At 41.9% G+C, this 576,716-nt stretch overlaps 1 protein-coding gene across 10 annotated transcripts; it reads right to left on the bottom strand.

Annotated features, from left to right (window-relative positions):
• Nucleotides 1-67,850: 67,850 nt before the first annotated feature.
• LOC126297825 (zinc finger protein castor homolog 1-like) lies at nt 67,851-385,523 on the bottom strand. 10 transcript variants are annotated; one of them, XM_049989063.1, is made up of 27 exons: nt 384,769-385,523; nt 359,072-359,117; nt 260,573-260,694; nt 250,153-250,241; nt 246,217-246,631; nt 174,279-174,688; nt 145,742-145,910; nt 115,569-115,731; nt 114,814-115,012; nt 113,431-113,647; nt 112,891-113,210; nt 112,471-112,669; nt 111,405-111,654; nt 110,819-110,972; nt 109,596-109,784; nt 109,412-109,426; nt 106,825-107,028; nt 106,412-106,659; nt 105,626-105,825; nt 104,242-104,385; nt 103,476-103,631; nt 99,786-100,003; nt 94,554-94,686; nt 89,381-89,701; nt 87,082-87,355; nt 86,231-86,454; nt 67,851-73,889 (listed from the first exon to the last, which is right to left on the bottom strand). In XM_049989063.1, exons 3-27 carry the CDS (start codon nt 260,667-260,669, stop codon nt 73,618-73,620), a joined length of 5,280 nt encoding a protein of 1,759 aa, XP_049845020.1. In that variant the 5' UTR covers nt 260,670-260,694; nt 359,072-359,117; nt 384,769-385,523; the 3' UTR covers nt 67,851-73,617. The 10 variants fall into 10 exon arrangements, with proteins under 10 accessions (XP_049845020.1, XP_049845018.1, XP_049845021.1 ...); XM_049989061.1 differs by having other exon boundaries at nt 106,412-106,656; nt 114,796-115,012; XM_049989064.1 differs by having other exon boundaries at nt 99,873-100,003; nt 114,796-115,012.
• Nucleotides 385,524-576,716: the final 191,193 nt, after the last annotated feature.

Genomic DNA, 576,716 nt, shown 5'->3' on the forward strand with positions numbered 1-576,716 from the left:
GACACTGAATAGTGCACAGTACATCCAAACCGTCATCGAACCCATCGTTCTACCATTCCTAGACCGGCAAGGGAACTTGCTGTTCCATCAGGACAATGCACGTCCGCATGTATCCCGTGCCACCCAACGTGCTCTAGAAGGTGTAAGTCAACTACCCTGGCCAGCAAGATCTCCGGATCTGTCCCCCATTGAGCATGTTTGGGACTGGATAAAGCGTCGTCTCACGTGGTCTGCACGTCCAGCACGAACGCTGGTCCAACTGAGGTGCCAGGTGGAAATGGCATGGCAAGCCGTTCCACAGGACTACATCCAGCATCTCTACGATCGTCTCCATGGGAGAATAGCAGCCTGCATTGCTGCAAAAGGTGGATATACACTGTACTAGTGCCGACATTGTGCATGCTCTGTTGCCTGTGTCTATGTGCCTGTGGTTCTGTCAGTGTAATCATGTGATGTATCTGACCCCAGGAATGTGTCAATAAAGTTTCCCCTTCCTGGGACAATGAATTCACGGTGTTCTTATTTCAATTTCCAGGAGTGTATTTTTAAGTCTGCAGCTGCAACACCTGAAGTTCTTTCTGAGATGGTATTATATTATTCCAATATAGGTACCTAAACTTTGTTAACAAGCGTAATAATAATGCAAATAATACAAAGATCAATTTGCACACACATTTCTATTAAACTAAATGGCATAATGCATAAACAAATCCCATACAACGCTCTTGAATATTGTTTCCAACAAAAACCAGTGGGAAGACTGAGACTTATAGCATATGATACTTCAGTGTCTCTTCAATCACTCAAGCGTAAACAAAAGTCAGTTTTATATTGCAAAATCATACAATAATACAAAGATCAATTTGCACACACATTTCTATTAAACTAAATGGCATAATGCATAAACAAATCCCATACAACGCTCTTGAATATTGTTTCCAACAAAAACCAGTGGGAAGACTGAGACTTATAGCATATGATACTTCAGTGTCTCTTCAATCACTCAAGCATAAACAAAAGTCAGTTTTATATTGCAAAATCATAAAGTATTTCCATATTAGTTTTGGTAAAACAATTTACATCTCATTGTTCTTGAAACTGTGTTATGGTAACTGTCTCTTTGAACAAGTGTCTGTTGCCACTTTACAAAGTGACCTCATCTTGATTTGATTCCATAGTTTCAATGTCTTTTGCAGTAGGTTTACATTTTTCCCATGGTATGCCACAACATTTTTTGTAGTAGATTTCAATTTCTCACATATCACTGCAATGTCTTTTGCAATAGTTTCATTTACATCAGATACAAAAAGAAAGAGTAAGTTAGTTTTTGTAACAACAGTAATCAGATTTATATACCAGGAATTGTCCTAACAGTGTGTGGAAATAGAAACTATGTAGATTTCTGTGTGAGTTTTGCATTCTAGATGAACAGTTTGAAGACAAAAATATATATAATACAAATAGCTATTCAAAAAATCTACTCACAAAGCGACAGCAGAACACACACATAAAAGACTGTTGTGATTGGCAAGCTTTTGGAGCCAGTGTCTCCTTCTTCAGGCAGAAGGGTTGAAGAGGAAAGAAGAAGGGTGAAAGAAGAGGATTGAAGAGGTCTAGGAAAAAGGTTAGCTTTTGGAAAAGTCACCCAGAACCATGGGTTTGCTTTCAATGGAGGATATATCAGAAATATGGCTTGTCAATGAGGATCTCATTGGCAGACACCATGGCAGATAGTTTCATGAATTATATTGAAACAAAATATTTGATAATAACCTAGAAATATTGGATAATGTCATTAATTAAAAAAGATTTGTTGATTGTACCATCATTTTGTACGATGGGTCTAAAGATGTGATTGGTGCAATTATTAACAGTTTGAATAATGTCCATTGCAACTTAATACTTACAGCTGAACTAGTCACCCATCCAGGCATAAGAATTGAAATACTAAGGCAAATAGCAAAAACTTAACATTGTAAATTGATTATTTACAAAATTACAGAAAATGTATGCTAATATCCAACATTACAGGAAATATACAAGTGTGATGTATAGGGGCAATGCAAACGACAAAATAAATAGATGATTCAAAAACACTAATGTCACTGTGGAGTTCACTGTTAACAATACTTTATATAATAAATGAAAAACACACCATAAGGCCCATGACAACATACATTAGATTAAATTGAAATTTTCATACAGCACAAAAAGATTTGGTTCGTACTACTAGATGAACAAACAGATTTTAAATAAAAGATATTTTCTCAATGTGCTTGATGACTTCTGTAAAAAATTGCTTGCTCCTTTTATATTTTTCTATGCATTCATGATCAAGTATTTAATGAAATATCTACTCTGTGTTATCTTTCATTGGTAAAAATGGACAATCATACAAAACCAATGATTCATACCATACCCACAATACCAGGAGGAAGATGGACCTCCATTATGAATCAAAAAACCTTACTATTGTACAAAAAGGAGTCCATTACATGAGCTCCAAGGTGTTCAATGCTCTCCCACCCTCACTGAAATTACTCATCCATGAGCTTCCCAAACTTAAACAACAGCTCAAAAGTATTTATTAGATAATGCCTTCTATTCTGTAGAAGAATATTTCAGTAGAGTTAACTGTAATTGATTTTTTTCATTTACTAATTTGATGTGCTATTGTGCATTACGATCCTTACACCCACTGTTAACATTACTGTGTCTTTCATTTAGCCATTAAGATCTACCATATTTATAATGTAATTTTTTCTGTACCTATTAATGTGTATTTTGTCTTATACCAAATATCCTCTTGCAAGAGGTATTTTTATGTATTCCTTTTGTATTATTTGTAATAATTCTGACATGTCCTACATCCATGTGAATACCTCGCAATATTGGATTTATGGGATATAAATAAATAAAAGACTTTTATATTAAACTACCTCCTATATCTTTTAGCTCTAATGTAGAAAACTTTCTGAAACAGCTATTTGTAGTTAGATACAAAACAGTGACTACACAGCATTCTATGCATTTTCTTAAGGTCTCCATATTATTGGTAATACTGGACAGTCATTATATTTGTTTTCTATCATGTATAACATGGCAAGTAAATGTAATGCTAAGCACTGAAGGACAACTGGTAAACAGTGCAAATAGGAAGATCATACAGGGCTGAATAGAATGCTGTATGGCAAGGACATTGCATCTTTGATCACTACTGATAAATCATCCATGTCACTAGGCAATCACTAGGCAGCCAGCAGCATCCGGCAGCCCATCTGTGGTGTATTTATAGTCTCGCTGATGGCAGCCTGCTATCATATTAACACATGCCATTGGCTGATCAGTTACGCTTTTTTTTAATATTTTATGTAAAATTTTAACTGTATAAAATATAAATTGTTATTTAGCTATAACTTAAAATGAAAAAATAAATAAAATGAAATAAACATGGCACTGATGTCTGGGAATCCCCATCAGGGGATATCGGCAACTGAGCTGGAAGTTTTTTCAGTTGACACCACATTGGATGACTTACCTGTTGATGATGATGAAATGATGATGAGGGCAACACAACATCCAGTCCCCAAGCAGAGAAAATCTCAGACTTCGGAATCAAAACTGGTCCTTCTGTATGGCAGTCAGACACACTGCTCACTCAGCTGAGGAGGTGAACTATAATTTACAACAAGACACAATAATTATCCAATATAGTATTAAGGTCAATATTCATGCTGTTTGACATATGTCCTATATGTTGCATCCTACTCGACAAAGATGAATTTGGCTGACAGGCAAGAGACAGGGCATCTGCTTCTTAACTTCATGACACCACCATATAGTCAACAGTTGACCTCAGAGGATGCCGTTACTGGGTATAACTGCACATAATTTATGTTCAACTTACAACTTATTGTATTACGTTTCGCTCTATTTTACTATACTCTAACTTACAGAGTATGAAGCAAAAATGATCCACAGTGGGTTGAAACTAGTCACCACTTATGAATAAAAGTGTTTTTATCCAATCTAGACTGTTCTATATAATATTTTATTACAAATCATTATGTGGTGTCAATGCTTCTCCGAGCTTAATGATTTCATTCTCCTTATTTCCCAAATCACATACCCTCATTTAATATCCTGTCAGTAGCTTGTAAATTAATGAGTAACAGCCTTCACATCTTGTACAGGGTGTTCCAAAAATGACCGGTATATTTGAAACGGCAATACAAACTAAACGAGCAGCGATAGAAATAAACCGTTTGTTGCAATATGCTTGGGACAACAGTATATTTTTAGGCGGACAAACTTTCGAAATTACAGTAGTTACAATTTTCAACAACATATGGCGCTGCAAGTGATGTGAAAGATATAGAAGACAACGCAGTCTGTGGGTGCGCCATTCTGTATGTCGTCTTTCTGCTGTAAGCATGTGCTGTTCACAACGTGCAAGTGTGTTGTGGACAACATGGTTTATTCCTTAGAACAGAGGATTTTTCTGGTGTTGGAATTCCAGCGCCTAGAACACAGTGTTGTTGCAACAAGACGAAGTTTTCAACGGAGGTTTAATATAACCAAAGGACCGAAAAGCGATACAATAAAGGATCTGTTTGAAAAATTTCAACGGACTAGGAACATGATGGATGAACGTGATGGAAAGGTAGGGCGACCGCATACGGCAACCACAGAGGGCAACGCGCAGCTAGTGCAGCAGGTGATCCAACAGCGGCCTCGGGTTTCCATTCGCCGTGTTGCAGCTGCGGTCCAAATGACGCCAACGTCCACATATCATCTCATGCACCAGAGTTTACACCTCTATCCATACAAAATTCAAATGCGGCATCCCCTCAGTGCCGCTACCATTGCTGCACGAGAGACATTCGCTAACGGTATAGTGCACAGGATTGATGACGGCGATATGCGCAGCATTTGGTTTACTGACGAAGCTTATTTTTACCTGAATTTGTGGCAGTACAAACTCCCTTAGACGACACTGCAAACACCTCGTGGTTTATGCAAGATGGTTCCCGGCCACATCGCACGGCCAACGTCTTTAATTTCCTGAATGAGTATTGCGACGATCGTGTGATTGCTTTGGGCTACCCGAAACATACAGGAGGCGGTGTGGATTGGCCTCCCTATTCGCCAGACATGAACCCCTGTGACTTCTTTCTGTGGGGACACATGAAAGACCAGGTGTACCGCCAGAATCCAGAAACAATTGAACAGCTGAAGCAGTACATCTCATCTGCATGTGAAGCCATTCCGCCAGACACGTTGTCAAAGGTTTTGGGTAATTTCATTCAGAGACTACGCCATATTGTTGCTACGCATGGTGGATATGTGGAAAATATCGTACTATAGAGTTTCCCAGACCGCAGAGCCATCTGTTGTTGACAATTGTAACTACTGTAATTTCGAAAGTTTGTCTGCCTGAAAATGTACTGTTGTCCCAAGCATATTGCAACAAACTGTGTATTTCTATCGCTGCTCGTTTAGTTTGTATTGCCGTTTCAAATATACCGGTCATTTTTGGAACACCCTGTATGATCATAGCTATAGGAATGTGTATGAGTAAAGTTTCTTTTGTACTGTTACTAGTTTATATTGTATTAATTATCAAAAGTAATGAAACTATAAGAGAATGGAAGAATGGACAGTACACAGTATGTATACAGTATGTGGTAATATTTTATAATGCATTGTCTTTATTTTGCTTTTGACTGTTGCAATGAGTAGGATTTGGTTTAAGTAATAATATATCTCTTTCAGTCAAGAGTAATGTAAATGGAGAAGAAAAGTGTTCCAGGATATGTGAAGATGTGGAAGTATTTGAAAGTAACATGCAAGATCTAAAGCAATCAGCTAAGATATGCAGTCAGTGGGAATTACTGTAGAACTGGAAGTACAGAAAGAATGGCTGCTGAGTGTGATGTGCACAATGTTTCTCGTAACAGAAAGACAGCCACTGGAAGTGAAAATATTCCATGTACTAAATGTAGAGCTAATATTAAACATTTAAACATTGTATATATGCAATCAGCAAATCATACTTCAAAGAGCAGTCTAACAAAACTTCAGAATGAAAATACTGAACTGTTAGGTTATCTGAAATCAAACGGACCATTAAAAACAATACCTATAAAATCTCTAAACAGTGAGAAATAAATCCAAAATGAAGGGATCAGAAGAAGAAATACTTCAGCTATGGACTCAAGTGTTTGTGTTATGATGTGCCCTGATAAAAGAAAGAGTGTTAATAGAAATGAAAACTGTAAAAAAGGCAATTGTCCAGTGCCCTGGAAAATGATACACAGTTAAAACAAGAGCCAGAACATATTAATTCTTTCTGACAGTCGTGGATGTCACTGTGGTAAAATTATGAATAATGTTGAAAGTCCAAAACACTATGTCTCTTCTGATATAAAACCTAACTTCCAGTTAGAGACATTGTTTGTAACATAGATGATAGAATATACAAAAAAAGATAGTTTCATCATTCTAGGTGGGACAAATGACATTATCGATGACACAGTGGCTCCCATCAGGCCACAGCAGAGCCGCCGTTTACATGGCGAGAAACACAAGTTCGAGTCATAGTCAACATATTGCAATCTATCAGAGAGAGAAGAAGAAGATGTTACGATGACAGCAACTGTGTGCCACTACATGAGACATCATTCAGGGTTCTCTGGTGATGATGGCAAAGATCCAAACAAGTGGCTGAAGGTATATGAGTGTATAGCCAAATTTAACAAATGGGATGACACCGTGCATTTGACTAATGTATTTTTCTACTTAGAGGGCACTGCCAAGCAATGGTATGACAACAATGAGGAGAAGTTCACAAGCTGGGAAGTATACCAGGTGGAGCCACGCAAGTATTTTGGCGACACACAACAACAGAAGTGCAAGGCTAGAAGATAAATTCAAGTGCAGGACACAGTGTCCAGGAGAAACTACAGCATCCTACATTCAGGATGTCTTGGAGCTGTGTAAAATAGTAGATCCTAGGACAAAGGAGGAAGATAGGGTTGCACATCTCATGAATGGTGTTGCTCAGGACATGTATCAAGTCCTACTCCTGAATGAGGTTTCGACAGCAGATGACTTCATAAAATGGTGCCAGTATATCGAGACAATGCGTCAAAAAAAGAATTAGATGCAAGAAGTTTGAGCGGCTTCCAAACGTTGTATCAATGTCTGTGATGGAGGAAGCAGCTGATTTCCCAAGTGTTCTTTGTCAGATAGTGAGAGAGAGGAAGCTCAGAAGGCTGTTGGATTGCACAGAGAGCAAAAAACCAAGACACTTCAAGAGGTCATAAGGGAGGAAATGGAACAGACATTGAACCTAATCTCTTGTCCTTCATTTCCCTTTAAAACGGTGAAAAAGTCGAGACCCAGAGAGAAGTACCATGGCCAGTTGCAGAAACCTGTATTCTTTGACAGTAAAACATCCCTGCTGAAGGTGGCTAATGGGAAATATGTCAAACCTACAGGAAGATGTACCATTTGTGTGGGTATAAGTGGCCCTTAGAATTCATCTTCTTACAAGAGTGTAGCCGTGATGTCATTCTGGAATGGGACTTTTTGAAAGCTTCTCAGGCAGTTATAGATTGTGGTCACATGAAGATTATGCTAGACGAGATGAGATACTGTGGACAGAAGATGTGTGTGGAGACTATGTGTGCTGGATGAAGTGATCATTCCTGCAGTCAGCACTAGAAAGGTAACTGTCACGTGTTGTGCCATATATTAACCCATGGATCTTGTAGTGGAATGTAAGAGAAGCATACCGCTGAAGAATAACTTGGTCATCACAGCCTCTGTCGTCTTGTTTAAGAATGGATGCATTGAATTGTGGATAGTTAACTGTCGCCGAGAACTGCAGATCCTTCCAAGACTCAAGTGCATAGCAAACACTTAGCCATTAATTATAGAAAAGCTGAGCATTACAGAAACCTCCCACGCTGAGTCTGAGGGTGAAATTAGCACTGCCACTATGAGACAAGACCTTCTAGTTCGACTATCACCATATCTCACTAAGAAACAACAGAAGAATCTACTTGCCATTCTTCAAGACTTCTCTAAATGCTTCAATCCACAGGTAAAAAGCAAATTAGACAAATCAATGTTGAAGCACTGGATTAGCACTGGAGACCATCAACCAACAAGCCAGAGAGCATACTGCATGTCAGCAACTGAACGTCGAATAATTTGCAATGAGGTAGAGAAAATGATGAAGAATGACATCATTCAGCCTTCGCAGAGCCCAGTCACTACCAGTGGTCCTCGTCTATAAGAAGGATGGCAGTTGGCGCTTTTGTGTTGATTACAGAAAGCACTGATAAGATAACTAAAAAGGACATTTACCCCCTTCCACGAATTGACAATACACTAGATTGTCTGAAAGGAGGTAAGATTTTCTCAACCATTGACATATACTCAGGATACTGGCAAATTGAAGTAGATGAGGCAGATTGTGAGAAAATGGCATTCATCAACTGTATGAGTTAAACGTAATGCCTTTTGGTTTGTGTAATGCACCAGCAACTTTTGAACGGATGATGGATAATCTTTTACGTCACCTAAAGTGGACGATGTGTCTTTGTTATTTAGATGACATTATAGTGTTCTCATAGACATTTGATGAACATATAAAAAGACTGAGGGCTGTACTTAAGTGTCTCCAACAAGACAGAATGAAACTTAATCCAAGGAATTGTCTCTTTGGACCAAAAGAAATCAAAATACTTGGACACCTTGCATCAAACGAAGGTGTGTGGCCAGACTCAGAAAAGATGCAATCCATAACAGAATTTCCTATTCCTTAAAGTATTAGAGATGTGAGAAGCTTCCTCAGATTATGTTATTATTACCATCATTTTATCAAAGACTTTTCTATCAAAGCCAGGCCATTCCAAGAGTTGTTAAGAGCTGATGGTAAATTTATCTGGGGTGGTGCTCAACAAGATTATTTTGATGTGCTGTGAAAAGCTCTGATGACTGACCCTGTACTTGGTCTGTGTGATGAGAGAGCACCTACAGAACTACATACAGATGCCAGTGGGTATGGGATTGGTGCTGTTCGGGTGCAAATTTCAGATGGAAAAGAGAAGGCCTATGCTTCTAGGACACATACAAAAGCCAAGAGAAACTACTCAACTACAGAAAAATAATGTCTTGCTGTGATCTGGACCACATGCAAATTTCGACAGTAACTCTATGAAAGGCCATTCACAGTTGTTACAGACCATCATTCACTTTGTTGGCTGACAGGTCTTAAAGGATCCAAAACGACAACTTGCCAGGTGGGCACTACATCTTCAAGAGTATGACATTACCATAGTGTAAAAAGTGGAAGAAAACACCAAGATGCTGACTGTCTCTCAAGAAACCCTGTGCAGGACCATCAAGACTTTAATGACAATAGTGACTGTCTCACTGCACTCCAGGATCTCTCTGCTGAGCAGGAGAAGGATGCCAAGGTATCTCAAATTATGCGTGCCTTAAATCATTCAGAGGATGTGAAAGGACAATTTAAGGTAGTTAATGGATTACTTTGCAAGAATAACTTTTATCCGTTTGGAAAGAGATGGCTACCAGTGACTCCTAAACACATGCGCTTAGATGTTCTACAGAAATTCCATGACATACCTGAGGCTAGACATTTAGGATTTATTAACACCTACGATAGAATCCACAAGAGACTTTTCTGGCCAGGTTTATTTAGGAGTGTCCGTCACTATGTGTCGCACTGTTGAGAGTACCAGAGGAGAAAGGCAGTTCCTCAGAAACCACCTGGCTGGATCATGCCAATTCCACCAGCCAAATCACCTTTCCAGCTAGTTGGGATTGACCTCCTCAGACAATTTCCAATATGTACTATTGGCAATAGATGGTTTATAGTTTGCACTGATTATCTGACATGCTATGCCATTACAAAAGGCTTGAAAACAGCCAAAGCATCCAAGGTAGCCAAATTCATCATGGAAGACATTGTATTAAAACGTGGTGCCCCAAGGTTGTTAATTATGGATCAAGGCAAAGTTTTTAAATCGAATCTTGTGACAGAGATAAATCGTCAGTGCAACATTACTCATCACATGATGACTGTCTACCATCCGCAAACTAAAGTGGTTACTTAATGCCTTAATAAGACCTTGGCCAACATGCTTTCAATGTTCGTCAATGCTGAGCGGAGCAACTGGGATGAGGTGCTACCTTCCATGACATTTGCCTACAACACTGCCATTTTTCCTGTTGCATGGGCATGAGGCGAGTACGATGATGGACACTGTGTTTCTGTTACATTCTGATGACATGGACCATGACTACATCAGGCAAGTGTTAACCAGAGCTGAGGAAGCTTGGCAGTTAGGTCAACTCTGCATGCTGCAGGCTCAAGAAAATGATTGCCAGAGTTATGACGCCAGCCACCGCCCTGTCATTTACCAGCCTGGTGACCTCGTCTGGACCTTCACTCCTGTTCGGAAGGTTGGTCTCTCTGAGAATCTCCTCAGGCACTACTTTGGACCTTATAAGGTTGTAAGACAGTTGTCTGATTTTTCTTATGAAGCTGAAGATTTCAATCCTGACACAAGACAATAAAAGGTCAGAGATATGGTCCACGTCCTTCGAATAAAGCCCTACAAGTATCCTGCCACACAGGGTAAATTCGAAGCTCCAGTGACAGGCAACAAGTGGAAAGGTGACAAAGAAAATAGGAGCAAAAGAAGTTCTAAGAAGATCATCACCAGCGTGAGCATCAATCATTGGGAGTCAGAGTATGCAGGACCAATGACTTGCTCTCGGACTAGGATGATGTAACACCGAGACACTGTTCACTTAAGGAGGGAGAAAGGTCACAGAAGAAGCTGAGTTGCACTGTGGTGGAGTGGTTATGATAATAAAGTGATGCTTGGAGGGTCGTGAGTCCAAAACTCACCTGAAGTGTAGAATTTTAATTTCTGTATTCAGTTCCAGTACATTCTAGAAGTATCCACAAATAGCAAGAATCATTGTACACGCATGTTCTGTAGCTCAATAGATACCGTATGTGTTCTGGCCAGAGGCAGTTCACTCCATGCTCTTGTATGTGCAAATGTTGATAAGCCTTTGTTAAATAAAGTTAGTGTTCATCATTCGTCTCATTACGCCTTCTTCTATGTGACAATATATAAATACCTGGGCGTAACACTCTGCAGAGATTTGAAATGAAATGATCACATAGTCTCAGCCTTAGGTGAAGTAGGTTGTAGGCTTTTGTTTATTGTTAGAATACCAGGGAAATGCAGTCTACATACGAGATTGCTTACAAATCACTCTTGAGATCCATTGTAGAATATTACTCAAGCATGTGGGATCTTTACCAGATAGGAATAACATGTAATATTGAACGTTTGCAGAGAAGGGCAGTATGAATGGTTACAGGCTTATTTGACACATGCAAGATTGTCGGAAAGATACTAAAGAAAATGAACTGGCAGACTCCTGAAGATAGATGTAAATTATCCTGAGAAAGCCTAATTACAAAGTTTCAAAAACTAGTTTTAAGTAATTGCTCTAGTAATATACACAATTCCCAACCTATCACTAATATAGGGATTGTGAGAACAAGACTAGATTAATTACAGCATGCACAGAGGTATTTAAACAATCATTCTTCCCATGCTCCATACATTAATGAAAAGGAAGAAACCCTAATAACTGATACAAGGGGTTGTACCCTCTGCCATGCACTCCACAATGGTTTGCGGAGTATAGATATAGGTGCAGATGAAGACTAATGTACTGAAATAAAATTTTGTTTGTATTTCTTCTGTGTAGCAGTGACTGAGTGGAATGATATTCTGTGACACTGGTGACAGTGAGTGAAGTTTGACCTATGAGTTGGATCTCCAGTGACTGATTGTGTAACAGCAATTTATTTGAGTAGAATGTGCCAGTGATAAATGAACTGCAGGTCTGTGATCCTCTGGGCCTGCTGTGTAATAAATGTCTTTCAAGGGCATAATGAATTTGTATGACCAGTTATAATGTTATGAGTATTATTTTTATTTGAACTATGGGTGTGTTTCTACTATTAGCCATCCTCAGGTTATCTGTAACAGAACATCTTATAAATTTTGTTACATTTGTTGTATTACAAGGGAGTTACTTATGAATAATATGATTTTATAAATGCTTTCAAGTCCCAACTATCATGCAATATCACTGTTTTTGTCATCTGTTTGTTACTGGCTATAGTTTATGTTGACATAGGAATAATAAGCAGTTTTGTAGTATGTTATGACTTTTCTTCGAGTAGTGGTAAGAAATAAATCTTAGTCTCTAGTTGACATTTAGTGACAGCAGTTGTGAAAGATGATCAGTGACTTTGTTATTTCTGTTGCTATCTATTTTTTTTACTGATGATAGTTCTTTGCTACCATCTAGCTGTAATCATTTGTATGTTGTGTTATGACACTTCATTTATAATGGTCCGACATAAACTTAATTTGTTTATTAAATTAAGTAACTTATTTATTTATTTAATTTAATATAAAGTTATAAAATTTTTAATTTATTTATTTGTTTATTAAATTAATTAATTCATTAAATTAAGTTCATTTCTGACCTTTATCAATGAATTTTTGAAATATAACACACAACTGATTACTACTAGAATAATTATGAAAGAATATAATCGGTAAACAAATAGACAGCAACAGAAATAAGAAAATCACTTTTCATCCGTCACGATTGCTCTCACTAAATGTCAACTACATACTAAGAGTTATTTCTTAACCACTACTCAAAGAAAAGCCAAAACATACTACAAAATTGATTATTATTGCTACATTAACGTGAAATAAAATCATTAAAAAATAGACAGCAACAGAAACAATGATATTAAATAGAATTCAGGGCTTGAAAATGTATGTAAAACCATATTATTCTTAAGTAATTCACATTCAATTCAATTTATTAGAGACCTTGTAGATGACATAGGACTTGTCAATAAACGTTACAATTTAAAATACATGTACATGAAAATTTATAACTGAATTTACTTGTCACTTAGACATTACAATTTTATTAGATCTATAAGAACATTAACATAAAAATATACAAGTAGGTTAACAACATAAAAAAAGCTAGTGATTCTCACATTAAAGATTATTTCCATTCTTACATTAACACTGTTTCACACTTTCATAGAAACAGCAAGTATTTAAATGTGAGCAATTACACATATTTATTGTGTCAGGGAAATATTAACTGTGCTTTTATTGTCAATGATTTGTAAACTCTTCAATACTGTAAAAACTATTGCTCAATAGCATGTTTTTTTTATTTTCTTTTAAATACGCGCAGTTTTTGTATTATTTTTAGTTCTTTGGGGAGAGGACTGTAGAGGATTTTGGGCTGGTATAGTACGATTTTGTGATACATAGCTGTTTTATGAATTTCTCTGTGGAAATCATTCCTATTCCTTGTTTCATAGTTGTGAAATTCTCTGTTTAATGTAGAAAATTCCTCGTGTTCTTTTAAGAAACATATGCTTTCGTATATGTATAAGGATGGTAGTGTCATGATTTTTAATTATTTGAAAGCATGCCTACAAGAGTCTCTATATCCTATACCTTTTATTATCGGACTGCCTTCTTTTGTAGTCTAAATGAATGTTTTGTTAAAGTGTTGCTCCCTTAAAACTATACACCGTATCTTAATAAACTGTTCATGAATGAGAAACAAACACATAACACTGTTTTAATGTTACATGAGCTTTTAAGCATTCTAAGTATATTACATGTTTGACTTAATTTTTTGTTGAATGATATTATATGCTTTTCCCATCTTAAGTGTTCATCAAACCATACTCCCAAGAATTTAGTGTATGATGCTTGTTCAATCTTACACTTACCCAGTTCTACTGTAAGGTTAGTTTTTATTTTATTTGTAATATGTCTGAAGTTGATCCACATTGTTTTTTTGACATTCACAATGAGTCTGTTTTCATTAAACCATCTGTCTGCTTCGTCTGTTGCTAATGTGACTTTTTCCTGTAAGTCAGCTTCACTATTTGCTGTAACAAACAAACTTGTATCGTCAGCAAACAGTACTGCCTCTGCTTCAGATAGTTGACTTGATAGCTCATTGATAAATATTAAAAACAGTAACGGCCCTAATACAGATCCCGGGATACTCTGTACAAAACTCTCTTGAATCTTGATGAATATGTCCTATCTGCATGGCTTATCTCCACCTTCTGATACCTGTCCAACAGATATGATTCAAATCATTTGTGGGTAACTCCACGTATCCCATGGGCATATAACTTCCTAAGCAGTAACTTATGGTCGATGACATCAAAGGCCTTTGATAAGTCTAAAAACAATCCACAATTTAGTTCCTTTCTATTTATGGAATGTAGAACAAGTTGCAAAAAATTGAAGATAGCTGTTTCACTTGATTTATTTTTACAGAAACCATTTTGCGCATTAACCAATATTCTATTCTTAGTAGGAAATTTGTATAGTCTATGATACATTATCCTTTCTATTGTTTTTGAGAAACCTGATAACAATGATAAAAGCCTAAAGTTACTACATATTTATCACCGTTCTTGTAAAGTGGCTTTATAGTTGACATTTTAAGTTTTGATGGAAACACCCCTGTCTTAAAAGATTAATTTATAATTTCAGTGAGGTGTGAGACTATGTTAATACAATAACTGTACCAAAATTTATAAGATATTCTATTACAGATACCCTGATGATGGCTGTATAGCTGAAATAGGCCTATAGTTGAAATAAAAACAATATATGTAGCAGCATAACTGCTTACACAAATTCTTTATGTGCTTGAAACAACTGTGAATTGTTTGATCAGTGTAAGATATTTCTCTTTTGTATGTTTGTCAAATGGTAACTGAACTTTTCTTTTTCTTTGAAAGTAGAGCTCAGCTTGTAAAAATATTGTTTTGTGAAACATGAAGTTACATATTTGAGTATATTTCGAAAGTTTTGTTCTTCTTTGTGGTCTCTTTGTGTGGCATGTTTATTTTGGTACCTTTTCCCAGTGGCTGGTTTTGGCATATACTTCATTTGCATCTATATTACTGCAAACTCATGTTTTATGAAACTTTTACACTCTCCTTTTATCAGTGATTCATGTTGAAAGCTAATTAATTAACTGCTTGGGCAGTGGATTATTCAGCTGCTTGGCAAGATTTGCCTGTATAAACAAATGTGTTGGTTATGTGATGAAGCATGTGGATTCTTCCCATCTGTTATGTTTTTATACCCTCAGAAGTAACAGATTTCTTTGCTAAATTTTATCTTATATTTGATACATTTATCTGTTGAAATTTACCAAAAAATCTCAAAATCATATGTAGACTTAACTTCATTTAAGTTTATTAGTCACAATTTTATTTGAAGGGTTCCAATTCCATTTGTTTCATCAGTTTTCATTAGGGCACTGTTAATTAAGAGTTACAGTTAACTGATGTTAGTACATTACACTTTGATACAAAAAAAATCTATGAGTTAACGCTTAGGCATTAGCCAAATTTTTCTGTAAATTATTTTAAAGTGGCAAAAACTAATTATCTTCTACAATAATTAAACTTTGATTTCAAAGTTACTGACAATTTCTGTCACAGGTTTCATCGTAATCTCTGCTAGAGTCTGAACTTGGACTATTTACTTTTGTTACCTTAATTTTTCTGGGCCATCTGACATACAACATTGGCTGATTAACTTACTAATGAACAATTTCAAGTAATTTACCATTATTTGCAAGATGGCATCTGTTCATGTAAATGAGGTGATTCACATTGCAGAAGAAAAACAGTTCCATGTATTTTTCTAAATTTGTAAAAAGTAACATTTTTTGCATTCAAAAACTGTATTGGTTCATGTACTTTGACAAAAACAGTAAATTCCAACCTAGCCATATTTCAGAACAGTATGTACTTTTCAAAATAATATTTTGTTCATACACCTGACTATAAATAGACATCACTCAAAATAATCAGTCTATGGTTTGAATGTAAATGAGGAACATCTTTGTCAGACATGCTCCCATTGCTGATTCATTTCACTGTGATATGTATTCTGCATGTGAGAATATGTGCTCCAGTCACCAAAAAACTCATGAACTTCCATATATACTTACTTTTGAGTGACTTCAATATGAAAAATAATTAATATTCTGCCCAAAGTGCATTATGATTAACAAGTATTGTGAACAATTATCGTAATCAAAATCAGTGACTGTTCAACATGGTGTATCTCTTTAGGGACAAACTTAATTTGAACTATTACAGTGCGTTCTTCTTCATTAACAATCTACCGTAGGACAGTGTTAATTGTGAACAGTGACGATTTTATGCAAAATTGAACTAATTATTTTGTGCCACAATTGAATACACCACCACTGTCATTGCACATGCTGAAATGGATAATTGCATTAATAATTGTTCACAGTGTTAAAATTAGTCACCATACCAGTAATTAATAACTGAACTTTGCACGAGTAAAATGGTAAAATGTGTGTGTTAATATTACCAAAAATATGGTATGACATACATAAATGAATTAACACCATCTCACATACAGTTAGATATCAAGCTTTCTGGTGATCAAGACTGGTGCTATCAAGGAGGGCTACAAAATTCAGTTTAATTCTGCCACAAGACATATTGCAGTATATCCACTTGCACTAACAACTATCCAGCAACTGTGAGCTGCACTTGTGGAAGAATGGAACACCATAGCATAAGAACTCCCTACCAGTCTTGTGGCCACCATAGGAGCAGATTGCAGAGCATACGTGGCCATCCATGGCGATCATGCACCGTATAAAGTAACATGTCTCACTATTTGTTAATTCCAGGGGAGCATAATGAATCATGGTGACTTCAATGTCACTATTGTCTGTGAATAAAAATGCCATTTCTGTTCATCTCGCTGGATATTTCTTTCACTTAATGTCTGTACTATATTGTAGCAGTTCTTTCTATGTATGGATAAAGTTTCATTGAGCTATGTTACTTGGCAGTGGCACATCATGTGAAATTTAATTCTATCATTAAGTTTTGCACACCATTGTGTTTTTTCAAAAACACACAGCACTACTTTTTTATAGTGTAATTTGATCTTCAACAAAACTTCCCTGGCTTCCAAGATAGCCCCCATTCATAATTTACTCAACAAAAGTTTAAACTTAGAATATTTACCTTAAAATCCAAACTATGGGAAATGTAAGAACGTCACTATGGTCAGAAAATTTTCTGCTTCGCTATTATCAAAACAGACTTTAAAAATATGACAAGTTATAAAAATGGGTGATATCTTGAACTTGTATCTTAATTAATTAATAATATCTGAATTACAAAAATTTAATATAAACTAATTACTTTCTCTGAATCAGAAACAATCATTCTTTGAAATAATCCATTAAATTTCGGGCATGCAGCTGTGAAAATAAAATTTCCTCCACTGATATTTCGGCCATGTATCGTCCGGCCATCCTCAGAGGGAATCACAAGACTGATGCCAAAATACCAAGTGCGGCCTTATATGCTCCACCGCAGCAGTACTCCGCATGCGGGTCACAGATGCTAGTCAGTGGCAGACACATACGCTTGCATATGCGCCGCCTGTGGTGAAGACGTACAGACATTTGATTCGCTTATCGATGTATGATCACCGGCAGTGACACAATGACGACTTCTCTGCAGTTTAATTACTCCAAGAGCCAGATTCCATGCTTTGTCCAAATGATGTTGTGTTTCACTGTAAAAGTGATGGCACATTAGGATATGCCGTATATCGGAAACCAACTCACACAAATCTATATCTTCATGCCAGTAGCTGCCATCACCCTTCACAAACTATAGGTGTCCTTAAGACCTTAGTGCATCAGGCACATATCCAATAAAGACAATTTGCAAGAAGAGCTCACATACCTCAAGAGTATTTTTAAATCGAATGGATTCTCTCCGCATAAAATTTGTAGAGCATTTGAATCAGAACCTAAACAGCAGATATATGATGGGGAAGAAGACAGTAATTCCTTCAGATCTAGTGCATTTTTGCCCTATGTGGGTGCTCTTTGCTTGAAGATAGGCCGTATTCTTGAGAAACACTGTGTTAAGGTGATCTTCTGGCCCCCCACAAAGATTGCAGCTTTACTCGGCTAGGCCGTATTCTTGAGAAGCACTGTGTTAAGGTGATCTTCTGGCCCCCCATGAAGATTGCAGCTTTACTCGGCTCTGTGAAAGACAATTTACAGCTTCACAAAGCGGGTGCGGAAATTGTGAGAAGTCATACATAGGTCAAACAACACGCACCATTCATGAGAGGTGTGTGGAGCACTGAAGATACACACACTTATTACAGACAAACAAGTCGGCTGTGGCTGAACATTGTATTGATACAGGTCATTCCATGAATTACAGTGATGTGAAGATTTTAACATCCACCTCTTCTTTTTGGGAATCTGTCTTCAAGGAAGCTATAGAAATTTGATTAGCTAACAATTTAATAAATAGAGATAATGGTTTTAACTTGGACAAAGCATTAAATCTGGCTCTTGGAGTAATTAAACTGCAGAGAAGTTGTCATCGTGTCTCTGCCGCTGATCATACATCAATAAGCGAATTGAATGTCTGTACGCCATCGCCACAGGTGGCACATGTGTAAGCGTATGTCTCTGTCATTGACCAGCATCTGTGACCCGCATGCACAGTACCACCACGGTGGAGCATATAAGGCCACGCTTGGCATCTTTTCGACAGCCACTGTCACCCCCCGTCCACCTTCTCCAGTTTGCTGATGACACCGCCTTCCTTGCCCTCGCCCCCACCCCTCCTGGCAGTTCCCTTCGGTCCCCCCCCCCCCCCCCCCCACGCCGCTGAGGACATCATCAGGTTCCTCACCATTGTCCTGCTAAATGTCCACCCTTTCCAGCGCCCTCACACCCTCCAACAGGTCTCCCTCGCCTCCTGTTCCATCTTCCACCTAAAAATGTATGCTACCTACTCCCACAATTATGCCCATTTCACCTTATCCCATCTCGACACCCTCGTCTAAATCCCTGTTATGGCGCAACATCACCGTATCCTGTTCAACAACATCCGTTCCCTTCCCACCAACAAGAAACTCTTCATGCACACCCTTGCAACTCACCGCTTGGATGCCTTCCTCCTCAATGAAACCTTCCTCCAACCCCACCAGACCGGCCACACTTTGCCCTACCTTCTCCACTGCTCCGATAATCCCCTCCCAATTGCACATGACGGAGTTCCCATTGGCCACCACCGCCAGATCCCAGTTCGGCTCCAACCTCTCTTTCCCGACCCCACCGAACACCTGATCCTTAGTCTCTTCTTCCCCGGCCTTACCGTCACCTGCGCCACCATCTATGTCCACTCTAATGCCCCTATTCCTTTTGACTTCCTCTCCCACATTGATAGTACCTTCTCCTCCTACGTGATCGCCGCTGACCTCAACATCCATAGTCGCTCCGCCACCCAGTTATGGCGGTGACATCGGTTCCTCTCCACTCTCCAAGGAGACCTCGTCCCCATTCCCCAGCCCACCCGCCCCGACTCCAACTCCACTCCCGATGTCATCCTCTCCTCCCCCAACCTCCTTGGCTGCATAGCGGTGGATGTCCTGGACCCCATTGGTAGTGACCATCTCCCTGTCCTCCTCACCATTTCAGACGGTCGTCGCCCTCGCCCCGACCCTCGTAATGACCCTCCCCCACAGTACATCCATGATTATTCCCGTGCCAACTGGAATGCCTACCGGGATACCCTCTCCACCCGGGTCGAAGGCCATCCCTTCACCTACCACCACCCTGACGATGTTACGCATGCCACCTCCTTTCTCCAGCAGACCTTGTCTGAGGCCGTGGAGGCCCACATCCCTGCTGTCACCATCCATCCCCACCGTCTTACCTTACCCCCACAGGCTATCTTCCTGCCATCTCTACCGTGCCTTCCTCCACACACATGACCTGGACACACTACGACGCCACCGGCAACTCCAGCGACACACCTGAAACTTGCTCGCGGCTAAGAAACACCGGGACTGGCGACAGACATGCACCTGTTTAAATGCTACCTTACCTATAAACTCGTCCAAGTTCTGGTCAGCCTTCCGTCGCCTTACTGGAACTAAACCCTCCCCCTACTATCCTATTCTCCATTATGATCACCCCCCCCCCCCCCCCTGACACCCTTAATAAGGCCAATCACTTTGCCTCCTACCTTTCCAATGTCTTTTCCATCCCCGACGATCCCCAGTTCGATTACTCTCTCTTCCCGGATGTCCGCAATCGAACTCACACCTCTGTCCCTCACCCCCCTCCCCCCCACCTGGTCTCCAGTACTTGGACAACATTGCACACACGGAACTCAATGCACCCATCACTACACAGGATCTCATTGCTACACTCCACACAAAACGTAACACCACTCCTGGTCACAATCGTGTCACCTACCGCCACCTTCATGAAGCTGCTGTCTCTTTCCTCTCCACCCTGGCCAGGCTCTACAATGTAGTCCTGTCCACTGGCTACTACCCCGACCTGTGGAAAACTTCCCATATCCTGATGTTCCTTAAACCCGGTAAACCACCGTCCGCCGTCTCCTCCTACAGTCCCATCAGCTTTACCTCTGTCTTCAGCAGAGTCCTGGAATCCATCCTCACCTGACACAAGCACCAGCATCTCTGCCAGCACCGCCTCCTTCCCGTTACCCAGTGTGGCTTTCGACCATCCTGCTCTTCCGATGACCTTCTCCTCTGCCTCACTCATTTCCTTTCCAAACAGCTAAATTCCCCTCGCTCCGCAATCTTCCTCTCCCTGGACCTCAAACGTGCCTAGGACTGCATATGGCATTCCGGTCTCCTCTTCAAGCTCCAAACCTTCGCCCTTCCCATTAACTACGTCCGTCTGATCGGCTCCTTTCTCTCCCACCGTCCTTCCTATGTCACCATCCATAACACCGATTCCTACACATTTTTTCCCTCCACCAGTGTGCCCCAAGGCTTCATCCTTTCCCCCCCTTCTTTACGTTTTGTATATTGCGGACATGCCGCCGCCGTCACCCCCCGTCCACCTTCTCCAGTTTGCCGATGACACCGCCTTCCTTGCCCTCGCCCCCACCCTGCAGCATTCCCAACACCTTCTCCAATCACATCTTGACCGGTTCACCGCTTGGTGCAACCAGTGGTTGTTCAAGGTCAATCCCTCCAAAACCTAGGCGATCATTGTAGGCAAAACCACCCCTTCCTTCCGCCTCCTTGATTTCTATCTCACCATCTATGGCCGTCCTATCGCCCTCACCCCACCTTCAAGTACATTGGTGTCACACTCGACCGTCGCCTCTCCTGGACCCCCCATCTCCGGACAATCCAAGATAAGGCACGCTCCCTACTCCGTCTCCTCAAGCTCCTTTCCGGCCGTACGTGGGATCTGGACCCCTCGACCATACTCCACACCTATAAATCGCTCATCCACCCTATCCTCTGTTACGTCCATCCTGCCTGGATCTCCACTCCCCCACCTTTTACAAATCCCTTCAGATCCTTGAATGCCATGCTCTCCGCCTTGCCTATCGCATCCGTCTCCCCTCCCTCGTGCGGATCCTGTATGACCTCATTCCGTTCCCCCACCTCCTCCTTTTCTTTGAACGGATACAGATCCTGTACACCTCCCGAAAACTTGATCCTCACCCGCTTGTCTTCCCCATCCTCTCTCACCCCCATCCTCTCCCGCACCTGTATCCCCACGTCCACCCGGTCTCCATCTCTGCACCCTCCTTACCCTCTCCCAAGGTGGCTTCCGCCAGCTCCTTCTCCCTGATGATGCCCTCCTCCCCTCCATCTACCCCTCCTACCAACTTTGATCCTCCCTCCCTCTTCCTGTCTTTGCTCCTTTGGCACCCTCCCTCCCTTCTCTCCCTCTTCCCTCCCTCCTCCATTTCTCCCCACTCCTCCCCTGGGCTTCCCCTCCCCTGTCCCTCTACTCCTCCCCCCATCTCCTCAGCCATTGGCATCTTTGTTCTTCCCTCTCCCCCCCTTCACCCTTCCTCCCCTCTTGGCAGGTCCCCAGACTCACACACGCTACGTGGACATTCGCGTGCCAGATATCATCGCCATCAGTGTCTCGTGTGTGCCGTCATGTTTAGTGTTCAGTGTTCACCGTTGCACTCCATCGTTCACCTGTGCCATCGGCATCTTCAGTGTTTGTGCATCGTGTCAACAGTTTGTAGTGTGGAATATCGTCGAGTGTGAACAGCTCCGTGTTTGTCTTAATGTGTCTACTGTTTTATTACCCACTGTTATGTCACTTATGTGTATTCTTTCTGTTGTTTATGTATCTACTCTATGGCTGAAGAGCGGCATAACATGCTGCTGACAGCCTGCCTGTTTGTACGGGTTTGAAAATAACAATAAAGAAAAAAAAAACTGCCTTAGCAGTGTGTTTGTCACACCTGAAGATGTTGGCCAGTTGCGCTGACGAAATATTGTGGAGTTTTCACTATGACATCCAACGTCTTGCCCGAGAAACATATATACAACATGTCTGTCGGGAAAGCCTCAAGCAATAAGGAAAATGTCTCTAAGTATAGCCCAATATAATTAATTCCCACCTTCAGTAAGATATCTGAAAGTACTACTCTGTTCCAGATTAGTGCTTTATTCTTATAACACAAGCTGCTAATAGATTTTCAGCTCAAATTTAGAAAGGATCTAAGAACTACCACAGTGGTTACATAGTTTTCCCATGAAGTGTACTGACTCTTGGATCAACTGACAAAAGATTTTGACTCAGTCAGCCATATGTCACTTCCAAAATGCTACAGTCATATTGTACCTGTGATCCATCCATGCATCTTGTAGCCACATACATGCTGAATTGTAAGCAATGCACTACACTGACATACCCGAATCAGAGGGTTCATGATTCAAAGCCTGGTAAGCACAGGGCCCCAAGATATTGCTGCATGTACTTCTTCTTCTGTGCTGCAATATGTCATCTTTGACTATCCCTCCATCACTTGCTCTCTTTCTAATGTTGGCAAGCTTTGATGTTGACTTGGCTGTTCCCTGGGTTCTGCCTTCTTTTCTTGATACATTTTCTTATTCAACACCTTTTGGCTGAAGTAATTTGTGGTCCCCTTCTGGGTTTGACCCTTATTCCCAAATTTTTCTGTAATGTGGACCAACCGGGGAAAAATACTTACATGGACTCTACTGCATGCAGTGTTAAAGATCAAAGGTTCATTGGCAGGACAATTAGAAGCTGCAACAAGTCCACTAAAGAGACAGCTTATACTACACTCGTTCATCCTCTGTTAGAATATTGCTGCGCAGTGTGGGATCCTTACCAGGTGGGATTGACGGAGGACATCGAAAGGGTGCAAAAAAGGGCAGCTCGTTTTGTATTATCACATAATAGGGGAGAGAGTGTGGCAGATATGATATGCGAATTGGGATGGAAGTCATTACAGCAAAGACGTTTTTCGTCGCGGCGAGATCTATTTACGAAATTTCAGTCACCAACTTTCTCTTCCAAATACGAAAATATTTTGTTGAGCCCAACCTACATAGGTAGGAATGATCATCAAAATAAAATAAGAGAAATCAGAGCTCGAACAGAAAGGTTTAGGTGTTCGTTTTTCCCGTGCGCTGTTCAGGAGTGGAATGGTAGAGAGATAGTATGATTGTGGTTCGATGAACCCTCTGCCAAGCACTTAAAAGTGAATTGCAGCGTAGTCATGTAGATGTAGATCTGCACACAATACCTGTGTAGGCTCATATTTACACTTGAAAGCCAATGTGGTAGCCAAAGTGAGGAGGTAGGGTCGTTATGTATCTTTTCAGTCAAGTCCGCTGTCAGCATAGGGATCACACTGCTGATACCTGAGCTGCTAGCTTCCCACACATTCCAAGGAGCAGATGCTGATCATCTTGGGCCATCAGGACTCCAAGCAAAGGAGTGTATGCCAGATGGCCTTTGCTGTGGCTGGGTGGTGCCCATGGAGAGAGCCCTTGATCAGAATAGGTGGCATCATGGTGGATGTTTTTCACATGAAACATATTAAATTACACCAGAACAATGACTATTCTGATCTGGCCATCTCTTCAGACAGAAACTGAAACTTCAGTGCAGACAGATGCAACCCTACTGCTTTCCGTACCCTGACTACCCTGTGGGAAGAAGAAAAAGCCAGGCATGTAGGAGCAAAACAATTTAACCAATATTTAGTACGTACTTGAACTGATGAAGATACTTTTACTGTGACAAAGCCATTATTTTTTGTGAAACACACTGAAGAAAAATTTGGAGAAGTTAGGTCATTAGGAAAAATGTGCAATGGACCACTATTCTGCTGCACAGTCTACAGGCATTTGAACATGTGGGTGACATACCAATGACCACTGCCCCACGCAAGAGTTTGAATACGGCCTGAGAAATCATCTTCCACTGAGACCCTGTGCTCCAAACAGATGAGGAGCTACCTTACCAGCTAGTCTTGAGTAGCAAGGCAAACAGTTTTTATGATGGGTCCAAAAAGGTCCCTAGGACAACAGAATAGATACAGGTGCTTTATCTTAGCCTTTGAAGGGGATGTTCTCCAGGGAAACATTAAAGTCTTGGTGTACAGAAGTGATGTGAAACCTTACATCCAACCACCCATGAGTAGCTACCAATACTTGCACTTTGGTCATACGACATCTCACTGCTCATTGGACAAAAATGTGGTAACTGAGGATGATCACTCCACAAACATAATCATTGGTAACTGAGGATGATCACTCCACAAACATAATCATGAACAACCACCTTTGTGTGTCAATTGCACAGAACATTTTAACCATGTTCACTAATTTGCCCAGTCTTTGTGGCCACTGAGTGCAGTGGCAAGGTGTTTAAATGTCTGCTCTAAATATAGGCAGCACAGTTGTTCAAGAACTATCCAGGTCCCATCTGACGTGTTTTCATCATCACCCATAAACCTTTTTGCCACACATCAACTTTGGGCCAATTATGTGATTTCCTACTCAAATATTCTAAGGAAGAAATGGAAATACACGAATATAAATCTGTTGGCCTCTTGTCATGTACTGAGGCACATAAAAAGTATGAGTGCCTACATTCTGTTGATATGATGTCCAATTATGCAAATGTCACAGTCATCGCTCCCACTACCTCAATTTTTTTGAAACCTTCCTCTCTTGTAGTTCCCATGGCACCATCTTTGTTAACCACTTCCTGCCCCCAGCTAGGGAGCAGCTCCCTCCTCCAGTGTCTGACAGTGACAGGGCTCCATCTTGGGACATCTGTACCTAAAACTCACAGATCAGAGTCCCAATGCCAGCCAATGAACAAGGGCTGTCAGCTCTTCATCTGACTCTACACTCACTGCAGATTGGCTCTTGAAAGAATCCCAGCCACCAAAGGCTGCAAAGTACCAGAAGGAGAAGAAGACAAAGAAGAAGAAGAATCAGGACAGGTGTAGAATGAAGGCTTTCACGACCGGGTGACATGGCTGTTGATATACTTTCCGGGATGTGAGGTCGTGGTCCAAGGACGTAAGGAGCAGAAAAGTTCTTGGACCACGACCTCACATCCCGGAAAGTATATCAACAATCAGGACAAGGCCACCCCAATTGAGCCCAGTGGCATCAGATCCCCCATGCCATTGATTTCTGAACCAAATGCTCACTGATACTGTCCACCCCCCCCCCCCCCCCCACCCTGCCACCATCTGTCACAGGCAGTGATTGTGGGCATGACTAGTCCTTCTGGATCCTTCATGAGTAACCTACACACCCATACCATGATCATTCAGTGGAACTGCAGCAAATATTACCATCATATTCTGGAACAACAATACCTTATTTCCTCCTCTTCTGTAATTTGCATTGCTCTACAAGAATTGTGCTTCACTGATGACCATTCCTCAATGCTCCATGGCTATCATGCATTCTGTTGGAACCATGCATGCCACTTACTTCTCTTGAATTGAACACCTTAATCTAACAAATTTTCCCTCTTTCTCCTACCTGGAGATTTCAATACTCACCACCCTGTTGGGGAGTGGAGGAGGAGGAGATTAGTGTTTAACATCCCGTCGACAACGAGATCATTAGAGACGGAGCACAAGCTCGGGTTAGGGAAGGATGGGGAAGGAAATCGGCTGTGCCCTTTCGAAGGAACCATCCCAGCATTTGCCTGAAGTGATCTAGGGAAATCATGGAAAATCTAAATCAGGATGACCGGACGCGGGATTGAACTGTCGTCCTCCCGAATGCGAGTCCAGTTTGCTAACCACTGCGCCACCTCGCTCGGTGTTGGGGAGTATCACATCATCTGGTAGGGACCTTCTGTTTCACCATCTTCTTACCGGCCATGATCTGTGCCTCCTCAGTGATGGTACTCCCACCCACCTCAGTGCCTCTCATGACCCCGTTTTGGTTACTGATCTAATGATCTCTTTCCCCAACCTAATGGCTTCACTGCATTGGTCACTGCATAAAGTTCTTTGATGGTGTGACTGATTTCCAGTGATTCTATCGCTTCCTTGCCATTCACACTGATGGAACTGCTATTTCCTGTTCTTAAGGTCAACTCCACCACTCACCAATGTCATGATGAACCAAATACTTTGCAGCAGCTGTTTAGGGTCACCGAAAAACCCTAAAATGTTTCAAGCTATATGCTTTGCAGACTATACTTATCACTTTTAAGCAACCTCACACTATAGCTTGTATCGAAGGAATGCTAGTTGCATTATGTCTCCTCCCTCAGAATGTATGCCCCTTCAACCAAGGTGTGGGCAAAGCTCCATAGTCTTCTGGACCACCAACAATCAATAACTGTTCCAGTCTTGTCCTTCATGGTGGTCTTTGCAATGATGTGTCATTTCTTGCTGAACGCCTTGTGAACCACTTTGCAACAGTATCAGCATCCTCTTCCTATCCAGCTAGCTTTCTACTGCAGAAATGACAAGTTGAAGATGTTCCCCTGCGTTTAACCACCTGCCAAATCAAGTCATATTATGAACCTTTCACTGACTGGGATCTGCTTCAGTCCTCTGTCTCGTTCATGATATGGTCCCAGGCTCTGATTCAGTTCATAATCAGCTGATACAACACCTGAACATTATTCAAAGACTACAACTACTCAGAGTCTTCAACTGTATTTGTCCTGAAGGTGTCTTTACTTCACAATAACAAGATAGTATCATCATCTCAATGGTTAATCCAGGCAAAAATCCATTGTCTCTTGACATCTACCAACCAATTAGCCTCACCTGTATGCTCTGAAAACTTCTTGAAGGGATGCTTGTCCCCAGATTATGCTGGGTTGTTGAATCTCAGGACCTTTTATCCCCCTATCAGTGTGAATACCAGGAGGGAAGATCCACACCTAGCCAACAGGTCTGGTTGGAAACAACAATGCAACAGGCGTTTTCTAAATGCCAACATATCATAACAGTGCTTTTTTGACTTATAAAGCTTAAGACACCACTTGGTGCTATCACATTTCACTTACCCTCCATGAGTGGGACCCCCACAGCTCCCTACTGAGTTTTATTTGCCAGTTTTTACCCAAATGGTTGCTCTGGGTGTAAGTTAATACTGCACTCTATGGGTCCAAGAGAACAGCATCCCACAGGTCTCTACCATAAATGTCACAGTCTTCTTCATCGCCTCAATGGACTAGTGACTCCCTTGGGACACAGGTTGATGACTTTTGCATTAGGTGCAGCTGCCTCACAGCACAGCAGCCTTGGCTGAACACCAGCTTCAAGGTGCCATCTAACAGGCATCTACATGAACCCTTTCCCATGCTTTCCAATTCTCTGCTGCAGAAACATGGCTCATTCATTTATGTCATCATATCACAATCCATTCCACCCATAACTCTTCTTGGGTACCCAGCATGTGACGAAGCAAGCCGCGATCTCTTTACTTTCTCTCTTGTTTTGCCATCTGCCTCCTTAAATTTATTTTATTTTCATTTTTGCTTAATTACCATTAACATGCATGAGTATAATCTGCATTTCCATAAAAGAGAAAGGTTGACCCTCCATCTTAAGGAATATGGAAACCAAGTCTAATTTTGTGCTTAGTTTTCTGTAGGTAATTAATTTCCTAATTTATTTAATAATATTTAGTTAATATCTTTTGCTACAGATCATTATGGAGTGAAACCAGTAATTGTTTCTTTACTTGGATTCTATTGTTGACTTATAAACAAATATAAATTTGGTAGTAAATATAAACATTTGGAAGAAGAACTAATAGGATTCTTAAAGTATTTATTTGGCTCTATTTGAAAACATATTAGCAAAGTCAGCCCTTAATTAATTCCAGAATAATTACCGCATTTGTCAGAAGTATTGTTTGTATTGCTAAAGCTGTTAATTTCATTATTTAAACAAATAATTTGGCCTAACCTTTGTGGTAGAAGGAACTGTTAAAAGGAAGGAATTTTTTGATCTATTCAGTTAATTGAATGAGTTACGTTTTAATTGTAATTTCTGTAATTTAAACACTGATCAATGTATAGTTTCCATGCCTATTACTGTGAGAATATATGAAGGACACCCCCGTCCCCTCCCCCCATGAACCATGGACTTTTCCATTGGTGGGGAGGCTTGCATGCCTCAGTGATATAGATAGCTGTACCATAGGTGCAACCATAACAGAGGGGTATCTGTTGAGAGGCCAGTCAAACATATGGTCCCTGAAGAGGGGCAGCAGCCTTTACAGTAGTTGCAGGGGCAACAGTCTGGATGATTGTCTGATCTGGCCTTGTAACACTAATCAAAACGGCCTTGCTGTGCTGGTACTGCAAACGGCTGAAACCAAGGGGAAACTACAGCCCAAGGGCATGCAGCTTTACTGTATGGTTAAATGATGATGGCATCCTCTTGGGTAAAATATTCCGGAGGTAAAGTAGTCCCTCATTTGGATCTCTGGGTGAGGACTACTCAGGAGGACATTGTTATCAGGAGAAAGAAAACTGGCGTTCTACGGATCGGAGCAAGGAATGTCAGATCCCTTAATCAGGCAAGTAGGTTAGAATATTTAAAAAGGGAAATGGATAGGTTAAAGTTAGATATAGTGGGAATTAGTGACGTTTGGTGGCAGGAGGAACAAGACTTCTGGTGAGGTGAACACAGGGTTATAAATACAAAATCAAATAGGGGTAATGCAGGAGTAGGTTTAATAATGAATAGGAAAATAGTATTGCGAGTAAGCTATTACAAACAGCATAGTGAATGCATTATTGTGGCCAAGATAGATACAAAGTCCACACCTACCACTGTAGTACAAGTTTATATGCCAACTAGCTCTGCAGATGATGAAAAGATTGTTGAAATGTATGATGTGATAAAAGAAATTATTCAGATAGTGAAGGGAGACGAAAATTTAATAGTCATAGTCTCAAAAATGAGATCGACAGGAAGTGCAAAATGGCTAAGCACTGATGGCTAGAGGACAAATGTAAGGATGTAGAGGTGCATATCACTGGGGGCAAGATAGATACTGCCTACAGGAAAATTAAAGAGACCTTTGGAGAAAAGAGAACCACTTGTATGAATATCAAGAGCTCAGATGGAAACCCAGTTCTAAGCAAAGAAGGGAAAGCAGAAAGGTGGAAGGAGTATATGGAGGGTCTATACAAGGGCAATGTTCTTGAGAACAATATAATGGAAATGGAAAAGAATGTAGATGAAGATGAAATAAGAGATATGATACTGTGTGAAGAGTTTGACAGAGCACTGAAAGACCTAAGTCAAAACAAGGCCCCGGGAGTAGACAACATTCCATTGGAACTACTGACAGCCTTGGGAGAGCCAGGCCTAACAAAACTCTACCATCTAGTGAACAAGATGTATGAGATAGGTGAAATACCCTTAGAATTCAAGAAGAATATAATAATTCCAATCCCGAAGGAAGCAAGTGTTGACAGATGTGAGAATTACTGAACTATCAGTTTAATAAGCCATGGCTGCAAAATACTAACATGAATTCTTTACAGATGAATGGAGAAACTGGTAGGATCCAACTTCGAGGAAGATCAGTTTGGATTGCATAGAAATGTTGGAACACGTGAGGCAATACTGACCCTACAACTTATCTTATAAAATAGATTAAGGAAAGGCAAACCTACATTCTAACATTTGTAAACTTAGAGAAAGCTTTTGACAATGTTGATTGGAATACTCTCTTTCAAATTCTGAAGGGGTAAAATACAGGGAGTAAAAGGCTATTTACAATTTGTACGGTTTTGTTGGCAGTTAAAAGAGCCGAGGGGCATAAAAGGGAAGCAGTGGTTGGGAAGGGAGTGAGACAGGGTTGTAGCCTATCCCCAATGCTACTTAATCTGTATATTGAGCAAGCAGTAAAGGAAACAAAAGAAAAATCTGGAGTAGGAATTAAAACCATGGAGAAGAAATAAAAACTTTGAGGTTCACCGATGACATTGTAATTCTGCCAGAGGCAACAAAGGATCTGGAAGAGCAGCTGAATGGAATGGACAGTGTCTTGAAAGAATGATATAAGGTGAACATCAACAAAAGCAAAACAAGGATAATGGAATGTAGTCAAATTAAGTCAGATGATGCTGAGAGGATTAGATTAGGAAATTAGGAAATGAGACGTTTAAAGTAGTAGATGAGTTTTGCTATTTGGCGAGAAAAATTAATGATGATGGTCAAAGTAGAGAGGATATAAAATGTAGACTGGCAATGGTAAGGAAAGCATTTCTGAAGAAGAGAAATATGTTAACATCGAGTATAGATTAGGTGTCGGGAACTGGTTTCTGAAGGTATTTGAATGGAGTGTAGCCATGTATGAAAGGGAAACATGGACGAGAAATAGTTTATACAAGAAGAGAATAGAAGCTTTCGAAATGTGGACCCACCGAAGAATGCTGAAGATTAGATGGGAGGAGGTATTGAATAGAATTGGAGAGAAGAGAAATTTGTGGTACAACTTGACTAGAAGGGTTCAGTTGGTAGGGCATATTAAGAGGCATCAAGAGATCACAAATTTAGTATTGGAGGGTAAAAATCGTAGAGGGAGACCAAGAGTCAGATCCCGCCAGATCCCGGTTCGGCTCCAACCTCTCTTTCCCGACCCCACCGAACACCTGATCCTTAGTCTCTTCTTCCCCGGCCTTACCGTCACCTGCGCCACCATCTATGTCCACTCTAATGCCCCTATTCCTTTTGACTTCCTCTCCCACATTGATAGTACCTTCTCCTCCTACGTGATCGCCGCTGACCTCAACATCCATAGTCGCTCCGCCACCCAGTTATGGCGGTGACATCGGTTCCTCTCCACTCTCCAAGGAGACCTCGTCCCCATTCCCCAGCCCACCCGCCCCGACTCCAACTCCACTCCCGATGTCATCCTCTCCTCCCCCAACCTCCTTGGCTGCATAGCGGTGGATGTCCTGGACCCCATTGGTAGTGACCATCTCCCTGTCCTCCTCACCATTTCAGACGGTCGTCGCCCTCGCCCCGACCCTCGTAATGACCCTCCCCCACAGTACATCCATGATTATTCCCGTGCCAACTGGAATGCCTACCGGGATACCCTCTCCACCCGGGTCGAAGGCCATCCCTTCACCTACCACCACCCTGACGATGTTACGCATGCCACCTCCTTTCTCCAGCAGACCTTGTCTGAGGCCGTGGAGGCCCACATCCCTGCTGTCACCATCCATCCCCACCGTCTTACCTTACCCCCACAGGCTATCTTCCTGCCATCTCTACCGTGCCTTCCTCCACACACATGACCTGGACACACTACGACGCCACCGGCAACTCCAGCGACACACCTGAAACTTGCTCGCGGCTAAGAAACACCGGGACTGGCGACAGACATGCACCTGTTTAAATGCTACCTTACCTATAAACTCGTCCAAGTTCTGGTCAGCCTTCCGTCGCCTTACTGGAACTAAACCCTCCCCCTACTATCCTATTCTCCATTATGATCACCCCCCCCCCCCCCTGACACCCTTAATAAGGCCAATCACTTTGCCTCCTACCTTTCCAATGTCTTTTCCATCCCCGACGATCCCCAGTTCGATTACTCTCTCTTCCCGGATGTCCGCAATCGAACTCACACCTCTGTCCCTCACCCCCCTCCCCCCCACCTGGTCTCCAGTACTTGGACAACATTGCACACACGGAACTCAATGCACCCATCACTACACAGGATCTCATTGCTACACTCCACACAAAACGTAACACCACTCCTGGTCACAATCGTGTCACCTACCGCCACCTTCATGAAGCTGCTGTCTCTTTCCTCTCCACCCTGGCCAGGCTCTACAATGTAGTCCTGTCCACTGGCTACTACCCCGACCTGTGGAAAACTTCCCATATCCTGATGTTCCTTAAACCCGGTAAACCACCGTCCGCCGTCTCCTCCTACAGTCCCATCAGCTTTACCTCTGTCTTCAGCAGAGTCCTGGAATCCATCCTCACCTGACACAAGCACCAGCATCTCTGCCAGCACCGCCTCCTTCCCGTTACCCAGTGTGGCTTTCGACCATCCTGCTCTTCCGATGACCTTCTCCTCTGCCTCACTCATTTCCTTTCCAAACAGCTAAATTCCCCTCGCTCCGCAATCTTCCTCTCCCTGGACCTCAAACGTGCCTAGGACTGCATATGGCATTCCGGTCTCCTCTTCAAGCTCCAAACCTTCGCCCTTCCCATTAACTACGTCCGTCTGATCGGCTCCTTTCTCTCCCACCGTCCTTCCTATGTCACCATCCATAACACCGATTCCTACACATTTTTTCCCTCCACCAGTGTGCCCCAAGGCTTCATCCTTTCCCCCCCTTCTGTACGTTTTGTATATTGCGGACATGCCGCCGCCGTCACCCCCCGTCCACCTTCTCCAGTTTGCCGATGACACCGCCTTCCTTGCCCTCGCCCCCACCCTGCAGCATTCCCAACACCTTCTCCAATCACATCTTGACCGGTTCACCGCTTGGTGCAACCAGTGGTTGTTCAAGGTCAATCCCTCCAAAACCTAGGCGATCATTGTAGGCAAAACCACCCCTTCCTTCCGCCTCCTTGATTTCTATCTCACCATCTATGGCCGTCCTATCGCCCTCACCCCACCTTCAAGTACATTGGTGTCACACTCGACCGTCGCCTCTCCTGGACCCCCCATCTCCGGACAATCCAAGATAAGGCACGCTCCCTACTCCGTCTCCTCAAGCTCCTTTCCGGCCGTACGTGGGATCTGGACCCCTCGACCATACTCCACACCTATAAATCGCTCATCCACCCTATCCTCTGTTACGTCCATCCTGCCTGGATCTCCACTCCCCCACCTTTTACAAATCCCTTCAGATCCTTGAATGCCATGCTCTCCGCCTTGCCTATCGCATCCGTCTCCCCTCCCTCGTGCGGATCCTGTATGACCTCATTCCGTTCCCCCACCTCCTCCTTTTCTTTGAACGGATACAGATCCTGTACACCTCCCGAAAACTTGATCCTCACCCGCTTGTCTTCCCCATCCTCTCTCACCCCCATCCTCTCCCGCACCTGTATCCCCACGTCCACCCGGTCTCCATCTCTGCACCCTCCTTACCCTCTCCCAAGGTGGCTTCCGCCAGCTCCTTCTCCCTGATGATGCCCTCCTCCCCTCCATCTACCCCTCCTACCAACTTTGATCCTCCCTCCCTCTTCCTGTCTTTGCTCCTTTGGCACCCTCCCTCCCTTCTCTCCCTCTTCCCTCCCTCCTCCATTTCTCCCCACTCCTCCCCTGGGCTTCCCCTCCCCTGTCCCTCTACTCCTCCCCCCATCTCCTCAGCCATTGGCATCTTTGTTCTTCCCTCTCCCCCCCTTCACCCTTCCTCCCCTCTTGGCAGGTCCCCAGACTCACACACGCTACGTGGACATTCGCGTGCCAGATATCATCGCCATCAGTGTCTCGTGTGTGCCGTCATGTTTAGTGTTCAGTGTTCACCGTTGCACTCCATCGTTCACCTGTGCCATCGGCATCTTCAGTGTTTGTGCATCGTGTCAACAGTTTGTAGTGTGGAATATCGTCGAGTGTGAACAGCTCCGTGTTTGTCTTAATGTGTCTACTGTTTTATTACCCACTGTTATGTCACTTATGTGTATTCTTTCTGTTGTTTATGTATCTACTCTATGGCTGAAGAGCGGCATAACATGCTGCTGACAGCCTGCCTGTTTGTACGGGTTTGAAAATAACAATAAAGAAAAAAAAAACTGCCTTAGCAGTGTGTTTGTCACACCTGAAGATGTTGGCCAGTTGCGCTGACGAAATATTGTGGAGTTTTCACTATGACATCCAACGTCTTGCCCGAGAAACATATATACAACATGTCTGTCGGGAAAGCCTCAAGCAATAAGGAAAATGTCTCTAAGTATAGCCCAATATAATTAATTCCCACCTTCAGTAAGATATCTGAAAGTACTACTCTGTTCCAGATTAGTGCTTTATTCTTATAACACAAGCTGCTAATAGATTTTCAGCTCAAATTTAGAAAGGATCTAAGAACTACCACAGTGGTTACATAGTTTTCCCATGAAGTGTACTGACTCTTGGATCAACTGACAAAAGATTTTGACTCAGTCAGCCATATGTCACTTCCAAAATGCTACAGTCATATTGTACCTGTGATCCATCCATGCATCTTGTAGCCACATACATGCTGAATTGTAAGCAATGCACTACACTGACATACCCGAATCAGAGGGTTCATGATTCAAAGCCTGGTAAGCACAGGGCCCCAAGATATTGCTGCATGTACTTCTTCTTCTGTGCTGCAATATGTCATCTTTGACTATCCCTCCATCACTTGCTCTCTTTCTAATGTTGGCAAGCTTTGATGTTGACTTGGCTGTTCCCTGGGTTCTGCCTTCTTTTCTTGATACATTTTCTTATTCAACACCTTTTGGCTGAAGTAATTTGTGGTCCCCTTCTGGGTTTGACCCTTATTCCCAAATTTTTCTGTAATGTGGACCAACCGGGGAAAAATACTTACATGGACTCTACTGCATGCAGTGTTAAAGATCAAAGGTTCATTGGCAGGACAACTAGAAGCTGCAACAAGTCCACTAAAGAGACAGCTTATACTACACTCGTTCATCCTCTGTTAGAATATTGCTGCGCAGTGTGGGATCCTTACCAGGTGGGATTGACGGAGGACATCGAAAGGGTGCAAAAAAGGGCAGCTCGTTTTGTATTATCACATAATAGGGGAGAGAGTGTGGCAGATATGATATGCGAATTGGGATGGAAGTCATTACAGCAAAGACGTTTTTCGTCGCGGCGAGATCTATTTACGAAATTTCAGTCACCAACTTTCTCTTCCAAATACGAAAATATTTTGTTGAGCCCAACCTACATAGGTAGGAATGATCATCAAAATAAAATAAGAGAAATCAGAGCTCGAACAGAAAGGTTTAGGTGTTCGTTTTTCCCGTGCGCTGTTCAGGAGTGGAATGGTAGAGAGATAGTATGATTGTGGTTCGATGAACCCTCTGCCAAGCACTTAAAAGTGAATTGCAGCGTAGTCATGTAGATGTAGATCTGCACACAATACCTGTGTAGGCTCATATTTACACTTGAAAGCCAATGTGGTAGCCAAAGTGAGGAGGTAGGGTCGTTATGTATCTTTTCAGTCAAGTCCGCTGTCAGCATAGGGATCACACTGCTGATACCTGAGCTGCTAGCTTCCCACACATTCCAAGGAGCAGATGCTGATCATCTTGGGCCATCAGGACTCCAAGCAAAGGAGTGTATGCCAGATGGCCTTTGCTGTGGCTGGGTGGTGCCCATGGAGAGAGCCCTTGATCAGAATAGGTGGCATCATGGTGGATGTTTTTCACATGAAACATATTAAATTACACCAGAACAATGACCATTCTGATCTGGCCATCTCTTCAGACAGAAACTGAAACTTCAGTGCAGACAGATGCAACCCTACTGCTTTCCGTACCCTGACTACCCTGTGGGAAGAAGAAAAAGCCAAGCATCTAGGAGCAAAACAATTTAACCAATATTTAGTACATACTTGAACTGATGCAGATACTTTTACTGTGACAAAGCCATTATTTTTTGTGAAACACACTGAAGAAAAATTTGGAGAAGTTAGGTCATTAGGAAAAATGTGCAATGGACCACTATTCTGCTGCACAGTCTACAGGCATTTGAACATGTGGGTGACATACCAATGACCACTGCCCCACGCAAGAGTTTGAATACGGCCTGAGAAATCATCTTCCACTGAGACCCTGTGCTCCAAACAGATGAGGAGCTACCTTACCAGCTAGTCTTGAGTAGCAAGGCAAACAGTTTTTATGATGGGTCCAAAAAGGTCCCTAGGACAACAGAATAGATACAGGTGCTTTATCTTAGCCTTTGAAGGGGATGTTCTCCAGGGAAACATTAAAGTCTTGGTGTACAGAAGTGATGTGAAACCTTACATCCAACCACCCATGAGTAGCTACCAATACTTGCACTTTGGTCATACGACATCTCACTGCTCATTGGACAAAAATGTGGTAACTGAGGATGATCACTCCACAAACATAATCATTGGTAACTGAGGATGATCACTCCACAAACATAATCATGAACAACCACCTTTGTGTGTCAATTGCACAGAACATTTTAACCATGTTCACTAATTTGCCCAGTCTTTGTGGCCACTGAGTGCAGTGGCAAGGTGTTTAAATGTCTGCTCTAAATATAGGCAGCACAGTTGTTCAAGAACTATCCAGGTCCCATCTGACGTGTTTTCATCATCACCCATAAACCTTTTTGCCACACATCAACTTTGGGCCAATTATGTGATTTCCTACTCAAATATTCTAAGGAAGAAATGGAAATACACGAATATAAATCTGTTGGCCTCTTGTCATGTACTGAGGCACATAAAAAGTATGAGTGCCTACATTCTGTTGATATGATGTCCAATTATGCAAATGTCACAGTCATCGCTCCCACTACCTCAATTTTTTTGAAACCTTCATCTCTTGTGGTTCCCATGGCACCATCTTTGTTAACCACTTCCTGCCCCCAGCTAGGGAGCAGCTCCCTCCTCCAGTGTCTGACAGTGACAGGGCTCCATCTTGGGACATCTGTACCTGAAAACTCACAGATCAGAGTCCCAATGCCAGCCAATGAACAAGGGCTGTCAGCTCTTCATCTGACTCTACACTCACTGCAGATTGGCTCTTGAAAGAATCCCAGCCACCAAAGGCTGCAAAGTACCAGAAGGAGAAGAAGACAAAGAAGAAGAAGAATCAGGACAGGTGTAGAATGAAGGCTTTCACGACCGGGTGACATGGCTGTTGATATACTTTCCGGGATGTGAGGTCGTGGTCCAAGAACTTTTCTGCTCCTTACGTTTTGTCCAGGACTGCACTGGACTTCCTCAGAGGCGCTGCTCCACTGAGTCTTGCCGAATGAGTTAGCAAGACTCAGCGGAGCAGCGCCTCTGAGGAAGTCCAGTGCAGTCCTCGACGAAACGTAAGGAGCAGAAAAGTTCTTGGACCACGACCTCACATCCCGGAAAGTATATCAACAATCAGGACAAGGCCACCCCAATTGAGCCCAGTGGCATCAGATCCCCCATGCCATTGATTTCTGAACCAAATGCTCACTGATACTGTCCACCCCCCCACCCCCCCACCCTGCCACCATCTGTCACAGGCAGTGATTGTGGGCATGACTAGTCCTTCTGGATCCTTCATGAGTAACCTACACACCCATACCATGATCATTCAGTGGAACTGCAGCAAATATTACCATCATATTCTAGAACAACAATACCTTATTTCCTCCTCTTCTGTAATTTGCATTGCTCTACAAGAATTGTGCTTCACTGATGACCATTCCTCAATGCTCCATGGCTATCATGCATTCTGTTGGAACCATGCATGCCACTTACTTCTCTTGAATTGAACACCTTAATCTAACAAATTTTCCCTCTTTCTCCTACCTGGAGATTTCAATACTCACCACCCTGTTGGGGAGTGGAGGAGGAGGAGATTAGTGTTTAACATCCTGTCGACAACGAGATCATTAGAGACGGAGCACAAGCTCGGGTTAGGGAAGGATGGGGAAGGAAATCGGCTGTGCCCTTTCGAAGGAACCATCCCAGCATTTGCCTGAAGTGATCTAGGGAAATCATGGAAAATCTAAATCAGGATGACCGGACGCGGGATTGAACTGTCGTCCTCCCGAATGCGAGTCCAGTTTGCTAACCACTGCGCCACCTCGCTCGGTGTTGGGGAGTATCACATCATCTGGTAGGGACCTTCTGTTTCACCATCTTCTTACCGGCCATGATCTGTGCCTCCTCAGTGATGGTACTCCCACCCACCTCAGTGCCTCTCATGACCCCGTTTTGGTTACTGATCTAATGATCTCTTTCCCCAACCTAATGGCTTCACTGCATTGGTCACTGCATAAAGTTCTTTGATGGTGTGACTGATTTCCAGTGATTCTATCGCTTCCTTGCCATTCACACTGATGGAACTGCTATTTCCTGTTCTTAAGGTCAACTCCACCACTCACCAATGTCATGATGAACCAAATACTTTGCAGCAGCTGTTTAGGGTCACCGAAAAACCCTAAAATGTTTCAAGCTATATGCTTTGCAGACTATACTTATCACTTTTAAGCAACCTCACACTATAGCTTGTATCGAAGGAATGCTAGTTGCATTATGTCTCCTCCCTCAGAATGTATGCCCCTTCAACCAAGGTGTGGGCAAAGCTCCATAGTCTTCTGGACCACCGACAATCAATAACTGTTCCAGTCTTGTCCTTCATGGTGGTCTTTGCAATGATGTGTCATTTCTTGCTGAACGCCTTGTGAACCACTTTGCAACAGTATCAGCATCCTCTTCCTATCCAGCTAGCTTTCTACTGCAGAAATGACAAGTTGAAGATGTTCCCCTGCGTTTAACCACCTGCCAAATCAAGTCATATTATGAACCTTTCACTGACTGGGATCTGCTTCAGTCCTCTGTCTCGTTCATGATATGGTCCCAGGCTCTGATTCAGTTCATAATCAGCTGATACAACACCTGAACATTATTCAAAGACTACAACTACTCAGAGTCTTCAACTGTATTTGTCCTGAAGGTGTCTTTACTTCACAATAACAAGATAGTATCATCATCTCAATGGTTAATCCAGGCAAAAATCCATTGTCTCTTGACATCTACCAACCAATTAGCCTCACCTGTATGCTCTGAAAACTTCTTGAAGGGATGCTTGTCCCCAGATTATGCTGGGTTGTTGAATCTCAGGACCTTTTATCCCCCTATCAGTGTGAATACCAGGAGGGAAGATCCACACCTAGCCAACAGGTCTGGTTGGAAACAACAATGCAACAGGCGTTTTCTAAATGCCAACATATCATAACAGTGCTTTTTTGACTTATAAAGCTTAAGACACCACTTGGTGCTATCACATTTCACTTACCCTCCATGAGTGGGACCCCCACAGCTCCCTACTGAGTTTTATTTGCCAGTTTTTACCCAAATGGTTGCTCTGGGTGTAAGTTAATACTGCACTCTATGGGTCCAAGAGAACAGCATCCCACAGGTCTCTACCATAAATGTCACAGTCTTCTTCATCGCCTCAATGGACTAGTGACTCCCTTGGGACACAGGTTGATGACTTTTGCATTAGGTGCAGCTGCCTCACAGCACAGCAGCCTTGGCTGAACACCAGCTTCAAGGTGCCATCTAACAGGCATCTACATGAACCCTTTCCCATGCTTTCCAATTCTCTGCTGCAGAAACATGGCTCATTCATTTATGTCATCATATCACAATCCATTCCACCCATAACTCTTCTTGGGTACCCAGCATGTGACGAAGCAAGCCGCGATCTCTTTACTTTCTCTCTTGTTTTGCCATCTGCCTCCTTAAATTTATTTTATTTTCATTTTTGCTTAATTACCATTAACATGCATGAGTATAATCTGCATTTCCATAAAAGAGAAAGGTTGACCCTCCATCTTAAGGAATATGGAAACCAAGTCTAATTTTGTGCTTAGTTTTCTGTAGGTAATTAATTTCCTAATTTATTTAATAATATTTAGTTAATATCTTTTGCTACAGATCATTATGGAGTGAAACCAGTAATTGTTTCTTTACTTGGATTCTATTGTTGACTTATAAACAAATATAAATTTGGTAGTAAATATAAACATTTGGAAGAAGAACTAATAGGATTCTTAAAGTATTTATTTGGCTCTATTTGAAAACATATTAGCAAAGTCAGCCCTTAATTAATTCCAGAATAATTACCGCATTTGTCAGAAGTATTGTTTGTATTGCTAAAGCTGTTAATTTCATTATTTAAACAAATAATTTGGCCTAACCTTTGTGGTAGAAGGAACTGTTAAAAGGAAGGAATTTTTTGATCTATTCAGTTAATTGAATGAGTTACGTTTTAATTGTAATTTCTGTAATTTAAACACTGATCAATGTATAGTTTCCATGCCTATTACTGTGAGAATATATGAAGGACACCCCCGTCCCCTCCCCCCATGAACCATGGACTTTTCCATTGGTGGGGAGGCTTGCATGCCTCAGTGATATAGATAGCTGTACCATAGGTGCAACCATAACAGAGGGGTATCTGTTGAGAGGCCAGTCAAACATATGGTCCCTGAAGAGGGGCAGCAGCCTTTACAGTAGTTGCAGGGGCAACAGTCTGGATGATTGTCTGATCTGGCCTTGTAACACTAATCAAAACGGCCTTGCTGTGCTGGTACTGCAAACGGCTGAAACCAAGGGGAAACTACAGCCCAAGGGCATGCAGCTTTACTGTATGGTTAAATGATGATGGCATCCTCTTGGGTAAAATATTCCGGAGGTAAAGTAGTCCCTCATTTGGATCTCTGGGTGAGGACTACTCAGGAGGACATTGTTATCAGGAGAAAGAAAACTGGCGTTCTACGGATCGGAGCAAGGAATGTCAGATCCCTTAATCAGGCAAGTAGGTTAGAATATTTAAAAAGGGAAATGGATAGGTTAAAGTTAGATATAGTGGGAATTAGTGACGTTTGGTGGCAGGAGGAACAAGACTTCTGGTGAGGTGAACACAGGGTTATAAATACAAAATCAAATAGGGGTAATGCAGGAGTAGGTTTAATAATGAATAGGAAAATAGTATTGCGAGTAAGCTATTACAAACAGCATAGTGAATGCATTATTGTGGCCAAGATAGATACAAAGTCCACACCTACCACTGTAGTACAAGTTTATATGCCAACTAGCTCTGCAGATGATGAAAAGATTGTTGAAATGTATGATGTGATAAAAGAAATTATTCAGATAGTGAAGGGAGACGAAAATTTAATAGTCATAGTCTCAAAAATGAGATCGACAGGAAGTGCAAAATGGCTAAGCACTGATGGCTAGAGGACAAATGTAAGGATGTAGAGGTGCATATCACTGGGGGCAAGATAGATACTGCCTACAGGAAAATTAAAGAGACCTTTGGAGAAAAGAGAACCACTTGTATGAATATCAAGAGCTCAGATGGAAACCCAGTTCTAAGCAAAGAAGGGAAAGCAGAAAGGTGGAAGGAGTATATGGAGGGTCTATACAAGGGCAATGTTCTTGAGAACAATATAATGGAAATGGAAAAGAATGTAGATGAAGATGAAATAAGAGATATGATACTGTGTGAAGAGTTTGACAGAGCACTGAAAGACCTAAGTCAAAACAAGGCCCCGGGAGTAGACAACATTCCATTGGAACTACTGACAGCCTTGGGAGAGCCAGGCCTAACAAAACTCTACCATCTAGTGAACAAGATGTATGAGATAGGTGAAATACCCTTAGAATTCAAGAAGAATATAATAATTCCAATCCCGAAGGAAGCAAGTGTTGACAGATGTGAGAATTACTGAACTATCAGTTTAATAAGCCATGGCTGCAAAATACTAACATGAATTCTTTACAGATGAATGGAGAAACTGGTAGGATCCAACTTCGAGGAAGATCAGTTTGGATTGCATAGAAATGTTGGAACACGTGAGGCAATACTGACCCTACAACTTATCTTATAAAATAGATTAAGGAAAGGCAAACCTACATTCTAACATTTGTAAACTTAGAGAAAGCTTTTGACAATGTTGATTGGAATACTCTCTTTCAAATTCTGAAGGGGTAAAATACAGGGAGTAAAAGGCTATTTACAATTTGTACGGTTTTGTTGGCAGTTAAAAGAGCCGAGGGGCATAAAAGGGAAGCAGTGGTTGGGAAGGGAGTGAGACAGGGTTGTAGCCTATCCCCAATGCTACTTAATCTGTATATTGAGCAAGCAGTAAAGGAAACAAAAGAAAAATCTGGAGTAGGAATTAAAACCATGGAGAAGAAATAAAAACTTTGAGGTTCACCGATGACATTGTAATTCTGCCAGAGGCAACAAAGGATCTGGAAGAGCAGCTGAATGGAATGGACAGTGTCTTGAAAGAATGATATAAGGTGAACATCAACAAAAGCAAAACAAGGATAATGGAATGTAGTCAAATTAAGTCAGATGATGCTGAGAGGATTAGATTAGGAAATTAGGAAATGAGACGTTTAAAGTAGTAGATGAGTTTTGCTATTTGGCGAGAAAAATTAATGATGATGGTCAAAGTAGAGAGGATATAAAATGTAGACTGGCAATGGTAAGGAAAGCATTTCTGAAGAAGAGAAATATGTTAACATCGAGTATAGATTAGGTGTCGGGAACTGGTTTCTGAAGGTATTTGAATGGAGTGTAGCCATGTATGAAAGGGAAACATGGACAAGAAATAGTTTATACAAGAAGAGAATAGAAGCTTTCGAAATGTGGACCCACCGAAGAATGCTGAAGATTAGATGGGTGGAGGTATTGAATAGAATTGGAGAGAAGAGAAATTTGTGGTACAACGTGACTAGAAGGGTTCAGTTGGTAGGGCATATTAAGAGGCATCAAGAGATCACAAATTTAGTATTGGAGGGTAAAAATCGTAGAGGGAGACCAAGAGATGAATGCACTAAACAGATTCAGAAGAATGTAGGTTGCAGTAGGTACTGGGAGATGAAGAAGCTTGCACAGGATATACACTCCTGGAAATGGAAAAAAGAACACATTGACACCGGTGTGTCAGACCCACCATACTTGCTCCGGACACTGCGAAAGGGCTGTACAAGCAATGATCACACACACGGCACATCGGACACACCAGGAACCGCGGTGTTGGCCGTCGAATGGCGCTAGCTGCGCAGCATTTGTGCACCGCCGCCGTCAGTATCAGCCAGTTTGCCGTGGCATACGGAGCTCCATCGCAGTCTTTAACACTGGTAGCACGCCGCGACAGCGTGGACGTGAACCGTATGTGCAGTTGACGGACTTAGAGCGAGGGCGTATAGTGGGCATGCGGGAGGCCGGGTGGACGTACCGCCGAATTGCTCAACACGTGGGGCGTGAGGTCTCCACAGTACATCGATATTGTCGCCATGAAGCTGGGCTATGGTCCCGCACACCGTTAGGCCGTCTTCCGCTCACGCCCCAACATCGTGCAGCCCGCCTCCAGTGGAGTCGCGACAGGCGTGAATGGAGGGACGAATGGAGACGTGTCGTCTTCAGCGATGAGAGTCGCTTCTGCCTTGGTGCCAATGATGGTCGTATGCGTGTTTGGCACCATGCAGGTGAGCGCCACAATCAGGACTGCATACGACCGAGGCACACAGGGCCAACACCCGGCATCATGATGTGGGGAGTGATATCCTACACTGGCCGTACACCTCTGGTGATCGTCGAGGGGACACTGAATAGTGCACGGTACATCCAAACCGTCATCGAACCCATCGTTCTACCATTCCTAGACCGGCAAGGGAATTTGCTGTTCCAACAGGACAATGCACGTCCGCATGTATCCCGTGCCACCCAACGTGCTCTAGAAGATGTAAGTCAACTACCCTGGCCAGCAAGATCTCCGGATCTGTTCCCCATTGAGCATGTATGGGACTGGATGAAGCGTCGTCTCACGCGGTCTGCACGTCCAGCACGAACACTGGTCCAACTGAGGCGCCAGGTGGAAATGGCATGGCAAGCCATTCCACAGGACTACATCCAGCATCTCTACGATCGTCTCCATGGGAGAATAGCAGCCTGCATTGCTGCGAAAGGTGGATATACACTGTACTAGTGCCGACATTATGCATGCTCTGTTGCCTGTGTCTATGTGCCTGTGGTTCTGTCAGTGTGATCATGTGATGTATCTGACCCCAGGAATGTGTCAATAAAGTTTCCCCTTCCTGGGACAATGAATTCATGGTGTTCTTATTTCAATTTCCAGGAGTGTAGTACCATGGAGAGCTGCATCAAACCAGTCTCTGTACTGAAGACCACAACAACAACAACAACAATATAAAGGACCAATTTTTGGTCCTGATACAGTCAGTCCACAGCCAATTTTCAGATGTGAAACATGTATTGCTTAGATTAACAACAATGCATTAACTTAATAGTGGAATAAGTGTAAAACAAATAGGCTATGTATTAGAACAATTAATGACAATGTCTGTTTAATTTATTTGAAAAATAGTGTCACACATACCATATTATTCTGCAAGAACTGTGAACTGTGTGGTTAGGTTTTTACTGCTGATAGATGTTCAACAGCAAACTATTGTATCAGTATGCTGATGTTGCCTACAACATATTAATGAGGCTTACCAACATTTACCAATAGTGAACTGGCCATAGAATTGTGTAATATTGGAGGGTTGTGAACAGTGAAAGTAAAGAACTGTGAAATGCAGTTGCGCAACTGTTGGCTACATCATTTTTCAGCCAGTATAACAATGCAGTATGTCGACAATGAGGACTATCAATGAAGAAATAAAGCAGGTGAACATCACAAGCACTTGGTTACACAGTTCCATTTTTTGGATCTCCTTTTTGACAATAAGCTGACTTGGCTTACTCATATTCATCACCTAACCTTAAAGCTCCCTGTTTCCTTTCCCACACCTCTTGGGACTTGAATCATGCTACTCTTCTGTGTATTTACCTGGACCTGCTCTCATCCTGATTGGACTATGGTTGCCAGGTTTATGGCTCAGTGGCACCTTCAGCTTTGAAATTGTTAGACCCAGTTCATCATCATGGAGTTTGTTTGGTCACTGGCTCCTTGTCTACTAGTCCCTCAGACAATCTCCTTGTCAAAGTGTAAACATTCCCTCTTCAGTTCTGTTTGGACTATCTCTTGGTCTTCTGTGCAAATGCTATTCATCAGTTCCCTGATCATCCAAGGTATCCCATACTTTCTGCATACAAGAAACTTTTACCTCCAGATACGTGCCCTCAAGTGGGATTACCACTTGGACTTCACCTTGCAGCCCTCTGCTAGGATTTCACCCCTGAAATTTTCTGCACATATTTTCTCATGCACACCTTCTTGGTTGGTGCCCAAGTCGTGAATCAGGACCAATCTATTGCAAGATTGTAAAGTCTCAGTCATCCCCATGACCTGTTCGTGTCTGTTACGTACACCTATTCAGGAGTTTCAGGATGCTATCATCTTTTACACTAATGGATGTGATGAGATACGCTTTTACATCCTTTGCCAGCCAGGAACTGCATCTGTTACCAGGAATATGTAATGTCTTTACAATGGAGCTGACAGCCATTAACAGAGCCCTCCACTTTATGAAATGGGCATTTCAATATGTAGTGGCACAGTGAGCAATACTCAGGCCGTTGACCAATGCTCCTCCTGTCACCCTCTGGTCTCTGCTCTTCACAACCTTTTCACTGAATTAGTCATACTGAGTGCTCAGTTGTCTTTCTCTGGGTCCCAAATCATGTAGGTTTCTCAGGGAATGAATTTATTGCCCTTTTGGCTGCAGGAGTAATTACTCGCACCCCATTCACTTTGATGGTCCCAGGTGCAGATTTGTGGATGCATATAAGACCTCTACTCTAAGATGCAATGATGTTTGGTTGGCTACTGCGCCCTCTAATAAACTCTGCACTATCAAGGAGACTAGTGTCACATGGCACTCTTCCTTATGTTCCTCCCAGAAAGAAATCCTATGTCACCTCCACAATGGTCTGACCATAGTTTTATTTTACATAATAAGCCACACCCCACATTATAGTTGTGGAGCATTACAGACAGTAGCTCTACACCCTGTTGGAATGTCTTCTTTCTGCAACTTCCATTGCATGCAGAGCCATGAGAATGCCTGCTGGCTGCTTTATCTATTTCTCTACTCTTGTTTTCATTATTGAAGATCCAAGTGATTGTTATTACATTTTTAGTCTTCTCAGTTCTGCTGTTCCAAATCTTCCAACTAGAAAATATTCTTTGCTCTGTAACCATCTTTACCCTTCATCAGACTGACAGAGATTGGATGGGCATGGCGCTTTTCTCACCTTTCAATGGGCCCTGGCAGACCTCTCATCAGCTCTGATCCCTGTACAGGCTTGTCCGTACACTTCTCCATAAATTCTTTCTTAGCTCTGGCATCACTATTGCCTTCAATGCCTCATTTTAATTCCTCCTATGTACTTTCACCATCAGAACAGGTACTTAGCAGAAATAACTAATTCCAGATGAACTAGGGCTGAAGACCTTGCTGTCTAGTCCTTTAACCCCCTAATCAACAAACCAACCAACCTAAATTGATGTGCAGTTTAGATGATAAGATTACAAACTTTCAAGCCACCACTGAAATGGTATTAGAAGATGTGCCTCAGGGCTCAGTGTTTGGCCCTTTTTCTGATGACACTGCTTAGTGGCTTATATCTTCTTAGACACCTCACAAAGCTAGTCCCTAACCAATCTTTAAACATAATATGCTGTAAACTGATGTCCCCCTATCTTAACTTTGGGATTGAATTATGGAGCTACACAGCTGTTTTTTCACTTAATTTCTATTACGTAAAAGGACAATAAAACTTATACATAAGATAAGCTGTAGAGAACCATGTCAGAAAGTGTTTCTGTGGTAGAATCATGTATCAACATATTCCTTACATATACACTGCCTGATAAAAAATTAAAGCACCCAGAAGACATGGTCAGAAGTCAGTGTAACTTCTTCCACATACCCACCATCAGCAGGTTTGTAAACAATTAGAGTTGCAGTTCTCTTTGACAGGTAGGATGGCCACCAGAGTGCATGTGTGTTATCCATGTTTAGTATTAACTAGTTAATTAGGCCTGGTAGTGTACACTAGGGGCATTAACAGTGACAATGTTGAGTGGTTGCTGTGAAAGACACAAAGATGCCACATACTTGTGAGAGACAGCATTATTTGGGCTCATTTTAGACTGCACTCAAAAGAGAGGATAGGCATACTCTTCATCAAAGTTCTGGTTGGTCAAATCTCACCACCACAAGGGCACCCATCTGCAGGTCGTTGCTCATGTTGGCACCAATGATGTGTGTCACTATTGTTCAGAGGAAATCCTCTCTGGCTTCTGACGGCTATCTGATTTGGTGATGAAAGCAGAGCTCACCATCTGCAGCACCGTCAACAGGACTGACTGTGGACCTATGGTACAGAGCCGAGTGGAGGGTCTCAATCAGAGGCTGAGACGGTTCTGTGACCGTGTGGGCTGCAGATTCCTCGACTTGCACCATAGGGTGGTGGGGTTTTGGGTTCTGCTGGATAGGTCAAGAGTCCACTACACACAGCAGGTGGCGACACGGGTAGCAGAGGTTGCGTGGCATGGACTGGGTGGTTTTTTAGGTTAGATGGCATTGGGCAAGTACAGAAAGGGCAACAGCCTCAAAGGGTGGGGGGCAAAGTCAGGACATGCGGGGACCAAGCAGCAATCGGTATTGTAATTGTAAACTGTCGAAGCTGCATTGGTAAAGTACCAGAAATTCAAGCACTGAGAGAAAGCACCGAAGCTTAAATCGTTATGGGTACGGAAAGCTGGCTGAAGCTAGAGATAAATTCTGCCGAAATTTTTACAAAGGCACAGAAGGTGTTTAGAAAGGATAGACTGCATGCAACTGGAGGTGGCATGTTTGTCACTGTTAGTAGTAGTTTATCCTGTAGTGAAGTAGAAGTGGATAGTTCCTGTGAATTATTATGGGTGGAGGTTACACTCAACAACCGAACTAGGTTAATAATTGGCTCCGTTTATCGACCTCCTGACTCAACAGCATTAGTGGCAGAACAACTGAGAGAAAATCTGGAATACATTTCACATAAATTTTCTCAACATGTTATAGTCTTAGGTGGAGATTTCAATTTACCAGATATAGACTGGGACACTCAGATGTTTACGACAGGTGGTGGGGACAGAGCATCAAGTAACATTATACTGAGTGCACTATCTGAAAATTACCTCGAGCAATTAAACAGAGAACTGACTTGTGGAGATAACATCTTGGAGCTACTGATAACAAACATACCAAACTTTTCGACTATGTAAGCGCAGAACAGGGAATCAGTGATCATAAGGCCATTGCAGCATCCCTGAATATGAAAGTAAATAGGAATATAAAAAAAGGGAGGAAGGTTTATCTGTTTAGCAAGAGTAGTAGAAGGCAGATTTCAGACTACCTAACAGATCAAAACGAAAATTTCTGTTCCGGCACTGACAATGTTGAGTGTTAATGGAAAAAGTTCAAGGCAATCGTAAAATGTGTTTTAGACAGATACATGGCAAGTAAAACTGTGAGGGACGGGAAAAACCCACTGTGGTTCAACAACAAAATTATGAAACTACTGTGAAAGCAAAGAGAGCTTCACTGCAAATTTAAACCCAGCCAAAACCTCTCAGACAAACAGAAGCTAAACGATGTCAAAGTTAGTGTAAGGAGGGCTATGCGTGAAGCATTCAGTGAATTCGAAAATAAAATTCTATGTACCAACTTGACAGAAAATCCTAGGAAGTTCTGGTCTTATGTTAAATTAGTAAGTGACTCGAAACAGCATATCCAGACACTCCGGGATGATGATGGCATTGAAACAGAGGATGACACGCGTAAAGCTGAAATACTAAACACCTTTTTCCAAAGCTGTTTCACAGAGGAAGACCGCACTGCAGTTCCTTCTCTAAATCCTTGCAAAAATGAAAAAATGGCTGACATCGAAATAAGTGTGCAAGGAACAGAAAAGCAACTGAAATCACTCAACAGAGGAAAGTCCACTGGACCTGACAGGATACCAATTCTATTCTACACTGAGTACGGGAAAGAACTTGCCCCCCTTCTAACAGCCGTGTGCCACAAGTCCCTAGAGGAACGGAAGGTTCCAAATGATTGTAAAAGAGCACAGTCTTCAAGAAGGGTCATCGAGCAGATGTGCAAAACTATAGACCTATATCTCTGATGTTGATATGTTGTAGAATTTTAGAACATGTTTTTTGCTCACGTATCATGTTGTTTCTGGAAACCTAGAATCTACTCTGTAGGAATCAACATGGATTCCGGAAACAGCTTCATCCTGAAAAGGTCACTGTGTGTTGCGAGTTTGTGGCATCATTTACCATAGGTCCATATTCTTTCGAAGAGACAGGTGCTTCCAGTCCCATTACTGTACCGTCACTGATACGCGCTATGAGTGTCTTTTACACAACCACTTCATTTGAGCTCTCCAACAGCATGGATATGTGGATGGGATCATTTTTATGCAAGATGGCACACCTCCACACATTGCAAATCCAGTTAAACAGCTGCTGAAGTGCCATTTCAGAAATGCTAGAATTATCAGCCCACATTTCCCTACAGCCAGGCCATCCCAATCACGTGATCTTACCCATGTGACTTCTGGCTATGGAGCTATCTGAAATATGTTGTATTCAGTGTTCCAATTTCAAACTTAGCTGCATTGAAGGCACATTCTGAATGTGACCCTGGAAACACTTCAATTAATTGTGTAACATGCTGTTTCTCGATTTCAACATGTTGCAGAAAATGGTGGACATCATATTGAACATAGTCACATGGAAATTAACAAACCCATTTGATTTTGATTGATGTGTTTTATGTGGTTTTTGGCCTCAGCACGATTAAAAACCAATTTTTCACATCCTGTGTGTTATGACCTTTCTGTGGTGGATGGGCTTACATAACTAACAGTATCACACCCATACACCCATGCACACTGAGTTGGACTGTTTGTACCTTAGGCATTGTTGTATGATTTACCGGGTGATCAAAAAGTCAGTATAAATTTGAAAACTGAATAAATATAATCTACATAGAGAGGTACAAATTGACACACATGCTCGGAATGACATGGGGCTTTATTAGAACCAAAAAAATACAAAGGTTCAAAAAAAGTCTGACAGATGGCACTTCATCTGATCAGAATAGCAATAATTAGCGTAACAAAGTAAGACAAAGTGAAGATGATGTTCTTTTCAGGAAATGCTCAATATGTCCAACATCATTCCTCAACAATAGCTGTAGTCAAGGAATAATGTTGTGAACAGCACTGTAAAGCATGTCTACATCTACATCTACATCTGCATCCATACTACGCAAGCCACCTGACGGCATGTGGCGGGGGGTACCTTGAGTACCTCTATCAGTTCTCCCTTCTATTCCAGTCTCATATTGTTTGTGGAAAGAAGGATTGTAGGTATGCCTCTGTGTGGGCTCTAATCTCTCTGATTTTATTATCATGGTCTCTTTGTGAGATATACGTAGGAGAGAGCAATATACTGCTTGACTCCTCGGTGAAGGTATGTTCTTGAAACTTCAACAAAAGCTCATACCGAGCTACTGAGCATCTCTCCTGCAGAGTCTTCCACTGGAGTTTATCTATCATCTCCATAATGCTTTCGCGATTACTAAATGATCCTGTAGCAAAGTGCACTGCTCTCCATTGGAACTTCTCTATCTCTTCTATCAACCCTATCTGTCGCAGATCCCACACTGGTGAGCAGTGTTCAAGCAGTGGGTGAACAAGTGTACTGTAACCTACTTCCTTTGTTTACAGATTGCATTTCCTTAGGATTCTTTCAATGAATCTCAGTCTGGCATTTGCTTTACCGATGATCAACTTTATATGATCATTCCATTTTAAACCACTCCTAATGCATACTCCCAGATAATTTATGGAATTAACTGCTTCCAGTTGCTGACCTGCTATATTGTAGCATAATGATAAGGGATCTTTCTTTCTATGTCTCCGCAGCACATTGCACTTGTCTACATAAAGATTCAATTGCCATTCCCTGCGCCATGTGTCAGTTCGCTGCAGATCCTCCTGCATTTCAGTACAATTTACCATTGTTACAACCTCTCGATATATCACAGCATCATCCACAAAAAGCCTCAGTGAACTTCCGATGTTATCCATAAGGTCATTTACATTATGAATAGCAACGGTCCTACGACACTCCCCTGAGGCACACCTGAAATCACTCTTACTTCGGAAGACTTCTCTCCATTGAGAATTACATGCTGCATTCTGTTATCTGGGAACTCTTCTATCCAATCACACAATTGGTCTGATAGTCCATATGCTCTTACTTTGTTCATTAAACAACTGTGGGGAACTGTATCAAATGCCTTGCGAGAGTTATGGTGAGGCATTGGCGTCGAATGTTGTCTTTCAGCATCCCTAGAGATGTTGGTCGATTACAATACACTTGCGACTTCAGGTAACGCCAAAGTCAATAATCGCATGGACTGAGGTCTGGGGACGTGGGAGGCCAAGCATGACGAAAGTGGCGGCTGAGCACACGATCATCACCAAACGATGCTTGCAAGAGATCTTTCATGTATCTAACAATATGGGGTGAAGCGCCATTCTGCATAAACATCATATGTTCCAGCAGATGTTTTTCAGCCAGGCTGGGGATGATGTGATTCTGTAACATATTGGCATACCTCTCACCCGTCACGCTAGCAGTTACAAAACCAGAATCACGCATTTCCTCGAAGGAAAAAGGCCCGATAATGGTAGATGTGGTAAATCCAACACATACCGTGACTTTCTCATCCTACAATGAAGTTTCCACTACAGTTCTGGGATTTTCGGTAACCCAAAGTCTGCAGTTGTGGGCGTTGACAGACCTTGGGAGCGTGAAATGAGTTTCGTCGGTCCACAACATGTTACTCAACCAATCGTTATCTTCTGCCATCTTTTGACTTGCCCACACCGCAAATGCCCTCCGTTTCACTAAATCGCCAGGTAACAGTTCATGATGCTGATGGATTTTGTATCGATAGCATTGTAGGGTACGCCTAAGTGCCAACCAAACAGTAGTGTATGAAATGCCGGTGCGACGTGCAACTGCATGAGCGCTGACTTCCCCGTGCATAGACAAACCCGCTACAGTCTCCATTTCTTCCTGAAGTGTCTCAGCAGCATTACGCCTTGTGCTCGGTTGGCCACTACAGGGTCTATCGTCTAAACAACCAGTGACTTCGAACTTGGAAATCATTCTCGCCACAGCTGCATTTGTCAATGGACCTTTACCCATTCAAATCCCCTTCCTATGATGATAGGATCGTAAAGCTGAAGTAGCACTTTCTCCATTCTGATAATACAGCTTCACCAAAAGCGCCTTTTCGGGTAATGTCAACATGCTGCGACTGCTTTCGCATCTGATTCTCTCTCTCATTAGAGCTCCTTTTATACATGATTGTCATGCGCAGTCACTGATGTTTTGCTGTCCAGCACCATCTGTTGGACATTTTGTGAACTTTTTTTTTCTCCCCTCCCCCCCCCCACCTCTCCCTAATAAAACCCCATGTCGTTCCAAGCATGTGTGTCAATTTCTTTTCTACATGATTCCATGGTTTATTAAGTTTTCAGATTTATACTGACTTTTTGATCACCCAATGTTTGTCATTTGTAGTCGACCACTGTTAAATTATAATGCTTACAGCACCATCTGTTGCTACATTTTATAACTCTTTATTTTTCTTCTGCCATACGTTTTTTCCCCTTCTCCAATAATATTCCATTGCAATTTGACATGTGAGAGCTTCTGTAAAGTTTGGAAGATAGGAGACGAGGTACTGGCAGAAGTAAAGCTGTGAGGACGGGGCACAAACCGTGCTTGGGTAGCTCTATTGGTAGAGCACTTGCCCGCAAAAGGCAAAAGGTCCTGAGTTCAAGTCTCAGTCCAGCACACAGTTTTAATCTGCCAGGAAGTTTCATATCAGCACACACTCCACTGCAGAGTGAAAATCGCATTCTACCCTATACATGTCTCTTTATCTCAGCATCACTACTGCAACATATATCCAATTGAACCTTCTTACTGTATTCATACCTTGGTCTCACTCTACAATTTTTAACTCCCATACTTCCCTCCATCATCAAACTGATGAATCCTTGCTGACTCAGAATGTGTCCCTTTAGTAGACCTGTTGCATCTTCTAAATATTCTGCCAATAAAGCATAATCTTTTATTCACTTTGCACAAAACATTATCTATGTGATCATTCCAACTTAAGTTATCATAAATATAATCATAATCCCTGAGTATTTAGTTGAATTGACAGCTTTTAGTTTTGTGTGATTTATCATGTAACCAAAATTTAACCAATTCCTTTCAGCAGACATGTGAATGACCTCACACTTTTCATTATTTAGAATCAGCTGCCACTTTTTGCACCATATAGATATCATATCTAAATCATTTTACAATTAATTTTGATCTTCTGGTGACTCAATGAGATGGTAAACGACAGCATAATCTGCAAACAGTCTAAGAGGGCTACTCAGATTGTCTCCCAAACTGTTTATATAGACTAGGAACAGCAGAGGGCATATAATATTTCTGTTTTACTCAATATGACTTTCCACCAGTTACTATGAACTGTGACCTTTCCGACAGGAAGTCATGAATCCAGTTGCACAACTAAGATGATATTACATAGGCACACAAGTTTATTAGAAGTCAGTTGTGAGGAATGGTGTCAAAAGCCTTCTGGAAATCTATAAATACAGATTCAATTTGTGGATAGCACTCATTACTACATGTGATTAGAGAGCTAGTTGAGTTTCACAAGATGATATTTTCTGAATGAATGCTGACTATTTGCCAATAGATCATTTTCATCAAGGTAATTCATAGTATTTGAACACAGTATATGTTCCAGAATCCTACTGAAAATCCACATCGGAGACATGGGTCTGTAATTGCTTCACTACACTGAGGATATTAACTTATACGTTACTTGTGTTGGTAGCTGCTGTTGATTCAAATTCTAGAATATTTGCTTTGTCATCTATGTAGGAGAAATTTTGGAAAACTGTGTTTTGTAATTCTGCTTTAGAGGCAGTGTCATTGGTAACATTACCATTGCTATCACTCAGTGAAGTTATTGACTGTGTCTTGCCACTGGTGTACTCTGCATGCAACCATAATCTCTTTGGATTTTCTGGCAGATTCTGAAACAGAGTTTTGTTGCAGAAAGTACTAAAAGCATCTCACGCTGAAGTCCATGCTAAATTTCCAGCTTCTGTAAAACGGCAACAAACTTTGGTGAGATTTTGCATTCTTTTAAATTTGGCAGGCTTCTGCAGCAGTTTTGGCCAGTTTTGTGCGTTATTGAGGATCATTACCATCACTTATTAATTACACTCTAAGGAAAAAAGAAATGAAAACAATGTTCTATGAAGGGATTAGCCAAATGGTACGGAAATCAGTAGATGTAAAGTACATGTATAGACAAAAAAATTATGGTCTTCAGTACAGAGACTGGTTTGATGCAGCTCTCCATGCTACTCTAAACTGTGCAGGCTTCTTCATCTCCAAGGAACTACTCCATCCTACATCCTTCTGAATCTGCTTAGTGTATTCATCTCTTGGGCTCCCTATACGATTTTTACCCTCCACACTGCCCTCCAATGCTAACTTGGAGATCCCTTGATGTCTCAACACATGTCTCACCAACTGATCCCATCTTCTAGATAAGTTGTGTCACAAATTCCTCCTCTCCCCAGTTCTATTCAATACCTTCTCAGTAGTCATGTAAACTACCGATCTAATCTTCAGCATTCTTCTGTAGCACCACATTGAGAAATCTTCTATTCTATTCTCATCTAATCTATTTATCATTCATGTTTCATATCCATAGATGGCTACACTCCATACAAATGCTTTTAGAAAAGACTTCCTGACACTTAAATCTTTTCTCAGTGTTAAGAAATTTCTCTTCTACAGAAACACTTTTCTTGCCATTGCCAGTCTACATTTTCTATCCTCTCTACTTTGACCATCATCAGTTATTTTGCTCCCCAAATAGCGAAACTCATTTACTACTTTAAGTGTCTCATTTCCTAATCTAATTCCCTCAGCATCACCTGATTTATTTCAACTACATTCCATTATCCTTGTTTTGCTTTTGTTGATGTTCATCTTATATCCTCCCTTCAAGGCACTGTCCATTCCGGCACGTTTTTTTAATTTCTTCTACATGGATTTTAATTCCTAGTCCAAATGTTCCTTTTGATTCCTTTACTGCTTGCTCAACCATGTCCCACACCCTTTCCAACCCCTGCTTCCCTTTCATGCCCTCACCTTTTATAACTGCCATCTAGTTACTGCACAAAATGAAAATAGCCTTTTGCTCCTGTATTTGACCCTGCCACCTTCAGTATTTGGAAGAGAGTTTTCCAGTCAACATTTTCAAAAGCTTTCTCTAAGTCTACAAATGCTAGAAATGTAGGTCTGCCTTTCCTTAATCTGTCTTCTAAGATAAGTCGTAGGGTCAGTATTGCCTCACATGTTCCAACATTTCTTTGGAATCCAAACTCATCTTCCCCAAGGTCAGCTTTTACCAGTTTTTCCATTTGTCTGTAAGGCATGACTTATTAAACTGCTGGTTTGGTAATTTTCACACCTTGTTTCAACTTAGGTCTTTCAGTGCTCTGTCAAACTCTTCATGCAGTATCTTACAAGGTGTCATCCAAAATTTTCAGAACTGGTGCTGCCATCTGTTGAAAACTTTACCTTCAGAATAATGGTCACCGTCACCCTCAAAGTAGTTCCTATCCGCACATACACACTGGTCCCAGCGATTTTGCCACTGTTCAAACGTTTTGTGGAAGTCCTTTCCTTTGAGAATGTTTATCACCACCAGCGATGCTTCTTGAATCCTCTCTACAGTGTCAAATTGATGGCCTTTCAACTTGAGTTCCAGTTTTAGAAATAGCGCGAGGTCGTAAGGTGCCAAATCTTGCGAGTACAGTGGGTGGAGTACAACCACCATGTTGTTTTTTGCCAAAAAGGTCCTGGTGAGCAAGGACATGTGACAGAGCACATTGCTGTGATGCAGCAGCCAGTTCTCTTGACAGCAAGGTTCGGGCCATCATCACCGCACATTTTCATGGAGCCATCACAAAATGTCACAGTAGTACGCGGTATTCACTGTTTGGTTGGGTGGGATGAATTCTTTGTGCACAATTCCATTGGTATCAAAGAAAACGATGGTCATGCTCTTCACTTTGCTTTTCACCTGTCTTGCTTTTTCGGGTCTTGGGGAGCCCAGGCTCTCCCACTGGGATGATTGTTGCTTTGTCTCTGGGTCATAAATGTGAATCCAGCTCTTGTCACCAGTGATAACCTGTGGCAAGAAGGTTGGATCATCAGATGCAGTCTGACGAAGGTCGGTGCACACTTCAACGTGCTTGCCTTCTGATCAGCAGTCAAGATCCTTGGCACAAATTTTGCAGCAACATGAAGCATGCCCAATTCATCAGTCAACATTCATTGACATGTCCAATAATCAATACCTACTTCATCCGCAAGGTCTTGAATGCTTCGAGGTCGATCTGCACGAACCAATTGTTGAAATTTGGCAACAATGTCTGGTGTTGTGTGGTTAACAGGCCTTCCAGTGTGAGGATCATCTTTGACGTCTGTACAGCTGGCCGTGAACCGAGCATGACACTCAAACACACACATACGTATGGCTCATGCTCCGTCCCCCAAAGACTTGTTGAATCATTGCAAGGGTCTCCTTAGCACTTATCTCGAGATTTGCACAGAATTTGATACACATGCACTTTTCTGTTTATGGATCCATCATAAAATCACCACACACCAAACACAGAGTATTACGGAAATCACTGTGGACACACAACACATCCTCCCAGCTAAATGCCACTCAGCACACTGACTCATCAGATATGTAGCACTAGCCACCTAGCAGTCCAAAGATCTACTACTCCTACTTTCCAGATGGCAGCACCAGCCCCTAAAATTTTGGATTCCACCTCATATCTCCCATTTCATCTTCATATACACCCTCTTCCATCTCCATCTGAGATCTTTATACTCATACAAGTGTTTCTCTTTTCTCCAAAGGTCTCTTTAATTTTCATGTAGCCAATATCTATCTTACCCCTAATGATATATGCCTGTACATCTTTACATTTGTCCTCTAGTCATCCCTGCTTGGCCATTTAGCACTTCCTGTCAATCTCATTTTTTAGACATCTGTAATCCTTTTTGTCTGCTTCATTTACTGCACTTTTATATTTTCTCCTTTCACAACTACATTCAATATCTCTTTTGTTACCCAAGGATTTCTACTAGCCATTGTCATTTTACCTACTTGATCCTCTGCTGCCTTTACTATTTCATCTCTCAAACCTATCCATTCTTCTCTACTGTATTTCTTTCCCCTATTCTTGTCAATTGTTCCCTAGTGCTCTCTCTGAAACTCTCAACAACCCCTGGTTCTTTCATTTTACCCAGGTCCCATCTCCTTAAATTCCCACCTTTTTGCAGTTTCTTCAGTTTTGATCTACAGTTCACAGCCAATAGATAGTGGTCAGAAACGACATCTGCCAGTAGGTAGGATATTCCTCATTTCAAAGGACAACGAGAGGTTGTCCAAACCCTGGCAGAGAATGTGATTCAGCTGTTGCAGTCCTGCGTGGTTGTTCACTTAGTTTTTTTTTTCCTTTTTTCCCTGTACTTCACCCAGTCCACTGTTTTATATGGTTTTTGCACATATCTTAACATATTTTGCATGAATCTGTACTCCTTCCACCCAAGCCAATACAGAAAAGTTCCATATCCCTAGCCAGAAAACATTTGCACATACTGTTCCCAAATTGTTGCCTAGTTCTTGGAATGCCCCCCCCCCCCCCCCCCCCGGATGACATTACCATCAAATTACCTTCACTCCTCCTTCAACAATGAGATTTATCTGTTCAAATTCCATGGTACCAACCTAGTCCTGCAAAACCATGTAAATCAGGCCCGCCAGCCGGAGTGGCCGTGCGGTTCTAGGCGCTACAGTCTGGAACTGAGCAGCCGCTATGGTCGCAGGTTCGAATCCTGCCTCAGGCATGGATGTGTGTGATGTCCTTAGGATAGTTAGGTTTAATTAGTTCTAAGTTCTAGGTTACTGATGACCTCAGAAGTTAAGTCGCATAGTGCTCAGAGCCATTTGAACCAAATCAGTCCCACACCTCCTTGCAGACCTAGGGAGGTGGCACAGTGGTTAGCACACTGGACTCACATTTGGGAAAATGGCAGTTGAAACACACATCTGGCCATCCTGAGTGAGGTTTCCTGTAATTCTCCTAAATTGCTTCAGGCAAATGTTTGGGTGGTTCCTTTGAAAGGGCACAGACGATTTCCTTCCCCATCCCTCTCTAACCTGATGGGACCAATGACCTTGCTGGTTGGTCCCCCTCCCCCAAATCAACCCACCAACCAACCTCCTTGCAGTATCTTCTCTCCATCCATAAAATTCTCCTGCTCTGGAATCTCATATTCCTGCATCCCATCTCTCACACTGGAGCACTTGCCCTCCACGAACTAGATGCACAATGCGACCTCCAAGAAACTCTCCAACCTGCTCAGCTCCTACTCCCACTTTGGTCTACGACTAACCACCACCTCTACAACAGCCTCGAAACCTCCCCCACATCAACTCATAGCTGACAAACCCTGTTTGTCAAAAAAATACTACATTTACCAAAACCTCAGAAACTCTCTCTCACCACTATATAGGATCCAGAACCTAAACAGACCATAAACACAATATGAACCTAAACAGACCATAAACACAATATGAACTTTTTCTCCTAAGGCTTTGTCCCACAGAAGTATCAACGCATTCCAAAGGCCTTACCTTTTGCCTCACTCCCAAATTCAATCATACGGGACTAGTGAAAGACCTTTCTCTTTCTCCTGGTATCTATACTGGAAACATTTTTCATTACCAAACATACCCATCAGAGTCACCCAAAGCCATTGTTGAACCCTACCTGACTCAGTTCACTCCTCCATCCAACCATGATCAACCCCTCTGCACCAAAATCATCCCCTGTTAACATTCTAGAATTTCTTAATCTGAAACCTTGCTTCACCATCATTCCCCAAATCCCACAACATGGAAGCTAACCTTACAACCACAGAAAGAACTGCAATCTACCACCTAAACACTGATCCCAACCTTATATCCTACCTGCTGACAACAGCTTCACCACTGTGGTTTTGAACTGCAGAGATTACCTGGTAGAAGCACTTCTCCAGCTTGCAAGAGTCATCCACCTAAAACCCTTATCACAGTGATCCCATTCCAGAAATTCAGCACTCTCTCCAGTCTCTCCTCAAATATTTAGGCCCATCCCAGAACCTCTCTCCTAAGTCTGACTCTCTCTTCACCACTACCACACTCCACACTCCTACCTACAACATGCTTCATAAAGTCCACAAACCCAACCACCCAGGATGCCTCATTGCGGCTGGTTAGTGTGCCCCCACTGAGACAATTTCTGCTCTCATGGACCAACCCCTTCACACTATTACCCATTATTACCCTCATATACGAAAGACACGAACCATTTCTTCCAATGATTCTCCACAGTTCCTGTTCCTTTACCACACAGCACCCTCCTCATCAGTACTGATACCACCTTCCTCTACACTAACATCATCAATGCCCATGGCCTCGCTGCTATTGAGTGCTGCCTTTCCCAAAGCCTGACATAACTCCAAACCTACAGCCTTCTCCCTGGTCACCATGACGAACTTTGACCTCAACCACAATTACTTCACCTTTGAAGGCATCTCGTGCAGACAAATCCACTGTATAGCAACAGGCAGCAACATGGCACCATCCTATGCCAACCTATTCATGGGACATCTAGAGGAATAAACCTATCCATTGGGCCATTTAGAGGAATCCTTCATAATTTCTCCAAATCCCAAACCCCTCACCTAGCTCAGATTCATTGATAAGATCTTCATGATCTGGACTGAGGATGAGGACAGCATACCCAAATTCATTCAGAACCTCAACACCTTCTCTCCAGTTGACTGCACCTCATCCTCCTCAGCCCAACACATTGCCTTTCTTGATATTGACCTCTACCTCATAGATGGCTACACCTGTATCTCTGTCCATATCAAGCCTACCACCACCAGCAATGTCTCCACTTCAATAGGTCACCCATTCCACAACAAGAAGTCCCTTCCAAATAACCTAGCTACCTTTGGCAGTCACTCCATAGTGATGAACATTCCCTTTCCAAATATACCAAGTGTTTCACTGAGGCCTTCACAGACCTTAATTACCCTCCCAACATTGTTCAGAAACAGATCTCTCATGCCTTGTCTCTCCAGTCACCTACAACCTCCTACATACTCATCAACTGGCCATGAAGGAGCATTCCCCTCACTACACAATACCACCAAGAACTAGAGCAACTGAATCACATTCTCCACCAGCGTTTCAACTACCTCACATCATTCTTTGAAATGAGGAATATCCCACCCATTATCTTTCCCCCTCCTCCCACTGTGATATCCACTGTGCACTGAATCTACACTTTATCCTTGTAAATCCCTACTCCACCTCTTGCCTCATGGCTCATATCCCTGCACCAGAGCTAGATACAAGACCTATCCCATACGTCCTCCCACCACCACCTACTCCAGTCCAGTCACAGGTATCATTTATCCTATCAAAGACAGAGCTAAGTGTGAAAGCAGTCATGAGATCTACAAACTAAGCTGCAACCATTGTCCTGCTTGCTATGTGAGCACAACAGCCAAAAGCTGTCTGTCCACATGAATGTCCACCGAAAAACTGTGGTCTAGAGACAGTTGGATCACCTTGTTGCTGAACATACTGCCCAGCACAATGTACTTCACTTCAGTGACTGCTTTATAGCCTGTGCCATTTGAATCCTTCCTACAAATACCAGCTTTTCTGAATTTTGCAGGTGGGAACTTCACCAGCAATATAACCTATGTTGCTATAATGACCCTTGCCTCAACCTTTGCTAGTCCCTGTTCTTCACCCACCTGTCACCTTCCATGCTCTAAATCGAGCACTACACAGGCTTCTATTCCACCAACACACCTATTAGTCTCTTTTCTCTTTTACTTCTCTCCTTCTCCACTCCCCTTCTCCCCCACCCTACAAACCTCCTGACTGCTCCTAGCAATCTGCAGCACGAGCCTGCATGCTCCCACAAGTAACCCTGCACCCTCCTTCCCTGTACTCTTCTATCCCTCCCCCTACCTGCCCCAGACTGCTCCTTGAAAATCCCCCCCCCCCCCAACCACCCACCCTCAGATTGCTTCTGCCATGAAAGGTGCAGCTGCTCACAGCAGTCCAGTCTCAGTGGCTAGAGACAGTGATCATGTGTGTGTGAGTTGTGTTTGCATGAATTTGTATGTTTTCTACATCGAAAGAAAGTCTTTTGCTGAAAGCTTAATATATAGCAGTCTTTTTGTTGACCCTATTTGTGAGTTAACTTGCCATAATTTCATACACGGTACGTGACAGATTCCCATTTCCTAGAAATCAACAGTCACTGTCATCTGGTGACCTCATTCAAGCTCAAATAGTGGGCAATGATAAAGAGACAGTAACAATGCATTGATAATGACCCATTTCGAAAATAAATTGCATAGGAAATGCTATGGATTTGAAAATAATTGCTTTTGTTGTCTGAATTAAATGTTTGGCTTTATGATGAAATGAGACTAAAGTCTTCATTGAACTGTTCAGCAATTGTATAAGGAACCAGTTATTAATTTATTCAAGATGTCAAGTATAATCTCCACCCAAAACTAGCTCGTAGGAGCTATCAACCTTAATTTCACCAGAAGGTAAACTACTTCTAACAGCAAGAAACACTCTGCCATCAACTGTATTTCATCTATCCTCTGAAGTTAGCTCCAGCTTTAGTTGCCTTTCAGCATGTATAATGATTTTGGTTTTAGTGCTTTCTATTAATGCTTGGAGTTTGGTTCTTTCCCAACACAGCTACATCAATTTGCAACTAATATATTGATTATTGCTAGGTCTACCCTCATCATGTGTTTGCCTGCACCCTTGAGACTGAAGCCCTTTTTGTACTTTCCCCAAGACCCTCTAACCTAAAAAAAAACTGCTCAGTCCACTCCAAACAGCCCTGCTACCTCAGTAGTTGCCTCTTGTGTCTAATGGACCCCTGAATTATTAAACAGAACCTGAAACCCCATGACAATATGGTCAGTCCTGTCAATTAAGTTACAGATGGTGAACTCTGCCTTCATTTCATGTGCAAGAACGGCAGTCCTTACCATTTCAGATAGCCGCCCAAAACCAGAGAGAATCTCTTCCAATCGATACCAACATGAGCCACCACCTGATTTGGTGGGCACCCTGAACTCTTGATGGCATCTGGAAGGACCCATTCCACATCTGGGATGATTCCCCCCATTACACACACAGAATGCACATTGATCATCTTCCTCTCCTTGGCAGTCATATCCCTAACATTGGAACTGCCAACTACCAGTAATCATACCCTCTGTGAATGCCCAGATCTTGCAGGTAGAGAGGCTTCCTATGAAACAGGGCAAGTGACTTCATCTGGATCAGCATCTTTATAACCCACAGACAGTTCCTCAAACCTATTTGTCAGATGAACAGGGAAGCCTTTCGACTGGCCCCCCATAAAGTCTTATGTTGCCTGTCACACCACAGAATGAGCTCTCAATCAACTACGGGTGAGTGAATCAACATCAGTGCTGATAGTACCTGGGGTGGCCACAATAGTGTTGTGAAGGGGGGGAGGGGGGGGGGACATGTGGGACATACTGGACGTCTCTTGGATCACTACATTCAGCCCCCAGTGACAACAGCCTCATGCTGTGTGACCGATGTCAGCACTGCGTGGAGCTGTGAGCAAAGGGTCACCAACACAATTTGCATGTGAACACAGCAATCACAATCCCTATGCATTCTAAAGAGAGGACCTATACACTACACAGTTACTAACCCATTCGCTGCTGTGGACATGTACACACATCCTGCTGTGCTGTCCCCCACATGTTGTGGACGCGTATTCGTGCGCTGCTTGCATTTTCCTTCACTCCTAGAGATGTCTGAATGCATCCTTAGCTGCTGACCTCTTACTGCTTCTGACAAATTACTTTCATATCTTGGTGAATAAAGAAGTTTTGGGTATTTATCATGCAAGATATGGGCCTCATTGCATGTTATCATTTTCGGGAAAGCTCGTTTCAATTTCTTGAATCATTTATGAGATATGATGATTGTTATGACCACATGGTTCACAGTGTGCAAGAATATGAACATTGCACACTACTGCCCTTCAAATATAAAACCCAATAACTTTAGAATGAAATGAGATGTGCTTCTGCTCTCAACTTTAAATAAAACTTTGATATCTTGTTTACATTTAATTCACTGCAATGTATAAGCTAATATCAAATAAACATGAAGTTCATGCAATGCATTTTTACCTATGTAAACACTTTAAAATTTTGTGCAATGATTTATTTAATTTGGTGTAGTGCAGTAAGTATGATGGATAACAATAAGAAATTCAGTCCTTTATTGAGTGAAGATATCAGACTGTAAGATGTGCAAAAATCAAATTTTTGCACCTAACCTTGTCTGAAAAATCAGATGGTAAGTATTTCATAGCAGCAGGCATGTCCACATGGATACCCTTCTCTCATCAGAGACAAGAGTACCGTCAGGAATGCCCCAGGAAAGTGTGATAGGACTGCTGTTGAACTCTATATACATAAATGATTTGTTGAACAGGGTGAATGGAAATCTGCAATTGTTTGCTAATGATGCTGTGGTGTATGGTAAGGTGTTAAAATTGAGTGACTGTAGAAAGATACAGAATGACTTAGACAAAATTTCCAGTTGGTGTGATGAATGGCAGCTAGTCCTAAATGTGGAAAAATGTTAGTTAATGTGGATGAGTTGGAAGATAAAACCTGTGATGCTCAGATACAGTATTACTAGTGTCCTGTTTGACACAGTCAAGTCATTTAAATATGTAGGCATAATGTTGCAAAGCAATATGAGATGGAACGTGCATGTGTGAACTGTGGTAGGGAAGGCAAATGGTTGGCTTTGGTTTACTGGGAGAATTTTAGGAAAGAGTAGTTCATCTGTAAAGGAGACCACATATAGAATGCAGGTGCAGCCTACTCTTGAGTACTGCTTGAGTGGTTGGGATCCATACCAGGTCACATTGAAGGAAGACATCAAAGCCATTCAGAGGTGGGCCACTATATTTGTTACTGGTAGGTTCGAACAACATGTAAGTGTTATGGAGATACTTTTGTTCTTTTCAAGAAACACTATTGAGAAAATATAGAGAACCAGCATTTGAAGCTGACTGTCGAACGATTCTACTGCTGCCAACATAAATTTGTGTGTAAGAACCACAAGGATATGAAAAATTGGGGCTAATGCAGAGGCATATAGATTGTTGTTTTTCCCTCGCTCTATCTGAGAGTGGAACAGGAAAGGAAATGACAAGCAGTGATACAGGACACCCTCCACTATGCACTATATGGTGGCTTGCAGAGTAGCTATGTAGATGTGGATGTAGAAGTCGGTACATCACACCTGAACCATCAATGAGATATAAGACACAATTACTCAAGAGCAAAATGAGATATCATTCTGCTCTCAATTTTAAATACAATTTTGATATCTTGTCTACATTTCATTTACTGCAATGTATAAGCTAAAATCAACGATATGCATAGTTCACACAATGCATTTTTATCTCTGCAAACTCTTTAAAATTTCAGGCAATGTTTTACTTAATTTGATGCAGCACAGTAAGTGAGTATATTCACTTCTTTATTGAGTGCAGATATCAGACTGCAAAATATGCAAATACCTCTTCTCTCTCTCTCTCTCTCTCTCCCTTTTTTTGGTCATCATAAAATTTCATACTGGTCACAGGCCAGAATGCCATCTATCAGCACAGGCAATGTTTGACTTAATTTGATGTAGGACAGGGAATATGACTGATAATGAAAAGAAATTCATTTCTTTATTGAGTGAAGATCTCAGACTAAGGTGTGCAACAATTAATTTTTTTGCCTAATAGTTTTCTTAAAAATCAAATGATAAGTATTTCATATCCACCAGAATGCCATCTACCAGCACCAGCATTTGGCGAGTAGCACAGCCATAACAAAAGCGGCCTCAGCTCAGAATGCAAAGAGTTCATCCATAGCAGTGAAAGGGTTAAATGTGACATTGTACTTAGTAAATACACAAAAATGTAGTAAGTTTAAGAATTTAAACCAAAAAGCACACAGAAAAATCAAAGTAAGTGTCACAAACAAAATAGTGTGCTCTGCTGTGATCCTGCATGGACAGAAGCTGCCGCCTAACTCCTACCTATTTTCAGTACAGATTTCCTAACATTTAGATTTATATTCAATTACCAAATTTCTCTTTTTCATAAATTCTTTTCTTGGTATTACCAGTCTGCAGTTTATATTCATTCTACATTCACAATCATAAGGTTTTTGCTGCTCAGACACAAAAACATCTACTACCTGTAGTGTCTTATTTCCTAATCTAATTCCCTCAGAATAACCTCATTTATTTTAACCACATTCCATTACTTTCATTCTTCTTTCTTTGATACTGATATTATATCATCTTTCCAAGACACTATCCATTTCATTCTACTGCTCTTCCAACTTACCTGTAATCTCTGACAGAATTACAGTGTCATCAACAAACCGAGAAGTTTGTATTTCTTTTGACTGAACTTCAATTCCCTTTCTAAATTTGTCATTGGTTTCCTTGACAATTTGATCAATGTACAGACTCATAACATTGGGTGTGGGAGATCTCACACCTTTCTCAACTACTGTTTCCTTTTCATATCCTTCAACTCTTATAACTGCTGTTTGGTTTGTGTACATATTTTAGATAATCTTTCACTTTCAGTATTTTATCTCTGCTACCTTCAGAGTTTCCAAGAGCATAGTCTAGTCAATATTGTCAAAAGCTTTCTCTATATCTACAAATGCTGTAAATGAAGGTTTGCCTTTCTTCATCCCATCTTCTAAGACAATACATAGGGGCAGTAATTGCCCTGTGGGCTCCTCCTTTAGAATCCAAACTGATCTTCCCCAAGGTCACCCTTTACCAGTTTTTCCATTATTCTGAATATTAGTAACTGGAAAAGTAGATTAAAAGTTTCACACATATAAAACCCTGAAGAACTTGCACATAATATGACATCTGAAACAATTTTAAACTGCAAATACACTGAGACATGAAAAGCTCAGTATTAAATTATGTCGCATATTCTAGCACAGTTCCAATTGCCATAATTCTATACACAGCACATGACAGATTCCTATTTCCTAAACATCAACAGCCACAGACATCCTGTGACCGCCTTCAAGTTCAAATACTGGACAGCGATACACAAATGATAATGATCTACCTCAAAAATAAATTGCATTGTAAATGCTATGGATTTGAACATAATTGCTGACGTCACCTAAATAAAATTTTTGGCTACTAATCTCATTACTGATCTTTATTCATCAAAGTGCGCATATCTTGTCAATACCAACATGATTTTCAGTAATTTCACTTTCCATCTGTGTTTGACTCTGTTCAGGTCAATAAATCTAGGATAGTCTTGATTCAGCAATCTTCTTTAGTATGGCAACAATTAATCACAATCTACAATTCATATTCAATTAAGGCACTTACATAGTTTCAGGGAGTGTGAATGAATGAATAAATTAACGAATGTATGGGAATTTTGTATAACTCATTAATTAAGCTTCAACATTTTGAGAAATGTTAGTGGCTTGACATTAATGGATAACTGAAGAGTTCAAGTAGACAACTGAACCTGTGAAACATTCATGTAGAATTATGTTATTGCTAAACCAATAATAGTATATGATTTAACAATGTTTTCATCGTGGCTTAGCTGGGTCCCTATGTCATTTTCTTTCATTGTCAAAACTGAGTTAACATTTCTGCTCCCAATGCATCACAGATCATTAAGGTAAAGTAACAGAGGGGAGGGGTAGGGAATGAGATGTGTGTGTGTGTGTGTGTGTGTGTGTGGAGAGAGAGAGGGAGAGAGAGAGAGAGAGAGAGAGAGTGTGTGTGTATGGCATAGACACTTTTCACATATAAATTAAACTAAAAGGGAAAATAGGGATTAGATTTAGACAAGTACTTTAACAAAAATACCACAGAGAACAGTAATGAGGAAAGCGCCAGTTTAAAAGTGTAATAATATTATGTAAAAACAAAGTCCCCAGTACATTATTTGTATGATGAAGATAATTTGTGCTGTACTTTCGCAACTAGGTCCACATTGTGTCGACTTGAGTGTGAATGTGTACACAGGATTGTGTGTTTTGTAACATTGTAGCTGAGAAATGTTTACAAGTATGACATATTCGCGTTATATACCTATGTGCAAAAAACATTTCTGTCATTAGTATATGCAAGGTTTAAGATGTGTTTTTAACATTGCAATTGAGGAATAGGAAACTAAGGTGAATTTAAAACTAAATTCAGTTCTTCATTGCCTATTGTATTTGGTAATTTTTAAACTTATTGAATTATACATTTGACCATGCATCCTTTTACTGACAGATATAAATAAAATACTCGCTTCTTAGAAAAAAAATCACAGACTACATGAAACTAAGGATATTAATGTAAGTTCCATTCTTCATATATTCTCATCATGAATACATACACAAAAATACATTACATTCAGTATACATTTTTATTACAAAATGATATAACTGCTGGAATTATTCATAGTAAAACTATGGATGTGTGATATATGCACTTCTCTCTTTTTCTCTGTCTCTCTCTCTCTCTCTCTCTCTCTCTCACACACACACACACACACACACACACACACACATGCAGAGTATTCTGGAAAGTTTCGAGATGTAAAACACAAATCTAATGGATGAACCTACAAGTAGCTGCAGTTTATGAATTTTGTAATCTCAAATACTGTCACAAATATCATTAATGCGTCTATTCTTAGGCACGCAGGACCAATAAAAAAGAAAAAAAAATGTGTATAGATAACAGTGGCAACTTCTCCCCTAATGGTTGTTTCTCACAGCTTTTATTTGATGGGAAAAAATATGTATTAAATATTCTGCAAATATGATGTACAGTTAAAACTCATGTAAAACAGATGTTAATAATACATAATATTTGGGCACTGTAGAAAAACAGAAGAAAAAACATTATACTCATTAACAAATAGAAATTTCACAGTTTAGGCCCATAAGAATAGTTAATTTACAAGTCTGAAACTGTAAAACATAATAAATGTAATGACCATGGTACTTACAGTGTGAAATGTATATAATATTGCTGACTCAACTATGTGGTCTCTCAGTGTAAAACTTGGTTGAAATCATTAGATTGTTGAAATCAGTACATAGCACAAAGTATCAACAGACAGAAGGTACTGAGTGGTACTGCCAGGGCAAGAAGAATGAAATATGTAAATAAGATTATTTAGAAACTGTCATACATTTTTCTCTGAAGATTTTCACTAATATTTTTAGTGTTACATGGTCACAGAAAATGCCACAATGAACTGTCTCACACATTTAATGCAAAGAAGAGACAAACAAATAACAATTAAAAACTTAACAGCACAATGTTTGTTATACCTGTCCATATCAATCTGTTAAGCCACCAAATCACAGAGAAAGAAGTTGCTGTAACTCTTAGCAAATGATAATGGCAGAGCTCAATACAATCTATTCAGTTTTTGGTCATAAAATAATTCATCAGGAAGAGTTATAAATGTACGGCAGCTATTGAAACGTATTTTCAATAAAAAATTAAGTCACTGAGCAATAGTTAGCAGCAAAAGAAAGACTTTATAGTGTGTTCTACAATGGAGTAGTTGTATGTAATAGAAGAAGTCTTGAAGTAATCATTTGAAAGAATGAACTTTGCATCAATTAGTCTTTTAAAAAGGTACCAAACTGCATATAATGATTGAATGTAATGGTATAGGTCATCTCTATATATAATTTAAAAGAAACTCTATCATTTATCTTATATTTCAAGGAAATTATTATTAAATACTGCTTAGGTTTTACCAAATTGTGAAATTGTGGTGGAAGTTTTACAGTAATGATAATTGGAGGGGGGGGGGGGGGGGGACCAGAGTTATTGACACTGTAGGGAAAGACAATAAGTACCAGCTACCAAAAAAAGGCAGTTTTTTTTCTAAAGTGCATTATCAACACACAAGTGCTTTGAGTTACAGCAGAATTAAATCTGAAGACACTGTTCAATACCTTTACAAAAGTGAGACATTGTTAATGATAGTAAGAAATTCATATCTTTTTCCTTTCTTCACTTTATTTTAGAACATTTTTGAACTCTCTTGGACAATGTTGTGAAATAAAAACTATCTTGCAACTAAAACAGAATGACTGTACCAATATATTGATTAGATCACTTACTAAAAACAAATGATCCAATTGAAAAATGTGATGCAATAGTCTTCAAATAAATAAAAATACGAAATAAGAAAGAGGAATGACAATGATGCAGCAAGACTTTCCTCCTTTAAAATAAAAAATGGATATTGTTAGAGATGAAATAGCAGGTCTCAGATATCACTGTAACACATATCATTGGAAAATTGGAAAAGATTTCTCATTGCATAGTGTGGCTGTATACAAAAGAAAATGATGAAAAGAAAAAGGAAAATTTGAGGAAATTTGGATTAATACACATAGTTAATGTCATTTTACCTAGGATAAGAGAAACAAAAATTTAATGTACAGTTATATGTAAATGAAAACAATGGCTCAACATCATTTTGAACCCTTAACTGCACATGTTCTCAAGGGTTGTGAGCTATTTTACTGGCTACTGAAGACTACATTTTTCTAATAACTGAGAGCTACTGTTTGTAAGGCCATTTCACTGTGTGAGAAATAATGCTTACAAATGATTCACAGCTATCAAACATGCAGTATGATATGAAAACCTAATGGACACAAATTTTTATTATCTTTTCTCTTTTAGAGATTCTGTCAAATATATGAATTTCATCCAGTGCAAGCAGATTAATTGCTGTTCCCCAAAATGTTTTTAGAAAATATAGCATCATGTTCTTATTTTCATGATTATGAATGTGTATGTAAATCACATGAAGCATAACTGCCATTATTGGCTTACATACATGTTAATCTCACAGGAGCAAGATTTATTTCAATTGACAGTGCACAAACGTTTGAAAATAATACAGACAACCTTTTCTTTTTCAGTTGAATCATACAGTACTGAATAATGCAATGAGATAGTTGTTTTCCTGATGGTGATGTATTTAAAGTCATTAAGTTCCTCTTTCATATTATACTACACACGTTCCAAATGCAGTCTGAAAGTCATGAGGGTACTTTTCCCTCAGCTTCAACACCATTCCCTAATTTAAAATTTGTAACTTAATTTGGATTTCTAAAATTTAAGTAATTTAAAAAGAGTGATGTAAACTGAAAGGACTTGATTAATGCTGAAGATGTGTGTATTGCACTTCTGCAGATACAGTGACAAATGATGTACGATTGAAACTCCAGAATACTTCTGTACATATTCTCAAAAATACAGGTAATTAAATAAAATATTATAAAATAGGATTAAATAATCAAACAAAAATATTAATGTTTTGACTTTCAAACAAAACCATGTTTGGAAAATAAAGAGGAAAGAATAACAATTAAGCCAATCTCTGTGGTAAAGAAGATAAACATTTTTTTTCCTTACACAGAATGAAATACTTAAAATATCTTTGTACAACAGACACTTTCTTTTTTAAGAATAATCATTTGGTTTTTCTCACATTTCAAATTATTACTTACATATTATCCATACCTATTCTTATTTCCTACATGCAGCCACAATTATTATAAAACAAACATAGTAGATACAGTGCAGACTAGGCATTTTATGAGTAACTGATGGAAACTCTGCACATCAATGTTGTATTTATATGGCACAGGTAAAAAAAATCTCATTTCCCAAAACACAATTATTATGGGCAAAATCAAAATATGGCTGATATTAGAAGAAAACATTTATGTTGGAATGCATCTACATTGAAGACTTAAGTTCACATGTTTTTCTTAATACTTGAGATTATAAATGTTGGTCAATTTTGACAGCCAATATGGAAAAAGGCACACAGCTAACGCTTGTTGTAAATGTTTACTGTGGTAAATTTCCAATGTAACTTCTTGTTTTATAAATCAACTCACTTTTTTTAACAGATATAGATTTCAGATAAAATTCCTTTCATATTTCTGAAACAAACATTGTCAATGTGCTTATAGCCTATGTTGATTCCGATTCTAAATAGCTATATATATTTTGTTATTGATCAGCAGTAACCATGACTGCAATTTAACAGCCAATCAGGTATCACACACATGACAAGTCTCAAATTTTTATTCATGACCTCATGAAATTAAGCACTGCCTGAACATTTGTATGCTGGCGGGCCCCAAAAAATTAAAAAAAAACATCTCTAATTTTTAATTTCAGACACTCTGAGTGCCAAACTATAAAAACGTTAAACAAATACTGTCTTCAAAACTGTATCTATCATCTATACATATAATACTAGAAAAATTATATCATATTTTGATAAAAGATTTTAAGGCACTAAAATTTGTGAATCAATATTTTTTCTTTCACTTTCACATTAATGCATATCTGAAAGAGAAAATTGGACTATAAAATTTAGAGTAAAACATCTATAAAACAGTTTTTGTACTATTAGATTTATCTTAGAAAATTTTTAATTCCAGTCAATATATTATTGTTATATTTTTGGAAGGTTGGCCAGCATTTTTAAAATGTGATCTCATATAATTTATCCATGCCACAGTATAAATGTTGTATGTTTACTTACAAGAATTTCTTTATGGAATAATCACATTTACCTATTCACAATACATATTCACATCTGAGCAACAAAAATATGACTAACATATGTGTACAATTACTGTATCATAAACATATTACATCTGGAATACGAGATTAATACATGGAACAAATATAAGCACTACAGAAGAGGGCCTGGAAAAGGGGGCATCTCGAATCTTGTAAGGCACAACTGCTACCTACCCAAAAACTCTACCAAACTAGATACAGTTTTGTTATATCTCAACACGTCTTTTCTAAAGGCACAAATTATTTATTAATACACTGTCATAATAATGTGTATATCATAATTATGTACCTAAATATAAGGCAAATACCACTTCAAATGAAATAACTGCTAATAATACTACATAATGGAAAATGAATTTGTTGTCTTTACAAAGTATTTCTGATCCCTAGATATACATAAATGAGCAATAATGCTCATTTTTACTATGACTAAACCATTCATTTATCAGTGGATTCAATTTCTTATTCACATTCTGTTGCCTTTTCCTGATGTCTTTTATTTAATACAGACTTATACACATTACACTTAAGATGTATACACCTATAAGTGGTGCTGTAGGAAAGCTTGTAAGCCATTTTCTTGTAACTCATGTCTCTGTTTTGGCATCAAAGCCACATTCATATCATAAATATTAATTGTACACTTTAGTTTGTGCTACACAAATGTTTGATTACAACACAGTCTCATTTCAAAAAAATAAATGTCTTAGAGCTATGATATGACTTCTGCTTACGAACTTAACACATCACAATAACTCATTCACTCATATCTCTCTCAACATGAAATATATACACTTGCAATGAATGCAGTAGATTTTCATAAATAATTAACAATCACTTTGATTTAATGCTTTCTGATATCCAGTCACACAAGTACTGTTACAATGGTAATGTCTTGGTGTTATCAAATATATAAATAAACATTACAAACTTAAAAATGTTTAGCACTGTATTTCATTATATACAAAAATCATTATGTTTCTCATGTTCAAACATAGAACAGTAATACTGGAGTCTTTTTGAAGCCACAGGCAAAAAGGTAGTGGCTGTGACAGTACACATTACACAAAGTAAGTTGTCTTAAAACTCACTTGTAGTAATCACACTTTATTGTGAATATCTCCCCTTTTGACTGGGATTTTATTCCTCACTGTAAATACTTACAGTATTTGAGTATATCAATCATATTTCCATTTATGATATATTGTATTTTTATAAATCACTAATTACACTTTCTCTTCCTTTAATAACATCACTGCCATGAATTGGGTATCCTGTTCTACCAGGATGGGCATACACTACAAAAATCATTAGAACTGTGTCACTATATCATTCCATGTGTCTGTATTTGTGGGCAGACATCTGCGACAATCCAAGAACAGCATACTGGCAACTCAGACAGTGATAGTGGGTTTGCTTTCCTGAATGTGCACATGATTCTATACTGCACGGCTGCGAAGGGGTAAATTTCTCAAAGCCAGCTGCCATAATAGAGTCAAGTTTCTGGTGCTGACGTCTATGGGCCACTACTTTATTTGTGTCAGTACATACAAATTCACATTTCAGGCAATGAAAGTGTGATGCCTTATTCTGCATTGCACCTGCAAATGAAGAAGATGCTCAGTGTCAATTTAACTTTTGAGGAAGTACAAAAGATTATGTCACTAAACACAAACAGTTACTTTCCACATATTAAATGATGTTATTATTGCATGAGACAGAATATTACTCAAATTCTAACATCAGCAGCAATGAGCCATCTAAAATTTATATATTAAGATGAAAAATGGAGAAAGCATCAAGCATTTAGATTTAGAAGAGAGAAAGAGCAATGTAACAACCCCATCAGAAGAATAAGAATCTTGTAGGTGAAGCAACATCCTTAAACCCTTGAGGTATGGAACACATCAACTGATTCTTTACTTACACTACTCCAAAACGTACATTGTTCGAAGTAAGTTCTCAAAGAAGGCAACAGTTCCTCAATCTCTTCCTCCCTTATAACACGAATAGAAATGAGCATGTGGTCACCACAAATGAAACAACATGTGACCAGATATTTTTTGATAAGCAGTGGTAGATATATGAAATTGAGATTACAGGTAAGGTCCTTCTCATTAAACCTCTATAAAACTGATATAAGGAACATATCACTGAAGAACATCAAGTTTACAAAGAATACAAATATACAAGACCTGTCACACAAAACAATACAAGAAAGTTTTACCACTGCTGGAACATGTAAACTGGAATATGGAGGGCTGCACTGATGTGAATGAGACCTCTTCTATAATTATAAATTTTCTTCTAGCACACCCACACTTTAAACAAGAAAGGGGAAGGAACAAGTCATCAACACATAATATAGGTTGCTCAGGATATACAACAATCATCAAATTCTATAATGATATTTAATAATATAGTGTTCAAAAATGAATAGTTAAAATAATATGACAAAGATTACAGGCACAATACAATTGCAGGAAAGGAAAGGATGGGAAAAGAGTGACCTCACTGTACAATGCATACATTTATGTTTATACTCTTCAAGCCACTGAGAAGTGGATAGCAGAGGGTACATCCCATTGTACCAGTTATTAGGGTTTTAGTCTGTTGCATTCACATGTGGAACATCAGAAGATTGATTACTGAAATTAGTCTTATCTTGTCTTTGTGATCCCTACAGATAAATGTTTATATGTGATAACGACTACCTTTTAAATGCTATATATCAATAAATAAATAAATAAATTTAGGGGGTTGTAGTGTATTCTTCGATTTTTCACTTACAGCTGATTGCAGAAACTTTCTGAGTAGGTTTTTGTGGGATAGTTTATGTCTATCTTCAAGCATCTGCCAGCTCAATATCCCATTAAGCCTATTTGATAGACGTCACGCACACTTGCAATATTCCAGGATAGGTTACACTAGTGTTTTGTATGCAGTCTCCTTTGTAGATTGATTGCATTTACTAGCATTCCACCAATGAACCACATGTTGCCACCTGCTTAACTTATGACTGAGACATGATCACACCATTTCGTATCCCTACTAACTGTTACACTCGGGTAGTTGTATGAGTTGAGCAATTCCACCTGTGACGCACTGAAACTATACTTATAGTACAGAACATTTTTTTCATTTTGTTAAGTGCACAGTTTTAAATTTCTGTGACTATGTAGATTTTCCTAGAGTAACAAACATTGTTACTCTTCACAAGTATGCAGCCAGATTCCACCGTCTTGATGACACAACATTTTAATAGTCCAACTGGCTGCCATTTTCAGGTGAGACTGCAGGTGCACAATGAAGTTGTAACTGAGGTAACAACAGACATGGTGGCTCCTTTATACCCCAGCAACAGGCTGCTGTGCATGCATGAGAAGTGGAAGTTCTGCCCTCTGCAAAGTGAAGAAATCAAGCACCGCTGGTGGCAGAAACTAACACAAGCAATGAATAGCAGATTCATTCAGTCAGTTGAAAATCAAACTGGTGTTGTTTTATATCTAATAAAGTAGGATTCCACTCTATTAATAATGTCATCATTGGCCAAAACTAGACACCTTTGCGAATCTATCAAAAATTATTTGGGGTTAACAAATCCTGGAGTATATAAAATTTCCTGTCATTAGAGAAAAGCTTATGTTTTACAGACTATTCATATGGTTCATGACTCATATGTGGAACTTCCCTATCACACATGTTTGCTCCAGCCAGAGAAATCTGCCGTTTCTGAGCATTGTCTCAATGAAGAGCATAATATGTTGTTTAAAGAGGTGCAAAATATTTCTCTGGCTTCTTATTACTGGGATTGTGTACTTCAGGAATCCATCAAAATACTTTTAGATATACAACAACAACACTCTGATTTTTGACTGACTGCATCTTAATTTGTGAAATTTTGCTTTTGTTTGTTTCTACTGCTAGCCACACTGCACTTCTTTGCTTCACAGAGGGTAGCACTTCCGCTTCTTGTACATGCACAGTGGCCTGTTTCCACGGTATAAGGCAGCTTCCATAATCTGATGTTACCTCAGTTGCAGCATGGTTGTGCACCTACAATCTCACCTGAAGATGGAGACTAGTTGGACCATCAAAATATAATGTCACCAAGGAAATGAAATCCAGCTGCATACTCATGAAGAGCAATAATGCAATGAGCTATTTATTTTCAAAATGTAATGACTGCTATCTATAAGATCTCTCAAATTGATTCCATATTTCTATATTTCCAGAATGCTTTTGACACTGTTCCTCACAAGCGACTGCTAAACAAATTGCATTATATGACGTATCATTTCATTTGTGCACCTGGATTCATTATTTCCCATCAGGAAAGTCACAATACATAGTAACAGTCATTGAGTAAAACACAAGTGATATCTGGCATTCCCCAAGGAAGTATTATAAGCCCTCTGTTCCTAATTTATGTAAACGATTTAGGAGACTGTCTGAACAGTCCTTTAAGATTGTTTGTATATGATGCTATCATTTACCATCTAATAACATAATCAGATGACTAAAACCAATTGCAGAACAACTTAGATACAAAATCTGCATGGTGCAAAAAGTGGCTTGACTCTAGTTAAGGAAAAATGTGAGACCATTCACATGAGTATTAAAAGAAACCCTTTAAATTTCAGTTACACAACAAATCTCATAAATCTGAAGGCTGTCAATTCTACTAAATATCTAGGAATTACAATTATTGGAATGATCACACACATAATGTAGTGAGGAAGGCAAACCAAATACTGTGTTTTATTGGCAGAATGCTTAGACGATGCAACAGGTACAGCTGTGTGGCATGGGATCCGTACCTGATAGGACTGAGAGAGAACATTGAAAAAGTCCAAAGAAGGGCAGCTTTTTTGTGCTATTGTGAAAAGGGGTAGGGGGTCACATACACGATAAGTGAGTTGATGTGGCAATCATTAAAACAATGGAATTTGTCATTGCAGTGAGATCTTTTCACAACATTTCCATCACCAACTTTTGCCTATGAATGCAAAAATATTATATAGCCATCAACGTACACAGAGAAATATGATCATTATAATAAAATAAGAGAAATCAGAACTTGTACAGTAAGATTTAAGAGTTTCATTTTTCCCATACATTGTTAGAGAATATAAAAGTAGAGAAATAGTCTGTAGCACCCTCTGCCAGGCACTTGTGTGTGAACTACAGATTAGTCATGTAGATGTAGATGTTCATAACTATTTAGTAGTAAACAGATGTTTGTGATTTACAGTTACTGTAAAATAATAACGAATACAGTGTGTCACACTAGTTTTCTCTGTTAACTGGAGTTTATAATGTTTTATTTATCATAAATTAACACTACTGTCGAATTTGTTAGTGACCACATCAAAAATTTTCAGAGGAACAGTAAATTTTATACCAAGTTTTTGTGCTGTCATAATAGATACTGCATTTGGGTTGTTAATCATTGCAGTTCTGAAAGGCTACTGGTAATACCTGTAGCATATGAGACCCCTAAATTGAAAAAGAATCAATAAGGTTAGCTTAAAGTTATTTGTTTGCTGTTACACAAAGTATTGCACTGGTCACAATGCAGCCCTACTAGATGTGCTATTTTTGGGCTCTGGACATGCTAGTTGTTGTTCATAAGCAGCTGGAATTTGAAATGACTACTGTCACACAATTCAAAGCTGCTGTGAGTGGGTGTACTGGTAGTGTTACTAAGAGGTCATGAAGCAGAAACAGCCAAGACACTTCAAGTATTATTCTCTCCTGTGAATATTATATCTTCTACATGAAGTCCAGGATCTATCATTACTCATCCACTTGATTGTGAGTGGCATGTCAGTGGTAGGTCTAGATGCCCTGTACAGCAGAGACACGGACCTGGAAGAACTCATGATGTTACCCCAATCCCCCTAACTAGCAAGTTTGAGTTGCTGTCTTAAACTAAAATTGAAATTGTGACAGTGAGACTCACTTCACCTATTGTCCTATCAAAGGGAGACAAATGAAAAAGGGCAGGGGGTCTATTTATCATCTGCAATTCTAATGTACAGTGAATAATGGTACCCATAATGGAAATAGCAGCAACATATGCACTCAGTGTGTATGCCTAGTGGTCTCATTCAACATGCTGAACAGGCTATTCCAGCAGTCATCAAGGGAACAGAGTGGAGCCCACTGCAGATTGTAGCGTACGTTGGAACACATGATGCCGCCATCTGGACTCCAAAGTCAACTTCTGTTATTCCAGCGACTGGCAGAGAAGGTTGAGAAAACCAGGCTTGAATCTACAGTACTGACCACAAAGGAGATCATTACTCCCTTGTTCTGAGTCAAGTGGAAGGGTACAAGTTTTGTTTTATTGGCACAATGTGTGCTGTGTAATTACATTATGTACAGAATATAGATTGCAGTGTCTGTTCATTTACCAATGAATTACTTCATTTATATTTACTATCCTTCTTTCTGATCTGGGCTTTGGACTGGAACTGACAAACTTAAAAATAGCTTTTCGTATTGTCTTTTTTATTTTTTTATTTCTTGCTTTTTAAAAAAATAGTTTGATCAGAAGTGTCAATTAATTTGAACTGTCAGGTTTGGTTCCCAATGATTAGTAAAGCTTCTCTGCATGATAGGTCTTGAAATAGGGAACAACACATAACAGTACTTTGCAAATTTTGTATTGGTATCCAGTTTTGTGGTGCACTTTCTGTTTCATGGAAAAAAAAAACAGCTTATTTTTATTTAAATGTTCATTCACAATACCATCTCTCAAATGCCTCCCTGTAAACTCTAGACAATTCCTTTACCAGCTTTTCTCCATTCTGTTGCATATTCTTCTACAACATCCCTCAAAAGAGATAGGCCAAACACTACAAGTGCCATTTCTGCACAGTAACTGACTAGTGAGGGGCATGAGCATTTGAAATGCACAAATCCAGAACATGAAGAAATATTTCTTATATCATTTCATAGTCTTACGTGCTGATCTTGGTGAGTTCAGCACCTTGTCACAACAGTCAACTGCACCCACATTCAAGTTGTAATCTACAATACATTGGAGTTAATTGATTTTTTCACCAGTATTTCTGTAAGTCCTATCTGTTTCAACCATTTTTGTAGTGTTTCACGAGGTCACCACACACAACTTGATAGGAAATAATTTTTTCAGCCAACTTTAACTTTGTTTCTCCTTGTTCCAGTTTCCTTAGCTGTTTTTGGCATGCTGCAACTATTCTTACGAACAGTGCCACATGGTTGGCAAGCCCGAGGAATAGGCCTGGTCTGGCATACCAATTGTCCACCTACAGATTATGTCCCTGTTCTACATACGGTCTCAACAGCACACATTATGCACCACTTTTTCCTAAACAGTCGAACACACGTTCTGATGTAGTGCCTGTATATACAATGAAAATAAAATGTCATTATTCTGAATCTACTTCACTTGGATCAAATGACTTGCTTAAAAGATCATAGAGCCTTGGTTAAAAGATCATTGAGCTTTGAACTACAAGGGACTATCACTACTACAAAGCTTCTGATGTGGACTAATGTACTGTGCAACATCATATGGTCTCTGTCGACAATATTCCTAATTTTATACAAACTGTCACCTGTAGTACTCACAGCATTGCCACGAATGTGTAACATTCTCAATAGTAAAATAAAACAGTCTCAGCACATCATTTCACTGAAAACTGGAGTGTGTAAAAGTATATCTCTGGACCAATTTTTAACTTGAGCCGTTAGAAGAGAAATAGCAACAAAAGTTCCTAATAGCTTTCCACTTTGATGGTTGAGAATCCACAGCTTTTGAAGTATTTGCCCTGGTGTACACATAAAATTGATTCATTTCATCTGCTACAAACTGAAACATGTTTTCTTAAAGAAATATTGTAAAAAAATGACAGAATGCTTTAACTAGTTAACATTTGTGCTCCGAAGCTAACTCATCAAACATATATTTAATGCCTGGAAATTTGTTTGGTTCTAAGGAAAATTTTCAGCATGGTATGCTCTTTTCTGAAGTGTTTCACTATCGCTTTCTGAATCTTCGTATTCCTAATATCTTCCAACTGCATCTTTCGCAGGAATGTCAAACTAGTGTGCCGTACCATAGCTGAGAACTACTATGTTGTGTTTACCTTGAAGACTCATCACTGCTACTGACACAAGAATATTGAAACTCGCTATCACTTCTAATGAGTATCTCCAGGATTGTTCTATCTGTGTAACCACAGTAAGGAGACATTTCTGTCATAGAAGAGAAAAATGCGAAAGTAATACTGATGAAAACACACAAAGTAAAGTCAAAATCAGCAAAAATGTAAACAGCAGCAGACACAGACACACACTTGAACTATGCAGACAGAACTCTGGAATGCTCTGGAAGAACAATGTGGAAATTCAGCTCTGTGTGAGAACATATCTAGGGAGACCACACTTGAACTCATCTGTAGCAGTGAGATGGCTGGCAGAATTGGGCACATTAACATATCAACAGCACTTCAAGAAAACCCAAAGGTCTTGCTCAAACTTGTCCACAGCAACTTGGGAGTGGCAGAGTATGATGAGTTAACACGTTGACAGCAGTCAAAGGATTAAAAAAATATATATATTTCTTGCCAACGTGTATAATTGTGTCACTTTACTGAGGGTCCACCTGCAGTGAGGATGACAAATTCAGCTGCTGTATAGGCTATTGACACTCCTTCCACAACACAACTTCAACAATGGCTCTCTACTACATGAGCAACAATTTCATTGTTGCCCAAAAATCTTCACACTCTGTCCTCAATAACTGAACTTTGTACCCACATGTGACCTGTGTGTGTTCACCATGAACAACTTTGAGTAAGGGATTGTTGATCCCTTACATATTGTAATACAGAAATTATATTGCAAACACATTACTCATTCACACATAGTTTACTGACATATGCAACTGTGTTCTGGAGAAATATAAACATGTTAGAACAATCAAAAAAGCTCCAGGAGAAATCTGTGTGACTCATAATAAAGACTGGCCAAACAGAACCAGCTTGGAAAATTTTCAACTTAAAATCATGACACTTTAGCATAAGGATAGCCTTGTTTCACTGAAGTCCCTTGTTGTTGATTTTGTTGTTGTGGTCTTCAGTCCAGAGACTGGTTTGATGCAACTCTGCAGGCTACTCTATCCTGTTGCAAGCTTCTTCATCTCCAAGTAACTACTGCAACCTACATTCTTCTGAATCTGCTTAGTGCATTCATCTATTTTTACCCTCAACACTTCCTCCAACACTAAATTGGTGATCCCTTGATGCCTCATAGGTGTTCTGCCAACTGATCCCTTCTTCCAGTCAAGTTGTGCCACAAATTCCTCTTCTCCCCATTTCTATTCATTACCTCCTCAGTATTTACGTAAACTAAATATCTAATCTTCATTGTTCTTCTGTAGCATCACATTTCAAAAGCTTCTATTCTTTTCTTGTCGAAATTATTTATCATCCATGTTTCTTTTCCATTCATGGCTACACTCCATACAAATCCTTTCCGAAAAGACTTCCTGACACTTAAATCTATTCTCGATGTTACCAAATTTCTCTTCTTCCAAAACACTTTCCTTGCCATAGCCAATCCACATTCTATATCTTCTCTACTTTGACTATCATCAGTTATTTTGCTGCCCAAATAGAAACTCATCTACTACTGCAAGTGTCTCATTTCCTAATGTGATTCCCTCAGCATCACCTGGTTTAATTCAACTACATTCCATTATCCTCGTTTTGCTTTTGTTGATGTTCAACTAATCTCCTCCTTTCAAGACACTGTCCATTCCATTCTGCTGCTCTTCCAGGTCCTTTGCTGTCTGACAGAATTACAATATCATCAGCTAACCTCAAAATTTTTATTTCTTCTCCATGGATTTTAATTCCTATTCCACATTTTACTTTTATTTCCTGTGCCCTGTACAGGAATTTAAAAAAAGGTATGGCACTTTCAGGAAATATTCGTTATACAAAGAAGAATAAAATATGTTGTATGGACATGTATCCGGAAACACTTTATTTCCATGTTAAGATCTCAGTTTATACAACTCTTCAACTCATTAATCATGGGAAACACACATGAAAAAAAGCATCAGCCCTGTATGAAACACTTTCCTAAATTAAAGGTTCAAAATGCCCTCTGTTAGCAAAGATATAAGCATCAACTGACTCTCACATTGAATCCCTTATGCACTGATCTATCACTTAAGAATTATGCATTGTTTCACAGCCTTTCACAATATGAACATGAAGAGACAGTGCATCACGTACCTGGGTTCCACATACAAGGGCTTTCAAATGCCCCACATATAAAAGTCTAGTGCGTTTTGGGCCGGAGAGCATGGAAGCCAAGGAACTGATACACCTCTACCTATCCAACTTAGCAGGCTATGAACATTAACACTGAAATGAGGAGCAGCTCCACTGTGCATGAAGTTCATGTTTTGTTGCACTTGTAAAGACACATGTTCTAGCAGAATATGCAGAGTATTCTAAGAAAACATGGCAAGTTTCTCTGTTGAGCTTGTGTGGAAGAACTTGAGATCCAAACAAACAATCACCAACAATGTCAGCCCAAATTATTACAGAAAATCTTTGTTGATGGAATGACTGCACAACTTTGTGAGGATTCTCAACAGCTTAGACTGTTAAAATTTACGATCTGATCATGATGAAACGAAGCCTCATTCATGAACAGCACATTTGCACTAAAGGTAGGGTTGACACAGTGTTGAATGAACCATTTGCAGAAGTGTACTCATGCAGGGAAATAGTAGGCTTAAATATCTCATGCTCCCTAAGACAACAATCAGTTACTTCAAACATACTCTTGTTGGGGCACCATGATCTGGAAATCTTTCCTGATACAAACACTGAGTGTCATGGACATTACCATCTGCTAATCTGTAAGAAAATGGGCATCTGTCAACTCAGCATTTGAGTACACTTCCATTGCACTGTACTGGAAACCAAACCACAATGAACAATAGAAGATTGATGCTAGATGCTTGCACAGTCCATGATGAACACTAAACTGTTGATGCTACGTGTTCGATGCTAGTAGAGCAATGAGGTTAGTCACTTGTCAACACAAGGAGTGAAGTGAGTCACATGTCAATATTACCTTCATTTCATTTGAACAACAAACACTGGTGGTGAACACGAGGATTACAACTTACTGCAAAATCCACCTAAACATAAAGAAGAGGGCATTTTGAACATTTTGTGTAGGAAAATGTTTGATGTAGCGCAAGCACATTCAATTTCTCTGTGTTTCCCATCATTAATGTGATTATTAAAAGAACTACAAAATGGGCTCTAACATGGAAATAAAATTTTTCTGGACCCAGGTGTATATTACACGTTTTCTACCTCTATGTGTGAGGAATGTTTCCTGAAACATGGCAATATCTTTTTGTTACACCCTGTATAAAACACACCCTTTAAACAATGCTTTGGCCTAAAAAATCAAACAAATAGGACAGTTTTGTGTATTGAGAAAAGAATTAAAGAATTCACTGATAGAAAATTGTTACTACAGAACTGATAAATGTATAAATAATCAGTACTGAGTGAAAGGCAGTCTCTGTAACACCTATTCATTTGAAAAATTCTATGCAGAACATTCCTAACAAAATTAAATGATTCCTAACTTCATATTTCATGATACACTTTGTAAAATCTTGACTAATTTTATTCAGTTTCATTATGTTCAGTATCCCATTGCTGGTGGCACAATGATTCTACCAAGCACCAGAAAATAATCTGAACTCCTGCACTGGGCCTCAGACCAGATGGAGTATCTCCACAAATCATGTGTGACGTATGATGGTAATGTGTAGTGACTAGTATAGTGGCAGGCAATCACATTCTAGTCATAGTCATCATTGTATGTAAGGTTATAATGTACACTTTGTTAACCTTTCTCAGACACTACTGTCTTTACTGCCCTGACTATTATCCCAACTTGGAACACATTCATTTCTGCAACAAATAACAACAGTCTTTACCCATTTCCTATGCCTCTATTTAGGAAACACTTCTATTTCCTCATTACACAATTCATTAACATCCTGGTATAAATGTTCTAGCACTACTTACGAACATTCTAAAAAATCACATACACATCCTGTCTTCATAACAGTGCCATCTGAAATTTAAAGCAACTAGAAAATCCTCAATATGCCTTTATTAACAGGTGCAGTTAGGAAACTAATATTCTTAGGTTGCAAAAAACACTGAAGTGCCAAAGAAAATGGTATTGGCATGTGTATTCCAATACAAAGATATGTAAACAGCCAGAATATGGCACTGCAATCGGCAACACATATATAATAAGACAACAAGTGTCTGGCACAGTTGTTAGGTCGGTTACTGCTACAATGGCAGGTTATCAAGATTTAAGTAAGTTTGAACAGGGTGTTATAGTTGGCACATGAGCATTGGGACACAGCATCTCTGAGGTAGTGATGAAGTGGGGATTTTCCCGTACGACAATTTCACAAGTGTATCGAGAATATCAGGAATCCACTAAAGCATCAAATCTCCGACATCACTGTGGCCAGAAAAAGATCCTGCAAGAATGGGACCAATGATGACTGAAGAGAATTGTTCAACTTGGCAGAAGTGCAACTCTTCCACAAATTGTTGCAGATTTCAATGCTGAGCTATCAACAAGTATCAGCATGTGAACCATTGAAAGGAACATCATCGATATGGGCTTTTGGAGCCGAAGGCTCACTCGTGTACCCTTGTTGACTGCATGACGCAAAGCTTTATGCCTCGTCTGGGCCCATCGACATCAATATTGGACTGTTGATGATAGGCCCCAGTCGGACAAGTCTCATTTCAAATTGTATCAAGCAGATGGACATGTAGGGGTATGAAGGCAACCTCATGAATCCATGGACCCTGCATGTCAGCAGGAGACTGTTCAAGCTGGTGGAGGCTCTGTAATGGTGTGGAGTGTGTGCAGTTGGAGTGATATGGGACCCCTGATAGTCTAGATATGACTCTGACTGATGACACATATGTAAGCATCCTGTCTGATCACCTGCATCAATTCATGTCCATTGGGCAATTCCAGCAGGACAATGTGATGCCCCACACATCCAGAATTGCTACAGGTGGTTCTAGGAACACTCTTCTGAGTTTAACACTTCCGTTGACCACCACTCCCCAGACATGAACATTACTGAGAATATCTGCGATTCCTTGCAACATACTTTTCAGAAGTGATCTCCACCCCCTCGTACTCCTATGGATTTATGGACAGCCCTTCAGGATTCATGGTGTCAATTCTCTTCAGCACTACTTCAGACATCAGTCAAGCCCATGCCACATTGTGTTGCAGCACTTCCACATGCTCACAGGGACTCTACACAATATTAGGCAGGTGTACCAGTTTCTTTGGCTCTTCAGTGTATATCTCTGTTGCCATTGATACTATTTCTTTGAATTCAAACCACAGCTGGTCTACATTTACAAAGACAGGCGGGAAGGAGTGGAAACTGTCTCTTAGAAAAGCATCAAGCGAATTTTTATCCGCTTTTTAAATAGATGACTTTGCATTTATTGTTGGTGGGTTTGGACGTTACAGTATTCAGTCTTCCTACTACTACCTTGTGGTCACTAAACTCTGTCATGATGCTTCCTATTTGCTCAGGATTATTTGTTGCTAAGAGGTCAAGTATGTTCTCACAACCAATTACACTTTGAGTGGGCTCCTGAAGTAACTGTTAAAAATAATGTTTTGAGAAAGCATTCAGTGCAGTTTCAGACAATGTTTTATACCCACTGATGGATTTAAAAATCTATTACTGCCAACATATGGAGGGTAGATTGAAGTCACTACCAACTTCAGTGTACATATCACACAAACATAAAAATGCATCATAGTACTCTTATGCATTACATACCAAGTGTTGACGTATATACACATTCTTGCCTCCCACAAGCCACATTCGCCCGGAACTGCTGAAAATCTCCCCCCATTAGTGTGTCCAGGCGCTCATGCCTTGCTGTGTGTTGCACAAAGCGTGTCTTGTCACAAAAACTGTAGCCACAGTCTGATCTCATGCAGTGGAAATGGGTCTGGTGTTCTCGGTAGCCACAGTGGGGGTATTTACAGTCTTCGTTAAACCTGTAAATGAATGAAATAGTTATAAGTGTTGCTCAGAGTGGATATTTCTCTTTGTGTTCCTACCATTTTAACACATATTTATATAAAGTATGCTAAACAGTGTTGTTTTTCTTTATCATACACTAATTAATAAATCTACAAAATACATATTCCAGTGGTGATTTAAGTACATTTGGAAATATGGGTAGTGGGGATGCACTTTCTTGAAGAATGTTTTCCCCTTGGTGACAGATAAATTAAAATAATGCTGATAAGTTCACCATAGAATTGTTGTTCAACTGTTTCTACAATTTCAGAGGCTGATACTTTGGTCACACAGGAAACAAACAGCTGTGAAATTAAATGATCTCCACTGGTCAAACAAATATATGGGGCACTTTGTACTTCCACAAACAAATATTGCCCTTAATTAACTAAAAGTATATCAAACTACAGAATGGGGCACACATAAATTTGAAATTGAAATTGAAGACTGAATGATATTTTTTTTCTACAGATGGTGACAAAGATTACAAAGATGTATCTAAAATATGAGATTACTAACTAGACTGCTGAATTCAAGGAAGGTGAGTGCAAATATAATTTTTGCTAATTTTACAAGTTTTAGAGATTAATATGTTGACATACCTGAATCTGACATAGCCATCTGGGACAGGTTCATCCTTAAGTATACGCATAGTGTTCTGAACACGTGCCTTCTTCGCCTCTGGACTCATGTCGAGAGGTGTGTGCCCTCCAGGACCAATGTGTGGTGACATAGAACGCTTGATGCCAGCAGCAGCTGCCAGTGCCATAGCCTGCTCAGATTCTGCAACCATTGGATGGTGTTCTAGCAACCCGTTGGGATGATGATGTGGGTGTAGCCCAGGAGGAGGTGGGACAGGAGCAGCAAACATTAAACCTGTTAAACACATCACTTTCTGTGAATCATGTAGTGACTCATTCCACAACCAAGTACTTGTGGTTCACATGGTTTCTCGTAATCTTATGAACTAAAATTATACAGCCGAAAGGGCTGAGAAAAATTCTTGTGTAGCATTCTAACTGAAACATCAACAATTTGGGCATTAATTTGTTTCCACAATTTGCAGCTGTTACATTTTAAATTATATACATAATAAGCCATAGTCAATTCAGTGTCAAGCTCAATTTTTAACAATGAACTAACACTAAAAGTAACAAAAATAATATGTATGGAATTATTTCCATATTTTCTTCAAGATATCTTGTAAGAGACCTGTTTGAAACTGTGTCACATTTCGTTCATCTAGTCCTACAAACTTCAATAAAAAAGGACAGTAGATTTTCATCATCTCTCTTTTCAGACTTTTCTATTAGTTCAGCCTTAACATCCTTCACATCTTGAAATGTTACAGGGATAAAATCTGAAGAAGTGCAGGCATTGAAGTAAATCAGTCTGCTTACACTCATTCTGGAGAAAAACTTACAAAATTATGAAAAAATGGACCCTACAGCAAGAGATGATTCTAAATGTAGTCAGATTGTATGCATTGCACAGAGCTCTTACAACATTACTGACAGCATGGCAAAATAAACACTGAAGGTGATAAACAGTATGAATGAATACATGATTTCATTTTTAGGCCTTATTTTGAAATTTATCTTCATCCAGACAATATTGCATTACGTTTAAATGTTCTTTTTCTGACCTGTATTCACTTACATAAAAACAACAGGTGACTCACTCATGACTAGTGTATTACACATAGCTGCTCATCCAGTATACAAAGGCATTTCTCTAAGCTAAAAGCTCTCATGTATATGCCAAACATATATTGCAATGCAAATATGAGTAGCTGCTTTCAGAGGATAATGATGGCTAACCTACTAAAGTGGACACTACAATTTCCCCCCACAATGCAGGTCAAGAAATCTGCATCCAACATTGTTACAAAATGGACAGAGCTGCTGGTTCAATCCTTCTAGCTGATTCCAAATCGAGTGGCTACAGCCAGTCCTGGCAACAATCCTAGAAACTGAAAGCTGTGCTTATCAGGATACCCTCAGGACCCTAGTAGATGCATCACTACTGCTGATATGAACCACTACTTGCAGCAGGCTGGCAGAACCTCTACCACATCTCAGATGAGGTCCCAGCAATCACTGCACGTTCACAATTGATTTCCTTCTTAATCTAGCTGATGTTTACATGAGGGACTCAATGTTCCAAAATGTTGCTATCATGAACATGCAATCCCTCCTTTGGACTCAGAACTAATTAATTGTGTTAAGTAATGGGAGACAATAATTCCAGGTTAGTGAGGCTGAACTAATGCACTCTACTAAAATCTGGTGGGTAGTATAAACACTCATAAAAGATACAATCAAATAAAGAAATTAAAAATTGCTGCTGAGCACAGACAAAATGGAAACACAGTTCACATAATCATGTAACATAATTACAAATTAAATGCTCTGTACAAAATAATTTCTACAGCTGCTGATTACTCCTCACTGCTCAAGAGCTCAACACTACAGTAGATATAAGGGCCTTTTATTCAGTTGTTTTCAATTACATTAACAGCAATCATGAGAGATTATATGGGATGACATCTAATGTATGCATGATAAAAGCTGATGGAAGGCACAGAAACTAACGTTAATGTTGTTAAGAAACTTATAACTGAGGAGTGTTTAAATTGAAATGCATAATTCTGACTGGCAAGAAAAAATGGTGTAAGTTACAGTTGATCTTGCCCTTCCCTCTTCAGTTTTGCCAATTCAGCATTGAATTCAATAAACAGCATGAAAGTATCCAGTACTCTGCACAATGATACACAATTATGTTGGTTAAACCAAAATAATACAAAGAGCAATCAAGTAACCATTTTCTTAAAAACTATGTTCCCTAAAGATTACACAATGTCCAAAAAATACATGTCCATTTCCAGGTAACAGAACTCACCTGCAGGAGATGAATATATGGCAGGTAACCCAGGCTGTATGAATGGCAGTCCTTGTGATGTTATCAGTGCAAACTGCTGCCCTGCAGCAGCTGCTGCTGCCATGGCTGCATTGAAGCTAGCTGCAGCTGATGAGTGGGGTGGGAAGACTGGTGCATGCAGTGGAGGAGGAGGTGCTGCAGGGGCTGGGGGCTGTGGTTGCAGCTGAGGTGGGACCTGTGGCAGGGGTTGCTCAGAACTGGAACTGCTATGTCCCAGGATCTGGGCCTGCTCATAGCTGCCAGTTGTACTACTGCCAGATACCGGAACACCGGAACATGCAGCTGAAATTAAAATTTACAGGTTGCTTTAGTGAAGGTTTTCATCATGTTCACAAGGCTTTATATTTGAACATTCTTTTCAGTACCTAGTTCTAGAACACAAATAATAGCCCTTCAACACTACACTGAAAAATAACAACTACAGTATGTATATCTCGGCAGTATATGAAGTAGGAGTGTTCTCACTTGTATTAATAAAGGTAGCTGCATTGAGCTTCTGAAGAAAGTCATGAATGAGACTTTTGTGAGAATATACCATCTATACTAAATCCCAGACTACTGCTCTACACTGCTTCACCAATTACCCATTCATGCAATTTGGTGTAAGAAACTGCATGTAGGGTGTTTTACTGCAATTATGAGTCCTTCCATTAGCTGTGAACCAAGACTTACATCTGACCAAAACATGATGCACTGTATTATTCAGTTCCCAACTTTAATATGAAACAGTTACACTTGCACTTCACTATTTCATCTGTGACTGCGTAAAATTTCCCAAAAATGAGACAAACTCCATTGTAGTCAAATCAGATAAAATAACACAGAGGTTCCCTTCTACAATGTCAGTGTACATTTAATGTGCAAACCTAAAACTGTTAGGAAGAAGTTAACTACCAGCGACAAAATATGAAAACTGGACCATGTAATGACAGTATTTCAGGACAACATTACAAGATTCTTTTCCATTGCATTTCAGAATGTTTCCTAAGGGTAATACTCAAGCTCAGTAGATTAAAACAGACACAATGTAAGGATGCAAAATGAATAATTTACAACAAGGTTTTGGCAGAGATGCATTTTGTACTTCTGTGCAGTGAGATTTGCAGTCCATACCTCTCTCACGTGCATCATTTGTAAGTTCTCTGCCTTTAGTTATCTGTCTTCATTGAATGCTCTTGTATTTTAATGTTTGTGAACAAAAGTTAATTTTGTACATTCAAAGGTTACAAGCAATTATTTATGTGGATCAATTAAGATGCCATATAATTGGTGGCCCATGTGAGAACTTGCATGCCTTCACATGAATGTCATTTTTGACAAATGGCAGAAATACTCATGAACACAATGAATCATGAAAATGGGCTATTCCACACCATTTTTGACAAGATTAACAAGCTAGACGATGATCCAAAATTTTGCAGCTTGCTCCCTTGATGATTCTGAATATGAGCCGTGTGCAGTACTAAAAGAAAGAGCAGTAATTCTACAACACACTCACATCACCGCACAGTGAACATTTCTGGAGAGAGAGAAGAAGATGATAAGCCAGACTTAAAACTCAGAGAAGTACTCCCAATCCAAAACTGTGTGGAATGAGGAACTCCACAACAGAGCAATGACCACAGTTTAATGTGAGGTATCCATGCATCAGTTTCAGCACTTCATCAGCACTCTGATCACAATTCGAAGCAACAAGCTATTCATCTGCTGGGTCCAGCAGTTCATCCACACTGCACTTAGAATTACGGGCCCTGCCATTTATACTCAGCCACGTGCAAACTTGGTCCACAGTAATAGAGGACATATTTTGGCAACATCAAGTAACCAATGATCATAAGAAATTTACTTTGGTGATAAGCAATTTGGACCAACAACCCACAGCAGTGGTGTAGGACATTATACTGCATCCACCACCAGGGCTTACATAAAGGTAAAAATGAGTTGATTTTTCACTATGAGGAATCCACTGACCTCAAAGGCAGACCTGTAATATGTCATGACAAACATGGTGACAAGACACCATCAGAGTTGTGACCACGTCTACAGAATTTAGTAGATGCTCCACAGTTTCTGGCAATTTGGTACTATACATTTGGCAGTAACAACTACCAACACAAGTGGCAACAGTGTTGGCAATATGCCCTGATAAATCACTCCACAAATTGCTGCAGGTTCACGATAAAGTTACACAACACTCGAGTCACCTACAACAGTTGCAATGACAACACCAGCACACTGGCTGGCCTAAGCTGACAGATGCCTACCGAGCTTTCCCAAGGAGACAACTCCATGCTGTGCAGCTATCATGAAACAACACTTGCTGAAAGTTTCTGAGGAGATCCATAGCTCATGAATTACAATGGAGGCCCCGGTAGCACAGATGTGTATGAAGCAGCAACAACGGGGAACTGATGGACAAACCGAGGACCAGTTCGACATGGCATAATCACCATGAAAACGATAATGACAGTGGGACAGCACCAGCAGGGTATACTGGCATCACAAACATTTGGACCAACACACTAGAAAGTGTACTTCACCATGAAGTTACTCAAGCAGCCAGTGCATTCACGGTAGCGGTGCAGTATCAGGGACTACAGGTCTCCCTGTTTGTGATGTATTTACACAAAATCAACACTGCATACATCTCTGAGGAACATATATCCACCTCCCTCAGAAAATCTGTATCACCCCAGCTCGTGATATAGTGGCTAGCGTTGCCGCCTATTGATCACAGGGTCCCAGGTTTGATTCCCGGCCAGGTCAGGGATTTTCTCTGCTTGGGATCTGGTTGTTTGTGTTGTCTGCATAATTATAAGATTATGTGAAATAATTTTATACTTCTGCAGTCACTTTTACTAATATTTTATTAGCACAATGCATTTCGGCAGCATGCTGCCATCATCACGTGCATTATATAGTTACTTATACATCGGCTGATAGGTTATGTACATTAGATGTGTGGTCCAGTGGGGTTAAGAATTGAAAAATAAACTTGTGCAGAAGGATAAATCTGTTACAGTGTGTACATTATGTGAATAGATATTAATACGTTTACTTACAATTTTGTTTGGCAATTTCATTTTCTGACACACAGAGCACAGTAACAGGTAAATCACGACTTAGCATTTTCATAAATGTCTGTTTACAACAAGAGTTTTAAAATCTAAGATAAACTACTCACAATTTCAAAGACTGTTTACAACTTTCAAGACAATTATAAAATCTAAGCTAAACTACTTACAGTTACAAAGACAGTAATATATATCTGTAATGAAGATGAAAAATTTTATCTAGGTGTATTGGCAATATCGAGAATGTTACATGGATACTTAATGAAAACTATTCTGTCAATGACATTTATAGTAGCTGATTTTATATATAAAGCTTGACTTTTTAGCAAGAGTTTTGTGATCAAGGTGGTTAATATACATGTAGGCAATAGTACCAGCTATGCTTGAGCCCACTGTAAGGCCTATATGTAGCATGTAGAGTTTATTATTAAATGTAAAATAGTTGTAGTTTAGTACCAGTTCAAGGAGGTCCATGAATTCATACATGAAATGAAAAAGAAACCCGTGGCTTGCATACCTTTCACAGGAAAACTCTCCAGCAAAATAGCAAACATTTTCAGACCACACAACACACAACAATCTGCAACACACACTGAGACACAAACACTCACAATCAGGCATCTACAAAATAGTATGTAATACCTGCAGATCACTTTATACAGGCCAAACTGGGAGAGATTCCCAAACAAGATATAATGAACATATAAATGCTTACCACATTAACAATTATAATAGATCAGCAACAGCCACTCACATAAGAGATACAGGCTGCCCATTCCATGATATTGAGGATGATCTTCATATATTACATAAAAAGGATAAGGGACACCAAATGAAGTTATATGAAGAACTGGAAATCTTCATTCATGGCACAGCACATGGAGATGTATTATTAAATGATAAGCTTGAAATTAATAATGTTAACTTCTTCAAAAATGTCTCCAACATTAAACGTTTATTTCATTGACAGAATAGTTTTCATTAAGTATCCATGTAACATTCTCCATATTGCTGATACGTCTAGATAAAAGTTTGCATCTTCACTACAGGTACACATTACTGTCTTTGAAATTGTAAGTAGTTTATCTTAGATTTTAAAATGCTTTGGAAAGTTGTAAACAGATGTTTATGAAAATGCTAAGTTGTGATTTACCTGTTACTGTGCTCTGTGTGCCAGAAAATGAAATCATCAACAAAAGTGTAAGTAAATGTATTAATATACATAACCAAATTATGCTATTCACATTATGTACACACTGTAACAGATTTATCCTGCCACACAGGTTTATTTTTCAGTTCTTAACCCCATTGGCACACACAGCCGATGTACATAACTTATCAGCTGATGTATAAGTAACTGTATAAAGCTCCTGATGACGGCAGTATGCTGCCGAAATGCATTGTGCTAATAAAATATTAGTAAAAGTGACTACAGCAGTATAAAATTATTCCATATAAATATCATCATCATCACAACCTGTTTCAATGCTCACTTCAGAATTGCACTGTATCACACTTCCAGGACATTGACCAACACCGATGCACAACCAGCAGATACATCTGTCCTGCAGCTGTCAGCTTTGATGCCATCACAGGATCTGGCCCACACAACAGCCAATTGCCAGCTCAATTTCAAACATCAAGACATTCACGATGTTCAACACTATGGGTGGAAGGCTGCATGGCAGTGATGCACTTTTTGTGCTTGTGTGTTATGAGATCAATGGTTCTTTCATGTGACCTCTCTGATGTGTGTTTTTGTCTTTGCTGTCACTTGTAAGTTCTATGCTTTTTGCTGAATGCTCCTGTATTTTAACATTCATGAATAAAAGTTAATTTTGTACGTTCATATGTTATGTGTAGTTATTTATGTGGATAAATTAAGGGGCCACATGGTCATGATAAGTACACACAATGTTTGTTTCACTAAGCATGGATAAAAAAAAAACTGATAAAATTTTATTTAAAAATCAGAGTCAATTACATAAAGTCATGAAAGTAAATGAAAACAGCAGAATTATTTTAGCACTTTTATAATATTCCAGTGCTGTGAATATTACCTGAATTGATTCCCGAGTCACTACTTTCTTCATTGTTGTTGTCTTCTACTTCTTTCTTGATGACAGAGGGACTTAGTGCTCCCGAACTGTGCTTCGCTATGTGAGGTCGAAGTCTTTCCAGTTCAGAAAAGGCCTGACATAAATAAAAATAACAATAATGAATTTCAGTTATTAATAAATTTATTAACAAATACTTCATTTGAATGTACATACAAGAATCAAATAAACAAAAAATAAAATTGAAAATGCACCTAATTAGTGAAATAAGAGTATGTAAAAACATATGTTATGTATGTATGTAGTGTGTTTAGGATTTAAGAGTATGTAGTTACATAATATAAATGTGCTGATAACTGCATTGTTTTGACAGAAATTGTTCTTTCCATTACCTTCAGCTCAAATGGAAGAAACATGAGAACAACGAAGAACAACAAGTAAATAAATAACAAAGATACGAGGCCTATCCACGAAGTACATTAATTTTCGTTTGTGTCTGTTAGGGGCGGGGCTAGCGCGGCTATCTTGGTGTCATGGCATTCCGCCGCTCAGTCGGCATCCTGCCATGCTAGTGAGAGGTTCCTGCTGTACTTTGCTGAGTTACAGTGACAGTTCGAAATGTCAGCGTTAATTGAAAATGCCGCGAAGTGTGAAGTGCGTGCTGTAATAAGGTTTCTGACTGCAAAAAACTGTACACCAATAGAAATCAATCGGCAGCTTTGTGAAGTGTATGGGGACAACATAATCACTGAAGGTGGAGTGCATCAATGGGTCATAAAATTTAAAAATCACCGAACTAACATTCACGACGCAGAGCGAAGTGGAAGACCCAGCATAGTGACTGCCGAACTTGTCGAAAAAGTTGATGCTGTGGTCTGTGAAAACCGTAATTTCACAATAATGGAACTCTCTATGAGTTTTCCACGAATTTCACACAGTTTGTTGCATGAAATGATTACCGAAAAGCTTGGTTACCACAAGTTATGTGCAAGATGGATACCAAAAACCTTGACAGAGATTCACAAAAATCAGCGAATGGCTGCAGCATTAATGTTTTTGGACGCTTACGAGAAAGATGGCGACTCATTACTCGATCGCATCGTTACTGGTGACGAAACATGGGTTAAGCATGTGAACTGCGAGACAAAATTGCAGTCAATGCAGTGGGGGCACACAAATTCCCCCCAAAAACCCAATAAATGCATGCAGACAATTTCGGCAAGGAAGGTGATGGTGACTGTCTTTTGTGGATTTCCTGGAAAGAGGCACTACAATAAACTCTCAAAGGTATTGCCAAACTCTGCACAACCTCAGAAGAGCAATACAAAACAAGTGCAGGGGAAAGTTGGGCTCAAAGATCTTGCTGATTCATGACAACGCCCGGGCCCACACGGCAAATGCCACACGTGAAGTTCTCGAATCTTTTAAGTTGGAGTTGTTTCCTCATCCACCGTACAGTCCCAACCTGGCACCGAGTGACTTCCACTTATTCCCAGCAATGAAGAAGTGGTTGGCTATGCAGCGTTTTGATGACGATGCACAACTTCAAGAAGAGGTAGCCACGTGTTTGTAGGTGCAGGCGGCCGAATTTTACGACGGAGGAATTTCCAAGCTCATCCATCGCTACGATAAGTGCCTTAATTTAAATGGCAACTATGTAGAAAAGTGGTATTTAAGTGTGGGTTCCATCTGTATATAATAAAAAAATTTCCAGTACTTTATTTATTTTTAATTCTAAAACGTAATGTACTTTGTGGATAGCCCTCGCGTAAAAAATAAATATCAGATATTGATACTGTATCCTGTACCAGACACTGTCACGTATAGAATTAATGGTGTTTCTACATAGAAAACTCTGACTGGGAAAAATGTGTACAGTGTGTTTCACAGTGTTCTCCTGAATTAAAAATTTATGTGCTAGATAAGTGCTAAAATATTTCTCCATGGGTCTCTAAACTTTAAGTTAAACAGGCACTCAGTTTTTGAGTACTAATGCAAAATGTTTATACATGTGTCATGGTTCACAATTCAGGCTTCAACTCCATACTCAATTTCTTTCAACATTTTGGACAATGTGAACACATGCACAGTGGGGACTGCTGTGAAGATGTGATCCTTTATTATTGTCAACACACTTTTGCAATGGAAGGACATATATTTTATTTTTTATTTGCCAGCATAGGAGAAAGCCAAGTTGCAAGATCTGCCTCCTGATGTCCATATCTTCATGTAATGATTAATATCGTGTGCAAAGACTATCCAAGCTTGGGAAAGCTCAAAGAAGTGCAGTTGTCATTTTATGAAAAGTGGTATTTACTCCTTAGGAGACATGTTAGTTGATATTTTTCTGAAAAAGAATATGGATTAAGAAAATAATGAACTGGAAAAGATTATAAGAGATATGCAGCAGAGGCAACTACTCCAAACGTATTGCATGAAGAATGACACAGAAGATGATCATTCCCAACTAGTGAATTTTACACTAAAAGTGTAAAAATACATACAAAAAACTGTTAATAATGATACAGATAACAATCACAGAAGACTCAACAAATGCTATGTTCTTCCTTATGTTGAAAAGAAGGAACATAACATTAGGCACAACTGAAAGTAGAGAACCACAGACTGGTAGGGGCAATATTATTTGTTGTAAATGTGGTGCTGGGATTTAATCTCTTTTACAAGACAGAATACAATACCTGTGCCTTTTACTGTTGAGAATGCTTAACTCTTCTAATGCAATGGAAATTTTCTATGTGATTTACATCCAATTTTTCTTTTATTCTCACACATCTTATGTTCACATGTGATTTCCTACCAGAATAAAAGGGTCATTTGTTCTCTCATTCCTCTTTAGTCCACAAAATTAGTTTCATAAAACTAATATTTATGTGCACTATACATGCCTGGTATTATGAAGAAAAATTCTGGGTGAGGACAATAAGCCTCTAAGATTTCTTAATAAATTAAAATAATCACAGTTTTCTAATTACAGCATAAAACTTCTATTCCACAATATTATTACAAGGTGCAAGCATGCATTGTCAGTTAAAGGAGGGCTCCAATGAACACGCAAATATTCCTATAAATACACTACTGGCCATTGAAATTGCTACACAATGAAAATGACGTGCTACAGACGTGGAATTCAACCAACAGGAAGAAGATGCTGTGATATGCAAATGATTAGCTTTTCACAGGATTCACTCAAGATTGGCACCAGTGGCGACACCTACAACGTGCTGACATGAGGAAAGTTTCCAACTGATTTCTCATACACAAACAGCAGTTGACCGGCGTTGCCTGGTGAAACGTTGTTGAGATGCCTTGTGTAAGGAGGAGAAATGCATACCATCACATTTCCGACTTTGATAAAGTTCAGATTGTAGCCTATCGCAATTGTGGTTTATCATATAGCGACATTGCTGCTCGCGTTGGTCGAGATCCAATGACCGTTAGCAGAATATGGAATTGGTTTGTTCAGGAGGGCAATATGGAACACCGTTCTGGATCCCAACGGCGTCGTATCACTAGCAGTCGAGATGACAGGCATCTTATCTGCATGGTTGTAACGGATCGTACAGCCACGACTCGATCCCTGAGTCAACATATGGGGACGTTTGCAAGACAACAACCATCTGCACAAACAGTAAGATGATGTTTGCAGCAGCATGGACTATCAGCTTGGAGACCATAGCTGCGGTTACCCTTGACGCTGCATCACAGACACGAGTTCCTGCGATGGTGTACTCAACAACGAACCTGTGTGCAGGAATAGCAAAACGTCATTTTTTCGGATGAATCCAGGTTCTGTTTATAGCATCTTGATGGTCGCAGCTGTGTTTGGTGACATTGCAGTGAACGCACATTGGAAGCATGTATTCATTATCACCAAACTGTCGTATCACCCGGTGTGATGCTATGGGGTGCCATTGGTTACACGTTTCGTTCACCTCTTGTTCGCATTGACGGCACTTTGAACAGTGGACGTTACATTTCAGATGTGTTACGACCCGTGGCTCTACCCTTAATTTGATCCCTGCAAAACCCTACATTTCAGCAGGATAATGCAGGACCGCATGTTGCAGGTCTTTTACGGGCCTTTCTGGATACAGAAAATGTTCGACTCTTGCCCTGGCCAGCACATTCTCCAGATCTCTCACCAACTGAAAACGTCTGGTCAATGGTTGCTGAGCAACTGGCTTGTCACAATACACCAGTCACTACTCTTGATGAACTGTGGTATCGTGTTGAAGCTGCAGGGGTAGCTGCACCTGTACATGCCATCTAAGCTCTGTTTGACTCAATGCCCAGGCGTATCAAGGCCTTTATTACGGCCAGAGGTGGTTGTTCTGGGTACTGATTTCTCAGGATCTATGCACCCAAATTGCTTGAAAATGTAATCACATGTCAGTTCTAGTATAATATATTTGTCCAATGAATACCTGTTTATCATTTGCATTTCTTCTTCTTCTTGGTGTAGCGATTTTAATGGCCAGTAGTGTAATTCAATATTGAATGATATTAGCAAATCATTTCCTCCCAGTCAGACAGATGATTTACGTGTAGAAGTCACAACATGAAAGGGATAGATGAACTGTAATGATTCTTTATTGACGGGTTATGGACCCACAAGTAGGTTCTTGAAGAAAAACAAAGTGCAGCCATGAAAGCTTTTATTTCATATCACCCTAGTTGTGCACAAACACAAGTACAATCTAAGAGCAAATTAAGAAAATATAAAGGCTTGAGAACTCAGTGTGACAAGTGTAAAGACCAAAATAATTTACTATTCAGCTTCTGAAATTTGTAGTGATGCTGATGTGAATCCATCAAAAATTATGTGATACAATAAAAAATTTAAAAACAAATGATTTCAACTAATAAATGACACTGGTAACTTACACAACTTGATTGGACAGATTCAAAGGGTTAGATGGCATACCATAAAAAAAACCTTGTCAGTGAATATCATGGTGACAAATGATACTGAAACTGCTGGTGTCATGATCCTTAAGAGGTCTTTCCGAAGATGTATGATCAACCAGTCCACAACATCATGAAATGGCACCTAAGATATAATATTTTTCAGAAGCTACACACAGAAAACAGCTAAACATTCTGAATAATGAGTGTCTCTTCTTTGTCAGAGATGTGATTCATGATTTTTCTCTTTTTTTAGGATGGACTACGTCAAAGGCAAATAATCAAGTACTGTGTGGGACACTGAGTTACCTGATTGCATGCATTGCAATGATAGTGTTCCTTTCTTTTCAGCTTACAGAATGGCCGACTACATGATTTTTCAGGACCGTAACGTACATGCCGCTCTGGAAGCATCCAGTCAGGACGAGGTGGCGATTCCTGCATAATCTGTGGCTGCTGCAGAAGTCTTGTCAGTGACTGCTGCGCTGATGTATCAGCTCCGAAGCAAGGTTCACCCTTTGTAGTATCTGTTGACAGAGTGTACAGTCAATAATCAATACTTAACTTGTAAACAGAAAAAAATAATTTTTGTAAAGTGAGTATTTTTCACTGCATTAATCTAATCTATAATGATAAATATTTAATTTTTTAGGTCTCTGCAGGCAATCCAATAAGCATTTTTCTTGATGAAAAATTTTAAATATCTTAAAAGCTACAGACCAAATCTTTGCTAAGGACTACATCTTTTATTCAGTATATGATGCATTATTTCAGTGACTCAATTTTTACCTATAATTACAAATATACTCTGTGTTCCCTTCTTTTTACACTAAATGTAGTTTTATATTTTTGCACAACATACTATATATGGCAAAATTATTTAGAACAATAAGTATGTTTCAATATTGCTTTCATCGTTGATACACACTTTACAACAATGCAAAAATATTTAAGTCATGAATTTCTTCAACAACATTCTTCAGATTAATAAAGGTTCTCTTACTCCTTTCCAGAAAATCCACTGCAATGGATTCTTTGATAAGCTGCTATCATTAAAGACTTGTCACAAGCAATTTCCATACCACATTTTGACCATTCTTTTTGTGAAAATAATCTAGCTACTTTTATTTGGGAATGGTATGAACTATTACATATTGTCTCAACACACAATGGAAATAACAGTAGTTCCTAATGAAAAAAACTATTCGCCCAACTTAAAAAAGCAAGCCATACTCTCCAAAGTGATTGATGGACTGTAATATAATACTCTGCAACTCATGATTTGGTTTTTCTACTATCCAATTTATGTTACTTCGAGCCTGTGCAACAATTCTGAACACAGGGCTAGGAAAGCACATTTCTAATTAATTATATGATACTATTTCTCTCTTCATATCAACTACAGTGTCATCCTAGTTCATTATATGTAGTAGACAAGTAATACTTGTATCATCTGTCTACCATACACTACAACAATTTTTGAATGTGGGGTACTACAAAGGCTCCCTATGTCAGTCATCAAAACTAGAATTATGGTCATCACTATAAAATGTTGTGAAGACAACGTTTTTCTCATTCTGCACAGAATCACTGGACACTAAAAAATACACAGCAGACATACATCATCATTCAACCAGATTACAAGATAAAGTAAAAAGCATATGTAAAGGCTAAAAGATGAGGTAGAAAGCTTATGTAAAGGCTACAAGGTGAGGTAAAAAGCATACGTAAAGAGAAAATAATATAGAAAACACAGACGTAAAACCGGAAATGTATGTAACACCACAATGGAAAAAAATAAAAGCTCAGAGCATGCAAAAGCATTGGGACACAAAATATGTTTTAGTTATACTTTTAACATTATCCTGGGACCAGAGAGTGACACTTTCTCTAAACAGTCATAATAAATTTTCTTGGAGCCCAGAGAATGCACACTGTGTATGCAGAATCCATAAAATGCAGTTCCCAACTTACTGTCTGCCTGTCACAACATTCACACATCACAGCTATATTACCAAGCATATTTTTTTGAGATTAGGTTTGTGTAAAAAGTTTATTGTTCAATTTTTATTATTATTATTATTATTATTTTGGTCCAATATTGAAAGTTGGGATGAATACAGGAATGAATTTACTCAATGAAATATCTTCTTACAATTTACAAAGGTTGATGTAAGACATTTATGCAAGTTGAATTTGCTGTTTACTGCACTGTAAATGTTGTGATTTGATGGCAACAAAACTAAAGTTAATAATAAATGATAGTACAATTTTGACAAAGTAATGAGTTTTACTGATGAGTTTTACACACCATGTTCCATAGGTCCCATCTTGTGAGAAAATCTCCAGAAACATCGAATGGGTGCAAGTATAATTACTACAGGAATAAAGTCCTGGGAGACTAATCTAATAGATTACATTGATGACAGCCACAAAACATTAGTGACCTATGTGACATCTCCCAGCCATTTATCACACTCCTTGATTAAAAAGGGTAAAAATTAGTTTATTGCATGATAAGCAACAAAAGGCAGCTGTTTTTCTCATTATATGACTCAGGTGTTACTTCATTTATGCAACATAGTTGTAAATTGTGTGATAAATGTTGAAGATCAATAGCACATTCAAAATCCAAACACAGTAATTCACTGAAGAAACAACTGGTAAGATATCACTTTAATTTAGTTTTGATTTTTCAGAGATTCCTATTTTTCCAAATAAGGAACAGTGCTTTGTATTCCAGACAGGGTCACAGTAACCACATGGAAATTATTATAATTCATAAATTGTTCAATATGTGTTTGTGTTCCCAGGTTCTTCTACTACAAGCGTTTGCATGAGCTTGGGCCTCTGATTTTCAAAGCATCAGATTGATATTTACGCAGTGAACCTCAGCTGCTTTAAAGTGTTCCAGGTATCAAATGTTTCTAAACTGTATTATCAGCATACTATCACTGATGCAGTAATTGAATCTGGTGGGCATGTGTGCACTTCTGAAATATTATAGTTAATTTTTGGCTCATGCAATTACATTGCTGAGCAGTTAGTCAACAAATAGTGCTGCTTAGAATCGAAGGTGAGTAACATAAAAATAAAAAGTGGTATAATATATACATTTACTTTACCTATAAATTAATGGAAATATTTGAATAGTCTTGGCAGCAAATGTGACACAGTGTCAAATGTCGACAGAGATGAATGGGGAATTCTCAGCACGTAAGAGAACATGAACTACTGACTGTAAATGTAAACTTCCAAATAATATTCAACCCATTTATTAATTTAATCAAATGTTCACATTACTTGAACAACTCCAGCAAACTCTCTTCCAGTATACGGAAGCATCAATCATAAAAGTATATAAAACAGACTAGATCCTACATATTGCACAGACACAGACCTGGTTTTGCATTTCTGAATGTACTATTCCAATCATGGGGCATCAATTAATTCACATAATCTGAGGCTCATTAACAAAAAAAATATTTGTCATTCCACAAAAATTTGCTACAACAATGACGAAGCAGTTTAAGACATCAGAACCCACATGACAATTACTAAAGTCTTGTCTTATATTGTATGGAGAGTATAGCTTCCTATGGTAGTGCACAAAACATTCTAGGAAAACTCACTGAAAATGGCATAACTTTGTGTGATTTGCTAACATGCTGTTCAGGTGAATTCAACTTTTCTTTCAATGTATGAACACAAAGTTGGATAGGTTAATGAGATAAGCATTCTCATACTGTGTTAAGAGTAAAAACAATTGGTTTGCCCAATAACAAAGATGAAAGAAGACTCTCAAGCATAAACACAGCACAGGAAAGATTTCAAGGGGTGAGATGGATAATATGGGGACTATGGAATATTTAGAACAAAAAAGTTTTTGTCACTGTTAATGTCCATATGGCTCATATCCTGGGGCAATGTTTAGTGCAAATGTCAGTCAAAACTGTTAGGCATGGGCATGCTAGGAAGGGATGGGAGAGTGGCACCCACCTGGCACACTGACGGTCCTGGCGGATGCAGATGCTGGAGGGGACGAGGGACACGTGCCCCAGGATGATTTCGGAACACCCCCCTTCCCCCCCGCACCCGCAACCGGCTCGCACGAAAACGCAGAGAGCGGGTAAAAAGTCCCAGAAGCCTTCACCACTGGAGAGAAACCAAAACCGAGGCAAACAGATAACACAAGTATATATTTTAAACAGACTCTTATCAAAAATTGTATTACACCACAAAAGTCAACAATACTTCCAAAACCACCAATTGCAAGCAAATGCAAGTCTACAGATGACAAATTCTGTAACTGGAAATAATCAATCCAAATACTTTGTGAGGCATGCAGTTTAACTCACCTAAGTCATACCTATCAATGATCACAGGAACAAAATGACATTGTTAAGGCAAAATGAAAGTGCTGCATTGGGTGACTTACTGTTAATGTTAGTTGTGCAAAAGAATTGTAATTCATAGAGAGGATCAGTGTAATAATAAAAAAATTAAATTGTACATGCTGTTTTAAATATAGTAGCAGGGAGATTTTAACCTGTAAATACTATACCCCTTTCTCTACAAAATATTATTTGCAGTTTTAATAAAAAATTAAACTGACTGTGAAAGGACCTCAAAACACTCATACAGCCCTGAAATCAACTACATATTCCCTTCCCAGGCAACAAATTTTTGCAACCAATAATCAGTTATAATGAATTACTATTTTCATACCGAAGAACTAATTTCAGGTTTGTCTTTCAAACTATACCTGTAGTTCTGTTCAAAGATGTTTCTGGAGAAGACACTGTGAGAGCAGATGTCTGTGTCACAGCTGGCTCTACAGGTGAGCTGCAGTTCACAGGGACTGTGTTCTCATTGACAACCTCCGACTTTATGTGCACTGGTGACATACCTAGCAGGAATGAGAATTAAATATAGTGTCACAGCACTGTTCAACATGCAACAAGGAACAGATTACAAATCTTCAGACAGTATGAATGTAAAGATTATTACATTTTTCTTGATCACTCACACACTATGAACAGTATTTTCAGTCATAAATCAAGAACTGTCTGTTACTGCATTTTTAAAAGATTTTTAGTTGAAATGAAAACTAGAAAATTTAGATGTTAATGACATTGGTCAGCTGAAAAGAGTGTGATATTCTACTAATATAATCAGTATCAAGGCAGTGCCATTTCTGACCAAAGTGCCTAGTGGCCAACTGATGTAATGTCAAATATTTAACCAGCTACTAAATGTCATTCACTAACTTTGAGGATCAATTAGAGCTTGACTTCATACAGCTGAACAAAAAATGTAAGAGCACAAATCTGTACATTCTACAGTTATTCAAAAAACTTCTTAGTATTTTTCACTTTTGTTTGTGCAAGTTATCTTCAGAGGAGCTTTACTGAAAAATGCTTCAAATAAAGACTAAATTTTCACCTTAAACTGTTCTGCTGAGAGCTCATAGTATAGAAAAATGACTAGTTATATATTAGTGCATTATTTACACACCATTACGTGTGGTTTATTACATGTCCAAGTTTCTACACACTAAACTTTCACTCATTTATGCCATGAGTCATTTTTGCTAAGTGTTGCTTATTGCACACAGTAGATTACTTTTTTTTTTTTACACATTCCTTCCCTCACCAGGAATAAAAACCTTTACAAACCAAACTTTTATCTGGCCCTGCCAAACAAGCAGACACATGAATTTAGCATTAGTTTGAATAAATCTACATGTACTGGATATTGACCACTAGCAGGTGTACCTAGAGTTGTGAAATCACAAAACTATTTTGTAATACATCATAAAACTAATGGGAATCACGTCACCCTCACCCCCCACCCCGCCACCCTTCATCCCCAACTAACATCCTGTGTACACTTTTGATTGCTGTATCAGTTGTTTTACTATCAATTTTCCCCGTGATGATGCCATCAACTATGTAAAGGAGAGATTAGTGTTTGTTACAGGTGACTGAGAAAAGAAATAGTTTGATATGTATAACAAGCAAGGAAATAATACATATATAATGTTCTAGGTGAATATGTCACATTAAATTTTAACAAGATTCCAAGCAAGAAATCTAAGTGTGGAGCTCAGCAGACTCCAAAAACTTTCAGGTAATAACAACACTTACCACTTTCACTGGTCTTCACTAGGTTCTGTACAGATAGAGATGACTCACAATTGTTCTTCTGAGTACCTTCAGGTTCTGCTTCGCCATTCCCTGCTTCCTCAGAACGGTGTTTCTTCTCATGTACAGCCATTGTTGAATAACGTACGAAGGAATAGCCACAGCCAGGTCTCATACAGTGAAAATGACGGTTGACCCTGTTGCTATTGGCAAGAAGTAAACACATTATTTTGAAACAAAAACAATACTCTTAAGTTGTAGTCAAATAACTCATTCATTAAGTAACACATAGTCAAGCTAAATGTGGTGCTTTTTATGTTTCTTTTTTCATTCCATACCAAATGAAAATAAATAATCTTCCATTAAAATTAGGATTATTAAATTAAATTTTAATTTAGAAATGTTTTTCTTCCCATGTTAACTACATTGATTGGACTTATTTTTTATTTGTAATGTGCAACTATATTTGTGACTTCCTTAAATCATGTGATTTCTATGAGATGAAGATAGCTTCCTTACTCAAGCTTAAAATCAAACAATACTAATTAAATACTGAATAGAGACAATAATAAGTACTTGATTGAAGAATACAATTCTGTTGTAATGTGGTAAGTCATGCATGTCACTAAATACCTTATTGATTTTAGGCTTTAAACTACAACTAATTAGAATCAAGATACCTTGAAGCTATTTCTTCATACATTTTGGATATATTGATACCCTTCTGTCAGAAACTTTATGACACAGACTGTCATATTTCTGTAAATGCTAAAATTCTCATAAACTTACCTATGGCAAGAAGGTAGGCGACAGTCCACAGTTCTGTCAAAGAATAGAAAACCTTCCATAATATCAATGTTATCATGAAAGTCTTTGGAGTGCATTATCAGAATGTCTTCACGGTCTGTTACATAGAAGCACCTGGGTTGACTGCAGTGAAAATGCTGAGCCCTTGTATTGAATGGACAAAGAGCATCAGGACAGGGAGACCCTTCAGCATATGAGAAGAACCCTTCTTGCAGTAAATCAAGCCTCTGCTAGAAGGAAAACACAGTGTTACTCCCATTTTGATACTGATACACACAATACACACACATATAACTACAAATTTCTGAGAAGGTTCTTGCTTCATTTACTCCTTGTATAATGATTACAGATATGGTACACACAAACACACAGTACAAATAAAACAATGGACTCACAGGTGTTGAACTCTTTGAGCTCTCATCTGGACTGCTAGGAGATGTAGCAATATTTGCATTGACTTGTTCAGCAGTTAATACTGTGAAATTTGGTTGCTGAGTGCCATATCCTGGCATTGTAGGGGTAGTAGATGGCTTTGGCAACTTGAAGCTAGTAAAAATGGCTTGTGGTGAGTCCATCACAGAGCCAGGAGCCATGGGAAACTGCAATGAAATAAGTAATTTAATGTAATTTATATGAAAAAATAGCATGCTGCAAGAGAGTAATATTCTCAAACCAAAATCTAAATTTCTAATACAAATAATTTAAATGAATATGCTTTCTTTGGTAAAACAGGAGACATCTGGAGATGCTATTGCAGTTCTAATATTGTACATTAGGAATGACCAGGTTGATGGCACAGCTGTAACATTTATTAGTCTTGTCCTCTACTTGGCTTTTCAGCTAACATGAAAAAATGCACTCGTGGGTGTTGAACTCTTTGGACTCTCCCTCTCTTTTATTATCTCTCCCTCTCTGACATTATCTCCAATGGGGTTCAAGAGTAAGGTGAGAATTTCTAAGCCAATCAATGAAAATTGTACATAAAATATCCATATATGTCATAGGAATAAGTCATAGAGTGAACGTTCCAACAAATTATACTTCCAGCCAATCAAGTTTTCCCAATCCTATCGGATATCTGTTAACTAGTACACAGTCCTCATCTAGCATATTACTTGTAGTAGCACTAGATCTTGTTTTCGCATCTACGTGGTTATCAATAACAAGAAATCTTCTTGCATCCAAGAAAACACTTGTCAGACAAAATCAGGTTTGCTTTTCTACAGGACCACTGACTTAAAACTCATTGTTTCCATTTCTCTTTCACTTACAATTACAAAATGGTAGATAAATATCTTATTCACAGCAGAAAATTTAGTTCTTTCTAAAATGTTCAAACATTGATGATACAGTCAGTTCCACATTGACTTTTTGTCAGCATTCAACAAATGCAGTAGCCATGTTTCACAAATTTCTCTTGTAACTAATTATTCACACAAATTGCATTTTACTCTTTCTTCTGATATGCCTATGGCTGTCAGCTATTTAACTGCAGCTTTAATGTATGTAGTGTCATGTGCACCATTGATGCTTTCAAGTGAAGAAGCAGTTTTGGGATCATCTTCAAGAAAACTGAAACAGTTTCATAACTGCTAAAGGTGAAGAAGCAGACTTCTTATAAACCTTAACTAATATATTATTAATTTCCATGGACATTAAACCAACATTTGACTAACACATAACTATTTTTAAAAGTTGTTCAAATGCAACTACTTCTTTGCAGATCTGACTTAAATTATTGTGCACTTGTGCTAACATAGGAAAAATGTAGTTATATTGTTATCAACACCATCTCTTTGTTAGGCCAAGAATTTTAATGTTGCCCTCATGATATGTCAACATGTGACATGGGAACACCTTTCTGTAGTTAGGGAAAATCAAAGCCACAAAAATTTAAGTTTTATTATACGTCCACAGCTAACCAAAGTACATCATCGCTTGTGACTCAGGGCCCATTTATTAGTTTCTTGACTTCCCACCTAATCTTTTCCCTACAATCCAAAATCCTGATAATTCTGCCTCATGCACAGTGCCACCTTTTTTCCATTACAGATTTTATACCCTTTTATAGGCTGTCATGATATACTATCATACTTAAAACATCCCCATCATTTCTGGACCTTTTATTACTGCTAACTTTGTCTGATGTAAATTAAAAGTCACTTTCCCAACAGTAGACTGAAAAATGTAGTGTTTATTCTCAACTTATGACTGAAAATTTCTTTACATAAATTATCTAATACTGCACCTTGTAATACATTACATGACCTACGATAAGTTTTTAATCATTTGTAACAAGCAACTTGCAACAGATATCCACTGTTTTACTTTCGTACAAAGTGATAATCATATAGCCTTAAAATTACAATACATGGTGTTTACTTTAAAATTCACAGACATTATTTCATTCTCACTATTTTAAACAAGATACTTCATGCAGTCAGGTAAGTACAACATCAAACAAAGTATCATTCATTAGAGGCTGAAAGTGTCAAAAATGAACCAGGAAATTACATGCACCTTATTAGTGAACTACAATCAGAAACATTAGTTTCACTATCACTGGTACAGTTAAATTTGCTATATAATGTCTGAAGGACATAGTTTGAGAATAAGACAGATTTGGTAGCTGTGCTGTTGCCTGATCTTTTCTTAGTCAGATAAGTCATGGAGTTTTCTGAAAACAAAACTGTTTTAGAAATTAAATCCCACAGCCAGTCAAATAATTAAAAGGTATGGCGAGAAACACATATTTTGTGAGTGCCATTTACATGCAGATGTAAGAAATTTAGTTACTTTGTTGCTTAAATGCAGACAGAATACTAAAAGTACATTTGTTACTTCAGGCAGAATTGTGATAGTGACTTTACATCGATGAGGCAGGTACAACTACCATGCAGTGCAAAAAGACGGAAAAAATTAAATGTAGTAAATCAGTGTTAATTAATATTTATGAAATTTAAAATATGAGATGAAACTTACATAGTCATTCCACACCTGAAAAGGAAGGGAGAAGAAAATTTTACTCACTTACTAAATTACAAAATGTTATTGACTTAACAACAAGTTTGTATCCCAAACATTAATATACTACATTAATTCTATCTTAAGTAACTACAATTATTTACTATTAAACATAACAAACAACGTATTAAATATCACTAACCTCAATGACTCTGTTTTTTGGTGGCCTTCCTCTCTTTCTGCGGAACATGCCATCGATGGATGTAGCCAGATGTGTCATTGTAAGAGGGTCTTTCGTCAGGCTTAATTTGCGAGAATATTCATGCATTTTGTAATGATCTAACCGACGGAAAGGTTTATCTGATGGAAGAATGATTTCACGGCAATTGTCCTGGAATTTAACAAAATAAAATTATCATTAGAAATATCCCTGCTTCATTGACTGTAATAAAGTGTCCTTTCTCACAGTGTGCATGACACAGAAGAAGATATACAGGAATATATCCAATACTTAATAAATATATTACCTAACAAAAATACATTTATAAAGTAAAATTGCTCAGGACATAATTTAAGTTTCAAAACAGGATGATTATAATGAAAAATGAGAACTGTATATTACACAAAGCTTTTACAATACTGAGTAATTTTTAAATTAACTGTATGTTCTTGAGGCACATATAACCATTAGTCTGAGTCCCTTTAACCATTCTGGAGAGTCCTGAGGAAAAAAAGGTAATGTTTTTAGTCAATTAATCATGGAGAATCTACTGGCTGTAATACAGCCTATTTAAAAGTTATAACAAACACATGTATCGAACCCCGATCAGAATGAATGTGTGATGACTGCTCAGCCAAAGAATTATAACTGGACACTTTACAGAATGCTATCACAACTGCAATTAATAGAACAATTTATTTGTGTTGAGGGGTACCAAAGAACATATGACGGACTCACTGAGGATAAAATAGGGAGTTCCAACAGGAAGTACCTTGCACAACAGTTCATTAATAACAAAAAATTGTGTCGGAAGATTTACTAGTATTAAAAAACTGGAGATTTCACTGAATATTCAATGTTGTTTAACCAAGTGAGACACACACACACACACACACACACACACACACACACACACACACACACACACACACACAGAGAGAGAGAGAGAGAGAGAGAGAGAGAGAGAGAGAGAGAGAGAGAGAGAGAGTTGTCCCCTAATCCTTCAGTATGACTTGGGTGAATTGTGATACTAACTGAGGTGAGTATAATGGGGAATTGTAAGAAGCATAGGGTAGAAGAGACTTAAATAGGACAGGAGGATGCCAAAAAAATTTTTTATCAATGCAGGGATGCTCCAATGCAAAAGTATAGAAGACAGGATTGGGGATTACTATGAGGGACATTGGGATAAAGGGTTGACTTACCCATGTGCAGTGGTAATGTTTGTCCTTGCCCTTATATGGGCATTCTTCTTCACATTGACAGTCATTTCCACTTTCCACAGTAATGTAGAAAGCTTCACTAACTTGCTCTTGTTGTTCATGGTTACGTGCATGTTCACGGACTCCTTCCATTGACCTGAGTTGACAATTTCTCATTATCAGAAGTATTCCAAATAACAATTAGGACATGACAAGTACATTAGTTTAGAATCTTTAGCCTATACACACATGCACACAAACACGCATGCCCCCCCCCCCACACACACACACACATGCAAGCGCGTACACACACACACACACACACACACACACACACACACACACACACACACACACACACACACACACACACACACTTGCAATTATGAAGTTCTTGTCTATACAATGAATTATGAGGTTTAAAGTAGTAATGTAATAAGAGAAAAAAATGTTGGCTTTATTCATTAACTTTACACTTAACATCATCTGTTACTAAAAGGTCATAGATGTGAAGCAAAATGAGCAAAAATATGCATATTTCCTGAAACATTAATGTAGTATGACAAGTTTACAGAACAGTAACCCCTACCTGAAGCTCATTTCACACCCTTCAGCAACACAGTGGAAATGTTCTTTAAAAATATTTTCACACTGACCACCACCGATGCATTTCTCATTTGGACCATAATGTGCAAGATATTTTTGCCAGAAGTCTTCATTTGGCCATGTACCCTGACTGGACAAAGATTCACTACTAAGATCCATTGCATTTGCTTGCTCCTGAGAGGACATACTGTAGTGTCCTGGAGTTGAAGGCAAACCTGCTGTACTTTCAATACCTGTTTTAAAAAATGATGGTTTTTAAAAAAACTGTAGGAAGTCAGCATGCAAAAGATTCATAAACAATAATTTCATTAAAAAATTCTTGTATTGCAACAAATACTCTTAAGTGAGTAATGTTCTGCATCTTTTTATGGAATCCAACAGTTTTAAAAATTCGTATGTCATACATGACAACTTAATCACAGGTAAATAAATTAGCCAAAAACAGAGAATAAAAACTGTGTTGGTGAATCAGACATTCTCTACAGTACAACTAAAACAGTGAAAGCATAAGTAATTTTGATTGAAGTTGCTGTAGATGACACTGGCATGTACATAAAAACACTTACATTACAAAATGAACAGAAGGATGTCTCTGCACCCTTCATAAACTTTTATAATTATTTGGAGTGATGTGATTTTTCTCAGTATGTTGTTAAGAATTTAACAAAAAATCTTCCTGTTTTTAATGTACTATATGAAATTCTTGTGAATTATTTTGGAATTGTTACATAGTGTTATAAACAAAACTAAAAGCAGTGTTCTCTTTTAGGAACTATGAATACCATACCCATCATAAGGAGCTGAATAGTTTGTCAGTCTTTGATGATGATGATGATGATGATGATGTGTGTGTGTGTGTGTGTGTGTGTGTGGGTGGGTGGGTGGGTGGGTGGGTGGGTGGGTGGGTGGGTGGGTGGGTGGGTGGGTGCGTGCGTGTGTGTGTGTTTGTTCTGCAATTTCTTGTAATTTATGTAACTCATGCCACATAAAAGCATTAGATGCACAGAAGAAATATATCCAAGAAGCAAGTTAGTAATACGTGTGCTTACCTTGTGATGGTGTGCTACTGTATTTGCTTGGAGGTGTAGCAGCAACAGAGACTGGTGTGATTCTCCCACTATCACTGGAACCAGTGTCACCATTACCCTGTGCCTGACAGATACCACTGTCAACTGTCACTGAACTTGGTCCCTGCTGTATTACAGAGGTCTGAATTGAGGCCACAGGTGATTCAGAAGGTTGTGTCAGCTGAAACAATGTATGTAATGGAAACAGGTGAAAATAATTCTTCGTAATGTAGCAGGTGCTAAGTAAACAATACTTAGAAAACACAACATAATTTTGGTCAAATGTAACACCACTAATCTCCAACATTGTTACACTGAACTTGAATTACAGTTACTGATATAATATTCAAAGTCTCCTTGATCCACACCACAATCAAAAAAGTTATCAAATTAAAATATTACCTGGTCACTGAAGGCATGAATGAAAGATGGACTAAGATGTTGTGCCTGCTGACCCTCACTAAATGTTTTTATCATGCTTTGTGCCAACTTAAATTTGCGGTAAGCCATTTCTGAATCTTGGCGCTCATGTTTACGCTTGTGACTGAACAGCTGTCCACTGGAGTGCAACACATAGTTACATCCTGCACGAATGCAGTGAATGTGGTTGCAAACCCTCGAGAAACGACAGCTCTCAAATGGGCAGTTTTCATTCTTCATAAACTTTTTGAAACCATCCCTGCTCAGTTGTTCATCTTTTATATGATATGTTTTGTGTTTCTCTACAATAAAATACAGTTTTTTGTGAAAAAATATATCATCAAAAAAACACAACAATATAGAATTTTTTAATACAATAAGTTACTTATGTGTAACTCAGCTGATTTTAATGTGAAAGTAATGATTTGCGTAGGAAGAGACAAAGATTGGTAATGCTTTTAGATGTAATAAACAGAAGTAAATTCACTGTAGCAATTATAAGGGTGGTTTTCTAATAATTACCCATATCAGCTTTATTTTTGAAAGTGTATTTGCAGTTATCACGCCTGCAATGGAAGTGTGTTGTTCTCTGTCCAAAGAAGGTGCAATACACAGCACCACATTCTTCAGTTGCACGGAACCTCTGGAAACCCTCTTGTATAATAGCAGAATCTTTTCTATGATAATTGGCATGCATCTGCACATCAGATGTACTGATATAGACTTTGTCACAGCCCTCCTGGAAGAGAATTAAACACAGATCTATTGTCACATGTTCTTTTTCTTCTCTTCATATAGTAACCAATATTAGATACTTATGTCAGAACAGGAAAGGATTCTTAATTAAGAGGACAAACTGGAGAATTATAAAGGAAGAAACTTCATTTTTCACTCTTTTAAAAATTTGATAGTTTTTAAGGAATTTAAAATCATAATGATGGCTTATGTGACATCAAGAAAAATTGCAAAATTAATTACAAGTATTTTTAAAATGTATTAAATGAATATCTGTTGTGTCTATCTGAGAAATACTCATGATTTTTATAAGACAAAAAAGCATAAGAAAAGCTGAATAATTATTTATTAGAAATTTCCACACACATGGGTGAATCATGAAATAATCAAACTGGAGATTTGTTGAACCCAGAGTGTTCTACAGGAGACAATCTGCTTCCATCTTCCTAACCATAAGTACCAGATCACAAATGCAGTTTATAAGAGATTTATAGGTTAGCAGTGAATGCAAATGATGACATTTTTCACAGATGCAAAGTCTAGATGCAAATAAAAGTGACAAAAAATTGTAATTGTGACACTAAAACTAGACAACACGAATGAATTTGTTATATGTATACTCCACTTTAGCTTCACAATGATTAAAAGTTTAGTAGATAGTATTTGCATCTTGTAACATTTATGGTTATCTATTGAAATAGGTCAGCCAATGAGAAAGTATCAACATTAAAAAACAGTCTGTACTACACTGATGTAGTATTAACAAGGTATTACAAATTTAACTAAGAAATGAACAGCATCTCAGTACACATGTTCATTTGCTAGAAAGAGGCTGGAATGAGATTCATACAACTCTGAAAGAGACTCTCATTGCTAATTCCTTCTCGATGTTCATTGTTATCAAATAATATATTTAACTAAAACAATTATCAGTTTTAAATCTTTTTAATCTCCTAGCTCCCTTTCCATGGCAATTAATTCAATGTCCAATTATCGCAACAAACACAAGACACTGAAAACTCTGTAATAACAATGAAACATATTTTTACACATAACAGATACTGGATTAACAGGTATAAATCCATGAATTCTGGGAAAAAACATTACTATATAGATCCACAGAAATTTCAAAAACTGATGTTCAAATGGCACCTGAAAGTGATGTGATACCTTGATGCAATGGTAGTGAGTTTGCTTGCGATTGTGGCTGCACCCTCTGTATCTGTCTGAGCAATCATCCATTGGAGAGTATCTCATAAATCCATGTTGAAGAGATTCGTCACGTTTCTTGTGCCATTTGAAATGTCTTATCATTTCCTCTTTCTTCACAAACACCCTGGAATTGCAGTCTAGGCAATGGAAATGTTCCCTGTAAAATAGATAACAAATTTGCTACATGGCCAAGTGTTGTATGGGTATCATGGTATACAGGCACTTTACTCAGTGTTCCATTAATGAAAAGCTATCAAATATCCTACATAAACAGCGAGTAGGGTCAAAGGTAACTCATTCGGAACAGGATGAAATATGGTGTTTAAAAAATAGGTAAAGCATCATAGCACCAGAAACTGTTGTGTAAAATGTATGTTGTGGAATACAGGAAATGATCATGTCAAAATATATGGAAGAGTACAGCCTGAAGTTTGCAACAACGGTAAGTCACAAGAGTGATCTCAATAGGTACTGGTTAACTAAGTTTTTACTTTTAACAGATAACTTAAGGTTCAAAATGGTTAGTAAATACATATCATACAACAAAGTAATAATGAGCATTTAAAGAAGAGAAATATCAAAATCAGCTCACTAAAGAAAACAAGCCCTAAAAAACTCCTTCTACACATTCATGAAATAAATGCACAAATGCAGCATGAAATTTGTCATCATATTGTCACATTACAGTAAATGTGTTGGAATTAAACACTGACCTGTAATTGAGATCTTTGCAGTAAGCATTGGCACATTCTAATGCACTTGAGAAGCGCTTCACATATCGGGAATAGTCTATAGGCACGGCAGCCTTTCCATTACTTGTTGCATCTCTACTGGGGCTTAGTGGAGACATCCGATGACCCAGAAGGAGACTTCCACCTGAAACACAAACAAAACTTTTGCATGAATAATTTTATATTCTACAACATTTCAATGCTTGTATACAGTTTTCAATCATAGAAGAAAGTTCTTAAATTTTCTTTATGTTGACCGTTCAAACTGTTTTCGAAATTTCTGAGTGATTCATATTTACTGCTTATGACAAACAAAATTACTACAAAATACTGAGTGGTAGTGTACATATTCTATTTGGCGGAGACCTATCCTTGAATATTGCAAGGGTTACATAATACCAAATAGTTTGAAAATAATTTACTGTTCAGCACAGTCACCATCTGATTATAAAACCTATGGTGTGGTTCACTCACACCACACTGCCACTGTGGTTTCTGCAGTGTTGGGAATGAAGCGTGACACGGGTTTTATTTGGTTTCCACAGTGTTACAAGTGAACCACAGCATGAGTTTTATGATCGAATGACAACCATTGACAGCCCAAATTGGTTTTTTTTGTAATTAGTGTGATTGTACCAAATAATAAATTATTTTCTAAACACAAAATCACTGTGCATCTCCAATTTGGCTAAAATATCATTACATTCAAAACCAAATAGCTGCTGATGTAGTAAATTTGCATTATTGTCTAAATATAAATTAGAACCAAAGAAGCTAAACTTTTTACACTAAAATGGCACACAGTTTATTTTGAATATGGTTTTTTTACCTGATATTACATGCTTGTAACTGTGTTGCAATGACACTATCATTTATAATTTATAAAGATGTTTATATAACTATTTTTTGTTGACATTTGGGTTGTTGTCAATGGGGAGTGAAGGAGACAATGCTGAAATGAAATATGGAATGAAACATAATGTTCAGATACAATGAATCTTCTGGCTAAACCTAGAAACCAGTTTAAAAACTACACCTGTGAAAGTCACAGAAAAGAGTTTGTGTCAGTAACTACGATTCCATGGAATTCAATGTTAACTTCCTTTTTCAAGAACTGTCAGCAAAACCTAAAATATTTTAAGAGATCCTCATACTATATGGAAGGAATTCTAATAGAATATTTGTAGCAGTACAGCATATTTTTAAGAACGTCTTTTTTTAAAAAATGAACCAAATTACAGTATTTCCAAACAGGCTATGTGTAATGTTACTGAGGGAGGTGGCATAGTGATTAGGGTGCTGGACTCCCATACTGAAGGGTGGCGATTCGAATCCTTGCCCAACTGTCCACATTTATGTTTTGAATGATTTCTGCAAGACAATACACCACAATGGTTCCTTTGAAAAGGAAGAAGTTGATTTTCTTCCCTATCCTTCGCCTCGTCAACTACATGACGTTAAATCTCAATCTTTCTTCCCTCCTCTATAATTATTAAAGTCACAGTTGCAGCCAAAGAAAGGAGAATTTAGGCTTCGTTCTGACGTTCTCTTCAAGCAATGAAACGTTGCAAAACGATGCAATCAAATAGATTAACATCCAATTGATTGGGCACCAGAATTAGGAAATTCTGTAGATCGATGGCTATCAGCGTAGCAGAATAAAAGCGGACTGAACGTTCCGGCAACGAATAGAAGCCATTTCAAATCGGGCTTGAGAAACTATATATGGACAAAATCAAGAGGTTCCGCAAATAGTCAACCAGTTTGCTGACTCCACCTATGACAAACGTAAAAATTGTTGCAGGAAAGAGATTATATTTCGCGCCTCGGATACGAAAGGCCGACAATTGAACAGCAGGCTGCCGTAACCGATATTCCAGTAACTGGAAGCCCGTCTGCGGTTGAGCAGTCGGCGCGGGATGGATTTCTCACGAGCAGAGGTTATGTTAAATAACGCCAGTCCGAACAGTAAATGCCACGTAAAAAAGCAGAAAAACGTCATCGGTGTTCTCCCCCTTTGGGTTTCTTTTTAGTTCCGGCTTAGGTTTCACCCTTTACGGCGAGGGGGGGCCCCGCGACTTTGTTCTCACACGCGGAAGATACAACCCAACCCCTTCGCCAGCGCAGCAAAAATGTAACTCAAAACCCGTCTTTCTCACACACCGTCTCCTCGTTCGCCTGCCATCCTATTAATACGAGTCCAGCAACTGCCGAAATTCTCATTCTCGTTTCCAGAGCTTGAGATGTGAAGGGTCCGTTACAAAAACAGGTTACTTACCTGAAGTTCGCCCGTGTGTCTATCGCACTGATCCAAGGCGTCGAACAGAGGACGTGGAATACCACCAACTTTTTGTATTTTACTGTGGGATGTATTTTGAAAGAAATTTCGAGAAATTTTTATTCTAAATAGGAAAGGGGGAACTAGATGCTAGCAGCCCTGACTGAACCGAGAAATTGTCTTGAAATCGCCTTTACCTCTCATGTATCGTACACATTTTCGGGAACCTCTATTTCCCGAAATAAAAGATCGTAATACTTATGTACAACGGAAAATAAATCTCTCTCTCTCTCTCTCTCTCTCTATCTATCTATCTATCTATCTATCTATCTCTCTTTCTTTCACACACAATTAGCGCAGCTCGTTGCTGTCCCCGTATCTTGCAAAACCAAAGGGCCCTAAAATAATATGTATGCCCTGGCTATACGTAATGCTACGCAGTAAGCTGAAAGGCGTAATGCCACGTCACTTCTTAAATAAAGGATGACTGGAATCAGAAACAGTTTGTTATTTTCTTTCCTCAGTTGCAGGCGTTTACAAGTTTCAGAACAATAAAATGTTACTTCGCTACAGACAAATCACCTGAGACGCTTCAAATCTTTTAATAAACGACTTATATGTGTTTGTATTTGCTCTGAAATAATTAACAGTGTGTAGCTTGGTACCGAGATGAGTTGCACTCTACGGTGCAAGTGGTCCTAAATAAGATACATATTTGCGTAAATGAATTGCTTTTAAGAGATAATTTTAATACAGTAAATAATAAATAATTTTTGATTGAAAATGTGCAAAATCAAGTTACCAAGTGAAAACGTTAATTTTATGGATTCTTTAACGTACGCAACAGCATCAGAAAAAAATAAGTGGTCGAAATTTTTCCTATTTTTAATGCTTCATCCCTTTCGACAACAAGGTCATTACGAAGCATCAACCCCTCCCTAAAGAATGAGGTGACAGGATTAGTCCGTCAAATTGATGATCACGTTTATACTTTGCCCATATAGCGTTTATAAGGAAATGACAATACTAATGATCCTACGTAAGAATTTTTATATTATGTGTGTTCCTTCGTGGACGGTTGCCACGATAATCTGTTTTAACACGCAGTGAGCATCGAATGACAGAATAAACACTAATGAGATGAGATGCTAATTCCAATATTTTTGCACAATTTTAAGGCATAAATGGGCCAGGTGATGTTCTCAAGACAAATTTTAAACAACGTTAACTACCAAATGAGGCTACATCAGTATCCCTATCAAAACATGACAGTTTCCTCGAGGGAGATCGTCCTCTTCTGTTTCAGTAAGAGCATTAGTTATTCAGCTGTTTATTCTGTTTTTCAATTCTACAACAATTCATTCTGCTGTACATATGGTTTTAGAAACAAGATGTCCAGGTAAGCATTAGACAAACGATTCATCCCTACGATTGTTCCTGCTACTGTTAATTCTGCAAATAGAGGTGATTATTCGGAGTCGACGTGTGTATTTAACACATTGAGCCATTATCGCAAAAGAACAAATTGGCAGACCGATCACCACTTACCGAAATTAAAGTGAGAAACCTGTTAAATAAATATGTCCGCATCCAGCGTAGATGGCTGTCATGCGAGGGACACGGGTTGCATTCCCAGCACTGCCAAGGCTTTCATCTTGGTGGGAGGACTGTATGAGGTGCACTCAGCCTCGTGAAGCCCACTGAGGAGCTACTTGGGCGACTAGTAGTGACTCCGTGTTCTGGAAAGTCTGCCGACCACATGACCCTATACACCGCATCCACATGACAGCGCAAGGCAGAGAATGACACGGGGGTCGGTAGACATCACTTGGGCCTGGACGAAGAGCTCGTTTTGAAGAAAACTGTCGTGGTGCTAGGGTTCTAATGAGGTTGAATTATTTTTCCGAGAACCAGCGCGCTCTATCGTATCTGAGAAAAGAACACTGCTTTCTACTCTGGGTGACAATTTGCCTTCTCGTTTCTACCGTCGTTTAAGCGTCAGCAAGCCTTACCTATTTATTGCAACCTTTAGCAGCGTTGGTGCGCGTTATGTTCTGCTAACACACCGATTCTGACTTCTCTGTGATTTACCAGAAAAAACGAGATCCCTTGTATGCTACCGCAATCAACGTCACACATCAAGTCCCGATAGTTGTCAGAAGCGAATAAGTACTGCCGTAAATGTGTCGCCGGACATCAAATACTAATGAGAAAAAGAGTAGGGCATATTATTCGTACTGCACTGCGTGTGAGTAATCGTCAAGCTAATGAATCTCCAATTTCAACTAAAGCGTGCTTATAAGCAGCAGGAACGGAGACGCCAGTTTAAAACGTGTGGAGAAAGGATTCAATAACGGAAGATTTCCAGTGCCCTTAGCTAGAAAACGGCCATCGTGTCGCGCGGCTCGCGACGAAATGAAATTAATTCGAAGAAGCCGGCGTTAATGACAAAGACGGCGCAGCTGTGCGCGGCTAAAATATTCGGTTTTGCTGTGACGGAGGGTGTCGGCCGGCGGAAGGGTTGCATGTGTGAAGGGCTGCGCGCTCCCCTGCTCCCAGCTCCCGGGGCCCGGCCCTCGCTATCAAAAGCCCGCACCCCCTCCCCCCGAGCCCGTCCCTCCGGGCGCATTTCAAGATCCGTCGTTTAATATATTTTCCTCTAAAACCCCTACATCCGTATTTTCTCACACATAATAGCAATCAAAAAGAATACTGCGGACTCTTTTATATAGCCTCACTAAAAGATTTCATATAGAATAGAAAATAGGAACGCATTTCTAAAGGTCGCGAACGCGGGTCGCGGCTTAGGGTAAGGGAAGAGGCTCAACCAGTTGAATCACATTACAGACACAGGTTTCCCTCCATTCTTAGCTTTTTTTTCACTCGGATTTTTTTCCTTATTCATTTTTTAACCCTTGACGCACAAAGGGTTACGCCGAGGGACTCTCGTAAGGACGAGGATCGGAAATAAAGGATTGCTTCAAAGAAGAAGCCTTTTCCTACACATAAAGCACGAAAACCGTTAGCGGAGAATGTCTGCTTAAAAAAAAAAAATAAAAAAACGAAGAACCGCGTCGACGCGGTCGTCTCAAGACGACTCTCCCACCCTCCCTTCGACGGTTTGCGCTCCGTAACTCGCTGATATTTCTCAAAATTCCGTAACTTGTCCGCTCGCAAAGTGAAAAGCACTTGTGCGTCAGGTCACGCAACAACACAAAGTGAAAACTATATCTCCCATCTCTGTGCGATAATACGCACTTTTCTTTTCTTATACAATATATTGTGAATACTCAACAACAAATAAAGTTGCTGGTACCCTTTACAAATGACAACAATTTTGAAGTATATTTACGAACTGCAGATAATCTAAGGCTGTCATATGTAATGCCAGTGAATGATTTTTGTGCTCTTCATTTGTATGCTAATCTGTAGGTATCATTAGCTATTGAGAAACTCCTTTAGCATTTAAAACAACAATCCTATTGTTTCTGATTCTCAAGCTAAATTACATGGAACACAAAGTGTAAAATTTTCGACGTTTTTACTGTAGAGCTCTTACGGTTGAAGTTTACGTATCATAATCTGTTTGACTAGGCATCAAACATAGTAATTAAAATAAAACTATAAACTTTTCCGTAGCTGAATACGGAAATAATAGGCTGTGAGTAAGGCAAGATCGGGTCTTCACAAAACAGATTCTAAAGCCTCAGACCGTTAATTTACTATGACCTTACATAATCCGCAGAAGCACGCAAATTGGCAACAAATGATTTGAAAACAGTCTCCCCAAGTCGTACAGGTCTAAACTACCGCTATGAGAAGATATGAGTTTCTCAGTTTCAAACCGAAAACAGGAAAGAAAAAAAGAAAAAAGAAAAACTGCAGAGGTTAGCGAACTTCCTCGCCGCCACAGTACAGGCTGGCTAGCTACGCTTCATGAAACGCCTTTTTGTGGCTGATAGTGTGATTTATGAAAGGTCAGCAGATATTTGTGGAATTAACTTCGGGCTAGTGGCGTGAGACGCGTGGGCTCAAGACGAGGAAAATTGCTGTGCGACACAATTCGGCAGCGTGTTCTACATCTACGTTATGATGATCAGCGCGCGGAACGAGACATTACTAGAGGGCTTTTATCTCCAAAATAGTCTTGAAAATTTCTCTATCTTGCTAGAGAATATTCTGTTCTCAAACGTTTGTATAAAATTGTTGCAGCTACCATAAATCGATATGTAGACACTGTACTTCATTTAAGCGACACTTCAGCACATAGTAAGCAAGACAAAAGTTATACATTAGTAGAACGTGATTCCTCGATAGCCGAATCTAAAATTAGTAGCTCAGTATTTTCTGCTTGACGATTTGGAAACTCATTTTCAAAATTAAAACGAAATATTTTGATTCTGGCTACGTTAGATAATTCAGTGACCAAGCAGCGCAATGTTGTTTCAGAGTTTTTATTGTTATCGTTATGATTTTTTTACGTTTCTTGTGTCTAGCCACATAAACAAATTTTTCATGGCACGCAAAAATATGTTATTAGAAGCAAACTTCTCGTGAAGCAAATGTAACATACCATACTGGCTAGAGCTGACAGGGTCATGTCTGCGACCTAACCGACACAGGTTTGGATTTATATATGTGATACTCGAAAACGTGTTTTGGATAGGACCAAAAAATTACTTACATTCTCATTTTGTGACCCAGAAAGAAAATTTTGTAGTAAAATATCCTACTTATTATTGTGGAACACTGAGCGAACAATTTCCTTTATTTTCATCGGCAGCTACAAATCCAAAATAGTGCTCATATGAAATTAAGATTTTTAAGCAAGCTGTAGCAAAATTTTCAATTTCTGATGTTGATGAAACCTTTCGAGTAAAAATTTGCGATATAGGTAAAATTCTATTTAATGTCTTTTGTGTGGACTTCCGAAACATCCAGCTGGATGATGTCAATGTGAGTCACTTTTTCTACGCCTGTGACGTAAAATGTTGCGAGTGCTATACGTTTGACTGATTTCTGCATAACACCACCACCAACAGGCGCGAGATGTTAGTGAATCTGTCTCATGGGTAAAATGAATCATTAACGCGACGAAAGTGGTTTGGATAATTTTTTGGAAACAGTATTTTCAGACAAGTAACAAGATACAAACTTGTACTGAAAGCAAGTGTAGCATCTATTTTGCTGATAAAGTATCTGACATCTACATTACCTCTGTAAATGCAACGATGCTCCAGAAAACAGTATTTCGATCTGCGTTCGGAAGACGATTTGTCATACACATTATCAAGGATTCGTGTTTTACTCCGCTGCTATCGCTGGTGGAGCGTTCAATGACTGCTGCGGAGAGATACCAGTTTTTACACGAGGCCTATTATTAAACGATAACCAGAGGTCTTCAGGGTTGCGAAAACTGTTGATCTCACTTATCAGAAATTTGGCATTATCTGGAAAAGTATTTGTTTGCGAAGAGCTGGTTTCACACTGACGATGAGCTGTACACCGTCCCTGGTGTCATTTTACGCAGGATCTTGACAAACAACACCAGATAAAATCCTGCCTCCTTTGAACGTATTTTCGCTTTACATTTGTATTTACCGATTGTGGACCTACAGTTCTGTTATGTCCTTATCCCTTAAAAAGCATATTTTAATGTTTAGCAGCATCGACGTATCTGACCCATAACTGATCAAAGTGCAAGAAGATGCACCTGGAAGTTCAGTTATAGTACGCTAACAAGATTCTTTGATATAGTGACGTTTTGTACGTCGTTCACTCATCCTTTACTTCAATGATAGCCTAACATCTTGTAGACTTGCGTCAAATTGGCATTTAAGTATAATGACAGTCTATTTTAACTGGGATGTTAGATGGTATGGCTTCCGCCTTTTTGCAAACATTCTGCTTTTTCTTCTTATCCAGGCGTGTTCCAGCACCTCTTTACCATCATCAGTGAGTTTTTTGTTTACTGAAAAACTGTAAAAAGTTAAAATATTTCAGGTTATAATTGATTTAACAAAGTGAGGCCTAAAGAAAGTTTTTGTTCGTTTTGCTTCTTACCGTGATTTCACATTATTCCGTTTTGCAGGACCAACTGTATAGCGTCCTGCACCGATAGCTTGTCTGCAAACCAAATGATGTAAATGTATATTTGGTTTGCAGATGACAAGCTATGAGTGCAAGACACTATACAGTTGGTCCTGCAAAACCATATAATGTAAAATCACGGTAAGAAGCAAGACGAACGAAAACTTTCTTTAGGCCTCACTTTGTTAACTCAATTATAACCTGAGATATTTTCACTTTTTACAGTTTTTTAGTTAAAAAAAACACTGATGATGGCACGGAGATGCTGAGACATATTTCGGTAAAAAGAAACAGTAGTGTGTTTGCAAAAAGGCGGAACCCATATCCTATAATTTAACTGCAAAGACGGAAAGAAAGGACGAGAGCTGCAGATCAAAAGATGAATATTTAATTGGGATAAGTTACCACGTCAGGTGCCGATGTGGACCGCACATGTTTGCGCGTTGTCTGTGTACTCATTGGTCAGTCAGGCTGGAACAAGTTTTCTCAAAGGGTTAGTTTTCAACTGATATGCTTCCATCACACAGTCGGTTCCCTGCAAACAACGCACAATGAACGATAATGACACGCACAATGCACATTCGTGAACTGTGACTCGGTGGCTGCAGCACACAAGCTACAATAACTTTATTTCGGAACTCTTCTACTGGCCCGCGTTTGCACACAAAAGCAACAATATGGGATTGTGGCTCGCGCAAGCTATTATAATCCTTTCGTAACTGACGGTTGTAACTACCACTGCCTTCAGGAGAAATCCGGTCACACTGTGACTTTACCAATTATACATTTCCTAAACCTCTTGCTACTATCGGAAAACAGCGTGGTATAGCGTGCTTCATCATTACAGAAGAAGCGTCGCCACAATTTTGCAGTCTCGTGGCGCTGCTGTTCGGCGTGAAAAGCAAGTTTACATCTAACATGCCTACCATTTATATCGCTCGAAAGACATAGCAATATAGTGTCTATCCCCCACTCACACCCACACCCCACCCTCTACCACCCCCGCAACCAACTGTGCCCTCCTACTTGTTAGCGAGGGAAGAGGGCTTCGAAGAACGCAGAATTATTCAGAATGACTTTTGGAATGCTCGACATATTACAGCGTGCAGTAAGTTAACCGGCAGTCACTTGGGCTGTGAATGTTCCGTCAGGTTTCCGATTCACTATGAAATTACAAAAAATTAAACTCGGTAGCGTTACTAGCGCTGGGATCCGTTACAACGATCTCTCTTCATTTCTCAAAGCGCATTAGTTGCAACTATGGACGATATGCACGTGTGCCGGCCGCAGTGGTCTAGCGGTTAAGGTGCTCAGTCCGGAACCGCGCGACTGCTGCGGTCGCAGGTTCGAATCCTGCCTCGGGCATGGATGTGTGTGATGTCCTTAGCTTAGTTAGGTTTAAGTAGTTCTAAGTTCTAGGGGGCTGATGACAACAGCAGTTAAGTCCCATAGTGCTCAGAGCCATTTGATATGCACGTGTACAGTGAGATAGGGACGGCATTGTTTGTACATTCTTCTCAAGCGGTAGCAGAATTATTTCCTTTGCATTATGTATCTTTTCTTCTAGTAATCAGGCTGGAATTCCTTTCCTAATACGGGGAGCCTCGAATTAATTTCATACCGGGTGAAGACATTGGAATTGATCTGAATGAGGCAGGGTCAACTCCAGCCCTTCCCTTCAAAAGTAATTTTTCACCTTAGGCTATATTATGAGGAGCACACTCCTCTGCGAGGTCAAGATCGATTAAAAGAGAAAATAAGATTGGGGTTTTACTTCGTGTACAGACAAGGTCATTAGAAACGGAGCCAATTTCGTACAAGACTAAGATGGGGGAGGAAATCGTCCATGTCCCTTTCAACGGAACGATAGCGAAATTTGCCTTGATCTATTTAGAGAGACCACAGAAAATATGAATCTAAACCACCAGACTGGGATTCGAACAACGATCGCCAACACATACAAAGACACACAACACACACACACACACACACACACACACACACACACACACACACACATACATGCACACACATACAAATAATTTTGTTGTTAATTAATGGGCCGTCGTGGTCAAATCGTATAACGCCCAATCCAGATATTGCCTCCAAAACTTATATTTTAGCTTGTTGATGAAACAGATCACGAAACCATATTCAACTAAGATATAAACTACCGTACGTATCTTCTTTTTAATTTGAAACCCATTACGCGCCCTGTAACGGCACGTGCAGTAAGTTGGGAGAAATGAGAAGTACGCCCCTCCGGCAGAAGCTCGGAGCCTAAAGTGAGCGATTACAATAAAAGGCGGGCAACGCGCAGGCGCTGCTGGCAACAGGTGGCCCGCTACAGCTGCATGCTCTTACAACTGCTTTAAATAAATCCAAATTCCCTCAACCAGATTAGTTGAAAGCGGGCTCTGATTGTCTGCGAGTGGAGGGGATCGTTTCCTTTATTAAACTAAGTGTCCAGCCACGCTGGCCCGCTGCGCCGCGTGGCAGATGCTTCTCTGCTCTTCCTACACCACGTTTACTCCTTTCCTTAATCTGCAATACCTAATCGTATCTCCTCCTGCGTCCTCGCTCCGTAATATACTATACTCAGCATCTCGATTTTCTTGTGAATCAAACGACTAACTCCGTGCAAAACACAACTTGCGGTATTGGAAAAGCAGAAAACTGCTGTAAATGAAGATGAAAAATTCGTGCCTACACCGTCCACGAATCGAATGAGAAGTATGACAAGAAGAAAAACAAGGCCAAAGAGAAGATGATAAGATAACTGGTGAAGATGACGGCGATGACAAAAGTACATAGTATTTTTGAATACAAATATTCTGATGTCGAAGTAACTGAGTTTAAGAGAAATGAAGGTAAGACGTATACTATGAAGGGATTGAGACGTTAGATGTAAATGAAAGCAGCTGGTTATCGATTAACAGAAGAAGTCAATCTAATCTGCTATTTACAATGCGAACAATATGCAAAGAAAAGTCTATTCTTTCGGGGGGGGGGGGGGGGGGGAAGAAGGAGGGGGGGGGGGGTAGGGGGAAGACGGCATGTATTTAGGTCGTTCAGAGAACTAACCAATTATAACTATCCAAACCCAGACAGGTGAAAGTGAGAGTTCTAATAACTTGAAGAGACCACCAGATCTAACAGTAATAAAAGGAGAGCGGAAAACGTAGAAATACAAAGGGACTGCGTGGCGGTTTATACTATGCAGAAACCAAATGGAGATTAATTTCACGGGCTCCAAGAAACTGCACAGGAACTTCGAGTACTGCAGTTAAAGTTTGAAAAATGTATTCTATGGCAAGTATAAGGTTTTGGACGAATATGAAAAACATAAGTTTTAAAATTTACTTTTTAAATAATTTTGGTACAAAAATCGAAACCAGTCACTCAACTTACACATTTTAGTGTTTCGGTCAATCGAGGAAGTCTGATAACCTTCGGCTCAGAACGGGTCAGAACTGCCAATCATTTCGTCATCGAAGAGCTTAAGTCTCCATTATCTCTTTACTATGTTGTGCGGAATATACAAGCGATTAGTCTGATAATTTCACTTCCTTCACAAGATAACTGCACCTTGTAACTAGATACGCACAAATTCTAGCTATATGTTTTTGATTTGAGAGCGACAAATGTCACGTTTAAGTTTACGCTATACTTTCGTGGCATTCTTTAGAACCGTACCAATTGCTCCAATGTTCTGATGACAAAGTTAGCCTCCTTTATCCCGAAATATTCCACAGCAATTTTGATAGGAATAACAGTGCAGCCGGCCGAAGTGGCCGTGCGGTTCTAGGCGCTGCAGTCTGGAACCGCGAGACCGCTTCGGTCGCAGGTTCGAATCCTGAATGGGGCATGGATGTGTGTGATGTCCTTAGGTTAGTTAGGTTTAACTAGTTCTAAGTTATAGGGGGCTAATGACCTGAGAAGTTGAGTCCTATAGTGCTCAGGGCCATGTTTGATAACAGTGCACGGCGTAAATCTGATCACTTATGTTCAAAATAACGCTATGTTACTGTACACAGGGCCCCTATCACTATTGAGAATTATTTATGACCTACACGCTTCTGGAGTATTTATTCATCCCTCATTAATAAGAATTATAAAAATGAAGAGTTAGAAAAAGTATGTAGATTCCCAGCTGGTCCTCCTTCATATAGACGGCTTTACTTCACACGTCTCTATACCTGCTCATTGGCGTTCCAGCTAAGTCTGCAATATGAATTCATTTTAAGAGTACGCTTACGCTTTTCATGTTGTACTGGGTTTCTGCACTGAATGTGAAATAATTCTAATTGTATTTCTGACAGACGTTATTAATTTTTCTCCTCACCGTCTCACAGTTAATATACTTTTCTATGATACCTGAGCAGTGGTTAAGTGAAACATCAACTGGAAATATTTGTATAAGCGAATTCCGTTCATATACCTCTTTGGAAGAGAAAAAAATTAGATAAGCAGCTGTGATAGAAAGCCCTAATTTGACATGTTCGGTTCCACGTCGTTTTATGACGAGCCCTTTAGTTTATTTTTCGTATTTTCTGATTACCTATTCGAAACTTCCCAGTTATAGAAGAATCCAATTCTAAACCTGACACCAATGTGTAACACGCACGCATCGCTTATTGAACAATACGGTACCCTCATTCCCCCTCCCTCTGCGGCTACAAGAACGGCTCAGCTCGTTTCACAATGCTTGCACGGAAGACGCTGCTACTATTTGCCAGAGATACACGTGAAACCTTGTCGTCATTACAATAGCTATAAACGGAATTCGCCGTCAGGTGAGGCACTTGCGACAATTTTTACATAATAATGACGTAGAACCGCTGTCAGAAATGACACAGCGCGGCAATGTGAGAACTTTGTTTTGGACGAGGAAATGTAGCATTTTCTACCGGGAGCCAAAGGCCTTCGAGTCTAAAATAAGATCTTTGAAGACAGAGGAAGACAAAAGCAAGACGGAGCAAGTCGACACTTGGAGGAAGGTGTGAAAAGAGGTGGATACGAGGGCGCGCAAATAAGAACAGGCCAGTGAAAGACGGTTTCTTTTCTGAGAACCGTCTGACCTATAACTTTCCAGAAATACAAAGTGTCGCCATAGTAACGTGTTCGTGCGTCGCTCTTATATAACGAAGAGATTAATTAGCGCGAGGTGTTGACAGTACTTTCACACATCAGACGCACTCCCTCACTTCAAACCGCTTAGAGTGTCATCTATGTCAAGCCGTGTGCCATACGACAACAGTATACGAACGCAAAATGTTCAGTGGTGCCACACTGACCTCCGATGATAGTCAAAGAGTTAAAGATAATACTTTTTTAGCATGAAATCCTGTCAGGTTTCCCAATAAACTAATTCACTTCAGGCGACAAGGACAGAATTTTTTTCTCTCTCTCTTCGGGGCATTCGTGCTATTCATGAATGTTTTAAGACGTTAGGGTAGCAGAATGTGAAAAATTAGTCTTCGTGTCAGTGCTTTTGACAGATGTCATTCTTATCGTATGTTAAGTTTAGGCAAATCTTATAAGAACTTATTCTCACCGCATGCCCTAACTCATATTTTAAATCATGCAAAGCAAAAGTATTTCACAGTTTTCGAAGCGTTATATTAGCTTTACCGTCAAAGTACATTCTCGGTAATTCTGTTGGTTCAAATGGCTCTGAGCACTATGGGACTTAATATCTGAGGTCATCAGTCGCCTAGAACTTAGAACTACTTAAACCTAACTAACCTAAGGACATCACACACATCCATGCCCGAGGCAGGATTCGAACCTGCGACCGTAGCGGTCGCGCTGTTCCAGACTGAAGCGTCTAGAACTGCTCGGACACAACGGCCGGCTGTAATTCTGACATCGGTGCTACAGCGAAGCGTCATGAATTAGGAAATAAAGGATGCAACGAAAGTATATATTTTAAAAGGGTAATGACATGCGCTAATGGCGGATATATTAATGTATGTCACTAAAGGCATGTACTAATGGTCTACCGCAGAGCAACACTGTATGGGCTGTAATCTTACAAACTCCACATGAAAATTATATTAGTTCTTGTGATTGTCTACAGAAAGGAAGTTGGTGATTAGAACTCTTCAAGTATAATAGAAGCTGTAAACGCCAAGAAATGATTTCACCACAGAAATGTGTGCAGTATTCTTGGACAAAAGCAGTTGATTTTCAGCCCGATAAATGTTTAAATTTGTGAGACTTCGTTTCACGGTAGCTGTTTGGGACAGAATTCCTGTTCCCAAGATAGAGATACTGTTCAGTCATGTAAGCTGACAAATAAATCGAAGAATGTATTCAACACTGAATTATCTGTGGCGAGCAAGATATACGGACTACATAAGAAAAGCAGTGATAGGTAAAAAAGATTATATTCTAGTTTTTCAGTGGTTTTCTTCATTCAGTCGAGTGAATGGCGGGTAGTACATGAATTATATTCATATAGTATACGTGGCATGCTTTTCATTTAAATTCGTTCAGCATTTTCACACATCTCGCTAAGTATTTGTCCGGTTTAATTGCCCCAATTTTAGATTAGTGTAATAACGAAATAAGTAAACGCAGAAAATCTCTCAGCGTCGGTAACATTACTCTGCTCGCTAAAAAGTCGACTGCATTACTTTCAGTGGTTTTCACTACAGCCCATGATGTTCTCATCCAGAAATATAGATTTTATGGTAGATTTTCAGAAGTAAGTGAAGCTGTTGACAAATTACCGGCAAATGTTTTGACGCAACGTGAGTAGTTGGCATTAAATAATATTCGTGACGAAAATTCGTTCGAATAAAAAGGAGGAACAGGCAAGATTTCCGTTATTTTACATGAATTCTATTTTTCCTCAAAACTGTTTCTCATGTTTTAAAGTTTGAGTTCCCAACAGTCGTAAATTCTCAAGAATTATGGTGCCATCCTGCCTACGTTACCATCAGAACGTCTTCTAACATCTGAATGTCCGTAGGAGGGAAGTCTTTGGCAGCGTTCACTGGAAACAGTCGACGGAAATTATTTTTTACAAGGATTTTATCTTGAATCGTCTTCGATTGTCGCTGAAGGTTAGTACGTCTTCGCCGAAAAATTTAAGTTCGCTGCCTGTTGTTTCTTGTCTCAGAATACTGGAATTAACATAAAATCTTTTGATCTGCTCAGAGGCCTGTTTACAAAAAGGTCACATCATTAATCCCTTTGCGTCAGTAAGGTACCAATAGCAGTGTTTTGAGGATCAAATCCTTGATAAGTCTGATGCTATACAAAACCCGCTAATGCTGTGTGAGAAGGAGCTCCTTAATGGAGCCAGTCGTGAACTGTTTCTGTGCCTCTAAAATATTAATTAAGCGACGCACAAGAGGCGAGGTGTAAGGAACGCGCAAGACGTCCGAATGTGGGTCACCTGCCATTTTCCCGCAATTTATTAGCCACCACCTGGCTGAGTGAAAGCACAGTCTTCACCGCCATCACACCGCACTTTTCGGCGAAAAGACTTTGACGTGTTTTGGTAGGAAATGCCTTCTCGCGACTCGTCACTTCACTCGAAAAGAAGTTGTTCGTTTTCTCTCTTGCCGCCGTCCGCGTTGGAGCACTGCAGAGCCAAGTGTAACGAGAGCGTCTGCCAAATCAGGCCACAGTAGTACGTCGCCCATGACATTAGTACAAAAGGTCTCCACATTATAATAGTAGTCGTACTAGTAATTCAATATTATAAGGAAGTAACTCGTGAATATTATTGGTAGCTATTATTCGTCTCATGCCAGCGCGATGTTCGTGCTTTTAACATGGCAGTCGGCATAAGAAGTGTCGCTACTGTGTAAGTGCAAAGCAGCTTGCTCCAAGTGCACTGACTTATTACTTCAGTTTGTGGTGCTCTACTGCAATTTGCAGCTGTACCGATCTGACAATACACGAGCATCTGAAAGCAATCAAGGTTCTTGATCCATTGCGGCAATTGCATCGGACATTAATTACGTCTCTTCGCAAAGTTACTCTGTCTATTGACTCAAATGAACTGTCAGTTACTTTCTACAAAATGAATACGGTGTAACTACGGTTGCATGATGTAAACCAAATTATTATTCCCCTGCAAGCTTCGAATAATGCAGCTTCGTTGTGTTATGAAAGATATCCACATTTCACCATAAGAAAAGAGTCCAGTAGCTGGACAACTACCCAGAAAGAATTTTGAATTAAGTTGTTGTACCCATTTACACTTTACGCCAGCAAGAAAGCTCTGTTTTGCCATTGAGGAGAAACGAGTGGAAGTTCGCTATATGTAACGAACTATCTGAAATTTTTAGGGAACAGAGAATTTTGAGCTTTTTGGTGTCCAGGTGTGTGGACAAAATTTAATGGTTGTTTAAAAAATGACAGGTACAGAAAGCCAGCACAAATTTTGAGAAAATGCACAAGGCACATTTCACACGATATGTTAAGAATTCGAAACTTCTCCACGGAGAAAATGTGTTGACGTAGTATATTCTTTTATCTTTAATTTTAAATTTTTTTATATTATGTGAATAATCTCTACGCCAGCGCCCTGACTTTTACGTTACGAGTTTATCCAAACTTCACGATAAAGGAAAGCTGTGTGTGATTTCTTAGTCTTAGTTGTATTGGAAAACAGAAGAAAAAAATTCCAGAAGTTTTATAATTCAACAAAGTATTTTACACAGTAGAGAAAATAGTGTAAAAAATACTTTCAAGTAGTTTTTCTCACTATAATCTTATTCATACCCATTTCAAATATACGCTTTGCTCACAGAATCAAATAAATATACAAATGATCTTAACAACAATTTCAAAACACGTTTGGGCATTTTTTTTAAAAAAAAGTACTGTGTCTTTGTTAAATGGCGAACTTCCACAGATTACATAGGAATTATTACGTAACCACGGCAGAGCTACATATACCTTAGATAAACGTATAAACGTTTTATGTTTGTGTAACTGCTTGAATATCATGAAGATACTAGTTGCGGCTAGGATTTTAAAATATTCTTGACATGATTTTCATCCTAGTCAAACTTAATGTTGTGATAATGAAGTTCATAATACTATCGACAGAACGAAGTCTCTCAGTTAATCATGTTGAAGCAAAACGATGCAATCGAATTACATTTATAGTATATCTTCATATGGGAATAAGAAGGCAATGACAGTTGTAAAAAGAATATTATCGTTCTTATTCCCACACCAAAGCAACTAAAGAAACGTTGTTTCTCAAATTCAGTGTTTATGTGTGACTGAAACAGTATGAACTGCTGCTGATTTCTTTCTACAGCACTCGAGCAAAGAGTTGTGTATGAACCGTTAACTACGAAGTACCATGCCCTATATCAAGAGCATTTCTCTTTTTCTACAGAATCCATATCAGAATGTATTAGGACAACATCTGTGGTCGGAGAATGATGTATGACGAAGCACACGTTTTCAACTATCATAATTTTATTCATATATCAGAGGTAGCTCTTCTCTGCCTATCTGCTACCCGAGTGACAGTAGTTAAGGAAACGTATAATTTGTAGGACAGGCGAGAAACATTAGCTCCTCTGATTGCACAAAAGGGGGGCACGACATTGTGAAGCTACCTCTGGCTGCAGTTGGCTGCGGAGGTTGCGCCGCACACTATCGGAAATGTCACGATTCTGATTCAGAAATAGCGCGCACGCCGCATCAGGTAGTAATGCACGCAAACTGCATAGCTGGCTGCTAGCACCACTCATTATTTCAGGGTTGCGGAGGGATGTGGAGGGGAAGAAGAGCGGGGGCTACTCTCTCATCTTGCCAAACGGAAATACTTGCAGGAGCAAAAGGCTAACAAAAGATGTTTTAAGTCTGCACGCAGCCACTACGTAATGAGGTTTTTAATTCTGACGCGTTTTTGAGGTTCCTCTATTGTCTTCTGTGATTGCCGGGATGTATTATTAAGCTGGTATTTTCGTTTGATTATATGTCACGCCTCTCGGAGTTCTCGCGACTACGGAAATTTGAATGGAAACGCCTGCAGCCTCCATAAGCTCTCTTATACGAGCCGAGACGAAATTTCATTACTGTTGTGACATCGAGCGACAGATGGTGAATTTAATCGCACACGCGAGAAAATGCGAGCAATTCAATCATTTTGATACGAGAGTTGCTTCCCTATACCTCCCAACTGGAAAGAACATAGTAAAACTGACCCTCCGATATGGCATGTGTTCTGTGTCATTTCACACTCTGAGTAACACTAAATAGTTAATGCCACGCTAAAGTACATGCATAAGAAACAATTTTTCTACATCACTGATCTCCACATGACACGAACATAACATTAATATATCTGTACAACCCAAAAATGGGGGGGTAACATTTACACTATTCTTCGACTAAAAATAGTAAGAAGTGACATGCTCTTTTCTACTTTTCCATATTCTTAAATGACGTTTTCCGAAACATACAATGAAAGCATTAGAATTGTCTTACAGTTTATCTGAAATACTGGTTCTCTAAATGTATGCAACAGTGTTACTGGTTCTCCAAATTTATGCGACAACGTTGTCTCTCTACTTAGGATTTTGGTAGTGATCAGACGGATCGCTTACAGTGTTCAGAGCACGTCATACATTTTTGCAACTCTTGCTCCAGGAAAACTCGATGAGGAACCGAAGTACAAAATTGTCCTATATATGTAGCGAAGTCTACATCGCCCAGAAGCTTGTAACATATTTATAATCGAGATGATTCGAGAGTGGAACAAGATCAGCTATATCTCGATCTCCAAAGACCTGCCAATAAACACACTGAGTTCCTTCCCTATAATAGGCTTAAATCTAGGAAACCTATCTGGAACCACATTCCACTCACCTGTCTTGTAAGAACAATGGAGATCAGAGTGGGCACCCTTACAGAACCGCAACTACACGGCCTACATAGAGCCAACCAAACCACTTACAGGAACGCATTTTCCTCTGAAATCATGGAGCTCCCTTAAGAAAATCAGAACAGGGCATGCCAAAACGAAAGCTATGCTCTGTAAGTGGAAAATGTCTCAAAATCCTCAATGTGGCCCTGACGCTCACAGGAAATTCCAACGGACTTGGGACGATCTAACAGCAACAACTGAAGTAACTAAGTTGCTGAACTCACTGAACATCGCACTGTAGCAGACACACCCGAAAAATGAAGTGCTAATTAAAACCGAGATTTTAATTAATGTTTACGTAATGTAACCACCATTAAACTTTTAGAATCTTTCAGATTTTACTTATAATTCATGTCCTTTTTGCCAATTCTGTATAAGCTTTAGTACATAAATGTTTTATATTTGACTATATGAAATTGATTACCTCTATAGAAGCCACAAGATAAATAAAATTGAATACTATGTTACTTTTCTCTCGTATCTATGAACATCGTCTAGCATGCATACTGTTCATATGTATCGCTTGAAGACAACAGCAAATTACATAAAGCACTTTGAATAGTTCTTGAGAAATAATTCTTCTCGTACCACACAGGATGCCTACACACAGTAAGTTTCGATCGTCTAGAAAAAAAAAGTCACCCAGTAAGCTCTTCACATCTACTTGAAGAATGATGTGAAAATCTGAAGATTCCTCAGCACAAGGAAGAGAGGCACATCATTACACGCAGTTTTGATTTCGATTAACTTCGAGTACTGCCTTGAACAACACGAGTAGGACTCAACGACGAGTAATTTCACATACCAGTCACACTTCCGCGAAACAGCTTATTTAGAACAAATACCATAAGCAATTTCGATAGAGAAATATATACCAATCCGACGCCTGAGCGATAAATGTGTCATTAAATTGATCCGGAGTGGTGTAGCAGTAAACGGCCATTTCGTGGAAGTTGCGGTAGGTCAGAAAAGCCACCGTTAGTTGCCAGCCGGAGGGTGCCGAAATAATTTGGCCTAGCGACAAGAACGTCTTTTTAATTCATTTTCCTATTCCTGACTCTCGACAAAGAGAAGGGCAAAAATAATTCCCAACGACATTTCGAAATTGCGGTTAATTTCTGTGCGAGCCTGAGATTCTGGGCGCCGAGAGCACTATATGTTCCGGACGGCACACAGTGTTCCGTCCTACATCTTACGGCAGCCATCCAATTACATATACCATCTTTTGTTCGAAAAACAGCTGCCACCTTTCCCTCACACGTCGGGACTGCGGCTATCTTGGAATACTGCCACGTCGAAATCGAGGCGAACTAGGATGAGGCCGCGACCTATTCAATTGCCGGCAGACAGAATTTAATGTATCCTAGTCGGAGTAAACACGACGATGTGAATTATGTTGGGCCTTAAAAGGGGTTACTGGATGCTTGAGCTCGGTCTATGTACAGAGAAAGACGTCAGCTACGTCACAGTCCGGGGACAACTCAAAGAATCAATCGAATGGGTACAATTTCTAGTTACTACTTTTTGAGTATAAATAACCTTAGAGGTTCAGTAAGGTGGCGCCCGGCTAGCAGCTCGCTGCGAGGAGTAACATGACTCACCAACGGTGGACACCCCAACAGCTTCTTGCCCGGAATTTAGCAGGCGTGCTTTCCTGTTATTTTCCTTAAAATCGAATGAGAAATGCAACTACAAAGTTTCCGAGAAGGTCTGCAAAGAAATCTTGATCCCGCCAATTTTCACGATCCCAAGCAGAATGTGTAGTTACATGCCTTAGGTGTTACCTAGGGAAAATAAACGATCGGAAACGTGACGCGCACTGCTGGTTTCGACATCCGCATCGAAGGAATTCTGAATATCAGCGAAACGTTGTATGTGATTTGACTCTTTCCAGGATTCTTGTGAGCGGCCCTGAAACTTTCTACTTGGCATGGCTTTCCGATCTAAACGGACACGTCGCTGAAACTTCGACAGCATTATTAATTATTTCGTGATAAACTAATGACGTGACTCAGAAAGAGTCGGAATCAGATACATCTTATCCAAACACATTTTTTTCTGAAAAAAATTAAATACATTGCAACGCATCGAATTCCAACGAAACTTCAAAGCTTTCTATCCAGTGGCACTTACAGTAACTGAGATAGATCATTGTCTTCCGGTTTTCTGTGTACTACACTGTCAGTTTCTTCGCTGAGACATCGGTACACTTTCTAAGAGTACTAGTGAGAAATGAATTTCAGTACTGCTGAAAGTAGACTGAATCGCCTTGATATTTTTTTAACGGTTATAACTATCAGCGTAAGAAGGGCTTCACATTTCCCATGATTAGAAGGCAATATCGAATGAATGATGTAGGGTTGGAGACGGAGTTTAGTAATTTCATAGGCATCCTGCAAACTAAAGTACCTGTAATTGTTTTCGCACAACAACTTGTGACTTTGATAAGTACTGATACATGGCATTCCTGGAATAAGCATATAATGTGCCTATAACATTTTTATTATTGTGGCACTCGAAATGAATATATGAAACATTACAGTGCATTAAAGTGTTCCCTATGAGGCGTACCAGAACAAATATCCCAATTGTTCGACAGTGTGCACGATCATCACAGTCACCAAAATGAAGAAATAACACGACAGAATGTAAATGTAATTGGTTTCGTGCAGTAAAATGATGACAGAAATTTAGTAATATATATTTGAAACGTGGGGTGGTGAGAAAAGCTGATCAGTGTTTGAAAAGTGACGGTAGATCTGCACTGAAAACACTTAAAATTTAGTTTGATTCTGTCTCTTTGGCACGCATCTTGTACTACACGGTGAAATATCAACACCCTTGCATGTTGAGCGGTAACAAATGTGTGAACTCACAAACATAACATACACATAACCTTGGTCCTCGCAATGTAATGAGTACTGTAAAATGAGATTAAAGGTCTCAAGTCAAATGAGCGTATGGCAGCATTGGCCGGGAAGCCTCATCCGAGGAAGTTCGGCCGCCAAAGTGCAAGTCTTATTTCAGTCACATTGGGCGACGTGTGCGCCCGTAATGAGAATGAAATGATGATGAGGACAACCCAACACCCAGTCTCCGAGCGGAGAAAATCACCAACCCGGCCGGGAATCGAACCAGGGCCCGCTTGTAGGGGAGGCGAGCACGTTACCACCCAGCTAAGCAGGCGGACTAAAAATCTCAGAAAGTGATTTAATGATCTTTAAGAATCGAATTTGGGTTTGAATTCGCTAGCAAGGGTTGTTTCGGGTCTGAAAACGTGCAGTCTGAGATATCGCTACTAAAGAAACAGAATTTGTTAATTGCTTAAAGGAAGCGAGATCGCAGTTTAACGTCTCCTCGTCAGACTGATCACTACCTCACCCGGACATAACGAGGAAGGAAATCGGGTGTGGCCTTTTTGAAAGAGCCATCTCAGTATTCGTTTACGGTGTTTGAATCCGTATTGATTGGTAAACTATTAAGGCATAAGCTAGAACGTTTCTCGCTCCGTGGATAGCTTATTCGAAAGAGCAACGTAGCGTTTTCGCGTAGCTATTAGTTGCCACGAATAACTGTAACAAATTATTTCTAAGTTTCGTTTAACGGGCCTTTTTTGGTGAGAAAAGTTGAAGTTTAGTCTGGAGAGAAGGAAGGTAATCTTTGCAGAGACCTCAGCTGCTGGGCGAGCGCAGCAGGAAATACGTCAGGGCGTACTGCTTGTCGGCGGCCGCACAGCTGTGCGCCCGCTTGGGCTTGCACGTGTTTGAGAAATTGATGCAACGTTGCAGGCGCTCACGTCCCCCGTTTCCGGTCCATTCTGGCCGGGCCCCCGTATAACACACTTAATAAAATAAAGAGCCCGATTTGAACGACACGGTCGAGATTCCCACGCTGCGGCCGCCCGGAGGCGCACCCGAAACGCACCGACTGCGCGGCCCGCCAATAAAAATTAAAAAAGTCCCACTGATACTGTGCGCGATAATAAAAAGAGTATCCTTTATTGGAAGCAATTGCTGTTGAAAAGCTGATGCTTGGAGACTGGAGCAGCCTGGAGGGGGAGGGTCATTACTTTAAATTTACAGCAAGAGGAGGGAAGAGGGCCTCCACGGCTCCACGTCGCTGCTGCTGCCGCTTCTGCTTTTCTCTCGTCTTTCTCCCGCCGGCCGACCACTCACGTGCCGTGCAAATTTAATAGCTCGCTGAGAAAAGTGCACCACCGAGGGCACGAATTCACCAGAAAACAAATCCACTACAGTGGATTAGTTTCGACACGAGAAATATCATTTCTGATCAAGATTCGGAAACATCGTTTCGCACCTTACCTTGAGTCACGATTATTGTAACACACAACGATATCAAACACATTTCCTTTAGCTGTTAGAATCGTTATAACAGTACACATCCGCTATCAACATGGAATGCTTTTTGGTGACTTTTGTGAATTTCTGATATGCCTAAAAGACTTTCTAAACATTAGTCTATAATTGTGTAGATAACTATATAATTGAATGTTACAGTTTCTTATTTCCACGTGTTTTAATTCTACGTACGTATATTAGTGGCAGAGCGAGTCAGACTCCAAATAAATACACACGGAGAGTAAAAAAACTACGTATATAAAAATTTAATGTGTTTAGAGGAGATACAAAAACAGTTTTTTGTATGACAAAAATGTCACAGGAGTTCAGTTTCCCCGCTACGAGTGTGCGAAGGGTTTGACGCTAGTCATATTCAGAAACAACCTTAAAACTGTCTATCGTGAATATTGTTTTAGATACATTGTTGAATATGTTGTCTGTTTACATTGTGGCACAACTGGCATCTGCGCGGTAATGAATGTGTAAAGCGCTCAAAGCAACCAGGTGTTTCATGAGTAATGGCTCACGTTCAGCCAAACCAGCAACCACTTCGTCTGGAGTGCCTATCGGCGTCTCGTAACCAAGCGCTTCAACTTCCGCCACAAAAAGAAACCCACAGACTATCAGAAAGAGCTCTAGAACAATAGTCACCACGCGGCGTCTGAACATCACTACCGACAAAACCTTCATGTACACTAGCGGAGAAATGGGGCACTTCTGACAATTTTCTCCGTTTATCTCTTCTGAACACACTAAAGTTTTGTTTATGTTGTGTGTTTTTTTTTACACCACATATAAGAAAATCAATTTTATGTCGAGTGTGTGCCATGTATGTACGTGGACATTACTCAGTTCTCCCTCATCCGCTGTGATATCTTCAAGTGATGAATACTCAAGTCATTACTTCCAAACAGATCTTTTTTCGTTTCCGAATCTTTGCTGGGCATTTCGAACTTAAAAATCGCTGATAGCTTAAAGAATTCAGTATTTTTTTGACTGTTTTTGAGCAGTGATACCTCTTGCCAGGTATGAAGAAAAAATCTTCAGTTTTCGTTTTACAACAATATTTACTTTCTTATTGAGGAGACTGGCCGAAGATTGATAACAAGTGAATTTGCAGACGACTGTTACGCGGCTATGTTATCTCATACGGAGACATATAGACAGTCATTTTTCCCTCGCTCTATTTGCGAGTGGAACAGGAAAGGAAACGACTAGTAGTGACACAGGGCACCCTCCGCCACGCACCGTGCCGTGGCTTGTGGAGTATCTATGTAGTTGTGGATTTAGACGTTTACGGTTCTGTTACGACTGTTTCCAGATAAATTATGTTTACGCCTTCTCATACTAGAAAATGTTTTTTGCTCACATCTGCCGACCTCAGCTCGGATGTCCCTTCTATGACAACCGTAAATTATAGGCACCCTTATGAATGTTGTGAAGTTATGACTGAAGATGAATGACGATAGACAAGCTTTCCAAATGTTCCAAAGTATTCTCGTGAACCACGTACTACTCACGAAAGGACTACGTTTACCTTAGAATAATTCAGAGAGTTATCGTCGTTGAAGTACCTGGCGCATTATGTTCAACAAAAGAAATGAATGCTTCCTTTGCAGGTAAGCGAATACGGAAATGCCGTAACACATCTTGGTTCAAATGGCTCTGAGCACTATGGGACTTAACATCACTGGTCATCAGTCCCCTAGAACTTAGAACTACTTAAACCTAACTAACGTAAGGACAACACACATATCCATGCCCGAGGCAGGATTCGAACCTGCGACTGTAGCGGTCGCGCGGCTCCAGACTGAAGCGCCTAGAACCACTCGGCCACAGCCGCCTGCCCGCTCGTATGTTTCTAGGATACTAGATAAGTGAGAGGTAGTGTTGCACGTTCGAATCCTGCCTCGGACATGGATGGGTGAGATGTCCTTAGCTTCGTTAGGTTTAAGTAGTTCTAAGTCCTAGGGGACTGATGACCTCAGATGTTAAGTCCCGTAGTGCACAGCTCTTATTAAGCTTTGTCCAACGTGTTCTACGGGAATACACTGTTTTTCGCATATGAGAAGTGCCGTTAGTTATAGAAGTATTATTCACTAACGTTAGAACCGTTTCTAAACCGAGACTTGCTGCTATTGAACGACTAAATTTAAGCTGTTGATAACTTGAGGAGGGCCTTCATGTTGTTCATGAGTAAATGTCATTTTCAAATGAACCATTCCACTACTTGCCTATATGAGTTAGAGAAATCACAAAAAAACGAAATCTGGAAGGCTGGACGTAAATTTGAAATCTGTTCCTTTAGAATGCTAGTGACCTGTTTTAAATTATTAGGGCACCTCACACAGTATGTTACAGTATCACACTTTTCAAAGTAAAATTGATATGAACATCACAATGCTTTACTAGGCATTATTCTGTTGGGGACGATACATAATTTCTTCCTCTGACATGTGAAACAGATTCACTCAGGCAGTTACAAGAGTGATCCAAAGCACAATGTTTTTCACAGAATCACTCGACAAAATTCGAAGAAATATTATTTCAAGTCTTGTTGATGCATCCTTGTTGGAACTGATTCTGCAAATTTCATCATCACAATGCAGGCAGTTTAGTTTCTTGGTTAACATAACGTGGGACGATTTTGCTTAGTGTGAAGTAGCTGCTTCTCCATGAAAGCGAGCGGCAAAGCAGTCATCGGAAAATAGTTGAAAAGAGCCTGGTGGTGGTTTCTGGGAAGGTCTTTTGTAATAACGAGTATATAGAAAGCTGGCCGATACCAATCTGCGCACATAGCATGCTTTCCCTAACCGCAACAGCAGCATTGCACCGTCAACGCATTACAGGCACTGAACTGAAGATTTACACAGGTAAGTCATCTAAGTTTTGTCCTTAGATAAGTATTTTGCTAAGCGATGTTCTGTTTTCTCCTATAGATGCGATTCCAAAGATAATGTTCATTTGATTAATTCGAAAGAGACCACGTGTGTAGAGAGCCATCCAAGGCCAAGCCTGCGAAACGCCTGTGAGTCGAAGAGTGGAAACCAGCCTCTTGAGTCTTTTCTGTTTCTCTATTCAGAAGGTGGGAGGGAGACAAGTAGGATTACTATTGCCTTTTCTCCATCCTGTCTGTAGCTGCCTTTGATTCTATTACCTCTGACCTCTTTTTTCACCAGTTTTGTACGCAGTTGTACGTCGTAACCTACTAACACATGTAACCTAGTAACACAATCATTCACCACAGAAATCATGGAAAATTCGGAACTTCCGGTATTCGGGAGTTATAAGCAGAAAGAAAAACACAAGATCAAGGCGATAACGATACGGAAGGTTTCAACAGAATGCACAATACCTACCGGGAATTTACGCCGATTCAAAAATGAAATTATTTCCAGGAATATCAGTCTCTTTCATACAAGTTTGCGTATTGGATAGAGATAAACCGAGGAAGTGGCGGTGGGGGAGGGAGGCGTTGAGCTAGTACTAAAGTTGCTGCTGTTATCAAATTTCTTAGCCCGACCACGGTGTACGGTGAGCTGGCTGAGACAATACTGACTCTCAAAAGTATTGTTTACTCTATGTCATAAACACATTGCGATACAGTCTCTGATCGACTCAATAATGTAAGATAAAGACTCGTCGAAAGTAGTAGAGAGGCAGCGTCCAATTAACTGGTTCCCACTTTCCATCTGTCAGAAACGTTCTGCCACGCGCGATGTTATACTCTTTCTGACATCTCGTAAAATCTCTCAGCAGAATTGGACTGGCGCTGAACTGCTAGCCACTGACGAGCTTATGTCATCTACCGTATTGGTCGAGGCTGCTTCGCGCCTCCAGATTTCTGTCGATATCTACTGCTACTTTCAACGTGCTGGGTAGCACTGATAGTGAATTTTCGAATACTTTTATTTTTCCGTATTCTGTTAAAAAAAGGGGGATACAGGAAAACTTGCACACATGTCAACATTATCTTAGGGCCATTATTTTCCTAAGATCACTGTAAATACGACGTACTAGAGAGTAAGGTTGTTCAGTGACAGATAAGAAAGTTTAAGGCCTCTATCCCCAACTTTGCTTTGGAGCAAAGTTCCCAAAAATGTCTTATGAAAATTGTGCGTATGAGAGAAAACACCCAAGATCAGTTTTACAATGCGAAACTCTTCGTTTATTTCTCTGTCTCAGTGAAACCAGGATGGTTGTAAATGCAAACAATCTGCTTCACAGAACTCGGAAAATGTTAACTATCTCTTACGGACCCTAAAAACACACTGGTGTTTATTGATATTCCAGCTTCTTCAAATATATGAGTCATTTGAAAGAAACTTATTATGCAGAATACTCTTTTCGCGAAGTATACTTAATTTCCAACTCTTCGTACAGACTTTGTAGTCAGAAAACTACTACTCGATGAAGTTTGCACGAGTGGCAAATGTTAGGTCCATTCCGGTTGCACCAACGGAAAAACAAATCTGCATCATGTGCTACTGAAAGGACTCACTTCCTTCCTTCTTTCTTCTCATTGTTATCTACATTAAAATTCTCCTCTGGGAAATTAGATGCGACCATAAAAATGTACTGTGTAAACCATATAAAGTGTGGTTATTATATTTTAAGATTCACAACTAGAAAATTCGGTCTCATTAGTCTCAGGGATCTTCGACTTAATAAGAACTGACTAATTGTCATCCTCAGCTCCGCAGCAGTGGCTGACCATTGCTACAGGTAGCCATTCTCATCAAACTCTGTAGAAATACACCGACGGAAAAAAATCACGACACCAAAAAGGAAATGTGCGACGTAAGCGAAAGTTTTTAGGCGTGTTTGTATATATCGAAAGACGATATCCATTCAAACTTCGCGCGAGTCGCATAGCAGTGGAGCTAGTAGCATCACTATGAGGATGCAAATCAGGTTTGCTTTAAATACGCACTGTAACGCTCGTAAGCGATAGATACCTGTCAGACTAGACGTGGCGATCCGACGTTAGACAAGAACGCCTTTAGTGCGACAAAGATGCTATTATCATCACCTCACTGAGTTTGAACGAGGTCGTGCAACTGGGCTATGAGAAGCTATACGTTGCTTCTGCGACATTGCAGAAAGGCATGGAAGGAAAGCAGCCACTGTACTGGCAGCGGTGGTCACGATAATGTACGATCGCAAGAAACCGAGCTCCGAACGGCCTCGTGGCACTACAGAAAGGGAAGACCATTGTGTCGCATCGTATTGCGTCCACAGGAGTAGAAGTCGGCACCAGAGTGACACAACGAACTGTTACAAACCGGTTACCTCAATGACAGCTCCGAGCCAGACTGAAAATCACCACCATTTGCGACTTCAGTCAGGCGAGAGCTCATTGGAGGGAACGGTGGAAGTCTGTTGCTTCCTGATGAAAGCTAGTTCTGCATCGGTGGCAGAGACTGCCGTGTGTTGGTTAGGACACCAGTTGAGGACCTGCACCCAAACTGTCTGTGTACTAGGCCCACTAGACCTGCTCATGTAGTTTTGGTCCGGGGTGTGATTTCGTTGACAGCAGGAGCACTCCAGTGGTTATCGCACGCAACCTGACTGTAAATTTTACGTCAGTCTGGTGACTCGACCTGTTATGTTGTCATTCATGAACACAATTCGAAGAGGGTTTTCCAACACGATAATGCTCGCCCACATACCGCTGATGTAACCCACTGTGCTCTACAGAGTGTCGACATGTTGCCTTGGCCTGCTCGATCATCAGATCTGTCTCCAGTCGAGCACGTATGAGACATCATCGGACAACAACTCCAGCGTCATCCACGAACGGCATGAACCGTCCCTGTATTGACCTATCAGGTGCAACATGTATGGAACTCCATCCCACAAACTTACATCCGGCACCTGTACAAAACAATGCATGCACGTTTCCATTCAAAGTCACACCGGTTATTAATGTACCAGTATTTCACGTTTACGATGGCTTATCTCGCGCTTACATTAACCTGTGATCTTGCAACATTAATCACTTAAATATATTACCTAAAGAAATATATTCCTAAAATTTCATTGCTCTACATTAATTATTTTTTGCGTGCGGTTTTACCGTCAGTGTATAAAAAAATAAGCTACATTTTGATTCATAGCTAAACTCTCGTTTTTCTTGTACAGGAATGTAATAGCGAGCTTTTGGCAGGTCGGTAAAATTCGAGTCGACGTTCTTTATGCCGGCCGCGGTGGTCTCGCGGTTCTAGGCGCGCAGTCCGGAACCGTGCGACTGCTACGGTCGCAGGTTCGAATCCTGCCTTGGGCATGGATGTGTGTGCTGTCCTTAGGTTAGTTAGGTTTAAGTAGTTCTAAGTTCTAGGGGACTAATGACCACAGCAGTTGAGTCCCATAGTGCTCAGAGCCATTTGAACCATTTTTGACGTTCTTTATGGCGCCCGGCAGAGCAGTCTACGGGTACCGAGTTAAGACACAGGAAAGCAGTCGGCATATCGGGTGGACGTGGAAAGCATTATGCAGCACAGGTAGCGTTACTTACCGTTCTTGGGCGAGTGGTCCATGAGAACGTAGGGCGAGGGCGGCGTGCCGCTGGGGTGAGGTACGACGGCCGCCGCCGCTGCCGCCGCCGCAGCCGCCGCCGCCGCCTTCTGCTGGTCCTGCATCGCCGCCAGCGTCAGGATGGTCGCCATGTCCTGAGGCAGCATCACCTGCCGACATGTCGTCCTCACATTAAATAACTCATCTGATCGTGTCTACTTAATTTGCAGTGTGCTACTCGATATCTTCCTTTTTTTAAATAAGAGACGGTATCTGCAAACCAAAAGTTGGACTGAATACTTCAGTAACTTAATAGACATACACTGTCTAATGGAAAGTAGGCGGACATCCCTGTGTAATGCGAAATTGACCACTACATGTCACGAAGGACGCACCCAACAGTATAAAAGGAGAAGGAGAGTATTGTGTTGCCAGCAGGCAAGTAGTAACAGCAGAGTTGGTCGGTCAGGAGAGCTCACTGACTCCTAGCTTGTCCTTGTCACACGATCTCGCCTGGGTAACAAATCCATCAGGGGCATTTCAATCCTTCTAAAGCTGCCCAAGTTGTGGAGAAATACCGAGAGATGAATACAGTAAGTTGCATCAAAAGGATGTAGATTGCGGTAGTTACTGATAAATTAAAAGGCTTGCACAGGAAGATCACAACAAGAGCAACAACATCTTTAGCTTTGTAATTAAGAATCGTTAATATTGCTCAAAGGCTAGGTGCCTGTTCGTGGATATACTAAGTCAAGGAATATATATTTTTTAACAGTACAGGAGCCGGCCGCGGTGGTCTCGCGGTTCTAGGCGCGCAGTCCGGAACCGTGCGACTGCTACGGTCGCAGGTTCGAATCCTGCCTCGGGCATGGATGTGTGTGATGTCCCTAGGTTAGTTAGGGGACTGATGACCACAGCAGTTGAGTTCCATAGTGCTCAGAGCCATTTGAACCATTTTTGAACAATACAGGAGGAGGAATTGGGAGATTTGGTTTTAACATCCCGACGATATTGATGTTGTTAGTCACGAAGCTCGCACTGATGAAGAAAGGGAAGGAAATCGGCCGTGTCCTTCAAAGCAATTCACCTGGAAGTTGATTTAGGCAAATCAAGGAATATAACTTGACTGTGGTTTGTCGGACGAAGATTTGAACCGCCGTCGTCCCGAATGCGAATGCTGTGTTTCGATACTTTATATTCGCAATAACTACTAACTATAGCAGTAAAATAGTATTTACTTCTGTCAATCGTCTACTTCGACGTACAACATACGCTCATCTTCAGACGATGCCTGGGAACGCCAATATATAGGCTATTGGCGTGCAAAACTTGAGGACGAAAGTAACTTTCGGATGATGCGTCACTGAGAAGCAACACAGCTAGATAAAACTTTGACCAAACATAGAAATAACTCCTGCAGTATAGTACAGAAGATAGCTGAAAGAAAAACCCAATGAGAGGAACAGAAATAACACTGAAGTCACGGCGATTTACGAAAGGCGGGACATGGTTCTTAATGGGGTGTATGATCACCACAGACAGCAGTGCTTGCCCTGCGACGTGCTTCCATTTTGGTTATAAAGTTGGTAAGGAGTTCTTGTGGTGGAGCGTTCCATTCCTCCAATCCCCAACGCACCCCACACGTGCTCGATGGGATTTAAGACGGGTGAACAGGCAGGCCAGTCCATTCGCCGAGTATCCTCTCGTTCCAAGAGCTCCTCCACATTCTCATCCATAAAAATGAAGTCAGAGCCGAACGCGCTCCTGAAAACACGCTTATGGGGAAGCAGTATAGATTAACAATAACGTCGGCCGGAAAATGTACAGCGTTCAAAAATGTGGAGGTCAGTACGCCCAAGCAACACTATGCCCCCCCCCCCCCCCCACACTGCAACACCTGGACCACCAAGACGATCATGTCAGACTGTGTTCCCGGGTGCATAAAGTGTTCCAACCATTTGAGGGTACGTCCAGAATGCCCCCTCACCCAACTCTCACAACTCTCATCCGAGAAAAGCAAGCAATCCCACTCCTCTTTGGTGCATTTCCTATGCTCTTGCCAGCATCGCAAACGTTGAAGCCAATTTACGGGTGAGAACGGAACAACGTACTGGCCGTCGGGAAAAAAGGCGACTCCCACTCAGTCGCCGTGCCACCGTGGACCGTGAAATTGCGTGCCTTGCAGTCCTGTTGAGTGCGGTTGCATTTGCACCAGGTGTTTGACGTAGCTCCCTCCTTGACGGATGCACACTGTAGCGGACATCTGCTGCTATAGTTGATAGTTGTCGAGCATTCCCTCTTCTTTAGACAGAAGTGCCTGTGGTTTGGAAAGCTTCCCATGCAGGTGAAACAGTGCAGTAAGTAGCACCAATCTCCTGGTCTACACTCGTAACATTTGGTCCTTCTTGCAGTTTACCGATGAATCTTCCCCGTGTGAAGTCATCCCGGTGATGTCCCCGGGCCATGCTGTAGTGAAGAACACCACCACAGCGCACCGTTAACTGTTCGCTGGCCGGTAATGTCTCTTCCTGTTCCTTCAACTGCCTCGTGCTGCGGGGCGAGTCCATTTGGCGCTACAGTCACGCTGACCTCACGTCATGTGTCGTCTTGCTATCTGTGCACGACTGGGAGATCTCTGACAACACGTTCCCGCACTTTCATTCATTTCCATTTAATAGTTAATATGATACTTCACCTACGTCGCGATGCACTAAACAGGTAATGGATTGAAGAAATAAGCGCTTTTTCAAGTGCCATTCATGACTGTGTAAGTCAAATGATTGGATTACATTTTTTTTCTCCGCAATGAACATATTGTCATAATCCAGATACGGAAGAGTATACCAACAGCTTCATTTTCGGCACAACATTGAAAAATGAAATGCATAGTTCATGAGCAACACGAATAAAAGTAGTAAGTGGGAAGTACAGGCAGGAGAAGGGCCTCATGCCACCACTGTAACTGAAATCAATGGTAGCAACAAAGAATAATTGTCATACGGAAAGCCGTTACAATTTTACTTGTTATTCAAACGTGCGAGACATTTAAAAAATCACAGCTACCCATTGCATCCACACAGTTAACTTTGTTTTAATTTTTTCTGTGCACTATGGGTTTGTTAAGTTCTTAATTAGGTTCTACATCTGAAACTGATGTATACAAAAAATTTAAATTAAAGGCTGTATAGCATCTACGATTAAAATGTCTCCTTGTACTGAAGACAAAACCTGCTTTGAGAATATCAGTTAGCGCGCATTTTCAGTAATCTGTAAGATGTTCTATTTAATTATTTGCAAAACGGCAAAAAATTCATTTATGTAGAATGTTTCAAGCGAAAGGACTAATCTGTGCGCAAATACCAGCAGAACATTTTCAATGTTCGAAAATAGGTAGCTTCTCGATAAATTTCCAGTATTACGTACAACGCAATGTAATTTACATGTTTAGTGTAATCGTCAGTTTAAACAATGATTTGGTAGCCCTAGCGTTACCCGTAACAGGAATCTGACTCTCCACAATGCAGGAATATCTTCTCGTTGGAAGTTTTGCTGCTAGTTTCTCACGATAGTTTAACTTTCCTGTCTACAATTTACCTGTAAATTTTAGTGCAAGCGCAGATAAGAAGCTACAAATGAGCAATAAGAAAACGAATATCTCTTCCTTCGCAATGTTCCACGTAGGCTGTGTGAAGGTCAGCAGCCGTCATCTTCGTCCTCGTTTTCAGATACGGTTAGTTTCGTATCCTATACGCATTTCGCATTCTTTTCTAACCTTTCTCAGCTATGCGTAAGGATAATTCAAGAAACTCAGCATTACAGAATGGTTTGTAACCTTAGCGAAGAAAGGATTTCTGGCCGATAACAAAGTGGGTGTCGAGGGATTCCCTCGTGTGGAATGTAACAAATGAAGGGTGGCGGGTTCACTTTCACAACAGAAATGTAAAGGAAAGAGACGGAAGCAGGTGACAGCGCCCGGGGTGTAAGTTGCACAAAATTGTAGACGCGGCCGGGGCCGGGCCGGGACGCGCGGCGGCGCTGCGCACTTGGGCCCACGAGGGCCGAGGACAGCTGTTGTTGAAGGACGGGATCCTTGCTCGACAAAAGGGAAGAACCCGTTTAATGAGATCCGGGGTCCTGCGCGGAATGAGGGGGAAACTCAACCCCTGCTGCACACGCACGGTCTTGCGCTCGTCCCCTCTCACCATATTTCACTCTCAGTTTTTGCCGTATTTCTGCGAAGAAAAAAGCACGCCGTATTGCTACGAAGGAGAAGACGTACGAACGTTTTCTCGTACTACCCGCGTAGTGTTTGTAATTTTTGTAATTACGATTGTGAATTGCACTGTTGTGGGCGTAATGACACTGTCGCGACAAACGAAACAACGCATATTCACACAGATTTTCTAAACTGACGTCCGATTCACTGTAATTTGGCGTCATAGACTGGAGGCATTCCAGAACACCCAGCCACAAAAGCTTTATGAGAACAGAAATTGACAACAAAATCCATTTCTGTTCTTGTGAGGGACTGTGTTTTTTTGAAAGTGGTTTTACCCTTCATGTGCGCAAACCTACCATGTTTACAATGCGACCTGAGGTTTTGAGACGAGAGCAGGAACATTCGTTTTTTTAATTTTTTTCACTTTAAATCGTGTCCATTATGCCTTACTCTGGAGAAATTTGGCGAAATTTGAACCTGTATTTACAGTTAGAGAATTGCATTGTATCATGGGCACTAGATTCGTGTTAGCTAGTAGTATGGCTCAAATGGCTCTGAGAACTATGGGCTCTGAGCACTATGGGACTTAACATCTATGGTCATCAGTCCCCAAGAACTTAGAACTACTTAAACCTAACTAACCTAAGGACAACACACACATCCATGCCCGAGGCAGGATTCGAACCTGCGACCGTAGCGGTCACGCGATTCCAGACTGAAGCGCCTAGAACCGCACGGCCACACCGGCCGGCAGCTAATAGTAGTACGATAGTCCGATTTGGTAGAATAAGATTAGCTTGGAGATTCTTTGTTTAGATTCTTATTATAGCGTCATGATGCGAAAAGCACGTCACACGCACATGACAGATTTACCTAACGTTTACCGAGCGACGTGGCGCAGTGGTTAGCACACTGGACTCGCATTAGGGAGGACGACGGTTCAATCCCGTCTCCAGCCATCGTGATTTAGGTTTTCCGTGATTTCCCTAAATCGTTTCAGGCAAATGCCGGGATGGTTCCTTTGAAAGAGCACGGCCGATTTCCTTTCCCATCCTTACCTAACCCGAGCTTGTGCTCCGTCTCTAATGACCTCGTTGTCGACGGGACGTTAAAAAACACTAACCTAACCTAACGTTTAAACAAGCTGTCGTTCCTCGCATAATGAGTGGGTTTGCTTCTGCTTTCTTTTTCTCCATCGATCTATGATGTCCTTAACATCGATGGCACCTTCACCCTAGCAGTGATCCCCTCGTACCGTCCATGGGACAAGTCTTGTGACTGTTTTTAGTTTTAATCGTGTTACCTTACAGCGAACGATGGAAAGAGTATCTGATTTCGTCCTGTACGGGATGTACATTTTGTAGTGCTGTGGACGCTAACAGTTCTAAAGCTCTGCTATATTACGTAGATTAGATGCTGGAGTGGTGAACAAAGCTAGTGGCTGTTATCCTGAGTAATGACGCCTGGCGCTGCACAAACAACAAGGCTGTTGACATGTTGAGAGTAAACTGGATATGTCAAGAGGAACAGAGTAGCCTGATAACCATCAATTGGCTGGCTGTTTTATTCCGCCGACTTGCTGAGACCTCCCGAGTACTGAAAGGTAGGCCGCTTCGGGACCAGACGACATCATCATTTAGCGGCCGGTGAATGTCTATTGAAAAAGCCGGGGACCACAGATTTCCGTACGTTCCCGGCCGCACGAAATCCATCACTGTGCCGGCGAATACTCGTTATGGTAAACGGCGCGCGCATTACCAATTCCACGGAATAAAGCGATCCTCGCTGTCAATCAGAGACAAATGCAGCTGCCGACGCTCACGTCTCACTCGGAGACGCCTGCATTCCTGCATTTCTTCGACCCGTCCCCATTGCCTCATTTGCTGGCCGCTGCCTGCTCTACGCTAATTGACAATTTGCGTACGTACAGACAGAATACAGGCCGCGCGTGTAATTGATAACCGACTTCTACAAATTGAACGACACATTTGCCTGTATTTAACCCGTTAATAATATGCATATAATACGAGATGTGGCGGACTTGTAAACCGGCTGAAGTGCGTGCGGCGAGCGCGACGCCCGTGTTTCTAACTTAACGAGTCACGTTAAATCTCGCGAGCTTGCCGCACAACATTTTCTGTGAGTAACAGAGACGTACCTCGGGCTCTCTTCTCTCACACCGCCTCGCCAACAGTAGTCGCCGAATCTCCAAACTGGCCACTAACACGGCGATCTTTATAACCCTGTCGGCTACACGCAACAGGTCAACGAACAAATCTCGTTGGCTTTAACGTCTCATTTCACTGTAATGAAATCTTCGCACACACGTTTTAATGGTGCCCTGTGTCTTTAACTCTTTTTTTACAGTAAATTCCGGATAAATTCTATAGGTAAGGGAGACTGACCTAATAAATGTCTCGTATTTCGTGGTCGCCGCTAAGTCGGAAACATGCTGATTTCGCGCACTACATTCAGATTTTCGTCGCAGGTCTGCGTTACACATGTTCTTGCAAAGAAAGTCGGAAAGTTCGAGTTAACCTGCCGTGGGCTTTGATGTCCATAAGGGATGACGTTGTTGCGTAGATGAACAAGGAAATCGACCATGGCCTTTTTGAAAGAGCTGCCCCGCTGTTTACCTAAAGTGATATAGGGAAACCAGGGAAAATCTGAGGGGGCTTTGAAAACCGATTCGGCCAAATAAGAGTTAAGTATTTTCAGCGACGTGTACAATCATTCTATGACAAGAGGAAGACGAGAAAGGTAGGTTCGTATCGACTAACTGCTTTAACAGACGGGGTCAATCTTGTCCGCTAGCCTCGATATTCGTCTGCATAAATATCGGAGTACTTCTCCGTTTCCGCCGCAAATACATATTTCACAAATATGTAAGAAGTCTGACAGAAGGAAATCAGATATTGTGCCTTACGGCGACATTACCTATTTGTGTAATGGCAATTTAACTATGAAGACGCAGGTTTCATCTTCAGCTCAGAAGGCACAGTCGTTTCTGTCAGTTATTAAGTCAACAGGGAAAGATAGGGATTATTTAACAAAACATTTTGAGTCTAATCAGGAATTCAGATCATGAATGCAAAAACAAGTTTAACATGAATAGTTCACTAAGTAGTTATATTTTCATTTTAGGAAGAACATCCATACTTCCTGTTCATCGTTACCTGTTCCTAATAAATTAACGTACAAATGTGATCGCGTAGCTGCCTGGTCAGTTATGTGCCCTTAACTGAAATAAAATTACTAATAGACTGATTTTGTGAGTAACTGCGTAAAAATATGCCTGGCGACTTTATGAATTTCTCAGTCAATGCAGTTTCGGTGAAAATGTGCCAGATAAAACTTCCAGTAGAATGGGAGACACAGCCAGTCCTGCTCAGAACAGAGCAACAATTGCAGTTGTAAAAATAACAGTGATCATGCTCAGGAGGAAAAAGGCCACATTCAATGAATCTCTATTGTCTCATTGATTCTTGACAGCTGAGAACGCAATGAATTGCGCACTGCAATACAGAAGATGAATATCAGAGTACATGCAAGGTGTGCTCACAGTGAACTATGGACTGAAGCGTACTGTTAAAGAGTACCGATATGACACAGTATGGTACAACGCTACAGCCTTTACCGTCCGATACATTCGAGCGAATTATAAGTAGCCGCGTAAAATGTCCTTCAATCGAAATTCGCTCGGCTAGCAGTGGCATTTGATTGCCATTTCTCAATAACGTACATTCTTGCACCATATCTAATGGTGCCTCCTACACAAAGAGCTTCCAAGGAACTACCAAAACATGGCCTGTATAGCTGATATATGTATCATCGTGGTAACGTGTTTTTCGCCTGTGAGACAACCTTGCTGAAACAGTGCAACACACTAACTTCAACGACGATTTCACGAGACAGATGGGGCAGTGTCTCCTACATGATGAAAAAACTGAGATCGGACAAAACACGCATAACATCTTTTATTCAATATGCAAATTGAAAGTTCTGCTGCGAACCCTCCTGTTACGATGGGCAGAATACGGTGCCGAGCTGAAACAGCTTCAGCTGTCGTAGGTGTATGACCATTTAGGAAACAGTCCATTAATTTAAAACTTCTTTGTGTGCGATACTGCCGAAAGACTAGTTTTGAAAGAAGGAACTGCCATGTAGTAGGTTACGAAATATAAAACAACTAATAAACCATATTCCAAGAATCAAAGACTGAGATACCAAATACAGTAATGAACTATCATTCTAAAAGACCAGTTCATAGAACAAATAAGAGGAAGGAAGATTACTGAACCAAGTAGGATGTCAAAAGAAGACAAGGGTCCAACCAGCGAAGAAATATTACGAAGAAAACTCTCATGCTTCTATGAGCAACATGAGGTATAAAAGGTAAGACCTTGTTTGTTACATTTTTACAATGAAGTCGGAGGATTTAAGGTGGTTAAAGCAGAAAGATTTTTTAACGATGTTTCGCATGAGAATCATTTTCCGCCACCACTAAGGTTAATTTTGCTACCAGATACTTAGAAAAAAAATTGTTTGTGCGCAGTTCGAGTCCACGCCATAGATTTTTCTTGAAAATGTGGATATAAAACAGTAACAAATGTTTCATGTTAATATGTAGGTTAATTATCAATCTCTTTAATATAATGGTTGCACAGAGTAGTAAAACGGGTTAAAACAGATAAGACACAAGTCTGGACTGTGGCTAGCCGCTGTGTGCCCATGGGCCTGCCACGTATTCGTTTTTCGCCGTTTGTCGTTTCCTTATCGACACTGACGCACCTCTCACATTCGCTAGCCACTTGGACTTTTGCACGCTTTTCTGATTCCTGGACTCAACAAGTCGTTGGAAGTCTCCTGCAGAAATACTGAGTCATGCTGGCTCTGTTACGAAAGTGCTGCTGGTGCAAAATTTTATGGATGAACTGACTTCTCGATTACGTCCCACAAATGTTTGATGACATTCATGTCGGGTGACCTGTATGACCAATTTATTAGCTCTAAATGTCCAGAATGTTCTTCGAACCAATCGCGAACACTTGCGGCCCGGTGACATCGCGCATAGTTGTTTGGGAACGTGAATGGCTGCAAATGGTCTACAAATGGCCGAACACAACCATTTCCAAGCAATGATCGGTTTAGTTGTACCAGAGGACCCAGTCCACTCCATGTAAACACAGAGCACCCCATAATGGAGCTACCACCAGCTTGCACAGTGCCTTGTTGATAACTTGGGCCCATGGCTTCGTGGGGTCTGCGCCCTACCATCACCTCTTACCAACAGAAATCGGGACTCGCCTGACCAAGCCACTGGTTCTCAGTCGTCTGAGGTCTAACTGATACGGTCACGACCCCAGGAGAGGCGGAGGCGCTGCATGCTATGTCGTGCTGTTAGCAAAGGCACTCACTTCGGTCGTCTGCTGTCATAGCCCATTAACGCCAAATTTTGCAGTACTGTTCGTCGTACGTCCAGTATCGATTTCTGCTGTTATTTCACGCAGTGTCACTTGTCTTTTAGCACTGACAACTGTACGCAAGTGCCACTGCTGTCTACATCTACATCTACATCTACATCCATACTCCGCAAGCCACCTGACGGTGTGTGGCGGAGGGTACCCTGAGTACCTCTATCGGTTCTCCCTTCTATTCCAGTCTCGTATTGTACGTGGAAAGAAGGATTGTCGGTATGCTTCTGTGTGGGCTCTAATCTCTCTGATTTTATCCTCATGGTCTCTTCGCGAGATATACGTAGGAGGGAGCAATATACTGCTTGACTCTTCGGTGAAGGTATGTTCTCGAAACTTTAACAAAAGCCCGTACCGAGCTACTGAGCGTCTCTCCTGCAGAGTCTTCCACTGGAGTTTATCTATCATCTCCGTAACGCTTTCGCAATTACTAAATGATCCTGTAACGAAGCGCGCTGCTCTCCGTTGGATCTTCTCTATCTCTTCTATCAACCCTACCTGGTGCGGATCCCACACTGCTGAGCAGTATTCAAGCATTGGGCGAACAAGCGTACTGTAAACTGTCGGTCGTTAACTGAAGGCCGTCGGCCACTGTGTTGTCCGCGGTGCGAGTTAATGCCCGAAATTTGGTACTCTCGCCACACACTTGACACTATGGATCTCGGAATAATGAATACCCTAACGATTTCCGAAATGGAATGTTCCAAGCGTCTAGCTCACACTACCATTCCGTGTTCAGAGTCTGTTAATTCTTGTCGTGCGGGCATAATCACACCGGAAATCTTTTCATATGAATCTCCTGAGCACAAATGACAGCTCCGCCAATGGACGGCCCTTTTACACGTCGTCTGTGTATGAACAAATCGCTATCCCACGACTCTTGTCACCTCAGTGTAGACGGAAATACTGCCTTATTCAGCACTTCAACTTGACTCAATGTATTAAGAAGAAAAAAGCTCACTTGCAAGATTTCAGCCGCAGTAATCGATCCCGATTGAAAATTTGGATCATAATTTCGACAGTACGCAGTTATGACCTTCTGAAAGTATAGCTTCTAAATTTCCACGTGCAGCACGTGTTTGTCATTCGCTCCGCCCCACTGCAGCTGCCTTATGCCTGAGCGCTAAGTATTGTGCAGTGGAGTGAGTTAGAGATATCTGAATTACTGTTTTGAAACTGTTAACATCTTTTGTTCATTGTGTCAAACCATGCGCTGTTTCTAACCTGTAGACGGTACCAGAGATCTCTTTCCTTTGAACATTTTTATTTTGCGATTTACAAATGCAGTGTAAACGAATAAAACGAATTATTGTCATTAAAGAAGTAGCGTAGCGCTGTTTAATTATTAACATCGCTGTTGCGCTTAATTTTCTTCAGCGTTGAAAGTTATCACTGTTAAAGTGACGTACATTTTCAAGAGAGGCCCTATTCTTAAACGTAACAGACATGGTTAAATTTTAAATAGATTATTAACTGTATTTCAAAATAATTCTGCGATCGCTTAGGTTTATTCATTTTGATTTTGGAGCGTGTATATAATAGCAGAATATCAGTACGAGGCTACAGTTAAAATAATGCTTAACATAGGTCTATATGAGCGTAAGGTTGAAATATTACGTACTTACTTTACTATTTTTCGCGTAGAATAACGTGTTCTCTAACAAGATTTCAAAACACGTTGGGCAGACGTTACCCTCCCCCTCTTATTTTCTCGCCTTCAACATCCCTCGAATAGGAGAGCTTTGGTTGTCACTCTGCTATACAGTACTTGTTGCTCGGTCATTAGACGATAGCAGTGGGGTGGAGCGAGTGGCAACAACTGGTGCGCGAGGAAGTTTAAAAGCTGTACTTACATAAGATGCTGCAATTCTGCTTTTTCTTCCTTGCTTAAAATCTGTGGTAAGGTTAGCGATGTTTCCTTGTTAGGATAATTGCAGTGGAAAACTGTATGTAATTTTTTTGATCTCTCTGCTCTGCAGATAATTACTTAATGAAGAATTCGGATTACCTAATGTGAAACCCAGACACTACTACTGCAAAGGTTGTGACCTGTTTTGGAAATCACGACCAGCAAGTTCGAAAGTGATTCTTCGCGTTTTCTGCCGTTCCCAACATGTCAAGGTCACAGAGAGATGCCGGTCCTATCTGGAGATGGCGACTTTTAGTATGCCGTGATCTCTATGAGGGAGTTTGAACTGGGTGCGTGTAATCCACTGAGAGGTGAGTAACGACGTAGGAGGAAGAGGCCTCGTGCGGCGAGGCAAACAGCAGGCCGGGCCACGTGTTGCGTGCCGGCCTGGGTGGACCGATCTAATTTTCCGGTCGGCGCGGCGTCGCGCATTGTTTGGGTCCTGGTCCCGCGGAGACTACAATGCCCGGGTGACGCGAGCAGCCGCCGAAGACGCGCGCCGTTACTCGGCTCACTTCACGCATTTTCCGGCACGAGCGCCAGCACACTGCTGGACTACCGGCAGCCCAGCTGAAACACCGCGAACACAATTGATAGCTCTCAGGATGCAAAGTGTCCCGCTGGGTACTTCCCTTACTTACAAATAGCGAGCGTTAATGGACGGTTAGCTTCTGAAGAACACATGGCCGACAGATAATAGGAGAGTCCCTGCTTCGAATTCGACCTGGTGTCGTAAGTACGTAGCAAGTCTTGTTTAGTAAATATGAATGTAATCTACAGTGCTTCTAAAGGGGAAACAACGCAGGGGCCACCACATTGCATTCGTAATTGGAAATACTACCATTCAAATACTTGTCAAGCTATTATGATCTAGAGTTTTTGTGAGTTTCTCTGGCATATGGAAAGGCGGCAGACTATGACCGAGAAGGAAGGAAGAAATGAAGGCAGTAAATTCGGGTCTCGCTGACAGCGAGACTGTTACAGACAGCAGTAATTCAGTTGGATGAAGACGGAAAAAGAAAACACTCGAAGAAAGGAAAATTAGAGTTTAATGTGCCGTCGACAACGAGATCATTAGAGCAGGAGCACAAGCTCGAATTGGGAAAGGACGGGGAGAGAAATCGAGCGTACCCTTTGCGAAGGAAGGACCATCCCGGCATTTGCCTGAAGCGATTTACTGAAATCAAGGAAACCTTAATTGGATGGCCGGTGGCCGGAAGTGTGTTTGAACAGCCGTCCTCCCGAATGCGAGCCCAGTGTGATAACTACTGCGCCACCTTGTTTCGAACACTGAGTCTGAATATCCTGTCAGTACACTTTCGTCAGTTTGTTCGGAGGTTTCATATCTAAGATTTCTCGGCATCTTCGACGGCGTCGTGCTGACTAAACCTTCGCATTTGCAGAAATTTTCCGCATGCACCACGCCACAGAGCGGCATCGAGCAGCTAATGGTGAAACAGGTATCCGGTAGAGCAGCGACACCAATCAGCGCACGCGTTGCCTGCGGAGAGGAAGGCGTCGGTCGGTAGGAAGCGCCGCCGTGCCCCGCGGGCTGCATTAAAGTGTGAGCCTGCGCGCTGAGCGAGCCACTGCTTTAATGATGTCCACCAAACGTATTTTTTGTGGCCCGGCGAGCTTAATGCGAGCTTCTTTTGGAAGGGTGAACGGTCTCGGAACGCTCGGCCGTTGAAGACGATTTCCGCAGCACTTAGCTATCTGTGCCCAATGTACACGAACTGGTGACGAAGTAACAATTTCTCCACGCCACTGAACAGCGTCAAAGCGGAAGCGCAAAGCTATACCACAACCATTGTGGCCTACAAACATGTAGGCTGATGGTCTATTCGACCAGGGCCAATTCGAGAACATATTTCTACATAAGCAACTTATCATTTGCTCCCTCACTCCACCACACAACCCCGGCCTTCTTCCTTTTCACTCGTATACTTTCACCCGTGTCAGTTTTCGCTACTAATTCAGATGCGCACAAAATCTTGCAACTGGGCTTGGCGACCCCAGGCGGCGGCTACCAATTGTCAAATGCCTTGTAGAGAAATCTTACAGTCGTGGCGCTCTGACGCCCCTCTCAGCTCGGCGCCCCAAGCAGCTTGGGAACTTAAACCCGTTTTAGATTATCCCCTCTCACGTCTGATAAGAAGTCACTCTCAAAATAGAAAAGCAAACAATGATTACATTCAGTCCGCAGCTCGTGGTCGTGCGGTAGCGTTCTCGCTGCCCACGCCCGGGTTCCCGGGTTCGATTCCCGGCGGGGTCAGGGATTTTCTCTGCCTCGTGATGACTGGGTGTTGTGTGATATCTTTAGGTAAGTTAGGTTTAAGTAGTTCTACGCTCTAGGGGACTGATGACCATAGATGTTAAATCCCATAGTGCTCAGAGCCATTTGAACCATTTGACTACATTCAACCACAAGATCACCCACACGATTTTCGTTGATACTTTGGTGCCGTAATGTCAGAAGAGAGGAGGGCGAAAACAATTCGTAGAGTCCCTTCCGGAATTGAAATGGTCGTGATTATTGCACTTTAGGAACCGCAGGCCAACTGGCATAGTACCTGTGACAAGTGTTGGGTGGACTGTAATATAAGGAAGGAAGATTGAGATAACTGAACAGAAAGATTGACGAACAAAAGCAAAACTGATGGTGGCCTTTCTTCGAGGAACTATCTTAGAATTCGCCTCGTGTCGTTTAGTGAAATAACAAAAAATCTAACTTAGGACACGAGTGTAATGCTTTAGTCATTGCACCCTGTTGCTCGGTTTTGGCGGCAATCCTGACCGGGATTTTCACGATGTCTGTTACCTTTATCCCCAGCGCCACTATTTTGTTGACAAGCATTCCTCTTGTAGTTCAGTCAACTTCGACTACTTTAGTTTGTTTTCTTGATAAACGAAATTTCAAAATTCGTTCTAGGATCTTTTCAATGAACCCCAAATAGAGCTTTTGTAGTATTTCAAGCTTGTGGAGTACTGTTTGTGGTTCGCTGATCGAGTATGTAGCGAAGTCGTTGGAACTTTAAACGCTGGATTTCCATTCTGTCTTTATTAACTTCTCTTGTGAGTTTGTTGGGCAGAGTGAGTAATCTGCAACTAAGTGAACGTTTTACGACTTGTCTTCCTTGTGGGTACTGAAGCTATACCTCCGCCTCCGGCACGAGGACGAGGATACTCATGACGCTTAATTCCTCTCTCAGCTTTTGACTTTCTAACAGATGACTTTGTCTAAGGTGACTGTTCATAGCTCCCCATTATTTGAAATTTGTGGGTCAGCGGGACTTCGATTTTGTTGCAGGGCAATATAGGTTTTTCATGGACTATTATTTTATGGAATATGCCGAATGAGTGACGAAAGGAGTGAACCCTTAGACCGCAGCCGGCCGCGGTGGTCTCGCGGTTCTAGGCGCTAAGTCCGGAACCGCGCGACTGCTACGGTCGCAGGTTCGAATCCTGCCTCGGGCATGGATGAGTGTGATGTGCTTAGGTTAGTTAGGTTTAAGTAGTTCTAAGTTCTAGGGGACTGATGACCTAAGATGTTAAGTCCCATAGTGCTCAGAGCCATTTGAACCATTTTTGAACCTTAGATCGCATGCTTCCATTCTATACGATGGGTATTCACTTCGTAATAAACCCATCTTAATAAATATATCTCACAAGGGGACTAGAATTTCTAGCCAGTTGTCAAGTTATGTTTCATCGGGGCAGATTTTTAATCGAATTAAACACAGTTCACTTCCCCAAACTCGAAAAGTGAGTGGCAAACGTGCTCCACGTTTATAACCCAGCTTCGTGAAATATACGTTTAATAAATATATTTACCAGATACACGTCCTTGGATAACTTTCGCAACGCATTCTTCAAAACCTACAGCGTTACAACATACGTCGTTTCGAGTCGCCGGGCGAGAAAGTACAACAAACAAACACGAAATGTAATTACGACCTTCCACGTACGGAACTGCTACGTCAGTAGAGGAAAAACAGGAGAGAGATTTTTTTTTTAAGACGAGTACTGAAGGCAGTAAGATAGCTGACCCAACCACATGGCAGGCCATTCTCCGCTATGTTTTTCCGGTCGGCGCGCAGACGTCTCTGGAAATGGAGAGTGACATATTCGAACGAGGCGGTGGCGAATGCGAGATGACGGGGAAGAAACCGCTTTGCAATGCACGACGCGGAGGTCGGCCCTCGCCTGTTTGCTTTATCCTCGTCCCTCCGGTGGAGCTTGGCGGCGCGAATGCGTCGGGCCGGCGTCGGCGCCGCCGACACCCGACACGCAACACGTGTTGCTGCGCCTGCCCTCCAATACACCAAAGTGCCCACCACGATCCTTTTCCCGTTACTCGGTGACAAGTATACACAGCGCCGACATTAACACTAGGTGGATTTGTGGAACCTCTCTCCACATAGAGTCCCTCGGGCAATTTTCCTTCGGGACGTAAAGGAGCAGAGTTTGTGAAAATTCGATTACTTTCGTCATTAATTTGTAAACCACACGCGAGTTTGTGAATCATTTGGGGGTTGAAATACTGTATTTTAGCGATTTCCTTCCCGTGAAGTCGAGCTTATTGGGCAGTCTCCTGGACATCTGTAATGAGTGACAGACAATTTTCAGCTCTCTATGATTACATCATTAATACAAATACGACAGAACTCGAATTACAGGACATAACCCTAGTGGACTTCTGCGCTCATTTCCCCACTCCTGCACGTAACCACTTCTAAGGAAACCACGAAATTTCTGTCCTAAAGAAAGGAGACCAGGGCTTTCAGAACGATGGAATTAAGGGAACCGGTACGAAATGCTTCTTCTTCGACTAACAAGATGACGTCCGCTACCCTGAGATGAGGCGCATTCCGCACGCTACAGCTCCAGCGGCATTTTGGCTAGAGGAGACAGGGAAAAGCGCGTACAGTGTGCACGCATGCCCGTGTGAACGCACTCGGATAGGCAGCGAAGCCCGCACAATGCCCGGGGGAGCCGGCCGCCTTCGTTGCCAGCTGACGGTGCCAGCTAAGGTCACTCGTTACACTGCACGTGGCCTTCCCGGGACACCAAACTCATTTCGCCGCGAGAGACAATGCGAGCAGGCCGCGGAAACGTCGCGTCTCCCTGATTGCTTCCATTAGTTCCGGAAGCTGCGGCCAGGGCACACCCAGGCGCCGCCATAATATTCGGAGCTTCCGCTGCATGATACAACTTTTGTACTGCTCCTTTAAATAATCCCATGCTTCTCTCGGAACAACGGTTTAAAACTGAGAGAACGAGTAAATCATATCCTGTTAGCGAAAAAAAAAAATTACGGTATCTGATAGACAGACTGTCCACTCTAACTAATCCTTTTCTCTCTGTTAGGAATCACTTAATATTCTAAACCGACCTAATCGAATAGCGTTTATGAGACAGGGAGGTAAGCCACACCTGAATCTCGATACTCTGGGTATTTTCTAGGAGATTTCCCAAGTAGGTCAAATTCCTTGTCTATGTAGATCCACTTTACTAACTCCCTTCCTCTAGAAGAGATGTGTCCAACACGCGGCCCCGCGGGTAGCATTCAGACGGTACAAAGCAAGTATCCAGCGCCCCGAGATATGTGCATTTATCGCACGACCGGTAAAATACTCGTCTTCTTGCAGTGTGGCCCTGCCAAGCTAAAGGATTGGGAGCTACTGCTCTAGAATTTTAGTCCCTTGCACGCATTAACGATTGCATCACCTTGAGAGAACATATTTTGTCTTGGGTTTTCATTTGTAATGCCGCGATCACCTAGGAATCATTACACGCGTAACTTTCTTATATATTTTTTTAAACCATGCATGGTGTGACAGGAATGTTCTCATACGTTATTTTATAGCCAGCGTTCCTTTCCTGATCTGTTTAGAGATACTGAATAACCTGTAACGCGGCATCCCATGACGGATTAATTCCAACTCAGTGACCGCAGCAGACGAAGAAACACGCCAAACGTAATGCAAGTCGGTGAGAAGCCCGAGGTGTCAGGCCTGCAGCCGCGCCCGTCTTCCTGAAGTCCTTGGCGCGTAATGGGCGGCCAGGTTCTCGGTTCGATTCTAATGCGTGGCGTTTGCCGCCGGCGGCCGACCTGTGGTTAAGCACGCGCCCGCCTATCAAGGACTATAAGCATTTTAACCGCTTATACTAAAGCCCGATGGCAGTTTTAAAATGAAAATTAAGCCCAAGTTCCGAATAAAAACTTGGAAAGTCTCCCTAATGACCGGGTTGCATGCGTGTGCTACAGGTTCTCAGCCAGCAGAAATTACACACCCACTTTTTATGTTACATGGCAAAGAATGACTGCTTCCAAAGTAGAAATCCTAAGTACATACATTCTTGAGCATACGTGACGGAAGAGTAATTTTTAAGCAGGTATAGGAACGGACATCACCGCGAGTCTTTTTTACGGCACGGGTCCACTGGGCCCAAGAAGAAGACAAAATACTTTCCACATATTATAATGACAGCGTCCGGCTGGGCGCAGTGCCCAGATAACCACCGTGATTACGATACTTCGTCAATTTCGATCTCGAGCTGAACTCGATAAAAAAGAAAAATCGACACTTAGGTATACGGGATCGTGGCACACGCCGCGCGTAAGAACAAGAGTAAACACTCTTCCAAACACACAGAATTGGTACGCTCTCTGAAAGAATACTCCATGGAGCAGGTCTTCATTCACCTGGGTCTCCGGTTTCGTTAACAAAGAAGAGTATACAGCCTCGACGGCTGTTCTTTCCAGTACCGTAGTCACCCTCTAACATGATACACATCACGTGATTAATCAATGAATTAGTGATAATGATTGCTGCGTATGTCACGGGGAACAAGACAGAAAACTGTGTTAATTACTGTACAGAGAATGTCGTTACTTTGTAGCTAATATGAAAAAAATAATTTTTCACAATAATCCCAATGAAGGAAAGTTACATTTATACTTACTTGTTCTACTCGCAAATCACAATCTATAAAGCACAGAATCCATTATCAGTCGTTGATCTCTGAATAGTTCAGAATACGGTGGAATCAAATCGTTGCGGGGGGGGGGGGGGGGGGGGGAATATATCTACGAGGGGCAGTTTCGAACGAGAAGTCACAAACGTTTTTCACAGGAAAGTAATTCTACTGATCGTGAGTAATTTTAGAGAAACAGAAATAAATTGCAAAGAAATACAAGGAAACTCGAGCCAAGCATGGCTAATGCATTGCTCCTCCGAGTAACAGTCCAGTGTCTTAACCACTGTGGTACAACTCGCTCGGTTTTATGTTTAGTCAATAACCTTGTCGCCGAAGACTTTGCGTTTACAGTTATAACTTTAGCAAAGCTACGGTGGAGAACCTCAGAAGGAGCGATTGAAATTACATGCTCTGGAATCGAAACCGGTACTAGACGAAAGTTCAGTAGAAAGTCTAACAAACTGTTCCAGTTTGGTTCGTGTCGAGGTACAAACAATATAAGACGACAATGTTATCGAACAGGTATCGGATGCCATAAGCGCTGCGACGTAAAATCATTCTGTGGACGCCTTCTGCAAGTGCCTGCCAAATAACCCGGCCACCTTCAGTTGAACTGAAGAGAATGAGAGAGAGAGAGGGACAGAGAGAGAGAGAAAGAGAGACCTCCTCATCTGCATACAATGTGTAAAAAATATTTAAATTATACATTCCGTTAGCTTGTCCTTTTAGACTTATTCCCACGGGAATGAATAATAACGCAGCTACCAGTGCCAGCACGGCACACCGGTACGAAGCTTTCGAGAAAATCTTAGCAGCGGTGAATAATATGCACGAATACAGCGTCGGTGGCGCTGCAGCGGCCGCATTAATCACAGTCCGTATTAAAGGCAATAAAAGCAAGGATTCCCCTGTATCTGGTCGCTGCCATCACCCACAAAATTATTTCCCTTACAAACACGCGAAATCTAAAATTGAAATTCTAGCATTCAAATATCATGTAAATCGCCTCTGAAAATTTTGCGCTTATAAATGTATTTGGATCCAAAATTCGCGTATAATACGACAAGAGCTCGTCGAGATATTTATCAGTGAAATTCGTGTATTCAGCATTGCAAATATGTCGGCCGGCTGTCCCAGCGAGTGACCGACGTCGTGGATTGTGGGACTGTGGACATCAAAACATGGGGACGCGCCTTCATTCTGAAAGGACAAGCGCTCGTGAGAGGTACAGTGCGTCACAACAGGCACAGACGTCGATACAAAAGTATGATAATGATGAAGTGAAATTGAAGACGTGCGCGGAAAAACGGGCTAACCCTCAAATGCGAAAGCTTAAATATAAGTGCTGCCATCTGTTGCTGGGCACGGGAAACTATCAAAATTGAGGTTGGTCTCACACCTAAAAATCACATTAGGATATTTAGGGGTGAGACCAATGTCAATTTTGATAGTTCCCGTACCAAACAACAGATGGCAACACTTATCTATAAGTTTTTACATTTGAGGGTTAGCTCGTTTTTCCGCGCATGTCTTCAATTGTGCTTCATGCCAATAACTTGGACGAGTTTGTCTGGTGAAGTCAACAAATATGCTAGCACAGAGACTAGTTAGGTGGTTTGGTTCGGTTTGGTACTTACAACGTATTCAGGTAAATGATATACTGAACGTTCATTCACCCGTTTCGATTAAGGTCTTTCTGTTCTTTCTGCTGCAGCTAGTCATTCCAGGCACCTGCCAGTTCATTCGACGATGGCAAAAAGAATAACGTCCATCGTTCACCCATCAACACAGACAGAACAGGGACACTGTCGTTACTGACGTCTGTCACGAAGGAATGATTGACGATGAACCAGGAATGAAATGAAGTGAAATAACATACAAATGGTTCGCGTGGCTCCTTAGCTAACTAGGTATCAGACAACAAATCCAAAGGTCCTGCGCTCAATACCCAGTCCATTCTATGAGTTTTTCTCTCGCTTATCACTTCTCTCACCCACTGGACGTTATTGGTTAATATTATGGAAAATGTTAAGCTGTGCCGTGCTTCGGTATGACTGCGAAACTGTAAGTCCTCCTATAAGTAGCTGCGAAAGTCAGTTCGAAGGCTAGAAGAAGGCAGGGGCATACCACTTCTAATACAACCACACCTAGTAAAGTGGCGTCGAGTACAATCCATCTTCGGGCTGAAGACGTCTTTGTTTCACTGCCACGTGGAGTTAAATGAGAGAAATTAACGTCGCGCTGTGGTCGACGGCATCAAGAGACGGAACATAAACCCAGTTAAGAGAAGGAAGCATCAAGGGCTGGTTTAAAGAGCCATAGCGTCACCCTATCCAGATTATTAAAACCTAAATCAGGAAGTCCGACTAGGGATTTGAACGCCACTCGTCCCTAACACGACTGCATCGTGTAACTGTTAACCCGTTTAAGAGCTAGGGAGGGTTCCGCAATGACAAACTCTAAACTGACCGTTTGGACGTACTTCAGTGTCCACCACATCCGATTTAGAAACATCAAGACAAGTATAAACTTGAAAGATGGGACAGGGACTGGAATCTATGTGGTAACGAACATGCGAAGAACGAACCAGACTCAAAAAGAGCCTAGATGATAAGTATCATGCGTCGTCCTTTTCATGTATTCGTATCATAGCTACTGTTGCAAGTTACCCTGAGTAGTGTGACTACGCAGGATGAGCAAACAATCAACAATGCCGATATAAGGTCGCTAATACTGGTGACAACCGCAATGATAGAACTGTCCATATACATCGCACACGGTGTTGCTGTTAATGCAAGAGTGTTAAAGCTTTCGTGACCACTTGTTGACAAACTGCCTGTTAGCTTCGTCTCCAGCAACGAAGCGTGAAACTTTGACAGTGTCATCCACTGGTGCCGGCGAAACGACAGAAGAATCATCAGGCGAACGTCGGCCGAAGAACCCGAGATAGAAGCCAACAGGCAGTTTGCCACAGTGCGGTAAGTTTGCTTACTATGTCAACGTTTTTATTTTGTGAAGTGTCGATAAAATTATGCTTCACCAACATGCATTTAGTACAGCTACATGATTTCTCTGCAATTCACACTTCAGTGCTTGGCAGACGGTTCACCGAACCACTTTTTTTGAGAAACTTTCCTTAACAGGATCCAATGACGTTTTTCCGCTTTTTAGCACTCATTATATAGTGACAGCATTGGGCCTTTCGCACCTGTCTTTTTCGAGTACATAGACACTAACGAAGACTTCCCAGTTTTTTTGGGTTGACCTGTACTCTTCCTAGCAAATGAAATTTTGTTCGCAAAGGTTGTTTTTGTTTTACATCCAATTCTTTTATGACATTTTTCATTCATGTTTTTGTGTATTTTTATTTGGAATTTACGGCGAAACAACTTTTCTGTTTACGGTTATTTCTGAGCCACTGAACTACTGTAAGCCGATTGTTACTGTACCTTCCTTGGTGTTAAGAACAAATCTTCCACTGTATCGAACGTTGTTTTCGCGTCCGAGGACTCACGTTACATTTCGGCACTATTACTCAACAAAGATTCGCCGATTTTAGTATCTTGCCACTGGCATACATACTCCTAGTTATTACCATCGTTATTACAATTTGATATACGAGCGACGTACCAATGCCACGGAGACCTTCATTTTAAATGCGGCTTTCGAATCGAGGCGGCGACATGTTAAACTTTTTTTTATCCGCAAAATAGTTTCGCAACACTTTAGGAGTGGCTATATCCCACGAAACTGGAGCAATATAAACAGAATATGACCCGCAGATCTGCAGACACGGCAGCGTTACCGTGGTAAATTAGCACCTGCATCGGCATTCAAAACTTGCTGTGTTTAAATATTCGCATGCCCGAATTGCTGTTTCTTGTTTGAGTCCCCAGCAGGTAATTTGCTTCCTGTGTAAGCTGCGCAGCGTTGTTACGAATGACCCACGCGTTGGCCGCGGACCCACAAGGGCGGAGCGCGCGTTCCCGAGTCAGCGATGATTGCAACGCCGCAGCGCTGACGTCTGCCCATACGACTCCGTGTGCCGCCATTTGCACACAAAACATTAACTTGGGCGCTTGTTCGTTTCCTTGAATCCGATATGCGCAGCATTTTCACACACGCCCATAAATTATTCCGTATTTTGTCCCGCGGCGCAAACACGCGCACACGAACGCATTGAGGGCCCTCACAGAGGACGCCATTTACATAAGGCAGAGCCCGAAAAACTTGCCGAGTGACCGGGTTGGTGCTGACTTGCACCTCACAGTACGAGCCGCATTCTCTTGCCAATATAGAGAACCAGTGTCCGACCACCTGAACCTGGTGTGTCAACCACGAGGATACCCTGCTGTTAGGCGGTTTCGTCTTAATGACCAGCTCGAGAACTGGGCTATTAATATTATGCCGAGTACGCAATGCGTCATAACTGTTTGATAACCAGATTGAAGCACGACTAACGCTATACATTACAGAGAAGAAGTGATCAAGAGTAGGATACATTATGATCAATTCTTTCTATTTCACTAGAGCTTTATTTTCCTGACCCTGCATTCTAGAGCGGCTTCCTTCGCATGCAAACTTTGTACAATACAGTCTACACACTTGTCTACAGTCCCTTCTCTTCACTATTTATAAACTTACTTCAGCCTCGCATTTACCAGTCAATGCAATCGGCGTACATAAAACAAATCTTGGACTTCCCAAATTTCCTGGTCGCCTAGTACATATTAGATCTTGTGTCAAATCTCTTATATTTCGCACTCTACTACTGCTTCAAATTCAAATGTGCTTTTGTAAATACAAACAGGACCGCGGGTTCGAGTCCAGCCCCAGGCATGAGCACAAATTTTAAGGTGTAGGTACTATGTGTGTGCTCTATTCTTGCAAGTTGCGGAAGCATGTATGATGACTGGAAACTTAATAACAGAGAAAAAAGTTGCAGCGATCAAGGAAAATGTGTATTGTGGACTTTAAAAAAATGACTGAAATTGTCACGCAGCTATAAAGCTATGTGGAAGAGCTAGAGAATGCCATAAAAATACAATCGGAAACTTAACCCCGTTCGGAAGAAACATCGGGTAACTGACGGACATATGGCAAGGTTCTTCGTATTTAGGTGCGTGGGCCCGAATTTAAGGTAACGGACTCGTTGTTAGTGGGGTGGGTCCATCCTTCTCGACTTAGATTTTATGTTGTTTTTAATAAATAATTTTAGGTGAATATCGGGATGGTTCCTTCAACAACGGTACAGCTAATTCCTTCAGCAATAAGGTTATGTTCCATAACTAATCTTTGCTCCACTTGAGTGTATGCTACAGTAACTCTCTTTTAGATTTTTAGTAACATTTGCGCAATAATGTAGAACGTATAAAAGTTAAATGTAAGGATACATCATTCACATCTATATATATGAGAATTTGCGAAAATCGCATTTCATGTCTGAGAGTGGCAAGACTATATCGTTAAACCTAACCCGATTTACGATCGACAGATGTGACAGAAATATGCCAAAGGATAAACGCAATTGTTGTAGAAACGATGACAAGAATCTGGAAGAGTTTGAATTAATGGAATGGTGTAGAACAACTTGAGGCGAGGAAGAAGAGACCGCTACTTACAACGACCAACAGAAAATATACGGGAGAGAAGGAAACAGTAGGACCAGTGAGATAACAGAGTGAAACGGATAAGGACATCGACGAGGAACTGGTAAAGGTGTTGAAAAGGTATTCTAGAACAGATTACAAACAACAATTGTTTCTTCAATTCACACGTAAGTCTTCTTGAGGCAGAGATCTGCGGAGTGCAGACATCCGCTTTCATAGTTTTATTAATATGGTTGTTGCTCCTAACGTCCTAAGAAAAGTTCGAGCTAATAAATTACGGTTACATTAGCCAGCGTTGATTTCCGTTGGCAAGAAACTGAAAGCGAACAGTCCAACTCGTGCACAGAGGAACTGAAGATAGACTTGGTTAATAAAACATGTACTTCACAGTTGATATTTAGGAAACACGACGACTACCCGCTGTCCTTATATGTCTACCAAGGCCAGCGTTGAAAACGAGCGAACACGTTTGCGGAGAAATACGAGAACCGTGCTCGGGTGTAGGCGCGCTCTGCCGAAAGCTTTCGCAATACTTAATAACGCTCGTCCAGCGCAGAAAAGAGGCAGTAAGGCGAATTCAGATTTACATCACTGGATCGTGCGCACATTCCTCGAAAAACGAGCGGGGACTTCCCCAAACGAGTGTGCCAGAACAGCCGGCGGCGACGACGTCGCCCATTTGCATTTTCTCGCCAGAAAAAGAGAAGAGAGCCTCACCGCCAGACGAAGAACACATTTCCATCCGAGTGTGAAGAAAAATGAAGACAAATTGATTAGGTGAGATCGCGAACGCACCTCAGGAATTGCCAGGCTGAGCAAACGATCTTTATCTTCACACGGCGCAGATGCTAATGAGGGCAAACAAGGTCAATAAGTTATACCGTTAGGCAGCGGCGCTCGCATCCACGTACAACTGGGCCGTCGCGAAAAGCGCCTTCCGCAGACCGCTAGCTCCTGCAGGCTCTTTTTTATCGCACCTCTCCCACAATACCCGCGGATGCCTAACCTGAGCTGCAGTGGGCGCTATATTGTTGAAACTAAACTACAGAAGTCGTGAGTTGTTGAGGCCTACGAGAACAGTCTCTCTCGGCTTACGTATTAATATTTTGAAAGTCACTGATCACGTACGATCTTCGAGAAATTTTAGGAAAAAGTCTTGATAACAGAGTTTTTATATTAATGAGTCCAACCGTAGAGATTGCTGCGAAGTTCAGTTTCCTTGCTCGACATTAAGATACAAGAAAAGTACACTGTTAACACACGATAAAACCTAATTACAGTACGTAACTCTCGCTACAGACGAGAGACGCGACGATTGAAATTTCAAATAACTTACTTTCTCAATACAATCAACCATTTTTGAGCTTTCACTTGCGATAAACTTAACAACTCAGGCTGTCAATAAAGACTCGAGAGAAGTCCCGTTTAAGGATCAATTAACACTGTTTCTCGAATTCTTGGGAAACGTGATAAATCTAATTCGGAGCATGCCGAGTGGATCATGTAACCGGCTGCTCTCGTGTAAGAGTCGGTGCTACGCTATTATCCTCGGTTTCTTGCTAAGAAATCCTAAAACATCGTCACTATGACACCAAAGGAATTCAAACCTCATTCTGACCTTCTCCATCTCTCCCTCAGACGAGCGATACACACTAAAACCGCCCGGAAACCGGTCTTGGCACTGTTCTCTTGTGTGTGCAGTTCTTCAAAACAATACCTGTAAGGCGTTGTCGTGGAGAAACAACATTCCGATGGAACGGGCTCATATCGGCAGTCTAGGTAACAATGCAGCAACGCGCCTGCTTTTCTCGGAACAGCACACTTCAGGATTGGATCATCTGGATCATGAAAGTCTGTAACTAAGACAAATGTAGCTCCAAGACTGGGTGTGTCTTTCTGATTGGCAGTTGTCAGTGTGTGAATAGTAACGGCGGGTGACCTATTGCGATCACAACTATACCAATAGTGCCAATGGTTCTAGTATTTGACACAAACGAATTGGAAACAAGGTAAATTCGAAATACGTACAATTATTCACTGACGACACTGTGGTATGCAATAAAAGGTACTGGGAATGACACTCATTTTTTCTTGAGGGTTATAGTTTCCACTTTGATAATCGTTATAGATGGCAAATATTATCCGTAAAAATAGGTAAAAGACAGTGTTTTGAGGCTATCCACAATTAGCATACTCACTTGAGTCTTGTTTGCTTAAAAGAAAGGTTTCTCAATCTGATTTGTCGTCATCGTTATCTTTATATTTATGTTTCATTTACCTGTTATTCCAACGGTAAATGGAGCTTCAAAGAGGATACAAAGAAGTAGCTAGAATGATTTCGTAGCCTCAGTCTGCTTGGGGACTGTAAGAGAGAAATAGAAGTGCTTAGAGCAGACACCACTGAAGTGTCGTGTGGCTCACAAAGTCTTTCAATCTTAAGAGACTTTTGATAGGTTGTGTGTCGTCATTGCGCATCGTATACATGGTATCCTGCACCTTTACGGTCAAAATTATATAGATGGAAGGGAATCCTGAACAGAAAACTTTGAGATAAGAAAGCATGGCTGGTAACGTATATATAGCAAATGCCTTTTGCGAGGTATTGGACTCAAAATGTCCATTTCATGCAGTTCCTTCCGCAATGTTCGTTCGGAAACTGTTTGAGGAAAAGGGCCTGTGTACAGCAACAGCAACAATAATCCCTGTGGAGTTTGAAGTTGAAAATCGTTGACAAGGTCCCTGTCGATTATATGGCTGCGAGTGCTACACCATTCCTTGTAGACACGTTGGATAGTGCATAAAGAAATCAGGCAACTTCATTTACGGTGTGGTCATGGGTACATCAGAACACGCCAGTTTGTTACTGGCATTCTGCCAATACTCTACTTTGACCCAGCTTACTGAGTTGTTTCCACACAACCGACTAGCACATACACATCACTTCACTGCCTTGACTGGCGTCAGTGGTGGAGGCTCAGACGACCTCCTGGTACCAGTTACACACCACCCACAACGCTCCAAATTGGCCAGTGGGTAATATCTCTTGTGGTCAGCTTACTGGCAGTAACCATGATTTTTTAATTGTCACCAAGAAAAAACAAAATTACTGTTCTTTGTGGAGGTAAATGTCTGCAGCACTGGTGCATTTGATAATTAAAACTTGATGACCACCCTTCGTACAAGATTACCATAAGCTGTGACTGGTTTATCGACACTTCGGTGTTCAAGCACCCCAATGTCTTGCACCACAGATCAAGTACCAATCATCGCATTACAATTGCGACACTAGCTTCAAAAATGGGTTTAAATGGCTCTGAGCACTACGGGACTTAACATCTGAGGTCATCAGTCCCCTAGGACTTAGAAGTACTTAAACCTAACGAAGCTAAGGACATCACACCCATCCATGCCCGAGGCAGGATTCGAAACTGGAACACAACCTCTCACTTATCTAGTATCCTAGAAACATACGAGCGGGACGGCGGCTGTGGCCGAATGTTTCTAGGCGCTTCAGTCTGGAACCACGCAACCGCTACGGTCGCAGGTTCGAATCCTGCCTCGGGCATGAATGTGTGTGATGTCCTTAGGTTAGTTAGGTTTAAGTAGTTCTAAGTTCTAGGGGGCTGATGACCTCAGATGTAAAGTCCCATAGTGCTCAGAGCCATTTGAACCATACGCGCGGCGTTGAATAAATAAGTAATGGTACAAATTTTTTTCTCGTCCAATTTCGGTTAAAAAAAGTGTAGACTCTATTGTGGGACATCATCCAACATTCCTGCTTCAGGCCCTATACTTTCATGAAGTTCCGATAGGTAGCGGAGCTATATGGAGGCTTCAAATTGGCATCTGTAACGGAGGTGCGTTCCAAGCAGAGAGCTGTTCTTGAGTTTCTTTTCGTAGATACTCATAGACGCTTGCTGAATGTCTACGGAGACCTGGCAGCGAATGGAAGTGAACAAAAGCACGGTGAGCTGTAGGGCGAGGCGTCTGGCATCATCAGAATAAGGTCGCGCGAATCTGTCCGATCTGCCGCGTGCCCGCTAGCCGCACACAGCTGTGGCTCCTGCAGTGTTGTAACGTGCGGACACTCTCGTTCGAGGTGATCGACGGATCACAGTCAAACTCCTCGCTGTACAACTGGACATCTGTGCTGGTAGTGCTGACACACTCGTCCACCAGTAAAGGATACTCAAAGGTGTATGCCCGCTGGACTCCTCGCCGCCTAACCGACGATCAAAAATAGGGGATTGTAGCTAAAAGAGTAGGGAATAATTGGTGTACTGGAATCGTGAATAAAAGCAACCTGCTTTCAGGGAAAAAAAGTGTTGCTCCGCTATACTGACCTGGGGCACGTGGTGGGCGTTGTTGGAGAGGCGCGGCTGCTGCAGCAGCGCCGCCTTGTGGCGCAGCGTGTCGAGCAGCGGGTGCGAGCCGGCGCCGGGCTGCTGCTGCGGCGGCTGCTGCTGCGGAGGCGGCGCCTGCTGCTGCTGGCCCTGCGGCTGGCCCGCCGCCTGCGGGAGGTGCGCCGCCGCCGGCGCTGCCGTCGCCGTCGCCGCCGCCGCCGCCGACTCGGCCGCCGGCTCCACTTTGCGCTGCGCGCAGCTGGACGCCGAAGCCGACGACGAGGCTGCAGACGACGCGGAGGTGGAGGCGGAGGCGGCCGGCGGCGGCGAGAAGGGCGTGCGCGGCGGCGTCGGCGGGCTCGCCTGCTGCGGCGCGGGCTGTTTCAGCGACAGTGTCTCCAGGATCTTACCTGAAACACCACACGGCGCTCATATCAACGCGTCGTCAAAACACTTCCCTGACGCAATATCTGCTGTATCTGAGAGCAAATTTTACTTTCCTTGTTTTTTACGGCTGCGAATGGGGTGTTTTGAGCTGCCACGTCTCTTACTACCGATTATTCCTAGTTCATATAGGACTTACAGTTTTATGAGCAATTCTATACGTCAATAAGCTCTCCCCACTCATGAAAATTCCTTTCTTGCTATCTTCCGTCGTTATTCCACACCATTATGCGACAGCTTGAAGGATAAATCCTCACAGCAATACGCTTCGCCGCGCTGAGTGGCCGTGCGGTTTGAGGCGCCATGTCACGGATTGCACGGCTGCTCCCGCCGGAGGTTCGAGTCCTCCCTTGTGTGTGTGTGTGTGTGTGTGTTATTTTAAGTACTGTGTCAGTCTAGGAACCGATGACCTCAGCACTTTGGTCCCTTAGTAGTTCACACACACACACACACACACACACGCACACACACACACAAATACGCTTCGAGCTGTCCTCACTGGAATGTAATATCAATGGACTTCCATAGCGGCGACACATTGTGTTTCAGATCTGATGCTCTTCGCACTACGGTCACTGTTCTTGAATCAAGGGCGCCAGAATTCGATTTCAACGTCGCTACTCTAAGTGGAATGCACATACGCCACAGATAAGTTTACAGACCCTCTGTTAAGCAAACTCAGCGCGTTCGATACGATCCTGTGGAGCATTCACGAGATAAAAAAACAGAGACGAAAAAATTGAGAGGAAACCGATTAAAATCAGCGCGTTAGAAGTGGACCTCCACTGAGTGCGAAGTCCTGTCGGAGAGCAGAACTCGGAAACGATCTCAGACCGCCTCCATCATGGGCGATTAAAATTGCTCTTCGAGGAAAATCGTAAGCTCTTCTGCAACGTACTCTTAGTGCTAGATTTCCGTTCTTCAGGATGAACATGAAGTGAGAAGTAGGGCAGTGTGAAATCCGTCGCATAACCGTCAATTGGGTATGATTTCTCAATGCTATAAAATTCTTTAGTGAAGTCTGGAATTTAACTGGGGCCACTGGTGCAGAATTTGGTCATCTGGAGCTGATGCTCTCTCTTTTCCAGAAGTTACGCTGATGAAAATTTCTTTCAAATTCAAATGGCTCTGAGCACTATGGGACTTAATATCTGAGGTCATCAGTCCCCTAGAACTTAGTCCTAACTAACCTAAGGACATCACACACATCCATGTCCGAGGCAAGATTCGAAACTGCGGCCGTAACAGTCGCGCGGTTCCGGACTGAAGCGCCTAGAAACGCTCGGTCACAGCGGCCGGCGAAAATTTCTTTCTCCCGCCGGGTTTCAATCCGGCGAGCTCTGGATCGAGCGCCTCCAAGATATGCCAGTGTGGCGACGTCGGCCACGAAAGCGGCTACAAAAATTTAAATTACAAAATTCTTGAAATGTGTTCATAAAAATAGAGAGCACCTTCTTCTGGCTGTAAGTTGAGAGTTGATGCGATTAAAACCATACTACCTACGACGGCCTGTACCTGTATCGTGATGTGGTCTCCGTGGCGATAAGTTGTTAGCTGTTTTCTTCCGCTAAATCTCCGCTTTACATCCACTAATTCAGAATCACGTATATGCTTGATGAATGCATTGACACACAACTGGATTTATCTGTATGCAGTGAGGCTAATCCTCAGAAGGCCGCAAATGAACAACATCTCGCTCTTTCATTAGCACAAAGCGCTGCGTCACGAGGAAACCTACTGCGACCTCCAGCTGCTTGCAGCGTTCTCTTCCAGTCCCAGCTATCGCGACGAAAACGAGACGTAAACTAATTGAATAAGTGCGAGACCGACAGGTTTGGAGCCGCTTCAGCAAATGCGAAGTTCAGAAACAACGCTCTCTACCGGGGATTGCATTCGGTCGCAATTGCCAGCTGCCTCGCTACGAATTTGTTTACCGCCACGATATCTTGGGAGGGGCTCGCTGTTTATACTGCTAGGATAGGTACCCATTTCAAGAAAATTAACTCGTTTCTAGAATTATTTACGACTGGGATTAGAACTACCTGAAAGTAAAGCTCGTAATAAAATCAACTTCCGTTCCTGACACAAAACGTGACCTGTCGTATCAGAAGAATAAAATAAGTAGAAGTTATAGCATACTAAAAAGGAAAAGACGGAAATTACTCTTTCAGTTTCAGAAAATATTTTTACAGTGTAAAAAATAACGACAGATTTCTTCTCATGTGTCAATACGATGTTAAAGAAGTGTCCGAACGTGCAACGGGGCAGTTTTCGGCTCGATGTTGCAATATTTATATGTGATATCCTCACAGCACTCAATGGAAATGGTCGCACAACTCTTTTCCAAAAGACATAACGGAAGATTCTATACAAATACTAACAGATTAAGCCATAACAACGTCGTATTTGTAATTACCTCTGCTGTGTGAAAGCAAACGTATTCGTAATTACCTCTCCTTTCGAAGGAGACATTACCTGACGGCTCTAGTGTAACTACACATGGATGTGCTTATCACTTTTACTGTTCGTTTCAGGCTGTTTTCCGGTGTGTTCAGCTCAGCTCTAATTTTCGTATCAGCTAGTTATATGTGTACAAAAAAAAGACAACAAACCTGTACCTCATTAAGTTAAATTCGTCAGAGGTCACTGTAAAAGTCTTGGTGCTATTATTTGTGCAGGGAATTGTCCTCCGAACCGCGTCGGCTGCTTCATTCGTCGTTACACGGTGGTACGGGACTGGCAGGTGGTCAGCACACTGCTCCCATTGCCAATGACGTAGCCTTTCGAAACACGTTACGATACGCGCTACGTCTCCTTAAAGTGGCTCCTCAGTTGTTCTTACGAGGCTGCGTGCACCCCCTTCCAGTCCTCCGAGCAAGGAATCACCTCGCAGTACCGAGAATCGATCCCTGGTCCTCCACCAGGCAAGTCAAGTATCCTGTCCGTTCAGCTACCAAAGGCTTCCAATTTAAACTGACGGGGAAAAAAATCGCAACACCAAGAAGGAGCTGTGCGACATAAACGAAAATTGGTAGGCATGTGTCAGTCGCTTAACAGTGGCGCTAGTGGCGCCACTACCAGGATGCAAATCACATTTGCTTTAAATACCCTATGTAACAGCAGTGAGTATTAGTTACCTATGAGATTGGACGTAGTGAGCTGATGTTAGTCATGAATGCCTTTAAGATGACAAACACTCAATAATCAACACTTCACTGAGTTTGAAAGAGCTCGTGTAAGGGCTACAAGAAGCTACATGTTCCTTCTGCGATAATGCAAAAAGACTTGGAAGAAATGTAGCCATTGTACATGGCAGCGGTGGTTGCGGGAATGTACCGTCGTATGAAGACCGGGCTTTGGACGGCCACGTGGCACTACAGAGAGTGAAGACCATCGTGTTCGGCGTATGGCTCTGGCACATCGTTCTGCATCTGCAGCAGTAATTTGGGCAGCAGTTACCACCAAAGTGACCCAACGAACTGTTACAAATCGGTTACTTCAACGACAGCTTCGGGCCAGACGCCGTACTGCGCGCATTCCACTGACCCCGAACCACCGCCGTCTGTGACTTCGGCGGTATCAAGCGAGAGCTCACGGGAGAGCTGGGTGGAGGTCTGTTAACATGTCTGCGTGCTAGACACAGTGGTTTTACATATGGTGTTGTGGTCTGTGGTGCGGTTACCTACAACAGCAAGAGTACTCTCGTGGTTATCCTGCAAACTTGTACATCAATCTGGTGATTTGAAATGTTATGCTGCCATTCATGAAAAGCATTCCAGGGCTGTTTTCCAAAAGAATAACGCTAGCCCACATACCGCTGTTGTAACCCAACATGCTCTACAGAGTACGTTGCCTTGGCCTGCCCGATCACCGGATCTGTCTCTAATCGAGCACATATGGGACATCATCGGACGACAACTCCAATGTCATCCACAATCAGTAAACCGTCCCTATATTGACCGACCAAGTGCAAGCATGTAAATCCGTCCCACAAACAGTCATCTGGCACCTGAACAACAAGTTTGCATGCTTGCATTCAATATTCTGGCGGTTACATCCGTTATTAACGTACCAGCACTTCGCATTTGCAATGGCTTATCTGTGATCTTACAGTCTCAATCACTTAAATATGTTACTTACACAAGTGTATTTCCGAAATAACGTTACTCTATATTAATTATTTTTTTGCGTTGTGATTTTTTTCCGTCACTGTATTTACGGAACATCTCATATACACTGAAGCACCAAAGAAACTGATGCAGGCATGTGTACCCAAATATAGAGATATGTAAACAGGCAGAATATGGCGCTGCGGTCGGCAACGCCTATATAAGACAAAAAGTGTCTGGCGCAGTTGTTAGATCGGTTACTGCTACTACAATGGTATTTATCAAGATTTAAGTGAGTTTGAACGTGGTGTTGTAGTCGGTCCATGAGTGATGGGGCACAGCATCTCCGAGGTAGCGATTAAATGGTGACTCTCCGAACGACCATTTCACAAGTGTATCGTGAATATCAGGAATCGGGTAAAACATCAAATCTCCAACATAGCTGCGGCCGGAAAAAGATCCTGCAAGAACGGGACCAACGAAGATTGAAAAGAATCATTGAACGTGAGACAAGTGCAACCTTTCCGCAAATTGCGGCAGATTTCAATGCTGGACAATCAACAAGTGTCAGCGTGCGAACCGTACAACGAAATGTCATCGATATGGGCTTTCGGAGCCCGAGACCCACACGTATGCGATTGCTGGCAGCACGGACACAAAGCTTTACGCCTCACCTGGGCCCGTCAACACCGACACTGGACTGTTGATGACTGGAAACATACTGCCTGGTCGAACTAGTCACGTTTCAAATTGTATCGAGAAGATAGGCGTATACGGGTATGGAGACAACCTTATGAATCCATTTACCCTGCATGTCAGCAAGGGACTGTTGAAACTGGTGGAGGCTCTGTAAATGGTGTGAGGCGTGTGCAGTTGGAGTGATACGAGACCCCTGATACGACTCTCAAAGGTGGCGCTTACGTAAGCATCCTGTCTGATCACCTGCATCCATTCATGTCCATTGTGCATTCCGAAGGATTTGGCCAATTCCAGCAGGACAATGCAATACCCCACACGTCAAGAATTGCTATAGTGTGGCTCCAGGAACACTCTTCTGAGTTTAAACACTTCCGCTGGCCACCAGACTTCCCAGACATGAACATTACTGAGCATATCTGGGATGCCTTGCAATGTGCTGTTCAGAAGAGTGTTCCACCCACTCGTAATCTTAGGGATTTACGGACAGCCCTGCAGGATTCATCGTGTCAATTCCCTCCAGCACTACTTGAGACATTAATCAAGTCCCCACGTCGTGTTGCGGAGGACCTAGACGATATTAGGCAGGTGTACCAGTTTCTTTGCCTCATAAGTGTATATAACGATGCAGAGAGAGAGAGAGGGGGGGGGGGATGTGAGATTTATGATACAGATGATACATATTATTCGAATGAATCATCTGGAATTATTAGTCCGGGAAGCTCGTTTTGCGCAAGAACTCTTCTGCATCTCCTGTTATACCCGGATAGATTATCAGATGTTTTCGGCACTAATGAGTGCGTGACGCCAAATATGATAACCTCTGATTACTTGATAATGTCGACGGCAATGGTCAGACTGAAGCCTGTTCCACGGCACGGAATAGTGGGGTGACTACAGGTGGAGAATAATCATGCACGGCTTTCATTGTCGGCGCCCCGCCTCGAAAACCGACGACAGCGCGCCGGCAGCCGTTTTTGCTCGCTCACACACACACACACACACACCGTGCGGAGCGGCTGTTAACCTACTTGTAATATTCCGTAACGAAATCGAGCGAGGCACGCGGCACAGAAATGCTGCCGTATATTTCACAGTGGCGAGAAGATGTCTACTTTCTAGCGTGCACCCATTGAACTTGAGGAGAGGGAAGTAGGTTGCGAGCTCCGGCGGCGGATGCGCGCTGCACGGCCCCTCCGAATTCGCTCTTAAGGTGTTCCGCCGTCACCGTCGACTCCATTAATTTCTTTTGTTGCTACAGCTGATAAAAGAGAGAGCTGACTAATGCGTACCCGCCTACCAGGCCAGGGACGCTAACGCGGTGGTGATGGACACAGAGCTAGCTGGTTCGAATATTGGTGATGGAAGAAATTTTCACGTCCCCCCCCCCCCCCCTGCCTCCCCCGTCCCCCTCTGGTGGGCTAGGGGAGGAGATATAACTACGTAAAGTCCATGATTAATTTATTTCTTGCAGTTTCTAAAGCATCACACCCATTTCGTCCATGTTATAGTCGTCTTTGAATACACATATTATACCTATTTTGCTTATTAGTAATGATCTTCCTTATCATCATTTCATATTCCATACCTATCTAGGACAAACACAGCGATGTATCATTTAAAGCTCACAATCATGCCCCTGTTGGGTCTCGACTCCACGACCTCCGCTTTACTTCACCACGGGCTGCGTTTCATAATGGGAAACAGGTCTTCCATTAGGAACCTCCACCCAACTTCGCTAAATATAATAGGTGAACGAGTGGAGCTAATGTACCGTGTATAAAGTGTGTTTCATAGTCCAGGCGCCCGAAGCCGGAAATCCGGCTTATTGCCAGCGGATTAACACTTGTCATACAACCACCCCTTTCCTCTGAATGAGAACTAGCATGTTTTTCAGAACATGGAGAAATAGGTTTGATAGGTATTGCAAACGAGTTTGCCCGTTTCGTCTCGGTACGTTCCAGTCCCTAATGTCTTCCTAAAGCTACAGTAACGAACAATTTATCTTCACAGCACAATGACAACATTGTCGTCCGAAAATATTCGTATTTCTCTTAGCAAGTAATAACAAAATATCTACTAGCCGTTTTACGTCCAATTTTTATAGCAGAAGAGTTACACGAGATCGAAACCAATGTGCGAACCTTCACTAACTCTGATTGTATGGAGCCTGCACTTCACAGTTTTTACTTTTTTACATCTTTAGTACTATCTCCGTCTACAAGACATAAATCGCCGTAAGTACGTTAAATTTTCGTGTCCTGGCATGTGGTCAGTGACCAGCAAATTCAATGTAAATGAGCGCGGATTCTATGTCAGACTTTATACAAACGTTTTTTGTCTTGTCAGATGGCAACGTGGCATATGGTATTAATCGACATATCGGCCAAAGACATTTAGGTTCAAAGAACTAATTTTCATTCCGGAGATAAGGAGCGAAGCACAGGCCAGTCATCTTACTGTCGATGGTATGAGACACCCATCGTGGACTTGCAGTGAAGGGCTAGAAAGACAGTCTACTGCTGCAGGTTCTTAAACTAAGAAATTTCCTGTATAAAATGCACTGCGCGTTGGCTGGAACGACGAGACTGGTAAGTTTCAGCTCGCAGGCCAAGCTGTTACAGGATTAACAACGTTTCTGTGCGACCCCAGACGGAGCTTGACAGCTAACCACCACCTGCCTTAGCTAGCTGCCATAAGAGTTCCCACGGGCGCGGGAAGGCACGGAGCTTATTCGTGGGATTGGTGTCTGGCCTCTCGTGGTCTTACATCGGGCATGGACATTTGCATGACATTGAAGTAACAACACCGACATTCGCATGACTCATTTCGAGGAACATCGAAATCATAAGGAATGGCAATCAAAAGCAACATGACCATTTTGTGTTGGAAAATTGCACTATCTGCCTCGGGGTGAATGACGATACACAAAGGATTCAGTTAACTCCGTAGCTTACATTTAGCTGAGCCAAATTATTGGAGTGCACTCCTAAATGCTTGTAGAAAATCTCCTCTGTAGGAATCTGTATTCCGACAACAAAGATTGTGTAACCCAGCTTGCTCTGTTCGTCCACGAGACCCTGAAAGCTGTAGATACGGCGCCCAGATGGATGCCACGTTCCTTGACAGTTCCGCACTGCCGCTTAATGAACGAAGTACGAGCGTACGGAATATGAGACCAACTATGCGACTGGAATGAAGACTTTCTAGCAAACAGAACACAGCATGTCATTCTCAATGGAGAGACGTCTTCAGACGTAAAAGTCACTTCGGGCGTACCCCAAGGAAAAGTCATAGGTCCGTTACTTTTCACAATATATATAAATGACACAGTAGACAACATCGGAAGCTCCATGCAGCGAAATGCAGCAAGACCTGCAGGGAATCGACGCTTTCCGCAGCGAGTGACATTTCACCCTCAACATAAATATATGTAACGTGTTGCGTATACACAGGAAGAAAGACTCGTATTGTACGATTCCACGATTGCAGAAGAATCACTGGAAGCAACTACTCCCATAAAATATCTAGGAACAATTTTAAGTGGAACGACCACATAAAACTATTCGCAAGAAAGGCAGATGCCAAACTGAGATTCACTAGAAGAAACATCTGGAAACGTAGTTCATGACCAAAGGAAGTAGCTTACAAAACACTAGTTCGAATAATTCTTGAATATAGTTCGTAAGTATGGGATGCGCACGAGACAGGATTAGCCGCGGAGTCTGAGGCGCCTTGCCAAGGTTCGCGCGGCTCCCTCCTCCCCCCCTAACGGAGGTTCGAGTCCTCCCGCGGACATGGGTGGGTAGTGTGTAAGCCTCATGGCATCCTCTTGGGTAAAATATTCCGGAGGTAAAATAGTCCCCCATTCGGATCTCCGGGCGGGGACTACTCAGGAGGATGTCGTTATCAGGAGAAAGAAGAGAAATTTGTTAACATCGAATATAGATTTATGTATCAGGAAGTCGTTTCTGAAAGTATTTGTTTGGAGTGTAGCCATGTATGGAAGTGAAACATGGACGATAACTAGTTTGGACAAGAAGAGAATAGAAGCTTTCGAAATGTGGTGCTACAGAAGAATACTGAAGATAAGGTGGATAGATCACGTAACTAATGAGGAGGTATTGAATAGGATTGGGGAGAAGAGAAGTTTGTGGCACAACTTGACTAGAAGAAGGGATCGGTTGGTAGGACATGTTTTGAGGCATCAAGGGATCACAAATTTAGCATTGGAGGGCAGCGTGGAGGGTAAAAATCGTAGAGGGAGACCGAGAGATGAGTACACTAAGCAGATTCAGAAGGATGTAGGTTGCAGTAGGTACTGGGAGATGAAGCAGCTTGCACAGGATAGAGTAGCATGGAGAGCTGCATCAAACCAGTCTCAGGACTGAAGACAACAACAACAACAACAACAGGAACTTACCACAAATTTCCAGATAGGATTAATAGAGGAAATAGAGAAGATCCAAAGACGAGCAGCGCGTTTCGTTACAGGTTCATTTAGTAAGCACGAAGACATCACAGAAATGATCAACCAATTCCAGTGGTAGACGCTACAAGAGAGGCCTTATGCATCACGGTGTGGTTTAGTATTAAAGTTCCGGGAGCAAGCGTTCCCAGAAGACTCAACAAATATATTTCTTCCTCCGACGTATATTTTGCGAAAAGGCAACGAAGACAAACTTAGAGAGATTCCAGTGCACACGGTGGCTCACCGGCAATCGTTCTTCCTGCGCAGCATTTGCGACTGGAACAGAAAAGGGAGAAGTGACAGTCGTACACAAACTACCCTCCGCCACACACCGCAAGGTGGCTTACAGAATGTAGATGTAGAACAGTTGGTAATAACTTATAGTCTCGTCAAAGCAAGCGATACTTTAGATGGAATACCTGGTCATTTGGATACGAATGATATCATGTATTGTAGTGCCTCGAGAATTTCGGGGTAAATTCTAAGAGACCCTCGTATTTCCACCGTCTCGAACAAGCGTTCTTTTAGAGATGAGTGTGGTAAAGTAGAACTGTGTCTACTGCCCCACAGTTACGTGTACAGAGGACGGACGTGTATCGGACGGATGACCGGCGCGGGCAGGTAGTCGCCGAGCCTGCCTAAGAAGTTACACGTTCAGCTCAAGGAATAAACGCGCCGTAATCCGTGCGACGTCAAACATTATTGTGTGAACATCTGAATGTTGTTGAAAGAAGAGAAGAGACAATTACTTGTCCATTCATTCATTTACTTTCGTAAGGTCTGGATTGTTGCCTTGTTAAACTCGGAGAGATTTGCAGACTGTATTTATGGAAAAATGAATCTGATAGTTTCTGACGGACCGGAAGGTGTCGAACTCACGAGAAATGTTTTGGTTGTATGAAAACTGTTATGTGTGATGAAAATACAGTGGTACTGTGTTCAAAGTATTCTCGAGTGTACGGAGTAGAAAATTCCTCGAAAACAGCATATTATCTTCGGAGAAAAAGTTGGGCAAAACATCGCAGCCGGCTATCCTGAAAAGAAGATCGGCGAAGTAACTACAAGTAAGATCGATAGCCAAGTGGGAGTGTGAGTCTTGCACACCAGTACCATACTGCCACCCTTAATCACCGGAAACCGCTACAGTATCAATAAACCCAAGCTCTTGCATATTAATAATCGTTCTCTTCGTCTTACCACTGACTACATATGTCTCTGAAAGCAGTCTCCTCCTGTGACAAACGTGTTGCGATTATATTTTATCTGAACAGATAGCGCCGGCCGCGGTGGTCTAGCGGTTCTAGGCGCTCAGTCCAGAACCACGCGACTGCTACGGTCGGAGGTTCGAATCCTGCCTCGGACATGGATGTGTGTGATGTCCTTAGGTTAGGTAGGTTTAAGTAGTTCTAAGTTCTAGGGGACTAATGATCTCAGAAGTTGAGTCCCATAGTGATCAGAGCAATTTGAACCATTTTTTGAATAGATAGCATAATCAGGAGCAAACGTTCGCCCTAGTACATAGAAGAGCCGATGTTTACGAGTAAATACTGGCCTGACGAATCTGCTTGAGATGTTCCGCCATTTTCCTGAATCATTCTCCGCGGATAGTAGTTCACTTACGCTGCCAAATCTAAACTGGTCACTCCTAGTACTCTGTCACCGATACGTGAGATACTGACGGTTCTTCTACCGGGAACTTATTGTCGTTTAGAGCTTTCGTCCAACAAAGTGGCCATACGAGAGTTGGCACTGGGACATTCCACTTAAGTATTTGTTCTGCATCTTCCTTGTGAAGCCAGACTGGATGTGAGTGGAAGCCTGAGCAGCGAGGGCAGCGGGCCACTGGAGGCTGGCTGATGGTACATAGGAGGCGCCGGCGGGCCCGCAACCGGTCCGTACCGCCCAATGAATGAACAGCCGGCCGATGACCCGGCTAATGCATATGTAATGCAGCCGCCAGCCCGCGCTCTCCTTATCGTCTCAACGGCGATAATGTGTCAAGAGAATTTCGCAAAACGGTCCGCCACCATTAAAGTGTCCCGGCGAGCTGATTTTGCGGTATTTCAGGTCGGACCCCCTTAGTAAGACGGTGATTGTCGTAAAGCTCGTGTGTATTCTTTCCGTACCCCGGTATTTAGATGTCCGTGGATTTGGACATAAGAGTTTGTTTAAGGGTATATTAGTACAATTTCATCTATTCTAAGGTGCCCGAGCGCTGCCTTCATCTAATCAAACTGTCCACAACCTGTAGGCTGATTTGAACACCACAGCACTTTACTTCGTGCGGCCTTACTGGTCGTAATATGATGATGTCTTCTTCCGACCTTGGACTGAGTTACCCATCCACATATAGGTGAGATTTCTCACAAACATTTATTATATAATTTAGCTACACGATGAAGAGGCGTTTTTTTAAAATGTTAACTCGTATCTGCAAACAGTCACTTTCAATTTTTGTTCGAACGTTCTGGTATAGGTTTTCAGTGTATTAACTTTATCTCTTGTGATGAACGGTAGTATACTTTCTTGAAAAAACCTTTGTCGGAATCCTTTAAAGTTTTTCTAAATATGCAAAACAGAATTTTATTTTAATCTGCTATGATATTGGTGTCGATGTCATAACAAAAATAGCCCAAACAATTCTGACTAATAAAACTAACATTGTTTATAGCTCCTAAGATTGCTTGCAATAAATATGCTGTAATTTAAGCCAAATGAAAAAGAAAACTATAATACAGTTTCACTCCTCACAACAAAAACAACTACAAAAATTAAATTCGAATTATGATTATGTCGCTTCAATTGAAAGAACATTTAACTTAATAGCAAACCTGGTGACGCGGTATCTAGATTCTGAATATTTATACTGACCTTACTGAAAATTGCAACACAAGGAAGGAATGACCCGAAAGAATCACCGGGAGAGTTAGCGTAGTGTCTTAGACACTAGAATCGCAATGGGAGGGATGCGCTTTAATTCCTGGTAGCAAAATGTAGTGCATTCGAACGAGTCCCATTTCCACCTACCCGATAGTCATGGTAGTGTAAAAGGGTTGCCATGGCATAGCAGACACAGGTATACCTGAAGGGATCACTGGATTCAAGTTATGATCTCCACTAAGACGTATTTACAGTAATCTTAACAGTAACGGGAAATTTCTAGACACAGGTTCATCCCTTCCTCCAGTGAACTCTTAGATGTCACATTACTGCAGGAAAATGCCAGGCCATGTACGTTCAGGAATATGCTAGCATACTGCATATACGTCCTGTATCTTACCTGGCCAGTGCACGGTAGACATATCGCCAATCGAATATGCTCAGTGTGGAGGGAAATTCCCCATGAAAACATCCACTCCTTGTTTGCAAACTACGACTTTTAGTCTCCAATTTCAATACGTGCAGCTTCACTTTACATGCGAACATTTTAGGTTAGGCTTTACCGTGACTGTTATGACAGTATACATGTGATGTGTTACGACAGTGAAATGAACCTGTGACCACTGGAGACAGTGCCATTAAGTTCGTCCAAAAAATCATAACACAACACACACACACACACACACACACACACACACACACATACATACATACTCACGCCATACTAAAAAATGTTAATCCACTTGATGATGGAAATTTAAATCTTTGGAACGTGTCTTGGAGATAAATAAACAGTGACTGGTAACAGAATACTTGTTTCATTTTATGCGAAGCTTCATTATACTGACTGATCGACGTGTGAGATCTTGTATAGTTACGTAATTCCCATCCTTAGTGTAACTGTCCTGTATGTAATCAATCTCGTGTAACTGTCGTGTATGTAATCAATCTGTGGTATTAAGTTCATTTCATTCACACGTATTCTCCTTGGTGCAGCAATTTCCACAAACTTAAGTATATTTTTATTATATCAGCTCCGTATGTGGCATGACAAAAGCCAGGGCCAGTCATGCTGTTTAGGATAAATGATTACTTATTCATGAAACTTTTACTCCATATCCGTATTCCGTCCGACAAACTACTGTGTTCCTATAGAGTTACAAACTGATAGACATCGAAAGCTATTCAAACTTTGTTTTCACGGTGAGGTCAAACTAAGAAAAATGAAAGATTTTTCATCGGCTATGCTATGCGTTTGACATGTTTATGGCACCTGGAATTTTAAAAGGTTACTTCTTCCTGGAAACAACTTTAATGTGCTTCACACGTGGATCTAACAGAGGGAACACTTACTTGAATCTCCCTACAGTTACTCCTGTCTATCCTTCGTGCTATTTTACGAAAAACTCATCCAGATGGTCAGTCCTTTCCCTCATTAAAGTCAGGGACGACTTCTTCTGCCATTCTCGGTGAATTGTTCACAATGCAGAGGGAGAGTTAACGCCAATCCACTCTCACCACGCTGTAAAACATGTTGTTTACTGCATGTCACGGCACGTATTTCGCACTTTTACGACAAAATGAATTGATGTAGCTACATACAGCGCACACACAGATGATGTTGCAACGTTGAAGGTCATCTGGACACGCGGAAATGAACCAGCGGCAGTTAAGTGCAACAACTGTGTGTCGCTATTCGAGACTGTTTGATATTCCATTTACTCTGACCTAGGCGGTTAAATGTTCAACATTTTCTGTATAAGAAAATTGAGACAGATCAGACTTTATGTTGATGTGAAAACGATGTGAGAACTTTCAACCTTCAGTGGCATAAACTTTAGAATGCAAATAACACCGTGCTTGAACTTTCTTGTAGATTAAATCTGTGTGTTTCAGAGGCACTCAAACACACTCCGTTTTCTTTCACTGGTAATGTTCTTACTAACAGAGTTTTGTAAGTACGTCGCACTGACTCACTCAAAACTTCAATTTGTTAAAACCTCACCCGAATTCTTCAAACTTCACAGAGGTTTTCCTACATATCTTACGGGTATGTCCGCGTACACGGCGAAGTCTGGCACAACCTATGTGTAGCTTCGAGTGTGAGTATTTGACTCTACAGCGGAGTATACTCCATAATTAAAGACTTATTATAGAGTAGATACCACTATAAGATTCATTTTGGAAACACGGTATAAAAAAATGGCTCTGAGCACTATGCGACTTAACATCTGAGGTCATCAGTCCCCTAGAACTTAGAACTACTTAAACCTAACTAACCTAAGCCCGAGGCAGGATTCGAACCTGCGACCGTAGTGGGAGCGCGGTTCCAGACTGAAGCGCCTAGAACCGCTCGGCCACAAAGCCGGCAACACGGTATAGAAGTCGCCCTTCCTGTATGCAATGGGCAAAACCTCCACGAACATGCCGATTAAAAGTAACTGTATTTATCCACTTAGAATGTAATCGAGAAGCACTGTCTGGGTCACTCTGTAAGTTTTATTGGGATAACCGGTTCCGACCTTTGATATAGGTCATCTTCGGAGCAACACATTTAATTGCTGCGTATCACATAGTGTCAGCAGGGTGAAAATTAATTTAGAATGATCGTGACAGGCTGCGGCTGTAAAGCAATAGTTTCGTGTTAATCTTTTGATGATAAAGACGAAACAAATTGCAGGCAAACAATCCTACGGAAGCCTGATCTATATAAATGACCTGGGTGACAATCTGAGCAGTTCTCTTAGGTTGTTCGCAGATGATGCTGTAATTTACCGTCTAGTAAGGTCATCCGAAGACCAGTATCAGCTGCAAAGCGATTTAGAAAAGATTGCTGTATGGTGTGTCAGGTGGCAGTTGACGCTAAATAACGAAAAGTGTGAGATGATCCACATGAGTTCCAAAAGAAATCCGTTGGAATTCGATTACTCGATAAATAGTACAATTCTCAAGGCTGTCAATTCAACTAAGTACCTGGGTGTTAAAATTACAAACAACTTCAGTTGGAAGGACCACATAGATAATATTGTCGGGAAGGCGAGCCAAAGGTTGCGTTTCATTGGCAGGACACTTAGAAGATGCAACAAGTCCACTAAAGAGACAGCTTACACTACACTCGTTCGTCCTCTGTTAGAATATTGCTGCGCGGTGTGGGATCCTTACCAGGTGGGATTGACGGAGGACATCGAGAGGGTGCAAAGAAGGGCAGCTCGTTTTGTATTATCGCGTTATAGGGGAGAGAGTGTGGCAGATATGATACACGAGTTGGGATGGAAGTCATTACAGCATAGACGTTTTTCGTCGCGGCGAGACCTTTTTACGAAATTTCAGTCACCAACTTTCTCTTCCGAATGCGAAAATATTTTGTTGAGCCCAACCTACATAGGTAGGAATGATCATCAAAATAAAATAAGAGAAATCAGAGCTCGAACAGAAAGGTTTAGGTGTTCGTTTTCCCGCTCGCTGTTCGGGAGTGGAATAGTAGAGAGATAGTATGATTGTGGTTCGATGAACCCTCTGCCAAGCACTTAAATGTGAATTGCAGAGTAGTCATGTAGATGTAGATGTAGATGTAGATGTAGATGTAGATGTAATTGCGGTGGCAGGCAGAAGCGGGCACTGGCCAGCGGCAGCGCGGGGGAAGTGCGGCGAGGCGGCGGCGGCGGCAACAGGTAGGGCTGTTTTTTTGCGGGCGACGGGGTCGCGACCGGTATCTGGCGCACCCGAGCCGGAGGGATGCGGCGATTTATTAATGCGGACCTCTAGCCCCACAGGGGAGGAGTTAGGTTTTTGGGGTGAAAAGTGGGGAAAATAGAAGCGTAACCCTCTTTTTCACGGGCGTTTGACTCACAATGCTAAATGAGTCAATGAAGGGTATCAACTGCGGACGCTCGATACCTGTTCCACAACAAATACGGAAGCGCACTATGTGTGCGTAAGGCACCGATTGTCGGCGCACACGCTCCCGTGCTCGCGTTCTGTGCCGACTCAATCGTGCGGCGAGCGTCTTCAACCCTTCTGAAAGCGCCGTGAGAAAGAAACGTAACGTCTACCCAGCGGCACCTGATCAACCGCACCTAACGTGCCGACCGACTCCCCGCCGCTCTTCCCGAACGCCAGTTCTGATCAGCAACCCTTCGCTGAGTCTTGTTACCCCAACAGCGAAACTCAAGAATAACGGTCACCTGTAGGTTCCACGAAGCGACGGGCTTATGGCGTCGTCAACGCTGCGAAGGGTTCCCACCGCACAGGAAAAGTAGCTACTCTGTGCAATCCGTTTCATCTGAGCGATTCGTGGAACGGAAGCTGCTCTACTGTGTACCTAATCCTTATCTGTAGTATATATACCTAAAATTAATTGCAAAACATGGACTGTGTACTTACTTAAGCAGTTCGTTAATTTCGGCTATTACTCGCACCGAGCAGCTCTGTGAATGTGACACTTGGGAAGAAACATGAGGACCATGCACCGTATTAATAGACCCCAGTGATATACACAGTGAATATGTCACAACGGGAAAAGTCTACGAAACAATAATCGGAATTCGACCCATCTCAAACGACAAGGGTTGCATATTTTAGAACCTCTTGATATTTTTCGTAGATAGGTTTTCCATAATTAGCGAGTCGATCTCTTCACGAGTTGCAGACTTCTGATTAGGCACCATGTGGGGAAAAATATCTCAGCACCTCACAGGGAAAAGTACGGTTCATCCGAGACATTTACGGAAAAAGTGGGAGAAATAAACAGCAGATACGTAAAGATATTACTTAACCGGTTGTTCGGATATAAAAGCCTTAAACTCAGTCTAACAGCTCGTCAATACCACATGTTTAGTTAAACGCAAGTACGCTCAAGAAGAATAGTCAGAAACAGTTACAAAAGGTAGGCTTAGGTAGCGGAAGTAATACAAAAGAGAAAGAAGACACAGAACGCACACTTACTGCTCCCCGGATATAGTGTAAAGGCGCAAGAACTAGGCTTCTAAAAGTGTACGTAGTTCGTTCAGTGCTCTTACTCTCCGGAAGGCACTCTCATCTACGGTATGCTTCGTAAAAACACGCCAGAAACTGCCAGGAAACCATTAGCTAGAGTTTGCGTTCGTAATGAATTGAGTTTCTCTCCTTGGCCGCGGCTGTCGTCTTTTTTTCTGCGCCGCAGTGACGAAGAGCAGGCGGCCCAGAGTAAGCACAGCGGCCGACCAGCACAAAACGGAATTCATGAAAAATTAACGCCGCCGCGGCAAAAACCGTTGAGTGCATTGCTGTGTGCGCCTGCGTACTAACCCTTTTTTCCTCGTTTTAGCCCCTTTGCTCCCCACATATCGCCGGACGTCCGTGAGATATTCTCTCGACGACCCCTCTAATTTATTCGTTTCGTGGCATTAAGATGTGTGATATCTGTAATATGGCTGCTTGAAACAAATTTTCAAATCTCGCCCGGACCCAGCGAGCGCTAGAAAGCCCTCTTTTTATACTCGAGTAATGGCTCGGAACGCCGGTGGAAAGAACGCGTAGAATAGTTCCCGATGTGAACATTCTGGCAGGGCAAAAAGCGGCCGACTAGAATATTTATACGGTCTTTCGCCCAAACTCTCGAAAAAGATCTGTTTTGTGTCCCATTGGTGTAATCTGGAGGTGGCAGACAGCCGACCACATGTTGCACAGACCACTTCTGCGAGGCCAGGTGGAGCCCATGCCTGTGCCAGTACGGTCGCACTGCAGAAATAAAATTTCTGCAGATGATATTGGGATAAATTTCGTTGACAAAACTGGACTGATATTTTTCAATTATATCAGTTCAATCATTAAACGGTGGACGCACGCCAAACTTCACCGTCTTAGCGTTTACCCGTCTTCTCACGGTCCGCTCCTTCAGATCCTGGAACGCCACTTAACCCATACTGCGTCCTCTGGGCAAAGGTCAACTATCTTATGGGATTTGAAGTGCGATTTTCAGCCTAAGGATATTATGAACTTGACCTTGGCACATATGAAGAACTTCTCGCTTGTCCTGATGCCTTTTACGATCTTTGTCGACATGCATGTAAAGTATGATGTCTCGGGAAAATAAAATCGTGGTAATAATTGACGTATTGTCAAATGGAAGCATGCGACCTTATAAGTGTTCATATTATAATTTGACATAATAAATTATTGAATGAAATCGTACGTGAGCTCTCGTGTACGTTCGTTGCCCTGGACTTCCTCCGACGAGAAGTGTTACAAGATGCGGGTGAACGCGAACTGCCCTACGCGCATTGCTGTCTTAGAGTAGAGGAGAGAGCTGTACCTTCGAATTCTTTTCAAACTTTCGCCTCTATCCAGCCCTGTAACAGAAGTTTAACGTATCTTCTTAGTTCATTTTGAAATGATAGGATTCACTATGTGTGTGCTGCAGTCTTTTTCTGAAATTACGAAAGTTACTCCGGAAAAGTAGGGTTTTTCCGTATGTGAAAAACTGTTCCAACGTAAAAAGTGGTCATTTATCTATGAACAATGAATTCGATTCAAATTTAGTGCTTCAATCGAAAAAATCTTATCAACACTGTATTTAATTGACAACAAACACATATTTCCGCTTTCAAGATAGGAAAAATTGTTAAGACATTAATGAAATAAATTTCATTTTCTGCAAATATTACTTGTTCCACGGTAAAACGACCTTCCGTTTCAAGGTACAAAATGGTGCGGGGCTGACGAAGCATGGCTTAACTGTTCTTACGTTATGTATATTATTTTTAAAAGATACAGAATTTTACCCATCATAAAACTCTGTAACTGAAGAATTAACAATATCCTCAAAATATTTTTAATATATTATACAGCACTTAAACATTTAGAATGGGGAATATTTACAAGCGCTGCACAAAACACATCGCGTCTCACAACAACAAATACAGTAGAAAATGCCGTAAACTGCTTATGGTGGCCTCTAGAGCACGTTACTTCATGTAATTCTAAAATTGGGCACCAGACTGAAACACCAATCACGAAACAACATATGGTCCCAGGTACACTCTCTCCCCCAACTACACAGAAAATTTCAACCATAAAATGAACCCACAGCACATAAACCTCTTCTGAAATGGCGTTCTTAGCACGATAGCGCTGAATATATTTTGAAGCGTTTATTGGCGCAGAGTAAAAACTACTGTGTACTGTAATGTGGTAAACCGCCTATACGCCACACTTCAGGTTTTATGGTTCATACGAAAATTCAGCATCCCGGTTCCCTTTCTACCCTATAAAACTGCTCTGGATGATCTTTCGTAGTGATCCGATCTCACTAGCTGTCGTGGGAAGAAAACAGATGGCAACAGATTGGGAGTATATTCGTCTGCCTCATTGCTACTGAAGTTGACCGTTAACAAACCACACACATGAATAAAATACTTTTGGGCAATAGGACGCATCATTCTGCAAAACTAAATAGGAACTACTTTTTTAGAAACAACTTCCAAGTTCTGGACGGCATGGAGCGGGCCTTCTTCAAGAGAAAATAAAGAACTAATGCTCAATTCGATTTCATTCAGTACCCGTGAAAGTCTACTCACTTAGAACAGTCATTGTCAGTATCAACTGGGAATAAAATGAATTTGCGACCACGCTAGCTCTTCGTTGATTTATTAGAGGATTATTTTCTGCAATAGATGTATTGGTTTGTGCTCTATCTCAGGGACATCCAACTCTTAATTATTCGAAATTCGTTGTAAGAAGCACGCTAAATATTGCCGCTCGGAGATGATGCTAATAGGAAAACTGCATGAAGATGATGAGGTCGACATAAGTTTCACAGGAATAAGTGGGGGCATAAAAGTGAGCTGTTGTGGGTGGGGAAAACTGATAGTGAAAAGAAACGCTGCGCTTAGCATTCGTGCCTAATCGCCAATGAAAGAATCGTGCTTGGCACGTATTCAACCTGCTTACTGGGAACGGCGACATGACGTCGCCACGAATCCACATTTGCTGCAACTCAAGCGGAAAGAATCTCGAAACTTACGTCATTTAAGTCTCTTCTTATGACAGATCTAAGATGATTGAAGGTCAAATATTCCACAGCGCTGCTAGTTTCACTTACGTTGAAATAACACAGGATCGACATCACAAAGCATAGAAATTTGTTTTAGATGCAATGACTTCTTTCAGTGACGTGAAGGTCAAAGCAAAATTCATTTACTAAATAGTAAGTGAACGATAGAAGTATAACCTTTACCTTGCTCTGAAAGACGAAGTACACGTGCAGCTCTAACTAAACAGGCAGGGTATCAACAAATTTAAACGGAATTTTCTATACTACTCCAATTAATGTACCTTTGCGTATGTGGTTTCATTATACTGAAACCCCAACATAACTTTCACTCGATGGTAGTGAACACCTTTTAAAACACTACGTACAAAGTCTTTGTTGTCGTGACCAACTCAGTCCTGGGAGATGATTTATCCCCTGTAATTGGCAGGACTGCCGCAGCTAGCGAAGGAATTGAGGTTCTGCTACTATGACGATACACCACAAATAAAATTTGTGACGTAACTGATTGCTTTGTTAACCTCTGACCTATAACAAATAGACATACACTTCATTCAATTACATTAACAAATAGACATTCACTTCATTCACTTACTCTGCCGATGTGAACAACGAAAATGTCAAAAATGGATGTTAATCCCGAAATTCTTATCCAAAAGGAGAGGTACATTATTGCTTCGGCTCGGCGTGAGGCGGTGAAGTTCACGAAGAAGCACACTTCGCTGTGAGCCTCAGTATCACCGCTGACCTGACTAAGCTCCTGACAATTGTTTAAGGCCACAACTAATCGCCTCTGGGCCCAGAGTCAGCATGCGGCTCTGCGACGCATCGCGGGCAGCGCTCGAGCCTCTTCGGCGCCTGCGACCCTCCCCCCCTCTCCCCCTCCCCCTCGGCCACCGCCACGCCACGAGAAATAGAAACTTGACGAGATGTTCGCGACAGCAAGCCTTATATAAATGCGAATGCTCGTTCTTTTTCTTTATTTCCATATTTCCATCCATGAAAGGGGGGAATAAAAGGGCCCAGTGACCGAGCAAGTCCAGGGCCGCAGCACAGCCCACACCCCCCCACTCCGCAGCTCACAACTCGTTTCGACATCCAGTTTCTGCTGATCAAAACGCTGAAAAGAATCCGCCGATTAATAACAAATTCTTCCGGCTGTTTTACTCGGATTTTTAATTAAAACGCGACGCGCCTCCAATTACTTACAATTAATAAAATTCAAAGCTCAAATTGCATCCGGCGCAATACAACGGAGGAAAGGGGGACCAATAACCAGCATTTCTTTGTTTCGGTGCCGAACTATTTCGCGTTACCCGAACACAGAGGGCAGGTCCAGCCGACCTGCGTGGTATCTACAAGCTGACTATCGAAAGAGCCAAGTTGTTTATGTAACACAAAGGTCGATACAAACTTACTTGCCAGCAACATACAAATTCATTTAGTTAGAATAGGGAGTACGGTCGCTTTAGCTAGAATAAAACACTCCAGAAAGAAGTAGCTTGGAGAGCTGCTTCTGGAATGTTGAAGCACAAGCGTATAAAAAGAAGTGAAATGAAGGAATAGGGTGCCCTGACTTTGTTGTGTTTACAGGAACGAAAAAGGAGCTTAGAGTTTAACATGTCGTCGACATCGGTGTCATTTGAGACGAAGAATCAGCACAGTTGTACAAGGACGACGGAGGTAATCGGCCCGGGCCTTGCTGAAGAATCATGTCGAGATTCCCTTGAAGTGATTTACAGAAACCTGGATAAGATGGCTGGGTGGTAACCTGAACGCCACCCATTGTGATTAGGAGATTCGTGTCTTAAGCACTGTATCGCGTCGTTCGGTACATTTTAAGCGAGAATATTACAAGGGTGTACCGAAAAGTAATGCCTCTAAATGTATTATTCTGCGCTAAATATCAGCGTGGGTATTAGATGAATGTATACTACTCAGTCGACTTTCCCGCCTGGCTGACGTAAGTTGTAGTCCTCTGCCGGTAGATAAGTCGAATTGTAGCGTGTAACACGACGTTTTTTAGCGTACCTATGTTGATGCCTCAGGAACAGCACGCTGTAATCGATTATCACGAATTCGAAGAGTTCGTCCACACAAGGAGCACCTGTTCTTCAGCATAACAATACCAGACCACACAAGGGCGCTGCGACATCTGCAGCAAACCGACGCCTCAGGGTTCACTGTCATCGGTCATTCTCCATACAGTCCCGACTTGGCCACCTTCGATTTTCTTCTGCTTCCAGAACTTAAAGTACACCTTCGAGGACTTGTCTTTGGTAGCGATGAAGCGGTGCAGGCAGATGTGATAGTACCAAATGGTCACTCGTTTGGAGAATTGAGTTCGTCGCCAGGGTGACTATGTAATAAATATGAAATATGGAATAAATATTAGGCATGAAGAATAATGATGTAGAATGATATAAAGGTTATTTCATTTAAAAAGGCCAAAGAGTTTTCAATTAAAAGATTTGGAGGCATTAGTTTTCGGCACTCCCTCATACAGTGAAACTGAAACATTCGCGACAGTTGTCCAGTACACTACGACAAGCCGACGCTAAGTATCTCGGCAAACGAGAGAGTATTCTACTGCACACCAAATACTGAGCGCCGTTATAATGAATGTATGTACTTGCTTGGATACGCCATCGAATAGCAACGAACTATTTTTTAAAAATGGACAATATCAATTTTCTTTTTTTTATTGAGATATTGTCAGACTGAAACATGCGAACTTATAAATTTTTATGTAATAATTTATTATCAGATTCGTCGAATTACTATAGTATTTACATTAGTGGGTTTCGGCAATTTATTTCCGCTCTCAGATGTGATAATGAATCCACTAACAACTTCTTAATGACACATAAAAATCAAGTTATGTAATATGTTAATGACATATACCATTTCAATTTGTTCGGAGTGGATAACTTGAGTTTTTATATATCATACATACATTGGCGCCGGCCGGAGTGGCCGAGCAGTTCTAGGCGCTACAGTCTGGAACCGCGCGACCGCTACGGTCGCAGGTTCGAATCCTGCCCCGGGCATGGATGTATGTGATGTCCTTAGGTTAGTTAGGTTTAAATAGTTCTAAGTTCTAGGGGACTGATGACCTCAGAAGTTAAGTCCCATAGTGCTCAGAGACATTTGAACCATATATATTGGCGAAGCCGGTATTATGAATATTGTAGAAATTGGGTGATCCTGACGTAATAAATTATTGTACGAGGGCTGTTCGGAAAGTCGTCGCGAAATAAAAACCACTGTGAAAATAAAAAAAATTATTCGCAACAGTTAGTCACACGTTCCAGCTACCTCTTTAAATAGTCACCGGTCCGACTTAAGACATTTGTCGTGGCGTTGTACAAACGTTCCACTGCCCTTATCACAGAAAGCAGCCGCCTGTGCTTTCCGCCAATTCTCTACGCTGTTATTCCTTCTGTTTTTTGTGCCAAAATGCCGTCTTCGTAGCCAGCGGTTCATGTGAGCAAATATGAACAACGGAGGGAGCCAATTAAGGGCTGTATTGTGGGTGATCAAACACTACCCATCGAAAACGCTGCAGGAGCGTCTTCATTGCCCCTGCAGAATGCGACCGAAAATTGTCTTGAAGAAAGAATCGCATGACATTTATGTTTTGTCGGGTGCATAGCTTCAGGCGAAATCTCTCATCAGATCCACATACTTGGAGGGAGATACTGTTGTTTCAGGCATTTATACGTGATCACTTTGGGCTCTGAACTGAAAAGAGCGACGTGAAGCGATCGAAAGGCACACTAAAGACACTGCCCAACATATCGGTGCAAAGTTCCATCGTATTTTCACAGCAGCTTCCATTTCGCGCCTAATCGGACCTTACTTTTCGAATACGCCTCGTAATAGCGATCTATGTAGGTATCAAAGCTGTCGCCAAGAACATAGACTTTTACCACGAAATATATGCATCACGGGAATGTTACTACTCTGTCTACTTTATCTATATTTGGGCGTTTGACCCAATCCATTCGACTTCTCCCTAGAATTTATTTGTGAGATTCTACTCTTCTCCCCACCTCCTGAAAGCAGTGAATTTAATAGTGGATACATGGAAGTACTTCTGAACCGTAAAAATCATTCCACTTGTACTTCAGTCCGTAAGCGAATTCATGGGACAAGAACGAAGAGCTGCGACGGCTTACAACGTGATGCCATCTGGGTACTGTCATGTCGAGGAGGCACGGACAGTTAGCCGGACGATCCGATGCAGAACTACGAGTAGTCCTTGTTCGGTCAACAGTAGACGAGGCACTGGGCACGTACGCTTCTCGTCGTGCGCTGCGCTCCCCGTTTCCAACGTAAATGAGGTTTAGAAGAACGGGGCGAGTCATGAAGAAGAGCGAGTGCTGGGGATTATTTTTACGGAGGTAATGAAAGGCTGTCATTAAATCCCGGATATTGGGCGAGTGTGTGGCCGCCATATGTCGGGGAAGTGGGCTGCCCCAGCGCCCAGCGCCTGCTGCTCCTATAGCCTCGCCACGCACTTCCAGCATGCAGCCTGCCACGAAAAATAACACACAACGTCTCATTTCAGTGTAGTCTCATCCTGCACACAAATAATGCATATTTTACGGTGAAAAACTAACTCCTGCAAAATTTAATCAATAAGCAGAGGCTAATCGTGAGTTCGTCCTGAGAAATTTCTCTGATGAATTTCGACACCGGCTCTCTCCGAGTGTTCTCAAATCCTTTACTTAGAGATCTATGGTACAATGACGCTGACACGCATTCGATTCTGTAAATGACTACGAATCTTTTAATCTATGACACACACTGAATAAATAACATCAAACGAGTATGACTCGCGATCTGGTGTGGCAACCAGCCTGGATATGATTTTTAGGCTGTTTCACACATCCACATCTACATCTACATCTACATCTACATGGATACTCTACAGATCACATTTAAGTGCCTGGCAGAGGGTTCATCGAACCACCTTCACAATAATTCTCTATCATTCCAATTTCGTACAGCACGTTGAAAAAACGAACACCTATGTCTTTTGATGCGAGCTCTGATTTCCCTATTTTGTTATGGTGGTCGTCTCTCCCTATGTAGTCGACGGAAACACAATATTTTCTCATTCGGAGGAGAAAGTTGGTAATTGACATTCCGTGAGAAGATTTCGCCGCAATTAAAAATACCTTTGTTTTAATGACGTCCACCCCATATCCTGTATCATTTCGATGGATCTCTCCTATTTCGCGATAATACAAACCATGCTGCCCCTCTTTAAACTTTCTCGATGTACTCCGTCAGTCCAATCTGGTAAGGATCCCACACCGCGCAACAGTGTCCTAAAAGAGGACGGACGGACAAGCGAAGTGTAGGCAGTCTTTGGCTAGCCTAGGTGTTTAGTTAAATTTACGGCCTTTATATTTGACTGGTTTATCGTGTAACCGAAGGTTAACGGATTCAAGATATTTACGCAGACAGATGGGGTACAAAGATTCAAGATTCCAAGATTCGATCCTGTGGGTGGGTGGGTGGGGGCGGGGGGATTGAATAAGAGCCTGATGACCTTAGATGTTTAGTCTCTTTAAACCGATACTTATTTCCACGTGATTCGTCACATGTGAATTTAATTTAGATGCGAGGATGTTACCACATTACTTTTACCGGACAGAATAAGAAGCCTGATACGAAAATAATACCATCTGCTAAGTTGTTAATGTATAATATGATGACCACATATTACGCATCGATGGAGCTCGTATTAATCAGCATCATCAATAACATCAGAGAAGTTTTCTCCTAGCTTTATGTCTGTACAGTTGACCTAATTTTTCTCAGATGACTGCAAAGTATCCTTAAGCTCACAAGTTATTATCTGCATCTTCGCAAGTACTCGGCTAATCACTAGTGGAAGTGTAACTGAGGGAACACTGTGAATAAAAGTCCGCAGTCCACCTTCCAATGTTTTCGTTAACTGTGCGTAGGAAGAAAGATCTATGTAAATGTTTTTTTAATTTACCGCTACCAGTCACAAACTTTGTTAACTATTGTATTATGTATTTATTTTGCTAGATGTTTCGAGGAATACCTCATCTTCAGGCTAAATGGCATTACAAAAACAATTTCACGATAAGATTATACTGATATTACATAGTCTTTTCATAAATGTTATAGTTATCCTGTGAAAGAAGAGGAAAGCAGCGAAGTGACGCAGTGGTTTGCACACTAGAGTCGCATACGGGAGGACGACGGCTCGAATCATGATCCGGCAATCCAGATTTAGGCTTCCCGTCATTTTCCTAAATTGCTCCAAGCAAATACCGGATGGTTCCTTTGAAACGGGAACAGCTGATTTCCTTCTCCACCCTTTCGTAATACGAGTTTGTGCTTCGTCTCCAATGACCGCGCTGTCGACGAGATGTTAAACTCTGATATTCTTTTTTTTTTCTAATCAAGCACAAATAACATCCTAAAAAGGTACAAATCTTATGTTAAAAAGGTGGCGAAGAACTTTGTATTTACGGTGATAGTGCTCGATTTTCCTCTAAGCACCTACAGCTAGCACAAAGTCTATTTCCTTTGCGGGTTTTAGAAAGTATTGTTTGGAAGCGTCCTCAAGAGAAATATTTTTACTAGCGTTTCACCTGTTTTCACGTATACGCTTTTTCACCCTCTCTCTTTTTTTCTGGCTCATTCTTCAAAAAATGGCTCTGAGCACTATGCGACGTAACTTCTGAGGTCACCAGTCGCCTAGAACTTAGAACTAATTAAACCTAACTAACCTAAGGACATCACACACATCCATGCCCGAGGCAGGATTCGAACCTGCGACCTCAGCGGTCGCTCGGCTCCAGACTGTAGCGCCTAGAACCGCACGGCCACTCCAGCCGGCTCTAATTCTTCCTGTTGGTCTAAACGATACCTAAATGAATTACGCGAGCAGAAGAAAAAGAGGGGAATATAAAATTAAATTAAATTTTATATTTGCGATTACAGAGAGAAATAACCTAAATAGGCTCCGTGCTGTGACAGAGCTAATTTATTAAATGTTGACCGACTTCAGAATGGCTCTGTGCAGGTGACTCGCAAAGGAAATACAGTTGGAGCTGGATGCAATATTGGCAACTTGCACTCAAGTGTCCACCAGTGCCCTTCGCGCGGCCCGGGTTCAATAACCTGGTATTTACTCAGGCTACTCAACAGACAGACGACGTACGAGCAGCAAAAACCAAATACCGCATGCGTCTTGGCCGTACGCTCGCATACCGACCGCTTATTCGCCAGCTCACTCCACTGTAGGGCAAGGCACAATCTTTTTTCCAAAACTTTAATGAATGATCTGTCACATGCATCAGACCGAGCCGGTCAATGTGGCGACTTCCTTCCAAACTGGACTAGCGCCATTATTTTGGGTGACCGCTTATAGAATCAGACGCAAGTCTGATTCCATACTCAAGTTTGGAAACGCGTACCAGCTACGTCGCTTAGCGCTCTTTACGGCCTTCCGTCCTTGCAGCAAAGCACAAAAGAGCAGTCAGTCTACAGTGATTCTGAGACCTCATTGCGATTTGTGTGCTCCAGAAATCATCCTGGCGAACCCAAGTCTGCATGATAATATGCATCTACTAGGGACTGAGTAGACGTTAGTAAGAGCTACACAAGCACAACGTTAGTAAGGTCCTCATCCTCAATTTTATAACTGAGATACACTTAGTAACTGTCTTAACATTTTACAATTTTTGTAGAATCAGTTCTAATTTCGATTTCATGTGTATTAATGAAATGTTCTTCGCCAACTCACAGATCTTGTGATCTTTTGGAGCTAAGTTTGAATCGTATCCACTGTACACTTATGAGACGCATATACACAACAGTGCGAATTTCTGCCGTGGTGGTGGTCGTTCAGTGACCTTTTAATCAAATCACAACTGATCATTTTTTCCCATGGTTGTGCACTTTGGTGAGGCTGCGGTGCTCTAGCGTGTAGGACACTGCACTCTGACCCTGAAGGCCCCGGGTTCGTCGTTATTGGGGTGGAGATTTCTCCACGTTTCACTCCCTAAAGGTTGATGACATCTCTATTCAGCCTCCTACCGAATTAGTACCGGGAGTCTTTGCCACGGGTAAAAGGCGGCCGGGGCAATGGGCCTGCTACTCTCCCCCTTCCTGTACTCTAGATAGGGTCAGGCCAGTGACCCGGCCATGGGCTGTACGCCGCAGAATTCAGCTTTTACTTTACTTTTTATATGTACTTCAAAATGCAATATACACGTAAACTGACAAATTAATGTAACATTCCTCAGAGCATGTATCTGTATACAAGCATATACAGGCAGATGAATTTCCACAGCAAGCATGACGCTGTATTAACAAAAGAAAAGTAGCACCATTCATTATATCGTCTCAGACCACGACCATGTCTAAAGCGTCTGTTGTCCCGCCACTGTTTAGTTCACACAATGTCGCCATGGTGTAACGTTTTTGCAAGTGTCACGAAGATCCATCAACTTATGGGCACGAGTGTGCATTCAGCCTCTGAGAACCAGTGCAGAACTACAATTGTAAGTGTGGCTACCAGCATATCCCCCTCTCCTCCCTTTTCACTCACTCACTCACTGACCCACTCCATTCAGTGATGCTTTGCGGGAAGAATGATTCCCTTAGAGTCTCCACACATCGTAATCTCTCTAATTTTAATAATGTAACCTCTGCGCTATTCGTAAATTGTAATGGGGAGCATGTTTTGTACAACCACCTTCGTGGATGTTGAACTATTCCTTGTGTACCCCTCTTGTGCGCTATACCACTACAGATTACTGAGTATTTCTGTAACACAATCATACCACCGAAACGAACTCATCATAACTTTGCAGCTCTTCTTCGAACAACGCCTTGACGTAACGTTTCTATAACGCGTTGCTCTGAACTCAGCTTTCAATCTGCTAAAAGAAGAATGGTATTTCGACCTTCGACCACAGTTTCATTTGATTTCAGTGTCTATCGTCAACTGGAGCGAACGTGGACCAGTTTCGTTATGCAGTGTCACTCATTATGTGTGGAAACAAAAATAAGGTTCCACCTTTCAATAAAACGAACAGTTTTCATTAACGTACTGCATTACATACTTTTCCTACTCCTAGCGATGTCGAACCTTGGTTTATTCCGTTTATAATTATCTCGATCTTGATGAAAGGATTTTGGATTGGAATTTGACGTAAAGTCAATGTGGAAATAATTAGACGGAACTCTACCTCTATTGAACATATAATAAAGGAACACTCGACTGGCATATGTGAAATGATTAGGGTACACAGTAAAAATAAATCAACGAGGCTGCGTGGGATTCGAACTTCAGCCCTCCTGAATACGATTCCCGTGTCTGAGCCACTGTACCACCTCGCTCGAGGGGTGCTGACAGTGCAGCAAAGCAATCGACAGCAGGTAACAAATATGCTTCATTTGTGTTTGGTCTTTGACCTGTAACGATAGCTATTAAAATCGGAATGAACTGTTTTCTGAAAATGAAGCTAAGATACTCCGGGTGCCAGGTGCTGGCGAGACTACTTTAAGGCAAGATACTCTCGCAGACGTGAGAGTTGTTTGGGGAGGGACGGAAGCTGGAAGACGGCGTATAGCGCCGGCTGCTCCCTAACCCTTCTCAACAGCTGCCCATCAAAACACACAAATCCCCTCAACGCGACTGGCGCGCAGGCTTTAATCAGGAAGTGCTTCCTCACTCGCTCCCAGAAGCACAAAAAAAAAATCTCTACAAATAAAGGGGGCGCGCGGCTACACAAACGAGCGCCATTTACTTTGCTTTTTGAGGTTCCCAGATAAAATTTCTGTAAGTGACGTCCACGAACAGTCGCCTGCTCCGTGCGAGGGTGAAAACCCGTGGGTCGCGGCGTCATAAGAACCCGAGGGGAGTAATGGTAGAATCGTCCGAAGGGTCGTGCGTTCGAGTACCAGAGAGTGCATTCACATTCTTGTGAATCAGCTTTTTTCATACAGCGGCCGAGGTGTGCAGCTCTGAAACATTATCTAAAGCCTACTAAGGGAACATTAGACAAGAGTGAGGAAAAATCCTCCCAATGGTAATTATTGTGGATTTTGAAATCGTCGGTCATGAGAAGGCCAATTTGTGCTTACCACTTTTACTTTTTCTGTACCTTTGTATTCTTTGTAAATTGTACTCACTTTCAGATTTCTTTTGCAACTAAGCCCTTCGTCAGTTATCTGGTAATTGTTCAGCAATCTGGAATTCCATATTTTTTCTGTCAGACTTCTCATATGGTCATATTATACGCCGAAAGAACTAGATCTTGGCAGTTCGTTCATTCTGTAAGAGTGACATGCTTTCTGACCTGTTTTATGAAGGGAAAGAAACCTGAGCACGGAGTTAGCGATAAAGCCTGTAGCCTGATATAGATGACCAAACCTGTGATCGCTACAAACATATTTTATAAATCATTCTTGATGACTGTATGGCAGCCATTCCTTGAGAATTTACACCCTTTGGGCCCCTCTATGTGCTACGTAGCAACTTTCACTAAACTTTTTTTTGCTAATGATGATTTACGTAAACCACCAAAAATTCGATTTTACTGTATACTTTTCGGTACAGTGAGATGTATTCATTTCCACCAACAATTATTATCTTAATAATTGTGATCTCGTAATTAGGGCGTGGGGTTCTCATAAGTATTTTTTGTCAAATGGCACGAGCCAGGTGTTTCGAATTAACTTCACACGCTGATAGCAAATTTACTGCTCTTCTCCGAAACTTCGACCTTTCTTAGGAATTGCATAAGGCCTCTGCTTTAATTGATCACCGATCAGCGATGGCAACTTTATTTTGACAGATTATCAGATACGGAGGTCAAATGTGTCAGCGGAGCTACCTGTGATATGATATTTTCTAAGAGGGTTAAAAGAACGACGGATATACGTTCTTGTGACGACTGGCGGCCATCTGCTACCCGAATTAAGCTGCACAGGACGTCGGCAAAACTCTAAGGCTTCCCACTGCCGCCCTGATTGGCTTCGGCGGTTTCAATGCAGTTAAGCATGAATAACCAAATCCAACATCGAAGCTGTCAGCAATTATATAAACGCAACATTGGAAGACTAGTACATGAGAGACGGTGACCTCAATTTCTTCTTGGTTTATCCATTCATTATTACATGTCGTCCTGTTTTACAGGTGTGACACTTCTGGCATACACAATTCTGGCATAGATATTTATCAGATACGACGAGGAAACTGCTGCCATATCTCTTACCTCACGTCTCTTTGACTGGCAATAGTCCTGAAGTTACACTGCGAGATGTCTGCCTAGCCCACGAGTTACACTGAACAAGCAATAACTCTATGCACAATCAGGACAAAAGTTGACAGTTTTTGCGGGAAAACATGAAGGTAAGTCTCCAGAACGAGATATTCCTGGAAGTCCCAGAGGAACACAACAGACGCGACTGCCAGCGGCGCTTGCGTAAACACGTATTATTGCGAAAACGTCTCTCACGGCAGCGTGCTCCGCTTTCAAGTTTTACGCGGCAGTTTATTAAAGATCGCATCCTACACAAGATAGTAATCACACAATTACCCGAGGAGTATATTCGCAATCAAAATGTGAACAAATACACGGCACTTCAATGGACTACGCAGGTCCACAGTTTTCGATTTATTTCAGGAAGTTTCTGAAGGGAGAAAGAAAGATTGACGAAGTAACGTGCCGATAAGAAAATTTCGGAGTCTTACTTCCATACCCTAAACTTATATTAATATGGTGCGCAACAACAGTTACACTTTCTTGCCAAAACCTTTGTAATTACTGATTCCTACCGCTTCAACTGTGCACGGCAGGTACAACTTTTGTCAAAGTGAGTTGACCAGACTGATTTGTTCTTCGCGGGAATACTTCCCACCTGCCAAGTCACTAACATAAATCTCGTATTTGATCTCAAATTATACAGGAATGTTCCGTACAACGTCTCGTGTAACAATTCCTGCGAGATACATCTCTGCGGCAGAAAGCAAAGATGGAGCTATACACGCGACGTTAATCGACGTCCCGAACTACATCAGGAAGTAAATGTGCGCCGTCGCTGGAACTGTACTCCGCATACGAAGTACCAGTCACGTAGAGCTAAAGAAATACCCAAGTAATGTTTCCGCGCGACACAAGACAGCCACGAAATCTGGAAACGCATCTATCTTCTCGACCGGCCGAGAAAGAAACTTGTATAAAATAAAACGGGGGACACGTAATTTCTGTTTGAGGCACAAAAGGTGATAAATAGGTAGCACGGCGATAGCATCTGAGCACGCTGGAAAGAGTACAGCCCGTTACTTCCTGAGATGAGATGAGCTGGTAGCGTCCAAGCGGTGCTTGTGCTTGTAGCCACTTCGTTGCCTCACTGCCTGACCGTCACAACAGACCAAGTGCTCGAGCGGCGTTCTTACTTTGTTATTCTGAAATCGTACTTTTCTAAGGTCGGACTACTTTACTTCTTGCTACAAATGAATGCAGTCGTATGTTTTGGCTCCTCTATTTAATATCTACAAGGTCACTGTAGACTTTTCTTCGTAGTTGCCTTTTCATTTCGTCACACTTTGTCAAAGATTTTTCCACTAAGTACATTCAGTCAGTCACTCGACAGTCAGGAAAACAACAATCCTAGGTTGTCACAGCCTTTTCATTAGACTCGTAAATGTTTTCCAATGACAGATTTAAAAAATTGTTCAAATGGCTCTGAGCACTATGGGACTTAACTTCTGAGGTCATCAGCCCCCTAGAACTTAGAACTACTTAAACCTAACTAACATAAGGACATCACACACATCCATACCCGAGGCTGAATTCGAACCTGCGACCGTAGCGGTCGCGCGGTTCCAGGCTGTAGCGCCTAGAACTGCTCGGCCACTCCGGCCAGCGAGAGATTTCGTCTGATGTAGAAATAGGCAATAATCTGGTGTGTGTGCTGGTTGTTCGAGCAGTTTGTACTTGATATGCCTTACTTTTAACTATATCAAATAAAGTTTTTGGAAATATTTAATAACCTGAAGAAAGATGACTTTTTCTCGTATAATTCACGCTTCTTCTCACGAATATTTTCTTCATACAGTTGGTCCATAACACTTGCGCACTATTTGACAGTTACTGTTTGACCCTGTACAAGATAGTTCATAAGGAGAATCCCTTTGTCATATCAAAAAACACTGCCTCTTCGGCAGACGAAATCGATTTAGCATTTTTTAGTAGATGGATATTGTCTTCTGTCGAATGGCTTCATGTTTGTTTCTTTGCGGCATGAAGTCGTGTACATACGTCTTATACATAGTAATAAATCAGGCACAAAATCAGTTGGGTTGTTCAACTATCGTCCAAACGCAGCTGATCAATCCATTTTGGAATGTTATTACGCCACTGGCTTAATCGAGTACTTGCAAATTGTGAAACTGACGTTTGCGTAAATTTTACTTAACAGTTTTTTGAATTTCAACAGCAAAAATTAAACAATTATATCGCCGTATTCGTCAGGCCTTCCGACTATGAAAATACAGTGCTTTTACTGATTAAGTTTCGATCGTTAATTTTAAGTTGTTTTTCTTTCACTACCTCACGGGCACTTTTAAATTAACAATGTTAACAAAAGAGCCGACTATGCTGGGATAGGTCAATCAACAGAGACCAAAAAAGATCGAATATCGAGAATAGTTCGTGTTGTACTGTGGTAGGAGGGAGCGCCAAGAAAAACCTACTAGAAATCCCGACTAGTGACGGATGAGTGTGCGTTGGAGGTGCGTTTGAAAAGTCATTTTTGGACATTTCTCTCGAATAACTCGAAAACAAAACCTAAAGCGAAAGCGTATCCCAGTACAAAATTTAAATACATAAAATTTCCTACTATAACGTCTTGTTCACTTTTACTGTAGGACTAATAGTTTGCACGTAGCAAGCCTAAGTCAGGGAATATGAAAATCTCGCGCTGGGCTTTTGAAGGTCAGATATAACACTGCTGGTTGCATAAGACATCGGTAGGGCCTGCTGAATCACCATGTATGTGCAAATAAATAGGATTCTCAAGCACTTGTTGCGTTAAATTTCAAGTTGTTTCTCCTAAAAATATGTTGGAGTTTAAGAAAATTAATATTCAGAAATTTACGAAAGCTCTTCCTTTACACAAAGAATGAGACTGAAGCGGGAAATACGCCGTTTTGAGATGAGGGCGCGACCGGCGTGCACAAAGTAGGCGCCTCGTGCGACTGAATGCCAGAGGCTCGCGTCACATTCCTCCGGCCGTCACTGCGGCAAAAGGTGGCACTACCGTGGCTAGCGACGTTTTTTTGAGATAAGAGGTTGGCGAGTGCCCCCTCCATTAACGCGGTCCAGCCGACAGCGAGAATTTACCACCTTGTCTCTGAGCTTGCTGCTACGCTTCGACGCCTAAAGTGTGTCGCTGTCTACACGATCGCCTTTACTAAGGTCTAAAAAAGCTCTAAATCCTCAATATTTATAGCTGCAAAATGAATGTGGGATGACCTGTTAGTTTTGCTACTGCTACAGCCGTTGACGCCTGTATATACCGAAATTCGTTAGAAAGGCAGGTATTCTGTAAACACAGCGGTTACGACCAGCACAGCAATTTTTACTATAGGCTTGCTACCATCCGAGTGAGAAAAAAAACTTATTCTATGTCTGAAATTATTTGTACTTCAACGAAGAATCGACATTAAATGATATGAACGACTGAAGGAAACGACACACTTGTGTAGCAAGCAACTAATCTGTACGTGTGCGATACTTTTCTACGATGATTGCAGTTTTCATGGTACTAGCCATACTTGTTTAAAGTCATATCTTCTGCAGCTGACTATTTTATTTTAGGAGCCGAGCCATGTGGGGCAGCTGTTAAGACACTAGAGTTCGATTTGGGAGGGACTATTCAAATACCCTTCCAACAACCCTGATTTTGGTTGCCTGCGGTTTTCCTAACATCACATCCATAACGCTCTTCAGACGAATGCCGAAGTGGTTCCCTCTACAAGGCCACGTTTAATTCCCTCCCCTACCACTTGTCCGACTTAACTAATGAAGTGCTTCTAATGAGCTCGATGTCGCTGACCTGGTAAACTCTATCCTTCCATCCCCAGTAATTATTCAGAAAGGATAATTAGGGTTGAACGTCCCATCGATGAAGAGGTCATTATTAGAGACTGAGTAAACGGTCAAACACGGAAAAGATGGGGAAGGCAGTCGGGCGCATCCTTTCCAAAAGAAACCGTCCAGGCTTTTGACTTATACATTTTAGGAAAACCACTGTAAACTTAAACCCAGATTACCTTACGAAGAACTGCACCATGGTCCTCTGACAAGTGAGTCGAGTGTCTCGCCACTTCGTCACTTCACTCGGTTGTAATAGTAGGCGGCAATTCACACAGAAATGGCGTGGCGCAGACGCCTGGCGGCAGCGAAACAGGGATGTGGCGTGGGCGGGACGTGAGCAATGCACACTATAAAATTCTTTGTTGCGGCTAAGAACAAGCGGAGCGCAAAAGCGTTTGAATAAAGCTAGGAAATATGAAGTTAACATTTGTGAATTACCATGGTCGATGCCTTTATATACCGAGCAGATATGAACCTGTTCCGGAGAAATGGCCACCTGATAATGTGGGTGGAGCAATGTTATAACTGCAGCTGGTAATGGAAAAGACGTTTCTCATAGTGCACATAAATAGATTATATCTAGTTGTTAAATATTTGTAGAATTCATCCATGGGAAACTGAAATGTTTTGATCATAATTCCTATTGTTCATACGGTTTTCATTCGAAAGTAAGGCAAAATATTGCAGATTTTGTGTGAGATGTTCAAAATATTAGGACACTTTTGAAAAATCCGACCGTCCGTAAACATTTCACTTCTGTAAACCAGAAATTCATCGATACAGGGTATAATTTCCTAACATGTGATAGAGATTTTGCCCTTATAAAGAGGAACGAAAGGTCCTTTAATGTGTATTACCCAGACGACAGGATTCCAGTCATTTCCAAAGCCAAGCACAACGGATTCCCTGTCTGCAAGATGAAACCAGAGGATTTCAGTAATCGTAGCGCACTAGACCAAGGGTTATACAGATGCTCACTCAAAATATCTGAGTATGTCTGGCTACATAGTTCATCTGACAACCCTTCTACACTAAGCGAGAGGAACATTTATAACATGCTGAAAATAATATTTCAGTTATGCTATATTGTACGATAAACTTCTGTCAATAAAAAGTGTCAGGAAGAAAGCCCTACTTGGCATGTGGCAGTATACCCCAGCTTAGAAACGGAATTTCTGTTATCAACTACTACGCGGTAGTGGAGTCTCACGTCTACCTGACAAAACGTACTGATTTAGGACAGAAAATTTAATGCTGACTGTAGAGGCTGAGTGTAATTGCAACAGGAATAGTGTTCAATTTTTTCCATGTCTTCTGCTGTTCTTGTGCACACTTGTACTGCAATAAAGATTGTATTTTGACCAGTGTTTTTATACTTTCTCAAAGTAAGCTTTCTACTTCTGCGACAAGTAACACAGGAAAACCAGTGTATTTCAGAAGTACAACGTTATTACTCTGCAGATTCAACACTGCTCGTCCAGGAAAAACAAAAAATTGTTCAAAGATAACATAACCAACTGTGTAATAACAGTTACAAAAAATATTCGTTTAGTTCTCCAGAGATGCGGTGTCTATAAGTTTTTTGTCTTGCACACTACGATTGCAATGGTCTGCACGAATATGATTGTATAATTTAGAATAGTTTTCTACTATTTCACAAAACTTTAGTTAAATTCAATCATTTCGTATTTTAGCACTTCAGATTAATGGAAACGCGTCACTTTAGTCTCCGCCACGCGTCGCTTCTTTACGGTAGTCGCTGCTACAAACGAACGTGACGCGGGCCACGAAGCGATGCGTCTCCGCCGTGCCACTTCTGTGTGAACTGCTTCCGGATCGAATCCGTGGAGCAGATTAACGACCGTGAGAAGGTGCACCGATCAGCCTGATGGGGGTTTTTAAGCAATATGCCGCGCTCCTTTACGGAAATTTCCGCCTCAGAAAATACGATACACAAAGAGTTAAAGTACGATCACACACGGACAGGGGATCTGAAACTGATTCCGTACTTCTGGATTCCCAGAAGGTTTCGGATACCGTTCCTCACAAGAGTCTTCTAAACAAATCGCGTGCCTATGGAGTATTGCTTCAGTTGCGCGACGGGATTCCTGATTTCCTGTCAGAAAGGTCACAGTACGTACTAATCGACAGGAAATTATCGAATAAAACAGAAGTGATATCCTGCGTTCCCCAAGGAAGTGTTGCAGGCTCTCTGCTGTTCCTAATCTATATAAAAGATTTAGGAGACAATATAAACAGCCTTCTTAAATTGTTTGTACATGACGCTGTCTAGTAAAGTCATCTGAAGATCAAAAACAATTGCAAAACGACTTGAGACACGATAGTTGTATGGTGCGAAAAGCGGCAGTTTTCTCTCAATCAGAAAAACTGTGAGGTCATCCACATGAGCACAAAAAGAAATCAGTTAAATGTCGTTACACCATAAATCACACAAATTTAAAGGCTGCAATTCTACTAAATACACAGGAATTATACTTACGAACAACTTACATCGGAACCATAACATAAGTAATGTTGTGGTGGAGGCAAACCAAAGACTACGTTTTATTGGCAGGACGCCTAGAAACTGCAACAGATGTACTAAAGACACTGCCCACTACGCTTGTTCGTCCTCTGCTAGAGTACTGCTGCGCTGTATGGGATACCACATAGGACTTACAAAGGACATCGGAAAAGTGCCAAGAAGGCCAGCTATCATTAAAACAAACGCGTTTTTCGTTGCCGCGAGGTCTTGTGACGTAATTTCAACTTCCTCCTCTGAATTTGAAAATATTTTGTTGTAGTCAACGTACATAGGGGTAATGATCATCGTAATAAAGTAAGAGAAATCAGACCTTGTACAGAAAGATTTGAGTGTTCATTCTTCCCACGTGCTGTTAGGGAGTGGAGCGATACACAAATATACAGAAATGTAGTGTCTGATCTGTAGGACATGCCCGACAACACATTTTTGCCGCGCGGGCGGTACAGCGGCTGTAAGTGATAGAAAAATAGTCTGAAGGTGGTTCGAAGAACACTCTGCCAGGCACGTAAGTGTGGATTGCAGAATAGTCATGTAGATGTAGAGGAACAAAGTTTACACAATTCACAAGCAGGTGGCCCACACAGCTTCCCTCCCTCAGATAACTGAGGGCTGTGGCATCGGGCTGCAAAGTTGGATAAAATAAACTTGTCAAATCTTGAAGTGCACCCCGTACTACACGAGATTAACGGGAAGGAGATTAAAATTGGTTTTTATTGAAACACTATTACGATACGAATAACCTGTCGTATTCTCGCTGCCGTGACGAGGACGGCGTTTACCTGCAGCGATACAGAAATCACCGAAAAGGTAGATCGCCGTAGTCTGATTGTGGCACGGCTGTGAACGATATATGTTGCTGAGGGCGTGGTACGGACTGAAAAGCAGATTTGCTCAAAGTAAGAGTCATTGGTGGACGCGGCGCGATGGCAAGAAGGCAGAGGGCCGTCCGAAGAAAATCGACTGCGCGGAGCGGCCGCTCAAGTTCCCCCAGGGGACCGCATCCCATGTACGGCTTCTATAATCGCGCTTAACGAGAAAATCAATTGCGCAGATTGCGAATCTAAAAATCGTTGTCTTTTCATTCCCCACGGCAGCCGACGTATCCGAGACCGATTCGCGTCGTGCAAAAAATGACGTTCGAGATAAATTACAAAAGACGGTATCTGACAAGCGATATTCCGCTTTCTATAGCGAAGGCGGAGCGCCGAAGCAGCTACAGGGCTTTTTAAGAGAGTTTCTCGCAGTCATTGTGTGACGAGAGCGGTAATGAGAGCGCTGCGGGCCAAATCGGACCGATACGCCGCTGCGCGCCCAGGCCTGTCTCCATTCTGCCCGGCCCATGCCAAGTTATTTACGGAATGTAATATGAAAATAAAGCCTGCCGTATTGGCAGAGGCTCCAGGCGTCCTGTTCAAACTATGCCAAATTACAAAGGTATTCCCAAACAAAAAGGACGCGCTCCTCTTTCTTTTCCTCGTGTTTTTGAGCGCAGTCACGCGATCCTTTGCGCAGTTTCGTCGTTAAATGAAACGCCCCACTAGCTCGTTCGGCCGGAAGCTGTCTCCACGGCTGCGTGCGTCACGAGAAATGTTCGCATAAAGGACGTTATCTGACAGACGCGCGTTGCCGATCCAATTCCTGATAGCTCGCGCTTTCGGTCCTAAATTAAAAGATAAAGGGAACAGAAGTTAGGTATTTTACAGCAACACACCAGCTATCTTGTGGCCACAGAGAGGCGTCACCGCTGGACACTAATAGCTCTTTAGCGCTTTTGATTAACTGAAAACCAATGACCGAACGAAACGATGTGGTTCACCGTACTTCGTTTATTTTCATCCCCTGAACTCGATTTCCATTGCCACGGCTATCCTTTAAATATTACCCACGCTTTCTGAAATACTCCGTCCTAGAGCCACAAATTACTTCCCTACACAGCAAACGATGTCACTTATACGAAGGTCATTATGGGCATTTGCGAGAAAAACAAATAATAGCACAGGAAGCCGAAACGGCCGATTAGGATCCAGCTAATATGCTTAGAACGGAATAATAATGCTGCGTGGAACAACACAGTCCCATACAAAGAATGGTTATCTTACGTTACTTATGTGCAGAAGACAGAAACTATAAACAGCAAAGATGCCAAGGCCGAACTATATCATTCGCAAACGCCAAGATTTGTTCCCTGAATAAATGAATGAATGAATAAATAAATAAATCTATGAAGGAAAACACCGCCTAATGCCTTCGTATAGGCGCCACTTATACTTATTCCATTTTTATAAAGACTTCAGACCACGCATAATCAGATTATTATGACATAACGCTAAACCAGCAGAAAATTACGTCTGAATGCTTGTAGCCAATGTAGTGAACGAAAAACAAATTATTCGAAATCCGGCAAGAAGTATCCAAAGGAGAAAAAGAATGAAGAGCCAGCGACTTTGGAACTCGAGACGGTCCACAACTAGGGAGGGAGCAAAAATAGTCTGTTTTGAGTGAATTATCCTGTCGTTCACTTTAGTGCTTCAGGGCAACCACGGTAAACACAAATCTCGGTGGTCAGATGGGGATTTATAGCCTGCTGTTCCATTTTCTAGTCTGCAAAGGAGAGCCACGACGGCACTTTCAAATCATTTTTTTTTCACGTCCATTATCTGCAGTTAAATACTGTTTGTTCACCGAATGTAGGGCATTATATAACTAAGAAAGTAGATCTCGTCATTTCTTTCAACAGCTGATCTTTGCATCGGTTCTGAAAACATAAACTATTTTATTTTTTAAATTAAACTTTACGGCACCTACTGTGTATAACAGATGTTCGATCACTCTTTCGGAACGGCGAAGTAGATCAAATGGTTCAAATGGCTCTGAGCACTATGGGACTTAACTTCTGAGGTCATCAGTCCCTAGAACTTAGAACTACTTAAACCTAACTAACCTAAGGACATCACACACATCCATGCCCGAGGCAGGATTCGAACCTGCGACCGTAGCGGTCGCGCGTTTCCAGTCTGTAGCGCCTACAAGCGCTCGGCCACCACGGCCGGCGGCGAAGTAGTTTTTATAAAAGAATGTGTAGACAGGAATAGCACCATTTGGTACGGTTGTGTTATTATTTTAGGCTCTAGTCCTTGTTATATCATTAAGTCTCACATTTCTAGAAATTTCCTCAAACCACTCGTAAGAACTAGAAAATTTCCAGTAATGCGCCGGGACGTATTCCTTGCTCCAAAGTGAACTCTGGTGCTGACTCCAGTAACCTATTCGTCGAAGGTGCGGACGCGAGAGCTCGGCTTGAACTCATCTTGCGAGTATGTTTCTTGTATTCCGAAACGAGTGCGTGTTTATTAGCCATATGAAATCACCGCTTAATGCAGGCGCAGCTGGCAGCTGCTGCTGTGTCAGCAAATTGCTCTCGTATTTGTCGGCGCAGCAGCGCCATCTCTTCCGCGTCGCACCTGCCAGCTTTTAACGGAGTTTCAACATCCATCTGCTAGTTTGATTCCTGTGTCGCGACTATTCAGAAAGAGCCTGGAGAACAGGCACGAAATACTTGAGGGGGGGGGGGGGGGGGGATATACGACAATGTGACCGATAGCTCTGACGCTATTTGCTGTTCTCTATCGTCTTGTTATTCAGCGTCAGCCTGCGTAAATCGTGTCGCGTGAGCGTCACAGTTTTCAGCAAAGTGGCACTGTCTTAGGCATGACTAAATTAAAATGACTTACGAATCAACTGGGTCACCACAGACGTCAGTATATGGAGGCCACTGACAAACTGAAGCACGAGTACTCAAACATCGTTCTGCCAACATGCGGCTAGATGTACCATGAAACGCTACAGGAACATTTCTTTGACAGTACTCACTTAATGACCTGGGCTCAGTGAAGGTCATTGCTTGAAAATAAGTTGCAGGAAATTATTTTATTTCACTTCATATTTGATTATTATGAACAGTGGTTTCGACCACTTTATTCTAGCCATTTCCCCCGCTTCGACGGTAAACCTACAAATGATGTAAAAATTTTTACTCTTTGTTTTGAGTCTCATGTTTACTTTTGGAAACATTTGCACAAATAGGCAATTATGCTGAATCAAACGTAAGAAACAAAGCATCTCGAAATAAGTGGTTCAAATGGCTCTGAGCACTATGGGACTTAACATCTATGGTCATCAGTCCCCTAGAACTTAGAACTACTTAAACCTAACTAACCTAAAGTCATCACACACACCCATGGCCGAGGCAGGATTCGAACCTGCGACCGTAGCGGTCACGCGATTCCAGACTGAAGCGCCTAGAACCGCACGGCCACACCGGCCGGATTCGAAATAAGTGTCCCAGCAAGAAGAACTATCAAAGCTTTTGCACTACATTTGTAACTAAAGACGTACAGACTTTAGATACTATTAATATGACTTACAAGTTAATCTTTTATGAGCAGCTGAGGCATTATATGTGCCAGCACCATGAGAAAACCCTCTGGCCTTTTATTTCACTGAGTGACCCGAATGCAAAACAAGTGAACAAAGGAAAAGTAGAGACAGCAGCACAAAGCAATTATCAGAGACACATGTAACATTGTATCAGCAATTACGACGAAATGTTGATAGAATATTTACTTTTCCATTGACAAGTAGTTTGTAGCAGTTCCGAAGTTATTAGCTCTGAGCACTATGGGACTTAACATCTGAGGTCATCGGTCGCCTAGAACTTTTAACTACTTAAACCTAACTAACCTAAGGACATCAAACACATCCATGCCCGAGGCAGGATTCGAACCTGCGACCGCATCGGTCACGCGGTTCCATACTGAAGAGCCTAGAACCGCTCGGCCACCCCGGCCGGCTAGGGGACGTTCACTTAATGTAAGAGGAAATGTTGACAACTGTAAGCATGTATTTCTATGAAATCCGCATCACATTGCAAGCAACATTTCTCGGATCATTGTACTGTCATTCTTGGCTCTAACGGTAAGAGATCCAAGTACGATTCTCGATATGGCACTCTGTCGTTGTCCTAAATCAACACGGGACAATGCCAGGGGACTTCAACGAGTTTACTGCTAATCACTGCACCAATCTAAATCAAAATCGAATTATAAGTTTTTACGGGGACAAACGCTGTAGCTTCGAGAAACACGGATGGCTCACAAAGGCCTTCATTATTCGAATTTCTGCTAGCGCGTGTACTCAGAACGAAAGATTTGGGGAGCCGCTGGCTGGGTGTCGTTACCCTGGTGCTGAGTGGTGCATCGCTGAGGCGGCGAACTCGCACGTTTCCGGCTTTCGTTTCAGCTGCGACAGAATTCACGGAATCTGCGGTAGCCGGGCCCCGTGCAAGCTGCGCCAGTTGCGAAACCAGCACACAATTGTCAGCCGGCCCATGTCGCAACGGTCGTTCGCATCCGACCATTAAACCCGGCGATCCGAGCAATGCGCGCAACATCCCCCCTTTTTTCCCATTACAGTTTCTGTTAACATCGCTGGCCTTAAAGACTCTTGACCCTTGTTTCGTAAGGTCTGATTGGCCAAAGGCTTCGCCACGTGAGTATCGAGCGTACAGTTTTCACGTGGATTCTTGCGAACCTTGCCACCTGCGGGGCGTACAGGATGAGGAGGAGGAGACTGAAAGAAATACCTAACACTCCCTGCTGTTTGCATTCATCAGCATCTTCACATGAATGACGGGATGTTTCAGGTTTGCTATTCACTGGATGCACGAATCGACGTGCCAGGCATGGCGAGCATGAATTTTAGGAATTCTGGGTATGTTCCCCAAATTTTATCTTATTCATAAGCATATATAGGGTAATTTATATTTCACGGAAACCACCGTTAAGCAACAAAGCAACAACATGAAATTTTTGTGACCTTAGCTTGATACTGTCCATTTAAATTCTTACAAGTAACAGGCCATCATCTTCATCTACATCTACTCTCACCAAACGACCATGCATTACATGGTAAAGGTAAAAATCAGTCTTAAGTGGAAAGATCACATAAAACAAATAGTAGGAAAAGCAGAACCGGATTGAAATTCGTAGCAACAGTAAAGAAATGTAACTCATCCACCCAGGATGTGGCTTAAATGGCGGTTGTTCGACCGATTCTTGAGTACTGTTCATCAATCAGGGATCTTTACCAAGTAAGAGTGATAGACGAGATTGAGAAGATCGAATGCAGGGCGACACGTTTCGTCACGGATTCGTTTAGTCGGCGCGAGAGCGTTACAGAGATGCTAAACAAACTCCTTTGGCAGGCGTTAAAAGAGAAGCGTTGTGCATTAGAGAGAGATTTACTATTGAAATTTCGAATGAGCAATTTCTGCGAAGCGTCGGATTACATATTACCGCCTCCCACAGACATCTCATGAAATGACCAAGACGCGAAAATTGGAGAAATTAGAGCTAATGCAGAGGTTTACCCACAATTATTCTTCCCTCTCGCTATTCGCGAGAGCAAGAGGGAACGTAGGATCAGGTAGTGGTACCAGAAGTTCAAATGGTTCAAATGGCTCTGAGCACTATGGGACTCAACTGCTGTGGTCATCAGTCCCCTAGAACTTAGAACTACTTAAACCTAACTAACCTAAGGACATCACACACATCCATGCCCGAGACAGGATTCGAACCTGCGACCGTAGCAGTCGCACAGTTCCGCACTGCGCGCCTAGAACCGCGAGACCACCGCGCCCGGCCCGTCCTCCAGAACGTATGTGTACTGTCTTACCACTGCGCTCGGTAACAATGAACACAACTAAGGACTGTTTATCTGACGGTTACAACAGCATGATAAATTGTAATTTGGAAAGTACAGGTATTTCGAATTTCGAGAGAACTGATTAAGCCAATGGAAAATAAATTATAATCGAAGCAAACCCCAAATCCGCTGCCTCACTGTAATCTTAATGGTACCCCAGTACTTCAACTATACTGCTGAGAGCTGTTGGTGGTGGATTATTTCAGCTTATTGAATAAGTGAGGGGCACAGTGGCTTGTAAGACTCATAGCCTTACAATACGGCCTAAATGTAATGCATCAAACCAGTCTCTGGATTGAAGACCACAACAACAACTCCGTGAAGCCGAGAGAAATATTGGGCACACCGAACGGAATACATATGACACGTGGATGCGACTTCCCAAAAGCGACCAATATCTCAATCAAATATACAGAAAGGGTTAAAGGTTTTAACTAAGAGTTGTTTCTAGATAACCTTCACTGTGTTGTATTTTTTAAGCCACGCTGATGTAGCGTACAGATTATGAAGAATACAACTGATTCGGACATAAAACAAAAAAATACTTAGGTCGTTAAACTCGACTAAGGTAAAGATGTTCTGCTAACTTTCTAGCATTTCCAAACTTAAGGCACATCAAGTGTGCCGAAATCTGCAATCTCTAGCCCGTTCTGTAAACGCAGTGAAGCAGCGCAACTTCAAACACAACGCACGGGTTTTGCAGGCGATGTCGAAGGTCACCGATCCCCCCAGCTATCTCACAAATTAAGGCACAGACGGAAAACACCACAGATGGGGGGAAACGATTTCGTGCAATGACTTGCATCTAGAAGAAGAAATTCGTTTTCATCGAGGATGTGAAAAAAGATAAATACTCGCCGCCTTATAAATAAAGATAGCATTGTCTGGGAGGAAACCTACGTTATTTTTTCTCCGTTGCCTAAGCGAAAACGTCTGGGCATGTACGGTCGCGCACAAGAGTTCTGCAATCGATATGCGTAGTCGGCAATGAACTGCCGCCTGATATTTGTTTCTGTGGTGTTAGGTAGAAACTGTTATATCTGAGAAATAAAGATAATATTCTTTCTAACGTAATTCTCGCTATCGTTTCGCCTGCTTAAAATACTGAGCGCAGAATACTTTCCCGGTGTAGATACATCAAGGCGTAGGGATAAAACAGATTCACGTAATGAACAAGATATGGCTAGGAAAACATTAACTTCCCCGCATAAATAAGAATGAAACTACTGAAAGTGTATAGCGAATTTCTTTCTAAGGGTTACTCAGTTACGGAAGTCTCCGAGATGAAGCACTTGTGCTCGGATTTCATACGGCTTCGGGACGGAAATGTGAGATGGTGTGCCCAAAGGGAGGGATGTCTTTCCTCTGGATGGGAGTGCAGTTTCGCTTCGGCGTACTGGCAATACATCCTCTACCATATTTCTAAAAGGCTATTATTAGCACAACTGACAAGAGATTATTCTGTTCTCGCGAAATAAACTCTGCAAGCAGTGGTGCCGTGTCCCTTATAGTTCTTAACACCACAAAAAAGAAATTATACAGTACTCTTTCTCGGTAAGATCTGCCAGACCTGTCAGATGTGTTAAGTAATTTGTTCCCGAGGCACTGCAGTGGAGAACTTCGCGTTGCGTACTGGGGGCCTTACATGTCTACTTATGAGTAGGCATACATGGAATTTGCTTCTACTTCCTTCTACAGCAAGTCTTCACAAATTATACTGATGCAGTTAATACTATAACGGAATTTTGTGACGCTGTGTCTTTCTATTTAGTACATAAGTTATGAGTTTAACTACACGACGTAACATTTGACTATGACAGCAGTGTAATCTGCATCACCTAATCATGAAGATGTACAACTGCCACACACACTTATACAGTCACAAAAAAAAAGAATTAGGAATCCTTGTGGCACTGTACTTTCTAAAATTTCCTTTACATGTACACTATCTATCCGGACACTTACGACTGGACATTAATAAGGGGTATGTCAACCCTTCGCCAATATGGCAGCTTGAACTTTGCTGGGGACGCTTTCAGTGAGCTGCTTGAACGGCTGTGTAGAAATGACAGCCCATATTCCTCAAAAGCCAAACCAGAGAAGATAGCGATGTTGGAAGTGGAGGTCTGAAGTCGACGTTCTAACACGTTCCAAATGTGTTGACTCTCCGGGCAGGCTAGTCCATTTCAGAAATGTTATCGTCATAAAGTCATCGCCTCACAGACGCTGCTTTATGACACAGTACAACGACACGCCGATATAAACAGTCATCGTGTCCGAATTGTTCCTGTACTGTTACGCAGTGCATAACGCTGTAAGATGTGTTCGTATCCTTCCGCATTTAGCGCTTTCTTGAGAGCAATGAGGGGACCACAACCTAAACACGAATGACAACTCCATGCTGTATCACCACCTGCTCCTTTCTTAACTGTTGGTACTACACATGATGGCAGGTAACGTTATGCTGGCATTTTCCACACAAACGATTAACTGGACTGCCGGTAGCACTTTGGAACTCACACGTCATTCCTTACACTGATTTTTTTTACATCCATCCTCCGAAATGCTCGGCGGTTCATGTCCGTCAGTACATAAGGTCTGCCCGTTTTTATTTTATCAGTTGTTGTTCCTTCGCGTTTACACTTTACAATCACATCGCCAAGAGTCGATTTGGGCAACTTCAGAAGGCTTGAAATGTCCCTAACGAATTTGTTGCTCAGGTGACATCCAATGACTAACCCACGTTCGAAGCGACTGAGCTCTCCTGGCCGACGCAGTCTGCCGTTACTGGTTGTCTACTGACAACAGAATACTCCCCGCCTCTCGTGATACCTAGTGCTCAATTCCGAATTACCTACAAGTGTGATCAGGTACTGCATATCACGTCCGTGTAAATGGATCAATGCTATTGTAGTTTACCTCAAACAGTTAATTTTTGTCCCGAGTGTGTTTGAAGTACTTAAACTAATTTTTGTAACATTTGGAGAAAGGAGAAGAATTGCAGTCGAAGGTGAACCGCCGGCAAACCAGAACACAATGTTTTCTAACAGAGGAATGAAGGCTCTCCAGCGGGACGCGAATACTAAATCTCCCCTCGTGTCTGGAAGGAACGTGCTGGCGACCCGAAGAAGGATAGTACCGAATATCGCCGCTATGCGTCGCATGCCGTCAAGTTGTTAGCCAGCCAGGAGAAAAGTTCAGAGTTTGGAAACGGCTCGAGTTGAGGGATCACGGCCGCTCGAGAGGGCTTTGACGTCAGTAGGCCAACTTGGGAGAATTGGTTTTAATGGTCAAATTTGGCTCGCTTGTCATTTTTCAAACACTTAGCGTGAATAACGGGTCAAAATGCGGAGCGGCGCCAGTGCGTCTGGCGCGCGGGACGGCCTGTGGGCGGCGCAAAACCGCAACAAAGCCCGCCATGGGGGCGATGACGCCGCCTGTTAAGAATATCGGCCGAGATAAACTGAGCGTGCGTGGAGATGAGGCGCAAGACGAGCGCAATAAATCACGCCAGCGGGGGTGGGGCTCGCGGCGCGGGGGCGGGGGCGGGGGCGCAGCGAAATCGATACCTGCAACGCTCACCGCCAACCAAATAAACCACATCTCACTTACTCGCCCTCTAAATTAAACGAGAGTCAAGCGCAAACCATCACCTCCGCCCCGAAACGCGATGTTTTCAAGTTGTACAACACCGACTTCCTTCTTACAGGGATTCAAGCAGGTAGTTGGCCCCTACTTTGTTTACAGCACGTAATGCATTGGATAGTTTAGCAGTTATGCCTACTTTCTGAAAAGATGTCATTTTCCTCTATGGGCTGTAGAGCCATACGTATAAAGACTAAGAAAGTTACTTCTGTGTCTTTCTGATCCGTATAATGCCAAAAAGCTGTGGTTCTCATAAATCAAGTACTTATCACAACGGTTTCTAGAGCAATTAACAAAGAATTTTTCTATTCCAACATTCCCTGAAAACTGGATGTATGGTACACGCAACTAGAAGAAAGTAGATTGGCACAGATTTGAGAACAGAAACCCTTCCGTACCACTGTTCCTGGATTGTTGCCTCTTCAACTGACTGTAAATACGGAAAAGGAAGGAAGGAAGATTACGATTTAACGTTATGTCGACAATGAGGTCATTAGGGACGGAGCAGAAGCTCGGATTGTTTCAAGGACGGGGAAGGAATTCGGTCGTGCCCTTTCAAAGGAACCAATCCGCTTTTCGCCCGGAGCGATTTAGGGAAATCACGGAATACCTAGATCGGTATGGTCGAGACCGGATTTGAACCGGCCTGCTCCCAAATGCGAGTCCAGTGTGCTAAAGACTGCGCCACCTCGGTCTGTCTGTAAACACGATGTGACGTGTCTAGTCACACTGAAGCATCTCTGTAGTTCTCTTCCACAACTTACAGCATTCTGCAATACCATGACTACGCAGCTAGTTTCAGCTGCACGCCATCTTTTTCAGTTTTAGTTTACACCCGTAATATTAATAATGAACTAACTTCCGATTTCGGCCGCTTACAGTATTAGCGTATTACGTGATATAATGGATAATAAGTTGTTTTTATAGTTCACTAGCGGAGAAATCCGGTGTTGCCCGGGCATTTCTTTATTTCAGTCTTCCATTAGTCCGTCTCCTCCTCCTCCCCCCCTCCCCCTCACTCTATCAATTTCCTCTCCTCTCTCTCTATCTCCTTTTCACCCTCTCTCTGTCCATCTACTCCCCCTCTTCTCTGTATGTACATCTCCCAAACGAATCCACAGAGACTGTTACATCCATGAATGCTATTCAGCTCTATGCCCCCCCCCCCCCCCCCTGTTTTAAGTTCACACCCCTACGAGATAGAAGGTGGTTCTTACCTGCACAGTCATTCTTTCCAGGTAATAAGCAACCAATTGACTCCAGTTCTTTAAAGAACTGAACTCCCCTTTACAAAACAGCTTCAGACATCAGATTACTTTACAAAACAATTAATGTGTGAAGCAGGAAAGCGAGAAAAAGTTTAGAATTATAGCTCGGGTAACTTGCGCTCTGTTTTAAGAAAAGCTAGTTTTTCACGAGTCTCCGTGTTTATGACGCCATATCTACTGAGCTATTTGTCATAAAATGATATAATTTTGTAGGTATATTCAGTGATATATATGGATCCCGTCTCCAAAATACGTTGCGAACAGAATTCTAGTAAAGATGTAGGCAATGAAAACGTCATTCCTGATTTGGCAGTTTTTCACGCATCTCTGTGTTTATGTAGTCATCTGCTAAGTACGTGTCGCACAGAGACATAATTTTGCAGGTCCGGTCAGCGGTATATGAGGATATTGTCTGGTACGAAATAAGTGTGTGAAGTTTGTTGCAAACCATTAAATCCTCTCCTCAAATATGGAATAAATGTGTTTGTGGCTGTTAGTTACGCTTCTATTTCATTCTCACCGCACCCCTTTCATATGATATTAGATCTTAAGTCACACAGCTCTTCCTTCCAACCAGGAAGTGATGCACGTACCGAGTTTGAAATCGATCCAGTGGCTTAGGAGGAGATGTTTAAACACTAAGTCACGCAGTACTATAGACGGACCACCAACACGAGCTGATTTAATTTCCGAAAGGTCTCTTAACTACGTTGGCCATTGACTGCAAGATACCTCATAACCTGCAATGACTCAGGAAACTTTTCGAACATTGCTTTTGGAGCTAGGGAGATTTAACGTTTTAAAGCGATTCGAAATCGAAGTCTTAAGTCACACATACTAGCTCAGATGAACCAAGGACACAGGAGGAAATTGGCCATAGCCTTGTTGCTGTAACCTTGTAAATATTCCCATGCAGTAATTTTGGGAATCTATGGCAACCCTACATCTGGATAGCCAGGATGTGGACTACAAGTCCAGTGCCTTAATTATTGTGCATCGCCACTTACTGAGGTCAGCAGAAACTGGACACTTGGCGACTTGGACACTGATGGAGAGAAGAATTGAGCGAAGCTTTGTTGAAGGAACCATCGCAACATCCCTCCGAATTGATTTACGAAAATCACAAGAAACATAAAAAGTACGCTCCTGCTCCGTTTGTACAGTTTCCAAGAACTGAATACCCCAATTGACCCATCTGTAACAATTGTACATACAACAAAGCGGTTCTGGGTCAGGATATTGGAAGAACACTAATAAAATCCGTCGGAGGGAGGAAGGTGGAAGGAATTTGATGAATGGGGCAGGTAGTCTGGGATAACAGTACAGAGTATGCAGTTCTCACGTTACCGGCGCTTGAAATCCGGAAAATCGGACTCTCGAAGGTGTTATTTATATGATTTGTTTCACAGTTTAATTTTCTTTGTGCCGTTCATTGTGTAAATAGTTCATAATGCTCCTCATCGAATTTGCAAACTGGGATGTGAAAACGCGTACCTACAAGAAACAGCAGTCATTATTTTGTTGTGAGTATTGTGATGTAATCAAGCCTGATACATATGATACATATGTTGAAACCATCGATGCCGTTGCGTATCGATAATTTGATTTTAAATACAAAAGTTCATGTGCAACTATGTTAACTACAATTCATTGTTTCATGCACAACAATTTATATTTTATGTCATTAGGATAACTTTGAATTTCTAACATGAAATGCTGTAAAATTATTTTCACTAAGTTTTGCTGAATACACATTGGTTAACTGGAGCAATATCTTTGACAACGATGTAAATAATTTAAATCTCTCTGCCCCTACATCTACATGATTACTCCGCAATTCACAATCAAGTAAGTGCCTGGCAGAAATTTCATCGAACCACCTTCAAGATATTTCTCTACCGTCTCACTCTCGAACAGTGCGCGGGAAAAACGAACACTTAAACCTTTCCGTGCAAGCTCTAATTTCTCTTATTTTATGACGATAATTATTTTCAATATGTAGGTGGACGCCAACAAACTATTTTCACACACCGAGCAGAAAGCTGTAGGTTGAAATTTTATGAGAAGATCCTGCCGCAATGAAAAATGCCTTTATTTTCATGACTGCCACCACAAATCGTTTATCATGTCCGAGACACTCTCTCCCCTATTTCTCAGTAACACAAATTGTGCTGCCCTTCTTGGAACTTTCTAGATGTACTGCGTTAATCCTATCTGGTAAGGATCCCACATCGAGCAGCAGCATTCCAAAAGAGGACGAACGAGTGTGGTGTAGGCAGTCTCTTTCGTAGATCTGTGCATCGTCTAAGAGTTCAGCCAATAAAACATAGTCTTTGGTTCGCCTTCACCAGATCATTTTCTTATTTTTATTTCCAATTTAAGTCGTTCGTCATCATCATTCCTAGGTATTCAGTCGAATTTATGGTCTTTAGATTTGATTGATTTATTATGTGCCCGAGGTTTGACAGATTCCTTTTAGCACTCATGTGGGTGACCTCACTTTCAGTTTTTCATTATTTAGGGTCAATTACCAATTTTCGTACCATACAGATATCTTATCTAAATCATTTTGCAATTTGTTTTGATTTTCTGATGACTTTACTAGACCATAACCGACAGCATCATCTGGAAACAACCTTAAGGCGGCTGCTCAGATTGTCTCCTAAATCGTTTATATAGATAAGTAACAGCAGAAGGCCCATAACACTATCTTGGGGAACGACAAAAATCATTTCTGTTTTACGGGGAACGACAAAAATCATTTCTGTTTTACTCGATGACTTTCCGTCAATTACTACGAATTGTGACCTCTCGGAGAGGAAATCACGAGCCCAGTACCACAGCTGAGTCCACCCACTTGACTGTAAGTATGATGTAATCGAATCAAGTCATGTTAGAGATGTGGCGGAAGGCAGACGTATTTGGCTGGAATCAGTAGTTGAAAGGAGCAACTGGATGTTAGATTTTGTCAACCTAATATTCGAAGAGTTCAAAAAAAAGAGTTGAATATTAGTTCATTACGTAATTCATGATTCATAATCTTGGAATCAGTGTATTTCCTTCGTAAATTATCATAATCCTGAAGAGAAGACAACTGAGCCAACTTCACAGCAATCAGCTAAGTAAAAAATTATATTTTAGTAAAGTGAACATGCCCTTCAATAACACTTGCTTCAGAATAATGACGAAAATTCGTTCAATGGACCCGTCACTGTGTAGTCGTTACTGAAGTGTTGGGTTACTGTATGAAATGTCCTATTTGCTACGATTCAAACGACTGTACGATATGATTCAATCAGCGATATTATAGCGCTATTGATATAGTGCAGTAAGCACTCGCTGTCTTGGTATCTTGGCCACCAAAGTGCGACAATTAGAAAACACAAGTAACCTGTCAGCAGCTCTGAAACTTGTTCGGTAGGAGCACACCGCCCCACCCCTGGTTCCAAAGTTTCACGCTTGAGGACTAAACGAAAACCTAGCAGTCCGTTTATGATATTAAGCTTGTACAAGTGCACTGTGTTACTGTTCCCAGAACCAGCAGCAGCTGCGGCGGCGAGAGCACCTCCACCAATGTGCTTCTCACCGTTTTCCCCAGAGACCCCAGCTGACCACAATCGCGCCTCCAGCGCCGAGGATCGAGGAGACCACTTGATACCAAAAGCGACTGTACCGTATTCCTTTCTATTTCGGTTTTTGAGTGTTTTTTGCCTGCACGCACTTTAGTAAGATCATTAATCACGAGAGGAATAACAAATGAAGGCGGCGCGCCGGAGGCCCAGCTACCAGAGCACTGCGCGAAGCCTCCGCTCGCAGCCCAGCCAATCAGATCGCCCAAGCACGAGAGGCCGAGGGCGCTGCTGCTCTCGCTCCGATTCCTGAATTCGACTATTGCGACAAGTGCGCACACTGTTGCTAAATATAAATTATAATGATACTACTCGTGTTCTTTTGCACGCCACGATCACGTCCAGTTTTCACTGATTTATTTTTTTACGCGCAGCCCGAGCTTCTCGTAAATGGCTTAGCAGAATATTAAAAGCACAATTTCGTGACTTGTCAGGCCATCATTGTAACCCGTAATGATTGGAGGAAGTGGCGCGGTGGACTAGCATCCGAGAGAGCAGCCGGATTGGTTCCTTCGGCAAGACTAACAACATTTCCCTCAAAAATCTTCTCGCAAGTAAGCCAACGTTCTCCGTCTCCGCTGAAGTCATTGCCAAGGAGACGTCGAAGTTTACCCCCTTCTCCCTTTCTTTTACATCAGCAATGATACATCTCGTTCAGAAACACAACTCGCTACCAACCTGTGCATCACTGCTTTCTACTGTTCTTCGTATGCACAGACGTCAATGAGTCTCGCTCGTATTAGAGCATGCGCTTTGGAGAGTAGTTCAGGACAAGTGTCATGTGCAAATCACCATCGGAGATCTCTGCAGTTACGACTACCGGGTACACTCTTCTGCAACCTCGAATTTGTAAAGGCCACATTTACGTCCGAGACACGTTTCACACCATAACCAACCAGGTTTCCCGTGCACCATGTCTGTCACTAGCTGTTGTCGCCGCGTAGACATATTTGTTTGAAATTTCAGTCTAATCTTTGTGTCACTACTTGCCTTTTATGGCAGATAATATATAACTTTCTGATGATTGGCGCTGTAACATTTCTTTCTGTCCTTCCTCTTTTTTCTTCCGTTATTTATGTCCTACTGTAAACGCGAAAGCTAATAAAATCTATCAATACTTCCGCTGAATGACTTTTTTCACTTTTTTTGTAATTTCATGACAAAGAATTGGAAACCTGGACTGCATATGAATCAACCCAACATTGTCCAGTTTGTGACCTTGAAGTTTCCTAGTATCTGCTCGAAGATGAAATGCTGATAACGGCAATGACGCGTAACTGGCTTAACGACAGAGACGAGGAAAATATGACGAACAGGTTCGACAGGAGACACACTGAACTATTCTCCACGAAATCTCGGAAATCTACGGACATGTTTTATTTGTAAGAATAAGTGACATATGGAAAAAGTGATTCATGGCGTGACTTTATAACAGGCACATCATACCATGTAAAGGAACGTCCGTTACTTAATCATTACACACTAAAATGAGACACCGCCGGTTAAAAGTAGCTACAGAACAAATTCTCTCATACTAAAGTAAACAATGTACACTCCAAGCAAATCGAACGCTAGGAGAGTTAGAGTATTTTTATAAAGTCTAGGTTCTTCAGCTGCAATTCAGCACGTGGCACCTTGGTAGCTTACATCACAAACAAAGTCGCAAGTTTTAAATGTGTGTTACTTAGAGTCGAAGCAGATAGGCCATTTCTTTCGGGCAGTCACACAGAAAAACCCGACTGCTTAAAACGAGGTTTTGGCAGACGTTAATTAGCAAGGAGCAACGTTCCGAAACGAGCGTGGTTTATTAAATGCAAGACAATAATTTGTTACACTTGACTTTTTCTCGCAAGAATAATTGTGGCCTCGCCGTGATAAGTGATTTATAACCGGTGCGAGGTCGGTTGCATAGCCTCCACGGGCAAGGCGCTAGACAGAAGCGTCGCCGTATGCGCGCGACTCGCATCCGGCACTCAAAACGGGAGAAAGGTAGCCGCTTTCACTTCCTGTGCAGCTATTTGGGGTTAAGGAGTGCGCTCAAAAATTGCAGAATTGTGAGTTGTATTATTACGAGACAAGCTCTCGACATTTAGAAATGCTCTCCAGACTTAAATAAAAAGTTCGAAACCAAAACGAGTGATGCTGACGCATGGGAAAAATGATTATTACGACCTCTGTTTGTGCATCAGATAGCGTCGCTCGCACAATATTTGCTCATAACAACAAAAGTGCGTGTGCATTCAATTACACCTCATAAAGTGCGTAGAAAACTTTAAGAGAAACCTGTAGCGTTTTCTTGTGTATTCTCGAGCATCTGCCTTAAGCGATTCTGGAAAGCCACGCAACCAAGAATGAATTACGCCAGCAAAAATTTCTGCTCACCCACCGAACAACCACTAGTTACTCTCTTACCTATACTACCACGACAAACTGGTTCAGAATAAAAGTAAATGAAAGAATACGAGGAACTTTTGAGCGAAATTAAAAATTCTATTACCATATATTGTGTGAGCATTCTGTGGCAATTTTTGTTCAAAAAAGTGCTAAATATTACGTTTAATGCTTTGCCTATGGTAGTTTATGATACGGATACTGAGGAGACATCTTTAGCCAATGAAACTCAACGAAGCCAATATAGCAAGACATAAGATCCAGATTTCTTTCAAATAATTGTGAAACATAAAATTTTGTCTTCTCTAACTGATGCATCTGGTTACAGCTGGCTAGTGATAAATGTGAGTGAAGGAAATACATATTAATCAAAATCGAATTCTCACTATTCCGTGACAGATGTACTGATAAAAATAATCTAACTGTGAAACAAAGAAGAAACAACAAAAATTGTGAACGAGGTATTTGTATTAAGAACTAAATCAGCTATGCATAGTTTACCTAATGCTACTGGAATGCACCAGAGTAACAGAGTAAAAGTTCATTGCTTTTCTAGAATGGAGAGAAGTGGCGGGAATGCTGCAACCAAGATTGCACCCGGCTCATAAGTGTGATATTCACCTAGTTTTCAACACGCACTTCTAAGCCAATTTCTGAGCAAGCCCACAAATTTCTGGGGTCAAAAACGGTTGTTACGCACTGGGTGTAATGAAAATTCTCGTCCAGACATACTGAAGTACGCCTTCCGTGGTTTTCCTGAACCGCTTCAGATTGCTGACAGAATATTTCCATAATCACTGCCTTGTCAGCTACCTTCGGTGTCTTGACCAAATGAAGAAGTGTTCCCTGTCTCCATATCACAGCACTCTAAATTACAGTTTCTCTTTACTTCAAATAATCGAGAGTTTTCCCAAGTGGAGTTCACATACAAAATGTATTAGGCTTATAATGTGAACGCCTCCTTAGAAACACACCTCATATCTAACAAGGGGACATTCCCAAGTATAAATAAACGAGCTTTACGAAACTTGGCAGGTTCACAGAGGGCACAAAATAATGCAATACATATCTTTTTTGGTGCCCAATTTCACTTTTACAGGGTGAAACACTCCACGGAAGACGTTTTTCATATGAAAGCGGATATATAATTACATTACTGAAAACTGTATAATCAACTATTTTAACAATTTGAAATTTTGCAAAATACCTCATCACCATTACTTAATTTTGAAAAATGAAAACTGTTGTCGCAACATAAATTAAAGAAGCTTTCAAACCACATACAGCCACGTGTAATAAAGCTGGTTTCTGAAATACCCTGTGTGCTGTCAGAGTATTTTCAACATACCCAATTAAAATAGCTACCATTCACTGTTATTCTAAGTATTTATTTTACTAATATTTGTTTTATGTTTTAAATTTAAAATTTTACGTTTTACATTCACGTCTGTGTTGTTTTTTTAGTTTACCAATTCACATAAATGTATTTTGTTAACTGAAAATAATAAATAACTTATTAATATGATACGAAACCATGATAACAACGATGAGCTGTACGGAAATGCTTAACACATAGCTGTTTTTTCTCCATTCAGATAAAATGAACAAAATTTCTTCACATAAACATGACTGAGAACACAATATTCAGCAAGATTTCAAACTGTCACAGGTGATCCTCTAAATATCCAGATTTGTATCAGGCATTATTTCATTACATTAATATGCCTTGGGGAAGATAATTGATTATATACTAGTGACTGCAGCTTAATTACATTGTTTCTCATGTGGAGATTGACATTATAATCATTCAAAAAAACTATATCGGAAAATCTTCCCCCAAAATTCTTTCAACATCGAAATCTTCATATATCGTACAACGGTACCTGTACCGTCTAGCGCTTTGGGGATCACCTGATGAACGAGTTCTTGTTCTCGGGCACAACACTAAAAGCGGTGTTTTTCATACTGACCATCTGCATTTTCATAGTTTTAAAAGAAACTAATGGTGAGTTTGGGTCGAGAATTCGAAAATCTTTCTTGAATCCCCAAAAGACCTTTGACAGCATCAAAATCTGATAAACAAATATCTGTCCAGATCGAAATACATTTGAAACATGTTTTCTTTCCCAGTGAGGGAGAGGAATCTATATTATCCTTTGATTCTTTGGGTGGTCAGTGCTGAAGATCTGCTTAGATCTTTGTACCTGAGGGCAGGGAACTTGTTTATCTAGTGATCCTAAAGGGCAGTCATGGGACATATACAGATTTCGATTGTGGAAGAACTTTGTGAGACAATTTGCAGACATAATTATGCTGAATGATTGTGATGTCAATCTGCACTTCAGAAACAATATAATCAAGGAGTAGTCACAAGTACTTAATTATATCTCTTTGCCAAGGCTTACGATGTACTGAAAGAAGCCTGATACAAATCAGGACATTTAAAGGCTCAGCCAAGACAATTTAAAATCCTGCAGAATTTGTTTTTCATTGTACTCTCTGTCATGTACATCATGCGAAAAAATTTCATTCATTTTATATGTATGGTTGAAAAATATGTTATGTTTTAAGCATTTATATACTGATTATAATCTGTATATAAATGCTATCATTGAATGCTGTATCATTACTGCTTACAGTAATGATAATTATTATTGTTGTAATGATTTTGTATCATAATAATGATTTACTTATTATGTTCAATTAACAAAATACATACATGTGAAACGCCAAATTAAAAAAAAAATATGTAAAAGCAAAATAACAATTTAAAAGATAAAACAAACGAAAGTAAAATAAATAGAATAACAGTGAATGTTTAGAAGCTTTAATTAGGTATGTTGAAAATATCCCACAGCACATTGTGTACAGCTTACTTCCAGAAAAGGTATTTCAGACACCAGCTTTATTACACATGGAAGTATGTGGCTTGAAAGCTTCTTATTTGTGTTGTAACGTAAGTTAATGGTGGAATAATTTGCAACATTTCAAATTATTACAAAATTTGATTATACAGTTTCCAACAACGTTAATTACATATCAACATTTATATGAGAAACATTTATCATGGTTTCGAAGATATTCTCTCTAAAACTAAAATGGCCTCGTGATGACTGGGTGTTGTGTGATGTCCTTAGGTTGGTTGAGTTTAAGTAGTTCTAAGGTCTAGGAGACTGATGACGATAGATGTTAAGTCCCATAGTGCTCAGAGCAGTTTGAACCAATTTTGAAAGCTAAAATGCACATTACAATTCAGGGTATGTTGTTCACCTTAAAAGTCAAACAGGGCACGAACAAAAAAATACTTATTGCATTACTTTGCCCCCTCTACACACCCACCATGCTTCATCAAGATCATTTATTTAAACGTTTGGGAATGTTCCCTTGAAATATCGGAAACATGAAATATACAGTATTTATGTTAGTACAGATGGATAGATGAGTCAGAATGTCACAGCATCTATATTTGGAGCATATTTTGAACGTATCGTTCTTTTGCCTAAATATCGGACGAATTAATGGGTTTACGAATTTTTTGACACATTAGAGACCACACTACGACAGTGCTAAGAAAAATAATGTATACGGACCACTGCCGTCACAGTCTTGAAGACGGGTCGTCAAGATTTATAGGCACGCGGACGTACTGAGCTAACGGAAGCGCCTTCAACCGAATCTGGGAGAATTAATGGAAAGGCAGCAGCCAAGGACGCGCGCGTACTCTCGCATGTTCTGCCTCTGAGGCTGGCGCAGATTTATTCGTCGCTATCCGAGCATTTGCGCAGAAGGCGCCTTTCCCCGGAACAGGTTTTCCCGCTCGCGTCAGTGTTAACTGTGCACTCCTCCGGTTGCACCAGGGGGTCGTATTACTCCGCTAATCGGCGCACGGTTGGACTCCAGTTCTAGGGGACGAGTTCCCGTGGTCGCCTTGTCGCACATCGCGATCCAGCTTTTCCGACCAAAAGAATGATAACTTTACACACGTAACGTGCAGTGATGGGAACATGTACCCATAGCAATCTCAGCTCTCCTGCGCACTCCCACACGGCTGGAGCCCAGTGAAAAAGACAGCGTCAATGATTATACAGCTGAAATCCCTACAGGCGTCATTAAAGGACGTAAACGGAAGAACTGTATGTACCAAAACCTACTCCACATTAATATGTTATTAAATGTGACACGTTCCCTCCAGAGTATGCCATTTACGATGTGAACGATAGTACGATGCTCCTGTGGGGTCTGAATGAACATTTCACGATCGTGCTGTTTATTGGAAGTTTCTATACGATTTTTACACTTGAACAGCGCCCAAGATAAGGCCACGTAATTAATACGTGCCATTATTAAAGAGTACTACTTTACTCTCGCTGATTTACTTCAGTTAACCTCATGCACATAGCAAGTTTCACAGTGTTTCTTGTGGTTCGTTTACAGCATTTCCTAAAAGTTGTTCACTGAATTTTCACGTCGTTAACTCTGTGACTGGAGACAATTCATCCTTCTGACCTCATGTGTATCTAGAAATCTCTACTTACCTACTTTCTCCGAGCGAGGTAGTGCAGTGGTGAGCACACTGGACTTTGCAATCTGAAGGACGACGGATCAGATATCCGTCTGGTCATCCAAAGGAAGGTATTTCTTGATTTCACTAAATCACTCCAAGCAAATGCCGGGATGGTTCCTTCGAAAGGGCACGGCCGTTTTCCTTCGCCATTCTTTATTAATCCGAGCTTGTGCTCTATCGCGAACGACTGCACTTGTGGACCGGACTTTAAACTCTCACCTTCCTTTTTATTTGTACACCCGGTCTCTGCTGCATGTAGTGATTTAGCCCTAATACAAATCTTTTCCCATAAACACCATCTCCGTCAACAGCAGATGCGCTATGACATAAAGGAGTTGGCCAAAAATATGGCGCCGGCCGCTGTGACCGAGCGGTGCTAAGCGCTTCTGTCTGGAATCGCGAGACCGCTACGGTCGCAGGTTCGAATCCTGCCTCAGGTATGGATGTATGTGATGTCCTTAGGTTAGTTAGGTTTAAGTTCTAGGGGACTGATGACCTCAGATGTTAAGTCCCATAGTGCTCAGAGCCATTTGAACCAAAAATATGGCAACAGCAAAAACACAACGCATTATCATGCATAATATTGTGTAGCACACCCGTTGGCATTCCAAACCACTTTCTCGGAATGGATAAATGCAGGTTATGTATGGTTTTCAAGGGAATCTTATACCGTTCTCTGCGCAAAGTAGTGATAAGTTCAGGTAACGATGATGGAGGTGGATAGCAATCATATGCCCTTCCCTACAAAGTAGACCATAAAGGCTCATTAATACTGAGATTATGATGGCCAGGGGAGATGTGACAGTTCATCCTCGTGCCCATAAAACCAGACCTGGACGATGCGAGCTGTGCGAACAGGGGGTCTGTAGCCTTTTAACACAACATTACCATTGGGGAACAAACACTACACCATGGGAAGAACATTATCAGCCAAATGGTCACACTATTCTTGACGATCATGCAACCTGGCAGAGTAACCATGAGGCCGATGGAATACCGGGATATGGCTACCCAAAGTATCACTGAACCCCGTCACGTTTCAGTCTCAGCAAGCAATCCCCATAGTAGGCTTAGGACGGTGTAACCCAGTCGTAAACTCGAAAATAAGTTGGAAGAAGCGTGAAAAGAAGACTCATCCGATCAAATGACCTTCCTCCATTGCTCTATATTTCAGGGTTTATGGCTTCGGCGCAACGTTTTCCTGTTAGGGGAATTCGTATCACAGCTGAGTGGATTCGGAATTCCAACTCGTCCTGCAGTCTCCTGCTTACGGAGTTCGCTTGGTATTGTTTTGGTGCTGACAGGGTTCGCGAGAGCCACATTCATTTCTGCAGCGACATTTGCAGCTTTTCGTCACTCTCGTCTTCAATGACTATCTGTCACCATCTTTCAACACACGCTTTCATCTGTGTTGTGAAAGAGTGGCTGTTGTTCTCCGCTTTCCCTGTATGCGGTATAAATCTTCGACGCGGCGCCTCTTGGAACATCAAACACTTCGACTACCTTGAGTACGGAAGAATCCACCATACGAGTACCAACGACTCGCCCACGTTCGAATGCACTGAGCTCCGAGCAGTACACTCAACTACCACGCAGAACACTTTACTGATCACGAGTGACACTTGCAACGTACTTAGCGCATTGCACAGGTGCCTTCGTCAAATACACACCACACAAGCAGCAAGTTGGCTAGCATCTGCATATATGTTCAATCATGCATTCTCACTGTACTTCCATATTTTTGTCCAACCCCTGTACAAAACACAGAGTTTAATGCATCGAAAAGGCATTTCGGAACAGCGGGAATCAAATCCTATCCAGCCAATAAGATGTACGTTCCCAAACTCATTTGAGGCGAATGTTTTCACGTTCCTGTGATAAAGTCACGATCTGGACTCTATCCCTTATCCTTCTCCAACGAAGCAAGTGGTCCGTTTCTTGAGGTATCGCTATGGACGAGACGTCAAACTGCAACTTCCAGTTGTTTTGTTAAGTGTGCCCCCTCCAACGCTTGTGACCTCCCAACTCTAGGTGAGAACAGGATTTGCGTTAAACATTCTTGTGACACCAAACGAAGCCATGAAATGCGAAGCATAATTCACATCGACGTACTTCACCTGCCGTACAGCAATACTACACCACGACACGCAGAAATGGAAAATATTGAAACCAAATCGTTATTATCCAGTAGATAAAACACGACAGCACTTTACTGTCAAAATCCTTTCGGGCGGTGTGCTATTCTCGTGTCAGTTTATAGGGAGGAAAGGGGGGGGGGGGACTTAAACGTATAAACCCAAGTCATAATGTGAACTGAGATTTTCGTGCATTATTGTTTGGGTGGACAGCTGGTAAAAAACAGCAAAATTTCCTAAGGCGTATTAGAACAGGATATCGAACCTCTTGACTTTGCAGACTGACATTAAACCTCTTAATTCACACACAGGAACTGGAAATTCTCAAAATACTGATGTCGGCGTAGGAAGTATTGATGCCTGTTTTCTATAAGTTCAGATCTCACTCTGCCTTTCTCTCTCTCACACACACACACTCTCTTGCAGTGACCGAGCGGTTCTAGGCGCTTCAGTCCGGAACCAAACGGCTGCTCTGGTCGCAAATTCGAATCCCGGCTCAGGCACGGATGTGTGTGATGTCCTTAGGTTAGTTAGGTTTTAAGTAGCTCTAAGTCTAGGGGACTGATGACCTCAGATGTTAAGTACCATAGTGCTTAGAGGCATTTTTTGAACACACACACACACTCTCTCTTCCTCCAATTATATATTAAGTACACAACATTCAATAAGGCATACCATTGTTCTACGTGAACGGAATAAAATCCGCGAGTTACAAAATTGCTATGTAAAGTTAATTTTGTCACAGAGTTTTCCGGGAATTACACAAGAAGATTCCACGCCTTTATAATTGATGTGTCTTGCTGCCCAAGTAAACGGAAACGAGTTTTGCGATATTACAGAAGCAAGTGGTCGAGAATTTTACTTGGTTATACCATTCAGAGAAACGCAATGAATCCTGATAAAAGATGCTATCAATTTTGTATCTGTAACATAGAACGCCCCTATGTTCGGCCTGTAGCAAAGTACAGCCGGTGGAGGGAGTGCTACCACTGTGGGGAACACGCGTGTAGTGTGGCTACGATCCTATTCTGCGGAAGAGTCACGAGAATATAAATTACGCTCATGTCCGCGGCACAACTCGCGGCTGAAATGAACAAATCCATCTTGTCGCTATAAACGACAGGTGAGGCAGAAATATAGCGGGCATTTAGAGCGTCCATTTAAAATGGACTCGCAAATAACTTTGGGCGACATAGAAAAAGATAGCGTATCGTAGAGGAGGGCCGTTTGCAAGATTAGGCCGCGTCGCGCGAGATCCGGCTTCGTTCCCCGAACACACTCTCGCGTTTAGCGAATGCAAATCTGGCAGAGCGGCGCGTTTCCACGGAGGCGAGAAACGCCGACACGACGGCCAAACTAATACCCTGCCCGCCACACCGTGCCGAATAAACTTTTTCCAAATTAACTGACAAGTATTGACTAAGATTTATTACGAGATCCATTTAGCCTTGTGGTAATTCAAACAGGCTTGCCAGTGATGAAGAAAGAGGGAGCGAGAGAGGAAAACAGAAAAATGAGAAACGCAGTGAGAGTGAGCGAGAGAAAGAGGCAGAATGAGAGAGAGGTAGAGCCGAGCAGCGTTGGAACTTTTGTTGTGGCAATAAAAAAAGGGAGAATGTCAGCAGAGAGAAACGAAACGATTCAAAGAAAAATAGGTCTTGAGAAATGAGCACGCATTTATTTTTCCCCGTTAATTTCAAGATGGCGGCGGCGCGGGCAGCGGGGGTCCGGCTCAGACAATGCGGCGGCGGGCGCGCCACGCTGGCTTTTCTCTCATTTTCCGCACTCACGGCCGACACTGACCGAATGCGCCCCTCGCTGAGAAGCCTCCGTCCCGTCTGGCGCTTACTGCTGCCATCGGGCACGCGCTAAGCAACTCGCCGGCATTCCTCTAACTGAAGCGTGCCATTTCGGAACAGTGCGCTCGAGCTTCCGACGATTATCTCCATCCTCATCGGCACCAATGTAACCGACTGCCCTGTCCAACCTGAAAACCTCCATTTTATGTTTCCACGTGACACAGATTAGATACGCGCATTATTTTATAAACTGTGGTTTTTACGATTTTTGGCATAACTGAATAAGTGCGCCACAGAGATGCGGCTATCCGCCCATAAAAAGTAGGTGCCATGTCAAAATTTCCCAAAGTTGCAACACTGTCATACTTTGGTTATTACCGCAAAAGGCCTGCAGTTGTGCTTCCAAATACTTCCAAATACTTCCTCAACAAAAATGGGTAAATTTGATCTGTATATTCTTCTACAGGGTGTTCCAATCCAGCAGAGAGATGCGCGACCTACGTTCTTCACAGTGCCTTAAATCAAACCAAAACTGTTATGTAGTTCCCTCTGCACAATCCAGTACGGAAGTAATACAGTCGTTCATGAATATTAGTAATGAAGACGCAATGATGGCATAGTACAGGGTGTCCCATTCAAACCTCCCTGATTCCAAAGATCCAGGAAAAAAATCATAGTAGATACGACAATGAAAAATGCACCACATTGTAGAGCATCTCAAAGAATTTATTTATTTATCATCAATATACCTTTACATTTGAACCATTTGCAGCACGAAGAATATTGAGTCTATATTCAGTTTCTTGCCAAGTTCTTTGTAACATTTCCTCTGTTATTGTTGCAATCGCATTAGTGATACGATGTCGCAATGTAGGAATATCGTCCACTTTATTCACATACATGCGGTTCTTCACGAATCCCCACATGAAGAAATCAAGCGGCGTAATGTCGGGTGAACGTGGTGGCCAGGCAATGGGTCCTCTGTTCCCATATCCTCTGCCAGGCACTTAAATGTGATTTGCAGAGTATCCATGTAGATGAAGATGTAGAACGATTGGGAAATTTCCTATCCAGGAACTTGTAAACAGCCGTTGACCAATGCGGCGGAGCTCCATCTTGTTGAAAAATGATGTTGCGTTTCAAGTCTTGTATCTGAGTGTACACAAACTGCCCCAACATGTTCAGATACACTGACCCACTCACTGTTTGTTCCGCAAAGAAGAACGGTCCAACAATCCTGCCGTACATTAGCCTACACCAAACGTTTAGTTTAGGGCTATCACGAAGATATTCAATGACAACGTGCGGATTTTGCGAACCCCAAATCCGAACATTATTCCTATTAACCCTTCCTAATAGATGAAAGGTTGCCTCATCTGAGAATAAACATCTTTCTAGGAAGCTGGCATCCATATCAATATGCTGCAGCATATCCACAGCAAATTTTTGTCAGTGTGGTTTGTCGTTCAGCGTCAGATGTTGCAGAATTTGCACTTTCTAAGCACACATACTAAGACGCTGGTGAAATACACAATGCAATGGTTGACGAATTGACTTACGTGGGCTTCTGAGAAACGTTTGTCTGATGTCCTCCTCTGTCTCTTCTGAAACTCTGTAACGTGCACCGCCAGAATGTTTCAGAACACTTCTTGTTGCCAGAAACTTCCTATGCCATTCCTTAATTGTTTTCACATCAGGTGGATAACATTCATACACACGACATTAATTTCTTTGCACAGCAATCGGCAATTATGTTTCTGCAAACCATACCACTGCTTGTGCGCTGCTGTGAAGTCGCCATTTTCGCTTCATGCGACCATGCTGCACTCTGTCGACGTTACTTGGCACTTCTGACGCGGGAATATAAATTCTTTGAGACGCTCTACAATGTGGTGAATTTTTCATTGTCGTATCTACTGTGGTTTTACTCTCCTGGGTACTTGAAATCAGGGAGCTTTGAGTGGGACATCCTGTATTTTGGCAACAAACTAAAACTGACATTTTGTCACGATTTGTTTTGTTCAGACTGGTGTGACTTTCACTATAAATTCAATGCTTGAGAACTGGAGGAAAAATGCCGACTGAATATCAGATAACCCATCACATTTTACGACTACAGGAACGCAAAGGTAATTAATACATAGAATGAATACAGCACTTCCTACCATCGCTCACAACTTGTGCGAAGTTTCAGGCTGGTCGCATAAACAGCTATCGGGCGCACGCTCCACTTGAAATGCTAATTGCAGTGCTGACGGAAAGAGATGATACGTCTTACGCCGATCACACATGTGTTCATTTATGATGAACAGTCCCGCCAGATGTGCTCATGTATTTGTGAATCAGATGGCTGTAAACCTCATCTCTGCAAACAAAAACAAAAAAAAGCGCAAGCCTCCAGAACATCTCCGTATCTTTTTCTGAAACAATAATCGTGAATACGTTTTTGCTTTGCAAGCTGATATTCTCAGGGGGCAGAAGCTGCATTCCGGACATTGCTTTCCCATGTTTCTCTGTCCCCATTCCATACAACACTGCTCATAAGAAGGATGACTTGAGGCGCACAAGAGCTCAATGACAGTATTTCGCCACAGTTGCTCATAGAAATGACACGAATTTGTACGTACGCGGAACATTTGCTTGGTTCCTCACGATCCCGCAGAACACAGGCTGTCAACCGCTGTGTTGCTCGCATGAAGACGAGTTATCCATTGGAATGAAAAGTGCTAATTGTAGTCCATGGCCAATATTTCAAAACTGAGAATCACAGTTCTGGAAGATAGGGCATCCTGTGCCGGATTAATAGATAGTGACCGTTTCTAAACATTTTCTTTTGCAAAATTATTCGACCTACAACAGCGTAGAGACTGAGCAAATATATAAGGTGGTCAGGAACAGTTTGAGAAGTTGTAAAGGTGTTACAGGGTAGGTTGTGCTGAGAAATAATTATTAAGGAAAACTTTCGACACACTGGACCATTTCCGAGTTAAGTGGCCAAGTTAGCCAATCAGGCAATTGCGCTCGCGAATTCAAGCTGCCCTCCAGAGACGTCGCCAAACGTCTATTCCGTTTTGTTTCCTAAAACGGAACAAAAGAGTGATCAAAATTTGGGCATTAGGCCATAGTAAGGATCGAACCCGAGCCAAAGGTTAAGCAGTTTCTTGCGCTGTATCTACGTTATGAGAACAACTGGCACTAATTGTATTTGGCGGGCCGCTTGAATTTGCGCCATCAACGGCTTGATTGGCTAATTTCAATGTTAATTAACTCAGAAACGAAGCAACATTTCGATTTTCTTTCTTAACCATTATTTCTCAGCACAACCTATGCTGCAACAACGTTAGAAGCTATTCAGACTATTTCTGACCACCCCACTTGTGGAGAAGCACTTTGAAGCTTTGGTTCTTAGTGTTTGTAAGATGTATAGTCCATAAAAAGTGGAACTGGGAAATCGTTAAACAATGGTTGAATAAGATAACTGGCACAACTAACATAATTGACACAAGTGAAATGTGTGCTCTGTCCACTTTACATACTTTCAAAAGACGGGCGTTTCATTCTGATTAGCAAAAAACAATGTTAAGAATCTCTGTGTGCTCATAATATCAGTGGAAGACACTGAGCAGTTACTAATAAATGCTCGATTAAATTGCCTTATTCAGGGTTCTCTAAATTTTTCACGACCAGACACACCGATAAGACACGTGAAGCCTGGTACCGACCGAGCGAGGTGGCGCAGTGGTTAGATACTGGACTCGCATTCGGGAGGACGACGGTTCAATCCCGCGTCCGGCCATCCTGATTTAGGTTTTCCGTGATTTCCCTAAATCGCTCCAGGCAAATGCCGGGATGGTTCCTTTGAAAGAGCACGGCCGACTTCCTTCCCCGTCCTTCCCTAATCCGATGAGACCGATGACCTCGCTGTCTGGTCTCCTTCCCCAAAGAATCCAAACCCAAACTGGCGCCGATTTTAAAAACATTGGTTTTAAAGAAACATAATATTCCGTAAAACTGATTTAAACTGCGAAGTACAGAAAATTTATAGAAGTTTCATTTATATCCAACTTTCTACAGAGACACCGGCCTACTATCAGAAGTGACAGCGCTGAAGATACCCATGCCAGAAATGTTAAAAACCAGCCTGTCGGTGAGAAACAAAAAAAAATTGGCAAGGAATTCCACTGTCGCGTAGAAGAATGAGAGAAACTGGGGTTAGGAAACAAATCTTGTTCGTCTGTAAATCCGTTAACCACCTATTTCTGGGAATGGAAAACGTTTTTAATTCCGTTAGCCACCTATTTGTGGTAATGGAAAACGGATATTTACGAAGTTGAATACTAATGCAACCAACGATGATTGTATACGAGAGATTCTTCTGGGCGAGTGCGTCAGTGTGTGGAAGGCTGCAGCTGATTCAGGTGGTCTTCGTTAGCCGTAAAAGAATTGTCCTGAGAAGTCTACCGCCCGCAGGGATTCGACCTCAGGGCAGCCCTGCAGCTGCTCATTTCCTCCATCCGCCTAGTGACATTTTTTCTTGTTTTTGCATACTTTATTACAGCAGAAAGAGTGTAATTCGCCATTTCGAGGTGTATGAAATACAACGGCGTTCCAATTACAACCAGTTATTTTCCTCTATAAAGAGAACGAATAGGCTCGATCAATTTACATTTTTTGCGGCGGATCTAAACACACCTTAGAAACAGTTTCACCGAAATATAGTCCAGTTTAAAAGACTAAATTAAAAGGATACGGCTGAAAGGAATATTAAGTTAACGTCTTTTCCCATTAAGCTGACAACCTAGAGATTAAAGAATGCCCAATTAAATAACATAAAAGCGAATGGCGCGCTTTTTGCTTTGAGGGCGTAATATCACGCGACACAAAAACAATTCCGTCTGCTGAAATGAACAGGAGATTAAAATTGTCTGGAATAAGTAAATTGGGGTGGCCGACGGTCGTATTCACTGGGCACAAACGTTCTAATATCCAATGATATACATTGTGCCGGCCCGCCAGGACTTGGACTCGGGCTTTCCTGGGAACACAGACACAATCACAAGGTCACCGAGAGCTTCTAATTATCCTGCAGTGCTACTGCAGCTTAGATCTAACACGGAGACGACATATTCGAGATACTTGTTACTTCGTGTCCAAGTACTTTTTCAATATGCGCTCTCAAAGCAACATTAATATTTCAGTCGAAAATCTACGTGTTCAACGTTCCACTGAAACAGTTTTTCGTCGGTTATCATTTTAACATTGAGGGGAACTTTTTTAAACTAAATTATGAGTAGTAATTCAGGCAGAAGTAATTTCAAAGCATAACGTTTCTCAGTAAAACGAGGTTATTAGCTATTGCATCAACCACAAAGGCACACGACACAGGCTGCACGTTTCCTACACGTACAAAGTGCTTCGCGTGTTTTCTCTCTGCCACTAGTGGCTGGGTTTTGCTATTTCTATGTTTTTAAATAATTTCTAATACTAATTACATAGCGAAGATAATGAAGCTGCAGCCGGTAACTGCTTTTAGCAAAAGTACAAAACCCAACGACTTATTGGATGACATTAGTTTCTTTGTGTTATTAGTCAAAACTTATATGACGACAACGGTCTACTAAATATGGTCATGTTTAATGCTTCGCTAGACTTAAGGAAATGTTCGTCCCAATTATCTGTAATTCTTCGATACAATTATAATGGAAGATGATAGTATACTTTTCACATGTCACGCTGATAAGACTGACATGACAGATTGTAAACCGAAAGCGCAAGCTCCTTAACAGCAAAAGCCTGTTAACGTTCTACAGTGGTATGACAAAAAATTTTAAACCAAGCTTCTTGGCCAGTAGCGTCAATGGGAGTGTCTTTGGTTATCATTCCTTGATTGGCTTGAGTTTTTATGTGAAAACGAAAGTGCTGCATAACAGAGGATTGCATCGGTAAATAACATTTGTAGTGAACATTATAAGTTACTGCAGTTTCGATCACTCAGTTCCAACTTTCTCGCTATACTTAGTTAAAATACAATTTAAGTTGTGACTAGATTTCAAATTACGTTTTGTCAAGAATCTGAAGGCCAACTGATTCTACCAACATAAACATATGCTATTCTTCCTTACAAAATAATACCTTAATATCCGAAGTCCGAGTACTGAATTTGATTTCTTTACTAAGAAAGGAAGTTAATACTTTACTCTATACCTCAAAACTCTACATTTAAGATAATTTGTTTCAGCTGAATCAAATACATTTCTGTCTCAAAATGGCTATTAATAGGTCATAGTGAGATCTCCGCCTGCGATAAAGGAAAATTTAACATCAAGTTGTAACAAATATTTAAGTTTCATTATAGTGATAACTTGTACATGTTGGATAAATCTTATATCAACAAAATGATGGGGGTGGGGGGGGGGAATATTTACTTATCTATCGTCTAATTGGCAAAAGAAGATCCCTGACAGCCTGGCAGCGCTGTAGCCAGCTTCCAACTGGGAAGCAAAAACTTTTGCAGTCCTCTATGGAGCTGCGAAACGACTAATACGTTGCCATCGCGACGTATACAAAATTACGTTACGTGATTGCCTGAGACAGATGCGCGAAGCAGCCTCTGCAACTGTCAAGGACCTTGTTTCGATCACTTTATTGTAGAACATAATAATAGAGAAATACGTAGTATTTTTCGTAAATGAAGATCGTCATCACAATATCAATTTCGCGAACTAGGCCATCAGGCCATCTGTCGTGTTCTAGTTATATACATACAGTCGACCAATTTCTGGGACGTCCCACTCTGGATCTCAAGGTGTATAAAGTAGGGATTTAAATTATTACAGATGTAAGTTTCAGTTTAAACTGTAATTCCAAAACCGCACACGAACGTTTTCAGTGCACCTCAATCGACAAGCTACGGGCTGTGAAAGATGTCATTGTTTTCATCCTCCGGTAAGCGTACCTGAGCTCAATACTTCGTCTAAGTCGGTATCACTAGCTAAGTTTGAGACAGACTGGGGAAAGTAGCGTACTTGATCTATTTATGGATCCAAGCCTGCATTAGCATGAACTGACTTAGGGAAAGCTCGGAAAAATCAAATGAGAATGGCCAGACGGAAATCTGAATGCTGGTCCACACAGAAGTACGTGATAACATTACACATTTATGTAAAAATTTTTTGAAAACTTAATAAAAATGTTTTTAAAACCCCTAATGCCAACCGCCTACCATAAAAGCTGGAACGCCCGACTGGGAGGTAAGGACCATTGACTACCACTGTTCTAGAAGGACTCTGACACTCTAAAAGGTATTAGCCTGATCTTCCCGCTATTTTATAGTGGTAGGCGGGCAAGTAGTTGGCATACTAATCTTCCGGCAGTTCACAACCTCTCGTGAGCTGCGCGACTCACCCGAGGAGAAGTTGGCGATGGGCACGTTCTTGGTGATGGTCTCGGCCATGTCGGCGCCGCTGAGGCCGTAGATGCTGAGCAGCTCCTTCATGGTGTTCTCGGCGTACTCCTTCATGGCGGGCGCGTCCTCGGGGCTGGTGCGCGAGCAGCTGAGGTCTAGCGCGCGCCGCTGCGCCGCCGGCTGGCTGGGCGCGCCGGCGCCAGCGCCGTCATCGTCGTCGTCGTCGTCGCCGTCCAGCTCGGCTTCGCCGCAGCCAGCCGCGGACGCCGTCGGCACCTCCGCCTCGCAGTCGCAGTCCGACTCGGGCGCGTCGCACACGATGTTGCGCGGCTGGAAGTTCTTACGTTTGTTGCGCTTCGGCTGCGGCTGTGCCGGCGAGAGCGACAGTTGCTCGCGCGCTGTCGCCGCCATCTCCTGCGAACACAATACACACCTTCGTCTCTCCGTTTGTTACCATTTAACGAGCAGCACCAGCTCGTATTTGACTGAGCCAGAGATGGAAATCTCCTCCTCCCTCCAATAAGTAACACAACCGCATTAACATCATCGAGCACAACATCATCGAGCACTATAAACAGTTCCTATGCTATATACGGTTCCTCGAATAACGTGAACAGTCGTACACTCCGCTACTTTGTAAATAGTTCGAGATACAGTAATAATGCTTTAGGCATGTAATACGAGACGACTATTTTGCCAATCCATTAGGTTTGAGGCGTGGAGACATAGAAACCCATGTCACTAATACTTGGAAAGTATACCTTTCTACCAAATTCAAGGAGTGCCGGCCCACTGACACGCTTCCAACCATTCGAAACTGCGCCATCGCGGACGCGGCCTCATATGAAATATGTGATCAAAAGTATCCGGATACCCCCAAAAACATACGTTTTTCTTATTAGGTGCATTGTGCTGCCATCTACTGCCAGGTACAACATATCAGCAACCTCACTAGTCATTAGACATCGTGGAGAGCAGAATGGGGCGCTCCTTGGGACTCATGGACTTCGAACGTGGTCAGGTGATTGGGTGTCACTTAAACGTCCGTAGGTCCACTGTTTCCTATGTGATAGTTAAGTGGAAACGTGAAGGGACACGTACAGCACAAATGCGCACAAGCCGACCGAGTGTGTTGACTGGCAGAGACCGCCGACATTTGAAGAGGGTCGTAAGGTGTAATAGGCAGACAACGTGTAATAAGCAGACATCTATCCACACCATCACACAGGAATTACAGAGTGCATCAGGATCCACTGCAGGTACTATGAGAGTTACCGGGAGATGAGAAAACTTGGATTTCATTGTCGAGTGGCTGCTCATAAGCTACACATGACGCCGGTAAATGCCAAACGACGCCTCGCTTGGTCTAAAGAGCGTAAAAATTGGACGATTGAACAGTGGAAAAACCTTGTGTGAAGTGACGAATCACGGTACACAATGTGGCGTTCCGATTGCAGGGTGTGTGTATGGCGAATGTCGGGTGAACGTCATCTGCCAGCGTGTGTAGTGCAAGGAGTAAATTCGGAGGCGGTGGTGTTATGGTATGGTCGTGTTTTTCATGGAGGGAGCTTGCACCCCTTGGTATTTTGCGTGCCACTATCTCAGCACTGGCCTACATTGACGTTTTAAGCACCTTCTTGCTTACCACGTTGAAGAGCAATTCGGGGATGGCGATTGTATCTTTCAACACGATCGAGCACCTGTTCATAATACACGGTCTGTGGCGGAGTGTTTACACGACAATAACATCCTTGTAATGGACTGGCCTGCACAGAGTCCAGACCTGTGTTCATAATACACGGTCTGTGGCGGAGTGTTTACACGACAATAACATCCCTGTAATAGACTGGCCTGCACAGAGTCCAGACCTGAATCCTATAGAACACCTTTGGGATGTTTTGGAATGCCGAGTTCGTGCCAGGCCTCACCGACCGATACCTCTCCTGAGAGCAGCACTTAGTGAAGAATGGGCTGCCATTCCCCAAGAAACGTTCCAGCACCTGACTGAACGTATGTCTGCGAGAGTGGAAGCTTTCATCAAGGCTAAGGGTGGGCCAACACCGTATTGAATTCCAGCATTGCCGATGGAGGGCGCCACAAACTTGTAAATCATTTTCAGCCAGGTGTCCGGATACTTTTGATCACATAGTGTATCTATACCTTAAGAGATATATGCTGAGCGACAAATAACGTCACCGCACGTTTCTTGTAACTGGCCAGCGAAGGGAATCCTAAGACACAGACCATCGCTGACGAGGACAGCCTTCAGGATCAGTCTGCAATATAAAAAGAGTTTTCGACGCAAATGTATGTTTTCCGCAACATATTTCCGAGGTGCTATAGATACAACCTCAAGTGTCCTATGGCATCAGGAAATTGAAGTAGAGGGGTTCAGGTAAAGGGATTTTCCACCTTGCATAGGAAGTCTTTTCTCAAAGATAAACAGAATCCTCACTAAGTAGAAGCGATATTCCATTCTCTATTCAAAGCGCAACTTTCCTTGGTTCCGTCAAGATTAATTTTAAAGCTGGGGTTCACAAGATACCCTAAGACAAATGCCCGTAAAGCATTGGACGGATGATGTGAACAATTCGTGACTGACACGCTGAACATCGACGTTACTCTTGGTTCTTGCATGCCGATGAATCAGCAGCCGAGGGACATTTCATTTACACTGGCCATTCTATGTTTCACGACAGCATCAAGATTCTAGAATTCAGTAAATGCTTTTACGGATCGTTTGTAAAATTTGCAGTACAAAATTGTTATTCCAATCACTAAACGAACAGGTATAATTGTTTGAACCTCATAAAATCGTGGAATCTGGCCCTTGCTTTGAGTAGCTCTCAACGAAGACGCTACAGAGGCGCGTTATCTACGTTGCAGCGTTGTTGGACTGTGAGACCACGTATTCCGCTTCTCGGCCAGTTACAAGGAGAGCACAGTGAACTTTGTTACCACCCAGCAAATATCTTTCAGGCATGAGTATTTTTGCCCACAAGCGCCGAGGCACGGCCGAAAGATTTAAATGGATGAAGACGTGTTCTGTAGCCTCAGTCAGTCGTTATATGGTCGAATGCTGAAATATCACTGGAAGAAAAGGAGTTTCTACAGTTGCACACTACAAACACTACTGCGCCGGGAAAATATGAAGGTACACAACCATCTTAAGTACAGTTAACGCGTGTAGCCCCGTATCTATCAAAACAGAGAAAATATGTTGCTCTTAAAATAAATGTGTACAACAATATAATGTTTTTGTTAATAAAACTATTTCGAGTTTCCAGCTACGTCAAGTGGTTTGTTATTGTTTTCAGAGATCCTTTTCGAATAAAACAGGCAAGAAATATATACCACGTAAGACCGAAGTTAGCTGCAGTGTGCAATTTTAGCCCATTATGTTATTTAACATGGTCGTGGAAGTGGAACTGCGGCGTGAAGGCAGTAAATAACTGGGATATTTTTGAGAAATATTTCACTGGATTGAGTTTACTGAAGTACCGCTCTTTTCGACTGCTAACGAATGCCGATAAGCAAGCGCCTCAGTTATTAGTAAAAAAAAGTATTTCGTTCAGTATCATGCTAGACAAAATCATCCTGCTGCTTAAAAGTTTCACAATCGCTTTCCGTCTACATCTACTACATTAATATTGTCGAGTTGTCCCGCAACAGAACTCTGTGACACTAAGTGATGTCGCTCCTAGCTCATTCCGTACAGGAATTGCACGGTACGAACCTGAAATTCTTGAAATCAAACTGTGATAGCTCGTATGTTACACATTAAGACCCAATGTCATAAACACATTGGAAAACATGTTGCCGACTACCTTTTTTTTATTTATTTAGAACGAAATGCTTTTCTTCCCTCTATTCATGAAACGATAAATAAGTTATTCCATGGCAATGGAAATGCGGAAAAAATATTCGGTACTTACCGCATCGGAGTCGTGGAAATAACGACGTTCCACTAGCATGGGTAGATCTTCAGCGTTGCCTTGCATCGCATCCCGCGCCCGTCGCAGATCTGCAGAACATGTCGAACTTTCAACTGCCGGACATACTCTATACGTAATACACATTAACAAGCAGAAAATATACATACACTGTCTCTCAAAAGCTAAATGGTACCAACGTTACTCCGTATATCAGGTTTATAATGTGTCACTGCGGAAGAAGTCATTTTTCTCCATCCGTTGGAAGACAGCTAACGTTAATAACATGTCTGTCTTAAGTTCCCATTTTACGCTTATAACCGAGTAATACTGGCTTGTGCAGATAAAATGGATTCACAACTAAAATGTTTGAGGCCCTGGTCACATAGAAATCGTTAGAGTGAGGGACTGTCTAGTCTGGACAAAGAGAGAAGAATGAAGAAGAGAATCAGCTGTTATTGCAGGAAGTACCTGTCATTTGTGGGAAAGCCAGAAAAAAATAACCTAATTTAGCTGCTCCGTCTTTCACTGAACTTACTGTGGAGTAGAAGTTCATTGTCCTATAACCATGCATCTTCCTAGTTAATGGTCATAGTTGAAAATCAGAAGACTGTATTTTATTGATTAAGGGGTTTCTTATTTGGTTCCATTTAAATTGTTTATAATTTTTACTGTGGTATCTACTAGTCTGGTTCAATTTCATGTAGAAATGAGCTGGGCGAAACTTGTGCTGAGTAAGATAAAGGAAACAGTGGCGCGGTCCTTCAAAATCGGAAAATTCCCCAGATGTATATAGTTTTTTTACTTCAATGCCATTAACTGAAATCGTTTTCATGTTTCATATTATGCTAATTGGCTGCCATGAATTATCAGTGTTCCCAAGACAGGCAGAGCGAGGGCAAAGCAAGCTGAGCCATTCCCTTTTCCGACCCAACCTAGACCACTCTTTATAGTCTTTATCTTCGTGGTGTGGTACCTGGCTTGACATACGACGTCTTCGCGTTCAGTTCGTCTACGTGGAAAAAATTTATATCTACACGAGTATTACTCTCATGAAATAATTGGATGCAAAATGCCATTTGTAAACCTTGCGAGTGTGTAAATTAACTGAGATCCAAAGTGCCACTCTAGTTGTGCACAGATTTATTGGGAAAAAGAACGAGTTCTGAAAAAGAACGAGTTATGACACAGGAAGTGAGAAACTGTATACGAAAATTAGAAAGTTTGTATCAACAATGGAGGTAACTACAAAAACATTTGTAAGGTGGCAACGGTCTTGCCCTTACATGAATCCATTTAACGTGACTATAATCACTTTGCGAGCACTTTAGGTCAATAAAAACGACTGACAGCGGCGCGATCGCTTTGTAGATAATTAGTTGTTTGTTGGAGTAATACTCTCGATAACGGTGTATGAAATGTCTGTGGAAACGCATCGACACACCGACTGTGTAATACAGGGAAAATTACTCGATTTTGTAATTATCAGATTTGGTGTCAATGCATTATATGTGAGGCACGGGGGACATCATTCGGCCAGCAGCCTGACAGCGTGTCTCCAGGTGTGTAACCTCAAGTGTTTACAAAAAAAATTTACACCCTCGAGTAATTGAAGTGGAGCAGGCCAGTGGCTAGCTGGATGTGCTCTCGCCTACGTTCCACTAATTTTACGCCTTCGAGTGATTCAAGTGGGGCAGGCCAGGAGTTCCTTAGGAATCGGAAAAATTGTTGCCCGCAGCTGTGGATCTTCCCAGGTGGCTTGGGCGGAGTTTACTCGTGAAATTTGGTAGGAAGGGAAGAATTGAGGAAAATAGTTCGATTCCAAGGCCATACATTGGTCGTCGCTGGGAATCTGGGTATTTTGAGCGTTTCAAGGAATGTGAGTACAGTTTTGGTGGGGAAAACAGAGGCGAAAAGCGATCTTGCTCGACTCTCTGTCTTGAGCTTCCGTCTTGGGCTTTGATTCTGAGAGGACGTGAGTCGTGTCAGCTCCTTTGCTCATGGGAAGGTTGTCGCAATTTGAGAAGTTTACGGACAGCATTCTGACAGTATTGCAGGTGCTATCTATCGCTGAAGTGGATGGTGGAAGCCATTTACTTCTTGAAAATATTTGTCTTCCGTTATGAGTCTGAAATATCACGACAAGAAGAGATTGCAGTTTATGATATTTGTATTTTCTTTGTCGGTGTGCACGTAGTTCTCTGTCAAAAGCAGACAAGGCACAGCATATAGATTTCAACATTCTTTCCAATCTTCATAAATGTGAGGTTGTCGATAATGATATTTCTCATATGGCTTCACAAAAACTGTAAAGTCATGTATGTTACCCGTTTCCTGAATCCGTCGCCTTTGCATTCTTTGATCGTAATTTGTCTTGATTCAAAACCGAAAATGTTCAATGAAGTGGATCTTAAAAGGCACGACCATCAGACGAAATTATTGAAAGGGTTCAAGTAGGAATCGATCAAATCCCAGAAACCATCAATAACTGGACCGAACAGTTCGTTTCTAACAAAACAAGTCTTTTTACCAGAGCTGACTTGAGAAACGAGTTCCTTCAGAGAGGATCTTCGCAGTACCGTGATAATGAAGATTTCATCAACGCTCTGCATCTAGTCAATAAACTGAAAGTTGTAAATAATCTGACAGAAAATTGCGTCAAGTTCATGGAGAAGTACAAAAAAATATTTACAAAAAAGGAGGAACAGAAGCAACTTAATGCTGTATCCGAGTACCGCCTTAAGTTTGCAGGGCATGGAAAAGAGACTTTATCAAAGAATAAAGGTTTGTAAAAGGACACATGATTTATTCATCATATTTACCCCAAGAACAATGTACTTAGTAAAGTTATGGGTTGAATTATTATAATTAATACAATAAATTTAATAACTAAGTTGAAAGTAATTAGTTAATCATTTAGTTCTGTGTAGTATTTTTGAAATAACAAGTAAATGAGATTTCTATTGATTTTCCGCTTTTTTCAAATGTAGGGGCGTAGGTGCCTAAGGACTACGGCTCCCCCTTTTACTTTTAGCCGAGTTTACACACAACTCAGTTTTCCGTGCAATGGAATCAAAGAAGTATAAATGATTGGGTGGTCGGAATCTGAAATGAATGTGGAATGTGGTAATAATGTGTGAGATACGAAAAAAGACTGATGAATAGATAGGTTCTAGATTCAGAAGCGCAATTCATAATATAGCAAAAGGCAACACGATGAAGAGATGGATAAAGTGAGGGAGCAACAAGCTAACTGACAAAAGCCGTTACAGATAATGGCGCCTCACTTAACACTAAGAAGAACAACTAGTTGTTGGTAACCGTCATGAACTGTACTTAATAGAAGCAAGGAAACACGCTCTGCGAAGACTGTACCAAAAACTATTTTAAATTACATGTATACGTTTTCACTCGTTACCATGAAGATGAGGAAAGTTAATTCAGTTTTCTCTTTACCTCAGAATAGTTATCTTGGGTGTCATTCGCGTATAATACCAGCCAAACCTCTTCGGCTTTCAACGTTACAGAATGTTTCAAGCTTCTACGGTTTACTAACGAGGTGAATAACACATCTTTAAAATCAGGCACGGGCTCAACAAAAATAAGCCACCACTGCTGTATCAGGGTCATGTTAGCATAGTTTGTAATACAATTCGCGCTGTTTCGATGAATTTAAATTTATGCCTTACCATCTGGCTGCGTCCCTACGCCTGTATCTTATTAGGCATGTGGTGCGTGCCGCGCTGTCTGTGCCACTCAGCAAATATTATCATGCCCCAAAGTACCTTGCATTTAGTCGTAATGGAGGAAATTTTTAATATTCTAGCTGCTTCAAGCGTGTACCTCGAGTCACCGGTACTAGATGCACTAAAAGCAAAACTGTACTGAAAACAAGTAAGAAATATTTTCAGCCTCCGACTTTTGATTTGATCGTAGCAAATGGCTCTGAGCACTATGCGACTTAACTTCTGAGGTCATCAGTCGCCTAGAACTTAGAACTAATTAAACCTAACTAACCTAAGGACATCACACACATCCATGCCCGAGGCAGGATTCGAACCTGCGACCGTAGGGGTCGCTCAGCTCCAGACTGTAGCGCCCAGAACCGCACGGCCACTCAGGCGGGCAATCGTAGCAAACAAAACTGCTTCGTCAGTGGTAGAAGGACAATGACTGACCGAAAAAAATGTTATACCTGTTTCTTAACAATGGAGTGTGTCGTTCTGCGTGTATTATAACACAATTTTGGGCAATTTACATGGCGTGGATAATAAAAGAGTTCAGGTATGTGTTTTTCGGGCTCGTTAAGATAGTTGTAGCTAGCCATTGGGAAGGCAGTCGAGTCTCTTCGCAGAATGTACATTTTAATTTTCTAACTTTGTCTATGTTTTAGCGAGTGTCTTTTTCTGTTGATGTCTCCGCCTGTAATATTGTCTTGGAGTCTCTTTTGTGTTTCAGAGTAGCGCAAGGTCCCAATAAAATAAACTCCTGCTTTCTGTCAGGTAAAAAGTAAAAAGTGTCTAGTTACGTACAGAAATTTTCAGGTAAAAGGGCAGCGTCAAAAAGACTGAAGGATATTTCCGACGATTTAAACACACAACTTCTTTAAAAATCGTTTCTTGGACTGGAGATACACTGTGCCACCGGTGCAGTGACGTAGGTCTTCAAAGTTTGCACTTTCACAGAGCTTTTCACACAGATGAATATTATATATAATATGGACTACTGAAAATATTACTGTTCATAAAGTAGGCTTGATAACGTTGATCTCAATTTGTTCAGTTCTAGTTGAATTGAAGATACTAGTCTCACCTTTAAATGACATTTAGGAGTGGGATCATTGTCATCTTTGATAGTTCCCGTACCCAGCAACATCTGAGGGTTAACCTGTTTTTCCGCACATGCCTTCAATTCATATGTTCAATTTAAGTTTATTTTTCTGCGCTCCACAAAGTCATAGACGTTTTTGGCATCAGTTGACCCTTTATTGGTGCCACTATAATTTGGAACGTGCCCTTGCAATTTCAAGAAAATGCTTTTAAGTTACACAAGTGTTTAAAAAGGTGAATATATTTTACAGTGCAACTAACTAACAATAACCAGCGAACTTCCACCAGCATGCTGGAACAGCTGTGGGTCAACAACTTCTGTTATCAGTACAACGAAAAACCAGCCCAAAGTTGCAAATTTTACTATTTTATTCACTCGATGAATAGTTTCGGACGGAGACCTATTTTCAGATCATCGTAACATAGTCAAAAATGATATTTCTGAATATGTGAAACCCATATCGAAAATGTACAACGTACAGTTACAGTGCATACAAGATATATGTATGCACTGTAGCTATTCGTTGCATATTTTTGAAATGGTTTTCACATAATCGGAAATACCATTTCTGACTATTTTACGATGATTTGAAAATAGGCCTCGGCCCGAAACTTGTCATAAAAGTAAAATATGTAACTCTGGACTGGTTTTTCGTTCTACTAACAACAACTTCTTCATCTCAACATTTGGTATGGGTTTTGGGCTACAGTAACAGCAGGCTGAGAAGACTGCAAGAGTGTACTCAGATGTTTCCTGATGACTGTGTACTCAATAGTATCCATGATTTCGTAAGAAACAGGTAACGCCAAGCTCCTGGTTTCTCTAGGTCAGAATACGGAAAGAACTCTGAATACGACTTCGAGACTCTTAGACATTGTATTCACTACATGTATGAGCAGTACTCTCCTCCGCTAAATCATTGCATAATATCGTTTAAAGGACTCTAATACGTCTACGACTTTGCATTAGATTCTATAAACACACAATTGTTACCTGTAGGCTCGGTGTATCACAAGAGCAAAAATGGAAGAGACAAGAAAACAAAAAAGAAGAACGTACAACGCTGTTAATTACTGCTGCCAGAGAACATGCGTATTTCGACACTCATCGTGAAGGTATTTTGACAGTCACTGACATTATATTCAGTTTTAATTGGGGTCTCCAGTATAGACATTATTTACGAATTCCAGACTGGCGTAGTAAACTGCTGAAACGTGTACCTGCTGCAAATTAGCATAAACACGAAGAACAACGTACAAACAAATTCTGAACAGCAAATATGCTTTTACGGAGGGAAATGTGAGATTGTGTAAGCACTGCAATGACGAGATAGCCTCGGACACTCGAGCAACGGCTGACAGCTGGTAACCTAGAAAGGCGGCGAAGAGGCCGTCTGTACAAATTACGGGAAGAGTACGGTGCAGGCAGCCGCTTAGTGTTTACCCAGAGGCCCCGTTACCACTTAGCACCTAAAAATCTGCCAAGCGTGCGCCCGTTTAACGTCTTTTTCAACGGAACAGTAAGAAGGCTGGCGCAACGCGAGCGATGGCCGCCGTCCACCATTCTGCAATCTTAAAATAATCTCATTTCTTCACTCCGGACAAAAAAGGAAGACAACGTAATGCCGAGCAACAGTGCTAAAAAAAAAAAATTACAAGACGGGTCACTTACATGAGGGCAGCGGTAGGGATCGCGGACGAATGAACTCCTAAAGGGAAAGCAATTTAGGTATGTAAATCAGCATTGCAGATGCAGTTAACGGACTAGGACTCAGATCGGACGTCAGATATTACTGTCGAATTTAGTGTCTCCGGCGGAAAGGGCAAGTAGTAATGCAGCTTTCGCAACATTACTGTCTGGCTGTATAACCGTGTGTCGCTTAAAACTGCGTTTGGCCTTCACTTCGGGAACACTAACACTGGCATTCTCACCGAGAATCTGTGACGCATGTGCGGCCATGTATAGTGTTAGACAGACGCGAGAACTAAACAACGTGAAGGTTAAGCCACTACAAATTACTCCTGTCAAATGTCTAAAATACTTTTTTAACCATAAATCCGTGTGTATATGTACGTATTTTCTCGTTTTTATTGTTTTTTTGATCCCACAGGAAAAAAGTTCTATTTTTGCATGCTGGATAAGAAAATTGCCGGCCGCTGTGGCCGAGCGGTTCTAGGCGCTTCAGTCTGGAACCGCGCGACCGCTACGGTCGCAGGTTCGAATCCTGCCTCGGGCATGGATGTGTGTGAAGTCCTTAGGTTAGTTAGGTTTATGTAGTTCTAAGTTGTAGGGGACTGATGACCTCAGATGTTAAGTCTCATAGTGTTCAGAGCCATTTGAACCATTTGATAAGAACATTCATCATAATTCCGGTATCATTAAGCTGTGTCAAGAGTAGGTAAGTTGAACAATAAAAATTAAAATTTGACCAGCAACCAACGAGTAACACAATAAATTGTGTGACTGCGTGGCTAAGTCAGTAGGCCCTAGGATTTTTTGTCATTTAACCCTCAGTCCTCAGTCTGCACAGCGGTACTCATAAAACTGTATGTCCTCCCGTAATTGCCTGGGTAGGTCAGTTCAAAAGACGGAGGAATACAAGGGAATGCCATTCGAAGTAGCACTATGACCACCAAAGAACTGAGGTGCACAAATCAGTCTTCGGATTGAAGGCAGCTTTACTTAATGATAATTTGTCAGGGTGTGTTACCTTGAAAACTCATCCAAAAATGCATCAGTAACAATACCATTGAGGAAATAAAATAGTGCAATTACATTACACACACTAAAAAAATAAGAAGATTGCTTTGCTCCAGTCCCGTTAAATTCACACGTTAATGGTCAGTGATCCAGTGCAGATTTCCCTGTCTGCTGAAAGCTATGTTCATTGCTGTCTTAACATTTCATAATGTGGAGTGAAGAAGTCCCGGAACTACTAGTACTACTACTCCAGATTCACTAAATGTGTGATATGGCTGTATGTGTGTAACTATATGACAAGCTATCTTCAGACTGAACATGGGTCCTGCTTAAGACAAACAGCACTGAAAAACGAAACAGCACCCCAGACCAATGTGTCATCAATGACGGTGATGTCTGGTTCGTGGGGCGCTCAACTGCGCGGTTATCAGCGCCCGTTCAAATTCCCAACGTCTGCTCAGTCCAATCTCGCCACTTTCATGAATGATTCTGAAATGATGAGGACTACACAAACATCCAGCCATCTCGAGGCAGGTGAAAATCCCTGACCCGCCGGGAGTCGAACCCGGGACCCAGTGCTCAGGAAGCGAGAACGCTACCGCGAGACCACGAGCAGCAGAGGAGTGTCAGAGACTTCGCTACAATATGATTGTAGACTGTCAACAGAAAAAATCGCTGCGAAAATACGAATACTGCCAGCTGGTGTGGTTTCGGTCAACAAATGTTACCTGCAAAGAACCGCTGCAGTTCACTCTAGCTGCTGCACAACAGAGACGTAGATCACTGAAATCTATTAGTCTTAAAACAAACTGTGATAGCGCCATCTCCGTGACAACCGCTGGACGTAAGAATGTGCAAATTTCCATTCATCCGGCAACTGGTTCCAGGAAGCAGCATAAGGAGGAAGCAGCCTGGCCGCCCGCCACACGCTCACGGTCCCAGATTTCTCACACGTCGCATAACAAGCCATTTCTACTCGTTGTATCGCCCCGCTAGGCGCCACCATCTTATTTTTCGTGTCGGCGCTCGACCCACATGCACAAACAGTTCTGAATCTAGGGCTAAAGCAGCCGCTGTCGTTTTCGAACGCAGAGTCTTTTGGTCGGGTTCTTATGCCACGCATTTTCTGAACTGCGCATTTCCTAGCAGAATCCCAGATTACTAAAACCTCGTAAAATGTAGGACTGCAGTGGGCATCTCTTCGGGATTCCCACCAATATGGGCACATTATCAACATGTGTTCTTGAGTACCTTCATCGAAAACATAGTTTTTAACAATTGCTGAATTATTTATTGCCTGACTCCTGCGGTTTTGCTGACTATAGTTCCCCCGTCAAAATATTGGGAATGTTTAGTTGAGTGATGGTGTGCCTGTTTTCTAATAATCAGGATATTTCTTTTATCGCTCATAATTTATCCAAGTGGGGCATCGCACTTGAAATATCAAGCAGTCACAGTTAGAAGAGTATTAGCTTGTATATATTGGCCTCTTTCAGTGCTGATCTCTTCTTTTGCTACTGAAAGTAGAAAGATGTGGGTGGTACTGAGTTTGATTTTGACATTAACATACTGTGGGATTTGAATCAAAAAGCCGATAAAGACACAGGCAATGGAGATTTTAGAGGAGAGAAAGATTTTCTTCAAGAAGATAATATTGTGTGTACAGCTGACAGTGATGTAGACCCAGACGTTGAATCAACAAATGAAGAAGGGGATGAAGAATCCCTGGGTGACCGTGGAAGAGAGCAAAAGACTTTCTACTTATTTTGTGTGTAAAATGCTCTTGGAGTCAAAATAATTATAATAATTCGTAACTAGTACACAGCATAAATTATGACGTCTTTTCTCATAACATTTTGGCAGAATAATTGTCATTGCAGGGTATAAAACAGGGCATATTGTACTTATTTTGTATGTAACACATAACTGGAGATCTAATAACAGTAATTAACTAGTGCATAACCCATAAATTATGACTTCCGTTGTTTAAAATTTGGGTTAGTAAAATTTATGATGGTGTAATAATAACGTAAGATTTCCCCCCGTTTAATGCTCTGGGATTAATAACATTGACTAGTAAAGTTACTAACTCCATCCTGCATCTAACTACCCGCATTTTTTTAAGAATTTACAGCATTATCGACCATGGTCGATTAAAGAGTGGAAATTATTACACAGCATATCACTTCCATCACTATTTTCCGTGTTTACGACTGTTTGAATTTTCTGGACTTTTGATATCTACAATGAAAAAAATTCTCGAGGAGCTCTATAAGCTGCGCTGGCTTTCCAGATTAAACCCGACACCAATTAAGTTAATGAAACAGCCCCTACCGTTAGCCCACTACCGTTGGTACGTGGAATATGTGTGTATTGTTGTTTGCTCTTGAGGTCTTCAGTTTAAAGACTAATTCGATGAAGCTCTACCCGCTTGTCCATGCTGTGGATGCCTTTCCACCTCTGCATAACAACTGCAACGTACACCCATATGAACCAGCTTACTGCGTTTTAGTCTTGGTCTCCCTTTACAATTCTTACCCATCATACTTCCTCGAAACCACAGAGTGTATGCTATCAACTTGTGCCATAAATTTTGTTTTCTCCAATTCGGTTCTGTCCCTCCTCATTACTTATTCGGACTGCCCATTTATCTTTGAACATTCTTCGGTAACACCATATTTCAGAAGCCACTATTCTATTCTTGTCTGATATACGTATCGTCCACGATTCACTCCATATATGGTCACATTCCAGAAAAATACCTTCAAGAAAGACTTTTTCCCACTTAAATGTGTATTCGACGTGGAATATAGCGAAAACAGGAAGATAAACAAAAAAAAACTAAATTGGCAACACACAGGCAATAAAATAGGAAGAGGTGCTAGCGGTGTACCTGTTGGACTGGCCGGAAGGTGCGTGTCGTCAGGTTGCAGGCAAATGTAGACGGGAGCTGGAGGCGACAGCAAGCCGGGAGACGTGAGCGTCGACATGGCGCGGCCTCACCGCATGCCTAGCCTGCAACAAATGAAACGAAATGATCATATGGGATTATTGGCCGTGGGTTGCTCGGTCGCCTCTTGCAAGACATTCTACTTGACGTCACTTCGGCGACTAGTGTGTCGATGAAGAGGAAAAGAAACGATTAGGAGAACGTAAATATCCAATCCCCAAGCGAAGAAAATCTGACCCGGTCGTGGATCGAACCCGGGATCACGACATACAGTGGCAGCGATATCAACCACTTTTTGTCTCTATTTTTTCGACACGTCTCTTTGTCGTTTACCGTCTGTGGCTCTGTGCGGAAGTCGCATGGCATCTTTCAGATACCATCGATAAAAACTTCACTCAAGTTGTTTTTATTACCGAAGACGCTGAGCTACCCGACAGGCACCACTATTGCACCGGTACACAGCCATCTCTCCGCGCGCCAGGTGCATGCTGAGGATAACAACTACGATGCGGCGTTAAAAATCTCTTATAGTAGAAACACCTCCATTCCACTTGTTTCGCAGGAACTCTGCTGTTTTTGCTTATCATGAATCTTCCAGTTTACCATCTAGTACAAAACTTACCTACACACAAAAGTACCGAAAGGAGAGAGACTAGTTTCAGTAGACACGTTACATAAATTTGTGAGAGAATGGTAATGCTCTTATGTGTACTGAATTTTTAAATTTGTTTGGTAAAGAAAATACTGAATGTAAGAATTCCACAAAGACTTTACAGATGGTTCCAATCACTGAGCTGGTAGAACGTGTAACGGAAGGGAACTCTCAACGAGCAACGACAGTGGGTAAACTATAAATCGTTTATACGAACCTGGGAGTTCTATGTCTTCTTTCTCAAACGTAAGTTTTTTAGCACAAAATCATCTTAATCTTCACTACAGGTAATAGGCATGGGTCCTTTAGGGCAGCCATCCTTTTCTCGGTCTTTCAACACTACTTCGCCCTCATAATTTGTAGTTCCTCATTTTGACAGGCAGTCTTTCATTCATGATTCATATGTTCTTCACATTTGTTCTATTATCTTCAGTTTTCAGTCTAAGGCTATTCTAACGTCGCTATTCCCAAGTAGTCTGATGTAACATTACATCTGATGTCTAAATGTGGCTCTCTTCTCGTCGGCCTGTGACCCATCATTCGCTTCCACATGATGGTGCAGGTCCGTCACTGTTTTATACAATTTCAGCCTTGTTAGTTCCCGAATTTTTTCGAAAAAGTATATGTTTACTGCACTTGACATATTGCCGAGTACTGATTGCTGTTATTCTAAATCTTTGTTCAGTCGTACGTAACGTCGTAGTCTAAGTAATTAAGATGATTAACTTCTCAGTATTATTGGGTTATTCGCAACAATTTTTGTTCTTTCAGAGTATTTTCGGATAAATGCCACAATTTTCGTTTCCTTCAGCAACATTTCATTTCATATTCCTTAACAAATTTCTCCAGAACGCGGATTCCTATTTGAAGGTTGCCCTCTTTTTCTGTCAGTAGTACGTGATCGCCTGTATACCAAAGATATATTAATACTGTGAGTGCCGCGCGGGATTAGCCGAGCGGTCATGGAATGTCATGGACTGTGCGGCTGGTCCAGGTGGAGGTTCGAGTCCTCCTCGGGTGTGTGTGTTTGTCCTTAGGATAATTTAGGTTAAGTAGTGTGTAAGCTTATGGACTGATGACCTTAGCAGTTAAGTCCCATAAGATTTAGCACACATTTTTTTGTTAAAAACTGTGTGTGTGTGTGTGTGTGTGTGTGTGTGTGTGTGTGTGTGTGTGTGTGTGTGTGTCACACATACACCGATGGAAAGTTATGTACTTTCGTAAATTACTTCAGACGGATGCGGCAATGGTTCCTTCAAAAAAGGGCCATCCCATCACTTTCACCATGATTCACGTAACTCATCTAGTGCCCCGTCTCCCATGACCTAGATGCAGAAATGACTTAATCTCTACATACATATGCACCAAATGTCCTGCATTATCTGGACACTGCAAGATTGTTCAAACCACTATACCACTGAAAGGAAGACTGTGTATTCTAATGGGGCAACTTGTCCATAAAGACATGAAGATCATCACAGATGTAATTATGCACATGTCGACTTCTTTTACGGTAAATTTCCATCAGAGTTGGCAGTGTGATTTGCAGTCGTTATACAGCTCAGCTACGCGGTTTCGTAGCAAACTGCGCGTCCATCGGCGATTCACGGAACTGACAGCGTCCTCCACTTCTCTGGAAGAACCGTGTCCGGCTTTCAGGAGGCTCTCACGCTCGGCAGCGGGGACCTAGTGGCGAAACCGTCATTTCGTTTTGGAGAAACAGAACGCTTCTGCCCATGGCTCTGGCAAGTTACGAGCCATATAAGTGAATACAAATAACTGATTTCTCTCAAGAGATCGGGGTCGGAGAAACTAGCGAGGAGCCGCGCGAAACTTTACAATCAGTGTGGGCCTTATTAAGGAACGGGCAGCCGGAGGACGCCCACGTCGCCAGCTGAGGTGGTAATCAGCGCCCAGCCCGCGCGTATTATCACCTAATGGCGCCTAAAAAAAGAAGGCTCCACCACGGCAAACAATGGAATTGGCTCTTATTAGACAAACTGATATACATACGCTGATCGGCGAGGGGACGCGGGAGGGAAACAGCGACTAAAAAGCGGTCTGTAAATGTGTCGACTGTATATCTAATCAAAACTGAGTATACGCTGTAAGAGGATTTAAAATTAAAATAGAATAAAGAGAGGAGGCGATTATGCGCAGCGGCCGCGCGAATGCTTAGCCGATTCCTAATCCCTCGCGAGACCGCGCCGGCAACGACGCTGATTGTACAGTTAAACAGATTCAGAGAGACTGAGCGGGGGAACAATGGAAACCTTTGCCGTGCGTGAATAATATACTAAATACGACGGAGATTGCAGCTACAAATATGGAAGTGCCTCGGTCTGCCGGGGACGAGATGATGGCCTCATTGTGAGAGGATCGAAGCAAAGAAAGCAACAGAAGGTGCGGTAGTGAGTGGGGGGGAGGCAGCTGAGCGGCGCTCAGAGGAGTCACGACGTGCCGTTAATAACCCGCAGCCCCGCCAAGCGCACTTCTCTGCATTTCGGCGCCGGCGTCCGGCGTCCTTCCACATTTCCCCAAATCTGGGTGTAAACTTCCTACCTATCGCCCTTCACTTCCACCCAACGGGTGAGAGAAGAGAGAACTTGCCGCGCACACAATCAATTCTTTCCGCTATGATCACCTCACACAACACTGATAAGGGTATTTGTTGAAAACGTACTTATTATTTACCTGGTTGGTGTACTGGTTAAGACGCTCGACTACCGCTGGTGAGGAGCCCATTTCGAATCATCGTCCAGCCACAGCGATGTAGGTTCTCCGTGCTTTTCCAAAATGACTTCGGCGCATGCCAATACAATTCCAATACACTGATCTCTTTCTTCATTTCACGTAATGTTAAAATTCCATAGAAATACTTCTGCGCAACAGTAAACAAAATTGAGCAATCCTTTCACCAGTTAGGCTTTACACAACAAATCATATGATCAGAGATAAGCATATAGCTCGCAATATACTTGTCTTCCCGACTGCGTCCGTTCCGTAGGGTTCTCCAGAAAAAATTTAAATCACTCTCTGGAGGAAGTTGCTCTCCCTCAATTTGAAGCCTTTCGTTACCTACATTTCTGTCGTAAAATTCTTATACCGCACATAAAGTGGCTCTGAGCACTATAGGACTTAACATCTGAGGTCATCAGTCCCCTAGAGCTTAGAACTACTTACACCAAGGCAGGATTCGAACCTGTGACCGTAGCATTCGCGCGGTTCCAGACTGAGGCGCCTAGAACCGCTCGGCTAACACGGCCGGCTATACCACACATATATCCTTTCAGTTCAACCTACGCTGTCTTACGAGAAAGCTCTGTTGCAAATCATATTACAAATTCAATGAACCTTAGTGTTCCTTCCTATCTTAAACCACGAATTATTAACAAACGTGTTAAGGAGCATCTTTGCTTTGCTGTCTTCTTACGCTCGCCACACGTGCGTGTAAACACAGAGTTCTCTTTCACAGGCCAGTCCGTGGTTCACGTATGTGTTCAACATCAAATCAGCACCAGTTTCGTCTTACTTGTCACATTTTCACCTTCATAATTACTTCTGTTGTCACACAATAATATATCACCGGCGTCTCCCCTGCCTTTCATGCATTTATCAATTACGTTCTAGCGTGCTTTCTCTGTCATATCTTTTTGTTTTTCTCGCTAGTTGAAACGTTTAAGCCATATAATGCGTTATCCGAGATAGGAACTGCCCCGTGTGTACCCTTATATCTTTTTTCTCCATTTTGCAGTTTCTTGCATTTTTCAACCTTCTTGCATTATTACGTTTGGATATTGGAATTTACATAGTACGCCGTCCGAAATTTCAAGCATAAAGATTGTAAATCCTCATCGAGTACTGTGTTTGTTATCCTTATAGCCAGGAACAAGCAGGGAAGAAGAGTGGATAAAATTCATTTCAACAGTAACGGATGAGGGCACTGTCAACAAAAGAAACTACTCTTTTTTAATTTGAAGAGTCTATCCTTGAGATGAGTGTCAGAAGTTCATAGATAAAGCTTCGAAGCGCCAAGCATCATGAAATCGTTCCTTCTCACATAGTGACTGTCACACACTAGGAATAAAAATTACATATACTTAAGTTGACTAATTATATTGCGCGCCAAATGTGTCGGTTATGAAAGCAGAAGCGCGATACGATTGGCGGGTGTATGGGTAGCCCCTTCCCGGTGGCCTCTCCCCATGTAGGATATTAAAATTTATATATGGGAGGCGATGCGCTATTGTATGCAGCTACCTGCTCGCCCTACAACAGTTAATAGCTTGTAAACGGCAGCGCCACCAATGAAAGCTTGCCGTCGGCATTAAAGCCGATCTCTCCGCGAGCTGCCAGCTGTTGCGGAAACCGCAGCCGCACTTATATACTCGCATTCATTTTCTCACAGTCTCCACACAAGTCTTTCACTATAAACACGTCCTGTGGCTCTTCTGAATAGTGATGTCCCGCCGGTAGTGACCCGAGCTCAATTCGGACAGCTAAGAACGAATCTGTGAGCAGAGGACACCCAGTCAAGCTCAACCAGCGTTCCACAACACGCTTTACTTCTGACGTCGCTACCACAGTTTAGACTGAAATTCTGGAATGAAGTTCTAGTTAAACACGTACGCCTATGATTTTCTTTGTTTCTAAATGAAATTTAGTGCTGTGTGTTCCTGTTCTGGAAAAGATTAAACGAGCGAGGTGGCAGTGGAGAGGACTCAACTATCACGCGGAAGACCGGCGGCTCGAATACCCGTTCGGCAATGCAGATATACGTTTTCCTAAATCGCTTAGTGTAAATGCTGGCACGGTTCGTTTGAAAGAACGCAGCCAATTGCCTTTATCAGTGCTTTCTACTTCTTATAACATATAACATTTTTTTTACGTAAATACCTTCTTCAAATGGGAGTTTTAAGAACTGCTCCATGTTTAGGTGCAGGATTCTACTGTAAGAACAGCAAATAATTTGTGGTGTCGTGAAGGACGAGGCAGCAACCTCCTAGATGAGGTAGTTGACCGTAGTATTGCGGTAACCTTAGACCTCGTGGTAGCCGGTTGTAGAGCTTTCTGCATTTTCGACGAGTGTCCTCAGTGTTCTTGGGAACACTACACCGTGCTCTATAGATGGTGACGCGAGACTAGCCTGTTTTTGTTGCATTTTCTGGAAATATGTATTTGTGCCAAGTACCGTTTTTAATCTCTCCATTACTTTTATTCTATATCCACCCATATCAGCACAAATACAATATGTCACGACACAAGCAGTCATTAGATTTATACAAGAGGTTTAACGTCCCTTCGACGACGAGGCCATTAGAGATGGACCACAAGTTCGGACTGGGGAAGGAAATACGCCTTGCCCTTTTCAAATGAATCATTCCGGAATTTGCCTGAAGCTGTTTAGGGACACTACGTAAAACCTATATCTGGACAGTCGGGTGGGGATTTGATCAGCCGTACTCCATAATGCGTGTTTTGAGTCTTACCTCTGCGCGCATCTCTCTCGATACATTTACGCAATTTGCACAACATCGACACGCTAGGGAGAGGCAATAATTAGTAACGCGTCCACTAAGCGCTAACTCAGGAAAGACAAATGAGATCCCGCATTGACCTCAGGCTGCGTAGAGTTTTGGAACTGAGTATAACAATAAGCTAAGAGACAACATGTGATAGTATGTAAACAGAAACAGTGATCGCTGCTAGTACATCATCAAAACAAAACAGTCAATTCTTATTTAAGTGCACAGTTGCTGAAGACGCATATACGATTTTTGTAATTTCCTCCAGCGTGTGAGAGTGAGGAGATTCAAAATGAGATACAAATGCCTTTCAAAGGGCACAACTTAGATTGCAACATTTTATGATGATCTGCTTGTTTAAAGCTATCACATCCTTCGTACTAGGAACAGTTACTGTATTTTACGGCAGCAGTACCGCACCTTTGCCTTCGTCTGAGAGTAGAACTTCTACATAATGGCGCAGAGGCGAGCATTTAGCACGTACTGTCACGCCTGCATTGCCCACACCTCAAGGACCGCGTATTTGCAAGTAATTACTAATTACTGACCGCTAGTTGCTTGTTAACGCGCTCCACCATTTGGCCACAGTTCCGCCCCGGTTGCGTTTCTGCGAACGGTAGCGTAGGTGTAACGCAGACCGGAGACTTCCAGACACTGAGGGCTTGTTGGAAATGGCTCACAACGACACTCTAAAAACACCGCTTAAATCACTAAAGCTGTTGAAATTTCATATCTTATGTCTGCTATTTCGATTTCCTTTTTCGCTCTCTGAGAAGAAGCAAAAGGTATGCGCTACCAGTGTAGCCGTTCGATGTTAACATATATTTCGGTATAGATCTCTGATCAGAAATGGGGCATTGCATAATATTCTTGACAAATTTGCCTACGTCTTTGCAGTAAGATCAGCCAACTTAGAAAAAAATTATGTTTTCGAACACGAAACCTGATGCTCTGGAACATTACAGTTCAACGCCTCGTCTACGTTGCTGTCATTAGTATCTCAGTTGAATGAGGATGCGGCAGTGGCCACATCAAACGAGCCAGCTCAACATTCGACATTAAGAGAAATAAGGAAAACACTAAGTCGGGATAGTCAAGTGGTGGTCTCCCAGAAAGCGAGAGAAAGGAATTAAGTTTTTTACCACTGCAGTCCGTTGTGTCTCCTCCCGAAAATTTATTTCTACCAGACAAATGAAGAAAGATCAGTTTTTGCTGACAAAAAAATTTGGCTGGATGAATGGAGTGGAGTTTGCCCACGACATGCGCAGAATATGTGAAAATGAGATAACATAATAAATTATTTCTTCCCTTGTAAGCAGTTTCCTGTATGAAAAATAGACCTACAATCACATTGTATAGTTTGTGACCAAATGAAAAGGAGACTACACTTGTTTGTAAAGAAATTTTAATAACGATGTTATAATTACAGTTAATGTGGAACAGTGCAACTGTACATAGCACGTAGGAAGAGAGTGGAGTTCTACTGCAGCAACTCTTAAGTTGCTGACGGACCCAACTCTCCACGATGTCCTGCATTTCCTGGTAACAGATGAACCTACGACATTTCAGAGATTGTTTGAGAGACCAGAGACATGCGAGTCACATGGGGAAGTAGTGGGACTGTAAGGAGGATTTTTCGGAACCTCCCAAGCTCGAGGGTTTCACTGGTGGCCACATGAGGCCTAGCGTTGGTCTGGAGATGCACTATCCCATTCGAGAGCTTGCCTTGCCTCTGTGCTTGTTCTTGATGGCCTGTTTGAGCCTCACCAACGTGTTGCGATACTGCCCAGCATTAACTTTTGCATCCCGTGGTAGTCAGTCGATGGTAGGGGCTCTTCTTCGTCGAGAAAGGAATGAACATCACTTTTCCGGCCTACGGGGCAGAGTGGGCTTTTTCTGGACGAGGGTTTGCCTCCGTTTGGAGGAGGGTCGATGTACTGAAACCGCATTAACCACATGCCAACAATAGCAGCGGCCGGCCGCTGTGACCGAGCGGTTCTAGGAGCTTCAGTCCGGAACCGCGCTGCTGCTACGGTCGCAGGTTCGAACCCTGCCTCGGGCATGGATGTGTGTGATGTCCTTAGGTTAGTTAGGTTTAAGTAGTTGTAAGTCTAAGGGACTGATGACCTCAAATGATAACTCCCATAATGCTCAGAGCCATTTTTGAACCAATATGAGCAATGAGATCCGTTCGTTGCTTCGCGTATCTCAAGAGATGGGTCAGGCAAAAACTCATTCATGCCGTCTTCCGATTTTCTGAAAGATGCTTGGGCACCCACTGCGCACAAACTTTGCCATAAAGAAGCTTGTCGCGGTTTATGTGAAGCATCGACAGTTCAACAGCAATGTAATGCGTGGTGATGCGACGATTCGTCCGCATGAGCTCCTCCATAACGAAATCGTGGCACTGGCGATGGTAACGTGCGCCCGTTCGGGACACGGCTTGTCCTTGATGTTTACATATCCCGTCTCATAAAGTTGACACCACCAGAATATTGTGCACCATGCGAGGGACTGCGCTCCGTACAGACACTTATCCCGCGATAAATTTGAGAAGTCTGTTCCCCATCTGTGCGAAGAAATGGGGTAACCGCTTTTTCTGCTGATAGGGAGAAATCCATCATGCAAAGAACTGCAGAAACAGCTCGCCAGAAATGAGGAAATTGCTGTGAAGCCGTTAACTCCACTTGTGCAACAGGAAATACCCACCACCATGTCATCTCTCGGGAAACATATTCAGCAACTGAGATTACATACAACGCCACTACAGCGAAGATACCTTTTCAATTCAGCATACCTTGGTGCTAACTCTGGAATATCTCACTCAATTAATTTGTCCGTTAGTACCTTCTGTTAATGTAAAGTAAGAACGTGCTGTAGAACTGAAAATTAGCAAATGAGGATCTAATTCTGTATTTGTTTTGTAACGTTTGCCCCAAAATCAAAGTCTGATCAAGATTTATTTCACAAAAGAATGTATCGTTGCTCGTCACACTGAAATAACACGATTTCTAAGATAAACATAAGACAGAGCGTAACAAAATAAAGAGCGAGATAACTCACTTTACGGTGTACGTAACTACTATTAACCAACGTTTCTACAGCATACTCTCATTTCATTTAGCAGAAGGTATCGGGAGAAATGTTCAAACGATTTACTTTCTTTGTTGGGTTCTCTTCACACTCGTCGTGTTTTCATTTACACGATACACGAGCAGGTGTATTATTATGATCTTATCTTTTTGATAAATTTAAAAGTACTTAATATTCATATAAGCTGCAGCACTGTAGCCAATGATATACATATTCTCCGAACAAAAATATTTTAAGATTTGACATCTCAATCTTATTCTTCACCACCGCACGCACCAACATCGTCTCTTGATCATGAAAAGAGAATCGCTTCAAGATATTCGCTAATAGCAAATATTTCCACCAATAAGTTCCCGGAGTAGGTAGATAATTTACCAAAAAGTCATTGTAGTAGTAATCAACTCATGAAAAATGGATTCTAAATATACGACTGCAACGGACAAGCTTATTATGCGTGGTCCTGAACGTTGTGAAAAATTTTGCCCTTTAGCTAAAGAAAATACTGAGGTCCGTCGGGATACAAAGCAACAGAAAGTCAGGTAATTTGCAGACTCGAGGCTGAACAAACATCAGCACTCATGCCTTCCCTCCCACGCCCGTATACGTTATAATCAGCTTACTATTCAGTGTCACGCGCTAGAAATCAGCTGCCGATATGGCCAACACCATGTACGTACGTAAGGATCCATTGCGAGCTTCCTTACAGATACGGCTGCTATCCTTCCGACATGGCACACGCAGTCCTGTGACGACTTTCCCTATTGTTCGTTAGCACCATAAGCGTGCTCTCAAGGAAACAAACATTCCACGACGCAGTCCGCGACTCGCATAGCCAAGCCTAACGATTTCGTACGCAACGCGTGACGTCCAAATTTATAGCCGCGTAACACAGGCGTGTCGGATTTTGAAAGTAGCGTATGTGTCGTCCCCTAGTCGAAGCTACGGACGCCCATTTCTGACTGTCATTGCTCACGTTGTCAGCGCGAAATAGGTGAGTCACATGGTCGATGCCGAGCCCTACAGTCCAGGAATTGCATTGTTCGTACACAGTATGGTATCCGATGCAATTTTCCCAAATACATTTTACTATAACAGTGACATTGAAGATGTAACGCGCCGTAACGGGTCGAGAGATCGTTACCGTATCGCCAGCCAGAAAATAACGAGCATACACAAGCACGCAGATGAAGGAGGGAAGGGTAGAGTTTAGAGCGTCATCGATATTGTGCTCATTAGAGACGGCTGGGAAAGATGCGCAAAGAGAGGCGGATGGAAGGAATCGACGGTCGCCTTGCCAAACGTCCCATACACGCATATGTTGTAAGAAATTGAGGGAAACTATGGAAAAGTTAAGAATCGTGGAGCCTGGGAGGAGATTCGATACGGTTTGATATATATATATATATCGGTGAAAATGTCTCATTATTCTTGACGTCCGCTCCCGGTAATTGATTGGTCAGCACGACAGAATTCCAGTCCTAAGGGCCTGGGTTTGATTCTCCGCTCGGGGACTGGATGTTGTCCTAATCGTCATCATTTCATCCCCATCGACGCGCAAGTCGCCGAAATGGCGTCAAATCGAAACACTTGCAACCGGAGAACGGTCTAACCTACGGAAGGCCCTAGTCACACGACATTTATTTTTATCATTCCTGACTATTCCACGACACTGGTTAATGTAGCGGTAACCACTTGTATGAGATTCCAAAATACAGGCACTGACTCGTAATCATTATAGCAACAAGTACCAAACGTCTTGACTTGTGCCTGTTCGTCGAATTAATAAGGTGGCATTTGACAGAGAATAATTCTATGGAAGAATAATTGCCCCTTACGAATACAACATGCCTCTGTACAGAAAATTGGACCGGACAGCACGCCTTCTTTATATTACGATATTTCACTACGTCAAAATTGTCTACAAACTAATTTCACCGTAGTGCACACGTTGTTAATTTTCCTGAATATAAAGAGTCGTTCTGAATTTTTCAGGATAGTTTCCGGTAGTTTCCACAGGAATTTTCAAGAAAGTGAGGCTTGCGTCCTTAGTTCTGCCCCTATTACTCAAACCACAAACATTATAAGTTTCAAACACTTTAATGTAGGACACCAATCGATAATATGATACACTACATCCTGCAGTTCTGTGCGTTCGGTTCAGTATGTGTGTCACTGGAGCTCCTCATACACTCTTTGCAAAACGACATGAATGCTTGTGTCTGATAATTTTTCTTCTCAGGCGACCGAAAAAGATGTTTATAAAACCAATCCTCCCCATAAGCACTCAGGAGATAAACCTGAGCGGAGAAGCTTGACACAACATACCGCGCCGATATCATCACAATGCAGAGGAACGCGCCATCCAGAAAAAGGAAGAATGCTCTATCTTCAGTATCAACAGATTTCCAAACGGTGCACATCATAATCTCATTCAGTATCTTGCAGAACATTTTTCAGCGTATTAACAATTAGTTTCAATATTTTCACTGTGGCATCAGCACAGAAGTATAAGAGGCAGTCAAACGAAAACGAGAAAAATGAAAAAAGTAAGTAAACTTTTTATTATTTCAGAAGTAATCACCATAACTGTTACTACATTTTATCCCGCTGTTAGACAAGATGATCAACGTCTTGGTGGAAAACGTTTGCAATTGCCTACGGAACTACGATCGTACCCAGCGGTGCACCTTGTCGTCCAAAGCAAATCGACAACTACGAAAAGCTTTTTTCAGGGCTCCAATATATGGAAACCGCATACTGAGAGATCGGGACTGTATGGGGGATGTGGGTGGGTCCACATGTTCAGTACACTGCAGAAGTTCCGCTATGAAGCCCTAACACATCCTTCATACAGTCCCGATCTCTCCCCATGCGATTTCTATATTTTTGGAGTCCTAAAGAATGACATTCGTGGCCGTCAATTTTGCTTCTGGCGAAGAGGTGCACGTCTGGGTACAATCATGGTTCCATAGGCAACCACGAACATTTTTCCATGAAGGCATTGACCGTCTTGTCTCATAGTGTGATAAAGGTACCAACAGTTATGGGATTGCTTTTGAAATAATAAATAGTTTACTTACTTTTTTATCTGCCTCGTTTCCATTTGACTGTCTCTCACACGATTCAGTTGACAATGTTGTGACTTCTTTCTCTTATTGCCGCAATTTAACAAAGCATTAGAGACACATTTCCTTACCGAGCGAGATGGCGCAGTGGTTAACACACTGGACTCGCATTCGCGAAGACGACGTTTCAAACGCGCGTCCGGCCATCCTGATTTAGGTTTTTCGCAATTTTCCTAAATCGCTTCAGGCAAATGCCACGATGGTTCCCTTGAAAAGGCACGGCCTACTTCCTTCCCCATCCTTCCCTAATCCGGTGGGACCGATGACCTAGCTGTTTGGTCCCCTCCCCCAAATAAACCACCTAGCTAACACATTTCCTTCTACATTTATGTTCCTGATTCTACCACATAAAACAGAAAACAGTGCATCGCCACACAGTACACACTCAAATGAATACTTTTCTAATGATGACGATGATGACGAACGATGTAGCGATGATAAACTGTTAATCTTCGCGAAGTGGAATAGGAGATTTCTTCCAGGGTATTTCATCAAAAAATTCGTAAATGTTCTGGAAAATGACGGATCCCATCATCACTTTAACTATCCTCATTGGACCACTAAGGCATACTTAATAAGTTATGTATCAGGGATATAAAAATGGTTCAAATGGCTCTGAGCACTATGGGACTTAACAGCTGTGGTCATCAGTCCCCTAGAACTTAGAACTACTTAAACCTAACTAACCTAAGGACATCACACACATCCATGCCCGAGGCAGAATTCCAACCTGCGACCGTAGCAGTCGCACGGTTCCGGACTGCGCGCCTAGTACCGCGAGACCACCGCGGCCCGCTATATCAAGGATATATTGTAATACTTATCCCCTAACTTCTTTTGTTACGCCAAGTGAAAAGGTAGTTCCCGTGAAATTTCTGTTTAATATTGGCCTAACAAATCTTTTCTTCCTGAAAACAAGTTCACCGTAAATTCAACAAACCTTAAACTAGGGCTGCAACATCCGTTTGAGAAATGGGAGTAAAACCATGTGCTCAGCTACCTCAAGAAACATAAAGGTGAATGCAAGAAGCAAGAGAGAACAGTGTATTAATAATTAGAATGTGCCACCTGTGCGTCAACTTCCACGTGCAGTATGCCACCATTAGTATCCATAAGGTACAAAAACAGTGCATGTACTTCTGAGCACCGCAATTAGACAAAAAATATATCTACCAGCAAATTATATCATTCGGTTACCAATAAACTAGAATTTCAGTTCGCTATTTCGTCATTTTATTATGCAACGTACCCAAGAGCAGACACAAACGAACAGGTCCTCGGAGCAGACACCATGGCTTTGCCCTGAAGCACAGCAAATTACCTTCGGTAAAACGCCTCCGCTTACACTGCAGCGGCACAAAGACTAGTTACTGACAGACGTAAGCGCTTCATAACTACAAACATCCCTGGTAGCGAACTGATCTCATGTACTATCAAGGATCCGTAAATGCAGCGCCTGTTTTACTGCGCGAGATAAGGGATTCCTGGCTTAGTCACCGGATAGCACAAAAAGACAGTGGCAATTAACGAGGCACAAAGTCTATCATACTTACCAACTCCTCTTCCTCCACTTCATAAAGGTGCTAACCGATAGTCACATATTTGCTGTTACCCAAGTACGCGTCGCGCTACTGTACCAGGTACAATTATTGTTGAATCTTGACGTTTGAAGGATTTCTGAACGTGTCAGTGATATTAGTAAAACCTCTCTTTATGCTCGACTTACACATTCGAGAAGATCAGAACGTAAAACAACTTCCAAAACAAGATCTTGATGGGCGTCACACTTAGATTCCATCTTTAGCCTCATGGCGAATGCCTCTGCAGTACAGAACGCCTCTAAATTAGCACAGAACTGCTCTGTTCCCCTCCCCTCACTTGACAAGCGCGCACACATACACACTAATATTTCTGTGTAAGCGTGTACGGTGACCACCGAAACTCTTTTTCTTGGTACTTTCTGTTTTTATGTCTCGGTTTACATCAAGAACGGCAGACATTTAAGCGGTTTTCCTTGCGCAGTAATTGCTCCGAAATTTCGGAGCAAGTTGATTGCAACAGTCGTTAAGAACCGTTTTATTACCTTAAATTGCTGTTGTACAAGTTTTCAGGGCAAAACTCTTGAGTGATTAGTATCCTTGAACATTTCTATAGGTTTGCTTTAGGTCAAATGATTTTATTCATCTGAAGCAATACATGTAAAGCTCGTTCTAGGAAACAACGTTATTTTACAAAATACGAACGAAAGGGACGCATTTAAAAGCGACAGCGGGAAGTAACAAGTTTTAGCAGCAACTATCCGCTCTCTCTAACAGTAAAAAATGAAGAAAACCGGTTCGAAATTCATTCTCACCTTGTATGTCCACACACTACATTCGTAGTGTCCCACCCCAACATACTCATTACTTGTGGAAGACATTCTTACCAAGTCCGTAAGAGTTCGAGGAATATGTGTGCATCTGCACAGAAGAAGAAGGTCATGGCCGGTATTGCCAGAACGATATACTTGTGTGGATATGGTGTCTGTTCTTTCGGACATGTCCTAGCAACAAAAAACCAACGTCATATTATGGCCCCCGTTGTCCCACAAACTTTTCAGCTACTACCATACTTTCGGAGTTGTTCTAGATGGCAATAGTGAGTGGTTCAACCTGTGTAGCTGGTCCCACGCATGGTCTATCGTGGACAGACCTGAGAATCCTGTTGACCACGGGAGTACCTCAACATCAGGCAGACATTTCAAAGAGACACGTGTCTCGACCTACCGACGAGCAAGGACCTGTTGAAAAATGGGACCAGGAGACTGTCGGGACGCAGGTTGTCCGTGACGTACCTATGTGCAGTCAGTGATCTCTCAATCACTACCAGCGGTGGTCGGAAGTCGTACCAGATGGCTCCCCGCACTGTGAAGCCAGTAAAAGCACCGCTTTGATTCTCGAAGTCGTTGCACGAATAGGACCTCTACCCACGTCCCCGCCATACTCGTCGACTACGGTCACTCGGAATAGTGCAATTTCGCAGTTCACCACTGAACTCAATGTGACGTCATTCATCAGCAATCTATGCTTCCGGTGTTAAAGGCAGCCTACGCATGGACGGTAGTTACTTTGCCCGGCTGCTATGTAATCCGACTGCTGCTAGTCTCCGATGAATGGTGCGGGACACATAATTTTGTAGGGAAACCATTACTTGTTACTGGAAGGCAGGCGCAGGGGTTACGATGTGCTTAGAGCACAACATGGCGATACTCCCTGCCGTAGCCAGACGTGGCCGACTGAAACCTTGATGACCAGTGTGCCTGCCCTCACAGTCCCATGCAGTCCAGCATCTTGTCAATGTTATATACCAATGTCCCATAAATCTAGATACTGCACAATTCTACCAGCCGCCAAAGAAAGATCAGCAATGGGGTTCCTTTCAAACTCCGTTAGATGTGGATAACGCTGTCTCACACGAGTACGCGGTATCTCCGTGTCCCTGGCGGTGATCACTAAACATTTGATGCTATTCACGCTCTATAAATACCCTACCAGGACTGGTAGTGACACTAAACACGTGCAACACTAATGCACTCTGGTGGCCGTTCTACACGTCACAGGGAAAGGCACATCTTTATCATTTACATTCAACCGTGACTTCGCTATGCTTCACTTTTTTGGCAGGTAACGTACACTGCTCTGCAAAACTTACGGACGAGATAGATAAAGTAACATAAAAAATTAACAACTCAGTGGAAATGAATGAAAGCCTGGGAGCATGTTGCCAGATGCCTCCCTGACTATAGCGTCTGAGTTCACACGGGGAGAACCGTCGGGAAACTGGAAGAGACTAAGTGTGACGAATGTAGTCCAGGAGTTTGGTATTGCTCGCAACTTTGTTTCACGTGCACGGGGAACATTCCGAACCACAGGCACTGTTGCCCGAAGCAGAGGAGGCAGTTGACCACTGTCAACTACAGCAGCAGATGACTGCCACATAATGCAAAAGGGAAGGGACCCACGACAAACAGCGGGTGCAATTGCATCCACATTTAAGAAGCCTGTAAGTCACGTGGTCTCACCATCCACAGTGGCGCGGCGACTGTCTAGGAGTGGTAACTTTGTCCGACGTCCAGTACGTTGTGTTCCGTTGACACCTGCAAATGGGCGGCGTTTGCGATGGTGTCATGAGCATAGGGACAAGACCAACAAGTGGTCGCATGCTTTTCTCGGATGAGAGAATATTCAGTCTGGGTAGTGATTCTAGACGTGCCCTCATTTAGTGAGAGGTGGGAACACTTAATGCGCCCTGAAACACTGTCGAACATTATCGCTTTGGTGGTACACTTGTTATGGTGTGTGGAGGCATAATGTTGCATAGGTGTATTGACCTCCAACTCTCTGAGCACGTACTTTCATAGGTCACTATTATTGTAACACTGTACTCCTCTCCATGTGCGTCTTCTCAGGGGTGCACTGGGTCCTGATTTCATTTTTATGGGTGAGAATGCACGACCACATCGAACAGCGCAGGTGAAGGAGGTCTTAGGACGAGAGGATAGACTGGCGTATAGACTGGCCTGCCCGTTCCTCCGTCTTAAATCCCATTGAAGACGTGTGGAATGTTTTAGGGAGGTGTATTGCAGCACGACCAGATACACGTAGGACCATCAAGCAGTTGTCAACCGCTGTGGGGGAGGAACGGAATGCCTTACCAGAACAACTCCTTACCAACCTTGTGCCGAACATGGGAGCATGTTGCAGAGCATGCAGTGATGTGCTTGGTGATCACACACCCTATTAAGAACTATGTCCCACCTTTTGAAGTCTCCAGGGGACCATCAAAATTGGCTGTGACTTTTGCGTGATTATTGTTTTGAATAAAAGCGTCATTGCTCTTCGCCTAATTGCGTATTTCTTTCAGTTACCTTCTGCACCAGTTATTTCTACACGTGGTCCAAGTTTCATTGAGCTACTTTATTCGGCAAAAAAAAGTAGTTCAAATGGCTCTGAGCACTGAGGTCATCAGTCCCCTGGAACTTAGAACTACTTAAACCTAACTAGCTTAAGGACAGCACACACATCCATGCCGAGGCAGGATTCGAACCTGCAACAGTAGCGGTCGCGCAGTTTCAGACTGTAGTGCCTAGAACCGCTCGGCCATCCCGGCCGGCTTTACTCGGCACTGACACGTCAAGCGGAAGTTACTTTCGTCCTTATGTTTTGCACCCCAGTGTACATATTCATACATTTCTTATCATCCCACGACATTCATTTCGGCAGCAGAAAACACTACTGCTATATTTGCCACATGTTCCATCATACGACGGCAGACACATCCACTTGTCCTCGTGAGGGGAAACTCCCTTAATCGAATCCGAAATCTGAGCGTCCGATGGAGCTATGGCAACAGCCTGGCGGCTTTAGGACTAAATGGTGCCGCGTGGACGACTCGGCATATCGCGCTGCTAACTGTCGAGCGCGAAGAAATGCAAAATTCCTCCTCGCTCGCGAGATCCGCATTGCTGCTTGCAAGGACACAGCAGATACTGCGCCTGGCTCGGAGAAAACACGCCTATAAACGCGAATGAAATCTATTTAAGTCAGTCGAGGCAGCTGACAACCTGTTGCTCGAGACTAACGAGTTCCTTCTCTTTTTATTCCTGCTACCACTGACTTTAACGAAAATGTTCTAATGGCGGCGCCACTCGGAGAAGCTTTACGAAGAGTAATGCTGGGTGACAAAGTCACTTTAACATGGAACATTTAAAACATGATAACTGATTAAACCTGTGTTCAGGACTGGAATTCGAACACGAATTCTTCTAAGGTCCGTCCCACTGCCGCTTGCACGAAAACCGGGTTAATGTCCCATGTGTTCCGAATTCACTTTCCAGAAGCAACTGAGATACAATGAGCACAACGAGGTAAATCCCTCAAAACAGTGTACATGTAACACACACATGTTTCTGAGCAAGATTAGACTGCAGGACAACACGCAAGAAGCACCACAGGTGTGTTAATACAGTGATACACAAGGAACGAGTACAGGGACAAAGGAACCGGTAATTTGTCAGGCGTTCCTCAATTGACGAATAACCGTTACGAAACAAAAAGAGGAAAGAAACTTAAACGGAACGGCGACTTGGTAGTTACCGTGTCACACAAAACTCAGCGTTTTCTAAGAGAGTTTCATTCAGGCCCTCTCGGCTAACTGCCGTACAGAATGATCGCTTTTATAAGTGAGGTTGTGTGCAACAGGGAGGGCAAATAACACTGCTATTTGTTTATAAAATGCGACAGGACCTTGGCAGATTTCCCGCTTTATTGTTCATTGATGGCCGACCTGCGCTTGTGATCCGTCTCGAATAACCTAGTTATCGACGATATCCTTTCCATTCTCCCACAACCGAGTAGTATCACTCGTACTGGCCAGCATCACTCACTAAATGAAAGCACATCAACATCCCCTCCCCCTACCACCCCCCCCCCCACCCAATTTTCCTACAACGAACATCCAATCAATTAACATCCCCGACTACATTCGCGGATACGCGGAAGAAGATGTAAGACGATTGTTTCAGAGAGATGCTGGTGTGTTCCCCAACAGGACATGTTTTGCTGACGATGCTTACGCGGTCTCAGCATAAACAGAACCTAGAAGGCGAAACATATTTTCTTCAGCAAATCAGCAGCGAAGGCCGATATTTGGAAACCAGCTCTTTCGCAACAAAAAAGGACAACACCTGTGGTTAGGTTATAAGGCTAGTAATAAATACACTGAAACGAAAAACGTGAGTTCATTCAAGGGAAATTCCGCAACAAACACGTTAAAAGAAGAAAAGGAGGGAAAAAAAGGATCGCTGACGTCTGTCCCTGCCGTCGCAGCAATTATTCAGGAGTATCTTACATTTCCACACAATAGTTATTAGCAAAGTTAGCAACAGAATTGATAATATTTTATGTAATATAACAAATTTTTAATGTGATGAGGATACTGTGACATCCCACTGAGATTGTCATGCCGCGCTTGTTTAACTGAAAATAACTCCATACTGGTGAAGAAGCCCGTAATATTCAATAACTAAAACGTATAACGGGCAAAACAGAGTAATTGAACAGCCCTCAGACACCAAAGAACTGTGATGCGATTGGCGTCGGCGCGGGAACAGCTCATCATAGCGTCGCTGTGTAGCTCTTCCATTGCACTCGGCGAAACCATACACGATGCGTATATTAGGCAATTCGTCTTTAGTAAACCTATTCACAGTACTGCTGTGCATCGCTGTAAATGAAGTACCCACGCTGCCGGATAAGCACTAGACAGAACCGAGCGATACTGGATGCAAACTTGGGGAAAACGAGGTAAGGAAGGAAATACTGTTATCAACAGTAGGTACGGTGAGCGAATGTAAACGAAACACACTGTGCATACCGTCGACATCTACATGGTTGTGCACTATCTTCAGTGCAATACAGATACAAAGCTAAATGCGGCAAAAAATGAAACAAAATACAACGAGCCGCCGGAAATCGTGGGTCTTTTATCCCAAAATACTCAGAAGGTATGCCTGAACAACCTTTGAAAGTTTGTCAGTCAAGTTCTGGTTCACCCTGTACATTGAAATTAGAACACAGAGTGGGAGAATACTATAGCTTGATGTGAACATTAGTAAAGAAATGATGAAGAAATGTGATGTGGGATGGGTTCACAGCCCTCGTGTAATTATTAAACCTGTCGTTTCCGCATACGGTTGTCCAAAGGCTATTATTTTTTATTTTATTTATAAACTAAAAATAAAACAATTTTGGACAACCGCAAATGGAAGGCACCTTCTTTAAGAAATGATTGCCGGCCAGGGTGACCAAGCGGATCTAGGCGCTACAATCTGGGACCGCACGACCGCTAAGGTCGCAGGTTCGAATCCTGCCGAGGGCATGGATGTTTGTGATGACCTTAGGTTAGTTAGGTTTAAGTAGTTCTAAGTTCTAGGGGACTGATGACCTCAGAAGTTAGGTCCCATAGTGCTCAGAGCCATTTGAACCATTTTTAAAGAAATGATAAAGGCTATACACGGTGATTCCGTGTCGACGTTAATAGACAGGAGGCAAGAACTTTAATTGGACTGGGTTAGAGTAGAGTGTGAAATCGGCGGGTGGCTTGTTAAAAAACACCATAACGGGGTCTCCCGAACTGATTTAGAAAAAGCATGGAAAACGTTAGGCAGGGAATCTGTAACCCGTTCTTCCCGAGTGTATCAACCCTTGAGCCAACTCGATCGGCAACGTGATTTCAAATCTAATTGAAACACAGCACTAATGCCTTATCTTAAGTTGCGTGATTATTTTATAACCACATGGGACTATCAGTAAAAATTACAATGGGTTTCTTTTAAACATAGGAGATGAGTTAATCTTAAGCATTTAGCAGTTACTTTAGGGGCTACCGAAATAATATTGCGGAACGCACAAATTATTGTAACCTTGCAAAGTAATGCTGTGTTTATGACACAGAAGTCTTTGCTGAGATGTCAGATCAGTAGTTTTATCTTCCAGACCAATGGGCGACAGTCTGTCTCGGAAGTATATCCTCATGTTCTCCTCTGCAAATACAGAAACATGACCCTGACCTCTGTCCAGAGAGGCTGATTAACCACATAGGGTGACAAAAGGACAAAAATCGTGATAACGTAATTTATACAACGCAGGGTTGATTAAAGGCACGAAAGCGCGCCCATAAACTGTCTAAATATTCGAGGGCAAACCGGTCACGGAAACGGAAACTTTGGAAACAATTAGGCCGATTCCGAGTCACGCGTTCGGAGGCGAGTCAAAGTCAAGCGCTGCAATCGGGCAGGCCGAGTGCGCAACACGTCCTGCTCAAATGGTAAGCATTCGCTTGCGAAACCTGGCACAAAGAAAAGCCTCACATCACAAGTGCCAACGCACCTATTTGGTGTCGGGCCCGGGTAGTCGGTCAACGTTCTGTAATGTGATGAGCTGGCAGCTAAAGTTTTTCTTTCGAAGACTGCCTCCGTATTATGCTGCTGATGTGCGAAAACTAGTGACGAAATTCGCTGCCGGTAGCGCGAAGAATCCCACGTCTAGACTTCGATGTCCCTTCTAGCCGCTTTAGCAAAGAATCAGAGGGTAATTGATTGTGATTACGATACAGTATCAGTATTCAGAATACATCGGCCGTCTTAATGTATGGTTGGCGAGATTTCTGTAAAAAACTTCAGATGTATGCATCGATAATTTGAGGTCGTCGAATAAAATGATATGTATAACCTTAAGATTCTTCGAATATATCGCATTACATACAGCGGATTGGTATTACATCAGCTATGCGACTGTTTCCGTAAACATTTCTGAGTGTCGCATCAGGATATAGGACCAAAATTTGTAACAAAATTGAGCAATATCTGATGCTGAAATATTCGGAAAACTACAAGCACGATTACTTCGGACTGACCTGTCTGATATGGACACACGACACCAAGAATTCCATGAAGTTCGATCAAAGTTTAACGTTCCGTCGTAGGTAAGGGAACCAGTTCTGTCCTATTATTTGTCTGAAGCTATTCAGGGTAACCACATAAAACACAGATCATGACGGCCAGACGTGGATTTTAAGATTACAGAATCCAAACTACGACGTCGTCTTACCCACTGCAACAAATTTACGCAATTCCAGCAATCTAACATGGCGCAGTCTCCATTGCTACCATGAATTTTATCCATTGCAACTGGTTTACGCTGATGATGCTACCTTCTCTGAAAACATATTTTTTTGTTCTTAAAGCTGACTGTTATGGTACAATATTACCTAGAACTAAATTCCTGATGTACAGCATAGATACTTTTGCCTTTTATTTGAACTGTTCTTTGTTGCTCTTCGCGATGTACTGACAAATAATGTTTCCGGCGTTTACGTTGACAATGGTAGAGCTTTCATGGTGTTTGATAATCATTACTAAAGGTTTTGTAGCAGCAGGCACCTCACGTAACGTCTTATTTTATACATCTCCTATTAACACCCTGCCGAAGTGACGATCTTTTAACACAAAACCAATCCTAACGTAGGTCGTCAAACCTGATAACAGAAGTGTCAAAATGCCAGATATTTATCATTTTTCAGAATTAGATACAAATAAATTTTAAAAATCTTTCACAACTTCACAATGGCCGAGGCAAGATATTCTATGTGCACTTGATTGTTTTTGTTGGACACGCGTGCTGTTTTCTGAGGTAGCCACGCAGTTGACGTTGCACCTAAGTCCGGTCGCTGTTGCTGGCGCCGGAATATTGGTTTCTCGTTAAAACCATGTAATCTCGAGGGATGCCATTCGATCTGCGCTCGCCGTCAAACTGCGAGTAAAGCGCTGCGCTTAATGCATCTCTCCGGTCGCTGTCATTTGCGGTTTTGGAAAGGTGCGTTCTCTCGAGAATCTCTACCTCCCTTCCACTGACACAGCATGCCCGTTTTAAGAGGGTTATATTCACAGTATAAAAATTATTCCGGCCGTACTCCTCAGCACAAGTAGTCCGAAGTTTACGGAGTACACGACTTTCAGGCGATGGACAATTCCGTCATGATTTCCTATAGCATCCAGACCGTATGATCTGTGCTTCTTGAGCAAAATTTCACTGACGTCTGGGTAGGAAATCGTATGTTTCGCAGAAATCGGATAAGCCATCAGCGTCGAGCAAATCGTGGTATAGAAATCTTTACCATAAAGTTAGTATCGAGAAAAGAAGCACCAGCTTCCATATTTAAGACCTTTCTGTACCGCCCTACATGGTTAGAGATAGATCAAATACATAGTTGTGTTTGGCTCCACATACTTTTGTGAACTCCATTTTCAAAAATGATTTTTTTGAACCGATATCGTTCAACATCAACCGCCGTCCACTTTGATGACACTCATCGCATAAGCTGCTCACCGCGTGAGCTTTTCTTTAAAAAACTGGCTCAAGACGGCAAATGCAACTTCTCCAAATACAATGGTGCCTGTCTATTGCATTTCATTTTATTTTGCGGCTGAAAATTAAAATAAAAATTGGTGATGAATATGAGCTCTTTCTTCTCCTCGAAAAAAAATTCCAGAATTATCTGGACCCCTCCTAAAACTACTTGTTGATACCTGCCCTACACTGTAATATGTAAGTTATTGTAGAAAAAAGTATCTTAATGTACCACGCTTCTGACTATACAGGGTGGTCAGAAACAGTCTGAGAAGCCTGTAAGGGTGTTGTAGGGTACGTTTACGTTGTGCTGAGAAAGAACTGTTCAGAAAAAATTCGATACCTTGCGCCGTTTCCCGGATAAATAGCACCGAAGTTAGCCTATGAGGCCGCTGCGCGCGCAAATTCAAGCGGCCCGCCAGATACAATTAATGCCAAATGTTCTCATAGCGTATAGCGCAGGAGACTGCTTAGCCTTTTGCTCGGGTTCGATTCTTACTACAGTACCATGTCCAATTTTTGCATCGCTTTCTTGTTCGCGTTTAGGAAACTTAACGAAGAACGCGTTTGCGACCATATCTGGCGGCCCACTTGAATTTGATGGTGCAGCCTGATTGGCTAACTTTAATGCTAATTAACTCGGAAACGGTGCATCGTATCGAATTTTTTGTTAACAATTATTTCTCTGCACAAACTACCCTACACCACCATTACAATCTTTTCAGACTATTTCTGACCACACTGTATACGAGAAAACTGTACCGGAGCGTGGCTTACCTCCAGCTAGACATATTTTGTCGGCAACGCCCTTAGCAATTAACCACCCAGAGAGGCACCAATGACCAACTGAAAGGTCCTAGTTGTCGCTGTCTTCTCTTCACAACGCAGAGGCTCAGCCACAATGCCACGGGTCCTACATCTCCAACAGGATCAATACGGCCGATATTTGCTTGTCCGCAGCATCAAGGTTGTTGCTGAGATGGAAATCAGTGGCGAGTTACAGCTTTGAGTAGATTACACACGATGGGGTCGCGTTACTGCTAAGAGCATTGTTTCTCTAGACGCAGGTATATAGATACGAGTCACTGTTCTGCAGGCTGTTTTAATTTATTAAATGAAGTCGGTATAAACCTATACTCCGCAAAGGGCAAATGAATTCCATTTCACAGTGATAATACGTTTCTTAAGATACAAAACGTTACAATACAGGACGGTTATGCATAAACGCTGCTCAGAAAGGAGATGATAGTACAATCCATCGCATGGGATGGTACAGGGAACATACTGCACTGCTGGCATACAAACACAATTTATTAACGATGCACAAACGATATTCTAAACTGAGAGTAAACTATTAGATTCGACTAGAAAGATTCTAAACTGAGAGTAAACTATTAGATTCGACTAGAAAGTAAAACAATCAGTGGTCTCGACATGGTTTAAACCAAAAGCATAAAATATAATAAAACATTTACAGCGGTTATTGCAGAGTAGTTGGACCCCAGGTCGTGTACGCTAGTTACCAATAAACGTGTGTCACTGTCTTCTGACTTACCCGGAGACAGAGTGTCTGGCACTCTTTTGTTCCCGTCATTGGATTTGGTTTGCTGGCTTGCTCCCAGCGTAAGAGCTGTTAAAACGCGTCTGCAGTGTATTTCCGAGAAGAAGCGCGCTCAACAGATCATACAATCGCGCCTGCTTCCTGCAGGTATTTACTGCATACAATCGAAACTATTAACAAAAACGCGCCGCCTCGGATGTAGCCGGAGGCGCCGCGAGAGCGGTCATGGAACAAAGGCAATGCGGGCCACCGTTTTTCTTACCGCCGCGCTGATTCGTGTCATTTAAAGCGGAACTCTGCGTTAGGCGGGGAATTCCGCTACCTGCACATACACGCGCGTATTATAAGCACCAAGAACTGTGTACAGTAACGAGAAATGCAGAGACAAGGAGTGTACTATCAGTAGTAAATGGAAGGTGCTGTGAACTCTCCATGTGAGGATCGGCTGAGAAAACAGGAATAATATCTTTCTTGGGAGCGTATTTGTATCATACGACATGCTGAGGTGGTGCAGTGGGTAAGACTCTTGTCTCCTATACAAAAAGAGTGGAGCTCACATGCTCTCCCGGGTGCCTAGCTGAGATGACGGTTTAATTTTCAAGAATAGTATTTTGGCTACCAATCTAGTTGTTTATTTCAGATGATGCGGACGATAGTTTTTGTAAGCGTGTCGTCTGGATTCCAACTCCAGCAAGATAATCCATCACTCACAGCATACGAAACAACAGGATGAGTGAAAATTGTTATTCATTTCCGGCCGGGGTGGCCGAGCGGTTCTAGGCGCTATAGTCTGGAACCGCGCGACCGCTACGGTCACAGGTTCGCATCCTGCCTCGGGCATTGATGTGTGTGATGTCCTTAGGTTAGTTAGGTTTAAGTAGTTCTAAGTCTAGGGGACTGATGACCTCAGACGTTAAGTCCCATAGTGCTTAGAGCCATTTGAACCATTTTTTGACTGGTCGTTTAATTGTTCTTTTTTTTTTTTTTTTGGTTAGTTGTAGTCTATTCCTTATCTACGCACAGCTTAATGTATCCGTGGCATTTTGCTGATACTGGGGCCGTCGCGAGTCTCCATCTTCCGTCATCCATAAATCAGATGTGCGAAGACTATGTACTAGTCTGAGCCAGATGGGCACCAAATTCTCGTCTCGTACGCAAGAACATTGTTGCAGTCGGTTATGTACCACGTGCTGGAACAGAGGACGAGCACGAAAGCATGGGAAGGTGTCCGGCTACGTGGTGAAGGCATACATAGGTGCGGTACATCACTCTTCGTGGCCGCAAAGAACGGGGCTAAGCGGGAGGGGCGTTGCTGGCGCTAAAGTCCTTTGCCGCATCTCTTCTACTTGTACCTCTGCCAGCATTTACGATCCACTGTTATGAAATTGCCTTTAGAGCACTTTCTTTTAAAAATATTAACACTTATTTGCGAGGTGCCGGGGCTAGAAGTGTATTTAACACTAAATTCTTCTAGAATTTTCACATGGATATGATGCTCTAAGCCCCCCCCCCCCTTTTTCTCACTCCGACTTTAGGTGTTGCACATGGATTAAGAAGAAACGCGAACTGACTGTAATCGACCGTGCAAGTGGAGTAGAAAAAATTTTGGCACCTGCAATAATTTAATTTGATAGAAATTAATTTGATAAAGGAAAGTTTCATTAACGTAGTGAGAAATGAGACTTGCTCTACCGATCAACAGAATGAAAGTTCTGTCCAAAATAACAATTTAATTTATTATTACTAAACTCAAAATAATAAACAAAAGACATGAAACATTTACAATACGTCAAATTGGATTCTCAAATAAATGCTGTGAAGGTGAAGTTGTCCATAAACTAGATTGTGACATTTATGACCGAGTGGTATGTGAAGCCAATTCCTTGCACCTCAAATCTTAAGAGAAACACCCAGCCAACCCAACATTAATTGCTGCTACAGTATTGAGAAATCAGACAATGAACACCCAAGACAGAACCACGTTAGAAAAGACGGGAAGAGGCGCGCTCTGCTGAGCTCTGATTGTCACATAGCTCAATTCCCTAATCTGCCGGTGCTGTAGACATACATCAACAAGCTGTCTTCTTAACTGCAAGGACACGATCTGGCATACCGGAGGCGATGGCTGGCTGCTTCGACGTCCCGTCGTGGTGAGATAATATTGCGAATATAGCTAGAAACAAATTATCCTGGTCTGGTTGTTCCAGACTAAAGACTTCCTAGCAACACAAATGCGCCTCTGAGGGAGACGAAGACGGCTCGCTACGCAATCACTAACGGTACAGTGATTGATTTTAACAAGCTAAGTCACACAGTAACTCCGATACAGTCAACTTTAGCCAAAACTGCTTAAGACGGACAACATAGGCCGCTTGTACGCAGAACCCTCAATTGCCAACTGTACTCGGAAGATTACGTTGAAGTCGAAACTTCAGCAACTTTATTAAACAGTTACAATTAAATGGAAATATATTTGACAACCAACGGAAAGCAGGCTGTCCAGAGCAGCGAGAGCTCAGTCTTGTAACCTACTCCGACCGAAAAGCGACAGCCGACACTCTCAAGAGCACCCGTACAATCCGAACACAGAACATTACCACCCCCAGGACAGTGGCCATGGTTAAACGTTCCAATCCGCAACTCGAAAACCGGCGGAAAATTCCACTCTATTGCCGAAGCACTACTATTCCACCAATGGAGACACTTGGCGTCAATTTTGCTACGTCACGGAGCTATCCCCCGAGCAGGCCAATCACAGTTATGATTTTGCAGAAAACGCGGGAATTTGCCCGCCAAGACTGCCTGGGAAAACAAGTCATTCCCACGCCTCGCTGGTAGCCCGTCAGAAAGTGTTTTCACTAAGTTTCTGCGAAGTAACGGAATCTCTAGCCCCAGCCGCTCCTTCAGGCCCCTGTGGGTGTGTCGCCCCCGCTCTTAGGACAATGTCGGTGTCTGGACGGCATCCACTCGACTCCCTCACACCCGTCGGCTTAACCCTTTCAAGATCAGCAGAACCCGCCTGTCACCGGACCACCCGGGTGACGAGAGACGCTGCGTGGGAAGTCCGCGTGTGAAGCAATAGCAACTTTTCACCACATGCAATTAGAGAGGAAAATATTCGTATCTTCTGAGTTCTCAATACTAGCCTTGCAATGATAATACTCGGCCACACTTTACCAAATCGAGTTACTCAGAAAAATATTCAAATGTGTGTGAAATCTTACGGGACTTAACTGCTAATGTCATCAGTCCCTAAGCTTACACACTACGTAACCTAAATTATCCTGAGGACAAACACACACGAACATGCCTGAGGAAGGACTCGAACCTCCGCCGGGACCAGCCGTACTGCCCATGACTGCAGCGCCTCAGACCGCTCGGCTAATCCCGCGTGGCGAATTACTTAGAGTAAGATACAAATATGAGAGGGGGCAAGTCACTGTGTGCATCTAAAGGCATGCCACCCCTCATATCTTTTATATGTTGAATCACACTCCCGTTTACAGCAATATATTGCTGTGTTCACGATTCGTGTTCTTGGAAACAGTCCGTCACTGACCTACAATGAAATCAATTATGGTGTTCAATTGCTCCAAAAAATTTTTTTAGCTATAAAATCTGACGCGAGATGCGATTACTTTTTTAAAAAAATGGCTCATTTTTATCATTTCGAGACTACTTGATATTTTTCGTAGCTACTCAGTGCTGTATTGAAGAAAATTTTTCAACCCAAACTTTCAGTGTTAAAAATATTCGTACACAGTAATCATTCCACACACCCATCGAGTAATCATTATTGTAATCTCTAAATAGTGCACTAGTGCAATATCTTCAGTTCCTCAAACAGAAAATGAACGTAGAAGCCCTGAGAATTCCCGAATTTTTCTCACATGACTTTCCCCACAGGATTCCATCAATAAACCATCAGCCTCAAAATTCTGCAGCGATGTATTCAAGTTCTGCCATGTAATTAATATAGGCGTTGTAGAACTTAAGTCTTCGCTAATCTGGTAACAAATGGTGAAGAATGGATTCCATATTGCCTCTAATATATCACCAACCACATAATTATAGTTAAATGGTGCATTAATACAAATGCACCAAAAAACAAGAAATACGTAAGTTGATTGCACCTCACCTCTCTAAAGAAAGGACAATGTTATTTGCTTGAAGTGTCAGAGAAATACGTCGCGAGTCGTAATCAACATGGCTGGAAGTCGGGACTATCACGGACTTCCCTTCGTTCTGATACGTTGCTGGCAGCACTGATTGGTTCCTTCGGCCTTAACAAATTTAAACTCGATACTGTTGCTCGTATGGAACAACTTCGGCTCGAGAAATGTGGCAGTAGTTGTACTAGTGCAGCATATTGGATAGCGACTCTTAAACTATTTATCAGTAGAAGCATTCAGCTTTCAAATCGCTCTGAGCACTATGGGACTTAACTTCTAAGGTCATCAGTCCTCTAGAACTTAGAACTACTTAAATCTAACTAACCTAAGTATATCACACACATCCATGCCCGAGGCGGGATTCGAACCTGCGACGTAGCGGTCGCGCGGTTCCAGACTGTAGCGCCTTTAACCGCTTGGCCACCACGGCCGGCATTCAGCTTTCAGCTCTGGGTGTGACTTTCAAGTGGAGTGAAAAGAACACAGCAATTTAATGCCCTGCACATGTCGGGTTTTGTAGCTACATAACAGCATTTGCGAGAAGTGCTACTCATCTGCTTTCATCTTAATAAATCTGCTACGGAAAGTCGTTGTTTGCTACTGGAAGCGTATGAAGAGCATGTTCTGTCAGAAACAACATGCAGTTATTGGTGTCGGTGATTCAAAGACAACACGTTTGAGGTGAATGACGAAATGGAGTGGTGTGTTGTACCATGAGTTGCTGCAACCGGGTCAAACGGTGAATTTTGAACGCTACGAAGCACAGTTACTTAATATGAATCTCACATTTCCGTACGCTCAGAGACATGAAAAGGTCATTCTGCTTCATGACAATGTCAAACAACATGTTCCCAACAGAGTAGACGAACCAGACATTTATTTCAGTCCATGCACCATGGCCTTTCTGAACAACACTTCGCATCTTTTAGCGATTTCGAAATTGGCTGCGTGAGTGGATAAAATTGGCTTCATGAGTGGATCAACTCGAGAGAACTTTAATTTTTCAATCGTGGAATCCATTTGCTACCCGAAGAGTGTGAAAAGGTTGTAGCAGCCGAACGACACTACTTTCCGTAAATTAATTACACCATTCTATTAAAATAAACATATGTTTTCCGTCCAGTGAACAGCCAGAATTAATTCAAGTACTCAACATAATTATGTACTGTATATTGTTTAGTTTATTTTACGATTTTAAAATTTTCTACTTAAAACATTTCGCTTCGTAAGCGATGTCCTTGCTTGTGGATTTATACAAACTTGTTAAAGCAAATTTTGTTTCTTCTTATCGAACATCTTACTAAAAACCTCATCGTGGACCCAGTCGATTTAAACCGTATGACGCAGATCTTGCAAAATCAGTGTTGCCGCAGTTTTCCTGCATTATCTTAACATGTCAGGTTTCTGGCGAAGTACTGAGCCTATGAAGGATATAAATCGGCAGGAAACTGGAGGACATAATCAACTATCATATCGTTTCTTAATGGGTACTTTATATTTTACACACTTACGAACTGAAATTGTTAATTAACTCAGTATTTGTCTAATCTGAGCGTTTAAACCTGCTTAAAATCCAAAACTATCACGTTGAATGTAAGATCCTCTAAACTAACCTTTTTCTTTTATCTGGAGCATCGGGTAACAAATGACATCTATTCTTGCAATTGCAACACTCATGTCCATTGAGTGCTAACCATAATAGCATGAGTGACTAAGCCCAGAAAGACACTTATGTAGCCCACTTGAAAATACAATAAGCAAAAAGTCCAAAACGTCCTTTGTCACCCACAAACAGTGAAATACGAGACAACCACAAATAAGCAGAACATGTGGAAAATGGCACAGAAGCCTAGAAAATGGTGATATTTGAATACAGGGCAGGATAATGAACCAATGTCAAATGAACACACGCTGGTATTTCACTCGCGCAATTCGTTCCCCCTTTATCCTCGTTACACTGAAAAAGTGTCGATTCGCTGGTGGAGCTGCGAAGGCATTAAAGCGAAGGAATTCAGTACCTATTCGCACAAGACCAGATGTACGGGAACATGTGATGCAAGTGTAAACTGTTTTTGAAACTGAATATCAGTCTCGCAGTTTTTACAGCTCCGCGCCACATGCCACATGACTGCGGCTTACGATTTCACAAGCTCCGCCGCCATAATGGATCACAAAAATTTGCTTATTGCTGACGAAAGCAGGCGGCATACAAGTTCACAATCTTTTAAGTAGCAGGAATTTTTTTTGTTGATGTTTATGCCGGCTCTTGTGCGCAGCTTATATACGCACTGTATAACACAACGTCAGAATCATCACTAGAAGTCGGCCTCTACACGTCAATACGTTACGGCAAATGGTGAGACAGTAATCAGAAAAAGGAATATGATGAGAAAGAGGATAGTTTCATTCGCATAATTTTCAGCTGCCAAAGAGCGAAAGGCATAGAGAGCTGGCTGATTTCAGGTTTATAGCTATTCTCAACTAGCTCATACACATCTAAGAAAATCAGTAATACTTGCTGCTTTCTTTAACCAACAGCTTCCAAAGATTGTGGTCTCTAGAACTTAAAATGGATGGTTTTTCATAGACGTACTGCGTTTGGACAAAAATATAGGAAGACTGTGAGAAATGCATCGTTGAACATAATTTATTAAATTTCTTTGGCCTCCAGAATTTGAACATAAATGCAGATGCTAGATAGGCCTTCACGTGGCACTGTTGTATTCGATCACGAACGGCACTTGGGCAACGCTCTCATTACGTTCAAATATCAGCCGTGGTCAGAACAGTGTTCTATGTATTTGTGAGAGCATTAGTTCGAACTAGGTGAATTCGACATGGGTAAATTGTTGGTGCTCGTACCGTCGGTGCTTTTACAATCAAGGAAGCTGAAGTATTTGGTGTTACAAGAGGCATCGAATCAAAGATTTATACTGCAGACAGGGAAAATGGGATAACATCGTCAGCTAAGTCATAACGAGGACGAAGGTGTGTGTTGGTAGATCGTGAGACACGGTCATTGACGAGGAGTGTGATGTAAAATAAGAGGACGACAGCCGCAAAAGTCACTGCAGAACTGAATTTCGCACTCGCGAACACTGTCTGCACCAAAACAACACGAAGCGAGCTCCATACGCTGGGCATTGCAGAGGAAGCTGAAATTCCAAAACCACACATAAGTGATCCAAATGGCCGTAACAGGAAAACGTGGTGGCGAAGCCATAAAACGTGAGCTATGGAGCAATGGAAGAAAGTGCTTTGGTCTGATGAGTCTTGTTTCACACTGCTTCCAACTTCAGGTCGAACTGAAGTGTGGCGCTCACCGTTCTAAGCCTACGATGCAGACAACTTGCTGCCAAGAGTGGAAGGTTGCGGAGGTTCGATGATAGTTTGTGCAGCCGTATCGTGGTAATCCATCGGCCCCATGGTTACTCAGCAAGGTCACATTAACTGCCAAGGATCACGTGACCATTTCAGCTCATCAGGTCCATGCCATGGTACAATGTTTGTTCTTCAGTGGTGGTGATGTGCTCGAAGACGACATGGCCCCATAAACACAGTTCACGTAGTCCACGACTGGTTTTGTGAGTACGAGGATGAACTTTCAAACTCCCTAGCCACTACAGTCACCATATCTCAATAACATTGGGCCCTTGTGGTCTACTTCGGATGAAGGGTGGGTGATTGCTATCCATCTCCATCATAGTCACCCGTATTTGCCACTATTTTACAGGAAGAAAGATATATATATATATATATATATCGATGCCGAGACGACTGGAAGCTGTTTTGAATGCCATATGTTTTCCTACGCCGTATTAGGGACGGCAATATTGTGTGTTTTTGGTGTTTCCATTTTTTCCATCCACCGTAAGTGCCGTGTAAGGAAGAAGACCGCCGCTGAGGTAAATATGAGCTAACAAAACACGCCCGGTTATGGAGTTTACCTAGCTTACGTCGGACTGTTGCCTTATGTAAGAATCTTTGTATCAGGTGCCAAGACCGCGGGCAAGGCTGCAGTTCCAGACACTGTCTAGCCACACAAATAATAAGCGCTCTGTTGCACAACTGCCATACGAAGCTGTAATTTTAAAACCGATCACACCAACGGCATGACATTAAAATAATTTTAGGTGAAATTACCCAACGCATATTGTACAAGACGGCACTAACACCAGACTAGCGTGAACAATGAAAGCCCTCTTGACAAAGACATGTACTTAAGTCAAATATTGGCTTAAATTACGAAGAAGTATAAGCAGTGAATCGTGGACAAGAAGAGATAATCAGTTTTAAAAACAATGTCAAAAATTGGTATGTAGTTGCAGCCAGATGTAAAATAACTTGTTACCATGTATGCGAAGACAAAGACTACCAAATTATTGAAATCCATGGAAGAGCCAGCCACGTCAAAGCTTCTCCACCTGGTATGTAATACATATGAGACCAGCGAAATACTCTCAGATTTCAAGAAGAATGTAATAATTGCTGAGGACGAACAGTGTAAAATTAAGAGAGTGATAAATAAGGTAATTCGTGAACGACAGAAAGAGAGGCATGATCGCATCAAAAGAATCGAAAGGTTAGTGACACAAACTATATATACTGGTACGAGTAAACTGAAAAAAAGATAATATGCTTGCTGTAAATTCTTTTTTCGATGACCTCAATGTAACATTAATTGAAACACAATAGACTCTAGTAACTGGTTGTCAGTGTGCTCTATGTTGACACATGTTGCAATATGGTTAAAACGCTGTGATCCCTGCCGTTTGTGCTTTTTCTTTATTACATCTATGTGACTATTCTGCAATTCACACTTAAGTGCCTGGACAGGAGTGGTGTTTGGCTAGCTGCTTTCGAAACTCCAAAACCAATTTACTTTCCAAACAAGTGCCACGATTTCATTAGAACAGTAGATCATTCTGTGTAATGCAAGAATTGTTCTTGCGAGTATTCAGCTGACAGATCCCCTCTTTGAGATGTCCGATTTTTCATCAGCAGGTCCCGCCGCTGTTATTGCTTAGGCGTTTGAAAACACAGTTTTTCGTCGGCTTGGCTATTGCTGCCACGAGGGAAGTATTCATGGCGACGTTGTGCTCCCGATACGCTTAAATTGCTCGACATAATGTTGTGTTCTTAGGGTAAGGATGCTGTGTAAACACAGTGCAAATTATATGGCAATGCTCTATAAAGAAGGAGCTGCGAGGAGTGTCTGACGGGGTAGTAACGAAGGGCTGTTGAAAGGACAAACTGCGTTGCTCCACAAATGCTGCGTGCCAACGATCTCTGAAATGTCAACGACGCTCGGCTCCGCCAAACGATCAAAACAGCAACAGCGCCGCGCACACACACACTCCGCGCATTGTTTTTTAAAGTAAAACAGCTGCTGAGTGAACAGCTAGGTTGCTTAATAATTTGTGGTTTGCCTTCTCGCTTTAGCTTTGTCGGGTCACCATTTAACCTCGCAACGCAGATGTTATCTGAGAAGGATTATCGAGAGGAGCAAACACCAGTCTTGTGCTATAATGAAACCCATGAGTTGTAAAATCTGCGACCTGGTTCCTTGACATAACCATCGATATCCACCTATATCACTTTGATATAGTAGATTTTTATCTTTTTTAAGTTGGAAGGACCGCATGTTACGAATACTTCAAGAAACTGAAGTAAATATTAATTCTTGGTAGGCATCATTGTAAGAAGGAAAGGATAAGAAAACCATCTAGGAGATGGACGAAGTGTACGTACAATTAATCTCGAAGGTAGTGTCCTGGAAACCGATTTGCATTTGTATCGATCGCTTATTTATTGATCTGTATATCATGTAATTTTAAATTCTTCCCAACACGTATTAATCATATGTCACTTTTTTGTTCATTTCTACTCTATACAACGCGTCGAATTATTGATTTACGTCATAGTCCACGCAAAATCTGTGATACTCGGAGGAATTTGTCTGCCGGTTGGTGCTACAGCCGATCAGCATAGTTCAGTTAAAGTAAGACTGACGTTCCTTGCGGCACACAACTAGCTGTACGGTTTTTTCACGTCTCGTAACTTTTTGATTTCAATATGTCTCATGTGTTGCCACTTGTTAGTATCTTTTCAGTGGTTGTATAAAGACAATTCAGAGTTCCTAAAACGCAAATATTTCTTACAACTCGACAGAGAAAATTTTCATTGAATATTGTTCACGCAATACCTGAGCTATTACAGAACATAGTCAAATAATGAACAAGTGATGGTTGATTCACTCATCACAGTTTTCTGTAAACATTTGGCAGCTATGACGATTACGAATTTGTTATAAACCTTGACAAATTATTCGTCTGAATATAATGAAGTTACAGTAGATCGAACAGCGAAGAAAATGAGCTACGCGAACACAAGATATGCTAATGCAAGAAAAATTTCTGAAATTAAAAGTAACAAAAAAAGAAAACATAAAATTCTGCAAATGAAACAGGTAAAAGGGAATACAGGCGTCTAAAGATGAAATTGACAGGAAGTGCAAAATGGCAAAGTACGAATGGCTAGACGAACACTGCAAGGATGTACAAGCATGCATCACTAGCGGAAAGATAGATACCGCCTATAGGAAAATTAGAGATCTTTGGAGAAATGAGAATCAGTTGTAAGCACATCATAAGCTCAGAAGGTAAGCCACTCCTAATCAAAGAAAGGAAAACAGAAAGGTGGAAGACATATATATACAGACTATACAAGGCAAATGAACTGGAGGGCAATATTGTAGAACGGGAAGAGGGTAGGTGAAAATGAAAAGGGAGATGCTGCGATAGGAATTTAACGCAACAGTCAAATACCTAAGTAGAAACACGATACCTGGGTTAAATTATTGAGATGCTTGAGAGAACCAATCATGGCAAAACTATTCAACCGGGTATGACACAGGCTAAATACCCTCAGATTTCAAAAATAATGTAATAGTTCCCACTCCAAAGAATGTAGGCGCTGACAGGTGTGAATACTACCAAACTATTAGTTTAATAAGTCATGGTTGCACAATACTGACACGAATGACTTCCAGAAGAATGGAAAAAATGGTAGAAGCCGACTTCGGGGAAGATCAGTTTGTGTGTCAGAGGAATGTAGGAACACGCGCGGCAATACTGACCCTACAAGGTATCTCAAAAGATCAATATTAACGAAAGTAAAACAATCGAAATGGAATGTAGTCGAATTAAACCAGGCGATTCAGAAGGAATTAAAAGTATGGAATGAGACCCGAAAAGTAGTAGATGGGTTGCTGTTTGGGCAGCAAAATAACAGATGATGGCCAACGTAGAGAGGATATAAAATGCACACTGGGTATACGCCAAGAATCATTTCTGAGAAAGAGGAATTTGTGTACGACAATATAAATTTAAGCATCAGGAAGTCTTCCCTGATGGTATTTGTCAGGAGTGTATCTTCCACGGGAGTGAAACCTGGACAATAAGCAGGTCAGACAAGAAGAAGAAAAAACTGTAAATTTGTGGTAAGGTCTTATGGGACCAAACTGCTTAGGTCAGCGGCCCTACGCTTACACACTACTTAAGCTAACTTACGCTATGGACAATACACACACCCGTGCCCGAGGAAGGACTCGAACCTCCGACGGGGGAAGCCGCACAGACAAGAAGAGAATTGAAATGTGGTTGTACAGAAGAATGCTGAAGATTAGGGGGTATACCGTGCAACTGAACTGACTTTGAGAAAATACAAATTTTTGACACAATGTGACTAAAGTGGGGATCGGTTGATAGGACACATTCTAAGGTATCAGGGAACTGTCAATTTGACTATGGAGGGAAGTCTGCGGGGGCAAAAATTGTAACGGGAGACGAAGGGATGAACACAGGAAGCAGCTTTAAATGGATGTAGGTTGCAGTTGTTATTCGGAGATGAGGACCTTGCACAAACTGGAGCAGTGCGGAGAGATGCATCAAACCAGTCTTTGGACTGGACATCACAACAACGGTCTGATTAACGAAAACTGCAGTTTAGCGCAGTGAATTCTTGAAATACAAATGTCACTAGACGAAGTCTTTGTAATCAACGGAAAGTATGTATTCAACAATTTTTCGCACAGCGAAAACGTGTCCTTTACTCCTATTCCACTAACGACGAGCAAGAGCAGTGGGAGAAGGTGGATGCAAAATCCACCATCTGCCCATTGGCGTCGCATCGATTCTGCGAGAAGAACAAAAGGCCCGTTCGCAGGACAGCGGCGCGAATGAGTAGCCGGGATAGAGACGAGCGGATGATCGGTTTCAGAAAATGAGAACGCTACCCGCGCTCTGGCCCGTAACGCATTATTAAAATAGATTTCCATTATGAATAGACGGACGCATTTCGGGGACTGATTTATTAGTACGGGATTTTCTATGCATACGAAATACTGAATGTGTCATTTAGAAGCGGCTGGAGGGGAGCTGGACGGGCTAACAAACGCACTCATTACGCAGCCGGGCTGTGGGAACGGCCGCCTCGTGTCAAATCCCGCCGCTGCCGACTTGTGCCAGTAAATAATTGGTGCGCGCACCGGCCAATGACAGTGGCCGTAACGTACGGCTAGCAGCGTCGCTCCCGCGTTTGCACTGCGTGCCTTACTGACCTACCCACATGAATCTACCCAGGATGTTGTCGTTCTTACCTCCAGCGTTGCTGGTACAGAGTTACTATTCACAATGCAAATGCCTCGGCAGATAGTGTCGGTAGCTCACTGAGGCTACTGGCCGACAATACAATTTGTTATACCGAGAGGTCGAATCATTGGGAAATTACTGCGAAGTATAGGAAGACGTGAAGACGATCAACACTTTGTGCTAAAACTGGCAGCTAACCTTCAAATCTATGTAATGCGAGTAAATAAACGATAAGACTTGAAACTGTTTGATAACGCCATGGCCGACTAATTAGTGGAATCGCTCAAAAACGTCAAAAATAACATTAATCTAGCTATGAAGAATGTAGATGCTACGCTGCGATTCATGGGGAGCATCGACACAACTGTGCATCAAGGTGACTTGCACAAAAATTTGATCGGCCCGTCCCTGACAGTTCGTCAACCTCCACTCGGTGGTCTTCGTTCTTTTTTAAGACATCACTGTTGATTCTCTTCTTTGTGATCCCTTTCTTAATGCTGCTTACTCTAAAAAATCCGCAGGCACGTATTCTACAAGTCACGAAACATTACTTCGTCTCATCACGACGGTACAGATCCGAGGATCGCGGGGAGGTGTTCCGACGTCCACCCTGGAATAGAATCGAAGAGAGATGATAGTGTACATATGTACCCTCGGCCATAGACCGTGCGGCGGCTTACAACGTACACAGTGACGACTATACTTCTCAACTCTGCTCCTCTGATGTAAGTTCCTCTGTCCTGCTCTAGAGACTAAATTGAACGATAGGCAATGTCCATAGACGTATCACGGCACTGCACTGAACAGGTATTTGAATGTTGTGCAGTGGCAGTTGAATTTAGTGAAATTAAACTTCTAATTGTTGTTCTTTATAGGTCCCCTAACTCTGACTTCAGATCATTTCTGCTTAAGCTACAGAGGTTTCTTGATTCACTTTATACGAAGTACCTGAAATTAGTTATATTGGTGACTTCAATATAAATTTTGTGTATGACGGTGCAAGAAAAAGGATGTTGTTGGGTCTCCTACATTCATATGACCTGATTCAGAATGTGTTTTTTTTTTCAAATAGTGTGCAGGGAACAGTAGCACAGCCATAGACAATATCTTTATTCATTCTTCATTACTAGGTAGGCATTCTGTTAGTAAAAGGGTGAATGCGCTTTCATACCTTGATGCACATATTTTATCACTTAAAGCCTTTCGTACTCAAACAAATGTCACTTATAATTACAAACTATGTAGGAAAGTTAATCCAATAGCAATTAACAGTTTTTGAAACCTCATCAAGGAACAAGAATGGCAGGTTGCTTATAATGCCGATGACATAGATGACAAATATAATGCTTTCCTTGACACATTTTTCATGCTCTTTGAGAGTTGCTTTCCATTAGAACGTTCTAAACTGGGTACCAGCAGTAGGAGGTAGCCCAGATGGCTGACTAGAATAGCTAATTCACAGGATAAAATTAAAATCATATGATTAGTTGTGAAGGAAGCGTCTGGTCAGCACCACAAGGTCAACGATATAAAGTCAATTTGTAGTAAAAATATTTATGTTACTGATAAATCAGATATATGTACAGCATTTAACAATCATTTTCTGAGCATTGCTGGTGAATTAAATAAAAATTTAATTTCTGCAGCGAATCATATAACTTTCTTGGCAAATGCCTTTCCGAGATTGATGTCTGGAATACTCCCTGTGATACAGACAAGGGGGAGATTGAGTCAACAGTTAAATCACTGGAGACTAAGGACTCTCATGGGTATGGTGGAGTGCCTGGCAGAATATTAAAGTACTGTGCTGCACATGTTAGCCCTGTATTTAGCCATATTTGCAACTTTTCCTTTAGGAATGGTCAGTTTTCTGAACGAATCAAGTACTCAGTAGTAAAGCCGCTTTATAAAAATGGAGAAAGGTAATGGTTGCCAATAATTATTATACTGTAAACAATTTTAGACCTATTTCTATGTTACCAGTGTTTGCTACAGTTATTGAAAAGGTTCTGTATGTAAGGATAATTGATCATTTTGTACCACACAATTTGCTATCAAATGTACAGTTCGGCTTTAGAAGTCGTTTAACATCTGAAAATGCTTTATTCTCTTTTCTCTATGAGGTACTGTATGGGGTAAACAAACGGTTTCGAACGCCAGGAATAATTTTTGATTTAACTAAGGCGTTTGATTGTGTTGACCACAAAATATTGCTCCAGAAGTTGAACCATTACGGAATACAGGGAGTAGATTACAATTAGTTCACCACTTACTTTAGCCTTAGACAGCGAAAGGTCGTTATTCACAATGTTGAGAATAGCTGTGATGTGGGGTGTGAGTGGGGTACAGTCAAGTGGAAGGTGCCTCAGGGATCAGTGTTGGGGCCACTCCTGTTCCTTATTTATCTAAATGAAATGCCCTCTAGTATTACGGGTAGCTCTAAAACATTTCTGTTTGCTGATGACACTAGCTTGGTAATAAAGGATATTGTGTGCAACACTGGCTAGGTTTCAAATAGTGCAGCTCATGACGTAAGTTCATGGCTTGTAGAAAATAAACTAACGCTAAACCACAGTAAGACTCATTGTTTACAGTTTCTAACCCAAAATTCAACAAAACCTGACGTTTTAATTTCACAGAATGGGCATATAATTAGTGAAACTGAACAATTCAGATTTCTATGTGGTCAGATAAGATAGTAAACTGTTGTGGAAAACCCACGTTCAGGATCTTGTTCAAAGACTTAATACTGCTATTTTTACTATTGGAACGGTATCTGAAGTGAGTGATCGTTCGACACGAAAAGTAGTCTACTTCGCTTATTTTCATTCGCTTATGTCGTATGGTATTATATTTTGGGGTAACTCTTCCCATTCTAAAAGGACATTTTTGTCTCAGAAACGGGCAGTTCGGTCAGTAAGTAGTGTCAAGTTCACGAACCTCTTGTCGACCCCTGTTCACGAGTCTGCGTATTTTGACATTGACCTCTCAATATTCCTTACTGTCATTTCTTGTTAACAGTATGAGCTTATTCGCAAGAATAAGTAGCTTTCACTCAGTTAATACTCGCCAGAAATCCAACCTGCATATGGATCGGACTTCCTTAACTCTTGTGCAGAAAGGTGTGCAGTGTACTGCTGCATCGATTTTCAATAAGCTACCACTGGAGTTCAAAAATCCTAGCAGTAATCCACGCACTTTCAAATCGAAACTGAAGAGTTCCCTCATAGGTCACTCCTTCTGTCGAGGAGTTGTTTGAAAAGTTAAATTGATTCTTGTATTGTTGATTGCGTTTACTTACACTTATGGCTTTACTTTTTCCGGGTTCATAAACATTTTATTTTGATCTGTTATTACTTTTATATTGTAATTTCATTTACTGAAATGTTCCATGGCCTTGAATATTTGCTCCTCAATTTGGTCCTACGGAACTGGATCTCTCACCCATTCTCGAGGCAGGTTTAATTTAGGATACTGTAGTCAGTAGTTGACGAAACCTATGAGACTTCCTTCCTCTCAAGTTAGAGGATGGCAAGATATCACCGACTCCAAACCAGCTATTTCTTATCAAGCACTATGGTGTTCAAATCAAAATTTGAGTTGATTGCTGATTTCTTTTCCTTTTTTCTAAATGTTTGCTACCAGAGTATATTCTGTGAAGTTGGTCGACATTGTAAACCCACAAAAACACCAACGGTTCCATTTGTCACCAGAGCGTTTTACAGGGTGGGCAAAAAAATTGGCCCAGAAGACATTTAAGGTAAGAGCGTCAGTCATGCTGTAAACTGCCACTATTGACGTCGATGGAGCCCTATGCTCGAATCATCAAACTGTGAGACACGCTTAGTAGACTTGCCCGAGAAGGGATGGCAGCAAGACAGTTTTCAATGCTCTGCTGTAACTCTTCCAGTGTGTGAGGATTATTTGGGTGCTCCTGGTCCTACAGTTTACCCAACAAGTTAAAATCACAGGAAAAGAGATCAGGCTATCTAGGTGGCTAAGAGATTGCTCTGCCACTGCTGATTATCCTTTCCTCACCTAACACCTCAGGCACTCGTGACGAAGGTTGTCAAGACGATGTGGGATGTTGGTCTGTCTAGCTGATGGTATAAATACGGTCATTCATCTCCTGTTAGTTGATCCACATATGGATTAAAAAGTTCCTGAATATGTCGTTTAGCATGAACAGTTTCGCCAAAGAATCGTTTTACGATGCGGACACCATACTCTGCGAACGAAACACCAATCGACATTTTGCAACGGAATTTCAAAGTACTAACGCGGATTTTCTAATGTATAATGGTACACGTTCTGCGACCCCACATACTCTTAGTCTCTGCTAGGCCTCATCTGAAGAAGTGGAGAACTGAGGAGAAAAAAGTCCTGATACTACTTCACTCGGAAACTACTCGACACGTCGAAGTTCATCTGGGCGCTGTAACTCATGCACAACAGCAAATTTGTAAAGATACAGAGCAAGTACTTTTTGATAACGTTTCGGCACGACGATCTCTTGAATCCTAATTCCTCCCATGAAAGGCGTTGCGATTTCGTCGGAATTTGTACCATGTTTTCCCTCACTCGAGCAATGTTTGCTGGTGCTCAGACTCTTTTCGGATAGTTACAGTATTGTTCGCTACAGATCCAGTTTCACGCGATTTTCTCACTAAGTTTTGCATTGCAGACATTGATGAAAGTTTGACCAAGGCATGTCCAGTCTTAAACTCTTGTAAAAACATTTCCGCACAGGTTTTCTACGAATTGTGACGTGCGCGGCACTCGACAATGATTAAGCGGTGTTTTATTGTGAGTACAATTTTATGTTGCACGTCTGCTCCTCTTACTCACTCAAACGTATGAAACGGCGAGGTACACGGGACAGAGCATCTGGGAGACGTGGATGTGCAGATAGTGGCGCTAACCGATTGATGCACTGAAATCACAGTTTCCAGCATTTTCTGTGATGAGCAGTTTTCCCGAGTCATTTCCGCGTCAGTCCCATAAGTATTTTTTGCCCACCCTGCATATGACGAGTAAACTTAATACAAGAGCCGTCAGTCTCGTAAGAGCTACTTACACTTTATATCTGTAGAAAAAAATCTGGATGCGACGTACCGAAACTTTTCAGAATGAATTTGGACACCTAGCATGACGCACTGGTTAGAATGACATAAGATCCTTTCGGGCACAACTGCCTCCGCCCTGTAAGGTTCAGAAAGGCAGTGCGTTACAGAAGGCCACTTTGGTGAATAGTGTTGCTATTATGTGGCACCGTATAAGAGAGGCGGAGCGGGGGGAAGCTTTCTCGACGCATCGCAATGCTTCTAGAAGCTGGCGGTGCGCCGTCACCAACTCCAAATGCACCACACAGGCTGGGGCCCCGAGCGCGTCCGCTCATGCTGCATCACGAACGCTACAGCACAACTGACTTTATACGTTACTCGCCCTTTATGCGACGCTCAATGCTAAACAGGGGCAAGACGTGCTTAAAACTAGTCTGTCGTGCGTTCTTTTGGCTACAATGATATATTCATGTCATGCTCATACATAAATCCGAGTTATCTGGCAACCGAGAAATGCAAATATTTGGACTTACGCCTGAGTGCACAATACAGCCTCGACGTCACGCAGGTTAACGTTGCCGAATACTTCAATAATTCGTGGAAGCTTCATTCCAACCTGTCAATGTCTTTTGCCTGCGAGGTTTATTTTTTATCCTAAAATGTATGGCAGAAATCTGTTGATCTTCGTTAATATCTGTAATATTTCTAACACAAATTTTCATTCCGAGTTCTAAAGCGGAATAAATAACATCTCGCTATGTAGAATCACGTGAGTTTTTCTTTCAAATACAATACTAATTATCTTCAGACGCATAGAATAAAAGAAATACAACCTTCAGTTTGAGATATTCACATTCTTCTAAGTTTGAATACGACCAGTGTCCTTCCTTAACGTACTTTCGTTATCGAATATAAGAAGAATAAACAAAAACAACTTAAGTTGGCTAAACCCAACTACTCGTATTCTTCTCACACAAGGTACGCCGCTTTCATTAATGCGCCTGTATATCGTCAAGATATACTACTTAAATAGCAAACTTGTCTCATTTGGCAAACAAATTTTTAGGACAGAACTTTTTGAGGCTGCGATTCTCTCTAAAACAATAGATTGATGTCAAATGCTTCTACTTAATGATTCTATTACGAAGGACTCGCAGGTTACGACAACACATAAATTTTCATCATTCATTTAGGAACTAATCGATGATGAAACCACAAAAAGAGGTTCTAATGTCGTTGCCATTCAGTTGCTTCCGGTGGGCAAATATAAATTGGATATTTATGGATACTGGTATAGCGAATCGGCAGAGTACGACACTGTGGAAGACGAATGTGGCGAATGCTTCCTGATGCATCCGATTTGTGAGATAGATGTGTGTGTTGTACCCTATTAGAATAACTCTACGGCCTGCTACGGAAATCGGTGTTCTGCGAGACTTCAAATTGCTTGCACGAGCATCATCATAATAGCAGCATTTAGAGGTGCGTTAGAGGAAACGACGTTACTCGTATTGTACAGCAAACAAGGAAAGGGTAGCCTAAAAGTGCTAAAAGTGCTACACGATAAGGAAAACGCGAAATGAGGTCGTATTGCGCAGAAGTTTGTAGAATTTGATGTAATAAGCGGTGCATAGAGGCACGTAATGCTTGCATTTAACAGGATATGCATCCGTATAAAGCGACCTGACAAATCTAGCGACAAAAACGACTAGGATTATCCGTTTTTGGAGGTACAATCTACCGTTTCTGGACACGTTGCCATTTAGTACCACTTACCGTAACGATTAAAAAAGCCACGCGGCTGACATTGCGCGCACGAGGCTACGCTAAATTCCTCCGTCGCCAGCAGACAGCGAGTTTCAAACCAAGTTGTTAAAAGCAGCTTATTATATTTCGAAATTTATGGAAATCGCATTACTTCCAGCAGTTGGCAACAAAGGACGCGCACATGGCGGCCGTGTGGCGCGCGTTTGGAGCGGGGAAGGATAAAGCAGCGACGGATTAGCTTGGGAAATCGATCCGTCCCACGGAAATGGACGAAATACAAATAAAACCGTGGGGCTAGACAAAGAATTGACCAGTATATGCAAAACGCGCGCCGCGCGCAGCCCCATAATACGTTATTTGCATGTGACAGGCGACCTGAGCGGGCAGGGGCTGAGCGCCAAAGGGGAGCGCCTTGCCAGTTCTTTTTGTTTCGTCAAATACAAAACGACTCGCACGACCATTAATTTTCGAGTAAAATGAAAAAAGTATTACGACTAAAAAGAACAATGAGACTGGACGAATAAGGAATGAATAAGAAAAGCGGCCCCGTACGGATGAGGGCATTCTAAAAATTAAAATATTCCTAACAGGGAGATGATATATGGGCCACGTATTCAAATGGTGCAGGGAAGGGAAGGGATCTGGCATGAAATGGGAAACACACTGGTGGCGCTCTATTTGCATACGAGAGAGCGCATTACCCTCTCTCCCTACCCACGGACTGCTCCCGAATTTTGCCAGCGCTATCTCATCTAGCCCGTGTTCATCTTTCAGCTATGTTAGTACTATTTTCTCTTCTATACTATAACATGACATCTAACGTTTCATATCCTCTAACGATAACCAACCTTCACCAACTCTAACAATATTATTTGTATACGTGTACTTCATATTCGTCTAGCTGTCATCTCAGCCGGCTTTACGAGCTCTTCGTGTTCTTTCTTCGATACTCACTAGAAATTTTTCTTTCGAACTGCACATCAACGCACCTGCATCATTCTTTTAGCTGTGAAAATGTTCATAGGAGCATTATGGAACGCACATGCGTAATCAGAACATTAATGCCATTTCGGTACTGATGGTAGCTCCAAGTCCTGCCTCGTAGATGCTGCGCTGTTAGTAGAGGCGAAAATTAAGGAAAGCAAATATTTTCGTTAGTTACATTATTGGTGTTACACCTGTCATTCACGTAGCAAAATTTTAGTGTTTATAACTACTAAAGACAGGCGATATGGCACGAACGTCTTTTGGTCCTAGTCTAGCGTACATATCCTCTACTTTACTGTTTCTGCTGTTAGCGTCTTCTTCACTTTATTTCAAATAAATATTTTTATAATTTATTTCAATTAAAATAATCTTTCCGCTCAAATCAGTTGGTTACTTGAAGCAGAGAGTAAGAATAAAATAATCTTTGATTTTAAAATTAAACGCTTCGTTTGAGATGACCTTATAACATGCTCAATGTCAACAATTGACTCTTTCCCACCTTATTTCCTGCCTCGCTGTAATGACTAGAAATGGTACTTGGTAATTATTCTATGCGTAGCAAGCAGGAAGCCCTGGGATGATTACCGAGAGCACAATCATAATTCAGAGCAGTATACGTTGCCAAGAAAGCCTAATTTCCGTTGATGACTCGTCGCTTCCAATAACAGTAGGTTCTATCAAGCATATTTTCTTCTAGTCAGTTTACGCAGGCGACGATTCGTTACACGAGAAACAATACATCTGTCAAACAACACAAAAATTCTAAGCATCATAGAGACTAATAGTGGAAACGCTAAGACCACAATTTAATACAAAATCTAAACGACGTTTTCTTCTTTGAAAATTCTGACATGCGTACCTTTTGAATTGACTACGGGTTAAAACTCTAGAGGCAAATACTGTTCACAGTCTTTACTTTGTCCCGTAGGACACATTCTTCGTCTGAGTTTGCTTGTCGTCTAACTAGCAGCTACTTTCTCTTGCACCGCAAATTTGAATTGTTACACTGTACTTGAACCGTATGCTCTACTTTCGAATCAGCACATTCAGTCATTCACTAGTGTGAGTGACATTTACGTATCTCGTTTCACCAGTTAGCTTTATTAATTTTGTTCTTTGTATTACGTTATTTGCGCTCATACCCCAAATAACAAATCAATCTGGTGACCGCTTTCTTCGCAACAGAAGTTCAATGCAAGTTGTGTTTCGTGTGGATTTTTTTTCTTTCATAACACAGCTGACAGGCAGCGATTTATTCGTTTCTCAGCTAAAAGATACAGCGAGTACACAGATAAAAATCCCAAGAACCGATGAACAACTAATTAATTACAGATATATGCTTTGAATGAATGGGACAAAGACATGTACAGGGAGTTAACCTATTAATTTAAAAGAAGATATGTTGAAATATTGTGCCCCATGTTGTCGCTAATACGTGTACGATCACCAATTTCGATGTTAAAAACCCTTTATAGAGTATTACTGGTGTCCATGGAACACCATAAATATCATGTACACAAAATAAAATCTCAAAATCAACACAAATTATGGCTAAAAGGATATCTAGGATATCTTCTTGTTTTCTTTTAGCATTTACATTTCATACACTTAAGCCAGAGCGTCACGTCAAATATTCTCATTCTATATGGTACTCAACAGTCTTCAACATTTAGGGGATTCCTTCACTTTTTTCCGCCGAGTGTGCACACAAGCGCACGCGGCACGAATGTAAGACTTAACCGTAGTTGTTCCTCCATCCGCGACGGCAGAATTGATGGTCGAGAATAGGGTCGGACTAGTGTGAATCTGAATGGCAGTGACAGGTGTCCAGGCCATTTTATTCCACAAAGTGTTTGTTTCGACGCAGTACGTGTCTAAATATAAACACGGCGGCAGCTACCAATTCAAGCATCCCAATATTTTTAGGCGAAAGTTCCTCTAAGTGAAGTAGCGGCGACCATGCGCATCGCCAACGAGGGTCCTGGGACACAATATGTTTGTACTCAATTAATTTTATACAAGCGCAAACGACTGCTGAACGCGAGTCTTATAAAACGGTGAGCAACATCTCGCGTTCTTACGAAAAGAAAGAAAGACTGAGGAACGAGGCTTCTTTTTCCTCGCTTTCTCCCACGGACACGTGCTTAACAACAAATCTCTCCGGGCGGACTTGCAACGAGTGTTTATGAAAATTGCCAGCGCCGCGAGCTCTACCGGTAACTGTTGACCGTCACGTGACCGGGTGTCCACACCGGGTAGTTCTCTTTAATTCCTCGACTCGCGGCTTCGCCTCCAAATTTCAGCATCGATCTTAATAAATTCGGGGCCTGCCTATCTCGCGGCCGGCATCAGGAGGAAAAAATGAAACAACTATCGAGCCGAGTTAAAACTCCCGAGTCAAATAAATTAGATTTTGTAATTGTCTTTGTGCTGTGGGGGTAGAAGACTTATGTGGAGGTCACATATTTCCAACAAGCCGAGGGCACCCACAGGCCTACAGTAATTACTTCGATTAGTCATGTCTGCTTCGTGAATCACCGTTCCTGGCGATACAGGTGATAATTATACAGCCAAATAAAACGTTATTATTTTCCAGTTTTTATTTATATTTCCGGAACGCGGGGAAGAGAGCGAGGCTAAGGTCCGTTGTTTATTGGCAGTGCGCGGGATCTCGTTAAAGTCTGATTGTTTTGTGTGTTGCCGGAGGCGAGGCATTTCTACAGCGCAGGGTATAATTAGATAAAACCCCAAGTACGATATTTAATCCAAAGTTGGGCTTCACTAGCGGCGCACTCCTTTGCCACTGTTACCGTATTTCCGACTCTCCGCCAAAAGTTAAAAACAAAAAAGAAAAGAGGAGCATATACTTCATTAACGAGACTTCCAAGTTTCGGCTTATTGCCGCGCAACTCTTGTAAAATTAATAAACGCTGCCTCTTCTGAAATTAATAAACGACGCTTGTCGAATTATTACGTGACTTCACGTTTGTTTTAAAATAAGGATTTCTCGCTGTATCAGGAATACACAGTTTCCGTAAAAACTTAATTTTCTGTTGTTTTCATTCATTTATTGGGACGACGATGTTATGTATACCTGCCTCCCACGTTTTCTGAGAAAATCATATGGCTTATGCTCGCCTCACAAACTCCTAGACATGTTTTCGTTGTTACACAAACATTTCAGATTTAACGATTAATGAACGAAAACGCTGTTTGTATCGGTACTACATATCTTGCAACGAAATGCGGTAAGAATACGTTTAGCCCAGACAAAATTAATTCCTGACACAAACCTGTAATTACTACAGTAATGGAGGTTGAGAAATGTACATCGGTATTACCACGGGAAAATGATGATAACAACGAAATAATGATTGAAATTAGTAACTGCAGAGCTGGTAGCCAATGTATTTCCAGTACACAGCTGTAGACGGGGAAAAATCCTATAGAAAACGCACTATGAGACTAAAACATTAGGCCTATTTGAAGTAAAACGTGACGATTTACACGTCTTCTGTGCTATCTCCAGCATAACAATTATATACTACGCTACCCTTTGGAACTGTGGAGAAAAGAAAAAAACCCACTGCTAGTAAAGCAGTATGTGGAAGTTCATGCACTTAAAGCTTATACTACTGTGCGAAATTCGAGTTCATATACCCTTCTTACAGTCAAATACATCTAAAAGACGCCATAAATTTAACTTTCCCATACTAATGAGTTACAGCAGTCGTTATTGGTTCAAATGGCTCTGAGCACTATGGGACTTAACATCTATGGTCATCAGTCCCCTAGAAATTAGAACTACTTAAACCTAACTAACCTAAGGACATCACACAACACCCAGCAGTCGTTATTAATGACATGAATGTCAATAGGCTATATTTGATAAAAATGACAAGAAAACTTGTGTCAGAACAACAAATGCGTATGAAGGATTAGTCTCCCTTTTCTTTATTATTTATAAGCTTTTAGACTAATGCGACAGCAGCACAGGAGGAGTTAAGCATCACTGTTGAAGCTTCCGTCCGTGAAAAATGACACTCGTCTTATGGCCCGTCCTCGCACACAAAAATGTAAACTTCACTGCCTGCCTCAACGTTTACAGAAAGAGTCACTCGCGATTGAAGTTACAAAACAAACGTCCTTTTGGCAACGTGAACGTGACACGATCCACTGGCGCAACACGGAACATAAGGGAAAACAATAAGTTCACCATCAGTTAAAGAATCAACGAACATTAAGCAAGAGTTTTTGTATTTGTGTGATGATGACTTACACACGACACGTTTCAGCGTCATTTCATTAAAACACATTGGTCTCTCTGTGAGAACGTGTCCATCGATACGCAGAGCCAAACACATGGCGAAGCAATTAAGTTGGATTGCGAAACTCTCGTTCGTTTGTAGCGAGCTTCCGTTCCCGACACTGCCAAACAGAGGATACGAAGGCCACAATGATGGCAGGAACAGCAACTCAAAATCTACGACGCGTATCGTAGCTGTGATGTTATAAATGTCGCCACAGCTTGATGAAGTACCGCATACTGATACGAGGCACGTCTGTCACAAACTGGATACTTCATGATACCAAGCACCTACACAACAGGGGAAGTACCTAGCAATCCGTCAAATGTCATGGCCCTAGAGGGACATGTGCTGAAATCAAATGCACTGATAGCTATCTGGCGTCGCTTCCCTGAGTAGTGTCTATACGACATGTAATATTAATAATAAAGTAACAAAATTAATCAAGTGGCAATACGGAACAGACGGTTACGACAATGTAAGTTTCTCTCTCTCACTCTCTCTCTCACGACAGTTCTTTCAAAGGTTTGTGACGCGGTGAAATTCGAGAGACTGCACCCTAATTGTAAATGGATCGTGACTGTGACTCCTGAGAAAGGCGCAAAACAGTTCATAAATACCGTCGACACACAAATACCAGGAATTAAAATTCTCCAAGATGTTTACGAAGGGTCTGTAAGCTAAATTTTTAAGTTTCATATCTTATGAATTAGACTAGTTCTGATGAAAGAACGTTAGTATGGCCTTCACAGAAACTACACTTCTTCGCTTTCCTCTACACCCAACAAAATGAATCAAGTGGCAATACGGAACAGAAGGTTACGACAATGTAAGTTTCTCTCTCTCTCTCTCGCTCTCCCTCTCTCTCTCTCTCTCTCTCTCACACACACTCTCTCTCTCTCTCTCTCTCTCTCTCTCTCTCTCTCTCTCTCTCTCTCTTCTCTCTCTCTCTCTCTCTCTCTCTCTCACACACACACACACACACACACACATATATGTGATCATCCGCTTAAACGACAGTGAGGAGAATATGTTACTAGTTTATAAAGACAGGAAAAGAAACAGGGAATGAAAAAATGACTTTAATACGCAAAACGTATTATAAGATTGGCCTCTGAAGTGTGATCAAATTTTGCATGAAAAACACTGTACCGACAAAACATTTGAAGGCTTACAGGACATGCGCTATACAGCAAATAAAGAAGACATGGCACGTGTAAAAATGGGAATGTGCAGCGTGAGACGAGACAGAGATTTTATGACACAGTGTGCGAGAACGAGTCAGCTAAGAGTATTACGCGAAACGGAAGCCGTGGGAACGAGAAAAGTGAGTTGTCTCAGTAACCTTCTGGATGATAAAACGCCGACGGCGGCTGCTTTATCTTTTTGTAGGACATTTGCCAGTGAACTATATTATCTACGACAGACTGCCACCGGTTCTGGTTGCAGTGCGATTTTCAAACTTACATGGTCCTTCTCCGTGCTAAACATGTGTGCTCATGATATGAACATGAATTCAATTAGTTATTTGTTTCTTTATAGCATCAACTTCTGTTGACGAAGTGGTCTTTAGGGACGAAGCAATACCTGCTTTAGATGGACTCGGTCGTGGCAGGTTACAAAAACATCTTCAAATTCGCATTTCAGGCAAACTACAGAAAACATAATTTTTTATGATCAGATTGGTATGCGAGGTGGCGCAGTGGTTAGCACACTGGACTCGCATTCGGGAGGACGACGGTTCAATCCCGTCTCCGGCCATCCTGATTTAGGTTTTCCGTGATTTCCCTAAATCGTTTCAGGCAAATGCCAGGATGGTTCCTTTGAAAGGGCACGGCCGATTTCCTTCCCAATCCTCCTTAACCCGAGCTTGCGCTCCGTCTCTAATGACCTCATTGTCGACGGGACGTTAAATACTAAACCACCACCACCAGACTGGTATGCGAGCGCAACACCTCTGGGGCACAAGTGCTGTATTTTACGAAGAGCTCCTCATATGACGACATTATTTTTGAAACACGGAAAGAAACTGACTGTGTCGATTTCGAAGGAAGAATCACGACATTTTTCTTAATCGGTACAGAGAACCTGCGGAAATCAAATATGGTCGCTTGGGGACTGTTTTAGCACATTTTCCATTGCTTGGGCAAGACAGTTAAGCCTTATCGAAAACAGGTTTTACATTTTCTGCGAAAAGTTTATGCTCAAAACGCCACTTTATTGAAGTACGTTCTAGCTAAGTGAATTCATTCCTGATTATCGCCATGTTGCAAGAAGGTAGAACCACTCGGAAGAAAAAAATGGTGAGCGCGCTGTCACGCGGTGAAGAACAAAGGCCTCACATTTAGGGAACACGCAGATCCTGAAAGAGCATATGAAATACGTGAGCGGGCAGACGCGGCAATACCGACCCCGTTACTCACTCCTGATGACGCATCGCAAAAGCAAACGCCATTTTGCACATTTGACGCATTCTACTTGGCAGAAGAATGCTATTGAAAGAGAAATAGGTCTAGAAGGTTGAAAGCTGTTGACTTTAGCGAAACCCGCGATGTGAACGAACTGGCGGGCCACGCCGTTATTCAGCTGACACGGGACGTCATTAACTTTATTTGCAGAGTCATAGCTACAATTTCTCCCTGGGGAAAGGCATCGGATAAAAAGCAACACAAGATTACGCTACATTAAAACATAAAACGGCAGAGAAGAGAAAACCGTGCGCGTTAACGAGCTGCGCAATGTCACAAACGGAAAAAAGTAACAAGTGCGCCGTACGAAAATTAACGATAATACGTCAACTTTCCGACTAGTCAGCACTTTAATGGTGCCAGTGAAGTTTCCTACTTTATTTAAATATTTGGAGACGCGCGTCGGGGACAATTTTCCTACCAGAGTGGTTTATACTCATTAATAAATACCGGTACGAGGCTAAATGAGCTGCTCCACGAAAATTAGCTATGATAAGAAAATAAAATTCCTATCTTCCTTGCTTCCTCTCTCTCTCTCTCTTTCTCTCTCAAGTAGTTTTTATTCGATTGTTCCAAGAGTATAAAAGCTTCTGCTAAAACTGTGAGGATCAGTGATATTGTTGAATAAGTGTTCCAACGTTCAGCTGTCGCTATTTACGAAACTAACTTAAAACTTTTCGGGCAATGATTTAGTTCTAGTACAGCGTCATGCTGCACCATCCACTTTCCTCTTACCTAATTTTGCCGGAGTTTATCGTTTCGTCGATCATTAGAGACGAAACACTGGCCAACTTTCGGCCATCTCTAAACACTGATCTTCCTTCGCCGTTTTAGGAATGTTGGAATTGCGAATAGGCAACGACGTAGTCAAAGGCACCATCCAGGTTGCCGGAGAATCGTGGAGACTTGAAGTGAGGGTTGTCAAACGTGACCTGCATTCAAATCCTCTGCAACGCAAGCAGAGAAATCGTCGCGGCCGCAATAGCAACGGTCTTAGTGTGAACGGCTCTCCGTGGTTCTGTAGAATAAAGTCATCAGCTGTTCAAGATCGAATTACTAAGCATTTAATTTATAAGAACTGACGACTACGATATGTACATCTCTGATGACAAAGCCCATACTACACACTCACTGAGGATTGCGAGAAAATTTTTAAATTACAAGTGATGGAAAGTAATTTCATCTGTAATGTTGTTCTTGTTTTGTATTTAGACATTTTTGGCTTTGATCAACAAGGATCATACAATCAACAGTAGCTACAAAAGTGGCATATCAACATAGTTGTAATTTCTACAGCAGAACAATAAAAAAGAGTTCCATGTACAAACGTAAATTCTTAATGTACAACACAAACACTGAAAGACGAAGAACAGACAGCCAGCAGTACGTACAACGCTGCCAAGTTAACATTAGTGCAATTTTTACAACATAACAATGATAAGAGTGTGAAGTACAAAGAAAAGTTCGAAATACAAATTAAAAGCACCCAATTACGACCGCGGTTTCGAACATGGCCCGTTCCACATTTGTAATTTAGTTCCCTTGTGTTTTACTATCCCCTTTCCTGTCTCTATGGTGATTTGATAATAATTCGAAACTGCATGATGTGAGGCTGTAACGTATAACAATGTTTCCCTACGGCAGTAACCTATTATGTGTTGTTTAGTTGCTCTCTGTTCGTCAGCTCATTTACAATACAGGGTAATTTACTACTTACTAGGAAGAATAAAAATCCCTGTTAATTTGTTCACGACGAAAATAGAAGGTTGGCGGCCATAAATCGCCAGATACTTACCTTACCTACTAATTTGCACAAAATATTTATTTCCTTTCCACTGCGATCATTGAAGGTTAAAGGCAGGAAGATTCCTTACGGCAACCTCTTCCGCATCGTGATCAAAAATTGCGAAGTTGTATAGGGACGGCAGAGCACGGCAGTAGGAGGTGTGGGTTATTTTGGAAGAGCAGCTCCCAGAAGACATTTGACGAGAGGCGGAAGAAGAACGCGGCCGCGCCAGCCGCCAGGAGCCAGCAGCCGGGAGGCGCCCTCGCCAGAATGCGGGCGAGGCAGCTCCCCTTTAAAAGTGGCCGCCGGCGCCGCCACCGCCGCTGGACACCGCCCCCGCCCCTGTCCTCGCCATAGCAGCCTTCCAAACCGTGCCAGCACACCGCTTACACACTACACGTGCATTCTATCCCTGCTACGGTTTTCCTTAATGACGAGTACGACACCTAGAGCCTCGCGTGTCATTAATGTCTCACTTAACACGAGCCACCAACGTATCATTTTTTTTTTTCGTTTCTAGTCGGGGCGACAGGCCGCTGACGGCTGGGCGCGAAATTAGTTCAGAAGGAACAAATAGGAAGGGGTGAGGGATCTGAAGCTATGTAGCAAAATTTCAAAAAGTTCGAAATCAGTAGTTTATGGCCTTTACCTCTCATCAGCAATGAGACCATTCAACTTGGAGAGCAAACTTGAATAGGACACCGACGGGCCGAAACATAAAAGACTCTTGCGAAATCGAGAACAGTGATGGCAATCGGGCTTAGAGTCTAAATTAGGAAATATATTAATTTTGTCCTAAAAAACAGATGAGACCAGGAAAAGGCGTGTTACACTTCACGGACATCTAGAGAGAATGAGCGAAGACAGATTCACAGAGAAGATCCATTCTTTCAAAACAGGAAAACAGACCCAAAAAAAATGTGTGGCGAGGCAAGACAAAAAAGGACCTTAACGGAATGCAGACTGCACAGGAGACCTTATTCAGCACAGACAAATTCAGACTAAAAGTCAAGAAATTCAAATGTTTTCATGAAGATAAAACAAAGAGAAAAACAACTGTAGTCTAATCGTCCGAAGAGAGGAAAAGAGCTCATTTCGAGAAAATGAAAGAAATTTTGAGGCGGATGAAAGAAAAGAGAAATAAATAGTTATCTTGACGTGGTCCTTGGCTGGCCCGAATGAAATAACAAGAAGAAGCTTTTGGAAAGTGAGGTAGCGCGAAAACTAGAAATTCTCGAAAATGACGAGGAACTGTGGAAATTGCAAGCTAAATTTAACACAGTATACTTTTCATATGGGCTTGCGGCTTGCATGAACATTCCAGCCAGGGAAAGGCGCATACGCACAGGCTATCAGCAACAAATGCGACCCGGTCCGTGAGTTCACAGGCAGAACCGGTAGACCACAGGAGGAAAGCAGACAAGGAAAAACCCTCCACTAACAAAAAAGGTAACAGGAAAACTGACTTCCCGAACGTGGGCAGAAACGACTGAAAGAAACAGCATCCATCCCCTCCCCCTCTTATGCTGCTCGCACACAGTGCTAAGCGAAACACTGTTAATAGTGAGTGCACACTTTGATCTGTATTGTGTAAATTACATTATCAAGCATGTGAGAGATGTTTTGTTATTATAGTTTTTAAATTAATTCCGTGACACATGTTCTTCGGACGTATGCGGTTCAAAGTCTGCTCTTTTCTAAATTAAACTGCAATTTCTTCGGCGTTATGCTAAATTAATGGATCATTATTCACTGAAGTAAACAAGTTATTATTACTATTATTATTACAGTTACACTACAATAACTTATATAATTTATGGTAATCGAACAATTCTTCTTCTAATAACATTTTATATATTGTATTGTTACTATTGTTCTAATCGTACACGTCTGTAATAAATTATTTGCAAAAGGGGCTGGGGGGAGGGTGAGAAACACGAACACAAACAGTGACCCTCCCCCCTCCTCACCCCAGAACCAAATCCTGCATCCGCGCCTGCGGAAGGGGAATGAAACGGCTATGACCTTTTCGAAAGAACTATCCCACAATTCACCTTAAATTTACGGAAAATAATCAAGTTCGTTTGAGCACGGTGGTGTTTTACTAGGAAACGATGTGCCCCTGCCTTTCTTCGGACCGACAACGAGCTCACTCAGCCAGCTGTATGGAATAGGAGTCGTGGAACAACTTTATTTGGTTTACCTACACAAAGCCACGAATGAAAGTTGCTTCGAATTTCACAAAGAATCTATGCTAAACTAATGTTTCGGTTTAGTGAGTCTGATTCTACACAGGTCTGTATTAGCTCCAATAAGTAAAACAAATGTGCGTTCTCTTAAACCACTCGTAGCTGTTGACGGTGTGATAACGTTGCCACCCACTTATTCTAAGACTATGTTACAGGTTATTGTGTGTAATACTGCATGCATTTCTATCATATTCAACCACTAATGACGTGGAACACGTCCGTAAGGGCAAGTCATACGGATTTCTAGTCACTTTTGGACGCCTCCTTCAAAATCCCAGGGATGACTTTTCACTGAGGTAATATATCCGCATCAGACTTACGTGTTATTATTTTATGTTATATTTTACAATTTTATCGGTGTCGCACAACTTGCAGAGTTACAATGTTACTTTTTTTCGGTAGTAGCAAAAACAAAATGTTGCCAATCTTTCAGTGTTCACACATTCACAAATTTTCCCAATATCATTGTAGAAGTGTTTTAATTTTTCTGTGTAAATTCTTCAGTCTCGTCAAATGAGCATTATAAAATTTTAACTCAAACTGAAAATCGAACCAGAGATCCGAATCACAGAATATTATGATGAGTAAACTAGCAGTTGCCATCTACTGCAGGTTCTGCGCAAGCACTACATCGATACTATCTAGTTCACTCACGTTACAGAATTTCACTGTAGGGACATACATTAGCAGAGTTATTAATTCGACACAACCTGTGAGGCTGAAGTATACTATGTTTTCCACTCAACACTGCAGTAAACCAAAGCATTATACAAGGCATGACGTATGTAAAAAAAAAGCACCTGTCCTGAATTCAGACAGCAGATGAAAGTATGAAGTACGTGAAAGGACAGTCGCCGGTAACGAAGAGTGTGAGTGAACTGACAAAGTGGGGATGGCAAATTCCAGCTGAAACGCTGCTTAACAACGGCCATCACTTCATATTTATGACCTATTTTCGTCCACCGATGAAAGTGATCATATTTTCCCAACACGATTTCCCCGCCAAACGAACTGCGCCAAATACGTTTTGTCAGTTTTTCATCAAACTAACCATTCGGCAGCCCAATAGTTGACTTCATGAGCCAATACGGCCAACACAGATCAGCGTCATTCCATTTGCGCGCAGTTTCCACTTCCATAATAAACGTAGAACTGGGGCCAGTTTCAAACGACACTGGCGTTTGTGTCACACGCCATTCTGAAACAGACAACTGCGATACTCTCTGGAGTTGCAAAACTGGCAGATTGTTTATAATATTCTCACGAAACCTCATCTACATGTCTCACAACAAGAAGCAGTATTTGATTTAGATGTCTGCGACACACACACACACACACACACACACACACACACACACAACACGGAAGCATTTTCGTTAATATCTCTGATTTCCAAAAGAAGAAATAATAGTTGTAAAGCATCAGTATTACAAATGAAAAAACAAATGAAACCGCAGTTTCTTTTTGTCAGTTTCCGTATTTCTTTTGGTATTGCTTGATCCTTTTACAATAAAAATAAATGGAAGAAAAGAATGTTTCGAAAATACCATCAAGTGTAAATCTGTGTCGAACAACTCAAGTATAATTTTAATTTTCACCCATTTGGTATAAAGTATTCTGAGACGGAAATATAAAATGTGAATATTGTTACAATAAATGTTCATATTATTCTCCACGTAATACCGTTGATACGAAGAACGTCTTGATTATCATGTACACTTGTCACAAAAAGTTCATTTTGTGTTCACATTCCTACGTTAGTCACAGAAGGACGTCCAATTAAGCGTTTCTACTAATATAATACATAATCAAGACGAAAAAAGCCACGAGTGCAGAATAAATGTAATAGGAGAAATGATCATTAAAGCACAAGCTGAAGGTTTATTCCCTTCAACTGCGATTTAATTGCGCGTATTTTAAGATTATTGCCGCGCGCAAGTGAAGCTTAGAGGTTATATCACCACGAAAATGAGAAATGTTTTAAATGCGTAATTGTGGGAAGTGATAAAACGCGCAAGACTAGTAGCTGTCAGTAGCTGCGGCACGCCGAAGGCGAGCGCACAATGCAGGAGCTGATTTTTGTCCCTAACTAACGTTAACTAAGCATCCACGATTATCCCATATTGGTATAAATGAATGCTAATGGAGAGAAGCAAAAGAGCCTTGCGCGTTTCGTCAACAAGCAACAAGAAAATTACGTGCTACAGCTAGTCCTTTGTTCTACATTCGGAGCTTAGGTAAAACGTTTCTCGCCTCCATTATCAGCCAATTTCCTGTCGCCGCTTTCGCTTATTAATCGATCACAGAGCGAACTTGCGAGTCCACCGCAGAGCGGCCGGCGCGCTCTTTCCTCACTTATTACGTCCCAGCAGCGACATCTCCCTGCACGACGTACACGAATTTATCCTATCTACTGACACAATTTCACAGATAAAACACCGCCATCAGTTACCAACTGCTTTCCAATTAACCTGCGCAGTGGGCGCCTGACAGTCACGGCCTGGCATAGACCGTCCGTGAGCATTATTGAAAACGCTTATCACACAGCAATTTCTCGGTCAGCCCAATTTTCAGTGTCCGTGTAGCAAATTTAACGTGTAACGCACAGGCACAATGTTCGATGGAGAGTAGCATCGACGAAACCGATAAATTTTTAGAAACGGTTGTTATATCTCTTTGCTTCAATTTACGGATTAATTTTCGATTCAGAGAATTTGATACTTTCGCTCATAAAATTTTGAAGATTCCATTCACATTTATGCATCAAAATCGCATCATTTACCACCTACAAGGTCCCCTGGTAAGTTTACTTCTATCCTCGTGTCAAAACAAAACTGGTAAACAACAATTCTTAAGTGATGTGGGGGAACGGGGGTGGGGTGCAAGTTTCTTCCGGCGCTGTATGAAACCGTGCATAGAAGGGCAGGGCCAAATACATGGTTTGATTAGTGGAATAAGTTACACCATTGCTGGACGCATTTTAAAGTGCCTCACAACTATTTCCACTGTTGTATGGTTCTAGCAGACTGCTGAAGATAGCACAGTTTGTCCAACATGTCTCTTTGTTTACTATACCTGGTAGTTTCCACATGTCCTTGTCACTCTCACTGTAGGAAAATTGAAAACAGAACGTGAATCTTTAACAAGGATAGAAACATATTTCTTCCACCCCTCCCCTCCCCCCAATTCGCATATCCAAAATATAAATCTGTAGGACACACAGAATACATGTATATTTTTACAAACTTTGCTGTTAACGTAAAACCGTTTTCGTCATTTGTACTTGTAACAGTATCTCAGTCGACACAGTTCTCTTGTCTAAGGCGGTTAGGCAGGACTACACTGACTGTATGGTTAAAATAACATGGTAAAAGGAAGAACAGCATAATGTAAAGATGGGAAGACGCCCTTGGGAGCTTCACTCATGGAGCTGTGTAGGAATATTATGCCTCCAACGGAAAAAAAGTTCGGGTTCCTCTGAATTCCGAGATCCAAACAAGGCATTGGTTGACTATCTACTGAACGATCTTTTGCCCTGCAGTTGACCGCTGTGATCGAGATTGTTAAATAATACTAACATAGTAGCGCTCTACCCATAGGTAGGCGATGTGCATTCAGGAAGTGGAGGGAACATTCGTCACTAGTATTTTACCTGTAATGGAAGCAAGGTTGGAAGTGTAGCAAGGTTGGCTTACTAGCAGTTTGTGCGTCAATGTCGTTGATTCAGTTCCAAACCTTTGCCCGCTGTCAGAACTGTATACTGTTGATGGCGATCCGTCATTAGGACGACGACGTTATTCGTGGGGTGCTAAGACAGAAGAGTAAACTTGTACAGGAACTATATCTCAGCCTTTCCTGTATCCTCACCCTATAAACATACATAACAACGCAATCATATTGCGAAATGCCAATCTAGCCGAACCTTCCCTCTGGAATGGTTTCATGATCTGTATCAAATCGGCTGCTGAGAGACATGGTTTCTCTCCAGAACTCAGATATTTGTGAAAAAAAATTATGTAACGGATTTTAACTGACGCAATTAATGAGTCTTGGAGTTGACATTTCCATAATTCAGTATTAATAACTGGTTGAAGGGATTCACTAGCTATGAAATCAAAGACGTGGCCAATATGAACACGGATTTTGTTACAAGAATTCAGTGTCATAAAAAAAGCATTCCACGAAATTAAATCACAGTAATGACAAAGACAATTTGATTAATATGAAATTAATAGTAACAACACCAATAGGTTAGGCAACGTTAGGCGATGGTGAAGCAGGATGGTAGAAATCACCTTCTTAACATAATTAATTTATGCCACACAGCCGCAGAAAAAGAAGAGTGATTGTGTAATTGTACCAGAAAGAGGAAGGAAATTAGCTGTGCAACCGTGCCTGTGGGTCTGGTCACAGGTGAGCCTATTTGAATTTAATAAAATGGTGAAACACTCCAAACGCTGTTCCGTCCTAACAAGCCAATGCCGGCAAGATATTCTCACTATAGTTGCCGAACGTGGGCGAGCAGGCTGCGTATGATACATATCAGGGCCGGCCGCAGCGTGCCAAATCTCACGCCTCACCCGTACCAGGCGCGCGGGCCGAAGCTCGGCTGTATCAGCTTCACACCGACCTCGGAAGTAGTCGTTACAGCGCGACGCTGCAATTAGTATTGGGATACGGCATTTTCGGCCTGCGCAAGTCTCTTTAGTTCGGCAGAATGGTGGTGTCAGCGATCTTTACCATTCTTTATTTGTTCGTCATACGAAGGACATTCATTGGTAAAACTCCCATTTATATCGTCACGAACCTATAAAAATGAGTGGGAATGGCGGAAGAGAGGGATCAGAATTCTCAATATCTAATATGCAGTCGCATAGTCGACGTGTACTACAAATTTCCGATGAAACATCATTCCAATACCATGCAGAATGATTCAGTTGACAAGAAAAAGGTGGTTTGACCTCTACGATCGATAACTCAAATAAGAAATAAGTCTGATCGGCCTACATGATTTTGGTCGATGCTTGATTAGATTAACATATGAAAATAACGAGAAGCGTCCAGTCGAATACGGCTTGACGTTTTTCAGTAGCATTACAGCACTTAACTGGATTATTCACATGCAACGGACAATAACAGAGAAGGGGTAACACAAAAAATAGAGATATGGCATCAAAATTTATTCGGAAACATTTCACAGCGACCTGGAAAAACAAAAATAGCTTTCCCAAAATAATTTGCTGTTAATTATTAAACCTGGCTTACCTGTCAGAAAATTTCTCTTTAGATAAAGACTTCTTAAGGCACATGTTCACATCAGCATCAGAATGGAGAAGATAAAACTGCTGTTTTGAAGACTGAGTTGGGAGGGCAACACGTTCGTGGTGCTCCTCAAAAACGTGAAACCGGACGCAGCCGCAGAGGCGATGTCTCTCTATCTCAGGAGTGTTATTGATTCTTGCCTGTCTTGCTGAACGCCGAGCGGCTTTTAGGCGGCCGAAACAGTAGAAAGCCGAACCCTCGCTCCTCTTTGCTCAATGTGGGTCACATGGAAGTGCTTTTGTCTCGGAACAACTTGCAGCTAATTACAGGCCGGCCCGCCTGCGTGAAAGCTACGCTAAAATATATTAGCAGCGTGTTCGCGGGCTCGCTCGGAAATTATTCCGTTAATTAATTCCATCTAATCGCCTAGTTACAGTGCTAATGCGCTTTCGCCGAATCGTACATGTATACCGAGGTCACGGTAGTTGTCGCCACGTTGAGGGCGCGACGAAGATGAAATCGCCGAAAATTTCCGCCCATTAAGATGCATACCGCGTGCGGAGAGATTTTTTGTCGATCGCCGAGTTTATTAGGGATCGACAGGATATCTCGAGACGGTGCTTTGAAGCAACACCCAATAAATTCATTTTAACCTGGAAAGCACGCTAAACGCGGGCAGAAACGGCCATCGAGCGATTAATGAGGGAGTGTGTAGTGGGTACTTTTAATTACTACCAGACATAATTACCGTGCTTGTTTTATGTTCCCCTCCCCCGCGGCCGGCGGCGGCCAGAGGCGGATACACAGGATGATCCAATAGCCGCGCTCGCCACGTGCTGTCCTTCCGGCAATAAAATCCTCTCCGGTGCCCGCAGCAGACTTACACTTGCGAAAGAGAATCGATGGCTCCCCCACACTTCACCGAAGGTACAGTCCCATGAGCAACGCATACGCACTTCTGATAATGATAATTATTTCCGTTGAAATGACTATGCGACCGCGTGTGACCTTGTGTTCTTTATCTGTATTAAATGTGACAACATTTCTGCAGATCGCAGAACTCTTGGGAAGGTTTTTTTTTCCCCACGAAGTCAGTAACATATCTTTTGTGGCAAGTTCAAATCTGTTGTGTGGGCTTTTGATGAATGACATTTAAATGTAGTCGTATGTAAAGTCAAAGTGATTTACTGTACATACAGGGTTGCAACTGAAAGCGAAATACCACTCACATCCCAATTTGGAATTTTCCACACAGTCGAATTATTAGTCGAGATCCCGTTATGTTGTAAGCATCATCAGACTCCAGAAGAGTCAGAGAGCACTGTGGGATGGCAGTCAGAATGGTTCTCCAGCTACTTCCGTAAATTACAGTGTATAGATATTCAGGCAGCATACACCTGTGTTATTATTTGTTTCACCTGTACAATGATGATAGCGCACTGTGTTGACCAAATATAGCATAATTCTGCATTTCTATTCATAAGTTTTTTTTTAGTATGTGGTTCTTGCAACGACAAAAATGGAAACAAAGCTACTATTTTTGTACTACAATAGTGAAGATAAGCAGTCAACTCGCAACCAGATAAGTTTAACATTTTTATGGTAGGAAATAAAATCTCACAGGTTTGCTAAAAATTTATTAGTTTAAATTATGAAAAAACTAGGGTTCTACTCGTCTAGTCACTAATTAAGAAGCGGCGATCTTTCCTGTTTAATTGATTTAAATAATGCTATAGACGCCTACAAAAACTTGTGGGTATGCCTGCTATTGCGTAGACTAAGCGGTAACGTCTGTCCGCTGAGTGAAGATTTGTTTCTCAAGCTACCGAAAAAACAGTTGGTTTATTATTATTATTATAGGCACTATATGACCATTACAGACTTGTGAAATGAATTTATCATTGGACTAGATCTTTCTGCTGACGTTAAATACCCCGAGTTACTTTAGTGATGGGATACAGTGAGAATTGCGCATTTCCACGGACGTCAGGGAACATCCAGAAACCTTCGATGTTACTGTACAGAACATTTCTTTTCCTAAATCACGTTCTCCCTGCAGTGAGCAATATGGCTATACATGGTGCTGCTGTACAACGGCTGCTTGTGGCTGTGTAAAAGAAAACGTCATCTTCAGTCTTCCCATGTATCATGTTAGCGACCGATTCTCTCAGGCAGTCCTGTAAAATGTAGCACAATAAATAAAAACTGTGTTCACAATATATAACTCAGGAATGCGACACACATTAACCATCACAAAACACTTGCGTCCCTTACCTCGCACCTACAGCGGTGACACAGTGATTAAGAGATTTGAGTCGGATCTGAGACAAGCGGGATATACTTGCCAGCAGGGAAATTCTGATTTCAATTGTCGCTTGTTTCTCAAAATACTTCAGGCCAATCAGGACATGGTTGTTTCCGTAAGTTACGTTGTAGTTTTGAGGCGGGGAAAATAAAGCTTCGCTGCAGTCTTGCTACTGTGTAAATCTATCCTAACGGAAATTTCAACACATTGCAAAACCGTACGCTCAAAAGTTGCAAACAGACCTAAACACCACTAATTAGCACACTACCACTGATTCGTGACGCCTTGGAAGCCTAACACGAACAAGATAATCTTCCCGCTACTAGGGTGAGCGACAAAACAAATTCTGAGCCGCCGGCCGTTGTGGCCGAGCGGCTCTAGGCGCTTCAGTCTGGAACCGCGCGACCGCTACGGTCGCAGGTTCGAATCCTGCCTCGGGCATGGCTGTGTGTGATGTCCTTAGGTTAGTTAGGTTTAAGTAGTTCTAAGTTCTAGGGGACTGATGACCTCAGATATTAAGTCCCATAGTGCTCAGAGCCATTTGAACCATTTTTTTTAAAATTTTGAGCCGACCTTTGAGTGAAGGTGATCACTTATTTTCTGATTCAGGTCTGCAAGGAGGTCGAGCTCCCGCGCTCACACTGCCACTTCATAACATTATCCGTGAAGGATGTCGATGCTGCTTCTGCACTTCTGTATCATTGTTTCCCGAAAAGACATTGGTTACTAGAAGTAGAGCTATAGACTTTGAAGGAAGCTTAACCTATCCTTATTAAGATACGTGCTCAAATTCTTTTTCTGTACCGTACGGCAATGCACAGCCGCCATAATGGACGTGAATAGCTGGTACACGAAAGGTAAACGATCATCATGTTGTGGCCATCCTTCATTCGGTACACAGAGTTTACGCAGAATGTTTCAGTACGTATCTGTCCCAAAACGACAGATTATGACTAGCTTGAGGTTAGCCCAGTTCATGAGTTGACGAGCTTGTTGTCGCAATTCAATGGTTAGGGTTCCATCAAAGACAAAGGCAGCTTTACTTATTTTTCTCCAAATCGTTTTCAGTGATCTCGAAGATAGTCTCAAATCCCCAATCATACGAGCACTACGAATGTTTGCAGTCTGTTGTGTTACGTGCACAAGGTTCCTTCGAGTTTGTTCATGGTGGAAATAGCTATTTAGTTTTGCTCTGCCTCGGCAGAGTGTGGAAATGTGCCGATGGCTGAGTGTAACCCGGGCACTAGCGAGGTCCGCTCGAGACTTTGTGCGGCAGTGTTTTCCTTTTTTGCGCGGTAAAGCCGTTGTTTACAGGCGTATTGGGCGCGGCGCAGATGTCGCCTGTGATGTTCCCGGCGATATTATCCCGGGAGGGCGGACGCGAGCCTTGCCATTACGCCGGCAGTCGGGAGATGCCGCCATCGATTTCCCACGGCGCACCGCCGCCCCGAGATTTCAGAAGCGCCGACCGCCCCTCAAAGGGGAGGGATGCGCCACTGTCTCAGCCACGCTACGGCAGCCCGCAAGATTCCCCAACTCTGGAGGTTAGCGTTCGCCTGCTTGCAATCAGGTTACCCTTATTATTTCTAAGTACATGCAAAGCCTTTCTCAAGAAAGAAAATCTTTAATGCATTGTATTCCTCTACGGGTCAGGCTGCTCAACTGCCGTGGTGTGCCGCTCGATTCCGACTTCAAATTCCTTCTTTGGTAACATTTCCTCGTGCCGAAATTTGGTCGGAAGTATAAGTGCAAGGAAGAGTACAGATCTTCATCACCAAACTGTACATCAATGTACTAGAGCAAAACCCAAAATTTCCGTCCATCCAGATTACGATACTCGTAGTCCTCGTGTGTTACATCAAGAGGGAGCCGACACATCACAAAAGGAAAACAATACACTTGGTCGAGTCTTACGAAGTGTGATAGTGGATTGATTTACGGCGTCATAATCGCATCTGGGAGGAGTAGGGTTCAAATATGTATACAAATATGTGCGAAATACATGTTAAATGTACGTGGCATGTGCGTATGCTTCAAAAGCCGTGGTTTAAGAACTCTTCCTAAAGCCTTGGAGCAAATATCAGCCGAACTTGATACACATTTTGCTTAGTGTCTCGAAGGAAATACTGTGGGGGTAATAATTAGCAACCTGCTACTGGGGTGTACACATTTTACTTAGCGTCTCGAAAGAAATACTATGGGGGTAAGAATCAGCAACGTCCTATTCGGGTGGGGATGATAACGTGTAGAGGGAAAGGGCGGAGGATGAGATGGACAAAGAGAAGAGAAGAAAGAGATGGACAGGAAGAGGGGGAAGTAGATTGAGGTGGTGAGGAGAAGACAGAGGGAGCAGGGGAAGATGGACTTAGAAGGGGGAGGAGAAGATGGAACAACGGGCGAGCAGATGGACAGACGGCAGGAGGAGCACATCGACGGAGAGGGTTGAGTGGGACAGATGGAGAGAAAGATGGTATCCGGCAGATGGGCAGAGAGATGGGTAGGAGGAAATGGATAAAGTCTGGAAGGTGGAGGAAGTGGACACGTGGGGGAAGAAGGAAATGGAAGAAAGGGGGGCGGAGGAACGGACAGAGAGAGCGGGAAAGAGGAGATGGACTAATAGAACTGGAATAAATACATACCGGGGCGATGCCGTTTCTCACCTGGTATTTTCATAAAAGGCTATATATTTGTCCGTATAATGGTTACGGTAACATTTATTCTAATTACTGATTAGACGACAGCGAATCGACCGCGTTTTGAAAGAACTATGGATGATCGGATCGGGATCGGAAGTCTGTTTCTTCCATAAACCAAAGCAGAAAGCAGTATTTTCGAACTGCGACCCGCAAACTGTTGTCAACAGAGTTGCTGTCAGCATGCTTCCAGTCCATTACAAAGACGTACGAAGAGGTACGTAAGGTGTTATTTTACAGTTCGACCTACTGCCGCCAGCAGTTCCGCTCTACAGCATAGTACATCGTGTAAAGTAACGCGAATCCAGAAAACTGGTGCGGGAGAACAAAAGGACATGCTGGCGGGTGTGCGTGTGTTCGCCACGCGCCCAGCAAAAAGCGAGCTGCCGAGACTGATGGAGGGCCGAATAACAAGCAACTGTCAGCGCGCTAAGAGTTTATTACCCACACAACTGTCATCGGAACATCGGCCCGGGGCACACAAGCAAAGAAAGCCGACTAAATGTGCCATTTAGCTGCGTCGGAAGCACGTTTCACGGACGTTTCCTACAAGGATGACCGAACTCATTTTCCGAGGACTAGTTATAAGTCTAAGGATCACTCAAAAATGCATAACTACTTTCAGAGGGTTTCTAGCCACATTTTTGACACCATTACAGAAGAAAGGCTACATGATGATGCTTGGATGAGTGCTGATATGCGTACTGAATCATCTTCTTAGAATAAGTCAATCAGGGCAACAAAACGGCCTATACGTCATCTCAGAAATATAAGAACTGTTAATAATAGCTAGACGTATCAACTTATGAAAAATAAACAACTTGTTGAAATAGTGACAAGCCTGAAACACCAGTAAAGTATTAAGAATAGTAAAACTGGTAATTTTTTAACATAGACCCAAAACCGGAACAGTAAAAACCAGCTCGCTAACTATAAGTTTTCACACTGGATATGACGCGCGTACCTAGGTCGACGTATTGTCCAGTGTTAAGGGAGGGAGAACTCCCACTCGGCTGTCAGCGTTGCCGGCAATGTCGGTCCCTCGAAGTGTCTTCAATGAACAACAGAAGGAATTCATAGCGTGATGATGGGTTTTATGGCTGGCAGGTACCGCCACGTTGGCAATGATAGCGATCTCTTATGAATGGCTCTAAGCAAAAACGTAATTTCGGCAATATAGTCCAATGACCTGTACGCTACACAATGCACTTGCAGAAGAAACTTGTTTGAGTTTTTATCGTCATTCTGTGTCTCAGTTAGCAACAATTGTCTACAGTAGAGCCTAGTACTTTCTGCTATTAAACGTGATTTGGATCATCAGTTCGTTAACTACATGATAACGGTTTATCTTCTCTCTCTGTCATATACAAACACACACACACACACATACACACACACACACACATTCACAGACTGCTACAGCGTATTTCTTCTGTGTACTGGGTCTGTCAAAAAATATGTACTGTGCCAGTATTTATTAGGCTACCCGTTAGCAGCAGTAATCAAAAGTGTTCTGAATTTCCATAACTAAAAAACATCAGCGTTAACTGGAATCTGGTGATGTCGCCACAGCTAATCCAACAGGAATATAGGTAAATTATTTTCCTAAAATTTTTAAGCGAACTGATTTTCTATATACTATGACCTCGATTTTTGCGGGTTACGTTTAGCGGCCTCCAGCTTTAGGGAGAAGAGCGAAAGCCAAAAACAAAATGCCGTGGGTACTCTAATCGTTGTTTCTTGCTGAGTCTTTTGCAAATATGATTTCACATGCCGTGTTTAGGAAGGGACAGAAAAAAAAACCTTGTACAATGCTACACCATAAGTACAAAATGATAAAAAAACATGGTTATCCAAATAATTTACCAAAGAAATCGGTCCCGACCAGACGAACGGCAGCTACATTACCTTACCTTTATCTAAACTTGGTAGATAGTAATCTGTTTTACGTTCGAATAAAAACTGCCATCACCGTACGGATGCTCGGCAATGACGCAATCACGCCGTACTCCCGTCATCGAACAGTAGTTGGTCTTTACTGATGCAAGCAAGCAGCCTTTTTTCCTTACACAGTTCATTCGCAGTGTGGCTCGCGCGTAATGTTATAGGCGTCAGCACACAAGAACAACGTGTCTGCTTTCGTCATCAGATCTCGCCAGGGACTTCTTCTGCAGCGGCTGCGTGTTGCGCAGCCAAGCACTGCGGAAACAATAAGAAAATTGTTTTCTGTCGTTTTCACGAACACTACCGCAACTGCAGGTTTAATAAATGGAGAAAGCGATGTTCGTATGTAATACAGCATACGGTCATTTTCTTATTGTTCCTGTCTAGTAATAATGGTAGGCTGAGGCACCCTATGTATATCAATATCGAAGCAGTCAATGTCCCGGCAACAGGGAGAATTTTTGACGGATTAGGCATTACGGCTGTTCTGAATGGCCGACTCCTGCGTACAAGGCAGTACGGGGAGAATAAGTGATCTGCGTGTCGCCAATCCCTCCAGATGTTACTGCTAGTAGGTGAACGCTCCAGCTCCTCATCTGACCGCACAAGGCTGAGTAGACCCTGTTCCAGACGTCAGTACCACAAAACAATCGAAGGACGCAGCGGGAATTGAACCCAGGTCCTTCCGGCTGTGGAGACGGACCTTTCCCTTTGAGATGAGCAAAATTATGTTCCAGACTTTTGAGCAGACACATTGTGCCCACATTACGTTTGGCATTTGTGTTCCAGGAAAATACAGTTCGTCATGAGATAGTAGGCTACTTTCACTAAGAAGTTTCTTCTTCCTTTTTTTAAAAAATTTACTGGCTTTCAGGACGTGTTCATACAGCCTTTTAAATAGTGGAATGGCAATTACGACGATACGATCGTGAGGACAAGACAGCACTCAGTCCCCTACCGGAGAAAATCCCTGACCCGGCCGGGAATCGAACCTGGGCCCCTTCGGTTAGCAATTGCACCGGTCTTTCAGGCATGAAGAGGAGCATTCGTTTCGGAAGTGGACGGTGGCGACTGGGGAAAAACAGGAAGCGCAGTGGTGGCGGGGCGCCGTGACGTAAGTTGGCGTCTGATGAATGGCGGTGGCGCGGCGGCGGCGGCGGCGGTCACAGGTCGCAAGGTAAACCGCATTCCGCGCCGGGGAGGGGCGCTGCTCCTCTCGCTGGGCCGCCGCCACCGCCACTGCCGCCCACCGGGGGCGCTCGCCGGCCGACACTAGGTCAGTTTCTCCACAACAGGTGGCCCCATAGCCCCCATTCCCTAAAAACACCCACTATGTCTTCTCGGCCGATTCGTTCTGGAGGTCAACGGAACGGTAAGCACCTAACCGTCACAATAGACGGAACTTTCAATACGACGTCACTTTTCTTAGCCCAGTGCCGAGATACCGTACAAAGCCGGCACGTAGGAGCAGAATTAAGAATCTAGGAATGATAAAGCTTCTTCCAGAACGAATTTTCACTCTGCATCCGAATGTACGCTGGTCTGAAACCGTGTGCCGGAGCTGGACTCGAACCAGCGACCTTTGCCTTTCGCGCACAAATGCTCTACAGACTGAGCTACACAAGAACGACCCACGACTCGTCCTCACAGTCCCAGTCCAGCGCACAGTTTCAATCTGCCAGGCAGTTCGATAAAGTTTCTTAATGCCTAAGCAAACCGGATGTTCTTGACAAAGTTTGTACGGTAAACTGTCGACTTTTAAAACATTCACATTTCGTTTGCCAGAGAAAATACGTACACTTGAACATATCAAGCAATAAAAAAAATGGCTCTGAGCACTATGGGACTTTACAGTTGTGGTCATCAGTCCCCTAGAACTTAGAACTAGTTAAACCTAACTGACCTAAGGACAGCACACACATCCATGCCCGAGGCAGGATTCGAACCTGCGACCGTAGCAGTCGCGTGGTTCCGGGCTGCGCGCCTAGAACGGCGAGACCACCGCGGCGGGCTATCAAGCAATATTTGGAAGGCAACACATAGCGGATTTTTCCATGAGGATTTTCTTTCTAAGTACCGAATAACGTCAATAAAATCTGTATTTTTCTCCTTCGATACAGGTAACTTTTTCAACGTTAAATTCATTAATAAAAATTCTTTCAAACGTTTATGTTCTTATATGGGAATAGAGTAGGCTCTTTCTTTGCTGGAATATCGTAAAACCTAAATCAGTTTTCGATTTCAGATATCCAGCCCCTTTTGTGGAGGAACACCCGCAGGAAAAATTTCCAGGTCTTCACGGAAACAAAGCAAAGAATAAAATAAAGGCTAAAACGCACGAAATTCACTCGTATACGTTGTGTGAGCAGAGCATTCCCCCACCAACACCAACGACAAAACTTTCTTTCTGAGAAACCTTTACGTTAACGTCCCGGATCGTTCAGTCTGTGTGTAAGCTGCCATTTGAAACGCACTATGGAATGTATTGACGGTAGATTCCGTTCCGTGAAGTGTGAATCGACCTTCAGACCGTGCGCCAGAAAGGGACATCTTCCAGGGTGGTGCTTTAGCACGAAACTCTTAACACTCGTGCCTTCCTACACTACACGTCCGACTTTCATACGATATTTTCCGAGAAATGTTGTACCCCTCGGGACGGAAGCGTACAACAGACTCGCATCGCCGCGTATTCCGTTAAGTGACAGCCTTTACTCAGAAACAGGCCACAGATTGCAGGCGAGTCACTGTTACATCCCAAGAGCGGTCTATCTTCGCAGAGCGAGGAACAAATTCTACGCACTAGCAGATAAGGGAAAACAGTGAACTGAAGTTATAAGCCTACGAAGCGTAATCTAGTAGTTCACTAAAAGGGCCCTATCCGAGGACTCTGGATTTGACTGCTTTTAACATCATGCATGTTTTAATATGTTACAAAAATTTCTATTTTCACATTAGTTACTTCCGTCACGATAGCGTCCGTGCATCTAATGACAACACACTCTTCGTCTTCCAGTGCATCCATTCCTATTAGAGAAAGTGCTGCAAACAAATTCCTGCAAGTAGGCACCCGCTTGGAATAACGGCCCGACCTGATCTGATGATGAATGTGGACATGGTGTACTTGTCCGCTGACACCTTGAGCACTGTGAGCCGCGATGCGAATGAAATGCTGAAGTAAAAGGAGAGCTCCTCCTCGCCTAAGAAAAATTACATGTCTATGACGGAAGTATAGCGTACTTTCGTCACTCTCGCACAACTGTGCGTAGATAACAATTTAATTCCGTGTAGGCCGTACTCTGATATAACGGCCTGACAAAGGAAATACAATCCTTCGTACCTGGCGTAATGACTGGTCGGCTACGCTGCGGTCACCGAATATTATAAAAATATCAACAGATTTTCTACAGGAAAATAAACAGCGCTTAAGAGAAATTTGTCAATTAAAGTGGCAGCCACGAGTTATTGAAGTTCGGGTGTTCACGTGAATCTGTCACTGAATTTGAACTTTTTTCGTCGGTGATGACATAAACCTAGCTTGACGATGGAAGATTACTTGTCGACACGTAAATATGGCTATCTCCTAATGCAATGGCACTTACACGATTTTTTTAAAAGGCTTCGGTAATATGATACGCTGATGAGACGGCCAGAATCCTGTACGAAACGCTCACACGACATTCTCTCAAACATGTCGCCCTTGCTGATCAGTGAGTTTTCGTTTCTGAATTCCTTACACTAACAACCGTTACTATTGTAGCGTGACTTAATTTACCCTGAAATGTGAGTTACCGGACGCAAATGCATACCACATGTTTTAGATGATCTGAAACTGACCTTTACTGTTCAGTCGAATGAAACCTGGAAGAAGTGGGAATGACGATGTCTTCGTCGACCGCACTCGACGCTTCAGCTCCGCAGAAGAAAATTTGAAATCGGCCGCCGCGACCCGCTCTACTAGAGAGGGCTCGCCAGACGCAGCCACAGGACGCCGAATTCTCGTCTCCTCACTGACTCTAGTTGTGATTGGGCCGCGAGTCTTTTTAAGCCGCCACGGAAGAGTTCCGTCTCCTAGACAGCAAGCTGCATGTCAGTAGGAACCGGGTGAAACTGCTACAACTCTACCTCTAAGTGCTCGCCAGCACGCAACTGCACACCAGAAGCCAGCTACGAAAGTACTCTGCAACGGTCCTACCCGCGCTACTGCACGGCTGCTCAACGTGGGGGACTGTCAGCCCCACAAACTTGAAACGTCTTCATACTATGCATAACATATGCTTCCGCATATGCACTCACGTGGGTTAGGATCCGAGACCTTCGCAGAGAACTCAACATGTCAACCATAAAGGAAAAGATTCCAAGTGTCAACCAGACGACTTTTCAACAAAGTTGAATATCTTCTCCTCACATCAAGCCACCTCGAATGCTCTGGCTCTTTCATCAGAACGGTGACACAGGCAGAGGTACCTGGTGCTGTTTTCGAGGGCCCTCAATAAACGGAACTAATATAAAGACAAAAAACCACCATCTAGTAGGGTCTAAGAACCTGTGAGCCCAAGACCTTACTCAAACACGAACAAATAAAAAAAAATTATTCTGAATCATTCACCTGCACACCCCAGAGGTCCGGCCACACAGATAGAACACATCACACCACACACACACACACACACACACACACACACACACAAACAAACTTGGTCTCAAACCGTCCTCGGCTTATCTTGCAGATTATCATCAGACTACTCTTCGATCACACCGAGCATACGGACGACAATACAGTGAGATGTTATGAACATCGTACGAAGTAGTGAGAACTTTACAAACCTAGCTCAACACTATTGCTATTCAGACTGCTAATGAATATTCTAAATCCAGTGGAACAGAGAGAGAGACAGAGAGAGAGAGAGATTCAAAGATACAAAGCTATTTATGCTTCTTCATACACAATGTACTGTGAATGAATACAATTATGTTTTAATCCTATAGTGTTTGACGTGTTCTAGAGTGTTCATGCATCTCGCCACAACGACGGGCACAAGAAAAGGGAATCGCTGGGACATAAGAATGCCACCTCCCCTGAATAGTTGTGAGCAACGATTTAGTAAGTGCACGGGTAGGATACCCGGTGCATCTTAACGTGACAGACGTGCCCGCTAATTTGCAGCGAGCGCGACAGCACCTGACCGGCGGCAGTCCATTATCGGAAGACCTCCCAAGCGATCCGGCCGTCGCCTCCCCTTTGGCCTTTCCCCCTTGCCCGACCACAGCCGGCTCGGGCTCCATGCCAGCAGAAAAAAAACAAAACACTTTGAGTCGTTATTTTCACAAACCGCGTTTGTGTTCACACTCGCGCCATTCAGACAACAACTTTCTCGCACGCTAACGGGCGGGAACCGTTACCGCCGGCAACTAATTATATTTCTTAATATGTTGCTTATTAAACGCATCGACATTTGCTCGATAACGCTCGCTAATGCGCCTCGACCCTGTCTGCGTGACCTCAAGTGCTGCCGCGAATAATACGATCACAATGGTGACTGTAGTTAAAGCCGCTCCAAAGTTTCCAAAACCACGCGGTAAAAGTTGTTCACGTAGGGCAATTACCAATCTTAAATGCCGCCGTTATGAGTCTACCTAATAAAGTAATGTAACGGGATATGACCGAACGGTACCCACTTACAGCACATAGTTACGCAGGCAGAGGTACACAATTTTCGAGAGCTGACAAAAAAAGGAGGGAAGATTCGGGTTTAACGTCCTGTCGGAGATGAGGTCACTAAAAGCCTAAAACACACTCGCATTGGTGAAGAATTGGGAACGAAATCGGGCGTGTCCTTTGCACAGAAACCACCAACGCATGCGCCAGCGATTTGAGAAAACTACGGGAAACCTAAACCTGGATAGTCGGACGAACATTTAAACCCCACACTTCCCACTGTCCCGCCTACTTCAGTCAATACAACAGATGATGGCTTACATAACGAGCATCCTCGGGACTCTGAACATCGTCGTCAGCTTTGCATAATGAGTCGAAGTGATACCGTATGGAATAACTCATCAAATGCATAATAGAATATCGGAAATATTTTAGGTTCTTTATCCGAAAGTAAATCTGTAATCAACAGAAAGAGTGGTCTCAACACCTCAATGCTTTAAGACATGTTCCTACTTAAAGTGCTTCATTCTCCACTTCCTCCAGTCTGAGAAGCGACTCATCCAGCCACTTACAAGAGGCTATTGCTTACGGGCACCTATTGCCTTATGTGCAATCCAAACCACAGTATAACCTGATTTTTTTATATACACATCACAACTATAGACGGGAACATCACGTTAAATCTTATGCTAAATGTAAGAATGTTACATATAAGAATTCATTTATGGTATATGAACAGCCAAGAAAAAATAAACTGAGGTGACGATAGTCATGCGATAGCTATAAATACTGTGTTGGACTTCCTTTTATCCGGTATAGTGTAGCAACTCGACGTGGCATGGACTCAACAAGTCTTTGGAGGCCTCATGCCCAAATATTCAGCCATGTTGCCTCTATACCCGTTCATAATTGCGAAACTGTTGCCAGTGCACGATATTGTGCACAAACTGGCCTCTCGATTATGTCCCATAAAAAATCTATGGGATTTCATATCGAGCCATGTAGGTGGCCAAACCATTCGTTCGAATTGTCCAGAATGTTCTTCAAATCAATCACGAATAATTGTGGCCCAGTGACATGAATCATTGTTATCCACACAAATTCCATCGTTGTTTCGGACGACTGCAAATGGTCTCCAAGTAGCCGAAAATAACCATTTTCAGTCAATAATCTGTTCAGTTTGACCAGAAGATCCAGTCCATTCCATGTAAACACAGCCCACACCGTTGTGGAGCCACCGCCAGCTTATACAGTGCCTTCTTGACAACTTGTGTCCCGTGTCTTCGTGGGCTCTCTGCCGCACTCGAACCCTACCATTAGCTCTTAGCAACTGAAATCGGAACTCATATGATCAGGCGACAGTTGTCTTGTCCTCTGGAGTCCAACTCCTATGGTCACGAGCCCAGGAGAGACACTGCAGGCGATGTGCTGTTAGCAAAGATACTAGCGTCGGTCGTCTGCTGCCATAGCAACTGTCCAAACGGATATGTTCGTTGTACGTCCCACATTGATTTCTGCTGTTATTTCGAGAAGTGTTGCTTGTCTGTTAGCACTAACAACTTTACGCAAAGGCCGCCAATCTCGGTCGTTGAGTGAAGGCCGTCGACGGCTGCGTTGTCCGTGGTAATAGTAAATGCCTGAAATTTGGCGTTCTCGGCACGCTCTTGATACTGTACATCTCGGAATACTGAATTCCCTAACGATTTCAGAATTGGAATATCCTATGCGTCCAGCTCCAACTACATTTCTTTTAAAGTCTATTAATTCCCATCGGACGGCTGCAATCATGTCGAAATCTTTTCGCATTAATCACCACGACAGCTCCGCCAGTGCACCTTGTGTACGCGATACCACTACAGTATGTATATGTGCATATCACTATCTCAAGACTTTTGTCATTTCCGTGTATAACTCGTAGTACTGGTCAAGCGTAGCCCCATGTTTCCTCTGAATTCACTAAATCTGTTAATGAAAGGTTGTTGTACGGAATTATTCCCTGAATTCACTAAATCTGTTTATGAAAATTTACTGTACGGCATTAATCGCACTGCGAAAATAAAAGCAATTCAAGGATACGGCAAACGTAGCGTTATCGGACTGTTCGTGAATTCTAATTGGAAATTAAGAGCATATTATGCGTCACTTTTTAGCATTTTCTCGGTTGAGATACTCACGATTCGTGCGGCTCCCCCCGTCGGAGGTTCGAGTCCTTCCTCGGACATGGATGTGTGTGTGTTGTCCTTAGCGTAAGTTTGATTAAGTAGCGCGTAAGTCTAGGGACCGATGACGTCTGCAGTTTGGTCCCATAATCCTTACCACAAATTTCCAATTTTTCCATTGACGATACCCTTAACCGCGCTTCAAATCACTATTAGTATTCAGCAGAATTTTCAAGGACTTGTTCTTTTTCTTATAATAGAGAAGAATGACTTATGTATTAACGTGGCGTTAAGTACTAGTCATTCTACGTATTAACACCACAACAATAGGTAATTTTCATACTCACCTTGTTTCTTCACGAACAATGATCACAGCGTAATATACACATTAGCAGAGTAAGAAGGAAAAACAAGGTAGCATTAGTGATACACTTTTGGTGTATCACAACGATACTATTTCAGTTAAAATCAGGCGTAGGTTGAGGGATTATCAAGACTTGGAATTACTGCAAGTACAACGCTGGAATGCACGCGCATGTGACGGTTGTGTGACTTATACTTGACGACACCCAGCAGCGAAAGGTTGTTTCGCAAATTTAGGTAATCAACATTCGAGGTAGGTTGTAGAACGATTCTGCTGTCTTCATCGCGTATTTGATGTTAGGGTACAAGTATATTATTAGATTTGGAGTACAGACATTCCTTTTCGTCACTCTGTCTCCGAACTGAATGAGAAAGGAGAGCGAATAAGCACAGTAAGAACTACTCCCGGGTACGTACGGTCAAGCAGTTTGATGTATATATAAGTAGATATAGATCTGTTCTTCCACACATGTCATGATTTTCGCTCTGTTCGAACAATTCAAAAACTCACCTCGTTGTAGCGGGTCTCTGGCATGTAGGCGCACCGCTGGCATTTAAAGTAGGCTCTCTCTCTCTCTCTCTCTCTCTCTCTCTCTCTCTCTCACACACACACACACACACACACACACACACACACACACGAAAGAGCTACTAACAAAAACGAAGAAAGGAACGGGTGGTACAGAATTAAAGAAAATATTCCAGCCAGATAAAATCTTAATATGCACCGGAGGGCGGCAATTTTCGATTGCCACGAAGCGCAAAAGAGAAACGTCGCCGAGCGCGCGAAGAACAAAGGCAGCTGGACGGCTGCCAGGCCCAGGATTCGAACCAAGACCGGGCTGTCATCGGCGGGAGGGGGAGGGCGTAGAGAGTGCGGGGAGGGGGGGGGGGGGGGGACGCGCGTGCTGTCACGTCCAGCCGCATCGCGTGGCGCCACCGCAAAAAGTGGCAGGACTCACGAGTGATCGCCTACTGCTGCTGTTGCTGCTGCTGCTCACTGTTCGCCCCGTACGAACCACCAGGCGGAGTACATCTTCATTAGCGACCGTCTCCAGCAGCGTCAGTGGCGTACCGGTCTAGTTGATTGCCAGGCATTGCTTACCTCTCTTTAACTTCTCTGGGTCGCTTGCACGAGTCAATCAAAAAGCAGTAAGCCTAAAAAAATCCGAATGCTCGATCTCTTCCACACATCCTCGTTTTGATCCCTATCGTTAGCTCCAGCGTACAGTTGCGCGAGCAGCGCCGGCTTAGCAACAAAATTATTATTTTTTTTTATGAAAAGATTATAGCACAACGGTGAATACCGACTACTGTACGCCCACTTATTTAAGGCTAATAATGTGGATGGCGCTACGGGATTTCTGTTAACGAGAGTGGTTCAGATGTGAAACACATTTCAGTTAAATGCGAGTGTGACACCTTATGAGAAGTATCTCCAAAAACAGCATATTGGCGTCAATTGGCACAAATTTCTGCGACGGAAATTCATTTAACATCTAAAACCATTATCGTAATTTATGTTTAACATCAGAGCTACTACCTCATTTACCTAGGATTGTCCTTGCACAAAGAAATTAAATTTCTGATTACATCGGAGACAGTACGACTCGACAACAGCACGATGAGAGGATACTTTTATTCTTAGCTTCACCTCTCCATCATAAATGTAGCCCTGCTAATAGAACTATCAGATACGGAAAAGCAGTGAATATTTCACCACGTTTTGTTTTACCTGAAAAAAGAAATAAATTCTGTAAAACACACATAAATGAAAGGGCTAAAAGGGCACTGGAACGTGGTGGGCATCACACTTTCCTGTAGTCTTTATGTAAGCAGTCTTGTTTTAAGAAAGAGAAAATTAACTGAAAAGGGCAGTGCGAATATGAGTCGTTTATGGCATCACCTACTTTTAGTTCTTTGTTTAGCTTCTCTATGTTTTTTTGACTATGATTTCTCAAAACACGGATCAGACTTGTTTTAACAAAATACGGTCGCGTTCATTCGAATACCGCGGAATACAGATCGAAAGCTGAAGCTCCATAATGCTTATCAATAAAAGAGCTATGAATATATCGTGATGCATGCAGCAGTTAATTAACTGCAGATAACGTCATGCGCTTCTTAAATTACGCTTTTGCAATTGCCATTTTGCACTCTATGGGAGTACAAAACGTAGTTTGACCTTTGGCTTTCCCATTTCGCGTCTTACAATATCGTACATAATTGTCAGTTTCCAAGTATTTGTCGGACCCATTCAGAACGAAGTTTTGAGCTATAGGCTACCAGGGGAGACTGGACTTCTGTCACTAGTACGTACACCAGGAACGGTATGCTACTGCCAGTTGTCGCATGAATATGATGGCGAGGTCTTCAGAACGAACATTAGGCAAGACAAAGTAAACTTAAAGAGTAGCAGTTAGCTGCATGAAGGATAGGGAAGGAAATCGGCCGTTTCCTTTTCAAAGAAAACTACCGACATTCGCCTTGAACAATTTGACAACAAAAAGTGGAGCGTTGCTCTGAGAAGTGAACTTGAGATCTGACACATGCACACAGAGAAAGTTGTCGGTACAGAATGCCAAACCACACCATAAGGCGATGCAGATTAAGTACAACGTAGGAATCGGAGTCGATATCCTTCAATAAACGACTCTAATATCGTCTGAATTAAATTAGTACTTAATTTCATAAAATTTTAGTAGCAATTAATAACCTCAAATTTAAACTCGGAAGCAGCTAGATATTGGTTCAGTATATGAATCAGAAATATACCTCCTAAGAGTCGTCAGGTGCATCTTCCCCGGTGTTTCAGCAGATATTTGCAATTTCATTTTTGCAATGTGTAGTAACAGTCAGCCCAACAAATACTGCAGATCACGTGTTTCATACAACGCTCAGTGTCGACGGACAGAGTCGGTTTATTTCCCGTTACAAACAAAACGACTTTTAGAGGAGAGTTTTACGTGCCTATTCGATAGAGTGGTCCAAAATTAGCCTAGTGTGACATTTGTTTTAACGATATGTGTTAATAAGGACAGTAAATCGACGAAGAATAACCAGTACTCTAGCAGCGACACCGCCCTGGCCCACTCAGAGTGCTACCACCGTGCGCTGTTCAGTCGCTACTGGAGTACTGATTATTTTTCGTATTTTGCTGTCCTTGTTAATACTTTTCGATCAAACAAATATCACACTAGACTAATTTGGGACCGCTCTATCGAATGGGCACGTAACATTTCGCTTTAAAAGTAATTTTGCTTGAAACGGGAAACAAACTGACGCTCTCCGTCGTCGGCAGTGGGAGTCGCACGAACGCTACGATGAGCAGTTTACATTTGGGCCTACTCCAGCTACATACTGCGAAAACAAAATTGCAAATATCTCCCGAAACATCACAGAAAGTGAGCCTGACGACTCTTAGGAACGACACCCGGTATATACAAATCTGGGACGTATGGCAGAAAAAAACTAATCGTTCAGTTATTAGAAGTTCACAATATTTATCAAAGGTGTCCTTGTCCACAACTGATTTCTCTGTGTTTATGTGCGGACTGACGAAGAAGTCAGTCAGAAAATGGATACGTTGAACAGTCGCTGTAATCCTTCACTCTAACCTGCCTGTCGAGATCTGCCGTAGAACGATACAACGTAGGTTTAAAGACGCATATTTATTTTCTCTTCTGTTGCAAGAAACTGCGCTGGAACTCAATTTCGTAAAGCGTGTTGTCGCAACCGGAATTAGCTTGCACTATTCTAAGCACTGTTCGCAGGAGTCGTCCTACAGGCTAAATACGACACAAACCTAACTGTTGGTTGACGGATTATGGAGACAAATAAATATGTCCAAGTATTAAACGAAATGGGCAAAAATCAGTATGCACAGCGCACGCTTGCGTAACTAAAAATTCTTTACTCAGAAAACAACCGTAAAACCGGTCGGTAGAATGAAAAACTCTATAACAAGCCATCGTTTGTGAGGAGTCAATATATTTATTATGATGGCAATGGTCGATCCCCAAGAGGACACACACACACACACCCACACACACACACACACACACACACACACACACAGAAAATACAAGCGAAGACGAAAGGTACCCAGTCAGTTCATTGCAGGACACACTTCCTACGGGTGGGGCTGTTTAGAAGGGTAGTTGCGTCTGAACCGTATTTCACAACAAATGCACGTCGCAGTAGTCTCGAGCCTTTTAATAAAATAGCTACATCAACAGGTGACAGAAAGTAATACTGATAGTTCCACAGCTAGCTCAATGTGCGCTACGAGAGGAAGAAACCCTTTTAGAACTTACCTTGCCTTACGAGAGGGGCCTTATCTCCTGCGAAGGGGTATGTTTCAATTATTGTTATAAAACGTCATTTATCGGTCGGAAATGCAGCGCTGCTTGTTTGGAAACACGAGCAGCATTGATTTTCGGATTATTATTGCTGCCTCGTATAGCAGAGGCGTGAGCTCGATATTCGCGTCGGACACGATGTGGGTTACATATCTGGCGTTACTAAGTGCATCTGTCAGAGTTACAGAAAATAATGGCACAAAAGGCTTTTATGTGTGTGACAAATACAAGAATATAGAAAAATGTGAACCGTGATGACTGCAGAATACGTTCGTGCACAGGCTGCAGATTACTTTTCGAGCTAGAGTTCCTCGGAGAGGACAGACAACGCTGGAGGAGGAGTCCGCGAAAACATCCGGCTTAGCGCAGAAACCCACGCGCCGTGTTATATACGAGACGGATAATATCGGTAATGGTAGTGACAAGCCGCACGCCTTGTAGCTGCTAACATATTGGCGGCCGCGGCCGCGAATTGGCACATTTTCGCCGCGCTGCCATGTTCCCGCGAGCCTACTTCCCCGCAGCGGAGACCGTTAACCCTGCGGAAAATCTCTTCTAACATTAACACACTTGCCGTAGTGTACAGACTGCCTGGCCGACATACGTCGCTAGTTGGACGATCGGCTGAAGTCGGCCAAAAAACACAATAAACTCCAAAACGATTATATTCTCCATGCTACGTCCTAATCGCACTCAACCGTAGCCTTTCCAATTACTAGCATATATTTAATGTCAGGTCTCTCGGTACAGACAGAACTGTCGTTTTGAGTTCGAAGCTCCTTGCACGCAGTTATCCTGTTGCATGGGTACATAATTACCCAGTGTCTAAGATGCTTGCAAAAATGAAAAGAAGGCTGTAGATCCCACGTCATATATACTCCAATTAAAATTAGTTTATGATTGACAGATTGTACATCTATATCTACATTACTACCCTGCAATTCACACTTAAAAGTGCCTGGCAGAGGGTTCTTCGTCCCACATTCACACTATTTCTCTATCGTTCCACTCGCACGAGAAAAATGAACACTTAAATCTTTCTGTACGAGCTCTGATTTATCTTATTTTATAATGATGGTCATTCCTTCCCATGTAGGTTGGCGACAGCAAAATATTTTCACATTCAGAGCAAAAAGTTGGTGACTGAAATTTCGTGAAAAGATTTCACAACAACGAAAAACGCTGATTGCCGTTCCAACTCGCTTATCATATCCGTGACACTCTCTCTCCTACTTCGAGTTAACACAAAAATAACAGCCTTTCTTTGAACTTTTTAGTTGTCCTCCGCCAGTCCAGTCTGGTAAGTGTATCATAAAGCATAACAATACTCTAGCGTAGTGTAGGTATTCTCTTTAGTAAACCTGTTGCATCTTCTGTTTTCTGCCAATAATACATTATCTTTGTTTTGCCTCACCACACTATGTGATTGTTCCAACTTAAGTTGTTCGTAATTGTAATTCCTACATATTTTGATCAATTGGTAGCCTTTAAATTTGAGTGATTTCTCGCGTAATCGAAATTAAACGGATTTTGATGTGAATGACGTCACACTTTTCCTTACTGAAAGACAATTGCTACCTTTCGCGCCATTGATACATTCGTGGGGGGCAGTGGCAGCCAGTTACACGAGGCAAGGCCTGGATGCAGGGTACCTACAAAACTGGCAACACAGTGAGCACATGATGCTCGAAAAAGAACTATGATTGGATGGCGTCTCGCCCCGAGAACTCGACTCGCTGAAACGTCGATCACAAAATAATTTTAATCGGAGTATAGTAATGTTATGAAACATTAATGGCACGTTCAAATTTTGGGGAAAATTGCTGAGTCAGTACACTCTCACATGATACTGGACGCGGTCATGGAAACGGGCAGAGTGGTCTCTACTCATGTTGAGTGTGTGGGTACCTTCTTAAGTGCGTTGACCTACTCTTCCCGTAGGTTATTTTCAGGATAGGTTAGATTGGTGGTAGTAGTACATTACACTTAGATTTTAGTTTCCAATTATAATTTTTATTCTTACGAAGTTGTCAGTTTTTGTGAAAACATGAGTGCTATCTACGATGGCTACAGTCTCTGGATGGTGGATCCATTGATACTGAAGTAAATTAAATAAATATTTGGGAGGTCCATGGTTGATATCTAGCCCAATTTGATTTAGCACTTCCCTGGTTTGCCTACTTTACTCCAGACAGATGCTAGTCCAACTGAGGAAATTTAACTATAGAAACGCGCAGTAAAATGTGTGTTAAGAATGACGGAATGTAGGTCAGGTGGTCGCCAAGAGGAGTATCGCGAAATGCTGCTTAGAAATACAAAAAATATTATATAACACGTGTGCACATAATTGTACTGTGTGAGATGCCTTCAATGACTTCTGAACTATTGCGCGTAGTCTTAGTATATGTCCTCTTAACAATTTTATTCCTGCATCCGTGTTGTCAGTTGACGTCCCATACATTCTTTGAAAAAAATGAAAAAAAGGGAGAGAAAACGAATCGGTCCTCTGCATCCATTCGTTTTCATGAACATCAACGAGAAAATTAACAACACAAGTAAATCCAGCGACATATTTACCATCCACCGTGATGCTGGCTGATATAACGCCGTTAAAAACTGCTCGTTGCTTTCTTTCTTAAGACAGTAACAAATGTAGACAGAAATTGAAAGCGGATTTCTTAACCACTCACAGACATTGTTGAAGTGTTTCCGATACTGTATGGCGAACGCTAGCAATCAGACATATCTCTTACGACGGCTATTAAAAAATGCGAAGTTATCGGTTTATAACAGGGTAAAAAAGGTAGTAACTTAATCGTATTTACGAGGTAAATTTCGACAGAAGGCCGGAAGTTATATTCAAATTTCATGATACACTTCCTAATAGTTGTCATATTTCCTTCTGAAAACGATATCTTAAGCTGAGATAGCAAAACTGTAGCTCATCAATCCAGGACAAATACTTTCACGGACAACGTCTTTACGGCAGCAAGTGAAGAAGTGCAGGGTAATACAAGGAAATGACATATAACGTATTAGATATTCTCAGTCTTAAATTTCTTATGCAGGAAGTTGATGAGGCAATTTACCTCGTTAACTATGAGGAATTTACGTGGAGACAGGCACGAACTTTTTTGTAAGCTTAAGCGAATCTAAGTAGCTGATACCACAAGTTGACGAGCTGATGGTGCCACACCCACTCTCATACCGCAATGGAGCAACTGGCTTTAAGTACGTTCTGGAGATTACTTCAGAATTGATCTTTTTAACTTTACTATATACATTCTGCTGTAGCAAATTAACCACGCTTCATTACTTAGAACAATAAGTAGACTGTTAATGAAGACTGTTTCAGTTACTCGAATCCTGTTGTAAAGCCAGTAGTATACACGTAATACAGCGTTAAGAAGCTCGCCTCTTGAAGAATCAGTGTTTCGATTTCACACTTCCTGATACGGATGAGTAGAACACGATTCTGCTTTGGAACCTTTCTGTTGGTTAGTACAGCTTCACGATTCGCACGAAATTTAATATTCTGTAAAATTGACGTAGCTCCAAATGGCTGGCGTTTTACCATCACAGTTCCTTCCGGCATAAAGCGAGGTTACTGTTTCGCACAATAAAGGTCGAAAACGGGCAATTCTATTATCTATTACAATTCTTCTTTCGCTAACTTTTCCCACGCAAGAAAACTTTGAATATCAGTAATACTGCAACAGTCTTCAAAGGAGTAAAAAGTCTTGAAAATGCGAGATTAATAGTGATATAAACATAATAAATCGTGTTCAATCAGAATCGGGTAAACTGCCGGCTACTTCGCTACCAAAGCGATCCCATTGTACGAGCAGAAAATATACTTCAACTTTAGTTACTAACACAGGGTGGTCAGAAACAGTCTGAAAAGCTTGTAAGTGTGCTGCAGATTAGAGTGTGTTCACAAATAATTGTTGAGAAAACATCGATACGTTATGCCGTTTTCGAGTTAATTAGCGTTGAATTTAGCCAATCAGGCCGTTGCGCGCGCAAATTCAAGCGGCCCGCCAGAGACGGCGTCGCCAAAAATGTTCCTTGTTTGATTTCCTAAAACTTAACACTAGAGCGATACACAAACTGGACCTGGAACGGTAGTAAGAGTCGAACCCGTCTCAAAGGCTGTGCAGTCTACTGCGCTATGAGAACAACCGACACTAATTGTATCTGGCGGGCCGTTTAAATTGCGTCCAACGGCCTGACTGGCTAACTTCAATGCTAATTAACTCGGAAATGGCGCAACGCATCGAATTATTTTTCTTAACAGTTATTTCTCAGTACAACTTACCCTGCAACACCCTTAAAGCATCTGACCAATGTGTATAACAGGGCTTTGACTGATCTTACTCCGTGGTCGTCATATTTAGGTCGTCGGTCTCGTTACAGACAAATGATAAGCTTTCGTGAAAAGCAAATAAAGTGTTCATAAGCATATCTGGTAACATCCTTAGAATTTACTGTCCGCTAGGCAATCCCAACACTGACACGTGAATTTTACTTTCTGTGCTTTTATCATCACTATCAGTTTTGGGAACTAGAGTAAAATGTAGAATTTCTCTGTGGGGCAATAAATTTCCGATTCCACCTTTTCCCCCGGAGGGACAGCGAGGGCCCAAAGCCGGCCGGTGTGGCCGAGCGGTTCTAGGCGCTTCAGTCTAGAACCGCGTCTGAATCCTGCCTCGGGCATGGATGTAAGTGATGTCCTTAGGTTAGTTAGGTTTAAGTAGTTCTAAGTTCTACGGGACTGATGACCTCAGATGTTAAGTCCCATAGTGCTCAGAGCCATTTGAACCAATTTGAGGGGCCAAACGTACAACAACCAGCCGAAGCAGATATTACCGAAACGATTTTAAGTACGATTACTCCACAAAGGCACGAAAAAGAATAAGAGACGATCCAAAGCACTAAGAGTTTTGTATGGCTTTGCTTTAATATAGAGTGTGACTGTGTAACACCGAAGCAGTAGTGGATCACATAAGCAGTGATCACAAAGGTACCAACCGAAGAAGGTGCTCAATGGTTTAAGGCATTGGACTCGTATTCGGGAGAAAAAAAAAAAAAAAAAAAAAAGGGTCGGGCCATCTTCTTCCTCCGTTGTTCTCGCGAATCGCTCCAGGCTAACTCTGGGATGGTTCTTTTGCCAACTGCAAATGTCATGAATTTTACAACGGATAAAATAGTCTCCACGCTCTTGCAAGAAGCTACCTATGTTATTACTATGCGGTATAGTGAAGGAATCAGCCCTTTTATACTGTTGTTAACAAATGGGATACGAAACGCTCCAGTGACGAAACCTTTTGCGCTGTTCAAACGCTGAACAGAATGTAGCTACCCACAGGCTGAGTAATTAACGAAATGGGAAGACAGAGAATGCGAGTGCTAGAAGAAAGGTGGGGACGTGCAGAAATACAAGCGATTAGGTGTAAGGAGCGTGGTAGGCGCTCACGGCGCCGCTTGGGGAGCGTGTGATGCGGGCTGGCCCAGGCTGCCCGTAGGCGGCGCGCGGGGCGGCTCACCCTACACCGCCAACGAAGAGCACGCACTAAAAGGTGTAACGTACAAATTTCTGAAGCGCTATATCATCGGACATCCAACCGGGTTGAAACTTACATGTTGACGGCTTAAATGAAACATTAAAATGAAACTGTCAGCTGGTCTGGACATCCGAAAACGTTTCTCGTAACTCTGGATAGTGTCGGGTTCTTTTTTCCAAAGTTTATTTTATACAGACGAAACAAAACTACATAAACAACGGATCTCCGTGTGCGAAGAAGTAGTTCGATGGCGGAAACGAGAGTAACTTCAGCACATACCCGGCTCAGAATTAGTTAGAAACTTGGAGTTATTTATTTGAAGCAGCGATGCTTAAAAAAAACAGCATGGAGTGTCGATGGCCAAATAACTATTTAGGAACAGTAGAAACGATATTCTATGAATCGGTCGACAACGTTGAAGACAAGAAGTTTCGATCTTATAAACAGGTAAAAAAACAAAGCAAGTTTCTGAAATGGTGGGAATTGAGGCAAGCTTGCTCCTGCAATGACGAAACACTGGATTGGAAAAAAAAAGGAAATATCAGTTACAACAGTCGAAGAAAAAGGGAGACGTGTGTACTGTAGTAACACAGTAAAATCGAAACACGAGACATTCTACACAGTTTTTTTTGTGTACTCCGGCGAGACATTTCAGCTACTCTAGGGAAAGATACGTTTCACTATTCAAGACTCATGCCGTCTGTAGACGTAAGTTCCGAAGGATTCAGAACACGCAGCTTTAGATGCACACCTCCAACTTCAGCACTGGTAGGAAACGGAAACCATAGCACCGATCGTGCTTCTGCTCTTAATGGTGGACATATATAACTTTAATTTGTCAAATTATTGTCTCATTTCCGGTTAAGAATAAAACTCTCTTCATCATGTACAATCCACGTGAAACTGTGTTGGCATAATATTTCTAGACGAAACGAAAAGCTTCAGGTTCAGCAATATGAGTATTCAATATTTTATGAAGTAGCTCAACTGGGGATTTTGAATGAACTCAAAATAATTTTGGAATTAAAGATCGGTTCAACGTTTCCAAATTTAAAAATATCGTTATTACAACCTAACTAGCGGAATTATAAAAGAGTCATGCGAAGAACTAGTACAAAATGCATACTTATACCTACCTAATAATGTGTCATAAACGTTACCGCTGACCTTTAATGCAATAATGTCAAAGAGAAGCATCCTTTACAATAACCCTTATAATACTTTGTCATAGACAAGACTTATCACAGCGTTACAGGAAAGCGTCAAGAGAATGTAAATACATCGACGGAGCCGAGCACACCTCATGAAGCATGACGACACTAGTTTGTATCTTGATATCTGAGATGAATTGTGTATACCTTGTTCGTAATAACTGATGGAAAGCCATCGAGTAAAATAGAAGTGATATCTGGCGTTCCCCGTGCGTTTGTTGCTGTTCTGGATCTATATAAACGACTTAGGAGGCAGTCTGAGCAGCTCCCTTAGACTGCACACATATGATGTTGTCGTTCACCGTCTAGTAAAATAGTCAGAACATCAAAACCAATTGCAAAATGATTTACACAAGATATCTGTACGGTGCGAAAAGCGGCGATTGTCTCGAAACAATAAAAAATGCGAGGTCATCCACATGATAACTGAAAGGAATCCGTCGAATTTCCAGCACACGACATATCACACAAATTTAAACCGCTTCAATTCAATTCAATATTTGAGGATTAAAATTACGAACAGTTTAAATTGGAACAATCAAACAGAAAATGTTGTGGGTAAGGAGAACCAAAGACTGTTTTATTGGCAAAACACAATAAAAATGCAACAAATCTACTAAAGAGATTGCCTACATTACGCTTGTCCGCCATCTGCTGGAGTACTTCCATGTGGTATCATAAACTTTCTCCTCCGAATGCTGATTTATTTTGTTGACTCCACTTACGCAGAGATAAATGATCATCGTAATAAAATAAGAGAAATCGAAGCTCGGACGGAAATATTTCCCACGTGCTATTAGGGAATGAAACGGTAGAGAAATAGTCTGAAAGTGGTTCCACGAATTCTCTGCCAAACACATAAGTGTGAAATGCAGAGTAGTCATGTAGACGTTGACGTTCTTGTTGGCGTCAGTGGATGACCTCTAGGTCACCGTTAGCGAATAACGTACAGCCCCAGTGAAGCGTTACTGTGTTTACAGTATGCGAAATGACTTTTATGTGTCCAAAGTATCAGAATACATGGATGGCAAACATATCTTAATAAACTCTGAAAGCAACACGGGTTCTAGCGCTCAAGGGACGATTTCCCCAGTGCGTATGCAGGTTATGCGCATGAATTAAATTTTATTTACTGAGTTTTTGGTCACAATGTGTGCTGTTATAAAAAGAAAACTTCTCCTTGTGGCCGCACGTCCTCGAATCGGTAGTTTTCTCCGCAGACAAGATAACAAAATGTCACAGAGCTGGTACAGGGTCTTAGAATTTGGGCGAGCCGGAGCACGTGTAACGCGGTATCCGCCAACGGGATTGCCGCGGCAGGCGTGGTGCCCTCAAATATGTGTGTAGAGGGCGTGGCTGCCTCGGCACTCACGTGTATTCTCATCTTGTATCGAAATGGTCCCCAGAATTACTTTGTGTGTTCATTCCGTGTAAGGTAAATGGGCGCCACTGGCGCACAGTGTGCGACGCCATCCCAGCCGCATGTCATAAGTGACTGCTCTAAATCGAGTGACTTCCTACAAACGTATTTAACTGAAGGTTTCAAAGATGCAGTGTTCTCGTGGCCTTTGGAAAAATTCAGCGGAGAGGACGATGTTGTAACTCGAGGGAGCGAATACAATACAGTTCCTAGCGCGGGCATCAGATACGTCCTTCCATGGAGCAATTCGTCACACGAGTAACGATGTATGAGGTTGCTATCTCATCCAGTAAAGATGATGATGATGTCGATGATGAACTCTTCAGAACAGTGCTTACAGAGATCAAGCATCGATCTGCACTGTGGGTGCTTCACTATAAAAAAAATACATCTTTCAAATATTACAGGATAAAGACATTCTTTATTAAATGGTGCCAGAATCACGTTTCCTTGTTGGGAAAAGCAGACCTACATATTTGTCACCAATAAAGATTAATATGACACTACCTCCAGAATAAAACTACAAAAGGATGAATAACATGAAAATATCTTTAAGGGCTACACTTCTGCAGTACGGGTGCAACTGCAAAACCAATTTAGTTTTCGCCCTTAATGACAGTCTACGACGCAGTTGAGTACCATGAATAAGTTTGGAAAATAGCCTCTGTCGTCAAGAAACTTCTTTCTTCGCTTAGGATAATATAATACAAAATTTTGGTGTTGCGTCGACCTGCCTACCACATCATAATCAATTCTAGAAATCCAACTCCCCTCATCCCTGCAAAAACAGCGTATATTGTGGTAATGGTTTAAAGTTATTTCCAGACAGAGACAGAAACTGGAACGAAAAAGAGACCCTAAAATGTATTTTGATTACGTGCTGCAGATGAAATTACAGTGATCTTCAGTATGCTCGGTGAAATGAATGTGCATGGAACAGTAACCCAATTGTGAGAGCAAGTTGCAGCATACCTGAGGAAAAAGTTAAATATATTAAGATTCGTTCGTATATCGACTGATTGAAGTATAATACTAACGTTCTGTTTGTTAATTGTGATTTTCTTTTCAAGTATGATAGTTTGGACGAATTTTTGTGTGTATTTCAAACAACAATTACTAGCCACATGTTATCACTTCCGGTAATAGACCGATGTGCATTAGCACAGACGACAATACCGAATTTTCCTGAATAATTCCACAAGTTTTGCTTTAACTGTGAGAATTGAGACACAGTAGATTTATAAATAGCATTTATATAATACGGTAGTTTACCGAACAGTATTTATTGAACACATTGGGACTGACTCAGATGCAGAATCTGCCGAAAACAGGACAAAATGTGGTCTCAGCTACGCCGTCCCGCAATAAACCATCGCAATAGTTTTTGCTCATGTCACTGTTACTTTTTAATTTTAATGGGCTGATAAACTGTAACTAAAATTGAATCTACTTCGTATCTAAGATGCAACTGAGGTCGTATCCTGATTGGTGATGTGAACACAAAATAAGTGAGTCAACCCCACAGAAATAGGAATCATACGAAACGGACACTTTTTGAACAAAAAATGCGTGAAATATACTTTTCTTGTGCTGAAAAGGTCTGCAAAATGTTGTCATAGAGAAGCATCTTTCGTTACGGTTAAATGGAGAACTGTGTGGCTGAAACTGTATTAATTATACGATGATACGTGTGATTTAAGAAAACTAAAAGATCTGTAGTCTCTATGTGACGTGATGCACTCACGCAAAATCTTCAACGGCATCACATGTTCGTTAATGCCCAGGAAAATAAGTTTGTAGGCAGGATAAATGAATGATTAATAGCTTTAAATAGATAATACTAGAAAATTAGCTTAAATGTCATGACAACAATGTAAGCTACGCATTTTCCAGCGGTTCTCTACAACGTTTGTTTTGGATATGCGGATAAGTTCGAAACATAATTAGCTCTCTGCACTCGCACAGCATAGCTCTTTTAAAAACGAATTCCTTCCTTTTCCATTTATCAAATTGTCTCAACTCCATTTAAGTATAAAAGAAATTAAGCTATAATGGAATGCTGATTCAATCACAAAGAATTCTGATTTAATGCAATGCCTGTTCGGAAAGTTTCAAGTTTCTGGAATTCTAGCGCAAGGTTTCTTTGGAGGATATAACGCTGCAAGCGAATGTTTCTTGGTTGGAAGGCAGTCTTTCATCGACAAATACATCTGGAATCCAGCATGTATGTGAGCTGTCTCTCTCTCATGGCAAGACGCTATTCCAATAGGCCTATCCCAGATCTCATTGTTTCGACGGACAATGGAGCATTAATGGATACCTATTGTTTTCTTTTCAGATAGCTCTTTTAAAAACGAATTCCTTCCTTTTCCATTTATCAAATTGTCTCAACTCCATTTAAGTATTAAAAGGAAATCAGGTAATGCATTGATAATGAACTCGTTCGTAGAAGGTAGGAGGTCGGAGATGAAGACGGCGGAATAAAGACGTTTGTGAGAAACTTCATACACTACGGAAAGACGGGGGCACGCGCGCACGCACACACACACACACACACATGCAGAGAGAGAGAGAGAGAGAGAGAGAGAGAGAGAGAGAGAGCAGATATTCAGATAAGCCGAAGGAAGTGTGATGGTGAGTGATGGAGTGTGTGCGTGTGTGTGTGTGTGTGTGTGTGTGTGTTGTTGGGGGGGGGGGGCAGGAGGAGAGGAAACAAACAGTGGTTGAGAAAGGGGGGGGGAGGGAAAGAACAGAGAGGAGAGAGAGGGAAAGGGAGGGGGAGAGAGAGAGAGAAAACACTTTCCAATTGTTATTTCCCTCGGTGTGAAGTAAAATGAGAAGTTCGTTATATTAAGAAAATGTTTCCCTTAAGCATAAGATTATAAAGCTAATTGTAAGCGTTTTGAGGTATGCAAACAACGTACGGCATGCTCCCATTTCCGCAGCGGTTTCAAAGAAACGGCTTCTCTTTCAGCAACAAACTGCCACTGCGTCTGAGCTGAGTTTCAGCTGAGACAAAAGTCTAGAATTCAGAATATTTCGCTCATTCCCCTTCTTCCCCACCCCATCTCCAAGCGTACTGGAATCTCGGATATTTATAATTTTAGCTTCACCACGAAAACTTTTAACGGAAGCCAGCAGACCGTGCAATTAAACCTTAAAACTGAAGACTCAACTTACCGAAGCAGATCAGTCTGATGTAAAATGTTCAAATTTCAGACGAACAGGGAGAATCTGTAAAAACAGATTAGCTTTTCATATTTAGGTTGTGAGGGCACAGTACGTTACCTTTGTTTACAATGGAATAGTTTCTTGGATATCGGCAGGAAAATTGTAATACTTATTTGCTGAGGCTAATAGACCGCAAAATCATCGGTCAAAAGTTTCAACACTATCTTCAAAAACTTCATGAAGATAACAGGCAGAGAACGTTGTCAGAGAAGATCAATTTTTACTTCTTCATTGACCTGTCCTATTGTTGATTCGAGATAAGGAAGGCATTTAGTATTACATTAACTATTATTTTTTATTACTGTTATTTGCTAATGAGTTCATTAGGACTACGCGAAGCACTTGAAGTTGGGCATTTGCCTCCATTTGTGCGCATATTTTTCTTATTCTCTTCTTGTGGGATTCCTTTCTCTCTTCATATCATTCTGTACCAGTCGTCTTTGATTTTTCCTCTTGGGCAACTTACCATTTATTAAGTTTGGATCTGCAGATTTCACGGTTTTCTCATATCTTGTGGAGAAACTCAATCCAATTTCAGAACAGTTTTGATCTAGCCAACCCATTTCGTTATGTTCGATTTGGCCTCTCTCCAACTGCCAAAAAAATCAACTACCTGTTTTTGTAAGTCTTCCTGGGTTCATACTTTTGATGTGTCCATAGAGTTTTAACCTGTGTTTTCTAATGACACTATTGATATTTGTGTACTGTTTACTTTCCTGACTGATTCTGAGTCGGTATTTTTCGTCTGCAATTTTTGGACCTGGAATTTGTCTTACGATTTTGTGTTCCTATTTTTCCATGTTTTCTATGTCTGTTTTCTCGTTCAAATGAAGCGTTTCTAATCCATACGGCATTCTGGTTTAATTACTGTGTTGTAATGTCTTAGTTATGTTTGTTTCACGATACATTTCCTGTTGTGGATATTTTGAGTAAGTCGGTATGCAGTTTATATTTTGACGTCTAATTTTTTTTGTGTTTGTGTCGATTCTATTTTCCAGAATGGTATCACCAAAATATTTAAATTTCGGAAAGCGTTTAATCTGACGAATTTCGTCTCCATGAATTTTGGTGCTTCTTTATTGCAGAAAACGTATCTGGAGACAGACTTTTTCTGCATGTTCTTTCAATAGTTCAGTCTGATTTTGTGCTGATAGAATGTCGCGAGTTAAAATTGCTAAATCGTCTGCAAATGCAAGGCAATCTACAGAGAATTTTCCCCTGCCTAAAGCGACTAGTTGGTCAACTTACAGGACTGACTTCTGTTTGCGCCATTCTTCTATCACTTGCTTAGGGGCAGAGTTGTAATAGAGGCAGCCCATCGCGTCTTACTCGGGTTTTGATTTGGAAAGTTTCTGAGAGTTCCGTCAAAAATTTGATCTTGGGCTATGTATTTGTTAGCGTTTGTTTTATGATTGCAAATGTTTCAGATCTAGACCTTGTTTTTTTTTAATATTTGGAAGAGAGATTCGCGATCATCTGAATCATAAGCTTTTTTGAAGACAACAAAAGTACAGATTAAGTACTATTATTAATTTCGGTTTGTTTCCAGGCATTTACGTATCGATTTTCGACGTGCATGCAACTAACAATTAACATACTAAACACAGTGTTCCTCTCTTGTGTGGTAATGGTTGTGGTGAAAGCTCAACTATTTACAAGTTTTGCTACATGGCGATGACGACGATGCTATTCAGCGTTTGTCACCCAACGTAATCGTTGTTAGGCCGCAGCACAAATAGCGTGTGAACTATTTGCAAGATATTAATAGTATTAAATTAGTTTAAGAATCAGGTTGAAATTTTTAGCCTTAAAAATGATTTGCCAGAAGATATGTAAGTTTCTTGTTATGAAGGACTCGATCATTCCTCGATACTGTATCAATTTTTAAAACTCACACGTTTATTTTATCGTATGAGAGAGCATAAATACAAGAAAAAGGACTGAGCTCATCTTACTCATAACATTTATTTCTATTTATTGTACACTGTAACCAGAAACAACGTTTTCAGCATATATAATGGTAATTACCTGAACAACAGAAAAAATAATAAAGATACAAATTTAATATAGTTGAACCTTGGGAGATTTTACTAACGGGGGAGGGGGGCTTATAATAAATTAATGATCAGAATTTCAGTTCCAAATTTCTTTCCTGCGGCGTCGAGGAACTCACCACCTATTTCGGACCATCTGAAATAATTCCTGCAAGCCTCGTCGATGTTCTCCACGTTTCAACACAATAATGTAGATGAATTTTTAATCTATCATCAAAGAAAAATGAGCAGTGCGAACAACTGAATGCCTACACAGAGAAATGTTTCGAATAATGGTTGACGATAAATACTTCACGCTTTGCACATGCCAATGTTTCCACGTCAATGACAGACAGAAAGAGTTTGCGTAAACAAGCTCTTCTCTGTGGCAGGTTTTTTGGAAACGCGTAGTGCGTTAAAGGGTAGTCTGAAATTTGAATTAAGCCATCTTCATTCGGTTTCATGTAGTTCAGCCGTATCTAAAATGTCGTAATCGGAAAAAAGTAATGCTTACTAAATTAGAACAGCACGAGATGAACAAGATACCCTGAGAGACAACAGCAAGAAACACATCGTAGCGTGCTTACACATGAAAGTATTTATACAGTCAGCAAAGGGATTACGTCATTCTAAATTCTACGTTGAAGTTTTCGAAGCTGTTTGTTTCGTAGATAATGGATTCTCCAACGTCTACATAGAGTATTTACTTATAAGAGTACTTGTTTGTTCCGTATCTTGCTACACATTTGGTTATACAGTCAAGTACAAGAAGATTAAGTAACGGTTTTCTCTTCTTTCTTTAAAGATTTATTATGTGTTTTACGGTTTATAATCACGGCTAGACGCTGCCGGAAGAAGAGAATCGATTAAATTGTTACATACGTGAAAAGACACATATATTTTGCTTGTGTGGATTTACCAACGCTAAGGGCAGCCACGAGTTCACGTAAGTAACTACTTATACAGTCAAATAAACTTTAATGTAAACGTATTTGAGAACCTTTCGAAATTACATTCTTTGCACTGTTTATTTTGGCCACGGAGTTTATTTTAAGGAAAACGGACAGATCAAAGGCATAATGTAGGTTAAGATTTAAGGTTACGAGTAACAGATATGTAAAGGACACTAAAAAAGTGAAATATATTGCGCTTGTTAACAAACTAACATAATAATTACTGTCTCCAGTCACATCAAAGCAAACGAAGCTTTTTTTTCTAAATATGCTTATATCGGAGATCGGTTACTTTTATGTTTTGTCAAAAGCTATAGTATATTTCTATCGTGACTTCTGCTGGGGCTGGGATGTTATAATTGTGTTGGCGTTAAAAGAAACCATTCCTCCACAATGGTGGCAACCTCGCTTTCTGCCCACGCGACAAAAACAATGAGGTGGGCGCACAGTTGTGGCTCCACTAATACAACATCGTAACGCCTCGTTGTAAAGTTAATACCCGCGCCGATAAGCAGAGTTGAAACACGGCGAATATGCATTAAATAAAAGGCACTTAATTATGCAAAAATTATATTAAGAACACAAACAGGCGCGGATCCTTGGGAGCAACAGTAGCGAAACCAAACAGTGCGATAAGAGTAAGCAGCGCAGTGGAGTGGCTGTAACGTGGCACTGGTTATCACACAGGAGTTCCGCGCAGCCTGCGAGGGCGGTAAACGCTTCGGCCTGTCCAAACCATCACTTTCCCCACTGACAGAGCCGCGAAAAATATGAATATCTGGTACTTGGCAATTAATATTATTGTATAAGTTGTATCGTTCTATGGTACAAACCTTTGCGCTTTTCTTTCGTATGTGTACTGAAAACAGTGCAATAGCTGGTCTGACGGAACGCGACGGCTCAAGACTTGGCGAATTGTTAGAGAGATTGAAATCGTTATTATTCAACGTAATGTAATAGCATGGACGCAAAAACAAATTTTCAACGCCAACGAACTTCGCATGACAAGAAATTTTACCTGATAACTTCGAAATACGAGACATCCTATTGGATTCCGCCCAACGAGTGCGCTGCATCCTCTTAAGCCGGTTAACTCACACTCCAATGTTTCGTCGGAAACCGTCGTTTGTGCAAGTAGCTACTACTAAGGAACAAGAAAAATGTGATGGCAGGAGACTTCCAATTTTTTTTCTCCGTATCTAATGTCTCATCGATAGCGACAGTGATGGGGAAGGGATACTTGGAGGGCACAATCTAAGTCTAAGAATCGACCATGTCCTTCTGTGATGGATTTTTTTGGATACTCCACGATTTTTCGGTAGGACTCAGAAGGCACTGTACAACCACCGAACACGTTAAACTCAACTTGCTGTATTCGTTCACGAGATATAGAATGATGCACACAGTGGGGCTCTCGTTGATTCCCTGTTTTCTCATTTCTGGATAGCCTTCTATACAGTTCTGCACTGTCGCTTAGTTAACGGCTCACTGAATATAGGAACAGAGGTGAAAAATGGTAGAAAACTTCATACCAAACATAGCGCAGTACAGCAGTTTTAAAGCACAGATAGTGTCAGAAGCGAAAGTAGCGTCTGGTTCGCATCAAGGAAGTGCGAAAGGACTATTATTGTTTTTTATACACATAAATGACCTGGCATACAAAGGTTTCATCTCCGTGAGTGCTTTCACCTGATGCAGTTGCGTGAAAGGCAATCAAACTGTCTGAAATATGTTCAGAAATGCAGAAACACACGAAAATGATTTGTCTGTGACAGTTGACCTTAATGATGCCATATAATGCAAATAAACTGACCAAATGGCCAGATATCGTTTGAAAACACGATCGGCTATCTGTCACTCGAATCATTCACAACTGCCCAGAATCTAGAAGCATCTCACGAGCTACTTACGGCTGAACTAACCTTGAGAAAGGTACATTCTAGACCGATTTGCGGCAGTAATGCTAACGAAGCGTAATCAGCCACTAAGGAGAGGACTTAGAAAGCCCTTGTTCCACCAATTCGTGGGTGTAGTTAATTGGCTTGGGACAGTTACGAAATATTGAGACAGAGAATATTCAAAAATAGTTACACTCTTCGTCAGGTGTTAGTACAGTCAATGCGAGATCGTCATGGGTCTCCAAATGCAGATTATACGTGCTCTGCACTTCGAAGAACCTGACTTTTAAAGGTCCGAACCATACGTTCCAATGCGACTGAAGAAATATATTGTATACTCTAACATTACACATTGTGTAATGACATTGAAGGTAAAATTAAACAACGCCAGGTGTATGGAGAGGGGGTTCTGACATTCTTTTTCTCGCGCATTATCCATGAATTGAACTGGAGTACAGAGCAAATAATTTTGGTACACTGAGTGCCCTTCACAATACTGTGATTTACTGAGCACAGGTGCCGATGTAAAAACAAAACTCAGTGATCATTTAGGTCTACTGTGCCCTTCTTCTGACATAAAACACACACATTACGGCATTAGTTCTCAATCGTTAGTAATATTTATTCTGCAGAGAACACATTGCATACAACCACCTGAAGTTCATCATTGTTCGAAAGCAGTCGTAAACAATTGATGGCTGACTATGTAATGTCCAGAATTTTAACGTTTTCAAGTAATGCGTGACAAACACTTCACAAATGAATTATTATATTACCGCTATCTTGTTCACATATTGGTAACATAACAATATTAAGTAATATTTATGAATAAAAGAAAGGGAAAATAGTCTAAAACAACTAAAAATATAGGCTGCATGTAGCTTCTTGACACGGAATTGAGAATGAATAAGCAAAGCTCGTTAAGTACCCCAGCGCTACTAAGCGGAGGAAAATCTTACGGCGCCCTTGTCACCGCACAGCGAAGAAGGATTCTATGAATGAAAAATAGAAATGTTCAGTATGTGGTTTGTACATACCGTCTCGCTGTTCACGCGACGCGGCCCGCTGCCACCATTAATGTTTCTGAAACAGCCATTCGGTGCAGAGTTACAATCGTTTGACAGTCACTCAAGTTCTAAATCTTGCCATAAATGAGTTTACGTGAAAAAGTTTGAGTATAAGATAACTTATGCTGGAAAATCGCTTGATGTTTCACACTGTTTTACTAGAATGACTTTGGTAATCCTTGGAGATATAAACATCAAGAAATTAAACTCCACCCCTGAAAGTCCAAAATTGAACTTATTCAACAGGTTCAGATGTAACTATTGGATACTTGTCGGTAGTATGCTTGCTACTAAAACATCTTTAAACTCCTTGTTACTGGTGCTACCTTGGACAATTGTGACGTTCTGAATTCCACGAATATCAGTTCTCTTCTAAAGTATTCACAATAGAATAGTACAAAAAACTAACATATAGAAACAATCGCTCAAAAAAGTACTTAAAATTGGCAGAACAATATGTTACCTTATAGAACCATTTCACGCTTGCTTCATTTTTACTACTTCATCCAAACGATTGTAAGTTATTTGGAAATACGGTAACGTGAAATATAAAAGATATACAATAATTTCTTGAGCCGTGATCAAAAAATGTAGAATATATTTGAACGCCACACGAAATACTTCTGAGAATTGCAACCGAAAGTTCTCGTATCAGATTCCTGGATGCGATAATATGTAATCATATACAGATATATTTACTATTCAAATTCAACATTTTCCTAGAAAATACATTTTACTTCGATACAGAATCGTTTTTGTTCATTTAGGAAATACTCTGCAATATCTCATACTATCGCATTGGCTGGAAGTCGGCCATTTAAACACAGACATTACCAGACGCTACGTATGAGAAACAGGGCGCATTTTCTGTTTCTTACGCACCACAAGTGAAGACTGCATCTCTAACTCCTACTTCGAACAGAGCACATAAAACAGTGTACGGCAAAGAATGGTACTTAACTGCTTGATGTGTTTCGTCTACATCTCAGGAAAGACAACTAAAGCACTTGTATATTGCACTGGAAAACGTGTGCAGTTATAGCTAGCGGACACCTTAATGGGTCGTCATGGCAAGAGTTTAATGCGTTATGTTACTCGCAGAATTCAATCGCAGCAATGAAGACGTGGTTTTGGCTTCGACGCTGACGACACGACGATTCCACGTAACTCCTCCCTCGAGAGTTTTGCACTACGTTGGATCGATGATCGCGCTTGGAGGCTATTTCGGTACTTTGAGCAGTGCGTTCGCGTTCTCAAGAAGCAAGTCCGCCTAACAGCGGGTTCAACGGTCATCTGTAAGTAGCGCTAGTCTGTACAGGAGGAACTGGAATTTTCTTAATAACAGACTCTCCCAGAAGGCAACTATATTTTTACTAGTACACTAACAACTTGTCTGAGGATGTGTGCGATGGTTGTGCCTAATGACTACAAGAGCACTATGCAAAGTGCGCGCTGAAACTTGTGTGAACTCTGTCAAGCTCTCGTTACGAAAGCTCATCAGCCACTACTCTGTACTTCCTCACTGCTGAATCGCAGCTTCTTGTCATAGGATACGCCCTCACAGGTGATGAAAAACAATATATTTAACTGCATTACAGACTAAATGCAAGAATAATAAATCTCAAAATTGCCCTAATTTAGCATAAATTGCGACTCCGGACCACTACGCACTGAAGTAAAATGAGGTAATGACACGTGATTCTGTGTTCTCAACTAGTGGACATGTGCTCAAGATTGTAGAGCATAACAGTTTTAACCATGCCCTTGTTGTTTATATACAATTTTTGTTCTTTGGGGACGAGAAATTTCTGGGAAATCTTATTGTAATCAATGAAAACTTCAGTTCATATTGAGGCTTTATAATCATGGTCCATTTATTCTAATTTAGTTTCTTTCCTTGGATTCCTCCAGCCGTCTTGGGATATTTCAACATTATCATGAAAAGCTTAGTCAATACTCCGTTAATTTTCACCCCGTAGTCAACAAATCGCTAGTCTGGTACCAAAAAAGTGACAAAACCACATATCGTATGCTAATACTTCGATTCCAGTGCAACATTTGTAAACTGATGCAATTATAGATGACAAGACATGTTTTATGCCACGATTATAAGTAGCTATTTTTACTTTAAAAGAAACAGACCACATTTCGATAAAAATCGAGCGCTACACCCTCGTCTTCCAAGTGTCTGTATTGTCGTAGGCGATGTGCTAGGCCTCAAGGGAATAAGCAGTACATTTATTGTCAATCTAGCGATTAATAAATTGTGTTATATTAAGAAAATCCAAGAGACAAACATCGGTATTGTATAGATGGAAACAATGTTAATATATTCATTAAAATCCAAGAATCAAGTAATAATTATCCTTCCCCAATATTACCCTGGTATGTTTTAAGTCGTGTCAAATCGATCGAAAATTGCATACTAAAGGAAATGTTCGCGCGAATGATCTCATGGAACAATGGTAAAGCACGAATGTGTACTTGGTAACTTATTCTGACAATAATATTGCATTAATTACTAACTGATCATACCTGCGAACAAACGCTTCCTTTAATCATCAGTTCTTCGATCTGATGTTGCAACGACATACCCTGGAAGCCTCCGACTCTTAGTTTGTGTCTTGAGAAACTTTTGTTCCTGCAAATTCTTTGTTAACGTCCTTTTCGTCATTTCTGCCTGTTAGTATTACGGGCAGGATTCAAATTGCAGTGGCAATTTTGAGAACCCAGCCAGCATGGAAACCCCTACAAGACAGTAAGCGCACAGCGTCTAATATTTTGTGACTAAACAAGATGCGGAAATAAGAGGACTCACTTTATTTTTCAATGTTTGTCATTTATAATTATAATGGCTTCTTCGATCCTCTATGACGATTTAGCAGTCGGGATTTGGGGGCAAACTATATGCTACTGATTGGACCCAATATTTCAGAGCGCAAAGTCGATTAGGTATGAAGGGACACAAGGAAAATTGTAGCGGATAGAGGTTTCAGTGGTCTCAGCGTAAATTTAATAGTCCAGTAAAATGAAACCTATTCGAATACAAGTAGGTCTCTCTTTTCCAGAGAGCATTACGTGAAGACTGGCGCGCATATTCAACACGTTACGGTGGGGGGGGGGGGGGGGGGGGGGGGGAAGTCGCGGAATTTGATGGGTTTGTCAATAACCGCGGCCGCGGCTGCAGACCTACGAACAAACGTGCGCGATTTCTGAGCTAAATGTCAGCTCGAGCTGCAGCATCCGGAAGCTCTACTATGCCCTGCATAATCCAAGAAGCGTGGTTTTCATGTAGAACCACGCGACATGCTCCTCAATGGAAACTGTCCATACGAATACGGTTCGAGGCAGTTTTCAGGAAGATTCTCAGTCCGAAATGTTCAGTACACAGCTTCATGTTGAATTCCATAATATCAAAGCAAAACATTTTTTGCACAAAGTGCTGATGGCGCCTTGCCTTAACGTTTTTTCAAGAAGGCAATACTCAGCCCTACGTCGTAAGGCATAAGTACTTTCGCACTTGACACAAAATTTACAGCATTGTGGGCACTGGAATATTTTATGATGCTGCATATTTAACGAACTTGCGACTTTATGTACGTGGCTGATAACTGAATGGTTATGTATTCTCTCGTCATTTCGTCAGGGGCTTCTTTGTAACAGTTTATTTCAGTAGCGGATATTTACCTCTTCTCCTCTCTGAATTTTAGCACAATATGTGTCATATTACATATTTCTGCACCACTTACATCCAGCATAAATACAGGAAACATCGTAAAAGTTGAGGAAATGTAACTAGTTGCTCGAGGTAATCATCAACAACAACAAGAACACAAACGCAGAAATAATTGGGCGAAATAATTGATCAGTACAAAGTCAACATTTTCGTTTGTTGTCATAAAAACGCAATGTTTCCCTGTGATAAAACAGTCAAATAAATTACGTTCTGACAGGTACCGGTAAGTTCGTACACATTTGAACCGATTACTGTCAATTGCTCTGTCCTGGAAAAATTGTTTCGAGCGTGACGGTAAAGATGCATCAGTTTCATTTACTGTTTAGATCATCGAATGGGTGAAATGAAGAGCACAAACATTACCTTTTACTCTGACGTTATTGCAAATAGCCTGCCTATTGAGGAGTTCCTTAACATAATTGTCTACGTTCTGTGGCTTGGTTTCGATAACACTTACAAGAAAAATGAATGCTTCTTTTCCTTCGCATTTCTTAATGCCTGAGAGATAAAAATAAGATCATCAATTGAAATTAACGTGAAAAATGTCCCACGCAGGTTTCAATATTACCTTCCTATTTAGTGTATAGGGAACCATGAAACGTTTGTTACAAACAATCCTCGATGTTTGTTTTTAAGATTATGTGTGACTATGAGTAAATAATCACAAATACAGCCACAAAGCTGAAGCAACAGCCATGGAACGAAAGTTGATAGTTTGGCCGTAAACTCGCACATTTTGTTTAGAGGTTAGTTACACTTGCAGAGCGAATAATTTTCGCGTACGCCACTAAAACGGGAAGTATTCGCTTCGGAAGAATTTGGACACACATTGGAGTCTACTGTTGAAAGAATATGCTATTATACGAAGGTCTACATATTCATTATTTACGTCAAAAACACGCAAAGGCACTCACATGTGTCACAGAAATATGGAAAAAAGCGTTCGCGATGGATACAGACGATTGCTGAATGACAATCTTCATTGAATGTTTTCATGTTAGCGAAAAAACACTTCTCTAATGATCTCAGAAATTCATTTCTGTACAGAAACAAAACGGGGCGTAAAGACAAGAGGAAGAGACTTACAAGAACTTTCAAAATGGTTCAAATGGCTTTAAGCACTATGGGACTTAACATCTGAGGTCATCACTCCCCTAGACTTAGAGCTACTTAAATCTAACGACATCACACACATGCATTCCAGAGGCAGGATTCGAACCTACGACCGTAACAACAGCGCGGTTCCAGACTGAAGCGCCTAGAACCGCTCGGCCACATTGGCCGGCCTTACAAGAACTAAAATGGTCTGTTCAGTTGGATCACTGGTCCGATTCGAGTTGTTCAATACAATCTGGCAGTTAATTTTTTATAACACGGTTATGACATATTGTTGTATTGTTGGTTTTATGTGTAACATATATATGGTAACTGTTCCTTTCAACTTCGCGAGTATAACAGCTGTGCGAGTTACTATATGTTCATCCCGAAGAACGATTAACACATGCAGAATAATACACTGAGTTGAAATTTTTCTTTCGCGTACAAAAATCGTCTTCTTCGATCTGTATAATTCCGTAGGAGGCGTCGTCGCACGTTTGTCACAGCTTGAAGGGTATATGAAATGTATAATCTGGAAGACACTCAGGTTTCAATAAATACGGCTGGCTGTTGTGGCCGAGCGGTTCTAGGCGCTTCAGTCCGGAACCGCGCTGCTGCTATGGTCGCAGGTTCGAATCCTGCGTCGGGCATGAATGTGTGTTAGGTCCTTAGGTTACTTAGGTTTAAGTAGTTCTAAGTCTAGGGGACTGATGACCTCAGATGTTAAGTCCCATAGTGCTCAGAGCCATTTGAGCCGATAAATACGTTTAGGGAAAAAAGCTACTCCGCTGTTTGCGAATGTTGTCGAATACCTTAAGGAACTTCACTGTAACTTTTATTGCATGCTATTCACACTGCACAGGAATGACTCTGGAGTTATACTGGTACGCTATAGTGGGAAGTCCAATAAAGGTTCTGCTCATACTTAAATACAATTTTAGGCAAGGCGGGAACTTTCTTACGAAGAAAATCAAATCAACAGGAATTAATTCGATCGAACTGTTTCTATCCTGAGACACACCATGAAATATTTCCGTTCAGTGTTCCAATACCATCTAAATTACACATAAAACAAGTTCAAAATTATGGACATCTGTTTGGGAGGTTATGATCCTTTAAGTTTTTGAGATTTAAAGAATGATTTTTCATTAGCTCGGACACGCAGTCACATCAAACCAACGTCATAAGAACGTGATGAAAAGTGTGAAAGGTCAAAACTTCGACGCTCCGTTTAATATTCTACATACTGTGTCGCGATAACGTATGGACAACTATTATAAACATTGTTTCCGAATGGTTTTCAGAAAAGCTTTGGGTAAGGTGTTTCTTAAAGATCAGGTAATGAAGCTGTGCCTAAGTTCCACATTTCTTTCATTTTGAAATAAACTTTACGAGAGACATTTTGCATCAATAGAAAAAAAAACACAGAAGACTTTGGGGACTATTCTGAAGAATCACTTACGGGCTAAATATTTCAAGACTCTTGGATGGTTAACTTGTAAGACTTTAGGAAAGGCCATCACCACTAGCGGCGAGCCCCAGGGCTGCCGGAGCTAGCGGTGGCCGCACTCGCCGGCGTCCAGATCCTGGAGAGGCGCGGGCTCGCAGCGTTCGCCAATATTTACTTAGCGCAGGCGGTCAGCTGTCGCTGGAAAACGCCAGCGAATGTCGCGGAATCCGCGAGCAGTTTGCAGGTCGCCTGTAATTGCGGTCGCGCGTCGTCCTATTGAAATATGTAGCGCGCGGCGGCGGACGGCGCGGGCAGGAACTGGGCCGAGCTTCGAGAATTAATCTGGCGTTTGTTTCCTCTGCCCCCTTCCGGCTCCTTCTCCCTTTCTCTCCGTAATTCACTTATCCGTAAAACAACGAAGAAGCGATAACACTGTGTGAGCGCCCACGCTCAACAGGAAATTTGACTCGACGATACGCCGCCAGCTGCGACGCGCAGCCACAGGCGCCAAACGCCAAAATACAAAATCCTTCTCTATCAGCTTTTTTAAAAATTATTTAAATACGTTTCTCGATAATAACACTCGTTAAGTTAGCAGATGCCACAGTCACTGGTATAAAACCAAACCAATGTCGATCCTGCGGTGTGCGACGTGACTTTATCACTTCCGTCATTGTCAAAAAGGGAAATGTAACAGTTTGGCCAATTTTTTCCGACAGTATGCCTGCGATTCGTTAACACGAACTTTAGTACGCGTAACACGTCGTCTGCGCTGTGCCCAAAGAAAAGCGTAGTTAGCGGACTTGGGAATAACGAAAGGGTGTCGCGAAATGTAACTATTTGTTATAGTGCTAAAAGCTGCCGATATAACGTTTTCAACAACTGCTAGAGCACCAGGAAAAATTTTTAGTTGCGAACTTACTTTTTTTATTACGTTTAAATCGATTCGCCTGCAAAATTCCCTGACGACAATTTTTATACATGAAGAAGTCTTTAAACTATGAAAAGTATTTGTTCAAAAAGAATGAAGGCCTAAAACTCGAAAAATTTTGCAGTCCTGTGTGATACTGTAAGTGCTCGCCATATTTCTGGGTTAACAGTCAAACAGAGAGAGAAAAAAAAATTCGGGATACAAGGTGGTATTTAAAAAAAAAAAAAAAGATTTGAAACGTTCTGATTGTTGCCTGAATACATACAAGAGATATCCTCCACATCTTTTGCAAACTCGCTCATAGGTAGCACTCTCCTGCACCACCGCCTCTGCGCTCTACAACTTCTTTTCATTACGAGAATAGAAACAGTCCTTCAGTAAAAACCGCGCCCATGTGACATAGTAACAATACCGTATTCGCTGCCGAATTCACCGAGGAGAAACGTTAAGCTAATATCACAGCTGCTTTTTCACTGTGAAGACTTCTACGATTTATAGATGACGCTTCTGTATGGCGAGTAAGAAAAGTAAACTGCTGCTTCTAACAAATGGTTAGTACCAACAAATCCCACAGTATATCCTAGTCGATTTAAAATTTGAAACACATGATGTTTTTTGTTTTATCTGAATATAAACCAGCAGGAAATGATGCTTTTCTATAGACGAAAATGGACATCACATCTGTTATACTATCTGATAATATTTCGCTGTAATTAACTTCTGTTACAGGTTTACAGTCACTATAAGGATTACCGTTTTCCCTTACTGTCTTTCGGTGAGTGCTGAGGAGGTTTATCCGGCAAGACCACACAGGTGATTTAGCCCTTCTTAACAAAACTTCAGCTAGTACTTTGTCTTTACGACCATACTGAAAACACGATAATAAATCTTAATACAACACAAATAAAAAGACTCATAACAACAACTTAAACACATATGAATAGCTTTCTGCAAATCATTGGAACCTTCGAGGAATCTAATTCTGTTACTGTGTTAACGAACAAATCTTCCGCGTCGAAATCTTTGCACTTCCAGATGGTATCACGCTAAATTATCCAAGATAACTTGGAAACAGACATGTATGTTCATAATCCATCTCTACCAACATCATCTTAACATACCATAAGCCGACTGGTCCACAAACTCTGAGACAGGCAGCTTGAGACGGACTCCTCCGTAGCATCGTTTTAGCCAGTTTCAAGTCAAAATGTGACGCCGTTTCCCATTAGTGGTAGTCAATTAGATATGAATAAACGTGGTCTTCTGTTTCATCGTTACACGTCAGCACGGTTACTGTAATGTCCGAGATCAGACTTGGCTGGACGCCATCATACCGCGCGAAGAAATCTTTGTCTCCAACCCGTGGAAGGCCCGATACAGCCAATCTGGATGTGGGAAGTGCTTTTAAGTAAGGTCACAAACGTAGTTCATTGTTTCGCAGTGACGGTCTCCGTACCGTTCGTTGACAATGGGCCGACTGTTGACAAAAATGTTCCATTATTCATCAGTACTCGGTTTGTTCTTCTTGCGTATACAGAGGATATGTAGCACGGAATGAGACCGCAGCTCACCTTCGTTCCGAGAATTGTGCCGATTGTACTTAATATTGGATGTACTATCAGAAACAGCTTTGAATTTGTTCCCGCCTAAAAATAAAACCGGAAATCAGAAGCTGCAGTAATGTGGGAAACGTTAAATACATACTAGATCAAGTCCGGCGAAAGTAAACAGAACTGTAGGTCTCCTTTGGAGCCGCTATATGACTGAGCGAGAAATTTGACTAGCAATTGTTGGGTACAGGTTTACACATGGTTATCGTCAGAAGTACCCCAAGGAACTGTGATGGAACCGGCCTTGTTCTTCATATACATAAAGGATCTGACGGTTAAGGTGAGCAGCAATTTGCGACTTTTTTCTGATGACACTGTAGTATACTGAAAAGCATAGTCGTTGAGTGACTGCAGAAGCATGGATGACGTAGAAAGAATTTCTGTTTGGTGTGACGAGTGGGAGCTTGCTCTGAATGTAGAAAAATGTTAGTTAATGCAGATGAGTAGGAAAAACAATCCTGGCATACTTGGACATAATATTAGAGGCAGGCTGCCTGATAAAGAGAAGGCGATTAAACATCTAGGCGTGATGTTGCAAAGCGATATGAAATGGAACGAACTCGTAAGGACGATAGTAGGGAAGACGTTTGGCCGACTTCGCTTCATTGGGAGAATTTTAAGTAGTGTGTAGTTTATTTATAAAGGAGACCGCTTATTGAAACCCCCATTTTTGAGTACTCCTCAAGCGTTTGGGATCTCCAATAGTTCGGATTAAAGGGCGATATCGATGCATTTCACAGACTTGCTGCTACATGTTTTACTAACAGGTTCGATCAATACGTGATCATTACGGAAACGTCCCGTAAACTCATATGGAAGGAAGACGGAGTTCTTTTTGCAAAACATTACTGTGAACGTTTAGAGAATCGGCATTTGAGATTGGCACCAGAACGATTCTACTGCCACCAATATGTCTCTAAGAAACGAGATAAAGAGAAATTAGGGCTCGCATGGAGACATATAGACTGTCCTTTTTCTTCGCTCCCCTTGTAAATGGAACGCGAAAGGGAATGACTAGTAGTGGTACAAGGTTCCCCCCCCCCCCTCCCCCCATGGATCGTATAGTTGGTTATGGTTTATGTATGTAGAGGGAGATGAAGTATTGCGATCGTTTAGCAAATAATAATCGAAATAACAAATACAGAGGGCGTGCATGTCTTTGTTGTTGTCGCACCATTGTAGAACTTATTAAACAACAAAGTGGAATACAAATTATATTTCTGGAAGCAAAGCTACAGGTTAAACCACCTCATACGACATTTACAATGAGAATGAAATGAATAAAAGTATTAGATCTGAATCGTTTACTGAATTGGATAAATGAAATGAGGAACATGTCAAGTGTAATTCACTGTGAGGGCACACAACTTAAGAAAAGAAAATTCCTTTTTAAGGGCCATACTGCAGTCTGCCACGTTGCTGGAAGTCATCCGTTAGTTTTAGACAATGTCCATTAACATCTCGTTGTATAATATGTCAGAGCGTACAGATTACGTAGCTGTATTTCATGAAACAAAAATATACATCGTACTAACACGCTCAATTAAGCTGTGCACCATAATGTGTTTGTTGTTCTCGGTATCCAAAACCGTAATATTACTTCCAAAAGCAAATATTTCGTTAAATGGAAATTCACTAAGATATGTATATCAAATAACGGCTTATCTCTCAGAACTTCTTGATCCTCACATTTTAAGGACCGTTTTTTGATCGTTGTCTTGTGATGTTGGTATGATCTTCTAGTTATACCATGTTTCCGGCCGCACCATGTTTCCGAAGTTGATGAATCAACTTTTGCGTATTAGCTTACTGGTCGTTGGAAGGAAGGAAGATTATGCCAACGTCCTGTCGACTGTGACGTCATTAGAGATGGAATACAACCTCAAATTGAATAAGGATGGAGAAGAAAATTAGTCGTGTACTCTCCAAGAGAACCATCTCGAACGATCTCGAAGTCAAAAATAGTATTTCCGGATATGCAAAAACCATGTCAAAAAGATGCGATGTAATGAAGCCAGGGAAAAGCAAAAGTTCCTTAGAGGTTCGAACCGAACCCCCTCTTTCATAATGCGAGTCCAGTGGCTCACGAGTGTTAGGAAGTTGCCGCTAGTTTAGAACTGTGGAATACAGAGGAGTTGCGGGCACCCCAGTCACTTCTAAAATTTGCCTTACACTTCCCGGCGAACTCTTACGAATCCAAAGAAGACTATACATCTACGGATGTCCCCGGGAAGACGAGGATCGGCTGAACCTTAACAAATTTTGCCCCAGAGGGAGAGCAGTTTGATGCGGAGCGTCCTGCGGTTAGAATCGATCCCAGTTTCAAGGGCGCACCGTTTTCGACTGTTCGCGGGACAGCGTGGCCTATCACGAACGAGTCCACCGCGCAAATTTCTCTAACTGGCAGTGAGACCGACACCTTCCGCCGACGACCTTGGAATTCCAGACTGCAAAATCTGCGACCGATGGAACCGCTGAAGATCTGCCTGGCGGCCAAATGCCGGGCTTTCCGGTACGCACAACAGCCGTCTGTGCTACAATGAACGGTCGTGAATTGGTTGCATCAACATAAATAGAATTTTTCGACTCAGGAGAATTACTCCAACGAGTAAGGGAGAGGTACAGGAACACTGTGACCTGAGCGACTTCATTAGGGGGAACTAAATGTTACTTTGTTTCTAACGCGATTTTGCACTTGCTAGGCTTTGATGCTGCAGGAAAATCGGATTACGCTCTTTAAGTGCATTAAGTCAGTTACTAGGAAAGTGATAAAAGCAGAAAGGGCGGCGAGGTGACTGCCGTGATAAGCGCCCGTTCGCGCCGAAAATCATCTGGAATCTGTCCGCCTCAATTGATAACTATATGCGAACCGCAAAAATTACACAGTGATCAAAATAGTACCGTTAGCGCCTGTAACTTGTGCGCTTTACACGAACGACCTCGTTTATCTATGGCACATTCGAAGCTGACAACGAAGCTCAGCGATTCATCACCTTCCGTGTTAGTTGTGTGTGCGTGCAAGAAGCAAAGTACGTAAGTAGTGTCCCACCAGAGCCTGAGCTGCGAGCTGCATCCGCCAAGTCTTCGCTAACTCCCCTGCTGGAAAGAAGGGTACGAAAATTTCTGCCAAGCAATTAGTCTTTTTATCGAGAATGCGCCAATACGTTAGTTCGCAATTACGACGTCGGCGTTAAGCCGTTCTTAGCGCTCGTTCCGTGGAGGACGTCCTAACCGCTTTTGAAGTCAGGGCGGGTACTTTGGAAACGCAGGCAGCTACTGGGGAATCGGTGACGGTCGTGTTCTCCATACTAAGAGTCTAGTCCGATTTACATGTCGCTGACAAAGCTGGGAGTCCGTTAGAATTTAGCTGTTTCGAACGAGTAAAACAGTGGTAGTTTCTGCTTATATGAGATTGCTCTTTTACGCTGTGTTAAGCAAACTGGAAACAATATACGAAATTCACAGGCTTGGTTAATGTCACAAAAATATCTGTTAGTTGTAGACAAGTAGCGATTTTTTGCCAAATCTATCAGCTGTGTTTGATTGACACTGAGACAAAGAAACTGATGATTTCGGAGCAAGAATTTGTAAGATGTGGTGTATTCAATAAAAATTCAGAAAAGTGAAATTCAGAAATTTCTTCTGAAATACCGAAACGGCTGTTTCTCAGCAGCTTAACAGGGTCGTACTTCCGTTCAGGTTCTAAGCAGGTGATCAGACTTTCACTTCATGTGCATCACAACGGCAAGAGACTGACTAGACACTGTTAACCGTTAAGTCTCCTCAACATCCGAAACAATGTCATGTACCCCCGAAAACCACTCGGTGTACTGTGAAATTGCACTCCGATAATTATATTTCAAGATTCTTTTGCATACACTCAAACTTAACGAGCCACGCCTTTAAAATGAGGAAATAACCATCTGGCTCAGTGAAAGCAGACAAGTAAGTGCTCACATAAGATTGCATATGTCTACAGATACTTGTGTTAATTAGCGCAGGAGAAAGTGACGGCATAGCGACATCGCCCTACGGGGAGGGGTGGGGGGGGGGGGGTGTACGTATGTGAACGTATTTCAGAATTACTTCGAAATAGTGAGCGAGAATGTGTGTGTGTGTGTGTGTGTGTGTGTGTGTGTGTGCTACCAATTCGACAGGGCAGACAATAACATGTCCCTACTCCCCGAATCTACTAATGGTGTCACGATACAAAATGAGGCTTTGTGTCTCTAGACCGTGAAATATATCCGGCAATACGTTTATGCCACACAACAGTAATTTCTCCGAAAACAGCTCTGTACGCCGAAGTCGTGCCGTAGCCTGTCAACCTAGCTAGAGACAAGATTCAGAACGGATGCGATACGTAGGGTCGCGAGAACAATGCCAATACTTGCTGTACTGTGGAAATATTCACGCAATGCAAATTCTAGCGGTGGGAGCTTCAATGAGAACCAAGGGAACTGGCGACTCAGAAGCTCATAACCGGAACAACTGAGAGCCTTTCCTAAGTATGTTACATATGATAAGATGGCCACAAATTAGAATAATTCTATAATGACAACAATGCTGCATTATGCGCGAGAAACAGACAGCTTCTAGTGTCACCATAAGATGAAACTACAAACTCCTGACACACCGTTGTTGATGTTATTGAGGATGTGTCAGTGCTACACTATTTAAGTATGTCTGACTTCTGCCTATTTTGATAGACCTTGTGTTTCAAGTTCAAACTTTTGATTTTTGTACAGTACACTGAGCCACGACTTTCATAACCTTTTTCCACTGTTCTCGACCATTTTCGCCACTTATCTAATACTACGCCACAGAGGATTATTAATATATGACATCAAAATTGTACAAAATTTCGTTTGTCGTCTCACACAGATTTCGAAGTCGCAGAGAAGGCTCTAGCAGAAGATCTTGCACAATCTGAGACACAATGTCTGAAGCTGTCGCAGCAGTGACAGTAATATTCTGCAGCTCTCTGCCGATCACTGAAAACGTGTAAAAAACGAAAAAACCCTCGATTGTCGCACTTTCTTCTTTATTGCGAAATCCAATCGTGCTAAACAATGCAACAGAAAACATCGAGACGATGGTAGGTATTTCGACGTGGTCTCAAACTTGAAAATGTTTCGCTGTGCTGAGGAGTTCGGGACTGCTCCATAACAAAAAATTTAGGCTGCGTCTAACGTCGCACAGAACAGGCGGTTGCGGGCAAGTGAAAACGGCTGCGTTTCATTAATCATTCACAAAAGCCACCGAAAGCAAAGCCGACACCCGCAAGAGAAAGGCCACGGAAGGGGGACACGGGCGCCCACCTGCGCGATAATCAAATATCCCAAACGGCCGCCGATCCTCATTACGCCTCGCCTCACAACTTATAATTTTGGGAAATATCCATGTATCGAAGGCCGGTCTCTTTCCCTGTTTAGGTGCCCGCGGAGCTGGCAACAGCTACCTACACACACGGTCTTCTTGTCGTCGTGTAATGAGGCTTGGCCGACGCAAAGGTAAAATGAGAGGTTGGTGGGAGGGAGAGAAAAAGAGAGGGAGAGAGAGAGAGGAGAGCAAGAGGATGTAGAGAAATCGGTGCTTTCACTGGTTCGCTCATCAAAGAGTACATGTAGAAGTAGTGAATGCGGCGACACTGCGTTAAGTTGTGCAGAAGAGTGACACACATATTCCGTTCATACGGGATTCTGCAAATTAAAAAAGAAAAAGAATGCTGAATCCGTTATCATTGCCCTACGGTTTTACTACAAAGTAAGTGACGCTCCTGAGAAATGACTTGACCGTAGTGTTATCTATTTCCGTGTATATGTAGTGGCACCTGCTCTCTCTAGCTGCTCAGGAGGAAAGCCCATTGTTTACCGTCGTAACACATGCTGCGACGGCACCGGTCGCCCTCTGCGAGTGACGCACTTTTGTAGTTGTGTTCCTACCGCTCCGACTGTGCTCTCTGAATTCACTGACGAGCCGAGCTGGAGAATGCTCTAGTAGAATTCCTACGTAAAGCTACAATGCAACAGAACGACCATCCTGCCTACATCTCTGGAATGTCTTTCACGGCTGTATTTTCTTTCTGGTTTAGTGATTTTGCGTATAAAGAGAAGATGCAGGTGTAACTGCCAAACGTATTGGTGCTAGACATGTAATCTGCCTCTTTGGCGTCTAAGACAGGTTCTTTTCTGCTAAATTACTTCACAAAAAGTCAAAAAACCCACTTAAGGTTATTTTTCCTCTCCTACACTTGTCTCCTCTCATTAACGTTTCATCGAACACGTTTTAAACGATCAAGTTCCACTTGTCACAGAACTACTTGAAATCCGCCAACTTTTTGGAGTTAAGTTTCATCTAACTATACGCGAAGTCGACTCGTATTCACATTATTCCGAAACTCTGCATGTGCCATACTGCGAGTGACTGGCCGAAACATGTTCAGGTATTGGAATAAACAAAATCCAGTGTGTCGTATTTTTACATATCGTGAGTCCGAAGAAAGGAAGGTAAACTGCACGTATGGTAACTCTCGTTTAGCTGCTTTCAGCACACGAAGAGTGTTACTGCCTGCCATACGCCTCAGTGACAAAAATATCTGACTAAGTGGCTGCCAAATGTTTTACCACTTCAAGGTATGCTGGCAATGAGTACTTTATCCAAGCCTCTGGTGTGACCTGACTGTTCTATTAATACTTAAAGAAAGACGTAGACAAAAACAAATCCAGTAGTCGTACACACAGTGATTACTCCTCCAGGCGAAGTGTGGCCGAAATAAAAGTAAATGATAATTATAGAATTGGTTGTTTGGTAGGAAAATATTCACTAACGGATTCACTTAGAAAAAATGGACTTCAGCATAACTAATAACGAGTAGAAACACTATCAGTTTCCACAGTTCGTCGGGTTACAAACACTAAAAGTGAATGTTGAATTAGACACTGAAACAACCAATACAACATACCTTCTTTTCGGACCGTGTAGTACCACAGGCAAAACTGATTAATATTCGTTTTCCTGCTAGAGACAAAAATATGTTATTTCAATACCCACAAAACTAATTGAAACAATCTGTTTGAATTAACGAGAACTGCCATTTTACGAAACGAATGCTTCAGCAGGCAGTTAAGTGTGACGCTTTGCTGTTTGTTAAACAAAATATTCTCATCGAAATTAAGCCTATATACTTACATGAATACTTTGGCGTGTCAGTACATCAATCTAATAAAAAGATGTAATACTGCAAGATTCCATAAAAGCCTCTTTAAAACGACCATTTGAACCGCGAATCTTTTTATAGTTGTCATGGACTGAGATGTCATATTTATATATAAGGCTTGTGGGTATCACTATTTTTCCCACTTTCGTAAGAAGTGAGAGTCAACTGGTAGTTGTGTACATATCTGAGTCCCCTTTCTTCTTGCCAACTTGAGTCAAAATGGAAAATTACTTGTTTGGATAAGGATAGAAGAAGCAAAGGAAATACTTTTTTGTGGTACACTCGGTCGTTCCTGTTCTAAACGAAGGACGTTTTTCAACAAAAACGAAGTCTAGAAAAGCTTCCGGGCTCCTCTGACAGACATAAGCAAAACATTTTGGAGACCTTTTACGTTATAAACTAAGAATCTATTTAGGCAAAATATTATCAACAAGTATTTCAGCGTGGCGATCTATTAAAGAAAATCAGCCTTGCGTAAATTGAAGTTGAATATACTAAAGATAACGTGATCTTAAATTTAATGCGGGAAGAAAAATTGAGATCAGTACTAGGTTCTCTTTTTTGGTATTATATATTTTAATCCAAAATGTAGCCGCATTTTATGTTTGTATAAAGAGAATCTGACGTTAGTGTGCTTCATTCCTGAAAAAAAAAAAAACTGTAGTATTGCAGACAACACTTGTAGATATGCGTTCTTTAATAATAATGACTATTGTTGATAATTTCAAACCAATGTCATTATTACAATAATTACAAACCAATGTTTTACAACAATCAGTGAATACATGGTGTGTTTCTGAGAACAATTTCTTCATGCAGAGTATAACGTCGAGTTTATCTGATTATTGTTTACACAACGTTATGTTACTGCTGTATATAGAGATCATGGTGAATTCTTAATCGTTCAGTAAGTTTTTCTATGGATATTGTAAGGATTACACTTGTTAGCAGCAGATTCAGGAACATTACATTACTGAAACTGACAAGACTCCAGCTATGTGTCCTATAAGATATAAAAGCTGTACCCTCTACGTGAATCTGCCAATAGAAATCGCATTTCTGTACCTTCCACAAAGAAGTGTGTCAGCGACGAGAGTGAGGAAATCGGACGGCACAAGTATGTTTGGCACGTAACAACGCACTTTCTGAACGCAAAAATCTGAACGCAAAAAAAATGCAGATTTTTTTTATTCTTGACGTTCTCAGTATAACTCTCATGTTGGAAAAAAATGCAGTATATTCTGCGATTTCCCCCCCCCCCCCCTCCCTCAATATACACGTTTTCAAAAGTACATATGAGGTCAGTAACGAAGCTGCAGGTTATAACCACAAATGTCACCATTGCTACATGTATAATTTCCCGTCTACGTTGTCAGTTCGCGACAAGAACTTAACGCAATATATATCCAACAAAGCGGCCGAAAATCGCAGGCTCACAGTTCTCGAAATAAGGGTTAGAAAACAAGACTGTGGCACGACGGCTAAGAGCAGCTGTTGTTCTCTCCGGCAAGCACAAAAGAAAAGCAATGACGACGTTAAAATTTGTATTCCCCAGCTTTGGTAAGCGGACATTACTACTCCGACATGTAACCAAGCTCCGTACCGGATTGTGGCAGACCTCAAGTCCTCGACTCTCAAACAAACAGTTCCCTCGTAATAAAGTAAGATACTGGCGAGCGCAGAGCTGTACAGTTTATAAGATAAAATATTACTGGCTCATATTTCTCGGTGGATTCTCCGCTAATAGCACCTCTCGATACAGCTACGAGCACTAAATTCTTCTCATTAAACCGACGCAATCTGCTACTTTATTATACTAGACCTCAAGTATGGTCGGTCTTTGCTTAATCTCGAGGAATACGATTTTAAATATGCAGAAAAATTCCTGTTGCCAAGTAAAATTCGATTTTTATGTACCCAGAGGCCACCTTGCATCCTTGTGATACCAGCCACTAACCAGTAAGAAACGATGGCTGAGTACTGAAAGAAATGCACCATCTTGCTTACCAGTTAATTAACGCAAAACCATCTCTTTTTATTTACTATGTACGTTTTCCAAATAAATGTTACTGACTTAGGAGTCAGTCAGTAAAACATTTTAATAAGAATTGCGCGAGCAAAATTTTCGCTGTCAGCGGCAAACGAAGGAGTTCTGTAAATAAATGTATGCTATGAATACCGCAAAAAAACAAAAACTTCTTTTCGACTTGTGTTGAAATACTTAAATCGTCCTAGTCTAACTTTGACTAAATTCGAAACGTGTGGATTATAGATATACAATACCATAGTACATGTATGCTGCAAAATAATACCATCCACAGTTAGTCACTGATTTATCAACGGCATCCTTGGCTCTCAAGATTTTGTCGCGAACTCTGTCACGAGTTGCAAATTCAGAAAGAGAACGAGATGGCGCAGTGATTGAGACATTAGACTAATATTCGGGAGGAGATTTTACTGTACAGTCGTTCCCCTAGATGTAAGGATTTACGCTACAGATTTATTTCCTCCTCATTGTAGTAGTCGAGGTTCAGCTCCCTCTGTTAATTACTTTGGCGTCGAATTAAATCCTATCTTTCGTCTTCCTTGATTTTGAAACACAAATTTCAACCAGAAAGGTCTCAATAAAAGTCTATTTCTAAAAGTCAGGTGAAATGTTGTCGATTTTAATTCTTTCACAAACCAAAACCTCAAGAAATATAACGAATCTGAATAGCTGTTACAACAATATTTTCTCGCATGAGTGAAAAATGTTACGAAAAAATTTGTAACGGAAAGTAGAGGACACAAATTTTTATTAAAGTCAGCTCATGCATTTTCAACATCAATATTTGAACAAAGTCGGTCAGGAATTAATAAAATAGTTTGCATAGCTCTCATCTCGCTGCTAAGCACGCACTTCCACGTTCTTACGAGGCCGTGCTGAAAATTAATGCCTCCGAATTCTTTTATGTGAAAATCTTTAATCTTTTTAAATAAAACACATGTTATTCGTATTCTACATATCTTTTCTTCATTTCTACATATTTATTTCTTAATATAGTCACCCTGGGGGCGAGGTCATTTCTCCAACGAGAGACCAGTTTGTTGATACTGCCATTGAAGAATGTTTGATTTTGTTGGTGGAACCACAACATCGTCTCTGCTTGCACCGTTTCGTCACTATCTACGTGAAGTCCTCTAAGGTAAGTTTACGGAACAGATGAAAATCGTATGGGGCCAGGTCAGGGATCATCGATGGACACAAGGCGTCGGATTGTTGCAGATGTCGCAGCGTCGTGTGTGGCCTGGCACTGCCAAGCCGTAGGAGAGGGTGCTCCATTTGTGGACGATTTCGAATTCGAAACTCGAGTACAGCACTCTGTTTTTCACGCGCCGACAGTTACGTTACAAAGCGTCATATTATATGGTACAATTCACAGCCCTCTGGCGGCAAAAGGCTGCAAATACGTACACAAGAAGAATAGAGATGTATAATGTTAATAACGCTAGTTATATTTTAAAAAATTGAGATCTTTCACATAAAAAATTCGAACGCATTACTTTTCAGCACGTCCTCGTACTTAATATTAAGATCATGGTTCCGCGTGGACTGTGAACGTTTAGGAAAATATTAACATTTATCCACTTATAATTATTGGTCAATATTGTCACTCGAGCCCGTTTTCAACTGATAAATGCATACCTACGAACATAAACGACGAAAACAGTTAGGTACATGGACAGTAATTTTGGCAAAGGCGCACGAGATGATACTCCAAGAAATTGCCAATAGATTAGCTACCACGACGATAGGAAAGAGAGAAAATCACACGATATCAACTCATTGACTTACACTTTCCATTACACGACACGATACGAACGCGTCTTCGACTGACAGGCAGAAAATACACTATATGCGAGGTAGTTATAAGAATTTACAAATGAAAATGGCTTGCGAAAGCGGGAAGGGTCTGGAAACGCCGAACGCTACAAACCGCCCCATGACTGCTACTTAATTTACAACAACGAATACCTATTTTTTTAAAATGGAAGTAGTGATTACCAGCAACACTACTTCGTCAAGGTTTATTTCACAATTCATTTAAGCGCTTTGCCTGTAGCTACCTCTGATGAGGAGAAACTTCTAAGGCAACAGAAGGACGCCGCAGCCGTACAATACCGGAAAGACCCTACAGTAAAGAAAATTTGCTAACTCGCGGGTCGCTTTGATGGAGAAGACAGCGTGGACCATGCCACCATACTCTGGTAAAATACAATGCCAAAAATGCCTGTGGGTAACAGTGGGTACTGCCAAACGTTACATCCGTGTGGCAGGACCACAGGACGACGAGTCTGACCAAGTGCGGCATGGTGGGCTCCTAATTCCTGGGCGCGGCCATCTTGGAGGCGATCACGGCATCAGTAAAAACGCCGGCCGCCTGTCCCAACACGTGAACTTGATTTTCGTCGATAGGCTCACGCTCAGTGCGATGATTAAATTTTAATTAAGAATGGTAAACTATTTCACCGACACGGAAATTGCTGTCACGAGGCGGCTAGGGAGCCCGGAGTAGTTCTCGTGTGGAATTCTCTGGCCGTGCCTCCTCACGCACCTCGCTACACGTTCTCGGGTAGACGAGATAGCAGCTTGAAGTCAAGCTTAGCTATATTCTGTGCAGTCACACGGGCACTCGTTGACATGTCGCGTAAATGAATTCTCGAGTCCTGATAATAACGATGCGTGGAGCATTCACAGTTGCCAAACGTGACTCACGGTACATGGCTTTTTTATTTTTATCTTTTTTAAAGTAGATATCTCGTGCTCATTTTTTCGAATGCGAGCACAAAAATGAACTTTAGTGTCTAAGCCAACACTACAAAACCATAAAATCTTCTCCCGTCGAATGACAGCTGAAATGCAGAATGAAGGTAGATTCGACAGATACACTTGTTTATCGTCCAGTTTAAAATGTGAATATGAAATCAGTAACTTTACTGTGCTTCAGTGTTTTCACAGCATCAAAATGTAAGGAAGTAACCCATCACTTCCACATTTTACTGAGCGTCATGTTCGAAGACAAAATTTGTTTCTAACGTCAGCGTAGCGAATGCAAGGATTTTCACATGTAATGCCGATAAAATGAACTGCTTTTCGTCAGTGAGTTCTCCTTTGTCTTGGGAACAGACTTCAAAACTAATACTCTTAAGAATATGATAGCCGTAGGCAAGTGCACGCTTACAGCCAATAACGCAACATTGCAATACGTGATCCAGTAGTTTCACACAAAAATATACTTAACTCAATATAAAACTGGTGTTCAAATTCATTGTGAATGTGCTGACATGTATTTAAAAATGAATGGAGTTCTTTACCCGACACTTAACGCGGCGCTATTCCTATCTGCGTTGCAGAACGTAAATAAATTCTCAAAAAGTTAAGTAATGAAAAATGAGTTTCGTTTCTGGTTTACTAAAAACTTCTGCTGTTGAGATCTGCAGTAACGTCACTCATATGAAAATAATAAAGGTGTTATCCATTATTCTGATATGTTGGTTGTAAAATAAATGAATTTTCGACGAAGAACAAGGCATGTTGAGACCTCGACTTTCAAACGATACTCACTAAGTCCCCAAGGCTTCTGGGTTTACGCTCATCACGGAACTAGAAAACGATGCAAAAGATTCAAAAGGACAGTGAAACGTCATAGTTCGAACGACTGTTGCTACCCTTTGACTTTGAATCGTTCACCGGAAAATGCCGGCATAATTATAGCGACCATCGGAAGTGACTAAAATTGTAAGCAAATTTTCGTTTATGAAATGAAAAAAGTAACTGCCTTGTTTACATCGTTTTAACAATACTCTCCCCTAGAACATGCAAAAATTATCGCAAAGGAATGCAGGTACCCTCAATTTTCTGAATCAAGTGCCATAAGAATTTGGAAAATGTTTCCACAGGCTTTGTAATTGAATAAAATAGCAAATACTACGATACAAATTTGAATTAATGTGTTACTGTGTATAACATTTAAACTAATTATATACCATAGTGGTTCACAATACATTATCACATGAAGTTACATGAAGCGTTTTCTAAAAGAAATAACTGCAATACGTTTTTCTTAACTCAAGGCGAACGTGAGTAATTGGAGATTTTCGATTCCATGATGGTATAGATAAATATTACACACAAAGAGACACGGATCGTTTTCAGATTCATTTGGCTAAAGGAACAATTGTCGTTAAGGTCAGACTTTACAAATTGTGTAGGCTGAAAGCTTATGTTAACTAGATGAATGACGGCTTCTCTACTATAATTATAAAATTGTTGTTTCATGTCATGTTGCCAGAGAAAGAACAACATGCGATTTCTCTTCCATTTCGATGCGAAAACGAATGAAGTAACGTACAAATTCACCCAAACTGTTATTTTCAAGTCTGGAAGAACTTCTAAGCACATATCCCACTATCCAACGGAAGACAGAAGTTTCCAGTGTGTTGCTCTCCTCACACACTCCCACAAGCTTAAAGAAAACGGGATGCCGTCACATTATACATGGAAAGAGCAACTAGAGAAGACACAATTTATTTGAAAAGTCCTTCTACCGCAAAGCTTCCTGCTTCACCTAATTCACATAAAAGGATGCAGGACGAAAACCAATACTTACTAATTACTTACAGTTACCAATTACTTACAAATCAAAATTGCTCACTGTTTCGCAGCGAGAATCGTGGTGGCAAAATTACGAATATTTGTTTCACTATTCTAAAAAATTACGAATGTATACGTAAAAAAGCGTTCCTTCAATTTTAACAAACAGACTATTTAATCGACGTCATAACGTCAGCTCAAGTTTTTGGTGATCAATGAGTCTTACATTTTTTCATGTAAAAATCTTGAGAAGAGATCAGTGTCGTTTCGCATATTATGTTAATACTTCAACTGCATAATCGCACTTATTTTTCATTGTTTGTAAATTAGGAAAGGTAACGGACAAATTGTAATTCGCCAGGGTAACGAAAATATGAGGACTGCTGTGTTTTCTTACTTCTCATGAGCAATTCGGTGTCCGTTAAAAGTTGGTAAACTATTGAGTCACGACTTTTCAACCATTTCAAATCTGTATTTTAAATAAAAACACGACAGTTTATAGTAAAATTGTTAACATCATACAATTCGACAAAAAGGCCGAAGAAATAAAGCCACAAAATGCCTTTCATAGCATACATAATACATTTGGACAGAGTAAAAATACTGTCGCTCTCTTAATGAAATGTTTACAGTAAATAAAAAATGCGGCTTCGTAGCCTCGATCACGAATTCTTCGTAACTGTGCAATATGCGCTAGTGCTAAGTAATTACTATCATACACGGAACATAAATGATATGAAAAATCAGTTTTTATTATGCCAGAAAAAGCGACAACGTTGTACGACATAAAACGAATTATGCATAAAATAACTGTTTTATCCTCTTATGTGTTCCGAATATTTAAACATAATTAACATTTATTTTTCGTTATTATTCCATGGGTTTTCTTACTTGACTGTACTGACGTTTCCACGGCATTAAAATAAAATATACCTTTGCTGAAAGGCGAAAGTATAGTCGTGTCTATTAATTTATCCCCTTCAACGCCGCTATCTTAAAACTCTAAAACGGAAGATGTTCTTGTCTTTCTTCTCGATGCAATTCTTTGACATGACAGACGAATAAGTAAGGAAAGTAAAAGAATTAAATGATTGCCTCATGAAGCCTTGTTATGTAGTATACAACTTCGCGAATTCACTGCCTGACGTAGTTCTTCGGAGAAATGTGGCAACGGATTTCCGTTTTCGTAGGATTTAATTAGATAAATGCAAACAGTGTCTCGATTTAAGTGTACGCAAAACATACGCTTATGACTTATTGCGAGTGTGTATAACTTATTGTTAGTGTTATGTACCTCATTTATAGCTGGTTATAGTTTACTTTGTCAAAAAGCCACTGACAACCCTTGCCGTCGGTTTTAGTGACAGTAGCACACGAAATACGATCTACTTTTTATAAGTCGACTTTATATACGCGCTTAAAAAAAGGATTCGCGTCGGTTGCCAGGCAGCAAGAATGCCGCGAAAGTAGCGAGGCTGCAACGCATTACCTGACAAGCGGGCGTCGAGGGGGCCGTACTCAAGATGCGGGACCGCCATTGCCTAAGCTCGTGAGCAACACCAATCAATATGTGGATGTAGGCCTACGACGATACAAATTGTGTGCCAGGGGAGCGCCGTTGCCAAATTACGTCGCAAATTGGCGTACGCCGAGCCGGCGTCGCTTCTCCGCAGGCAAAAACAAAATAAAAACAGAAAAAGGGGGGGAGGAAGGGGAGTGAGCGCATGGCGCGCGCGCCGCCCGCCGGCGAAAACACGCCAAAATCGGGGGCGGCGGGGGTGGTCGGCGGCAGCCACGCCGGCCGGCGCGCATTGTTGCAGCCGCACTGTTGCACGCCCGCTCTCGTAGCTTTCCGGCGTTTGCTCTTTTTTTCCGCGTGCTACGACTGCCGCCAAAGTACAAACGCCCGGCGGGACCTGCCTCGCGCGTTGCCGTGCATCGCTAACTCCCAACTCGCTACTCCTCTTAACTTTACCCTACACGTATTTTGTGTTCATATTTCTTCCACATTAGAATAAGAGCTTCTTACACCTTCAGCGTCACCAAGAGACAGGGCTGCAAATTTATTTTTTTATTCCACTCAAATGTAAAGACTCTCTAAGTCGTGAAACTTCACAGAATATACACACATCCGTTTTTTTTAACTGGACCATATGTCAGTTTTTATTCCAGTTAAAAGTTTTTGAATGTGTTTGATTTCAAAATGGTGCAACTTCAGCTAAATGTCATTTAAATCATCAAGTGATTATTAAATAACAGGACTAAAGAAGTAACGAGCCTTCGTATTCACTTCACAATACAAAAACGTGTTATCAGGTTATTGGAAAGAGCTGCGCTTTAAAATATTTTATACGCATGTACTCAACAGGTGTGTTGAAAGTACGCGCCAAGCAAAAACACTCCGAGTCGTGTGATGCGATCGCAAAGTTTTTTATTCGCTCCACGTACACATAAACCAAAGACAATTAAAAGATTCGTACGTATTTATTGGGTTTTCAATTTATTTTCATATATACTTATGATTTACCATTCTGTAATTTTAAATTCCACTCGACAGATTTTTCAAACATCGTTTGTTCGAGATCTTCTAAAAAACATTACATGCGCTAGAAAATTTATGCAACCCTGTCATGCACAAACACAAACATCAGCTGTGGCTCCCAAAATTTGTTTTTCCTACTGCTATGAATAATACACATGAAGAGAAGTGTCACTCTAATATAAAGAGTTACCGAAAATTTCCCTGGGTTCCTCTGCAACACACACGCTATCTTTTGTCATCCTATTACTGATAATTATTAGCTGTGACAGTAAACAACAGAAATGCAGAGTTTGGCAGGGCATATTTACACTCTTCGGTAACACACAGCGTTAAAAATAAAAACAACACTGACATTCGTAGATGTAAACAGTATTAACTGACTACAGTCGCAGTTGCAACCGAAACAATGTAGCACGTCGGATTGTTTTGGAAAAGAATGTCACTTACCGACTCGACAGGCTCTCAATTGCTTGACACACAGACGCCTCGCTTCTTCAGACGCTCTGAGGATAGCGGGATTTTCGGACAGGACGCTGAAATTTCGGAGCGAAGCCAAGTTCAAAACCGGGTGTTACTGAGGTACACTACTTCACATGTCACTAATGTCATGTCGCAGTATCATCACAACAACCAGAACTTTAAGGAATCACATACGTCAACACAATACACGTAACAATGCAGCAGGCGGACGTGTAACTTTTCGCAAAAAATAGTGATTTGCAAACTGGCGCTTTTCTTAAAAATTGACAGTAGCTTCGCACTGTACGCAACGTACTCCAAAAAGCCTTATTTCACGAAAGGCACTACGATTTTTTCGACAAATTAGAAAAGTCAGTGTATGTCCGGTTCGGTGTGAGGAGGTGTGCAGGCGGCCAGGAGGAGAGACCGACTGCATCTGCGGAGACATCTACTCCCAATAATGCCCCGGACAATCCTTTCTGTTCCTCCTCGTTACCCCTCTAGGCTTGAACTGAGGCAAACACGAAAATCGAGTGAAAAAGCGAGGTCCGTCTCAGTTGGTCCTCCCCCTCCGCCGGTTCTTTTCTTCCAATTCTACCTTTCCCCTTCCTCCGCGCTCCTTTTTTTCTCGCTCCTTTCTAACCCTCCCAGACCATCCGTTCGATCCATAACCGTGCTAAAAACCTTACTCACTCAACCCATTCCAATTTGAAACTGCCAAGTCTCGGGCTGCGCCGGGTGTGAGTGCGCAGGCGCGAGGCATACCGTGGCCCCCCCACCACTGCGCGCACCGCCCCTACCACGCGGCCGACCCGACACAGATCCTTCCTTTCCCCTAAAATCTATCTCTCCCCTCCTTTTTTTGTGCCAGTTTTCACTGGCGCATCACAGATGGCGTTGCGGGGCGCCGCGCCGGCGAACTTCGTGAGCGCTCGGCTTACGTCGGCAACGCTCGGGTCGACACGCGGTGATTCCCCCCACCTAGCCTCCACGCGGCCCGCCCCGCGGGAACCCGCATTCATTCATAGCCTGCCCGCCGGCGCGTCATCGCACGCATTTACGTAACGAACGCGGTACACTGCTCGTCGTTCGTCGCACCTTTCTCCACGGTCTCCAGATTCCCTCTACCGTGTCGTGGGTGCGTTCAGAAGCTTCCTGGCTGTGCGTTGTGGCCAGTCTTGCTCGCACCCTGTTTTTAGGAAATACACATTACACCATCATCCTATTCGATTGAATTTCTCTTTTGTTTCGATTTAGAACAATCTGTACATGATAAAGGAAATTAGCTCAGGTGACGCTGTTAATAAATTATGTTTAGTTTTAGACCAGTGGGAACTTTATTAATGCAGGATGATCACTTCCGGGTATGGAAATCGGCAGAAACGCTGGGGTCCATGTTTCACTTTACTATATTTGCCACGATCCACCTCTACTACAATAATATTGCTGTTTCACCATCTACCTCCAACAACCCATTCCTCTCAAAAGGTTGCTGCAATACTATGCCTGCTTCTTCTTTCCTTTCCCCTTCCTTCCTCTTCCAAATGCGTCCTTCTGCTAAGCAATTCACTTAGAGGCCTACCTACAGGGACGTAGATACCAGATAGGGCATGAATGGGCTTTGATTTGTTCCTCCTCAAATCATCTTTCGTTTTAGTGAAGTTCCAGGATCCTCTGTGACGAAGAGATTATTCCTATTACAAAATCTTGCTACTGCTTGTTAATGGGGATTTAAATTGACACAGACAATGGCGATAAAACAAATGCACACGTGGGCGTACGTTTACACACATGTCACTGAGCTACGACCGTGCATTTGATAAAAGTGATTATCAGGTACAGGGCCGGTTTTAGATGACTCGGGCGTTCTCAGCTTGCGCTTTAGTTCTGGAACATTAACAGCCAGATAAAAAGAAAATTACGATGCCCCTGCTGCATGTGTGAGAAGAGCTGCGCTTGCGACGCCGACGTCAAGGCGAGCGCCAAAGAGAGAAAAAGGCGACGGCCGCTCTCGATTTCTCCGCCACTCCCACTGCTCCGGCCCCGGATTCGAAATGCGATATTCTCGTACATCGTGGGATTAAGGGACCTGGTTGCCTTTTCCCACTGTCTCTTTCGCACTTGCTGCCCGGGAAGCACGCAGGCAACAGCTGCCACATATACTGGGTGCGAGCGAGTGTTTCTCTGCTCGGATCAACATTTTTTCCGAACGATTAGAAAATGGCTGTGCATTATTTATACAGTGAGTACTGGTCTTCTAATGCATAGTTGAGCAAAAGCTATCCCAGTACAAATTATTGATTCTGACTCAGTCGAACTACGTATCCTGTGCCCTTGAACGACAGTAAACACAACATTTCTCACTTGTTACGTCCCTTTCTTGTAAAATACAGCGAACTTTAATTAGGGTGGAATACACCTGAGACGACAGCATCTAGCGCCGATTTAGTGTGACGGGTTCTCCTTTTTTGATGCAGTAGAATTTTGTTTCACTTTTTTCAGCAGATGTTTATCAAAAGTAATGACTGCTGTTCAACCGTGCTACCGTATGGTAATATCAGAAAACTGTGTATCATAAGTGTCGATTGCACTTTTAAAGTATTTCTGTGAACTATTACATTAGAAAATATGTTTTCAGTTACCATGGTTTTCACGGTCATCCCTGTAAAACCTGAGTTTGCGAGGACAGCATTATAGGCTACTCACCCGTTGTACACAGTGAAAGTTCTACGAGTGATGTCTGTTCTGTCGGACAGCTATATATAAAATGTCAGCCAATACTCTAAGAAACACTTTTGAAACGTGTGCATTTTGCACTCCGCGCGGCTTAAAGAGTAATCCATTAGATTTCGGGCACACAGCCTCACAAATACTACTTCCTTCACTGATATTTCGACCGCGTACGGTCCAGCTGCATGCCCAGAATGTAATGGATTACTCATTACGCCACGAGAAGTTAAAATGCCCATCAAGTACTTCTTGAAGGGTCCACCGTTTCGACAAATTACGACACCAGAGAACAACATTTTCGAGCTCCTTGAGTTTCTAATTGAAGCACCAGGACCACGGAATTCTTCCAAAATTTTCAAGATTGGAAGCCGGATGGTACGCGGCCGAAATATCAGTGGAAGAAGTAGTATTTGCGCAGCTGCATGCCAGTAATGTAATGAATTACTTTTTAAACGTAGCCATAATTACACCATGATACTGTTTCCAAATATTCTTCCCCGCACAAATCGGATCCCAACCAGAACAGTGGAATAGTTTGTAAGTTCGTGAAATCTTCATAAAGATGTACCCACAATTTTTTCTGTATGATCGCGGTAAAGCAGGTACAGTTTTTATTGTTCTGTAACTAGTTTCAACACTACAGAATTTCGACGTTTTAGAATTTAAAATGGTGTATATCACATAGCCAAAATTTTAAAACACTAGTGTGTTTAACATATTTTAAAATTTTGGATCTGTAATATACACCACTTAAAAATTTCCAAATCTGCCAGATGGTGACATGTTGTCAAATTAGTGCAGAGAATACTAATTTTAGCATATTTGTGGTCGTTTTGCATAGAAACAACTTTTAAATTTGACTTGACGATTCCAAAAGGAAATTACAGGCACAATAAAGATTTTTCTAAACAAATAGTAGTTATTGCTAACAGTGGCAGTCCTTAAAGCACGGAAGAATTTTTCTTGTCGAATGTTTTATTTAGAGATGTCTACAGCCTCGACGCAATTCGAGACAAGGGCGAATGACGCAGTTGGCCCAAGTGCTGTGCTGGAAGTGGTCAGTAGTGGAATAAACGATGTGACTGGTTGGGCCCCTTGCATCACAATGGGCTGATGGTTTGCCACCCAGGCGGGCCGCTTGCTGAGGCGAAACGCGGACGGCTGTACACTCAAGTCACAAGCGGACGACTGCGGACGCGTCTCGCACTAGTACAATACGTGTTAGGAAGGCTGACGGCTATGAAACGGCCCCGATAACAATGATTGCAAGATCGTGTCGCGTTGGAGTAAAGTAGCTAAACACAATAAGGCAAACCGAGACCGAAAGCAGCTTATCAGCCGTAGCATGGCGAATGAACGCTTCTCACTCGTACAGTTTCAAAACGTAGAACACTTGGATTAACACAGCTGAATTACAGTAACAGATATATGTAGCAAACTAATTCAGTTCCTGTTCTCTTAACGTCTAGTGACACATGAAGAAGGATTTTTTCCTCATCGCGAAATTTCAGTGTCTCATGTTCTTCTTCTTTCCAGTACCACAAACATGCATTGTATTGGCTCCTCGAGGTTTTCTAGGATCATATTTTTGTATGCCGACATTCAACTGTGAGTCCTACACACACTACACATAGGATCACATACAGTATGGTGTACATCTCTTGGTGATGAGAATGCACCGATTGCATGAAATAATAGTCATTAGTGACTGGATCTAGCGAAATGCTCGACGATGGTCGGTTGTTATCAAGCAAATACCATTCCACACGGCCTTTAGTCGATGCATTTCATCATCATGACTTTCTCTAAATACATCCTAACTGCTGAGTACAAGTTCCTTACGATTTATACACATGTTGTATTATAAATAAGCACTGAAAAAAGCAGATGGGAGGAGTAGTGACTACCTATGTATCGAACTACAATTAATTTAGATCAGTAAATACCTGTTTCTTATGTAGAGATGTACCATGTTTCTCTTCTTATGGCAAAAACGTACTGGAAACACGCAAAATAGACCGTGACATTTGCGCAAAGTTGATGTAATGTAATGTAAACCAAAATTCTGTATTTTTTTAATTTTTGTGTCAATTTCGAATTCTTCTGAATTGCAATAGTAGCCACAAGAAATCTTAGGCCAGAATGACGAAACTGTTGCTGATCTTCGAGAATTGAGTGGTCGCATAACAGCTGCAATAACTTTGAATACAAGTTTTGCTTCTGGGAACAGCTGGGGTAGGGGACACGGTGCGGTGGCTAAGAACCGACAGGAAGATTGAAAACAGAACACAGGCTGAGGTTTCGACTAGTAAGACCAAGAATTGTTCTGGGCACCCTTTCTGAGTCTCGTTCGTACACACCGTACAGTTAACAGTACCATTAGCACGTAATACGTGTCTGCCCAATTGTTTGGTCTCTTTAAAAATTAATAGCACAGATATTTCAAGTTATAACGTTTGCAACATTCGATGGTAAGATGGGCAAAATGAAGATAAAATGAGTGACAATCAGTTGGTGAAGAAACTGCATATCCAGATGCTGATTTACGATGGGTTTGTACAGAGTGTCAAAGAACGGGACGGAAGATCAAAACGTTCCACACTGCATTTCAAATGATAACATTCACAAAGACCATCACCGTCAAGGTTTACAGGAAATTAAACTATTCTCACCAGATCAATACATGTAATGACAGCGGATTTGTGATTTTACGTTAACTTAATCTTCATTTTATTGTTTTCGTAGCACATTGCACAAGATCTTACAAGGGTTTACCCAAAGAGGAGAAATATCTGAAATCGAGAAATGATTTGGATTTTATAATTCCTGAACAATGAAAAATACTGTACTGCACAGAAGAAAGCACGTACACAGATTAAATCGGGTTTTAATGAAAATTACTTATAGCGAAAAAAAATCTGCTCTGTTGAAAGAGAAAAAAACTTTTTGTGGATATTATTTAGCAGTTAGGAATAAAAACACGTCACAAAGGATAAAGTAAGGCACTATGTAATGTCTTAAAAATATTGCTCGAAGTTTTTGTATGTGTGTATTTCCTGCAGTAAATATGAAATGTTTGGAGGTCACTTTTTCTATTCGTTCAGTTCCCCGTGGTGAGAGGAAATCCCCATATGAATTTTGTGGAGAATATCCACTGGCTCTGCTATCATTACTAGTTGCTGCATGGGGACAGTCCGTAACAACCTTAGTACTGGGCTGAGTTCCCCCTTCCCCTGCAGAGGCTGCAGTTGCCGGAGGCGGCGGCGGCAGTTACTGCAGGCAGGCAACCCGCGCAGCACCGCGCGCACACCGCATCATCTTTCTCTCTTTTCACTCAATATTTACTCATTTTCTTTGCACTAAGGCTTTACAATATTCAACTTCTACTAACGCTACTTGCCAATTACAGTCTTAACACTTGTCAATTCGGCCTTAATTCTATCACTGACAGCCAGCAGGTGTATCTGACCACGTGCTGAAAAAACCGCAACGTATTTTGTAATGGCAGCAACTTATTCCTAACTAGTCTGTCGCAAAGTTCAGCACGTTTTCTTCCAGAACAATGATGTGCGGCAGACTTTGATCAGCTCCATGTGAAAGATTAACGACCCTCTGCCTGGAACGCACACCTCTATATCGTAAGTGGTTTTCCAATTTCATTTAGGCGAACAATTAACTACTGGACCTTGTGCAGTCCATAAAGTATGAATTAGGCATACTTTTCTCTATAAAGTCAAATAATCTTTGTCACTTTCAATTTCTGTTGTGTATTGGTTCCAAAGAATTTGTAGAAGGAAGGGGAAGTGGAGGAGTAGCCGTAGGCTTGTTAACTAATCTGATGCTTTGCATTGTATGTAGCTTTATTTCAGGGAGTATGAAGAGAGGATATTAATTCTGTCTCCTGTTTTTACCGAGATTGATGCATGAATAGGCTGGGAGAGGAGCAAAAATGGAAGGAAGGTGTGTAACATTCCGGCACAGTTAGAAGGACCGCAGGAAAGAATAATTCTTAGAAAGAACCAGAGGAGAGCAGAAGTACTGGGAACTGACAGCTGGAACAATAGGGTGTGGAAAAAGACCTCTGTTAGACAGCTTCGAAATAACAATCAAAAACAGGTCCTAACAGCTCTCAGTGGGCAGTGGAGAGGAAACGTAAGCACCTGTAGACGATGGCCCGCCCGGTTGACCGTGCGGTCTAACGCACGGTTTTCCTGGCGGTAAGGAGCGCCTGGTCCCCGGCACGAATCCGCCAGGCGGATTTGTGTCGAGGTCCGGTGAACCGGCCAGTCTGTGGATGGTTTTTAGGCGGTTTTCCATCTGCCTCGGCGAATGCTGGCTGGTTCCCTTTATTCCGTCTCAGATACACTATGTCGGCGATTGCTGCGCAAACAAGTTCTCCACCTACGCGTACACCACCATTACTCTACCACGCAAACACAGGGGTTACACTCGTCTGGTGTGAGACGTTCCCTGGGGGGTCCACCGGGAGCCGAACCGCACAATAACGCTGGGTTCGGTGTGGGGCGTCGGAGGGGTGAAGAGGACTGCGGTAGTCGTCGTGGGGTTGTGGACCACTGCGGCTGCGGCGGGGACGGAGCCTCTCTGTCGTTTCTAGGTCCCCGGTTAACACACAATACAATACAATACCGGTAGACGCACCTGTGTAACAAACTTCGGCTATAGTGAGATAGTAATAGCCATGCTCGTGATGCAGGTATTCAGTTGCAGTAAATGTTAAGAGATGAACACGATGTTACTAATATACTGACACAAAGTGATCTATACTACTATACTAGTACAATGACTAGTTGTTGTTAAATCACGAAAAGTACTTGACTGATTTACTTCAATTTTTTTTTACGATACTCTAATAAACACTCGTACGGACAAAGCTATATATATTTGAAGGTTCATAATATATATATATATATATATATATATATATATATATATGATTTTTGGTAACAACGTACCCTATATATATATATATATATATATATAGGGTTACCAAAAATCAAGAAAACCTCTTGATCTAATTTTCTCACGTTCAGAAATGTTCAGAATTGAGAAGGCACGATCTGTTTTACTCGATAAAAGACTTTTAAAGCCAAGATCGCATAAATATTTCTTTACTTTCAATGACCAGTTTCGACGGACTTTGCTGTCATATTCAGATCTTCAAAAATTTTTTCTTAAAAAACGTATTCATTGTTAGTTGGACCCACACGCTAAGTTGTCATATTAGTGGATAATGTGCTACATTTTATCCTCTAATTTGACAACTAGGTATGATGTTTCAACTCAATATGAACACCTTTTGCAACAAGAAATTTTTGAAGACCTGAGGATAACAGCGAAGTTTGTCGAAACCATATATGAAGTCTTCATGGGTTGTCAGCCGAGTAGCATCTACTCGATGCTACTCGGCTGACAACATATGAAATTCACCGAGAAAGCCTGCACTCGCATTAGTCGAAGCCAGTTGTCAAAAATAAATATTTATGCGACCTTGGCCTTTAAAGTCATTACCAAGAAAACCTCTTTACCGATCTACTTGAAATTTTCACACGATATTCTAATACACATTTGGATGGATCAAAAATTTCTAAAAGTACTTGACCGATTTGCTTCGAATTCTTACACGAAACGCTAATGTCTAATGAACATTTGGATAAAACTAGGCTATATACGTTTAAATGTACATAATATATAAATACATATAACGTATAAGGGGAAACGTAGTTACCAAAAATCTCGACAAGTTCTTTCCGATTTAATGCAAATTTTTAACGTTACTAAAATAAACGCGTGGATGGACATAACGTTGTTAGCAAAAATCTTTAGAAGTTCTTCATGGATTTCCAAATTGTTTCTATCGTACATTTTCTTTCTCATTATACATATTTTTGAACAAAAGTTGCATACCCAGTAAGGTGCTGTTTTGTCTTCGTTCTCGCATTCGGCTTTCACAGGAAGCATGAAAGTTGTATTTATGGTTTATCGGCTTCTGATTAAAATACAACTACGAAATCTGAATTTGCAATAACAATAAACAAGGCTCAAGTTCAGACAGAGGTGGGAAGACGAGATGGAAAGAGTCGAGGGGAGAATAAATGGAGAGAGGGGGGAGAAGGAGATGGACAGGGAGAGAGGAGAGGAAGTGATGAACAGAAAGAGGGGGAGGATATGGAAGTGGACGAAGAGGGGATGAGACGGACATGGAAAAGAGGAGAAGGAGATCAGCACATATATCCAGTCCCCATACATAGTAAGAAATTGTGAAACATTACCGATTTCGCTACTAGATTATGTAGGGCCACCGTGCGAAGGTTTTTCAGAGACGGTAAGTAATCATAGGGAAGATGGTGAGCAATGTGTAGTTTGTCGAGATGTTTTGTTACCGTGACCAGCCTCTGCTGGATAGCGAGTTATACACCGTTGGAAGTGGTCCACATAGATTTGGTGCCCTTTCAAACAATCAGTAGGTGGGGCTTTACACGGTATGGCTTGTATCTAAATAAGCCTCGGATGGGGAATTTTGTGTCTCTTGTATTGGGATAAGATTCCCATTGCGATGGCCAACAGGTATTTCCGCCTACGCAAGGCTTCTTAATGAGGCCTTCAGAGAATTAAATGTATTTTATCAAAATATTTGGGGACTGCATGTAATTGTCAATAGATTAGAGGTCGAACTTGACTCTGATATACTATGTCTATCGAAACAATATCTTTGAAGTGAAGATATTATGAGGATTCCATTGCAGAGTTTCACGTTACTGAATTTTCCCTTGTATTCTTTGCAAATGGAAGGAGTTGATATTTATGTCAAAAATAATATTTCATTCAATCAGACTGATATTCTAAAAATTTTTAGTCAACATGTGTTATTTTGTAGTCAACATGTGTTAAGAGTGCTGTGCAGTAATGTTTGGATTTACTGTCTTCAAAATTTTAGGTATGATGATTTGCAGATTCCTCAGATTTAACCCTACAATCTTTCTGAGCACACGTTAAAAATATTAAATTCAGCTACATGAGAATAATAGTATAACTGCATGTAGGAACTTCAATACTTACTTTATAAGAAATCTTTCGTCTGTGATTTCCCAATAAGAACACAAACTAGCAGAAGTACAGCAGCAGACGTTTTCATTTAAGTCTCGTTAATGGAGGTGTAGAAGCTGTTTCTACAAACGTAGACGCAGTGGTCTCAAGGTTAGAAAATATTAATTGAGAAATGAGTGAAAGAACGGACAAAGAGATAGTGTTGATGTTATTGCGACCCGTATTTTCCGTAAATTTCATAAAGGCAGAATACAAAGGAGAAATTGCCTGTTTCTCTTAGCACAATTAACTGACAAAATTCTTAGTCTAGTTTTAGGAGTGGCTCTTCAGTTAACCCGGTACTATATTTCTTTCTTCATGATAGTAGAAAGTACCGATGAAAAACGGAGACCGGCTTAAGTAAATTAGGATATTACGGTCCTAGCAACAAGAGATTCGGTTGAGTTTAACAATTTCTGAGAAGTAGAAAGCAGGTTAAGTTACACTTTCATATTATAGCGAATGAGCAAGTGTCTCACTGCTGTACTCGAAGGTGCGGATTTCTACAGGATTCGACACTAGAACCACTACTTTCCTTAATTTATATTAATGAATTGCTATCAGTTATAGCAGTTAACTCTAAATGTGTATTATTGTTGGAGATACAAGTAATATTATTACAGATACATGGGAGACAGTAACATAGCAACTCACATTGTGGAGAGAAAAAACAACTCTTGGGTTAGAGGTAATGGACACGGTGTTGGTTGAAAGAAGACACAGTACATGCCGTTCCGTACATAAAGGTCTGCTTGCTCTAACGTCTATATTTATTACAGTGCTAGCACGATTTGTGGATCAGAGGACACCAGATTTCTGGAACTGAGGGTAAATGGTAAACACTTGTTGGAAGAATCTATTCACCATCTCCAGCAGAACATAAATGCAGTTACCTATGCGACTAGAGTATTGTCTAGTCAGCACCAGTGATACACTGAAACCTACGTACCCTACGTAACTTCATTCCTTGATTCCTTGTGAAACAGTGTTTAGGGACGCCTCAGATTAGGCAGTTTAGCCCAAAAGCGAATATTCGGCCCTCAGGTGGTGTTAACCAGGGCTCCAGGTAACGAGTTACCAGTTCTCACATCAGCACCGCAGAACGCCTACTCCCATATGAGGTTTGTGGCTGATAATATGATTCTGCTTAAGAGGAAAACCGGATGGCATTCAGAGAATACAAGACAGAAGAACTATATTTTTTACCGCTGATAAATTGTATCCCACTGCACCACACAGTTTCACTACGTTTCCACAGGAGTGGAAGACTGTTAGTGACAAACTATTTGTATTCAAATCCAAGATACACCTTTTCATCTGGTGAATTACTTGTATTCCCAATAATATTTTATTGCATGCAACTTTGTTTGGTTGCATTAACTGCTAGGCGCTTCAGTCTGGAACCGCGCGACCGCTACGGTCGCAGGTTCGAATCCTGCCTCGGGTACGGATGTGTGTGATGTCCTTAGGTTAGTTAGGTTTACGTAGTTCTAAGTTCTAGGGGACTGATGACCTCAGATGTTAAGTCCCATAGTGCTCACAGCCATTTGAACCTTTTTTTTTTGCGCTAACTGTGATATCATTTAAATGAATGCAATATGGGTAATACTGTGCAAGTATGAGTACTTTACGTTTTCTTAAATGTGTTCAATTGTAAGTAAAAATGCAGTCATCCTGATTTTCTGGATCCAGTCATCCTGATGTTAATGTACTTTGGTTAAAGACATGATGGGATGCTGCTAATTAAACCATGGTCAACACCTCCGTCTTTCTTTCCCCGCTACCAAGACTTACTGATGTAGTATTAATATTATTGTTTCAAACTATTTTCATTTTCACATTTCATAGTTCCGTGTTTTATTGTCGTGTTTGTTTTTCTTGCAGTTATTTGCTTGTGCGTTAAGACTTATTCTGTGATGTGTTCCTGATCCATATGACCAGCTGAATAAAATATACCAACTGGTGTGAGAGGACATCTGTTTGTAGTTCGAACATTTTGCAGGAACACGGCGTACAAAACTAGCTCATCCTCCTTTACGCAATGTCAGATGAAAACATGATCTCACGAAAAATAGGTATTCGATTTTACAAACATATGCAAACTCTTATGTCCACTTACAGTCAACGATAAGAATGACCAGTTCATAAAATAGGTAACAATGAATCGTTGAGTATATACAGCAGAGAACACAAACACTACAAGTCACAAACGTGGATTTTAAATATATGCAAAAAGCGTGGGTCGGACAATGTAAAACAAACGTCTAAAAACTAATTTTGATTTCTTTACAGTTTCACTTCATAGCGGAACACTTTCTAGTGAACAGTTGACGATTTATCTGACATACAACAATTCCTTGCGTCCGATCTCGCTTTGTGGGTGAAGAATCCATCTACATCTGTACTACGCGATTGAATATAAAATTTTGTTGCAGATACTACATTTTATTGTCGAAAATGCCGCCCTGAAAGGAAGACCTTGGCGTTTTATAATCAAATTTTCATGAGATATTCGGCATCTTTCTTGCAGTGGCTAGAAGATCTGTTTATGTTTTACCAATTCAATTCCATTCTTCTTCTAGTCGAAAAAAAAGCATGCGATCATTCGAGCCACCTTTCCTCGTAAACGACTATAATTATTAGTAGTTCTTCCCCTATGACTAAACGCATACAGGTAATATTCCAGCATGAACCTAATAATTGTATTGAAAGCGATCTCTTTTGAAGACAGACTAGTTTCCCAGTATTATGCCAATAAATTCAAGTGTGCCATTTGCTTTACCTCTAAGTAAACTCATGCGAACTTGTTCCTTCATATATCTATTATACATTGAATCTCCTAGGTAGTTGCGAATTATAACTTATACAGTCCAAGGTCGTTACCTTTTTACGTTTTGTGAAGTGCACAGATTCAAACTTCTCTATATAAAGAGTTAGTTTAATTGATAGTCTTGGTACCAGGCTGCTATTATACCAAGCTGGCTCTCCACTTACAACAATGTGGCGAGTTTTGTCTTCCAAGGAACAATAAATCACGTCGTAAATCGGGCTACATATTCCATGCAAACCTATTTACTTCAACAAAATAAGATTAGGTTCAACGTCACGTCGACATGGAGGTCATTAGGGACAGAGCACAAGTTCGAATTGAGTTAGGGATGGGGAAGGAAATCGGCCGTGTGCTTGCAAAGGAAACATCCCGTCATTTGCCTGGAGCGATTTAGGAAAATCATGGAAAACCTAAATCTGGATGGCGGGTCGGCCGGCTGCTGTGGTCGAGCGGTTCTAGGCGCTTCAGTCTGGAACCGCGCGACCGATACGGTCGCAGGTTCGAATCCTGCCTCGGGCATGGCTGTGTGTGATGTCCTTAGGTTAGTTAGGTTTAAGTAGTTCTAAGTTCTAGGGGACTGATGACCACAGCAATTAAGTCCCATAGTGCTCAGAGCCATATGAACCATTTAATTGTCAGTTCCTAAGGAACCTCTTTAAACAACTTATAATGATTTATTATTCGAAACGAACAAAACAATTTATTGATCTGGGCACCAGAGACAACTGCTTGAACTGCTCATAGCTTTACTAGAATAACCACTAACAAACACTAATTATACATTTTGAAATAGTTCATATTTCTGAATTACGTTGCTGCATCTGAATGGAGACTTGCTTGTGGTGGGATAGAAATTCAAGTTACAAAGGGGGAGTTCTTTCGATTAATGACAGTCTGAGTAATCTCGTTCGTGTACGTTACAAAGATGCAAATGAGGACTTTGAGTTGAGGCGACGCAGTTCTCTGGTGATATGCGACGCCTGCGATGTTATTTCTGCGATCGTCGCGAACGTAGTGTTCGTTTCTCCATATACGCTACGTGTCTTTTAGCTTTGGGGAAACACTCCCGGGAAGGGAAAATATCCAGTTATAGAGTTACCTGAAAGACGTTTAGAGTTTATGCACGAGTCAGTTCCTCGCGTTTTGTGCCTTTGTGCAAGGAACTTAGAATTCTTCTCTCGGCCTATCGCGTAGGCGCGACGTGCAGCAGTTCAGCAGTTCTTGGCTGTTGCTCGGAGTGTCCATTAGGTAAGCCGAGAAAGCCTCACCTGCAAACAAAATAAAGTACAAGGCACGCAAAATAAATTCTGAGTGCCTCGAAGCACATCTTTTCTACGCTCCCCTTGTATCGCCATCTTCAAAATCTAATCAAAATACCCCATGACCCCTTTTTAATATTAGCTCACTTCCATACTTCTCATGGTCCAATCACAAATACAGTTTATAGCATGACAGGAAACCCTACTTGAGTGTTAGCAATTTCAGATGCTTTTTTACAACATTCCGTGGTTTTCCTTCCTTACAGTACACCGAAAGACATTTCGGCTTTGGTTTTTCTATTTCCAATATTTTAAATTTCTGCTCTGTCTAGTATACAAGTTCCTTGACTCTCCATTTTTGTCTTACTATCAATCTTTACATCTGACCCAAATTTAAAACGGTTCTGGAAGAAATTCTGGGAGAACATAATGTTATGACAGTTACTGTAGGCTTTGCACATTGCCCTTCGTGTAGCTAAGTGCGTTTCAAATAAGATCTTCCTATATATGATTTTGTGCTTTTCTTTGTAATCTGAAATTTCAGATGTTTCCATATGAAAGTGTGAACAGTGAGGAAAATACTGTGATTATTCTAAGTATATTGCTAGTAACTGGTAATTAAACAAAATTGTATTTGAGAGATTTTATACTTAAATGTCTTAAGTCTGGAATTTCATAAAACGCGTCACCAAATGTTTATTTAAAATGTGTAATATCTGATATACTGTTATATAGATAACAATATTATCAGATATTTTGTTAAGTAATGAGTTATGTAAAAGTATGGATTTATGGTTTACTACGCAGTGACTGTATAATAACTGATATACTGTTTGGGATTGGCAACATTATTCGATTTATATCGATAATAATGTTATTATATATTTTGCTAAATAAAGAATTATTCATTAGAATAGATTTGTGGTATACTAAGCAACGAATGTGAAGTACGGAAATGGAAAACGGTAGCTCGGAGGGAAGAAAAATAAAAACAAAGTCAGCAAGAACATAACAGGCTTTCTGCAGAACATAGTCAGTGTAAACTGACCTTTCGTAGTTTGTAGATATTTTTATGTTCTGTTTTCTTAGAACGTTTTTGTAAATCGCGGATTATTTGCAGCAAAGAAGGAAACTGCCATAACATAATGTGAACCAAGTCTGCAAATTCTTCGACGCCTATATCTAATATGAGAACAAGAGACTACATGAGCACATGTAGTTTGGCCAGGATTTCAGAATTGTTTGTGAGGTTAGGACCTGGAATACGCCGTGCACATTGCGATGTTAGAAGTTTGTAGTTGACAGTAATCAAAGGTTCAAATGGCTCTGAGCACTATGGGACTTAACATCTATGGTCATCAGTCCCCTAGAACTGAGAACTACTTAAACTTAACTAACCTAAGGACATCACACAACACCCAGCCATCACGAGGCAGAGAAAATCCCTGACCCCGCCGGGAATCGAACCCGGGAACCCGGGCGTGGGAATCGAGAACGCTACCGCACGACCACGAGATGCGGGCAGTTGACAATAATCATCGGAAAGTATAAAAATAATGTGTGTGCGCTGTTGTTAATATAAATGACATTTTTTCACGGCGATTTAAAGATGTATGCTGCTGTGATGCTCGCCCAGTCTGTTATTTATCAGCAGTTTCTCAGTATCGTGACCTGGAGGTCTGAATAGCAGAACAAATGAGAAAAATGAATTCAACGAGTCATCAAAAGAGTTTAGTATGAACAGAAAATTAAGCATGTCAGTGGAATAGAAACAGCACTCTATGTAAATGTTACAGAGAGCTTAAATTATTACAACTAATGGCCTATGAAATAAGTATCTAGCAAAACTGGCAGCCCCTACTTCTCTCTGAGTACAGAAGGTAGACATGAGAAATTGTTGTTTCCTGTTTCGAATAGGAAAAAGTAACCTTTAAAACGTGTGTTATTCGAGGCGTGGTGACAGAGTGCTGTTTTTTATATTGGTCACACTCTTTTGCTATCTACTTCGTTGTATTACTTTTTCCGGACAGTTAATATGTCAAAATTATTGTCATCCACATTTCTACCAGGTGCCCCATGAAATTCACACCGTTTGGATTTACTGGCTACTCATTAAGTCAGGAGTATCGCATCGCATCGCTCCCCCTCCCCCCCCCCCCCCTCCAAAAAAAAAAAAAGAATCTGGTTGCAGCACACGCAGAGATTTCCGACAAAAGGACCTTTTTATAAGCTGTCATATGAAACACCTTAGGTTGTGAAATTCATATCCAAAGTAAGTGTACACAACAAAAAAAAAATCTCGTGTGTGTGTGTAATCCGTACAGTGTTCGTGCTGGAAAAGAATAATGATGTCGAATTTTGAAAAAATTCTCCGTTTATTCCTAAACGTTATGTTAGCAATGTGGTTTTTAGAAACTTAGTTCGTGATGCAGCTGCGGTAACGCACGATATCTGACAGTGTCTAAAATGTCGTTCCCCTTACCCCGATGTCGCTTGGGCGAGGGGGAGAGAGGAGTGGGGTTTAAATACAGACGGCGGTTAGCTCCGGAAACAAGAAACTTACTTGTGCCTGAGTGGGACAACGGTTTATGCTTAGCAAATTTACAGTAATCTGAGCGACACAACGATATTCGTTGCGCCGTATTTTCGATTTCTGTGTTGGTAATTTCAGCAACAAACTTAATTTAAGCTCTGAAATCAAACGGCGGAAAGGTGCGATTTACGAGGAGGCGTGTACGTAACAAGCTGTCCACAGTTCTTCTTTCTTCTGCTCGTGCTCCGTCTTCAGCTGTACTTGCTAACTCATTACAATATGTTTTCACGTGATATTGTGGTGTATGGTAAGAAAAAATACTGTGGCTTCCTTTGATGTTCTAACGCATCAAACTTAGTCATTCCCTCTCCATCTGCAAGTTCAGGCTTTCTCGGCAAAATTATATAACTTCTAATGCCACGCTCACGGATTACTGCTCTAGAATTACTACAAAACAGATCTTACAGCAGAAGCAACACATACAATAAATTTTTAGTAATATGCTCCAGACTAATTACAGGAATTTGTTTCGCTTGTTTTTTTCAAAACTGATTTTATTTTGCATTTCTTCAACTGAACATATTTTCACCATTTAGTGTATTTTTTATTGTATACCAGAGTTCCCGTTGGGGGGGAGAGGGGGGGGGGGGACGTATGCGAAGTTGCAATACTTTGGTTAAGTCCAAAGTTTTCAAGGCAATGTAACTAAATTTGGCCCAGTTGCTATGGAGTGTTATAAGGATATACAGATGCGTTGTCATGCTTCTTGAAGTTACATGTTTCTAATTATAAACAACTTAATTTTTTTCAACAAGGTGACTACGAATATACTTTTTTTGAAAAATCTGTCACAAAGAATTTAATGTATTTTTATATAGAATTTAACATCCATTATTACAAATATCTTGGAACAGAATATTGATATCTTCTTTTGCTAGAATTTTACAACTCTCAAATTTTCTATGAAAAAATTTATCAAATCTTAAAGCTATTCTTTTATAGAAATCGCTTAGCACTGTAGTAAATGAAAATTCTTTCTACATAATGTTTCACTATAGTGCTAACTAATTGCACGCCAAATTTAAATATTATAATGTAGGTGGTTTGTGAGGAAAACGGACATAAAGTTGCCAAAATGTAAGTTACGGTAAATATGAATCAAAGATTTGACAGTGTTTGTATTAAGTCTTACCTCATCTGGGTGATCTAGTGGAAACCATATGAATTCTCCCCTTCATCCGCAAGCAATCTTTTCTTTGCTTGTCCTCTTAGGTTAACTTGATTTTTGAACTGAGTAACAGTGATGTCAACTGCGTCAATTCTCCTGTTATCGATTTCCTTCAATATCGACAGTATGAAAGCTTCTGGATCAAATCCTAATCTCCTTAGAGTCCGTAGTCTGCCAAAATTAGCACAGTTAAAAACTAAAGAAGCCTATACGCTGCAACTTCATCAGCAGTTGTTGAAGCAAACGTTGTCATGGGATATGGTTATCCTATCGGAATATTGTAAGTTTTATAAGGATTTTGAATGTCTGATGCACACACTTTCGTAGAAGTTCTCGACCTGCTAAACACAATGTGAGTACATAAAACTGAAAAAAAACGACCATTAGTGTTGATTGTCAATGGGTGTGGATTGACAGGGGACCAATAATGACAATCATGACGATTTAATTCGTCATTATTTTTTAATGTGGCTTCATTGGTGAACATAACGTATCAAAAAAAAAAACATTGTCACCTATTATCATTCCCAAGGCCCATTGGCAGAAATGCAAGCGTATTTGCATATCTTTCGGCGTTAATGCCTGTGTCGGTGTGATATGATACGCATGGTATTTATGTGCCTTCGAAATCCTGAAAGCCAGCCGCAGTGGCCTAGCGGTTCTAGGCGCTTCGGTCTGGAACCGAGTTACCGCTACGGTCGCAGGTTCGAATCCTGCCTCAGGCATGGATGTGTGTGATGTTCTTAGGTAAGTTAGGTTTATAGTAGTTCTAAGTTCTAGGGGACTGATGACCTCAGATGTTAAGTCCCACTGTGCTCAGAGCCATTTCAACCATTTTGAAAATCCTAAAAACAGTTGATTTGGGTATTCCAGTTTGTCTCTGAATCGCACAACTACACACTTCGAGATCCAGTTGATCGCAGGTGAGAACAGTAAGGGTACGAGCGTCATTTTCATTCTATTCGCGATGACGAGGTGGACAGTGCATGTATCCATTTCGAGCTCGTTGAGTGCAATTTCAAATAATGTTTTCGCTTGGACGTCGTCTGTTTGTGAAATGATCCGCATACAATTGCGCAGCTGCAGCGTAATTGTTATGGCATTCAGCTAAAATTAACATCATATCAACAATCTCTGTAGGAGGATAGTAAGCCATGTTTCACTAAACAATAATTTACTTCCGTCAGTTAATGTTTACTGTTCACAATCTGAAAGCGAAGTGACGTCTGATCGCATTGCACCGACCTTTATCCTGTGCCATAGTTCGCTGTCTGGCCACGGTAGCGCCACAGTCGGGTGAGTAATGCAATTGCCAAGAGTTCCATAACGAGATTTTAATACCATTCCCCTCCCTCCAACAAAAACATTTTGTATCGATCTGATGCTTCCTTCTCGGATCAGTCTAAATAAATCGCAGTTCATCCCCAAATTTAATTTTTTCTCGATTTCAGTGCAATCTGTCAATGGTCTAAAAATGTTTCAGACATGGCGGGTAGGATACATTTTGTAAAAAAATAGCTTAATTTGGCGTAATGAAAGGATTGGTGCACATTTTTTATCGATATGATGCGTCCTTCTCGGATCATTCTAAATAAATCGTAGTCCTTCCTCAAATTTAATTTTTCTCGATTTCAGCGCAATCTGTCAATGGTTTAAAAAAATGTTTCAGACAAAACTTGGTTACTTTTCTATAGAGAATCCGAATTTGCAATAACCAATGGGTGTTTCCATTTAAGATTTAAAAGTTGCCCCCTGCCCCACCCAAGGGCACCGGGCTGGAGTCATTTGATTTCCCCCTTTGAGCTTACGAACTTGTCTTACCCACTATTTTTACCCGATGTATGGTTTTCGAGATAATCTCATCCGAAACTTCAGATGGACCACCCTGTACATCAGCAACGGAATTGAACCTCTCGACGATGGTGTGAACTAATAATTATCTACAACCTGTTTCAGCACCGCATTGAAATGTCAAATGGCTGAATGTAAGTTGTGTACAGATGAGGGATGGTCCTGACTGTATACACCATGTTTTGTGATCGGATAGCATCGGTATGAATCCTGTCACGATATGTACCAAGCGAATCAAAAAAAATGGTTCAAATGGCTCTGAGCACTATGGGACTCAACTGCTGTGGTCATCAGTCCCCTAGAACTTAGAACTACTTAAACCTACCTAACCTAAGGACAGCACACACATCCATGCCCGAGGCAGGATTCGAACCTGCGACCGTAGCAGTCGCACGGTTCCGGGCTGCGCGCCTAGAACCGCAAGACCACCGCGACCGGCACCAAGCGAATCAACCAGAAGAAGAGACTCCTTTCCTGCATATGAAAAGTAGACATCTACACTCCTGGAAATTGAAATAAGAACACCGTGAATTCATTGCCCAGGAAGGGGAAACTTTATTGACACATTCCTGGGGTCAGATACATCACATGATCACACTGACAGAACCACAGGCACATAGACACAGGCAACAGAGCATGCACAATGTCGGCACTAGTACAGTGTATATCCACCTTTCGCAGCAATGCAGGCTGCTATTCTCCCATGGAGACGATCGTAGAGATGCTGGATGTAGTCCTGTGGAACGGCTTGCCGTGCCATTTCCACCTGGCGCCTCAGTTGCACCAGCGTTCGTGCTGGACGTGCAGACCGCGTGAGACGACGCTTCATCCAGTCCCAAACATGCTCAATGGGGGACAGATCCGGAGATCTTGCTGGCCAGGGTAGTTGACTTACACTTTCTAGAGCACGTTGGGTGGCACAGGATACATGCAGACGTGCATTGTCCTGTTGGAACAGCAAGTTCCCTTGCCGGTCTAGGAATGGTAGAACGATGGGTTCGATGACGGTTTGGATGTACCGTGCACTATTCAGTGTCCCCTCGACGATCACCAGAGGTGTACGGCCAGTGTAGGAGATCGCTCCCCACACCATGATGCCGGGTGTTGGCCCTGTGTGCCTCGGTCGTATGCAGTCCTGATTGTGGCGCTTACCTGCACGGCGCCAAACACGCATACGACCATCATTGGCACCAAGTCAGAAGCGACTCTCATCGTTGAAGACGACACGTCTCCATTCGTCCCTCCATTCACGCCTGTCGCGACACCACTGGAGGCGGGCTGCACGATGTTGGGGCGTGAGCGGAAGACCGCCTAACGGTGTGCGGGACCGTAGCCCAGCTTCATGGAGACGGTTGCGAATGGTCCTCGCCGATACCCCAGGAGCAACAGTGTCCCTAATTTGCTGGGAAGTGGCGGTGCGGTCCCCTACGGCACTGCGTAGGATCCTACGGTCTTGGCGTGCATCCGTGCGTCGCTGCGGTCCGGTCCCAGGTCGACGGGCAAGTGCACCTTCCGCCGACCACTGGCGACAACATCGACGTACTGTGGAGACCTCACGCATCACGTGTTGAGCAATTCGGCGGTACGTCCACCCGGCCTCCCGCATGCCCACTATACGCCCTCGCTCAAAGTCCGTCAACTGCACATACGGTTCACGTCCACGCTGTCGCGGCATGCTACCAGTGTTAAAGACTGCGATGGAGCTCCGTATGCCACGGCAAACTGGCTGACACTGACGGCGGCGGTGCACAAATGCTGCGCAGCTAGCGCCATTCGACGGCCAACACCGCGGTTCCTGGTGTGTCCGCTGTGCCGTGCGTGTGATCCTTGCTTGTACAGTCCTCTCGCAGTGTCCGGAGCAAGTATGGTGGGTCTGACACACCGGTGTCAATGTGTTCTTTTTTCCATTTCCAGGAGTGTAGAAAGAACCGCGTCTGTATTTGCTTCGGGAGTAGGCCGGACTTCGAGCCAACTTGAATCAGATTTTGCGGTTTCAGCATGTGTTGCTCTCCTTGCACTCCCAACTGTCCTCCAGGTTCCTCGTAAATTACCAGCATCTTTGGAAACGCGTATCCACTTGCCGAAGTAACGGGATGGATGGTGTAAGAATGAGTTGTTGAATGATCACTCCGCATCGAACTTCTCACCGACTTCTCTCCCTTGAAGTGCACAGTTCGCGATGAGTGAAATTCTTTACGTATACCACTTTGATAGGTATGGTAAATCTGTATACGTTTCATGGTGTTCATTACGGACATTACCTCCTTAAGTTACATAATCGTCAAGCATATGAAATTTTGAGCGCTAGCCTTTCTCCCCTTTCTCTACCACGTGACGTAAATATCGTAGATGACTTAAGTCTTGCTCCATACGATATCGTTCCTGTACTGTACTAAGCTTAATCTTTTAGTTTTCCTAGACTCCTGGGATGCAGTAATCTCCTTTGCCTTTTCAAAAGATATATCACCCCACTTCTAGCTATCCGGTGGGCTTGGCAGATACGCAGACGACTGGCTTCCATCACTTCGTAACAACAAGTTTTTCACAATCAGACAAGTCTTCTTCTGCGTATTCATATTCTTCAAAATAATCTACTGTATTTTAGTGACGTATATTATTGCCATTGGTTGCCACTGTTTCACCTGTCATGTTGATTATGATTGCAACTACATTTCTCTCCTTTACTGTTATTTCTGTGGACCTCCTTTTGTGACTGTAATGACCAACAATTGTGTTCATTATATTTGCAGGATTCATTATGACACGAATACGTTGACAATGAGAGTAATGTGACGTGCTACGAAATTGGTAACACCACAAACCGACGGTTTAACTGCCGAGATTAAATCAACACAGACGAGGGTCACTATTACGCTGGTTTCCTGCCCTTAAGCGTAATGCCTGTCTGGTTCTCCGATATCGGACACTTCATCAAGTAAACTAGGACACAGCGTGTGTCGACCATAGCATACACTGCAAAAAACTGCACTAACTAGAGGAATATTATTTACGATGACTACAGTTACTGAAGCAACGCTGTTACGTTAGGTATGGTCCACTGTGAGCGGAATATCGCATCATCGTAGCTCAAAGTGTAATTGGCGATGGCAATTAGCTTACACATTTTTGTAATCACCACCTCAAACATATTCACAAACCACAACCCGGCTGCAACTGCGATCGCAACTTGCGCTAACTCCCTTGTCACGGTTGGAATCTCGATAGAGAAAAGAATCCAGGTGCCGCCGTCTATGTCATCACCAGACCGCGGATTTTAGGTAAAAACCTATTTTGTTCCTGAGTTCCTATTTGCATAAAAATGTGTACTTATGCGTTTCATGACTATTTACACTTAATAGCGTTAATTCTATAGGACCTAAAAAAGCCTATTTCGACGTTAGTGCCTATTTTTGCCTATTTCGGCTTTAATATCCCAAAAAGTGCCTATTTCATCATATAAGACAGTGGCTCCAAGCTTTTCCACACTATACGACAGATGGAAAAAATATTTTCTGCCCAGCGTGCAGCAAGGTGGTTAGTTGATTTGCACTCATGCTTCGTATTTGCCTAACACTTCGGTCTTTTTTATTTTTTTATATCGCTAACCCCGTTAATACCAAATACTCTATATAGGTGTTTTATTATTCAAATGTAAAAAATAGATCACTGATCTTTAGATTAAAATCTATTTTTTCCTAAGCTCCAATTTGCATATAAGTTGATACTTATGCGTTTCATGACTAACTAAACTGAATACTGTTAGTTCTATAGGACTTAAAATTGCGTATTTTGACGTTGACGCCTAATTTTGCCTATTTCGACATCAAAGTCCTAAAAAGTCCCTATTTCGTTAATCTGACATAGAGTTCTTGTGTTTTCAAAGATTAGAAAAAGGAAGTAAACTTAGGGCTTTACGTCTCGTCGAAGGCGAAGGTCGTTACAGACTGTTTACAATTTTTTTGCTTGCCTTACTACCAACAGCAGTCGGCTCAGTTGAATGGTCATCCATCCAAGTACGCGCCGAGTGCGACAGTGCTTAACTTTGGTGAGCGAATGGGAACCAGGCAAAAATTTGAGTTACACATTAGAATCGAACGTGGGAGTACTAAATGTTATATTTGAAAATATTTCGTTCGTAGGATTCTGGCCAGCTGTGGGTTTTCACAAAGAAACGGTTTCATAGGCCTTAACCTGAGCACGGATTAAAAAATCACAATGTTAATCGTAGACGCCCTCTATAGCTAAATTACTGCCCTTCGCGCATTTTCTCGCTGCTGTCTACAGGCAGTCTTATCAAACTACTCTGTTTCGTGAAAGGTATTATACGTGAATTTTCCGGTTCGAAAAATAATTTGCCAGTAGTGAGATGTTTTCATCTGAAGCGCCGGTAGATTCCATTCGCTTGTTCAGAAGGGACGGCCATCTGTCAGGTGCCGTAAGTCCAGCAATGAGTACTGTACTTCCCCTACCGCTCCAATGCACCGCAGTAAAAGGAAAAAAAAAAGGGTCATCGTTCACTTTTTCCCAGCGAAAACAAATCAGTACATTGTGTAGCGACCGACGTGGTAAGTGTTACGGTACTGACGTTCTAAGTGCAAAACAAATTCTAGTTTCTGTGTGAGAATACTACGCCATGCCGAAAACAGCTACTTCAAAGTCTACTCATATAAGGCAGTGGCTGCAAGATTTTCCGCATTATACAAAAAAGTGGCAAAATTATTTTCTGCCAAGCATGCCACAAGGAGGTTAGTTGATGTTTTACTTAGACTTCTTATTTTCCTGTCACTTAGGATTCTTTTTTATCGCTATCCTTTAGTAATACGAAATTCTCTTTATATATGCGATTCTAAACTGCATTTTCCTTTTCTCTCGTATTAGGTTCGAGTGTTAAGAAATCTTACTAAACTCAGCATGCAGATGAAATCGCACATAAAGCTAATGTTGAACGAAAGTCAAAATTGAAGCAAACTCTTTTAACCAATAAATCTGGTGAATCCTCCGAAAAAAAAAACAAGTTCTGCAGTAATTTGTGTCATGCACTTGTGGCAGCAAACATCCCCTTTCGGAAACTAGAAAACCCTATTTTCAGAGGTTTTCTTGAGAAGTACTGCCATCAGTCTATTCCTGCAGAGTCAACTTTACGTAAGAATTATGTGGATTCAGCTTACAATGCTACATTGCACAGAATCCGAGAAGATGTTGGAGAATCTTGTGTATGGATGTCTGTGGATGAAACTACTGACAGTCTTGGCCGTTACATTGCAAGCTTGATTATGGGCAAGCTAGATCCAAATGCTCCGTCCAGGGCTCATTTGATTTACTCAAAACAGCTTGCAAAAACTAACCAACAAACAATAGCACAGTTGGTGAACAATGGGCTTAAGGTGCTATACCCAAAAGGAGTGGATGAGAATAAGGTGCTTCTGGCCGTCACTGATGCTGCTGCATATATGATTAGAGCGTTTCAACTATTAAAAGTATTCTACCCATTGATGCTGCACGTAACTTGTGTAGTGCATGGGATCAACCGCATAGCAGAGCAAGTAAGGCTACAATTTCCTAAAGTAAATAAGTAATATCTATGGGGAAGAAAATTTTTGTTAGGGCACCATCAAGAATACAGGCATTCAAAGAACAGCTTCCAGAAGTCCCATTGCCGCCAAAGCCTGTTGTCACCCGCTGGGGCACGTGGCTGAAAGCAGCAGAATACTATACTACGCATCTCTCAGCTGTCCAGAAGGTGGTTGATAATATACCGGAGGATGCTGCATCCGTAACTGCAGCAATGGAGTTACTCAAAGATTCTTCTCTAAAATGGGACTTATCTTACATTAGGGCCCACTACACATTTATGGCAAGAATAATTTCACAATTAGAAGGCTCAGGGAGACCTATCTACGACAATATTTCTTTGCTCGAAGAAGTCAAAATGAAAATTAATGGAGCGGCAGGTGAAGTAGGGGAAAAAGTACGGGCAAAAATGCAAACGGTTTTGCAGAAGAACACTGGCCTGAAGGAGTTGTGTGCAGCTGCCGATATACTTAGTGGAAAATCCAGCACTCCTGACTGCAGCATTCCTGTCCAACATGTACCGAAAATGAAGTACGCCCGTGTCACATCTGTTGATGTAAAACGTTCTTTTTCTATAAATTGATTCTGACTGACAAGCGCCACAGTTTTTCAAACTGCGAATGTATTAATTAAACCATTGCCACATCTTTTTTACGGAGATCTTTATCTTGCAGGAATTCAAAAATATTTGGAGTTAAGTTCAACATTAATGTTGTAGATTGCTATGCTCTGCAACTGTGTAAAAATTCATTCTCCTGAAGGACTAATAAGATGTTCATACTGTCAACACTGTGTATTTTAATTTATTTTTATTTTCTCTGCATCATTTTTATTAGAGCCTATTTTAGGTTTTATATAGCCTAAATGAACTACTGAAGGAGCCTATTTTAGGTGCCTAAAACACACTTTTTTACGGCCTAAAAATCCATGGTCTAGTCATCACCATTGCCCCCAGGACTCACTGCACATCATCGCTTTAGCTGCCAATCATCGTCTTCGCTGACAGTCGTCGCCTTCGCTAGCAGTCCTCACTGCCAATCAGGGTGCGATTTATGGTTTTACCAGTGTGTGTGTGTGGGGGGGGGGGGGGGGGGGATGACTTAGGGGGTTAGCAGAATTACATATGTTACTAGCTTGGACTGTGGCGTTACGCATGCTTAAACAGCTATTTATAAATAGATGTTAATGCCGAAACTCACTATTCACGTGTATGCACTACCAGAAAAGCCATCCCTTGTTATATATTTAAAAGTACATTATAGGTAAAGCTTATTTAAAAAATCATCTACATACAGGTATACGAGAGGAATTCAAAAAGTAGAGGCACATGTGTGAAAAGCTGTACTTATTCTGATGTTAGAAAACTGAAACATATTAATAGCATTAATAGTAAGACTTATTAAAAACTTTCAGTGTTCTGCTCCACAAATTTAAATTATATGTAAAGTTTTACTCCAGTGCGTGGGAAATATACATCCAACGTTGGGATGCGAAAACTAAACCAATGGAGGGGATGGTCCGATGCAGAGGGGGGGAAATCCCCCCCCCCCCCCTGCAAATTGTACACTGCTGCCAACCACCACCCACGCAGTCCGATGTTGCCTTCGCCGCTGGTCAACACTAGTGATTGCCAGCCCACATCTTCGCTGTCAGTCTTCGCCTCCATTAGCCGGACACCACCATATCATCGCCTGCCTAACACTGCCATCATCCTACGATGTATCAGCCCACAACTGCAACATCCATAATCATCTATTCGCACCTGTACTACACCCCTACTTCCACTTGCTCCTTTACGCCACACTCACTGACCCCTGCTGCTCTTCCCGCCTATCACCCATTCCTCACTACTAGGATGACGCCATCCGACTTCCTACCCACACACACTGCACCCCAGACTTGACTGACTCCTCATTTGTAAATGACATCTCTCCAGTATGCGCTGCAGCTCAATTACAGCCGCCACCGCCGCCACTACCACCACCACCGCCACCACCACCCATCACTCATCACCCATCACCACCACCAATTTCAGAACTGCACCAGCCAGCTGCGTCATCAGCCCTTATCACTGCTCCACTGCCGCCACCGCTGCTCCACTGCCGCCGTCATTGTCATTACATCTGCGTCCAGAAGCACAAGCAACAGCCACGCCTACTCCAGCAACAACCAACCCCATGCCAACCACATATACTGCAGCTGTGACCGCGTCACCCACATCTGCATCAGAATCAATCCCACCAGCTCCAGGTAAGAAAAGGAAATGCCGTGCAAATCCTGTCCCACTCCACAGTCAAATTCCTGTGACACCCCATCCTCAAACTAACCCTGCAAATCACCTAGTACAGATAAAGCACCTATCTCTGACACCCAAACACCCTCACACAAGACCCACACATCAGAACATATGGTGTCCACTCCCATCTCATTCCCAACATCTACACCAAAAATTTTCTTCATCCTCTCACATCTGAATGTCAAATTGCTCAATCACACGTTACCTAGAAAGAAAAAAGCTCCTTCAAAACCTCAACATACCACAACTAATACCCCACAAAGGCTCCATTATCATCAAGTCCTCTGATCCTGATTTCCAAACCCAACTACAACAAATACTATCTTCCATCAACTTTGGTCCATATGCCTTCCTATCTTCACTCAGCCCACCACGACCCACACAATGGCAACCACGCAGGATATTACTTCTGCTTTTACTCGATGACTTTCCGTCTATTACTACGGACTGTGACCTTTCTGACAGGAAATCACGAATCCAAACGCACAACTGAGGCGATATTCCATTAGCACGCAGTTTGGTTAGAAAACTCTTCTGAGAAACGGTGCAGAAAAGCCTTTTGAAAATACAGAAATATGGAATCAATCTGACATCCCCTGTCGATAGTACTCATTACTACATGAGCATAAAGAGCTAGTTGTATTCCGCAAGAACGATATTTTCTGATTCTGTGCTGACTGTGTGTCAGTAAATCGTTTTGTTCAAGGTAATTCAAAATGTTCGAACACAATATATGTTCCAAAACGTTCGACCTCAGTGATATGGGCCTGTTACTTCGACACTCCTGGAAATGGAAAAAAGAACACATTGACACCGGTGTGTCAGACCCACCATACTTGCTCCGGACACTGCGAGAGGGCTGTACAAGCAATGATCACACGCGCGGCACAGCGGACACACCCGGAACCGCGGTGTTGGCCGTCGAATGGCGCTACCTGCGCAGCATTTGTGCACCGCCGCCGTCAGTGTCAGCCAGTTTGCCGTGGCATACGGAGCTCCATCGCAGTCTTTAACACTGGTAGCATGCCGCGACAGCGTGGACGTGAACCGTATGTGCAGTTGACGGACTTTGAGCGAGGGCGTATAGTGGGCATGCGGGAGGCCGGGTGGACGTACCGCCGAATTGCTCAACACGTGGGGCGTGAGGTCTCCACAGTACATCGATGTTGTCGCCAGTGGTCGGCGGAAGGTGCACATGCCCGTCGACCTGGGACCGGACCGCAGCGACGCACGGATTCACGCCAAGACCGTAGGATCCTACGCAGTGCCGTAGGGGACCGCACCGCCACTTCCCAGCAAATTAGGGACACTTGCTCCTGGGGTATCGGCGAGGACCATTCGCAATCGTCTCCGTGAAGCTGGGCTACCGTCCCGCACACCGTTAGGCCGTCTTCCGCTCACGCCCCAACATCGTGCAGCCCGCCTCCAGTGGTGTCGCGACAGGCGTGAATGGAGGGACGAATGGAGACGTGTCGTCTTCAGCAATGAGAGTCGCTTCTGCCTTGGTGCCAATGATGGCACCGGCAAGGGAACTTGCTGTTCCAACAGGACAATGCACGTCCGCATGTATCCCGTGCCACCCAACGTGCTCTAGAAGGTGTAAGTCAACTACCCTGGCCAGCAAGATCTCCGGATCTGTCCCCCATTGAGCATGTTTGGGACTGGATGAAGCGTCGTCTCACGCGGTCTGCACGTCCAGCACGAACGTTGGTCCAGCTGAGGCGCCAGGTGGAAATGGCATGGCAAGCCGTTCCACAGGACTACATCCAGCATCTCTACGATCGTCTCCATGGGAGAATAGCAGCCTGGATTGCTGCGAAAGGTGGATATACACTGTACTAGTGCCGACATTGTGCATGCTCTGTTGCCTGTGTCTATGTGCCTGTGGTTCTGTCAGTGTGATCATGTGATGTATCTGACCCCTTCCTGGGACAATGAATTCACGGTGTTCTTATTTCAATTTCCAGGAGTGTATTTACCTTTTTGGGTATTGGTGTGTTTTTTCCAGTCCTTAGGTACGGATCTTTCTGTGAGCGTGCGATTGTGTATGATTGTTAAATAGGGAGCTATTGTATCACTGTACTCTGAAAGAAACCTGACCGGTATATAAATTAGACCGGAGGCCTCGCATTTATTTAGTGATTTAAGGTGTTTTGCTACACCGAGTATATCTACTTCTATGTTTCTCATCTTGGCAGTTGTTCTTGACTGGAATTCAGAAATATTTACTTTGTCTTATTTGGTGAAGGAGTTTCGAAAAACCGTGTTTAATAACTCTGCTTTAGTGGCAGTGTCATCAGTAACTTCACCGTTTTTATCGTGCAGTGCGGGTATTGATTGCATCTTGCCACTGGTGTGCTTTATGTATGACCATAATCTCTGAGTTTTCTACCAGATTAAGAGACAGAGTTTCGTTGTGGAAATTGTTAAAAGCATCTCGCATTGACGTACGCTCTATATTTCGAACTTCTGCACAACTTTGCCAATCTTGCGGATTTCGCGTTCTTTTAAATTTGGTGAGCTTTTTTCGTTGCTTCTGAAACAGTGATCTGACCAGTTATGCGAACCATGGGGGATCAGTACCATCACTTATTAATTTATGTGGTCTATATCTCTCAACTACCGACGATACTATCTCTTTGAAATCATTCCAGATCTTTTCTACGCTTACATGGTCAGATCGGAAGGAGTGGACACTGTCTCTTAAAAGGTAATTAAGAGCATTTGTATCAGCTTTTTAAAAATACATGTACTTTGCGTTTCTTTTTTATGGTTGTGGATGTTACGGTATTCAGCCTAGCAGCAACTGCCTTGTGGTCACTAGTCCCTGTATTCGTTATGATACTCCCTATTTGTCCAGGATTATTTGTTGTAAAGAAGTCAAGTATGCTTCCACAACCATTTACGCTTCGAGTGGGCTCATGAACTAATTGTTCAAAATAGGTTTCTGAGAAAGCGTTCACTACACTTTCGGATGACGTTTTATGCTGGAGCCGGCTTTAAACGTATAATTTTTCCAGGATATCGATGGTTCATTGAAGTCACCACTGACTATAATTGTATGAATGGGATAACTACTTGAAATGATACACAAGTTTTCTTTGAATTGTTCAGGTGCCGAAAACCCTCCGATGGAAGTTTGTTGTTCTGAAATGTCTCTTAATCCTTCGAGTCGAGATTGTATATCTATCTAGTAGCGCTCTAGGCTACGGCCACTGCATTCGTGCATAGCGCGTATGCGGCCGTCACTGTAAGACAAGTGAAGCGGAACTCTACAGTTAGCCTCTGAGCACCCAGCACGCCAGCGACGGAGTTCACGTGCCTGTTGCAGTCTGAGGCGTTTGTGGTTTCTGGACAATGGAGGCCTACGCAATGGTATGCGTGCCACCAGCCCAGCCCGCAGCAGACAGCGTCGTACAGATCCACGCCCACAGCGGTGCTCCACCTTCGGGACAACATTGTGGGCCAATCTGTGCGTTCCGTTACAGCTATGCTGAAAAAGTGGTAGTTTTCCTTGGCTGTGGTTACATTACTGGACTCAATACCCGCACCAATGCGAACGACCAATTTCTATCTGACTCCAGATACGTATTATAGTCGTATCAGTATTTCCTATACCAAATGATGTGTGATAATATGACAAAGCCACTTCCCGAGCTCGATTATTCTATCCTGTGAAGACGCATTCACATGCTAACATTCTGTCCTTCGACGTCTTGCAGATATACTGGCATTTGTTTTACGTTTTCAATTCAAACATTGTCTGCTCATAAATAAACTCTCCTCATTCACAAACCTTGGTGTAATAGTTATCTGTCTGCTAACACAGGAGAGTGCGTTGATGGAGCGCTGCGTACACCATCTCAGCAATCTGACTCAGTTATTGTTGGCACATTGTCAAAACATCCTCAGAGTTTGGATTTACTCACGCAGTTCTTTCCAAATTGTACAATTTCCACAAAATTTGATATATAAGAAGTAATAGTAACACAATTATTCACATCTTCCTCATACTTGGTATGTTCTAGTATCTTAAATTAACAAAGCATTACACGTAGATCAATCATTCCCTTCATGTCCAAATACTGCACATCGTTTCTCAACGTAACTTCAGTAGCCTCCCCCTTTCAGACACGAACTCATTTCCGAAATCTAACTTTCGTATCAGTCATAATCGTCTCTTCTCCTTCCACGCCAATGAAGGCTACAGGGCGTCTTTTCTTCATAGCTGCAATACTAGCTGCTCTATAATACCTACATCCCATTCGCCAGTACTTTCACTTATATAGGCCTGCATCTTTGCTATAACACCCTCTTCAAACACCCAAACTTATCCATTCTTCCCACCTAGTATGACCAGGAGCCTATAGTTTTTCCTGTAAAACATCGTCACTAATAACCACTTCAGTGTGAATCTAAATGACCAAAAAAGCGAAAAGAAGTTCAAATAGAGCTGTTATTTCTGTTCCCAATGTTTTGTACGTAAGATGTTGCTATACACTTGTGATGGCAATCAGTTATCTGTGTCGGATCGGAAACGATAGTGATGAACAGGAGTATAAAGTGACAGACGAGAAACGTTAGTTTTACAAAGTATGCCAGTATCACTGCCTGAGAAGTGAGGAAACTTAAAAAGCCGTCTGATTTTCTTTTACTTCCCGATAATACATTGAGCAAGTGCTGAATGAGAGCATTTTATTCCCTGTATCACCAGAAGTAAATATATATTTTCCATTATCGGTGTGAAAGATTGCTCAGTATAGCACCATAGCTCCCATCCTAATGCAAGGAACTGTGGGTGTGTAAATGGGTTGAGGGTCTTCGAGAGGTGTACAAGATCAACGTTAAAACATTTTAAGAAAACCCAGGGAAACACCTGCACAGAGTTTGTTGCTGTTACGAGTGAGATTGTGGCGAAGACATCGTGTTGTGCCTAGTGTGCCTGAATGGCGTCAAAGACATTTAGATAGGTGTGAGCACGTGGAGGACAATTAATGAGCAGAGCGCGCCATAAGCTCCTTAATTGATGGGAGTGTCTAAAGCGGCGGGACATTAATGCGAAGCGACCCTTGTTTACGCACGTGACGCCCAAGTCAGAAGTGAATGAGTTAAAAAACTGGCAGACGGACGAGTAGGCCATTGCAGTGAAGAACACCACCACACCCAAGGAAGCTTATGACAATCTCACAGTAAATCGTAGACAGTGCGAGCAATGCAGAACTGTCTAATTTTTCTCGTAGCTATCAAGAATTACGTTTTGGACACGCGCAGATTTACAGTAAAGACAATAACGAGAAGCAGTAGTCTTTGAATGACGAACAGAGGCCTGTGAACTGACCAGATGATAGGCGTCTTGCTGTCAAGCGTAGGTTAGCCTTTCAGTTCTCAAAGAAAAATGTTATGTACGACTTTCTGTGAAAAGCTGTTTGTTCTTCTGCACCTACCGGTGAAGAAGTTATAGCTTTCCAACAGAGTCGCTTTCTGATCATCTCGTTCTCTTTCCACGTGTGTTGAAATATTTCTACCGCGGTCCGTTTACCCATTACAGATACTTAAAAGTGACACGGCCGTAAACTTCTTTCATCTAAACCTTTCACTATTTCCTAGATTTAAAATGCAGAAACTACGATTCAGTAATGAACTGTGCCGTCAACTATGTGCTTAAATCCAGGTGAAATTGTGAATATGTATCTGAAATACCTACGAGTGCAACTATCTTTGGATTTCGGTGCGACTGAGTTCTCGCTTGATTTTCAGAGCTTTATTCCAATTACTAGTTTTGACAGAATAGTGCTGTCATCTTCAGATTGGCATTACGGTTTGCGTTATGTTCAGATACAACTATCGTCGACATTTCAAGAACACAGTGTGAAGACAATTAAAAAATTCCACATGGTTTGCCATTTATAAAACAGAATGCACCAAGATGGGTTGTCAAATGAATAAAAGGTAAAAGTACAACATCCATAGCCCCAATAGAGTTAAAATTATGCGCGTTAAGTCTTTTGATGCTATGGATGTTGTTTTATTCATTTGACAACCCTTCTTGGTGCATTCTGTTTTATGAATGGCAAACCATGTGGAACTTTTTAATGTATTTACACTCTGTTCTCAAAATGTGGACGACACATGTATGCGAACATATACTCAAAGTGTAATGCCAATCTGAAGATGACAGCTCGAGTCTGTCGAAACTAGTAATTGGAATATAGGTCTTAAAATCTAGACATTTTTGCTTTCACAAAAAAATATCTATAAACAGAGAACGCCACAGCAACATGTGTTAAGTTATATTAACTGTCACAATACCAGTGTGTCCCATTTATCTTCACCACCCCAGATAACGTTTTGCCCAGAAACGTCCATATTTTGTCCATATCAAGAAAATGTTGTTAGCTACCAGGGGGACATTAGCCAGCATAATGGTCTTTCACGTGCCTTCGTCCGTTACAAGGATATCACCAGCAGTAGGTCTTTTTAAATAGTAGCCTATATTTTTTATTCAGTAATCAACTTCCTCTCCTCAAGACCTGTTCAAAAACGTATCACAGTGTACCACTCGTGTAAACATAACGTTATTATAAACATGACGCAGAACTGACTTCGCTTTCCCGTACTAGCATACAGTGCAGGCACCCGCAGCAGCGCAAGTCGTCCACTTTCTGGAGTTGAGAAAGACGTACTGCTGTTCATATCTTCGTAACGAACGAAGTTACAAAAAAGGAAGTCATGATGGTTAATGTTCCCCTGGAAGCTAAACAATATTTAATTAATGTATTTTTTTTTTACTTTGCTTCTGAACAAAACGTTATTTGGAGTGATCAAGATGCGTGGTACACCCTATATACCGACAAGGGGGAGGGGGGGGGGGGGGGGGGGCAAGCACAATATTCCACAGAGTAATTTTGTGTTCAACATTTGATCGCGCGTAACATCTATCACTCTAGAAACAGATGTCTTATCATTCTTAAGTCGAGTCGTAGGCACTGTCTTACTCTACATCTACATCTACATACATACTGCGCAATCCACCATACGGTGCGTGGTGGAGGGTACCTCGTACCATAACTAGCATCTTCTCTCCCTGTTCCACTCCCAAACAGAACGAGGGAACAATGACTGCCTATATTCCTCTGTACGAGCCCTAATCTCTCTTATCTTACCTTTGTGGTCTTTCCGCGAAATATAAGTTGGCGGCAGTAAAATTGTACTGCAGTCAGCCTCAATTGCCGGTTCTCTAAATTTCCTCAGTAGCGATTCACGAAAAGAACACCTCCTTTCCTCCAGAGATTCCCACCTGAGTTCCTGAAGCATTTCCGTAACACTAGCGTGATGATCAAACCTACCAGTAACAAATCTAGCAGCCCGCCTCTGAATTGCTTCTATGTCCTCCCTCAACCCGACCTGATATGGATCCCAAACGATCGAACAGTACTCAAGAATAGGTCGTATTAGTGTCTTATAAGCGGTCTCCTTTACAGACCAACCACATCTTCCCAAAATTCTACCAATGAACCGAAGACAACTATCCACCTTCCCCACAAGTGCCATTACATGCGTGTCCCACTTGATATCGCTCTGCAATGTTAGGCACAAATATTTAATCGACGTGACTTTGTCAAGCGCTACACTACTACTCGTCTTCATTAATTTCATTTTCATAATAAACCACAAAAATAAAATCAACGCTATATTTAATTTTAATGTGATTAATGATGTTGCATTCTTACAACTTTTGAGGTTATCGAGTTCTACATGTTATTCACTCTCTCATATGGTTAACCAGTGTTCTTAAATAACAGGACTGACAGCTATTCACTATCTAGTTTCCAATGTTACATGTTTAGATTTGATGCTCCTGCATGTCAGAGCATTCTGTTCTCGGTTCATTGCACGTCACGCGTCGCAGGTCCTCGCCTGAGAAAGGCCGCCGCTGGCACAAACCCACCAGCGAAATATGGCTCCAGTCAGCCACTAAATTCGATTCACAATTTCTAAATATGGTTTACTGCGTCGCTAAGGTAAAAGAGAACCAAGATCGGTACAAACTAAAACCGTTTCTTGACATTACAAAGCCACAAAAACGTGAATTCTGCACAACAAAATAAGGTTTGATGGCAACTATGTACTGGAAAATCATATGATAACATCAAACTTTACATCTTTATGGAGCAATTTGAAAGCGAGGGTGCTTACAATAACTTTCATACAGAAACTACTTTATCGCACCCGAGATACATAAAGTTGCGAGAATAATAAACGAAAACTACAAAATTGAGTACGTTGGCTGTAATCTCGTGTAAGTATTCATGTTGATCGTGGTGCACTTTCTCCAAAGCCAGAGGCTTCAGGCCTTGGACTCATTAATTAGCAACAACATGTTCTGGTAATCTTACTGACCGCCGAGATGCTGGTATCAAATTCGCCATCTTATATCCACGAGCTCATGTACAGTAATGTTGAAACCGGACACTCTTGTGCATGACTGTCACATGTCGTTTTGTTTCAGCTGTCACATTTTCCCCATAATTAACTGTGGTTAGTGTTTTTTTTCTTTTTTTTTTTTCAGAGGACTCGGCAGTCCCGTAAGGTCGCAAAGGCTCTTCGCGGTGTATCCGTAACAGGGAACGAGAGTTTCCTGCGTGGTAGCCAGTTTTCGCACAAATGGTTCCGTTTCTCGAAATGTTTCTTGTGGACACCTCCTGGTGCTAATCCGCTTGCCATAAGGACGGTGCCACAGGTCGCAACAGTCTGTGCGTGAGGGTGGAACTTGCCTCCTGTGCGCACATCAAAAAGGAGGCCGCCTACCAGTACTTTCCTGTCATGAGAAAGTTTGTTGCTTCTCTCCAAAATTACCGACTGCCAATCCAAAATAGCGCACCCGTTACCAGACGCTGTGCGGTCGGTGCTCAGCAATGAGACTGTCCGAAACCAGTACCAACATCATGAATCGTAATTATGGTCTTTGTAATGTTTTGCCCGCATCTCGTGGTCGTGCGGTAGCGTTCTCGCTTCCCACGCCCGGGTTCCCGGGTTCGATTCCCGGCGGGGTCAGGAATTTTCTCTGCCTCGAAATGGCTGGGTGTTGTGTGATGTCCTTAGGTTAGTTAGGTTTAAGTAGTTCTAAGTTCTATGGACTGATGACCATAGATGTTAAGTCCCACAGTGCTCAGAGCCATTTGAACCATTTTTTTAATGGGAATATTCTGCTACTTTCCCTTGTTTTTATGTAGAAATGGGAACATGTTCGGTCGTCACTATCAGCATTCAATTTCCTCTCCATGTCGAAAGGTGCCCTTTCGCTGTATTTTAACGTAAGTTTCGCTCAGGCAGTAGCGCAAATCCATCTCCTCAGCAGCTCGTATTTAACTCATTTGGTTATGCATCTCGTATGCTCAGTTTTTTATGTTGAATATATGTCTAATTTGTCTTGCTGTCGCGAGCTGCCCGGGTGTTCAAGTCTTATTCAGTTTTGCTTCCTGCATTCTTTCAATTAAATGTGGGTCCCAAAGAGTTTAGCTACATTTAGTCTAGTTTGAAACAGTTTTCAGACCAACGCTCTATATTATTCTTTGTCACTGGTTTATTTGATTAGAGTAAATAAAAGTCTTGTGTTCTTCATCTGAATTAGATACCGATGTCCTACAACTTCCCTATGGTTAGGCGACCCTTAAATAATAAATACACTCTAAGAAAAAAAAATGATGCACCTCTAAGTAAACAACCGAATGGGGGGGGGGGGGGGGGGGGGGAATAGTTGAAATGGCTCTGAGCACTATGGGAATCAACTTCTTAGGTCATCAATCCCCTAGAACTTAGAACTACTTAAACCTAACTAACGTAAGGACATCACACACATACATGCCCGAGGCAGGATTCGAACCTCTGACCGTAGTGGTTGCGCGGTTCCAGACTGTAGCGCCTAGAACCGCATAATGGGGCGGAAACATGGTGAACAGTGTGTGGAAGGCGAGAACACAAAGATGTGATTATATGGCAGTGATAAAAGTGGCAGTGCGACCTCCAGACCAGATGTGAAGAAACGCAGATCAGCAAATCGTAAGTAATTACTTTTTTTTACAAAACAAAATTGTGAAGTGAACTGTTTAATAATCTAAAACTAACAAAACTGTACCGTTATAGATTCCACTGATGATGCCTTAGAACAGGAGAATGCGAAGCGCGTATGGGATAATTAAAGTAACTAGCAGCACGAAAAGGCAGTTTTATTTACAAAACAAGTATTTATGTGCTTGCTACGGAGAATGGCCACACAAACTAACTTGTGATTTAAGTCAGATGATTGGGTTGACCAAATTATATTATTCAGTTCCCTACATCCTCTGCACAATTTAGAAGCAGGTTTGGGATAACTGTCCTACTCCAGAACAAGCCCACGACCAGTAAATCTCTCGCCTGATGAACTGCATTGTTCATCAGTATCCTATATTATCCTTCCTTCTTTAATGTTCCATCCATTCTCACTAGATCACCGATTTAATCACCCGAAAAACATCCCCACACCAAGACCGACTCTCCACCATGCTTCTTCATCTTCATACGTTCCTCATGAACGAAAAGACATACGAGGATAGGTTCCATACGCTTCAAACTCAGATACGACCGTGAATAACACCTTGAACCATTCCTGCACTAACCGTGCGACTGCTACGGTCGCAGGTTCGAATCCTGCCTCAGGCATGGATGTGTGTGATGTCTTTAGGTTAGTTAGGTTTAAGTAGTTCTAAGTTCAAGGGGACTGATGACCACAGCAGTTGAGTCCCATAGTGCTCAGAGCCATGTGAACCATTGCTGCACTCTCCTGTTTATATGTTGCTGGGCCCTCTGCAGTCTTTTCACCTTATTTTCCTTGCACAATAAAAGTTTCTTGGTTGCTATGTACCACTTCAAATCTTGTTTCCGAAGAATGGGTTGCACTGTTGAGACAGATGTTGGAGCTGCTCATGTACTACTTACTTCCTCACGAATTTCAGGGGCAGTACGAGTCCTCTGTCATTTACTCTGTACACATATGAACTGATCTTCCCTGTATGATGTTACGAAACACTTGCTCTGGCACCAGTTTTCTTGATCCGCCGCAATGTATACATCACTGTAGATTGGAATACGCTAACGTTTGTTGCTATTGTCCAACGAGAATAGCCTTCCTGATGCAGAGCTACAATTACATTCTCCCGCATCCGTCCTATTAGCAGGTAATATGGTATGAACCTGGTCAGGTATACAAAACACTGCTAAGGGCACACAATGTACCGAAAACTAATGCGAAATGATTCCTTCACAGACAACGAAAGGATTGGGGCCTATTCAAATGGAACTGTCTTCGGTAAAGGCAAGTCAGTGATTTTGTAAATACTCACCAGCGCCCCTCTACGCGAACAACCAGTCACACACACAACTGAGATGCTTAGGATTTACATCTTTATACTTGTTTTTTTATCAGAACGAGCATATGACAATATTCAAAACGAAATCACTGTTTTAATCACAAATCCGAAGGTGTAATAGGGGATCGAAAAACTTTGAGAGGTAGTGTATATGTCCCGTTATTGCAATCGTATGACATATGACGTCTTTTCTGAAACCTGAGCTCTATTGCTTCTTCTTTTTACTATCGCAAAGGGACGCCAGATCCTGGGGTCATAAAGTTTTACGATCTTTGCTGTGCTAACGGTTTTTTGTCTTCTACCTTCCCATCCAGACTCCCGACTATTTTTTACGACAATTCATGTAATTCTAACACACGTTTCCACTCACCGTGGTCTACGGGTCAGGTGAAAGCTGGAAGCAACCACCAGCTTCGTGCAATGAAAGTAAGCCTTCCCTTAGCATCCCTGAGTAGAGTTACTGGCAGTGTAGCTTTTGGGAGTGGTGAGGCGAGAGGCAGGTGAATGTGCGGCCGGCGGCGTATGCGCCATGTGCGCGGGGTCAGCGGCACCCGCACAGGAAGTCACGGCCGCCGACGCCTGCTGGAATTGGATAGCAATCAACGCCAGCCGCCAGCCCGCCACAGATCACCCAGCTGCCGCACCGACCGCCTCCCTACACATTTTTTAACGCCCGACCTTACCTTTCGCGTGTAACACTCCATTTTCCGATCGCTACCGTCTAGTATACGATAGGTGGAACATCACAGTTCTTCTCTACGGCTCCTGGATAATACAACCAGAGTGTCGAGTCATTTAAATTTTTCAACAATGATCTTTCAGAGCAGAAAAGGAGCGTTTTTCATTTTAAAAATGCCGATTCTAGAGTGGTGCAAGCTGCGACGCTGTTCCATTCGAATCCGGGAGCTCGAAAGGCAACGAGGGCCGTCCAAGACAGCTCGTTCTAACATATTTGTCACACATATCCAAGCAAATATCACCAGATCAGATCCCTTTATTCTGCTTCCTTGTATCATATACATAATTTAATGACTTCAACAAAAAGGTTACCTCCATAACTTAAAGATTTCGAGACTTCATTAACCGTGGTACCATTCGCTTCCCCGCCAAAAGTGTTAACCACATTCTCAACATTTTCGTACTTTCCGTCAGCTGAACTTAAGACTCATCATGACCTTTGGTCACCAACTTCTATGGTCGCAAACCCTTCTTACTCAACTCCATAGCCGAGGCCGTTGAAGTACACTAAGGAGGTGACGACTGACCGTATGTAGCCGGTTCAAATCCTGCTGATTGAAGAAATTTTCATCACTAATCTTTACCGGCAAACGGAGGAGACGTGATGGCGTACAGATCTTGATCACCAGACTTACGCGCATTTTCTACTAATGCTCTCTACAGTGTCGCGCGGACATGAGACGCTGTTAATAGATGGGGAAGGTAACATCCGGAGCCATTTTCACGCTGTTCGGCAAAGGAACGCGCTATTTCTAATACCGCATTTCCACCTTTCCTTTGCCGGGCGGGGCGGCCGAGCGGTTCTAGGCGACACAGCCCGGAACCGCGCGACCGCTACAGTCGTAGGTTCGAATACTGCCTCGGGCATGGATGTGTGTGATTTCCTTAGGTTAATTAGGTTTAAGTAGTTCTAAGTTCTAGGTGGCTGATGACCTCAGAAGTTAAGTCCCATAGTGCTCAGAGCCATTAGCCACCTTTCCTTTCATTACGTTATACAGACATCAGTAAAACCGAACACACTACAAGCGATCAACACAGTTGTCCACGTCTCAATATACCTAAATAGTTTACCATTTTCGTCGAGGACGCACGTAAATTGGTCACGGCGCTCGGGTCAAATTGATGAATACGGAAATATTACTTTCCTGATGCCTTTTGCCCTACTGAGGAGAAGGGTCGTTTACAGTAGCTGGGTGGGAATGGTGTAATTTCAGGTCTCGTATTTCCACAGTTATCGACTTGCGTGCAATTTGCGTGAGTTGGAAATGGAGAAACAGATCGTAATCCGCCAAAACGGGAATGCGGGGAACAATGAAATAACATTCGATTTCTTTAAAACCATTGAACAGAATTGCCAAGTCAGCAAAAGTCCTTTTAAGGCTATATAGTTGATTTTCTGACAGTCTACAGCGACTGATACCCCTAAGCCTCAAAAGATAGTTGGCGCATAAGAACGAAAGGAATTACAGTAATGGAAACAATCACGCGTCATTCGCGTTTTGAATACATATCAGTTATTGAAAATACGATATTTTATATTTATTTTGAGCAAATAGAATTGCTAAGTTAGCAGCAATAATTGATTTTCTGCACAAACTTCCGGGCCAGACTTCATCCAAATTTCAGAATGTGGTTGGAGCACGAGAACGACTGACAATACAATAATGCAAACAATTACTCATTCCCTGAGTTATAAATATTTATCAGTAGTTGGACATGATGTTTTAAATTAAGTTATTACGTTCATTTTACTCGTTTTAGTAAATAAATGCTTTCCCAAATCTCTTTAATATCCAAATATTTTGGTGAAATTGATGAAACTTACACTAGAAGGAATTAAATTCTTACAACAGGTTATTTTCCAGTGTGTTGCATGTATGTGGTTCACGATAGAGACAAATCTCAATTCCTGCGCTGAAAATTAACGCTCATCAAGTGATTAGCCCGAATAAATCTGCTTTCTTCTTATACAGGGTGAGTCACCTAATATTACCGCTGGATATATTTCGTAAACCACATCAAATACTGACGAATCGATTCCACAGACCGAACGTGAGGAGAGGGGCTAGTGTAATTGGTTAATAAAAACCATAAAAAATGCACGGAAGTATGTTTTTTTAACACAAACCTACGTTTTTTTAAATGGAACCCCGTTATTTTTGTTAGCACATCTGAACATATAAACAAATACGTAATCAGTGCCGCTTGTTGCATTGTAAAATGTTAATTACATCCGGAGATATTGTAACCTAAAGTTGACGCTTGAGTATCACTCCTCCGCTGTTCGATCGTGTGAATCGGAGAGCACCGAATTACGTAGGGATCCAAAGGGAACGGTGATGGATCTTAGGTACAGAAGAGACTGGAACAGCACATAACGTCCACATGCTAACACCTTTTTATTGGGCTTTTTCACTGACGCACATGTACATTATCTATTGGCCTGACATGTCGGGACACACTCTATTCCGCTTCGTAATGGAAAACGGAAACCACGTGTGTACGTTTACCTCACCCCTCATCGTAATGTACATGTGCGTCAGTGAAAAAGGCCAATAAAAAGGTGTTAGCATGTGGACGTAACGTGTTGTTCCAGTCTCTTCTGTACGTAAGGTCCATCACCGTTCCCTTTGGATCCCTACGTAATTCGGTGCTCTCCAATTCACACGATCGAACAGCGGAGGAGTGATACTCAAGCGTCAACTTTAGGTTACAATATCTCCGGATGTAATTAACATTTTACAATGCAACAAATTACACTGATTACGTATTTATTTATATGTTCAGATGTGCTAACAAAACTAACGGGGTTCCATTTAAAAAACGAAGGTTTGTGTTAAAAAACATACTTCCGTGCATTTTTTTGTATTAACCAATTACACTAGTCCGTCTCCTCACGTTCGGTCTGTGGAATCGATTCGTCAGCATTTGATGTGGTTTACGAAATATATCCAGCTGTAACGTCAGGTGACTCACCCTGTATACAGGCTCTCTTACCTACGCGGCGCTGAAGACCTTGCTGTCGTGCGCACAAAACCCCTCTACTACTACTCTTACCTACGCGGCGAAAAAGATTCGATCTTGAGAATTAAAGATACATACATCACACATGTATGTATACATTATGTGTATATTATAGTAAGATTTAGGCATTTTAATGGATTAAAAAAATTGTATTAGAATATTGTAAGTCCATTTTCCACAGAAAGTAAAATACCTAATTTCTCTTGGTCAACCATATGTGCCGTTCCAGTGCGCCATCGTAAGAAGTTATCTATCATTTATGAAAATAGGAGCTACAAAATACATCAATTCATCAAGACAAATAAATCTACGTTAGCCCGACGGCATACTGGGAATGTACATTTGGAGCACATGTGTCTTCATGTTCTACGGATATTCTCTAGTGAGGAGAGTATACATGTATAAAACCTGGATTTTTAACGACGTAGATGGAAGAAGGAATGAACTGCAGAAATCTGTTGAAAGAACAAACCTGTTACAAAGTTACAAAGGTATTGGGAATACTTGACAAAGCTAATCCCTAGCAGAAATACATTAAGAGGCTTCAGCCTGAGGCTGGACTTCCTCTTCACATTTTTGCCATTTATTTCTTTATGTAATATTAATTTTAGCATCAATCAGTTTTATTAACACGAGTTTGGTTTCGCGGGGGTAATGAGTGATAACGAGATTCATCTGTACTTGGTTCTTCAGTTCATTTTATATACTTATTTCGTTTTATCTCGAATATGTTCTGTACATAGCTTTGACGCTACAGTTTGCATGGTTTCTGAGAAGCTCTGTGTGGGACCCGGTGTTAGTGGAATAAAGAGGAATTTGCAGCTGAAGCTTACCCGTTCCAAGGGCCGACATCGCAGGAAGCCACACATCTAAAGATCCGGCCTGGGCCCAAGTTTGAAGCGACAGGCACTACGTCGTTGGGGTCATCGGGTGGCTTGCTAGCGAAACAAGAGAGTTGCTGACTCCAGGACGGTGGTTTTTCAGGAACAGCGATTTCAGACAATACCAGGGCTCCATCTGGGCAATATAATCTCTTATCAGAGGATGCCCTACAGCGAGAGAGAACAGGAACAACTCTATGTTGCTAAAAAGGCGTGTCTCAGAAATGGGACTGAGGACTGTTTTGAACACACGATATCATACCTACACTATGTGATCAAAAGTATCCGGAGACCCCCAAAAACATACGTTTTTCATATTAGGTGCATTGGGCTGCACCTTCTGCCAGGTACTCCATATTAGCGACCTCAGTAGTTATTAGACATCGTGAGAGAGCAGAATGGGGCGCTCCGCGGAACTCACGGACTTCGGACGTGGTCAGGTGATTGAGTGTCACTTGCGTGATACGTCTGTACATCTGACAAAAGATGCACCAAGCTGGTGGCAAATCTTTAATAAAATAGTTGCTCAAATGAAATCCCAGCTCTCATCTTTAATTGTGTATTTGCATACTAGGTCTAGGAAGCGCAATTTTAACAGGGACAGCTACTGTTTGAAGAGGCAAATCGAATAGTTTAGCGACTCTCCTGTCAGGGACGTCGTCACACCTTGAGCTGGCCGTCGGCTTGACAATGATGAGAAGATGGAGTTCAAAGGGCTCTGAACACTATGGGACTTAACATCTGAGGTCATCAGTCCCCTAGAACTTAGAACTACGTAAACCTAACTAAACTAAGGACATCACACACATCCATGCCCGAGGCAGGATTCGAACCTGCGATCGTAGCGGTCGCGCGGTTCCAGACTGTAGCGCCTAGAACCGCTCGCCCACCCCGGCCGGCTGAGAAGGTGGGCGGGGTGAGCACTATCAGCAGCCACGCTGTGGGTGCCCGACGTGTGGGACACTTCACTTCCGAAGTCATGCCATTGTGTGAAACGTGTACCTTAATGACTTCGATTTACGAAAATCGCCGCCGCAGCCACGGTAAAGCCGACGGCCAGTTCAAGGTGTGACGACGTCCCTGACAGGAGAGTCGCTGAACTATTCGATTTGCCTCTCCAAACAGTAGTTGTCCCTATTACAATTGTTCTTCCTATGCCCAGTATGCAAATACACAATTAAAAATGAGAGCTCGGATTTCATTTATGCAACTATTGTATTATAGATTTGCCACCAGCTTGGTGCATCCTTTTGTCAGACATTGGCGAGACGCTGTCTGAGCATCGAAGCCAAGTTCTATTAAAATGCCTGTCACGCCTGGACCCTCGTGAAACAGACTGCTCCTATGAACCCAATACCCATAAAGTGTCCTGCAACGGAATTGCTAGTAAGTACCCCGGCTGATAAGAAATTAATGTAATGAAAGTCTTGCCCCTGGAGTCCTCATATATATGTCCGTGACAGGCGTCACCTTCGACTATAGCAGATGTAACAGCCAATAGAAGGGCTGCATCGCAGAAAATCATAACCACTTCATCGATATACAATCACTGACCAGCCGTATCATGCAGAAACTCTTCCACGTTACCGGATGCAGAAGTCCCAACACGTGTACTTTTGCTCACTACACGTCACAGCATACAGCAATTAGCAAGGGTGCAATTACACGGTCGAAGAATTGAAAAACGTCTCCCGATTTATTGGTACCTGTACGTGTTGGTAGACACTAATGGCAGAGTACTCGTACATCAAAAATAATATGGAGCGATGTATCCAACTTGCCAATAGGAGACCGTTCATGAAGGTGATGGAGGTATTCTCGTATGGGATATGTACAGACGGGTTGAAATGGGCCCTATAATACGTCTTTTATCGTCCCTCACCAGCGAAGGATACAGGAGAATACTGTCTGATCATGTGCATCAATTTTTCCGCCTACTGCACCCCCTTGATCACCTGTACCTTCAGAAAGTACAGCCACTATCTCAACGCTCGCGAGCTGTGTGTGAATAGTTCGGTTCGAAGAACACACCTTTGGCGTCACAGGTCACCTGACCTCAGTCCTACTGAACAGCTCTTGGATGGCACCGAGTGACATATTTGCGCCATGGAGTCAGTTCCGATAAATCCACTAACGTTGCGGACGGTAGTTGAGCACTGATGGAGCTGGATGGCCCTCCGACGCTTTCAGCCTGTTAGAAATTATAGTACAACAGTGTGACGCAGCCGTGATGAGGGTGAACCGGGAGCTACACGCTACTAGATACGTGCCTCTAATTCAGTGGCTCAATTTTCCTTTTTCTTTACCGTATTTGTCACACACACACACACACACACACACACACACACACACACCACTGCGTCACTTGTAGTATCAATGTTCGGAAATTACGCTGGGTAGAAAGCTATATTGGAAATGGAAAATCCGATCAAGGAAACCTATTTGTCAGCAGAGACTCACGAAATAGCCATTTCCGAATGTTCATTGGGTGTCGGCCATGATGTTTAGTGACAGGAAGGGAATTCCGCGGCGGAGCGGTGTATCTGACAGCTCTTCCTGGGCTTTAGGAACTGGAGCCGATAGCAGCGGCCTTATCTGTCAGCCACAGCGCGGAACTGGAGTGATTTCGTATCTCACGGGCAGCCGCCACTACAGAAATGCTGCCTTAATTACGGCGATCACACCGGCGTCTTCGCGATTACACCCACGCAGGATGTTCTTTAACACTCCTACTCCGTAATTGGCGCAAGATACCCTGGGAGGTCTCGAATCGCTCGACGAATTCTGTGCGGAGGTCTTGAATTCAGTTACTACGAAATTCGCTGAACGCGAATACTCCAACATGTACAACAACATGATTTTTGACATCATACGAAAAAACAATTTTTACGTGCGCAATTGACGCCCCAGTCACAGAACTTAATTCAATAACTTATGATATGGCAGAATTCCTTTTTGTCTACGTCTTCGAGCACTGATTATCCTGGCACGTGAATAAATACAGTGTTCAAAACTCGCGGGTACATGTTTTTTTCCGATGGCGTCGTTTGTACGAAAACTCTGATTGCGGTTGCGTAATTCCAAGTAATTCAGATACTTAATAAAACTTCTTTGTTTCATCCTCAAATTGTTCAAACTGAGCGACGTAGCGCAGTGATAAAGGTATTGAGCTCGCATTCTGGAGTATGCGATTCAAATCCCTGTCCCGCCATTCACGTTTAGATTTTCCATGGAAACCCCTAAATATCTTACGTCAAATGCAAGGCTGGTTCCCTTGACTAGGCTACGGGCGAGTTCCTTCCCCAATCGGAGTTTTGCTTCGTCTCTAATGACTTCGCGTCCACGGGAGATAAAACCTTAATCTGGCTTGATTTATTTTTCAGACTCCTCATGCATTTGGCAACAACGTTTTGTAGTCTAATGTAATGATACAGCTTTAGTGATATAATGAGAATATCAGACTATTTAAAGTTAGGTCTGCTTTTGATTTCACCTAAAGAGGCAGGTCGGAGAAGGAAACTGGACGATTGCAGTATCTCTGTCTTCCGAGATATTTTCCTATTGGTATTTGAGAAAGCTGCAGCGCATTTACAAATGACGAGAAAAAATATAATCTCTCTAACTATCTGTTTCGTGGAGCCGAGGTGCATTCTATTAGCACATTCAGGTTCCATTAGAATTTGAACTGAAATTTTCTGGCAGTGTTATGAACTTTATATATACACAGGTTTGTTTGACTGCTTATCTGTGTCATAATGGCCTTAATTCAGAGGTTATTTCCCCTGTTTCTGGTAGTGTTTTGTAATAATGTAGGGCACGACACTGGAAACGTGTTCGGAAGGAAGGGGGTTTAATACCCTATCCGCCCATCCAGATTTATGTTTTCGTGGTTTCCATAAATCTCTTCAGGCAGAAGTTGGGGTGGTTCCATTGGTACATGGACTTTTACCTTTGTATTCTTCTCCAATCCGAGCTTGTTATCCTTTTCAAATCACCTCAACGTTGACGGGACGTTCTTTCATATCATTTTCACGGATGTATTTCTTCGTTAGGGTGTACGGTACCGTCAACAGTGATACCATTTGAGGTATTGTGATATCATTTCACAAAGATATAACGACGAATTGGCTCTGTCCATATAGCAAAAACCATGCTGTAATTTGTCTGGAGTGATTTAGGGTCACTATGGAAGACGTGAATTAGGATAGCTGGAACGGGTGTTCTGTCGATGGTTACCAGCAATGACTGATATCACTCAATACAAAGGTCGGAAAAAAGCTCAGGTTTGACGTCCCGTCGACGGAGGCGTTATCTGAGAAGGAGCACAATTTCGAATAGGGGAAGGATGTCATCTACATGCAAAAAATCCCGGCACTTGGCTAACGAAGCGACGTAAGAGATTTTGGGAAACCACGGTAAATCTATAAGATTTGATGCATAAATAGGTATTTCAACCACAGTCCTTCCAAAAGTGGGTGTAGTGCACTAACCGTTGCGCCACCCTGCACATTCACTCAACAACAGAGATGGTAGCTAAAGAGTGTGAGCAGCGATGCGAATGAAACTTATCGATGTTATCTCATGTATTTAATATTCACCATCAGAGGACAAGAGAACTCGCGTTTTCTTCTGAACAATTACCCATTCGCTTTGCAATATACAGAAAAGTTAGGAAACATTTACAATTTTGTATCTATTAGATCCCGTCAGTCCTTGGTTAAACTCAAATAGGTTAACGGGTTTCTGTTAGGCTAGGATTTTCTCTCACCATTAACACTGAAGTACCAAAAGGCGATAGTTACGGACTACCAGCATGCACATCATGAAATGGCCATCTCATTGCTCCAAATGTTCATAAATAAGCAGAGCGATATCAGATTCTTTCGTAAGATTCTTATGTGTCTTGTGAAATGACCTCTGATGTAAAAGTCATTATAGGAAAAGAACGACTGGAGTTTACAAGTGGCATCCTAGTTGCAAGAGACGCTTTATTTTGGAAATTGTTCGAAAATTCATCACTCTTTACCTCCCTCGACTGCGTAGTAGCTCACGCCTGTTAAATTATCATGGCAAATGATGGCCGACCAGAATTGTCCGGGTTGGTAAACAGTAGTGGATCAGGTACCATCAATCATAAATGATCGCTATTACAATGACGTCATTTTATCTACATTTAGTGTTTACAGAATACGATAAAGTACAGTAACAACGCAACTGACCTTACAAACTAAGCCACAAAGGAAGACGTCCATCTCGTAGAAATATTAATTGCTAAACACATGACTAGAAAAATCTAGCTTGAGCAGATGAACCTAAATTTCGACTGTTGTACGCTGATGATGGATTTAATTGTGACACAGACGCCTTGCAGTGAGAGGACTCATCTGCCATTAACATAGCATGGACCATCGTACTGGCTGGCAGTGTATTGGTAAGGCATGTATTTGTATTGAATGCTTTGTCCCGTAAGATGAAACTAAAATCACATAAAGGAAATCACAATGGGGGTTAGGAGTATTTTGAACAACTGAGTCGAATGATTTGGTCACTTAAGACCAAATACATAAATTCTAAGCAACTTTCGTTTTATTCTGCCGAATGATCCTCATATCCGAGATAGTACCTTTGAATAAGCACGTTTTTGGGCAGCCATCGAGACGATACGCCAGAGTTCGATTTCATGTCATCCGATTCGGCTGCATTTCACTAGCAGCTGCTGCAGATCGACAGTTGCGAATTTTTTTACGAAACTACGCAATGTATGCATATCCGAAGAGTTACGAGACTTCATTGGCGAATCGAAATTTGATTTTTGTTGCTCCTGGTAACTTTCATACATGACTGAACATGTGAATGATATATTATTCGTGTACTGTAAAAATACGGAACACTAGTGTTCGCCCACGTGCCACTTCTACTGCAAGTTTCCATTTCGTCACTGGCTGATGGGGAATTGCAACATTTTGATTGCAGTATTTCTATGTGTCTGTCGTCTTCTGGGAGTAGTTTCTTCTTGATTTCTCTACAATAGTGACAGAACCGAACAACGTGTCATATGTAGTCTAGTGCACATGATGTTCCTATGGATGCCATTCTACAGAACGTACGATAACACCACGCTAGTTGCTTTGCGTCCAAAGATTCTGCCGGCCGGTGTGGCCGAGCGGTTCTAGGCGCTACAGTATGGCACCGCACTACCGCTACGGTCGCAGGTTCGAATCCTGCCTCGGGCATGGATGTGTGTGATGTCCTTAGGTTAGTTAGGTTTAAGTAGTTCTAAGTTCTAGGGGACTAATGACCTCAGATGTTAAGTCCAATAGTGCTCAGAGCCATTTGAACCAAACAAAGATTCTGGCAGCTCATACACCCCCTCATCTGTGACAACTTTTCAGAAGCACACCATTTTTTACCGAAGCGTTGCTGTTCATTGTGTACAACAAGCATAACAAATCTTGCGTTCTCAGGGACAGTGCCGTGAACTGCAGCAAAATTCCCCTGCTGGCATTGCAGTTTCTGAGATGGATTGGCACGACACTTTGAAAGCGAACTGTTGCTAGTTATGCTGGAAAATGAAAACTTTTGTAACCGTCGTTGGTATAAATTTAACTATAGGAAAAACGCTGTTAGTCGCGGAAAAAGTTTATATAGCGTAAAGAGTCTTAATTAAATAACGAGGAGTTTTATGTTCCTTAACGAGCGAGGCGTGGAATTGTCTTTTCTTCTAGTGTAGAGCTCTCGCTTACCTCCTACTGTACTTTATATCATTTTGCTTGTCTTTCTGCTACAAATAAGTGGTAAGATGAGTATTTCGATGTTTATTACTTTCTCAGTAGCACCTGTATCAAACTCGAATAACTGTAAAAGCTTGGAACCCTTGCGGCATCAGTTTTTTCCCTCATACTGGTGTTTCCATTTAAGGGAATGGGGTAAATAATAGAGATATTAATCTTTAACACTGTACTATAATACATACATATCAAAAATGGTTCAAATGGCTCTGATCACTATGCGACTTAACATCTGTGGTCATCAGTCGCCTAGAACTTAGAACTAATTAAACCTAACTAACCTAAGGACATCATACACATTCATTTCCGAGGCAGGATTCGAACCTGCGACCGTAGCGGTCTCGCGGTTCCAGACTGAAGCGCCTAGAACCGCTCCGTCACTCCGGCCGGCCCTAAATTATTAACAATCGTAAAATTTATGCCTGCAGTTTGTATGTCTTCGAGATTACCGCCAACCTGGACACATTAGCGACTCGTGCTCCTGAGTACTTACATGGCAAACATTGTTGTTAACAATGGCTGAATTATTTATTTCATTACTCCAGCGGTTAGCAGACCCTGGTGCTCTTGTCGTAGGTAATGCGTATATTCAGCAATGATGCGCCACTCCGACCAGCTACATACATATCAAAAAATCTTGTATCATATGCGCATTTCTTGTGCACATAACACGTTCCACATCATAACGGCTGCCAAACCGTGAGTCTGATCAATCGATCACGCAATCAGCTACCTAACTAACTGAGCGACAGCGAAATGCCTGATGTTTATTTTAGACTACCATCACTACTTTACGATGCAAACCTTTGGTTGGATTTACGTAGTATTATTACCTATCTTTCAACTACATCACAAGAAACATATTGAGATCAAGTACATAAGATCCAGTCACAGGTAACACTTAATCACAGTAGTTACTCTTTTATTTCTGAACGTGGTTACTGCAGAGGGTTTCTTCACCGACTTCTTATGTGCAACAGTATGTTTTTAATTGTAGAAAATATTTCTAATCATTTTGCTTTTGGAATGTTCTCTTAATTCTTATATTTGAATCTATTCAGTATTTATCTTTAACACCAGATGTTGGTCATCTGGATTTAATTAAAGGTGCAGGTTCAAGACTTTCCTTGGACGTGAGTGATGTAATCCTATTCGTTTCGCAACGTTGGAGTAAATATTACGAAGTTCGGGCATGTCACTTTACTCATGTTGGTATTTTCGGCACAATTCAGTATGCTGCTATTCTCATTCTTTATGATGTCTAACCTCCTCCGAACAAAACCACGAAACTCACGGTAACATTTCAGACAAGCGTACACAGCTCAGAAAAGCGTTAGTAAGCCATCTTACGCCGGCAAAAGTTACTGGTGATCCGTCTCTAAGTGAGTACGCTGCCGACGTTACACAAGACAACCGTTAGCTCCACACACCAGCGGATTCATACGCATACCATTACTAGGTGCCCGGGCCCTTATTTGCATAACAGTTAGCGACGTGCACAGTATAATATTTTAAACCTGTGGACGTTTGTACGGAGAAAAAGTGGAGGCTAAATTTTGTAGTTTTTATGCAGAGCGGGAGGTGCGCCTGCAAAGGGCGCGAGCGCTGCCCAATAACTGGCAGGTGTCTCGCGCGCCGCTTGCGCGTATTTTTAGATATTGTTCCGCAGCTCATAATAGTCGCAAAACTGTTCTTTCTGCGACGAGCTGCGCTTGGCGAGCCTCCTTGGCTGACATTTGCGCCTGGCTGCTCTTCTCTCCTGCCAGCGGCGCGCTTCACCGCCACTTCCCTCGCTACGAACCGTACAGGGCACAGTTTCCGTCACTGCTTCATATTACCTTACCTAACTCAGTTTCTTGCAACAGGTGCGGGCTGGTACCGTATGTACAACTGCGAATTCCAAGTGCAATATTTAAAATACCTGAGTTCGCATCATTTAGAAAAGCTTGCCTAGCGAAACTGATGAACTCACATATTTTCTCCCTGCCTCAAACGCTGTCCATGCTTTACTAATGTTATTGTTTTCACGCACCATGGAGGACTGTGAAGGAGAAACGACAATGAGCCTCATTAGGTGATATTAAGGAGGAACAGGATTCAAAGCCCCGCCGACCACCTAGATTTACATTTTAAGCTTTTTTCCTAAATAACTTACGGCAAACATTCAGATTATTTCTTTGAAACTACACGGCTGATCCCCATCTCAGTCCTTTCCTAATCTGAGTTTATGCTCCATATCTAAATACCACGTTGCCGACGGGACTAAGAACCCTTATCTTCCTTTCTTCCATTAGAGACTAAAAGGAATTTCTGATTTAGGTCATCTACGGACTTTCTACATTACTTCATGGATGCCGGCCGATGTGGCCGAGCGGTTCTAGGCGCTTCAATCTGGAACCGCGCGACCTCTACGGTCGCAGGTTCGAATCCTGCATCGGGCATGGATGTGTGTGATGTCCTTAGGTTATTTAGGTTTAAGTAGTTCTAAGTTCTAGGGGACTGATGAACTCAGATGTTAAGTCCCATAGTGCTCAGAGCCATTTGAACCATTTGAACTTGTGTACATTCTCAGCGTGTCTCGTTTTTAGTCATTTCACAGCTGTCCAATAAAATCTGCCTAAAAATTCTGTCTGCAGCATGTCCTTACAATTTTATATCTTATCTAAATGTAGGTTTTGGCTCCAGAGTACCGTTATAAACTATCACACCTGTGGTGAAGCTGTCCTCAAGTAGAAGATAGCGCAGTGATTTACTAGACATGGCCCTTGCTCGGTTATGTACCGTTCGTTGTCTTCCTCAGACTCGAGAACCGGCTCAGTCAGCCAGATACAGAGAGTTGGACGTGGGACCCAAAAAAAGGTGCAACTTCATATTCTTACATATACGAAGCATACCAAGAGGTGAATGTCACATTTAACTAATAGAGAAGAAACTAGTAGTAACTGGTAAATAATTAGGGTCGATACGACCAGCATTGGTCCGAATGAGGGCAGTGAGTATGGTTATCTAAAACAGACTGGTTCACGCATAACTACCACCTCAATAAGACCACAAAACCATGAACATACTCTACCGTCATACATATTACATTGTTTACAATCTAGGTTAAAATGTCTCTTTCAGACTCTTCCGCGTTCTTACTGATATACTCTTGTTCGGTGGTCCTATCCCACACGATCAGAAACAAATAAAACGCACTCACAGTCGAAAGATAAGACTTGAGTGGCACACTGGAAATACTACTTGGGAGTAAGTAATGAAGTGTTACATACTGTACCCGTTGTAGTGTAGTACCTCCTTACTAAATCTCTTTATATTATCTCGAATTTTCGAAAGAAAAAAAATATCAAGTTCGCTCATGTACATCTTAAATTTGTGACAGTAAGGTTTGAACTGTAATTAATCGACATGACAGAACACACAGATCGGAAAGGAATTGGGAATTTGTGCACTGCATAGACGAGGGTAATTTAGTTTTACGGTACGCGATAAAGAATCATCTTCGTTCTTTGCTGAGATCAACACAAGCTGCCGAGACCGTAATAATTTTCTAGATTTCAAATAATGCAAATCACGTGGCAGACAACGTCGCGATAGTTAGGAAATTTTTACGGTGTTGCTTCCGTCGCCTGTGTGTACTCAACGATTTTTCATTATCTATATACGGTAGTCAGTCTTCGTTCGGATAATAACTGGCTTCCATCGTACACACAGGCAGCAGTTTTGTCTCCATTTCCACGTACTCATTACAAGGAATAGAGGCAGTCTGAGAAGAGCTGCAGCGTATTTAGTTTCGCATCTGTTTTATTGCTGGAGTACATGTTTCTTGTTCATAAATATATTTACACCATCACAACAAGTCTTGTGTTTTCGCGATGCAATTAATTGCAGTATGTAACAGGATCGCTCATTATATAGTTTTCAGCCGGTCGGAGTGGCCGAGCGGTTCTAGGCGCTACAGTCTGGAACAGCGCCACCGCTACGGTCGCAGGTTCGAATCCTGCCTCGGACATGGATGTTGTGATGTCCTTAGCTTAGTTAGGTTTAAGTAGTTCTAAGTTCTAGGGAACTGATGACCTCAGCAGTTAAGTCCCATAGTACTCAGAACCATTTGAACCTATAGTTTTCAGAGAATAACAGGTATTTATGAGTGCTTCGATCTGAACTGAAACAGTTAGGAATCAGTATGTTATTTTATTCGGTTACTCGACAAGACACTAAATCATACTTTCATGACCGTCTGCAACGATTCTAGCTTTTTCAGGGTTGAGAAGAAATGTGAAATACTGCATCAAACCTCTTTTGCTTGAAGTCAAATACGGAAATGTAATAAGTGATTGCTATCAATAACTAATGAGGAGGTATTGAATAGAATTGGGGAAAAGAGAAATTTGTGGCACAACTTGGTTAGAAGAAGGGATCGCTTGGTAGGACATATTCTGAGGCATCAAGGGATAACCAATTTAGTATTGGAGGGCAGCGTGGAGGGTAAAAATCGTAGAGGGAGACCAAGAGATGAATACACGAAACATATTCAGAAGGATGTAGGTTGGAGTAGGTACTGGGAGATGAAGAAGCTTGCACAGGATAGAGTAGCATCAAACCAGTCTCTCGACTGAAGACCACAATAACAACATCAATTCAGAAAGGAAAATCTAAAAAACAAGGGAAATCAAATAAAAACGGTGGCAGAAGGAAGAACGCCTACAATTACGAAACAAAATTACAACGCAGCGGGTGTTGACACAAATAATGAACGGAATGTTTTCAAAATTCCGCATTATAAGTTATCGACTTCATTTAGAAGACGGTTACTTAGGTCAAAATGTTGTAACTGATCTACTTAGACCAGATAAAAAAACACGCTAAGAAATTTTAAGAATTTAGTGCTAAAGGTCAGAAACTGTACGTAGAGACTTAAAAGACAATAAATAAAAAAGAATGGGATAACAGAAAATACTTCATCTGGCTAAGAATGGAATCCATTCCACGAATTGTATTTGGAGACGAAAAACACTGCATGCGGCCAAATGAAGTGTGATCATCCTTCTTTATGTCGACAAAATAATACGACTGACAATACTAACAAATCGGAATTTCTTGTGGAAATGTATACTCTGTGCGGTCCGATTGAAGTCGGACTTCGTAACACTTCCATCAGTTGTGACAGAAGGCCTACTATACTTTCTGTAAAGCAACCTTCGGTCTCATACCAGCAACAAGATACAAAAATGCTTCGAATACGTAAACAAAAATGATCTTCAAACGATTCAACAATTGCTTTGTAAAGCCGTTCATTACGCAGGGTGTTACAGGAGCAACGGTCAGTATTGAGCGGTATGACAGGAACAGGATTCGGTGAAATAAAATTTGGTAAACATGGACTCTAAAATGGGCACCTTAACAGCTATGGGCAAGTCTTCATCTTCGATGAAAGTTAAAGAAATGTCTTCAACTGCAATCTCTTTGCTTTCTATATTTTGACAGGTGGTAGTATGGACGAAAACAAGGAAAAAAAGTCCAATAAACATGGGCTCTAAAGAGCATAAGTTCATGAGCACCTGTTCATCTTCGAGAAAGTGAAACACATCTCTTCTATTGAACAAGTACTCATAGCTCTTAAGATATGTATTTAAGCGCCCATGATAATAAACTTTCTTGCTTCGAATGATTGTTCCTGCCATATCCCTGCATACTGACCATTCCTCATAGGATACCCTGTATAACACCTGCCTCTAGCTAACTAAATTCTTTACTTTACTGTTAAAAATACACAACAGTTTCTTGAGCGAAGTAAGTTTCGTGATCAGAACGAACCATTCCAGATTAGGGTTGCTGAAGATCATCTAATTCGGATCAAACGGAGTTCTTCGTTGTCGGAGCTCGGATATTTCATTTCCGGAAAAGGTACAAAAAGTAAAATGAAAGATTGTTCGATTGACAACCTATTGACATTGGTCGGCCACCACAAAGGAATAATTTATTTTTTTCGTGCATGTCAACATCTTCACGTCACAATGTGTCAGTGTCGTGCTTTTAACGTTACTCTTAAATTTAGATGACTGTGATGAGTGCTTGAAGGGTACAGTGTTGATGGCACAGAGGGATTGTGAAACCCTATGCTTTCTTGAACATAACCGACAATTCCTTAAACAAAAAATTCTAGTCTCAGATGTTCTTCAAATACAGGTTGCCGATAGCTTTTAAGGAAAATAAGGATGTTATAAAAAATACGAAGCGAAAACTTAGAGAACAGTGAGAAATTGCAGACATCTGCAACACATATTACGGAAAAGGAATCCACGCAGGTTCTCAAAGAAACGAGCCAGCTGGTGAAGCCGTGGGGCACCCAACATTTTTAACAATACAGCGGCCCGTCTCAAGCAGGTAGGTAGTCAGAGACGCGGGAAAACCCCTTCCGCTGGAGGAAGAACAGGGACCCCTGCGAACGGTCGCTCCCTTTCCAAGGAGTACCCTACACGGAATTTCTATGGCACAGGTATATAAGTAGTAAAAAACTGTGAAGTGTACTCTCTTTTATAAGTAACGTCACATAAGTGTACACGTAGTGTCATTTCCATTTCAGAACAGCAGATAAGTTTCCCCTTTCGGGTGATAAGAAATACTGACCCTTTCCCACGTAAAATGTAACAGTAGAAGCACTAGATAACAGCTGTAATGAATATTTCTTCTGGCACCCTGAGTAATCTTTACTTACTGTTTTGACAAGCATTGAGCAAAGTGTTACTACAGGGCGAGAAGAAAAATTCGTAAGAGTTTCATACTTTTTTCAGGATATCTAATGTTAAACAGTCTTCTTATAATGCAGCGCATACCAGCCAATAGATCATGTAAACTATAAACTTTGAAAAAGGAAAGGAATCTATACAACAATCAATGCGAAGTGCAGTACTAGAATGCGTAACTACAAGAAGTACCCGCTGTGTAGGACTCTTAATATACGCGAGTATTATCGCGTTTTACCCCAGAAGAACGCTGTTCCACTCCTAGTGATGGAAAAAAGTTTACTAACACCGTATGCTTTAAGGTATCGTGTTGATCAAATGTATCACCGTAGTGTCCCACAGGTCGAAAGATTGTGAAAACCGGTGACAGGATCTGGGTACTAAAACTGTCTTTTCCTTTCACATTCATAACTCATACAACATCCGTGTTATTAGTGGCACAATCATTCATCATACTCATAACCTGGATGAATATTTAATTTAAGACGCTGGAGAAAGCACGGACGCACTTCAGTATATCAGTATGTGTCATGAACAACTTTACAAATGGGCCAAAGAGTTCTGATTGTAATGAACAACTACGCATTGGCATATATACAACAAATGTACTAATTCTGGATTATAAGCTGCCCGCTGTGAAAATTGCACCATCAATTAGTGGATACAAGGGAATAACAGAACCAATGAACTTTTCGGACGCCAAAAACTGTACACTGGAGCCCAAAATTAAAGCAACAAACTGCTATTTCCATGTCCTGTGTCTAATTCACGATAATGATACAAACTGTCAACAGACGCCGTTCCGATCGTGCACAGAAGATGGCATTCAAATCAGCGTACAACCACGCCAGCAATGACGTCTGGGCACCTATCATGCGGGGTAGGTTTACAGGGTAGTCCCATATCCACAATCGCTGTGTACACAGTCACAGACGATGCAATATGGCACAGACAAGACGCCTACAGGCTCTCTGCTGTGGAGGGCTAGAGGAAGAATGGAAGCAAGAGAGTCGCAAACTGATGTGGCCCTGTGGCTAATGTGAAACGTTCTGTTGTTTCTCGGATGAGGCAACAGTTTATAGAGATGGAAACTGTATCACGGAGACCAGGACAGGGCCGACCACGTGTGACATCAGAAAGAGTGAACCGTTATTTGGCTGTAAAGACATTACGGTACCGCCTTAGTACTGCACTGCAGTTGGCATCTGACCTTGCAGCATCCCCTGGACGTGTTGTATCGAGGCAAACGGTGTACGGAAGGCTTCCGCAAAGTGGCCGTTATTGTTGGAGACCTGCTGGCTGTTTATCTCTGCCGGGTCTTCACAGAAGGGAACGTCTGGAGTGGAGCCGTCAACATGCCACCTGGACTATCGACCGGTGGGCCTATGTTCTTGTCACAAATGAGTCATGATTTGGTCTGGAGAGTGATTCTCGACGGATTCGCATCTGGGAGGGTACGTGGAACACGATTTCGGGAAAAGAGGTCAATATCGAGAAGGATCCCTAATAGTGTGGGCAGGGATTATGTTAACCACCCGAACACCTTTTCATGAAATTGTACGGGTGAATTAGCAAGATTTAACTGCTGTCAGACATCGCGAGGAAATCTTGGGGTCTCATGCGCGGTTGTTGCGGAGAGTGCTGTGAGAACAGACTTTTTTTTCCATCACGTCACCACCATCCACCAATCACTCTCTAAGACTTGTGAGCAAATCTGCAGGAAGAATGGGCGTTATTGCATCAACATGAGAATGATGATATCATCGTTGTCAGGCCTGTATAGGTGCCAGAGGTGGTCACTACCCGTACTGAGCACATTAATCAGTAGTCAGAATGTTTGTTCAAATCCGTAAAGTTGGAAAAAAACGAAGAACATGTTTATCTACCGTTATGCCTGTCGCAGTTGATTACATTCAGTATTCTTTACATTGTTTCTACTTTACTATCACCTGTTTATACTGTTTTGTGACAAAATAAACGCTACCTTCCGTTTGTTGCTTTAATTTTGGACACCAGTATACTTAATTTTATGACCAGTATTAGACAAACTCTTGAACTGGCAAAACAGTTAGTGTGAAACCCCCCCACAGCAACTACAAGAACTTATCGAGGGGCGACATAACTAAATACATCGTGAATTTAATCTTTGGGAAGTCAGTCTGAACGCTTCAGTGCAAATCTACACTTCACAGCAGTGCCTGCGGAAACGTCTCTGTGCAACCAGCACATTTTAAAATTTTGTTTACATATACTTTATAATCCAAGTTACTTACATTTCTAAAGTGTCCTGTCCAGTTTCACTTCTCATTCTAATACGTCGCTGGTACATGTGGACAGGTATATACCGTACTTCTGTGTGTATGAAGCACAAGAACACTACAGTGGTTTTTACGATTTCGTCCTTTTTTTTGCCACATACACACACAAATACGATGTATACCTGTACCTGTCCACATGTACTAGCGATGTATTAGAACGTCAAATGAAGCTGGAAGCTTAAAATACGTAACTTGAGCTATAAGTTTCATGTATATGTGAGAGCTTATAAGCAATTGATGTATAAAGCAATGTCATAATTTCTGAACGTATCACACTTTGAAACTGGCTAACTGCACGGGAAATAAAAACAATACAGCTTACTTGGACCATGCTTTCATTCGCATAACCATTATATAGTTAAATATTCAGTCGCCTACGTAAAGGTCGATGATGCACTGTAGTCCCATCACTGCATAAGATATCTAGCGCAATCTAAGTATCGTGGGACCGGCCATTGACCTGCTGCAGTATCACAAAGGACAGCGCTGGGTGCTGGAGATGTGCGTCACAAGTTATTGAACACTCGCGAGGCTACCACATGTTACACCTTCAGATGTTTTGCTGGAAATCAGTACTATGCCCGGATTCACGTTCCTCATTGGAGCCAAAAGCTTCGGTGGTTGATTATTTGTTTTAGGCTGCAGTGGTCAATAATATTTACAGTAGTGGACAACAGGCATGCTGTTCTGTTGTCTGAAGAATGAGTGAAACAATGCTGTCGGTTATCCTATGATATGTAACCGCTCAGTGACTGCATATCCGCATCATTTTCCTCACTACTTTTCTCCCAATATTTTTTTCTTGTTCTAGCGTATTCCCCTTTGCATAGTCCACATCACAAAAAGTTTTACGATCAGTTATATCCTAGTATAGGAATGCAATTAAAGCAATCTGCCTGAAGATACGATGTGGTTCTGGTAACCTTCTGACCTCACACAATAACGATCTACACGATTCGTTAACCGGGCAGGTAAGTAACATGTAGTTATTCAGCGTTAGAATAAACTGAGTGCTTCCTAAGAACTCTGCTGAGTCCCAACTTCGACAATTTTTTTGCACTACAATAAGTTCAGCAGCGAGGCACGGTGTGATTCAACGAGAACTCCAGCAATACAAGTCTTTTCTATGATCGTAACTTCGACATATGTCTTCGTCGTCGTTGTTTTTGTTGTTATTGTGGCCTGCAGTCCGAAGACTGTTTTGATGCTGCTCTCTACGATACTCTACCCGGTGCCAGCCTGTTTTATCTCCCGAATAACAACCTCGATGTACATTCCCCTGAATGTGTTTACTGTATTCATTCCTTGGTCTCCCTCTACAATTTTCAGATCGCATATTTCTCTCCATTTCCAAACTACCGATTCGTTCATGTCCCAAGATGTGTCCTATCAATCGATCTCACTCTTTAGTCAAGTTGCGCCATAAAGCTATTTTTTCCTCAATTCGATCAGCACCTCATCATTAGTTACTTGATCTAATCTTCAGAATTTTTCTATAACAACATATTTCAAAAGCCGCTATACTCTTCTCGACTGAACAGTTTATCGCCACATTCCACTTCTCTACAAGGCAACACTGGAGACAAACGCCTTCAGACAAGACTTCTCAATATTTCAATTTATTTTCGGTGCTAGTATATACCTCCTTTTCAAAAATTCTTTTCTTGTTTTCTTGATTTGCCAGTCTGTATTGCACATCCTCTCTACTTCAGCCACAGCTATTTTGCTGCTCAAACAGCAAAACTCATCGACTACCTAAAGAGTCTCATTTTAAAGTTTAATTCCATCAGCAAACTCTGATTCAAGTCAACTATATTCCATTACGTTCGCTTTACTTTCGTTGATGTTCATCTTATACCCTGTTTTCAAGACGAGCGGTGATAAAGCCTTCACTATGTTGTACATAACAGCTTCATCGCAATTCTATTTTCTTATTCATTGTTAGACATATCCCTGTTATATCCATTTGCTGTTGTGTTGATAAACCTGTGCTGATCTGACCAGAAGTCCTGTTCTTCTTGCCATCGCACTTTACTAATTTCCACATCTACCTTCAGCTTTTCAAATTTTTTCTAACTTACTTACCCGATTAAGGGATTTAACATTCCACGCTCCGATGCGTAGAATAATAATTTTGCTTTCCTGATCACAACATTCATAGACCCCGCCCGGAGATCCGAATGGAATCCGGAATATTTTATCCATGAGGATGTTATCATCATTAAGCAAAACAGTAGAGCTGCATGCCCTTGCTTCTCCTAGCTTTCAGGCTATGTTGGCTAATGTTACAAGGCCAGTTCAGTCAATCATCCACACTGTTGCGCCTGAAACTACTGAAAAAACTGCTGCCCCTTTTCATGAATCATATGTTTGTCTGATCTCTCCACAAACACTGTTCCGATGTGATTGCGCCCACAGTATGGCTATCTGTATCCCGTCTCAGAACTGTCCACGGATCGCGCGGGGCTTCCGCAGGTTAACCACATTTTATAACATTTGAACCGCTGAGGTCGCTGTTGTAGCAAATACCTTATCGGTAACGTTGTTGCAATCATCTGGGAATCTCAACACCATATTCCCTGAAGCAAGGTTTGCGCCGATACCTTGCTCGTCGAAAGTATTGCAATGTTTCCGAACAGCAGTGAGTTTTCGTTCATAATAGGTCAAAAAAATGGTTCAAATGGCTCTGAGCACTATGGGACTTAACATCTGAGGTCATCAGTCCCCTAGAACTTAGAACTACGTAAACCTAACTAAACTAAGGACATCACACACATCCATGCCCGAGGCAGGATTCGAACCTGCGACCGTAGCGGTCGCGCGGTTCCAGACTGTAGCGCCTAGAACCGCTCGGCCACTCTGGCCGGCCATAATAAGTCACTACTGTACTTTGTAGGTGGTCTGATGCATAGCAACTGCTCGACAATTCGATCCTACAAATTACCACCAGTAGAGGACTGCAGACAAAAAATACCCTTTCAGACAGACGACTTTGAATCTCACACATTTATGTTTCGTTAATTTTTTGGTTTACAAATCACTCGGTGAACGTACGGCGTTAGCAGTCTTTATTAACCGTAGTTTTTCTCGGTCTTTAATTCCGTGCACTTCCACTATTGTTCAACACTTTGTTTGAAGCTTAGGCAATGCCACTAACATTCTTTGGTTTTGTGACCACGGTAAGACATGAAATTAAATTGATGCCGTAAGTGCACAGATTGAGATCATGTAGAATGTTGCAGCAAAACCGAAACGCTGGTTCCCATTTCGCAACGTAATGTACCGACACAATCAGTAGAATTTTACTGTATATGACAGGGCCGCTCTATTTTTAAGCACATTTCATCTTGTCATTTATCGAAAAGAGGCGCCCAAATACCTGAGCTTTGAATTTCGAATTCCTGATTGGTTATCGAATTCTTACCCCTTAATCAAGCAGATTAATTTTAATCTTACTAGGAGAAAATTAAAGATCTCTGTACAAATCACCTGTAGAGAATTTCCCTGGAAAATTAATAATGTGTGCCGGATCTAGACATGAACCTGGGTCCAAAGTTCGAGTACCGATCCGGCATATATTTTTAATTTGCCAGTTTTCAAATCACCGCACACTGCTCTACAGAGTTCATTCTGTAACCTTATAGAACTTTCGAAAATTAGGGCGATATTATGTTAAGAAGCCATTCTTATAGTCTAACTACTATAGTTCCACATTTAGGTTTATCTAGTTAATATTTAAGGGACCGACTAAGTACTGTAACCACTGGAAAGTTTCTGAAATGTGTCAGAAACTTCGCCAAAAAGAAAAAGCTTTCCAAAAGTCGAGACGTCACACTCTACACGACAGTATGTCCATAATGTTTTTAAATACACTCAAGTTCACTCCGATTAGAGACATTCTTCAAGTATGCATCTATAGATTTTCTTACCAAATGAATGGCATCAACCATACTGTCTTACGTAAACCAATGGCCACCATGTCAAAGAAATGCTTACCAACATGGGTTTTTCCTAGGCACGAATCGCGACTGCAACGAGAAAGAGGTTAAATCATAATGCTAGCAGAAATATATCTGTCATACACTGGCTTATGGATTGTAGTTGTAGATACAGACTCATCTTTGAAATATACAGACTCATGTTTGAAACATTAACTTTGTATACCTGAAGAAGGTCTGTAATATGACTGAACCTGGTTGTATTAATAAAGATTACTAATGTACAGATGTCTGTAGACATAGACACTACGGTTTTTGGCAACTATCTGAAAGCTGTAGTCATCGTCTCTTGAAGATAAGGCATAAAAGCTTTCCCTTATCGCGCGTCGAGAGCGGTGGAATTGTGGGAACGTGTACATCTACAATCTATATCTGCGTGACTACTCTTCAGTCCACACTTAGGTGTCTAGCAGTGGGTTCATTGAACCACATTCACACTATATCCCTGCCACACACCCAGCGCGCGGGGAAAACCAGCACATAAATCTTTCCGTGTGAGCTCTGACTTTTCTTATTTTATTACTATGATCATTTTTCCCTAAGTAGGTTGGCGTCAACTAAATATTTTCGCCTTTCCGAGAAGAACGTTGCAGACCGAAATTTGGCGAAAAGATCTCGCCAAAACGAAAATTGCCTTTGTTTCAACGATTGTCCCCCCAAATCGCTTATCGTATCTGTGAAACTCTCTCCCTATTCCGCGATAATGCAAAATGACTCTGCCCTGCTTTGAACTTTTTAGATGTCCTCCGTCAATCCAATCTGGTAAGGACAGCACAGCAAGTCTCGAGCAGAGGACATATACGCGCAGTGTAGTTGGTCTCCTCAGTAGAACTGCTGCATCTTCTAAGAGTTCTGCCAATGAAAAGGCGTCTTTGATTCGCCTTCCCCGCAAAATTGTCTATGCGATCTTTCCAGTTCAAGTTGTGCCTTGTTGTAATACCTAGGTATTTAGTTGAACTGACAGCCTTTAGATATGCGTGACTTATCTTGTAACCGAAAATTAATGGATTCCTTTTAGTACTCATGAGGAGGACCTCACACTTTTCATCTTTTCATTACATAGGGTCAACTTCCACTTTTCGCACCATAAAAATATCTTGCATAAATCATTTTGCAATTGGTTTTGATCTCCAGATTCTTTTACTAGGCGCAAATGACAACATCATCTATAAACAATCTAAGATGGTTGCTCACATTGTCTCCTAATTGTTTGTATATATTAGGAAGAGCACAGGGCGTATAACACTTTCTTGGGGGAACGCCAGATATCACTTCCGTTTTACACGGTGACTTTCCGTCAATTAGGGCCTACTACGAAATGCGATCTTTCCAATAGGAAATCACGAATCAAGCAGCACAAGTTAGGCGATATGCCATAGGCACGTAATTTGATTGGGAGCCGCTTGTGAGGAACGGTATCAAAAACCATTAAGAAATCTAGAAATCTGGAATAAATCTGAAATCCCCTTCGGAAGCACTCATTACTTTGTGAGAAAAGAGAGCTAGTTATGTTTCACAAGAACGTTATTTTCTCAATCTGTGTTGACTGTGTGTCAACAGATCATTTTCCTCGAGATAATTCATAATGTTCGAACAAAGTATAGATATATTAAAAAATCCTACTGTAAACTGACGTCAGCATTAACTCCAGGATGCTGAAACGTGGATTACTTATTGCCCATCGAAAAATTACATGTGGTATAACCACATAGCATTTGATCAAATGAGTGGGGAAAACCTGCCAAAAGTAGTAGCAATAGTTATCAATCCGTCGGGATCTATAACGTTGACGCCACTGATCCCATACCTTGGTGTAAATGTTTATTAACTAAAGGAGGCGGCGAATGTGTTGAAAGGGAGGAAGAGTGGGAGAGTGCAAAATTTCGATAATCTAGGGGAAAGATTTCCAGGAGAACAAGAATTCACGGCACAAATGTGAGCGTGTTTGGCATACTCGGCTCCAGCGGACCGTGGGTAGTGGTGGGTACGCACTGCACTGCAAGTCCGCAGCTACCCCCTCCCGGAGGAGGACGGAGGACGTAAGCCTGTGGTCTCCATGGCAACCGTGACTGCTGCCACGTGTCAAGATGTCTCACGTAGCACTAATCAATAATTGGCCCAGGCCGGCGCGGCGCGGCGTGACGCGGCGACTCGATAGGTCCCAGGCTCGAGACCAGACGGCGCGCCGCCCGCCGGATAGCGTGCACTGCCTTCACGCTAATACCGAAGCCAGTGTGCTTTTATTCTGGTAAGTATCTTAGAAAATAGATTAAGGAAAGGCAAACCAACGTTTCTATCATTTGTAGACTTAGAGAAACCTTTTGACAATGTTGACTGGAATACTCTCTTTCAAATTCTAAAGGTGGCAGTGGTAAAATACAGGGAGCGAAAGGCTATTTACAATTTGTACAGAAACCAGATGGCAGTTATAAGAGTCAAGGGGCATGGAAGGGAAGCAATGGTTGGGAAGGGAGTGAGACAGGGTTGTAGTCTGCCCGATGTTATTCGATCTGTATATTGAGCAGGCAATAAAGATTCAAATGGTTCAAATGGCTCTGAGCACTATGGGACTTAACATCTATGGTCATCAGTCCCCTAGAACTTAGAACTACTTAAACCTAAATAACCTAAGGACATCACACACATCCATGCCCGAGGCAGGATTCGAACCTGCGACCGTAGCAGTTCCGCAGTTCCGGACTGCAGCGCCTAGAAACGCACGGTCACCGTGGCCGGCGCAGGCAATATAGGAAACAAAAGAAAAGTTCGGAGTAGGTATTAAAATCCATGGAGAAGAAATAAAAACTTTGAGTTTCGCTGATGACATTGTAATTCTGTCAGAGGCAGCAAAGGACTTGGAAGAGCAGTTGAACGGAATGGACAGTGTCTTGAAAGGAGGATATAAGATGAACATCAACAAAAACAAAATGAGGATAATGGAATGTAGTCGAATTAAGTCGGGTGATGCTGAGGGAATTAGATTAGGAAATGAGACACTTAAAGTAGTAAAGGAGTTTTGGTATTTGGGGAGCAAAATAACTGATGATGGTCGAAGTAGAGAGGATATAAAATGTAGACTGGCAATGGCAAGGAAAGCGTTTGTGAAGAAGAAAAATTTGTTAACATCGAGTATAGATTTCAATGTCAGGAAGTCGTTTTTGAAAGTATTTGTATGGAGTGCAGCCATGTATGGAAATGAAACGTGGGTGATAAATAGTTTAGACAAGAAGAGAACAGAAGTTTTCGATATGTGGTGCTACAGAAGAATGCTGAAGATTAGATGGGTAGATCACATAACTAATGAGGATGTATTGAATAGAATTGGGGAGAAAAGGAGCTTGTGGCACAACTGGACTAGGAGAAGGGATCGGTTGGTAGGACATGTTCTGAGACATCGAGGGATCACCAATTTAGTATTGGAGGGCAGCATGGAGGGTAAAAATCGTAGAGGGAGACCAAGACATGAATACACTAAGCAGATTCAGAAGGCTGTAGGCTGCAGTAGGTACTGGGAGATAAAGAAGCTTGCACAGGATAGAGTAACACGGAGTGCTGCATCAAACCAGTCTCAGGACTGAAAACAACAAGAATTAATTTGTGTCTTTACTCCTCAGATCAACTAAACTACTTTTAGAGTATATCCTATGCCTGGTTCTTTCTCCAACTGGTCTAACAGTACTAAAAAGTAACATACAGAATTAACACCCACTGTTATATTTCTTACACTGCTTTTGTATGACGGTGATACTCGTCTAGTATTTATCCAGTTCAACGTGTCTAGTGTACAACTGTGGTGTCGACCGAAGAACGAGGTCCCATGACAAGTTTGGTACCTCACGACGGAATAACGATTATGGACAGTGGCTGCCTGACGCAGCAACGAATGAGACGGTGTAAACAAGCTCTCAAAAGGTTCCATAAGCCACCGCTGCTGGAAAAGGACTTACGTCAGAGCGCAGTGCTACTCAGTCGCAGTCTGCAATCATACACTACTGGCCATTAAAATTGCTACACCACGAAGATGACGTGCTACAGACGTGAAATTTAACTGACAGGAAGAAGTTGCTGTGATATGCAAATGATTAGCTTTTCAGAGCATTCACACAGGGTTGTCGCCAACTACAACGTGCTGACATGAGGAAAGTTTCCAACCGATTTCTCATACATAAACAGCAGTTGACCGGCGTTGCCTGGTGAAACGTTGTTGTGATGCCTCGTGTAAGGAGGAGAAATGCGTACCATCACGTTTCCGACTTTGATAAAGGGCGGATTATAGCATATCGCGATTGCGGTTTATCGTATCGCGACATTGCTGCTCATGTTTGGAGAGATACAATGACTGTTAGCAGAATATGGAATCGGTGGGTTCAGGAAGGTAATACGGAACGCCGTGCTGGATCCCAACGGCCTCGTATCACTAACAGTGGAGATGACAGGCAACTTATCTGCATGGCTGTAACGGATCGTGCAGCCACGTCTCCATCCCTGAGTCAACAGATGGGGACGTTTGCAAGACAACAACTATCTGCACGAACAATTTGACGACGTTTACAGCAGCATGGACTATCAGCTCGGAGACCGTGGCTGCGGTTACCCTTGGCGCTCCATCACAGACAGGAGCGCCTGCGATGGTGTACTCAACGACGAACCTGGGTGAACGAATAGCAAAACGTCAATTTTTCGGATGAATCCAGGTTATGTTTACAGCATCATGATGTTCGCATCCGTGTTTGGCGACATCGCGGTGAACGCACATTGGAAGCGTATATACGTCATCGCCATACTGGCGTATCACCCGGTATGATGGTATGGGGTGCCATTGGTTACACTTCTCGGTCACCTCTTGTTCGCATTGACGCCACTTTGAACAGTGGACGTTACATTTCAGATGTGTTACGACCCGTGGCTATACCCTTCATTCGATCCCTGCGAATCCCTACATTTCAGCAGGATAATGCACTACCGCATGTTGCAGGTTCTGTACGGGCCTTTCTGGATACAGAAAATGTTCGACTGCTGCCCTGGCCAGCACATTCTCCAGATCTCTTAGCAATTGAAAACGTCTAGCCAATGGTGGCCGAGCAACTGGCTCGTCACAATACTCCAGTCACTACTCTTGATGAACTGTGGTATCGTGTTGAAGCTGCATGGGCAACTGTACCTGTACACTCCATCCAAGCTCTGTTTGACTCAATGCCCAGGCGTATCGAGGCCGTTATTACGGCCATAGGTGGTTGTTCTGGGTACTGATTTCTCAGGATCTATGCACCCAAATTGCGTGAAAATGTAATGACATGTCAGTTCTAGTATAATATATTTGTCGAATGAATACCCGTTTATCATCTGCATTTCTTCTTGGTGTAGCAATTTCAGTGGCCAGTAGTGTAGTTTAAGACGACAGCGTTGTCTTAATTCTGGTCCAGGAGCGCGAGTAGTATTAAAAGTCACAATATTATCGAAGCTTATAGTCTGTCGTACACAGAGAATAGCCTACTATTTGTGTCAAGTAATAAAATTATGGAGTTTAGCGTCAGTAACAAGTACATTTGACACTCATGTGGACACGGATTTTGGCAAGTTAATTATTCTGTCTCGTCCAAATTTTAATAATGTGATCTAATACTTTGTGCCTGTAGTAGTATCTGCTCGCCCTCATCCAGAAATAAATTTAGGTTTCCTAGAAACCACTACAGTGCGGACGCTAACGTGTCAATTGGTTTTATCGTCAGACACTGCCATAACACATGGCTAACTCTTTGGGGGAGGGGAAGTAGTGATTATTATCAAAAGAACAGAATCAGTATTTGAGTATTGCTCGACAGTCATCTCATCAATTTTGAAAGAAAGAGTATTAGGGCTTACTGTCTCTTCGACAGCGAAATCATCGAAGAGGGAGCACAGGCTCCGATTGGGGAACAATGGGTAACTAAAACGGTTACATCGTTCTCAAAGGAATACTACCGGTATTCTCCTTAAACAGTTAGGCGAAAACCGAAGAGCTAAATATGGATGACCAGACAAAAGATTTCAGCCGATGTCTTGCTGAATGCGATTTCAGTTCCATGGGTCACCTCGCTTGTTATTAGTTTTAAAGACTCATCTATTTTCTATGCACGTACCAAACATAAAAAATGATTAAGAATCAATTTCCAATCTAGCTGTGCAGTGTTCGGTGATTCAAGTAGATTCCGTTGATGTACGTTCCCGCGCTAGTTATATAGTTACTCAATTCTGAATTCGGTGTAGTGTTAACACTTTTGTGGAAACTGAACACTTCCTGGCGTGTGTGAGCTCTGCGTTGCCAGTGATTTTTAGTCGCGCTGCAGAGAGAATGGCGTAACATTGCGAAACAGCCTGTTGGTCATCCTCGTAAGGTTGTCGGCTAGAGAGAGTAGGGACTTGGTTCCTCACGTTTCAGTTTCCCAACGGAGTACATATTTGTTCAAAAGAATTTTCTTATCTTTTTCCTTCTTGTATTTCTCTCTTTGTCTCTCTATCACACACACACACACACCCACACACACACACACACACACACACATACACACACACACACACACTCACACAATTTGTGACTAAGCTTGGTAAAAGCTACAGTCGCTCTGAAAATAAACCGCACATTTTGCGCATACATTCCTCGTTGAGTAGCAGCTGTACAACTAGATAAAATGTGGTCCAACATCTTATAAACGGTATTTGTTCAGGCGTTCCCATGATTCTCATATGAACGTTACTGGACGCAGAAGCGCAGTGACGTTAAGGTACTGAATCCGAATTCAGCACGTGTTTGGTTCACAATCCATTAAGTGATCAGTATAAAAGCTTCCTGTGGTTCCTCTAAATGATTTAATGCCAATGCTGCGATTACTCCTTTGAAAAGTGTACAAGTGTGTCCGTTGCATATTCTCGCCGAACCCGAATTTGCAATCCGTCAATAATTATTTCGTCAGTGGCGGCACGTTAAACTCAAATCTCACTTGTTTCCGCGGCTTTTGTTGCTCGGTTCCATTAACAACTACAGTGAAATGTATATGTGAAGAAACGGCATTTAAACGGCTGATGAACTGCATGTAACAATGAAATATTTATGCTTGACAGTTAGGAACGTGATGTGCAAATTTACATAACGCATTTAAAACATTAGTGAGAGAAGCAACTATAGCCGAGAACGAAGGAATATGAATTGGAAGAGAAGATAGTGAGGAGTAAACAGAAAGAGATAGCGAAGAAAATGTTGGAGAGACGATCTTCCTGTTCAAATGAAGAAGAGCTGCAAAACGTGCCAGTTGTATTCCAATGACTTGTATAGTATACACATCAACAACTCAGAATTCCATGATTTCTTCCAGTTTATCCCTAACAGAAATCATTCAGTAGTAATTAATAGTACAAAATAAGCTTACTATTCATGTGAAACGTATCAACGTAAAAACCTTAAATAATGGTCTCCTGCATAACTATACTTTTTGTGAAATGGAACGTTTTTCACTCAGCAGTGAAGTGGAACTTCACTATAATCTTATAGCTGTGTAAACATTACAGAGCGCTCTAGATGTCTTGATCCCTAATATTGTTTTAATTCAAAAGCGAAGGGACTTCTGCTGAGAAGGTTAGTTACTCTAGAACAGAAAGTAAATAACACGCTAAAACATCAAGCTGGTAGTTACAACAATATGCTATGTAATAACACTAACCACTCTGGAGATTAAAAACTACGCTTGAAAACAGAGCCGAAAATAAACTGAAAATTTTACGAAATTTCACACTGCCTGTGGCAGATGTATAATGTTCTCCGAACAGTAGCGGACGTTCCAAAGCAATAAATTAACGTAAATCATTACGAAAGCTGAATGAAACTGCACGGTGCTCTGAACAGGGACCCAAATTGTGACAAATTCAGGAATCAAATTCCACACTGAACACAGCTCAGTTACAAGTCAATTTCCTCTATTTCACGTCTATGGTCAGAAATGTTTTGTCATCAGACTACCGGTTTCGGTCTAAAATGATCATCTTCAGATCTGCAGCAAAATATGGGAAAAATACAAATACACTACCAGATTGTCTACAGCTTAAAACAATAAAATAGGCAATAAGGAAAGTATTACTGACTACATGTATATTATATGCAACAATGTCAGTTTTGTATTTCCTGCTAATACGCGCTACCAATGGAAAGTAGAGCATTTCATGGAAATCTGATTTACGTCAGTTTGCTAGCCGAAGTCCGACGTGACAATCAAGCATCGTGCAGCTAGAGATGACGTTTATTTATAAATATTACAATAAAAACAGTCTCAGTGAAGACATTTCAAAGTCTTATTTATCGCTCTTGTTGACACAAAAGGAAGATGCAAGACATGCAGACAATCAATGCTCGATTCTTTTAGCCGTTTATGAATATTTACTTGTGTAACGACTTTGATATGGAAGAGAAAGATTCGTTTAATCTTGTAGAAGCGTTTGTTAAAGCTTCATTTGTGCATGACTGGTGTTCCTACAGGAATATGTAATTTGCTGTTTTGGAAATTGAGAACAAAAAAAATTGATAACTATGCAATTTGTACCTGTGTCGTAGCTGTCCACGAACTAGCTTTTCTCTATGAACGTTGTCTACAATCATAGTGCCGTAGTTGTGAAAAGACAAGTAGCATTCTTGACATTTCAAGAATTAACCATTCGTATGTGACAAAACTGTTATGCACCAAAAGTAAATTACCATTCTGGTTAAGACTACACGTACAATATGCTTCCCGATTTAGGGCGGCAAAGAACCCGGTGACGCTTTTCAATTAAACACTTCTTGAAATAACCGTAACCAATCGAAGATTTAAGAACAGTTTCTCACGCCATAACCGTTTTCGACTGACGCCGCAGCATAGATAGCCAACTGCGCATTAGTTGGCATCTTCATAATTAAATGACAAGCAAGTGATTTACTAAACTCTGGGAAGCACAAAGGCAAAACAAAATAATCGATTACAAAGTTGTTACAATAAATCTTAACCTGAAAGAAACTAGGCAAAATAGGATTACCTGCAAATTTATCTCTGCTGTTGAAAGTATGTATTGTAGAAACGTGCCTAGATTTGTCCTTGTTCACTCAAATAAGCACTGAATACACCTGTTAAACCGTAAACCGTTAGAAAATCGTACGTATGAACAAAAGACAATAGCTAAGCGTAATGCTAGATTCAACACTTAAAATTTATCATAAGCCAGTATACGAAGTTCGGGTCACTTCACATCCCGATCTATAAGCTGTAGGAACGTCATCAGTTTTTTGTACTTACCAGTCCAGTACTCAACATGTTTACTTGATTTAGTAAAATGGTGAGAACATCAAAGATGCACGCTTTTGTCTGAGGTCATCGAGCGAATGTGATGATAACACAGACATTTACTTTAAAACTGAAGCCTAAATATTTGCAACTTTAAGCTAGCAAGCCTTTCCGAATCACATGTTTCTAATGTGACTATCCGTACTCATGATTCTGTAACATACTCATCAAATTTCTGCTACTGGATCGCATCGTTACATCCGAAAATTTTCACTGCTTTAAACAATAGAAATATAACTTTGTAATACGACTCCATTTACAGTACAGTAACACAGGGTCGAAACGTACGTATTCAAAAATATTTGTGATTTAGCAGTGGGAGTCCATGCCTTGACTACGATGTTCGCTCGATGCCATATACAGCAAGGCGAGCAAATGAAACCAAGTGACACATATTTATCATAAAAGCGTGTGATTTCACTAAAGAGAAGTATCATGCACAATTAAATGGTTATAGTATACCACTTCAAGAAAAGACAAGACACTGATTACAGCATAAAAACTTCAACTATAATATATTGGAGGCACTTGTTAAAAATATAAAGGAACAGGTTCACAGTTAAGGTGTAAACAATAGTACCTTTTAGCCCGTGTAATGAAATTCAGGGTTTCTAATATTCTGGTTCCTGCCAACGACTGTACACATTTACCATTATGCGGAATTTAGTATACATGTATAGTAATATTTCAGTATCACTTTTTCATCGGTATTCCGTTAATACTGATTTTACAAAAACAATGATGATGGCGACACTTCTCGTTAATTTGTCGTATTTGGTTATTATTCAGTGTTCACACATTTACACTGTCTTTTACGACACTCGACATAGCTTTCTTAATTGTATGGTAATTTTTCCATCCAACTTCCGAAATGATACACATGTCCGGCTCTCCGGCACGTACTAGACAAGAGTATCATATATTCACAACTAAGTTATGCACGATATAGAGTACAACACGTCCGGCTCTGAAGAACACCCGAAACAGAGTGACTATTACACATTCAAATCTAAGTAAAAAGTTGTTTGGTTTTAAAACTTCGCTTTACAATGATATGCGACCGAAGCGATTAGACTTGTTTTCTGTTTTTCCTGACAAGTATTTGCAAGAAGAGTTTATTATATACATCTGCCAATAAGTTCCCATGCATAATCGGGATGGCGTTCACACTATCGCGTAAAGTCGCATCACGAACATATTTTATTCCTTTATTTTTCTATGGGGGAGAGAGAGGAATGATGGTACAACATACACAAGTACACGAATAATATTGTATTGGTCCTGCAGTGATAGCTTATTGATAAAGAAGCGTTTATGTGGATGGGTGAAGAAACACTAAAATTTTTAAAAAAGTAGAATTCTTTCTACTTAGTCCAATACAGTACTGGAATGCTAAGGGAAATACATTTACGACAAGGTATCCTCTTACCGAAGTTGAGTAAATGGTAACTCGATTTAACTATACAGTTATTCGTTCAACAATATGAAAATTCAGCTAAATGTAAGTAACCTCCAAAGAAAAACTTCAAATTGTAAAATATCGTGCATTGCTGTTTCAGGTTTGGCTCATCACTTCCTAGATATCGAATATTGTTTGTAGCTTGAACCACTGGCTTGATATAATTATCTCCTTCACACATATAACTGTTGTCCAATTCCACTGCTTGTCTGATCTTCCAATAAACATACTGTAATATGAAAAAAACGCCCACACCTGCGAATATCTTGCATCTATGAAATGTCCGATTTCACTCGAAAGTCATACTGAAATAAGGACGTTGGTATATACATCGGTGCTTTTAAACGAAAGAACCGAGACGAGGATTCTATGGCATAAAGTATTCTATTAAAACTAAGCTTTACGTACTCACAGTTTGCTTTATCAATTCAGAAAGGAAGGAATTAAAAGAATGCAGAAGACGACGTACGCTGCTATCACTTTCGCTGTGCTTTTACCACTGCCGCACACTGCTGATTGAACACTGTCAGTCCAAAAAACAGTTGAGCTTGCTAATGATGTAACTTGGGAGCAGTAAAATCGGGCAAATTCCCAGGACCGCACGCAGGTGTGCTGGTGACAACATGTTACTGCATGCTGTGCTCCTGCTAGACATGATTTTATTCACTGCGATACGAGACAGTTTAACGTCTTCGCGCAGCAGTAGATAGGATTTAACGTTCTGTCGACAGCAAGACCAGTAGAGACAGAGCACCAGCTGGAACTGGCGAACAAAATGAGCCTTGCCCTTTCGAAGAAACCATCCCGGCATTAGCCTTTAGGAATTTATGAAAATCACGGATTGCTAAATGTGGATGTTCGCAGATCTGAACTGTCGTCCTCCCGTACATGAATCCAGTTCAGTCGTTCTCTTAGAGAAAAATCCTGAGAGCAATGAGCTCCTAAAGTCATAGGAGATTTATCTAACTGTCAGTTATAACTGTCAGTTGCAGCATGAACCCTTTTTCTGTCTTGTAAATGGTTCTGACCACTATGGGACTTAACTTCTGAGGTCATCATTCCCCCAGAACTTAGAACTACTCAAACTTAACTAACCTAAGGACATCACACACATCCATGCCCGAGGCAGGATTCGAACCTGCGACCGTAGCGGTCGCGCGGTTCTAGACTGTAGCGCCTAGAACCACTCGGCCATTCTGGCCGGCTGTCTCGTAAATGATTTAAAGAGAGGATGCAGTAGCTTAAACAGTATTGTCACACCAGAAGAAACTTTTGAAAAAAGTTATGTGTAGCAAGAAAGGTTTTTCCGGCTGAAAGATGTTCCGGGATGCGTGAATGGAAATTTTTGCTGGTTGGCTGTGACTATGCAACGCAACGAGGTTACAGTACGAAACTCCTGGTTTCAGTATTCAGTCCTATTTACCATTACAGCACTGTTGAGCTAGTTACTATGACAGATTCTAGGAAGCAGTAAACAGCGTGCAGGCTAACCACTGCGACAGCTACTGTTTGCAAGCACTGACACGCCAAGTGCTTAGGAAGGTCCCCTAGCTTTTTGCGCGTAGAGGAGTGTGGAAGAATGTAGTCAGTTACTGTGGGACGTAGGCTCTACTAAAATCATACTGCATAACAAAAAGCTATTGCAGTCTGGCTTTCTTTCTTAAGAATCGAAAATACTGGCAGTGCAAGAGTCTGAATACTGCTTTCGCTGGCATGGAACTACTTGCTCTTACTGCTTGCGACATTTGTTAATCTAAGCTTCGAAATTGAACGTTTGTAACTGAATCCGAGTACAAGTTCTATCTAATTTAGTATGGATAGTAGACTAATGTATTTGCTAGTGGTTAGGTATCGTAGCGCATTACGCGCTCTTATTTGGGAGGAACCTCCTTTTTTTGATATGGAAAAATTCGACAAGTTTTCTTTTTTCAAACTTGTCTCTTGGACGTGATGTATTATCAGCTTGAACTAAAAATTTATTGCGTTGTCTAAAGATTTGTTTTTCTTTCGCTGCTTCTTCTTCTACAGATGAAATAATATTTCGTAGCTCTCAAGGCCGATTGGAGACTGCCAGTTGGAATTTCACGAAATTATGAACCAAATACGGACAAACTCTTTTCAGGAAATAAAAACGTGATATGGTTTTTTCCTTCAAAAAGCCCATAAAGAATACTTGGTCTGATCCAGTCATGGCCATCATAAGTGGTAAGAAATAGTCAACGGCCAACTTCTTGTTTTACGATTAGCACTTCTTATCTAGTGTGTCTATTCCACATTCTGTGGCGTTACAAGTAGCTATGTTTTCAGATTTACCATTTGAAACGTCATATTTGTTTCCAATTGTATTGCGGGAGTTTGTGTTCAATTTTGTTTTTTTTCCGGCTTCCCCCTGAGGGCCCAATATATTCTCTCGGCTGTTCTGTGGGTGTGGTTCGCCACGGTGTCCAGAACGTAACTTTTGTTGGCGTAGTGCAGCCTTCTGAAAGGAATGTGCCTTGTGTCGGCCGGCGCTTCTTCTGATGCGGGCTTGTATCCTTCAGTCATCTTGGCTCTGATCGAATCATTGACCTCCTGCATGCTAACCCAGAACTCTATCCACTGCATCAACTGCACAGCACAATTCCTGGCAGAGGTAGTTAACATACATGTGCTTACAGTGTTGCCATATTGCCACTCTTTAACGTTCTTTTTCTGCTGGATGTACTCGCCCGATGACATTTTGTGACAGACATTTTTTTTTTATCTCTGGCATGTAAGGAGTCGTGCTACGAAGCCCCAGAGCGTGAATTTCGCTTCACCCTGTATAGCTACTTCAGTAGCACGGCGCATAGATAGGTGTTCCTGCCCATACCCCTCTGTAAACACATGCCGGTTGCCGGTGTATCCTGCCATGGGACAGCTTGGAAGCGAGGGGGGAAAGACAGGAGACTGCACATACAACAGCTTATTTGCACACCATCACTCATCATAACAAAACTACTGATATGTGAGAGCAACCGCGGGTAACAACTAGTTTTTAAATAAAATGCAGAACTGTGGATCTTCAGTGGCCAGTATCTCAATAGGTACTGAACTCCAGACATATCATTAGAGGAACATTTCTTCTACATTTGACCAGTATCATCTCCTGTAGAAACCTGTGACACAAACACCTCTACTCTACTCATACCTAGGCCTGCACCTCCGATTCTTTCCACCACAGCTTCAAATACACTTTTCAGCAAACGACTCTTTCGTTATATGTGCTCAACAATCGTCTCTAATTCTTCTAATAAATTCTTTATTAAGCATTTATTCTGGTTAATTTGTTACAGCACTCTTCAATCATGTTATAAGCCGCTTCTTTTTATAGAAAATATTTTTTCTTTGTACAATCCTTGTTGCTATGGCTTCGTCCCTCTTCCTTTTTCATCTGTGCTACTTCTCGTGGTACCAAAATCTACTCTTCTCTTAAAGAATCCCTTACCGAAGCTTAACATAGTAGTTCCAGTAATTCCATTATCCTAGTTTTCTTTCTTTCTTTTTTTGCATACATGCTACATCCATCAAATAGCACACGTTCCATTTCATTAGGCACCAGGCGCAATTCCTGTTCTCTTTCGCCGACCACTGTTATGTCATCACTGAACTTTGTCGTGCAGATTTTTACTCTGTAACAATAAACTCCGACGTCGTGGTACATCCTTGCTTTTCTCTCTGTCTTTTCAATATACGAAATAGCGGTAGTGACCACGAGAAACCTAGGTTTACAACTTTCCTGATTTTTGCCTCTTGCAAAATTACGTTATGGCAGACAACTTTAGTGTGCTTCGCACACAGAGAATGAACTACCCATCAGCCCCTATCGCCCATACAAATACTTCGTCAGAGTAGCAAAAAATAAATAAATAAATAAATAAATAATAAAAATAAATAAAAATCAGTTCCACTTACATAGAGATACTTGGAACCATTCAGGCCTAATGACTGTCAGGCAATGTGTATGACTGATCAAAGCTAATGACCAAGAAAGTTTTGTCGCCTGTTATGTGTCCAGTATCTAGGAGACTGATCTAAAATTGTGAGGCATAGTGCTGTTGACAAGAGGTAACCATCACCCCAAAAAAGTAATCTGCTACTACTCTGGAAAAAAATTATACTATGTGATTCCGATTCTCTCGCAATGAAACCCCTCCCAATTCATTTTTACAAAAAGCATAAGTAAAAACACTTGAATATTCCTCATCTCGTAGACTCATGGAACACTTTCGCTGAAGCATTGGTTGTCGTCATAGTTATGATAGTATTACGAAATTATTTGATATACTTCCAAAATTTGCATCATAAAATGTTTTTTCTTGACACGTTGTATTTCTTATGAGACAGACACTGTTGTACATGAAACAGTTAACACTTCGAAATGACTTTGAATCTCAAGAGTAAATCCGTAATCTTCCCCTGTCCACGAAACAGACTTCTGCTTCTCATCACTTTATCAGTTTATCGGAGCTAATTAGAGCCTTTCTCACGTGGTAATATGATATTCAGCCTGTTTGCGTGCTACTCATAATAGCTGAAGGGTTTTTTTTTTTTTTTTTTTTTTTTTTTTTTTTTTTTTTGACCAAACTGCTGAGATCATCGGTCCCTAAGCTGACACACTCAATCTAACTTAAACTAACTTATGCTAAGGACGACGAGGCCAGCTGGAGTGACCGAGCGGTTCTAGGCGCTACAGTTTGGAACCGCGCGACCCCTACGGTCGCAAGTTCGAATCCTGCCTCGGGCATGGATGTGTGTGATGTCTTTAGGTTAGTTCTAGGGGACTGATGACCTCAGATGTTAAGTCCCATAGTGCTCAGAGCTAAGGACGACACACACCCACGCCCGAGGTAGGACTCGAACCTCCGATGGGAGAAGCGGTACTACCGTGACAAGACGCCTCAGACCACGTGGCTACCCCGCGCTGCTAGTACAGTGATGTCCAAATTTAAGCAGCAAACGGAAATTTTAGAAGGTTGTGTTTATTTTGCCATAAAACAGTATAAACAGGTGATAGTAAAGTAGAAACAACCTATGGAATACACAATGTAAACAACTGCAATATGCATAACGATAGACAAAAATATTCTTCATTTTTACCAAATTAACGGATTTACACACACATTCCGACAACTGGTTAATGCGCTCAGTATGGGGTGTGACCACTTCTGGCAACAATACAAGCCTGCCAACGACGGGGCATGCTGTGAATAATGTCATCAGTCTGATGTTGAGGCGCCGGCCGCTGTGGATGAGCGGTTCCAGGCGCTTCAGTCCGGAACCACGCTGCTGCTACGGTCGCAGGTTCGAATCCTGCCTCGATCATGGATATGTGTGATGTCCTTAGTTCTAGGGGACTGATGACCTCAGAATTTAAGTCCCATAGTGCTCAGAGCCAATTGGTACACATAGAACGATAAAAGTCACTCTGCCGAAGCCTTTTGGACAATTTTTGTCTCGATACAACACGCCCAGTGGGTGCTGCGAGGTTAGATGCCAGTTACCGTGTACTGTTAAGGCGGTACCATCGTGCCCTTACATCCAGATAACGGTCCTATCTTTCTGACAGCACACGTGGTCGGCCCTGCCTTGGTCTTTGAGATACCGTTTCGGTGTCTATAAATCGTTGCCACATTCGAAAAACAACAGAACGATTTACATTAAGCCATCGGGCTTACTTCCATTCTTCTTATCGCCTTCCACCGCAGAGAGACTGGTAGGCGCGTCATTGACGCTGTACACAGCGGCAAACATTACCCCTTTTGACAGGTGTCCTGACGTCATCGTTGACGTGGTTGTCCGTTGGCCAGAATGCCGTTTTCCGTGCAGGAAGACGATTGTACGGGCATCTGTTGACAGTTTGTATGATTATACGTAGAACTAGACACAAGATGGGGAAATAGCGGTTCGTTGCTTTAATTCTGGACACCAGTGAATTTTGTCAGAAAAAAGTTAGAGATATCTGTAAGTAACTGAAGAACTTGTCGTACCCAAGACATTTTTACATATTTGCTTATGAAGTTTCATTTAGCATGGAGGACAATCACATCTAGTTCCCCAACACACGCGCAGCTACATGACTTGCTACGGAGTATCAGCTGCTATGACCAGCGTTGAGAGGGAAGTCGCGCGTCTATATCTGAGAATAATAATCACCTGCACACCTGTCGCTGCCAGGAGCTTTGTGAAAGCTGCTGCGGTCACAGTGCCACCGACGTTGTTCGTCACACTCCATCGACAGACATCGGCAGATAAAGATCCTCCACAGCTCGGGCACAGTGCGTCAGGCGTCGTTGGAACAAATGCCTCAGTATGTCAGTGTTACGGCGCAAATTGGATTTAAGCCAGACCGTGCGTAGTAACTCCCGCACGTGAATTCCGAAACTCTCTAGTCAATGCGTTGGGTATTAAGCTGTGCGAGCAAAAGTCTCTACAACCTTCAACGTTCCTTTATAATTGCACAGAGTTTCGTCTATAATTCTCGGCTTGCTGTGAATGCCATACACCGGTTCCCGTGAGATCGCCGAAGTTGAGCACTGTCGGGCGTGGTTGGCACTTGGATGGGTGACCATCCAGGCCGCCATGCGCTGTTGCCATTTTTCGGGGTGCACTCAGCCTCGGGATGCCACTTGAGGAGCTGCTCGACCGAATAGTAGCGGTTTCGGTCAAGAATACCATCATAACGACCGGGAGAGCGGTGTGCTGACCCCACGACTCTCCTATCCGCATCCTCCACTGAGGATGACACGGTGGTCGGATAGTACCGGTGGGCCACTCGTGGCCTGACGACGGAGTTAGTGAGTGCTGTGAATGCCACAATGTAGAACGTACCCAGAATCTGAGACAGATGACGGAAAATATATTCATATCAATTTTTGGATAGTAGACGGAAAGAAGAAATGACCCCCAGTCTCTTACAAAATAAATTTCACAACAGTCTTTATTAATCACCAAACATAAGATATATTTTACCGAGAGAGCATCTTTCTTATGAGATTTTCGCTCATTGTTTTGCTGTCAGATGGGTAATCTTCCATTACATATGGATACTTTCTATATTCACATTTTAGTAGGTTTTGACACTGGCTCATGACAAGAAAAAGAGATAAAGAAATGAAGCAAAACCGCTACAGGAGGTTTTGAGAAACCTTAGCTATCTGGCATTTACAGCTGCAAGGAGAATAGCGGCGATCAATGAAATAGGTTTGTGATGTCATGACAAATGGCTGTGGACGCACTTGCTATTATTCAGTGTCCATTACACGTTCTGACAGTCTTCAGGCAAACACTGGACTGATATGTCTACCCGTGTGGTGGTGCAGGATGCAACTGCGATTTGTGATCATAATTTTTTTTCTATGGGGTAGATAGGGAGGGGGCAGGCAGTGATTAAGTCCCTACCCTTTTATGGCAACTCCCATGGCAACAATCTACAGGGCGTCCATAAAGTCCCACTATCATTTCTAAAACTCATAAAGTGTGCAACTATTTCGAACTCTCAAAGTTTTTTGTGTTATGCGAGAGTTTCAACGTGTGCTCCCCTCGTTGCTCTTACAACATTGAGGGAACACTCGAGTTCTGCCCATGTATTGGTCAGGACTGGAGCATCAACGGTTCTGATTGCTCCATTGATTCGTGCACGAAGCGTAACAATGTCACTGATTGATGTTGTGTACCCGTGATCCTTGCTGTAACCCCACAAAAATAAGTCTAACGGCGTGACATCGGGAGAGCACGAACCCCAATGTGGGGGTGTAGCATCAAGCAGGAAGACGACCGCTGCAGCTCTTCGATCTGTGATACCAGGATCTGTTCGAGTATGTACAGGTAAACATTACCTGTTAAGGTTTACACTGCGAAGAAACATAGGTCTATCATCATGTTGTGCACTAGGCCATACCAACTTCGGGCTATCACGGATGTGTTCACGTGTGTTGTATGAGTGCGTGGATTTTCGGGGTCCGAAATCTCAATGTTGTGGCGATTTACATATCCAGAAATCTGGAACGTTGCTTCATCTGAAAGAATGCACTTTGTCGGGTAGTCGTTGTAGCATCTATGGACGCCAGAATGGACCACGCGACTACATACCGCAGAGGATGATCGTTTGGCTGCTGTGCTTGGACGATTAGCACTTTTTACACTAAAAGGCGTAACCGCTTATCTAACACTTTACGCTCAGTTGTTCTTGCTTCCTGCAATTCGCTTGATGCACTGTGAATAGACTTCTGGGGGCTGCGAGGAAACCGTGCTTGAGACACAGGGGGATGTCCACTTCGAGGAAGGTGCCTGACACTGGCAATCCATTAACGCTCGCACTGTCTCTCTCTCTCTCTCTCTCTCTCTCTCTCTCTCACACACACACACACACACACACACACACAAACATTCTATTTGAGTGAGACCTTGTAGGATCACGTATAACATTCTGCCTCATTTCAACATTTTCAACATTCTGATTTTCCGCGGTTCTCCCGCGTCCGGCCATCCTGATTCAGGTTTTCCGTGATTTCCCTAAGTCGCTCCAGGCAAATGCCGGGATGGTTCCTTTGAAAGGGCACGGCCGACTTCCTTCCCCGTCCTTCCCTAATCCGATGAGACCGATGACCTCGCTGTTTGGTCTCTTCTCCCAAACAATCCAATCCAATCCAAATCTTCCACGGTTCTCGTACTTTTCTCCATGGAGCCTCTATCTATCCTCGGTCCACTTTGACTCTGGTTTCTTTGGGACTTCAGTCTCTGATCTAACATTCTACTTGTGTATCTTGTCTCTGTATGTGCTCCTGTATCCAATGTCTATTGGACCTATTTAAGATTTTTCTAGATCAAGTTTGACTTGTGTGATCCATGGTATTGTTGATTTAACCTCTTGTTTATATGACAGAATTCTGTTGGTGAGCCTTGTTAGTGCTAGCCTGCTGATGTGCCCATAAAACTTTAACGTTCTTTTTCGGACATCTGCTGCAAGGTTTGACATCTTCTGTTTCGTTTTTCTTGGGTGTAACCTATATCCCTCCCCTGTCAGATTTGGGTCGAGAATTTTTTTTTAATGATTTTCCGTTCTTCCTTCAGTATGCTTTCCATGTCGCTTTCGTGTAGATTGTTAGTGTCTCATTTGCATATAGTATTTCAGGCTTGATTACTGTGTTATAGTGTCTGAGCTTTGTTTGAATGGACATGCATTTCTCATTATATATGCCTTGAGTGCCGCCGTAAGCTCTCTTCATTTTTTGTAGTCGACTCTTCTGTGAGATATCTTCTCCTCCTGTAGGTTCGAGGATTTCACTTATATACTTGAAATGTGTAACTCTATTTACCTTGCCGTATTTTGTATTTAATTTTTATGCATTTAATTATGTGCAGAAGAATTTAGATTTCTAGAAAGAGATTTACAGAACAACTTTTTCTGCACATTCTTTTATTATTTCTATTTGTTTGGTTGCTGTTGCTTCGTTGTCCTAGAGTATGGTCAGGCCGTCTGCGAAAGCTAGGTTTGAGATTTCTGTCTTGTTGCGGGATCGTCCCAGTGGTGTTGGTTTCCTGTGTCCTTGGATTCTCAGTTCTTTTTCCCATTCCCTCATTACTTTTTCCGGGACTAGTTTGAACAGTAGTGCGGATAATCCACGGATTTGATCATGAAGGGGTCAACGATTTCACCAACAATTTAAGTTTCGATGTTGTGCAACCAATGTCTGTTTGATTTGTCGTGTTACTGGGTCGAGTCTCTGTTCTTACAAGATGCTGAATAAGGATTTTCCGTCAATAGAATCGTATGCTTTCTTGAAATCTATGAAAGTGCAAATGATTGGAGTATTCCTGATAGATTTTTTTTTCTGTACACGACAGACGTGAGCGGAAGCCTGCCTGGCATTCACCAATTTCGTGTTCTGACTGTTCTTATGTTCTCTGGAGTAAGTACCGTGAGAAAATTTGGGTTAAGTAAGCAGCCTTTACTTGTGTATGCGTTATTCTAAATACGAACCTGGCAATGTGAACTGACAACCTAGAAGTATTATGGAGCTCAAAGCTACATCACTTACATGATATTGAAAGGAATCCTATCTGTGTGAAAACCGATCTCATTCATAACCAAATAAATAATCAAACCAATAATTTCACGCTCAGTGCACTTGGTCGGTGCGAAATGTTTTTTAAAAAACGCAAAACGCAACTGTACAAAAAAACCTGTAATGTTGACCTGTATAAGAATGTACCCAAAGCACACGCAAATCTCTGCACGGACGTACGGCCCTGTTAAAATAAAGAAACTGACACAAACTACATTGCGCAAAGGAAACGAAACAGTCACGTATTATGAATGCCACCAGCAAAATGAAATACTGGCAGAAACAGCAACACAGCATGACTCCGCAACAGCTAAAAAAATATTGCTAAGAACTGATTGCAATTGGTCCAGGGAAATTGGATACATAATCTTGACACAGAATGCCAATGAAACACATGACTCAACCTTTAAGTGCCGAAATTTCAGTTAGGAAGACACTTATCAAGGAAAACAATTATAGACTCTACTACGAAAATTCCCTAATCGAATAGCTTCCATGGTACAGTAAATTAACTCAGAAAATCAATTACTAGAGTAATTATCAAAAACTCGACTGTGACGAGGGTGAAGTGGACCAACAACACAAGTCTACAAAAATAAAAATAAACTTTTTACCTCATCAAACGATACCTTGTTCTTCATTTGAAAACCATTTTTTATGTCCATATACTATCCAACCATTGTTCTGAGTCACCATTCCTCCTCTCAACAAATCTGTAACTCACGTAGTTCCAAAAGTGGGTCCATGCATTACACTATACACTCAACGAAACCCCGCCTGCATCTATCCACTACCGACTGTCAAATATTCTACGACTCCACAGATATTGTTGCCTAACAACTGTTTCTCTGGCCTCAGTTCTTCAAATATGTCATTTTCATTTGCAAAAATTAACGCATCCAATAACATAATAAAAAAAAACATCTTACAGTGAATTGTAGAAGGGAGATTCCTTTGTAGTTTTTCACATTCGCCCTATCTCCCTTCTTGAGCACTGGGTGGGTGAGAGCAAATTTCCAGTCATCGGGAAGTTTTTCTGTTTGCCAGATGGTTGTGATTATTTGTGTATTTGCTTGAAAGACTTTGGTCCGAGGTTCTTTAGTAGTTCTGCAATGATTTCATGTTCACCGGATGTCTTGTTCTTTAATTTAAGTATATCTTTGTGGGTCTATTCACGTGTTAGTGGGAGCGATTCTGGATGACTGGAGGTGCAGTCCTGTGTTGGGGATCTTGTTTAAGATTCAATGCAGTTCAGGAAATCAGAGAAATAACGTACCATTTCTTGATGATTTCCTTGATTAATTAATGCGAGTTTTCCATCTTGCTTTCTGAAGCATAAGTTTTGCAGTGCGTACCCACGAACTTTCCTTGTGAAAGTCGTTTAGAATTCTCTCGTGTTGTGGTTGTGGAAATTTTCCTCTGTTGCATCCAGTTGCACCTTCATGTACTTTCTCTTGGGCTGCTTTTGCTGCCTGTTCTCTGCATTCGTAGGAGCGAAATAGGTTTTGCGGAGATATTTTACTATTGTGTGCCTGGAAGGCTTGTTTGTGTCTTTATAGTACATTTTCACATTCTCAATCCCACCATAAGTGTTTAGTGTTCTTTTTCTGTGGTCTCATTTCTTTTGCTCTTTGCGTGATATTTTCTACGTAATTCTTCCCATGTGTTCGCTTGTTGTCTTTCCTATTCCTGCTTTATGTTGTATTCTGTGGTCTGTTTCTTTCAAACATCTCTGTTTGTGTTCTTTTGTGATATATATGGGACGATCAAAACGTTTCCGTTCGACGGGAGTACAGGTTGGGAGAGATCAGAACCATAGGCCGGGTGCTCGGGTGTCTGCCACTTTGGTTGCCCTGAACTTGTGCGTTAAGACCCTTGTCTTGTGTCGAATCGCGACCAGTGCGGAACTTGGCGTTCCATTCTACAGCGCTCGTTTTCGACAGGCATGCTGACCCATAAACATTTTTCATTCTCCGGTGGTTGTTTACCGGTGTTTGTCCTTCGGCAGCCAAGAAAGGAATAACAGCAGAAACAGAAGAAACGCCACCTGTCGGTAATAGTGTTATAATTAATATAAACAACGTGCATTCTGCCAACTAATTTTATGTGGCGCAGAAAGTATAGGTTGCTGTGTGTGGACGGGTTACTTCGGTACCCAAAAGTGCAGGTACGTTCTGGTACATTTGATGTTGATTGGGTAGGATGAAAAGGTTTGCATTCGTGAAACAGTAAATTAGTATCATTATCGTTACAGATCTGAAGATGATTCTAGAGGAACCAAAACAGGTCATGTAAATAAACATTTTGTAATCAAGATGGATCATAAGTAACATTGTAAAACCACTGATTGCTGTTATCCCATCAGACATTATGTCTGTTTTTGCAAAGAATAACAGCACGTTGGTCCTGTTTGAGCGCATTTGGTAATAACGCCGCCATAGGTCACGTTCCCACATTTACACCGCACGCTCGTCGGAAATACAAGAATGCCGTAGTAAATCATTCAGTACCTCTCAGTGCTTATACAGGGTGTTACAAAAAGGTACGGCCAAACTTTCAGGAAACATTCCTCGCACACAAATAAAGAAAAGATGCTATGTGGACATGTGTCCGGAAACGCCTACTTTCCATGTAAAAGCTCATTTTATTACTTCTCTTCAAATCACATTAATCATAGAATGGAAACACACAGCAACAGAACGTACCAGCGTGACTCCAAACACTTTATTACAGGAAATGTTCAAAATATCCTCCGTTAGCGAGGATATATGCATCCACCCTCCGTCGCATGGAATCCCTGATGCGCTGATGCAGCCCTGGAGAATGGCATATTGTATCACAGCCGTCCACAATACGAGCACGAAGAGTCTCTACATTTGGTACCGGGGTTGCGTAGACAAGAGCTTTCAAATGCCCCCCATAAATAAAAGTCAAGAGGGTTGAGGTCAGGAGAGCGTGGAAGCCATGGAATTGGTCCGCCTCTACCAATCCACCGGTCACCGAATCTGTTGTTGAGAAGCATACGAACACTTCGACTGAAATGTGCAGGAGCTCCATCGTGCATGAACCACATGTTGTGTCATACTTGTAAAGGCACATGTTCTGGCAGCACAGGTAGAGTATCCCGTATGAAATCATGATAACGTGCTCCATTGAGCGTAAGTGGAAGAACATGGGGCCCAATCAAGACATCACCAACAATGCCTGCCCAAACGTTCACAGAAAATCTGTGTTGATGACGTGGTTGCACAATTGCGTGCGGATTCTCGTCAGCCCACACATGTTGATTGTGAAAATTTACAATTTGATCACGTTGGAATGAAGCCTCATCCGTAAAGAGAACATTTGCACTGAAATGAGGATTGACACATTGTTGGATGAACCATTCGCAGAAGTGTACCCGTGGAGGCCAATCAGCTGCTGATAGTGCCTGCACACGCTGTACATGGTACGGAAACAACTGGTTCTCCCGTAGCACTCTCCATACAGTGGCGTGGTCAACGTTACCTTGTACAGCAGTAATTCCTCTGACGCTGACTATAGGGTTATCGGCAACTGCACGAAGAATTGCCTCGTCCATTGCAGGTGTCCTCGTCGTTCTAGGTCTTCCCCAGTCGCGAGTCATAGGCTGGAATGTTCCGTGCTCCCTAAGACGCCGATCAATTGCTTCGAACATCTTCCTCTCGGGACACCTTCGTTCTGGAAATCTGTCTGGATACAAAAGTATAGCGCCATGGCTATTGCCCCGTGCTAATCCATACATCAAATGGGCATCTGCTAACTCCACATTTGTAAACATTGCACTGACTGCAAAACCACGTTCGTGATGAACACTAACCTGTTGATGCTACGTACTGATGTGCTTGATGCTAGTACTGTAGAGCAATGAGTCGCATGTCAACACAAGCACCGAAGTCAACATTACCTTCCTTCAATTGGGCCAACCGGCGGTGAATCGAGAAAGTACAGTACATACTGACGAAACTAAAATGAGCTCTAACGTGGAAATTAAGCGTTTCCGGACACATGTCCACATAACATCTTTTCTTCATTTGGGTGTGAGGACTGTTTCCTGAAAGTTTGGCCGTACCTTTTTGTAACACCCTGTAGTCAGGAGGCCAACGGCCTTGCCGCAGCGGTAACACCGTTCCCGTCCGATCACCGAAGATTAGCGCTGTTGGGCTTGGCTAGGGTGAGCGTCGGGGTCTGCCAAGCGCTGTTGGCAAGTGGGATGCACTCAGCCCTTGTGAGGCAAATTGAGGAGCTACTTGATCGAAAAGTAACGGCTCCGGTATCGTAAACTGTTAACGGTCGGGAGTGCAGTGTGCTGACTTCACAGTGTGCAATTTGCAGGGGGTGGGATTCCCCCCTCCCCCCCCGCATCAGACCATCCCCTCCTCTGGTTTTAGTTTATCCATCCCAAACTGGGACGTATATTTCCCATGCAATGGAGTAAAACTTCACATATAATTTAAATTTGTAGAGTCGAACACTGAAAATTTTTAATAGTCTTACTACACTCCTGGAAATGAAGAAAAGAACACATTGACACCGGTGTGTCAGACCCACCATACTTGCTCCGGACACTGCGAGAGGGCTGTACAAGCAATGATCACACGCACGGCACAGCGGACACACCAGGAACCGCGCTGTTGGCCGTCGAATGGCGCTAGCTGCGCAGCATTTGTGCACCGCCGCCGTCAGTGTCAGCCAGTTTGCCGTGGCATACGGAGCTCCATCGCAGTCTTTAACACTGGTAGCATGCCGCGACAGCGTGGACGTGAACCGTATGTGCAGTTGACGGACTTTGAGCGAGGGCGTATAGTGGGCATGCGGGAGGCCGGGTGGACGTACTGCCGAATTGCTCAACACGTGGGGCGTGAGGTCTCCACAGTACATCGATGTTGTCGCCAGTGGTCGGCGGAAGGTGTACGTGCCCGTCGACCTGGGACCGGACCGCAGCGACGCACGGATGCACGCCAAGACCGTAGGATCCTAACGCAGTGCCGTAGGGGACCGCACCGCCACTTCCCAGCAAATTAGGGACACTGTTGCTCCTGGGGTATCGGCGAGGACCATTCGCAACCGTCTCCATGAAGCTGGGCTACGGTCCCGCACACCGTTAGGCCGTCTTCCGCTCACGCCCCAACATCGTGCAGCCCGCCTCCAGTGGTGTCGCGACAGGCGTGAATGGAGGGACGAATGGAGAAGTGTCCTCTTCAGCGATGAGAGTCGCTTCTGCCTTGGTGGCAATGATGGTCGTATGCGTGTTTGGCACCGTGCAGGTGAGCGCCACAATCAGGACGGCATACGACCGAGGCACACAAGGCCAACACCCGGCATCATGGTGTGGGGAGCGATCTGCTACACTGGCCGTACACCTCTGGTGATCGTCGAGGGGACACTGAATAGTGGACGGTACATCCAAACCGTCATCGAACCCATCGTTCTACCATTCCTAGACCGGCAAGGGAACTTGCTGTTCCAACAGGACAATGCACGTCTGCATGTATCCCGTGCCACCCAACGTGCTCTAGAAGGTGTAAGTCAACTACCCTGGCTAGTAAGATCTCCGGATCTGTCCCCCATTGAGCATGTTTTGGACTGGATGAAGCGTCGTCTCACGCGGTCTGCACGTCCAGCACGAACGCTGGTCCAACTGAGGCGCCAGGTGGAAATGGCATGGCAAGCCGTTCCACAGGACTACATCCAGCATCTCTACGATCGTCTCCATGGGAGAATAGCAGCCTGGATTGCTGCGAAAGGTGGATATACACTGTACTAGTGCCGACATTGTGCATGTTCTGTTGCCTGTGTCTATGTGCCTGTGGTTCTGTCAGTGTGATGTATCTGACCCCAGGAATGTGTCAATAAAGTTTCCCCTTCCTGGGACAATGAATTCACGGTGTTCTTATTTCAATTTCCAGGAGTGCATTGATATGTTTGCTTACTAATTTTGAAAAAGTGTTATGTAGTAGTTAAGCATTTCAAAACATTTTGAACTAAATCATCATTTTCATGTTGTCATTGTTGCTTTCGTCTAAGGTGCGACATCCGTTTACTTGCGAGCTTGCAAGGGAAGTAGTGTGGCAGTCGTACCGCAGTAGTCGCACCGCAGAGTTGGGTGAGCTGGGGCTGAAATTCCCACCCCGGGCCCTGACTCAGGGTGGTGACCGGCCCTGTACCTGTGCGAACATTTACCGTTACGCCACCTTTTGGCAACGGTATGGCGCGGACTAACGCGCCTGGGACGAAAGCACAAAGTAGTCCGTACTGCGAAGTGAGCAACGGTACCTACCAGACGGGATCGGACAGTCTGATTTCGCTAGACGCGAACCACGTGGGTGGAGCTTAACACAGGCTCCCCAGCATAGCGTACTCCAAATTAATTGGTGCCGTTCGTGCGTTGCCTCGCGTCCGGCCAACACACGGCGGTCTTCACACGTTCCCGCTTCAGTAGCTTCATTAGTGAGTTGAGTGCGTCCAGGCCTGTAAGAACTACGGAATTCCAGGATGTCATTCAAACAAAGTAAAAGTTCTGATTTTCTTAAGAGCAGTGCATTGCCTGATACGTGTACAAACTCTGACAGTCCGGACACTAACAGTGGTGCTAAAAGAATTAAAATAGACAGTGAATGTAAAAAAGAAAACGGTAATGATGGTGCTAATACAGGGGAAGAGACTGAATGTCCGGTGACCGAAAACTGTGACACGTCCCAAGGTAGGAATGGGAGTAACAGTACTCTTGACATTCTAGTAGGAAACTGTGTTGCCTTACCACATTTTCGAAATTGGCAAAAGACTAAGGCGTGACTGTCCGTAAATGACAAAAACTTAGTAATATGTACAGTGTGTTCACAAGTTCGTGAACTAAAGGTGGAAATCAGTGAACGTGTGCGTATCGATAACGCGTTTTTAGCTGGTGTTTCTGGTAATAACGCCAAAAAACTAAATGATAAAATCTGGGATCATGCTAAGTCCAAATCACACATGAAGTGCGTAGAAATCACGGGTGTAAAAGAAAAGAAAAGTTTATAAAAATGCGTGAGTGAAAGTGAAAAGTAGTGGGGAAAGCAGCATCAAGAAAAAGCAATCGCAACTGCTTCGTTGTTCAGATCTGCATACGTAATAGCTAAACAGAAATTATCATTCAAATCGTATCCTGCAGTAATCGAACTACAAAAGCTTAATGGTTTATCAGTCGGTAATACTCTTCATTCTGACCATGCATGCCGAAATATCATTATGTTTGTAGGAGAAGAAATGAAAAAGAATCTTGCTCACTTCCTTGTAGAATCGGGTTCAAACTTTAGTATCATGATGGACGAAAGTACAACTGTTACCAATAAAACTTGTTTAATAATATATTTGTCTTTTGAGGGAGTTGCTTGCAATTATTTTTTTGACATTGTTGAATTAGATAGTTGGACAGGAGAATGCATTTTCAGCACACTGTTAGGAGCTCTTGAAAAGTATGGCGTAACATCTACATCTACATCCATACTCCGCAAGCCACCTGACTGTGTGTGGCGGAGGGTACCCTGAGTACCTCTATCGGTTCTCCCTTCTATTCCAGTCTCGTATTGTACGTGGAAAGAAGGATTGTCGGTATGCTTCTGTGTGGGCTCTAATCTCTCTGATTTTATCCTCATGGTCTCTTCGCGAGATATACGTAGGAGGGAGCAATATACTGCTTGACTCTTCGGTGAAGGTATGTTCTCGAAACTTTAACAAAAGCCCGTACCGGGCTACTGAGCGTCTCTCCTGCAGAGTCTTCCACTGGAGTTTATCTATCATCTCCGTAACGCTTTCGCGATTACTAAATGATCCTGTAACGAAGCGCGCTGCTCGCCGTTGGATCTTCTCTATCTCTTCTATCAACCCTATCTGGTGCGGATCCCACACTTGTGAGCAGTATTCAAGCAGTGGGCGAACAAGCGTACTGTAACCTACTTCCTTTGTTGTCGGATTGCATTTCCTTAGGATTCTTCCAATGAATCTCAGTCTGGCATCTGCTTTACCGACGATCAACTTTACATGATCATTCCATAAATGATGTACTGAAGAACCACCTTGTAGGCATCACAACAGATGGTGCCTCAACAATGCTTGCACCTTACAAAGGTGTAGCCGCTCTACTGCGTACTCATTTAAATAAGGATTTAACTGTCGTTCATTGTATGAACCACAAAATGGAATTAGCTGTCCACGACGTTATGAATGATGTAGCAGATGTATACCACATACAGGTTTTTGTAGATTCCTTATATTCTGTGTTTTCTCGAAGTCCCAAAAATCAGAGGCTACTACAAAGTGTTTCACAAGAATTATCCTCGCAGCTATTAAAACTAGGCCATATTTTTCGTAAATGGCGCCCTTGACAAACCGACAGGCAAACCCTCGAATCTTCAGGAGCAGTCTCATTCATCTCGTTTCTTCAACTAAACTCTGTAAGCTAAAATGACAGTTATATACTGTAGTACTAACTGAACCTTTCACATTTTGCTGTGGCTTTGTCATAATACGATGATTTAACAAATTAACATTCACTTATAATTTCAGAGGGTTAAAATTAAGCACAAAACAACACAAAATTTTTAATTTTACATTTTATTCATCTCATATTTTAGTATAGTTCGAGTATCGTATATTACATGAATCATTTACAAAGTTGTTAATTAACAACATATGAAGATTTTTTAATTTTATAAATGTGGTAAATAATCTCGGCACTGTCCGGATGTCTCTACCTTCCCCTTATGTCCATCTCCTCCTTTTCCCACTCCCCATTCTCTCCTGCCCTTCCCTCTGTCCATCTGCTTCTCTCCTCTATCACCTCCTATCCCCTATGTCACTCTCCCCTTCACTAAGGTCCATTTCTCTCCCCCTCTAAGTTAATCTCCTCCTCCCCTCTCTTTCTGTCCCTTTTACATCCAACATTTACGTATTGAAAGCAGTAATTTGCGTCTACAATTGCCATTAGGACAATGCTGAATGTTTCTTTGTAGTTGATGTATTCACTTCCAGTATTCGGAGGACACATAATTTGCACATGTTTGCCATATATGGCTCCTATGCAGTGAGGGAAATTCCACTTCACTTCGAAATTTCTTGCTACCTTCTGTCATTCTTCAGTATCCTTTGGAATCTGAAAAGTAAAACATACTCATTACTTTCCCTATTTTTTTAGACTGATGACACAGAGGACACAGTATCAAAAGATGACGGCGATGTAGCTCTTGAAGAACATGTACCTCCCACATATGTCAAGAACACATTTTCAAATGTTCTTTTTAAAGCGGCCTTGGGGGAGTATGAACAGCAAACTCCGAGCATCGAAACATTGGTTGCAAAACATAGCTGTGAAATTGTATATGTGGACAATAATAATTGTGATGAATTTGTTCAAACAGAAACAGAAGAGCTCGAATTAATTCGATTTTAGAAATAAGTATTTTAACAGTTCTTTAATATCCATTTTAATTTGCTTAAAAATGCCAGTAAAACATTACTTAAATGAAATCACTGTTGAATGTTGCGTGCTTACCTTTATGTAATTCTTCAACACCAATGAAATAGCTTCACATACTTCTGGCACTATGAGGGAAATAGCAGAATATGATACTTTAAATACGTAAATTAGTGACTTGTATGAATCTCCAGTGGCTAAAAATCGTAATGTGATGGCCCATCGAATTCTTGGTGAAATACTGTCTTGGCAGTTGTTATCTTTCTTTACAATAAGAGGTGTAGTTAATTGCAGTAAGTAATTAAAGTCTTCAGTCGACATTCTCGTAAAATTACTAAATAACGCACCATCGTTTGCTTCTAGTTCCTAGGATACTATTTCGTGGACCTTCTTTAAACACTCTTCTCTTCCACCATCGTTTTCTTTTTCATAGGTTTTCATTTCCGTTTTTAGCTGCATGTGCAAGTACCAAGTAAGCCGCCGCTACGATCATTTTATCATCCATTATACTGCAAGACCGACACACGTGTGGCACAAATTCTGTTGCTTTGGTATAAATTAACCTGCCGCATGCAACATACGCCGCAAGAAGTTGCCTGTTGTAGCATACTACAAGACGACGCACGCCACATTTCCGTGGCATGCCACAATGTTGCAAGACGTCGCCCCAGCGTAAACGAGGCTTCAGAGCCAGGTCTGTATTGTATGGTGGATGTAATGTATTGGGTACGAAACTAAAACCTGCAATCAGATCCAAACATCGAGGAAATTTTGAAGAGGTGTCATCCTCCAGCAAGATAACGCTCGCCCACATTCTGCCAAACGGACAGCCGACGCAATACAGGAGTTGAGGTTCGAGGTGCTGGAACATCCACCATACAGTCCAGACCTGGCTCCAAGCGATTTTCATATGTTTGGACCCTTAACGGAAGCGCTACAGAGAAGAAGATTTGAAAGTGATGAAGACGTCATTGCTGCGATGCAAAATTGGTTACAGATGCAACCGAAAAACGTATTTTCTGATGAACTAAAAAAAAAAAACTCGTAAAACGTCGGGAAAACTGCATTAAAGTCCAGGGAGGTTACGTAGAAAAATAGCGCATGTTTCAGTTTTCTATCATCAGAATACGTACAGCTTCCCACAAATGTGCCTTTACTTTTTCAATTCCCCTCGTATACCTCTATGTAGATGACTTTGTAAATAAGCTTTACCTATAATGTACTTTTAAATATATAACAAGAGATGTCTTTTCTGATAGTGCATACGCGTGAATAGTGAGTTTTTGCATTAACATCTATTTATAAATTACTGTTTAACCATGGGTAACGCCACGGTCCAAGCTAGTAACATATATAATTATACTAAGCCCCTAAGACATCCCCCCCCCCCCCCCCCACTGGTAAAAGCACAAATCGCACACTGTGACCTCATGCCCCTCGATACCCACATCCAGAGTCGCATATAGGCTGAGGATGACACTGAGGTGTTGGATCTCCGAGGTCGCGCGGAATTTAGTATTTAAGTTTTAAAGATCGAGGGGAAATGACTGTCCATGTGCTTCGGTACCTCCAATAATCCGTCTTATATTATTCTCATGATCTCCATGCGAAATATGCAATAGACGAAGCATAAGCGTCGCACAATATTCAAGAGTTACGCGAGAACAATGTCGCTTTCTTTCCAGGATGCCCATTTAATCCTAGATTACTAAACCCTCGTAAAATTTACAATTGCAGTTGGTACCAATTCGCGGCTCCTTGCAAGCTGGTATTGTCAGAATAGGGTGTGATACAGCACATATTATACTCATTTTGTATGTGACATACCACTAGAAACCTTATAATTGTAATTAATAAGTGCATAAACTATAAATGATTACTTTCTTTGAATAAAACATGGAGTAGTAAAACTTACGATAGTCTAGCAAAACTGTAACATTTTCCCCCGTTTGGTGTTAAGTTCACCGAGCATCTCTAGTATAAGTCCGTACGAAGTACATTGACCTATTACTAGCGTCACGCCGCTGAATTCCTTAGGTGTCTGCTGTAAAGCCTACTCGAAAAAGACTCCAAAAGCAGGATGAAGACTCTACAATTTATCGAAATAATGTCTTATATGCGGTTTACTTGACAGATGCAGCGCCCTACAATTTTTGAAAAAAAATCGAACACTGATTTAAGTGCTCGTCCCATTTCATATTGCTGAATAAACGGTGTTATGTGCTCCAGAAGTGTACCGCTAATCTTTAAATCGTATACTATCGGCTTCTCTCTCTTTTTTATGAGAATTATCTTGTGTTTATCCTCATTTAAAGAGAGGCGACAGCAACGACGCTGATCGAAATTTTGCATGTCTTTACGCTCTTTCACCAACGATAATTTCTTGTATACTGTACTACTGTCATTGAACAGCTACATAGTGTAGCTAGCACTGCATGACAAGTCGTCTATGTCCATTTAGAATATCATACCTCGCTGGAGCACACTCGATTTTAATTTCCCATCTGTTGAAGATTTACCGCCCAGTATAACGTATTTAGTTTCATTTGTAAAAAATTATGCAATTCTTGTCAGCAGTGTTTCCTGTGTTTTTGTGGAACCATAAAATCATAAGAATAAATAAAAAGTAGTAAGTAATTTAGAATTATATGTGCCAGTTTTTGTGTGTCGCATTTTATGTGCCCTTAACACGTTCATTTATTGGCTAACTGAACTCTCTGTATGCATATGAACACGCGCAGGTATCACTTTTTCTGTTATTTCACACTTTAGTTTGCACTGCTCATCCACAATTTCACTCCACTTGTTTTTTCTCTCGTCGAGTTGATGGCTATACGTGTCAATCGCATATCTGTGAAAGCATTCTGCATGACTGAATCTGCGTCACCAGTCGAGACTGTGGTATAACGACGAATGTCATTCGGAAATCAACGAAATTGGAATCTTTTTGTTCATCTTCGTATAATATTTGCAAGATATAATGTGTGAATAAGGGGAGCTGCGTCTAACACGAGAAGATTTTGCAACAGAAGAAAGATATTGGTCTATAATTCTGTGGAATGCTCCGAAGATCCGATGTGGTGCAGAAAGTTACTTTCCCATCCTGCTTCCGCAAAGTAAGAGGCCCGCTGTGAAATTAGTGATTCCGTGGGCCACGCGCAACTTCCTTCTGAAAGCACAATGGCTCTCTGCCATCAGCAGTCTCTCCGCGGAGATTGTTTAAGAAGCTGACGCGCCACATTAGGTTGCGGCTCCATTCTGGCCGTGTGGCTCTGTTCTCGCTATCACACGTCATAGAGGACGCGGTGTGGTGCGTAACGGAGGCGTTGAGGGGTACTGGGCCCAGCACGCTGCTTTCTTGACTGAAACTGTTGTGATGTGATTTCCGCTGAGCGGCTCGCGTGTCTGATTGCCATACTGAAGACCCGGAAGCGTCTCATACGTATAGGGAGGAACGCAAGAGCATCCAGTGTGCTGGGAGGAGTTACATGTACATCTACATGGATACTCTGCAAATCACACTTAATTGCCTGGCAGGGGGTTCATCGAACCACCTTCACAATACTCTAGTATTCCAATCTCGTATAGCGCGCGGAAAGAATGAACACCTATATCTTCCCGTACGAGCTCTGATTTCCCTTATTTTATCGCGGTGATCGTACCTCCCTATGTAGGTCGGTGTCAGCAAAATATTTTCGCATTTGGAGGAGAAAAGTTGGAGATTGGAATTTCGTGAGAAGATTCCGTAGCAACGAAAAACGCCTTTCTTTTAATAATTTCCACCCCAAATCCTGCATCATTTCTGTGACACCCTCTCCCATATTTCGCGATAATACAAATCGTACTGCCTTTCTTTGAACTTTTTCGATGTACTCCGTCAGTCCTACCTGGTAAGGATCCCACACCGCGCAGCAGTATTCTAAAAGAGGACGGACAAGCGTAGTGTAGGCAGTCTCCTTAGTAGATCTGTTACATTTTCTAAGTGTATTGCCAATAAAACGCAGCCTTTGGTTAGCCTTCCCCACAACATTTTCTGTGTGTTCTTTCCAATTTAAGTTTTTCGTAATTGTAATACCTAGGTATTTAGTTGAATTTACGGCTTTTAGATTAGACTGATTTATCGTGTAACCGAAGTTTAACGAGTTCCTTTCAGACTCATGTGGATGACCTCACACTTTTCGTTATTTAGGGTCAACTGCCACTTTTCGCATCATTCAGATATTTTTTCTAAATCGTTTTGCAGTTTGTTTTGATCTTCTGATGACCTTATTAGTCGAATAACGACAGCGTCATCTGCCAACAACCGAAGACGGCTGCTCAGATTGTCCCCAAATCGTTTATATAGACAAGGAACAGCAAGGGGCGTATAACACTACCTTGGGGAACGCCTAAAATCACTTCTGTATTACTCGAAGACTTTCCGTCAATTACTAAGAACTGTGACCTCTCTGACAGGAAATCTCAAATCCAGTCACATAACTGAGACGATATTCCATAAGCAAGCAATTTTACTACGAGCCGCTTGTGTGGCACAGTGTCAAAAGCCTTCCGGAAATCCAAGAATACGGAATCGATCTGAAATTCCTTGTCAATACCACTCAGAACTTCATGTGAATAAAGAGCTAGTTGTGCTTCACAGGAACGATGTTTTCTAAACCCATGTTGACTGTGTGTCAATAGACCGTTTCCTTCGAGGTAATTCATAATGTTCGAACACAATATATGTTCTAAAATCCTGCTGCATATCGAAGTTAACTATCTGGGCCTGTAATTTAGTGGCTTACTCCTACTACCTTTTTTTAATATTGGTGTGACCTGTGCAACTTTCCAGTCTTTGGGTACGGGTCTTTCGTCGAGCGAATGGTTGCATGTGATTGTTACGTATGGAGCTAATGCATCAGCATACTCCGAAAGAAACCTAACTGGTATACAGTCTGGACGAGAAGACTTGCTTTTATTAAGTGATTTGAGTTGCTTCACTACTCCGAGGATATTTACTTCTACGTTACTCATGCTGGCAGCTGTTATCCATTCGAATTCTGGAATATTTACTTCGCCTTCTTTTGTGAAGGTATTTCGGAAGGCTGTGTTTAGTGAATCCGCTTTGGCAGCACTGTCTTCGATAGTATCTCCATTGTTATCGCAGTTAATGGACTTTCTTCGCATTCCCATCCAAATGGCCTTCAACAATTCTGTCTACGCAGCGTAGTGAGGAAACTTGCCACCTCCGATCACTCTTAGGCCAATTCACCCATTCCCTCACCAGTCCTCCCGCCAACACCCGTTGCCTACAACCAGCCATGTTTGGCCGACGCCCAGATTCACAAATGTGTGATATCGATTTTAGCACACCGGGTTTTGAAAAAAAAAAAAGAGTTAAGACTACATAAAGTGAACAAGGCACAGGACCCAGAGGGAATTGTTGTTAGATTTTACATCGATTACGTCATAGAATTAGCTTCTTTTCCTACTCATACCTATCGAGAATCGCTTGTGCAGTTAATAGTCTGGTGTGATTAGGAAAGAACACAGGTCATTCTCACTTATAAAGGGGGTAATAGATCAGACGCAAAGAATTATAGTCCATATTATGAGCACACAAATTGTGACAGATTTGGAGAAAACAGGCTTCTCTCAAAGAATCAACAAGGATTCAGAAAAAAAAACTACTCTTGTGAAACACAGCTTACTTTATTCATATATCATAGGCTGAGGTGACGTAAGTAATGGAATACCTCCTTAATACCGTGTCAGACTTCCTTTTGCCCAGCTTAGTGCAGCAACTCCACATGGACTAGACAAGTCATTGGAAGTCTCCTGCAGAAATACTGAGCCATACTACCTCTATAGCTGTCCATAACTAAGAAAGTGTTACCGGTTCAGTATTTTGTACACGAACTAACCTCTCGATTATGTCTCTTAAACGTTCTATGGGATTCGTGTCGGGCGATGTGGGTGGCCACATTGTTCGCTCTAATTGCCCGGACTGTTCTTCAAACTAATCGCGAACAATTGTGGCTGTTCTAGGCGCTTCAGTCTGGAACCGCGCGTTTGGTACGGTCGCAGGTTCGAATCCTGCCATGGGCGTGGATGTGTTTGATGTCCTTAGGTTAGTTAGGTTTAAGTAGTTTTAAGTTCTAGGGGACTGATGACCTCAGATGTTAAGTCCCATAGTGCTCAGAGCCATTTTTTGCAACTGAAGAATTTTGAACCTCTAAATTGCGTTATTTTATTTACAATAGTATCTTAATGTTATGGATTAATATTTCGACTGCTTCCATGGTATCCATCTTTCTCTACTTCTTCGATTTTGTGCAGAGTATCGAGATAGTATTCAATTTTCAATGAGAGGCCTTTTCCTGTAATTTGTGTTGATACTGCTGATTTGTTGTATTTCTCTATCCTGTAACAAACCATGAGGTCTTTAAACCATACCTTGAATTTTTTTCCAGTCGAGAGTATGTAAAATTTATTGCAGTGGCTACAGGTGAGTTTGCAGATAGTGAATGTTTCCAGATGGGTACGTGTGAATTGTATTGTACTAAGGTTGTTAGCGGTGCAGAAATTTATGCTTCCATTTCTGTTCTGGAATGGCCTAGTTAATCTGTTAGGCCTTAAACCAAGGTACGGCATTTTTCAAAATTTAACTGATCGGGTACTGTCAGGTGTGAATGTAGTTTGCTTTTGTTTATTCAGCGTATTTCTTGTGTGTTGTAATAGTGTATTAATCTGCCGAGGTTCTAATTTCTAAAAGGACGACCTTCTGCGCGAATATAACCGACAACCAAAACTAATGATCAGCTTCCGAACTACACATGCAGCCATTGAATGACTTCGACCGAATTTTTCTGTTTTGACTAGACATCGAGGGAAATAACGTTCACAAGGCATTTGCTAGTTACTCACCCACCATCCGTGTGCCACATCAAATTCCTAGATCTACGTCTATATTCCGCAAGTCGTCTTACAGAAAGTGGCGCGAACTTTATTGTGTAAGTCGGGAAATGATTCTTGGGAAGAACAGCTGTAGCCTAACCTCAGTGTGTGCTTGAGTCTTTCTGCTTTTCCTGTTATCGTATTTCGTGAAAGAAATGTAGGTTGAAGTAATACATTGCTAGGTATTTTCTGGAACGTACTCTATTGGAATTTTAATGGCGAACCTTTGAGTGATGCACTGTGTTGCTGTTGTTTCGTATCAGCATCTCAGTGACGCTCGCGCGTATACTAAACAAAGCCATGTGAAATGCACTGGAGGAACAACATTGACGGATGCTGAAAAGATGGCACTGTCGAAAAACAAATGAGCAGTGGAAATGGGAAACGCTCTAAGTGCGAAATCTTAAATTTGTAGAGGAGAATGACAAAAAAAGAAACAATGTAACCGTATTTGCACATAACTGACTTGAATTGAGAAGATATTATGATACCACAGAAATCTATGGCTCACCGCAAAAAGTAACGCATTATTAAGAATATTCGAACAGGGAACTCGTTGGGTGAGAGGTCGCAGAAGGCCAATGACGTATACGGCATTCGACGCCCCATATATTGTCTACCATGCAACTACAATATTGGAGGCCAATTGCAACAGGCGGCGGGACTGGAGGTATCCAATCGTGAGCACAGCATGAGGCTACAGAGCGAAGTTGGACTCCTTAGTCGACGAGCAACTCACGACGGTGCTGCGGTGCTAGCGGTATTGATACAAAGCAGAGTAATGGTACCAATAAACAAAGCAAACACTGCATTTTATCTATAACAAAAGCTTCCGATGTCAGTATTTCTTCAGAAAAGAACCCAAGTGATTTCGCAGAGTTAGAAGGTTCAAGTGGTTCAGATGGCTCTAAGCAGTATGGGACTTAACATCTGACGTCATCAGTCCCCTAGACTTAGAGCTACTTGAACCTAACTAACCTAAGGACATCACACACATCCATGCCCGAGGCAGGATGCGAACCTGCGACCGTAGCAGCAGCGCGGTTCCGGACTGAAGTGCCTAGAACCGCTCGGCCACAGGGGCCGGCAGTTAGAAGTAAATGGCGCATGAAATATTAGCGTTTTGGAAGATGAGTCAGTGGAATGTTAGGGTCGAGCCATGTAGTTCATCATCCTAGTTGGACAGGAAGCCGCAAATCCCGTCTCCAGTTAAACGTAGTGAAGGACAATCGTTGTAAAAGGAGCAGGTACTAAATATAATTACGTACATGGAAGATCATCTACAGCATAGTAAAAAGCAATTATGAACAGATTTCGAATAAATCCGCAGCAATATGATCGCATGTACTTATGGAAAACGACGGATATTCAAAGGAGGACGAGGCACACACGTTACAAAAACTGGTGTTTGCGCGTTTCAAGGATGCTCGATACAATATAAAGGATGTGAATGATAGTAAGCGACTACGTTACGCACACGACGTAGATTACAGTGATTTCAAGGGAGGCAATGGATGATTGCATAACTTGGAACAGTGCCACACAACTGGAAGACGTAAGATAACCAAATTTCAAACAAAGCGTCAACTTGACGATGTACAGCAAACTGCGGAATCGGCCAGAAAATTCAGTAAGGAATTTGATTTCAAATCCACCCAATCGAGATTTGAAGAGGAAAGGTATATGAATGGAACCCTGGAAATTGGAGGTATCAACAGAGTTGAATCATGATCAAGTGACATCAACAGCTCAACGCATTCGTATACAATTATGCCGACTGTTAATCTGTATGGTAAATCGTCTGGAAAGTTATTTATTGCGGTGCGAGAAGTAGGAGATGCTCTGACCGCTCTGATTCTTTCTCGTGTGCGTGATCTTGCAATGACTGTAGGGAATATTTATTTCACAGCACGCAAGAGTGGGAAAATGGGAGTAAGAGAACTACAGCTTTGGTATAAGTACTGCTTTCGGCCAATAGCTGGTCAAAATAACTTGATTTGGCTTGATTCCTGGTCTGTGTATAAAGATTATACTCCTTTAGAGCAAACTATCCCGTCTGAAAAGTATGTCACACTGCAATCTGGAACCATTGGACAAATTCAGCCTCTGGGTGTTACTTTCTTCCATGTCTATATAACATATTATCGCACTATTTGCAGCCAAGCCTTAAAGGATAGCCAGTTTTACTATAAGCTCTACGACAGACTGTTTCACATTCGGTTGCGTACGATCACATTCCATCAGTTCTCATCAGCCCGTTACACTAACATGACACTGTTTGCTTTCCTTACGAGTGGATACATAGCTGAACATCCTGCGCGGTTTGTAGCTGCCAAGGAGTTCGCCTTTGATCATTATGGTGCGAATCTTTGTGATCACTGTGGAGCGCCATTTTCATTCGGTGTTCATGATGCAAGTTTTGAACATTTCTTGAATGTTGACGATGTCTCTTTGTAAAGCATAATACATACATCCCACAGGAGGTTGATCTCTGCACCTTCCGCACACTCATTTTACGTCGCTCTCCTATTGCACGTAATTGTTAACACAACACCTTGAAACGAGCCTTACTAAACATTGAACTGAGCCATAGCAGGAAACTGACTGGTTCTAAGTGCCAATACGAAAGTTTTTATAAGTTGATTCTTGCAAAGAAGGAAACGGCACCCAGCCACTGTTAATACCACATAGTTATAAAAATAGCGTCGCTACTATTTTCAAACCGACACGTTCATTTGCAGACAGCTGTTCGTGTTTGTAATACATTTGTTGTTTTCACAGTATTGTTGGCTGTTCCTTCCACCAACTAACGTAAACAACAGAAAAATATAATATCAACACGAACACCCGTCTGAAGGTGAACGTGACGCTCCGAAACTATTAACAATGCCATTTCTGTAAATAAGTGGTATTATTAACGGTGAATGTTTGGTGTTTTCTTCATTGAAAAGAATCAGCTTCTATTTTGTACACAGCCACGGTCTCAAAAATGTGTTATCAACAAAACAGCAGAAAGCAAATTTTCGTTCAAAGTCCCATTAATACGGTGGCACCAAGTTTTATTTGTGATCATGAAAGTACAGAAATACTCGAGTAATGTTTTAACAGTAGTCAAAAACAACCATTTTTCATGTTTTTTAAATGTAGGAACTACAGAGGGAAACACAGCTTGTCACACAATTCGCCGTCTACGCATGTTTGAAGGACTTTCTCTACGGGTCGGCACCTACGTAAAGGAATTACAGATATTGGCTGGGAGTGGGCGTTGATTTAAATCAATGTGGAGGGTTGAAAGTTGGTGCCAGACTGTGACTGAACCCAGGTCTCCTGCTTCCTAGACAGATGCGCTGACCACTGCGCCAGTTGGACACACTTAATCCAAACAGCAAGCCTCTCGTCAGATCCAAATTCTCAATTTATCTCTGACATGTCCGAAAGAACAGACACCACATAAATACAATATGTGATCAAAAGTATCCAGACACGCCCAAAAACACACGTTTTTCGTATTATGTGCATTGTGCTGCCACCTACTGCCTGGCACTCCATATCAGCGACCTCAGTAGTCATTCGACGTCGTGAGAAAGCAGAATGGGACGCTCCGCGGAACTCACGGACTTCGAACGTGATCAGGTGATTGGATGTCACTTGTGTCATACGTCTGTAGGCGAGATTTCCGCACATCTAAACATCCCTGGGTGCACTGTCTCCGATGTGATGGTGAAGTGGAAACATGAAGGGACACGTACAGCACAAAAGCGTACAGGTCAACCTCGTCCGTTGACTGGCAGAGACCGACAACGGTTGAAGAGGGTCGTAATGTGTAACAGGCAGATATCTATCCAGACCATCACACAGGAATTCCAAACTGCATCAGGATCCACTTTAAGTACTATGACAGTTAGGCGGGAGGTGAGAAAAAAGTTTGATTTCATGGTCGAGCGGCTGCTCATAAGTCACACATCACACCACTAAATGCCAAACGACGCCTCGCTTGGTGTAAAGAGCGTAAACATTGGACTATTGAACAGTGGAAAAACCTTGTGTGGAGTGACGAATCACGGTACACAAAGTGGCGTTCCGATGGCAGGGTGTAGGTATGGCGAATGCCAGGTGAACGTCATCTGCCAGTGTGTGTAGTGCCAACAACAAAATTCGGAGGCGTTGGTGTTACGGTGTGGTCGTGTTTTTCATGGAGGAGGCTTGCACCCCTTATTGTTTTGCGTGGCACTATCACAGCACACGCCTGAACTGACGTTTTAAGCACCTTCTTGCTTCCCACTGTTGAAGTGCAATTCGGGCATGGCGATTGCATCTTTCAACACAATCAAGCACCTGTTCATAATGCACAGCCTGTGGCAGAGTGGTTACAAGACAATAACATCCCTGTAATGGACTGGCCTGCACATAGCCCTGACCTGAATCCTACAAAACACCTTTGGGATGCTTTGGACACCAACTTCGTTCCAGGCCTCACCTACCGACTTCTATATCTCTCCTCAGTGCAGCACTCCGTGAATAATGGGCTGCCTTTCCCAAACAAACCTTCCAGCACCTGATTGAATATATGCCTGCGAGAGTGGAAGCTTTCATCAAGGCTAAGGGTGGGTCAACACCATATTGAATTCCAGCATTACCGATGGAGGGCGCCAAGCACTCTTAAGTCATTTTCAGCCAGGTGTCCGGATACTTTTGATCACATAATGTACAAGTAACGCGAGGACGAACAATGATCTCTTCAGTGCGAATGCACACTAGGTTCTAACTCTTAGAGAAATCGGTGAAATGACCTGAGTAATGAGGATAATACGCATGGGGCACTACATTCGTAGTGGGTGGACAGACTGTGGATTTGGATCTGATGTGAGCCGTGCTAGGGTATTACGTGCAGTTGCGATGACCAGTGTCCGGATAGAGTAGTGGTAAGCTCATCAGCCTAGGAAAGCACAATTTTCAACTTTCCCTCACTGATTTAAATCAATGCCCACTCGCAGCCAGTGTCAGTAATTCCTTTGTGTCTAAAAACATTTTCATTTTCCACTCTTCAAATAGATAATGACATTCAGGGACCGAGAGTATGTACAGGTTACGCAGAAGATGCATCTCATCAAGCACGCCAAGCGAATATTAACAGACTAAGAACAAAAATATTTGAATGGCCCCTGTGTGATCAGAAGCTGTGTCGCAATATTAATGATTCAGTGTGAAGTGGGATTCTCTGAGAATAATGGAAGCCCGCGACGTTGCAGAGACTGCAGCGGGCGGCAGACAGCAGGCGGCAGGACACTTTATATTGGCCCCGCGGGCAACTTCGGTGGCTGGGCGCAGGAAAAACGTGTCTGCGCAGACACGTGTCGGTCGCCGTGGGTGGCACAGCGACGCAGATGCGTGCAGCCACACGCACATGCACCGACTCGAGCCGCCGTGCTGACGAGCCCGCTGCGGGAACACCGAACTTGCAGTCGCTGCCGGCGGATGTTACACTGTGCCGCCACCAACGGATGCGAGTGCATGTCTTGCGTGCTACCTGCCCCCGTATAAACAGTTTCGAGGTAGTGCAGCGTTTTACTCCGTTCACTGCAGGCTTAACATCCAAGCCAACATTGTTCTTGTGTTTCGTTGCATCATTCTATTCTCCTTCCCGCGGAACATAAGGCGACTGACGTCGAGTACAGTGAAGTACAGAGTTACCGTATTACCCGTTTTTACTGGCGACCAACTGCTTTTCGAGACCCTTCCCTGACGCCCCATTCAGTTTCGGAATCTTCTGCAAAACGACCCGTTTTTAGTATACAATAAAAAATATTGTTTATTTATCATTCTAATTTATGTAGAATCCTCTGGTAACAGTCATCCAGGGTTTTATCGCACTTTTAGCAGCTGTTTTGTAAATGAATTTCGTGTGATATGTTTGCTCTCCAACGGGTCTTTGTTGAACTATGCTTAAAGTTTACAGTACCGCGACTCTTTAGTCTTTGTTTTCTCTTCACTTTCGTGAAGACGTGGTGAACAAGTTTCACAGTAAAGTTTTCAGTAAACCTATATATTCTGGAGAGTGAACTGACTAGTGTATTATAAGTAGACCTCGAATTTTAGGTAAAAACCTATTTTGTTCCTCAGTAAATAACGGCAATAAAAGTTGTACATACACGAATTACACCAATTTGTGATCTTAAACGCTATTTTTATAGCAAATGAAAATACTTAATTTCCGGTTAGTACCTGATTGTACCTAAAATTTAAAAATCTAACATTCTCTCGTGGTCTTCCCAGCTAAGAATTACCCAAGTATTTTATCGAAAACTGTAATTTTATAGCCGGCCGATGTGGCCGAGTTGTTCTAGGCGCTGCAGTCTGGAACTGCGCGATCGCTAAGGTCGCAGGTTCGAATCCTGCCTCGGGCATGGATATGTGTGATGACCTGAGGTTAGTTAGGTTTAAGTAGTTCTAAGTTCTAGGGGATTGATGACCTCAGATGTTAAGTCCCATAGTGCTCAGAGCCATTTGAACCATTTTTTTTTGTAATTTTATGGTACCTAAAATGCCCAATTTCATGTCAGAACCTGACTGTATCTCATTTTTTTAAATCCTAAAAGTACCTAATTTCATGTTAGAATTTGACTGTATCTAATTTTTAAAAATCCAGTCAAATGAAATTTGTACGACTAAAACTACTCTTCTGGTCTTTCCGGCTACTTTAAAAACAGTAATTGAATAATACTGGTTTGTTTGCAGTGCGTGAACGTCAATCGTGAGTCAGACGACGACAGCACTCGCCAAGCTGTTCCAGCCCGCCCTTCTCAGCAGAGCTTTGTCGCTCGCTGTGAGCCGTCAAATGGGGCAGCAGGGCACGGAGGAGCCTGGTGATCTGCCTTCGGCGTCTTCCTGCCTTGTCGGAGCAGCCTGTTAAAACACCTCACCTTCTTCATTCAGTCGGTCAGCGTGCTGCTTGGATGTGGTGAAATATTTCACAGCGACAGTGTATTTGTGGAAAGTCAAGCATGCCGAAAGTAGCCAGCTCCAAATCATCTCCGATTCTTCAGTGGTTACACGAATTTCCTGATTTCTCCACAAACGGAAGAGTTATTAACTGCGATGTGTGCAGCAAAGACGTAAATAAAATGTTAATCTTTTATCTGCTACGCACACTCAGAGAACAGTGATGACACTGTTTTTCCCGAGTTAACTTGGACCAGACACATGCGAATGCAAAAATATTGTTTCTAAACATTTAATGCAGGTTAATGTTTCTAAGTAGATCTCGTTCGTAAATTCTGCCACAAAGTATTTCTCATTTCTTTTTTGTTTTTTGGTACGTTCTAAACAGAGGTGGCATTTAAGTCAGAATGGCGCAGGGGTTAAACACCAGACAAATTTTAAAAATAAATCAAACTTGAAACAAACGTTTGTAATTAAACCAAATGCAACAGACAAAAACGAATTTTATCTTGACCTGTGTCGAGCCATTGTTGCAGCAAACATACCATTCAGTGCAGTTGAAAATAGCCAGTTCATAAGTTTTGTAGAGAAATACTGTCACCGCAGCATTTCCTCAGTATTCACACTGAGAAAGAATTAGATACTTTGTGTGAAAATACATTGAGCAGGATAAGGGAAGATATAGGCGATTCATAGATGATTGTACCTCTCTTGATGAAACAGCTGGCAGACAATGTCGATATGTGGCTAATTTGATTATTGGAAATTTAGAGCCTGACACTCGCTCTGTAACTCATCCGATCTGCAGCAAGGAGCTAAAAAGGACTAAGCGGGAAACAACTGCTCACTTTGTTAATAAAACACTCAAATTACTTTTCCTCAACAGTGCAGTTGAAAATAAAGTATTAGTAATCTACACTGATGCACCCTCATACATGACTGGTACTGTTAAATTGTTGAAAGTATTTCTCGTAGCCTTGCTCTATTAAACATGTCTTTCTCATGCTATGAATCGTGTAGCTGAGACGATACGTCTCGAATTGCCACATGTAAATAAGCTAGTTTCAACCATCAAAAAGGTTTTTATTAAGACACAATAAACCAGTTGTTTCGAAAGAAACTTCCCAACGTACCACTTCCATCAGAACCCGTACTTACTCGCTGAGAAACGTGACTAGAGGCCGTGGAATATTACAGCAAGCATTTGGAAGACATTAAGTACATCGTTCTTAAATTGCGGGAGGAGGCATTGAGCATTACTTCAGCTAAAGAGCTTCTAAAGGACCCAACAATTTCCTACGACAATGCATATATAGCATCTGATTATGCATTTTTGGTCCCTTCTATTAAAGCTGTAGAGTGTTCAGGGAAACCAGTCTACACGCAACTGCGATTGATAGAAGAGGTGACAGAAAACAATCAGCTTGGTCCCAGTATGGTATGAAAGTTGGTGAGGAACTAAAGACAGTGCTATATATATAAACAGGACTGCCCACCCGCTGCACAGTGGCTGACATCTTACGAGGTAAATCAAGACAACATGAGTGTGCGGTCCCATTGCACCATTGTTGACGTGGAAAGCTCATTCTCAGCTTGTACGATGTTATTAACAGACAAGCGATCCAGTTTCCCAACGGAAAATCTGCAGAAATTGTAGGTTATTTACTGTGACTGTAATTATGGACATGGACAGCAATATAAGGTTGATTTTTGTCAATCTATTTATCTTTATAGACAATAAAATATCAGATTTTGGTCACCTGTTTTCTGATGTTTATAACCTATTTTTGTAAGCGATAGAACCTATTTTATGTACTTAATTGAAGACGTTCAGTACCTAAAATTCGGAGGTCTAATTATAAGATATCCAGTACATCGTTATAGGAATCAGGATGCCAAAAGATAAGGGTCCAACAGACATAGAAGCAGAATACACACTATGCAAGTGGGTAATTTATTTTTATAATCGTATTGTTACTTACTTGTCTATTCGATTATATAAAACGTATATATTCGAGCAAATGTAAGACATGTTATTTGGTCTCATGTGTGCCAAAGTGCAGTGCCTGGCCTCCTCACGCAGCATTCTTCTATCGCTCTGTGGAAATCAAACGTCTCTATTTTGTAATAGAGGCAATCAAACCTATATTTAGGACAGTGGAAATCAAAATGTACTGTGGTACCTCTCCTGCTCCCAGTTGGCGGTTTGGCATACTTCTACCTTACTATAAAAAAAAAAAAACTGGGTGTGATTATTTGTGACCGGGAGAATAAGAACTCTTCAGTAAATTTGCACTCTTCATTGCTTATTGGTTAATAACTTTCTCTTTTTTGTGACATAAAAGTAAATATAGGAAACATAAAAGCAGGAGGACAAGAGACAAGCAATACAGTACACATTTCTTCAATCCTTAGGTCCCAGCATTTTTTTTCTTTCTAATCCTGCTACAGCTTTACGCGGCATGCTTTCCTTCCTGCGAAAGAATCTATTACCTCATCAAAGTTCGTCACACGTTTTGCTACATGAAAAATCACAATGTTATTTTTATTTATTTACACGTCAAGTTCCGTAGGACCAAAATGAGGAGCAAATCGCCAAGGTCATGGACGTGTCAGTGCATGAAATTACAACATAAAAGTAATAACAGATGAAAATAAAAGTTCATGGACCTGAAAAAAGTCAGTCCATAAGTTTAAGTAAACGCAATCAACAATACAATAAGAATTAGCTTAATTTTTCAAGGAACTCCCCGACAGAATAGAAGGAGTGACCCATGCAGAAACTCTTCAGTTTCGATTTGAAAGCGCATGGGTTACTGCTAATATTTCTGAATTCGAGTGGCAACTTAATGAAAATGAATGCAGCAGTATACTGCACACATTTTTGCACAAGAGTTCAGAAAGTCCGATGCAAAAGCAGGATTGATTTCTGCCGAGTATTAACCGAGTGAAAGCTGCTTATTCTTGGGAATTAGCTAATATTGTTAACAGGAAATGACAGTAAAGAATATATATATATTGAGACGCCAATGTCAAAATACCCAGACTCGTGAACAGGGGTCGACAAGAGTTTCGTGAACTTACACCATTTATTGCCCGAACCGCCCGTTTCTGAGTCAAAAATATTCTTTTAGGAAGGAAAGAGTTACCCCAAAATATAATACCATACGACATAAGCGAATGAAAATAAGCAAAGTAGAGTAATTTTCGTGTCGAACGATCACTCACTTCTGATACCGTTCGAATAGTAAAGATGGCAGTATTAAGTCTTTGAACAAGATCCTGAACGTGGGCTTTCCATGACAGCCCAGATACACCAATAAAATCTTCGGCATTCTTATACAGCACGAGAATTCAAAAGTGCCTGCCTCTCATCCATGTTTCACTTCTGTACATGGCTAAATTCCAGACAATTTCTGTCAGTAAAGATTATCTATCGCTTAAACTTATATTAAGCGTTCAAAGTCAGTAAAGGTCTTCTTGGCATTGGCAGTCACCTTTGCTTCTACCATTGTCAGTTCCTTTTTCATATACTGGGTGGCTGTAATTAAACTTTCCCTATGTAACACGTTATCCAATACTGAAAAAGCTGTTCATGCAAATAGTACCCAAGAATGGTGTGGTTTGCGTCTATTTTGTCATTGTATGCCAGATAAAACGAAATAGGCCTTTCTAAAATTGCAGCAATTCTAACACACCCCAAATACGCGAGACTGTTTTGGCACAAATGGTCATCTTTATTTACCTCATTTATATAAATAACACGACATAATTCACGAAGTCACAATATCAAATGTATATTACGCCTACTACGAGCAAAAAGTTTTATCTTAGGAAATAGTTTTACATTTCATTCATATGCTCGAGTTCTCATGCATGAGATCGAAAAGTAGTAGTAGTACAAAATTTTTATATAAATTTGGAAATATGATATTCTTCCATATAATTTGTGTTACGTCCCCGTTTCTCATCCTTCCTCGTTCTAACAAACAATTTTGTCATCACTAATTCTGTAACTATTCCTGCCATTGTCCGAAGTTAGTCTCTGGTTAACATCGCTAACCCTGCCAGAACACCGTTTCAGTTATCCCGAGTTTATTCTCCGGTTAGGAGTTATTAAGTGTTCGTACAACACGTTTATCGCGCTGTTCGGAGAATGGAACTTAAGCGGCTGCTAACCAGGGACAGTACAACTTAGTAGTGTAGCGATCTGGCAAAAATGTTCTGTCAAAATTTCATTTTCTTGGATATACGGAGAAGATTATATGCCTTACGTGTTATTCGTGTTAGTCGTTTATTTCCACTCTGGTAGTTCAAATGGTTCAAATGGCTCTGACACTATGGGACTCAACTGGTTCAAAAATGGTTCAAATGGCTCTGGGCACTATGCGACTTAACTTCTGAGGTCATCAGTCGCTAGAACTTAGAACTAATTAAACCTAACTAACCTAAGGACATCACACACATCCATGCCCAAGGCAGGATTCGAACCTGCGACCGTAGCGGTCTCGCGGTTCCAGACTGTAGCGCCTAGAACTGCACGGCCGCTTCGGCCGACACTCTGGTAGTCTGAATCTATGGATTTTGCTAATAATTATAACAACGCTTATCATTCGCTCACCCAGTCAACCACGTAAACAAACAGCGACTGGTATTCACCCGTTCTGGTTTATTCAGCTCAGCTCGTATAGCCCCTTTTGTCTGCGGGAAATTTTTTTATTTCTAGATGCGACCGGGATTCCCTTGGCAGAGATATCGCGTACACTATGCATGCATTCAAAAATCAACTTGTGATGGGTTCAGAAACCAACTTATAATGTGTTCAAAAACCTGCAGATGCGTTTCAAAACCATATGAACCATCTATAGACCAACGTGCGCTAGATGCTAAGCGCTTTGTGAGACAAAGTTTCTTTCTTCAAGAATATGAATTTGGCGTCCACTGAGATTCCCGCCCAGAGCAGCAGAGCAGATATCCCGGTTGCCCTACTCCCCCCCCCCCCCTCCCTCCTTTCCTTCGCTACACTCCTTTGGTCACACTATTTCTTAAAATAAACTAGCGAATAAAATGTTGTTCTGGTGATAGCTCCAGTAACTCTACGCACAAAACAATGGGCAGCGGTCCGTACCTGGCGTTATAATTACGCGAAGGTCGCCGCTGTTTATAATAGTGAATAACTACACGGCGCAGCCGCCAGAGTGTAGGCAGCCGAGCGCGCGCACTGACAAATGAGGAATGCGTGACGCCTGCTGTGGTTGGTATGCCGCCGTCAAAGCGGGCAGCGGCCCTGCTCTCTGCGCCCTCCTCACAATATAGCGCAGCTGCCGATCATTAGCCTACACCTCGCTTGGTCCTTCGTGCACGCAGTCAGCTGGAGACAGTCGACAACATTTTCATCTGAATGTAAGCTTTCCATGCTTTGTATTTGTTAAACGTGAGTCTGCTAAATACTCAGGAAGATAATTTAGGTAGCCATATGTTAAGAACCCTGCACTCGGGAAGTCAACTGAACATTTACGTAAGAAATTCGTCGTAACAGACTGCTCTTGGGAAGATGAACAGGACATAAACAGCGAACAGGGATAAATTCAACGTGCAGCACATGAGAAAATATTTTGTGTTTCCTTCTCGGGTTTCATGAAATCGTCTGAGGTAAAGCTGTTTGGGCATAGAATTAGTAACTATATAAACTGGTTGACAAAAACAGGGGAGCACTTCGAAACAAGGGAGCTCGTACTGCAGTTTGTAAGGGGGCTGGGAATAAACCTGGGGGTTTGGTGTATTCTTAATATTTTGAAAGACGAATTCAAAGTGGCCAGTTCTGGTCTTGTTAAACGTCTACAAAATATGGGCTTTTAAAATTTTGGCTTGGGCACCCTTGCCCAGAAAGGGTGGATTAAACGAAATGAAACTTCACGGGTTCAGAGGTTATGTGATATCATTTCAGTAATTACAAAACTGAGTCAAATTTATAATAACATGGCAAGAGGGGCCTACTTACCAGTATGACGCTGCAGCCGCGTTGGCCTGGGTAAATGCACTGATTTGCTTGGGAACAGTGTGACAAAGCCGTTGCATCCCGTACTGAGGCAAGCTGACCACAGCTGTTGTAACTGGTCCTTGATAACCTGGATACTGCCACTCGGACGGAGTTGATGCCCGAGTTGATCTCTCACGTGTTCTAGCTGGGACAGATCTTGCAACTTACTGGCAACATCACGCAGATAGCTCATAGAGGCACGTGCCAAGTGTGGACAAGTATTGTCCTCTTGAAAAATGGCAACACGATATTGTCACATGAGAGGTAATGGACGAGAATGTAGGGTGTCTCAGTTCCTTCAACCACTCCCAGACGTGATCTGAAATCTTACCCGCAGGGGGAAAACTCCCGTGTCTCTCCAAAAATTGAAAGAATGGGACCTGTACACAGGTCGCAGTCATACTTGCCGGCAATGGACACCCGGGTGAGAGCAGAATTGTGGTTCATCACTGAACAAAATGCGTTATTCGTCAGCAGTGCATGCTTCCCGGTCACAGCACCACTCGAAAAGAAGTCGTGTACGCCGTGGTGTTAAAAGGAAGGTAGTCTCCGGCCAGTGGAAGGGGATGACACAGAATTTTGTCCATCAATTGTTCTCGGATGGTAGATGCAGATGTGAGGAGGTTACCGTATGGTTGGTGCACAATATGACGATCCTTCTTTGTGTTAGTCAGACGTGGTCGACCGCAATCATGACTACGAGTATGCCTGCCCTCACGTACACATTTAGCCCAACTATTAGTCACTGTAGCATCCAAATGCACCACAAATCTGGATATTGCACAATTCGACAAACCGGTCAAACGAGACTCACAATGAGGCCTGTTTCAAACAGGATCTGATAGCGTTATCTCACACGAGTGTGTGGCATTTCTGTGTCCTTCAAAGCGATCACTCAACATGTGGCGCAGTTCAAGCCCGTTATATATCCTATCAGCCCTGGTAACAACACTACATTACAACGACACTAATGCACTCTGGTGGCCATTCTACCAGCACAGAGTATTGAAGCTATGGTGTACATGTGCCTGAAATTACATTGACGTTAGACCATACTGTGTCGGTACTTCACTTTTTTCAGGCTGTGTATATAATTTACATGTTCAAATCTATTTGTTTTCTCACTGTACTAAAGAAGAATACAAGCGGACGTCTTGTCAAAATCGGTCAAAGACAGAAGACTGTTCGAAGTGCCAGAAGGCTACCTGAAATTCTGCAGCGAGTACATGAAAGTCTATACCAACTGTTTTCTATAAGATGTAATAAATGATATGCATCTTTACAGTGCTGGATGGGATATTAAATATACAAGTTATGTGTTGAGAGACGTCCATTGTCACACTTAAAGTGATATTCACTTTATCATTGCGAAGTTTTGTATATGGTCGCACCATGGTACAGCGTATTCGTTAAACTGTAAGTGTCACTGGTTGATCGGAGATTTGTTTCACATTTCAGGGAAAGCAAGGGTATACGTCAACAAAGTTTCATGTTTTAGTAAACCTATGAAATGACTGACGATTGTGTTGTTTTATGTTTTAAGAAAATCAATGAAAACAAGTTTTGAGTGAATGGGGCTGTATGTGCCGCTAGGAGAAGCTGCTGTTTTGTGACTCAAATACAGGGTATATTTACGCTGGTTAGGTCGCTTTAAATGATATGTTGCATGGTTTCCACCTGAGTTTCCGATTCCATCATTGGGCACAAAACCAGAACAACTGACCTAGTCGTCTTCACTTTGCGCTGAGAGCGTTGGTATTACGTGTACCTGTTGTCTATTTTTCGAGAAGAGTTCAAAAGTGGTGCAAATGGCTCTAAGCGCTATGGGACTTAACATCTGAAGTCATTCCCCGGGACGTAGAACTACTTAAACCTAACTGAACAAAGGACATCACACATATCCATGCCCGAGGCAGGATTCGAACCTGCGACTGTAGCATCAGCGCGGTTCCGGACTGAAGAGCCTACAAACGCTCGGTCACAGCGGACGGCTCGATAAGAGTGTAAGGCATTGTTTGTGACGGGTCCCTATTTATATACGAGTTCAACCAACATAATTTCGCGCTACAAACCTCACTACAAACTGGAGTCGGCTACATAATGCCACTCCACTCTAAAAAGACTTATGGCGTCGTAGCTGACGCCTGTAGCTGTTTTGGCAGATGTCGGAAGAGACTGTGACTTTGGTCCGATATTCACTTAATTCATCTCGATTCCAGCGTTAGCTAAAATACTTAGTGCTCCTACACTGACACTGTTGCAGCCACAATGTTTCCAAATGGTTCAAATGGTTCTGAGCACTGTGGGACTTAACATCTGAGGTCATAAGTCCCCTAGAACTTAGAACTACTTAAACCTAACTAACCTAAGGACATCACACACATCCATGTCCAAGGCAGAATTCGAACCTGCGACCGTAGCGTAATGTTTCCATCTTAACCTCGCCCTGTGATTGTGATTATGTACGGTGGGCATCCTCATCCCAGTGTATGAAAATAATAATGCAGTTTCGTTGTAGAGTATGTTTACGCTCTGTGTACACTGTGACCTACCACCAAAGATTGCCTAAATTGACTGCACCGAGAAAACTGTAGTTACCGACGGATGTCATTTGACTTGTCTCGAAAGAGATACTCCTATCAGACACTGCGCCAGGAGTCTTGAGGCCCCTATAGACGAGCACCGGATATACGGCTACCGTGGGCTTTCCGTCTGTGGTGTTTTCGACCCTTTGCCGTACCGTGGGACTTCCGCCAAGCAGTTCTGATCTGCGAGTTTTCTGGCCAGAGCCTCCTCCACCACTAATTTTCACCGGTCGTTCACCAGCAGTGGAGTGTTGCCACCGTCACTCGGTAGTGCCCTCGCCAACAGCCTCCGCTTCTATATACAATGCACAGCCAAAGAAACTGGTACACCTGTCTAATATCGTGTAGAGCTCCCGCGAGCACACAGAAGTGGAGCAACACGACGCGGCATGGACTCGACTGATGTCTGAAGCAGCACTGGAGGGAACTGACACCGAGAACCCTGCAAGGCTGTCCAAAAATCCGTAAGAGTACGAAGCGGTGGAGATCTCTTCTGAACAGCACGTTAAAAGGCATCCCAGATATGTTCCATAATGTTTACGTCAGGGGAGTCTGGTGGCTAGCGGAAGTGTTTAAACTCAGAAAAGTGTTCATGGAGCCACCCTGCAGCAGTTCTGGACGTGTGGAGTGTCGCATTGTCCTGCTGGAATTGTCGAACTTCGTCGGAATGCACAATGGACACGAATCGATACAAGTGATCCATACAGGATGCTTACCTGCGTGTCACCTGTCAAAGTCGTATCTAGACGTATCCATATCACTCCAATTAAACACGCCAAACACCAGTACAAAGCCTCCACCAGCTTGAACAGTCTCCTGCTGACATGCAGGATCAATGGATTCATGAGGTTGTCTCCATACCCGCACACGTCCATCCACCTAATACAAATTGAAACGAGACCCGTCCGACCAGGTGACATGTTTCCACTCATCAACAGTCCAATTGCGGTGTTGACGGGCCCAGGAGAGGAGTAAAGCTTTGTGTCGTGCAGTCATCAAGGGCATATGAGTGGGATTTCGGCTCCGAAAGCCCACATCCATGAAGTTTCGTTGAATAGTTCGCACGCTGACACTTTTTAATGAGCCAGCATTGAAATATGCAGCAATTTACGGAAGGGTTGCACTTCTGTCACTTTGAACGATTCTTTTCGTTGATCCCGTTCTTGCAGGATCTTTTTCCGGCCGGAGCGATGGCGGAGATCTGATGTTTTACCGGATTCCTGATATTCACGGTACACTCGTAAAATGGTCGTAAAGGAAAATCCCAACTTTTTCGCTATCTCGGAGATGCTGTGTCCTATCACTCGTGCACCGACTATACCACCACGTTCAGACTCACTTAAATCTTGATAACCTGCCATTGTAGTAGCAGTAACCGATCCAACAACTGCGCCAGACACTTGCATATAGGCGTTCCCGACCACAGCGCCGTATTCTGCCTGTTTACATATCTCTGTATTTCGATACGCGTGCCTATACTAGTTTCTTTGGCGCTTCAGTGTAGTTTCGTAGGCCTAAACTACATGAGTTCTATAATGGAAATAATTACAACTGAAGTGAAGCCGTGTCTGCTCAAGGATCGTCATCTGTACCGGGTGCAAAGAAGATGTGATGAGTATATGAACTGATGTGCGTCAGTTCCGTTGAAGTAAGTGCCAAGGCCGTTCAAAACTATAAATGGCAGAATCATAGCAGAACCGTACCATTCTTGCCCACCAGACAAAACACATGTGCAGATTAAGAGATGCATGCGTAAATGCAGGGAAACAGTCCGCGAAGAAAAGACAGTGGCTGTTTTACAAAGCGCAGTTTCAAGATATGAAGGATAAAGGTATAGATTTCGTAGTAAATATGCCAAATTATGAGAACTCCAAGACTGCATTGTGGAAAGCAAGGAGAAAGCTACTGGTACGTCCCATGAACCTTGCACTAGTTCGGAGATTCGTCTGAGCCCAGACTTTTGAAATTAACCGAAGGTAAAAGTTTTTTGAAATCTGATGATGGGTCTGTTCCTTACGAAAGAACCTTGGGGTTTGGTTGTGAAGAATTACAATAAGTCGTGTTTGAAAATCGAACTGTTATTATGGACGGGACATTTGACAGTTCTTCGAAACATTTCAAAAAACTGTACACCAAACACGTTGACATCGGATCTACGGAAGAAGAGATGAAGGTATATACTGTTTTATGTGCTTTACTCCCAGAGAAAAGTCAAAATACATATGAAATACCTTTTTCTGGATTGAAAAATAAGATGCTGGGTGGTCACTGAAAAGTGCAGTTGTAGTCTTTGAAGTGGACACAATTTAATGCTGGCATTGTGCAAGCTTTTGGTGGCTGCATAATGGCGTGGGTTGAGTTTACATGGAATGGACCAGGTCTTCTGGTCCAATTGAACCAATTTTTGACTGTAAATGGTTATAATCGGCTACTTGGAGACTATTTTCAGCCATTCATGCACTTCATTTTCCTAGACAACGATGGAATTTGTAAAAACGTTGTTACTGATAGAAAATGACCGCATGAGAATAGGTTGCGGGAGAGAACTATACTGTCCCAAAATGATGTCATTTTTAACTTTTTCGGGAGCAACGAATGTACTGTGATATCTGAGAGGTGTGAAAATTACTGTTAGGAAAATTATTGACATTCATAACAGCAGTAATCTAGCGAAGAGAAAATTGTCAGCTGCAACGGAGGGTCCATAAACATTTTACGATGAACAACCTATAAACGTTTGGATGTCTCCTATTTTGTGCACTAGTGTTAGCACCCCCATGAGGTATATAACTGTGGTTACATAGGATCTGATTATTTTGACAGAAATATTGAAAATTTTTGTAATAAATGTTTAGAATTTTGTGCACGTATCTTATCGAAATTCCACTGGTAACAACACCAGATACCATTGTTGTTATTTTTCAGATAGTCTGTTACAAGTGTGATATCCATTTGTCGTGTATTTAGGCTTTAGTATTCACATTCTGGGGAATACATTTTTAGGCATTGTAGATGGCTTATAACTAGTCAGAAATTAAGCAGTTTCGTAATTAAAATTTGCGGCGTAACAAAGAGGGACTGCGTGAATCTTTGCGAACGACAGCGGCTTAAACTACACACAATCGTGAACTGAGCAGTTTCATTTTGTAAGTGCTTGATGGTCGATGTATGTATGGCCGACTTATGGTAGGTGTCCGGCTGCAGCTGCATTATTTCTATGACGCCACCATTGTGCTGTAAGGCGTAATATACGAGAAACAACTTATTGAATCCTCGTTGTCTGTAGCGCCATTTGACACGTGTTTGTTTTCCGGCGCACGTCTTCACATCTATTTATAGCAGACTGCAACTCCCTGCTCCCGCCGCGCATTTTGATGCGCATTTGTTTTCACTACACGGATCATCATTCCATGAAACATACATTCCCACATGATGAAGACGACTGGGCTACTTATCAAAGAACTTTAGCAAAAATGGTGTCTTTAATTTGGTTGTGCACCCAAAAATATACAATCAACCATACGCAGGAGAACTCGGATAATTTTTTTTTCTCCGTAAGAGTCTTTTATATTTTGTTTGTAAAACAGGATACCTGCACTGAAATAGTTCAAAATGGCTCTGAGCACTATGCGACGTAACTTCTCAGGTCATCAGTCGCCTAGAACTTAAAACTAATTAAACCTAACTAACCTAAAGACATCACACACATCCATGCCCGAGACAGGATTCGAACCTGCGACCGTAGCGGCGCTCGGTTCCAAACTGCAGCGCCTAGAACCACACGGCCACTCCGGCCGGCACTGAAATAGTCATCAAGCATAAATGAGAACGTGGAATAGTATAAAAGCACATGGAGTTTTCCACGGTAGCTACCTATTTTGCAGTGAGGCTATATAGCGCAAAAAAGGACTCTTAATGTGATGCAGCATGGTTCCCAGAGCTCTGCCACCCTACTTCTTGTTTTTTGTAGGTTTGTTGTATCAGTTCTGGCTCAAAGATCACAGGGATGAAAACAAATACTGGCCCAATCTCTCTCGGCATCGCAAATTAACAATAATTTCCTTTTTTCAGTATAAGCAGTAACATAGGTTAATTTCTGTTTAGAACAGAAATTTTTGTGATATTGCAGTATTATTGGGTTCCATCAGCTGTTACAGATTCAACACAAAATTATCACCGGCCGCTGTGACCGAGCGGTTCTTGGCGCTTAAGTCCGGAACCCCGCTGCTGCTATGGTCGCAGGTTCGCATCCTGCCTCGGGCATGGATGTGTGTGATGTCCTTAGGTTAGTTAGGATTAAGTAGTTCTAAGTCTAGGGGACTGATGACCTCAGATGTTAAGTCCCATAGTGCTTAGAGCCACTTGAACCACAACATTATCTGTTCACAGCACACCGCATGCCACGGAGGGTAGTATATTAGTCGGTGCAGAAGAATCACGTATTAAGATTCATTTGATGGGGCACAAGGAAAGAATGGTGCGGAGGCTGACGACCGAGGGAAGTGGCTGCTATTTCAGTAGGCCGGGGTAAGGGACATCTCTTACCGGCAACATTCAGGTCGTCTCGCATCTCCCGCACTATAAATAGGGCCACACAAAATGCTCTGCGTCTTGTTTTGTCCTTCCTGTGTTGGTCATACATAGCTCACGCGTTATTGCAGGAAGTCGTTTTACGAGGGAAATATGTCCTTCAGCTTGTCTCACTGGCTTACCAGTCTTTATCCATATACACTGATGAGTCAAAACATTATGACGGCTCGCCTAATAGCTCGTCCGTCTTTGGGACGAAATACGTTACTGATTCTGAGCATCAGGGATCCGACAGCTTGTTGGTAGGTTTGTGGAGGTATGTGGCATTAGATGTCTACGCATCGGTACTGTAATTAGCGTAAATAACGGGCCGCTGGTTTACGTACGCGGCGATGGCGCCCGATAGCTACCCAGGTGAGTTCCGTAGGCGAAGCTGGTCGCCGAGACATCAACGTAAGTTCACTATAATGCTCCTCAAACCACTGTAGCGCGGTTCTGGCTCCGAGACACGGACAATTATACTGATCAAAGATGACATCGCCGTCGCGGAAGACATCAAGCATGGAGGTGCTTCGAGTATTAGCACAGGCCCCATGCAAGCGCAGGAGAATGACTCCCATAGCAGCCTCCGCCCGTGGGGCGCTGCTCGTTTCGAGCCGCCGTACACCACGATGACAGGTTTTGTGGAGACGGCCATCGACCTGCTGTAGCAAAAATATGATTTACCCGCAGAGCCGACCCGTTTCCATTCGTCGACGGTCGAACCGCGAAGTTCCGTGCCTACTGCAGTCGTAATTGACGATGTCGTCGGATCAACATGGAAACACGTAGGGTTGGTCTACTGCTAAGCTCGATGTTCAACGATGTACGATAAACGGTGTACTCCGAAACACTTGTGTGTGCACCAGTATTGTGCTCTTTCGGCAGAGTTGCCACAGATAACCACCATCTGTCCTACTTTACAGAGCAGACAAGCTTTCGAACACTACGTTCCTTGAAGAGTCGTGGACATCCAATCATTCAGCGCCTAGTGGTAGTTTACCGGGCATACCTATGCCAGTTCGGGAAGTGGGCTACACCATCGTATGTCTGTGGCGCCATACAGGGCACTCCAGACCATGTGGTGTACGAGTGCCCCTTTTCGATGACGTTGCACCGCAACTGGGCCACAACTGCCTCACGGCTGCGATCCGTCATGTCTCAGATTAGGGGGATGGTGCATAACCCACCGATCTTGACAAAGCACTGAACCTGACAGTAGAAAAAGGAACTAGGTTAGATGTAGGTTAAGATAGGATAAATTGTTGGTATAGAACTGCAGCGAATTTAAGATCTTGGGCCAGCCCGGCGCCAGAGTCATCCCCACTGGATTAGCTGGGTGGGCACAGCCGATAATATAGGTTTCTATATCATGCTGGCACACCTGGAACGCTGCATGTAGTGTAGATTAGTTTACATTGAACAATGTAGTATACAAATAGAAACAGACATAAAATGAACTAACCTCATAGGTAATTTAGTAGGTCCAAGTAATACGCAGAATCAGTAACAGTAGCATAATTTGGAAACGCCCATAGTGAAATAGTTGTTGTTGTGGTCTTCAGTCCTGAGACTGGTTTGATGCAGCTCTCCATGCTACTCTATCCTGTGCAAGCTGCTTCATCTCCCAGTACTTACTGCAGCCTACATCCTTCTGAATCTGTTTAGTGTATTCATCTCTTGGTCTCCCTCTACGATTTTTACCCTCCACGCTGCCCTCCAATACTAAATTGGTGATCCCTTGATGCCTCAGAACATGTCCTACCAACCGGTCCCTTCTTCTAGTCAAGTTGTGCCACAAACTTCTCTTCTCTCCAATCCTATTCAATACCTCCTCATTAGTTATGTGATCTACCCATCTAATCTTCAGCATTCTTCTATAGCACCACATTTCGAAAACTTCTATTCTGTTCTTGTCCAAACTAGTTATCGTCCATGTTTCACTTCCATACATGGCTACGCTCCATACAAATGCTTTCAGAAACGACTTCCTGACACTTAAATCTATACTCGATATTAACAAATTTTTCTTCTTCAGAAACGCTTTCCTTTCCATTGCCAGTCTACATTTTATATCCTTTTTACTTCGACCATTATCAGTTACTTTGCTCCCCAAATAGGAAAACTCCTTTACTACTTTAAGTGTCTCATTTCCTAATCTAATTCCCTCAGCATCACCGAACTTAATTCGACTACATTCCATTATCCTCGTTTTGCTTTTGTTGATGTTCATCTCATATCCTCCTTTCAAGACAGTGTCCATTCCATTCAACTGCTCTTCCAAGTCCTTTGCTGTCTCTGACAGAATTGCAATGTCATCGGCGAACCTCAAAGTTTTTGTTTCTTCTCCATGGTTTTTAATACCTACACCAAATTTTTCTTTTGTTTCCTTCACTATTTGCTCAATATACAGATTGAATAACATCTTGAATAGGCTACAACTCTGTCTCACTCCCTTCCCAACCACTGCTTGCCTTTCATGCCCCTCAACTCTTATAACTGCCATATGGTTTCTGTACAAATTGTAAATAGCCTTTCGCTCTCAGTATTTTACCCCTGCCACCTTCAGGATTTGAAAGAGAGTACTCCACTCAACATTATCAAAAACTTTGTATAAGTCTACAAATGCTAGAAACGTAGGTTTGCTTTTCCTTAATCTAGCTTCCAAGATAAGTCGTAAGGGTCAGTATTGCCTTACGTGTTGCAATATTTCTACGGAACCCAAACTGATCTTCCTCGAAGTCAGCTTCCACCAATTTTTCCATTCGTCTGTAAAGAATTCGCGTTATTATTATGCAGTTGTGACTTATTAAACTGATTGTTCGATCATTTTCACATCTGTCAGCACCTGCTTTCTTTGGGGTTGGAATTATTATATTCTTCTTGAAGTCTGAGGGTATTTCGCCTGTCTCATACATCTTGCTCACCAGATGGTAGAGTTTTCTCAGGACTGGCTCTCCCAAGAGCATCAGTAGTTCTAATTGAATGTTGTCTACTCCCGGGGCCTTGTTTCGACTCACGTCATTCAATGCTCTGTCAAACTCTTCACGCAATATCGTATCTCCCATTTCGTCTTCATCTACATCCTCTTCCATTTCCATAGTATTGTCATCAAGTACATTGCCCTTGTATAGACCCTCTATATACTCCTTCACCTTTCTGCTTTCCCTTCTTTGCTTCGAACTGGGTTTCCATCTGAGCTCTTGATGTTCATACAAGTGGTTCTCTTTTCTCCAAAGGTCTCTTTAATTTTCCTGTAGGCCGTAGTGGAATAGTAACAGCAATATAAACACAACCTGTGTAAGGAAACTATAATTTCGCACCCTACAAGCACTCATCCACATACTTTGCCATGAACTACAACCACAATTAGGTATCATTTGATAGGTTGTACATCGTATGTATGAATATTTAAAGGAGACTGACATTGTCGCGTACGCCTTGTAAATAACTGTTAACGCTTATTGAATGAAAGATGACGGAGTGTCTTTATTAACGGAACAGCGTAATGAATGATTGCCTATACTAGTAGAGGTTGGATCGTCAGTGGAGATGAAGCGGCAGGCAGAACTCAGGCTCAGGGTGGAAGGCCCACACAGGTGTTGGTCCTGCTTAAAAACAGGACCACCTGAGCTCTGGAGCACAATAGGGTGACGGTCGGCTGCTATTGTACCAGGACCAGAAGGATAATCGGGAGCTCTGTTAATCTTGGACGCAGGTGAGAGGAACGAAGAAGCGGCACCTCGGAAACCGTGCAGGCTGGGTTATTTCCAAGGAGTTTTACTCAGAAGTGTACCATTGTTTGGTCTCGCGAATCTAGGCGCTCAGTCCGGAACCGCGCGACTGCTACGGTCGCAGGTTCGAATCCTGCCTCGGGCATGGATGTGTGTGATGTCCTTAGGTTTCTTAGGTTTAATTAGTTCTAAGTTCTAGGCGACTGATGACCACAGATGTTAAGTCGCATAGTGCTAAGAGCCGTACCATTGTACGAGTATAGGTTTTTCCTCGCAAACGTTCCGCGCTGGACGACAAAAGACTAAAACATGGTTGGTTCAAATGGTTCAAATGGCTCTAAGCACTATGGGTCTTAAAATCTGAGATCATCAGTCCCTTAAATTTTGAACTGCTTAAACCTAACTAACCTAAGGACATCACACACGTCCATGCCCGAGGCAAGATTCGAACCTCCAACCGTAGCAGTAGCGCGGTTCCGGACTGAAGCGCCTAGAACTGCTCGGTCATAGCGGCCGGCTATGGTTGCTCGGCGTTTATAAGAGTCTGTAGAGGGGGGGAATATTCTGTGGTTTTGGGAATATGATTCGTTTTCGGAATTACGAGGATGGGGGGCCGAGCCTTGCTGGGAAGTCAGCGGTGGAGAGGCGAGGTCTTCCAATGTGAGCGCCCGTGTGTGGGGGTCGCTCCGTATCAGCTTTGTTACTACAGACGGACGTGTTGTCTTTGCTCTCAGGAGAGTTTATAGTTAGAACAGATAGACACTGTACTGTTGCGAACCTATAGGATTCTGGACTTCGCCTCCGGGTTGGAAGTCGTCGTTGAGTACGCAGTGTTCAGTAATTGAGAGCACTTCTTCTGCCTATACTTACGTTGAGACGTTATCTGAACTCCGTCCTTGTGGCTGCGAGTTCGCGTTTCTCATCTGTAGAACACAGAAAGGAGAAGACACCATTAGAGTATATTAATCAGAGGACCATCTTCTGCCGTCCTAGTGTTTGAAAGAGATTATTTGTGGCTGGATTTCTTCCATCGACGCACCAGACGCAGTACATACGGCGATATCACAAATTGCTTTGGCTTGTGAGGGCTATAAAGCTAAACAACTGTGATAACGTTAGTTTACTTCCACTGAGGTTCCACATCACCGTAGATCGTCTTTGAAAGTGGTGTCTTTAGTGTTTGGTACGTAGATGATGTCAGTCATTTCGCGTTAGTGATATTAGAAGCGCAGTCATAATAAAGAGCAGAGTTGGGCCATTGATTAATAATTTTAGTTGGGAAATATAGACAATTGTACTTAAGGGACTGATTATAATCTGTAATAATATCATTTAGTAGTATTAGTTGCCTTCACCATTCATTTATGTTTAGATTGAAATTTATAGGTAAAAAAAAAGAGCATCAAGAGGTCCTAATATCTGCTTCAGGGGGTAGTCAGACAGGGCCAATCATCATTTTAGTGTTTATTATTTTCCGTTGCGCACATTCATTTTTACGCCCGCCTGGAGTAGCATCTTGGACCTGTAGTAAATAATGTAGCTGCAGTAACTGCAATGTAAATGTAGAATTAGGACCCACTAATGTAGTTAGGCAGTGGGTTGATCATGTATCAATTGTTTTTTGAATAAAGAATTTTTAAGAAAGGCAGACTACAGCTTCGGATGAACAGTTTACTCACTGAAAGGCCCATAAAGTACCTCGAAAGCTTTGACCGTCGTTTTCTCTGAAACGGTCCAGTGTGTACGGATAACGCGAGATACGTGTTCGCTTGTTTTGACCCCTGTTCGACTGAGCGAAGTTTCTCCGAAATCGTGTTATGGCCCTTGCCGTGCTCTTCTCGTTAAGCATGCCACATCTGTACATCTCCAGCTGAGATATTTCCACTGTGGGAAAACCAATATACGAGGGTTGAAACTTTAATAATGGCAACTATTTATTTACAGCTCGTACAAAATAGATACGTATTTCAAAGTTTTACTGACCTTCAAAAGTAGTTACCAGTATTGTGTATAACCCTTTGTCAACGATGTGGAAGTCGTAGGATACTCTTAGCAGTGCCAGTTGCGTTGGCAGTCCGAGCGGCGCGGCCTATTGCCTGACGAATTTGTATCAGTTCTGAGGCGGATGGCGTGAAGTGTTTCCTTCAGCTTAGAAATCGAATTGAACTCACGAGGGTTTAAGCCAGGGGAGTGCAGTAGATGGTATAGCACTTAGCAGCCCCATCAGTGAAACAAATCAGTAACAGCTTGCACTGTACGTGCTTGAGCATTGTCCTGCAAAATGATGGTCAGATCCTTAAAAAAGTGCCATCAGCTCTGTCTCTAAGCTGGTCGTAGGTTGTGTTAAGCCCTCGTAAGCTCAACTCGATTTCTAAATTGAAGGAAACACTTCATGGCATTCGCTTCAGAAGTGCTAAAAAATCGTCGGCAATAGACCGCGCCGCTCCAATGTCAACCCAACTGGCACTGTTAAGAGTATCCTACGACTTCCACATCGCTGGCAACGGGCTATACACAGTGCTGGTGACTACTTTGAAGGTGAGTAAAACTTTGAAACACGTATCTACACTCCTGGAAATTGAAATAAGAAGACCGCGAATTCATTGTCCCAGAAAGGGGAAACTTTATTGACACATTCCTGGGGTCAGATACATCACATGATCACACTGACAGAACCACAGGCACATAGACACAGGCAACAGAGCATGCACAATGTCGGCACTAGTACAGTGTATATCCACCTTTCGCAGCAATGCAGGCTGCTATTCTCCCATGGAGACGATCGTAGAGATGCTGGATGTAGTCCTGTGGAACGGCTTGCCATGCCATTTCCACCTGGCGCCTCAGTTGGACCAGCGTTCGTGCTGGACGTGCAGACCGCGTGAGACGACGCTTCATCCAGTCCCAAACATGCTCAATGGGGGACAGATCCGGAGATCTTGCTGGCCAGGGTAGTTGACTTACACCTTCTAGAGCACGTTGGGTGGCACGGGATACATGCGGACGTACATTGCCCTGTTGGAACAGCAAGTTCCCTTGTCGGTCTAGGAATGGTAGAACGATGGGTTCGATGACGCTTTGGATGTACCGTGCACTATTCAGTGTCCCCTCGACGATCACCAGAGGTGTACGGCCAGTGTAGGAGATCGCTCCCCACACCATGATGCCGGGTGTTGGCCCTGTGTGCCTCGGTCGTATGCAGTCCTGATTGTGGCGCTCACCTGCACGCCGCCAAACACGCATACGACCATCATTGGCACCAAGGCAGAAGCGACTCTCATCGCTGAGCAATTCGGCGGTACGTCCACCCGGCCTCCCACATGCCCACTATACGCCCTCGCTCAAAGTCCGTCAACTGCACATACGGTTCACGTCCACGCTGTCGCGGCATGCTACCAGTGTTAAAGACTGCGATGTAGCTCCGTATGCCACGGCAAACTGGCTGACACTGACGGCGGCGGTGCACAAATGCTGCGCAGCTAGCGCCATTCGACGGCCAACACCGCGGTTCCTGGTGTGTCCGCTGTGCCGTGCGTGTGATCATTGCTTGTACAGCCCTCTCGCAGTGTCCGGAGCAAGTATGGTGGGTCTGACACACCGGTGTCAATGGTGTTCTTTTTTCCATTTCCAGGAGTGTATTTTGTACGAGCTGTCAATAAGTAGTTGCCAATATTGACGTTCCAACCCTCGTATGCATTCCTACAGGAAAGATAGCGCCTTTCCTAAAATTGTACTATGAAGAAGTTAAAAAGCAGGCCAAGACTCTATAAGCCAAGACTGGTGCTGCAGTTCTGTCGCATGCATCAATCAATGGGGTGGGTATAACCAGGAAATAGGGACCCTAGAGTAAACTTGTGGTGGGCGTACTGTAAGACCTTCGGTACATACACCATCAGATTATTTGACTTGTCGCTCTAACGGAGTAGGCGAGTGTCAGCAATATGTCTTGTGGTCTTGTCGTGGCGTGTTTATCTTCTGCCGTTAGAAATGCCACTTGCACGCTTAGATTAGCAGGGTGACGGTGACCAACTTTAAACACAACTTGATTAATTTTCACACACATTTATTAAAATAATAAAAAGCATAGACATTATGTAACTTGATTCTGGATGCTGTTTACGATGACAATCTGAAGTTCCTTTGGTCTTGATACGTTAATCTTATTCTCACATATCTCTGATACTTGACAAAGTGTCTATACATTTATCTTCATGGCTATGTACAGGAATATGGTAATCTTATTAGGCACAGACTGAAACTTGACTATAGACTGATGCAGACAAATGGAGACTGGTACAGCCTGGTGCAGACAAATGCAGACTGACTAATCGGAGGTCTGTACACTCGTTATAATACCTCGCGCGTTCATGTATCACTGCGCGAGTGTGATCCGCGAGGAGAAAAGGTTCTACGTTAGCAGAAATCTCATTGGCTGCGTTACATATTAATACTTGGATCGGCGGAAGCAGAATTTGGTCCGTCTCTAAGGCAGCGCCTGCGCTGTTGTGCTTAGCGGGGCGCGCTCTAGTGGGAAAGTTGTGTACGCGCTGACTACGCGGAACTATGTACACAACAAAACTGAAGAGTGATTCTTGTCCAATTATTAATTAACAAGTTACAAAGTTTCATTATAATTTTCTATGATTTCTCGAGACGTGAAAGAGACGGAAGTGATACCGTGTTATTCTATGGGTGAGGAAGTATTTTTGGGTGGTTTTTACTGTGATGTAACCCCTTTCTTTCATAATTATTAGTTTACGCCGAAATGGGTGTGCCCCTTAGGCTTAGATGCACTCGCGTCGGAAATATATATGCTAATACTGTAACGACAAAGAGAAGTTTAACTTGGTCGCAGTACAAGGGTGATACGCAAAAATGTGAAGCGTTCCACCAATTACATTTAAGTTCCTTGTATGATGGATGACGTCATGAGCACAATGATACCTCTGCGTGTGAGTAGTCGACGATTAACACTAGCTAGGTCATGAAATCTAACAGCTCTGTAAAGTTCTCTCAGAACACGTTTGTTCAAGGGGTATATTTTTTCTCAAAAACGTGAATGCTGGATGACAACAGAAAATAGTGTCAATCATGTTAGCATACTGCTTACTTGCTGGGTTTGAATTTTTAAATAGTACCAAGCAAGATCATTCAGTCTCCACTTAGTTTTTAGGTGCAACTAACACGTAATATGCGCGTCGTGCAGGCAGTGTTAATATCAATGGGGCTGTTGCTAGGCGCCATCTTCTCAATAGTCCTGTAATGCGAGTAGAAGTAACAGCAGTAGTAAGAGCCTGTAATAGCGATCATCATTAGATCGGAAGGCATACCGCTGACCCTCAGTTACAAGCTACATTTCGTGTTGCTGCTACCTACAGGCATAGCTGCTTTCACCAATACAGAAGATATTCATTTGGTAACCTTTCCTAAACTGATGTCTTTGCCATCCTGTTGAACGTGATATCAATACTAGTACACTCTTGCATTTGATTTCAGTGCAAAGTATTTGTTCACTTCAGTCAGTGAAAACCTTTGGTGAATAATGTGGCCGAAAAGGTAAAGTTCCTAACCACCGTAGTTTTCGCCAGTGTCCTAGATTAATTGACAAACTTCTCCACAGTGTCTCATGAAGTAACAATTTTAATAGTGATTTGTCCCTCGGATGAGGTTGTTAACCCTCCGGTGGGCGCATGGCAGCACTGAGTGCTACCACGTTGATGGGTATGTGATGAGCAGTAGCGAAGGTGTTTGAATCATGCTCAAGAACCAAACATATAATTCCGTTCGATATCGCGATTTGTTTCTAATGATTTTTCCTACCTTACACCGAAAACAGGTCTAATACATGAGCGATAAAGCCGATTTTCTGGAGGCATCAGTCAGTGCCATACGCGCCCGCTCGTGCGAGTTTTACAGGCGCGCCCACAGGAAGGTTAAGCCTGGCGTACCCCTTCCATCTTCTACACACAAACGTCGTTTTCTAACATCCTCACAGTGTTCAACAACTCTTCAAAGAATTGTAGTCAGTGAGTTAGAGCGGTATTTCTGCGTGTCGGTCTTTCCACTTCTCTGATTGACTGTAACGGCTTTCATCCTTTCCCAGTAACGTGGGACGCTCCGTTGAACCAGCGATTTAAGGTGAACTAGTGCCAGAGGTGCAGCCTAGCCTTCTGCAGAATGTAACGGGAGCCACACTAACTCTTGAGGCCTTTCCTCTATGGAGGATTCGAGCTGTTTTTCAGTTCCTCGTTCATTTCTTCTTCTTGTTCTGTTAATCATTTTCACATCCGTGCGACGGTCTAATACGGAGAATTCACTGTGATGTCTGGCGAAGCAGTTTTGTAAGGACTTTTGTGGAGGAGATCGCTGGTGCGACCTATTCTTGAGTACTGCTCGAGTGTTTGGCATCCGTACCAGGTCGGATTGAAGGAAGACATCGAAGCAATTCAGAGGTGGGCTGCTAGATTTGTTATCGGTTGATTCGAAGAACACGTCACTGTTACGAAAATGCTTCGGGAATTCAAGGGGGAATCCCTGGAGAGAAGGTGACGTTCTTTTCGAGAAACATTATTGAGAACATTTAGAGAACCGGCATTTGAAGCTGACTGCCAAACGATTCTACTGCCGCCAACATACAATGCGCGTAAATAATACGAAGACAAGATACGAGAAATTAGGGCTCATGCGGAGGCATAAATATTCGTTTTTCTCTCGCTCTATTTGCGAGTACAACAGGAAAGGAAATGACTAGTAGTGATAAGGTGCCTTCCGCCACTCACTTAGGGTGGCTTGCCTGTTCATGTAGATGCAGAATTTAGAATTTTGGTCTTCATAATTTTACATATCGGGTATTCGACAGGACATTATGCTCTAATCTTCTTCCTTCATCCATTTTCACATTGTTTCATCTCCATTAACCCAGAGTGGTGGCGCATTGGATAGCACGGAATGAACTGCGTTCGAAGCACGGACTAGCCATGAAGAGTTAGCTTATTCGCGGCTTCCCTACGCCACTTTTGCGAAAATGCTGGAATAGTTCCTCTGGAAACGACGCGATCGATTTCCCTTCCATCGTTGTCCATTCCGTGCTTGTACTCCGTCTATAATGACCTGGTCCTTGACGGGTCGTTAAACCGTAATCTCCCTACCTGCATTCCATCTCCATTACTCCAGTGCCCTTAACTCATTTTGGGAGACGATATGAAAATTCTATCAAAAATGGTTCAAATGGCTCTGAGCACTATAGGACTTTGAGGTCATCAGTCCCCTAGAACTTGGAACTACTTAAAGCTAAGTAACCTAAGGACATCACACACATCCATGCCCGAGGCAGGATTCTAACCTGCGACCGTAGCAGTCACGCGGTTCTGGACTGAAGCGCCTAGAACCACTCGGTCACCGCGGCCGGCAAAATTCTATCCCTACGTACGAGAGAGGAGTTGCTAATGACGAGGGATTAGCAATTAATATGGAAATATCTCATCGTTTGATCGTTAACCGAATTTATGAAAACTTTGCTATTACTTCGACAAATCCACGGTTAAGTATCTCCTCTATTCTCGACTAATTGAGCTATTGCATCGTTTCTAGTACTCTAAGCCCTTTTCCTTCTTCCATGGGAGAACTGTATTGTAGGAATGTTTCCCCGATACAATCAGTTATTCACCTCGCGAGAAACTCAACAGAGAAGCGGATAAGTCAACAGTGATTTATATTAAAACTCATAAAGAAGGAGCTTTAGCATTCCGCGCCTGACTTCAATACGCTGTTCATATTTAATATTACCAGTCAGTCGCAATGCGTAGTATGGCCGCCAATTGTTCCAGCTCCCGAGACTAATCGAGTATGCGTCATGTGCAGGCGGGGTGGATTACAAGTAACACACCGAGTGTGCAGGGAGTCAGTTTACAAATGCGTTATCGTAGCTAAAGGCGTGTGAAGCCGACTGGACGCATTTTTTTAGATTACAGCGGCAGCAGTTCTGCAGATACAATAATGTATACATAAACATAGAGAAAGTAGAGTAGATAGACGTCAAGTCGTATTTTCGAACGAACAGCACTTGAATTTGACTACGGTGAAAACTATATATACATTAGACACGACTGTGCTAACTTTCATATTCCAACATCCAATTTGCAGAATGACGTTAAACTAATGATAGGAGGGAATGTGTGTGGTGCAGTGGGATATAGTACAACAACAAAATTTAACTTTGTCTTTACATCATGTTTTAGAAATTTTGTCGTTCTGTTAAAAATCTATGCGTGTATCTACCTTACTGTTATCCTTCACTGAAGGAAGTATTGCTTGGCCTACCGTTCGTGTACAAATGGTTCAAATGGCTCTGAGCACTATGGGACTTAACACCTGAGGTCATCAGTCCCCTAGAACTTAGAACTACTTAAACCTAACTAACCTAAGGACACCGTAGCCGTCGCGCGGTTCCAGACTGAAGCGCCTTGAACGGCTTGGCCACTCCGGCCGGCGTTCGTGTACAGTTCCTGGTGATAATCTGATGAGTGTCAAGGAATCGGTTAATACGATTCAGTCCATTTGCCCTTCGAACCTACATATATATATTAGTCGCTCAAAACACGGCAGATGTTAAGACATGGAACAGCGTCACTGAACGTTTTGTATTAAATCATATAGTTTCCGCCGCTGTACTTTCAAGGAAGGTATCGAGAACATGTATGAAGTAGTCCAAGGCTAACTTCTCATCGCCTGTGACAGCACAACAGTTTCCACATCTTTTGACCAGAGGAAACCCTGTCATTTAACTTTGGTGTCCGTGAGACATTTGTTACGCAGATACAAAAATACTTCCGCCGTCTTATCCATGCCCTATACAATCCTCTAAAATAAAACTCAGTTCTAAGAGAAGAGCGGGGTACAACTTTAACAGGAAATTCAAGAACTTCATTAATCAAATGTCTGCCCCAGTTTAAGAAACTGGCCCGTAGCCATATTACTGGTCGCCGTTCTCCCACACACCCAAGGACCATCACAGTTTGATACAGCAAGACAAGCAGTGTAACTATAAACTACTAAATCTGACATTTAAGATTGTCACAGTTTACTCTGCATAACAGGTAGTTTGCGTGATGATAGGTTTACATCATGTAGACTGCATGAAGGCTATAACCTATGGAAAAATGGCATTATATAAAAGGAGAGAATTTAGACTTAACTTTATGGTTACATGAACACTTTCAGATCAACAGAAAAGAGTTTACTCCAATCAGGCAGATTTTTTTTTATTTCCACTACGCATTTCCAAAGTTTAAACTTACATCACCAGGCGGATTTATGTCAGTTAATGACTTAATTGGCATAAATTCTCCTCATGATGGTTAATAAGACATGAATAACATAAATTCACCTTATAATGAACGTTTAAAATTATGAAACAGTTAGTGAAAACCTCGTGATGGCTGGGTGTTGTGTGTTTGTCCTTAGGTTAGTTAGGTTTAAGTAGTTCTATGTTCTAGGGGACTGATGACCATAGATGTTAAGTCCCATAGTACTCAGAGCCATTTGAGCCATTTTTAGTTAGTGAAACCATAAATAAATTGTGAATCTAAGAATAAACTTGTAGCTTCAGTTGCTATTCGTAACATTCACGCTAAAGCTAAAGTTTAATAAAAATGTTAACATTTAAATTTCAAATCATCAATTTCACAATGATATTTCGTAAGTACCATGAGAACTTTATATTTACGCTGCAAAGTAGCAAGCCATTTTTTTGTATGAAAAATAGTAGAAGTGGAGCATATCCAACACAGAACATTTTCACATTTATCATCTCAAAAAGACAATTCCACTGCCGTAAACTGGATGTCATCACCTCTGTTTTAACCCATAGGCACTTATAGAGCTCTTAGCACATCATTCAACTCGCACTGTAGCGTTTTAAGTCAGTGAATATTCGACACGGAGGAAATCAATATCTCGCGACGCAAAATGTTTTAAAGATGAAAGCAATATCTTTTACGTCTAGATCAGTGGTTCATAACCTTTCTTAGACCATTACCCCTGAGTGCAGTCAGACAATAAATAGCACCGCGCCCTCCCCCCCCCCCCCCCCCCCCGCCCCTTAGCACACTATCACCAAATTTAGCACTTATATGAACTGTAGAATGAAATACTTTTCTTGGAACACTTTTATTTTTAAAATGATGAAAGATGAATGAAACTTTTTGTGTGTGCGTGTATTAGAATCAATGACGAAGGAATTCGTGGTACATCGTAAGTACTACTCACAACTCCTTCTCAGATAAGGAAACTAACTATCCACAGTAAGGACACACACTTGTTATAAAACAGACTCCCCCTGCATTACTCCTCTACATTGCGGCACTTGCTTGGCTTGCACACTGCAATCCCATTTAAAATTAACCAAATTAAAATGCGTGCACTATACTTAATGTTCGTAAGTCACTTGGTTGCTGCACTCCGTACTTCTGAACTGGCAGAAATCGGAACACTTCGGTCTTATAATGGTTTGCGTCTGACAACAGCCACTGATAGTAATAGTATCAGTAATAATAATAATAATAATAATAATAATAATAATAATAATAATGCTTTGTACAACACTATAGTAGCCCTTATGTAGTTACTGCTGTGTCGTTCTGGCAATTAATTCATTTATCTGTTTCGAAGCGGGTAATGAAGCAATTTCTGGATTAATGCAGGTACTGTCTACAACCTGGAGAAGACGTTTTCTTGAGATATTTAGCATTTGTTACGCATATGTCTTACTTTTATCATCAGAGATGTACGGGACAAAGAACAACGTACGTGTGTAGTGAGTGGACAATGCGAGAAAAGTGTAAACTCCATGACATTCATGCTACTAATTGAGAAAAAGTAGTTACTGATAACTTATATAATTACTATTAGAGTCTTAGAAAATTATGGTAATAGTAATGATCTTTTGAGTTTCGTGACTGAAACAGAATCTAAAAGCTTATTTTTTACCCCTCAGAAAATTTCATTTTACCCCTGAGGAAGTAATTACCCCCAGGTAGGGATCCAGTGGTCTAGATCTACACGGTCCAGTTACATTAATGTGACCACCGACTACGTTGTGCAGCAACCACCCAGGGACGGCAGGTGGCACAACTAGCAGTGTGCCGGCCGCGGTGGCCGAGCGGTTCTAGGCGCTTCAGTCCGGAACCGCGCGACTGCTACGGCCGCAGGTTCGAATCCTACCTCGGGCATGGATGTGTGTGATGTCCTTAGGTTAGGTAGGTTTAAGTAGTTCTACGTTCTAGGGGACTGATGACCTCAGATGTCAAGTCCCATGGTGCTCAGAGCCATTTGGACCATTTGAACTAGCAGTGTAGGGTATAAAAAGCGTGTTGGGAGGACAGGGTAAGCTGTGCTGTCGTTGTCGTAATGCGGAAACTGAACGATTTAAGTGAGATACGATGATAATTGGCTTGCGGGCCAAGGGTGGAAGCATTTGCGAAAGTCTGTAAACTATTCGCGGGCTGCCGTGGTTAAAGCATACTGTGCATGGCAAAATGACGCAATCCAAAAGCGGTGCCGTAGCAACTGTGGTGCACTATGGGCCATAGGTGACAGGGATGAACGACGGCTGCGAAGATGGGTACGTGCAAACAGACCGCCAAGAGGGAAAATGGTTTAAATGGCTCTGAGCACTGTGGGACTTAACATCTGAGGTCATCAGTCCCCTAGACTTAGAACTACTTAAACCTAACTAACCTAAGGACTTCACACACATCAATGCCCGAGGCAGGATTCGAACCTGCGACCGTAGCGGTCGCGCGGTTCCGCACTGAAGCGCCTAGAACCGCTCGGTCGCCGCGATTGCCACCCAGAGCAACCAAGGGACAACCAACAGCGTCTCCCCAACGATGGCTCAGCAATCGTTGTTCTGCAGCAGACATCTAGTATATGCACCCATCCTGACTACTTTTAATCGGCGGCAAAGACCACAATTTGCACGCCAAAGCCGCAGCTAGACGTCAACTGAGTGGCAAGGGGTGGCCTTTTCAGACGAATCAAGTTTTTCGCTCCATCAGACAGACAACAACAAATATGACAAGCACTTAAGTCAAAATATCGTCTAGCAGGTGTCGTAGATGAATCGCAGTAATGGTGGGATGTGTAGAGCGTGAATACGCTTGGTCGGCCGCTGTGACCGAGCGGCTCTAGGCGCTTCAGTATGGAACCGCGCTGCTGCTACGGTCGCAGGTTCGAACCCTGCCTCGGACATATATGTGTGTGATTCCTTTAGGTTACTTAGGTTTAAGTATTTCTAAGTGTAGGGGACTGGTGACCATAGTGCTTGGAGCCATTTGAACCATTTTTTTGAAAACTGTTGAGGCAGAGCAAGGCTTGACTACAGCAAGCACGCTGAAATGGATGTAGGTTGCAGTGATGTTGATGATGTTTGTTTTGTGGGTCACTCAACTACGCGGTCATCAGAGCCCGTACTAAGTCCCAGTTTTTTCACAGTCCATTCACGCCACTGTCACGAAGAGGACAACACAAACACCCAGTCCCCGGGCAGAGAAAAATCCCCAACCCGGCCGAGAATCGAACCCAAGACCCTATGAGCCAGAGGTAACAACGCTAGCCACTTTTTCCTTTTTTTTTTTCTTTTGATCGTTGTGTTTGGTCGTTGCGGACGTCACATGACATCCGTTCAAGTTCGTTTGTTGATCCTTCCAATCAATTTTTTTTATTACAGAGGCCAACCAGCTCTCTGACCGTACACGCTGAGCTACCGTGCCGGCTATTTCTTTATTAAACTTCTTACTTTTTTCCTTTGTTATTTACAAAAGTTCAACGTATGAGTAAAATTAAATAAAGCTTTAATTTTCCACAAAAGTTTGTTCACTGATACAATCATTTCAAGTTTTTTTACATCATTTATCACTTGTTCTGAAAGTTCTGTTGATGGAAGAGGGTCTTCATTCTTCTTCTCCTCAGTGCCAAAGTAGTAGTAATTATCTGGATTAAGAGTCCAATTCTTTTCTCCGTATTTCTTCATGGCAGTTTTTTGTTAGTTTTCGTTCGTTTCATCTGGTCGGGGCGAATGTCGCAAGACAGCCGCTCAGTTCGTCGTTGATCCATTAACTCAGTTTTTTTTCATTACAGAGGGCAGCTAACCCTCTGAAAGAACACGCTGAGGTACCGTGCCGGCAGTCACTAGAGCACGAGCTGCAGACTGTGGATTGCAGTGATCCACCTACCACGCCTGCTATACGAGACTTTGACTTAAGTGTTTATCGTATTCGCTTTTACTTCACCAGCTTTTTAGCGTGTGCACGCGTGGTGTATGGAGCTGTGGATAAATTTATACCATCATATGCACTTGCTTTTACAACGCCTCCATCAGTCTAAGTCTTTCAGTATGCTGATGATACTGCACTCCTCGCTCTCTATCCTACACTACAGAAATGCCAACGATCCCGTCCACAGCGCCATATTCTGCCTGTTTACATAACTCTGTATTTGAATACACATGTCTATACCAGTTTCTTTGGCGCTTCAGTGTAGTACATCAGCGAGGTTTTGCCGCTCCTTAGCGGCTGCGTTAGGCGTTAACCGACAATAGCAATGGAGAGGCATGTGGTTTGCAAACTGATATTCTCGTCGTTAATGCTAGTTTACGAAACCGGAACTGCCACTTCTGCTTAAGGTTGCTCCTCAATGCGAGATTGAGGGGATTCCGCTCCCGTTCCCCCGCCAAGGGGAATTCGTTGACGCCACCGGGGATCGAAAGCCGGTCCTCCATATGACGGTACGGCACGTTGGCCACTCAGACGCCGAGACGAAAAGTCCTGCAGCACTTCATTTTCGTTTTTACCGTTTCTCTCAAATCCAAGTTTGGTTTCCATAAAGTGCACCGAGTGGTTGCAGCAGCAGAAGGAAAATGAGCAGAGAGGAATTGACGCGGATTTTGGACAGGAACCGGTCAGAAATTCCGGGAGTATTAAGGACTGTGGGAACGCGCCGGAGAGACAATGGGGCTTGTTAGTACAGCGGCAATGCGTGCACGGCGCGCGTGTCTCGGTACCGACGCGCAAGAAACACCCATAAATATCCACAAACAACTATGTAAAAAGACCTCTGCCGTCGCGGATGAGATATAATTCTCGTTTACTGGCATAAAATGACTTCTAAAGGCGTTCGGTTTTTACGGCAATGCAGGATTCCCGGCGCCCTGGTATGCGCGCAGCGCTTTTTGGCTCATATTGGTCGCGATCGCCGCTTCGCATTCCCCTTTATTTATAAGCTGCGCCGGGGCCGCGCTTGACACAATGGGCCGTGCGTACCGACAAAAATGCGCAAGCCGATTGCGGTTCGGCATATTTAAAATCCGACTCCAGCTCGTTTTGGAGGGAGCTGATTATTTGAGGCGTTCGCCTTGAAATTGCGTCGCGTGCTTCCTTTTATCTCAGAGTCGTTTCCTGTTTTTTTGCATTTTTTGTGCCACTTCGCTGTCAAATCTGAAAAAGCGTAGCTCTGTTCTGCGAAATGCCGGAATAATGTCGTTTCCTTTTCTGCCATTTAGTACTATCGGTGTTTTCGGCGCGAAGAAATAAATGTATTCTACCCTGGGTCTGGTCACAATTTTTTTGCGTCGCGAAGTATTCGAAAGATGTTGTTGACCTTCTCTACTTGGCTCAGCGATAGACGAACTGTACACAAATCTCAGCGACCTCTTCCTGCAGCGCTCTGCATCAGCTAGAAGGGATGGTTTTGTTCGTTTATAATTTTACGCTGATAGCGCAAACTAATTAAAATTAGTTCTCAGTTTCGCCAGCAAATAAAAACGGGAAGCTATAGTCACTTTTTTTTTACCTCATAGAGGCTACATTTTCCTTCTTAATCAATGAGAGGAACAGAATGCAGAGTCCTCAGACCACTGACGGTTACGAAAACATACTTTCTTTTACTGGAGTACCTTTATTAAACATCGATCACAGAGAGCTATAAACAGTACTCCCAGAATGACGCACAACAGTATTTTGTATTTACATTAAAAATATTGAGTTTAGTTATCACCATATTGGCATACGACGGGAGGTGGGCAGATCAAATAGTTTATGAAGAAATAATTGTACATGAATGTAGGTGTTAAAATTAACATTTCAACAAATATTCTCTTTATTGAAAAATATTTTAATGGGCATAATGCCGTACCGTTATGTTGTTGTTGTTGTTGTGGTCTTCAGTCCTGAGACTGGTTTGATGCAGCTCTCCATGCTACTCTATCCTGTGCAAGCTTCTTCATCTCCCAGTACCTACTGCAGCCTACATACTTCCGAATCTGCTTAGTGTATTCACCTCTTGGTCTCCCTCTACGATTTTTGCCCTCCACGCTGCCCTCCAATACTAAATTGGTGATCCCTCGGTGTCTCAGAACATGTCCTACCAACCGATCCCTTCTTCTAGTCAAGTTGTGTCACAAGCTCCTCTTCTCCCCAATTCTATTCAGCACCTTCTCATTAGTTATGTGATCTACCCATCTACTCTTCAGCATTCTTCTGTAGCACCACATTTGGAAAGCTTCTATTCTCTTCTTGTCTAACGAAGGCATAAAGTGGATGCCTCAGGGTGTGGCGTGTCCATGCACAGTACGACACATTTGATAACAGTTACTCATATTTCGACTGTGCATAGTCTACGACCGTTCACTGTTCGCACTGCCACAGACCGTACTTGAAAGTGTTAACTACGTAATAACGTACCGCAAACTTGAAAGTGCTTTCGTGTATAGTGTGAATATCCTTTAATGAAAGTAAACAAAGGGTTGATGTGCATGGATAGAAATAATTAGATCAGAGATAGATGAGATTCAGTTTTCGTTCCATAGACCCAAAAATGAGCTGATTCTCGTGGGTGTGGAAAAAGTCACAAAGTATAACATAAACGCATAAAAATTTGAATATAATACTTACTTCCCTGATCATTTGTTAGGAGATTGTCAAAATATTTGAATACATTACAGTAAACTGGAAGTATTAATATTTACACAATTAATACACTGTCAGAATGAAAGATAGTTATGCAATTTTAATAAATTTATCATACGCAGAATACCCAGTCTTCACTATTGTGACCAACTGCTGTCAAAACTGAAATCTAACAGACATTTTTACTTAAGCTCGTCTAGCAGTCTCTATAGAACAAAAGGAGTTAAACTGTGCTGCGTCTGAAGTTGTTAATGGTTGCTGGCAGTTTATTGAAAAGGTGTGTTCCTGAATACGGGACTCCTTTTTGGACCAAGGTAAGTAATTTTAGATCTTCTTGACCCAGTACTACAATAGAGGCTGTAAGTATTGGCTTCGTACTGTTGGTAAACACTATTATGCACAAGAAAAATAGTTCAGTTTCGTAACGATACTCCAGTTTCTTAGTGATACAGCTACCAATATAGTTATAATAATTACGGTCGCGTGTAAAATAAACACTATGATCAACAACGTTTTCCATTTGTGCACCTATGCACGCGATCCTCGACACTCGCTGACTGCCTCGTGTACGTGTTGGAGGCAATGACCAACTTCCACGCTAAGACAATAACATGTGTCTTTTAACGGACTTATTTTTGTTTCAATAAGGCTTCCCTGGTATACTAATACGAAATATTACTGTGACTTGAACACAAATGTGATATGATTTAACGACAGTTTAGTGCCTGTTTAATTTTTCATTGGAAGGGTGGCCAGTTTTATAACTGTAGATAACTAGTGGCAGCAACAACAAATTTAGCTGTAAGATTATTTATTTAAAAAGTACAACCTGTTTCGGCCACAAATAAGGCCATTTTCTAATTGCACCAAGCAAACGTTCAATCATATGAAGATCGTTTAGCGAATAAAAACTTTTTACTTTATTTATCTCTTTCAACATGTACTTGACTTCTCTTGAAAATTGCAGTATATGAGCCCGAAATCAGTCTTGTTTTTTCAATAAAACGTTATACAAGTGGAGCGGTTATTATTGCCATAATGAAGTCTGCTTTCAGTGTGTAGTAAGCAACTCAGTGTCTGACATTATGAAGCTGCACAAAATTTTTTATGTAACTAGAAAGACAATGTTTTCAGCTTCATCTATCAGAAAGAGTGGATCCAACATACACATTTAATCTCATTGCTTATTCTTAAAAGTAATCCTTTGCAAGGAAGTTGGTGTAAATGTGTGAAGAATGGATCATCTCCGCTGACTAGTATCAAACTAAATTATCTCTGAGTGATAGTCATTTACTGACAGTCATTTACGCACAAGTGTTTTAGAATATGTTCAACATCACAGAAAAACATTTAGTCTAACAACCCTAACTAAAAATGCTATGAAGTGATAGTGTACAAGAGTACTAGATATTTTACAAGGCATTTTCCACATACGAAACTGTTCAATGAATGCACCTCGCAATCACATGTAGCTTTCTGCAACTTTTGATACTTACATGTAATGGTTTCTGGTTTAACAGCTGATAGTTAAAGTAAGTCAGTGATATTATTATTAAACGTTACTGAGTTGTAAAACTGAAGCAAAACAAATTGTCTTCAGTTTCTATGTTTGACTGGCTGAAGGTCTTCTGAAATTTCAAATTGATAAGGAAGTAACTCGCGTCTAAAGAAATTTTGGCAGTTTCAGTTGGAATTAGTGACTACTTCTTTTCCTCACTGCGTAGATATACAGTGAGTACCATTTTCCTTTTCAGATCACTTTGTAACGAAATTATGCATGATTGAGTGAACAGCCTTGTAATTTGTAATACTGAATCCCATTCCTAATTTAAAATCTCAAACAAATTATCAAAGGGGCATCAAACCCCATTAGTCTATCATTTTTTTAACGCAGGTTGAGAAACAGTTCTGATAAAAGCCATCAGTATTATGATAAATCAGAAGCAGTAAAATCAGTAGCAACGTAGGTATGTATTCCTATTAGTTTTCAATCATCTGTAAGGTTCCATATATCGGCACACGCGTTGCGTACATATATGGCCACCTCTTGAAATATACATTATCAGTGTTTACCACTATATCCCGTTCATTGCTGCGAATTAGAATGGTATTTATACTGAGGATAGGTCTGTTCAAGATTTTCGCTGTGCATTTTATGACATCTTAATCGAACAAACCGAAGTATTCAGTCAATGGTTGCTCAGTAGATGTCCTTTATTTATGTATTCCCCGAATCACCAACAATAGGCTCTACAGAGTTAATGTTTTATGTCTTCGTGGTTTTCATCATTATGAGATCACGAGCAAGTTTACTATACTTCTCCATATTCTATTTCCAGCGTAACGACTACAGTTCCCTGTATATATCAAACTCATTGTCTCTCATTGTCTCTCAGCCTGTGTTCCACGAACTGGGTGCGCCATCTGCATCTTTCTAATTAGACCCCAAGCTGACCTTCTACTGTGGTTTTGCAGACTCATTGACTCTCAATGCTTATTCTGCTCTTCATTATGTTCCAAATGGGAAACACTGATTACACTGTTTTGAAAAATACACTTCCGCAGCAGCCTGTGACATTAATATTTTTCTACATACATATTTATACGATCAGCATTTTTATTTCACTTTTCCTTTGCTATTTGCATTTCGAATGCACACGGACTGCTAAATAAATTTATTTATTTTTTATTTATTTCTTTTTTTAGTTGAAAGATTACTGATTTATATCGAAAAATTCATCTATTACGTAGAAGGAGTTGTTATTCAGAAACTCGTCAGACTTTTGATGCTATTTGGTAAGTGACCAAAGACTGAGGAATCTGCTGATTTTTGTGCCTTATGTGAACTGTTCATTTTAAACTTCTGTGCCCTTCCACTAAAATATGAATTAAATCATTTGTGCATTGTCCCACTCGTACCACAGTACATGGGCTTACCTAGAAGAATTCCATGACTTACACAATCAAAAGCCTTTGAGAGATCACTGAAAATCCCAATTAGTAATGTCAGGATATTCAGAGGATTTAATATTTGATCAGTGAAAGCATATACAGCATTTTCTGTTGAAAAGACTTTCTGAAAACAAAACTAGCATTTTTTAGTACTTTATTTTTACTAATATATTAAGTTACTCATAAATCCATTACTTTTTAAACGATTTTGAACAAAGCTGTCAGAAATGAGATTGGGCGGTTGTAGTTGTTATCGGACCCATCCCTCTTTTTACGCAATGCTTTAACAATAGTATATTTCGATGTATCATGAAAAATTCCCTGTTTTAGTGAGCTACTACATATGTGGCTGAGAAATCTATTTACCTGTTTGAAAGAAGCTTTTAGTAGTTTGCTGGAGATGCCATCAATTCCATGCAAGTTTTTACTTTTGAGTGAGTTTATTATTTTACTAACTTCAGAAGGAGACGTGGGTAGAATTTCAGTTTTATCAAATTGCATAGGTATTGCCTCTTTCATATATAGCTTTGCCCTTTCTAATGAACATCTGGATCCTATTTTCTCCACAATATTTAAAAAATGATTATTAAAAATATTTTCAATTTCTGACTTTTGTTAATACACTTCTCATTCAGTGTGATGGTAATACAGTCTTCCTGTGGCCTTGGTTGCCCTGTTTCCCTTTCAACAATATTCTAAATTGTTTTCAGAGTTGCTGATTCAGACATAATACATACTTCTGGACATTTAATAATTTTCGTAAATGTAGTACAATGGTTTTGATAATATTTGACTGTTTCTGGGTCATTACTCTTTCTTTCTATTAGATACATTTCACTTAATCGGTTACAAAATACTTTTATCCCTTTGGTAAGCTGTGATTTTTTAGATGGTTTCTTAAATTATATTTCGCTGTTTTCTTAGGGACACTGGTTCCAAAAATGCTCACAAACGTATCATGAAATAACTTATATTTTACATCAGAATCATGTACCTAGTACACCTCATCCCAGTCTAATTGCTACAAATTTTCCATAAAATTTGCACCCGTTAAATATTTGACTGAACGCACCATCTTAGAGGATTGTTTTGCATTACTGTATGGAGCTATGTCATATACTGTCACCATCTGTGCATCATGATCAGAAAGACCATTCTTAACAGCATAAATGTTTAGACTATTTGATTTAATTTATCTTGGTCTATGAAAACATTATCTAATAGTGTGTTGCTTTCCTGTACTGCCTGAAAGACCACTAAAGAGTCGTCAAACGAAATAGAACCGTGGAAGCAGTTAGTAGAAAGACATCAATGCCATTACTCAGCCTCACCTCCTACATCCGTCTGTCCTTCCCCACTAGGATCCTCTATGAACTTACTAATTCCCCCTCTCTCGTCTCCTATAATGAACACCTTCAGATTTCTTATACTTCCCACAGATTTGAGACCAACCGCATTTTGTTTGATCTCTAATTCCTAACCCTTGCTGCACATCCCTCTAACCTTACACCTTACAGACACTCCACTCGACACCTTATCTGAACGTAGGCATCTCCCCCTACCTGACCATGAAGTCCACCCACAGATGTAGCCATCCTTACAGCTTCATCAGAGTACTCCTCTTCTTCTCCCTGTCAGTGCTCCTCCTGCGCCCCCCCTCCTCCCCCCCCTCTCATTTTCCTCAATCTTTCTCCAAATGCTTGGTTCGAGGCCCTCCTCCTCAACTTCTCCTCCTAAAATCCTTTCTAGAACACTTTCTTTCCAACAACCCTCCTCATGTACTATTCAATTCGTGCAACTCCATTATCGTCAATTGACTGTAATTAAAAAAAAAAGACGACAGTATTTTACTTTTCAATGTGCATTCACCAATTTTAATAAATGTTCAAATGTGGGTGAATTCCTAAGGGACCACACTGGTGAGGTCATCGGTCTCTAGACTTACAGACTACTTAAACTATTTGAAACTAACTTATGCTAAGAACAACACACACGCCCACAGGACTCGAAACTCCAGCGGGAGGGACCACGCAATCCGCGCCATGGCTCCCGAGACAGCGCGACCACCCCGCGCGGCACCTATTTTAATAACTCGTGACTGTGAATAACGAAAAGTGTGAAGTCATTCACAGAAGTACTAAAAAGAATCCGTTAAATTTCGGTTACACGATAAATCACACAAATTGGTTCAAATGGCTCTGAGCACTATGGGACTTAACAGCTGCGGTCATCAGTCCCCTAGAACCTAGAACTACTTAAACCTAACTAACCTAAGGACATCACACACAGCCATGCCCGAGGCAGGATTCGAACCTGCGACCGTAGCAGTCGCGCGGTTCCGGACTGAGCGCCTAGAACCGCGAGACCACCGCGGCCGTCAAATCACACAAATCTAAAGGCTGTGAATTCAACTAAATTCTTAGAGGTTACAATTACAAATAATTTAAATTGGAACGATCTCACAAATGATGTTGTTGGGAAACAAATTAAATAATGCGATTTAATGGCAGAACACAGAAAATTCAACAGATCTGCTAAAAAGACTCCCCACGTTACACCTCTCCGCACTCTTGTGCAGTGCTGCTGTGCGGCGTGGGTGGGCACTGCATCAGACATGATTAACGGAAGACACAAAAAATTCAGAGAAGGTCATCTCGTCCTGTGTTATCGTAAAATAGGGGAGAGAGGGGTACGATACGCAAATTGGGGTGCCAATCATTTAAACAAAGACTCTTTCGTTGTCGCAGGAGCTTTCCTACAGTTTCATTCACCAACATTCTCCTCAGACTGTGAAAATATTGTTTGGCACCCACCTACAGAGCGAGAAGTGATCAAAATAATAGAATAAGAGAAATCAGAGCTCGCAGGGAAAGATTCAAATGTTTCAGGTGTTCGTTCTTTCCGCGCGCTGTTAGAGAGTGGAACGGTCGAGAAATAGCTTCAAGGTGGTTCGATGAACCCTGTGCCGGACACTTAATTGTGAATTGCTGATTAATTATGTAGATGAGAAGTTTAGGAACATATAGATAATTTATTATTTTTTAGAAACTATGATTCGAAAATTAGATTAAAGCTCTCGGCTGAAGAGAGGCAATGTACCTCTACCATCTCGACCCGAAGGGCGATGAAATGAGCTACCAGTGCGCTAAAGAGAAAATAAAATTATTTTATGTGTGATAAAATTCAAATTATGAAACAGCTCATAGGCCAAAGTCGTATTTGTTGCAGCAATAACGCTGTTTCCTTTTCAATGCTTCATGGCCGATCAACGTAAAGCCGCAGTATGCAAAACAACACAGGTATAATATACCCTATACACATTCGTTGTGTTCACTCACTTAGCATAACTTTGCCCTCTCTCTTGACTTTTCCTCTTGCCCTTACTACCAGGGGCGTCGACTTATAAAAAATATTGGGAGGCCATACAGGGGGTCTTGCCCCGGAAATTTTCTAAATTTTAGTTGAAAAATAGTGAGTGTTAAAGTTTTTTAAGCAATTTAGAGTCATATGATCAACGTCAGAACCTAGCAAATTGGACTCTCGATAACTTTACACTACGGGAAACTCGAGAAGCCTGACACATTTTTTGGCTTTGAAAAAAGAAACAAAACATAAACACGCACGTTATTTTCGTAAAAAGCTAATTTAATTTGTAGTAATATTCATGCTTATAGACTATTACAGAGCAGTGAATATATAGCTCTGAAAAGACTGAAATTATATTTAAATAAATCCTAAACTAACATTAAAAGAATAAAACACAAAATATCGCTGCCGCACAGTAATAGCACTTTGATTAGTAATTGAAATAGCTAATTTAAGCTTACTTTGAATAAGGCTCATCGTTCATTAAATAAAAACAATATCTCAAAGTTAATGCTTTAATACAGTTAATACAGTATGTCTAATACTTTCAGTCAAAAAGTATGTAAATATCGGGTTTTAATTGGGTCTTATATCCTAAAAATATTTAAGTATTTGAAAGTAACTAGTACAGTACTATAGTAATATAGTAATACAGTACTAAACTAGCACTAATATTTCGAAACTGAAAATTTAACATTAAGTATATATCTCATTCTCTATTGTAGCCTATAAAGATTTTTAATATTGATCTAAATGCCATTATTAGGGCTAGAGTGTCTTTAGAAAGGTGCAAAAGTCGACCGTGTAACTGGATTACTGAGTATGAAGTCGATGATGACTGGTCGGATATCCATTTCATCCAAAACATCTCGGTGGGCATGAAGAACAGCCAAGTTGTTCAATCGCTTCTGTCCCATTGTTGATCGGAGATATGACTTCAGACGTCTAAGGGCGATAAATGACCGTTCTGCTGTTGCTGTCGTGATGGGGACTACATAGAGAAGCTTAATGCACTTCACTACTTCACATAACATTTCTCCAACTGCCGGTTCTTGTGTAATGTACTTTCTTACATCACGCATGTTTTTTAAGACCAATTGTTTTTTACTAGCGATATCGGCTAACATAGTCAACTGTAAGCGCAGTCTCTCAATATGTAGGTCATTTTTGAAAAATTCAGTTGATTTTTCCCAATTTGTTTCACCTCTGTGATCTGTTCGTGTATGCATTTTTGTGTGTGTGCGTACACGAACAGATCACAGAGGTGAAACAAGATCACAGATACTTCAACAATTACACGCGAAAGTTTGGCAATAACTTCGATCTTTAACAAAAACATCTGACAGTTGGCAACAGAAATCAAATCATTGCATCGAAACAAGTGTTCAATTCATAGTGCTGTGAAATGTGGGGAAAAAACGCAAATTGATATTTATAAGAAGAAGAACAACACCAAAAATGCAACAGGAGCGCAATATGTAGGAAATCGTCAACGCAACCTGTAGGTACAGTTCAAAACATTCAAAAAATGGTTCAAATGGCTCTGAGCACAATGCGAATTAACTTCTGAGGTCATCAGGCCCATAGAACTTAGAACTAATTAAACCCAACTAACGTAAGGACTTCACACACATCCATGCCCGAGGCAGGATTCGAACCTGCGACCGTAGCGGTTCCAGACTGTAGCCCCTAGAACCGCTCGGCCACTCCGACCGGTACCAGAACTGTCTATAACCTATAGGTACAGTGACCAAAATGTAAATTAAATAGCAAACATATGTACATATTCCAGGCCACTGATGATGCCTTGCAGAAAATAAAGGGGAAACGCATATGGCACTAAAATTGTGTTTTATTCAGTTGCTATCAGACGGTCCATAAGTAAAATTTATCAATATACCGTTCAATGTAAATAGTTTTGTAGTATTTAACTCATTAGTATTTAGCTCATTACTGAATGTATTTTAAAAGGTAGCTATCGCCAAAGAAAGAAAATAAAAAACTCCATCATACTTCTGTGATTTTACAAAGCATAATATAACTAATAATTTTCTTAAATTATTGGGGGGGTTGGGGGGGGGGGGTCTCCACCCCACTAAACGAATTTTTGAGGGGCTCGGGCCCCCTCAGGTCGCATGGAGTCGGCGCCTGTGCTTCTTACCCTACTACCGCACTGGGCGACACCACAAAATTTGAATAGGTTCGAACGTGGCAGAACGATCGTCCTCCAGGCAGTGGGACTGCCATATCGTGACATTTCGGCTCGTACAGTGCATCGCGTGATGCGTGTATGCAATTAGTGGTTGGATGGGGTCGTACGCTGCGACGCCACCCGAAGTGACCACAGCGGGAGGTGACCGCCATCTTGTCGGCACGGGCTGTGCGCCGCTGTCGCGACACTGGAGCAACGGACACGCACTGCTGCTGCTTGACCGGCGGCACGCGCGCCATTGCGGCGGCTTCCAGCGTCCACGAGCTGCGGCGCCTCACACTGCAATTGGCACGCGAATCCCGTCGCTGTCGTGCTGAGTGGCAAACTGTTATGTTTTCAGATCCTACAGTAATGGTCGCATACGTGTCACACGCTTGCACTCTTAAGCTAAATATCTTCTACATCTGCATCTACATAAATACTCCGCAATCCACTATACGGTGCGTGGCGGAGGGTACCTCGTACCACAACTGGCATCGTCTCTCCCTGTTCCACTCCCAAACAGAACGAGGGAAGACTGACTGCCTGTATGCCTCTGTACGAGACCTAATCTCTCTTATCTTCTCTTTGCGGTCTTTCCGCGAAATATAAGTTGGCGGCAGTAAAATTGTACTGCAGTCAGCCTCAAATGATGGTTCTCTAGATTTCCTCAGTAGCGATTCACGAAAAGAACGCCTCCTTTCTTCTAGAGACTCCCACCCGAGTTCCTGAAGCATTTCCGTAACACTCGCGCGATGATCAAACCTACCAGTAACAAATCTAGCAGCGCGCCTCTGAATTGCTTCTATGTCCTCCCTCAATCCGACCTGATAGAGATCCCAAACGCTCGATCAGTACTCAAGAATCGGTCGTATTAATGTTTTATAAGCGGTCTCCTTTACAGATGAACCACATCTTCCGAAAATTATACCAATGAACCGAAGACGACTATCCGCCTTCCCCACAACTGCCATCACATGCTCGTCCCACTTCATATCGCTCTGCAGTGTCACGCCCAAATATTTAATCGATGTGACTGTGTCAAGCGCTACACTACTAATGGAGTATTCAAACATTACGGGATTCTTTTTCCCATTCATCTACATTAATTTACATTTATCTATATTTAGAGTTATCTGCCATTCTTTACACCAATCACAAATCCTGTCCAAGTCATCTTGTAACCTCCTATCTTCGTGAGAGCAGTTTTAGATGGTGACACCCTGCCCTGCCATAGTCGCTGCTCGCCGGATGAGCGAGTGAAATGCTAGCCTTCTTCGTAGAACAACCGATGACACAGCTTCCCTGGCATAAAAATACACCTATCGCGTCACCCACTGAAGATGTCAGGTTTATGATTGGTCTGCAGTTTTTACACCACAATCTTCCAGCAATGACCGACGATGCTTTCGGGATTCCTGAGATAGAAGATTCTACAATCGCTTATTCAGGCCCTCTTTGATTCCGTGCCCGACATTAAGAGTCCTTGGTTACAGCACGCGGGCCTTCATACCAGTACGGTCTAGAGTTCACAACCTCAGAAATTATAACAGTTTTGCAATCTCATTTATGTAATCTGTGATACAGATTTCATTTCAGTCAAATATATTTAAATGGTGCTGTTACTGTACGTAGTGAGTACTGTCGTACATAATAAAGCGGATGCGTCGGTACACCATGTATTTTTATCGTACTGTTATTGCTTTCTGCACGTCCTTCTCTATTGTAACTATACTTCATTTAAGTATTCTACCAAGTAACCCGCGTCTGATCATAAACTAGTCTGCATTCATGAGGACATTAAAGTTCCTCCTGATATCATCGGCGCAATTTCATCACGGCACGTTCTAGCTTCATCTTCCCGTCCAACAACGAACCAAAACCTATGTCACGTCGTAAACAATTTTCCAGCTTTCCTTATCACTATCAGTTTGTTTTATTTTCTTTAATCTAAACGACTGACTTTATTATTTCTCTCTTTAACCCAGACCAATTAACTTCTTCTCGAGGTTTCGTTTCGTTTGGACAGTTGTCATGTAGTTTTGGTAGTATTCGTTAACTCCATTCGACTGGTGCTTTATATCACAAGAAAGTTACGTAATACACGTATAACACTGACATTACGTGTATCCAATAATGAAAAGAAGGCCGTGCATAACCCAATAATGTAGAAAAATTAGGTCGTGGCAACAATAGACAAAAACACATTTTAGGCCTAATTTTCGTTAGGATAATGATTATTCTATTTAAAATATATTTACATTTTACAGAACTAAATAAAGAATATCCACTGACGACCGCACAAAGTTGTTGAAACATGTTTGTGTTTATATGAAGAAACAGTTGCTTGCATAACAGGCAGATCTCGTATCCAGAAAGAAGGTACACATATACTCATTACCATAATAATAATAATTATTATTATTATGATTATGATTATGATTATTATTATTATTATTATTATTATTATTATTATTATTATGCACAGCTGAGTGACTATTTACATTGCAATGTTAGCTATAATAGACTCACAAGTGAGATTCTTACGTTCTGTAAGTGACATAACTTTGAGGGTCGGGGTTAGAAGTGGAAATGTAAGGAAACAATGGAATATAGAAGAAATGGCACATGACATACAGATTCGGGACTCAAACACTCACTGCTGCTAATGGATGATGATGATGATGATGTGATGGTGGTGGTGGCGATATGATGATGATAACAGTGGAATAAAGAAATGTTAATGAGTAGTCTAGACGAATCAGTTCTGTCAGTTACACAAGCTGTGTTTAAACTTGTGGTGTGTCTCCTGACCCTTCTGCCGCAGACACAGCAGTAATGATCAAAGAGGCCCGCCCGGTTGGCCGTGAGGTCTAACGCACGGCTTTCCGGGCGGGAAGGAGCGCCTGGTCCCCGGCACGAATCCGCCCGGGCGGATTTGTGTCAAGTTCCGGTGAGCCGGCCAGTCTGTGGATGGTTTTTAGGAGGTTTTCCATCTGCCTCGGCGAATGCTGGCTGGTTCCCTTTATTCCGTCTCAGATACACTATGTCGGCGATTGCTGCGCAAACAAGTTCTCCACCTACGCGTATACCACCATTACTCTACCACGCAAACATAGGGGTTACACTCGTCTGGTGTGAGACGTTCCCTGGAAGGTCCACCGGGGGCCGAACTGCACAATAACCCTGGGTTCGGTGTGGGGCGGCGGAGGGGTGAAGAGGACTGCGGTAGTCGTCGTGGGGTTGTGGACCACTGCGGCTGCGGCAGGGATGGAGCCTCTCTGTCGTTTCTAGGTCCCCGGTTAACACACAGTACAATACAATACAATGATCAAAGATCGACATTACCTTCTCAAATGAACCTCACTTATTGGCCTCACACCTACACACATTGTTACGTCGTATATTCCTGTGTTTTCGGTTTCTTTATTTCTTTCATTTTTATTTTTCATTAATTTTTTTACGGAAAAGGAACCCAGGCATATCGCCCTAGTTTAATCCTCGAAAATATGCTAAGATGAATGATATGCAGCAGACAGTGTCAGCGGCGTTAAGAAACAGGTGAAATAGTTAAAGTTAAACAAGGTCCCAGGGACGGATGGAACTCCTCTCATATTCTGTACAGAATATCAAAAATGGCTCTGAGCACTATGGGACTTAACAGCTGTCATCAGTCCCCTAGAACTTAGAACTACGTAAACCTAACCAACCTAAAGACATCACGCACATCCATGCCCGAGGCAGGATTCGAACCGCGACCGAAGCGGGCGCGCGGTTCCAGACGGAAGTGCCTAGAACCGTTCGGCCACAGCGGCCGGCTTGTACAGAATTTGCGGCTGAGATAGCCTCTCTGTTAAACATAGCATACGGTAGATCCCTCGAACAAAAATCCGTACCCAGTAGTTGAAAGAAAGCTCGGATCAGACCTCTCTACAAGGGTGCAGGAAATGATCCACAAAATTAACGTCCCATATGATCGACAGCTGTGTTTTATCGAATCTTAAGAGGGCGTTTACAGTTAGAAACAATATGGTTGCAAGCGGCTCTTAAGCCGCTTGGAAAGAACTGAAACTGAAAGCCTCACCGACCGCTCTGTGAGCGTGCAGACACAGTTTCTTATGAGCGATCCACCATGCCGGCCTCACTGGGCCGGAGCGCCCCTTTGTACTCCCGAGAAAAACCGACAGAAGGCGCCTCTCGCTGAGCAGCTCATCCGCCGCCCGCGAGCGAGGTACACACTTGCGAGCGGCGTACTAGCGAGCGGATCATGAATCCCTCGGCTAGCATGGCCTTTGCACACGTTTAGAACACACACTGACCTCAGACATAATAAGCTACTTTGAACAGAATCACCTCCTTCATGCCAACCGGCCGGGATCCAGGAAAAATTAGGTCATGCGAAACCCAACTTCAACTTTCCAATCAGTACCGCACCAACGCTTGTTAACGAAGGTACAGAGTGACAAGTATTGAACGACAGGAAATAAAATCGTCATAACTTCTGAACGGTTTGCGTTAGGACTTTCAAACTGCGCCCTTAGCCGCGGGGCATGATGGCAATTAGTATGCGCATGCATGGTTTGGTTTATCGACGGAGTTCAAAATGGTTCAAATGGCTCTGAGCACTATGGGACTTAACATCTGGGGTCATCAGACCCCTAGGCTTAGAACCACTTAAACCTAACTAACCTAAAGACATCACACACATCCATGTCCGAGGCAGGACTCGAACCTGCGACCGTAGCAGCAGCGCGGTTCCGGACGGAAGCGCCAAGAACCGCTCGGCCACAGCGGCCGGCTATCGACGAAGTCCCTTTCATTTGGATGGGTTCGCCAATAAGCAAAATTGGCGCATTTGGGGGACTGAGAACCCACATTTGCCGATCGAGAAGGCTCTTCACCCTCAACGGGTGACTGTGTGGTGTGCAACGTCCAATCACGGAATAATCGAAGCGATATTCCTTGCTGGCGCGGTGAATACCGGACGATAGTGAAGGTTTCGGAAGGTGATTTCTTTCCAATCATCCAAAGTGATCATGATTTCGCCAACATATGGTTCATGCAAGACGGATCTCGAACCCATCGAAGCAGGAGAGTGATATCCTCGAGGAGCACTTTGGGGACCGCATTCTGGCTGTTGGTACCCAGAGGCCACTAGCATAGGCCTCGATTGGCCGCCATATTCTCCGGATCTGAACACATGAGACTCCTGTTGGTGGGGCTATAGTAAAGACAAAGTGTACAGCAACAACCCCAAGACCCTTGCTGAGCTGAAAACAGCCATTCAGAAGCTCATCGACAGCATCGATTTTCCGAAATTCAGCGGGTCATGCAGAATTTCGCTATTCGTCTGCGCCACATCATGGCCAATGATGACAGGCATATCGAACATTTCATAACCTAAATCCGAATATCTGTAGTGACGTTTACTTGTTGATTAAAGTGTGTGAACGCTGCAGCTTGTAATTAATTTACGTTTTTTCCCTTATAGTTCATTAATTGTAACCCTGTACGTACATATGGGTATGAAACGATATTTGTGTCTGAACTGATTATTTGATGGTAGTGAGCAAAATGCAAGTTGTCTTGGTTGGAGATTCACTGACACATGTAGAAGTGGCTTCAGGCGTGCTCTAGGGAAGAGTCGGGGTACTTGCTGTGTGTAGCATAATGTTGGCCTTGCAAGCTATATTAAGACTCTCAAATATTAAAGACATTTTCTACTATTTATTTACTGGCTGACTACTTTTGGGCTTAGTCCATATGATGTATTTGTGTTTAGGATATGTTTGGTGTGGGCAGTTCTGTATGTCATAACGTTCAACTGTATCACAGATCTTTATTACCCAGCATGACGTGGTCGACGTGACAACGATATTTTACATACAATGAAGAATTTGTGGTTATTGGATTATACTATGTGTCACACTGACTAATATAGCGTAGGTAAATTTTGACATATGTAAATAAAAAGCGGCTTTGGCATTAAACATTTTAAATGTCTTTTCTTTAATATATCTGGGTGTAACAATTTGAGAGGATATTGAATAAAATGATCCCTTCGGCTAAGTCGCCAGTGAAACAGCTGGCAGACTTTCGTCCATTTGGGATACTGAAAAAGTAAACTCAGTATATAAAGGAGATTGCTTGCTAAACGTTCCTACGATCCACACAAGAATATTGGTATGGGACCCATACCAAACGGATGCTGAACGTGCATAAAGAAGGGCAACACGAATGGTCACAGGTTTGTTTGACCTCCGGAAGGTGTTACACAAATACTGAAAAACCTGAACTAGGAGGCACTTGAAGAGAGGCGGCAACTGTCCCACAAAAAAGTCTATGAAATGTCAAGAAATGAGGAATCTATAAATGTGCTATGGAGCCCTATGCATATCTGACGTAAGGACCGAGAAGACGAGGTTAGACTAATTACAGTACGCGCAGGGGCATTTATACAGATATTCTACCCGCTCTCCATACGTCAATGGAACTGGAATAACAGCCATTAAAAGGGTGGTCGAGCGGTTCTGGCGCAACAGTCTGGAACCGCGCGACCGCTACGGTCGCACGTTCGAATCCTGCCTCGGGCGTGGATGTGTGTGTTGTCCTTAGTTTAGTTAGGTTTAAGTAGTTCTAAGTTCTAGGGGACTTATGTCCTCAGCAGTTGAGTCCCATAGTGCTCAGAGCCATTTGAACCATTTTTTTGTAAAGTACCCTCTCAAAACTAATAAAACGTTCCGATCTATTATGCCGTGGTCGAATGGATTTCACATTTAAACTCAATCGTCCACATCTGTGGAGGACATTTTCAATGGGAATCGTAGACTTTTTGAGTGTCCGATTCAAACCCTGGATCGGTACTGACAGCAGCAAAATTCTGTTTATGCGGGCTCCTGCATAGTGCAGTGACATATGCTTTGAATATCCAATCGCAAGTAGACGTTGTCGATGGCCGCCGAGAGCTGTTGCTCTCACCTCATGAGTCGGCAGCTCGTGGTCGTGCGGTAGCGTTCTCGCTTCCTACGCCCGGGTTCCCGGGTTCGTTTCCCGGTGATGACTGGGTGTTGTGTGATTTCCGTAGGTTACTTAGGTTTAAGTAGTTCTATGTTCTAGGGGACTGATGACCATAGATGTTAAGTCCCATAGTGCTCAGAGCCTTTTTTTTTTTTTTGTCACCTCATGTTCTAAGAATGGTACATTCTTCTTCAGCACCAAACGTTGTTCAGTTTCAGGCCCTCCTCCTTCCAATTGAAATTCCTAGTTTGTTTTACAATCTCTGTGGCCTCTTTGTATAACCTTTCATGAAATTCGCTTGTGGCTGCCAGTACTTGAGTCCCGTCAAAATGGATGTGATGATCTCCCGGTTGCAAAATATGCTCCGCAACAAGGAATTACAATAGGAAGGAGGATGGCCTGAAACCGAATGACATTTGAATCCCGGTGCTGTTTCCAGGAACAGCGGACGACGGCAGTCGACAACGGCCAGTTGCGCTCGGATGTTCAAAGAATGCGACATTACGCCACATTAGGTTTAAATATGAAATCCATTCGACTACGGCATAATAGCCCGGAAAGTTTGTAGAGTATGGGTGTAGATGCAGATAAATATGTGGACGTGTATCGCAGATTTTTATTATCTTCCGGGTCTCAGGAAAACGCTCGTGATTTTTGTACCACTATTTACCAGAAATTCTGTAGAAAATGACATACGTACCTGATCAAAAGTGTTCTGATACGCCTATATAACGCTGAACTGACCACTTGATGTCACGAAAGGCCGACCCTCCTGTGTAGGGGGTATGTTTTTCAGGATTAGGGTGCGTTTACCATATTGCTCTTAAGGAAACGCTAAATAAGGAAAAATTTGAACACATTTTACACATTGTGTACAGCGTTCTGTAGAGGAACAGTTCGGGTACTATGATTGCATCAGCATCACAATGCACCATGTCAAAAAGCAGCATCTGTGAGACATTAGTTTGTGGACAATAACGTTGCTAAAATGGACTGTTCTGTCCAGAGTATAGACCTCGACCCAATGGAACACCTCTGGAGCGAGTTGAAACGTCGACATCGTTCCAGACTCCAACGTACCACATCACTATCTTCTCTGGTTTCGGCTGCCATCAGCCAGCCATACCTCCACCTACTTTCAGACACCTCAGGTAAAGTGTCTGCAGCAGAGATCAAGCCGTCAGGAACTGGACAGGTAGACACACTCCATATTAATTTCCACTGATGGGTGTCCAGATAATTTTGATCAGATGCATCTTTACTCGGCGGGTCACTAGAAATTCTAACAGCAGTTCTTGTACTATGTGTTGCAGTTTCCTCCATTTCCTTCACGGAAAAATGACCGTTTACAAAATCTATACTAGCTGTTATTAGTCTAATTCTAAATTCAATGTCTCTATTGCAGCACTGTATCAGTGACTGAAGAATATTTGCAGTTTAAGCGCAAAAATCAATACTAAGAATTTGCGTATCACATTTTCGCGAAACGAACGTCTTTCTTCGAATGCCTGTCACTCCCAGTCACTCTCTCTCTATGAAAAAGTTTGGGGCCACCCCCCTTCGTATACACTCGATGTTCCCCGTTAGTCTGATCTGACCTAGAACACTTGACAAGTATTCCGGGAGATACTGTACATGAGTTTTGTAAGCAATTACTATCGTAGAAAAAATTGCAGTTTCCCCCATCCTATCACTGAATAGAAGCCTACCGTTTGCCTTCCCAACAAATGAGCTTCCAATTAATTCCATTAAACATCGTTAACGATTCGTGAAATGCAACGCTTCGCATTTCTCTGCATTAAGAGTTATTTAATGTCTTTACACAAGGTCAGCCAAGCGGTTCTAGGCGCTTCAGTCTGGAACCTAGAGACCGCTATGGTCGCAGGTTCGAATCCTGCCTCGGGCATGAATATGTGTGTGATGTGCTTAGGTTAGTTAGGTTTAAGTAGTTCTAAGTTCTAGGGGACTGATGACCTCAGCAGTTAAGTCCCATAGTGCTCAGATCCATTTGAACCATTTTTGAACATTTACTTACAGATAACAGTCTCAATCGCGAATAGCTTGGGTTTGTAACTAATACTTTCTCTCCAGTCATTAATTAATATTTGTCATCTACAGCAATGACAATACCAAGTGTTTTTGGTCCACATCTGAACTTATTTTCACTGCTGCCAATGGCTCAAGATCCAGGGTTACATTTTTTTTTTCTTTCTATCTGTCAAGATCTACTGTGCGATTATACGCTTCCACTTCTTTGCTCAAATATACCTCGGGCGACCTCTACGCCACGCAAGACAATGTACCGTGTTGACACTCGTAAATTGTGTCAGAATTGTTTGAGAAACACTGCAAGAACAAGAGATGCTTGTATGTGTACTGTCAAAATGGACTCTGCTGTTGCAGATTAGATTAAACTATAACTACAAACCATTGTTGCTTCAGACTTACGCTGGTGTTCGCAGAAATAAATGAAACAATTGTTCTGATTTAGCAATTACTTTTTCATCCGACTCGTTTGGAACAGAAGCAGTTCAAAAACGGGGTTGTAATTCTCCGCTCGAGCTGGACCGAACGAGATTGCGCAGTGATTAGCATAATGGACTCGCATTCCGGTCATCGTGATTTAGAATTCCTGTAATTACCCTAAATCTCTTCATGTAAATGCCGGGATGGTTCCTTTGAAAGGGAACGGCAGATTTCCTTCCCTAAACCGAGCTCCTGCTCCATCTCTAATGACCTCATTGTCGACTCATCTCCTCCTCCTCTGCTCGAGCTTGCGAAACGAATGATAATTGTATTGTGAATTTACGAGGCGTGTTTTTTAAGTAAGTACCGTTTTGAAATTAAAAAAAGACGTACTAAGATATCTGAATAATTTTATTTTTACATGAAAGCCTGTAATCTACTTTTCTACATAATATCCGTCAATATTGAGGCACTTGTCATAACGTTGTGCCAGTTTTTGATTATCCTCCTCATAGAAGTCTACCGCCTGACTTATTAACCACTGCAGCACCACTGTCTTCACTTCGTCATCGTCTTGAATACGCTGACCGCCCAGGTGTTTCTTCAAGTGCAGGGACAGATGGGCGCAAGATCGGGTCTGTACGTAGGATGATCAAGAGTTTCCATCGAAAAGATGTGATGAGATCTTTGGTATGATTCGCCACATGCGGACGGGCATTGTCTTGCAGGAAAACGATGTCCTTGCTCAACTTCCATGGACTGTTGCTTTGATTCTGGTGTGACGTAGGCCACCGATGTTTCATCGCCCGTAACAATTTGGCTTAATAAATCATCACCGTCGTTATGGTACCGCTCAAGGAAAGTCGATGCACTGTCTAAACGTTTGGTTTTGTGCACATCCGTCAATATTTTCGGTAACCAACGTGCGCACAATTTTCGATAATTCAAGTGCTCGGTCACAATGCCCTTCAAAACACTACGGGAAACATTAGGAAAATCATCCTGCAAGGAGGAAATCGTAAAGCGTCTGTTTTCCCACACCTTATTGTCCACTTCCTGCACCAAAGTTTCATTAACGACCGAAGGACGTCCACTCCGTTGTTCATCATGCACATTTGTGCGCCCATCTTTAAATGCTCTCACCCACTTCCTTATCATTCCATCATTTATAATGTTGTCTCCGTAAACTGCATAGATCTCACGATGAATATCGATCGCTTTTAGGCCTTTAGCACTAAGAAATCTTATAACAGCCTGTACTTCACAGTCGGCGGGACTCACGATTATCGGAGGCATCTTAAACACTCAGTACACAACGTGAACAAAGATGAATCAGAGTCAGTACGTAGTGTGAAATCGTACGGGACTTAACTGCTAAGGTCATCAGTCCCTAAGCTTACACACTACTTAACCTAAATTATTCTAAGGACAAACACACACACCCATGCCCGAGGGAGGAGTCGAACCTCCGTCGGCACCAGTCGCACAGTCCATGACTGCAGCGCCTAAGACCACTCGGCTCGTCAGTGCGTTGATTAAGGTACAGGCTTTCATGTAAAAATAAAATTATTGAGATATCTTAGCACGTCTTCTTTTAATTTCAAAACGGTACTTACTTAAAATACAAATATCGTGTGTGACGTTGTCAGAAATAAAAAAATACGTCGACTCGCGGGAGTATTTCTTAAATTTATTCGTTCTTTGTACTAATTATTAATGATATTTACGCACTACAACACAGATGCTTCCCGGTGAAAGTGACGTCCTGTTTGCCTAGCGGCTAGTATAGTGAGAAGAATTCTGAGACGGGATTCTGAGAGCATATCTTTTTACAGTCGACCACGAAACGAGAATAAAACTTGAGACACACCTTCAGCTGATTTGAAAATATGACTTGGCACAGTTTCGTGTACGGCTGGAGGAGGCAAATACGTGCCGAGAGAATCGCCGAGCCGTGTGACGCACGATATTTCGAGGTGAGCGCGACGTAGCTGGGACCGGGGGTCCGCCTTGGTGGTCCCGCGGCGAATTCATGTAGGCGTCGCGCACTCGAAACAAAGCTTCATAACTCGGCGCCACGTCACTATCAATGTAAAATAAAGACCGCAGCCCGTCCGTGGAATCCCAGCGGCTCTCCTTGCGAGCCTAATTGCTATTCCGTTGACATCCGAGCGCCAAGTCTTTCGTCTTTACGAGGACACGGGTCACTGCGAGCCGAGATCGACGTCACGGATGCGCATGTCATTGTAAGGCTGCCCAATAATTCCGACGCGCTGATGTGCTGCTGAACGATTTAGTTCCCTTCAGACAGCGTCACGTTACTGCGATGCGTACTCGTGACGTTATTTATTAACGCAGTACAATTGGACTGTGGAAGCTTTAGTGGGAAACGCTCGGAGAAAGCATACGATTGTGTGGACGTCAATACGCTGTGGGAGGTAAGGAGGGAAAGGAGGTATACGGCACATCTGATTAAAAAAATCCTAAGTATCTGTAGGAACATGATAACTGCTACAGATACTGAATGAGAGCAGTCATTTCAGAGACAAACAAACCAAGGACTACGGTAAAAGAGTAGAAGATTCCCAGTGCTACTTAACATCTTTATCGATGATTTGTTGTTGTTGTTGTTGTTGTTGTGGTCTTTGGCCCAAAGACTGGTTTGATGCCACTCTCCATGCTACTCTATCCTGTGCAAGCCTCTTCATCTCCGAGTAACTACTGCAACCTACATCCTTCTGAATCTGCTTAGTGTATTCATCTCTTGGTCTCCCTCTACTATTTTCACCCTCCACGCTTCCGTCCAATACTAAATTAGTGGTCCCCTGACTACTCAGAATGTGCTCTAACATCCGATCCCTTCTTCTAGTCAAGTTGTGCCACAAACTCCTCTTCCCCCCAATTCTATTCAGTGCCTCATCATTAGTTACTTGATCTATCCATCTAATCTTCAGCATTCTTCTGTAGCTCAAAAATGGCTCTAACCACTGTGGGACTTAACATCTGAAGTCATCAGTCCCATAGACTTAGAACTACTTAAACTTAACTAATCTAAGGACATCAAACACATCCATGCCCGAGGCTGGGTTCGAACCTGCGACCGTAGCAGCAGCGCGGTTCCGGACTGAAGCGCCTAGAACCGCTCGGCCACAGCGGCCGGCAACCTCTTCTGTGGCACCACATTTCAAAAGCTTCTATTGTCTTCTTGTCTGAACCATTTTTCGTCCATGTTTCACTTCCATACATGACTACTCTCCATACAAAAACTCTCAGGAAGGATTTCTTGATACTTTAATCTATACTCGATGTTAACAAATTTCTCTTCTTCAGAAATTCTTTTCTTGCCATTACCAGTCTACATTTTATATCCTTTCTACTTCGACTATCATCAGTTCTTTTGTTCGCCAAATAGCAAAACTCATCTACTACTTTAAGTGTCTCATTTCCTAATCTGATTCCCTCAGCATCACCTGATTCAATTCGACTGCATTCCAGTATCCTCGTTTTGCTTTTGTTGATATACATCATCTGTTCTCCTTTCAGGACCCTGTCCATTCCGTTCAATTGCTCTTCCACGCTCTTCGCTGTCTTTGACAGAAAGACCATGCCACTGGCAGACCTCAAGGTTTTTATTTCTTCTCCCTGAGTTTTAATTCTTACTCCAAAATTTTTCTTTTGTTTCCTTTACTGCTTGCTCAATATACAGATTGAATAACATCGCGGATAGGTTACAAACCTGTCTCACTCTCTTCTCAACCACTGAAACTCTTTCGTGCCCCTCGACTCTTATAACTGCCAACGTGTTTCTGTACGAATTGTAAATAGCCTTTCGCTCCGTGTATTTTAGCCCTGTCACCTTCACGACGTTTTAGAGCGAACCGTGAGCATTTGAAAAATCTACCCTACACTGATGTTCAAGCCATAATGTAAAACAGTGAGCATATAACAAATACCAGCAAATAACAGCATGTAACAAATTCAGTGCATTCTGCATGAGCCAAGGTACGACCAGAATTTAAAAATTACGAAAATATAATTAATATGAACAGAAAGATTGCTAGAACTTGTAAAGAGAAAACAATACGAAACATTAAGCCGTGACATTAAACATAATTTTCTGCCTACGTCTCAAAATCGTACGTCACCATAGACACAAATGTTATTTGTCAAAGCCTGCAATATATTGAACGCTTTCAGCCAATAATAGTAGGTTCCAACAGCTGTTGCTTGTTGTTATCCCATCTGCGCATGACGTCTCACGCCAGCAGTCTCACGTTGGGTTGGAGGTGGGTGACAATTGCGTTAATGTATGTTCCCTACAAGACTTCATGCTACTACGTCTGTCTTCACACTTACCTCGAATCCACAGTACTCTTGCTGTTATAAGTACATTGATATGGTGATTTTCCAGGTTTTCTCTTCGCCGTTAACTGATGATATGTCTTCGGATTTCCAACCGGTTTGGTTATTCGATTTTGTGCATAAAATTATGCTCTCTCAGATTCAGGAAAACAAAGAGCATAATGGAACTAGATAGTAAACAGAGGTATAACCAAAAATATGTCATTTTTGGAATCTGTGAACACACAGAGGAACGTATTTTTTGTCATAGTCAAGAAACCATTGAACTAGAAACGATGAACATAAAGCACAAAATGAACAGGAGCAAACATATCACTTAAAACATAAAATGCGCCCAGTTGTATGCATTAACAAGAAATTGTTGCATTACAGTCCATCACAAACAAATCAAAATTAACATCATACAGTCATTATATAGTGTTCACTATAAATAAACTCAAAAGGACACCGTATGTTTGAAGATTGTTGGTACATAGGAGACTTGATGTAAATCAAGGATGTCAGTCTCTTTCAGTTTATGTAGAAACGCTTCTCTGTGTGCGCTGAACTTCTTGCGTGCGAAAATAATATGCTAAATGTCTCCTGGCGAAGTATTGTGTTGGTCACAGGAATTATATGCACATGGATGTGGAAAAATGCCTGACAATAGTGGATATCCCTTTTCCCTTGCAATTAAAGCAAGCGAATTATGGCTGTGGCGGTACTGCTGGCTGCATATCTGCTTATGTTGACCCTTGAAGCAAGATGTAACGTTCCATTCTTCTTATCACTTAGAGACTCATCTCTCCCAGATAAAGCTGCTAAATTCTCTAAACGGGAATTAAACATTCAGTAATAATCCATTGCGAGTAGCTTCCTTAGCTACTTCATCGGCTCGTTCATTATCTTCTATAACAGAGTGTTAATGTGTGCCACACCCATTTCGTATATCATATCGTGCCTCGACGGTTCTAGAGGGTTATTAAAAATATGTTTAATAAGTTGAGCGAACAACAAAAGTAGGTTCTTGTGTCAGAGAGAAGGAGTAAGTCTAAGTACCTGTCTCGCCTTCGAAAGTAATGCTACCTGGCGGGTCGTCAGTTTCATCACTTATATCCCCCCTTATTCAACGGGTTTTTTATATACCGGACTGCATATTGCCTTTTTATTACTTGTGAAAGTTCCCAAGAATACAAAAAGGCCTACTCTATAAGTAATCGGATGCCACAAAGGCATTTTAAAATCTATATATATTGGCTGTCTCTCCTAAGGGTCGTCATGCCTATCTACTCTGGTGTTTCGGCAGATATTTGCAATTTCGTTTTGCTTTGTGTGGCTGGGGTCACCCAAGCAAATACTGTTAATCACGACTTTCATGTGACGCCCAGCGTCGAGAGAAAGCGTCAGTTTGTTTCCCATTACAAAAAAAATAGCTTTCAAATTGAAATTTTACGTACTCATTCGATAGACTAGTCTCAAATTAGTCTAGTACGAATTTCATTACATCGATATGCATTAACAGGTACGTTAATACACAAAGAATACGCTGTTGGAGTTCTGCTCCTGTTTAACTATCCCTATTAACAAAAATCGACAAAAAAATAACGCACTTGACTAATCTCGGACCGCTGTATCGAATGAGCACGTAAAATTCCTTTCTAATTTTGTTTTTAACGGAGAAGTATCCTACGTTTTCCGTCAGAGTTGGGTTTCGCTTGTAAGACGAGGTAAGCAGTATTTGATTGGACTGACTCCCTCTGCACACTGCAAGACCGAAATTGCAAATATCTGCCGAAAAACCCAAGGCCAATTTCCCTGAAAAAAAGTATATATATATATATATATATATATATATATATATATATATATATATATATATATATATGAACCATGGACGTTGCCGTTGATGGGGAGGCTTGCGTGCCTCAGCGATACAGATGGCCGTACCGTAGGTGCAACCACAACGGAGGGGTATCTATTGAGAGGCCAGACAAACGTGTGGTTCCTGAAGAGGGGCAGCAGCCTTTTCAGTAGTTGCAGGGGCAACAGTCTGGATGATTGACTGATCTGGCCTTGCAACATTAACCAAAACGGCCTTGCTGTGCTGGTACTGCGAACGGCTGAAAGCAAGGGGAAACTACAGCCGTAATTTTCCCTGAGGACATGCAGCTTTACTGTATGATTAAATGATGATGGCATCCTCTTGGGTAAAATATTCCGGAGGTAAAATAGTCCCCCATTCGGATCTCCGGGCGGGGACTACTCAGGAGGATGTCGTTATCAGGAGAAAGAAAACTGGCGTTCTACGGATCGGAGCGTGGAATGTCAGATCCCTTAATCGGGCAGGTAGGTTAGCAAATTTAAAAAGGGAAATGGATAGGTTAAAGTTAGATATAGTGGGAATTAGTGAAGTTCGGTGGCAGGAGGAACAAGACTTCTGGTCAGGTGACTACAGGGTTATAAACACAAAATCAAATAGGGGTAATGCAGGAGTAGGTTTAATAATGAATAGGAAAATAGGAATGCGGGTAAGCTACTACAAACAGCACAGTGAACGCATTATTGTGGCCAAGATAGATACGAAGCCCACACCTACTACAGTAGTACAAGTTTATATGCCAACTAGCTCCGCAGATCACGAAGAAATTGAAGAAATGTACGATCAAATAAAAGAAATTATTCAGATAGTGAAGGGAGATGAAAATTTAATAGTCATGGGTGACTGGAATTCGGCAGTAGGAAAAGGGAGAGAAGGAAACATAGTAGGTGAATATGGATTGGGGCTAAGAAATGAAAGAGGAAGCCGCCTAGTAGAATTTTGCACAGAGCACAACTTAATTATAGCTAATACTTGGTTTAAGAATCATGAAAGAAGGATGTATACGTGGAAGAACCCTGGAGATACTAAAAGGTATCAAATAGATTATATAATGGTAAAACAGAGATTTAGGAACCAGGTTTTAAGTTGTAAGACATTTCCAGGGGCAGATGTGGACTCTGACCACAATCTATTGGTTATGACCTGTAGATTAAAACTGAAGAAACTGCAAAAATGTGGGAAATTAAGGAGATGGGACCTGGATAAACTGAAAGAACCAGAGGTTGTACAGAGTTTCAGGGAGAGCATAAGGGAACAATTGACAGGAATAGGGGAAAGAAATACCGTAGAAGAAGAATGGGTAGCTCTGAGGGATGAAGTAGTGAAGGCAGCAGAGGATAAAGTAGGTAAAAAGACGAGGGCTGCTAGAAATCCTTGGGTAACAGAAGAAATATTGAATTTAATTGATGAAAGGAGAAAATATAAAAATGCAGTAAATGAAGCAGGCAAAAAGGAATACAAACGTCTCAAAAATGAGATCGACAGGAAGTGCAAAATGGCTAAACAGGGATGGCTAGAGGACAAATGTAAGGATGTAGAAGCTTATCTCACTAGGGGTAAGATAGATACTGCCTACAGGAAAATTAAAGAGACCTTTGGAGAGAAGAGAACCACGTGTATGAATATCAAGAGCTCAGATGGCAACCCAGTTCTAAGCAAAGAAGGGAAGGCAGAAAGGTGGAAGGAGTATATAGAAGGTTTATACAAGGGGGATGTACTTGAGGACAATATTATGGAAATGGAAGAGGATGTAGATGAAGACGAAATGGGAGATACGATACTGCGTGAAGAGTTTGACAGAGCACTGAAAGACCTGAGTCGAAACAAGGCCCCCGGAGTAGACAACGTTCCATTAGAACTACTGACGGCCTTGGGAGAGCCAGTCATGACAAAACTCTACCAGCTGGTGAGCAAGATGTACGAGACAGGTGAAATACCCTCAGACTTCAAGAAGAATATAGTAATTCCAATCCCAAAGAAAGCAGGTGCTGACAGATGTGAAAATTACCGAACTATCAGTTTAATAAGTCACAGCTGCAAAATACTAACGCGAATTCTTTACATACGAATGGAAAAACTGGTAGATGCGGACCTCGGGGAGGATCAGTTTGGATTCCGTCGAAATGTTGGAACACGTGAGGCAATACTGACCTTACGACTTATCTTAGAAGAAAGATTAAGAAAAGGCAAACCTACGTTTCTAGCATTTGTAGACTTAGAGAAAGCTTTTGACAATGTTGACTGGAATACTCTTTTTCAAATTCTAAAGGTGGCAGGGGTAAAATACAGGGAGCGAAAGGCTATTTACAATTTGTACAGAAACCAGACGGCAGTCATAAAAGTCGAGGGGCATGAAAGGGAAGCAGTGGTTGGGAAAGGAGTGAGACAGGGTTGTAGCCTCTCCCCGATGTTATTCAATCTGTATATTGAGCAAGCAGTAAAGGAAACAAAAGAAAAATTTGGAGTAGGTATTAAAATTCATGGAGACGAAGTAAAAACTTTGAGGTTCGCCGATGACATTGTAATTCTGTCAGAGACGGCAAAGGACTTGGAAGAGCAGTTGAACGGAATGGACAGTGTCTTGAAAGGAGGATATAAGATGAACATCAACAAAAGCAAAACGAGGATAATGGAATGTAGTCAAATTAAATCGGATGATGCTGAGGGAATTAGATTAGGAAATGAGACACTTCAAGTAGTAAAGGAGTTTTGCTATTTAGGAAGTAAAATAACTGATGATGGTCGAAGTAGAGAGGATATAAAATGTAGACTGGCAATGGCAAGGAAAGCGTTTCTGAAGAAGAGAAATTTGTTAACATCGAATATAGATTTATGTATCAGGAAGTCGTTTCTGAAAGTATTTGTTTGGAGTGTAGCCATGTATGGAAGTGAAACATGGACAATAACTAGTTTGGACAAGAAGAGAATAGAAGTTTTCGAAATGTGGTGCTACAGAAGAATACTGAAGATAAGGTGGATAGATCACGTAACTAATGAGGAGGTATTGAATAGGATTGGGGAGAAGAGAAATTTGTGGCACAACTTGTCTAGAAGAAGGGATCGGTTGGTAGGACATGTTTTGAGGCATCAAGGGATCACAAGTTTAGCGTTAGAGGGCAGCGTGGTGGGTAAAAATCGTAGAGGGAGACCGAGAGATGAATACACTAAACAGATTCAGAAGGATGTAGGTTGCAGTAGGTACTGGGAGATGAAGAAGCTTGCACAGGGTAGAGTAGCATGGAGAGCTGCATCAAACCAGTCTCAGGACTGAAGACAACAACAACACACATATATATATATATATATATATATATATATATATATATATATATATATATATATCACGCACCTGACAACTCTTAGCATATATGTACACACTTTACAGTCAACCACTGACGTCACCGATTACCATCGCAAGGAACGGATAAATATAAGCAGGTACAACAACAGGGACTGTAGGCAATACTCATAATTGGTTAATTTGTTCAGCGCTACGAAGCAGAGATATTATATATGAAAACAGTTTAGTTATTTCCTAGAGGCACTGAACTGAATTCGAAATGACCCTTGCTGGCCACAGTGAATAAGGCATGTAATAATTGACGCTCAGAACAAAACATTGCTTACCGTGAAAATTGTTATGAAATAATAATACTACGTCCCGCAGCAGAAATCTTTCCTCCGATCAGCGTGCATGAGAAGAGAAAGTAACCACCGAGTTACGACGTGGAATTTCGCGGATCATAAATGGTCTGTGAGAAACCACAATTACGTTTATGGAGGAGGTGTCATACTGTGTCCAAAGTATTTTTCCCAGGTACAAATTCACTCTATGTTTCATGAAAGACATAGTTGCATAGCTACACCATCAGCTGCTGTCGAATACCTTATTAAATTGCTACTAGTTTCGGGCCATACGAGAACCATGTTCTGGCATCTGTTAATTATAAACGAAACAGATCATGATCCCAGTAGTAAATTGGTTCGTTTTGCCTATAATTTCCAGGTGCCAGAAGATGCTCGAAACTAGTAGCCTCTTGATAAGGTTCTTGACAGCAGCTGATGGTTCAAACATCTTGAAGCTGTGGAGCATCACCTTGTTAAAAATGTTTCTCTCCATGTTGTTCCCTATGAATGTATCTTGAGGATTTCGAGCCACTCTCCACACTATAAATTAAGAAAAAATAATTAAATCATTAAAATGGGAGGTTTGCCAGTGTTAGACAGGAAGATTCCGCTAAACTCACCAGTATTATACAGAAGTTTTAGTACATCCGTAAATCAGCGTTCCATCATGAAACAAAGAGACACGCGTGTAGTTGAAGACCGCCTAGAAATTACGGGAGAAGCGGCCGTCACGCGTTATGCATTTGTAACCGAGCGTAGTCTCGCCCTTTTCTGGTGAATTCGTTAGCACACGCGCAGGAAGTCGCTCTCAACAATTCGGCTTAGCTCACAGGTTGTCGTAAAAGAAAATTATTCCTCAAAGCTGCCTCTTACCCCTTGTTCGTGAATCACACTTCCAGGAAGTCGATGCGCGTCAAACCGTTCTGCCCAGAAGCCTCTCGCAACAAGGACAGCTCGGTCACGCACGGAATCACGGAACTCTGGAGGGCAGCTGATAATGATCTTCGAACCTCTTTTCGAGCACCACGTACCACATCCGCTATCGGGAGAAGCCCACGTGTGACAACATATCAGCATCTGTGAATAATATTTCAGTCTATGTTGAAACAGAAGAGGCGGTGTTTATGCAGATACTAGTTTTCTTCAATGTATGTAAGCCTTTTTACAGTTGAAAAAGGTAATAATCTAGGTCACTCAGTATTCTATTCTAAAATTTATCCTCAATCAGACGAAACCATTAGTCTGACAGACGCTGTCCTATCCGCCGTACAAATTAAAGTATACAGGGTGATTCTGTGATGAGGTTACAAAGGAATGATGGAGAAGGGTAAAAACATTAATTTGAGGTCAGGGACCTTGGTCCAGAAACTACCGAGTCGAAAGTTACTAGCGGAAATCGTTTCGACACCTATGAAAGTGGAATACATAACCGTAACTGTTGTTGCTAAAATTGTAGTGTAGGCAGATTTCAAAGGTGGTGGTATGGACCAAAACGAAATGGTTTAAATGGCTCTGAGCACTATGCGACTTATCTTCTGAAGTCATCAGTCGCCTAGAACTTAGAACTAATTAAACCTAACTAACCTAAGGATATCACACACATCCATGCCCGAGGCAGGATTCGAACCTTCGACCGTAGCGGTTCCAGATTGTAGCGCCTAGAACCGCAAGGCAACTCCGGCCGGGAACCAAAACGAGAAAAAGGGTCTAGCAACATGTGCTCTAAAATGCGTACCTTAAAGGCTCTGGGCGCTTCTTCAGTTCAAGAGATGTGTTTCACAGTACTGAAGATGAAAAAGCGCTCATAGCTCTTACGTATGCATTTTAGAGCCCTTGTTTACTAGACACCTTTTTCCTTGTTTTGCTCCATAGTACCTCCTCTGAAAGCTGCCTATCGTATAAGCTTAGTAACAACAGTACCGATACACGTATTCCACTGCCAGTGGTATTACAACGATTTTCGCTTACAACTTTCGACTCGGACGTTTCCAGACTAGGGTCCCTTAGCTCAGATTGATAAATTTATCCTTATCCACCATCCCTGAAATTTTGTACAATCATCACAGAATAACCCTTTGTATACTGCTTGTCACTAAAATTGCAACACCAGGGAGAACAGAAAATAATGAAACTCTGCTAGTTGTGCATACACAGTACAGTGGGAGGAATACCTTGTAATCTACCCCTTCCTTACTTGCAGCTATTGTGCACATTAGTCTTATATGAAGATGTGAGAGGGGCGAAGATAAACTTTCTAGTTTACTTATGTTTTCACGTAGAGTTGGCTCCAGTTCTTCTTGTCTAGGGGTCTGATTCTTGAAGCTGAAATTCTCGCAATTCTCATGGTTGAATTAATGTTAATAAATTTGAAGATTTTGTTGTTACGTTAATATATTTTGTCACATTTTAGTATATCATAGTCTTTTGATTTTTCTCATTAACAAAGCCGAAATGACATTGATCGCACAAAATACAAAAATACGTCCGATCACATCAGAGGCATGCTTATTACTGTCTCACTCAGCGGAAATAACAATATTCCAAAGGGTTTACAACTGTTATTGACAAATGAATTTCTATCAGTTTCTGTTACGTTGTTATTTTCAATTATTATTTTATAAATGAATCCAGAAATAAGCAGAACAGTAATGCGTAATTTGTTGTTGTTGTGGACTTCAGTCCGGAGACTGGTTTGATGCAGCTCTCCATGCTACTCTATCCTGTGCCAGCTTCTTCATCTCCCAGTAGCTACTGCAACCTACATACTTCTGAATCTGTTTAGTGTGTTCATCTCTTGGTCTCCCTTTACGATTCTTACCCTCCGCGCTGCCCTCCAATACTAAACTGGTGATCCCTTGATGTCTCAGAGTATGTCCTAACAATTGATCCCTTCTTCTAGTCAACTTGTGCCGCAAATTTCTCTTCTCCCAATTCTATGCAGTACTTCCTCATTAGTTATGTGATCTATCCATCTAATCTTCAGCATTCTTCTGTAGCACCACATTTCGAAAGCTTCTATTCTCTTTTTGTCTAAACTATTTATCGTCCACGTTTCACTTCCATACATGTCTACATGATACTTAAATCTATACTCGATGTTAACAAATTTCTCTTCTTCAGAAACGCCTTCCTTGCCATTGCCAGTCTACATTTTATATCCTCTCTACTTCGACCATCATTAGTTATTTTGCTCCCAAATAGCAAAACTCATTTACTACTTTAAGCGTCTCATTTCCTAATCCAATACCCTCAGCATCACCCGATTTAATTCGACTACATTCCATTATGCTCGTTTTGCTTTTGTTGATGTTCATCTTATATCCTCCTTTCAACACACTGTCCATTCTGTTCAGCTGCTCTTCCAGGTCCTTTGCTGTCTCTGACAGAAGGACAATGTCATCGGCGAACCTAAAAGTTTTAATTACTTCTCCGTGGATTTCAATTCCTACCCCGAATTTTTCTTTTGCTTCCTTTACTGCTTGCTCAATACACAGATTGAATAACATCGGGGATAGGCTACAACCCTGTCTAACTCCCTTCCCAACCACTGCTTCCCTTCATGCACCTCGACTCTTACAACTGTCATCTGGTTTCTGTATAAATTGTAAATGGCCTTTCGCTCCCTGTATTTTAGCCCTGCCACCCTCAGAATTTGAAAGAAAGTATTCAAGTCAACATTGTCAAAAGCTTTCTCTAAGAAGGTAGGTTTGCCTTTCCTTAATCTATTTTCTAAGATAAGTCGTTGGGTCAGTATTGCCTCGTGTGTTCCAACATTTCTACGGAATCCAAACTGATCTTCCTCGAGGTCGGCTTCTACCAGTTTTTCCATTCGTCTGTAGAGAATTCGTGTTAGTATTTTGCAGTCGTGGCTTACTAAACTGATAGTTCGATAATTTTCACATCTGTCAAGCCCTGAATTCTTTGGGGTTGGAATTATTATATTCTTCTTGAAGTCTGAGGGAATTTCGCCTGTCTCATACATCTAGCTCACCAGATGGTAGAGTTTTGTCAGGGCTGGCTCTCCCAAGGCTATCAGTAGTTCTAATGGAATGTTGTCTACTCCGGGAGCCTTGTTTCGACTCAGGTCTTTCAGTGCTTGCGTAATTTATAATAGCAATATTAAGTGTGTCAATAGTTCGTAATTTCAAATGTTTCTAAAAAAATAATTTTAACTGTACATTCCGAACTAGTACTTACAGATTATAACATCGAAAATAAAGTAATTCCTTTTCATAAATTTGATCTTGAAATATAAAATACTCTGTATAAAATTATATTAAAGTTTTCAGAAAAGCAGCTTAAATAATACTGACCTGTCCAAAATTCGAAAAATAATACTGGTATCGACAGCTACTGTTGAAAAGTAATGCTAGAGGAGGGTGTCCCGTTACAACGTGATTAAAGTTTTAGGTGATCGGGGGGTTTAGAGGGTGCGAAATTTAGTATACAGATCTGCCACCTCTGGCAGTAACAACGTCTCTAACCCGACTGGGATTCGAGCCGAAATGATCTTTGATGACAGATATATGCTTCAACTCTATGTTAGAATTCATCAACCGCAGTGGTTGGTAAATGGTGGCGTGCCAGTTTTTCGGCAACACATGGCCAGACGTTTTTAATGTGTTACTAATGTGGAGAATATAATGGCCAGAGCAATAGCCGAACGCATTCTGTAACAAGGAACGGACACAATGCCTACATGTAGATAAGCAACATTTAAAGACGAAAATACTCTCAAATTCAGAACAAGTTGAAAGTGTAGTGAATGCAGGATGTAAGAGCACGCAACACGCTATAGGAGCGGAGAGTGATAACAGCATAGTACGCAACAGATAGTAAAAGAAGATTATAAAAAAGACCAGATCATACGAGCACCTATAGATGACAATAGGAATTACGAAGAACAGTGATGGATATGACATGAAAAATGAAAGTGTTTTCTGGTCGGACACGCAGCCTGTTCCCGAAATGTGTGAAAGTGCTATGAGGCGAGCTAAATTGCAACCTAACACAGTCTAACCGATATGTGTGTGTCAACCATAGCAATAAGACACCTTGTTAGGCACATTCATCGAAATGGCTGTACCGTAAATTTTTTTGTCACAGAGGAAATTGATTATATTCAACTGTGTGTTAACAACTTGCTTGCAAACACTGAGGAACTAAGGACCCTGCCTGACCTTGCCTTTGAGAGGAGGTAGAAGACACTCAGTGTCGAACATCTGTACAAGCAGTTACTGATGACACATGACCGAATGGTGTACGACCACAGATTAGAATGGCCCCACAGCATTCACATACGATCAGCCTGCACCGTAACGGCAATGAATCATAGACAAACGATTAAAATTGTCCCGATAAATGCGATGAGCAGCGTCGTGGTGATGCAAGAACTCGAGAAATTGTTCGACGAGATGGACCAACACATACTATGTCCACAGTAGCCATATTCCAGACGTGGGCTATTACCACCCCATACGCCAGATACGGAACAGAACATAACATCAGGTCATCATCCAATGCTCGCCATTGTGATACCGAATAAAAATAAGAGTGTATCAGTGACAATGGTACTTCAGCTGTGCCACGACCACAGAATTAAAGAATTAGTTAGGAAAGTTTTATTTAATTAATCAATATTTTCAGTACAGTTGGGAGATACAACCAAATATCGCAAAGTTAAAAACAACAGCAGTACTGGGTCGACGCAATAGACATTCTTTCATAATGAACGCATTGTGGCGTAGCAGAGTAACTGATGAAAGAGGACTTCAGGACGTCATAAAAGAATCAGGATTCATGTCATAAATAGGCCTTTCAAACCGCCTACTAAAAAAAAAAACCATGGAGGTGTGGCAACAATATATATATACTCTATGTATCATATTTGAAAACTCAGAAGTCAGTGGCCACACAAAGCGAAATGGGAATTTATAGGCAGAATTCAGGATACAATCACTGCAAGGAAGCGGATTTGATGTTGACGCCAAAGCCAGCGTAGTGGTGCGATCATTGCAGACAGCGCAAGACAAGGGGCTGCCAGATTTTTTTTTTTTTTTTGGACCTTGCCGTTGGTGGGGAGGCTTGCGTGCCTCAGCGATATAGATGGCCGTACCGTAGGTGCAACCACAACGGAGGGGTATCTGTTGAGAGGCCAGACAAACATGTGGTTCCTGAAGAGGGGCAGCAGCCTTTTCAGTAGTTGCAGGGGCAACAGTCTGGATGATTGACTGATCTGGCCTTGCAACATTAACCAAAACGGCCTAGCTGTGCTGGTACTGCGAACGGCTGAAAGCAAGGGGAAACTACAGCCGTAATTTATCCCGAGGACATGCAGCTTTACTGTATGATTAAATGATGATGACGTCCTCTTGGGTAAAATATTCCGGAGGTAAAATAGTCCCCCATTCGGATCTCCGGGCGGGGACTACTCAGGAGGACGTCGTTATCAGGAGAAAGAAAACTGGCATTCTACGGATCGGAGCGTGGAATGTCAGATCCCTTAATCGGGCAGGTAGGTTAGAAAATTTAAAAAGGGAAATGGATAGGTTAAAGTTAGATATAGTGGGAATTAGTGAAGTTCGGTGGCAGGAGGAACAAGACTTTTGGTCAGGTGAATACAGGGTTATAAATACAAAATCAAATAGGGGTAATGCAGGAGTAGGTTTAATAATGAATAGGAAAATAGGAATGCTGGTAAGCTACTACCAACAGCATAGTGAACGCATTATTGTGGCCAAGATAGACACAAAGCCCATGCCTACGACAGTAGTACAAGTTTATATGCCAACTAGCTCTGCAGATGATGAAGAAATTGATGAAATGTATGATGAGATAAAAGAAATTATTCAGGTAGTGAAGGGAGACGAAAATTTAATAGTCATGGGTGACTGGAATTCGTCAGTAGGTCAAGGGAGAGAAGGAAACATAGTAGGTGATTATGGATTGGGGCTAAGAAATGAAAGAGGAAGCCGTCTGGTAGAATTTTGCACAGAACGTAACTTAATCATAGCTAACACTTGGTTCAAGAATCATAAAAGAAGGTTGTATACATGGAAGAATCCTGGAGATACTAAAAGGTATCAGATAGATTATATAATGGTAAGACAGAGATTTAGGAATCAGGTTTTAAATTGTAGGACATTTCCAGGGGCAGATGTGGACTCTGACCACAATCTATTGGTTATGACCTGTAGGTTAAAACTGAAGAAACTGCAAAAAGGTGGGAATTTAAGGACATGGGATCTGGATAAGCTGAAAGAACCAGAGGTTGTACAGAGTTTCAAGGAGAGCATAAGGGAACAATTGGCAGCAATGGGGGAAAGAAATACAGTAGAAGAAGAATGGGTAGCTCTGAGGGATGAAGTAGTGAAGGCAGCAGAGGATCAAGTAGGTAAAAAGACGAGGGTTGCTAGAAATCCTTGGGTAACAGAAGAAATATTGAATTTAATTGATGAAAGGAGAAAATATAAAAATGCAGTAAATGAAGCAGGCAAAAAGGAATACAAACATCTCAAAAATGAGATCGACAGGAAGTGCAAAATGGCTAAGCAGGGATGGCTAGAGGACAAATGTAAGGATGTAGAAGCTTATCTCACTAGGGGTAAGATAGATGCTGCCTACAGGAAAATTAAAGAGACCTTTGGAGAGAAGAGAACCACGTGTATGAATATCAAGAGCTCAGATGGCAATCCAGTTCTAAGCAAAGAAGGGAAGGCAGAAAGGTGGAAGGAGTATATAGAAGGTTTATACAAGTGCGATGTACTTGAGGACAATATTATGGAAATGGAAGAGGATGTAGATGAAGACGAAATGGGAGGTAAGATACTGCGTGAAGAGTTTGACAGAGCACTGAAAGACCTGAGTCGAAACAAGGCCCCCGGAGTAGACAACATTCCATTAGAACTACTGACGGCCTTGGGAGAGCCAGTCATGACAAAACTCTACCATCTGGTGAGCAAGATGTATGAGACAGGTGAAATACCCTCAGACTTCAAGAAGAATATAATAATTTCAATCCCAAAGAAAGCAGGTGCTGACAGATGTGAAAATTACCGAACTATCAGTGTAATAAGTCACAGCTGCAAAATACTAACGCGAATTCTTTACAGACGAATGGAAAAACTGGTAGATGCGGACCTCGGGGAGGATCAGTTTGGGTTCCGTCGAAATGTTGGAACACGTGAGGCAATACTGACCTTACGACTTATCTTAGAAGAAAGATTAAGAAAAGGCAAACCTACGTTTCTAGCATTTGTAGACTTAGAGAAAGCTTTTGACAATGTTGACTGGAATACTCTCTTTCAAATTCTGAAGGTGGCAGGGGTAAAATACAGGGAGCGAAAGGCTATTTACAATTTGTACAGAAACCAGATGGCAGTAATAAGAGTCGAGGGGCATGAAAGGGAAGCAATGGTTGGGAAAGGAGTGAGACAGGGTTGTAGCCTCTCCCCGCTGTTATTCAATCTGTATATTGAGCAAGCAGTAAAGGAAACAAAAGAAAAATTTGGAGTAGGTATTAAAATTCATGGAGAAGAAATAAAAACTTTGAGGTTCGCCGATGACATTGTAATTCTGTCAGAGACGGCAAAGGACTTGGAAGAGCAGTTGAACGGAATGGACAGTGTCTTGAAAGGAGGATATAAGATGAACATCAACAAAAGCAAAACGAGGATAATGGAATGTAGTCAAATTAAATCGGGTGATGCTGAGGGAATTAGATTAGGAAATGAGACACTTCAAGTAGTAAAGGAGTTTTGCTATTTAGGAAGTAAAATAACTGATGATGGTCGAAGTAGAGAGGATATAAAATGTAGACTGGCAATGGCAAGGAAAGCGTTTCTGAAGAAGAGAAATTTGTTAACATCGAATATAGATTTATGTATCAGGAAGTCGTTTCTGAAAGTATTTGTTTGGAGTGTAGCCATGTATGGAAGTGAAACATGGACAATAACTAGTTTGGACAAGAAGAGAATAGAAGTTTTCGAAATGTGGTGCTACAGAAGAATACTGAAGATAAGGTGGATAGATCACGTAACTAATGAGGAGGTATTGAATAGGATTGGGGAGAAGAGAAATTTGTGGCACAACTTGTCTAGAAGAAGGGATCGGTTGGTAGGACATGTTTTGAGGCATCAAGGGATCACAAGTTTAGCGTTAGAGGGCAGCGTGGTGGGTAAAAATCGTAGAGGGAGACCGAGAGATGAATACACTAAACAGATTCAGAAGGATGTAGGTTGCAGTAGGTACTGGGAGATGAAGAAGCTTGCACAGGGTAGAGTAGCATGGAGAGCTGCATCAAACCAGTCTCAGGACTGAAGACAACAACAACACACATATATATATATATATATATATATATATATATATATATATATATATATATATATATATATATATATCACGCACCTGACAACTCTTAGCATATATGTACACACTTTACAGTCAACCACTGACGTCACCGATTACCATCGCAAGGAACGGATAAATATAAGCAGGTACAACAACAGGGACTGTAGGCAATACTCATAATTGGTTAATTTGTTCAGCGCTACGAAGCAGAGATATTATATATGAAAACAGTTTAGTTATTTCCTAGAGGCACTGAACTGAATTCGAAATGACCCTTGCTGGCCACAGTGAATAAGGCATGTAATAATTGACGCTCAGAACAAAACATTGCTTACCGTGAAAATTGTTATGAAATAATAATACTACGTCCCGCAGCAGAAATCTTTCCTCCGATCAGCGTGCATGAGAAGAGAAAGTAACCACCGAAATGACATTGATCGCACAAAATACAAAAATACGTCCGATCACATCAGAGGCATGCTTATTACTGTCTCACTCAGCGGAAATAACAATATTCCAAAGGGTTTACAACTGTTATTGACAAATGAATTTCTATCAGTTTCTGTTACGTTGTTATTTTCAATTATTATTTTATAAATGAATCCAGAAATAAGCAGAACAGTAATGCGTAATTTGTTGTTGTTGTGGACTTCAGTCCGGAGACTGGTTTGATGCAGCTCTCCATGCTACTCTATCCTGTGCCAGCTTCTTCATCTCCCAGTAGCTACTGCAACCTACATACTTCTGAATCTGTTTAGTGTGTTCATCTCTTGGTCTCCCTTTACGATTCTTACCCTCCGCGCTGCCCTCCAATACTAAACTGGTGATCCCTTGATGTCTCAGAGTATGTCCTAACAATTGATCCCTTCTTCTAGTCAACTTGTGCCGCAAATTTCTCTTCTCCCAATTCTATGCAGTACTTCCTCATTAGTTATGTGATCTATCCATCTAATCTTCAGCATTCTTCTGTAGCACCACATTTCGAAAGCTTCTATTCTCTTTTTGTCTAAACTATTTATCGTCCACGTTTCACTTCCATACATGTCTACATGATACTTAAATCTATACTCGATGTTAACAAATTTCTCTTCTTCAGAAACGCCTTCCTTGCCATTGCCAGTCTACATTTTATATCCTCTCTACTTCGACCATCATTAGTTATTTTGCTCCCAAATAGCAAAACTCATTTACTACTTTAAGCGTCTCATTTCCTAATCCAATACCCTCAGCATCACCCGATTTAATTCGACTACATTCCATTATGCTCGTTTTGCTTTTGTTGATGTTCATCTTATATCCTCCTTTCAACACACTGTCCATTCTGTTCAGCTGCTCTTCCAGGTCCTTTGCTGTCTCTGACAGAAGGACAATGTCATCGGCGAACCTAAAAGTTTTAATTACTTCTCCGTGGATTTCAATTCCTACCCCGAATTTTTCTTTTGCTTCCTTTACTGCTTGCTCAATACACAGATTGAATAACATCGGGGATAGGCTACAACCCTGTCTAACTCCCTTCCCAACCACTGCTTCCCTTCATGCACCTCGACTCTTACAACTGTCATCTGGTTTCTGTATAAATTGTAAATGGCCTTTCGCTCCCTGTATTTTAGCCCTGCCACCCTCAGAATTTGAAAGAAAGTATTCAAGTCAACATTGTCAAAAGCTTTCTCTAAGAAGGTAGGTTTGCCTTTCCTTAATCTATTTTCTAAGATAAGTCGTTGGGTCAGTATTGCCTCGTGTGTTCCAACATTTCTACGGAATCCAAACTGATCTTCCTCGAGGTCGGCTTCTACCAGTTTTTCCATTCGTCTGTAGAGAATTCGTGTTAGTATTTTGCAGTCGTGGCTTACTAAACTGATAGTTCGATAATTTTCACATCTGTCAAGCCCTGAATTCTTTGGGGTTGGAATTATTATATTCTTCTTGAAGTCTGAGGGAATTTCGCCTGTCTCATACATCTAGCTCACCAGATGGTAGAGTTTTGTCAGGGCTGGCTCTCCCAAGGCTATCAGTAGTTCTAATGGAATGTTGTCTACTCCGGGAGCCTTGTTTCGACTCAGGTCTTTCAGTGCTTGCGTAATTTATAATAGCAATATTAAGTGTGTCAATAGTTCGTAATTTCAAATGTTTCTAAAAAAATAATTTTAACTGTACATTCCGAACTAGTACTTACAGATTATAACATCGAAAATAAAGTAATTCCTTTTCATAAATTTGATCTTGAAATATAAAATACTCTGTATAAAATTATATTAAAGTTTTCAGAAAAGCAGCTTAAATAATACTGACCTGTCCAAAATTCGAAAAATAATACTGGTATCGACAGCTACTGTTGAAAAGTAATGCTAGAGGAGGGTGTCCCGTTACAACGTGATTAAAGTTTTAGGTGATCGGGGGGTTTAGAGGGTGCGAAATTTAGTATACAGATCTGCCACCTCTGGCAGTAACAACGTCTCTAACCCGACTGGGATTCGAGCCGAAATGATCTTTGATGACAGATATATGCTTCAACTCTATGTTAGAATTCATCAACCGCAGTGGTTGGTAAATGGTGGCGTGCCAGTTTTTCGGCAACACATGGCCAGACGTTTTTAATGTGTTACTAATGTGGAGAATATAATGGCCAGAGCAATAGCCGAACGCATTCTGTAACAAGGAACGGACACAATGCCTACATGTAGATAAGCAACATTTAAAGACGAAAATACTCTCAAATTCAGAACAAGTTGAAAGTGTAGTGAATGCAGGATGTAAGAGCACGCAACACGCTATAGGAGCGGAGAGTGATAACAGCATAGTACGCAACAGATAGTAAAAGAAGATTATAAAAAAGACCAGATCATACGAGCACCTATAGATGACAATAGGAATTACGAAGAACAGTGATGGATATGACATGAAAAATGAAAGTGTTTTCTGGTCGGACACGCAGCCTGTTCCCGAAATGTGTGAAAGTGCTATGAGGCGAGCTAAATTGCAACCTAACACAGTCTAACCGATATGTGTGTGTCAACCATAGCAATAAGACACCTTGTTAGGCACATTCATCGAAATGGCTGTACCGTAAATTTTTTTGTCACAGAGGAAATTGATTATATTCAACTGTGTGTTAACAACTTGCTTGCAAACACTGAGGAACTAAGGACCCTGCCTGACCTTGCCTTTGAGAGGAGGTAGAAGACACTCAGTGTCGAACATCTGTACAAGCAGTTACTGATGACACATGACCGAATGGTGTACGACCACAGATTAGAATGGCCCCACAGCATTCACATACGATCAGCCTGCACCGTAACGGCAATGAATCATAGACAAACGATTAAAATTGTCCCGATAAATGCGATGAGCAGCGTCGTGGTGATGCAAGAACTCGAGAAATTGTTCGACGAGATGGACCAACACATACTATGTCCACAGTAGCCATATTCCAGACGTGGGCTATTACCACCCCATACGCCAGATACGGAACAGAACATAACATCAGGTCATCATCCAATGCTCGCCATTGTGATACCGAATAAAAATAAGAGTGTATCAGTGACAATGGTACTTCAGCTGTGCCACGACCACAGAATTAAAGAATTAGTTAGGAAAGTTTTATTTAATTAATCAATATTTTCAGTACAGTTGGGAGATACAACCAAATATCGCAAAGTTAAAAACAACAGCAGTACTGGGTCGACGCAATAGACATTCTTTCATAATGAACGCATTGTGGCGTAGCAGAGTAACTGATGAAAGAGGACTTCAGGACGTCATAAAAGAATCAGGATTCATGTCATAAATAGGCCTTTCAAACCGCCTACTAAAAAAAAAAACCATGGAGGTGTGGCAACAATATATATATACTCTATGTATCATATTTGAAAACTCAGAAGTCAGTGGCCACACAAAGCGAAATGGGAATTTATAGGCAGAATTCAGGATACAATCACTGCAAGGAAGCGGATTTGATGTTGACGCCAAAGCCAGCGTAGTGGTGCGATCATTGCAGACAGCGCAAGACAAGGGGCTGCCAGATTTTTTTTTTTTTTTTGGACCTTGCCGTTGGTGGGGAGGCTTGCGTGCCTCAGCGATATAGATGGCCGTACCGTAGGTGCAACCACAACGGAGGGGTATCTGTTGAGAGGCCAGACAAACATGTGGTTCCTGAAGAGGGGCAGCAGCCTTTTCAGTAGTTGCAGGGGCAACAGTCTGGATGATTGACTGATCTGGCCTTGCAACATTAACCAAAACGGCCTAGCTGTGCTGGTACTGCGAACGGCTGAAAGCAAGGGGAAACTACAGCCGTAATTTATCCCGAGGACATGCAGCTTTACTGTATGATTAAATGATGATGACGTCCTCTTGGGTAAAATATTCCGGAGGTAAAATAGTCCCCCATTCGGATCTCCGGGCGGGGACTACTCAGGAGGACGTCGTTATCAGGAGAAAGAAAACTGGCATTCTACGGATCGGAGCGTGGAATGTCAGATCCCTTAATCGGGCAGGTAGGTTAGAAAATTTAAAAAGGGAAATGGATAGGTTAAAGTTAGATATAGTGGGAATTAGTGAAGTTCGGTGGCAGGAGGAACAAGACTTTTGGTCAGGTGAATACAGGGTTATAAATACAAAATCAAATAGGGGTAATGCAGGAGTAGGTTTAATAATGAATAGGAAAATAGGAATGCTGGTAAGCTACTACCAACAGCATAGTGAACGCATTATTGTGGCCAAGATAGACACAAAGCCCATGCCTACGACAGTAGTACAAGTTTATATGCCAACTAGCTCTGCAGATGATGAAGAAATTGATGAAATGTATGATGAGATAAAAGAAATTATTCAGGTAGTGAAGGGAGACGAAAATTTAATAGTCATGGGTGACTGGAATTCGTCAGTAGGTCAAGGGAGAGAAGGAAACATAGTAGGTGATTATGGATTGGGGCTAAGAAATGAAAGAGGAAGCCGTCTGGTAGAATTTTGCACAGAACGTAACTTAATCATAGCTAACACTTGGTTCAAGAATCATAAAAGAAGGTTGTATACATGGAAGAATCCTGGAGATACTAAAAGGTATCAGATAGATTATATAATGGTAAGACAGAGATTTAGGAATCAGGTTTTAAATTGTAGGACATTTCCAGGGGCAGATGTGGACTCTGACCACAATCTATTGGTTATGACCTGTAGGTTAAAACTGAAGAAACTGCAAAAAGGTGGGAATTTAAGGACATGGGATCTGGATAAGCTGAAAGAACCAGAGGTTGTACAGAGTTTCAAGGAGAGCATAAGGGAACAATTGGCAGCAATGGGGGAAAGAAATACAGTAGAAGAAGAATGGGTAGCTCTGAGGGATGAAGTAGTGAAGGCAGCAGAGGATCAAGTAGGTAAAAAGACGAGGGTTGCTAGAAATCCTTGGGTAACAGAAGAAATATTGAATTTAATTGATGAAAGGAGAAAATATAAAAATGCAGTAAATGAAGCAGGCAAAAAGGAATACAAACATCTCAAAAATGAGATCGACAGGAAGTGCAAAATGGCTAAGCAGGGATGGCTAGAGGACAAATGTAAGGATGTAGAAGCTTATCTCACTAGGGGTAAGATAGATGCTGCCTACAGGAAAATTAAAGAGACCTTTGGAGAGAAGAGAACCACGTGTATGAATATCAAGAGCTCAGATGGCAATCCAGTTCTAAGCAAAGAAGGGAAGGCAGAAAGGTGGAAGGAGTATATAGAAGGTTTATACAAGTGCGATGTACTTGAGGACAATATTATGGAAATGGAAGAGGATGTAGATGAAGACGAAATGGGAGGTAAGATACTGCGTGAAGAGTTTGACAGAGCACTGAAAGACCTGAGTCGAAACAAGGCCCCCGGAGTAGACAACATTCCATTAGAACTACTGACGGCCTTGGGAGAGCCAGTCATGACAAAACTCTACCATCTGGTGAGCAAGATGTATGAGACAGGTGAAATACCCTCAGACTTCAAGAAGAATATAATAATTTCAATCCCAAAGAAAGCAGGTGCTGACAGATGTGAAAATTACCGAACTATCAGTGTAATAAGTCACAGCTGCAAAATACTAACGCGAATTCTTTACAGACGAATGGAAAAACTGGTAGATGCGGACCTCGGGGAGGATCAGTTTGGGTTCCGTCGAAATGTTGGAACACGTGAGGCAATACTGACCTTACGACTTATCTTAGAAGAAAGATTAAGAAAAGGCAAACCTACGTTTCTAGCATTTGTAGACTTAGAGAAAGCTTTTGACAATGTTGACTGGAATACTCTCTTTCAAATTCTGAAGGTGGCAGGGGTAAAATACAGGGAGCGAAAGGCTATTTACAATTTGTACAGAAACCAGATGGCAGTAATAAGAGTCGAGGGGCATGAAAGGGAAGCAATGGTTGGGAAAGGAGTGAGACAGGGTTGTAGCCTCTCCCCGCTGTTATTCAATCTGTATATTGAGCAAGCAGTAAAGGAAACAAAAGAAAAATTTGGAGTAGGTATTAAAATTCATGGAGAAGAAATAAAAACTTTGAGGTTCGCCGATGACATTGTAATTCTGTCAGAGACGGCAAAGGACTTGGAAGAGCAGTTGAACGGAATGGACAGTGTCTTGAAAGGAGGATATAAGATGAACATCAACAAAAGCAAAACGAGGATAATGGAATGTAGTCAAATTAAATCGGGTGATGCTGAGGGAATTAGATTAGGAAATGAGACACTTCAAGTAGTAAAGGAGTTTTGCTATTTAGGAAGTAAAATAACTGATGATGGTCGAAGTAGAGAGGATATAAAATGTAGACTGGCAATGGCAAGGAAAGCGTTTCTCAAGAAGAGAAATTTGTTAACATCGAATATAGATTTATGTATCAGGAAGTCGTTTATGAAAGTATTTGTTTGGAGTGTAGCCATGTATGGAAGTGAAACATGGACGATAACTAGTTTGGACAAGAAGAGAATAGAAGCTTTCGAAATGTGGTGCTACAGAAGAATGCTGAAGATTAGATGGGTAGATCGCGTAACTAATGAGGAGGTATTGAATAGGATTGGGGAGAAGAGAAGTTTGTGGCACAACTTGACTAGAAGAAGGGATCGGTTGGTAGGACATGTTTTGAGGCATCAAGGGATCACAAATTTAGCATTGGAGGGCAGCGTGGAGGGTAAAAATCGTAGAGGGAGACCAAGAGATGAATACAGTAAGCAGATTCAGAAGGATGTAGGTTGCAGTAGGTACTGGGAGATGAAGCAGATTGCACAGGATAGAGTAGCATGGAGAGCTGCATCAAACCAGTCTCAGGACTGAAGACAACAACAACAACAACAAAAGAGATTAAAATTCCATCGAGTTCCGCCCCACGTCCTTTAATACGCAGACCAAGGCCGGCGAGATGATACTACCTGAGAACCCGCACAGGAAACAGAACGACAAAGAAGGCTAAGTTTCTATCGAGCGGTCAAATAAATATTCAACGAACTATTACACCGAACAATAGTAGAAAAATGGGAGGCATATGTCAAGGACCAACTAGTAACACGTATTTGCGGTTTTCCATACAAACTGGCAACAAACAAGTTTCGATCACTTACTGTAGTATCAACGCTGAGACCATCCAATGGCACGATGACAACAGACTGGGATACATCCGTGCGGTACCTATTGAGAACACTGTCGTAGGACGATGTGACGATGGAAGACACAGATTATCAAAATCAAATGGCTCTAAGCACTATGGGACTTAACATCTGAGGTCATCAGTCCCCTAGACTTAGAACTACTTAAACCTAACTAACCTAAGGACATCACACACATCCATACCCGAGGCAGGATTCGAACCCTCGACCGTATCAGCCGCGTGGTTCCGGACTGAAGCGCCTAGAACCGCTCGGCCAGCATGACCGGCCACAGATTATCATCAGTAACTTCGCCTAAATTAGTAGAGCATGATGTGAATAATATAATTGTGATTCAATTTGCCCAGGAAGAAGTGACGCTCGCAATAATGAATTAAAAAGGGAGAAAGCATGGGGGCCTGGTAGAGTTACGGCAGAAGTGTTGCGTCAGCTAGTAGACCAAATTTTTCCGTATCTAAAAGCGTTATTAAACGACTGTCTTTTGTAGGGACGGGTGCCCAGAATCTGGAAAATCTCGACTGTCGCTGTACCAAAAAGAGGGAAGACAAAAACACAAGACAACCGAAATCTTAGACGTCGATTTGTTTGGCAAATGCTGTAGCCAAAGTGTGGGAAAAGCTTCTGTGCCGCCGCCTGATGGACCACAGACACAAAATAGGCGTTAGCCGCTTGCAGTATTGTTTGAGGAAAGGGAACTCCACCGAGGATGCGGTGAATCACGCAGTGAGCACCTCAGAAGATAGTACGTTACAGGCATAACGACTGATATAGATAGGACATTCGTAAAATTACTCGACCTGCCCTGAAGCGGAGAGACTGTCACGGGCGTCCCTGTAGCAGGTTACGAGATGACTCCACAGACAGGCAGACGATACTGCAATTCTCCGAAAAGAAAAACATCAGCAACGGTGGTCCGCAGTCTTACAGATTTATTGGGATATTGGCACAGACCCATTACTGAATCAGCTACAGAAAATGACAAACACTAGCGCCTTCATCGCCTCTGCAGACTGCTAATTATAGTATCTGTCACCACAAGGGTTGTAATTACTGTGTAGAAAATAAATTAACGATAGCAGCACGCAAGACAATTTATACTTTACTAAAAGGAACATTGGCAAGATCGAGAAACCTCGCAATCAGAATAAATATCCAACCTTTGAAGAGGATAGCCGTAGTGTGTGTAGGTAAGTAGGTATAAGTATCGACGAGAATCAAAACTTCCATGCACAGGTAGCGGACCGGAGTGGCCGAGCGGTTCTAGGCGCTGCAGTCTGGAACCGAGCGACCGCTACTGTCGCAGGTTCGAATCCTGCCTCGGGCATGCATGTGTGTGATGTCCTTAAATTAGTTAGGTTTAATTAGTTCTAAGTTCTAGGTGACTGATGACCTCAGAAGTTAAGTCGCATAGTGCTCAGAGCCATTTTTTTGAGTGGAGAGCTTCGGCACACGCTGAACTTGCTGATAGCGAACTATCAACTTATGAACCTCAAACCTACAAGGCCGATAGGCAACCAAGAAGAGGCCGTACATCATCTACATCTACATGACTACTCTGCAATTCACATTTAAGTTCTTGCCAGAGGGTTCATCGAACCACAATCATCCTATCTCTCTACCATTCCACTCCCTAACAGCGCGCGGGAAAGACGAACACCTCAACCTTTCTGTTCGAGCTCTGATTTCTCTTATTTTATTTTGATGATCATTCCTACCTATGTAGGTTGGGCTCAACTAAATATTTTCGCATTCGGAGGAGAAAGTTGGTGACTGAAATTTCGTAAATAGATCTCGCCGCAACGAAAAACATCTTTGCTTTAATGACTTCCATCACAACTCGCGTATCATATCTGCCACACTCTCTCCGCGATTACGTGATAATACAAAACGAGCTGCCCTTTTTTGCACCCTTTCGATGTCCTCCGTCAATCCCACACCGCGCAGCAAATATTCTAACAGAGGACGAACGATTGTAGTGTAAGCTGTCTCTTTAGTGGACTTGTTGCATCTTCTAAGTGTCCTGCCAATGAAACGCAACCTTTGGCTCGCTCGCCTTCCCCACAATATTATCTATGTGGTCTTTCCAACTGAAGTTGTTCGTGATTTTAACACCCAGGTACTTAGTTGAATTGACAGCCTTGAGAATTGCACTATGTATCGAGTAATCGAATTCCAACGGATTTCTTTTAGAACTCATGTGGATCACCTCACACTTTTCATTATTTAGCGTCAACTGCCACCTGCCTCACCATATAGCAATCTTTTCTAAATCGCTTTGCAACTGATACTGGTCTTCGAATGACCTTACTAAACGGTAAATTACAGCATCATCTGCGAACAACCTTAGAGAACTGCTCAGATTGTCACCCAGGTCATTTATATAGATCAGGAACAGCAGAGGTCCTAGGACGCTTCCCTGGGGAACACCTGATATCACTTCAGTTTTACTCGATGATTTGCCGTCTATTACTACGAACTGCGACCTTCCTGACAGGAAATCACGAATCCAGTCGCACAACTGAGCCGATACCCCATAGGCCCGCAGCTTGATTAGAAGTCGCTTGTGAGGACCGGTGTCAAAAGCTTTCCGGAAATCTAGAAATACGGAATCAACTTGAGATCCCCTGTCGACAGCGGCCATTACTTCGTGCGAATAAAGACAAGAAAATGGTTGAAATGGCTCTGGGCACTATGGGACATAACATCTGTGGTCATTAGTCCCCTAGACTTAGAACTACTTAAACGTAACTAACCTAAGGACATCACACACATCCATGTCGGAGGCAGGATTCGAACCTGTGATCGTAGCGGACACGCGGTTCCAGACTGAAGCGCCTAGAACCGCACGGCCACAGACGCCGGCCCAGTACCTCGTCTCCTACGTTCTGGTAACTTGTAGAAATGTTTGCTACAACACTGAATGCCGTATATTTTCAAATTTTATTTACAAATTTTTAAAGTGGCTACCTTTTGTAACACGACCAATGTCGCATCTGTAATACGTTTCCTGCCAAAATCTATGAAGCAAGTAAAATTTTGTGGTAAGTTCCTATTGGAGCAAACTGCTAAGGTCATCGGTCCCTAGGCTTACACAATACTTAATGTAACTTAAACTAACTTACGCTATGGACAACAGACACACCCATGCCCGAGGGAGGACTCGAACCTCCGACGGGGGTAGCCGTGCGAACCGTGACAAGGCGCTCTGGACCGCCCGGCTACCCCGTGGACCTATGTATTGCTGTATGGGCCGGTCCTCATGACCGAGCGGTTCTAGGCGCTTCAGTCTGGAACCGCGCGACTGCTACGGTCGCAGGTTCGAATCCTGCCTCGGGCATGGATGTGTGTGATGTCCTTAAGTTAGTTTGGTTACGTAGTTCTTATTTCTAATGGACTGATGACCTCAGATGTAAAGTCCCATAGTACTCAGGGCCATTTCAACCATTTGCTGTATGGTGGCATCTGCTTGTGTTATCCATTGTCGCAGCTCGTCGACGTTTCCCGGAAGCGGAAGAACACACTGTCTTTAACGTGACGTCATACGCAGAAGTCAATTGGAGTTAAATCAGGTGATCGTGGTGGCCAGGCTATTGTTCTACGACATCTAATCCAAGTCGGCACATTTATACAGGGATACGCGGCAATTTGAGGATGATAATGTGGTGACGTGTCATCCTGCTACAAAATGAATTGTGTGTCCATATCCGGTCGTAATTGAGACATTAGATACTGGTGAAACAAGTCCAGGTACGATATGCCAATTACGGATGACCTGTCAAAAAAAGGGTCGTAAATTTAGAAGTAGCTTACAGCGCTAACATGTTCGATAACGTGACGTTGTTTCTGCTCACCCCATATTCGAACAATGTGCCGATTCACTTTATCGCAAGTGTGGAAAGTGGTATCGTCAATGAAGACAAATTCATTAAGAAAATCATCTTTAGTCTGCATCTTGTTAAATATTTCTACACAAAACTCAGCTCGTTTTTCTTTGTTACTTTCTCTAAAAGTTTGCAATAGTTCCAATTAGTAGGATTGAAATGACAGTTGTTGCTGTAATACCTTCCACACTGTAACACTAGGCGTATTCAATTCGAAGCCGACATATCTCGTTAATTTTCCCGGACTACGAAAGTAAGACCGCCGAACTTGTTCAGTTGCTGCATCACACACTACTGGTCGACCGTGACCCAACGTCCTAACATGATACACAGCCAGTTTCGGTGAAAAAATTGTGCCAATTAATAACAGTTTGTCGCTGAGGTGCTGGGTTGCGATATTTAGTCCTGATTTGTAATAGCGGATTTGGATTCATGAAATCATAAACAACACTGAGCACGCTTTGCACCGTTATACGACTCTATGATGACTGTTGGAATAACTCATCGCGCATACCGTCTAGCGGGAACGTCGGTAACTGTGTTAGGCGGGAATAAAAACTTGCAGCTATACTGGATTCAGCGCTATCAAAAATTTCTCTAAGTTATTTATCTTTTTCATAATTAAAGGTTACTTTTGTATAACTAAATTGTAAACACCCTGTATACTCTAGTTTAGAATTATGAATTACAAGGTTCGTGATGTAGCAATGTGGTACAGAGTACATTAAACCAGTAACATGCGCCGTCTAGATTCTGGATGAACATGGATTTGTACACCAAACGACCAACGGGTAGTATGTAGAATTTTTAAAATTATTGCTATTATGAGTTTAATATTTTTGTTATTATTACTATTATTTCGAGTTGATATATGTGTATAATTTTTTCTTAAACACCATAAATGCTAAGTTTTACTAACTCATTTGAAATTATGTCAAAATATTATGTTTTATTCGTCTTCTAGATTTTCAGGTCTTGTATTTCTCCCGTGTCTACAGTTAAAATTTTGGATATGGGTCTGCCTTTTATGCAAAACAATGTTTTTTCTTGTTACCCAAACATGTTTCAACATCCCCGTGCGATCATAGGTTTCGATTCTTGAGTAACTGTAAAAATGAAGATTTTTAGGTTGTAACTGATCCAACAAAATGAGGCATAAAGGCAGTTTTGTTCGTTTTTGTTCTTACCTTGATTTTACATCAAATGGTTTTTGAGGACCATCTGTGTGGTCTTGCACTGACTGTTTGTCATTTCCAAATCAAACGATGTAAATGTGAATTTTTCCGGCGAGTTATCATATCCCTTGATTTTTAAAGCCGTGATTTTGGTGTGGCAAAATGTTTTGTGTATATATTTGTTATTGCACACATTTTATTGTGACTGATCTTCCTTCTTTCTCCTTCCGAGGGGACTGCACACACATTTTAAATGTACTTTGCGTATTTTCGTTTTTTCAATCTCCTTGTCACTTTACAAAATGCGGTGTATATGATATTGTTGTGTGTGCTAACCCTGACGGTGTTAATTTGTTCCCGAGTGAGTATGGCTCGGATTTTTATGTTTTTTATTTTTATCTCTATTTTTCTGTGTGTATGAGTGAGTGCGCGTGTCTGTGTGTGTGTGTGTGTGTGTGTGTGTGTGTGTAAGCTCCTTAGTAGTTTTTGTTGGCTTTTCTGTAAAGTTCCTTTACTGTTTTAAATAGTGTGCCTTTACAGAGTCTAGTGTATTCATTTAAAACTCGTTTGACTTCTGCTATTGCCTTCTGTATGTGGAAGTTTTATTCTATTGTCAGTTTGTAGTATAGGCTGTGGCTAGATGTCAGTATTTTTAAGTCCGTTGCTATTGTAGATGGATGGTGGTTATGGGCTATTAGGTGGTCAGCCAAAGTGCTATGGGTGCTGTTACTTTTTAGGGCTCTGACGTGTCCTGAGTATCTTGTTTTAAAGTTCTTGCATGTTTGTCCTATGTGTGCTGATTGGCATGTGTTGCATGTGAGTTCATATATCTCTGACCGGTTGAATTTATCCGAGGGCGTCTTCTGTGTTCTGAGTTTCTTCTTCTGTTTTTTGTTCCTGTTAATATGTTGTTTTTGTTTGCCCTCATTATGCATCTTATTTATTCTGCAAGTAATTCTCCTGTCAGACCTGCAATGAAATTTGAATTATTGTTTCTTTATTGTTTTTATGATGTATTCACTTTTTGTGATAAGATTCTCCTCTGTCTTATGTGTGAAGTGTGTGCTGAGATTGTATTTTGGGCCTTTTACTAGAAAATTTATTTCTTGATTAGTTAGTTGTATGCCAGTAAGATTGACCAGACGTTTGGAGAATGTGTGGTTTGTGTGCTTTCTGCTTTTATGTATAATGATTTCAATTTGTTTTAAAAGAGTGTTTAGTTTTTGTTGTTGTTTATTCCATTCTGCCATTTTCGACCCCCTGCCTGACACGCAGTCGAAATAATCATCTTGGTGTTGAATCTCTTTTGCCCGGGTTTGCCTTAACAATACATATGTTTTTGGATGGGGTCCGCCTTTAGAGAAACACGATTTAGTTTTTTATCCCAAACCTGGTTCACTGTTGTTGCAGCATCATCAGTGGGCTTTATTTTATGGCTGTTAAACATAAAGACGGACCCCATCCAAAAACATATGTATTGTTAAAGCAAACACGGACAAAAGAGCTTCAACCCCAAGACCATTACCCTGTTAACAATTTTGAAATTTACTGTTTTTTATTACTTTGTCTTCACATTTAAGAATTTCTGTTGATACATCACGATCGCCAGGTGCCATTCATTTCTTCGTACCTCAAAGGGGCTTAT

Source organism: Schistocerca gregaria, chromosome X (genome assembly GCF_023897955.1).
Source record: "Schistocerca gregaria isolate iqSchGreg1 chromosome X, iqSchGreg1.2, whole genome shotgun sequence".
Taxonomy (NCBI): Eukaryota; Metazoa; Arthropoda; class Insecta; order Orthoptera; family Acrididae; genus Schistocerca; species Schistocerca gregaria.

Bases quoted from the DNA above. Each gene is read 5' to 3' on its own strand.
- LOC126297825 (XM_049989060.1), bottom strand. From the start codon at position 260,669: ATGTCGACGCTCACGTCTCCCGGCTTGCTGTCGCCTCCAGCTCCCGTC. The intron at 115,013-115,568 runs GTCAGTGTTTAA...TCTATTTTACAG, and splicing joins TGCAAAGATCTCAATTACAG to GGAACATTTCCATTGCCTAG. The intron at 106,660-106,824 runs GTGAGTCCATTG...TTTTCCTTCTAG, and splicing joins GCTCAAAGAGTTCAACACCT to CAGAGGCTTGATTTACTGCA.